General features: G+C 41.2%; 1 protein-coding gene across 7 annotated transcripts; it reads right to left on the reverse strand.

The window, feature by feature from the left end:
- Positions 1–8,059: 8,059 nt before the first annotated feature.
- On the reverse strand, positions 8,060–407,746 carry KLHL29 (kelch like family member 29). 7 transcript variants are annotated; one of them, XM_071548271.1, is made up of 15 exons: positions 407,510–407,746; positions 339,495–339,601; positions 256,377–256,682; positions 159,771–159,884; positions 152,332–152,473; positions 151,057–151,602; positions 80,603–80,741; positions 65,353–65,552; positions 58,824–59,083; positions 45,995–46,193; positions 43,156–43,338; positions 40,201–40,381; positions 29,954–30,147; positions 21,739–21,883; positions 8,060–10,368 (listed from the first exon to the last, which is right to left on the reverse strand). In XM_071548271.1, the coding sequence occupies exons 3-15, from the start codon at positions 256,635–256,637 to the stop codon at positions 10,185–10,187; spliced, it is 2,748 nt and encodes a 915-aa protein (XP_071404372.1). In that variant the 5' UTR covers positions 256,638–256,682; positions 339,495–339,601; positions 407,510–407,746; the 3' UTR covers positions 8,060–10,184. The 7 variants fall into 7 exon arrangements, with proteins under 7 accessions (XP_071404372.1, XP_071404374.1, XP_071404369.1 ...); XM_071548273.1 differs by lacking the exon at positions 407,510–407,746 and adding an exon at positions 406,674–406,724; XM_071548268.1 differs by lacking the exon at positions 339,495–339,601 and having other exon boundaries at positions 407,510–407,599.
- Positions 407,747–576,716: the final 168,970 nt, after the last annotated feature.

Here is a 576,716-nt window from a genome sequence, read left to right on the forward strand (position 1 = left end):
ATGAGCACCCAGGTTCACCCAGGAATACATTGACACGTGTGTGTGCAAGCTCTCATTTCCGTGGCCTTTATAATGTGGTTTATCCAACCATTACTTTACACATCTCCAGTTCAACCTTTTCCTGCCCTGGTCCCACCCCTGTTCCACTCCCTCAGGATTTGACTCTGGGGTCGGTGAGACCTCCCCTTCATCAGTCCTCCTCTTCCTCAGGCTTCTGGAGTTCTTCTAATGTTCTGACTTCTGGGTCACTCTGCCCTTTGTCTCCTTTGATATTAAACTTTCTACCTTGAAAAAAAGACTAAACAGCTAAGAAATTTGAGCTCACTGTTCTGGCACAGGGGTAGCAACAGAAAGACATTAAACTCAAGCTGCTAGAAATATTAACACACTAGATCTACTTTGCTACAGCTACTGTGTTCCTAAAATCTATAAAATGTGAAAATCAAAAATCCTTCCTGCATCATAATGAGGCCATAGGTGGGTGAGAGCAAGGGCTGGCTCAGTATCAGCATGGGCAGGTGGGGTGTTCTGGTCTGAATGGCCTTGCAGGCACCAGCACCACACACGGCACCATCCAGAGGGTTTGCAGTCTGGATAAAGAATGTAGGGTGTGAGGTCTTGTCTCTGTCTTTCAGGAGTGGAAATGGCCATGTTAACAGAGTAAATTCAAGGCTGATTTCTGACAGTGGCTTTAAAAATAGTCGGGCAAAAGAGACAAAATGTGCTTTACTTGGGAATTGACCAAAGGATTCTTGTAAAGATACTGAACTTGGAGGGATACTTCAAAAGTACAAGTCAGTGAGAAATAGTTGGGCTGGTGGTTCATAAAGCCTTAGTAGAAGCTTGTGCAACACTCATATTTGTTCACTGCTTAATGCTGCTTCCTTCTGTTGTTTTCTGCCTTGAATATTGTTTTGAAATGCAGCTTCCTGTATTTACCTAATTTTGCAGTGCTGCATATTCTGTTTCCTCCTTAAGCTCTTCAGGTAATTTTTAAATTAAAAATGAGATCCTTTTGTTCTGTATATTGGGTAGGATTTGGATTTGGTCTTTTAATATATGGGGGTTTAAGGTAGCACTGCATGTGAATAAATTCTGCAAGCTGCATCAGTAAACTTATGAACTGATTAATGAAGCCACACTCTTCATTTCCCCCCCTCCCCGCCCCTTTTATGCATCACTTATGGTCATGTAACTTATGTAAAAATGAGGGATTATAAACTTTACCACTAATTAATTCAGCCTCATTCCATTTCTAGGTGAGTAACTTTTTTACAGTGTGATTATTTGCACAAGGAGGATATTTTGGTTGAACCCACTGCCAATAGATGGTTGTGACTGCTACTAAATTCCATTATTTTAGAATTGCATTTGAGTTATGCTGTACTGGGCCTTACTTTAATATCAAGGAAGGTCTTTTTCCTTTAAAATGTTAGTGTAAACCTGGGCATTTGCATTAGGTTTGCTGATCTGGAATGCTGATGTGGAATAATGCTGCTTTGGAGTGTCAGGTGCTACAGGGGATGTGGAATTCAGTGATGGTGGAAGGCTCCTCACATCCAGTTATGAGTGTGGGGCAGGAAGGGAGCAGAGAGGGAGGTTGTGCAGGCTCAGCATTGGGGGTGTCAGTGCTGCAGCACTGAGGGTGTGTTGGGGGACTGCGGAGGTGGAGCTGGTTCTGCTGTGCTGGACTCCTCTCTGTGCTTTGCTGTGTTTGCTTCTGTCTCAGAGCAATTGGGATTTTGGCAGAGTATGAGTGAGAAAGGGACTGGATGGCTGCAGGGAGTGCTCACACCATGGCACCCTTTTTTGGGGGGATGAGGGGGAGATGAATTACATCGTGATGAAAACCCCTTTGCATCAACGTGGAATCTGAACTGTGCTGTAACCCAGACATGCTCACCTGTGTCTGCCTTGAGGGAGGAGTTCATAGATGACCTGTCAGCTTTGGGACTCTTGAGTAGGAGGAGGAAGGCAAGACCTGGGGATGTTTAGAAAGGGCTCCCTTTTAAGTATTTACTCAGCAAAGGAAGTAAAACATTATAGAGGCTTAATGCATCCTACAAAATATGTTAAATTTGGACTGAATTAGTTTTCTAAGGAGTCTTTCTGCTGTAAAAGGAAAACCAATATATTAGTTAGGAACCTATTTGTCATCTCCAAAGCCCCAGCTACCGTTCTCTTGTAAGGGGTCTGGCATTCTCTTGCTGACATTTATACCTTGTGGAATCTCTTCTGTATGTGGAGGCTGCCTGGAAGAACAGTGGTACCTGATTTTGGTGATGGGGAAGGACAAATTGCCAATATATTTCATTTATCTAAATGAACATCGTTCTGTCATAAATGTTGAAGTGATGCTCACTGCATTCTCTGTGACATCACAAAAGGTTTAGTGAGATAAAGGAAATAGTCACATGTTGTGTGTGACTATTTACATCAGTTTACTAATAAATTGCTGCTTTCTATTGACATTTTAAGTATTAGAACTGCAAGAGTGTAAGACTACATTTTCATGAAGCACTGGAGATGTAATTGGTTCAAATTAATGTCTCACCTTTATACTGGGGTTAGAGCACTTTAGAGTCTTACTCTAAAATTTAAAGCTTGTCCAGAGGGGAAAAAGATTTTTAAAAATAAAAAGCTTCCTTTTCACAAGATTCAGAGGACAGCCACGAAAGCACAAGCTGAGCATAAATTTTACAGTGTTAATCTTTTTAATACAGAAGAATAGATTTTGGAAATGAGCTGAGACCTAATGATGATTTAAATGTTTAGCAATTGTTGCAAAAATTTGGGTTTATTCATGGAGAATAATGCTGGCAGAAGGCATTGGTTTGTTGAACCTGATGCCGTGGCACGTATGATTTAATCTCATGCATGCACAGGATCTGCAAACATCTGCATGACTTAACAGTGGGTTTGGGGAAGGCATTGAGTCTTGATCTGCAGAGTACATCTGCCCTGCTCTCTGAGCTTTTCATGAGTGGTTAAGCTCATGGGTAGAAACATGTTCCCCATTTGTTTTGGTCTGGCTTCACCTTCCAGGCCCTGCTTCTTGTCTTCTCTTTCTGTTCTAGAGTATTCAGCCCCCACCCCGAAGACACCAATGCACTGTGATCAAGCAGCCTTTTGGTCTTTTTGCTGAACAGAACAAGCTCTTTATGGCTTTCACTGCATTTTCTCCAGCCTTTAAGTCAATTTTGTGGCTCTGTTCTGCAGTAGGTCAGTTTTTCAACACCTAAAACATTTGTGCACAGAGGAAATCGATGGAATATTCCAGCATAGGTCCCACCAGTGCCATTTACAGAGGGTAAAAATCACTGATTCCTACTCACTGTCCCCCTTTTTACACATCCAATGATCAATTTACTCCTTTTATACCATGAAGTTGGGCTTGGGAGCTCTTGTTGCTTGACTCTTCTCAGCCTTTCAGCTTTCCATGAGGGGATTTTCCATCCTGAATGTCAGCCTTCCTCATTCCCACCTCCCCTGGGTCCTGCTTAGCTTTATAGAAAGTTCTTACAGCCAGGCAGAGAAGCCAGCACTGTATGTATGACTTGTTCAGTCTGTGACCAGTGATTTATGTCAACATTTTGCTTCCAAAACTTTGGGAGGATTCCCTCATTAGAAACACTCTGATCATACCAAATTGAGAATTACTCGAACAGATTAGATACTCCTCAATTAATCTGCCTATTAGCCCATGTAATATTTGCTGTCTGAATACTGTACAGTGAGAAAGTTGTGAAGTATTTTGTCACATGCTGCTTGAAAATCTATTACCTTATCAATCAAATGTGTAATCCTGTCAAGAGAATGAGATCAGGTTTGTGTGATACAGCCAATTTTCTAGAAAATCATTGTATTTCTTCTTATCTCTTTGATTCATGATCAGTTTAGTTAGATACCATCTTTCCATTTTCACTTGGGCTTGATGTCAGGTGCATGCCCTGTAATTACCCAGTCATTTCACTTGCCCTTTGATGACTGTCATATTATCGGCACTCTGAAATACCCACATTATTAAAAATGAATGGCAGCAGGGCAGGGACTTCTGGGCTTTCTGGAGATGGTAGAATGTGAGGTTACCTCTGGAATTCAAACCCCCTTATCCTATATTCCCTCCAGGTAATGAGTTTGGACTTGTTAATCTCCCTAGGGGATATCTCTCACTAAACAGCAAACAGAACTGTGAGCCATTCCCAAGCTGCCACATTTTCCCTAGAAAGGCCATGTGTAGCCTTTTTATCATAGAATGCTGAGGGTTGGAAGGGACCTTAAAGATCATTTAATCCCAACTCCCCCTGCCATGGGCAGGGACACTTCTCAGTAGCCCAGGTTGCTCAGAGCTCCATCCAGCCTGGCCTCAAACACTTCCAGGGATGGGGCAGCCACAGCTTCTCTGGGCATCCTGTGCCAGGGCCTCACCACCCTCACAGGGAAGAATTTCTTCCTAATATTGAACCTAAATTTCCCTTCTTACAATTTGTCCCCATTCCCCCTTCTCCTGTCACTTCAGTTCCTGATGGAGAGTTCCTCTCTGGCTTCCCTGTAGGCCCCTTACATACTGGAATGAGCTCGGGGAGGTCTCCATGCAACTTTCTCTTCTCCAGGCTGAACAGGCCCAACTTCTGCAGCCTGAAATGTTTCAGCACGTGAAAAGCTGGGCATAAACTGAGGCAGGTGATATTGAACTTGGTGCCAACAAGTAACAGAGCACTGCATTCACTGGGCATGAAGAGAGAGAACTCGGCCAAAGATGATCTTTTCTAATGGAAAGGATATTCCATTAGAAGGGCTTGGAAGTTTAGGCTTGCTTTCTGAGAGCTGATGATTGTTCCTTTAGTGGAGGGATAGTGGTTCAGGTAAAGCATAATGCTTGTGATTCTCTGAGCATTTGGTGCATCCCCTTCCCTGTTCAGTTCCCTGATCCTTGCTTGGGTGTTGTCCACCAGCACAAGGACATTGCACTAGAAATTAGATACAGCTTTGCTTCAGTTCCCAAGATGTGGAGAGGAAATGTTTCCTTTCTGTCTGTAAAATCAATTGCTAACATGTATTGTTTTTAATGAGGTGAGAAGTTGATGCTTATTTAGGAGTGTCACTGGTGACCTTGGGTCGGTGTTTGCTTTGTAGCCACAAAAATGCAGGAAAAGGTCACCAATTCTGTATGATGGAGGTGATTGTATTGCCTGTGGAGTGAAGCATGACTATGCAACACTGAGCTTAGCCCCTGTTGTCATCACAGTTATTACTCTGCTTACCAGTGACATGCTGAAGTTGCCTCTCAAGCTGTTAAAAACCCTGAGTTGCTACTGCTGTTCCCTGGACAGGTCATGGGAGAGTTTGATACTGTGTATGTATTTTGCTGTATAAGTATGAATCTTGCTGTGTTAGATCTGGGCTATGTATGAACACCAAAGGAAAAAAGAAGGCTGCTCAAACCTAACAGATTATGAAATGAGAAGCACCAGGAAGCATTTCAAACCTTCACTGTACAGACCACCACTAATGAAAAATTCAGAGGCAAATTTGACTTTGTGGCAGCACTGGAGCTTCTTCAGCTACTAACTGAGCCAAAACACTTAGATCTGTGTGTAAAGCTGCTTCTGATTGAAGCAGAATTTGTTTAGATAAAGAAAACTGGAATTTGTTACTTTTTAAGAAATCTGCCAGTGAAACAGGACTTAGTAAAAGTAGTGTGTGTTATCAAAAACAAAAACAGCAGTGACCATCAAAGGGAGAGTTGTTTTTCAGGGTAGTCTGCCACTTTGGTTTTTCTTTCCAGACTTCCACAGCTCTGCTGAGGAGCCTGTGATGGCAGCTCTTGCTTTCAGAAGTTCTAACCTCAGCGAGTGTTTAATCATGCCTCAAACAGCTTGGCTTTTCAGAGGAAAAATGGTGTTTCTGTTCTGGTATCGCTGTCCAGCTTAATGTAATGAGTGATGGGAACACCGTGCCTGGGACACATCCACCTGCCTCCCTCTGTGCTGGTTTCCTTCTGGCTGTTTCTGCAGTCTGAAGTTATCAACCCAGAACACTCGCTGACGGTCAGAACTTGCTGCTGCCTTCCTGTACCTGCTGCCATCTCCCACTGAAAGCAAGCTCAGTCCCTGCTTCTGAGCCGGCTTCAAATGGGAAACAAGGGAGTAAGGGATGAGTTGAAGGGTCTCATTCAATTTAAAAGGCCTTTATTACCATGGCACTTTGTAAAAATGTCCAAGGAGATACAGCATCATTGTCTTCCTACAAACCTGGCACAGGTTGCAGCCTGCCAGGTCCTGCCTGCATATTCTGTTTGTGGGTTTATTTCCTATTCCATTATACCCTTTTCAGTGGTGACAGGGAGCCAGTGTGGTTCTGAGACCTTGCCCTTTGCATTTGAGACAGCAGAGAAAAGCTTTGGAATCAGTTTATTCTTGGGGTGGTGGTGGTGTTGGTTTTGGTTGGTTGGTTCGTGTTTTTTTGTTTGTTTTTTTTTTTTTTTTCCTGCAGAGACATTATTTGAGAACCTGGGCAAGTACCTGAAGCCGTTTGTGCCTTTTCTGTCTCTGCTGCTCAGACGTGCTGGTGCTGGTGGAGCGGGACTGGTGCGTGGCTGTGGCTGCTCTGCTGGACCATCCCTGCAGCTGTGGAAAGCAGCGGCTCATGCTGGCGCTCGGTTTGTCTGGACTCCTCCAAGGGCAAGCTGAAGTGTAACGAACACTTAATTAGCTGCTCCAGTTGCACTGTGCTAAGCTCAGCCTTAGCACCTCGCTGCAGTTAATTAAAGACGGGGTGGCTGAGGTTTTATTAGCACAGCGTGTTTGCTGCTGGATGGAACAACGGGAGAAAGGTGGAGGACTTGTGCAAGTTGTCAGGGGTAGGCGATTACCTGAACACAGTGAACAGCCCCACTTGGAGATCACTCTCCTTCCCAGGTGAGCCAGGGGAGAGTCACACCAGCGAACAAGAGAGTTTGTATCATTATCAGGCTGCTGAGCCAGTCTGTTCCCTGCATTTCTTAAAGCTTTTAGGAAGAAAAATCTCTGAGCAGATATGTGCACATGATTCATTTGGCAAAAGCACTCAGCCAACTTCCCAGAGGGGAACTAAAATAATTTCCACATACAAGTAAAGCAAATAGCCTGTGTCTTGTTCATCCTACCAAGTATTATTGAGTAGTGCTGAGTAAGAGATCCTTGCAGAGCCTTGATGAAAGGTTGGCAACTCACCCCACTTGGTCTCGATTATTGCAGCGTGGTTTTGTAATACTGAATTGCCAGGCTTTTAGTAATCTTCACAGGCTGTTCAACCTGAGCCACTAAGCCTAAACTAAAATGTTTAAAAACTGCAGCTCATGCTCTTAAATACTCTGTAAGAACTGGAGACAATTTCAATAAATGTTAGGCTCTTCCTGTTAATGTGTAGAACAGACATTACCTCCTAAGATCCAGCTGAAATGTTCCACTGTGGTGGTATTTGAGACTAGTTATATCTGGCTCATCTTTGTTCCATATCCAGTTTTACAACTACCAGATGACACCCTAATGAAACATCAAAGAAACCCTGAACGGTTGCACTGAAGTGCTCTCTGAATGTTGTACCCAGTGAGGTACAGAGCTCCCACGCTGGATATGAAGAAATTCTGACCATAGGGCAAATGTGGCTTTCATCTTTTAGACACTGCAGCAGCAGTGTGGCACAAATCCCAACTTTCATTTAAAAAATAAAGGGAAAAAGCTGTTTATTGGGTTTTTTCAAGATAGTTTCCTAAACTATCTTGAGCCCTTCTGTTCTTTACTTAATAGTACATTTGGGAAAACAGATGAAGAAGAAACAGTCTTGCTGAATAAAATCTAAAATTACTCTAAGATTTTTTTCCAAAATGGGAAGGGAAGTACTTTGGAAGTTACTGAGCATTTAAGTACTAGCAGTAAATTTTTGGATTTGCAAGAGAAGCTGGTTGGATGGAATGAACACACTTCCATCCATGGCTGGGATGAAACATGAAGTTGCCATTCATGCAGTGTTGTTTCTTCATCAGTCATGACAAAATTAATCCAATCTGGATGCTGAATCTAGATCTATAAATATATTTATTATAATATAACAAGAACTTAACAGTAAACATAAACTATATACAATACCATTACAGATAACCCTGTTTTTAATATTATTCACAGAAATAGCCAGTTTTGTTCCAGTGTGAGAAATGAAGAAATAAGCTAAATTGGAAATGTCGAATGTGTTTCGGTCTTGTTGACAGGCAGCACCTCCTTTGGAGGTAGACACACACCAACACTAAAATTAGTCCTGCCCCAGGCAGTTAGAAACTTGTGCTCCAATCTTTAGGTTCACACTTGCACCCTGTTTGACATAAATACTTTAAATGACATACTAGTATATAATTTTGTTGTGCTTATTATTTTTTCTTTAAAGAATAAATTAAACTGCATAACAAAGGCTGGAACCTCACTGTCAAAATGAGAGAGATGAGTCACCCTATAGCCTGACTCAGCTGATTTGAGCACTTTTTCTTTAAATACTGCAAGATACAAATTTCTTTTTTTTTATTTTATAAATGATTATTAATAAAATAAGATGATTAGCTAACCATCTGCATTGATTTCCCCAAAGCTGTAGGCAGACCTCCCTCTGTATAAAAAGGCTACTGTATTTGGTATGAAATTCAACTAGATATTGAATGCTAGATCTCACCCATGCCCTGTACAGGACCCTCCTTCTTGAATTACTGGCATGGCATTTGGGATTTGAGTCTGCAAAGGCAAGTATGGCAACTTTTTCCCCTCTCCTTGGAAAGAAATCAGACAATCCTTAGCTTGGGGTTGCTTCCTACTGGTGAATTTTAAGATTCTTTCCCCTGCCCCCTCTGTGTTACCCAGTCCATCTCCCATTTGATCCTTTTATGTATAAATTTATAAAGAATTTCCACATCACAATGCTCTCTGGATAGACAATATTTTAATATATATAAAAATATAACCCCTGTGCTGTGCATATACTTACAATTCTACATAGTAATAATTTGAAGTCTCTTACACTGGGCTTAAGTCTATGCATTTTTCTACGATGGGCTTAAAACTTGTATGTTTAAAGTCTGTAAATAAGAGTATTACAAGGTTTCCACACCTGGGGGGAACTTGAAAAATAAAGGGAAATAAAAACTTCTCAGACTTTACATAAAAGATAGTGGCATGTATCCCAAAGTAAGGAATTTTGGTTGAGAGCCAAAGGGAGTGTGCAGCCACAGGAGGCATCTTCTGTTTGATGACAATGTGGAAACCCCACACTATGCTGTGCGTTTCACTGTGATTCCAGCCAGGACTGAAGAGTGGCTTTATCAGGAGAACGCCTCTGGCTCCCATTCATTTTGCATTATGGGAATCAAGCACTGCCAAGTGCATCAGCAGAAACTGGGAGGGAAAGGTTTAGGAGCCCCCCCACCCGACCTGTAGGCACAGCCACATGTGCCCACACAAGCAGCACCTGCAGTAGAAACTCACTCAACCCAACAGACCTTTTTTAAAAAATCATTTTAAGTGGAATTTATTACCAATGGCTGTTCTTCTCCCCAGTCCCCAGCTCACCCCCCATCTGGGCTCTTCCTAGAGAACTGAAAGGATTGTTTGATCTGATGGAAGACTGACATCAACATAAGCCATCTGTCACTCAAGATTTCTCTCAGTCATTGGTATTGAAAAGCATGTATTTGTTAAAAACAAATGTAGGAATCAAAGTGGTAAGGACACTTTGACCTTTCAAATAGATTGATGCCTAAAGTGTAATAGTAAAACTAATCTGCATGGTTATTTTAAGAATCAAGCTTGAGCTCTAAAGTAAAATGCAGATTATTTTTTCCTCTCTTCCCCAGCTTAAAAAATATGAGAAATTCTATTGCACCTGGGTTGACCAAAAGCCGATGTCCAGAACAAGTGCCACTATAACATCTAGTGACACCCTTGCATTATTAAGTTACAATATCTTACATAGCACGGAGCTCTCTGCTCCTTGTTCACCAAAAGGTGAGGATGATTTTTCTACATTCAATGTAGACACTATTCAAGACTTTAGAGCAATATGTTCACTGGCTGGCTTTGCTGCTTTTGTTCCTTAAGTCATAGTATTCCTCTTGCCTGCTTTCAACAGGTACAAACAGTTCTCCATCCGACTCCTGGGGAACATCAGCCGCTCTGAATGTACTTCTTGATTGCTACGCAGCCGTGTCGAAAAACAGGGCAGGGCATATTTGGTAGAAGAGTCCATGTATTTGTTTTAGGGTCATAGGCTTCCATGTTTCCCAGGGCAGGTCCTTCGCTGCTGACGATCCCACCAGTGGCATAGATTTTTCCATCCAGAACCACAGCGCTGTGGGAGTTTTTTTTAACAAAAAAAAAAAGTTTTAGTTAGTTGTCTTACTGAGCAATTTTCTTTTTTAGGCTCAAAACAAACCCAATCTTTTGTAAGAAGGGGAAACAATGAATACATCTTTTACTCTTATCTATATAAAGCTGTGTGGGCATTTCTCTTCCCTCTCCCTTTCCCTCTCCAGAATTAATACTTTTTTTCTGTTCCTGCCAGGTAGGTAAATGTTGTATCTAATGTAAACAACAGAAATAACTCCCAAGTAAGATATTTCTCCAGCCCACATATGAGATCTGCAGCAAAAGCAGGAGGACAATGCATCCCAGTAATACTGTGCACATGCAAAAGCAATCCAAGCAATTTGGGGTCCCTGCCACCTTGGCTGGAATAAGCCCTTGCTGCGAGTTGCTCCTTTAATTATCAATGATGCTGAAAAATGGGGGGAAACCCCCCTTCAAACTGCATTCTGTTGCTTCAGTCCCTTCCATGGTGCAGAAGCCTGGAAGTGCCACTGACTTGTCCTGTGTTCCCTTGGTGGTGTGTCCAGGGAAATTGAACCCAGAGTGCACAGACCTGATGGCTGGGGGGGTGCAGCTGAGGGAAGAGCAAGGGAGCTGTGTGATGGCATCTAAAGAAGACAACAAACCTTACTGCTTTTACAAAGTGGTAGTGTTTGACTTCAGGTATCTCTTGGGCTTATGCCATGGTGCACAGGCTCTGGGTGGAAGGGAAGGTGCATAGGTATGGAAGGTATTTGAAAGAAAAATTGCCCCTTGACCTCTTCTCTTCCACTTTGTCCCATGTAACACCTCATCCTCCTCAACAATCCTGCACAGGGCAGGACATTTGTGGACTACTGAAGATGGACAACCAGGGACCGCTCCCGTGTGTGTGTATGAAAATGGCAGAAGGATGACAAGGGCAGCTGGGTGGGAAAAGCCTATACAGGGCTGTCCTGTGCTCTGTGCTGCTGTCCCACTGCATGGAGGGGAACTCAAAGGTGGAGATGTCCCAGCTTTCTGTTTGCTGGGAAACCCAAATTTGCCCTCCAAGTTGATTTAAAGGTGTTAAGTTGGATGGGTTTTGGTGGTGGCTTTTCTGCTGGCTAGGTCCCTTCTGATAGGTGGTGGATGACTCTGTTGGGAAGGAAAATGGAGACCTGGAGACTGTCTATGTGCCAAAGGATAGCACAGGGAAAAACAGGGAGGGGAAAACGATAAATTAATTGCAGCCACGAAGGTGGCCTAAATCTAACAAGGTAGAGATCCTCTGGGCTTGGTAAAAGCAAAGCAATTTCTTCTGGCTAATTTTGGAGCACTAGGAAGAAGGAGAATAAAAAGTGATAAAGGCAAAAGCCAGAGAGCACTGGAAGACAAAGGACAACTGAGACTAAAATGGCACCGACAAAGCCATGTGCTTCTGAAGAACACAAGACTCTGATGTCCTTGTGGAGAAGCAGAGCCTGAGGTTAAAAATAAACTCAGAATGACAACAGTGAGGACTCAAATAAGCCTAGTCCCTGGGTACTGCCAGGAAATAGGAAATAATGAGAATCTTGTCAAAATAACTGTTAATCTGAAAGGAGGAGGGTGGAGAGAGAGACTTGAAACACTTGATTAGAGCCTATCCACAAATCAGCAAGGCTGGATGATACATAGCCCAGAGTCCTAAGGGAGTTTGCTAATGAACTTACTGAACCACTGGTAATTATTTTTGAAATGTCAGGGACAAACGGGGAAGAAGAAGGACTTGAGTAAAGGAAGTGTCATCCTGAAAGATGGCTTTGAAAGAGAAGGAGCCCACGTCCAAAAGAGCCAGAGCTGGTGGCAGAGAGGCACTGACCAGCAGGAACTCCTGCCAAGGCTCGGTCCCTATGGCCAGGAGGAGGTAGAGGTGGCAGAAGTTCCTCCCAACACAGTAAATCAGACAAATGTGCAAACTAAGCCACAGTTTTGGACTTGGGATATTTGTTGAGGAGTGGGAAGCCCATTTCTGTCCTGGAACAATTTAGAAGCAAGACAGGCTGGGCATTACAGCTTGCAAAATCCAGTCTGAGGAGGGGGGACGATGGTCCCATTCCAAGCTCCACAGCCCTGATGAGGTGGAGGGGTTCCTGAAACCCGCAGGATGAGAGTTTAGAGATGAGGCCAAGGAATAGTGATTGCTCTTTGTGTTTCCCTTTTTTTTTTCTTGATAGTGAAGCTGAAGGACATGGAGACTAATTTGTTGGGATACAGTTTGGGATGTGCTGGGTGGAAGAGGGTCCAATGTCAGAGGTGGACTGTGGTACAGACCAGCTTTACTGCCTTGGTTATCTAATGAAATGCTGATTAGTCATTAAAACAGTACTCCTACACAATGCTTGATGCAAACAACCCCCCCAGAACAAATGGGTTAATTTATCAGTGTTGTTGGGTCAAGCTGGAAAAACAAAACAAACTCTTGAAGATCCCCAAGAAAGATCTGGTTGCAGAACTGTCAGTACTGGGCAATTGAAAGAAATACTTGTGTGGAGCATGAAGCCTGGGGCTGGCTCCATCAGTGCTGACAGAGGAGGTCTGCTGCCCACAACAGCCTCAGTTAGGCTGTAATTTGCTGGCATGGGCACGCTGGTGCAGACGGCAGCACCTCACCCCCACACCGAGGGCTGACACATGGGCCAGTCTGCCCCTCACTGCTCTTTACCCAGTGAAACTCCTCTGCATGGGCCTTTTGATCTGAGTGGGAAGAACGGAATGGACAGAGGAGAGATTCCATGTGCAGACCTTTCCATCTACACTGTGGTGACCCTGGGAACAAGAGCCAAGCAACCACCAGCCCTTCCTTGCTGGCTCTGTGCTGCATGGCTGAAATCTGGCCTTATGTCCTGGTATCTCCTTGGGAATTTCATGTTAGTAGAATTTCTCAAGCAGAGTTTTAGCTGCCCACTTTTCATCTAGTGGTGTGTCTTCTGTGGCATGTTCAGTAGCAGCTCCTCTGAGCCAGAGCAGCTGCTCCCCCAGAGCAGCTCAGTAGCCAAGCACACCTTCCCAAAATGGCAGTTCGGGTTCCTCTCCCAGCCCATGCTCTGGATTTGGGGTTATAGTGAGTAGGGGAATGTTGCCCTGATTTTCCAACACCTGGGCACAGCACTGGAAGAAATTTCTGCCCAGCAGCTGGGACAAGCACCTCAGTCCTGGCAGCTTCCCATCGTGGTGCTGTATATTGGGGAAGAAATGGATGCTGAATTTTACCCTCTGGAAGACTATGAATTCTAAATGGTCATTAGAGGAGCCTCTGCCCCCTCCATATGCAATTACCACAGATGGGACTGGCGTAACACTTAGGCTGTGAGTCATGCTGGAGGTTAAGCAAAGCAGAGAGCTGGTCCTGCTACAGAGAAATAGGCAGTTCTGAGTATGCAGCAGGTACTTACGTGTGCAGGGACTTTGGAGACATTCAGTCATCTCTGGGGCTAAAGTGGCGGGTAGGTGCTTAAGATAATTAGGAATTTAGTCCTAGATTGCTGCTGCTTTACAGTATTAAGACAATCACTGCTAATTTCTGGGATGTTTGGGAATAGGAAACTCAAGTGGGCTCTACAACCTTGAGGAAAGTGAGTGGAAAGGAGTATGTTCATTGCTCTTTCTTCATTACTGCAACAGTATTTCTTTTATCCCCTCCCTTCCATCCCTTCAGCTGTAAAAACATCATTACCAAGGTTGACATACAAAGAAAGAAATAATTACAATAATTAGGATGTGAGTTTATTGCTTGGTGCCATTAATCCTGAGAGATAAAATGATTACAGACTGTCAGAGCCTGGGAAGGAAGGAAGGAAGCTCCATGCCACAGAGCCTTGCCGTGGGGACACAAACCCTCTGGCAGCTTTGGGGCAGTGACCTCCCCAGCAGAGGAGCAGCCAGACCTCCACCTCTCTGGCAGAACTCCCAGGGTGAAGGTAACTGGCACGAAAACAGAGATCACTTCAGCCACTCCTTCCAGGAAAATACATTTCAGCAAATTATTACCCTGCAGGCTAATGACCTGACTTTCTACTCAGCAGGTAATTACTGCTGTTTTCTAGAGAGCCTTCTGCCCCATGGTGATACACCCGAGGTGCCAGGGCGTCCTTCACTTCCCAAACTACATGGAATGTCAGAGGATCACACTGTGACTGTCCCCTTGACACTGCCCCGCTAGTCTGGTCCACGTGCTGACCTCCACAGAGCAATGAATCGTTTCCCTTGGAAAATCCTAACAAGGCTGAGGCGTGCCAAGGGCTGGCAGGGACCTGGCTGTCTATGATGGGTGTGCTTGTACAACCTGAAAACCCTTTACATCTCTTCCCTGCCCATCCACTTGCTCAGCCTGAGCCAATAACAGAGAGGATTCCTCTCTCACAGCTGCCTGTTCAAGGACTTGAAGAGCAAAGCAAATCAGTGAACCATAAAATCATAGCCAGGTTAGAAGGGACCTTGAAATCTGGTCCAACCCTTTGTGGGAAAGGGACACTAAAAGAGGTTATCTAGCACCCAGTCCCATTGTATCTTGAAAAGCTTCAGTGAAGGGGCCTCTACCACATCCCTGGGGAGGCTGTTCCAGCGAATGACTGATCTCACTGTAAAAATTTCTTACATCAAGATGTAGCCTCTCCTAGTGCAACTTGTACATGTCTTCTCCCCTTGTGCACAGAGAGCTTCTGTCCTCCTTGTAGCCACCCTTTAAGTGCTGGAATACTCCATGAAGCTCCCTCAAGCCTTCTCCTCTCCAGGAAAAAAGACCCAACTCCTTCAGTCTTTCCTCATCAGGCAGGATCTTCTAGCCCTTCTGTCATCTTCATGACCCTCCTTATGGGTCCCTCCAGTCTGTCTGTGTCTTTTTTGGACTGTGGAGACCAGAAGTGGACACACTACTTCTTGTACAGCCTGACAAGCACTGTGTAGAGTGGGATGATGAAAGTCTCCTGATGGGCAGTAATTTGGAAGCAGCCCAAAGTACAGGATGTCAGCATCTTCTTCTGTAGTATTTGAGAGATGACTGCCTGGGCACTCCTGCTCTAGGACTTCCCTTTCCCAGTCTTGATGACTGGATGTAGCACCAAGCAGTGTGACTAACAGAAATGTTTTTCAGTGTTTATTATTGTTTTAAAATTTCCCTCTCAGTCCTAAAGATCACATCAGCCTTACCAAGAAAAGTAAAAAATAATTGAGAAAAAAATCCTGTCTTGAAATGTCTGGAGATGTGAAAAAATTGGGAGTGACTGAATTAGTGCGTTGTTTTCACTTCCTGAAATTTCAGATCTTCTGAGGCCTCAAACAGCACTCTTCTCCCTCCTTGCTCCTGGTTATATGTGCACAAGCACACACTTATTTGGAGCAGATCCATACCTCTGTTTATTGGTGGATGAATTTCCCTCCTGCCCTACAATTTTAGGAGGGCTTTACAGAAGGTGGAACCAAGCAATGCTGGTGTGGTTCTTGGGGTTGTCCTGTGCAGGGCCAGGAGCTGGACTTGATGGTCCTTGTGGGTCCTTTCCAACTCAGGATGTTCTGTGATTCTTCATCAACTGGAAGGAGTTGCCATTAGGATCAGGGAAGCCTCCGGGGCAGCAGCCCCTGTGAGATGTGGCTCTGTGCAGTGCTGGGCAGAGCTGCAAGTGCTTCTTAAGCTTTCATTAAAACCAGGGACCTTTCTGAGACACCTGCACAGTGGCTTGCGGGGCCAGATGAAGGGCACAGCTGGAGGGGCTCAGGGTGCCAGCGCCTGTCCCGAGCTGGTGGCTGTGCTGACAAGCTCTGGGGCTGTTAGCGGCTGGGGTGGCAGCCAGGTGGGGATGTCTGAGAAGGCTGAGCTCGAGTGGCTGTGCTGTGCTGCCAGAGGTGTCATCTTTACAATGAGACAGATAAATGAGGGTCCGGATTAGTCATGGTCAATTAGGAGGGTATCACACCCCTTCTTGGAGCGTTATTATTAGTGTGGGTGTTTTGGCCAAGCTCCAGTTATATTCTCCCTTACTCCATGAGCACTTCCCCTTGCTAATGATCCAAAACCATCATGTGGCATCGTCACTTGTTGCTGAAAACCAGCAATGTTTTATTCCAAAGTCCACAGCACATCAGTAACTCTGAACCCCGAGTGCTCTTCTGTATCAGTTATGTTTTAATGCCCACCAAAATCCTTCATGTCATCAACTACAGAAACTACTGGCACTGCAGTTCTCATCTGCTGTCCATGGAGTGCAGTCCCACACACACGTCTGCTTCCAGGGACGGTGGAAGGTTTTCCCTCCCAGACCACAAACACCTCCAGCTGCAAACGTTCCTGGCTGCACAGACCCTGTTCAGCTCGTGTCTGCAGGCTCCGGAAGCGCGCAGCCGTTAAGGAGCCCTGCTCCATAATAGCTTCACCTGGGAATATCCATCCAAACAAGCTGTTCTCTAACCCCTTCCAGTGCCTGGAGTTACCGTGAACTTTGCAACGAGGAAAGGAGCCAGCGGGGGAGGCTGCCGCTGGTGCTGAGCGTTAGCGTGGCAGTTCAGCACAGGAGGCACCAGGCTCTGCTGTGCAAGAACAAGGCCTTACTTGAAAAGAAGAGGAGGGGGGGAAATAATCCACAAACTGACCCTGGTTTTGTGCTGTTCGGCCTGAGTCAAAGTTTTATTAAAGATTTCCATTCGGCAGAAACAGCTAATAAATCTTACTGGTTAGCAGTCAGAGGAGGAGGAAGAAAATGCTTTTCTGGTGTCTGTTGGGAATTGCTGGTACTAAATTAGCTTCTCTGGAATTATTGCTGGCACCACCACGCTGCCGCTGTTGCCCCGTTGAGGCTCTCTGTAGCACAAGCCTGTTTGTACGCTGCCTGCATCCTAAGCAAGCAGAATATGGAATTTTTAATCATTCACAGGAATGCATTTGGTATTCTTTTTGCCTGTGGAGAAATAAACCCTTGAAGGGCACTGTAGGAAGGGGGAACACCTGCCTGCAAAGGGAGGCCTTGCCACGCTGGAGGGGTGGAACACCTTTGCAAGACTTTTGGAGGGAGATGTCTGGCAGAGCAAAGTGTGACCATCCCAGCTCTTCCTATCTGTTGGCTGCTGTTCGCCATCCAAAGATCCTGCAAATGAACAGGCCTGCCAAACTGAGATGGGGTGCATGTGGTAAACAGCTCACACTTGCCTGATATTTGGGAAGAGTCAAGTATTTCCCTCACCCTCATCTGTTGTATGGAAGCTGTTCAAGACTTGTATGTGTACTTTCAGTGAATTTTAAAATGCTTCAGGTCTATTATAGCTCTTTACCCATTCAGCACTGTCCTTCAAAGGGTTAAGTCTAGGTCAGCATAAATTTCTAACTCACTTCCATCAGGCTGGGCTTAATTTGAAAATGATGCTCAATTTGCTTTTCTGTTGATTATGAGCTGGAGACCCAAACCATTTATTTTTCATTTTTCATTAAAAGTAATTTAACTTGATATTAAAACCATTTGAATGGACCTTTAATTTTTCACAAGCAGGGAATGTCACACACGTTTCCTTTCCCTGTGCTCGAGGCCATCATGCTCCCTTATCACTAACATGTAGAAACAAAGCAGATAAAAATAAAAGTGATGCGGTCGAAATTTTTCTCAGCAAATTCAGTATCGAGTGATTCCTGGTGAGAGGAGATCAATAGCATGCAGTTAATTTTTAAGTTGTTTATGTTGCTGCTTTTAAACCATGTTTTTTGTGATCCATGCTAATGAGTGGAATAAGGAATTTATAGATTCATAGGCTAAGGTCAGAAGGGACCTCTGTGCTTAGTTAATCTGAGCCTGTGTACATGCAGGCCATAGACATTTCCCCAGGCAGCATCTCTCTGGGAAACATATCTAATCTTTTCTTAAAAACAGCGAGTGTTGGTGAGTTCACCCCCTCCCTTGCTGGTTCTCTGTTTAATTATCCTTTCTGTTGGGAAAGTGCTTCACTTCAAGGCCAAGATATGCAACTTGACTTTCCCATCCTTGTAACCTGCTACTCCTTTGTCTGTGAGACTGAAAGTTTTTCCATTTGCTCCCAGTGATGAAGTCACCTCTCAGCCTTCCTTAGATAAACCCCTTGAATTTCATGTCAGAGGTTTGATTTGCAACTTGTGGTCATTTTGGCAGCTTCCCTTTGAACTTCTGCTATTCCCACGTGTTGATGCAGCACCAAGACTTGCACTTGTGTCGCCAGCACTGGATGCAGCAGCACTTGCTCTGCTCAGCTGCAGCTGCTTTCCTTTCAGTGGTAGGGCTTGTACTTTATACCTAATATTGCACTGACCTTCCATCCAGCACACTGCGGCGTGAGCTCATGTTGTGCAGCTGTGAGTGACCTTCTTTATGTCCTCCTCTGAGTGCCTGGCTTTCTAAGGGAGCAGGGCTGCTAAGATTGTGCTTCCTCCATGCATTACTTTGTATTTAAAATACCACTGCTAGCTTGAGACTGTCAAACTGAGATATTCAGGTAGCTGCTAAAATAGCTCCTTCTGTAATATATTTTACCCACCAAGTGTTATGCCACCTGCAGCCTTTATCTGCAGAGAATTTGTTACCTGGATTGTTGGTAGATATATTAAATAGCACTGAAGAAGCAGCAGTGCTTGCTACCAGTGGCCTTGCTCAATGATATCTTCTCGTTAACAACTACATTTTGAGATCTGTCAGTGAGGCAGATTTAATCTCTCTACTGTGTGCCTTGTTAATTCCATATAATACCAGACAAACACCTTGGAGAAATCACAGTATATTACAGCATCACAGTTGTCTTTAGCAGCCAGGCATGGTGTATTAAAAACCAAAACAAAGAATCAAGTTTCCTGATACCTTTGGTGGCCTTGGTTTATGGTTGGATTTGATGACCTTAAAGCACTTTTCCAACCTAAATGATTCTATTACAACAGGTTGGTTTAACAGGCCCACTTTCCTGGAAAAATGTATTGATTGCTGTTCATTATTTTATTAGCATCTAGTAATTTGTTGATGAAATCCCAAATTAACCACTCTGGTATTTTGCAGAGGACCAACACGAAGCTAAGTGAGACCACTTAGCTTGATGCTGGTACTTTGCAAAATTAATTGCTGCATTGAAATTCTCCTTTTCACCTTTTCAAAATATGGAGACACTTCTGCAGTGCCCTGATCCATCCTCAACTTGAAAAGTTATTAAAAATCAACATTAGTGGTTCAATCAGCTTCTCAACCAAGTCTCTAAAGACACCTGTGTCTAAGGAAGCTGGGTTGCCAGATCTGAGAGTTTCCAAGTTCACATCTTTCCTTGCTGCCCACGGTGGCTGCTTCTGGTTCCTCACAGCAGAATATGGAACCAAACCTCCTTGCTCCCTTCCAAATACCATCCAATTGGGCTGTATTATATATCATCAGCAATGGTTTTATAACTGATTAAAATTACAAATCTCATTCCCAAAGATTTAAAGTGCTTTTCTTTTTGCTCCTCTTATCCATCAGTATTTCACTGGTTCCCTCAGCCTCCTGTAGCAGCAGCCAGTTTTTAACCTATTTGTTACTCCTAAACTCCCATTTTCCCCATTTCTGTACACATTGATTTATTTAGGTTTTGTCACTGGTTTTATATCCCCTTTAGGCTGAAATATTTTTCCTTGACTGTTTCCTAGAACATTCAGAAATTTTTGAAATGGTGCCTTTTTTTGGCAGGCAATTGGGATGTACTGAATTACTCCTTTTCCAGTGACTATTCCACTATAAATGGAAGTTTCCTGTCCATTATTGCTTTAGAAAAAATGTCATTTAGAAGTTGAAAGTTACTTTTTACAGGTTGGCAGCAAATTCTACTTAAGCAAAGCTAGTTTATTATAGTGCCTAAGCACTAGATAATATTTAGGTCACTGTTTCACTCTCCTTGGTCCACCTCAAGGTCTCCCACTGGATTCCCTTCTGCGGGGTGCAGAGCAAAGCATCCCTTCACGTTAGAAACCCTGGGAAGTTTTCAGGTTGAAACCAGCCATGCAATTTCTCCTGTATTGTTACTTTTTACAAAACCAAGATGTTCAAAGAGCAGCTCATGCCTCTCAACAGGAAGATGTAGGAATGTATCAAATGTCCAAGTCCCTCGTGTTTCATTTTACAGCTTAGGGCTCTAATCCTGAGCTGCATTGTACACGTTATTTCTGGTTTTCAGGAAAAATATCATGATATGCTGCCTGAGCACTGCACTCCTCATCTTCCTTTGCTTCCTGCTAGAGCAGAGGGACTAGGAGGACATGTCTTTAGCACAGGGGCACATGGCAGAGGCCACTGGGATGGAGCTGGCTCGGGATGGAGCTGGCTGCTCTGACCCCTTTGCTCACAGCAATGTCTGCTCCAGCAGCCAAGAGAGGGAGCCCCTTAAATTAATAAAAGGAAGGGAAAAGTGGGTGAAAATGAGGAAAAAACAAAGAAAAAAGAGAAAACCTGAGCATGCTTTCTTAGAAAGGCATTTTTTCATCTGCACCAAAGCGAAAGGTTACATGCAACATGGAGCTGAATGTTTGGGAGATGTGGGTCCTGCTGCCGCCCCATCGCTGCTATTCCTCCAACCCCAGCCAGTGCTTTGTCTGGACATTGCCTGGCACATCCCCACTGTCCTGGTTTTGCTCAGTGCCTCAGGATGCTGCTCACCAGACATGGACCACAAACCTCACCTGGTGCCTGCGGCAGCGCTCACTGACCAGCCGTGGCTTTTCCAGGGAAACCAACAGCTTGGCCAGCCCCCAGCACAGGGAGCTGCTCTGCCAGGGGCTGGCCTGTGCACAGCCCAGAACAAGCCTGTCTTTCTGCAGCAGCCATGTAAAACTATTCAAGAGGTCCTTTAAGTTCTGCCAGTACCTGCAATGGGTGCCAAGTTTTATTTCTGTCAGCCAGTTAGGGAAATTTGTTCAACTTGTGACTGGGATCAGGGAAGTGATCCCGAAAAGCAATCAAAAGCACCTAATAAATAATGACAATTACTATCAGTGTGTGATGCTTACTCAGTATTATTTTTAAGGCTTTTATAGCTAGTTAGCAAAAACATGTTCCACATTGTGGTGGTCTCTCCTGCAGAAGGTATTTATCATCCTCCAGTTACATATGGCAAACTGAGGAAAACAGCATTCCTGTTGTCACTGGAGGAGCCCAACACACATCCCTTCCTGTGACCCATCGTGCCTCAGTGTGAGGAGACACTCGAAACATAGTAGGATCCTGGATGTACACTTTAGGAAATGCTGTGTCCCTAAACATGTACAAGAAGAGAGATGAGGAAAAAGCCCAAATGGTTCACACCTCCATGCCCCTCTCCCCTTCACTTTCAATAGCTTACTTATCAGCAGAAAACGTTAAGGCATCGGTAATTCCATTTTAATGGTTTTTCTCACCTGCAGAACTGCCTGGAGTGGTTCATGTTGGGACCTGCTTTAATATTGCCTTTCTCTGGGTCATAGATGGTGGTTGCTCGTGCATAAGCTCCTCCAAGAATAAAGATGAACCCATTGAGAGTGACTGCAGGAGCATATTTGTTATCTGTCAATGGAAAGCAACACTGAGATCAGTTTTAGGCTCAGGTTTGGAGACCGTTTTTTTATTTATACATTCCCCTTATTTACAGATAAGTCACGTTTCTCTAAACCTCCAAGGCTAGGGAAAGAAAAATGAGGAAACCTTTCCTAGTTTTGTTCTCCTCTCTCCAAGTTCTCAAAGGCACTTTTAAAGTTCATCACTTCTTCATCCCCCAGTATGTGCCTCCCTCTAAACTGGTAAAGCCCAATTATAATCTCCCAAAGCCTAATGGAGTCACCGTGAAAGCTCTTCTGTTACACATGAAATTAAAATGTCAAATTGTCTCAGAGTTTTGGATTGCTGCAAATTTTAACTCAGATGCTTCCCATGCCTGTGCAGCAGCTAAGTACAGAAGAAACCCATAACACAGAGAACCCTTTAATAATATTCAGTAGTTGATTTTCTTCTATATTCTGTTTTTCCTTATGGGAACATCACCCACATAATCCAGAAGATTTTCTGAGGCCAGATTTCTTTTTGCCTTTATCTGTCTCATAAATTCACCTGCATTTCCATTTTTCAGAGGAGTGTGAATCTCCAACCAGGTCTGTATTTTAGCAACAAATTGTGTGAGGCTGGAGTTTGAAATTAAGCAAGACCCTTATCCTGAGTCAAGTTCAATCAGATTTTTTGAGGGTGCTTTCAAATTCTTGTGTTAGCTGTGGCATTATCAGAATATTGGTAAAACTAATAACCAATTATTGAATAATTCTAATGTAATTAGTTGGCTTGTCCCTTACTCTGCTAGCATGCCATATGCACATTGTTAAATATGAGCCAGTTGGGCTGAAATTTCTCATGGTGGTGTCTGTCTTGATGTGACGCAGTTTTTTAATCAACATTTCTGTGAAACCAATCAGCAGTGCCTGGGAACAAAAGACAGGAAAACACATTGCTTTGGGTTAAAATAAGCCTCACAACCAGTTCATTAAGAAGAGACTAAGCCCTTCAGCTCAGCCCTCTGGGGTGTGAAGCAGACATTTCCTGGGAGGCCATTCTGGTGTCAGGGGACACAAAATTTTTCCATAGGTAGCTCTAAGTTTAAGCCTCTTCAGACTTAGAAAAAATTGGTCCTCTTGCATCTCCAGCAGAGAATTGCCCTGGACACAAGTCCTGCTGGCTTTAGCCCCTGCAAGCTCCTTCCTGAGTGCAGAGAGCTGGGGGCAGCTGGAAAGGAGGTGTGATTTCATCTCTACTATGGTCTTACATCTCTCATATGGGTCTCTACAAAACATTGAAGGGGTTTATATGTTCCTTCCAGATCTGTAATACCATGACTGTGTCCTTTTATGAACATAGAAAAAGATGGGCTTAAACCTCTTGCATGATGTGTTGTAACCCTGAGGATCTTGTAAAACTACCTTATGCCATTAAATATTTAACAGAGACTTAATTTGACAGGAGTTAACTAAAAGCTGATGAACATCTCCAGAAGAGAGATAATATTCTTTTGAGGTTTGAACTGGTGAAACCAGAATGAAAAGACTGGTTTTGTGGTATGTGCTTCTGTCCCAGCGAGGCAATGGGGTGGTCTGGCTCAGTCCAGCTCAGCCCACGTTGGTGGGTGCCCAGGGGCAGGTACAGGGGTGCACCCAGCAGGCAAACAGGCAAAACATGGCATGGGTTAAAGCTGAGCTTCTATTACGCTGAGTATCTACAGGCATATGTCAGAAAACCATGGCTGTATTAGGAAAATGTCACTGATCCTGGGGAACAGATGGGGAGAAACTAATTCATCCAGAAAATAGAACAAGGAGTATTCAGTTTCTTCACGGTGCCACTAAGCCACTGTAATTCATCAGAAAGACTTATCTGTCCTAACAACCCAGCTTGCATCCCTTTCCAAATCAGACTTGCACATGTGACATTTTTTCCACTTAAGAAACTCATCAGAAATTATCCATATTTAATTATCACATCTTCTTGATTTTTTTCTCTCTGACTAGCAGCATTTTGCAGGAGAACAAAACTACTAGATTAAGAAAAAAAAAAAGAACTCAGTTCTCAAATCTCACAGGGAAATTATCTGAGACTCCCTTAAGGCAGAAACAGCAACTTCTCAGGGGATTGAATCACTGAATTCATATTACTTTTTTTTAAAGAATGAGAGGGAAACCCCTTGGTTATTTTTATAGTGACATATTTTTTCTTTTCAAATAGGCAGACAGTCTGATACCCTTTTTCTTCCTTTTTTGAAGAGGCAATCGTGTTTGATTCTCATCAATTTTTCAATACATCTTCTATCTGTTGCCTTTTTACTGCTTTTGTCTTTAGCTACAATTTCATAAATTGGTATCAAGTACGTCTGAGATAGAGAAACAGAGAAATCTTAAGACTCTTTCTTTCAGGAAGGGAGAAGTTCACAACAAACAGTCTCCTGATCCTGGCGAAGATATGGCAGAAAGACACAAGGGACACCTCTCCAGAGACAGGGAGAGAGGAAACAGTAGGTTCTATTTTTGTTTTGTCACCATGGAGACAGAAATTGTTCACAAATACAGGGATTTTAGAAACCACAAGTCACCATTCCTAACATTTAGGTGTGGATGACCACCTTCAATATTCATCCTTACTTCATCCCAGGTGCTACCCACACTCTTCCCATGTTGTTGTGTTTTCCGGCTCTTGGTACCCTCATGTGAATTCTCAGAAGGCTCCAATTTCTGTTCCTGGTTTAAGTCCTTAACATGGTCACAGTGCAAGGCAGGTGGCTGGAGAGGCTAATTTTGCAAAAGCATGTTCCAGTTGTGCTTTTTGGTCAACGCTTCTGGGCATGAACATGAGCTTCTACAGGTCAGAGGCTTCCGTGGGATACAGTGGGAGCCCTGGTTATTTCAAAGACTGCTGGAGGGAAGGAAAAGAGGGGAGAGGCAGCATGGAAAGAGAGAAGCAGCCTCCCTTCCTCTCCAAAGTTCAAGTGTTGAGGCTGTCAGATATACTAATCAATTTCAGGCTGGAAAATCTGAAATAGGATTTGTCCAGGAGAGCAAACACACTCGAGATTAAAAGGCAGAATAAATGTAAATGAAATAACAGGTAAAAGGTAATCTTCTTTTCAAGTGAATAACATCATAACATCTCTCTCCTTTGCTGTTGCTACAGGAAAATATGCTCGTCTTTCTACTCTGTGAGAGGTCATTGAGCAAGGAGCGTGCACTCCATGACAACCCTTGAGCCAGAGATTACTTCTCATGGGGTTGATAATTTAACCTGCCACTGTGCAGGAAGGACAGTGTGCTGTGCTGTCTGGTGTGTGTTCCATGGCTCTTGAATCTCTCTGTGGTCCAGGAGCCCAGTTCTGCTTTCCCTTCCATGGTTGCTTAAAGATCTTACGTTGCCTTCCAGTAAAATGCTCGGTCAGAGACCAAAGTGGTATTACAATGAATGGCAGCAGCAATTCATATGGAAAAAGGTTATTTTAACCAAGGCAGTTAAACATTTTTATTGGGAGGAAGAAATGCAGGCATGCCACCAGTACAGGTGCAGCTCCAACCAAACTGCCTCCCAGCAGGCGTGGGTGGCCAGTGGGGGTTCATGCACTTGAAGCAGATTAGGGAAAGGAGACTAGTTAATACACACTAAGCCTGCTTTTAATAGTAAGTGCCTCTTCCCCTCCTTGAATACTCTGCAGCCAAGCTCAAGAGTGGCACAGTCATGGATAGGATAACATCCCACAGCAGCTGAGACTGTGCTCTGATCCTCAGCATAGCTCGTGGGGCCAAGCACAGGCACTGCCCTGAACAGAGGGGTCTCAGGTATCAGCCCTTCTGGCTCAGGGCTCTCCTGGGAGCTGCTCTCTCCAAACTAAACAGCCACAGCCCTGGCCCTATGGCCCCACTGACCCTTGAGCAAACCCTCCTTGGAAGTCTCAAAGTTGAGTGTCCTCAATCTCAAACAGCACATTTGTGTGTGTGTGGCAGGGATGGCCCGTGTCAAAACTGGAGGCTCCACCTGCCACTCCAGGGCACTTTTAGCATCAAGTTTTTGGCTACAGTGTTGATGAACTGAAGAGAGTTGGAGGAAGCATAGCCATGGAAATGAACCAGATGTAGAAGTGAAAAGAAGGACATCTGATAATGGGCAAACACAAAAATACTGATTTTGGTGGGTAGAGGGCAGAGAATGTGTAGGGGAACATACAGAGGAGTACAAAAACTAATTCTGAAAGGAGGATACACAGAGGAGAAATGGGTGAGACAAAGGAAAATAAAATTCAAGGTTACTACATTAAGAACTAGTCATGGGAAGAAAAATACACTGAAGGATGAGATGAAACACTTGCAGGTGAGAGCCAGCCAAACCCTCCAGCAAGTACCAAACTACTGGTCTTGGGAGAGGGCCAAGACATATATCTGATTTTTCTTGTAAAGTCAAAAAATACATTTATGGTAATTATTATGCATTTTAACCAAAATGAACCATGGGACAGTGCAGTAGAAATTGCACAGATGTTGGTAACACTTCAGATACGTGTTGCATTGTTAGTTCTGTGACTGTCCTGCTTCAGTCAGACACATCACTGCAGGAGCAAACAGTATGGTGAGGAATTAGATACTTGCATTAGAAACCAGAAATACTCAGAGAACTCAGAGCTCTGTTCTCTAGTTCTCGAAAATTCAGTAGTGGTTATGATTAAACATTGGTTTTCTTAGAATCCAGAAACTTTAATAAAAACTTGTAATTCCACACTGATTGTTCTGGGTATCAAAAAAGGTGTATTTTAGTGCCCTGGCATGAAGGCACAAAGTGAAGTAAAAGGCAGTGACAAGGTAATTAGGTTTACTTACAATCCCTGACTTCAGCATGTCTGTGGCCATCTTGTTAAATAAGACAAACCTCAGGAAGCTTGGCATGAAATACACTTTTAGCACAACTATATAGGACAGCTTGGCCAGAAATGGAAAGGCAGATGCTGCGAGGATGTACACTGGGTTCATTTACTCTTATAGGACTTTGGTTTTTACAGCTGAAAACACAAGGTGATGTGCAAGGTGGTTTACCAAAAATATGCAATTTGAAAGCCCTGTGAGGCTCCCTTATCCCAGCAACATCAAGCTGTGGGCTGCACTGCTGCAAGGACATCTGTCAGCTCCAAAGGTGGGGAGAACAGAGGCAGGGCAAAAGATGGGGCACTGGAAGACCTTCTCCTCTCCAAATACAGATGTGTGTAATCAACACCTGCCCAGAGGCCACCACAGCATCCATGTGCAGTGTGTTCGTGAGCCTACTGTCATACCCACTGCACGCAGGCACATCCAAACACCTCCTGACAGGGGGAGGATAAGGAATAAATGAAAACTGGGAGTGCATTCACTGCATATTCCTAGAAGAAATCCAGGCAGAAGAGAACAAGGGTTGAACTGCTTGGACTTGCTACCAGCCCTCAGTCAGTACATCCCCTGCACAGGTAGGATGTCAGTATCCAGCCTGCTTCACCTCCTTTCAGATTAGACAAAACATAAGCCTCCCTCTTGCCATGATTGATGCCAGTGCTGCCTTGGGTTAGTCTGGAACATGATGGTTTAAAAGAGATGGACCTGTTGGGTTCAAACGTGTGCTATGCTGTGTTGAACTCACTATCATAAAATACCACAGTGAACTGAGACAGGTACTGCTGGTCTAAAAATCTCCAGAGCCCTTGGCTGTTTTCAATACCCACAGCCACTGTTGCACATGCTTGAGCATGCTTGAGGTGTTTTTAAACAAAAATTGTTGTCCTATTTGAGGTCAAACAGGTTTCACTGATCTCTGGGGTGACCTTATAACAACTCACCACCAGACATAGTTCACTTAGCTCAGAGGGACAACTTAAGAATTCACAAATCAACACAAAGAAAGGCTCTGAGGCTGTCGGAGGCACCCTGGCAGTGATCACAGCAGGATTCATCCCAGCTCCATTTTGCAAAAAACACCGCAAGGCTCCTTCTACTCCCTCTTTGTTTTAAACTGTACTGTACTTTGTGTTGCATTCAGTTCTCGGGGGATACTTCACAAATAGAGGTGACACTATGGCTTTTGTAGAGCTGGAGAAATGAAAATGTATTTGCAACATTCCACTGCCTTTCTGTGAACATCAGGCATCACATCAGTTCACTTTTCCAGACATTCTCCATGGGGGTGCCATTTTTCAGACTGTTATTTTACTTTATTTGCAAGTAAATTGATGTTATACATTACCCAACAAAGAACTCCACATTTTATCATATATTTTATGCCTTCAGTTTAACTAATGAACTTTGCTTACACCAAGAAAACATAAGTGCCATTTTTTAACGTCATTGGTGTCTTTCATGTATTTTTGTTAGGAAATAGCAGTTCACATCCATTAGAACCATGGGTGACAAACCCAGCTCTGGATGGTTTAGATGATTTTTTCCAGGCACGCATGATGTTGATGCTTTCTAGACAGTATAATGAGCCCAGGGAATGATTTCTTAGCTCCTGTGGCACTTGTACTATTATGGCAAGGAAAAGGAATACATCTTTGCATAATGCATTCATTTTTGCAATGTGCTGTGAGTCCAGGAAAACCTCATACTGTCAGTCAGTGGACTAAATGAACAGCAGAGCTGTAGCCATGGGATGGGGAAAGCCAGGCAAGAGGGTTGTTTGTGCTGCTGTATTACATAAACATGACTTCTGCCAGTGAACACCCTCCTGCTGGGCACTTCATGCTGCATCATATGCATGTCATGTTATGTTAGGCTGCACACCAACAGCAGGGAGGGAGCTGGGAAGCAGCCTGACTGCGCAGAGCAGGCTACAGCCATGGTGTACCAGCTTCTCATGACCTGATCTACCAGGGAACCCCAAGAAAGGAGTCGTAATCATTGCAACAAGCTACAATAAAAAGGGCAGTTCGTTCTAATTTTCTGAATATGCTTAGGCCTTACTCAAACACCTTATAACTGTGCTTCTATAATTTGCTGCTCGTATTGGTCTGTGGCTCAATAATTAGAACATGATTTTTAAAAAATGAAGTACTTCATGTCAGAGTTTCAAAGTGACTAAGAGGTTTAAAATGGTGAAACACTGGAACAGATTGCCCAGACAGGCAGTAGATGCCCCATTCCTAGAAACATTTAAGATCAGATTGGATGGGGCTCTGAGAAAGCTGATGTACTGGAAGATGTCCCTGCTTATTGAGAGGGGCTCATATTAGATGGCCATTAAAGGTGTCCAACCATTGTATTATTCTGTGTCTAGGATGTGAAAGCCAACCACTCCAAAAGCAGCTTCTCTGCAGTGACTGTATAAGCACTATTCTCTGGCCACTCAGGTGCAGCCAGACTGGAGGCTGCCCCCAGCCTAGCACTGACCAGGCAGCCCAGGACAGCTTTACCTGCAGTAACATCCTTGCCAGGCTGAACACTAAACCTCATTTCCAAAAGCAGCCTAAACACTCAAGGTGCAAATCACCACACAAAGCAAGTAAGTTGCAAACTTCTGGGTGCTGTCCTGATTTTGGAAGTTGACATCTCTGACCTTGGTTGGTGCACTGAAAAATTTGATTTCTCATCTTGCTCTTTGTTCAGTAAAATGCCTGCTGAGCTTAAGGGCATCATAACTAATAAACGCAGTTATAATAAACTACATCTTGAAGATTTCAGCCTCTGAAGGGTGTATGCCTGTGGACATCACTGATAAATCCCAGTTCAGAATGACCACCACTTCCTATAGACCAGGTGGCATTTTAAAAAAATCCGTGATTGATAATCCATTACTTGAGCAGTGTAAGTTTCACTGCACTTGGAGATTTTTTGGATCTAAAATTACTAACTGTTCATACCTAGTAACTGATTTCCTTTTTCCTTCGCTTTGAACTCATCACTTGTAGCTGGAAAACAGCTGTATTAATGAGTGACAATTGCCTTCAGGTAGTATCATATCCATCCATGCATTCCTGCCAATATGTGATAAACACATGTCCTCTCACCCCCAACTCATTGGCTTTCTGCAAAGGCACTGGAACACCTGTGCAGGGCAGATTCCTGTTGGAACAGAGGTTTTGCTCTGACACCACACATCCCTTACCAATCATTGGAGACTCTATGAAACTCCACGAGTTAGTCTGAGGGATGTAGGACTGCAGGACCCCTGCAGCTCGTCCGGCCTCGTTCACCCCACCGAAGACGTAGATCTTGCCCCCGCAGACGGTGGCGGCGGCCGAGTGGACGGCCTTGGGCAGAGGAGCGATGGTCTCCCACTGGTTGGTTATCGTGTCATACCTGGGAAGGACAGCAACCACAGTGAGCTGAGCTGGCTGGGCAGGACAGACAGGCACAGAAAGCAGGCTGGCACACAGAAAGGCAGCTTGACCAGCAGAAGAAAAGCAGAGGTGGAAATGTATTTTTTAACACCCTACAAATTCAGCCACTTGGTAAACAGTTTAATTAATGCTTTTTCTAAGCTTTTCAAACATTGATAGAAACTCAGAGAAAGCTGGTTCTGTTTTCTGTATATGCCTCTCAAGTCTCATTATAGTCTAAGATACAGAAACTCATCTTTGCAGAGATGTCTTTCAGTGATTAATTTCTTTTAATGAGTATACAACAAGACTATTCTTGCAAATCAGTGCAGCGATATCCAATAACAACTATGGGCAGGCAACTGTTAATATACTTCAGTTGTTCAGCTTGTGGAACACATCTCACCTACAATATAATGCAACATGATGGCTCCTTTTACTCTAGTTAACTGACCAGCAATGCACATTTTGTGCCAGAATAAGTTGCTTCCATTTAATTTCCGTTGTGCAAACCAAGCTACTGTGCTTCATTGCAGGAGCCTGCAAAAGTTAATGCTGAAATAAGATTTCACCATTGCATTCATATTTGACATGAAGCAAACAGAAGAGAGCATGCATGAAAGTGCTAAATTAGTTTTAAGGTCATCAGTATGTGATTTAATTAAGCCATTGACCATAAGGGATGTGCAGTTACCAATCCATGTATGAAGATTCTTTTTAGACAATATCACAAGTACTGGCGTCCTTTTTTTTTTTTTTTAAGATACTGTGGCAGGGATCCAAATAGCTGCTCTAAAATGAGGCTTGGAGACAGTACAGAATAATGTGATTTTTAGGTTTTTATATTTTCACACATGCAGTTAAATGGGAGTTTCCTGCCTAGTGATTTTTCAGAATTGTTGACTGCCAGAACAGAAGCCTTCATCATCCATTTAGGGCTTTTGCTTTTCATAGCAGTGATATGCAATATGCAAGCCTGAAATGAATCCATGGCCATGAACCCATCGGCAAAAAATGATTTACTGACAGGGGAATTCTCCCTCTGTAAAATGTCCCTCAAATTCTCACTGCCAAAACTTGGGGAAAATAAAAGGGAGAAACAATATAAATGGTAGAAACAGCAGAAAATAATGTGCTTAATGAATATGCACTAATGAGTTTTCAAGTAATATAACTGAAAGTAATTAACACACTCATAAAACTGAAGCAGAAGCAAGAGGGAGGCAAACTTTAACTAAAAAAAAATTAGGAAAGTCCCTTATAATGAGCATGGAGAACTGCCTTGTACGATGCTTTAAATTAGTTACAGAGAAATTAAATTCATCTACAAGAAGTGATCAAAGGGGAGAAATATAACAAGATTAAACAACATGGTGCTGAGAGCATTGAAGGCAACACACCTTTACTGGGCTTATTCTTGTACCAAACCTGAGCCTGCAGGTGCACTTTGACAGCACATGCAGCTCCTCCAGGTAAGGCACCATATGCTGCATCTCCTGCCCTTGCCCACAGCACTCAGAGCAGCACTCACATCCACCTCAGCACATATGCAAAAATCTCACATAATAGAAACAGTTTCATACACCACTTTTGGGATACACTTTGGTAACTCATCCACTGCAGTAATTGGTAATTTAATTCTTGATGTCTTATTAAAAGCTGGTTAAGAAATTGGTTATAATCAGTTGAAAAATGGGAAAAACAACAGAGTTGAGAACTGACCTAATGTTCCTTCTCTTGTATTCTGTCACCTGATACGTTTTGTCTCACATCAGCCACTGTGGCTTGGAACATTTGTGGCCCATTGGAGTGGTCTGAGACAGGGTGGTGAGCAACCAAGTGCCTCCCCTGTCGCTGGCAGAAGTACCTGGCAGATATCAGCTTCCAAGACAAGTACATTCCTGCCAACAACTATCTGTTTGTCTTAATATGTTTTAGGGAGAAGGGGTTATACTCTTCACCTATGCTGGGAGCTGGGTGTGGCTGAGGATCACATCCATAGGCATACTGAAAAAAGGTTCAAATTTCAAAACCAATCATCTTTTTTTCTGGATGAATTTCCTTTTGGGACCTCAGGTACTGCAGGCCCCATTTTTCACACACTTTCACTGCTCTCTGTTTAGGCTCTATGATTGCAGAACTGATCTGACTCCTACTGTCCTTCATCTGCCACTGGGAAACCAAAAATGACCAGTTTTCACTTCATCTCCTGCAAGACAGAGGCTGCAAATCTGCTGGATGTAGGTGCATGTGGGGCAGCTTAAAAAAACATTCCTGTCTTGAGGGTCCTTTGCTTTAAAAAAATCAGTGAACCATAAAGTAGGTGGAAGCAAGTCCTTGTCCACCTAACACAGGAAACTAATGTGAGTTTTATGTGGGCTGCTCAGTAAAGCAACTCTCTTAAGTGTGTGCCTACGTTACCCCTGAGGCTGAAGAAGAGAAATTGATGCTTTCAAGGCTTCCTGATAGCTGTCCATCAAGTCCCTCCATCCCCTGGGAATTCATTCCTCCACTTCATTCCCTCCTTGCAAAACTGTAGACCTGATTTTCAGTCTGTTTTGCTTCAGCTCCCACCCACCAGAAAGTAAGTTGTTTTTTCTTTCCCCTGTTGGATTATAAAGCAGTCTGCTACCAAATCTTTCTCTTTCACATATGGACGTGCAGAAAATAATAAAGTCAACTCTTCACCTTCTATGGGATAAACTAAGTAGTCTAAGCTCCTTAAGTCTCTGCAAGGCAGGTTTCCATCATTTTGGTCTATCTCAAGTCAGCTCTTAATGTGTTCACACAAGGATTTGCACCAGATTAACTAAATTGGTTTAAAAATGAATGAAGGTGAACCTTTGTAACCTTCCAGGACAGAAAATACTGACACCTGCTTTACCTCTCTGCCCTAGGGCTTTTCCATCTGTTGTGTCATCTTTGGCACTGCCATCACACCACAGCCACTGGTGCTCCTGGGGCTCCTCAGCTGCCTGTCACACAGTCCTACTCAGGGGCCAGCAGGGAGGGAACTGATTTAAAGAATAATCACTTTGATCTCTTTCCATTAGTCAAGCTTTGCATTTGAATCCCCTGTTTGAAGCCGTAGATGGAGACATAATGTGAACTGGCTTCATTCCAAGCAAAGGTTTTTCTTCCCTCTCCTCCACTGCTCCCTCCAGTCCCGGTGTGTCCATGCTTGTCCTTGGCTGTGGGCCCACCAAGCCCATCCAATTTACTGAACTTGAAACTTCAAGGACATCTCCTTTCACATAACTAGCTCCTGGTTTGCTGTGCTTGCACACTATGGACTCACACGTGGTTTCACACACATGTCCTTGCTCACCTTCCTGTGCCCCCAGCACAGTCCCTGCAACCGAACAAGTCCATGGCCCTGGTTTGCTCTGGACTCCAGGCTTTCCATGCATGCAGGATGTGTGTGTCCCCACCTGTCACTTCACCTGCACCGAGCACAGCAATCTCACCTGACCCTTGTGCAGTCAGCACCTTCTCATGTATGTATTATTTATATACATATGTGTACATACATATATAATGTTTATGTATGTATATGTATGGCTTATATACCCATGATATGGAACAAGATCCTGAATTCAGCAGAAAATACAGCTCAGGCTTGAAGAGAGCACACACAGAAATAACCTTGTTGGTTTCCACAACTCTCTACTTTTAGGATTTCATCGGTGGGCTTGATCTTCCCTTTCCTTCATTCATTTCTTTCAATGACTCCTTCCTTGCTCTTTCCCCACCACCTCAGTAGTAACAGCAGAAACTCCTTCATTTCAAGCTGTGCCATTCGCTTCACTGCCTTCTTGACTTTTGAGCTCTTCAGTACCTGAAAACAATCTTTTTTTTTCTCCTTAACCTCTTAATTTCTCTACTTCTGGGTTAAAATCCATATGACTATCTTCATTTATTCACATTACAAAATCCTTACATCATGGTCAGTCACTTACAGACTGACTATTTCCGTCAGTTCATAAGAAACTCTTCAGTTTCTTAATTACTTAATTATGTTTGCAGGAAAGCTGCTATTCAAACTAAATCTGCACAGTGTCATATTGAACAGCTCTTCAGATGATTCACATGTGTAAAATCACAGTAATGGATTACTACTTTTTGCCTTTTTTTCTTTTCTCCTGACTATTCCGAGGGACTTATGAAATTATCCCTGGACAAGGCAATATATTTAGTTTTCTTAAAGCATCATAGAATCATAGGATTGTTTGGTTTGAAAAAGACCTTTAAAATCATTGAGCCCAACCACTAACCCAGCACTACCAAGCCCACCACTAAACCATGCCCCTCAGTGGCACATCTACTCACCTTTTAAATACCTCCAGGGATGGTGACTCCACCACTTCCCTGGGCATCTTGTTCCAATGATTAACAGCACTTTTGGTGAACAAATTTTTCTGATTGTCCTAGTATGTTTTTGGGAAGGAAGTGTTATATCCTTCAAATATGCTGAGGCTGGGTGTGGTTGAGGACCACATCTACAGGAATACTGGAGAAAGGTTCAAATTACTAAAATAATTTTCCTTTTTCTGGATTAATTTCATTATTGGGACCTCAGGTTCCACAGATCCCATTTTTCATCCCCTTTCACTCTATAACGACAGAACTGATCTTTCTTTCTCCTACCCTCCTTTGCCTGAACTGGGAAACCCATGTCCTTTTCCACCTGGCAGCTTACCAGTCACTCATCCCCAAGCCTGTAGTGCTGCAGGGTGTTGTTGTGACCCAACTGCAGGACCTGGCACGTTGCCTTGTTGAACCTCACATAACTGGCCTCAGCCCATTGATCCAGCCTGTCCAGATCCCTCTGCAGAGCCTTCCCAAGCAGATGAACACTCCTGTCCAACTTGGAGTCATCTGCAGACTTACTGAGGGTGCACTCAACCCCCTTTCCAGATCATTGATAAAGATGCTAAACAGGACTGGCCCCAGCACTGAGCCTTGGGGAAAACCACTAGTGAGCAGCTGCCAGCTGGATGTGTCTCTGTTCACCACTGCTCTGCGGGCCTGGCCATCCAGACAGTTCTTTAGACACTGAACAGTGCACCCTTCCAAGCCACAAGCACCAGTTTCTCCAGGAGTACGCCATGGGAAATGCTGTCAAAGGCTTCACTAAGGTCCAGGTAAACAACATCCACAGCCTTTCCCTAATCCACTATGTGGGTCACCTTGTCACAGGAGAACAGGTTGGTCAAGTAGGACCTGTCTGTCCTAAACCTGTGCTGTCTGGGCCTGATCCCAGTCACCTGGGCCTTTCCTCTGATTCTTACCTATGAACACTCAACCCTATCGTCACCATTAAGCTCCAGATAATCAAGACACTCCATAACACACAGGGCTAACTCCCTAACTACCTCTCCTTCCTTGTCTATCCCTTCTGGAGGGTTTAGAACCATCCACTGCAGCCTTCCAGTTGTGCAAGTCATCCCACCATGTCTCCATGATGGCAGCAGTTTTCCTGCTGCAGCACAGTTTCCAGCTCCCCCTGTCTCCTGTCCATGCTGTGCGCATGGATGCACTTTCAATGCATTTCAGCAGGGTTATTGATCCCGCCACCTTTTTGGGGGGAGAAGCCCTAATTCCCACATTAACGTGTCTCAGTAAAACAGTAGGTTCTGAAGCCATTTCCAAAGTGTATAAAGCTTATTCTTTACACTGAATTTTTTACACTGTCTTCGACATATGCACTGCCAACAAAAGTAATCTCCCAATTTTAGACAACCCTATTGTAAAAGTGCTGTCAGGTCAAGGGGATTCATCTTCTGTCCTTCAAACACATAATAACCACAAAGCACCCACATTTCTACACTTTTAGTCACATACATTGTCTTGTCAGCATACGCAGCCCTCTCGGCTCTCAGATTGCATATATTACAGGGCCCATCCATTATTGAAGGACCTGGTTCGTGGATCCACTTCATTTCACCAGCTCCCAACTCAACTCATATCTCAGAAGAAGACAGAAAGTGTAATACCCTCTCTCCTAACACCTAATGACTTGCTCCCTGTCACACAGAACCTTGCCAGAGGGGCTTGATGGAGAACTGCAGCCGTGCTGTTATTTCCCTAAACACTCATTCTAAAAACATAACTTTCCCTGAACATATACCCATGTACAGCCACAAAAATGGACTTATAACTCAGCCCCTCTGGCACATGCATATTGTTTTAAGATGAGTAACAAATGACTCCTATTCATCTGTTTGTGACTGATAATCTTGTAATATTATCCATCGAGACAGAATTTTTGCTGCCTCCTTACAGACAAATGGCAGATAAAGGGTAAAGAACCCCAGCCCTGTTGAATTTGATGGAAAAACATCCACTGTTTTAAGTGGCAGCAGAATTTCTGGGTAGGGCTGCACCCTTCAGCATCAATGACACAACCAAAAGCACGGAGAGAGGAGCACAGGAGCTGATGCCATAAATCATTAGGAGTCCAGTGGTCCCTGGTTGCTTTAATGCTTTGTAATGGCACAGCAGATGTATTAGGTGCAGTCAGGAGGCACCATGCTAAGGTGTTCTGACATTGTTTTTAAAAACCAAAATGCTGTAATAACATCTTTGTAAGATTTTAACCCTTTAGGGTCAAATATTACAGGAATTCCAGGTGGAGAACAAGAAGGAAAATGGGAGAAAATGTTATTTTCTCTGTCATCAAAGACCCACTATGGTGAGACACCCTGTAGACTTCATGCTCTGGGGCTGCTAACTTGTGAGGCCAGGGTAGGTCACTTTGGACCAGAGTCATGCCCTTCACCATGCCAGCAAATACACGTCAAAACCTGGCCAAAGCTGGGCATGGTCACGCTTGGGCTCACTGAGCAAGCAGAAAGCTCAATGTGGTTGGGAAAGATAAGCTGCATGTGCATCAGGGGAGGTGGCAGGTGGTCCAGCAAGGGAGGGTGTTCAGTGCTTTGCCCTTCACACTGGTGGCACAGCCCAGGACTGCACTGTGTGTCAGGACTGGATAAGTCCCTGTACCTCCATCTGGGTGGATAATGTGGCTATAATCTCAGATGCCTCCTATGAGGTGAAAAACTAACCAAAACCCAAGAGTGTGTGACTCTGCAATTTCATACTGAGGGGAACAATAATAACTTTAGAGGTAAATGTAATTTTTGGCATCACCTGACACGGAGCATAAGATCATGTCACCTTTAACACAGTGCTTTTACAAGTCCTGCTGGAATGACAGAGAGGTTTCCCCTCTACTGAGAGATGGTATTGCAGTGTCCCATCCAAACCAACACAATATTTGAAGAGGAATATGCAATCCAGACAGAAATATGGCAGGAGAAGGTTGGTTTCTTGCAGCTCTTGAGAATGGGTGGTGGGAGAAAGGCAGTCAAGAAGCAGACATTCACTGCACATAATACAGCAGACAACTCACCAACTGAAGTGATTTTAGTTTGTATTTTAGTGTGTTTATTGCAAAGTTGCAACCCAAATTCAGAAAGTCTCACTGCTTGCAAAAATGGGTAAAGTGATTTAAATTCCTGAAATTCCTTGTCCAAATGGGAAATAATTTTGTGTGAAAAGGCCAGACTTTGCTCAGCACAGCTGGGAGGCTCAGCTTTTCCTCACCTGCATTTCTAACAGTAGACCCTGAAACATCCTTTCCAAAACACACATGTCCAGCCATGCCATGCTTCACTTCTGTCACCTCCTGCTGTCATTTTAATACAAAGAACAAAAAAGGAAACATCCCCAAACCTCTCTCATTTCCCAGCATAGCCCAAAGGAGGCCATGTTGCACTTTTTCCATGGCTCTGTCTCACAAGTCACTCTATAGACAATAGCAGATTAATTATAACCACGGGTTTAGCAAATCCCCATGACAAGACATCCTTATTGTGGCTGAGACAGCATGTGCTGAAATGATAGGGAGGAAATCTGCTCCTTTCCCACATACAGGTCTCTTGGTGGACTTGTTACAATGGAAAAGCAGCACAGCTGCTCTCACTGAGCCAAGCAGGGGACTGAGGGCCCAAGCGTGACTTTGCAGGCTGCAATGTTGTCTGTGGCAAGGGCTTGGGTGACTGAGATGAGAAGGAAGGAGGTGGGGGGACTTTGCTTGATTTGGGATTCCTTCAACTGACCAACATTTTGGATGCTTTGTTAAAGAGAGACCATGAGAATCAGAGCAGAGACAGAAAACAGGCCCTAGGAAAAACTGAAAAGAGATAATTTAATCCATGACATCTCTGAAGACACCTGTCGTCAATAGCACTATTTCGATGTTGACCTTTACCGAGAGGTGGGGTAAAACACTGTATCTTTCCTGGCTCTCTCCTTCCCATGTTTACAAAAACATTTCTGCTACTTAAAATTTACTGACTTAAAGTGCAGGACAAACACCATCAGGTATCAGAAACAAATCTGCAGAACAGGGTGAGATTTGTTTCAAAGCAAGTCTTGTGGGTATTGCCCACCTCAAGCTCAGGGTTACGGAGAGAAGCAACGCTCACATTTTGCATTCACTGCTATGATTCATCCTCCATTCTTTGCTGTCTGCATTTCCCTGATTTGCTGAGAGCATCATCACCAACATCAGTTCTTCAGCCCATACCTGGCTGGGAGGGAAGGCCACCTGCAGACCTCCTCCCACAGCATATGTGCTTTCCAGAGGCTATTTTATCACAGCCTCATCTCCTGGGCAAAATAATGCCAAATTTGTGAAGGCAGAGGAACACAGAACTAGGGCTGTATGTGAGTGGCAATCATTTAGCACACTGCTCATGCATACAGACAGCTGGTCTGTCCCATGCACTGAATCAAGCAGAAAAATATTAAGATAAAAAAAGTCATCACACAATTAGAGATTGTACCAAAAAGTAGATCTGCTAAAGGAACTTTAATTTGGGTATTTCCTCATTTCCTGCATGTTTCACTTTGAAACATTAATAAACTTTTAATACAGGTCTTAGTATTCAGTATTTACAGTATCTACTTAAACACCCACTGAACAAATGGAATGTGTATGTTGCAGGTTTAAAGCATCTTTAATCCTAACCTTTAGAAAAATGTGTTGTTTTTTTTTCTTCCCTCCCAATCTTTCTTAATGACCTATCTGTATTTGTTAAGGCAACTCTCACTAGGAAATGCCTGCTTCAAAAAGTTGTTGAAGATATATTCAAATTCAGCACTTAAAACTGACATAAGAAAATCCCCTTATTTTTGGTTGCCACAATCACTAAGGGAAAAGGTTTCACAAAAATATGTTACAATGCAGTAAGTGTTTGGGTAAGGCATATTCTTATATACTGCATAGCAAAGCAAATTCAATTTTTTCATGAAAACATTGGTATACTTGTAAAATCTGTGGCTTTCTTGAATGTTATGGTTGACATGGAATAAGTCGGCTTTGGAATTCTACTCTGTGAAATGTTTTTATTGCAATTTTGTTTCTTCCTGGTTTTTTTGAATTCCATGTGAAAAATAGGGATTTTTTATATCTGAAGTCTTCTTGAAAAGAGAAATTTCCATTCTCTCCCACCTCCAATGAGCCAGGAATTCAAAACTTTTCCTTTTTTGGTTGTTTTACTCCAAACTTGGCAGGACCCAGTCCAAAGCCAAGACCACCAAAAGGATTATCTTCCAGCCAGCTCAAGGCTGAGGTGCTTCACCAGGAAAGACATACAAGAAGCATTTTGGGTTTAAAAGGAAAAACCCATACTGTTGTGGTCTGTAAAGACCTTCACCAGTACTAAATTCAAAGGAAGTTTATTAGCTCACTGCATAACCTGGAAAAATGTCCAAAGAAGCTTAACTCCTCTCTTCACTCCCCTGAGCAAACCCACAAGCTGGCAACTTTTGCTTTTGAAACAATGCTTTTCACTGAAGCTTTTAAAAGGAATCTAATCCTGCCTGGTTTCCTCCTTTCTTAGCTGTTATAAGAGCTTATTTTAACACATACAGTCCATTTGGTGTGTCCTTTAAAGGTCCTTTAGCATAGCATGAAAGAAAAGCTCCAGCAAACTGCACGGGGGGGGTTTTTAGGTTTTGTTACCTTTCCACATGGTCAACGTTGCCTGCCACACCGACCCCTCCAATGGTATAAATTTTGCCATCGTACACCAGACTGTTATGTCGACACCTTGGGACTGTCATGCGGGACACGAGGTTCCAGTTATCGAGCAGGGACATGTAACACCAGACATCGGCGAGGGTGACACCCGACTCCATTCCGCCTGGCACCGACGGGCGGGAGAGGGACAGAAAACAGGGAGAGTTATGTGAGAGCCTGGAACGGCAGCAGCTTTGCACACAGCAAATCAAAGCCAGTTACAAAGTAAAAAACTCTTCAAATGACATTTGACTAATTAAAATAAATCACCCTCAATTCTGAGCATCTGTTCTGATGATGCATATCTGTGTCACTTATTCATGTGCCCCAAAGGCTACGCTTTTTTTTTTTTTAATAAGATGACATGAAGAAATCAAGATGTCAGACTACAAGGGACATGTACATAAGGGGATAGACCCTTCTCAGTGTTCATAAATAACTTCCAGTCTATTAAATTACTCTAGCACTTGCAAGAAGGTGTCAGGAGGCTGAGTCTATCTTGGCTTGTGAGACACAGGCCAGCCAGAAATCTAAAATGCTTAATACAGTGATGGATTGAAGGAGCACATATATGGGTGGAATAAAGTCAGTGCTTGCACTGCAGGCTTAATTTCTAATTTTCAGGGACAAATTTTTAATTTATTTTCATTTGCTGACAAAAGAAAGGACCAGCTATACCACTCCTGTAAAATAGTTCGACATTCTTGTGAAGTATTTATATTGGTCACTTTTTAACTTCTGACTGAAGCTTCCAAGGCAGCCACTTCCCTTTTTGAAGCACAAAGAGGTGAAATGATTTGAGACCACACTACGAGTCAGTGATCAAGCCAGGAAAATGAATTAAACTCAGTTCCATGGTTTAATGAGAAAACCAGGCTTCCTTCTTGGTATTTTGCTCTCCAAGTCTATGCTATGTTGTGCAGGGTCCAGTACTCGGAGCTTGCAGGCATCCATTCTCACTTCTGCTGGTTCTCCTTCCCTTTTTCCTGTGTTTTCTAAGTTTGAGCAAAACAAAATATCAACTGACATTCAGCTACATTTCCAGACATGTAGGTCTTTCGGCTCTCCTTATTGCAGCCACTGAACACCATCTGGTCACTCATCCAGATTCAAGGCAAAGAGCTGAAATAAACTTTGAAATTAGGATTCCAAGCTTTTGTTAGAAGGTATTGCACAGCCTAAAAGTGGCTGTGCATATTGGAAAGTACCTCAGCTAGGAATAACTAAAAGTCAACATCTCACAAAGTCTCCACAGAAAACTTTCGCTCCAGCTGCTCTCAAGCATGGGCAAACAAGCATGGGCAAAAAACCCATCAAGAAATAACTTCCAATCAATTCTTAGGGTCCCTATGCAGTATTAATGGAATTTAACACCACAGGCAGCAATTTACTGCAGAAAATGCAGTGAGGGAACTCGGCAAGGGAAAGGCAACAGCTGTAACCCCTTACTGGTACAGATGCCAGCTGCATCTGCTACATCCTTGGATCACACACATCCGCACCTCCCTGCCCAGCCTCCTCTTTTTATCATCCAGCCTCCACTCAGCTGCCATCAGAGCATCCTTGCATTGTCTGGTGGGAATTGCTTTTCCCCCTCCAGCCAAGCAGAGGTACCATCAGACTGCAAAAAACCAAACACTGTGATGCTCCAGGCATGGTGTCGACAGCTACTTTGGGAGTTAAAGCCCTTTAAGGAGTGTGGTCTCAGTTACATCAAAACTAAGTAGATTATAGGGCTAGTGACTACTGTCAAAGGAAAGGTTTCAACAAGTACAAAACATGAATGCTCCTCTAAGCAAATACTTTAAGTGTAGGTCACATATTCAGCAGTTCAGTCTGTCTGTCTCAAATTCCATAACCCACCATTTAGATTCAACTACAGCCAGTATTATAAATTGTGTTTCTATGGCAGTGAAAGCTCTTTGCATGCTTGATGGTTGTCAGACCTATTTTCTTCATGTTGCAACTGCAAAATATTGTTGTTGACTGCTTTGAGAGAACGTTAACGCAGCAGAGACATGGAGAATGATAAAAGCAGGGAAATCCCTCTCTCCCAACCTCCATCCCACTTCTTCCCTCCCTGCCTCCCCGCCTCAGGAGCAGCTGGGTAAAACTCTGGCATGTCCTGCTTCAATTTGGCTGCCTGTATTGCAGCTTTTCTCCTCCAGTAAATCTGGGGGTTGAATGAACTGAGAGCAGTTCTGTAGAGGAGAAATGGGGTACACTGGTGGACAAAAATTTGGAAATGATATGGCAGTGTGCACTTGCAGACCAAAAAACCAACTTTATCCTGGGCTGCATCAAAAGCAGTGTGGCCAGTAGGTCAAGGGAGGGGATTCTCCCCGTCTACTCTGCCCTCGTGAGACCCCACACAGAGTCTGGTGTTCATATCTGGGGTCCCCAGCATAAGAAGGACATGGACCTGTTGGAGTGAGTTCAGAGATGGGGCATAAAAATGGTCAGAGTGCTGGAGCACCTCTCCTATGAAGACAGGCTGAGAGAGTTGGGGTTGTTCAGCTTCGAGAAGAGAAGGCCTTATTGTGGCTTTTCAATACTTAAAAGAGGGCTTATAAGATAGAAAGAGGCTTTTTATCAAGGCCTCTAGTGACAGGACCAGTGGTAAGAGTTTTAAACTGGAAGAGGGTAGATTTAGATTGGACATAAGGATGACATTTCTTACAGTGAGGGTGGTGATGCATTGGCCCAGGTTGCCCAGAGAAGCTGTGGATAACCCATCTGGAAGTGTCCAAGGCCAGACTTGATGGTGCTCTGAGCAACATGATGTACTGGAAGATGTCCCTGCCCATAGTAGGGGGGTTGGAACTAGATGACCTTTAAGTCTCTCTTCCAACCCAAACCCTTCTCTGATTCTGTGTTTCCATGAAATCTGCTGCTTACCTGAGAGATAGATGTTGTCCCCAGCGCTGACCACACTGAAAAACTCTCGGTCATAGAAGGGTAGGCTGGCCAATGGGTACCACTTGTTGTTTTGAGGATTCAAGCAGGTGACTGCTGTTAAAGCACGTTGATTCATGCCAATCATCTGGCGACCCCCAACTAAGACTATTACTTCAGCTACACCTGGGATTCAAGTAAGAAAAAGAGTATTATAAAAAACTGGCATCTCTCAACCAGGCAGGAACCTGTCAAAAATACTCGTAAGTCAGAGTGACATAAATCTGTTTTAGAGTCTGCAATCAAACTAAGAAGGGTGAGAAGAAACAGGAATGTGTGTGTAGGGGGAGAAGTGGGTGAGGAACAACACTATGTACACTCTTGGGAGAACTAAGGAGGGAGAATGCCATCTGGGCAAAACTTGAGGGGGAAGAAATAAAAAGGCAGTTCCCTGTAAAGATACCCATTCACTCAACAGTCCTTGAGTGAGACCTGCATGTAGCAAAATGCTCTTCCACTGAAGAAAATAGCAATTTTGTCAGGGATTGAGAGAGCTTGACCAATATCCAGGAAATGTTTGGACTTTAACTTGAAGGAAGTGTTCCCACACTAAAAGGTAATGTCTGGAGAGGGGTTGGGCTATGATTATGCATCTTCACCCTGATATTCTCACTGCATACACTCTATGAACATATCATTTTCTGGGGGGTTGGTTTTTGTTTTATTTACTTTATCCAGAGAAGGCAGATTTTCCAGCCACAGATAGCATGTGCTCAAGCCATGGATCATGGTCTTAGTCCATCAGGTGCTAGGAAACATGATGAAGATAGCCCCTGCCCTAATACCATCATTATTAACTGAGCTTTATCTGGGCTCAAATAGCAACCCTGAGCCCAGAACATGTAGGGTGTCCAGCAAGCCAAACTCTGTGCATGCAGAACTTTTGCAGTTCACATCTCAAGAGGTTTTATTCCCTCTTCACAGACAGAGCTGAGTCATATCTGATCTCAGTGTTACTCCAGACACTTCCCTAGACTCATCCCCACAGAGATGGGTGACAGTTTAATCCTAGGATGTTTTCTGGCTCCATCCAAGACTCAAGTGCTGGAGATAGTTTGGATTTACCATTCAACAGAAGTGTTAGAAACCTTTCTTCTGAAATTGTAGGCCCCTGTGTGATTAGTTGTCAGGCAAGGTAGGCTCAGAAGCAGGACCATGAGGCCACAAGCTGTAAGGAATCACCATTTCAGGAGCTGTCTCGTGGCTGGAGCAATTGCTGAGATGTGTCACAGTGCCCAGCCTAGAGACAAGTGTGCACAGGTGCGGGGCAGAGGCGAGACTGCCAGCAAGAGAGATTAGGAGCTGCAGTGGAGAGAAATGTGTCTGCAGAGTAATGGATTATCGTCACTCCTCATTAGCATTTCCAAAAAATATATTTGTGTCATTCAAGCAAGGTTACTCTCTTAAAAGTTATTAAGATAAAGTGCTGTACTGTTTTAAATAAATATTTCTCAGTAACAAGAGATCATTATTTTTGCGCCATACTGGAAAATCTAATCACCTGTGCAAGACATAACTCGATTATAATCAACGACCTCGAGAGGGCATGGGACATGCTGCAGCGAGTCCACAAAGGGTGTTTAGACATCCTTTGTGCCTCCATGAATGCCGTTGATATGCAAAATAACATGATTCGATATAATTAGACTCTGACCTAAAAAACTATAATCACCCTCTCTTACCCTGAGAGAATCACTTTTCCCTCATCAACAAGCTTCTGGAAATGGATCACATTACACCTACAATTTTATATACATAAAATAAGCACTTTTCAAAAATCCCTTCAAACATCACACCATTAGTCGTCTTCAATGAAAGACTTTTTAGGGTAGATTGTTATTGAAAGTCCTCTACACTTCGTCCTTCTGAAAGGTGCCTTGATGAGGCAGTCTCTCGAAGCTGCAAATGCCGTGGTTTGATATGCCATCTCCGTGCCACATTAGCATTAGTGGCAGGGACAGAAAGTTTTGTCTGGCTTTGTGATTGTACTTCTGGGAGGCAGAAGTACAGGCAGCATGTTAAAACAATTCACCTGTTTCATCAGACTCCTTCTTGGATGCAGTTTTCCTACATGGTATTTGCACCTTCAGTTAAACAAATATTTTGGGTATTTCTGTCATCACCATGATATGGGCTTGGCTGGCAAGTTGGGTACTTGGGTTTTTCCATTAATTTTTCCAAAAAGAAAAATGCATATGCTCCTTGGGTGGCAAACTCCTTAAAAAGACAGTTCTCCATAGCTGCTGGATTTCTGAAAGGGACTATGTCCTGTGTGATCCATTTGGTTTGGAAGCAATAAAAAGTCTGAACTGGTACTGTGAGCTTCACCATATAAAAATATTATATTTACAAAGGGCTGTGAAGGAGAAGCTGTTTGATGAATATTAGTCAGGTCCTCCCCACAAGAGGTTTCAATGGCAAAGAAGCAAATGATTCAACTATTTTTGCAGCTAGAGAAACTGAGGCACAGAGGGCAAGGGTCTCACTTTTCCACACAGCAGAGGAATGCTACAGTCTCTGCCAAAGATAATAATTCCTAAAAATAGGGCTCCTTTTAAAAGTGTTTCAGGAGCATATATCTAAACATCCATGTCCACCCATTGGGAGAGGCTCCTAAATGCTTGAGGAAAGTAGAAATGGAAAATTGAGCTTCAAATATCACCAGGTTTTGAGAAAGAGCCAAGAGAAGGAGGCAAGGCTGTGCCCTCCAAGGGCTTGTCCTGGCCATGTCCAGGAAGCATGGGACAGGGAGCTGGTGCTGTTGAAGAAAGATTTGCTTTACCTGCAGAGAGCCTGGGCCGGGTCCTCGGCGTCTGCATCTCCTGTCGGGCGTGCGGCAGCATGTGGTACCGTTTGGCTTCATTCACCAGATCCCGGCAAGCCTCCGAGGACTTTATCAACTCCTCGTTGTCAACGACGTTCAGCAGATAGCTGGGATGGATGAAGGGCAGGCGCACCACGGCCAGCAGCTCCGCAGCATACTGTGAAGGGGGAAAACAGTAACACACTGCAGCCTTCATGTCAGAGTCCAGCAACTTGGCATTTCCACCTCCTTCCCTGTTAACTGTCCCCTGTCACCCAGCCTGAAAGACACTCTCATGAGTGCGGCATAAAGCCCTGCCTAGTGATCAGGTGAGACAGAGACAATGCAGTCCCCTCAGTGCTACCCAGCCCAGGCTGGGTTTGGTACCAGAGACTGAAAATAAACTTCAAAAGGAGGCAACTCCTGTTATACAGAACTGTATACAGGGATTTTTGGAAATAAAAACTCATTCTGAAACCAGACTGAATATAACACCTTGTACACTGGTGGCATGGAGTAAGCATTTGAGTTATCTGAATTAACTTTAAGTGTGGTTGTTGCACTGTGATACAGCCTCAAACCAAGTCTTTTCTGGCACTGTAAATGTGAGACAAAAGTCAGTAAATAGGGTGAATTTGATCAACTGCTATGGTACAGCCTGAATAATATCAACCAATTCACTAAAAATCTTTTAATTGATAGGCTTTAGTTGTTGGTGAAGCAAATAATGTAGCTCTAGCATTTGGGGAAGTCTGACTCCAGAGGGTGCTATAGAAATACTGACAGTAAGTTTGATCTTCTAAACAAATACATTAAACCTCAGAGGGTAAAGGACACCTGAACAAATGAAGCTGTCTGTCACCAAACACATCTTAAAGGAGAGCAAAACCCCAAGAGAGAAAACTGCAATTGAAAAACAAGGAGTCCTCCCCCAGATTATTCTTTTTATATATTTGGGTATATCAGAACAGAGCATGACAGCACAGTGAAAAGCAGAGCAATGGGAAAACATGGTTCTCGAGAAGCAAGGCACACAAACAGGATGCAAACTAAGGGTGCACAGCAAGAAAAGATAATCATCTGTTGTAATAAATATTCATACAGTGGCAGCATCCAAAGATCCCAACTGGGATTGAGGCCAGGATGTGAATAAATATTCCTGAGGTCCATGCCACTGGTCCCAAGAAACACTGGGCGCCAGCAGCATCTGTTGGCCTGCTGATGCCTCTGGTCTTCCAGAAGCTACTTGGCTCACACTTTCTTTTTCAGCAGTGAGCCTGTCCCTGCAGCATGTGAGAGCCAAGTCACAGCAGGAGCAGGAGCATGGATGGGAATGGAGCAGGGGCACAGCAAGATGGGAGAGCAGTGATATGGACTGAACCAGATAATGGGCTGGCCAAGCAGGCAGAGGATGCAGTGACACCTGTGACCACGTCCACGACTTCCCCTTTCCCCACCCAAACCAAAGGAGCGATGGAGAGCCGCATCAGCCTGGGGCAAGCTTGGTCAAAGCAAAGATGCAACGACCTGTGGGGAGCTGAGCCCCACATGTGCCTGTGGGGCTGTGGCACCAGGAAGATGACCAGGGTCTCAGGCTGCCTCCCAGTCCCCTGCTTTTCTCCTTGACAGTGAGGCTGGCAATTTTAGGTACAGCCTGAAGAGTCAGTGCTGGGCTACCCTGCAGTTGTTTGGGATAAAAAAGTTGTTCGCTGATGCAAAAGGAACAGAAAAGTGACAGTGCTCCTTTTCTGGCAAAAAACCCCTGACTGTGAGTAGTAAGTTTGCGACTTCTCACTGTTACCTCCAGTGTGGCACAGGGCCAAGAAGGGCTTGAGATCATTGCACAACCTCAAACCCGTAAAAGAAGACACTCCTCTCTTTTCCCTTCCTGAAATCCATTTCTGAAGTGCTTTCTAGGAGGTACAATGGCTGCTCCTTCCCTGGAGTCACAAATGTCAGGCACTTGGCAGCAGATATCTTAATGCCATTAAACGGTACCATGTAGGAGAGGGAGCAGTGGACATATGGCAGTGGGTGGAAAAGCTCTGACTTCAGGAAGTGCTTTTTTTAAAAAGGTTGGGGGCGTTTAACCTTACATGGGAGCCAAGATGAAACGTGGCATCAGGACATGGGAATAAAGCAGAGAGAGGATACAACCAGGGACGAGCAAGACAACCCCATGGGGGAGGTTAATTCCCACTACAGGCTGCTCAGGAAGTAGTACAAGTCACTAAAGGGCAGTTTAAATAAAGTTGCAAAATAAATGGAGTGTACAGAGGAGCCAGCACCTTCTCTTGGTGTGGTGGGACACAGCAGAGCTGCCCCTGACACTCCCAAGGCTGGTTTGCACTGGAAGCACACACAGCACAGAGCAATACAAAACACCAGCACAAACAGTTGTGCCACTACATCAGGACACGGGACTCAACAGGCACCACTATGTCCCAAAGTGGAGTGTGAATTAGCACTGGGAAAGGAGCTCCCCTCCAGAAGAGATGGGGCAATTCCCATGAGCCCACTGGAGTTGCCACCTCCATTTCCCACCCTTCCCTGAATAAATGGGGGCATCACTGCCGCCTGAGCACAGCGAGCTCTCCCTCTCACTCACCCACCTTGCTTTAATTAGATAAGTGAGAAAATGTGATTCTGTTTCTCTCCTGGATTCCCCCCCTTCCTTTCTCTCCTCTTTTGTCTGAGCTCGCGGCTTATTTTGAAAGGGGAATAATAATTAGAACATGTTGCTCCCTTTCATCAGCTTGAAAGTTGATGTCACATATCAAAACCGATGTCACTTTTCATTCTTATTCTTTCCGTTACTCACACAGGTACAAGAAGCTGGCTGTGTGTGTGTGTGCACGACCACACGCAGTCACGACTCGGGCTGGGCGCTGAGAGCATTGAGGGTACATAGAATTGCAGTGTTTTTCACCAAGGGATTTGAGGAGTACGAACCATCGCAGCATCTCCAGAAGACAAGAACGCTTTTATAAAGCACTGTCTTTTCGCACCAGCTCTTTTAAGCACTATAGTCAAGGGTGAATTTCATTTAGCCTCACTGATTTAAGAATATTCAAGTGATTTAGGCAATCAGCAGCCTTTTTCTTTCAGATTCTCCCTTATGAAGGCTTCCTAGCAATGTTAGCTATGATTGTATTAAATATCCTGTTACTATTATCCTTTTCATTTAAGACTGGAATAAGCACCATAAAGCATTTCAACCTCCTTACCATCTGTTATTTGCTCTCCATTCTCTCTTGTCTTTCTGTTGTTCCTTATACAGCTATGAAATATCTACTGCACCTACTGGTATTACCAGTTATTATTAAGCAGCAGAATACCTGTGCAGGGCACATTGCCAAATTCAGCAGACAGCAACCTCGGCTCCCTGGAGTGGTGGTTTCTGCCTGTAACCCCTGGAATGTTTTCTTCTCCCTGCTCGGCTGCAGGTGCTGGCTGGACAAGTAGAAATACTTCTCAGGTCTTTGCTGGGAATCACTTATGACTACTCTACAGCCTGCATCACATGCCAGTGTGAAGTACAGAATATTAATGCCCCTTCTGGCCTAAAATTAGGAGTTATCAACTCATAAACATGGGAGACCATGCCTCAGCTTCTTGAGAATGGGCACCATTATGCAAAAATCTAATGAATTTATTGTTTAAAATGCTAGGAAGGTTTTTAAATTGCCATCAGGACTGTTTTCTTCAGGTGATGAGAACCTCAGCATAGCTCCTGTTAGGTGAAGAAAGCTGCTCAGGTCCATAAACTCCCTGCTGAGTGGTGATGCTGCCAGGTACCACGTGCATGGCTGGGGTGATTCTTCAGGAGCCAGGGCACCACTACTACATCAGCAAAGTCTTTTTGGAGTTACTGCAGACACAGTAGAGCTGAGACTTCGAAGAGATAATATCTGGCCTTCTTCAAGGCACGTGTTTCACTGATCCTAATTGCAGCGGCTGAACCAGCCTGCAATCACAAGTATGTCTCATAAAAAACAGGGAGGGAAAAATCTTAGGAGATCTTATCTTTACCCAATTACCTAAATTGGGGGAGAGATTCAGCTCTAGATTCAGACACCTAAATGGGTTCATACAAGCAAGCTGTCAGCCAGACATGTATACACTCATGTTTTAATTAATAGAGATTTAGTCAACAGACTTAACACAGTCCCCAGAGCGATCCGAGCTGAGAGGATGCACCACGCACCAGAGGAAACAGAGTATCAATGTCCCCAACTGGCCCACAACTGTAAGTCATCAGCTCTTGAGAAAGGGAGTATGTTCCTCAGACCATACCTCAGACCCTGCCATTTGGATGTCAACAACCAGAAGCCAATCCAAATTGGAAGGTGATTAATTCTCCCCTCTGATGCAAGCTTTTGTGTCCATTTATACTACAGGGAAGCCCAAGTGTTACCCCCGGGGCAGCATTGACTCAGAGAAATATATGATCAACATGATCAACTATACCTTGAAGTTGACCCTTTCAAGCCCTTCCCTAATAATCTCTTCATGCATAACGTACTCCCATCTCAGTAGGCAGGCCAGAAATTTAACAAATGAGATTACAAAACTTTTTTTTATTCCAGGCTTGTAGTTTGAGTGAGGATGTTTACTTTGCTAAACTTTTTATGGCATTTCTTCTCCTACTGATTACATCAGGATTACGAATGCTTGCTTGCAAGTGGGCTTTGTTCTGGTATCTTCACAGTCTCAGTTACAAAACCCACTTCACTATCACATTAAAAATAATCTTTTTATTCTCAAATCTCTAATCCAGTAAAATCCTCACAAGTATTCTCCCAAAGGACTTTCATTGTGCTCCTGCATAGACTTGGGCCACAACAGTATGCAATTAGTTTTTAAAGGCAGTATGTTTACTGCTAAAGAGTCGTATTTCCTGCTCCTTAAATGCTCTACTGGAAAGCTCTCAAGATTTTTAACATTTTTGAAGTAATGCCCAAAGAGGTTAAAATAATGTTTCCCTTATGCCTTATAACTCATCTGTCTCTCCAGTTTACTGTTCTCCCTACAAAGGACCCTTCTGTGCTATCTGCCTAAAGAAACAGGCTTCAGCTAGAAATACAAATACAGAAGGTAGGTTGCCCACATTATGACAGGGGTTTGCTCCAATAAACTGCTGTTTCAGCTCTTTGCACATAATTGCAAGTTTTTAAAAACATTATGAAGTAGGAACATATTTGATTCATCTGAGAGTCTTGAAGGAGATTTATGTCATCTGATATAAACCCCTGCTGTCCCATGTTATGCACCATTGCAGTGTGAGGGCTACAGCAAGAACCTCCTTGGAGCCCTCAGGGACAGAGCTGAAGCAGAATCAGTTCCCCACTGCATTAAACTCTTTCAAACAAGTATAGGACACATTAATAAAAAACCACCCTCCAAATGGCAGATGTGAGCCTACCCTGTGTCGAGGAGACGAACTTCGCAGGGAACTGTGGTGACTTGGAGATGTGGCGTGGTGGCCACGCGCGCTGGCACAATGGAGTGGGGACACCAGTCCCTCCTTACACTCATCTCCACCCCAGCCCAGGCTTCTCCTGAAGGCTACCCAACCTGATATTAGAAATATTGTTGCCTCTAAGTTTCCAAGTGTAAGCCCAAAAGGGAACTGGCTGCTGTTACAGAATCACAGAATTGTCTGAGCTGGAAGGGTCCCACAAGGTTCACTGTGTCCAACTCTTAACTGAACAGTCTGTACTGGGACCAAACCCATGACCTTGGCATTATTAGCACCATGCTCTAACCAACTGAGGTTGGCAAAGCCAAAGCTGTTGTTGCACTGCTTTGCCATTCTTGCAAATATGCCTTTTTTGGCTAGATTTTCCTGACGCTGCCCCGCTACTTGGTAATGATCTTTGATACATTTAACCCCTGGGTATTACAAAGACACACTGTGTTTCCAGTAACCTCCTGCACATTCCTACACCCAAGGTCATATCCAAGCCCAACTAAGCTTTCTGGTACGCTTGGAGTATTTACTAATCACGCGTATTGACTTCTTGGAATTGCAATGCTGCCTTCAGATTAAACCCAAAGGCTTGGTAGCATGTCAGCCGACAGCCTCATAATATCATGAGATAAACATGTGGCAGAAAATCTGGTTTGCAGGCACTGGGTTCAGCTGGTGGCTCGGTGGCAGGATGCCACGTGCATAAATCTCATGCCTAGCGAGAAGGAAAGAGCAGCCCCTCTGTCTTCCTGAAATCAGGTTTCAACGTGACATCTTTATGGCAGCACAGCTGACTAAACACTGTAATGTCATCAGCGCAAAGAGCGTCTGCCCCTTCTCCAAACTGCCTGCAAAGCAGCACACGGGTCGGTATTTCTAGCAGTAACATGATGAGAGGTTTTTAAATACACAGAAAGATAAATCATTGATCCATCATACTCAGAATTTGCCTGATACTAAGGATTAAAATCCCCTTCACTCTTACCATGCATTCTCCAGCTTGCTGACTAAACTCAGAAATAACTCCTCAAAGTTCCCACAAGGGGCACTAGAGGTGAGTGGCACTTCTTTTGTTTATGGGCAGTCACCTATTCAAACCCTATCTGTTAGCACACAGATGCAGCCCAAAAGCACTCCAATAACAAAATGGCTGAAGCTACTCAGGTGCTTCACAAAACAAAGTCAACTCCTGATACCTCCATCCCCATAATGCACTGGCACAGATTCCATGTGCTATAACTCTCCAAAATGCTTCTTGCCTATGATGTAAAATGATTTTGTTCCTAGAGGTCGGTCCTGAGCACTGGGGCCATGTGCAGCAACACGTGTGAAGAGCTGCTTGTGCACGTGGGTCTTTGTGAGCCCATTGCTTCAGCAACAGCAGAGAAAGATTTTGTAAAAACAGGAAATGTCTTGGAAAACCCACAAATAAAGAGACTGAGCAGACTGGGAGACAAGAGAGCTCCTCAAATCAATTAAAACTTCAGATAAATAATTTGGTAGAATTTCTGTCAAGGGTATTCCTTTAAAAAAAACCTTGAAAGTTTAGTAGGGAGGAAATTTCAGGATCTGCTAATGTCACCTGCATCCATTTTTTTATTTAAGGCAGCTTTTTCCTCCAATACATAGCTAAGGGCACGTTCCTGCACTGATTCCATTCCTGCTGCTGCCTTTTCTTCTCCCTCTGTAAGCCCATACAGGAGCTGAGTGTGTCTGCAAAAGCTTCATTTCAATCGGAGCTCTTTGAGCCGCCCATCCCTGGGAAATCACAGGGGTTACTGCTCATCCCTTGCGTTTTTCACTTTCAGAGAAATTGAAGCTTCTTGTACTTTCATTATGGCATCTTTCTGAATTTGTCTGCTCTTCCCACAAATGGATTTCAAAGCACCAGTGTAGTGTGGGCTTTTCAAGGAAGCCTAATTGAGCTCTTAGAGAGTGTTAGTGCCTAATTCACTTAGGCTCCCTTGGAAGCATCCTCACACTTATTCCAAAACTCTTTCCTGAAACTTAATGCCCTTGAGTACAATGGTTGATCAATTAATTTCTTATTATGATGAACTAAGTAATTTCTGCACACTGGTATTGGGTATCAGCTTCTCTCATTACCTCCTTGTCATCATAGAGCAGATTTGGAATAGTCATTGTTACCTGTCACAGTCTCCATTTTCTTGGAACAAGCTGCTCTTCCACGTAACTTTGGAGACTCTTTAAAATGTGCCCTAGAAATCAGGGAACTTCCATCTGCCCTCTCATGGTTACCAAGGCTTTTTCTTCTGTACCATCTTGCCTTCGAACTGCCACTCTGTGTCACTGCCAAAATATAGCTCATGGGCATTTGCAGTATTTTTGACATAAATCCTCTCCTTCTCTCCATCACTTTTCCTTACCCTCACTGACAGAGGCAGGGCTTACAGGTGGGCTTTGTGTTTGCTTAGTGTTAGACTAATTTGCCAATCTCAAATTTATCCCAGTGGTCCTTACTATTGTTACACCCTTTGCATCCTTCCAGTCAGCTCTTCTCCTTGGGGCTTCAAACACTTGTAGATGTTTATCCCTCTTTAGCTGTCATTAGGCCAAGTCATGCATATTCACATCTTTTAATCTTTTTTTCTCACATCAGTTCCTTCAGTCTTTTAATCATTTGTGTTACTCTTCTCTAAATTACCTCAAATTTGTCTACGCATCTCTGGTTCTCAGGCACCATGAAGATGCTGTTTAGATAAATCTGCCTCTGAGGACATGGGTTCATAGAAAGCTTGTTAATGCCTTTATAGTGGAGACATTTCATTTTGTTGCTGGACACTGTGATTTTAAGCAGGGTTTGGAAAAAGGGCACATGATTATATCCTTGCAGAATGCAACAAAAGGTGGCTGCCATTCAGCTGAGCCTCTTGTGTGTCACTCATCACTGCAGTACCTGCCTCTCTCCTAGCACTGCTCTGGGCAACTTGTTGAAATGTCTGCTCTCTCCTCATTTCGTGTCCCTCCTTGGGGTGAGAGGGAAGCTTCATGCAATGGGGACTCTTGTTTTCCCAGGCTTTCTGTTATTATGAACATTTACTATGTTTTTATGTCAGAGAAAACAGATACGACTTTGGACTTGGAGCATGATGGGAAAGTTTCCAATGAGTTTTTGTATGTCTGTGCTTTGAATAGGCAGCAAAACTGCTACACATCCGCAATTTCCCATCTTTCCCATCCTCCACAGACCCTGGCCGTGACTGCAGCTCTGCACAGCTCTGGCAGTTGTCAGTACCTATAGACAGCATGGCTCATTATCCACTGGATCTTCCCAACAGCCCACATGGGAAGCATCACTTCCCTCCAGCTTACAGTGTAAGAAATGGGGGCAAAAAGGTGAAACAACCTGCCCAAGGCCATGCAGAGAGTTGTGGGATGTGCTCAAGTGAAGACTGTGTGGGGCTTGGCAGAAATCTTTCCTTGTTTGGGTGGCTTAGACTGTGCTGGTTTCAGACAGTAAAGTCTCCGTTATGCAATATATTTTTTGCATAAGTTTGCTGGAGTTGTAAAAAGCTTATCAAGGGGATAACTGTTAGGATAAACCCTGCAATCTTGTCCATCAGTCAGGAAGAGAAATGAATGGAGAAAAAGAGTAGATTCAGCTTTCCTAGATGTGTCAGTCAGCTGCAGGCTTTCGACTTAGTGACAGCAATCAGGAGGACTCCTACAACCAGAGCTCTGTGTTCGCTGGTACAGGAAATTGCCCACTAGTTCTGACCTCACATCACAGGCTGCTTCTTTTGGTCAGACCAGTTTTACACAACTGCACTACCAGCAGCACTAAAACAGCTCCATAAACGTTACCATATGAGCCAGGGCACTGCTCCGACCCACTGGGGGAATACAGTTATTTACCAGATCCTGGCTTAACACTTCACTGTCTGAACTGCTGCCTCTTTGTGCTATGCAGAGAGGACCAGTAACCTTTAAAGCGCTGCTATTGTCTCTTTGTAACAAGGCTGGGGTGCTCTTTTGTAACGCCACAGAGTACTTCAATAAGCACTGTTCCTATGGCACAATGTGCACAATTAAACATCAGCTGGGACGCAGCTTTTCAACTTGCCTTGCGAGAAAATCCTGGTTCCTTCCCCGTCACTGCCCTCCAGTCTGATGGGGAAAGAACTAATGAAAGCAGGAACAATTAGACACCTGAAGAAAAGCTTTCAGAAAGACAGAGAGGAGCAGCTAGACAGCAAACTCAATGCCCTTCCAGGAGAACGGGAGGCTCCGTTGAAAATCTCCTTCCCAGAGGCTTTCAGCAGGGGAGTGGACAGGAGGAGAGGCAGTGAAGGATAAGTTGTTGTAAGAGCGCAGCACGAGGCTGCGGTGCGGGGAACAGGAGTGGTGAGATTTACTGTCCCCAGGCGTGAGCCTGCGCTGCAGAGTGACACAAAGCCATTAAAGTACAAGGAGTTCTGGAGGGCTGCGGCTGCCCTGGGGCAGAGCCTGCTGAGTCAGAGAGAAACTCCTCTGTGGGGATGTCTCCGCGGAGCGAGCCCCTGCCAGGCTTTGCCGGGGAAGATGGACATGCAGGTGAGATGGAGAGCACAGACCTTTCCCTGTTTGTGCCACACCTCCACCTTTGGGAGAATCACCAATGCAGAACTTGGAAGAACCTGCCAAAGAGTCATTTTAGTCACCTGCCATTGAAGCTATTGGAAATAAAAATATGACAATAGAGCCTGACCTGTCAAGGTAAAGGGAGACTGGGAGAAACAAAGAAAGTGGAGGACCTGAAAATCCATGCCCTGAAGGATTTAACTGCCAGCACTGCCAGACCAATCACCTGAGGAGTGCAGTAGAGCTGGAGTAATGTCTTGGGACTGTTGAAATTCATGGTGCAATTCATGATGAAATCCATTCATCAGTCCTCCCAAGAGACCCCAACAGTTCTCGTTTACTCCACCACAAGGGTCTAAAGACAGCTCATAGAATCTACATCCAAATTGGGAATAAAATAAAAATATCCACGCACAGCTCCTGCAAGAAGGTCCCTCCTGTGTTCAGTATTGCCACATCTGCCCAGTCCTGCAAAGCTCTGAGCAGCCTGTGCATCTCACAGGAGCTTGGGCAGTTCCTGCCATGGTGGGTCTTGCTGCACACTAAGCACAACTTTTCACTCATCATCATCATCTTTACCAGAAATAAGGTTATTTAGGTCTGTCTTCCTTTATATCCACCATGGAAGCTACTTGTTCCTGGGCTCTGAAAATGCAGAAGTCATTATTGTAAAGATGGTGTTTTTCATGGCAAGTGTGGGCTCCTACTTTTAGAAGATAAGTACCTATTTAACTAAGAGCTTTATAATAGATCAAGTAGTGTACAGAGTACTAAGAAAAGTGAGAGCTACTACCTAAATAAACGAGTTTAGTGGCAGGATTGGGCAGGAAAATAGTTATCATCTTGGTATCTTTAATACTAATTTATTCAAGACCCTTATCTCTGGATAAATACAAATTAAAAATTAAAAGCCCTTGTAAAGTAATGCATGAAACCAAAGCACCACAGAGAAATCTGGAGAAGCAAATTAAACTGCCATCATAAACTACAAAAGCGCCAGAGAACCCAGACAGAGGGGAAGGAAACTTGGAAAATAAAAAGCCCCAGAAAACCTACTCAATTGCACCAAGAAGGGAAGAGAGCAGGGGATAGTGGTGGTGACAGCAAGAAAAAACACCACTTAAAACCTCAGTTTCCAACATTGCCTCAGCGAGGCACAGAAGGAAATATTTAAAACTGCAGTTTTGAGAACATAACCCAGACCACCTGGTGAGTGACACCTTCTGTTGGCACCAGGCAGACAGGCTCCTGCCGCAGGGCTCCCGAACTCCGGCCCCTGGGAATAATTCCCAAGGTCCCATTAAGTTCAGAGGAGCATAGAGCTGACTGCTGCCATCAAACTTTAAGCAACCAGGGAAATGTGCTCTAAAACACTCTGTTTTTCCAGGCCAATAAAAGCCAAAAAGGGGTCAATTTCAATAAATCAAAATGCTGTGTAAATGTTTAAGGCAATAATAACATTGGGCAATACTAATTGGCATTGCTGGCATGTGGAGGAGGTAGAGAACATGGTGAGTCCCCAGGAGGGGACTGTCCTGCTGAGCCACATTCCCTGCTTGAACAGGGCAGGAGCCAGGCCCTGGGGGCTGCAGGATGCTGGCAGAGACCTGGGATGAGCTGGTGGAGCAGCACAGGCAGCAGGGCATGCCTGGCATGCAGTGTGCTTAATGCCCTTATCCTCATCCAGAAGCCTGGGGAGAGCAGGAATCCCTGTTTCTCCCACTGTAAAGGTGAGGTGCAGATGTGCAGCTGCTCTGGATCACATCCAATTACACATTTAACATCCCACTGCACATTTAGGTGCTTGAATTCCCATTTAAATCAAGAAGGTACAGACTGTCATGATGTGGGACAGCATCAACATGTGGTTAAGCGTCTCCCTGAGTCCCAGTCTGGTCCATAATCAACTGGGCTGCCCTTAAACCGGCCCAAACTGTGACTGGGGATCAACAGCAGCAACTCTGGCCTCCAAAGAAGGAAGAAAACCACCTTCTCCTTCTGGGGTCTGTTGGGAGAACCGGCTTCCAAATGGAGAGGTTTGTGTTTCAGCCCACAGTTCTCTACCTGCAAAAGCTGGCTTACAAAAGCTGCACTGAAGGCAAGTAGCAGGTTTTTAGATACCACCAGGGACATCTTCTGGTCCCAAGGACAATCATCAGCCTTCAAACAGTCATTGCTTGCAGCTTCAATCTGGAGACAGTGCTAGGCAAGTAATAGACTCGGTGCCTTTAGTCAAGACCAGACTGCATAGCTCAGACGATTGAGGAAAGGGTATCTCTAATAAATATATAAAACCCAAAGGATTATCTAAGCAACCAATAAAGACATAGAATCCTCTTTTGATGAAGTTATACTCATTCAGTATGTGGCATAAAAAGAAATACAGATTTTCTGACAGATTTTTATTTCCTGCTGTTACTAAAATGCATCCCCTTCTTAAAGCAGCATCTCAGACAACTATAATTCTTCCCAATTTATCTCTGACTGAGCCTGCAGTCAACAACTCGAGGCCCCAGCTTTGTACCATGCATGTCACAAACGAGATTTTGATTCTAAATGATCGGATACGGGGATTCAATTTTGAAATTACATACATTTTGCACATAGCCTGCATTCCCTTTCTCTTTTTTTATCTGAACTGCCCATCTCATCTCCTATGCACCCTAATGGTTAAAATTGCATGGAGATGGTTTCTATTCTAAAAGAGGCATTCATGGGAACAGAGCAGAGTGAGGCTGCTGAGATTATTTTTACCTGAGCTCTGATTGCGGCGTCCTTCTTAATCCACTTTATCACTGTTTCATACACCAGCTCCTCCGCTTTGGTGTTCAGGCTGTCATTGGACATGTACGAAATAAAGTCGTCTTTTGAGATATTAAGGATCTCTTCTTGGTTTGCCACCTCTGGGAAAATTTGCAAGGCATAAGCTTTGGCCATGTTGTATAGTTCAGTGCACTGCATGGCTTCTGCCATGGCTAATATTCCTAAGCAGTTGCTAGCAGTCAGCTGTTTTTCTAAAGGGAGCAAAAAAAAAACAAACAAAAAAGGTAATTGAGAATTATTAAAAGCAAGATTTGCATTTATTTCAAAGTTATGAGAAAAGTAAGGGTTATAGACAAATCTCCAACCCTAATAATTTCAGGGAGTTAACCAGAAGCAGCAACGTGGGTTAATACAGGATTGGGGTTTAGAGTGCAAAAATCAAAGTCTGTCTAACAGCTGAGTAGGGGATGGGGAGAGAAATGCACTTCTCGAGTTTGCTTTTTGTATAAGCCTTTGTATAAGCCTTCACAAGGCACTGGGGAAACCTACTGACATAACAGGATCTGGGGCTTCCCAAGGGATGGGAACCCAGCCAAGAGACTGCTGCTGTTCCACCGCCTACAATGTTGCTTTAAGGAACAGCAAGATGTAAACGCCAGTGCAGACACTTAAGAATAAATGCAAACAGCACTAAGGACATTTCTGAGAATGCTGCAGTCACTTTATGATAATTTTTGCCCTGTTCAGCTACTAAGATACTTCAAATAAAAAAGAAATCCTCCCCCCTCTTTTTTTTTTTTCAAAGGAACTTTGTTGCCGCTGAATGTGATGACATCCCTTATGCAAAACACAGATTATTCTAACGCCTTCTGTTAAACGTTGTGTAGTGGGTTTCAAAGAAAATCATGCACAGAGGAGACAGCATTATCTCCTCCCCAGCAAACAGAAGCAGCAGCACAGTGTGTAGCTTTGTGTTAGAAGTGTGCTACACCACACATTCGACTGCACTTTTTTCCTTTCCAGCTATTCTGAAGAAAAACCCACCAATTTTAGACATTCATAAGAGGAACTCTCAGATTCTTCTCAGCTTTTGTTAACCAAGCCACTACTAATAGGCAGAATATATTAAGACGTAGGACTAAAGAAAATAAAAATATGAGAGAGAGGGACTGCAATAGATGACAAAGGCATTGGTACCAATGGCAGACTCCTGTGCTGCCAGAGAAGTCTATCACACTGGGCAGTGTCATACCCTAGGGCACTGTCTCAGAGCACTGGACAGGAATGTGCAATGGCCCCATATCTCTTCAAACAAAACTCCCATCAGATTGCTTCTGCTGGAAATGCTGAGAGATTCTTCCCTACACCCAGCTTCTGCCTTCATCAGATTGAAAACCTGCACACTATCTATATATGGCTTTTAATAAAATGGGATTATGAACTACCTTTTTCTTTCTTTTTAAAGCTGACATGAGATTAGGAGTTTTGTGGGTTTGGGGTTTTTTTGCTTTTTCTTTTACAGATCCAGCAGTCTTGAAACTAGGTTATCTTATTTTGCATCAGTTGATTGTACTGACTCCAAGGAGCCCATTTCTTCAAGCAGACTGCAGCAGCAGCACTGTTTGCTGTCAGTAGATTTTGTCACTCAAAGACTGCCTAGAGACAGGTTGTAAACTGATATCTATGAAGCACCAAGCTCCCAATTTTTTTTTCTTTTCAAAGAAAACCCCAAAAACCAAACCTGAAAAAACATGCCCCCTCTAAAAAAAACAACAAACCCAAAACAAAACCCCAAACCAACCTAAACCCTCCCCCACAAACCCCCAAACTCCCTTCCAGATTCCTTGGTTCTGTGTGCTGGCACAGTTTCATGTATATATTTGGCTGGGAGTAAAATAATCATCTAACAGAGCCCAAAACTCTTATCATCCCTTGGCAAACTCTCAAGTCAAAGACAAATCCGACACTGTTCCACCTTACCCTCATGGGATTTATAATGAAGGTAATAATCAATTTTGACTCATTAAGTAGCTGTTTACTAGCACATCATGGTATAGACTTGTGAGAACAAATCTTTGCCTCTAAGGGACTGGGTTTGTCTCTAACAGGAGAGACTGCCATACCATCCCCAGCTGAGCCTGTGGCATGGGACAGAAAAAACACTGCTCACAACTGATTTCTTCTGACCTGTACAGGTTTCTCTGCCTCTAACAATGCTGGGTGGCAGATGCAGCCTGGTACACTGGTGTCCAAGCAGCTCCATGATGTCCATTTGAGCTTCACTCCCTCCTCCTCCCTGAAGAACCCCCTGGTGGCAGATCCAAATGACATTATCCCTGTCTGATTCAGCAATTATAAGTGAGGCCATTTAGAGAGGGGTCCCAGGGAGATGCAGACCATGGTATGTTCAGGAGGCTGCTGACACACTTCTTTGCACTTCACTTCTGATGCAATGAGCACCACAGCAAGGTGGGCCCAGTGATGACTTTTGAAGATGAGGGCTGGCATGTGAAGTAGAGGGATACACTGCAGGTGAGCAAGGCAACAGCTATAGAAGATATGAAAAATCTCTATTCTATGAACATAAAAACACCACCTCCTCCCCATTTTTCACCTTGGACTCAAAATTTAGGGGCAAGCTTGATGTTTCTTGACTGCAGCTGCCTGTAGTGTGACTGTGTACTTACATTAGTATCCCTGTACACCCATAAACAAGCAACTCTAAGGAGAAATCTGGTAATAATCTGGATTAATCTGGTAATATTTTGGATAATGACTTCAGGATGGGCAGAACCATGCCAACATGACTACTTAGATACAGACTTCTGCCATATAATATAGCCCACCCTAAAGGACTGCAATCCAGGGATAGTGGCATGACAAAGACAGCTAAGGACCAGTTATGCTCTGTCTGCTCCTGAGCTGTTTTCCTTTGGACACTGACATGTTTACCATAATTGCTGTTTTGTCACACTGACACTGGGCTTGTAAAAACATGTATTTATGGAGTTTCACCTTGACTCCATTGAGAACACAACTGCTGACTACTAAGCTATTCCCAGTGCTCAAGGACAGTTTATAACAAACTCATGAGTAGACTTGAAGGATATCCGATGTAATCTGGTAGGTTCTCTGGTTTGAGACAGTGCTGCATGGCATATTGTTCCTATGTGTGTCACAATAATAATAATGCAGACCAGCAGCTGGTGTTTTCTACTGTGTTGGATGTGACTTTGGAGTGGGATCCTGTGCAGAGTCATCAGGGGACAACCAGGCAGGCAGACTGCTCTGACTGCACTTCTGGCAGCAGGGTGATGAGACAGAATCAGAGATAGACTGTGCGTAGGAAGGACTACTCGGTGAGATTGTGGCAACAGTATGAGGGAAGCTCAGTGGTGGCTGCAAGCACCTTCTGAGTGCATTCAGCACTGTATTTTCACTTAGAGATGTTTTCCAGGTGATGACTTGGGTATCACTAAAAATAGCATAAACCATGTATTTCCTCATGATATTCTGTGTAGGTTCTGATGGGGAACTTATTCCTCAGGTATTCCTACTGTAATGGAATGTAAAAGCATGTAAAGATGGGAGATAAGTGGAAGACTTTAAGATGTGTTCATTGTCCAATGAATGCCCATTGAATAGTCCAAAAGATTTCCCTTCCCCTGTGAGGGTCTTCCTCATTTCTCCCTGCTTTGATGGGTGTCCCTGCACCACAGATCCAAACCGTGATACCGATGAATCATCTGAAACCCAAAGTGAGCCATGACTGTGATGATAGAGTAAAACAAGTATGAAAAAAAGAAGAAAAACCTGCTAAAGTCTTCAGCCATATGGGTGGAGGAAATACCTATGATATCCTGACCAGTTTGCAAACATTTGCCCAGTTATCATATGGTGTCTGCATGAACCTGTCACCATCGTTACATCAGTCAGCACAAAGCTGTTGTCATTTCTCATGGTCTAGATAAAAGCCAAGAAGACAGCATGTGGGGGAGAGAGAACAGGACTATAATTAGCCCAGAAAAGCTGGTTAAGAAATCTCCCATCAAAATGAAACAATTTTCCTGACACATTTTGCAGCATATTTCCATCATAAAGTGCAAGAAAATCTGGGGTGCCTCTGCCCAAGGCTGCTGAGAGGATCAGGACAGAGATAGAAAAGCTGCCTGGACATCCATCAGTCAGGACCCTCCTGGATCTTCATGACTCAAAAAGGATGAGTTGAACTTCCTCTGAGATGGTGCTGTGCTATGCTGAACAGACCTATTAATTTGGGCCTTTTACTTCTTTGGACTTCCCTTCACTTCTCCCTTTTTAGACATGGCCCATGATGGGAAAGATTCACTGTTTACACTGGTGAACTCTTCAGAAATCTGGTGAAAATCCCCAATTTTAACCATATTTTCGCTTTGTGTAGCACAGAGGTGGCAGGGATGAAAAGAAAAAACATAGCCACAGAGAAGACAAAATGCCTTTCCCTAAACTCCTAAACTTTTCAGATGGTAAATGCTCTGCTATCTCTGTAGAGCAATCCAGTCACAGCTATAAATAAAAATAAGCAATTACACTCAGTGAATTCTCCAAATGAGAATACAAAATTCCAGCAACTCCCCATATATCACTGAACTTATAACCAACTCTACTATTTCATACCATAACATGGTTCACTGAATTCAAATATTAACTACTGGAAAAGAGAAATCTCACACTGATTTAGTGAAATAAATGTATTTTGGTTTTGTGGCTGAATCTTTGGAGATAGTGCAACTTAAACACATCTTGTGTTCCTGCAAGGGCCATAAGATCAATCACTGTAAAAAGGTGGCAAAGGGAAGGTGGGGGAAAGCAATGCCAGAGCCAGAACCTTGTTTAGGTTGCACAGTCTACGAAGTGGGATTGCAAAGCATGAATTTCATACCACCAGTGCCCATCATTTGAGAACAGACTTTTAAACAAGGGACATGTAAAAAGCTGGAAGGGAGAATAGAATAGCACAGATTATTTGCTGATGCCTGCATTGTACTAGCCTGGTCCCACCAGCAGGCTGGTTTAGCAGTGAAAATTAACACAGCAGTAAATTGGATTAATTTGAGAGGTTTTTGGTTGTTGTTGTTTTTTTGAGTGGAACATTTTCTGAACTCTCATCTTCTCCATTCTGCAATTGTAGATGCCAATTTTAAACGAGAACTGCTCAGAAGGAACTGACAGTTCACTTGGGCTTGAGACAGAGTGATGTATCCCATACCATGCTACAAGCTGAGAAAGACAAAGTAGAAATCATATGTCAAAAAAAAAGGGTATGTGGTACTTACACGTGGGAAGTAAGTCATAAAAGACCAAGTTCAAACATTTTGTATGAATAAGCCAAAACTACTACAATTAGCAAATAGTAAATTTTTACTGTCTCACAAACTGATATTACAGCTGTGATAGTGAAGAAGTAGCATGTGGTACAGGCAGGAATTTAAACACCAATGTGTTCCAGTAGAGCTCCAGTTCTAGCTTCTGTTCTACCATGACAAAAATGGGTCTGCCTGGTTCCAGTTCAGGCCAGGGAAGGCTGGCCAAGCTGGAAACTGGACTGCTTTGGAACAGTCTGTGCTGGGAAGCAGATGGAAAGTGAAAGGAGCAGGATGACACAGTGCTGAGGACACATTGTGCTCTCTGACCACCTCTTCCACGTGCCAGCCATGCCATGTTATTATTGCCTGAAACATTTACACAGTATCAAACTTAAGCAATCAGTTGCTCTGGACAAGAACACACTTCTCGTGGCCATCAGAAGATGGGCTCAGGCACTGGTGATGGTGTTGCTCTGTACACCCTCTCTGGGGCAAATGCTCCCTGAACACACAGGGCACACCAGTTACCAGGGGTGGGCACAGCAACCTTTCCTTCCCCCCACCCTCGTGATGACCCACAGACATCAGACCATAACTCTGCATGCAGTAACAAACCCCGTCAGCATTTAACCTGCACAGTTCAACCACATCTTATTTGCAAGTACACTGGACATGGGAAAGACTTTCTCTTGGATGCAAGAAAATTGTAGATACTGCAATGCAGTCTTATTTTTTTTGAAAATTTTGCATATTTGCAAGACATTCTCCTCCATGAAGTCCACCTCCAAATTTTTTGGTGTTTGGCCAAGCTGGACTGGTGTAGCAACCAAAATCTGCTCCCACACAGTTACAAACAACCTGTGCTTCATGGCCTGGTATGTGTGCAGAGATCATCCTCTGGGAAGTAAAATGTTGCCAAGATTCCATGTATGGAACAAAGTTCAACACAGTAAGTTATGCAAGATATGAAACCTCTTGCCACTCAAACAACAGACTGCACTTCTCTAGACCATCTTCTACTTGCCATTGTGTCAGCATTTAAAATACAAATGGCAAGTCAAAGTAATGATATTTTACTCAGTGGCTTTTTGGATTATCTTTTAAGAGTTGTTAGAAGAAAGGTTTACAAACCTTTACACAAGATTTTCAAACCTCACTAGATGAGTGATTCTTACCTAGAAAGGAAACGCAGACTTTACAGAAGGTGTGAAACTGGAACTTGCTGGCAGCTTCCAGTAGGGTTTTTGCATTGGCTGAATCTATGATCAAAGAACCTGTATAAACAAACTCCAGGAGTAACTCCAGGACATCCGCAGTGAGGTTGGACATGGCCAATTCCAGCTTCTCCCCGCTTCTGCTACTGTCCCGCGGTGACCTGGTAACAGCAGACAATTAAATTATGGACATTACACCATCCCCATTTTATTGGCATTTATTGATTAGTGAGGGCTAGAAAATCGCTTTGCACCTCATTATATTTCTCCATTATTTTTGTTTACGGAACTGAAGAATATGAATTTTAAAATAACTGAACTTAAAAACTTTAACTGGATCTGAAAGAGAAGAGTCTTAAAGCAAGTCTTACAAAAAATCTGTTTATTGCTACTTTGCATTTTCATGCAAAAACAGTTGCAAAAGAAAGGAAAGGAAAAGAAAGGAAAGAAAGGAAAAGGAAAATGAATGATCCAACATTAATGAAAATGAGGAATGGGATTAGCTTTCAAAGGGAAACAATACATTTTAACACCTTGGTTAACATCTCATCTTCTATGCATAATATAACTGTTAAGGAAAAACAACTCTCCAATTTCAAGCGAAAAGGTCATCTACTTTTTCAGGAATCCAACACTGGAATAATTTTAAATGTCATGTGCACTTAAGGATACATTTAAAGACCTTTTCATAAAAAATAGGAATAAAAATACTAATTTCTATTTAGCTTGAACTTCTCAGTATGTTATATTAAAGTATAGATACAATCAATACAGTATCTGCATACAGATGACCACATAAAACATAAATATATGCTTAGTCTAAAAATCTATTGTTCCCTTTTAGGCATGAAAAAAAGAAAGACCTTCATGGCAATTGCTTTGAAAACTGAATACAAGACAAGCTAGACAGACAAAATGGTTAGAGCAAAGAAGGGAGAGGGGGGAAAACAACAACCAGCTCTGCCACAGGAAGCCAGCAGCCATCCTCTAGGAGTTTCATGACTGTGGCCTACGGTTTTTCCTGCATGAAGTGCTGAACAATTTGGGGATCAAAGTATCTCCTGCATTTGAAGTGTGGATTAGTGGTTGTGAAATTATTGGACAAAAAGAAAGTCATACTGAATTAAAGTAAGGGCCCAGTTCTTAATGCATGGTTGGCTGATGTGTCTGCAACACTAAAGACAGGTTACACCTGAAAGACAAAAGTGATAAATTTGGTAACATCAAGGAGGGGAGGGGAAATCTGTTGGAGTAAGAAAATAAACTCTTTTAATGGTTAGGACCATCCAGCACCTTCTCAAAGAAACATAAGCTTTTGTCTGTCACTGGACAGTCAACGTCTGCTCGCTCCAATTCTGCTAAAGTACTTGCAAAAGCCATTGCACGAGTGACACAAAACCAGCATACGATGTGGTATGACATTTATGGACTGGCCAAAGCACCACTATTCACAGCCAACGCCAGCTTTAAGCATGACCAAAGCACTACCAACCTCTCACACTTACACAGCTGTCTAGAAAGGTGATGGTCAGACCTCTACTATCATAATGGAGGAAAAATGAACAACATATGAGGTTCAGGTTTTTTCCTGCATGGCATCCCAACCAACCAATAACACCTAAAATCACTTGGGAAGATGCTTAATATTTGCAGTGGATGCTTTGTTGCTGCTTTTCCATTGATTAGCCCTGTTCAAGTCAAGGTTACAGCTTTTTTCATACATATCTCTGCAGGATCAAAGCTTCATTTTCCAGTGAAGAAGCAGCTAGCAGTTCTTAATTTCATAGTTTTCTCCAAGGAAATTAGCAATGGTTATTCCCATTCACAAAAGGAAACTGAGGCACAAAGAGACAAAATCACTTGCCTGTGACCATAGGGAGTCAGGGGCAAACCAAGGAATTAAACCACATTTTTAAAATTCTAAATATCGAACTGTCCCTTTGTATGACAACACAGATGGGTAAGATCCTATTCCACAAGCAGATGGGTAGGAATATACAGATTGAAATACCTGCCGTATCCCTACAAGCACAGATGTGTGTGCTACTCTGAATCCTTATGCTTTATCACACCACAATAATCTTTCTGAACTCTTGCATATGGATTCAATTCTGCATTCGAGGCAGAAAACCTCAGGTGTCAAAACATAAGAGTTGCCATTTCATAGATCCTCAAGAGGATGCCACAAAGAGTTGGGATTTTTTTCTTTCTCACACTCACACACCAATAATATGCCTGATACCGGATTTATCTCCAGTTGTACACACAGCTGGTGCTGCACTTTGGGCTATCAAAATGCCTCCCGGATCTGATGCAATTCCCACTGAACTGCTCTCAGAAGCGGTTTGTACCTGACAGTGAAGTTCATATTCCTGTGGGCTGGTTAATAAGCACACTGCCTCACATTCAGGGAGATTTGGAGGTACCCAGCAAGCGACAGTGTCGGGCTGTTTGCGCCGTGGGAAGCCCCACCATAAGCAATTATTTATATAACAGCACTAATTGCACTGTGCTGGCGATGGCTGCGGGAATGACTGTGAGTGATCCATTGGGAATCGCTCCATCTCACCCAGAACACAGACCAGGAGGCACAAAGGAAAGGATGATGTGACACCAATGTCAGCACAGACACACAGCCATGTTGGCAACAACTGCAAGCTGCTATTTTTCAGAATAATTAAGTAATAATCTCTTTTACTTTGTAATACACCAAGCAATAAACTGCTGCTGCAATTGATTAAATGCCAAAGAAAAGCTAAGGTGTTTAATCAATCACTAGAGCCACTTATGGCAAGTATAATACAAAGCTACAGAGATTATTGATATTACACAATGAGCCAGAAATGGGAAAGAAAATTATCCCTATTGCTGCCTCGGTGATGCCTTGAATGTGTTGTGCTGTTTTGCTTGTGCTTTCTAGGCAGCAAACCCTCCAGCTCTGCATTTGGCTGGACCAAATACTGAGCACAGGCTTGATTCAGCCTGCACAGGGAAATCACAGCTACCCTGGCTTCCACACTGGAGATCTGGCTTGGTACAGGCTGGAGAATGGGCAGGGAATTGGCTGAAGCAGGTCCTCATGGATCAAAAACAAGTGTTTGAAGGAAGAAAAGAACACAATGTGGGGAAACTGATGTGACTGACGTGGGAAGTTGCACAGATTTCTTCGTGAAACTGTTTCAGTGACTTGGGCTGTGGGATCCCCCTCCAAGCCTGATTAAAGGTGCCTATGTTCCTTGTTTTCACACACATTAGAACATCAATATGCCCTGTGCAGTTATATCTCATTGATTTGGGTCAGAGCCTTCTCTCAGCTATTGCAGAGGAACTGCAATGAAGTGGCTAAAGCTGCATTACAAAAACAGAATTTAGTCCTGTAAATGCATATGCAGTGGACTGGGGGGAATCTGTAGGAGTATAAACAGTTGTACCCTAAATACCTCATCCTGTATCACATCAGGAGGAGGTTTGTCAGTGGCATCAGTAGAAGCAAACATTTAGAGAAGTCTTACCAGAAAAGCCTCAACTTCCTGCCTTAAGAGTTGAGAAAAATCACAGTTCACCTGGTACATACACTCCAGTTCCCCCACTCCTGGCACAAACACAGGGTGTGTCTCGGCTATAGGGAACCTGCCTCCCTCATGTTCCAGTCTCACTTGAAGCCAGGGAATGTACACTTATCGTCCATGGACATCATTAAATGTGGCACATGCTGCTATTTGCCCTGCGAACTCTAAAGTTTAAACAGAATGATGTAATTTTATTGGCCTTGTAATCATTGCTCATATTATAAAGGTCACACATTTCACATTGTGACAGAAAATCAATAGCTCTCCCAACAGCCTCTGGGGGAAAAAGTTTTGCTTCTGAAGAATAATATATAATAAACAATTTTAGTCCTTACTTTATCATGGCTGCAATCTTGGAGAAAAGCTACAGTAAAAATCTGGCAAAGGCTGATATATAAACTCATTAAAATTGGGAAGTGATTTAGAACAGGACTTTTAAAAAGATTTATCTTGAGCTAAACAGCAAAGAGATTTGTTTAGGTCTACATTTAAACAAGCTCCAAGAGCTCTTTAACAGCTTAATTTTATGGTAGCTGTTAGGGAATTCTTTCAGATTTACAAATCATGTATTTCTCCAGCAAGGTGATAGACCTGAGCAATGTGCAAGCAGAACTGAACCTGCAGATAAGCAGGAAGCACAGATACACTTTGCTTGGGTAAGGGGGAAGTTACTGAAAAATATTCTGCATTGTCTGGAATAATTAAGTCTAACAAAATCAAGCCAGTGCCTTTGAACATACTCTGGCTACTTATCCTTCAACTTAATTGCTTAAACCAGGGAAGACAAAGGCATAGGGAACCTTTCAAAGCAAAAGATGGCTCGATTACACTCTCAAATAACAAATCAAAATCAGTGTCCCTTTCTGTTATCTAACATAGAGAAAAGAGCAGAAATGTTTAAATACTCGATAGCAGGAAAAATAACCCTAAAATCTCATCTGCAAGATTTAGGAGTGGAACGGACAAAAGAAAAAGGAGAGAAATTTACATTTTTGTTATTCATTTGTCCTTGAAAATCATTTCCACACTTGTAATACACACAGACAAGAGTCAGTACTAGTGTTTTCATGCTTAATAGCGATGCCACCGAGTTTTCTGCATCTCGAGTTATAAATAGATGTGTATCTATGCATTGTCCCTGCATTATTCGTATCAGCACGTTCACGTAACAGAATGTCTGTGTGATTCTGTTCAGACCATTTAATAGTGGGATGCCTTGATTTGCAAAGCCACGTTTAGAGTCTGGCTAAAGTAGCTGTGTAAGTGAAACACTGCTAGAGCATCAATTTGTCAATTTATGGACAGCGCCACCGCCTCTCATTCAGCTTTCCCTCATGGTTTGGATATGCTGCCTTTAACTGGCTTGCAACATTATTTTGACTGACTAATGGTTTGGCTACAGCTTCACTCAATTTTAGATCAAACACGAAGAGCTACCTATCCCTGGTGCAGATGCCAGCCAACACTCTGTTTACAAGCTACAGTCACAAAGTCAAAACAAATTCTGGATGTTCAAAATGGAGCCATCTGCACAGAATAAACATGAAAAATGTGAAACATTTTATGTAAATGTACATTACTGCCTAGGAACAGTTGGTTCAGCTTCCTCCCAGGCTGCCTGGTTGGGAACAGGAGGACTGACAGAGTTTGTGACACCTATTTACATTTGATGCCATATGACTCACTGTGCCATAGACTCTAAGGTATGACGTGTATTTAAGCTCTGTGCTCCAAAAGGGCACTGAAGGAAATGATTATCTGTTAAAATATAGACACATTTAGAATTATTACTTGTGATCTTCCCCTGGATATGTGTGACTTGAGATGTACCTTTTTCTTTTTGCCTCTCCAAAGTCTACCACCATCTGCCTTTCCCAACAGGAGACAGCAGCAAAGAGCTCCATAGCATAGCTCAATTTTGTTCACATTTAATAATCTATCTTGAAGAAACAGGAAAACACACTCATTCTGGTAGTGGAATAATAAAAAAAAAATTATTGTCTTTGACTATCTATGGCTTGGTGTCCTATACAGCTCAGGAATCTGAATATCCTGCACTAAAGCACATATTTGAGCTGACAGGAGGCTCCAGGATTGCCAGCAGAAGCAGGAGATTCTGCTCCTCCCTGCACCGAGGAAACTGAACCCTGTGTTTTGCGGTTGGTTCCCCCTGCCTGGACCAAAGCAATGGCCTGTCCTACCACCCAACTCTCTGATGGCCTCTCCATTGTGGGCCCTCCCAGGATCTTCTCCCTCAGCTCAACATGTTGACATTGCTGGCTTGCTCTCATAACTAGGAATATAAATGTTTATCCTACAGTAATTGTGTTCCCATTCCATGAGTGTACCATATTTTCTACTAAGATAGACAGGACAATAAAAAAAATGAAATTAAATTGCTCTGTTCCCTGGACAGTATTTAGGTCTCCAGAAAACAGGAAATCCAAGATTTTTATGTAAGATGAAGCACTTAAATGAAGGGAAGCTATTTCTTTTCATCTCTGTCAAATTATTTTGATTACCAAAGAAAGGACTCTAGACTGGGATAGACAGCTTCTCATGAGGCTTAAGAGTCTGTTAGCTGTGTGCTCATTAGAAACTGCTGTTCAAGTCGACACAATTTAGACCGAATATCTTGTTTATTGTGGGATTTCAACTTTTTACTTTAATCCTTAAAGCAGTGAAACTCCAGGCAAAGAAGAAAATGCAATGTTGCTGCATCTTAACTGCCCACTATTTATTTTTTATCATCTTCAGAGTTATTAATGGTTCAAAACCCATATGTCTATTTATCCTGGGAGAAGCAAAAAATAAACCATTATATTACAGCCAACCTTCAGCTATGTACAGAACAGACAGCACTCTACATGGGAAGTTGTATTTCACACCAAAGATCTTGATTTATCATTAATTACATGCTCATGAGATATAAAAATATAGATGCCCAAACGTACCAACATACATTTCCACGACACACACCAGGACGCATGTGCATACTGAGGTAACAAGTTATTTACTGAGTTATACAAGTTTAGGCAGCTGCAAGGTAATCAATCATGTAAATGATGACAGGAAGGGACATTTATAGAGCAACATCATTGCAATACGTATGTCATAAGGCACTGAATGTTTTATTAAACAGGATTTAAAAAAAAAGTGAATTACACCCCAGCATAGCTTCTCCTTAACTGTTTTATCAGCTCAAAATGTATTAACTTGCAAATCTCAGCCTTCGTTATACTGTCTTGTAGATAAACATTATCTTTGAGCCTCAGTCACTATCTGTCTCATGAGAGGAGAAAACATGTACTGTAATGGTGCTATTGTATGATTACAATAAAGAACTAGTAAAACCACAAGATTAAATAAATTACATTGTTTAAACACAGGCTTGCAAATTCGTCAGGAAAATTTACCTGACCAACAAATCCATTTGCTCACTTTTTATCAGGATGTTGAAACAAATAATGTTCCTTGTTCCAGGCAAACAAAATCTGGCCAGACTAGTGTAACTTATTAGGGTCAAATGCTGCCAGTTTGCACCTGCTCTATCAGAAGAAAATCAGGAAAATTAATGGCTGTGAGCTCAGGCACGCACCAGCAGCTCCTGCTAATTCACCATCACAGAAATGATCATTACAAACCAAGACGAGCAACAGGATTAGCAGCAAATGCTTTTGTTCACGGACAACATGGCCAGAATAAACCAGAGCAAACAAAAGAGCCACGTTTCCTGTATACCCTTAATGCCATTCACGGATGGAACACAATCTAAATGCTCGGTCAAGACCATTTCTAAAGGCGCGGGATCAGCGGCAGCCGTAACGCTACAGAGTCGGAGATCACAGTCGGAGGCACAAATCTGGCTCCCTGCTGAGATTTAAGAAAGAAGATGACGAGTTTGAAGATGCTGGCTTAAATAACTAGCAAGAGAATGAGGAAGTGAATAGCAAGTGCCCTTGGAAGAAGTGTTTCATGACCTAGACTTTTGCTAGGGACTGAGAATAAACTGAAGGTACTAGTGGGAAAGTAAAAAACTGGGGCAACTTATTAATAGAGTGGGATCTTACTTGTTTGCAAGTATCTCTGTCAGCCTAATTCAGTTGCAAAATAACCTGGGTGAGAGCTGCTATTTGTTAAAGGTAAATAAAAGATGCAAGCAGGTTCTGGTGGATTATATGGGAAAGAAGATTAAAAATAAAATGACAGAATAAAACATTTATTTTCATCAAACTTAAAGCTCACCCCCTTACCCAACTCCTATCTGTTTTCTTTTAATGTTATTTATTACACCATCAAAAACCAGCTTAGCAGAGAGCTGGCATGCAGCTAATAAATCCATTTCTTAGGAATGTGGAGAAATTTATACAAGGAATTATCTAGGTAGTCTATCCAAGACTTTCTCATCATTGCAATGTCTAGAGGGAAAACAATAATAAAATAATGATAACCACGATTATTATTTATTACTACTGCTATGATTATGGCAGTGCCCAAAGATCCCAATCAGCATTTCAGTAATTAGAATTAATTCTGTCAGGCACTGGTTCTTTCTCCTACAGCTACAGGGTGTTGCTAGTGCTTTTCTACAGAATACGTAGAGCCAGAGACATCAATGAAAGGTCCTACACCGTATGACCTATCACCACAGCATAGGCAGGAAAGGGAAGGTAGCTCTCTCACCCCCATCAGTCTCTCCCCAACCCACTCTGCAGAACTGCTCCAACTATTTCAGTCACCAAAGCTCAGCATTATGCAAGCAAAAAGAGGGCACCATGATCTCATATGATCATAACCTGGTCACATTATTTCAAATTCATTATCCCAATCCAGCAGTGGCCAATCCTTGATGATTTAAATGAAAGGATTGAACTGCTGATCCCCAGAGCTACCTGCAAGCAAGCTGGAGTTGGAGATTTGATTATTCTTTTTAGGGCAATACTGGCTTTTGGAAGTAGCCCAAAAATTACAGTTTTCAAGAACATGGCTCCAGTTCCTATGCCATGGAAGGTTTTTTTTTCTTGTCTTTGATCCATATATCTTGAACTGCACCTTTTTAGATAACCATTCCCTTTAAACCCTAAGTTTCAACCCAGTCAAGCCTAAACTTGGGCTGTGAGATGTAAGTAAATACAGATAAGTCACCTGCATCAGAATCTTATGAGTGGCTGCATGAGAGCTGTGTGGCTTGCAGATGGGTACAGCCAGAGCAAGAGAGGTGATTCTGTCTTTCCTTGAATAGGATTTGCAGGATTTGTAGTTGAGTCTAGAAATTAGGTGAGTGAGAAGCCCCAGCTACAGTAAACAGAGATGCTGCCAATGAGAAGAGTGAGAGGTTCAAGGATCTGCTTGGTGCCTCTGGAAGCTGCTGCCATTAGAAGGCAGCAGTTTAACTTCTATGCTGCACCTCGAGGCTTGAGAAGCAGCTTTTCTGCCCTCCTTGCCAGTGTTTCCCTTCAAAGCAGGGTACATTGCTCTGCCCTTCCTTTCAGAGCAGCACACAGCCCAAGCCACTCACCCTCCTAATCCACAGCCACACTTCCCAGGCTGGAAATAGCTGGGCTGTGATGCCTGTGATGGGCTTTGTGGTACTTCCTTAGCCTGGCAGCCCAGAACACCATTGAATATTTGTAAGCTTTCATTCATTTATGTAGAAGACCATAAATTTTTCCTTGATGAAAACATGTTTTCCAAGGTCTGGCAGCTGCAAAATTTGCAGCCCAGCAGGAGCTCCAAGAGGTGGGCGGGTGGCTGCTCAGGCAGGCAGAGCGAGCAGAGCGCTCGCGGAAAGGGGCCACCGAGAGCACGGGCTGTGTACCATGCCAAGATCCTGGGCCCAACTCACAGCAATTATCACTGCCTCGTTTAAGAGAAAAATGTTGTCCATAGCAGAGTTTACACCTGTCCCCTGGCAGGAAAGGGTGAAGGGTATTTTATACTCCCATGTGACCTCCCCTTTCCATGGACTCCTCTAAATGGTTTAACAGAAACCCGAGCACTCTCTGTCTAGGCACAATATACTTCTGCTGGCAGCTGAAACAAACACTGTATTTTTAACTCCCTGTTTCTCTGTCTTCAACTAAATGTTATCATTTGTTTCCACATTCATTCTGTTCTATAACAGAGCTGAAGCATACAGACGTAGACATGCTCCTCTCGTGGAATTAAAAGAAAGATTCTTAATAAGCAGGAATACATGAAGGGGTCACTAAGAGTAGATTTTGCTTTCATCTGCTATTTCTCATTTTGGTCTTTTTACAACCTAAACACAAACCAGACAGTCTGTTTTCCAGACACCTAAATGCTTTTGCAGTTTTGTCAAGCTGTTTCAGATGGATAGTGGCAGGTTCCTCTGCTGTGCATCCAAATGCTGCCTTTCCACACAATGGTGTAAAATGCAGAATGACATCTTCATCTTCAGTGTAGGTGTAAAGGAACAGGACCTGGGTCCTCTCACCCTAACTGCTTTACTTCTTCTGCCCTGCCTTCAAGACCTCAGAAAGTATATACAACCCTAGTTTAGAAAAAAAGAATAAAATTAAAAATCTGAAGTCTTGCAAAAAGAGGCAAAATATTGTGGAGGAGCAATTTGGCCATGAAGTCACTGGCTCTCCTTTGCAGGAAAAGAAGGATGAACATAGTGTGGCAAGATTACAATGCATCAAAATGCTGCTTCTTGTGATGGAATCCCTTTGTGCATGTGACTTACTGCTCTGTGCCCATGGAATCAGGCACCCAGGAGGACCTCAAGATTAGCAAGCATCATTAAAGTCAAATCTTGTAAGGATAAAGCTTGTAGGACAGGATCTGTGTATCTTTAGTAACTGACCACAGAGAAGTCTGCTTATAGAAGTCTGCTTATAAAAGCAAGCATTTTGACCAAGAAAAGACTTTTATGTCAAGGGCTTCCTAGTAATAATGTCATATTTGGTAGAGATTCCAGTACTCTGGATTGGGTTAAGAAGAAAGCAGCAAATTAAAATGTTCCGGTGAAACTCTCTTTGTTACGGAAATATCAGACATTCCATTTATGCAGCAGCTGCATTTGGCTATCCCAAATACAGCTGGAAATAAAAAGATGGCTCTTCATGGGATTTTCCATTCCTTGCATCCTTCCGGAACACACACACAGACACACAGACACACACACACACTCATCTTCCACCTTTTCTTCTAGGATACATATGAAACCAGAGCTCATTTCTTTCCTCCCCCAAACAAAGAATGGTTTAAATAAGGAAATCTGTGCTCTGCAAGAGACACATTTTGGAGATTTTTTTTTTTATGGACCTGGATCTCTTTCTTTCTTTCTTTCTTTCTTTCTTTCTTTCTTTCTTTCTTTCTTTCTTTCTTTCTTTCTTTCTTTCTTTCTTTCTTTCTTTCTTTCTTTCTTTCTTTCTTTCTTTCTTTCTTTCTTTCTTTCTTTCTTTCTTTCTTTCTTTCTTTCTTTCTTTCTTTCTTTCTTTCTTTCTTTCTGCATATGTATGTGTCATTAAGAAAAACATGTTTCCATAGGAAATCATTCATGTCTTTTTAGCCAACTGTGACTCAGGCTGGGTGACTGGCCTTTATCTGTGGGTCACGAAAAATGAGCACTTTAAGAAGGTGATTTATGCCACTTATAGTAAGGTGTCATCCTACAGACATTCCCCATCTTTCCTCCCAACTGCAGAGAAGTCTAGACAAGCATCTTAGGCTGGACTCCTGAAGGAAGGAATGGAACACCCATCAGAAGTTCACAGTCTATGCAAATCATCTCATCTCTAGTGAAGAGGGATGGCCTCCTCCTTTACCTCCTCTCTTAGACACTTATTTTGTGGTAAGAGAACTTGTCACTTGGAGAGGTCTGTCTCAGTCTGTAGACTGCAGCAATAGTCAAGGTGAGGTTAGACTCAGCTTGTCTGAGATGGCAACTTTGGACCTAAATGTTGATTATCTAATGAGAGAGACAAGCACCTCTTAGTGGTCCAGGGGGATCACCCACCTGCCTGCACATAGGAACCTGAAATTAGGAGAAAAAAGATCCTTCTAGAAGCCATCAAGGTGCTTCTCTTCCTTGTCTGTACCATAAATTAAGCCTTTGCTTTGACAGGGCTGATTTCTTAAGTATCTAAAATATAGGTGCAAATTAAGAGGCCAAAATTGAGCAGACTGGAATCAACATGGTTGGTGGTGAACTCAAAATATGTAAGATGGAATTTAGGGGACAGAACCCTATTCCAGCTGCACTTTATCATCCACGTTCTCCTGAAGCCCTACCCTGCAGTGGCCTTGTATGGATTCCCACTCCTACCCTGAATCTCACCTTCCTCCCTTCATGGGCACAGTGATGTGGAACAAATGTCAGCAACACTTCACACTTGCTGTTCCTAATACACCTAATCCTTTTCAGGTGATTTTGCACTAAAAAGGAGGAAGATGGTTTTTCATGTTTTTCAGTTGCTCCTGGGAGGGAGATGAACACCAAGTTCTGGCTTAGGCTCGAGTGCTGTGCTGCTTCTGACAGGGACCAGATATCCTGTTTCCAAGAGCAGTGCTTGTTATGGTGCTGGACTCAGGCTAGGACTGCACTAGCCCAACCTCAAAGGGGCTCATATATTTAGAAGATAAATCACATGGAATGAGGAATTTTCTGGATGAGGAGCAGAATGCTCATCACAGAACGAGCCATTTTCTGAGAAACTAAAGGGGCTTCAAAGTACAGTCTCGTTACCCTATTTGTTTGGAAATAACTTTGTAATTGTTTTGGACAATCAAACCTGGTTATCATCTTTTCAATACAGTACAATAGAAACAACATACTTTCTTCCCTGCTATGCTAATTCTCATCAAATAGCCTTCCTCGAGATGAGCAATAACTCTACTTCTATTATGCTTTTTGTCTGTATTTTGGTTATTTTTTTGAGAAGGAAATAATTGATCTGATTTGGTTTTGAACATTTCTTTTATTCTTTTGAGACACTCTTTGCTGTTCTACCATCAGATACCAACTTGAACACACAGTGGAATCAATGGCAGAATATGAGGTTAATAATAACCAGCCTGTGGCAAATAATAAGATGAACTAAGTACTCTCAAAGATTCTGATTCTGCACATTTCCATGGGTATACATAGCACCTTCATGAATAGATCATTTTATCATTGATGTTTCTGGTGTCACATTCGTGCCTTTGCCTGGAATGACATTAGAGTTTAACCTCTGCATGCACTGATTGAAATGGCCTTTATATAATATTTCATACAAAGAGATCTCTTTTATCCTTTAAGAAAAACTGTCATTTCTTGTTTTGATTTCTATAATAACATGAGTGCAATATAAATCACATAAAGCTTTAAGTGCTGTCTCAAAGGAGCTGCTAACAAATATCAGTAGATGATTCTAGATGTATTGTATTTATAAGCATTGAAACTCTGTGAACTATAATGATTCTGTGTTACTAAGGGCATGATCCTGCAAAATACTGAGTGCCTCTTGCAACTTGAGTCCTTGACTTTAATGGGGTTTCAGAAAGGATGAGGCTTTAACACTGCAAGTATCCTACAAAAAGCAAGTCTTTAGAAATTCCACCCCATAACCCTGAGTTTATTGTCTCGCAAAGACACATTTGCTCAGTTTACAGGCGAATATTTATTTTTCTCACCCGACAGTTTTGCAAACTCAACTTGACATCAAGCTGAATTTTTTCTTATTCAAGCATCATCATCAGTAATAAAGGTGTTTTTGTCTGGGATACACCTGTGCAATTCCATTAGTCTCCATCAAGGTTACATGTGTGCAGCTGAGGTTATATATGGAAGACAACTGGGATGGAGACACCTGATGGTGGACACAAATCGACCTCTGGAATATTTATTGCTGATGATGATGTGAAAGAAGGCAAAAAGTGGTGAGGTTAGCAAACAGGCCAAACCTTGCACTATTTTTTTGTTACAATGCATGCAAGCTTTATGTGAGCAACTGAAAGACAATACATGCTGAAATCTATGGTTTTGCTTTCAAGGTCTCTTTTCAGAGAATTTAGAGATTTTTTTAAAATTGTTTTAACTGATTTCATATTAGAGCAGTGCTCAGCCTGAAGTATATCTACCTTTGATAACCAAGTAACAAAGCTGCAGCTTTATAAAAATAAAGCAGCAAGGTTTGTCATCGTGCTTCCAGAATTAGATGCTGCCTGGTGACTTCTGCACACAAGCAGATGTCTTCACAGCAAAACCCAAACGACAGTCTTTGGCCAGTCAGTTAAGTTGATTTCTGTAAGTTGGTTCTAGGATTTTTCTTTTCCTGTAGACTCTACTCTTTATCACCCTATGAAGCATACACTGTAGCCTTAACAATTAAATAATAATGAGCAGACAGAAGAGAAAGGACAGGAAAGATCTGGCATAGCTGCTGCTAGCAATCATTAGATTTACAGAGGGGAAAAGACATGCTTCCTAGGCCAACATATTTTTTATAAATAATTGATAAGGCAGTCAGTACAGTTATATCATAGAAATGTAATATATATCCATAATTATAGAACCAGCTTTGTGCAAAACGACACAATACACTGAGAGGAGATACCAGCCAATATGCCATCCTGAAATAAAATACAGTCACTATTGTGTTAGTTGGCAAAATTTAAATACAGGATTTGAAGCAAGCAAAATGTTCTTTAATCCCATTTTTTAGCACAGTCCAGGCTCAGTCTGCTCAGGAAAATACTGCAAGGCAAAATCAGCAGCTGCATTAATTTGCTGATGATTGAGAGAAAAATGAAAGTTATCCTCACGTTTTTTTTTTTCTTCTCCCTACTTGCTACTCTAACTTACTAATAATACCAGAGTACCAATTTATTCCTATGAGAGTATATGAAGCATACAAATTGAAAAATCAATGTAATGGAAAAAAAAGATTATCATGCACTGTTTAGAATCAATCAGCTAGAAACAAAGGGGGAAAATGCGAAGGCGGACACATGACGTTCAGAAAATGTACATATTGTACCTACCCTAAGCTAGAGTGTTTGTAGGAAACAGCTACTGTTAGTCCAACATGCAGATCGAGCTATATTTTGAGCAGAAAATCATCTTATTTCCAATCTTTTCTAGAGAAATTCATCAGTTGTCTTTTCTTGTTTTAAAAGTCCCCAAATAATAAAAATATCAATCCCTTTGCCCACAGAAGTCACACAAAAGCATGTAACAAAGATTTCAGGGTGAAGGGATTACAAAACTCCAAAAGCTTTATTAGCACGATGTCTCAGCATCGTTCACCTGAGCGCTGATGCCTCCCTGTAGCCCGAAGGACAGACTTTTGTCATGTGTGACAGAGTCCCTTGAGAACATTGACAGCAATAGCTTTTAGTTGTGGACTGAATCACCATTAGCAGAGGAGTTTAAAACTTAGATCTCTCAGTGGTGGAACAGTTTCTTCGGCCTCTACTCATCAGAAATAATTACACTGTACGAGTCAGATGTGTAACAAATGGATCTGAGTCTCGGTTTGGAAATACATTCAGAGGAGGTGGAAAGAATGGCTACTGGCTCTGTGACAGGAGATTCAATCTTCATAAACCTGCAAGAGAGGGGAGGAAAAAAAAGCGACACAAATGCGCCCTACAAAAGAACAGAGCAGATCACAGCTGGAAGGAAGGCAAACCTTTTAATCAGGTCCTTGAAATACAAGCTGCAGGAAGCTAGAACATTTTGGTGGACTTCAAACTCTTTGCCTTCAACAATAATTTTCAGGTCTGTAAACTCTTTCGCTCTGCGTTGCTGGTTCAACTCCTTCAACATTTCTGCAGAACAGAGAAGACAGACAGTGCCAGGATTCCCATTAAGAGTTTTTTATTTTTACTTTTTACTTTTCATTTTTTTTTTGTAAAGAAGTAGAGAAACAGGAAACAATTGATATTTTTGTTGGCAAGATTGGCTCAACACAGACAGTCAGAAGTTACAAACATAACATATTAAACAAAAAAGAAAAAGAAAAAAGCAGGAACCAGTAGGTCTAAACAACTGAAATATATTTACACAGAAAAAAAGCAAAAACAATCCTAAATTTGGAAGGGTTACAAATGAAAACAAAATATTTCAGCATCAGCAAATCAGAAACACAGAGAATGCATTATCACAGAAAAGTTAAAATGATTTGTTATAATCAAAATCAAGAGCTAATGAATTTCTATCCAAATGGAAATAAGTTTTGAACATACTAGAACAGTATTAGTAAAAATATGGTGTTATGATGCAATATGAATTGGATATGGGTCAAAATAATAAAACCACAAGACCTGCAAAAATAACTTATCCTTAACATAGCAAAAATGTGTTAAGCCTCTCAGTTAACAGAATAAAACAGCACTTCTAAATAATATATAAATTACAGTGCATAAAAATTAGCCAAATTATCAATGCATCTTGCAGTATACCTCAGCTATATAGATTATCATTGTATATGTTTCAGAATTAGCTTAAAAGCATCCTTGTGATAAAAAATAACCCCATGCAGTGAATAAATTACTGCCTTTTACAGCAATTCCCATTTTTTGCACTCCAAGGATTTTTACCATCACAGCATTTTTATTTTTTAGCCTTCAATGGCTTCATTTACAGCAACAATCAACTTTCACACATCATGAAAGAATCATAATGATTAAAATAACCTAAGAAAGTGTTTCCATCCTGCAATAAAGCACCTACCTTGTGTGATGCCTCCTTTTATACAGCCTAACAGAATGAAATGATAGCACGCCACGTCTCCATGTAGGGATGTGAACTATCAGGCAACCTACATGTTTTATATACTGCAGGACTTCTAAGGGTAAGACTTTCCTCCAACTCTGCAGACCAAAATGGCTATCAAGATGAATCATATACTTTTCACCTGGGCAATAGCCTGGCAGTTTAGAAGCCAGTGATCAAGATGACAAAAGAGCTGATTTTAAATACTAAAGGACTTTGGGTTTATTTTATGTTTGCAATAGGTCAAGGTTCTCATTTTCACAGTGTAACACCCTGCACACATTCCTCTTCAGACAGATCTGTATATCAACCAGTTCCTTACAGAGTCCTTACACAAAGTAAAAAGGACCTCAGCAGTGCATAAATGTGCCTCAAAGCCACTGCTGGGCTTGGGCATTGGGCTGCCAAAGCATCACCAAAGGGCCTTATGGTGAAACGAAAACCCAAATAATCTGTGTTCTGCTTCCCCAAGGAAACTCAACAGGAACCACTTCAGCAAAGCATCAGTGTTTAATGACACAAAGCATGCAAATACACAACTGTTCCATGAAAAGCAACTGAAGTTCTCCTGAGCCCCAACATCTGTGGTGCACATTTTTCAGGCCTAAGTAAATAAATGTCACCTTGCACATTTATGTCTATTTAATGGAAACACAGTAGTGTCTGAAAGGCTAATTATTCTGTGCTGAAATGGGTCAGTGCTCTCCAGAGAGCAAGCAGATCATTAGAGAGGGCACAGAAATAACAGCAGGCTTTTGTCAGATCTATAATAGGGGAAAATAAACCACTCTGTCCTGTGGGTTCTATAGCAGGGACTATTTTTAACGAATTCAGCCGAGCTAAAGCACAATGATACATTGAGCAACACCTAAACCAGGATCTGAACGTTCCCTCCTCTGCAGGAAAGTCTCAGGCTTTTGCTGCAGGTGAGAAGCCTGAAGTCTGACTGCACCATGAACCCTTCAGGCCTTGGTTAAAGACCAAGGATGTTTTGGGCACAAGGGTGTTCTACTTGATTTAGGGCCAAAGTGACTGAGGTCTCTGGCTTAACAGGAACAGCATCATGTGCTTTTCCAGTGGCATATTTTGGAAGGCAATTGTGGAGGAAGCATTTTTCTGTCCCTTTCCACATATAACAACTTTTTTCTTTTTCTGTCTTGGTCCATTATCCCACTTTCATTTATAGCAACGGCATTTTCCTCCCCACCAATTTTCTATCATTTTATGCCTTAAAGGCAGTTACTTCTCCCTATAAAATTTCTGATACTCTCTTCCTTTTTCAAATTTTTGCCCAACCTCTGTCCTTCATTGCCATTTGCACTCTTCCTAAGTTCCTATTCAAGATCCTTTTTCTCTGGTATCTGTGACTTTACAACCTTCCTTGCAGAACCCTTTTAGGACAAGGGCTCCATCTATGACTAAGTTATACAAGACTAAGATTATGCTTACACAAAGGGTCAGTCTCCATCTCACCTCATTCCATTTCCCTCTTTTAAAGCTCATGATCAGTTGAGTTGTTCTAGTGTTAAAGAGCACAACTGTATGAATAGCAACTGCACAGATGGATCCAGTGGTTTAGGAGAGGAAACAGTTCAGCTTCACTCTTGAATAGGGATGGGGGTTTTGGGAAGTGAGCTCAGGGTAAGCAGGACAGTGCAGACCATCCTTGAACTCCTGATTGTGGCCAAGACTGCTGAAAAACAAGACACAAAGCTCAGCCACTGCACCTATAGATGTTCTGCTCTCTGTGCTATTTCCAGTACTGTGAGAGCTGATTTGAGCATGGAAGTCCCCAAACGGCTCCCCCAGGTAATGGGCTCATTACTTGGACTTACTGAGCACCCTTTAATTACATCCAGTCCTGCAGTTCCTGGGCACAGCTTCTATCTATGCTCTTTACACACTTGAGTGTGTTTTATGCTGCATGCATTCATTAAGGGATGCAAACCAGAAAACAGGTCTGGAGCAGTGGTGCAATTTGGCTCATAAAGAAACTAGAAAACAAAACAAGTTCTAATCAGAAACTGAGGCTCCTCTTTTTCCTACAGACATTCAGAGGCCATGATTCCTTCCTTGTCCCCCTAACTTGTTATATTGCTGTCCACAGAGAGATGACTACAAACAGTCCTGAATTTTTGCAGCTTGGTTTCTGAACTAGAAAGGAAAAGGCAGGTGGAGAGGAAAAGGAAGTCAGGGGACTGCATTGATCCATCGATCTTCCTCGCTCAGGCTCCTTTGTATTACTAAATAACTAGCAGGCATTAGTATTGGACACAAGGTTATATCAGAATGGGCCCTTATTCTCAGAGTATTTGTAATGCTCACACTGTGCTTAGCCAGGCATTAATGATTTATGAGGACTCAGGATGAGTTGCAAAACAAATTTTTTCACCAGGTAATAATGCCTGCCAATGAGTTGTAAAAGAAGAGACAACACAGTGCGGTCCTGGCAGTGAAAAATGACCTCAGCTGTCTCCTGCTAGTCCCTCTTCTGGGCTCCTCCTAATTTTCAGCATTTCCTCCAACAAATGGAATTTCCTGAACCCTTCAGAAAAGGATATGCTGGGAATTTCCTACTGGTAATTTATTCCTTTGGTTTCTTTGTTCTAACAGAATTTGTTTGTTTGTTTGCTTTCCCTCCTCTGTTTCTTTTTGGTTTTTTGTAAGAGATCCAGGCAAAAAAAAAGGTGTAAGGACAGTTAAGGTGCAAGGTTACAGCAGGGTGAGCACTGGTGTTTCCCCTCCTGATGTTCTTGCATCCCTAGTACAAGGGCCCTTTCCTTCCTGCCCCAGGTGCACACACACTTTGGGATGGCAGAAACCAAGCCACTCCCTTCTGTCTGCCTCATCACTACTGAGGCTAAATCATTCTCAGCGACAGAGAGATGGGATGAATATTTTCTTCATAAAGAACTACACAATAGAGACCCCCATGTTATCCCAAAATTACATGAGCCACATAGTGGTTGAACCTAAAGGGGATTTGACCTGAAACCTACAATCGAACGCCTCTGTGGAGTCTGTGAAAGGCAGAGCTTTTGTCTTGCCATTTATCAGCCTCAGCATCGTTGCTTGGGGGCATTTAATATAATTATATTGAGAGTCCCAGAGACAATATGGGTCAGAAGGTGTAAGGGACTTTCCTCAGGTCAGGAACTAAGCCAGGAACAACCCAGAAGCTTTGATTCTTGGTCCCTTGCTCCAGCCATCACACCACATTTTCTCCCTCTTAATTAATGGACAAATTACAAATTAAACTAAAGAGCCCACAAGCCTTGAATCAAATACAGGTCCAAGCACAACTGTGTAATAGTGTAGATGAAGTAAAGGGAACAGAAATTATACAGTGAATATTTTTTTAAATTACTTATGATCAGAAATAAAAATGAACAAGGAACTTATTCCCCAAGTTTATTTATTCTGTATTTTAAGCACAGTGGAGACTGGATACTTAAAGATCCTCTCTAATGCACATTCCCATGGCACAATGGAAGCTCTCAGGTTTCTTTCCAATTTTAATAAGAACCCTTTACTTAAATTCTAGTAGATAAAGCTTTAAAAGAGGGCAGCCAGAGCTAAAATATAATGAACCATAAAATATGGAAAAGCAATTTTTACCAAAAGTATTTTAAAAGTTTACTTGGAGAAACTAAGCTATTATAAAACTGCTAAGGGTAATTGAAACATTGCTAATTTTTCTTGTGAAGAACGTGCAGGAGACCAGTGCTTGCTCTGACAGCCTCCTGCTTTCATGATTGGAACAGAAAATGTGGGAAAGCCAAGAAAAGTTACCAGCAGGAAAATCCAATTACCTTCTTGCCTTAATAAGTATGGAGATTAATTCCTAAGGTTATGCTCTAGTTACGTAAAACAATAATTTTAACCACTAAGGGCCAGCACTGCCCCCATTTGTTTATTTTGATAGTGCTAGAGAGAGTGTGCAGCTACAGGGAACGAAATTATGGAGCACAAGATCTAGCAGTCAAACAGGAGCTATGAGCGACAAAAACGAGTTTTACTATGGTGAACCCATCCTATGTGAACCACACAAGAACTCTTGATTTTCTGCCGTTTTTGACAAGTCTTTCTCCTCACCACAATATCCACAGCCACACAGAGAAGCCCAAAGCCCAGAGAATGCCATAATAACCTTCTGAATGTGCCCCCACACTGCTGATAGGTGGCTTGAAGCAGGTGCACAGAGAGATAATAACTCCAGTCCAGCTGCCCCCTCAGGCCAGCCTGATGAAGTTAAGCAGACAGACTTGGCACTGTAGTGGCTGACACTGCCACTCCTCTGGGCATCCTGCCACTGCAGACCAGCTACCACCGAACATCATCCCTACAGCAGCTTCCATGTGGGGAGAACACAAGCACACACCTCTACAGAACAGCTTCCTGCTCGGGACTGAGGACACCAAATAGGCCCTTCATTCTCTTTTGGCCTGAAAGGCAGTAGTAGAGAAAAAGGGAAATGAATGAAGTCTGGTGGGATCCATTAACAGATGAGGATGTTTCAGATTACAGAATAGCCAGACTCAGGAGGGACCCACAAAGATCATTGAGTCCAACTCCTGTCCCTGCACAGAACACCCCAAGAGCCATACCATATGCCCGAGAGCATTGTCCAAACACTTACTGGACTCTGAAGTTTGGTGTCATGACCACTTCCCTGGGGAGTCTGTTCCAGCACCCAGCCACCCCCTGGGTGAAGAACCTTCTCTAATACCCAGTACTATCCTGTGATCTTCAGTTTTCTTCCTGGACCCTAAAATTTATACATCCAGTTACCTGGACTGTCTCTGCAGTCACACAGAGACAGAAGCCTGTCTCCTGCACAACCCAACCCAATCTGTGTGCTTAGCCAGGCAGGATGCACTGTTTCTCCCCAGGGATTACAAAGGGAGATTAAATAATTAGTTCAGATCAGACAGGTGTTTCTTTTTTTGCACAGAAGGTGAGACTTAATCCATTGCAGATAAATACTTTCACCTTTTTTCCCTATTGAATCGCAACTTGAGTTGAACTTCATCAAGAGAAGAAGGAGGAGGTGCCGTAAGAAAACTGGGACTTGCCTCTGCAAGGATCCTTATCAGTGAGATGGGCGAGGCAGACAAATGGTGAAACACTCTGCCTCTGTTCTGTGAAGAGCCAAGGCTTGGCATGAGGGTGCAAAATACTGTCTGTGTGATCCTGGTGTGCCCAGCCCTCCTCTCACAGTCTCTATCCATTATGGAATTTCCACAGGACACCACTGTGCTCCAAAGGAATCTGAAAATGCTCGACTCTTGTGGCTATCTCCTACCTGCTTTGCTTTCATAAGCCCTTAAGCCCAGACAAAATGAGCAGAGAAAAGCTCAGCACTGACTACAGGAGCACTGTGAGGCCGTGCCTGACTGAGCCTGTGCTACCCAGGCACACACCCTGGCAAAGATGGAGCATGTGCTGATGGAGAGGTATCACTGCTGGCACAGCTACACCAACCTCTGAACAAAAGGCAATGAGAGTCATCCTCTGCTGGGTTTTGTCAGCACAGCAATGTGAAATGCAAGGTGTGAAGCTTGTCATACTCTGAGCTGATACAGCTACAGCAGCAGGAATTTGTAGTGCAGACCAACCTGTCTATATCTTAGTCATGTTGACACTGTTAAGACACCTGTGCTGCTAAAGAAAACAGTAACAGATGCTGGAGAGTGGGAAAATATTTTTAAATCCTGCTGAACAACACATTTGTGGCTGTATATGATAAGTCTGCTCAAAGGATTGTTCGCTATGAGATGCCCCGTTGTGCTCAATAATTCTGCATTGTTCACACAGACTAATTCTCACCTTATTATGATGAGGAGGGGTCAACAAAGTCAGCTGTGGTGATTACTCACTTGAGGAGGACAACTACAAATCTATGTGTAAATGGAACTTTTCAAAATATATTAAAGACTCAGGAAAGCCACCATATCATGCTTTGAAACCAATTTTCAGGCTATTACAAACACTAGAACTGACATTAGGAAGTACCTCAAGGCTGTCTTCACACACTACAGAGTTGGTATTTCCCTATATTAGGCCACAGAACTATTTCAACATATTTTCTTATTATATTCACAGATGAACTACACCCCTAATCTCTAGAATACAATACTTTAAATGCAACTTTGGAGAGATTTTGGTGAAACAGTTATGCATTAAAATAATAAAAAAGAGTCTGAGGGCTAGAATGCCTTTGCAGCTTTGATTTATTAGGTAAAGTCCTCTATAGTATCCATGCCTGCTAATTTATAATCATACAGGGTTACAAATGCACATTGAATTTATCTGACTGGCTTTGAATTTATATTACACACATGGATGCAAAGAATGACAAAAAAGTACAGAGACAATCTGATCTCTTTCATTTTCCAACACGGACCGTGGTCCATGTAATGACAAGCAGCAAGACCAAAGGATCCAGTATAAAAATACCCACTGAGATGCTGAGATAAAGATGTAGCTTCTTCTATCAGGATCTGCTGAGTTTTTTTCAGGATTCACCCCTGATTAAATTCAAAGTTGGCTGCAGCCTGTTCTATATTGGCCAAGGCAAACAAAGCCCAGGAGATCCCAGCACACTGCCAGTCTGGTCCTCTCTCCACATCTAACATGCCACTATGTCAGTTAGCAGTGTAACTTGATTTCCAGGCAGACAATAATTTTATCTGGAGACAAAATGAGCGAGACAGGCAGAAAGAGAAGGAAAAAAAATAATCTTGTGAGCGCTGGAAACGCAGAATAGCCCAGATTCAAAGAGAAATTTAGTTCTGATTGTTTTATTTACCAGCAGGCAGCCCTGAATATCAATCCACACTTAAGGGAAGGCTAAAATATTTATTACTACATGGTCTGGGAAGGATTTGGTATTATCCTAATTGCTTGTAGCAGAAGACTAGCAGATAGCTTTTAGACCTTTTTGATCTCTTTATGTAGTGCAAAGCATTAGCTAAACGTTTCTGAGTTTTGAAGGCTTTGAACACGAAGCACCCATCTGTGAAACCAACAGTGTGATAATCAACAGGCTCCTGACATGGCAGCACTAGTGAGACGCTGACCAGTCCTGGTGGTGTAAGAACAAAAGCTATGAATTGTGTATTAATGTGTGTGTTCATACAGCCAGCAAACAAACATTTGTTTTCCTGAAGAAGAAAACAAAAAAAGAACAGGTTTCTGAAAATAAATCAGTGCATGTATTAAAGTAAAAAAATACCCCACAACTCTAAGGCATAACAGCTGACAATCAAAGACTTCAAAGCACTTAACATACATTAATTAGCAAGGATGAGGTTGTTCCTCTGCCCACAGCAGGGCTGCCCAGCTTAACAGGGGCAAGGCTTAGGTTGTTTTATAAAATGCATGTAAGTTTAATCAACATAATTCTCTGAAATAACAATCTTTACTGGCCAGTGTGTTTTCTAGCATTCACATACTACAGCACACAATGTCTAATGAAAGCAAATAAAACCAACTCTAGTCTTCAACATAGAAATCTCATCCTTTCAGAAGTTCATCTACATAATTTATAAATAGTAAAGTACTAAACCTAAGTATTTAGGCCTATATACTCAGTGGATGGCTTAGGACCAGGCATGTGTTATGCACTGGGTTAAATGCATGTGACAGTGTCTCTTGGCCCACTGGACACCTCACATGACAGAGAACTCTTCTTTGGGTACAGACTGTCCCCACAATGACTCTCAGGGATTCATTACACTATCACAACGAAGTCTAATCAAATACTGCAAAATTTAAAAAAAAAAAAAAAAACCAAACGGAAAGCACTGCCAGTCCACTCCAGGCCCTCCCTGGGCTCTTCTGCAGCCCAACAACTCTGTTTCAGCTGCTGTTTCCCTGCTCTGTATCCTCAGTAGGTGTCAGGGGCTGCAATCATGACTACTCACGACTACAAAAGTAATTGTAATAGTTAAATATAAGGCTGTTAACTTCCCTAAGAATCATAAATTACTACAGGTTTGGAAAAAAAAGAAAAATAGGCTATTTTTTGGGCCCCCTGAGCTTTAAGAACATAGTATTTTACGATAAAAAAGCCATCATTTGTGTCAGATTTCCTTTGAACATCTTCCTACTTAAAATAATTTCGAATCTCTAGATTCTACCTGTCCTAAAGATGTAAAAGACAATAATTGGGGTTTTTTTCCTCATTTTTAAGCACTGTAAAGTTTTCAAAGTCTAACAGTATTGTAGCATTTTAGAAACATTTGGTAAAACATCGTCTTCACTTCTGCCTAATGCATGTTTCCCTGTAACAGGGTAAACCTTGACTTTTAAACCTTGTTTTTTAAGCAAACTATTTGGAAGGTATTGCTGTTAATATTAAGTATTTTCGTATATTCCTACTATCCATATTGCCTGAACAGGGGGTTTGTACAGTATGGCAAGAGAATGAGCCATGACTGGCTGATGATGTAAGAAACCATTTAACTGAAAATGTTGTTTATATTCATAGAGAATTAAGTTTTCAGGATGTGTTTAAGTAGCTGCCTCACCAAACTCAGAATTATTATTAAAAAAAAAGACACTTTAAAGAAGTCTGTTGAGATTAAAGGACAAAGATTTATTTAATGAGTATTAAAATTTATGGGCTCTCTAAGAATTAAGCAAGCTTATAAAGACTATTTTGAGAGCTGAATGACTTTTGCATAATGAAGATGGTTGATAAGACTTGGCTCAAACATTTCAAATACAAACGAAAACAAAGGAGCACCTCAGAAAACATGGTGATTAAGTCAAAATTTCAGCTGTGAAGGCAATACACAAATTTCACAATCATTTCATAATCCGAGGCTGCTACTACGACCAACCCGCAAAGGTGTTGAACCTATGAAAGGATGACAACAGGCAATTTTGAATCTAGACAAGCATGAAAGAAGCATGTTTTTCTCCTTCTGTGTAGTTATGGCAACTGAGAGATATAACCCCCCTCCTAACAGAACAAGGGCTTTTTTCCTCTCTCTGCTCCCATCCCAACTTTACAGCTGTCACCACAGTCACCCGCCCGCTCCGCAGCCAGCAGGCAGCACGCACCATCTAAGGCAGGAGAGAACAAAGAGGCTGCAACACAGCTCCAGTTCAATGACAGCCTCACCAGGGCTCCAGCCTGCTCTGGGAAGACAAAGTTGTAAAGTTTTATGAAAGAATTGAAGTAAATTTCTTCTCTAGAGGTCCTAGCGGGAAATCAAAGATCTATTTTAATTTAAGATACTTGCAGCTTCTCCTGCTAATGACCGAAACATCCAGACCGATAGCTCACCAACAGGAGATTGCAGGTGGACAGGGGTCCATCAAGCCACTTGCACTGATCCGAAAAGCCACATACACAGTAAAACATGAACTGTTTCCTGGTTTGAATCTGGGCGTTAAAGATAGTGAAATGGGAGAAATGGGAAGGGCTGGGAGGTATCTTTGAAAACTGTTGCTGAAACCATGAGGATTCTGTAGAGGGGACACTTTAGGCAAACTGAAAACAACAGGACTTAATTTAGATAGAAGATTCTTGATGGGAACTGACAGATGTCCATCCATAAGATACTATTTAGCCTGGAGAAGAGGAGGCTCAGAGGTGACCTCAGCACTGTCTATAACTACCTGAAGGGAAGTTCTAGCCAGGTGGGGGCTGGTCTCTTCTCCCAGGCACTCAGCAATAGGACAAGGGGGCACGGGCTTAAGCTCTGCCAGGGGAAATTTAAGTTGGAGATCAGAAAGAAAATTCTTTACAGAGAGAGTAATCAGGCATTGGAATGGGCTGCCCAGAGAGGTGGTGGATTCACCATCCCTACAGATTTTTAAACGCAGATTGGCCGTGGCACTGAGTGCCATGATCTGGTAAATGGACTAGAGTTGGACCAAGGGTTGGACTCGATGATCTTGAAGGTCTTTTCCAACCCAATCCATTCTATGATTCTAACTACCCACAAAACCAGGACTTACTACCAAATTGGAGAAGAGGGCAGGGCTGCCTCAGAGGTTCTCACAAAGAGCAGCCTTAAATGCAGTCATGAGAGCTCCAAAAGATACACACAGAACTGGAAATGAAATAACCACCACTTATTTTCTGCGGCCTTTTGAATTTTCATTTTGCATTCCTCAGGAGAAAAAAGCGATCATTTTACTCTGTCTTCAACAATATTTTGCCCTGTAACACAGAGTAGAACCTGGTGTCTCTGATCAGTGTGTGCTGTGTGTCTGAACCGATTTCAGGAGAGATAATTATTATAGTTTTGTTCATCCTTTCTCATTTCTCTAATCCATTAATTTTCTCCCCCCCCCCCCCCATGTATATATATATTTTTGGTGGTACTTTTAATAAAGTATATAATACTAGCAGTTTATAAGTTCAAGTGAACTACTCTGGGAACAAACTCGTTAAAAATGTATGGCTACTTGAAAGGCTTTGTGACTCCACCTCTCCCGTACTTGCCCTCTCCGCTCCGACAGCACAGGGCTAGCATATATTTAAAAAGAACAAATATCTACCTGTGCAAAAGGTGCTCTTTATGTTTCACATGAAATGCCAGTATTTCAAGACTTGGTTTTGTCTTTCCAAGTACCTGTGACGCTTTCAGTGGACTGAAGATTTCACAGACAGTTTTAAAGATGAAAATTGTTCTCAGTTGTATTTTTTTTTTTAAATTTCTAAGCACATTTGTACATTGCTGCAGAAAATGTCATGCATAGTGACAATATGGCACAACTGCCATGTCTCACTGCACTGGCTTCTTTAGGTTAGTTTGGAAGCGTTTTTCTAGGTCATTATTTTTAATTAATACAATGAATTAGTATATTTTTACTCAAAATGTCAAACTGTTTTAATCATAACTAAAATATGAAACATTGACCTGGAAAACAGGAAGTTTTTCTCATACTAAATAGCAACAACATAATTAAAACCATGACATTCTAAAATGAAAATAGTGTATTTGACCATTTTACATCTTAATGAACTATCATATCTACTTGCTATTTAAATTTCATTAAGCTGGATAACAAATATAAAATACACTTTGAAACAACATCATCTCTCTTAACGTCTTCTGGAAATATGTACCTTGTTAATGATGGTTAAATGACTTTTCTAATTAGTGTGATTTGGAAAAAACTAATTGAAATAGCATCTTACTTGAAAAAACAGTTTCAAGGACAATTTATCTCACTGAAGACACTGTCAATACTCCACCAGGCAGTAGCTGTTTAGCTGCAATCAGGGCTTGCTTTAGTTGTGTGGCTGTGCAGTAACTCACAGAGTTAAACTGACTCAAAGCCCTTTCAGGTGACACCAAGAGCTTACCAGCTCTAACCAACACACCAGTGTCACTGAGAACAGAATTGGTTCCTACTACTGTACTGTATAATAAATACAGTTGCAGAGACACACACTTGCAATACCATCAAAGGAACATTGTTTCTTGATTTCCTGATTTTTAATGTTAATTTTCTAGTCAGCTTAACTTCTGTCTTGGCTGTTGTTTAATCTTCCTTTCTTTCCTTTAACTGTTACATTCTTATTCTTCAGCTCCTGCTTATACACTTGTGATTTTCTCCTAGCAGTAATTTTTAAAGGTAGTAATGTATCATTGAAGCATGTGATTAAGATAATTCAGTGCATTCCTAAGGACACCAAATTGCTCAACTGAAATGTAATTTGGGCAGGCTGCAACTTTTTGAAAAAGATTCATAATGCTGTAAATGCAAAATAAAACTGAAGGTGAAGTAGCAGCTCTGGGTTCCTTATCTGCACGAACTGTAAGAAATGGAAAAAAGCCTAACAAAACACCAGAAAATGTAGATTAAATTTTTCAAAATGCCTAAAAATCTTCTGAGCCTGGGACTCAACAGCTCTTGAAAATTTAACCTATCTGTAATTTGTCATAAAGACAAACAACGATTTCTCTTGAAATAATAGGGTCAAACTGCTTTTGACTAAGCTCAGTAATGTCAAAGGTTAAAGAGATGTAGCTGGAAGGGAAGTACCTACTCTGTAAAACAGTCATTCATCAGAGTTTTAAATCTCTGCTTGTTCTGCAGGGAATAGTCTGCAATGACAACTTCAGACAAAAGCCAGACATGCCCTTTTCGAGGGGACTGTACCATTCCTGTCTTAATCACACAAATTTTACATCATTTTCACACCAATCTTTAAGTAACAGAAGTCAGAGTTCAGAACTGGAAGAGCAAACTCCAGTTAGTGTTATGCTTTTCTTTCTCTGTAGTTGATGGACCCAAGAAGTAGCCCCGACCATTCTTTCACGGTCTTTAGTATTGACTTTATAAATGAGAAAAATGAGTACAACTCTTTACAAAGAACTGTGGAGTACTGAAGAGAGCTTCTGGAAGAGAAAAAGGACATTCAATACCTGATTCACTTTGCATCTACTTGAAAAACAATCTTTTTCAAGTGCTTTTTGAAAGCAAAAAGGGAATATGGTTGTTATGCACCCACATATTTGGTGGTGGTGCCCTGAAACAGTATCTTTCCTGTGCCAAAAATTAGAAAGCAACAAAGATTTCCAGAAAAAATTCTTAGTAACTAATATGCCAGCTGCTGTAGATTTCTATGGAATCTACTGTCAAACAGGGCTGCTGATTGTATTTTTTGGTTATTTTTTTTCTTGGAAGAAGAAGGCCAAGTAGACTTAGAGGCAAAATTCAGAGAAGTGAAGCTATACGTGTAAAACTACTGAAAAGACATCCTGGAGAAGAATAATCATAAATAAAGTAGAGCAATAAAATAAAAATGCAATAATGATTAAAAAATGGAGTTTTGAGGGCTTGTGCCAAGCCATAGAAAAGGCATTTTCTTAAGTGCCAAAGATAGAAGACAAGAGTATAAGGAAAGTGTGACTCTATTAACTGTGCAAAGCATGGCTGTTCCAGGACTGTGCTAGTGGCAAAAATCAGCTGTTTTATGTTGTGAAAAATACACACTATCTCACATACATACAGCAAAAGTGATTCAGGAACATCAATGACAGTTATTCTGGAGTTAAATCCTTGTAGACCAGGCTAACTCTAAAATAATGCAAGCATAAGAGATCTTTAAAAGTTACACAACTTCGGAAGTGACAGGTACAAAGAGAGAAACCCTCTGCTACTTTGGACCTTCCTCAAAGAGATGCTTTTCCTCCCATGAAAACAGAGTTATAACTATGCAGATGTGGCAGATGTTAGAGTATGAATATTTATATATCCAGAGGATATTTTGGTCTACCTCATCAGGCATGTTAACACTTGAATAGATTAATCAAAGCACTGAGTCCATGAAGCAAAGCGCCCCCTCACCTCCTCGCAGGTGGATGTGGTTCGTACCCTGCTTGACGTGTTCAGCCCCAGAGCTCATTCCTGTATCATCTCCTCAGGGACCTCTGGACCACAAAAGGGAGTTCAGGGGAGCAGCACTTAGAAAGGACACTGGGCACAACAGAAATACAGCCCAGTGTGTGGGCACTGCTAGCTCAGGGCCAGACTCACAGGGGCAATGAGCCTGCTCTTGTTGGACCTGTAACAACAAAGCCCTCCTGGCACGACACAGCACAGTTTCACCCATCAGCTTAAGTCTCCTGGAACTCAACTGCCCTAAGTCACCCTTCTGGCATAATATACCATAATATACTCCTGGAAAAGCTGGTAGCCCATGGCCTGGACAAGTGTACCCTCTCCTGGATTAGGAGCTGGCTGGAGGGTCGGGCCCAGAGAGTGCTGGTGAACGGAGCTGCATCCAGCTGGCGGCCGATCACCAGTGGTGTTCCCCAGGGGTCTGTGTTGGGTCCAGTCCTGTTTAACATCTTTATTGATGATTTAGATGAGGGGATTGAGTCCATCATCAGCAAATTTGCTGATGACACCAAGCTGGGAGGGAGTGTCGACCTGCTGGAAGGCAGGAGGGCTCTGCAGAGGGATCTGGATAGACTTGAGAGATGGGCTGATTCCAATGGGATGAAGTTCAATAAGGCCAAGTGCCGGGTCCTGCACTTTGGCCACAACAACCCCCTGCAGCGCTCCAGGCTGGGCACAGAGTGGCTGGAGAGCAGCCAGGCAGAAAGGGACCTTGGGGTACTAATTGACAGGAAGCTCAACATGAGCAGACAGTGTGCCCAGGTGGCCAAGAAGGCCAATGGGATCCTGGCCTGTATCAAAAATAGCATGGCCAGCAGGACCAGGGCAGTGATCCTTCCCCTGTACTCTGCGTTGGGGAGGGCACACCTTGAGTGTTGTGTTCAGTTCTGGGCCCCTCAGTTCAGAAAGGATATTGAGGTGCTGGAGCGAGTCCAGAGAAGAGCAACAAGGCTGGTGAAGGGACTGGAGCACAAGCCCTATGGAGAGAGGCTGAGGGAGCTGGGGGTGTTTAGCCTGGAGAAGAGGAGGCTCAGAGGTGACCTCATCACTGTCTAGAACTACCTGAAGGGAAGTTCTAGCCAGGTGGGGGTTGGTCTCTTCTCCCAGGCACTCAGCAATAGGACAAGGGGGCACGATGGGCTTAAGCTCTGCCAGGGGAAATTTAAGTTGGATATCAGAAAAAAAATTCTTTCCAGAGAAAGTAATCAGGCCTTGGAATGGGCTGCCCAGAGAGGTGGTGGATTCACCATCCCTAGAGATTTTTAAACGCAGATTGGACGTGGCACTGGGTGCCATGATCTGGTAAATGGACTAGAGTTGGACCAAGGGTTGGACTCGATGATCTTGGAGGTCTTTTCCAACCCAATCGATTCTATGATTCTATGATTCTATGATTCTGGCACGTGAAGCAAACCACCTCATGTGGCCCAGAGCACTGGCCATGGTGGGTTGGTGGAAACTTAACTAGGAAACCTAAAATGCATTTTTTCATGGAGCTATAGAAAATTTAGAGTTTGCATGAATTGTGGCAACACAACAAAACATTTTGGACTAGAACTTAACTCAGTTTCTTTTATAGAAACGCTATGTAGACATTCACAAACACACACAGAAGGCACCGACATTACTGTGGGAGGAATCTAAATGGCATTAAAGCAAGACTACACTTCAAATTGCTTTTCATGCCTTAAAACCCAACAAAGGAGAACAATGTTCTGTACATACCTATTCATTTCTACTAGACTGGAAAGTGACACATTTCTTGCCCTTTTATCAATTTCAAGTTGAAGCATTTATTTTGTACATCCATTTTCAAGTTTATAACTTCACATATACCCCACACATGCACTGGCAATACAGAATGTAACTGAGTCTTCTTTCCCAGCATTAAAGGTATCTCATGTGAATCAATGTTTTTAATAAGAAGAATCACAGTTTTTGAGTTATGGAAAAATAAATGCACTATCTTTATTTTTTTTTAATGAGAACGGGGCCATTCTTGGAAAATCTGCAAAATACTTAAGGAAAACATCTGAGCAGGTTGTTTTTTTCTCAAGGCTGTGAAATGCTCGAAACATCTTTGATGTGTCAGCTTTGTCAGTTGTTTCAGTCCACCTCTGTTAGCACTGCAGCAGACGGATTTCCTTGCCCTCACCAGTCCCTCAGGTAAAGGACGGGAGAGCAATCCTCAAAATACTGCTTATGAAAGTTGGTTTGTGATAAACACACTGGCATATTTTTGCAGAGGGTACAGATTTTGGGCTGAAATTAATCAAACCTACATTTAGCTGTGTAAAAGGCATTTAGCCTTACTTCAGGTCTCCAGGCTCCTTCTACAGACAAAAACAGGCACCTCCAGCGGGGGAGTCTTCTCTCTTCCCTGGACATCTGTTCCAGCACAGCTGGGTTTCTCCCAGGATTGTCCATCTCTCTCTATTAAGTACAAAGGAAGGGGAGCTGATGAGGTTTGATGAGCTGTCCCATTTTTCAGCTCCTTTGATCCAGCTGGGTTGATGCCATCCACTGAAAGGGAGAGACTGCTGAGGGCTGCCCGCACGGCTCACAGTGGCCAGGGTGCACCTGGGACAGGAGTCACTGGCATGAAGGACACCAAGCTCCTGCTGGCAGCTGATTAGGACAAAAAAGAGGTCTCCTGGTCTGGGGAAAATCAGCAAGTGACTTTCTTCACTATTTGGGAAGTCACTGGGAAAAACTGAAAAGGCTTCTGAAGCCATAAAAGCTCTGAAAGAAAAAGAATGTGAGCTGAATGCAAGGAGGGAAAGCAGAATTTAGATGGGAAGAGGAGGAAGTTTAGGGTTTATTTTGGACACCCAAGCTGTTGAACTGGGCACAACTGAAGTGAAAAACTATTATGAACCAAAGGATGCATGACTGCTTTTGAATAGTAGCTACATAAAAGCAAACTTCAATGGGTACTGTTTGGTTCCTGGCCTGTTCTAATACAACTTTCATTACAAAATTGCCATACAGGGCCCGGGAATATCCATCACCCAAAAATGACAGTGGAGAAATAGGGAAATAATTTCAGTAATAATAGAGTAATAGAGACTGAGGCATTGCAGTAGCATTTCAGGGAGAGGAGAAAGACAGCCAGGTATGCATAGGAGGCCATTTATTTATTTAAAAGCATTAAGGAAAGGTTGTCTTTAATCTGAGCTACTTCTACCAAAAAATAACAATCTGAATGAGCACTGAATGAAAGGCAACTTCAGACTTTGATCTCCTCATGTGTTTATGCCACCCCACTACTTGATGGCTTCCCAATGCCTTCACATCTGCTACTGGCTGATTTTCTTAGGAGGTGGACTGTGATCCTCAATGGGCTACCACCCCAGCGTCCCATCCCTGCCGGCACTCTGTGACATGACTGTAAGCTGAAATATGGTAGATTTGGATTGGATATTAGAAATAAATTCTTCACTGTGAGGTTGGTGAGGCACTGGAATAGACTGCCCAGAGAAACTGTTGATACCCCATCCCTGGACATGCTCGAGACCAGGCTGGATGGGGCTCTGAGCAACCCAGTCTAGTGGGAGGTGTCCCTGCCCATGGCAGGGGAGTTGGAACAAGATGATCTTTAAGGTCCCTTCCAAACCAAACCACTCTATGGTTTTATGATTTCCAGGACAGGCAAGGGGCAACTTCTGCTGCTTCATTTGATGGTGAAGTTGACAACTGTTCACTCTGGCTCTGGTCCAAATGCGTCCTCTGTGGTTTTGATCAGCAGAGCAGGGTGACTCTGCTTGCCTCAGAAACCATCCATACATCATTTGGAACATTAAGAGCTCCAGCCAGGCTGGGACTTAACACTCCAGCTTTACCCTGCAACCCGAATCTCCCAGCTGACAATGAAATGCTTCGAAGTTGCTCTGCCAGGACGTAATTTTCTCTCCACCTGGCAACAGGCGCGAAGGCATTTGAAATCCCACTGTAACCCTGACAGGTGCTCCAAAGCCTTTCAAAGCCAGCAGAAAGAAAAGACAGAGAGGGAATGAAAGAAAGACAGAAAGGGTGTGCAAGGATGGGGAAACTACACTGAATTAGAGTTAATTAAACCCAAGCTTTGACAATGTTTAAATAACAGGATTCTACACCTAGCCCAGGAACGCCTGTACGAGCTGTCATTTAATTTAAAAGAGCACAATAGTTAAATGTCAGTCTCCAGGCAGATCTTTTGCATCTTTCTGATACTGTATTAAAAAAGTTATTATAAAGCAGAAGTTCAGGATCTTTTTTTTCAGAGTTTGATAATAGCCTTCTCAAACTTCCCATGGCAAACACTCATTTGTTCTTGTTGAAACTGGGAGGAGAGTTATCCTGGATAGCTCAAGGCAACTGAAAAGCAGAATCTCAAAATCTCCTAAGCTAAGTCTCAGTCTAATCTGAATATAATGAGAGGCGAGTATTTTCCTAGCAAGACAAATCATCTAATAGTAAAAGGCTCCTACAATAAATTCAGTTTATAGAAAAGATCTGAATCACCTCCCATTTGTAAAACATTTGATCAAAACTTAATGAATATTGTATTGCATGTTTTTAAAGAATAGTGCTAATACTTATTCAGCTTTTCATTTTCAACCTGCTTCAAGAAGGATGGCATTAATTCTCCCATATCCTATTCAGTGATGGTTGTGGATCTTTCTACTGCTAATTTTCAAAACTGTTTTCTCAGCTTGAATTTATTTGAATTAGCATTTCTAATTGAAATAGAACAATCAGAAACCCAGTACCATATTTTAAATATCAATGTTGATAAAAAAATACTTTGAATTTTAAGCTACGTTCTTGAAAACTGTGTATCTTCAATGAAATTGGGGTATTGCTTCTTCAGCTATTAAACATCTGAAATTATGTTATGTTCATATTTGGTTTTAATAATTAATCTCAAGTTGCTCAGAAAACACTTAAAAGCAGAAACTTGTAAAATGTTCAAAATTGTCCAATCAGTGCACAGGAGTTACATGGAAGCAAAGTATTTAGTCTCTCAATAATGAACTCAGTATATTAGGAATAGTACTATGGGCTCCTGATGACAAACTTGACGCATCTTTTTGAATAGATTTTTGATACAATTATTAAAATAAAGTAAGGTCACAGGGGTAATCCATGACAGAAGTGGCAGTTTAGAAGAGATGATAATTTAGAAGTTTCTCATTCTCAAAAAGCAGAAAACAACCTCATTTTTCACTAGTCAGCTGGAAATATCACACTGCTGGGTGCCCCTCCAGATATGAAAGAGAGGAGGCAGCTGAGCTTCCAGTGATCCTGGCACAGATAAAAGAAACAGGACACCTGAGTTCAGCCAAGAGCACAAGCAGAAATGTCCTCACCAAGGACAAGATTCAAGCTGCCTGAGGACTCAGGTGGACACAAACACACAAAGCGTGTGCATCAGCACTACCTGACAGAGGAGCACCCAAAAACTTACTGGGCATTTTGGTTTTGAGGCTGCAGCTCCCTGGACATGAACCCTTCAGTTCCCAGCCCCAAGTCCCAGCCCAAACCATAACAGTACAGCATCGACACTGTCCCAGGTCCAGAGGAGCAAAGCTGGGGGGAAACCTTTTCTAGACAATGAATAACTGATTTTAGGATGAACACTGGAGCCTGAAGCAGGCCAGACTGAAAGTAGGACTTCTGTAAGGGTTATTTTTGAAATTATTACAACAGTAGCAGAAATCAGTCAAATGAAGTGAATGTGCAGACTGCCTGATGGTAATACAGACTGAATCTCACCCTTCCAGAATGCATCTAAGTGCATGGATAACTCTCCCTTCCTTTTGGAGGCTGTCAAATGTTAAATAAATGATGGGCTGAAAGAGAGAGTGCTCTTTGTGGGAGAGTGCAGCATCGAACTCTTAGCAGTTCTCCCTCTCATACGTCCCTGAAAGAATTTCAGTGTCGTACTACAATATGATGGGGTCGCTGAGACACAACATTATCCCCACAGAGCCAAGCAAAAGGTGCCAGGAAATCAAATACTGTGATACAGGACAAATGACATTCTAAAGACAACAAATAACTCTTTCTTTCAATCTGGTGGAAGGAAAAGCAGAAAGGGACAACACACTGTGAAAAATACAGGAAATGAGAAAAGGCTGGGATATTAATAGGTTCAGTACAAATTAAAACAGCACAGAGAGAAATATTCTCTTCCCCCTCTGCTGGGCTCTACTGCCCTACTAAAAATCTTCTCCCTTTAAGCAGTAACCTTCACAGATCCTAACACGAGTCTAGATTTGCCTGTGTGCCTCTCCCTTGCTGAGAAATCTGTCCTTCCTAATTACTTCTAGAGCAGTGACAAAAACCTTGTTGATCCGACCAGACAAATTCTGGCAAGTAATACATTCAGAACTGTAACTATGAACATGCCGACCGCTGAGAGACGGGGATGATAATAGCACTGTTGATAACAACAAAAGGGACATAGGCAAGGATGAGAACTTAATTTTTGGCCATGTTCCATTTAAAGGAACTACAAAAGACATCGAAAAGAGATGTCAGAGGCAGAGACTCTGACAAGACATCTAAGAGGAGATGTCAAAGAGGCAAGGGGCTGCTTACAGAGATTTCACCACCCAGCTGAAGTGATACAATTTTCCTTCTGGACTGTCTCCCCAGAGACTGAAAATAGGTGTATTGATAACCAATTTTTTATAATTTTAATTGAGAAGGCAGGGCAGCCTTAAAGGATCTTGACATGTGATATATTTTTCCTGCAAAACATCATGTTAGGAAGTGTGTTGCCACCACAAGCAAGTGCTCTCTCCCTTTTCTCTAGGAAAACATGCAGTAAATCTACAGTTTACAGTGGGCAGACACACTAGTGGAAATGTGTGGGTACTTTACTATTTTGCTTTAAATAAAAAAGATAAATTTCCATCTCTTTATATCTTTGAACACAGGATCAGGTCAGATGCACTTGGTCTATTCTCTGTTGTCTGTTATAACATTATATGATACATCCTCAAATACAGGTCCTTAGAATCACAGACGAGAAGATTCCTTCCTGCTCCTTCCTTATCCAGGGGCATCATGGCTGTTGTCACTTGAATATTGACAGCATTTCAGATGACTCATCATTCCAATTTATCATTATCATGTCTGTTATATTTAAAAAAACTAAAGCATGAGTACCACCACTCTCTTTGAATGGACTTGCTGCTCCTTCAGGTCACCACAGAGCTAACAATTTTTTAATTTCTCCTCTGCACTTTGTCAGTCCTAACCAGTGTGGGGTAATTCTGAGAAGATTGAAATATTTACTGAAGAGCAGAGTGAGACAATGGCATGGATATGTGGGAAAAGCATTAGAGAGGCCATTCTTAGCCTCACTGTACTGCAAGAAGCCCTCATTAAGCAAGAGACTGGCAGGGCTTGACTGTAACAGAGACTGAGTCACAGGGCTATCAGTGACTTTGGGGTTAGCTCCTGAGTGTCAGATAATCTGTAGTGACTGGTGCCTTTCTGCATTATTTGATGACTACCTTTTAGGAAGATTTTGAGCATTTCTTTTCTCCACTGGTTTTGGAGTCAAGATTTGTCTGTTCCCAGGATGAAGTGGATGCCTCCAAGAAGTGGGAGTTGAAGTCCTTTCTGCGCAAGAGCTGCTGGTGTAACCTCCCATCAGCGTCTGGGTGCAGACCAGACTGAGAAGCATCAGTGCCAGAAACAGTGCCAATGACAAGGGAAGCAAATGTATCTTCAGGAGGATGAGCAGTTAGTGATATAGAGCTACATCCTATACGTGGCTCTATGCAGGCGATGCTGTGAATGACCCTTCCCCCCAAAAACAGGACTCTGAGCACGTTAGTGTAGGGTAGGATAAAAAGTAAAGGTCCTTTAATATCACAGGGCCTACAGCCCACAGGAATACAGGATGACATGCATGTGTCCCAGTTTTTGTTTCCATGGCTTTTATAATAAGATCCCTCCAATCATTGCTTTACACATTTCTCAGTCCAGCCCCAGTTCCACCCCTGTCCAACTCCCTGGAATTGGGTCTGGGGTTGTCAAGACCCTCTGTCTTCATCAACTCTTCTTCCTCAGGCACACAAAGGTCTCTTGGAGTTCATCCAGTTCTGGCTTTTGGGTCACTCTGACCTGTGTTTATGTTTCATTCTGTAGGCCTTCTGATATCCCTCAGCTCTTTACCTTGGAAAGGAGTCTAAACAAGATTAATTAACTAAAGGAATTTGAGCTCCCTGTTCTGGGACAGGGGTAGTGATAGAAAGGCATTAAACTTAAACTGTTAGAAATATTAACCTTCTAAAAATCTACAACTACTGTGTTCCTAAAATCTACAAAATGTGAAAATCAGAACAAAAACTCCTTTGGCATCACAGGGGAGCCTCACTTGCAGTACAGAGACTTTGTGTGTCCCTCATATATGTCAGGAAGGAACAACTTCTTTCCCAATCTCTACAAGAGTCTTTATGTATAATTTCAGTCTCAGCTTGTCCTACAGTGTTTCCACCTTCTTGGTTCGTGCCAGCTGGACTTTCTCTGCAATGACAGTTTTACCAGGAAGAACACGCTTCTTAAAAAGAAAAGCCAGGGAAAGCATTGCTACTCTCTGTTCTCCAGTTGCTGGAGTGAGGAAATCCTGTGATTCCCATTCAAACAGCTCTAACAGAGCTTTCCACAGAGTATGAATGTACAATGGACAGCACGTAATTTTTATCAGAGAACTGCCTTTCTTTTCAAATGCCATTTGCAAATTAAAAATGTGCACCCATATAGCAGAGATTATGTTGCCACCCATATAGATGTGCAGCACATTGAGGAGCATCACATCACAAAGAACTCTTTTTGCGGTTTTTCCTTTCAGTAGTTCTCCAACTGTAACATAGAAGTCAGTATTTCAGAAAATGCAAATGCAGATGAATTAGTGGTTCTCTGGCAATTAAACCCCCCTGAGCTGTGTAACTGAGAGACAGCACCCCAGATTCTTAGTGACTGTGTTTTACAGTAAAGGAGTGATGAAAGATGCACTGCTTGGATTCCAGTCTTTGCTAATAATTTCCAATATATATGAAGAGAACGAAACGTTTAAACTCAGGGATGGGGGATTAAAGGATATCCATGATGAATGAGCTGTAGAGCTGAAGAGAATTTGTTGTACATCCTGACCAATATAGCAGTGAAAGTAATCAATCCATTACCTCTCTACTGAGAGAAATGGAAGAGAGATAAGAGGATAATGAATGCCAGCCACAATACTGATAAGGAAGACACTTAAAATGACCAGCCAGAATATATTCCATAGTTAATAGTGCTGACAAAAACAGTGACAAAGTAATAATTTATTCATGGACTAAGAGCCATTCCTGTGAAAATCAAGGTAGCATTTTAAATTAAGGCAGCTATTGAAATCAGAGTAGCCTTATTAACCAGTAGCCATAAATGAAGTATTATAGAAAAGAATACTTTCAAGGGCTCATTTTGCCATTAACATTTGGGCTAAATTGCAGAATCCTGTTGCTTACAAACGCCAGATATTTTTTTCCTCTGCCAAACCCTTCTGGCTTTTTCCTTAACCCTTTTTTTTAATGCAATAAAAATTCATATGAAGCTCTGCATATTCACATGCAGCTTGAATGGCTAATGCTTTTGCCCAGCGCTGACATGCCCCTATCCCAGAATCTTTTAAAAGGCTGACCTACATTTTGAGTCCAATAATAACACTGAGTACTGCCAGGACTAAAATTTAAATACATTTGATGATTCAAAATGCAATATTTAATTAATAAATCACATCTATCTAAAAACTATTAGTTTTTCTTTCTCTGTGCCTGAAGATTGTGCTGTAAGAACATACTGTGCAACATGAAGTGTTGGAGATACATAAGGAACAGCAGTGACTGTGTTGAATGAAATAAAATTTGAGTCTGCTTCAAATGGCTGAGGCTATGACTAAAAACCAGGTTCTCCCGTCCTGAATTTCTTTTCAGATTTCATTATACCATTTCCTAAATTTCTGTACTTTTCTAAGGATGTTTGGGGTCATTATCTACTTGGAAGCTGAACCCGTGGTCAAATATCCTGTTTTTCCTGGTATACAAACAAGGTTTGTGTGTAGTACAAAACCCACATAAGCTTCCGACCTAAAAGGCTGTTATTAAGGCCTTGAAAATTTGATTTTCAACAAAAATATCTTCCAATTATTCAAATAATTTCTTTCTCATATTTCAGTCTTGGTGCCAGACAGGGATGGGTTTAGAGGGTTTAGCAACTTCCCACATAGAGTATTCTCCCTCTATGTCCATAACAGATGCAGAGCTATACTAGCAGATTTTTTATTTTATCTTAGAAAAAATTAAAACATAACTTTTAGGGACTTAACAACATTTTTAGAAAGCTATTATTATATAAAAGCAAATGTATGTACCCACTTTAGACAGGAAATCATCCATGCTAATAAATGTGCACATCACAAACCCTGTCCAGACAATTATATCTTTCCTACTTCTTTCTAACAAGGGTGATGAAATATTTGTGCAAAGTTCTAGATTATCAGACCCAGTGTCTGAGGAAGAGAACAGTCACTGAATTAGCTAAAAGCTTCTTTGGTGGGCAGCACTGAAATGCTTCGGGGACAAGGCAAATAGGTCTTTAATGTACATATACAACGTCTCCTGTTGCAATGGAGCTCACAGAGCAGACGGCTGCAAGACGGAGAAAACAGGCTTTAGATCCCCCCAGCTGACTGCATTAACCCCCAGCCACTGAAAGCAAAAGGAGGGCTCGCTCCATACCCTGAGCACAAACCAGATCTTCATTCAATTCCATTGCAGCTCACGCAGAGATAGTGACAGCTTTCTCAAAAGGGAACACAACTCGCCTTCTCAGCTCCTCGGCGTCGGTAACGAGCCGCTCTAATCGCCTTAGAGTGGCTCAAAATAACTGGGCAAAGGAATACTGCTAAAAAGCCTGCTGAAGGAATGCCTGCTTTAAGCTGAAACTGGGCTGTTTGGTCGTGTTCTGTTCTGGGTTTTCCACAGAATTCTGCCACATTCCCGTGGGTAGACAGAGAATGTTGAGAGACCTGATAATTCTCTTAGGCTCCCAATACCCTGACTGACCCCTATGGCTACAAAGCCTTCAAAAACCAGAATATTTGGTCCATATGTACCCTCTGCTGGGGATTCAGAAAGCAACTGATAGACTCATCCCACCTTCCCTTCCACATCCCTCTTCCCTCCCTCCCTCCCTCCCTCCCTCCCTCCCTCCCTCCCTCCCTCCCTCCCTCCCTCCCTCCCTCCCTCCCTCCCTCCCTCCCTCCCTCCCTCCACTGACCTTGTTTCCTGCCTTTCCCTATTTTTTTCAAGAATCTCATATCAATTTTGTAGTTCTTGTCCTTTCTTGTAATGACTAGAGTTGGCAATAGTGGATTTTGTGGATTCCAAGGGGAACTCCATCAGTTTTCTCTGCGTTGTGGGAATAACTCCCCACTGCTTCTAAAGAAGATGCAGCCCTACACAAGGATGACTGCTGCAAGGGAATTCTGTCAGGAGCACATGGCAACCATCCTCCTAATAAAGAGACTTGGAGTAAATCATCTCTGTGAGGATTACTTCAATTCATGAGAAATGAAATCACATCTCTCAGTGAACGTGGCCTTTTCTGGTTTACTTTAAACATAAGGTTGGGTATGATTGGGAAGGATGATGTTTAACACACTCAGTGCTCATCAACATCAATCCACTGACAATGGTTTCCAAGTTACAAAGCAAGACATGGAACATGAGGAAGAAATTAAATGAATAAAATTAAAATGTCAGCAGAGAAAGTAACTAATCTCCATCAAGTCTCTTATGTAATCCAGACCGTTTTGCTGCTGTTATTATTCAAAACCCTTAGGGAAACAAGGATCTAGGTCATCTGCAGGATAAAGAATGTACTATCCAAGAATCAATATTCACAGTAGTAAATTAAATTATAGTCCTCTCCATGTAAAGAGTTTTATTATTACAAGGAGTGTTGACAATTTCAACTCAACAGGAAAAAATAAATCTAAGCCATCAGATAACTTTTTCACTATGGCACCTCCCTATATACCATACCGTCACTTAAACCATCAATAATTCTTTAACTTCCTGTGAAATAGGATACTGCACTTTCCCAGTGAGCATGTGGCTACTATAATGACAGGCTTAGATAAGACACTGCATCTGTTAATACTGAAAAAGTTATATTGCCATTAGCACTGAAGTGCTAAAGCAACATCAGCACCATGGGCGAGGCATCTGAGACACCCTACAACATGCAATTGCCATTTGCAATGGGGATTTTAACGGCAGTGGTGTGGTAACAGAATTTCTAAAGCCTAAAACATGATAGAGAAGTTGATTTACAGGAATGCTGGTAAGCCAGCCTTGCAGCTTTAGGAGCTGCCATTAGCTGCAACATCTCAGGGTAGTCTCCTACTCTTTCTTCCTGTTATGGGTTCACCCAGGTGGGCCCAAATTTGGGCTCTGAAGTCTGGATTAGGCCAAAGCTGTCAGCTGACTTGAGCTGGGCTGAGCTAACAGCTGACCTCTTCTAGCCAGTAATTTTGTATTCCATACCACATTATGACATCATCTCCAGGGAAGTAGGAACCAGTGTGGGAGTGGTTAAGGCAGTCGCTTCTCAGCCCTCCTCTTGGGAGGACGCACGATGCTGTCCCAGGGGGGATGGAGAGGACCAGGCCCACCACTGGCTCACAGGGTACCTCAGGAAAGTAAAATGTGTTGTTCTGGGTCTCTCCTTTCTGCTTGAGTTTGTCTCCCTGGGGAATAAGCTTCTTCTTAAGTAATGTGTAGTTAAGACAGTAAAGTTTGTGTGTTCGTTAAGAAGTGAGGACTTTGTTGTGTGTTGCAGACTTGTGTGAGTGTATATTTGTACTTTCTTCTAATTGTCTATTCCTTTCTGTAAAAATATATGTAGTTTTAGTATAAACGTGGTTTGAAGTGTTTTTTCTTTCCCCTCCCTTTTCCTCCCTTTCCCTGGTGTTAGGAGGGAGGCTTTTCTCTCTGTGCTTGGGGGGGTTGGCAGTTGCTTATCTCAAACCAAGACACTTCCATGTTTTAGAGGTCAGATTGTAGTTACCTTTGACCAACACCCCAATTTAAGACACTGCCCAGATGCAAAAGTCAAATCTTATGATAGTTTTCAACGTAATTGAAGTTGATAGCATATGATTGGGAACTGAAGGGAATTGTATAGCATTTATCTAAGCAGTCACATTTCTGGTTTTAAACCTCCACAGAAAAGCTTCTCATTTCATGGTACATTATGAATCTCATTCATTGCATTAACTGATGAGGAAGGCAGCCTGGTTTGATTGATTGCTGAAACTGGCAGAGCTCATCTTAACTGCACACTCTAGGGCATGAATGTGCTCCTCTGCACTGCACGGAGGGCTGGCACAACCCCTGCAGCCTCCCCTGGGCCCAACCAAAGGGACACGGTCCAAGCACATGCAGAGCTTCCACCTTCCACCTCTACAATATGCTGTTTCCTTGTCTAGCACTGGCCATAACTTTTTTTGACTCAATTTCTCTTTATAATCTGGTGAGAAAAAATCAAATGTGTAGATCAAGGAGAAATGTTGCTAAAGAAATGCCGCACTATTCATGTATGAGAATCCGCTGATTCCTTTTCTCAGACGAGTATAATCCCACACAAAAGCCTCTATTAAGCCACATAACAATGCTACTTTGGGGAAACTTCAGAAACCTGAAATTCACAAAACTGTGCAAATACACTGTTAAGATCAGAATTAAGGAATGAGAGAAAGAATTGCTTCATTTATAGCTCAACAGTCATGCAAGGTTTAAATACATCCAAGTCACAGTTTGCTAGTTTATTACTGAATACCCGAGGCTCAGCTTGTACTGAAAATTAGGAAGGTTTCCCCTAATTGTTTCACGAGTGTACAGATGACAACACGTAACTACAATTAATATATTCTTCTGCTTAACTTGGGGGGTGGGAGACATTGCTATGAACCACTGCTTCTCTGGCCAAATGAACCAGCAGATGCAGCAGGCCTAAGAGATGCTGAACCCTCTGATCCCAACGACAGACAAATTGTCATGAAGCTTCGGCAGCATCAGATGCCTTTGAGGAACACAAAACAACTGCCACTGCATTTCGACACGCGGAACAGGCTTTCACGTGCCACTCCAGCCAAAAGCATTTGGGAAATAAGCACACTTCTGTCCTTCCAAGTGTGTGTGACATGGAGGTGTGCGGAACAACCTCCCGAGATCATCAACTCACTCTTGTTTCTGTACTGCTCCACCATTCCCAGACTTTCAGAGTGCTGAAATCACAGGACCCACCATGCCTGTCGGAACAAAGAGCTTCTATCAAGCGCCTCTGATGATCATAATTAAAGTGCCACAAAAGAAATATTTAGAAAAATGAAGAAAGGAGGGAGCAGATGGATGGAACTAGGAGCTGGTGGTTCAGTTCTGGCTGCTTCTCCTCAGCAGTCAGATTGCAGCCGTAACAATGGCCTTTCTTTCCTGATCAGATCCTAGCCAGGTGATTAAATACCCCTTTTGGTCCCTGCAGTCTCCTGGTGACTGAGATCTGTTCTGCTTATAGATGAGCTATTTCTTAATCATAGTGGAAAGAAACCCCTGAAGCTGCTGCATTCTGTAGCACTGCATTCACCTATTTGTTGAGAGCAATGCAAAAGAATAGTCAAAATAAAAAGCCATTGCACATTATGTACCTGGCCCATGAAACATGTGTTTAAAAGACCATTATAAAGGACCATAATTAAGTTTGAGCAAGCAGCACAATGTATTGCCAGAAGACAACTGATGGACAAAGCTGAAGACCAGTGAGAGCTGTCCAGAATCCAAACCCTACTCCTGTTTTATCCTCTCTTTATCAAACCCAAATCACACTCCCTCCAGCTCCTCTCCCTGTCTCTACACACACTGAGTTAACAAAAAATTTCTTGTAGCTGTTAATGAAAGCTTATAGCCTGCAATATACCGTTGAGCTGCCCTGATTCTATCTAATACACATTTTATTATTTCAGGATTAATAACACGAACAACCGACAACACTACAATATACCTACACGGAACCTTAATTTGAAGATTGCAAAGGATATTACAAAAGACTGAATAAGTATTAATATGTCTTTGTCCCTGGCAAGCAAAGAACACTGATACACACACAAACAAAATTCATTTGGGATCTGAACAAAGAATACTCAACACTGAGTGAGCAAGGTGCCCATGCTCATTTGCATAAATTTAATTATATATTAAATACGCTGCTGCCCCATGACCGAGGTCAGTATGCCAGGCAGGAGCTTAGCAAGCTTAAAGCCAGTCTCAGGTGGCTGCAGTGGGTCATGTCCCACAGCAGCAATCCTGTGCTGTACAGCACCGTCAGCTACCGTAGTCAACTTTGTTTTACCTGTTTCTTCTACGTCTTACGGATTATACAGCTGAAAACAAGGCTATACTATGGCCTTACAGTCAAGAGTTAACTGCATGGCATTCATTTCTTCTTCTGTGCTTCAGGTTTTATCAGAAAGGTCTGATTACTTATCAGTGCTGATGCCATATGAATTACATCAAGACGAAGAATTTACATGAAAATAAGTCATCAGCACTTTGTGCTGAGTTCCATATGGCTTCACGGAAAATTATAACCTTGCTATATAATTTAAAATTCCTCCTTTAAAAATCTCTTTATGGTATTCTATAGGAGAGATGAAAATCTTTCCTGTTTTTCTTCCCACTCCCCTACCACAAAAATTCAGAAAAGGAAGCTATTCTCTAGTCAGCTAGGTACCCAGATTAGTTTACAAAGACACATACTTTTAAAATACTCATAATTCTTATAATCCAATTGGATTTCAATAATTTACAGTTTTATTGGCCTTAGGCATAATTTTAAATGTACAAATACTTGCAAGCTAAAATGACCATTTTGAGCACACAGATTGTGATGTATTAGTATAAACTTAGATCATAATATGGCTTAACTGCAGTTTCCTTTTTTATGTGTGAAAGAGAAATGTAACTTATGTTCAGAATTTGAGTGAAATGATCCAATACTGAATTGTACATGTGCATACAAATACACAGTTTCATTATTTTTACACTGAATTTCTTCATCTCTAACAGCATTTATGTGAGATTTAAACCCAGGTAATTTCTGAATATTTGGAAACAGTCTCGCAGTATGATGAGACTCAAACGTGTTTAATTGTGTGCTTTGCAGCCCACTTCAAGTGAGCATTTCAAGTTATTGTCATCAGCAGATCTGTCTCCCATTTCCAAAGGAAGGCAGTTCCATAAAAGCACAGACTCCATGCCCACTGGCTGCTCTATGGACGCATTAAATACGTGCATAAATCATTGCAGGATTAAGGTCCAAATCAGTTTGGAGTTAAATTACTGACCAAAAGCTTTCCTTTCTGCAATAAACTAGCACTCAGCTCATTGAAAATGAACCCCAAACCAGAAAAACACAATTTACAAAAAAATTGAGCTGGTGTAAACCACTTGTACCACAGTATGATAACTCTAAAATGGCCATAGAGAACATGGCCCATTTTAAAATGCATCACCATAAAGAAGGCAAGCACCCACTCTTCCAGTCCAAAACCCAGCAGGGATGTAGTTTTTTCCTGAAACAATTATAAATAACTAAAAAAAAAAAGGATTTGGTATGAAAATGCCTCCCACACAACCATTTGCACAGCACTGCTAATGTGTTGCTGTAGTGCTTTCTGTGAATGATTATAATTTCATCTCTCGCATACCGCTGAGTTCAGCCATTTACTTCGATTAATTTAAATGCAGTTACAAATAAACATTTGAAAAATATAGGTAAAATGTTACTTTATTTATTTTTCAATTTTATACTTTAATTTTGGCTTTATTCATGTCTTCCTGCTCTTCGCCCAGAGAGACACATCTTCCTTTCCTCAATTTTCAAAGATGAGCCTTGTCACTCGATTACTCTTAGTCTGAACCTGGGAGATAATAGGGCAAATTTGACAAAACCTGTGCAGGAAATGAACACTCATTCATTTATTAGTGAGTCTCACTGGGCAGTATTAAACTTGTAATAAAAAAGTTACCAAAAGGAAGAGAACAAACCTACTGAGTTAGAAACACAGACATTGCTGATGTCTTCAGCTTTTTCACTAATTCCCAACAGGCTGTTAATGGGCAGGATTGGTCCTGGCCACAGGGAATTCAGGAGTTAACACTTAAGGCTGACAGGGAGACCAAATTATGATCCCCCTGTACTACACTACTTGTTCAGTACTGCTGCCAAGGGGCAGCAAAGGTTGGGGACCAGTGCACTAATCTTATTGCATAATTATAATATTGCCTTGCAACCCATTTCTGGGAAATCCTGAACCTCCACACAAGGTGTAGGTGATGATAGCCATCCAGAGATAAGCACTCCTGACTTTGGGAGTCTCATTTCCCAAGCCTAGGAGTGATTACACACCGTAATTGGAGATGGTTAGTGGAGGGGTGTGTATCTCTGGTAAATTCCTGGTGTAGTACTTTGCATCCTGCATTTTCAATTTACAGGACAAGTACATGAAATACTGAGACTGGGTATCTTGGGAGATTTTATGAATATAAATAAACAAAATATAGTTTGGAAAGCAAGTTCGAAAATAGTTTTCATATTCAATAATAAATTGCTTTTTGAATGTTCATGCATTTTGTGATAAATGTGATTAGCTGTTAATTAGCTAAATAAATGTGATTAACTGTGTGAATTTCTCAACCTTCCTATCTGTTGCTTAGATAAACAGTTACATAGTGAATGCTTTATTACATACATAAAAACGTCTCATGTTATAATGCGTAAGTACATATTGATGTTACATTTCTTTGCTGTGATATATGCATGAAGTCCCAGGCCACTTTGGAAATAAACTACAGATCTTAATAATTTATGTTCCAAGTTTTAGCCAGGATTATCAATGGTAGCTTTTGAGCTTTTTCTTTCAGTAACATAATATATCATAGTAAAAATGCACAGACAAGCGATGTGTCAGTTTGATTTTTTCCACCTGATTCAGCAACCCAAAATTCAGACACAGCAGTTTAAGCAGAGTTGCACACTGAAGAACTTAAGTCTAAGCATTTAATCTGTTCTTTCCATAAATTTCTGCTGCTTGTGCTATTATAATGATGTTACAGGAGGAAGTTTATTTATATCACAGATTTTCAGAATCAGCACATTCAGAATACAACAGCAATCATTCATTCAATAGCCAACAGCAATGTAATAATATCATCACTAACACCCTAAATATCAAAAGAACATTTAGAGAAAAGACAACGGGAAATAAAGTTACTTCAAACAATCAGTAATACAGAATTCACTAAACCCAAAATGTATCTTTCAAATACATGTACACAGAACCCAGCCCAGAAATAAAGAGCAATTATGCACAGCTATTTTGAAGCTACAGGTTGCATATAATTAAACAATAATAAATAAGGGGATCTTTATGGGCCCATTAGTGGGAACATACACTCTAGAGAGCAGCATTTAAAGATCTTAAGCCCTGTGCATCCCAAAACACCTAAAGAGATTTTGTTCATAAGCAAACTATAGCCAGCATGACTGTAAAGCAGCAGGGGCAAACCTGACACCACTCTGTCTAGACTGTGCACAACAGGATCCCCCTACGCAAATATGAAATGCCAAGACTGATGGTGACAGGTATGAACCAGCCCCTGTCCCCCCTTCCTTTTTTTTTGAGACTGTGCACCATAACTTCTTTTTTTAACAGGCTCAGATCTACCATGAAAGCTGTTCTCCCTGCTGTTCCTAATGTATATTGTAAAGAGCTACCGGGAACAGCACTTTAAAAAGTCACCTGTCAGTCTGCCTTCCCTCCCCTGCCTGCTTCCCCAAGTATTTAGATAATAATGGTTCTGGTTAAAATCATAAAGTCCAAGAACACACCGCTGAGGGTTCAAAAGGCTAGACCTGTAAAAGCACAGATAAAGACTTCTATTGAAAATGATGTTAACAAAGCGATACTCTCAAAAGGTGACGAAGTGGTCAATCCTGCATGTAGCCACGTTTTAAAAGAAAAAGTAAATTATTTCTCCTCATTTTTGCAGCATGTGTGGGGGTGAGTGTGTGGTGGAGGGAAGTGCTGCTTCAGAAAATGAACGGGTGAGCACTAGGAAGGGCAATGCAAGTCAGAGTAAAGTTTGTTCAAGTAATAGGAAACATGAACACCGACCTTGTAATAGAGTCCTACAGAGATACAGCCAAAATGGAAGCATTCTCTAGGGGAGAAATCCCAACAATGAGACTCTTCCAAGGGAAGAGTCAGCCCAAAGGTACTGATGCACTTCTTAGCCATGGACATGTGGATCTACCTATGGTGATAGAATCATAGAATCATAGAATCGATTGGGTTGGAAAAGACCTCCAAGATCATCGAGTCCAACCCTTGGTCCAACTCCAGTCCATTTACCAGATCGTGGCACTCAGCGCCACGTCCAACCTGCGTTTAAAAATCTCTAGGGATGGTGAATCCACCACCTCTCTGGGCAGCCCATTCCAATGCCTGAGCACTCTCTCTGGAAAGAATTTTTTTCTAATCTCCAACTTAAATTTCCCCTGGCAGAGCTTGAGCCCATCGTGCCCCCTTGTCCTATTGCTGAGTGCCTGGGAGAAGAGACCAGCCCCCACCTGGCTAGAACTTCCCTTCAGGCAGTTATAGACAGTGATGAAGTCACCTCTGAGCCTCCTCTTCTCCAGGCTAAACAAGCCCAGCTCCCTCAGCCTCTCCCCATAGGTCCACCTTGTGTCTAAGTACTGATCTGGAGCTGCCTGTGAGCCCCTGCTAAACATGAAGGAGCGAAGTTTTCCAGATGAACTGGAAGAAGAACTATGTGGTGCTCTTAGAAGTGTTTTAGGCCTACTTTCCAGGTGTAAGAAGCAGCATGGGAAAAGACAGTGCTGGTTGAAAAAGGAAAGAGATGGTGTCTTGGGTATGATGTCTGAGCACAGCAGCTTCTTCAGCAGTCAACAGTAGTGACTAAAAATTGGTAGTCAGGAAAGGCACAGGCTTTTAAGGACCTTTAAATGTGAATTCAGGTAATGTATTTCATGAAGCAGAATAAGTCAGGGCAATAGAGAGGTTCATAAAGTTGAGCAACCTGAAGACAAGTCTACAGTCCTTCCAGCAGCCTTCTTGTAACCTCTGAAAGGAGCAAGCCTGGTCATGTCAAAGTCAAAGAATATGAAGCTCTAGTGGCTGAGATATGAGATATAGAGAGACAGGAAAAGACCTTAGGTTGAAAGAATGACCTGAAAAGCCTGGATCATGGAAAGGCAGCAAAAGCAGCAAGAGTTGTGCATTCAACCTGACTGTGAGGAAGGAGATACACATGCTGGATATGATACCTGGAAAGGGCAGGTGCAATGACATCGTTGCTCATGGCAATTGCATAAAGGAGATAGTAAACCACTGGTTTGGGGTAAAAGCATCTTGAGCTGATGGTAAGACAGTTAAAGGCCAACATTTTAGTGGGACATAAGGGCTGACTTGGTGTAAATGTCTCTAGGTGGGCTGCCTCAACAGTGGAGATGTAGTCAACAGAGCCAAAGGAGTCACGTGCACAGTTCACATTTTGAGGATCAGACTAATAGTCAGAGAGTCCCTTTACGCTCTTGTCTAGACCTTCTGTCAGGAGAAAGAGCCCATGACAAACACCTCAAATGTCAACATCTACCCTGTACACTGCCTGAAGTAAGGTGAGATGAATGACACCCCAGAAAACATGTTGGGAGCCCAGAGGAGATCCAAAATTCATTAGACTAGACATATCCCTCAACAGTTTTTCCATCTTGCTGCAAAGTGTTAACTCTCTTCTTGGGAATCTGGAAACCAAGTGGATAGTTATACTTGGGCCCGTTATTGTAGAGGGAAAAGATGATAATACATCATGATACAACATGTGGTTCAATACATTACATGTTGTGTCTACTTAAATAATATGAATAAGTCAGCCTGGCCTAGCCTACGTGTTTAAAACTATAGAACAAAATAAATATAACTGTGGACAGAGAAAGCAAACTGCCTGGAAGGTGCAGGAACAGCAGTCACATTGAAAAATGCCACCTCATAAAGGCAGTAATATCTCTCAGACAGATCTTCATTATAGCTAATCACTATTTTGCCAAAGGCACTTACGGCAACATATTTCTAGGGTAAGGAACAGGAAGGCAGCAGGGAAAAGGAAGAAATTTCTCAAGCCCCTGCCCTCTCACCCCAAAATTGCAGCCCAATGCGAAAGTCAAATATTTCACTTCAGCTGGAAAATTCTAAGAAAGAGTTCAAATGGAATGTTGTAGCAGGTGAAATTGAAAACGGGGCAGATAAGTGGTTGCAAGGCATATGCTCCCCTCTGGCACTTTTTAATCAGGAATATAGGACTCTTAGGTGCAGGCAATATCATATACTTACACTTGGTTATATGATCCAAGTAATAACCTTGCATTGGTAATAAATTAATTTTTTTCCAGTACAAGTTGGTTTCATTTTAACACAGCTATCTCCGCTGAGGGGCATGTGGGGATATTTCCACATCAGCACACATGCTTAATGCAAAGTGAACAACTCTGCTCTCCCACTCCCTCCTGATGAAGCACAGATAGTCCAAGACAAAGTCTGGTTAATAAACCAGTTGTAAACAATAAGAGAAGACAGGCAATGTGCTGAGCTGTGAATTGCCTTCCTACAAACCAGGGGATCATAAGGCAGATATGGTGTGAAAGCCACCTTAGAAACAAGATAAAAGAGACAATAAAAAAGAAAATGATAGAGGACAGCAGACAGTCAGAAAGCAGCAGGAATATAATTTCCTTTATAAATAATTACACTCAATTTATGCTTTTACCTTACACTGTCAGTACTAAGTAATCTAATCAGATGCATATGGTTTTATTCTCCAAGGTACACATGAAGCATGCAATAAAACTCCCATAAAATATGACCTGTGGTGACTCACTTCAGATTTCAGAGGATGTATCTATTTTTTCTCCTCTTGATACCCTTAGCAAAGATCTTTTGCAACCTTGTGGTCTCCTTTCACACCCCACCTCCCATATAAATCTCTTCTCTTATTTTTAAATATATTTTTGCTTAGTTGCTCCTTTTGTTTATTTTGGTTTAGAGGTGCTGGAACTGAATATATTTTCTTTAGACAAGAAGGTCTGGCTGGAGGACCTTTGCTCATGGCTGTGAAGGAGTCATCACTTCTGAATCTTAGTTTTGCTCAGCTTCCTATGACCATCTTTTAATGACACTGAAAATTCCCTTTGATTCCCCTCTAATTCAGCCTTAATGTGGGAGAACACGTGGATATACATAAGGGTCTAGCAGCATCTGTAAAATTTCCTTCCCCTTCACTTTGCCAGTATGAGCAGGGCAGTTTCTTCCATAGCAACAACAGAAAGACAAGTTAATGTTTTCCAGCAAGAAAGCTGATATTTCATGCATTTGGTTTAGAAACAGCTTGGGAGTAGCCAGAGCAAGATGGATCCTCTGTGGAATAAAGACAATGATGTTGAGGATTTACTAATTTATATATCTAGGTTATGTATTATATATTATTAACAGATTTTGAGACTTAAAAAGTTTAAACTATGAAACACCCTTTAGGTGAAAGTATGCAGATCAGGCTGTATTTCACAAATTGATTGATAGTTATCCTCTGATTGCCTGCAGCTGTTCAACAAGCTTTGTACCAGACCCATTCTAAGAGCTGAGACCTGAGCTCAGCCCAAGTACAACCCCATCACACAGAGACGCGACATTTTGATCTCATTTTCAGCCAACGTGTTCCAGAAGGCAACGCTTGAGGCAACCTCCAGTGTGTCAGTTTTCTACCTCTGAAATCTTCACCAGAGATGCTTCCCCTAATTTCCTCTGTGATACCCACACATAAAAGAAGGGTCTCCTTTAGACCTGTAGAACACCAATCACACAGGTCATCACAGATCATTATGAATGTCTTAACTCACCCCTATGACTAAATGTGTTTCAGGGAACTCTAAAGATCATGTTCTTCCAACTCCACGTACTGAACTCCATTCCTTGTTCTGCTTCACAGTTCTCTTTAAGGGTAGCCCCATGTGTTTATTTATTAATTTGGGTTATTTATTAACTTATACAAGTCTCCAGACACCCTAACTATACTAATTATATACATGTATCTCATGTTCCATTAATTACACAATATATATAATTAAAGTAAATCCTGGCAGCATTAAAATTGTCAGTTTGATGGTATCTCAGCCAGTCACCCAGGAGCCTGTTTTATCTTCAGGGAATGACAGCCTTAGCCTTTCCCTCAAATCTTTTTTGCACACATACTGCGAGCATCACCAAGCAGTTCAGAAAAAAGAGCAGGACACTGATACACAGACTCCTCACAGACTGTCCTGCCAACCTGATTTGTGACAGGGGAACTTAGCTGGACATACATCCAGCACACAGCATAGCTTGCCCCAAGGGGTTGGATTGTTAGTGAGGTTAAAAAAGGGAAATAACAGCACAGAGACAACCACTAAGGGTAACTGGCAGAATGAGGATGCCTCGGTGTGCACTCAAGCCTGGTTCCTGGATGGCCAGTGGAAAGGCTGGAGTGTCTGCTCCTTCCCCATAACCATACACTGTCCCTCATCTCCAGCTGTCCTGCCTTCTCTCACTGCTGCAGGAGACCCCTCAGGATCTGCAGTTCAACCAAGCCCTGTGCTTTTCTCCTTTGCTGTTGGCTGTGCACCTTTCACATTTGTTTCTGCCATGAGGGATTTCCTGGGGGCTGCAGCTACCTTATAACATCTGTTTGCTACAAAACAAGCATTTATTTACTGTTCAATAGCTCCAAAGTGGGCTCTCTTTCCCACCTCACAGATGATTTAGGGACCACAATGGCTCTCCCTACTTGACCTTCCATTCCATGACTGCCACAAATTGCAGTCTAATGTCAACAGAGTGTCGACCCTGAGGCTGCTGAGGGTGCCTGCTCCCCTGAAATGTGGGAGATGAGTTTGAGTCCTAGCACAGAGGAGGAGACAGAGCCTGGGTTTTCTGTTTGTCAGGGAAGGTGTCCACCCAGCAGATTGTTCTTCCTTGCAACCTCCCCTCTACTTGGTCATACATGAATTAAAGGTCTAAATGATGGAGTTTGAGGGTGTGAATCCAAGTTCCCAAAAGGAACCCAAGACTTCAAAAGGTGAGATTTTAGATGTACCAAGTTTTTTGTTCTTTCCTATTACCTGTCCTATGTGTGATGTCTTGCTGTGCCAGCTGCCTCTTGTGATCTCTGTTCTTAAAGCTGAGCTCAGAACTGCTAATCCAGTCCAGAGCCTGACTCTGGTGCATTGGTGTGCTAATGCCTAAGTCTCTCCGGGGACAGGGGGACAGAGAATGGTCAGGGTAAAAGAAAATGAAAGCAAGCAGAGTGAATTGCAGGGCTAGGGCTGGAGGGCAGCAATGAGACAGACTGGGGATGGGGGAAAGCTGTAGCAGCTCAAAGGGCTTGCAGGAGTGTCAGAGTGAAAAGAGGAGGCAAGGCTCTATAGGGATCAGGGAACAAAGGAATGGGCAGAAGGGTCTGCTTCAATATCTAGACTATGCACCGGTACTATAATCTCTTCTTTTTGCTGCAGCATACTGAGTGCCTTTCTCAAGTTGTGTATTTTCTTTCCAGGCTACCTGAAAAAGGTTGTTTCAGAGATGAAGAATTTTTTTTCTTCAAGTAAAATCTCACTTTTCAGAAACAATTCCATTCACATGCCCTTGTTAAGGATTTTGATCCCTTTTCAAAACGAGAAAATGCGAGAGAAATAAAGTGCCATATAATTCTTATTTTCAATTAAATAAATGATTTTTGGTTTTAATATGTAGAATTTCGAAGTTTTGTGTTCTATGCTGTTTTACTCATACCCACAATGAAATCCACTGCACTCTTGGCAACAGCAACAGCAAAAGTTAGAGGAACCAGAGCAAAGGGTTTGCATAATGAAAGCATGGACACAACTTCGCAGATTTCTGAGTGTCTATCACAGTACCCAGCTGCTGGAAAATACAGAATGACAAATGTCTCCTCTCCAGCTCCAGTCTAGGGGGTAAGAGAAAGCAATCACTGAATACCTAAAAGAGAGCTCTCTGCAAAACAGACTGTGGTAATGGGTCTGGAATTCCTGAGCAGTTCATAATTCAGTTCTTACATTAAACAAAAGGAGACAGCAAGAGATAATGAAAGGGAAAGCCCAGGGGGAGAGCTGACATACCATGGACATGACTGGCCACTTTGTACTCCTGCTGCCCTCCAGTAAGAGAAGGCTGAATGCATTGTTTTAAATTTCTGAGTAAATATTGGTACTTGTAGAGGTTAAACAAGATGCTGTACTAGAACCTGCCAAGCCTTTATTTATACCTAGCCAGGGGACAGGATGAGCATACACTGACAGCCTCTTTTAATCCAATCACAGAGAAACCACCACAGGAGTGGAAAGTAATTTAGCAGGCAGCCTTGTCTGACTTGTCCTCATTCTCTACACTGAAGATTGTTTTATTTACTGTCATTTTAAAATAAGAATATAAGCACATGGTAACAACATAAGACACTAACATCACAGACCAGCAGAAGCTGTGGTATCAAACCTCGGAGAAAACCATTCTGGAGACAGAATAACAAGAACTTATTTCACATTCAAGATTACTCAAACTAATGCAGCCTCCAAAAAAATGCAGTAGGATCCTGATGGGTAATTTGCAAAGGCAACTTGAATCATTTGGCCAGTAAAATGACGTGCCACCTACTTCAAGTCTATCCTCCACAAACATACATTCCCTGCAGAACTCCCACCTGTCAAGCTGAATTCCTGTGGAGCTATTCAGGGGTTGATGCAGGACTGTGATGGCACTTAACTGTCCTGTATGGGGGGGAAATATGGAGCATGTGTGGGAATAACGGGAGGAGAAGCTGAAACCCTGTTGGTAAATCAGCGTTAGGGACTGAGATCTAAATGGGTATGTGTGTGAACATGTGTTACTCTCATTTCAGAAGAGAGGAGCAGATTGCTGAGACTGAGTGCTGTGACTCAAAACTGTGTGACAGATTTGCCCTGTGAACCTCAGCAAGTCACCACAACTTTGTGTCTTGACCTCCTTGTCTAAAGAGAGGGGATTGAGTGAGAAGGGATGTGTTCCAGCCAGGAGCGTGTTGGGACGTTGTACAGTGTCAGCTGTTTGCTGCCCAAAAACACAACTGTAAAATATTCCCTACTTAACTTCAAGTATCTGTATTGCTCTTTCTTAACTAAGATTTCTCAAAATCCTTGCAATTACTTGTACTTTATGCTTATTAGTCAACATGCCAAATGCCTCACTCAGGATATCAGTGTAATGTAGGGGGGAGCAAGATTTGACCACCAGATATTCAGTCAAGAAAAACAAGCCAGTCTGTGAGTGTTCAAGGATGGATTTGGAGACTTGTGGTTGCATTTTCCATTTTTCAGGAAGACTCTGATCCAAGTGAGGCTTTCCTAAAGCTCCTGAGATGTTCCACATTTCCTCAGTGGAACATATGAGGCAATGTAGAATCCTCTCTTCTCTGTTCATCAGGTATTTAATAAAATTGGGAGAAAAACAGACTCGTGAGAACACAAACTTCTTGTAAATTTTGGCTTATATGGACTAATTAAATGAAAAAAATAAATTAAATTTTAAAAGTGGAGCAATAGTAAGACCCCTGATATCAAAATACACTGATCATATAAGCTTCAGATCTCATAGAAGCCTTAGAAATCTCTTTCAGTTCTCAAAACAAGATGAACTGATTTTGGATGAAAGTGAACATTCTGAAATGACAATAACACAGAAAACCTTTATAAAAAATCAATCAAATCCTCCCTACTCCCAGAGAAACCCTGCTTACCTTTCCAGCTACCCTGCATAAAAAGTAAACAAAGAGAAAATCCCACTATCCTCATCCTTCTACCATACGGATTTCTTTCTACTCTGAAATTATGAAATATTAATAGAAGGAGATTTCAAATGAAAGCAGTAAGCTATCTAAGCCTAGGAGAGGTCCTACAAGTGCTTCCTGCAGAATTTCTTCAAGTTGTTTTTTTCCTAAAAATCAGATCTAACTACTGTACAAGACATGATTTAGCTATTTTTACTCTTCTTTAACCTTTTTATGTGTAACACAGGTTGATGAAATAGAGTGTTTGTTTAAAGAGATGAGAGAATCACAGAAACACAGAAAAGTAAAAACCTACAGTTTTCTCCAAGGATCTCAATTCCACAGGGGTGGGAGTTAATCTGGTCACATCATAGTGTGAAAACTGGGTCCAAAGAATCAGTGGGTAATTTTGCATATGCAAGCTGCCCCTTAGGTATTCAGTCATCTGCCACATGCATTACTGTCAAGTTCACACACATAATTGCTGTAAATCATGCATACACTTCTGTGCACATCTGCTTCTGAGACATATCCATACATACCTTGCTTCCTTCAACTAAACAAAAGGAAAACCTTTTTGTCTGTAGGTTTTCTCTCCACCTCTCATAATCATAAATGAGATCACCTCCACCATTAGGGAGGACTATAATAGCTCTATGCCTTATAAGGTAATTTTTCCATTAAAATACTCCCTTAGTTTCAATAATTGTAAGTAATTTGGTAGAAAGACAGTATATGTATTCACTCAGCTGAATTTCCAATGTTATATGATGAATTCCTATCACTTCTTTGTGATCTGCTTATATCCCACTGGCATTCCTGAGCCTCTGGTATCCCGACAGACTGGGGCCCTCCAGAATTCTGCCCCCATTAGTCTATTTCTGGAGACTTTTATTGCAACCTTTGATGAACAATGAAACTGTAACCTGAGAGCCATGTCTTCCAAATCTCTTTGTACCGCGTGGCATGATGGGTTCTAACAAAGTAAGAATGATGGTAGAGAAGGGGGAGAAGGAGAGGAAGGAGGAGGAGGAGAAGGAGAAGGCAGAATTTACAGTCTGAATCCTTCAGAAGAAGCCAGGAAATATTCTTGCACTCCTCTGCTGCGGTGCTGCAGGACCCTTCATCAGGCTGGGGCAGTTTTACTGCCCCAGGCCCTACAACAGGCACCAGGACTGGTAACATCTGACAAATCTGCCTATAGAAGCTTTCCATCCACAGTAACGGCAAACAAAGACAGCAGCAGAGCAGTCTCTCCATGACAGTGTATTTGGATTTCTGATGGGCTAAACCAGATGGCAGATGTATCACATTTCAGCATTTACCATTTTCACCATTTCATAATTCACCTGTACTTTTCCAGTCACTGCATTCCAACAGTAAATGTTAACACCCCTGCTGATACACATTCATTTCTCTCAAGTTCTTCGCACGTTGGCCCACAAGAGTAAAGCCCTCTGTGTTTTAGATTCTTTCACATTTGCCTTCTTGTGCTGGAGCATCCTCAGATGGCCCAGCCTTCTCTGAAGTTCTTTGTAATCTTCTCAGTTGGAAATGGCTGTTTATTTTAGACTAAAGCCTGTCTGAAAGCTCGGTGGTTGGGGAAGAAGAGCTGGTTGGGCACATGCACAGATTATGATTACTTCTAAAACAGTAGTCTTGATCCACAGCTACAGAGTGTTCTTAATTTTAACAAGGAAAAATTGTTCTTATTAAAACTTTCATTTGTCTGATCCTAGGTGGAAGACTGTCACACTGACACTAAAGAAAACTGAAGATGTTCTTCAGGGAAATTTTTAGATTTAAGATAAAGCAATGGTAAGAATTAGTTTTTTGGTTCAAGTGAAAAGTCAAGTTAATCATAGGAGGAGAAATAGCGGGAGCTGTCAGAAACTGCTGTATTCTGAAGTTTAGGGATAATACTCTAATGACCTTTGTAAGTATAAAGGTAATAAAAGAAGAAACCTTAATAGAAAACAAAAACGAGACTTAACCCAGAGATTCAAAGGAATAGTCACTAAAGGGGTTCTGAATCTATACTGAGAAATTCCAAGATATGTTGGATCTTCCTTTCAGATGTAGAAAGATCTAAAGGTCTTTAAGGCTTGTATGATAAAACCTCTTTGTAAAGATGAAAGAAGTGTACTTTATATTATATTTTGGTTTGCACATGCATCATCATGGGCCATGCTGTGAAGCTGAGAGCCCTCTGAAACCCCACCACACTTTCAAATGACTGCTTCAAGTTTTAATGAACTGGGTGGACTTTCAAAATTTGTTTATTATCCATTTGCCTCAACTAACTTGGGACTAACAAATCACAACCCAAGCTTGCAGACTTTTTATCTATCACCAGCACTAGCCCAGGGGAAGCAAGAGAATGTCTTTGAACAAGGATTGATAAGATGTCTATTGACTGAGGATAAAGCCGAGCCATGCTGAGAAAGCAAAGCAGTTCATGGTGATTTCATGCAGCTAAAGCTTGATTGGTGAAAAGGCGCTTCTGAAACACTCTAAAATTAAATCTGTCTCAGTGGCATAGATGGATGCAAAGTACCACTAAACACAAGATCCAGGCAAAGCAATGCACCTCCACAGTGGTTTCCATAGAAGAAATCACAGATTAAATACACAAATGCTTTGTCTTAGGTCAAAATTATTTTGCCTCCAAGACCTGGATTTTGATGATAAGGAACAGAACAAGATTGGACTGGGATCACCAAATTGTTTTCACTCAACATTTTTTGCTCTTGAGTACTCATGTACTCTACTGCTGCAAAGCTCTGGCAACTCGAGTATTTGCTTTAATGCATAAACAAGTTTCCAAACAGATAGTGTTGCCATCTACATACTTAAATTTTATTTTCACTGTTGCTGGCAAGCAGAAAGAGGCCAAATGTTATTTTTGTTTTTAGGATACGACAGGCAGTAGAAAGACAAAAGATAAATTGAAAAAACGAGGCACTCGGGACATGCTCTGCAGCTAGAATGCATATAACTTCCTGACTTCAGGCTGTCAGTAACCCATTAACTAAGAGAAAACTGAGTTTGACACAGACACGAGACAGACTTAACTTCAGGGACTTTCACATTTAAAATTGTAACTTATTTAATTTCTGGGAACAAAGAAAGCCTAAAGGAACAAAGCCCTTTGAGTGGTCACCAATGTACTCATGCTGAAAATAGGTGTTGAGGACTAAAAGAAGGGTTTTAACATCTTTTCAAGGATAAAATAATGCATTAAAGATGTTTTAGGAAGTCTAATGAAGTATACTGGAAAAATCAAATGAGATGTTAAGACACATGCATATTTTCTTGCAGAAAAATCCCTCCAATCTATTTTCTCTAATGACTTTGTCCCACTTCCTCGGGGCTGCTGCCACAGTACTGTCAGCAACTCCAAAGCTGGGGAAGGAGGCGAAAACAAAGCACAGGCTGTGCCTGCTTTTTTCCTGACGTAGGGGCTGAAGAACATGCTGCCCTGGGCAAAGCTACCTGGAACTCTGAGTCCCTCAGCCCCAGAGGCAAATTTGTTGTGTACTTGACACTGATTGCCATGTCCAGCTTGGGTTTCACTGAAGGGATGTTGAGAAGGTTGATGAAAAACAGCTTCAGCCATTTGCCAGTTTTAAAAATAAAAAAATAAACCAAAGGAGACCAGTAGGAGTACACAAGGCAAGTCAGTCCCAGTTCCAGCCATTTATTGCAAGGTTTATTGCCTTGGTAGCTCATGAAATGCTTTTGAAAGTGGTGTGCTTTAAAGTATAGCAAAATAAAAATGCTAATCGATAGTTTCTCTATAGGAGCCACTGCCTTATGCCAATTAAATTGCCTTAGAGAAAAAGAGACTTCTAAAACCCAATTTTATATCTTACAGTGGGGTTTAAGGTGGGAGAGGGGCTGAAATCCAATTTCCCCTAAGGGAAGATTAGCCAAACACGATTTAACAGCAAGGTCTGCATGTAAAAGGATGCAGCTAATATGCCTGTCTAGCTGCCATGTTGTAAGCCAAGCTAAGGGCATTATAGCATCTATTATGGTGTCACACACAAATGTTATGGTTTGATCAATTCCCATTGCTGGCAGTGGATTTTTAGTTTTGAAAGCAGGAAAAAAAATCCTCACATGAAATAACATGCCATTGCAGTGTTTGACTGCCTTCTGCTTCTGCTGTGCTTAAAGCCATGGAGGAGGAATAGCTGGAGAATTCTGGCTACTAAAATGTACTCCAAAAGCTACTATTTCATACCATGTGAACTGCAAATACATTCTGCAAACACAGTGACAGTTTACAAGATACCTCATAAAAACAAAGCCATGAGACAGTGCCTGTGATGAACAGCCCATAATCAAAGTCCCGGCAAGGATGCAACAAGTAAAGGTTGTATAAAAACTGGTTTTATTTTAAAGAGAAGAACTACAAAAACTGGATGTGTAAAATATATAAAATTTTGTACAGTACAAAGTCTGTAAAAATAAAAAAGCCAAGCTTTCCCTGCCTCCCTCTAGCGGTTAATTCAGAAACCAGAGTGGTCATTCTACACTCAATCATTTAATTTGGGCAAAGAGCCAGGATTGGAATTGAAAGGTTCAGCTTCTCTACTGGCAGATGGTATTACAGAGTATGTTGTCCATCTGATGCTGTCCATATGTGGGCTGAAGGAACAGCATGCTGTCGCTCCTAGTCCTAATGAATTAGCAAGATTTGATGGAAAGCACCATGAAGACCCACTGAAACAAGGGGTAAAAAGCAGAATTTGCAACAGAACAAAAAATAAACCATTTTAAGAGTGAAATGGGAGAAGAGAAAAAAAAAACAACAAACCCCAAACCAAACAAAAAAAACTCACAAAAAAAACATCAAAAAACCCCCTCAAACAAATGAAACAACCCAGAAAAGCGAGCACAGAGAAGAGAGAAGACTGTGCCTTGGAACTCACGAATAGAGTTTGCAAGCACAGGCTCCCCTAGGGTGTATCTCTTCTAGTAATTTCAACATTGCCAGGGAACACTTTTCTCCACTACAACTCACTTGCCTCTGCCACTCATGTGGTTTCGGTCTGGGCCAACATTCTCCTAACAGGACAGGGATCACCCCCAACAGACTATAGACAAAGGCACCCTCTCTTGATGAGTACATGATTTTAACAAGAAGGATGCAAGCTGTGCTGTGCCAGCTGGATATTTGTACCAGGGACCATCACATACATACTTGAATTAGTGTAGATGTGGTCTGAGAGGCTTAATTAACCCAAAATATGCAGGTAGTACTGCCCTCAGCATCAGACACACCAGCTTCTCATATGACAATGAAGAGGAAGTCTCATAGGCTTGCACACAGGAAGACAGTGTCTCTTGATTTGTGTTGTGGGTAGCAGGACCAAAGAAAAAATATTCCCAGCATCTTTTTCATATCTAAGAACCTGATATGCCAAGAGAGACCATATGGGTCCTGGAGGGCAAACTGCACAATTCAGAGAGCAGCAAAAGGGAAACTTTCAAAGAAGAGATTTAAAGTAGCTCCGTGACTAGTTGAAAGTGACGCTTTTCCCCACCTAATTTTAATTTTAAGGAACTGTTTAAAAATTTAGACTCGTAGAACTGCAGAATAATTTAGGTTGGAAGGGAGCTCTGAACTGTTCAAATAACTTCTAATAGAAATACAGAAGCCCAAGCATTGTATTTTGAAAGAAGAACTTGAAATCTAAAATAACCATAGAGCATCTCTTCCCCTGAACTATGGATATGATGAGGAAACTGAGACCTGCAAGGCAGTCTTGCAAGAAGTACCAGGCTTGTAACTTAACAACCAAATGACACAACTCTATCCCAAGCCAGTTGCTAAAATTTGCTGTACAATCAACAGACAAGATGGCCAGCCCTCTATCAATGCCTTTCTCCACTGATGATAGATGGACCTCAGCTGGTGAGCTACTCAAGGGCTAACAGTGTATGTGGAAAAGCTAGGACCAGTACTTAGAAACAGATTCAAGGACCTAATCATAATTTTCCCTGCTGTAGTTGAAGTCTCACGTAACAGTGTGGGTCCTGGCTCTGAAAATGCTTTTGACCAGGTACAGCAATTTAGGAAGAATATAGTCCCACTGACTTTAGTGAAAAGCACTATTTTTGGCTGCAGGACTAGAGGGACTCATAATTCACAGACTGCTTGGTGCAGCAACCTTTTACTTTCTTTTTTCTTGTTATAAATGTTATCTGTAAGTTATTTGTATGTAAGCAAAAATAATGCAACAACACTATAACAGAGTAGCTGTACAAAATAAACATGGTAACTTGCATATAAGGTGTAAAAGCTGATAGAGGCTGCAATTCAGATGGCCCTGCTAGGGATTATTATACTGAAGTTTGTCTGAGTGGCTTCATAAAGAAGCTCCTAAAATACCATGGTTTACTGAAGTCCTTGTTCCTTTCCCTATACCTGGCTCAACATAAGAAGTTGTAATATAACTCTCTTTTATGTTGTTCATGGTGTCTCTAAGATGATTATGCTGGAAACAATGGGGAAAAAAACCCCAAATACCAGAGTCAGAAGTGAAATGTTTTACAATTTTGCAGCCCAGTATCCAAGATACCAAGAGATTAAAATCCATATATTTTTCAAAAGCCTTCTCTAAGGCAAATTTGGGAGAAACAAAGCAAAAAGCCATTTTGAGCAACTAGGAAGTATTTTACACATTTTAAAAATCAAGCTGATGAATCAAGCTTGCAAAAGCAAACAAGCCTCAGTTGGGTTTATTTAAGCTTCCAAACAGACAGACACATGCAGGTGCATCTGCCTTTGGAGGAACAACAAACCAGAGATTACTACTATTTGCATATGGCAGTGCCTTGAGGTTCAGGCAAGGATCAGATGCCCACTGTGGGAACTGCTGTCAGGACACATGGTAGAAGGTGGTCCTTTCCTCCCAACATTTGTGATTTATTGGCCCAAACTTGCAGCAGATGCTGAGGTTGTGAACAGTGAACATGATGCTTGCTCAGCACTGCTCATTCCTGGGCCTGGGTTATGCTCCACGGCAAGGTCAAGGCAGGGAATGAGGTAAAGTGAGATGGTTGCTGTATATTAAGCCAAGGAATCTTTATGTCCATCTAAGTGTTGCCCTTGAAATGGAAAGGAACACTCCTCCTGAGCTCTGGATGCTATCTTGGTTGAATGGCCAAGGGGTGGTTAGTGAAACTCGGTATGGACAGCTGGAGACAGAAGGGATCTGTGCAGGGTTCTGGTGCTCCTCTTTGTTAAATTGAACCCTAAGGCACCTCTAGGACCATGCACACTATTCCCTCTCCTTGCGTGGTGTTTCACACCTGGTCCGTTTTTCTCTCTTTCTCAGCTTCCTTTTTTGTCTCCTGTCTAACTGATTCCAAGCATGACCAGCTTTGGAATTAATTTAGCTGCATGATATCATCACCACGACAGGCTGAGCCAGCTTGAGCTGCTGCAGCCCAGTGTGAAGGAGACGGGGTGGGAGGAGAGGAGTGTGTGCTGGCCCCATGTCCTCCCAGAATGGAGAGGGACACCAGGGCCAGGGGCTGTGCCATACCTGTGTGCCAGGAGCCTCTCTCGAGCACGTGTGCTGCATGTGAATAAAGTGAAACAGGAGCTTCTCTCATCCTCTCTGTTCTTTCTTCTTACTTTCTTTTGTTTTGTTTGTCTGAAGAATAGGGATAATCTTCCAATCTGTAGCTAAGCCTCCTCAACTTCACATTGTTCTCTTTCTGTGTGAGGTTGTCTGACACCACCTGAAAAGTGGCTAAGCAAAAGGCTTTGCTTTTCTGCTTCTTTTTAACAGTCCTCCAGCTAAAGCAAAAGAACACTCAGACTCTTCAATAAAGCAGCCATGTAAATGTCTAGGTGAAATTAAAGTACTGCAGATTATCACAATGAAAAATATTATCTTTCAGGTTGTTCTTCCTTTTGCTTTACTTGCTGATCTCCCTTGAAGATTAGAGAAGGTTGAATGTTCTTTTCAAACTCCATCCATGCTAAAGCTGCATTGCTTCATATTTAAGCTTTTCACAGCATTTTTGGTATTAAAAGTGCTACAAAGAATCAAGTCAAATTAAGGTCAACACATCTCAGCAACTATATGTGACTCGCAGCAAGAGGCAGGGCCCTCACATGCTCCTCCAAAACATTTCAGAAATGACACTCATTAATATAGTCAGTGCCAAACAATGTTGGGCATTATCTGAGGCTGATGTATTGTGCAAGTGTAGGTGCAGTCACAGATGAGAGAAAACAGAGGGTGTAAAAGCCTCCTATTTCTGATCACCCCAGGGCTCTCTTCACCAAGAAGAATTTTTATCGCAGCTAGATTCCTGCCTCCCTCTTTTCCTTTCCAGTTGGATGTGGCATTCTCCATCTCCTATATTTAACCACTGCTGCCCTGCAGCTGCTGCCTTTTCCCCAGGAGTTGGTCAGCTGCACAGATTCTAAGAAAAGTGTTTAGAGCCCAACAGGTGCTGGATCTCACCGACTGGCATCCTCCGGTGCCAAATGGCTGCAGGCTGCTCCCGGCTCTCCAGCACAGCCGCTGCAGAGAGACTGTGATTTACAGTTCTCTCGAGCTGGCTCCACTTTGGGTAGCAACTCAACAAAACTGAATACGTTCCCAAACAGAAACCTCTGAGGATCTAAAGCTGTTGGAGATGCTCTTGAGTTTTCTTCCTGTCTCCCTTTGGCACAATAAAGCTGTGACTTTCCATCTTTCACTACAGGAGGTAAATTTCAGAGAGGAAGAATTCTGTGGGCCCTGGTATGCACTGAACATAAGGCAAGAGATCCTTGGACTCTCCTAGAAGATGATCAGCACAGAGTTACCCATGATTGCAGAACATGGGACACAGCGACCCAGGAGGCCTCTTCTAGCCTTGCATTTCTAAAACTCTTTACAATCCAAACAAACAAATAATAACTGTTCAACCTTGCAGCTTTCTTCAAAAGAAAAAAAAAGGTCTGTTTTTTTAGCCTTCTCTCCTATTCTTTCTGGTTTGACTGGATCCCTATTTATACATGCATGTATTTTAACATACATACAGTCTTTTAATGAAGACTCTGTCCTTCAGACAATTTCTGGTATTTGCATGAGGCCTCCCACAGTGCCACCAGCTGCTTCCCCAGCTGCTTAAAAGCACACATATTTGGGGCCACCACAGCTATGGTCCTTCTGGCCATTTCCAGGATCCAGCAGAGGAAAGCAATGGCTCTGAGTATCAGTTGGCTTCTGAGATACTACATAATATTGAAAAGAAACCATGTTTGTATATAAGGGTCATTTAGAATTATAGAATCATAGAATCGATTGGGTTGGAAAAGACCTCCAAGATCATCGAGTCCAACCCTTGGTCCAACTCCAGTCCATTTACCAGATCATGGCACTCAGTGCCACGGCCAATCTGCGTTTAAAATTCTCTAGGGATGGTGAATCCACCGCCTCTCTGGGCAGCCCATTCCAATGCCTGATTACTCTCTCTGGAAAGAATTTTTTTCTGATATTCAACTTAAATTTCCCCTGGCAGAGCTTGAGCCCATCGTGCCCCCTTGTCCTATTGCTGAGTGCCTGGGAGAAGAGACCAGCCCCCGCCTGGCTATATTTGATGGAGGTAAGTGAGTCAGCACATGTGGTGCAGAAGAAACTGAGACCAGACAGTGGCAGTTTCACAAGGGATTCCTGGAAGGCAAGCTAGAGAAAAGGAATTCCAAGTAAGATGAACTATTTTTTCATTATTAAACAAGTTAACAATAAAGCATTGCCTTAGGAAGGCATATGTTTCAACAATTTGGAGCAGGCAAGATCCTCAGTGCAAATCAGTGAAGGTTCATTGCTTTCATTACATCGCTGATGGTTTACACCAACTGAAGAGCTGCCCACTGTGCATAATTTCTCTAGACTGGTGTGGAAAACCCATTAAGTTACATGCTCTTTTAATTGCTAATGAAACTGCAATCACGACTACTTCCAACCAGATTTCAGAATTATCTGTTTCCTTTTTCAAATTAGCAAGGAGCTGGACTCTTCCAACACCACCAAGGAAAGTTTTAATAGCCTCAGTAGGTAGGTTGCAACAGATATTACACTGACAACCACAGAAAAGATTTAATGTAGGAGAAATGCTAATAGGTCTATAATTCTTTGAAGTAGAAGTCTACCATCATTTAATAAGGAGGTGATGTTATTGTACATACTGACTGCAGCTTCTTCTGCATTGCTATAGATAGCTACTGTACTTAAAGTGGACATTAATGCTAATTTACAATGAAACTCTGGCTGAATTACATATCACATCCCCATGAGACTATAATGAACTCCCCATAATTAATATTATTAATCATGGGCATAGCACAGGGGGGCACATATCATGCATTTCAAGTCAAAGGTTTTTATTAATAAACATTCCCATTTTCCCAGATGATGAGAACTAACAGCCTGCCAGAACTCCTTCTATCATTCAGACCTGTCCCAGCTTTATAACCCATAATATTTCTCAGCTCTGTGCAGGTATCTCTTCCTTCAGACTTGGGGTGGTCAGCACTCTTCAGGAGTCACCAGGCAACCTGCACGACGCTTCAAAGCTCTGTTTTCACCGAAACAATTCCACAATAAATCTGCATGGGGTCAATGGGGCCCGAGAAATAACCTCTACAACCCCACACGGAGAGACATGAAACGATGAAGATCTGACTCAAATGCTGCAGAAAAGGGGAGTTCAAAACAGAGGTTCCACTTTGATTTTAACTCTTGCTGATACGCATGGGTCTGTGCAGTAAGTCAGCAGCCCAGAGCTATCCTTTCATTATGGCTATCCTAATTTCTAAGATGCAGATAACTTTTAATCTGCTCCAATAAAATCTTTCAATGCCAAGAACTGAAGAAAGTCCAGATCCTTTCCTCCTAGCTGTCTGTAGTTTCCATCAGAGGCGAACAACATTTTTCATGTGAAGTTTTTTGTACTTTATCCTTCTTCTGGCTTCCTCTTTACTTTTTAACAGTGATATGATGTTAAATAATAAAAATGTCACTAAACTCCATGTTCTTCTATGAAGAATCATAGTAACCTCTGCTAAAGATAGCTCTGCACTCTGTATCATTGACAAGATAATAGTTTCATTAATGTGTACCTTGGGACCCTATACTTATGTATCTATCTGGATGCATCCCTGGAGTTACTGTGGCCTGTGTTAATGCCTCCTTGAGGAGCCTGGCATATGTGGAATCCAGAACAGCTCTGTGCATTAAAACTTCCTTACATAAATATTTCATTTAATACAATTTTCCCCAGACAGAGTTATTATTCCACTACAATTGTTAGTCTGGACACACTTATACCAGCTTACAGGTGTGATCATACTATCACTCAATTTTTCTTCTTCACTCCTGTAACAGTGTGCTCTTCTCCTTTCCCCAGCCTGACTTTTATTTCCCATAATTCTGCTCAAGCAAAAACCAGTGGGGTCATAATGGATGGGGCTGGTCATGACAACTGCATCCAGCTCAAACTGGATTCAGGAAACACAGATAACCACAGCTAGGGGCTAATCTGAGCAGTGCACCCACCTAACCACAGTGCTGGACAAGGTCTGACTCAAGGCAAACCTGGAACAAGCTAACATGAGTAGCTGGTATGCAAATGTGACTATGAGTCAATTCTCTTACTCCATAAATAGTGGAAAATCCAAGGCCCATTGGGATCTCCTGTACTACATGGTGCACACCAGGACCTCCTCAAGGTTACTCCTTGAGCCTGAAAGACTCATTGTCGCAAGAGATTCTTGGTAAGTGATAGCATGCTAAACTTTGAAATCTTAGCTACATGAGACAAAGCATTGATTGTGCCCAGGAAGTCTTTTAAGACATAAACCGTTGGGACTAACTCTGGAACTGAGGCTGGATCCAGCTGCACCTAAATTCCTCTCTGAGAAGGGGTTTAGAAAACAAGAGGGTCCCTCTGATCCTAATGACTCAACGGGAGAATATTCATGACAATTTTGTCTGACCTTGTCCTCTATGCAGTAAACAAACAAGTGTAACTTGCCATTGAATTGTGTTAAAACACTGCTGCATTATTATGAAACTTTCTAAACCCATTGTTTTGTATCACCAAACATGCTGCTGCTCTCTTACAAGTGAAGTGTGTCACTCACCTGTGACAACTCTTTTTCCAGAAAGTCATTCTAAGCATCTTTATAAGCAGCACAACTGTATCTACACTGAGGAGCTGTGCTCTTCTCCCTGTAGAAATCCAATTAATCCAGAACTTCTAGAAGGCAAGTTCTAACACCCCTTGTCAGAGGTGGAAGAAGTGAATTTTTTTCAGTGCACAGACTGGGAAAGATCATCCTAGCTCTTACCTGAGCTGCAATAAACAAACAATTTCACTTCTAAGCCCTGTTCTGTGGCTGCTATCCATCTTTAAGATGGTATTTTTTCAGCAGCTGAGAAAGGAAGGCTGACTTTGCTTCCCAATCCTGGTTTTAAATGAAGAGGGGCCTGCTGCCGAGAAACAGGAGAGCTCTGATCTCACACCAGCTCCATCTGAAGAATCTGTGACGGCTGTTAACTGCTGGGACTCTGCATTGGTGCTGAAAATGATCTGGCAGCATAAAAAAGCAGTCAGGACCAAGGATGTACAGTCAGCCAGGCTCAGACTTCATCTCAGGCATGCATTCACTCACAGTGTTAAAAATGGCAGCAACCCAAGGCGTGGCAAGCTAAACTGCCTCCATAAGGACCACTGGTGACAGCTGCTGTCACCCTCCTCCAGCACAGACCTCCTGGCCAGCACCTGCCTGCCTCTTGCTGCTGACCAATGCAGTTTGCTTGAGAGTTTTTGGGGCTATTTCCAGAGCTTCAAGCATTCAGACTGACCATTTTCTCTGCTCTCTGACATCCTTCCAAGAAGCCAAGTGGGAGAGTAACCTAATCTGCCAGAATATACAAAGAGTTTTCTGATCTGTCCTACCTTTCTGAAAATGCATCTCTGAAATGAAAACCTGTTTCTAGGAAGTGAAAAAAAAAGAGAAATCCAAATGTTGGCAAAGGAAAGTGCGAGAAAAGGGAGGGAGAGAGGGAAGTGGATGAAGACAAGCTGTCTCTGAGAAAGTACGACTGTTACTCCCTTTTCCTGCCTTCCTTTATCCTGTCCTGTGGGCATGTGGGCTAATTACCATGACTCGTACATGCCTGCCATTGCATTACGTGGGATTCATTGTTACACACAACTCTGTGTTGAGAATTCTGCCTTTGTGGGGAGTAACTGGATAAAAAAACCAAATGAAAGTTGGAACTTTCCAAGTCTAACTTTTCCTGCTTTACTAGGAACTAGCAGCAGCTGTACAAGTCAATGAAAATTAACCTTCCCCCCTACCCTTTGGATATCCAGTAAACTCAGATTTGATCCGGATGTTCTGATTTCCACACAGCTAAAATGCAATCAAATGCTTGATTTTGGGGGATAGATTTGCTTAAATTGTATTAATTCACAAGGATAAACACAATTAGTAGAGCTCATTAGCTTGCAAAATGTAATTTATTTTCTTGAATATACCCATTTCCTTGGATGAAGAGCTCCATTAAGTTTATTATATTTGCAAAGCTTATATAAAAATCCAAACCATGGCAACAAAGAGAAAATTGTTACTACACAGTCACAGCAGTCACTTTTCCATGTTAAATAAGTTTGGCATTTATTTATATTTAAATGAGAATATCTACCACTATCAAGACCAGGATATGGGGCAAGTACTTATACAGAATATAATTAAAACTAATTCAAGCAACAAATGTGGCCTGAAATTAAAATACCCCCAACTTCTTTAACTGAAAAATGATTCAATGTTCTCCCTCAAAACCCCTGTTTATAATTGCTTAATTATCATAGCTAGCAATAGTAAAGGGACTCTGGCCATTTACAGGCTCATAAGATGGGTCTGCATTCAGGCACGTCTGGTGTGCTTAGCGCTGTGCTTTAATTTTGCTGCAATATAAAGGCTAGAGAGTGGAGAAAATGAATACATGGCAAAGTACCTGTCATTACTTGTATCATAGCACCAAGGTATTCTACATGCACAATATGAAGGCGGCCGGTCCCATTTTCATACTGTTATCATTTTTGATATTATACTGTCTAAAAGCAGTGACACACAAAAGAAACGCTTTTATCATTCTCAATGCGGGGATGATACTAATTACATCATCTGTCATCATTATACAGCTAAACAAAACTTTTCTTTCATAGAAAACTGCCATTTAGCAAATTAACGGGTAATGACCCATAATATACAGAAGATTGAAATTTGGGAATTACACTCACATTAGTTTGTTTTCTGCTTCCCCCTCAATTTTATTCCCTGATACATCACGAAAAGGAAGAGAGATGGAGAATTTCTTCAACTATTTAATTTGCCAGCAGCCCTACTGTCCTTTTGGAAATTCGTGCGGGATCATCTCCATCCATATCAATGCATAGTTTCGTTCTACTTAATGATACAGACAGTCTGCCAAGCCAGTAAAAGCCAGATGTTGGTACAGTGATGCACAAAAACCTGCTGCTGGGGCCAGATTTTCAAAATCAGACAGGAAACAATGAGCCTACATTTGCCAGCAGATAATCGATGGATACTTGGAAATCAGGTACTTGGGCGTGTGTTGCCTCCCAAAACCTGACGAGGTCACGTAAGATGATGGCACGTAGGAGATACCTGGGATGCTCCAACAAGGAGCCCCGCAGTAAGGCCAGGCAGGGTGAGCACCACTCCAAGGGCCCTCTGCTGCCCAGACAACGCTTCATGCCTGGTAATAACACTGCAGGGAGTTGTGTGGTGGGAAATGTTCAAGCACCACCAAGGAAAGAGAGATCTGTAGGGATTCCAAGAGGCATAAACCATTGTGGATGAGTCCTTAGCATAAACTCCCATGTTTTTGGGAAAGAAGAATAAAAGGACTTAATTATTCATTGCATCTGATCATCCTATGTTCTTCAATGTAGAAGCAAAAATAAACATAGGATAGCAGGGGGTAATAGTACAGATTTTAGGTGTGACTACTGCCAAGTAACCAAGTAACTACTACCAAGACCATAGATAATGCAGCAAATCCATCTTAATCCAGAAAAACACATTTTAGACAGATCTTTGCTCAGTCTGAACTTCTGTGGCCCAGATCAGCTATTTCCTTTCATCATACACCAACTGCAACATGGGTAAAATAAAAAGGGAAATTCCAGGGTGAATAAGATAAAAATAATGGCAAAGACTAGTGAATTTTATAGTAACCAGCCATGTCAGTGGAAGTTTCAGTCAGCAGCAGGTGCTTCAGATACCCAGTAAGAGCAATTAAACATTTGGCCTTTAATTCCCTTTGTCCACATTGGGGTGTTTAGGACTTTTCTCTTGCCCATAAAATGATTTCCTGACTTAAGTGAAATTCTGAACTGAATGTATCTGTAAAGTTAGAGGAGTTCTCAGTTCCAATTTATCATTGTTAAAGTGGATTAAAGGATTTTTTATTAGTAACACTTAGAGCTTACTTGTTCATGCACTTGGAGACTTCTACCAGAGGAAACCTTCCCCAGCAGACAGCCAGGCCAAATCAAAAGCTGAAAATGAGCATGTGATGAGCACATTACACAGGCTGATGAGGACTGTGATGAGCTGGGAATTAGTGAGGAAGCTTTTGAGTAAAGACGCTGGTGGAAACCACGTACACAGCATTCTTCTTTTTCTGAGTCACTGCTGAATGAAAAAGCTTAAGCCCCCTGCGGGACACTGCACTGCTGCAAGGGATGTCTCCTGAACGAGGTCTATAAGCCTCTCTCTCAACATTAACCCTCTTAGTAGGCCTTAATATTTTAAACAGCATAAGACAGCACTGGAAATTATGTGAGGCAACAGTTTAAGTAGCAGTTTAAGGAACAATGCATCAAAATTGTTGACAATATATATGCCCAAATTAGCTTTAGTGATGGTAATGAAATGATGCCTGGTAAAAGACTGGATGTGTGACATTCAGAAGTAGCTCTCCATGGGCAGATAAGGAAAGCCATCTTGATCACAAAAAGGTACTAGATGTGTTTGCTTATCCCACCTAGATGTTACTAGGCAAACATTGTATTCATTTTAGGTAACTTAAACCAGTAGTATCAAAATATTCTCAATACAATGACAGTAAAATAAAAGAAAGGTTGTACTTAACAGATTTCACTGCTGGTTAAGGTTCTTTAAACCAAGACTTCAGTTTTGAATATAAATTATACCTCTTTCTCATTTGCTAACTGTGTAATAACAATCCCTTCTCCGGGGACACTCCCTTGTCGCGGGGGAGAAGCTTGCGTGCCCTCATGAGGTTGAGAGCTATGCTGGAGGTGGTTTGTGCCACCGGTAGGGTCTCCCATGCCAGACAGGTCTCAGCTGAAGGGTCAGACAAAGTGTGTCCACGGGCAGGATGGTCTGGCAACCATCCTAGGAGAAGGACAACTCCAACCCCAAACCCGGGCAGATGGAGCTCGTTTAGCCCTGTAAGGCCATCTATCTAAGAGAAGGATACTCTAACCAAACCTACGTCCTGAGGTATTCGCTGTCACCGTCCAAGCTCGCTAGGCCGTGGCAGATGAACCTCAGGAGTAAAGGGTGGGGCCAGTTCTGTGCACGCTGTGCCTCACCTAAAAAATCCATTGGGCAGGCTCGAAGGGTTCACCCACATTGCAAAGCCCTGTAGCGACAGGTGAGGGTCGAAAACGGCAGGTGATAGGAAGCAGCTGGAAGCTGCAGACCCAACCCTGCATGCAGGCGGTTCAGGATATGGGTTAAAGACAACGCAGAAAGAACCGTTCCTTGCCAATGTCACCCAGGGAGACGTTCCGTTGTGCCTTTTGTGACCGGACCTGCCTATCCCGTATCGGCCTTTTTAGCCACCAGCAGCTTGCAGCAAGCCTGGGTAGTGCCCTTCTCAAATCTTTGTTCGCAAAGCCTGGCCATGATGGTGATGAATAACAATCCAAGATGTTCAGTGTCTTTTTCTTATTACAATAGAATCACAGAATCAACTAAGTTGGAAAAGACCTCTGAGATCGTGAAGTCCAACCTCTGACCTAACACCATCTTGCCTACTAGACCACGGCACTGAGTGCCACATCCAGTCTCTCTTCTTAAATACCTCTGGGACAGTGACTCCACCATCTCCCTGGGCAGCCCATTCCAATGTCTGATCACTATTTCTGCAATGAATTCCTTCCTAATATCTAACCTAAACCTCCACTGGCACAGCTTAAGACTGCCTTTGTGTCCTACTGGTGGTTGCCTGGGAGCAGAGGCTGACCCTCACCTTGCTACAACCTCCTTTTAGGTAGAGTGATGAGGTCTCCTCTGAGCCTCCTCTCCTCCAGACTAAACAACCCCAGCTCCCTCAGCCTCTCCTCATAGGACCAGTGCTCCAGTCCCTACACCAGCCTCCCTGCCCTTCTCCGGATCTGCTCCAGCACCTCAATATCCTTCCTAAACCAAGGGGCCCAGAACTGGACACAGGACTCGAGGTGCAGCCTCACCAGTGCTGAGTACAGGGCAAGAATCACTTCTCTTGTCCTGCTGGCCACACTATTCCTGACACAGGCCAGGATGCCATTGGCCTTCTTGGCCATCTGGGCACACTGCTGGCTCATGTCAATCCAAACCCCCAGGTCCCTTTCTGCCTGGCTGTTCTCCAGCCACTTTGTGCCCAGCTTCTGGTGCTGCAGGGGGTTGCTGAGACCATGTGCCGGACCTGGCACTAGTTCTTGTTAAACATCATAGCATTGGGTTCAGCCCCACTATCCAGCCTGACCTGGTCCCTTTGCAGAGCTCTTCTGCTTTCCAGCAGGTCAACACTCCCTTCCAACTAGGTGTCATCTGAAAGTTTGCTAATGGTGGACTCAATCCCCTCATCCAGATCACCAATAAAGGTGTTAAACAAAACTGGGCCCAGCACTGATCCCTGAGGGAGGGATACCACTGGTGACCGTCTGCCAGGTGGACACAGCACCATTCACCACCACCCCCTGGGCCCGACCATCAGCCTGCTCCTAACCCAGCAGAGAGTGCCCCTGACCAAGCTGTGGGCTGTAGCTTTTCCAGGAATATGGTGGCAAAGGCTTTGCTGAAGTCCAGATACACCACATCCACAGCCTTCCCCTCATCCACCAGGTGGGTCACCTGGTCATAAAAGTATATCAGGCTGGTCAGGCAGGACTCCTAAATCTGTGTTGGCTGGGTCTGATCCCTTGTCCACCCTGAAGGTGCTGTGTGATCACACTCAGGATGATCTGCTCCATAACCTTGCCAGGCACCGAGGTCAGGCTGACAGGCCTGTAACTACTGGGTCTTCTTTCCAGCCCTTCTTGTGGATTGGCATCACACGGGTCATCTTCCAGTCACCTGGGACCTCCCTCTCTGATGAGCCAGGATTGTTGATAAATGATGGAGAGTGCCTTGGTGAGCTCTTCCACCAGCTCCCTTAACATCCCAGGATGGATCCCGTCTGGTCCCACAGACTTGTGAGGATCCAAGTGGCTCAGCTCCAAGTCACTAACTGCTTCCTCTTGGAACATCTTTTTTTACATACTCTGTTTTCCATTTAAGATTTTAAGTAAAAGTCTCTTCATCTGTTTTTGGGAGGTAAATTCAAGGTTCAAGTGAGGTTCATTGATCTCAACTGGTTTCCAGTTCATGGCTGACGGACAACTACCATCCCAGCCAAACACTGTCATTTTTCTTCCCTGCAAACTTGAAATACTAATTTCAGTGTCTTGGCATAGTTCCAGGCTATGTAATTATAATCTACATCTAGTCTGGGTAATTATAAATTACAGCCTTAAAACCACCTCTCTTATTTCACTTGGATGCAGTAAGTGTACCCCTTTTCCTGTCCTAAATACATCGTGTGGTCCCACTCTGCTCCAGGACTGACCACCTCCCACCCCAAAGTGAATCTACCTTAAAACCTCAACATTCTCTCAGTGTGTTCCAAGGGGTAAAAATGTAGGAATGTTACCAACTAAAAAGGACTCTGCATGTTTGAAAAAGGCCCACCCTTCTAACCTATTAAAACATACTTTGATATTTAGAATTTGCCTTCTAAATATAACACATTGTTTTCAGACACTTACACAGCTCTTCAGTATATGAACAGCCCTTCTCTACTTTAAAACACAAAAAGAAGGCTCAGTCTGAGGAAATAACAAATCTTACTGAAACACTGAATCTAGCACCCCAACATCCATGAATTTTGACAAAAATACATGCTAAAATAGTTTCCCGACTTTAGCAAAATTCTTGATTGAATTTACCCTTAAAGCCAAGAGGTGTTCTCAGCATCACTTTATCTCCATCAAAGTGAATTAAGGCAGCCCTGACTGATAACACTGAGATTCACTGCACAAGGTTTGCCTATATGGCAGATTTGAAAGGAAAATTTAAAGAAAAAAAAAAGAAGTAATGATGGCTTATCCAAAGGCATAAGGGACACTTCCAGCAAAGGGCTGGGGAACTCATTTAAGTTCTGAAAGAATAAATTCTTATTGGTGTGGAGTTTTTACACATAGGCTCTTCCTGGAATGTACTCAATTTCTGCTCATGAGCAGACTGGACTGTCCTTGAATAGCTGATCCTTGGAAAAGATGTCAGATTTGCTTTTACCATTCCAGCAAGTAAAATACATGAAGAACATGTTACTCCGGAGCTGAAGGAATATGAGCACCTGTTCTTGCTACATATATACAAATAAAAAAGAGATTCATGTATTTCTTCAGAGTGAAATAGGTCTCTACATACTGATGATAAAATGTCTGTATCTGTCTAAATCTGAAAGCACTTGAGTGATTCCTGCTGGAGATACCTGCCATCCATCTATCTAGCAAAAGTTCTTATGAAATGCTCCTAAAAGTGCTTTTCTATTTGGATGCTCGATACGGCTTCCAAACCAGAGCTCAAACCATCCTTCAAAAGAATAAAAAACCTTTCAAAGAAAGACACTGTTCACACAACAGCACAGTATGGCCATGACAGGAGTATGTCTAGCAGAAAAGCATCAAAACCCCAGCAAATTCAGCCATCTAGAAAATCTGCATCCATAACAAAGTCCACACAGCACGTCAGAAAAGGCAAAGAGCAGAATCTCCCATTTCCCAGGTTACAGGCAATAGGAATCTACCAGCACTGCTCCTCTGTCTGTTTCCCCCAGGATGGTAGTGCTTTGTGCAAAATGATCCTTGTTTTAAAGAACATCCACAGCTTGGGGATGCAAGGAATATTCCCCTTTTCCTTCATGAGGAAAAGGTCACGCAGAGGAGCTGGGTTTGATGTTGGATTTGGGTACTCAATAAATCAGTCAAGACTGAACAGGACTGTCAGCCCACATTTCTTTTAAGACCTCTTCAATTTTAGGCAATTTTGTCCTTTTTGTACCATCTTCCTCAACTCCATCCAAATACTTTAGTGTGCAGATTGATGGACACGTTTTGTCTTCCTCTGAAACAGCAGAGGAATCATGAATAACAACTACAATGTTCTCTTTAATCTTACATTCTTGTTTTTTTGTGTAACGCCAATGAGGATTGTGCAAAATAAAATGCACAAAGTCTTGAGGCAAACCCTCCAATCTGTTTTAGCTTCTTGCAAAGTATTGCATAGTCATATTGTGCAAACTTGACTAAGCATCTTGGCACCTTATCTAGTCAAGTACTTCTGACTTAATAGTTGGTACACACTGGTGCATGTATATGTTACTGTCTATAGTCCTGCTCAAGTACTTATCTTGAACCTCCTGATTTTGTCAGCAACCCAAAGATTTTTCCAGTACAGCACAACACTAATGCTGTAATTTTCTGAATTTAATATGACAAAACTGCATGCCACTTTTATTTGCACATCTAGATGGTGGAAGTTTTGTCTATGTGTCATCATTCCTGCAAGCTTATATACCTCCTTCCCAGTGATGGACAATTTCATCACCTGCTGATACTTTCCAGAATATTCAGCCTGGGAATCTAATGCAGTGATTTTTAAATGTTCAGGTGGAAATATACACCAATACCTTTTTATCCTCACTTGGTACAACTAGAAACCTGTATATACATGTGACACAAACCAGATTGACTGGAAGAAGATTAACCAATTCTCCTGTGTAAAATGAACTTAATGACATAACTTCTATGTCCTTAAAAACACTTTGAAGATCTGAGGTGTTATGTAATCCCACATTACGATTATTATTATTATTATTATTATTATTATTATTATTATTATTATTATTATTATTATTATTATTGACCACAGCTGAAAGCCCTCCTTGCTGTGGGACAGCAGAGCTTATCATCAGCAATCTCACGGCACAGCAGGGCAAGGAAAGTCACTATTTGGAAATGCTTGCATTTCACAAATCTGTTTAGACTTCTTTTAATCTAACATGGGACAGAATAATTCTTGTTCTGAATGCAATGAGACAGAAATGATTCTTCTTCATTCAGAGCTCAGGCACTGCTCCACAAATGACTGCTGATTAGAAAAAAAGCATTTCCACTTTCTTGTAAGAAAACCAAAAAACATGCTCAATTTAATAAATCTGCTTGTGTGGAGAACTCTGGAGATCACAGAATATTCTGGAAATGTTTGGGAATGTTTAAGTATACACACAAATGCACAGTCTGGTTCTGGATAGACTCAGCTGGTTCGGTTTGGACTGAGTGCGAAGTCCCCATTCTCTGTTGACACTCTGAGGTAGCTATAACTTGACTGTCCATTCTTAAAGTCAGGACATCAAAAGAAGTGGAATTATGCTGCTGTGAAAAAGAAGAAATCTTAGTGGAAAATTCAAGGAAAAGCCAAACTCGTGGAGCGAACTGAACATACAGGAAAGGCAGCTCCAAGGTGGCTCCAGGCACAGGAGGACAGAGTGAAAGGAAACAGGTACGTTTCCTGTTGCATTTAAAGGGTTGGATGAATACAAGGGTTGCATCCAAGTATGTGTCAAGAGTTGAACAAGACATAGAACCAAAGGAAGACAAGGTCAGAGAAATCAGATACTAAACAGAAGAAGTTCTGAAAGGAGAATGGAGACAATTGTTTTGGACAATTAATATCTTTCAGAACATCCAAATGTAGATCCAGCTCCCTGCTGGAAAGAGTATTTGGATGGATGGATGAATGGATGAATGGATGGATGGATGGATGGATGGATGGATGGATGGATGGATGGATGGATGGATGGACAGCCTGCCTGGAAATTTAGTCTGTATTTATAAAGAGTTGGCACTCTATATATTCTGTGCCAAAAGGGAGCCTAGATTTGGGTTATTATCCAGTCCCTGAGAAATTCTACACTTTGTGAAGATAGTGTTGTGTGGACAGGACAGAAAATAGTGATTCAACAGATCTCTGACACCTCTCAGACTTATGCTGAATGTATTTGACGGCCACTGTCACGGCCAGAACTATATTTGTTAAGGAACAACATTCTGAGCAAACCATATCAGACTACAGAGTGGGAAGAAACTCAAGACAACTTCAAATGTATTGCTGTGTAATTAACTAAGTGGATCTGCAAATGATGACATAATATCATGTAACAGATTAAAAGCAAAGTTCTTCAGCTCTGTATTTTCAACAGATGAACTACAGTTGCAAATCTGGCATTTATTTAAAAAACAGGGGTATAAAAAATAGCAGCACAGACCAGATGACTTTTAAGAGCAGTTCCACGGAGTTTTAACTCACTTTAGCAATACCCTGCTTTTTTTTTTTTTTCCACAATAAACCACATAAAATATTGGTAGTGCTGAGAGGATCCTGCTCCAGTTGAAGCATGGAAATTTCATGTCACTCACAAACTGAGAAGTGTCAATCAAAAGAGAATTCAATCACCTTCTGTATGCTGTATGTTTAGCAAGGCAATGTTCTAGGACTATTACTAGTCTTTGACTCTTCAGTGCACTAAATCAGTGTCTGTCATGACCTGACCCACAGTGACATTAAAAGACAAGACAGGAATTACTGAAAATACCCCATCTGAAGGAAGAAAGGTGAAATGTATTTCATTCTCACTCATGTGATAGCTTAGATACTCTAAACAACTTTGCAATTCTGTTAGGATTATATTACATAAAGGAAGACTTTAATTAATCTTGATAAAAAATTGATTTTAGAGAACCTATTTGATTAAAGTTTATTACAGTCCATAAAGATACTAAAATTTGTGCCCTTGCAGCTAAGAAGGCCAGTGGTATCCTGAGCTGCATTAGACAAAGCATTGCCATCAGATCACAGGAGACAATTCTGCCCCTCTAGTTAGCACTGGTGAAGCCTCACTTTTTGTGTCGTGCCCAGTTCTCGGCTCCTCAGTACACGAGACACACACTGGACAGTCCAGCAAAGGACCATGAAGATCTTGAAGGGACTGGAGCCTTTCTCCTAGGTGGACAGGCTGAGAAAGTTGGAGCTGTTCAGCCTGAAAAAGAGAAGACTCAGAGCGATTTCATCAAGGCACATCAATACCTGAAGGGAGGGTGCAAAGAGGATGGAGTCAGGCTCTTTTCTGTGGTGCTCAGCGTCAGAACCAGAGCCTCCTTTAGAATACAAGGAAATATTCTTACTATGAGGATGACAGCCACTTGCCCATAGAGTTTGTGCAGTCTCTATCCTTGGAGATATTCAGAAGTCACCTGGACAAGGTCCTGGGCAAACAGCTCTATGTGGCCCTCCTTGGCAAGGGGGCTGGACCAGACAACCCCCAGAAGCTCCTTCCAACCTCGACCATTCTGGGATTCCACGAACTCCGATGCACCACAACCACGCTGAGCTTACAAACCATGACCACTGGTCACCTGTACCTTGGTACCATTAGGCCATCACAGAAAACCACCACTATCCTAAGGGAAACATGCAAGAAGCATATCCAATGCTAACACTTCCATGCCAGTCTAACTCTCCTAACAGAATGCACTGTTATTTTCATTGCAGACTTCCTTCACCACAAGTATTTGCATACATATTCATATATATGTATATACAACTACACAGACACACTATACAATTTTTTGTATAATTTTATATATATAATTTTTATACTCTATTTATCTATCTACCTTTCTATATCTATGGATACAAAGGCAAGGAAGATTTTCCTAAGGTTACACAAGCCATGTATTCTGGTGCAAGAAAGAGAACTGAAAATAGGCTTTCTAGAGCCTTCATCACAGAACATTCTTTAATTAAAGTTATTAGAATTCAGTATGGTAGCTTGCACTTTGAATTTAAACACTGCCTCAGCCCCCCAGTATTCAGACCCAGAACTAGGTACACTCAAAGAATTGCAGGTCAAGCTGAGATCCCTTTGAAAATTCAGGCTTTTGTGAAGAAAAAGTTGATAGTTATTGACAAAATGTTGTACTCTGCCTTGTTACTATTCATGATTAAGGAGAGTAAATATTGTCTGAGGCCTAATGAGAATTCCAATGCAATAAAGTCAAGTGTGAAAGGTGCAATCAATAAGTGATGATGCAACAGTATTCGTTTGTAGTTTTGTTATTGTTTAGTTCATGCGATTTGCTGATGCTTGAAAATGAAGTGTTAAGAAATTAGTGCTACAAGGATTAACATTCAGATTTTATTTCTGATATTGTTATGTTTCTACAGTCATTACACTCTGAACACTAATTAGCATCTGCTTTCTTTTCCCACTAGTTAAGGACTGCAAACCAAAGAATGATAGAACCAAAATACTATGGAAACAAACATCAGTATTGTCCATGAATATTCACAAATTAAGCTCCATGATGGTTAATATGACACTGCAGGAGTAAGTATTGCAATGAAGTATGTATGAAGTACTGTGTGATGAAGAACTGTATTTTCCTTCTTTTTGTGTTAGCAACTATGCTTCAAAGTGCATCAAGTTTATGAATCAAGTGTCTTTCCAAATGTCTAACAGATCTTGGAGTCCAAGCTGGAACATTTATGTCCAACATATGTCAGGGCTATCCACCAAGGGTTCAGTTTTGGATTTGCAACAAGCCTTGACTATAAGAAAGCAAACTGCCCTACAACACAGTCAAGGGCTAAATCTCAGTTACTCAGTTACTTCAGCAAGAAAACCAAACTCTTCTAGCCCTTCATCTGACTAATTAATTCCTCTCCGTCTGGGCTCAGCTGGATTGGCAGGCACATAGACATGGTCTCTGTCACGGTGCCATGGCATGGGACACTGGCACCTTGTGTCAGGAACTGCAGGGATGAGTTTCTCTCTTCCCTGCAGGCACGTCGTGCAAGTGACAATTTGTGCTGGCACATCGTGTAGCCTGAAGACATTGAAATTATGTTTGAATGTTATTTGCAATTCTGTATTTTCTGAAGAAGCCATGTAAAAATTTGGGTATAAGAACTTTAGTGGATTTTCACTGAGTATGTTCACAATTAAAATCTTCATGGTTCTGAATATTCTGTGTTACTAATTCCCTCTGGCAGTTCAGTTTATAGAGCAAGACTTAGGCCATGGATGGAAACAAAGGCTGATTCTGTTCTAAAATACTAGGCTACATGCCTGTGTTAAGGTATCATGGCTTCTGAAGTCAGCTAGGAATACTTGGCATAAATCCTATCCACAGGGAACTACAGGCCAAACGAGATGCCTCCTAAACCTCCTACTGATTGTGTATGGTAGAAGACCCCATGCATTTCATAAGGCAGCTCTACAGCTCTTCATTCATTACTAAAAGCAGTAATTACTTTGGAATTTTATTTTAACACTGTAAGGAGAATGACAGATCTGTTTTATATCATGGTTCTTGTTATCTAAGTGTATTTTTTGCAGAGCCATGGAAATGACTTGACTCTCAGTCATGTAAGTGAGATCTCTTGACCTATTGCAAATGAGACAGCATAATAGCAGTGCCTTTAAATTTTGGCAAGTTATTTGTTTACTTCTGTTTAGAAATAGCTGAGCAAGAAATCTAGTTCTGCACGAACAACAAGGCCCAAACGTGTACACAGCCAAATGAAAGATAGCTATGGGAAATAAAACATTGTTTCCAATCAGCTCCCTAATAAAGTCTAAAAATATAAGAAACCCTATCATATCAACCAGGAAAAACTGCTCTTTCACTGAAGGGGTAGTTGGGTAATTATTCAAACCTGTACAAGACTGGATTGTCAAGTGAAATAATAGTTCAGAGCATCTCAGGATAATGAGACAGATCTCAAGGCCATTAGCAGTGGCTCTTATTATAATACTGGCCAAGGTTCTCCAAGAAAGAGAGAGAATATTTAAATTAAACTTGTAAGGAACTAGTTTGAACTTGTGTATTTGAACAGCTTAGTACTGTCTCCTAGTTTTCATTCAGTCCTGGAGAGAAAGGTGTCTAGCACGTAAAACTGAAATCAGTCAGGCTTTAGAGACTGAAATCCCTGAGGGCAGAAATCAAAACATATAATAATTAGAAAATCGAGAAAAATTGAAACCCACAGTGTTTATATTAAGAATCATATTCTAGTGAGATTTGAAGGTCTGGTTCAACACCCAGTTGTCTTCTCTTTCCTGATTCTTTCTCTCTCATTCAAAAACAAGCAAATCTTCTCTGATTTCAGGTTTGTCAAGAAGAATTACAGCTTTAGAGGTAAGGGCTTTTAAGATTGGAAATAGAGGAAGGGATTACTCTTTCTCTATAAAGTAGGTCCTGCTTATGAGACATTTGTATATACAAGCTTCATTATCTTACGTTTATTTGCTTTTAACCACTATGGGAGTAATTCAATAGCTGATGGTCAGAGAAAATCCAGCTAATCCCTGGAAAAACAGTTGTCTAGCCTGCAGTTTATAAGGTACAGTGTCAAGAGTTGCCATGGATTAGATATACTGCTTGTTTTAATATACTCCTTATGATCCTCCCCTTCGGTACAGAGGTTTCCAAAGGCAGGACCAGAGCTAGGTGGGGCATGCCTGGTATACTCCAGTGAGGAACCCTCCTCTGCACCTTAATCAAGAGCTCCTGGGCCAACTGGTCTCTGTGGTGCTCAAACTATTAGACTAGATCAGAGTTTACAGTAGGTTAAGCAGGAATGATGACTAAGAATTTGTAAATCAAATATTAAAAGATCAATTAAATATTTCACCATCTTTTTGCTTAGGCCCTGGTTTGAAGTTTACTTCATCTGCCAGCCACAGATCTGCTGAAGGTTAATTGATGGAGGAAGAGTAAATAACAGCTGATGCTGCTGGCCTTAAGTATGTGAGGCATTTAGGAGTATTCCTAACCTCAAGTGTGCAGTCACTGACGTGCACATTTGTCTCACTAGGTTAGTGTCACTAGGGCTTGGATATGTGATCAAATTACCGCCGTGAAAGTGGTTTAAGCTTATGTGTTTTCCCTTGTATTGTATATTTGCACATGTCTCCAATGACACCAAGTAATCCTTTAAATTGCGTTAATTTGATCATGCATCTGAGTACCCAGTGCAGCAAATGGGGATAGGTAGCTATGGAAAGTGGAAATGATGCCTCCTGGAAGACAAATAACTTCTGTGGAGGGGAGAGAGATCCAGCAGAACCACTACTGCTCAGTCTACCAAGATTAGAGCATGAATCTCTCTATTTATCCTTCTACAAAATCAAGGGTTTGTAATTTATAAACTTGACCTGTCAAACTGTTTTCGTGGATTTTGGTTTTTTCTCTGTTTTTTTTTTAAAGTGAAAGAATTAACAAAACTCTTATAAAGCAATTGTTGGTCAATTTTTGTCTTCCTGACTGAGCTGATGTCACTTAAAGCCCATCTGGAGCTCAAAGAAAACTCAGTAGCTCACCATCCAGCAAGAGCCCTCATCATACTTGGAGTTTGGAAATTTAAAAGCAATCCAAATATTTAGTTTTAGAAAAGTACTGCTGAGGTTGTGCCTGAGCTCCTTTTCAGGAGAAGTTTGGTAAGGATTTGCACATCCCAAAGTACAATTTATGTAATGAGTAGGGAGAGTTATTGAACTAATCATTTTTAATAGAGATTCCTTGTCTTTAATACAATGCTACACAATAGAACTTAATAGCTTGTGGCAAATACATAATTTACACATGGATTGTGTCTGAATACAAATGCATACATAAAATATCACACATTTAATGAACGTGTGGGTTTTTTACAAAATCAATTTAATTGATTTTGCTGATAGGTCCACATTTATATTTTTGTAAGCTCCATTTCGCTTTACCTGCACATGTGGCCCAGTCGTGATTTGCAAGGGAGGAAGGGAAAACTCTGCAAATGCAATTAGAAACTCGGAGAGTGCAGGGAGTTTTAAAATGTCTGGGGTAAGACACTTGGAAATAACACTCCACTGTGACCCAGTGGTGGGGCTCATTTACAAACTACTCATCGGAAAAGGTCAACCTCCCAGAACGCTCAACACTATTCAGGGTGTTTTGCAGCGTTTGAGCCCAATGAAGCTGGTAATGAAGTTTTCCCCTTAACACTGAACGTGCTGTGTCGTTCAGCTGCAGGCACTGGGTTACTCGTGTTTGGCTTGGGCTCTTACCTGAGTGGGGGAGAAGACAAGGGCTGAGGAAGGTGGGCAGTGCTGTGGCTGATGCACAACCGCGGCCAAAGGACAGAGGTTGGATGGAAACATGGGGATGTGTTTCCAAGGGAGCAGAACAGGATGGTGGTTGTTTTACCCTTGGGACCATCAGCTTATTCAGTGGGCCTGAAAGCTGCTTTTCATTACAAAATACACGCAGAGCTCATCATCCCTCTTGTTAATGTGCTGCTTTTTCTCATGGGTAACTCAGAAAGCCCTGCATTTCAGGAAAGTGTGGAACAGTTGCAGGGGCTGGGCTGGCAGGCCCCAGGAGTGGTGGGGATGCCGAGGGGATGCCAAAGGGATGCCAAGGGCCTGCCGCTGCCCGCCTCCGGTGCACCCCGCGGGGCCGAGCCGGCGCGCCTTACCTTTGGGGTGCCAGGGGTCCGTGAACTCGTACTTCCCCACGCCGATTGTCCGCAGCATCTGCACCCCGTTGGTGTTGTCCGGGCCGCCCGCGGCTGCGCTGGGGGGCAGCGGGGCGGCCGCCTGCCCGTTGGTGGCAGGCGCGGTGCTGGGCAGGGCGGCCGAGGGCAGGGCTGGCGGCGGTGGTGGCAGCATGGGGCACGCCAGGTGGCCATTGCCCACTGCCCCGGGGCCCGGGTGGGCCACCGGGCCCACGCCACTCATGGAGGACATGCTGAGGGGCTGGCTGTTGGTGTACAAGGGCTGGCTCTGGAGGTTGACCACCATGTTGCTGAGGGGCTGGGAGGGCTGCGGCTGGAGCTGGTAGTGGGCCGGCATCAGCGGGAGCTGGGGGGTGACATGTGGAGGCAGGGAGGGTGTGACACCGATGACCGGGGCCTGGACGCTGGCGGCGGGGCTGAAGGTGGGCGGCTGTGTCATCCCGTAGGAGTGTGTGATCAGGGCGGGCTGGCTGCCCGCGGCCACCGTGCTGACCCAGGGCGCGGCACCTGCGGCACGAAGGAAGGCCGGCAATGGCAGCGGGCTCAGCACAGGCGAGAACACAAACACCCTCATCCTTCCCCACCTGTGCCCCGAACGTGCCCACCCGCCCCACTGCACAACACCCACAGGGTCTGGAGCCTCTTCCAAGCAGTAAGTGCGTAAAATTGCTGCAGCGATGTGAGTGCAATTGTTAAAGCACTCGCCAGGTGACATGCGGCATGTTTGCGGTTTTATGTGTTTTGCACTTTATGCAGCTTAAGCACACACTTCCAAGAAAATTAACCTCTTTCCCCGCTGCGCTTTCACGGCTCCCTGACAAACACTCGGTGTGTATAATAATGGTGCTCCAGCCACTACAAAGACATTGTAATTAGGCGTCTGGCATAGTAGCACAATGTATGATATGTGTCTGGAAGCTGGAAATCATTTCAGGTAGTTCTGGACATAAAAGAAGTCTTAAAGTATTACAGAGTGCCTTTTCCTCTAGTGAAGGCAGAAAAGGAGAAAAAACCCAACACTCTAATGAACTTGCAGCATCTTAACACATTTATATTAGCCCCAATGTTGTCACAGAAGAAACTTGAGGGGTCTTTTTAATGAGAGAACACCCCTGCTAAAGAATAAAGAAAGGGCTCACAATGAAGTCTAATTTACGGAGGTAAATGGAGGTAGTGCATTGAATTTGCTTTGAACGATTTTCCCTGGTAGAATTACAAATAAGATTAGAAATGTACCTGGGTTTTCATTCTCCCTCATCTGTTTAGATGGAGGCTCATCAGTGTCCCAGGGCGTGGATTGATTGATGGGTGTCTGTCCCCACCTGACGCTCGTTGCAAGTCCTTGAGGCTGATTTTCAGTCTTGGAAATGCAAGGTGTCTACCAGAGAGAAAGAAGAATACAGAATAAAAATGTTTTGACTTCAAGGATTAATTACAGCTCCTCACAGCTACTAGTTTGCTTGTTTGTTACAGTCCAATAGGACAGCCTAAGATCTTGAAATGTCATTCATCTGGGGGCTGGACTAGATATCTCCAGAGATCCCTTCCAACCTTAACAATTCTGTGATTCTTCTCCGGGCTTGCATGACACGTCCATATGGAAATACAATATAGTTGACAAAAAATACTTCTGGAAATTTAATAGATCCAACTTAAAAAAAAAGAATCCACAACAAACTAGTATTTTCAGAAATAAGTTGCTTCATTTGCCATGAAAGGAAAAAATAAAATACCAACAACCCAGATATGAGATAATATCCATTCAGTTACAGCTACATAAAATTGGAAAATCTTCTGTTTGCTCAGTCTTTTCCAAAAATAGTGAGTTTTGCTTAGCAGAAGGCAGAACAAGACAGACTTATTTACAACTGTAGGACAAATTACTGTAGAACAGTAAAGAGAAGTCGTAGTATTTACTGTCTGTCAACCCTTAAAATTGAATGCCAATAAAAACAGCAGCGTAACATCACTGGCCTCTAAAGGGGGTATGTTGGCAGGTCTTCAGAGAGGTTAAAATAACTGTAAGGTCTGGGAGGGATTGGGCTGAATAATCATCAAAGGGGTATGATCTGAAAGAGATCTCTTGATGAAGAAACTATCACATGGATTTAAATGCTATGCCACCCCCCCAGCTGCAGTTCTAGGGGATCTTCCCAAACAACCATTCCTTTGCTGAGAAAAGGCATGTGAAACACACGGGTGCTCCAACAGGTCTCATTTATTTAAGTCTGCAGTGTATTTCATTGCTGGAAGATTAAAAGTTTTGTTTTGTTTTTACTGGTGTCAGAACGTGTAAACCAAGAAAACGGAACCAGCTGCCTGTTGCTGAATGACTATTGAGGACTGAAGCCATAAAGAACAGGAGAGCAGTCTGAGCGATTGCTTGTTTGCCTTACATCTGGGAAGTAATTTACTGCAGAGATGAGGGTACAGCAGCTCCATAAATGCCTTGGGTCATGTAGTACCAATGAAATCTCTGCCAACACCAGCAGCCTTTTCCCCCATCACAAGTACCTCAATCACCCCATGAAAGGAAGTCATTAGCAGACCCATTTATACCCTCTGCAAATACATGCACACCTTTCCCAAGCCCATTGGTCATCCCTCCTGTCTTTAAATCCATTGGAGGTGCCTACTTCTTCCTGCCCTCCCTTCTTCCCACACCTACACCCCCATTAGCTCCTGCACTGCTCCAATGTTCCCTCCACCTTCCAAGAGCCCCAATATCTCCTGACACCCACTCCCTTTTCTGCCTGAGCTTTATCCTTCATGGGCTCCAGGAGTCAGGAGTTTTGGGTGCAAACCTTGATGGAGGATGGGATTTTTGCTGTGCTGCTCTCTTGCTCCCAGCAGACACAATGGGGATATTTCCCCATATAGAAATGCTACACTTTGTTAAATGCAGACATTCATAGGGAAATGTGATTCTTCATGTCTTTTTTCCTATGAAACCTTGAAGTTAGATTGTTGTTTTTCAAAACGCATTCTTTTCCATAGTTTGGGGGTTTGGTTTTGCTTTGATTTGGGGTTTTTTAGGCTTTTTTTGTGTAGGTTTTTTGAGGTTTTGTGTGTATGTGTGTGTGGTTTTTTTAAAATTTAAATTCTCCAGGTTTTTTCTATTCTACTGGCACCAAGAACAATGGTTTTAGATTCACAATTCCTTCTGTCCCCCCTGTTTCCACTACTTCCATAACTTTTGCAATTGAAATAAAAAGAAAAGACATAAAGAGAGGAACATGCAGACAGTCAAGAGCTTTAAGAGCTCTGCTCTATTCATGGCGAAGAAAGGGCAGGAGGGGAAGAAATAAATCTCAGTATTGAAATGCTTTCTATTTATAAATTGTCCTGAGAAAATGGTTAATCTGAATACCTTTAGCTTTTACATTGTACAAGGACTTTGACACAGGAGGATATAACGCTGCTGGTGGTTTACCAGTTCACCTTAGCAGTATCCCTTTGGATCTGGCTAAACTCTTTAATGCAGCCAAAGCACTCTGCAGCAGAAAAAGAAAGAAGAAAAAAAAAGAAGCACCACCAGCAGTCTCTGCCTTTATATGAGCTAAAATACTTCCCACTGAAACACTAATATTTATTCTAAAGTAAAGCCTTAAAAAACTGTAAATGCAACGTAGAAAACTGGGCACTTTTAGAATCAGAGGGGAGGATTCACGACTCAGATCGTGCCTGGCATGTTCCACATGTGGTATCTGTGTGTTGGATTTCTTTGTTCTATTAACTGAGTCTTACAGATGGGTTTGAAATACACACTTGTCATTATTCTGTGGCATTGTCAAAATGTGCAGCATCTTGTTTAGCTTTGTTACATCCCCAAACTCCTTTAAAACAGTGTCAATCTAGAATAAGAAAAAAATTATTCCTGTACCTTAAAATAATATGGAACTACACACATGCTACAATTTTAAAATAGTCCCTATGTTCTGTACTGAACAGGTAAGAAAGGGAGTATGTGACACAGCTCTCCTGAATCCTACAAAAATCCAGCTGTCTATTTTGAAACTTGCTTTCCAAAAAAACTGGAGTACCAGATCCAACACATGTGGATCTGGTAAAGTTTCCAGCCAAAACCCAATCTAAATTCCACACTTTGAGTATTAATAAAGAGGAAAGAAGTTTTTGGGTTTGCTGTCAATAAATGCTCCTCCACTTTCACTAAATGCTAGTTTTTTCCAAATTTTGTTTCACTAAACCATCTCACAAACCCTGCTTCTTAGAGACTCAGTGGATTTAAATGCCCAAATCCAGCATATTGCTTTCAAACTGTACTCGTGAGCTTGTATCTATTTGATCAGGAAGTGCTAGACATGAGTTGGCATGAAATCACGACACACATTCATGAAACACAGACAATAATGGTGGTGGAAACAGAAAAATGCTTGTTGAACTTCCTTTTTTAATGTATACATACTTGTGGTGTCTGATCTAATTTCTGCATTATTTTCATTAATACATGAAGGGTTACATTACAAGTGTTACATGTCTCTGATCCAATTGCAGCAATTACCCATTTGTGCCTCTGGAAAGCAAAATTATTTCCAGCGTTATCAAACAAAGGAACTTTCTGTCCATGCACTCAGGCACATGACAGTGCTCTATTTGATGCTTTTAATGTACAACACAAATGACCAAAAAATGGCCTGTATTATGCTAGTTGTGCAGGGGGAAGAGCTGTGTTCCATTAGTGATCCACAGACTTCACAGAAACTAATTGTACTATGTTACACTTTTATCTTTAGCTTTCATGTCAGATGCTTGTTTGAATTAATCATGGAACACATGAAAAAAGGAAATGTATTACAAAATCTACTGGGTATACATCTTAAAATACTGCCAAATGTCTATTTACATGAAAAGACCAGAAGGTTTCTAAAAGGTCTGTTGAAGCCTGGCTAGTCAACAGCAGCATTGGCTAGTTAATTGCCTGAAGTTCCTGGCACACTACAAAGACTATTAAACCAATCACCAGCATCTTTGTAGTAGCCTGAAAATGTTGAATTTGTGCTCTTTGTAATGCATAGAGTACCCTGAAACCAAATCTGAGAGTTTTCCCCCTCTTTAGCTTGAAATCATCATTAAGAACCAATAAAATGTTCAGCTGAAGCCTCCATTTCACCACCTGCCACTCTGAACTCCAGCAGGGAGCAGTCTCCCAGTTTTAAGGAAATTAACTGCAATACAGATGTACAGGCAGAGGAGAGCAAGATGGAACAATTTTGGAATTACATGAGACTAACACAGACAAGTTGCCAGACTGTCAATTTTTTGTAGCTCCAACGGCCATAAACCATGGCCCATAGGCAACAGTAATTGGTGTACAGCTGGTCCACTGAACCTTATTATATTAAAACATTAAAAATCTTCAGATTCATGGGGCTTTTCAGAATAGCCACAAGAAAGTTCAGGAGTTCACAGCCATCAGCTGGGTGCTAAAGATTGGGAATTAGTGCTTTGGTCCATACTGCAATAGTTCACATGGTTACTATTACATGTTGAGGAGGCATAGCTACAACTAAGTCGGAGTTTAAGTCTAAAGTTTTACAAAACTGATGAAATAAGACCTAAGCTTTTAGCAAGACCTTTCTTACATCAATGGAAACATAAGACCTGCTGTACTACTAGCACCATCAAAGAGTATGTTAGTGGAATTAAAAAAAACCAACACAACAACCACAAAAATCCAAGAACAAAAATTCCAATACCATCATCCCCAGGCTCAACACCACCAAACACTTCCTGGGAGGTCCTTAGGAACACATTTGAGCGATTTCCCCAAAGCTTGTGGAACTGCTGACATACATCCAGTTACAGCTCGCAGTGCTAAGGCCTATTCAAACAGCTTCATGAGCAAAAAAGAACTAATCTGGAAAGAGGGATCCTATTTGTGGTTCCCAGCAATCAAAATTATTTTACTAAGGCCTTCATTTAAAGTGATGGATGAGAAGTAGTGATTCTCTGTTCCAATTATCCAAAAGAGATTGGGAATGGCAGCTTAATACTAAGATAATGCATCCAATATGCAACCCAGTCTATTTTCTCTGCCCATTGAAAATAAAAAGGCTAAGACACGTACATGCATAGAGTAAAACATTCCCTTTCAGGGATTCAGGTTTTATGGCCTGTCATGGCTAAAAGCAACTTCAATTTAATGAGGGAATTCCTTTTAAAGCTGCTTTCTGTGCGCCTCTCTCTAACTGGTAATGACTGGTGGCCCTGGTTGGGTTTTACATCTGAATGTATCTGATGCTCTAAAAAGTTTAGTGGCCTCTGCAAAGAGTTTATGGTCTCATTTGTAGTTCACACTGCTAAATATTGCATGAAGTACATACTATTTGTGTGTGTGTGAGGTGTGCAAGTAAAATCTGATCCACACAGGGATAGATCTTCATCTGGAGTAAACTCCTATACTGCATTGAACATGACCCCATGCATATTTCTGAGTTTAGTCCATGGCCAGAGAAGCTCTTAAGGATGGAAGCAGAGCTTTCAAAGATGCAGTGATGACATCAGGATCTGCCTAGATGTTGGGCTGAGCTACAGAAGTGAAACTGTTGTTTTAATGTAATGTATTAAAAACCTAAGAGATATGGACAGGCCAGTGTGCAAGAGGAACAGAATGAACAGTCCTGCAGTAAAACCTCATTGAAGAACTTGCTCATGGATGGAGAGAAGAACTCATCTACCTTACAGTTCCCATCACCAGGCAATTCTGCAATGACACTAAGTTGTTTTTCTCTTTCCAAAACTAATGTAGGAGGCAGTGAGAAAGAGAACAATATAGTTAAGTCATAGGAAAAATGTTACCACCCTCCATAAAAGACAAAAGAAGTCTTAGTTCCCTCTTGAGTAGAGAGAATAATTCAATACTTAAACATCTTGAACAGCATCCAGCAATGCACCACCACCCAGTGTGAGCTCCGGAGCACAAAGGCACAGCATTCAGAGACATGGCTTAGCAGCGGGGTACAGACTGCATCCACTCCTGCTTTTCAGAGGATTTAAGAACACTCCTCAACCTGAGCTTAATGACCCAGGCTTAAAGAAACTCATGAGTGAAGTGGGGCCCACATCCTTCTAATGGATGCCCTTGACCCCTTAACCAAACTATGGTAGTTTGGTACAGGCTGCAAAGCAGGTAAAGGTCTGAGCCATGTCCAGGTCTAGAACTTCTCTAGTTTCAATTTGTTCTCTGAAAATCCACAAAGAAACAGAGTGACACAGTGAGCATTGATGCATATGAGCTTGGAACACCAATTATGAGATCAACATGTGAATAGCCAGTGGTTTTTGCAAGACTTATTAATCAAGGAGCAAAGAAATTTGTGGGTACGAGTCTCATGCGTACCTTTTCTATCTCATGTAATTTGACTATGAGCCAATCACTTTATTCTACAAATATGACAGCCTAAGTGAGCCTTCCCTGAGGTAGCCTGGCTGCACAGTGCTGACCTCCCCTTGAGCTGGGACAACTCTCAAGGTGGCTTCTTGAGACAGAGACACTTTTAACAAGCAGCAGGTCTGACAGGATGCTAGATTAATACTAATGAAACATTAATAAGTCATGTAGCTACTCAATTATTATAAACTAGATAATTATAGATAATTCCATTAGACATAATCCCTTGTCCAAGTCTGAGACCAAGACTGGACCTGGCTGCATCAAGGCTCCATAAGGAGTTTAGAAAGCAAGTGGGTCCACTTTGAACCTCGTAACTCAACAGGAGGCTCTCCCTTACTCTTTGTATTTTTTCCATCAGATACAGACCTTTGTCCAAGTCTGAGACTCAGACTGGACCTGGCTGCACTTAAGCTCCAATGGAAGTTCAGAAAGCAAGGGAGTCCACACTGAATTTCATGACTCACCGAGAGGGTCTTCCTTACCCTTCTGCATCTCTGGCCCCTGTGCAAAGCATTCTAACTTGATTCTAACTTGATTCTGATTTGTACATTTCTTCCATGCAGTAATTCTTAAGGTGAACCTTGCCATCAAAACCACTGTTAAATTTTGTTAAATTCCGCTGAACTTACTGAACTACTTCAGTGAAACATATTGCTGATTCTCTCTTTTGACTGAGCTGCATTCCACCCATTCATGGAAGTTCCAGACAGGCACAGCACCACCACCTTCACCCAGCCCTGATCCTGGCTCCACACATAGCAGAGCTTCTCACCACTGAGTCTGTGAGATGCTAAGGCGGCAGATGTATGAGCATGTACAGCATCTTCCTCCCACCAAAATCAAACCCAACTTTCCTGGACTGAGCCTTGGCTACCCTCATAAATAAGACAGCCAAAATTCCTAAGTTTTGGCAACGCTATGGAAGATAATTCCTTACTGGGAATGGGTCAACCGCTACTGTCTCATTAACCCTTTCTAAGGTTCACCATTAACATTAGCTGTAGGTTTGGGAAGGCAAGAGAAATAATGAGACTATGGAAAAGAAGGGAGAAAGATGGGATAGAAAAAGTTGTGAACTGACCACAGGTGGCATCTATTTCTTTCTGGTGGGTGCACTGCCCCGTACAACCCCCGCACTCACACCAGTGCTAGTCATTAGCTAGGAATGAATGCAGGACCATGGAATGACAAGAAGTGCTTCACAAATGCTACTTTGTATTCTGTCTTGGCAAATTTCACCAGCAGAGGCTCAGGTACTCACCCAGCTGCCTTCGTTTCTCAGCGAGAACATCAGGGAACGGAGCTGAGGTATCGAACCAAGGTCCCGGCTGCGACACTTGCTGCTCCAGGACACCAGGGACATCAGCGCACGACACTGGGTTCGAGCACAGAAGCCCCACTTTAGCCTGAGCAGAACCTCCTCTGCTAACACGGTCTGCATGCAGATCAACCCCAAATCAGAGCAAAGCTACGAACGCAAAATCATCTCACGACGGAGGAGAAAACGCGCGACATCCGGAGCAACGCGGCCGGACGTGCTACAGAGAACATGCACTGCGCAGCGCGAGAGGGCTCTCAGACATCCTGCAGGCATCCCAAGGTGCAGGCAGATACATCCAGTTCATCGTAAGTGCTTTTGGTCAGAGGGCTTAAGAAAATATGGGTAATAATGGAATAAGTGCTTGTCAGACCAGAATCCCAAGGGCGCACAAAGGATGCTGCCCTTGTGTACTGGCAAAGCTACTGAAGAACTACCTAAAGGCAGATTTCTTGAAAACTAAACGTTTATCTTGAATGCAGACGCTGGCCATTGCTAGGTTCAGCAGTCACTCCACATGGCATTTCCATGCCAAATTTTCCATGGAATTCTTTCAATGATCCAAACAGGACCCTGAATTTCATCCTGGATCAGGGCCTAAAGCATTAGAAATAAAGAAAGGAATACTTATGGAGTAAAAGGCTCCAATCCCAGTCTTAAGTTAATGCTATAAAAGTTCCTTTCTGTGGTACTGGATGCCGACATTTTACATTCAAGCCCTCTGAACTCAGTGTTTCAATTGTAGTACACACTCTGTGGCAGAAAAGTGCATGTTCTCTGCCTACACAGCAGGCACATAAAAAGAAAGAAAAAAAAAAGGAAAACCAATATAAGCCTGTGCGTGTTGAACAGTGCTGCGTGATATTACTGATTTATTAACTTGGCTTGATCAATAAGGCTATCATCAAGGGCACATTTAGTTTGCACATAAATTTCACTTTCTAACAAGCACTTTTGTGTGCTCACTTTAGCTTCCATAATCTGATCCAGGTCTCAGGAAGCTTTCTTTAAGGGAGAACAGAGAATTCTTTTTCTAAAAAAAGGATCAAAGTATACTCGGTCAACTCAAACAAAAGGACAGTCAGTACTGTAGAAACAGCATCCTTACCTTTCACAGCAAAAAGAAAAATAAGCCTATAGGTTCAGATTTATCACTGCCTGAAGTTCATCAACATCAATTGAGCTATTAAATTGTGGCTGAATTTGGCTCACAGCAATTTAAAAATTTCAGCTTTCTTTGAGCGTCTTCCATCACTAACATGCTAATTTAATGCATAATTTAAACTCTGCTGTCCTTTAATTCAGCGTTTGTAAATAATTAAAAAAGAACTAAAAGTCCTTTTGCATTTATAAGCTGGCCCTCTCCCCCTTTTTCTACTGCAAAACAAAAATGATTTTTCAAGCAAGAATTTATTTATTTTTTAGATCTGAAAGTAAAAGCTGTAGAAAAAACTAGGAGAAAGTGATTTACAAGATAAAACAATTAGCTCTGGGATATGTACATTAAGACTAATAAATTTCACATCCTATTTTAAGGAGTGGAGGAGGAATCCCAGATATATTAGACTTTATTCAAATTCTATCAAAATGTTCAATTAAGAGCATCTTATGAAGGTAAGTTATGTAGTCACTAAAATTAAGATGTAAAAAACAGCATTGAAATGCTACTTGTCTGAGAGACTGTACACTTTAATAATCCATCCCTTTTCCTACATGCAAGATAAAATCTAAAATCTGGCTATTGTAATTGCTCTGGTCTTCTTAAAATTTTTAGTTGTGTAGGAGAAGCAAAACTGTATTCCAGAGTAAAAGGTATTACAGTAATAGACTGCATTCCCTTTTAATCCAAAATCACATATCACAATGATTCTTATTAAAAAATCTTTTTTTTTTCTGTGCAGACAGAAGAAAATGCCTTTTAAGACTCAAACAAGTCTGTGCAAAAGCAGCTCCAACCCATCAATCTTCCAGCTGGTTTTTAGAAGAAGGTAAACATTCCCCAAGCTGTTCTGACCAGACGTGACTGGGAGATCCTTTTTAGGAATGAGTTCTCAAGATGCAGCCCTGCTTCCATTCAGATTCAGAGCTTTAACAACACAAGAAGTTCAGGGCAAGACCAGGCAGTGGGGCAGTCATTTAATTTGATTTACAACAGAGTGATAATTTATGTTTTTTTCTGGAAACGCAGACACCATTTTCTCCAGTTTTTCTGTTCTGTAGGTTTTACATCAAAGCATTCCTGCTCATTTAGTTTCCTCCCTATCCGCTTGCTAGAGTAGGAAGCTGCCCAGTTCTCCTGTTTTCCTTTGGCAGGAGGGATTTGTGGACTAGCATGACTGCTTCAACGGCCTCAACCACCACCCTTCTAAAAGATTTATGGCAAACACATCACGTCCCAAGCTATAAATCTACCAAATGGCTATTAGACATACTTTGCTGTCCACAGACACATGATTTAAAGTAAAACAGATAATGGTATAGCTAGGGCTAGTGTTACTAGCAGGCCTGTCAAAATTGTGCAACATCGCCACACAATTTTTTCAGGCACCTCACTCTCATTTTTGGGGTGTGAATCGGATGATATTTCAGTACTACTCTGTTTATGGCAACTTGTGGTGCTAAATAGTCCTTTATCATCCATGGATAAATGGGTACTATCAAGATTAAGCTCTACTTACACTCTCTTCATTGCTTTACATCCTTTACTTTTTGTTCTTTCAATATTAAATTCCTCTAGGCATCCAGTTTGAGTCATTGGACTCATTAAGAAGAGGAAAACCACTAAGGATGGGGAGTTTGGCCAAAGACTTTTGTGCTTTTTAAAGTCCCATTATGTATCTTTTACAGAAAATTTATGCTACAAAAAGTGTAAAACCTGCTACTCTCTCAGCTCCTGGGAAGTTAACAAAGTAAATCACCTCTAAAAATAATCTCCCACTCAAGAAACCTCAGGCTGACAGAATGAGACACAGGGGTTATTGTGAGCCCTAAATAATGCAGGTTGGCTTTGTAAGCCATGAAGGGAAGGACGAGCTAAAATTAAATGACCTTTGGTAGGGATACCTCACCTACATCAGCAAGTCGTTATCTGATCTTCCTAATTCTCCTCCTCCGCTGTTGCAGGTCATGGTCCCTCAGAAGCTGCTATTTCTGCAGGGAGGGGTGCAGGTCAGACAGTGCCCTCGTAACCTCTCAGGAAGAACTCCCAGGGAGGACAGCTTGGGGTCGATACAGGTAATACTCCTTAAGAGTCAGCGTGTCCCCTGCTGAACTTGCTGTGGCTTTCAGGAGAGGCAAAGGGAGTTCTAGCTGCCCTCTGTGCAACCACTGCCTCCAGAACACCAACTGAGCCTTAGTTTGCTCTAATACAGCTTCTATTAGAACACAAATCTATAAATATCAAACAGTGTAAACCAAAATGGCCAACTTTGGTCACAAGTATTGATCAGAGTGAGAGAAGAATCAAAATGCAACCACATGCCTACTCTGAAAAAAAATATGAAAGGGTGCTTTCCACACAACAGATGGAGATCAAAATAATCTTTGTTGTGAATACAAAATCTCTTTTCTCACCCACAGCACATTTTTTGGAGTGACTATTAGCTTCAGACAAGCACTGACTGTACACCACACTATCCAGACTTTATCAGGACTAAGCACGGAGCCTTATCTTGGTTTTTTGGATTTATTGATTAATGTCTGCCAAATTCAAGCAAAGGTCACGTGTTGATTCTCTTAAAATCACTCAGTAAGAAAGTTGAGCCATTAAGCAAGATTTTCCACCAAACATGCCTGTCTCAGAAAGGGTCACAGAGTTTGTGAGGTTAAGATGCTTTGAGAGGAGATATAAAGTTGGATTAGATGGTCATTGTAGGTACCTTCCCACTGAATTACTTCTATTCCATTCCATTCCAATGCAGTCCATTGCAGTCCAGTCCAGTCCAGTCTAGTCTAGTCTATATAAACTATTAAATAAGCAGATGTATATATATATATATCTCCCCTTCTACTACTGAAATGTGGATGATGATAAAATGGTCCTCTCTGCTCCTTTCTTAAGGAAGTCCAAGCTTGAACTACAAAAGTAAAACAAGAGGTAAAAGCTAACAGGCTAGCTGAGGACTTGCTTTTCTAATGCTGCATTTGATTAATTGCATGATTTGTTTTCACTGACTGGTTCATTCAATCCTGATAAAATTAACAAAGACAACGATCAGAAATACCAGACTAAAACAAAATACAAATCATTTGGTTCCAGGGGATCCAATCAAAGGAAACAGGATTAAATTAACCAGTGATCAGATTAAGGAGAAGTTGCTGTATAAAATCAGAAATTTATTAGTACTTCAGGCCATTTGCTGTATCTGTAGGTTGCCATTTCCAGCTATTCCTAGAGTTAACAATACACTTTAAGCAAAGTTCAGTTTCCCAGGTATCACAAAGGTAATAGGAAAATAATAATAATAATGACAATAATAATAATGTTGATGATACTACTATAATTTCACAGTACCACAGTATGTGGGACTCTGCCACAGTAGGCAGCCTTTAAAGAAAAAATACACCCCCATACACCCTCCTCCCCCAGCAGTTTGTAACTCAAGGAGTTTACAGTCCGTGTGCACTACACAGAGATCAAAAGGTGACAGAATATCAGGATACAATCAAAAAGACAGAAAAACCCATTTAATTCCACAACGTTAGTGAAGCACAAAGATGAAAAAGCTACTGTTCGACAAGGACTGTTAATGAAAGTTGCCAGTGATACAGCTGAAAATGTAGTTCTTACCTAAAAATCAAAGTAAATACAGGTATCACAGGAGAAGTACTTTTATTTGCTTTGTACTAAGCTAAACCTGGAGCAGTTGACAAGGTCCTACAGCACTGAACAGAGAGTTACCTTGGGCTCACACTGGTTCAGCTGGACCTGTCAGTGACCAGCTGCAAAGTGACTTTGTGTCCCATGTGAGGCGAAAGGAAGGCTGGGGACATCAGAAGCCAACTCATGTGGAAGTAACTCAGAAAACATAAATGCTGATTTAGAGTGAAACCTACTCAATTCCTGCCCCTTTTTCCACTAAGAGAATCGTTTAAAAGATAAATGAGGGATGTGGAGAGGTAGTCCCTAAGGGGTTTTAATAAAGCTACTTTAGATGCTGGCACGCTGTGCTGCTTGTGAATCCTGCCCCACAAGCTACATGGGACAAGGAAGGACACGACTGGATGTGCTGCTCAGATGGGAGCAGCACAAGACAGAGGAAACCCACACTGTCACTGATTACACTGGGCACCTTGGGGGATAAAGCAGAGGGTTTCCCCCAGCTTTCAAATAAAATAAGGAGCATGCTGTAATCCGAACAAAAGGCAAAGCACAGGTAAGCAGGTCAAATCTAAATGAACGGTCTCACCCATCTTTGTTTCTTACAGAAGTATTCAGGAGCTCTCTGGGAACACTCCTTCCCTCTCACTGGGTACAGTATTACTTCCATTTCTGGCTATGCACAGTTTAGTAGCTGCCAGCAGACATCATGCCCATCCTGTCACCTGACAGGACTTAAGTCACTTGTGATCACCCCAGAACATTCCATGCACGCAGGGAACAGACCAAGCTAAGTGTTTTGGCAAGTGACAGCTGACCTCTGGAGTATGGGCTGGTCTCTGTCCTAAAGGAAACCCCTGGAGACACGAGACTAAATTTTAACTTCTGCAGGTCAGCGAGGTCGATGTTCACCCACGGGATCTGGTTTGTATGGCCATGACCGTGAGTCCTATCCTTGCAGTTCACCCTCAGCACCAGATATTGATGTTGAAGAACTGTCCTTGCAAGACTAAACATTTGATGAGCTACTTTACTTCCTGAGCTTGAGAAAGTATTTAGAGAAACATCCGTCTCTTCCTTCCCACAACTTAAAGACTTAATATTTTATCTTTGTTTTCAGCTATGACAGTGAATAAATTTTAAAGCATCAGCTCTTCTCAGCCAAAAGACATTTGGCATTATGATTAAGAATATAAGAATGCATTATTTCATCTTTTCTGTCCCCTTAAAGAGTATCTTATTTGTATGTGCAGCCTTTTTTTCAAGCTCTGCCTTGCTACATTCTTTTTCAATCTCATTGCAATTTTTTTTCATGAGTATTCTCAGTTTCATTTTCTTACTTTATTTTCCCCATGTCTCTATCTCTCTCCTCACCCTTTCTATCACACTCTCTCCTAAGTGAAATGAGAACCCAATTATACTCCTGTTAGAACTGAACTTTCAAATCCATCATGTGCTAGTGGGCTCAAAATTAGGCAAATAAATTCCCTCAACCCTACAAATTAAATTGAGTCTTTGCATATGTTCTTTTAAGAATAGAAAGATGTCAAGTATTCAGCCAGCTGTCACAAAATATGATGAGCAGGCACTTTGAATTCATATAGATTTTCTAAATTGTTTGTCAGATTTAACAGAAATGCTAATGGATCTAAAAGTAAATTCTAATCTATCCTAAGTATCTGGTTATTATTTGTATTACAGTAGGACTTAGAATTGTCAGTTGAGAATCAGGGCACAATCTCAATGCATTTCAAACACAAAGATAATTTGGATGATGTGCAGTATTCTTCTGCACTTTCTCAATTTTTATCTCATTATTTTAACTAACACCCTCCTTGCAGGTACTCAAGTTCTGTTAAGAACAAAAGTACCATCAGCTCCCCAGCATCATTACCTAATGTGTCAGCTACTGAAACTCAGGTCTTACATTTATAAAGCCAGAAACTGACTCCCAAGTGTAGATTTTGAAGGAAAAAAGTTATCAAGGTCAGACTTTGCCCATGTTTCATTTTGGTCAAAGCTCATGATGGAAAGGGAGCTGAGCAAGCTCAGCCTCAACGTATGGACTGGAACTTGCACGGAGCTGCCAATGCCAGGAGGTTGGACATTCCACAGGGCACCTGTGCCTGGGCTGTGTGGATCCAGCACATCCCAAGCCTGTAGGGCTCACTGCCCCAGCACTAAACACCTTACAGGACACCTCTCCAGTGGTTAACTCCACACATTCAGGGAGCCTGTGATGGGATGAACACATCCTGGGGAGTGTTCACCACATCCTACCCTGGCTGCTTGTCCAAGAACCTATCAGGGCACCACATAAAGCAGGAGCATGGCAGATCCTGGCTGCCAGAGATAATCCACTGCCAGAATCAATACGGTTGGGCGAGCTTGCTTCATGGATATTTATGATCAAAGAGCACATTTCCCAAGAATGTGTTGTCAGTCCCATCGTCCTGGCCCAATTTCAACTCCAGTAATTACATTTCTGCCTGCCTCACATTCCCCTGTCGCTCTGAGGAGATGTGTGAGCCCTCTCACCCAGTCCCACGTTGCTTCACAGCATCATGGCCACGTTCAGCACCAAGCTGGACACATGGACACAGCTTTCCCTGTCTGTATTTTACACAGCAGTTACTACCTAAACAGCTTTGTGATTCATAAAGAGGTGAAAAGTGTAAGAAACTGCTGTTGCTGTTATGTAAAAAAAATTATTTATTTGCCTCTGGAACTAGTCATCTTGAGACATCTTTTAATTTCCTTCTCTTTCATGAGTAAATTTGTACATTTAAAATATTTACCAAAGGTTGAGCTAGGTAGGTCTCAGTTTTGTTTTCTTTTTTATTTCACCAATAAAAGTAAAATATCTATAAAATGTGACTGTCTACAGCTTTTCAATATCCAGCTTCAGGGAGTTCAAGCCCTTTCAGATCTAGCCGGGAGAGGTAACTCCACTGGCAAACTAAAAATCTGCCTTTCTCAGTGGAATAAGACTCCTGTTTACAGCTGTATAGGGCATAAAATGGGAGGTTTTAAACTTGTGACATTTCCATGTCTGGAAAAGCTGTCACTCGTCTAGCACAGCATCTTACCTGGAGCTGTAAGCCCAGGGACATCAGTAGCATTAGCTCAGCTGTAAGAGTACCAGGGGGAAAGAACAGTATAGCTAAAATACTTCAAAAACCTCCAAAAAAATCTTTCCCATATTCAGAAAACAGAAGTTTCCTCGATGGGAAGGGACGTGCTTGCCATATTACTTCTCAAAAACTTCTTGGTAGCACTGAATTGACCAACTCCTGCCCACAGGAATCTTCCTCGGGAAAGATCTCTGAATGCACAGAGTGAGGGACAGTACTGGGGTTTAACATTTTTTAAAATTATTTTTAAGACTAGACATTGATTGGAAGCTGATCTGAGCCAGACACTGGTCAGATCAATCCTGTAAACATGGTTTTGTGGGCAAGGGAGGATGTGCAACATACAAGCCATCATCAGTCGCCTTGGACTGCATTCCCTGCACTCCTCCCGCTCCCAAAGGGACCATTTGGAGTGTTTAAACAACTGCAATTTTAAATAGACACCCTTAAGCATATTTTGCATTAAAAAGTAAGAAGAATGCCAAACAAAAAAACCAGCAAAAAATAAGAAGCAGAAAAGTATGCATATGAGAAAGACTAATAAAGTGTGAGTGCATGAATGTATTCTGGAGCATTTGCATGTGTCAGAGGGAGTAGAAAGGAGGTGAGCAGACGATGAGAAAACAAGAGATGAGACACTAAGTGACAGAAAAAACCCGCCAGTTCGGGAAAAAAGAAGGAGGGAGGAAAAAGACTGTCGTGCAGATAAGCAAAGCCTCTGTGTACAACATGGGGGGAATTTTTTAAACACTGAGCTTTTATCTACTAAAATCAATAGGGTTGTTATAACTAACCTGGTAAGATCTACGGGCAGCAACTAAACGGTGTAATACAGGTATCTAATTTTGGTGTCATGCCTACTTCTCTCCATCAGCTCTGTTAGAAGTGGAGTCTGGCAGCCCTGGATAACAAGTGGTCTAAATTACTCATCAGTCTCCAGATGGTAGGAGCCATTGTAAACTCTCTGACTGTGCCCCCGTGCACACTGCAGCAGAACCAGAGGGAAAAAGGGGAAAAAATGACAAAGAACATCACCCAGCTATAATACAGGCAGAAGAAAGAAATTCAGGAACTTTATGAAGAGAATGATGACCTAAACCAGAGGAAATGGGATATTGGAAGTTAAATTATCTGTGCGGAGAAATGGAATGTAGAACGATTCAAAAGAAAATATAGTCTATGTAGCTGCAGTCTAGTGCATCTATAGGGAAAAAAGCCAACCTCCTCCCCCTGCAAAACCCCCCAAAATAAAGGAGTACGTAGGAAGGAGGATATTTTTTGTTTTGAAGTATCTAGTTCCTAATTTAATCTTAATCCACTCTGACATTTATCCTCATGGATAATTCAGTATACAAATTTAGGGCAGAAAAAGAATCTATAAAAATAATAAAATAAGAGGTGCTTGCAAGGGCAGTATCAGCAAAAATTGCCCTTGGGTAAAAATAGTTCCTAGTGCTTTGTGTCCCGCTCAGCTTCAGGCGATGTACCAAGATCCCAGGAAATACTTTTTTTCCCCTTGTGCAATCATTTGTGGCTCTCATCCAGCCTCTGATTATGCTAATTGTATTTGATGGAATTTGTATGTACTCTCCTTCGCTCTCGTCTCAGCTGAACATACACAAGATGCATTTTTAATTTTTAACTCTTCAAAAATAAATATATAACCCGACTTTCTCCCCAAGGTTGTGTAAAAGTCAACCTTATTACTACTTATAAACAGCAAATATACAGCCTTTATTACTAGCAAAACAAATAACCCTTTCTATATTAATATGTTGCAACAAAGCTTTTAGTTAGTGTGAGAGGAATGTCATAATGTAGGAGTTTGCATAACACAGTCTGATCATGTCACCTAGACACAATTTCATCTGCATTAAATCCACCATCATAAGAAGTGCAACTTTAATATAAAGATACAGGCAAGTTGGCCAGATCAAGAGCCTACATCATTTTGAGAGACACTCAAAACAAGAGAGATGATGATCTGTTGCAAAACCATTCCCAAGGGCTAGCAATAAACCCCAGGACTTAAATTCCTGAATAAATGTCTTTTTTTCTTTTTCCCACTTAAAAAGTGTTCTTTACCGAGATACTAAACACCAAAACCCACTTGATTTTGCTGAGATAAAAACAGATGACCTTAATGGCCACAATCCCAGTTCCTTGACTGCCTTCGAGGCCCCCAAATGCAGCAGTGATTGGGTCATTTCATACTTCAGGGAGATCCTCTGATCCTCTAAATTATTCTTTCATTTTACTAACTGGAAGCTAAAGAAAAATGTAATTGCAAGAGTAAAGGCCTTGCTTCCCCTCCTAATTCAAAACAGGCTGCTTTTTATTCTTTTTTTTAAGGGAATTTTAGTGAAAAACATCAAATAGGCCATCCTGTGCACCACAGTTAAAGCCTCCCATGGCCTGAGTCCCTCCTCAGGACAGGACACTCACCTCCCAGAGCATCTCAGTGTGGGACGTTCCAGACTGGTCAGCACAGCTGGCAATGCCTCCTGGGCCCACATTTTCAAGGGTATTCAGGTGTCTTAATAGCACAGGGAGGCACCAAAGGGATTTCCGTAAGTGCCGAGGCAGAAGGGACTTGATTTCTGCCCAGGTCCAGAGAGAGGGAGTTAGGGTGGTCAAACCTGAAGCCTGAAAATCCAGAGTCACCAAAAGGCTTTAGAAAGCCCAACTCTGGGAGCTTATCACCTCCAAAATGGGATATGAGTGCTTTTGGAAATGTGGGCTCCTACCTGCACCAGGGAGTGCCGGCAGAAACGAGGCAGGGGCTGTAGGCTGGGCAGGGCATTTGGGCACATTCCCATTCGCCTCCCAGCCTGAAAAATGTGCAGGCCATCATCCTACTCATAGTAGAGCTTTGACCAAACGTGGTTTGATAGTTTCCAGGCACCTGACGTGCTTGTGCAAGGTACTGGTGTAAATATTAATTCTGGAAGCTGGGTCTACATCCACCCACAATTATGGACCCTCTTAGGAGCAGGCAGCCCTTCTGAGATGGGCTCCTTGAGCTGTTTGATGGGAGTGAGAGCTCTCTGCATGTCAGACTCTGCCACGTGAATCTATTTGTGGTGGAATTGGATCTTTTCCACAGTCTTTGTTTCTTCATTCTCCATCCTTGTACAGTGAACTGACTGCCAACCACTTCTCTTGCAAGGATGGCCACACTTCACTGGTAAAATGTATATAATTTATTTGGAGATCAGTCTAAAAGTAACTCTATTAAAAAACAAAAAGGAAAAAAAAGATTCTTCAAAGCTCTTGGCATCCTTGACACACTCTCAGAACACAATACCACAGCAGCTAAAAAACATAAATCACCCAAAATAACAGAAACACTTCTCTCCACCTTGTGTGTCTACTACTACCTAAAGTCTCTGTGATTCTTCAGGCACAGTTGTTATATACATGCAAATTTTAATTAAGGAAAAACTTGGCTGAATACTAGATAAAATTATTTGTTGTATAGTATATTTGAAAAGCAATGCATCATTCTAATAGATTATTCAATGGATATTTCCAACCTTCTATAGAAGTGTTTAGCTAATGCAAAAAAAAAAGAGATTAATTGAATAATTCATTTGATGGACAACAGCATTATTCATCAAATACATTATTCAACTGGTTGTATTCAACCAGTACTAATTAAAAGCACAGAGACAATTGCTTTCAAGTACAATTCATTCAGATCCCAGTTTTGGCTCCATTAAGAAAAGGGTCTTTCCAGGGCAATGTCTCAATGCAAGTGTAGATGGTGCAGATATTCTTTGTGCTGAAGGAGCTGTGCCCTGCAGCAGTGTCCTTGACCAAATATATCTGCATGACCATGGTAGGATTTGCACCTCTTAATAAACTGCCTGCCTGTACTGGGGCTGGATTTGAACATCCTCAGCCATGGAGGTATTTTAGCACGTGGAATAGATTAAATGAGTATATTTAATTTGCAACCTGCAGGGCAGATCCAATTTGCCAACTGCTTCAACATTGCTCTTCTTCGGCGCTTCCAGATCCGAGGAAGAAGTAATCTGGCATATTCTTTGCAACTTGGTCTCTCAAGTGTTTTGCAAACCCTCTTCTGTCCCATGAGCTACACCCAGAATTACCCAATGAAGGCACAGCTCTTTCCTTGCCCAGCCTGGTGACATCCATGCCTATGTCCCATCGTGCTGCAGGACCACAGAGCATTACAAGCACTCCATTCACAAGCTGCAGTGTCACCAGCCATGTCCCCAGCAGAGCCTGTGCCACCTTGCCCTGCCAGTGGGGCACCTCTGGGACACACCAGTGAAACCAGCTGTGCTCCAGACACCTCAGCTTCTTCCGGTACATCAGCATAAACACTTTGGTATTTTTTATCTAGCAGGGAACAATGAAGAACATCAGGCTTTAAGAGCAAAAGGCCAGCAGATAAGTCCAACCCATAAAGGGAAAAAGCAAAGTATGTATCCTAAACCCCAAGTAATGACCTCCCAGCAGCACACAAGGTGGAGAAATGCTCACAGCCCACGGATGGGAAAACCACCATCTGAATAAAAGCAGCTTCATGATCGTGACAGAAGGCACATTTAACACAGCCTGCACATGACAAGGAATAACTATCGTGTTAGGACTTTATAGACGTTATAAACCCTTGTTAAGAGCCCACCAAACATACTGTGGAGGACACAGCCATAAAAGTTGGCAAATAAAGATACTCTTAAATTTTACTAAGATTCTAAAAATATTTTACTATTTAACCAAATATTTCCCCCATTTTGAGGGGGTTCTAGGATAATTTTTAGGGAATAAAGTTCAAAACAGTACTAGAAGGGTTTGGCTTGCACTGTATTAACTGAAACAAGTTTGCTGGCTTAATTTACCCTACTATTTTAAGCAGAGTTTCTTTTAATGATTCAAGACACATTTCCACTTTAATCCCCTACTCCTGTTTGGAAGGAAACAGATGAATGCGATCAAATGCAATGAAGATGATAAATTCATGCCACTCGAAAAGTGGCAAATGACATTTACTGGTCTCTCAGTTCCCATTTCATGATTGATATAGAACTATAAACAAGAAAATAAGTACTGTTAAAAATCTTTCTATACAGTGGCAACTAGGGTTTTGATGGTGGTTTGCCTGTGCTTATTAACAAGGCATGGCAGTTGCTGCACACTGATCAGTAACGGCGTAAGAGCTCAGCCTACTGCAGAAGTCCTGAGTCTATGTACTTTCAATTTTAGAGCATAACCATCATACGCTCCACAAACCAATGAAATTTCTAATAATACAAACCAATGATGTGTTAAATTGAGACACTTCTAGCTTGAATGCCAAAAACTTCACTATGATTTAAAGGATCTGTGCTTACCTTTCTCTAGCAATTTACTCTTAATTTGCTACCATTGGAGCCATTTACAAAAAGGAAAAAAAAAAGGTAATATTTTATTTAATTTCTAATACCAATCCTGGTCATTTCCAATATACACTCAAATGCCATTTATTGTACAAAATGCAATATAGTCATTCAAGAGGAGTAATAGATGCAATGAGAAGTGTTGGGGGGGAGCAGGCCAAAAGAAATCACTCTGCAAAATGTCTGCACTTAGAAATTGGTGGCAATCCTCACTTTAGCAAAGGCAGAGACATTAACAGAAGTTTAAGTCATAAATGTTTGCCTATTTCAACTATATCCACCACTACATATTTTGTTTATTATTTATTACATGGTTTTGCTACTCTGCTGGTTATCAGCATATTGTAGCTTTACAGATCTAATCTGTATCAAAAAGCATGAGAAAAGCCTATGAAAATGTGAGATTTTCTAAATGTGCCCCCTCCCTTATTGCAAATTCCTCAAGACAGCACCTAACCATGTATTTATCTGTTTGTACTTTGTACCAAAATCAGACAAGACATGCAGCAAGTATGTACCTTTTTCCCACTTTCTACTTAGATACCAAGATAAACTGTAATGACCTTGCATGAATCAGACTGATGTCATGTAGCCTAAACCCTGGAATAATTATGAAAATACTGTTTGATTGCTTTCTCCAGACTCTCTAGCAGTCCCTTAAAATCTTTGCCACATCTTTACACAGGCAGATGGTGACAGGACAAGGGGAAACGATTTTAAACTCAACAAGGAGAGATTTAGATTAGAAGTCAGGAAGAAATTCTTCACTGTGAGGGTTGTGAGGCACTGAACAGGTTGGTTGCCCAGAGAAGATGTGGCTGCCCCAACCCTGGCAGTGTTCAAGGCAAGGTTGGATGGACAACCTTATCTAGTGGAAGCTGTCCCTGACCATGGCAGGGGGGTTGAAACGAGGTGTTTTTTAAGGTTCCTTCCAACCCAAGCCTTCTTATGATTCTATGATTTTTCCACTCTCCAACTGGCTTCTGAGGCAAATAGGAAGTCAGAGCTTGAAAAAGAATGGAAACTGGTCAGGGTCAATTGAGGCACTAAAGAACACTTAAAACTGGCTTCCCAATTAGACTATTGTTTAGCCAGGTGAGATGAGGCCTTCAGCAATGCAGGATACACCAAAACCACTGTAATTCTCTGTGCAGCAGTTATGCTGCTCAGAAATTTGAGAAATTTTAAGCTTTGCTACTAGACAACAGTGGAGCATAGCTCAGGTCAAGCCAATTCCTAGTAGAAACCTACAGAGTGCAGCTCTACCAAGTATAGATCTGACCCTCAGGGTTCAGGTACAAGGTTAGAAATTGGTAAGTTAATTGTCCAACATCAGGGCCTGCAGCAAAAGCAGTTGCAACAATTAAATGTTAACTTTTTATATCGAGGGACAGCAGAAAAGATACCTCACCCATGAGCATCTCCCACTGACCTCCAGCTGGCTGAGTATCATCACGCTCAGACTACCTTGCTCTGTGCCAAGTCAGTGCACAGTGGAGAGAAAGGGCAACCAAAGATCTCAGACCTCATTTGTGAGTAGAAAGTGCTAAGCACTCAGACTGCCTTATGGACATGGTGTTTAATAAGCTGCCCTGGAACACTGTTCCATCTGTCCTTGGTTCAACACCCATCCCCTGCCCTGCTGGAAAGCCCATTAAAGCAGCAGAGTTTACTGCAGGAAGGTATCTGTAGGCACTGTGGCCCCAGACACAGAAGGAGAACAGAAGAGACTTTAAAATAGCTCCGGCATTGCCACAAAGCCAGTGTTGAGAGTGTTACATAGAAATAAGGAGCTGGACTACTGGAGAGGTTCTTAAATAATCTTTGTCCTGTGGTTTATAAAATCATAGTGTAATTTAAGTTGGAAGGGTCACTTTGAGTCCATCTGGTCCAACCTCCTGCTCAAAAAGCAGGCCCAAGCCCAAAGACAGATCAGGTTGCTCAGGGCTTTGCCCAGCGGAGCCTGGAGGATCTCCAAGGATGGAGATGTTACACCTTCTTTAAGCAAACCTCATTTTGTTTGACCTGTTTGGCCACCTCATTTTGTTCCCAATACTTAACTGAAACCTCCCTTGCTGCAGCTTGTGGCTGTTGCCTCTTTTCCTTCTCTGCTGTGCTCCTCTGAGAAGAGTCTGGATCTGCCAGAAACCTGAGCAATCAGTCACCAACTTCATGCCACAATCACAACTGTTCAAGACCAGTAGTTCAGTAAATTTTTCACAAATCTTACAATATCCCTATCCCAAAGTTGGAAATAACAGCTCTGATTTGCATACAAGGGTACTATGGGAGACCTGTCAAACGCCTTGCTTAGGTTCCTTCTCTCTCCTTGTCTGGTCCCATGGGCTTGTCTATGTCCAGGTGAGTAAGTGGCCCCTAGGCCAATGTTCTTCTGCCATGAATAGCAATTTAGTCCTCCAAACTCCCCCATTAGGAATGGAGCTGGGGAGCCCTGACAGCAAGCCATCCTTGGATGATAGAGCCAGACTCTACTACTCTTCCTCTGAGAGTAATGTCCTTGTGTGACAGTTTCTTGGGGGAAATCTGAGATGCATCTGAGGCTTGATGAGCTCCCTGATTCCTAAGAGCATAATACCCAGAAAACACTGGTGTTCATATCTACAGAAAGCCACCACTACCCACTGCCTGCTGAAGAGAAATAAGCACTATGGGACACACATAAACTCAAATCTTTCAGCAAATCACTTGAGTATAAGGCAATTTGGTGAAAGCTCTGTATCACTTGGTAACATCCATGCCATGAGAAACGTGGGTCCTAAGGCATAAAGATCTCTTATGCTTTTTATCAATACTGTGCCGTTCCTTTGGCAACTGTAAGGTCCAGCCCCTGTGGGACTCTTGGGGAAAGCGGCTCAGGACTGAGTGTGGGAAATCAGAACAGCAAAAAATGCGTAACAGGTTCTTTAAAACGAGGTAATTTGTGGCTGTGAATGTCAGGGATGAGTTTAGGTGACCTTAGCTCATCCTTCATGAGTTTTCCATTCCCCATAGTTTAATTGAAGGCTCCTCTCCTCCTTTCAAGAGGAGACACCATTTGGTTCTCTGTGCTGTTTGCCAATGTGCTTCTCCACACACATCTGTGTTTATATATGCAAATGAACCCTGATAAACTACACTTTTCTGCAGCACATACTCCTTCTTTGTCACTTACAAACTTGCAACTCCCTAAGCATTAATTCCTGACCAGTTTCTCAGTGTTAAACACAAGATTTGTGCTGCCTGTATTGCTTTTGCGAACTGCCAAACCTTTCTTTGGTGTCCTAGTTCAGCAGGAGGGACCAGCTAACCCTGTGTGGGGGTGATCAAAGCTGTGTATTCTACCCCTCTATTCATTCCCCAAGGACAATGGGCCATTAGCAGCAGCTGCCCAGGGAGTCATTATCACCTTCACACCCAGCCTGAGGGGGGCGGAGCTGCTAATGGGCCATCAACAGTTCAATACCCCCTGGCTCCCAGAGTTAATCACCCATTGTGTGAGTCCCCGCCCAGGGGGAGGGACTGGGTGCTCCCTGAGGGTACAGAAGTGGTGGGTAAGAAGACCTTGGGAACTTCTCGTCAGATCCAGAGGAGCAGCAGGACCTCGACAGCAGGAGATCCCCGCTCTCACCCAGACCACAGCCCTCGCCTGCACCAGCAGGTTTTTTTTTTCCTTTTCTCTGGACTGGGGGAACCACAGGGGTCTCAGCATAAGGGCAAACAAACCCCCTTGGGTTTGTGCCCCAGGACACTGGGTTATACTGCTGGGTTTTTGTGAGTTGAATGCAATTTCCCTTTTGTGTCAGTGTTGTTATTGTAATATTATTATTAAATTTTAGCTCTGACTTATAATCTCTTTCGTGGTGAGTTCATTTCCCCTGCTGGTTTGCCTTTAAACCAGCACATTTGGGAACACAGAGATTTAGAGGAGAAACAGAAAACAGGCACCAGTTGCAAAGTCTTGCCATAACTAATATTTTATTATTTGTCTTTTTTTAATTTTTGTTTTGGTTTGTGGGGCGGTTTTGTGTGGGTTTTTTGGTTTTTTTTGTTTGTTTGTTTGTTTGGTTTTTGTTAATTGAACACCAACAAATGATTTTTTTACAGGCAGGAAGGTGAAACTGATTACCTGTTGTAAACTTTGATTCAACAAGTTTAACTGCATGCTCTGCCTCCAGCTAAATGATGAGATTTTTCACAAGCTTCAGCCTTCCAGATGTCAATGTTTGTGTTTTGACACACATTCTGACAGATGAAAGTTTAGTCACAGAAGAATAAACTTCTAAATGGTTTTAGTTACCTTATAAACTACAAAATTTGCCACTAAAAAGTTTCACTGTTATAAAAATATCAGTGAAAATGCTGAGAAACTAACTTGTAATTGCAATGCAATTCAACATTTCTTTCAATTTTATTTAAACTTAAATTTCATTCCCAATGAACTTTTCATCCCCAATGAACTTTTCATCCATCACATACCCCTATAAAATCACAGAATCATTGAGGTTGGAAACAACCTACAAGATTGAGTCCAAGAGTTAACCCAGCACTGTCGTGTCTGCCACTAAACCATGTCCCCAAGTGCCACATTCACACACTTTTGGAACACTCCCAGGAATGGTGACTTCACCACTTCCATGTGCAGCCTATTCCAATGCCTGACCACCCTTTCAGTGAAGAAACTTTTCCTAATATCCAATGTAAACCTCCACTGGTGCAACTTGAGGCCATTTCCTCTCACCCTGTCCCTGGTTACCTGGGAGAAGAAACCAGCCCCCACCTCAGTACAACCTCCTTTCAGGCAGTTGTAGATACGGTCACCCCAACTCTCCTTTGCTCCAGAATTTCAAAGTGACTTTGAAATAAGATCAACCACAGATACTAATGAAAAAAAGAAATCCTAACATTTATAGAAGAGGAAAAAAGTCCTGATTTCCAATATCTTTTTTTGTGGTACCCCTTTTTATTTTACCCCTTCTGAAGAAACCTACATAGGAACATAGGTGTCTTGCTCAGCAGCAAAGACTGTGATGTAGAAAGAGAGAAAACATCCAGCACTTAAGCAGAAATACCTTGAGATGTTTCTTTGAATGCCTTTCACAGCACTTTCATCAAATATATTTCACCCCATTTAAAACAGCAAACTGCCTTATAGGAGGTCTTGCTCCCTGCAGACAACCAACCAGTTGCTCTGCTATCCCTCCACTCTTCCAGAAAATGACCTGGAGCTAAAAGTTCTCTTGTTTTCCTGTGGAGGGGAGAAAACTTCAGATCCATGACAAGTTCATAAACACCTGTAAGCTACCTTTGAAGTAACCAGTCCTTAGTAAACTTTCTTGTTTAAAAGGTAAAAGCAAAAGTTAACACCAGCTCTGTGTTACTGAGCTACAGAAATTCTCTTTATCTTACAGACTATAAATACAAACTAATTTCTAACATATTTTGTCCTTTTACACTACCATCCTGTTCTCCTCTCCATCACCAATTATACTTTTCCAGATACTTTTCCTATCTCGATATACATCTCCTGAGCTCTCTGCTCCTTTGCTGTCCTTAATATCAGCATCCATCAACTGCCCCATCTTGTCAATACATTTATGGGAAATTTCAGACTACATGCAATGCTATTTTTTGGGCATTTTACTTGAGTGTTTCCCTCCTCTCACAGTCTCTTGCTTTGCCCCACACATATCAGTTATCACTTTATTTGTGCATAAATCACATTCAATACCTGCAGGGCAAACTTTCCTGTGTCAGAATAGCACTGAGCTCAATTTTCAGCTTCATAGCATCGTTTGGTGACTCCATGTCATCCTGCTGTCTATGAGCAGAGTGCAAGACAAGATTAAGATTGGTAGCACAGTTCAACTCTGCCAAACATGACTTGGGATGGCAGTTACTACTCCTGTACTCATCCCAGAGCCAAGCACAATGTACACGTGGTAGACCTCAGCTGATGTTCACCATCAAATGGCATTTCCTCTGAGCCCACAGACATCAAGGCTGAATCCCTGCCTGTCAACCGAGCAGTGCCAACTTCTGCAATGTGACTGGGAGCTATTTGGGAGATTTTCAGTTGAGTCAAGACCAAAGTGTACCAGGAAGCATTGACACAAATGAGCATTACTGAGTGCCACAGACCCAGATCGTGTCTTTCACTGACACTTTAACCTAATGGCAAACATGCCACCTGAACTTGCTAAAGGAGGACATTTACAAGCTTTAGTCTCTACACAGTTTTTACCACGGGACTGTTTTTTCTGTCACAGATACTCAATTACAGAATCACTGTCATTTTCCAAAATGTAAGCTCTCAAAATGCTGTTAAATTCTAAAAATGGTCTAAATAATATCTGTTTTTGTAGAAGTTCAGCTTCATTTATGGATTCCAAAAAAGAGATGTGTAGGCTCATAGCTGTCTGAAGTGACAAAAAACAAAACCCTGAAACAAACACGTCTGTGCTTTCTCATTAGAGCCCCAACAAGTGAAAAGACTGTAGTGCCAGCACATTGTGTCAGGGGAGACACAACAAAACCACCCTGTGAGCACAAGGAACACTCAGACTCTGCAGAAGGACCCCAGTGCTGAAGAAGCTGAGTGAGTTTTATTATGAGCAGCTAAAAACTTACCACACTGAGCCTGACAATGTCTTCCTAAGCTGCAATGACAGAAGGGCAGCAGTTTATGCAGTTTCCAACCAAAGACTAATTCAATGCCCCAAATTCTTCCCCACAGCCATTTCAATGACTTCAAGGGAGCAATTTTGCCAAAAGTATTATGAGAATATTTTTATTTCAATAAAAAATTCCTTGCCGGAATTAATTCTGACAGATGTTTTAGCAATTACAAAATCACTTAACTAATTATCTCAAATACCTTTTTGGCCATCTCCTCTATGATAAACACCTCAAACTTAATTATAGTGAGTAAACTGCAGTGGGATTGTACAAAACCTTGGCTTTGGGAGAGACAGGATAGAAGGTATAGTGCTTGGCACTTAAAGTCATCAGCATTATAATGATTCAGCTGGAGTATATATAATTTTGTTGCTGACCTTACATTATTATATAATTAAGGTAATTTAAGTAATTACTTGCTAAAAAGACTAATTCTGTTCATCAACGTAAAGACTCTCAAAGCACAGCAATATGAGGGAATTAGATTCCAATACAGCAATTTGGGGAGAATTAGAACCTCCAGTGAATAGAGTGAAACAGGAGTAAGCAGTAAAAAGGAAGAAAGGACAGTAAAAGTTCATGAAACTTGGTTACTACTATTTGTTGTGACACAGACATCCCCTGAAACTCCCCAGTACTCTAAACATAATAACAATTTTCTTGTTGCATATAAAATATCCACCATGAGACTTGAAATGGTAAACTTAAATTTAATAAGGAGCTAAAACTTTCCCAAGCCAGACAAGCAAAAATCTTTCCTTAGGGATGTGAGACTCTTCTGGAGATAATTTTGCCTCTCCCCTTCAAAATAAGATTATCCTAGAAGATCCCAGCAAATAAACTCCCTAATAGAGTACACCGAGTATGCAGCAACCTCAGTTATTTCCAGCCATAAGCTCATCCATAAAAATAGCCCATCTCATTCCTGCACAATAATGCAATTTTAAATGGCAGAGCTCTTCCTCTGAAGAAATGTCTTATTACAAACAATCATATTAAACACTGGCATCCTTTGCAAACTTACCAGGAATTAAAAGGAAGACTCTTATGTCAAAAGAATGCTACATTTGAGAAACTTCAAGTGAAGCTTTTTGGATTGCAGTCAATTCATTATTTCTTTTAGAGATGACAACCTCCTTGTTTACCTGTGTTCAGACTCTGCTCAAACTTTTTCTGTCCTTAAACTCAGTGAAAAAATAATTCCTGTACAGAAAGTAATTTATCCAGCTTTAAACCTTGTTTGTGGTTTAACTCTGATGCCATTTTGGACTGGATGATGACATGTACCTGCTCTTATGATCAGAGGAAGGTTCTGTTACAAGTAATCAATATTTTGTTTGTTTAATAGCTTAGGAATTGTTTGAGTATTCAATTGAGTTAAATATTTGGCAGAGCTATGAAACATGCTAATTAAAATTTTAAGTTACAGAAGCTTACAGAAAGATTTAATAAAAGAAGCTACACTTGAAGTAACTATTTTAGTACTTCAAGTTAAGTGTGCCATGTTAACAAAATAAAGTTTCAAAGTACTTTATCTATAAAGCCAGGAGACGCTGATATATACAATCTATAGTTTTTAATGCAAGTGAGAGAACTTTCAAGCATTCTTAAGAAAGTCAAGCTTAAGAATTTATGGGACTGCAATGATATTGTGAAGGATATAGGTTTTCAAAACAAAGTTTCAGAGGCATTACAGAACCTGATGAAATAAGAATAAAAACTACTGCCCAATTCAAACACATTCAAACTGCAAGGAGAGAAACTCACTGCTGACCACATATATGAGAGACAAGGTAAAAGGAGGATCCCAAATTTCCTCCAAAATACTTGATGGCATTTTGAAAAATTTCTTCATGACTCAGGTATGAAAAAGTGGCAGCATTTGCAGAGTTTTACCTGCTACTGATGTCACTTGTGCATTGAAAGGTTGTTGAAACTTGAGTTTTATCAAAGGTTTATTACATTAAACCCCAAACAACCAGATGACAAGAACCAACAAAGGTTGAGACAGAGGCTATGAAGAATCTATGTTTAAATTATGATGCTTAATTTTCATAAAAATTTGGGTCTGAAATAATTCTTTTAACAAACTGGAGGTTAAATGATACTGAGGTTTTAAAGTGAAAACTTTCAGAGCTGCTTCATCAAGCCATATAATCAAAGCTTTCCTCCCATTAAGAAGCTTTCTGGGATTTACTTTGTATGCTCACAAATACTTTTAGTTTTGCTGGGTCAAAAAAAAGACTTGCCTTCCTAAATAGACTTGTCATTAGGACTAGCTGGATTATCTATGATAACTATCTGTGCTCCATCTCAAGATTTAATACCACTTGCCTCCACAGTAAAAGTAGGTACAATTTGTGTGGGTGATAGTTTGCATCTTTCCCAGGGAATAACAGAACAAATGAGGAGCTTTATTGCTTTTTTTGACACCATTTTTTATATTTAGAAAGAAAAAATACCACCTAGATTTATGATTAATAACTTTGTTTGCTTACTTCTGTCAGGTTTTCCTCCAGGGCATGGTAAGAATCTTTACAGTATGACACTAATAGGACTGTCATGTCCCTGAAATTGCATCGCATAAACAATTACATGTAATTCAGCTCATGGCTTCCTAAGAGGCTTCCTCAAAGGCTCCATTATTTGGTTTCTGACTCTAAAATATTTTCTCCGTCATATCTACCAACACAAAAATGATAAGATGAGACTTCATCAAAGCCTAGGGCTGCCTACAGTGGGAAAAACCTTTTCATTCCTTAACACAGGGGACAAAGACTAAAGGGATCCAGATGGTGGGAGCTGTAGAAAGGTGCATTTAAATGGGAAATGAAGTGAAGGTTTTGACATTAGTTAACTACAGGAACATACTGTCGAGGAACAAGGACTGCACATCATGAATCAGACAAGGATGAAGGGGATTTTCATGCCATGTTCTTGCTCCATTGTCAAGTATAGGATCTGTTCCAGGATCACTGGATCACACTCTGTGGCCTTTCGGAAGATAATCACAGGCATCATCTTCAGCTCTAACCTCTACACATATATGGAGGAAAAAGGTCTCTTGTATGTTGGCCAAAGTGGTTATGAAGAAATAAAATACGTCACAGGCTACGAAGATACTCAATAGTAAAAGGAAAACAACAGACTACTAATAACAGCATTGACTGGCTTGAAGAGGGTTGATCTCCAAGTGCTTTTATTTGGAAAAAATGGTGGATAAATTTGGCTTTGGGCTAATAAAGTGTCATTATCTAAGGAACATGCAAACCTCCCAGATCCTGTCTGAAAGGTTCTATCCTTTCATGCAAGAATGAAGAACTCAAGTGGTTTGAGAAGTACAGCCAGGTCTTATGTCTGTGGGTTCCATGCCAGCCATCTACACTTTCATCCAAGTAAATGGCAGGCAGTACTAAAGAGAAAATGAAAACCATTCTGTAAACCTCACACAGCTCAGGTTTTCAGTGTGGACATTAATGTGCTCATCATTCTTCAGAACTGAGCCACTTTTAGAGGAACTTCAAAAGTAAAATAAAGTAAGCAGGATGAAATATTTTCAGTCATGAAATATTTCCATTGCACCTTACAGCCTGGGAATCTGCTGGATGAAAAATGCATTTCCAGGAGTAAAATAAAATAATATGACAATATGAGAAAATTACTGTTGTAAAATATTTACTTCCATCCCTGAACATGTAAGTTTCTGCTGTCCTTGGTGGGAATAGATTTGATAACCATTCTAACACATAATTTGAACAAAAGGTGTATCAAATTCACCAGTGTCAAGAAACTGCCTCCATGACACACAGCCAGCATGTCTGCTGATGCTGATTTTTCAGCTGATTCTGTGTTCTCCAATTGACCTGCAGGCTTCCTTACTTCTGGAGCTATTAGCATCCTCTCCTCTATGGCTTCAAGGCTATTTCCTGAAATTGTCCTTTTTATAATATTAGTCTAGTAAGGCTGGCATGAAATAAAAACCTGACAAGCAATCAAAGAGTAAGTTATTTTCTAAAGGAGTTTCCCTAGAGAATCAGGTCAAAAGCCTACTTCCAGCCTCGAACACTTGAAGACATGAAAGAAAGCTTTGTTTTAGAAGCTCAGATGTCTACGCACAAAGTTGATAATTGTTTTCTCTTCTTTTCTGTTTATTGCTTTTGAAGAAATTCAGTTTGAGACCCAGGATGCATCAAAGGAAAATGTGTATTTGGATGAGCTTTGTTTGATGGCAAGAGCTTTTCCTTATTAAGTCATCAAAACAGCCTGGAGTGAGAAGGTAGCAGAAGCTCTTCTGGAAAAAGGATACCAAGCATCACTGAGGACAATCACAGAGCACAGAAACTCGACAGCTTTTATGTTCTCTCTTTTTATGTGCACACTATTAGGGAGCTGGATGTCACACGTGTGAAGAGCCAAGGTGTCTGATCCAAAACTCTTCATGTCAATATAAACATGCCCTTTGCCTTCAGATAAGCTTTGGATAAGCCCTCAAAGATTTTAGCTCTAATGAGTCAGAGCTTTTCCAACATCATTTGGATAATCATCCAGGTGGGGGTGGTGGAGAGTGGTTTGAAAAGCAGATCTGAGCTCTGTGTATTGGCTGTGATCTATCAAAAAAGATACTCTGGTCAGACAGGGATGGCTTTTCCTGCATTCTTTATCACAGTGCAAAGTCCTTTCCAGGAATATCAGCACATATTTACCTAACAAACTTTTTGCTGTTGCAACAATGTAGGACACTGATGATGGGCTTCTGTGTCAAAACATACCTTAGGGTTTTTGTTCCATTCCAGCCTGTGGAGTAAACAGGGACATGCTGCCTATGACTTCTTTGCCAGTGTACAGAAGGACTGGGCTATTCTGCTGATTCTCTTTAGTCTTATGTACTTAAAAAAACTTAAATAAAATTGTATACCACAAACCACTAATTGTCACAGTGGCATCAGAATGTTTCTTTCTGTTGCACTCAAACTTAAGCCAGCTCAGCTTGTATCCCTCAGACACAGGTTCAAGTCTGTCCATTTTAAGGACAAGCAATGAAAATGTGGTAAGGTTATGAAAGGTTCAGGCTACAGGTGAGTCTTCCCTGTGAAGCCACTGTAGTCATGATGTCACAGAGCTTTGTTTCTCACTCAGAATTCTTAGTTTTGTTTTCTGATTTTGTTTTTGCTTTTGAGAGATAATCTCCATTATCACATTCATTCCTGCTTTTTTAATGCATGTATTATTTATCTTAGGAAGGTAATTTGTGCTCTTGTGTGAATTCCAATTGTTATGGCTCATTTTAATTTCCTTTAAGGCCTTTGGCCACTTTTTCTGTTGAGTATCACTGGTTCCACTTAATAAAAGTTTTGTTATGCAGACACATGAAGCTTCTGTGCCCCACCTTTGAACCTCTGAATAAACAGCACCACAGCATCTGATATATTTTATACAGTCAAATACAAAACAGATGACAGAGCCTAAAGCTTGGGCAAAGTCATGCTTAACTCTAGTATGTACAACAAACAAAAGAATTTAATTTGGGATATGTGTCAAGCAATTTAATTTTCAATTTATTTTGCTTTTGCCCTGTTTGGATGCTTATCTGTATTGCAGTGAGGTACATATATCTATCACTTGGCCATATATTTGGTCCAGATAAATCTTCTTATACCTGGAAACCTTCATCAGAGGCATATTATAAATAACATTCTATAGCAAAGAAAGATGCTTCTCAAACTCATCTCAAGTCAGCCTTAGAGGATTTGATCTCAACACAACTTCTGATGAATACTGATGTCTGAACATCAGATATTTTTCAAGCAAATGGTACAATTTGACAATACCAATAGCAATTTCAAGTGTTTTCTCATGTGTAATTTCTTTTTCCACAGTTTATCATATCAAGACAGTTTGAAGAGAGAAAATAGCCATGACTTTTCTATTTAACCAAACCCTTATTTTCTCTCATTTATTTGTTGCCTCTAATCACAACACAATAAAGTCAAGTACTTGGGAAAAGGCCCTTCCTTTCATTGCGTGTAACATCATTAGGGGCTGTGTGATTTGGACTTCCATGTCTGAATAGAAATAATTAGAAAATATGATTCATGCATTTTGTATCTGGGAAAGCCGCTGGGATGAATTCTGCCTTTTCCTGTGTGCGGTGAGCAAGATTAAATTGGGTAAAGGACCCAAAGACAGTCTAGAAAGCTGCATCCAGGCTCTCACAGGTGCTGCAAAGGGGAACAGCAGGGAGCAAAGCAAAGCACTCCTGGTTTTAAAAGCCCATGGAGGCCTGTGGATTGGGTATCACCAATGGTGAAGGTATCACAGAATCACAGAATGGTGTGGGTTGGAAGGGACCTTAAAGATCATTTAGTTCCAAACTTCCTGCCATGGGCAGGGACACCTTTCCCTAGACAAGGCTGGTCAGGGCCCCATCCAGCCTGGCCTTGGACACTTCCAGGGTCAGGACATCCACAACTTCTCTGGGCACTGTCCAATGGACAGTGGGGCACTAGAACAAATAGGGTTGCATTTGCTCGTTTTTTAGGGTAAAATTACATTATTTGAAACCCAGCCTTTTTACAGACATGTGCCTGTCTCTGCACAAGGAACCAGAAGGCAAAAGTAGTGCTGAAAAGTCCTTATCTAAAAGTTCCTTATCTAAACGTGTGTGAGTTTGGAGCCTACATTTATGGTTTCCAAATTGACATCTAAAATATTGTTATAGGTGTCTCAAACTAGAAAAAGGAACATACATCCTTTGTTCACCAGCAGAGGCCAAATTCAATTCAGTGTGTTCTTTGTGGTCTTTGACCACTACAGTCACCTTGCACGGGAGAAAAAAAAGTACCCTTGCACAGGGAAAAAAGCATCATTCCACAAATCCCTGAGATTTCATCAGAAAGAAAAGATCACAGCACTGCTGAGAGGAACTTAAGTGTCTAAGTCAGGTAGAAAAGATTGCTCCTTGGGAGCTTTCAAAGCAACTGTTTCTCCCCAGTGACTTCATAAGGAATTTATGCACTTACTTTACAAGGCCATCTTCTCCAGACACCTAAAATTTAGGTGCAAATTAGGCATCTACATTCCTACATATGATGTGTCGGTGACTGGCTTGGCATAGAGAGTTGCAAGAGAATGAATAAAACAGCCTGAAGGATGTATGAAATCCATGCATATAAAAATATACAGATAATGAATGTTTCAGCTTTATGCACAGACTCCTAAGACAAAACTGACTGCAGCACAAATGCTCACAGCAGCCACAAGTAGGAACACTTGGATTTGTAGTCATGCTGGTCATATCTCTCTGTATTCTGAACATGGGGGTGGGCAACACCAAAGCCCTTCACAACAATATCTGATATTTGTTCAGTCCAGATAAAAGAGAAGGGTTTGAAGTCTGGGATTCTGCCTCACACTCTCACGTTCAATCCAAGTGCTGCTGATTTTATAAGATACCCATACACAGATACTGGAGTATGAAGGGAGGAACTTGCCTCAAGGCTACTGAAATGTTCTCGGTAATAGGTTAAAAATGTGAAGCATTTAAAGTGTCTGATGTTCCTTTTGATATTCTCCAGGCAATTTCCTAAATCAGCTTCAAATTTTAGTAATTTTCGGCTTTAAAACAAGCAGTGCCACAAATGATTAAAAGAAACAACAACAAAAAATAAACACACCCCCAGATGGTAACTATTATCTGAGCCAGAAAATAGAGACAAATACATCCACTTAGGGCAAACTAACATATTGTATTATATCACTATGATGTACTGTAATGGGATATGATTTACATTAAAACTTGTGAATTAGAGATTTAACTTATGGCCTTTCTCCACAAATTACAACAACAAACAAGAGCAGGAAAATCAGCTCTAATAACAGCATGCATCCCATCACAATTTGCTGGATTATTTCTAGACCAAGGCCATGGATAAAATATTCATAAGTGCAGTTTTGTAACACTATTCTAGAAGGGGGATTTAAGTGAAAATCCTGATTCCCTGCAGTTGGGAAAGGTTTTATGGCAATCTTCCCAAGAATTGGGGTGTTTTAGGTGAGAATTTGACTATGGAACACTCCAGAAGAGTTAGGCAGATGGTGTGACCATGGCTTATTACATTAAATGTAATGGTCTCAGTTGTGCTCCCTCCATCTGTTTGCTCCATCCACCTCTTGTCTTGTATCATAACCTGATATTGATTTTAGGGACTATTCTCCAGCTCTGTGTGTTCAAGCACCCAGCACAAAAGGACACAGTGCTTTGGGCTTTTCTTTGTTAATGCAATCGAGCTAAACAGATAAACAACTTGACAGGGAAGAGTTTGCCAGATTTATTCTCTGCAGCAAACTGTACTTCTAATTGCATAAGGTTCTCTCCCCCACGTGCAATCATCTGGTTTGTGATATGGTGCACTTCTTAAGCACTGCAGATCTCTTTCTGAGACAGCTGCATTTTGAGATGGATGCTGCACAAGCATGCACATAAACACAACACGTTTCAGCTCCCTAATTTATATAACTGCTTCCTACAAAGATCCTAGGACTGAAAGCTACTCTGAGAAGGAGAGTGACATGGTAAGTGGATTCCAGTGATTTGAGGTTTCTTCTCTTGAAGTGACTTGCCAGAGCCAAGCTCATCTGTATGCACCAATTTTCTCTAAATAATAAAAAAAGGGGATAATGTTTCCTCTCCTGACGGATGTGCACTCAACTTTATCCACACTGTGCTTTAGCAGCTTTGCAAGAATGTAAAACAGCCATCTAATATTCTGCTCAAATTTGCCAGAAACAATCACCGAGATCATGGAAGGCAACTTCTCCCTGCTGAGTGTGTGCCTGCCTGGAAACTCGAGGCTGGGAGTGGAATGGTGAGTACCCACCTTCGAAGTTAATACAGTCCCTTTTTGTTCCTGTTTTCTTTAAAGAGGAGAAAAAAAAAGAACATATCTGAGACATAATTGGGAAGTAATTACAACTGCAGCAGCTCTAGGAATACTTGAACCAACGTTAATCTAGGTCCTTGGGTACCAGCATGATGCCTGGATCCTCACCCACACGGTGAGCCACAGATGACACTTACCCTGCTGCATTTGTTACAAATCACTGTGATTAAGGCTAGGATGGTGTCCTGACTTGTACCATGGTCACAGTTCTGGTTACAGGACAGGCTGACCTTTGCTTACTGACTGAAGGACCCTGAATGATATGTCTCTATTAGCCCTTGAAAAAAACAAAAAAGGAATGTTATTACCTAGCCATTAACAATACGAAAATAGGAGCTGAAAAATGTAAGACAAAATACAGCTGCTTGTGTCTCCTTGGCTCTGGAGAGATTCTCCCATCATTAAGTCACTCCTGAAATGAAGATGGTAAGAAGAAAGCAAGGTGCAGAGAAGGGTGAACAAAATTTCATTCAGGATGAGTATATCAGACACTCAGGCTGGTGGGACTGCTCTGCTTAGGGAAACAGTTGGGATATTTCCCATTTCTTTGAAATTTGTGGAATTTGTGCTCACTGCCAAAGGAAAATAAGGGGAACAACAATGAAACAGAGATAACAGTGTTATGAGAACTATGGCAGCAATGACATGACAGAGGAAACAGGATGCAGAATACGTCGAGGAGAGGTGGCAAATCATGTCACCGTGGCTTATTCCATGGCAAAAGAGAGATCAAGTTTAGCAATGCTCAGGGTCAGGCAGTAATGAGGGAGGAAGCAAAGCCACAGAAGTGACTCACAAGCAGGAGGTTACACTCTTCCACGAAAACGGGAACTTTCATAGTGCCAAATCTGTTTTTAGCAATTACCCTGCAGAGTAATTTCTCCCTCATTTGCAACTGTCTAATATGCTTTTAGCAATTGCAGTTGTCCTCGAGTTAAAATAGTAAAATAGAGAAGGCAGAGATTTTTCTTGCTACCATTTTTAGCATTTTGTCCTTTTTGGATGAAATGAATCATAATGTTTACTACGGTCTTTCATTTTAGTCCCCTGTCTGATGCTCCAGCTGGAAGGGGGTAGGATCACCAGCTCTCTGCCCAGTTAACTCACAGTTGGTGTTAGGAGAGGACGTGACACCTGAAACAGAACGGCAAACATACGTAGGCAGGCAGAAAGACATGCCATGGGATGGCTCCTTTGCTGTTCTGCTCAGAGGGACAAACTGCTGCTCAGCAGAGCAGTGCAGACCCCCCAGCTCTGCCAGCACAGCACCTGCGAAACCCCAGCCTTGAGACCTCCCCATGGCATCAACTCTACATCTGATACAAGACATTAAAAGGACAAAACCCACATGAAATTAGCTTCTCGCACCGTTTATGTGTAAGCTCTTGCTTTCCCCCACGACCTATGCAAGATTCAGAAGATTCAGAAGAGCAAGGAGTGATGTGTTGTAACAGCTTTGCCCCAGAGCTGACCTGCCAGCTCCACGTGTGCAAGAAGTATCAGTGCCAAAGAGCTAAAGAAAAGCAAACAGAAGGCAAAAAGAAAGAGTGATGGTAACATGGTTTAAAAAATACCTGATGTAACTGAGAGGAGCAAGCAGGATTTAATGCATGTTATCCTTGTTGGTGCTGTATAAATGTCTTGTTCTGTTCCATTCTAGTGTTATTCCAGGGTCAAGTATATTCAGTGTCCTTTATAATCAAGCTGTCAATATACAGTCTTGACACTGTACATTGATTTTGTGCCACAAGAAAGAGGAAGTTATCCCTTTGTGTTCAGCAATGTCGCAGTGACTTAATATTTCTTAGCCCACAGTATTTAGTATCACCACAAAGACCAGAACATCTGCCTGGCCCCACACATTTTACCTGCAGTTTCCACACATGCAAGGTCTTTACAAATACGTCAACAATGTAATGTAGTAATTTATTTAGAAGCCGTGGAAAATCTGTGAGGTTCCAGTTTGCACAAATAAACTAGTTTCACAAACTTCTGTGTACTAAAGGGAAAAGAGCAAGAAAATGCCCCCAAAACCCCTTAAGGAAGATACAAAAAAGTAGTGCTTAAAAAAACCAAATCCTGTTCACAGAATAAATGACAGTAGCAATAATATTTAGAACTTATATGGTTCTGTCTCTCTAATTACTCCAAAAATTCCCAAGAGAGATCAGACTGAGCTTCACAGAGGCTACATAAAGTCAAGAGAGTTATATGGCTTGCCAAACAGCTAAGAAAATTCGGACTTTCAGTCGCATTTCTTAATATTAAGCAGGTTGTTTTCTCTACAATTTCCTCATGTCTTTCTAGCAATGAGCAGAGATGATACAAGGGCTCTTCCAGTTGAACTCCCAGCTACTTAAACTGCAAATGAAAGCCTGTACTGCTTTTTCTAAGGAAATCTAAATGTTAGGAAAATCAGATGTTGTCAGAGCCGTTCTACAAGCACAAAAATCATCATAATTGTCAGGTGTATTTCTTTATTCTGTGTTCGGATAGTATTTGGCAAGAAGTATGTTACCAATTACAGGATGATGAATTCAGCAGGAAAGGAGGCACAGGGCTGAGCTCACAGAGTGTCAACACTCTCCCATTACAGGCTGATATTGATTTGGTAAGATACGAGCCCAGCCTGTAAGGTATTGTCTGAAAATGGAGTGAGTAGAAAGCTGGAAGGAGCTCAACCAGACACCTCAAAGATTGAACCCACAAACACAACCTGCCCCTGATGTGCACATCTCATTAACACAGAATCATAGAATGGTTTGGGTTGGAAGGAACCTTAGAGATCCTCACTGTACAAAAAGAGAAGTTGGGAATAAATGTATTTATATTTCGTAAAACAGGACCACACACTGGTAGCTTGTGATATGTGACTTCTTGAACTACCAAGTACTGACAGACAAGATGAGCTGCTTTGCCCGGCAATGTTCTCTTCAGAGCAGGAGGATGCTGGTCCCCAGGTGCCAAGTTACCCATCCTGTCCTCCCTCAGCACATTTCTCATGCAGCTTTCTGTCCTGAGATGTAGTTTTGATCACCCTTCCATTAGGCAGCACCGATTACAAGTGATCACCATGCATGCTGAGTGGCACATTAAAACTACTTTTTAATGTCTCACTATTAAACTTGCTTTCAATATCAAACAAAACATTAAAGATCCATTATTTCTCCATACCAGCTAAAGACTTTTTAATGAGATTAATTACAAGAGAAGAAGAAGGTACTTTTCAGAAGATCAGTTGAATAACACTACGCCCAATGTTTAGCAACTTTAAATAGCATCTATTAGATCTGATGCTATTTGAAAATCTCCTGTGAATATTTCAAGTTGTGAAACTGAACACATTCTAGAACTGCCCAAAATAAAAATGCCCGTTTTTCTGTTACCTGCCTGTTAGAGCTCTACACCTTTCACAAATCTTTATGATAAATCTACATGAACTGTGAATGGGAGATGATTTGATTTTGCAGAAATGCATAAACAAAATGTCCACCATGATCTATAGTTAAAATCTGCAGTAAAATAGAAGTTATCAGAATTAACCTCTTTTGTTCTGCAGAAAAACTGTTCTAAAATGGCTTCACAGAATGATGGTTCTGTCACGATGGTGACTGTCTTCCTGAATAAAAAACCAAACAGCAGATGAGGGGATGTGAAGAAAGAAATTATCACACAGTGAAATTTAAAAATACTATATGCAGGCAGAAAAAAAAAGAGTATTTATGAGTTTAATTTTTTAAACTCATTTCAGACAGGGAGAAAAGAGACCAAGGAGAGCAAGTATGAGGGAGATGATGCTTCACTCACTCACTGGATGTCCTTGAGGACCTCAGAGTCTTGTTTAACAAAGAACAGCAAAGATTAGATATCTGGATTTCAAAACTGCCCTGACCTTGTTTCTTGCTAAAGGTTAATGTCCAGGTGAGAAAGAAAACTGACACAGTTCTATAAAAGCTTAAAGGTTAAAGACAAAGGGCAATCTGAAGCGAACCACCGTGGTGCATGCAAACCCAACACAACCACAGAATCAACCAACCTGGCCATGAACACTTCAAGGGATGGGGTTGCACAGCTTCTCTGGGTAACCTGTGCCAGTACCTCACCACTCTCTCAGTAAAGAATTTATTCCCAGTACTCTATCTAAACCTACTCCTTTTCAGCTTAGGACCATTCTTCCTTGTTCTGTCACTACATGACCTGGCAAAAAGTCCATCTCTACCTTTCCTGTAGGGCCCTTTAGGTACTGGAAGGTGCTATAAGGTCTCCCTGAAGCCTTCTCTTTTCCAGACCTTGTGACACCACCAGATGTGATGGGCCCACGGGGTCCCTGGTACCAAACCTCAGCCACATAAATGCATTTCTTAGCATATGCAACTGCTTCTCCTCAATACTTCAGAGAAATAATACATTCAGGACAGTTTTAATAGATCTTTGGTATTAGCCAAGGTTGAAAAAACACCAACCAAACACATCTTCTCATAGCTTCACAGTTTCACAGCCCAGGTTTTCAAGCCAAATGAAAAAAAAGCCACGACAACCACTGTCATTCTCTCTTCCCCTTTCCAAATCACACACCACTGCAAAACTTGCAATCAAATCTCCAAAACTGGCAAATCTGAAGATATTTACAACATTATGGATTATACTGTGTCTCAGAGATTTAAATCCCTGGGAGAGGCATGTATTACACAGGCTAAGGATGCCATGGTGACCTTACTTTAAGAGAAAGGACAGTGCCACAGATGACCAGTCCCTAAATTAAAATCTAGTCCAGAAAATATTTTTCAAATGCCCTCCTGATTCTGAAAAAATCCATCAGTCTGCCAAAGCAAGGGCTTCAAGATTATTAAAGTGCCAACTACAATTTATGCTCAAGATACCTTGCTGGCCTTCTCTCATGTCACATACTGCCAAGGCTCTCGGTCACCCATCCTTAGGGGCCCCCCAGTTTATTCTCACAGAGGTCAGGTCTTCTCACTCCAAGGACTCTCATGCCAGGGCCCTGTCCCTGACCATGCTACTCCAAATATTCAGCATAAAATCAAGCCAGCTGGGCAATTCCTGCCTATTTTAACTTTCTTTCTTTCTTAATGCCCCACTGCTCTGATCTGGGGAGTTGCAAGAACATCTGCTACAAGAGCAGACTTGTAGTAATTTCTGCTTAATGCTGTATGGTGGCACGTATATTGTACAGCATGTTTTATGTGTTTGGTGCACAGCAGAGTTGATGTGAAATGGGACATATTAAAGAAGAACAACTTCAATATGGCCCTCTTGAGAGGTGGGAAACGGGCTCAAGCCTTGCTGCAGCCCAGCTCCGGGGCAAACGCAAATCAAGCCCTCTACTTTCCAGGAGGAAGTCTGAACTTCCGTATGGCTGCAGGTCACTTTGTGGAGCCTCTTAGATGGAAATATTTTAACTGTTTAAAATTTATTTATCAGGAGAGAGAATATGAAGGTGTAAGTAATGACATATTGTCCCCTTTGCCATCTGAGCCCCAAGATCCGTGGCAGGGACAGGAGGAGGAGCACAGTGGGTGCCTGAGGCTGGCTACTCACAGGGAGATGGATCCAGGCTGTGCCAGCCAGGAAAAGGATGCCAGCCCTGGTCAGTGCCACCTTGGGTGCAGACTTTAATTGCTGAGCTACCAGGTGAAAGGGGAGCCACGCACTCCTCCCCTCCACAAATCCTGCCCTTCTCTCCTACACTTTTCTTCTAAGGACTAATGCTTCATCCTGAGGGCATCAGATTCCTTTGTTAGACATCACAACCTCATTCTCCTTGTACGTTCTTTTTCCTCTTCATTTTGCTGCTGTTATGTTGATCAGAAGAAACAAACCCAGTGCTGTTTAGTCATCTAGGAGCATTTAACTGACATTGGTGATGATATTCTTCAATTTGGCAGTCTACCAGATGGACCAATTATTCGCCAAGCCCTAATTTTAATGTCATCCACTGTACAAACTGCAGGTCAGGACAGCAAGGGTTTGTTTTGCAATCAGCTTCTGGGCAAGAGCAGGACTCCTCAGTATTACAATACTCTAGTGGCTCTTGAGCAAAGCAGCAGCTGTGATGCACAGACACACTCATGAGCACAAACAAACCCAGAGCACTCCGCTGGTGGTGTTGGCTGGTCACCTCACAGATTAGCTGCTGTTTTAAATAGTCAGTGTCCCTTGGAGAGAGGAATTTTTCACATATCTAAATATCCTGGTTGTTCAAGAAAAGCATGGACAAGAGGCAGAAAAGCAGGATGGTGAAATAGGCACGTGGGCATCTCTAGCAACACAGTGTTGCTACTGTGGGTTTACAACACCCCTCTTTTCATGCCCCCTCCGATCCCTGTTTTTTTCCAAACACATCTTCCCGGCAAATACTGATACTTTTTACACTAAAAAAACAGACTTAAGGACAGACAGAGCTGGCATGTGTTATGGGTTCACCTAGGTGGGCCTAGATTTGGGCTCTGAAGTTTGGATTAGGCCGAAGCTGTCAGCTGACTTGAGCTGGGCTGAGCTAACAGCTGACCTCTTCTAGCCAGTAATTTTGTATTCCATACCACATTATGACATCATCTCCAGGGAAGTAGGAACCAGTGTGGGAGTGGTTAAGGCAGTCGCTTCTCAGCCCTCCTCTTGGGAGGACACACGATGCTGTCCCAGGGGGGATGGAGAGGACCAGGCCCACCACTGGCTCACAGGGTACCTCAGGAAAGTAAAATGTGTTGTTCTGGGTCTCTCCTTTCTGCTTGGGTTTGTCTCCCTGGGGAATAAGCTTCTTCTTAAGTAATGTGTAGTTAAGACAGTAGAATTTGTGTGTTCATTCAGAAGTTGAGGTGGGGAACTGGACTTTGTTGTTGTTGCAGACTTGTGTGAGTGTATATTTGTACTCTCTTCTAATTGTCTCTTTCTGTGAAAAAAATATATGTAGATTTCGTATAAATGCAGTTTGAAGTGTTTTTTTCTTTCCCCTCTCTTTTCCTCCCTTTCCCTGGTGTTAGGAGGGAGGCTTTTCTCTCTGTGCTTGGGGGGGTTGGCAGTTGCTTATTTCAAACCAAGACACATGTCTGGTTCCACTGCAGTTAGGCTCTTCTGCTCTTCTAATTTCCAGAGTACCCCTCACTTCATTGCAACAGATACCTAAAATACACCATTTGGCTTTATTTTAACCTCACTAGGCAGAAAACTCAGGATGCTCCGTCAACTCAACCAGTGGAAAATGGACGGCAGGGATCCAGGCGGGAGGGAAGGAAGAAGCAAACAACACATGATCAATGTGCCACCTCAACATCCTAATGCTGCAAGGAGTGTGCATGGCAGAGGTGAGCATGGCAAGAAAGTTGGAGGGAAACAGCTATATGGTGCCTATTTCATTTAGACCTGTTGGCCCAGCTCTGCATCAGAGAATGACAAGTGGGGATGGTTTAAGATCCCCCACACCCATGGTGAGTTTAGCTCACAACAAGCGCATGATCTTTCTTTCTGCTCCTCACCTCACTCTCCATCTCACACCCAGTCCCCAGGCTTAGAAAAAGAAAGTGGTGTTACAGACCAAGGCCTCTCCGTCAGAAATTCCACTGTCCCTAGGAAGATTCCTTCCCCATAGGGAATCTGTAGTTGATTTTTAGCCCAATTTTGTGCAAGGTGAGCTCTCACACCCTGAAGAATGCAATTGCAAAAGCTTAATGGAAGCACAGTGAAAACATAATTTAAAATGCAGGGAAGAAAGCGAGGAGAGACAGTCCTCAACTGTGAGAAGTTTGGGGTTATTTTCCAATTTTACTATAGGATGCAGCAGACGAATCTGGTGCTATTATTTATTGAGAAGTGTCCCATATGCACAGTAGGGCTTTGCAAACAAATGAGACAGTGTCTGCTCCAAGCCCAGACACAAACAGTTTGACATCTGAATACACCAGAGACAAGCTCTCTGTGAAGTGGTGTGGATATTTTCAGAGATCATTGCTGGAAGTCTTAAGGGACATGGGGTGTTTGCAGGCAGAAGGCGTTTCATAGAGAGAGGCATTTCTTACTGAATACATAATGCCAAGGAGTTTCAACAGTAAACAGGACACAAAATGGGCAGGTAGCACACAGATTTTGGGAAAAAATGAAAAATAGGAGTATGACATTGTTAACAGAGGAAAGTTAGGAAAGAAACTGCTAAAAGGAGCTACGAATAGAGGGCAGAATTGAAAGAGACATTGGAGAAGTCGCTGTGACAGGACTGAAGTGGTGGCTAATGCTGACCATGCAGCTTGATTCAGATCTGCTTGATTCAGTGACACCATCCCAAAACCTGCATGGCAATGGGCTGCTAGGCCTTGCTATTCACGAAGCTGTGACTGGTGCCACACAGGAACATAGATCCCACCAACAGCACCAGTACAGCTTAGAAACCATCTGGAGACCAGGACATCATTAACATTACATTTAAGAGAGCCCTCCATCACCAGCTGTGGATATTTCCATCATGAGGTAGTTTGACAGTGATCAGGAATTAGGGCTTTCAAAACAACAGTGTGACAGCTCCTTTCCTGAGCCTGAGTTTGGCTTCTTCAATCTTCCAAGTAAGGAAGGTGAGAGCAAAGGCATCCCATGTCTTTACTCTGGGCACCACTACAGGAAGACTGAGACATGATTCCTGTTGCCCATGCAAGCATCTGGTTTTTTATGGAGACAGTACAAACCTTTCAATTTGGAACTATCAGGTACTGCAGTGGAAAGAACTGCAAATGCTGTGTGAGGTCAAGTTGTCTGCCCAAGGTCGCAGAGGCCAGCGGAGCAATGAGCTGACAACTGACACAGATTGCCTGTCAACTCCTCAGCATCCAAGTCAGAGCAACCACTTTTTCTGAAAGAAGCTATTTGCACAATTACTTCTTTCCAGCAAACTTTTTGCAAACGCTCTGTAAAGTAACTCCCAGGACTAGCTGTACTTGCCAGGCCCTGATGTGTGGGAAAGTGAAGGCAGCCTCCTGCCATCCACCCCCATCCACAGAGGGCCCACTCTGCACAGAATGCACCATCAACAACCTCACCCCTACCCCATAAAACTGAAACCAAAGCAGAGGAAAAGACCATGGGAAATTCTTCTCTCAGCAATGACTCCCTTGGAAATGGACATTTTATCCCCCATTTGAATTTTTCCAGCCACAATGCATACAAATGCATTTTGCTGGAGAAAAGCACTGCAAACAATGAGCTCATCAGGCTGTAGTGGCACGAGCAATGCTATGAGTTATCTCAATCAGTGATTCTGCTCTGCCTGCACCTGGGCTCCCCCAGCTCAACTCATCATCTCCAGTGCTCTGAAGGTTGCAGTCATGGGTATGGAGCTTTAACCTGAAGAGCTGCTTCCTTGCTATTTTTAAGTAATCCATGAAACCAAGAGTGGAAAACCTCACAAAATGACCTCCAGTCATCAGCCCAGCTCAGTGTGTTGTGTACTTCAGATTTTGCAAGGAACTGTTCTAAAGCTTAAAAAATCTCTTTCTAGATTTCGGCCTCAAAGATTGTACATCCCAGAAGGACTTTTTGTTTATTTGGCTGGGCTCTTTAGGAGAAAAATCTTTGATTCATTTGGTAACTCCTAAATGCCAATACACGCTTTCAAATGCATGGTCCACTTCAGTGTCAGTTCAGGGAATTGACAGGACATCTGATATTAATGAGTATTGACATGTGCACATGTGCCCACACACTGAGGGATGCTGGAAACCTGATGGCATGAAGCTTTGAATAAATTGGCCATGGAAAATAATAAATCAATATTTAACATGGCAACAAAGTATTACATGTCTTGTATCTTGCTACATCAGAGAGACCTAAGGTGCAGTACAACTCAAGAGTGACTTTCTTCCTCCACTCCTGAATGACCTCAGGGACTAAGCCCTTCCAAATCTAGCATTAACATATAACTTACATACACATAATGAATGTAAAGTAGACCAGTTATGTACGAAAGCCAAAAAAGCTACTCATATGAATCATGAACCAAAACTCATGTGGGTGCTCAGCTCCAACCATCCCAACTGAAGTCAATGCCAAAGCTCCCTGATTTCAGCTGAGCAAATCCTGCCCTCAGTTTGTATTGCAGGAGCAAGATTTCTGTACTTGCTGGAGTCAGAAAGAAACAAAACGTAAGAGGAGCTCTCCCAAAATACGCAGCACGTTGCTTGTTCCTCCTTTAATGGCTGTACAACTGGAAGCAGAGAAAGTTCTTCTGAGACCTAGTAAGTCTTTCACTTCCTCTCATTTTGGGGCTTATTTTGGGCTGTGAAAAACATGGCCAAGGAGGTAGGTTAAAATGACACCTTCAAGCATTTTCTGATCCGTCCCTGGCAGTGCCTTTGCAGACCTCAAAATCCCTTCATATGTCATTTATAAATGACCCTGTCCATTGTAAAGATGGGGCACTTCACCCCAGCTACATATGGGAGCACATGGAAGCAGCCCCTCCATGTTCCACTTCATGTAGAGAAAGCTGAGAGCTTTCCTTTTTCCATTTCCATGGGGTGGGAAAAAGGACGACTGGGAAGAGAGTTTGCAATCCAGGCTGTAATCAAGTGTATTCCCACATTGCCACAGGAGCACATGCAAGTGAAAATGAGCTGGTGAGGGACGTGACAAGGAATTTTTACCCCCAACAGCTCCTTCTGAGTACACAGAAATCATCACAGAAAGGTTTGTGTTGGAAGGGACCTTAGAGATCATCTTTTTCCAACACCCCCTGCCATGGGCAAGGACATCTTCCTCTAGACAGCACTGCTCAAAGCATCATCCAACCTGGCCTTGAACACTTCCAGGGATGGGGCATCCACAACCTCCTTCATGTGCCTGCTGCACGGTTTTGCTTCTACTTCTTTGAGTGAGCCGTCCCACAGCTGTGCCTGCTGGTGTGCACCTGTATTTACAGGGCAAACTTAGCAGGATGCTAAAAGCCGGTGTTGGAGCAGACAAAGGAGAGGACATGCTGCCTGGTTCTCAGCCTGCTCTTGGGTAATTTTAGTCCTTTCCTCGAGCACCTTTGTGGCATGACAACTTCAAACTGTGGCCACGACTGTTAGCACAAAGAATTAAGTACATAAACAACATTACCTTTAATAGCATTGTAATGTACGTAACTTCTTACTAGGGAATTGGAAATTTAAGCTGATATTTTCTTTTGCAACAGAGGTAGAAAGCCAAGACAGCACGTTAGGTGGTAAAAGTTAGAAGGGAAAAAGAACAGGTTTTTCCAGACGCTTACTGCAGAGTGCCTACAATATTGTACAATAATAAGCTGAAAATACAGACTTTATTTCCCTTTGGAATTCAAACGCTTGTACATCAATAGGGCATCTCTAATATCTAAGTAATAAGCATAGCTGCTCCGTAAGGACACTATTGAAACTCAAATTCCCTCAATACAATTTCAGATTGAGAGTGTGAGCTCTGGGAAAGAGAACTTTATTACATTTCATAAGGTTCTCTTAAGCATTTTCAGAATTTAAAGCTAAAACCACAACCTCCAGTGGGAGAAAGCACTGCACTCCTCTCCTTGAAATCTGCATTCCTTTGTCTGATACACTGGACAAAGTAAAAATGATTTTATTATATCTGCAGACCTTGAACATCACACTGAAGAGTTCTGAGGACAAAGACTGTGCAATATATATGTATATTATGATATTCTCATTTGTTTGCTTCACTTTGGTATATATAATGCACCAGCAAAGCTGAAGAAAATTTGTATGTCTTCCCTTTTTTTTGAATAGTGAATTACACCAGGCACGTCTGGGCCAAATGCATTTGCTACAGTGCTTGGAAAACCCAGGTACAGCACAGTTTGCTGGCCAGTAGGTTATGTGATATGATAGAGAGCTGCACTGGTAAAATGGATGCCCACAGAGTAGTAATTGAAGAGTTAATGATTTTTAGTTGTCCCCAGATAAGTGCAGTATTTCTGTATCTTCTCAAAGTTTAAGAGTAAGCAAGTTAGCAGTTCAAAATAAGCAAACTGTTTAATCAAACAGCAGATGCCAGTTATTCTCTAAATAAATCCTGCTGCATTTCATACCACTACCTCCAATTGCATTGAAACTCTTATTTGTTTATGGTATCCCTGGTTCAAATGGCAGAACCTCCAGATCCCATTTAAAATGCTGAAGAGGTCACTTAGAATTGTTGACTGAGTGCAGATCAAACCCCAAAAGAGACTTTGTAATGAAATAAATATTTACTAATCAGATTATCTACCCAGAGCAACAATCTTTGTTGGTAGGTTGCCATTTATTACACTTTCAATCAACCCCGTGGCTTCTAATAAGCTGCGTTTTCATATTTTTCTTAATATAGAACTGCTTGTCATTCAGTGCTGGACAAAGTGCTGTTGTGCCCGGGGCGAGGCGAAGGCTGACGGCGATGCCACGGAGCCACTTGGCTCCTTCTTCTCCCTGACTCCTTGGCAGCAGCACTGTTGGCTCCACAACCAGGATCGGCGGGACCTCCATCGCCCCGCAGAGTGTCTCGGCAAAGGTCAGGGCACTGCACGAAAAACAGCCTCCAAAATCATTTGTCAGGTCGTTTCAGAGATGCACAGGGAAAAAAAGGACTGCTGTTGAGAGACTCCTTGCACAGGTGAAAGGATGAAAGTGTTATTATCCACGGATGAAAGTGTTATTATCCACACGAGGAAGGGACGGGCTGTTAATTAGGCAAATGAGTAAGAAAAAGGTTTCATGAGGTGCCTGGGTAACGATCCAGGTGCTGCTAAGTATAAAATGTACTGAGAAAAATGAGCCCTCACAGAGTTGGAGGAGATAGGTTATCAAAAACACCCAGTCGTGCTGACAAAACATACACATGTGCTTTGCCAGTACAATTAAGATGCCTGTACTCATGAAACAGGGAGAGGGATAAATAATTGCACATCTTTATGATTATTGCTGCAAGAAAATACCTAATACTCAGTATTAGCACCACATCCATGGTAAATGCATCCATCCATTACACTGGCTGCTGGATTGAGTTGGAAGATGTAAAACAGGCCTCCTGAAAATGTCTAAAGTCATGGACCTGCTAGGAAAACACTCCCTACCAAAGTAAAGCACTCCCTGCCCAGATAACTTACTGTTTTACACATCCACAATTAGTAGTTTCACGGAAATTTCCTGCATTTCTAAATCCTCAATCTGTGGCTTTGAATCCTGCCTCGTGAGCCAGCCCCAGACAGACCCAGTGAGGCAGGCAGAAAGCAACAGCCGTGTCCTTAACTCACCGCCACGTGTGTCAAAACCCCTACAAGCTCATCAGCGGTTAATCCGTCCTATCGAAAGTGCCACGGTACGCTGACAAAATTAGAAATACAAGTTTGTTATTTTAATGAGTCACTGACATCTGCTGCTTATTCTTAGTTTTCAGTCGCACTCCCCTGCTCTGACATCACGGCACATGTGATTTTATTCGGATACTGCTCTTAGCACTGGCTTGGTCCTTTAGATTGTTTTGACAGCATTTCTCCTCATTAATTATTTAATAATAACTTTTGCTTACCAAGCACATTTCAACACAACTAACTAAACTAAAAGCATGTCCTAATCCTTAATGAAGCCCAAATGCTTCTCCTGGGAGGCAGGTAAGTATCATCATCATCATTTTCTGGATGGGAAGGCAGATATTAAGTAATTTGCCAAGGTCATTCAGCCTGTCTGTGGCACAGGTTGGGAATTAAGCTCTCAGGAGCTCTAACTACCTGTTCCCAGTTGGAAGTAACAACCCTAAACCAGCTCAGGCTACTCAAGACCCAGAGCAAATGCACAAAGAAGGTGGGCCTGCTGCAGGGTCACCCCATCACCAGAAGGCTGTGAGTGTCCTCAGCTGGCCAGTGACAACTTTCATTATCAGATAATTCTGAAACAAGGCAGTCAGTGCCCTGCTCGGGAGCCTGAAGGTCTGGAGATAGTAACAGTGGATTTTTTTTTTTAATTCCTTGATTTCTCAGTCCCTTTTCAACTCCATGTTTTTAACAATAATGTTATTTAACACATGCCAGTATGAATAAGTTTATTCTTTATTCTGAACTGCTCCTATAAAAGGAGCTTGTGTTACACAGACTGCCTATAATTCATTAAGCCCAATTCCCTTCCATCTGGAAGGCTTATACAGTTGTTGAAAAGCTGTCACTATAACCTATTGTCACTGCAACTTTTTATGAACCAACCTACATTTTTATGTCAAAATTTATCTCAACAACTTTGCAGTACTTACTTTCAATTATTTCTATATCATCAGCTGTTAGGTAATGCTGCATTCAAGATGCTGGGATTACCTTCTCTCTGTGGCTGTGTTCACACTGAAAATAAATAGTTTTGTATTTTAACAAGAGCTACACAGAAGCAGACAGAGCTTCATGTGCATATCCCAGTGGACACACAAACTGATGGCATTTATTGATTTCACCCACTCCCAAATGAAACAATCATAAATAAATGCAATGGTCTATGTTAGAAAGAAAGAAAGAAAGAATGCCTATAAAAGGGGAATTCTTCTCAATAAGAAAAATTAAATTAGGCTGTCCTTATTTCATTTTATAGAAAAAAGGCACATAAGCATGAAAAATCCACATTCCTTCAAGAGTTGTCTCTGTTGTTTGTTCTTTAACATGTTTTTAAGATAATTGATGAAGACACACTCAGACAGGTGAGGGGCTACTGTAAGATCATATGTGATGGATAACTCCAGGTTGTGGGTGACTCATCCCTGCAAGTGTTCAAGAACAAGCTCGATGGGGCTTTAAGCAATCTGGTCTAGTGGAAGGTGTCCCTGCCCATGGCAGAGGGGTTGGAACTAGTTGATCTTTAAGGACCCTTCCAATCCAAACTATTTTATGATTCTACAGTTCTGTGATCTGAAGGGCAGACACACAGAAAAAAGGACAAAGACCACCATTCATTTATCTCAACCTAGAATGTTAACACAGAAATTAGAAAACACAGAAATGGAGCTGATGGATAGCAAAACAGGTTTTGGCATGCCTGTCCACCACTAAATTAGCCAAGGGTGTATCTGTGTCTGTAATATGGCTTCATACCAACATCACTATGTTTAGTAATAAAATAAAAATCACAACCCGAACAGGCGTGGTTGAATCAGTAAGATTTAAGTTTAGACTAAGCCCTTGAATTAAAATACTGTATTAAAAGGGGGTGAAATATCAGCATTTTTCAAAAGCTTGGTGTTGTCCAACTGAAATAGTTTAAAAGGCAGGACTGGAAAAGGAAGCGTCAGTCTTGCAAACAACAAGGATCAACGTGTCTCCTCCAATATGGTATATCTGGCAAACTGTTGTGCAGTAAAATAAAGCATGACACAACTGCTGAAGCAGTCTCGGGCCAAAACTCACAATTTTTACTCATCTCACACTAAAGCAAAACTCTGTAATTGAAAAGATGGCAAGAAGCTGAGCTGCCTGGGAACAGTAGAGCTTGGCTCAGGCAGTATATATACATATACGTATGTTCTGTTGGTAGCTCAACTGCAGACCATACAAGCACTTTAAGGTTGTATTTCTTCTGTAGAGTATGCATGTTTGGGTGGAGAACAGAAACAGATGGAATCAAAGCGATCGCTGTCAGGTCTTATGTTCCCAAGACTATCTGTCTGAATGTAGACACGGACACGTTCCCTGTGTACTGCATTTCCTTCTGGTAGCACCTACAGCCCTAAGAGCTGAGGATCAAGGCAGTATTACATGAAGTCCTACAGACCAAGAGCAGCAGGATGGCCCTGTGTCACTGTGTCATAACCATAAGGGAGGAGCAGGACTGTTCAATCACATTCTCTTGACCCGCCACTATGCAATGGTGTAATAGTCCACAAGGAACAAGCAAAAGCTCAGTGACTCAAACCTTATTAAAGTAGCTTAAATGAAAACTGCAAGGCCTCATTTTATCAGAAATGGCAAGAGAAACTCCTTAAATCTATGGATCAGGGATATCAGCCTCTCATGCTTGCCATGAAATTGGCTAAGTGTTCAAAGGCCTTCCATCCTGTGCTGTCTTGGGCTTTACTAACAAGGTTTTGGATCCACTTTAAATGCTGAACCTACAGTGGTCATTTCTAGGACTGACTGGGTCACAGAAAAACCAAATGGGACTGCATTTGTACTCATGAGGGTACCAGGAGTGTGCACACTTTGGCTTTGTGATAGCTGCCCCACTGGGCAGGCTCTCCTGCTTTATTCTAGACCTTGGCACCACACATGCCCTAAGTCTGCTTGGTTGTTGCACTGAAAGGAGTAGGAAGAGGGAAGAGAAAAAGATCACAATTATCTCAAAAGTGCATCTTCCTTGTTTCTGTTTTTGGGACAGAGCTGCTCTCAGTTACAGTTCTAAGAAAAGAGTTACACTTCTCTGCCTTTTAGCCATGCAGTAACCCAAAGAGGAGCGCACTCCAAGTGGCACAGGTTTTTCTCCTTCTGTCTTCATCCAGAGAAACCTCTACACAGGATACTCCGAATAGTTTTGTTACCTTATCCTTGGCATGCTGTGGGCTCCTTTCAGGTCCATTTTTCATACTCCAATTAACAACAAAACTGACAGGATGTCAACAGGAAGAAGTAAAAAAAAACATATTAAGATAATCTAATTAATATCCTCCTGGTGAGCTCACCAGGTCTAAATTGCAGTGTTTTACAACAGGTATAATCTCAATTTAAAAGCTACAAACTGTGTTCTCCGTCAGAGGTAAGTTCATGGTTCAATTTGGCACCATGGAAGATGGATCTTGTAGGGAGCACATGGCCAGGAAGCTGACAGGAGAGAGGGAACAGCATGAGGATGTATAATTACTCTCTGCCAATACAGGAGGCAAACACAAAATGAGGTTTGCTCGATAACAAATGGCCATGACCTGTCAGTGAACACGCCAGCAGAACAAATGGAATTCTGACAAGGCTTTCTTAGACAGTGATGGGGACTGGAAGTCTACCTGGTTGTTAGGTGGCACTTCACACCACATGATTCAATGGAATGTCAAGGGTATAGATTCAAGGAGCAAAAAGATTGTTTTCAGGTCTATTTCTTTTGGGGGAAAAAATCTTGTCTTTTAAAACACTTTTAGACTGGTTTCTTTATAAATAAATGCAGGTCTATGACCAAGGGAACAACTCCCTTTACACGGTTCAATACTCTTAAATGCTGCAGGAAATCCAGCTTGGATGTAATATGGCCACAGGCTGGTGCAAGAGGCATATTTAGGACTAGTCCTCAAGCTTTTTCCTGTTAGTTCCTCTTACCACATAATTTTTGCACAGTTTAAAATAAAAAAGACATTATAAAAATCTTCTTTTAATTAGGGTAACTGATGTTCTCTGACCACAAAACCCACAGGTTTCAAAAGAATATGCAGACCTTTTGGAAGTATAAGGGGAAAAAAGTCCAGAATGTGCTCTCTAGGGAAGGTCCTTTCTGGCAATTTAACTTCAAAAAAGCAAGATCAAGACCTTAACAGAGCACAGGGAAGCCATCACCCACAGCCTTCTCAATGGAACAGCCTTATCTCCAAAAAGATAAGATTATTCTGCAATATCTGAAGGGGACATTCAAAGGAAACAGAACAGAAGGATTTGAAAAATTATTTTCTTTTGCTTTAACAATGGAAACATCAGAAACGGTGCGGATCTCTGAGATGACCTCTGAAGGCCAGGAACTGTAGTGGGAGATTCTGCTGCTGCTATGAGAGAATCCTGCTCCTCTGACAGTTGAGACAGTCTGTAAGAAATGAAAGGTCCATTGTGAAATGGATGTTTGTCTTTGGCACTAGACCAAGTGGCTCCTCAGTGTGTCCCCAACAACTGCCAAACAGCTGCACTCCTTACAGGGATGCTGGATCTTGGCAAGAAAAACAGCTGATGAAATGAAGGAGATGATTTAGAGCAGCACTGGTCTCTTGTTACATGTCACAGACACACATCAGGTTCTGGATGTTCTAAGGGAATATCAATTACAGATTTTTTGTTCCTAGGATCCTGCCTTCAGTGGCTGCCGAAGGATAAAGAAGTCCAGGGTCTTGTGGGGCTCTGTTAACATCTCTGGTCTTTGGTGAGACCAAAGTCTCCAAGAAACTGCAGTTCAGCCTCAGCTCCAACAAGCAAAATCTAATCTTGTCTTGTCCTTTGGCTAAGACTGTGGGATAGGCTATGATGAAACTACTTTGGCTTCACCAGCATCCCCTGCTCTTAGTTGCCCTGAGTTTACACTTCAATTCCCATTGCAATCAGGCAGCTAAAATCAGCTGCCACGAGCCTAAGAGATCAAGAGGCACTAACTCTAGAACGAGCCCAGAAGGCAAATCTTCTGCTTGACATTCTGTCATGATTAGGCATAACCCCACTTCTTTCACATGCAAGGGAAAATGCTATGAGATGAAACTGGGAGACAGGATGAAGTGAATTTAGGAGGCTGGCAACAGCCAGCTTAGTATTTCATACAGCTCAAAGAGATGGTCCCTTGGGAAGTGTCTCCACCAATGACCTGCTGCAGGAAAGCTGAGCTGGGGGAGCTGAAATTCTCCTGTAAATACTCAAATAGCCCAGAATGAAGGAACTTGTGGGATGGAACATTTCTCCAACTGGTTTGCAAGAGGAGAAGCTTCACAGTAGAAACTTGTATGAAATAGGAGCATATTCCCCTCTTTCAAGAAACTTTCAATGAGAAATTATTAATAAACATGATTAACATTAATTTTTATTGCTAATGAGGAGTTTATAAAAATAAATGCCTTACACACAGACTTAGAAGTTAATCACTCTCCTTCTCAGCTGTGACGGAAACAGCTCAGACCTTTCCATCTTCAGGGCATATCCCAAACCCCATCAATTTGTCAGGTAGTTTCCAGAGGCATCTCAAGCATGGAGAAACTTTGTTAATTATTGCTGCTGAACAACTCTCCTCCCTTCTCTTCTTTGGATAGAATATGTCATTATTTTTGCTATATTGTTGTTTTCTTTGCTACAGATTTTGCTTGCGATGCCTGCTGGGGTGCTTCAAACATCCAAGACATTTTTTAAAACGCTGAAAGGAAACTAATAATCATAAATAAATAATTCTTTAATTTCTCCAAGGAGTTGTCCAGCAAAAGGAGAGAAATTGCTGAAGTAGTTCAAATGCACAAAATAAGACAGGAGGAAGAAAAATGCATTCCAGAATCTCCCTTCAGGCTTGCTTTCAATGACCTATTGCAAGAAAACCAGAGAAAATAAAAGGGTAAGAAATCTGATTTTTCATTTATACTGCAAAGGTGATCTGCCCAAGTCCAAATGTAGGCTTGTTGTAGATGATGGAAAGCAAACAGAACCCCAAGATCCCTTTAGGCTTATGCCTTTACAGACTGTTTGCAGCCAAGGCACCAAGAGGATGAAGCCATCGTGGATTTGAGGGAATAATAAAGCAACCCAAATACAAAGATGCTGCCTTCAAAATCCCTCTGATAGAAAGGTTATAGGAAACATATACTATTATTACTGCACTTCATATAGTTAGTCAATAGAGTTTTCTTGTTTTCTGCATTCTGCTGCTATCACTTTAAACTCACCAAAAAAATGAGGCATGTCAGAAGTAAAAACAGTCTCTTGCTAGAAGACTTCAATTACTGCCCACTGTTCAGAGGGGCATCTGTTTATCTCCCTGCTTGAGGATGAGCAGGGATAGGACATGGGCTGGGCTGAAGAGACATTAAGGAGTCAGTGACATGAAATGAAAGCAAACTTCTCTTTGGCAGCTGGAGGCTGCTGTAGTATTTTTTTAGAATTCTGCATTAAGATTTTGGTTAACAAATCTTACATTCTATGTAATGTAGATTTTATGGCACTCAACTTCCAGTAACAAGGATATTATACCTGTAAAACAACTTGCATTACCCTTGATCTACATTAACCAGTACGTGTCGTTGCACTTCTACTTTTTCATGTCAGTCCTCTGGTTTCTTACCCAACTGACAACACAGGCATACAAGGAAAGATGAAAAGGGAAGACCTTTGGACTGACACACAATAGGAGCAAAACAGCACCACAACCAGATCTACACAGGCTGAACTGAAATTAGAATTTTAAGAAATTTTTTGGAATTACAATAAACTCTTCTACACGGTACTAAGGTTACACATAGATGGCCATGAGCAATTGACTTACTGTAAAATAATAAGGAATAACTGAGCTGCAGTAACATATCTTGTGCTTTCTCTTAGTGTGACCATCAGGAGAAGCAAAATGAGCTTGAGTCACATGTGTACATTTAAGACTTCAGCTAACTTATTTTTTTTTAGAAGTGAGGCAGGTTAAAAAGTGGCTTTAAATTCCCAAGGGAGCTAAACCAGCCTCAAGAGAAAGCCAGTGGAGCACTGAATTAGGAGGCTCCGCTGTTGCCTCATTTATTTTAAAAAATCTTCACTTAAGAAGGTTTGCTTACCTGCAGTCTCTGTATTTGCAAGCTTTTTAACTTAGAGGGCTCTTCATTTTTTATTTATATGTGTGCCCACAACTTGAAAAACTATGAAAAAGAGCATCACTAACAAGGGATCTTCTTAGCCCTGAAGGGAATGCACTGTTGTCTTTCCCCTTGGAGAGTGATGGCTTACAAAATCAGTCCAAAGTGAACAAAACAAATAAGCAAAATAATTAATATACACCTTCCCTAATTCAGGAGCTACTTTCTCATTTTGCACAAGTTCTCCCAGCTCCACGTTGTTGTGATGACTTTTTCCATCTACTCAGGGGACAGATCTCACTCCTGAATTTCAACAAGGGTAGCAAAGACACTTTGGAGAGCACATTTAATTCTGCATGTCTCTCACTGAGATGGTTGTTTATGGTTGGCATTCAACAATTTTTCATTGCCAGGCAATATACAGTGAAGAAATTTCAAACTGGTAAATAGACCAGAGCCATCCCCAAACTGAAATTTTACACCCTGCTTGAGAAACATAAAGGAGTTACTCAAACAAGTCCTGAAAACACTCAGTCTATTGTCCTAAATGTGCACTCCTTAAAACATATATAGGGCTTTCTTTTCTTACTGCTATGAACAACAAACTCTATAAAATTTAAATTAATATTTCAAGCTTCCAGAAGTTTTGTCAAAATAAACAATAAAGTTGTTTACTGTAAATTTGAAGGAGTTATCTGCAGTTTACATTATGTTCATGCAATGTTTATAAAATGATACTATTTAAAAATGATTGCATTTAATTGCTACATCTAAAAAACACCGTAATCAAATTAACTCCAGATTTATTCTTCAAGTGCCACGGAGATATTTTATGTATTCTAAGTAGCTGCAATAAAACAAAGCATGTATGAGGACACTGATCAAGCAGTAGGATTATCTGGGTAAGAACAATAACAAACAAGAAAGAAAATAAGACAGGTGAAGCAGACACCAGCAGCTGACTTATTTTTTGCATTGCCTGAAAAGTGAATCATTCAAATCTAATGGTATAAAAGAAGAACATTTCTGCCATTGTTTGAAGTCATTTTGCTGTAGCTTAAAGAATTCATGTAAAATAATTCTTTGTAGCCTAAAGCTGGAAGGAAAATTCTCCCATTCAAAGAATTCAGTGATTTGCTGAATTACTGGGTTTTGCCCAACATAATCTTAGTTTTCATTCACTACAGTGGATGATAGTTTTGCTACTGTGAAAAATACTCTTCAGGAACTCTTCTAAAGATCACGCAAATTTTCCATAAATGCACCTCTAATTAGACTGTGAACAGTGGTGTTTTATTTAGTTAAGGAGCAGAGACATTCTTCCCACTCTGCCACAGTAACTCAGACTTTCAGGGGTCTCTCTGCTTACCCAAAGACACGGGATGAAACTCTGACTCTACCAAGCCACTGACTGCAGCCACGGGCTGGGGTTTCACATGAACAAACCACAATGAAAACAACAATGTACATATAAATCCTTAAGAGTTTTGAACCCATCCTAAACCATCCCAAACATTCACCAGTCTCATACACCATACCTGTCTCTGCAGCTCCCAGAAGAGCATTCAGCAACAGCTCATATCTGGTAAAGGCAGGTTGTATAACCCAAGTAAAAGATGTACTGGTACATATTCTTTTACTGGGAACGTGGGAGGTGGTTTGGCAAAGTTTATTTGGTTTGCTGTGTATTTCTTTTTCTTGTGCTTGGATTTCTTGTGATCACATTTGTTGCTGTATCTGCTTACACTAGAAAATGCAAGCAAAGGAAATGCACCTTGCACTGCAGGTAGAGTGGGAAGATGACCTGACATGTATTGCTAGGGGGGTCATCACCTCCCAGCTACTGCCAGCAAACCCAGCCTTACTGATGAAATACAAGAAATATCCTTCAGATCTACTTCAACTTTGAACTCCACACATGTAAGGAGGTCTGGAGGTTCTGGGAAGACTCCCAGATGGATGAGGACTACAAATGTGTATTCAAATCCCACTCCCATAGCACTAAATCCATACACAATGACCTTTAACTTTCCAGGCAGAGCTGAAGTGAAGGTGCATTATTGCTAAATAAATATGCAAGGTAAAAAAAAGTTCTCTGTGCATCTGCAGTAAACACTGTCTGCCCAATACTGCTCCTGCAAACACAGGATATCTTCTCTATCTTCTTGTTTGCTTTGCATTATATAAGAGGAAGCCAAACAAGCATATACCCTTCCCAGAGGTTCATGAGATGCTATCTTACCTATGCAAGTGCTTTTGCAGAAAGGGCAGGCAAATTCCAGCAGAGCCACGCTTATCACTGAGAGCCTGGCAGAAACCTAAAGCTTGAGGGGCATTCTTGTTTCAAACATTTATGTGCACGCTGCATTTTTTCCAAAATGAAACGCAGTAGAGGGTGGTCAGGACAGAAAGGTGTTTGTTTAATTGCTGCTCTTCCTGCAAGCAAAAACCCAAATGTGCATAGAAGAAGAAAAAAATGTGAACTTGCGTCAGACTCCTCCAGCCTGCAGCTGATGGAAATGTGTGGAGTATGAGCAAATGTATTTGTTAATACTGTTATTTTTAATTATTCTTATATTGCTAGGGAATTAACACTGTGTTAGCATCTCCTCATGCAGTGCTGGGCTCAGACTGGGTTTGTGCAGTCACATAAAATGTTTAAAATATGGAGATCTCTTTCCACTAACCTGAGACACACAACAAGTTTCTCCTTAGCCATAAAGCCAGGTGTCTTACTACAGCATAAGATTACAGAGGATCCCAAATGCAATTTTGGAATTAACAGTTAATATTATGCACTTTGTTATGCCTGACTTTAAAATACTTGTATGTGTCTTGGATACCATGGTGCTCTTTGTAGATTACTTCATACAAGGCATCCTTAATTATCAATCACACTATGAAGCAGGAAGGGAATCCAGCAATGATGTTGACAATATGCAAATAAACCAACAAGGGCATCTTATCAGAAAAGAACCACACAGCCCCCATGTACAGCACAGCAGTTTAGTGGAGATTATCACAAGAGCTTCATAAGATGGCTGTACCTTCAGAAAGTGCCCGGTGATGAGAAAGACCTTTAGGATCTTCTTTATACTGAATTATTAAGGAGAGGTGTGGTGAACAGGATAAACCATTAGAATTATAAACTATCTGGTCCTTCTGTCTCTTTTCTTTCAACAAGGAAAAAGAAAGCTCCAATTTAAACCTCAAAAAAAACCCAAATCCAAACAAAAAACCCCTAAATTATCCACATATAAGCTCTTTGTGTTTCTAGAACTGTTAGAAAAACATTTACAGGCATAAGACTGTACCTCTCAAGGGATATCAACTAGTACAGTATTTGCAGTGCTAAGGATTATACAAGTTCTTCCTTAGATGAATATTTGTAAACACTTTTATTAGAATACAGATTTTCCATATTATAATGTCTTGATTACATTTATACAAATGCTAAGATGTTTTATGCATGTTTTTATTTGATGCTATGAACAATTTCCAATATGAGGCATCATCTGAGCATAAAATATTGTGTTAACTGGGAAACTAAGACAAGAGTTGGTTCTGCAAGGAGAGTAAAGAAAAGAATACTAATATATTGAGGGAATAGTGGAGTTGAAATCTGGAAAATTTTGAAATCTCAATTGCAGAGATGCATGTCCAGTTCTAGGGAATAGGAGTGGAGTTTGACTTGAATTACCCATGATAGAACTAAGAGGGTATCTCTGGAAATTACCTGGTCAAAGAAAAGATGGAAAGCTTTCCACTGTATCACAAAAAGCAACTCCAATCCTGCTGCCAATGCATTATCCAAATCCCTGCCCAGGAGTGGAAAAAGCTGCTGAACCAAACTGGAAGGAGAGGAGGGTGGCATGGCTGGTGCCTGAACCCAATCACTACCTTGAGGGGTGATTCTACAGCACAAGTTCTCTCTGAACTGGGCAGGAAAGCAGCTGCCTCATGCAAGCTTTCCTTGCTTGGCTCATTCCAACAAAATCTCCACAGCAACAAATTGTCAAGAACAAAAGACTCCACGGCACTACCAGGAAACAGTAAGTCCTTCCTTCACTTCTGCACCTCCTTAACAATACTTCAGCTTCAGGATCACTGGTGAGAAGGCCCTTAACGAATTACTTCTGCTTTGTTTGGGTTTTCTTTGCTTCCTCTTCCCCTGCTCCCTTTTTAAGAGCTTTATAAGCTCCAATAAACCATCTACTTTTAATTTCTTTTTCACTGCTTTTATAATGACATACTGAAATATCTTTGCAATTTAATGGAGTAACAGCTTTTGTTATTCTCTGTCAAATCCCAGGTTGCACACACTAATACTTCTTAGAGAGAGAGGAAGATCAGGACCTATTGAAAAAATAAGATCATTAGTATTAGTGTACTGACTGTCTCAAAGGCTTCTTTCAGTGCTTCCCTTGAAAAACTTTCTTCTCCCTAAGTTAGGTTACCTTTACATGTTTATAAACTGGTTAAAAAAAGAAATTTTCCAATTAAATTTAATCTGGATTGAAACAAAGTTGATTAAGAAAATATTGACCCAAAGGGAGAAAACAAAGTGAAATCCCATTGTCATTCTTCGGTCTAAATTAATATCAGAGATATTATTACCTTATTCTAACACAGCATTAACTGCTGATTTTGGAAATAAGATACTTCAATCTAATGCAAGCTAATTTAGACTCTGCTTAAGGTATAATCTCTACTGGAGAATTTTTAATAAAGAGACATAAAGTGTCGCCAGTGAAGAAATAGCAATGCAACAATCTTCATCTTCTGATCTTCCACTTTAAAATCCTGTTCCTTCCTTTTTTAATAATAAACTCCCATATTTCAACCTGTGATCAACTTGCTGTCCTTCAGCCAGCGAGTCCCCAGAAAGAAAACCAGAAATGTGGATGATAAATAGTATGAATTGGCACTTTTGAATTATTACTAGTAGAGATAACCATTGGCATTTAGCTGCCCACATCTCCCACCTCTGGAGCAGAAATGAACAGAGCAGCATTCACTGATCAAAGGTGCAAGGTGGCTGTGACAGCTACCCCTTGATGCAAGCAATGGAGTTGATACATCCTGATAAAACGCACATTTTTATAGATGCAGGGCCCATGCTGTCACCTGGGGTTGTGTACACACAAAAGGGCTTAATAGTAGATCAAAAGGCTGCAAAGTTTATGTTAAGTGATGTTGAGTCTGCTGGCAACCTGAATTAAAAGAAAAGTGGGGGCTATCAGATTATTAATATTTGGGCAATGGAAACATTTTTGTAACCCAACCGTTGTCCTGACACCCCTACATGGGTGACTTTGATCTGACAGAAGTGGGTGGTTAAAGTGGAGAACAGATGACCTGTGATGCCAAAGGGGTTTTTGTTCTGATTTTCACATTTTGTAGATTTTAGGAACACAGTAGTTGTAGATTTTTAGAGGGTTAATATTTCTAACAGTTTAAGTTTGTATGGCCAAACTTCACGAACGCAGATTTGGGCAGGGCTGTCCCCACGTGGCTGTGCCCTTCCAGCCTGCGCAGTGGATTTTAGGTGAGGCTCAGCGTGCGCAGAACTGGCCCCACCGTTTCAGTCCTGAGGTTCATCTGCCACGGCTGAGCGAGCTTGGACAGTGACAGTGAAGTCCTCAGGACTAGAACCTACAGCACCCGGTACTAACCGAGGCTGACCCTGCTGAGCATCCGAGATCTGACGGGATTGGATGGCAGAGAGGCTTGAACTGCCCGGTACGGTCTCCACTGAGACTCAAACTCACGATCAGAGTCCAGAGTGCTCACCATTACACCACGGGACCGCCCACAACAGTTTAAGTTTAATGCCTTTCTATCACTACCTCTGTCCCAGAACAGGGAGCTCAAATTCCTTTAGTTAATTAATCTTGTTTAGACTCCTTTCCAAGGTAAAGAGCTGAAGGATATCAGAAGGCCTACAGAATGAAACATAAACACAGGTCAGAGTGACCCAAAAGCCAGAACTGGATGAACTCCAAGAGACCTTTGTGTGCCCGAGGAAGAAGAGCTGATGAAGACAGAGGGTCTTGACAACCCCAGACCCAATTCCAGAGGTTGGTCCAGGGGTGGGACTGGGGCTGGACTGAGAAATGTGTAAAGCAATGACTGGAGGGATCTTATTATAAAAGCCATGGAAACAAGAACTGGGACACATGCATGTCATCCTGTATTCCTGTGGGCTGTAGGCCCTGTGATATTAAAGGACCTTTACTTTTTATCTTACCCTACACTAACCTGGCTCGAAGTCCTGTTTTTGGGGGGAAGGGCCATTCACGGCATCACCTGGAATAAATGCAAAATGGACTCTCCTGGAGTTCCACCAAAAGTTCCACTTCTGCTGTAAATGATTGTTTTCATTTACATGAAAGAGCAGCAGTAAATCTTCATAAATTTAAAAACAATACTTTACTAATAACACGAACAAAAATGTAAAAGTTCAGTTGCTAGCAGCTATCCAGAATTACATGAGTAGCACCAAAATAATTGAAACTACTTGTGTTTCAAAAATAATAAATACATGTCATGACCCTAAGCAGCAAAACAACATGAAAATCCACTTGGGATGTAAATTCACTCAAATGATAACAAGTCACATATCTCAAAAAAGAAAAGAAAAAAAGAAAGAGAGAGAAAGAAAAAATATTTACTACATAAATTATGAACGGAAAATCAAAGAATGTAAAAACTCAGTTGTGTCTCTACTCATTATTTTGCTTTAATTTCATCTAACTTTGTGAAAAGCCCCATGGGCTAGGGATATTAATTTCTTACTTTTGCTGTTTTACTAATTCCTAAAGGAGAATTACAAAAGAATTTCAATCATAAGAAGAACTGGAATCATGGGAAGGAATGGGAGAGAAAAACTGAAGAAAACTGCAGGATATCCAAAAAGCTAAAAATAAATTAGTATATTCTAAATGGCTTTCAAAAAAGAGGGAAAATGCCCATGTCACATCCACAATCCGAGCTGACTTCAGCTGCAGTGAGACAGAAAGAAAATAATCTAGAGGAATTTAAAAGCAACAAATCTCTAGGACCAGATGGAAGTTATCCCTGGGTATTAGAGAAGCTCAAGAAAGGAACTTTCGGGCTACTGGCAGACATCATGGAAAGGCTGATAAGTTCCAGATGGAATACGGAATCAGTAAATATGGCACCAGATTACGAAGTGATATGAAATAACATTTTAGTGTGAAATTAGCAATAAATACGGTTTGTAACACGGCAGCATATCACAATTTTGACATAATTTGACAAGTCGCAATATAAGACACAGTGTCAGAAGCTATCAAAGCAAAACAAAACACATCTCCCAGGTGGTTTGCTGGGAGAAAAGCAGTTATTTCACTCCAAGTTTTCCCACAGCAGTTCCCGCTTTCCTCCTCCCTGGGCTGGCAGTGCATTAAAGTATTATTGCTCTCAACGTGGCTCGGGGTCCAAACGGGAGCTTGGCCATGCTGGGCCCTGGCCCAGCACTGCAGGAGCCACTCAACCCCAGTGACCTGACGTCCTAAATGGGTGAGATGGACGATTCCCAGGAGCAGGTGTCAATGCCAGAAGTCTGGCAAATTTTCCAAGGTTAAAGAGCTGGTTTGAGAGAAAGAACAATTAATTCCTCAGTCCAGCCTCAGCCATTCGATGATTATGTCCAAGTGTCACTGCCTATCTGAGCACTCCATGACAGCCCTGCAATTCCTCCTTTTGCATAACTATAATGGCATCTCACTTCTGACACTCCTTCTGCCTTAGCAACTTCTAAGTCAGATCACTTGGAAGAAAAGACGGGATATGGAATAATATTCCCAATCTTAGGGTTTTTTCCTTGCAAAATAAACCATTCTCAGAAATGTACTGACTTCCTTTTCTCCCGCTGGCTTCCCCATCTCTTCCTCTGCTCATCACCTGCCAGAGTCCCTGGTAGCCTGAGGATGTCGCTGCTTCCAGTCCTCTTCCCATCAAGGACAAACTCTGAAACAATGTAGGTTGTCCAACATTCTCCAAGGCAGATTTGATTAACTCATTGAAGTTTGTGACAGAATTTATGCGAAGTTAAGATGTAAAAGGACTGCAAACACAAGGGCAAATGATCAAGAAACACAGCAATTTCATGTACTCCAGTATTTGAAACTGGGAAGCTTTGGCTTGGATATATTTCCTAAGCATCTGAATAGAGTGTCTCACAGGCATGTTCCCAAAGCTCCTTCTTAGATCAGTATGAGATGAGTCAGACCTTCACTGGGCACACTCCTCTGATTACACAGGGATCATCCTAACTCTGGAGTCTCATTTAAGTGTCTGAAGTTAGATGGGATGCATCTGAGTCTCTTGAAGCATGCTATGAAATTCACACCACAGTATGATAGGAGTCACAGACAAAAGCACAAAAAATAAACATGAAGCAGTTAATTCACCACACTGATAACAATGGGGTATATGTTTTATCCTAACCTTCTACCCTAATCTGTGATTGATAAAAAAATAATAAAAAATTAGGGATGTGGTGCTTGGCAGCAGAAAGTGGGACAATGAATAAGAATCATAAAGTTTTTGTGAAACAAAGTTTGACAGAAATATAAAGCAATGCACTGCAGTCTCTCAAGTAGGAAACACATGTCAAAAATAAATGGAATTGAACTTGACCACAAGAAGGACTTTGAAAGTGCCCTGGAGTAATAGCAGAATTCACTCTTGCAAACACCATGGCAGTGTTAGGGAAGAGTCAAACTGCAGAGCGACCGGGAGGCACAGAGGGCTGAGGCACCAATGTCAAACACAAAACAAAAGCCAAAAAGTTACTCCATCACAAAAAAAAAAAAATCACACTTTGAGTAAAGTTAAAGGCTGCATTTAAAATGCAAGAAGAAAGCCAGAGTTAATGCTGATACTCAAATCAGCTGGAAGTCACATTTTCCAAGTTACTCATTTTGGGACAGAAGAAGGTAAGATATGAACCCTGATGAAGTAACTCAGGAGTAGTACTGATGGACATGTTATCCCTATGAACTAGCAGGTTGTCCCCATCTCTTCTTCTAGGGAGAGCAGCTGTATCATAAAACATTCAATACCAAGACAAGACCTTCCAATTAATCATCATCTTTTCCTCAGTCTCCAAAGTCCTAGCCTTGGTTTTAGTCTGAAAACTTTCTCCTCCCAACAAATATTTTAGCTGAAGATAAGGTACAAGAGAGAACAAAGCTGCTTTCAGGATTAAAGACCAGAATCTATGAAAATCAGTTCAAGAAGCTTAATTCATGTAGCTGAGGAAATAAATGAGAAATATAATAAATCTACTTAATTAAAAAAGTCTTAAGTTCCAATCCTGAACTATTGGAATGCACTGTCAGAAAACATATAATGAATATATAGCAATAAATCAACCTGATCATAAACAGAATTGTGATATGCATAAAATGTCTTCTTTCAGTGATGGCAAAGAAAAGAAACTACGACTGACTTGAAGGAAAATACAGAGGTTAAGTTGTACTGATCTCCTCTTCTCTCTTTCCATAGGAAATGTAGGGAAAGCTACAATTTAAATGTTTATCTGCAACAAGGAATCTGTGTTTGATGGAAAATTAAAAAAAAACCTCCACAGCTAACATAAGGTTCTGAAATATGAAATGTCCATGCAGAAATAACAGTTATGGCTTCAGGATCTACCACAGCTACTTTCAAGGCATTTTAGATGCATTGATTTAAAAAAAATCACCAGCAGCCATCCCATATTAAGCTTCTAAAATGTTTTAAGTTGGTGACTCCATTAGAAACACTCAAGAACTGCATAAGGACTGATGTATTACAAACTGATAATGTGTTCTGTGCCTCATGTCAGAGCATCATAAATTTTACTTAGCTACAAGAGTTATTCTGAGTTTGGTTATGCTGTACAATATAAACTTTGCCTTTTCACAATGTCATGTTTATTCTTGGGATATACCTACATATTTTCCACGCATTAAGATTCAAGATTTCCTTCACACTTCTCAATTAATGTATTTTATTAATTGCAGCTTTCTCAGGAGCCTGTAAATCTGGCAGCTGAGCATATTTATTTTCCTTCAATGACCTCTGTGTAAGACCTGCTTAGTTTTCTCTCTGTCAAGCACCTTGGGATCTGTATTTCAAGCTGGATACTTTTTTCTTCTTATCTCTAGTTATTATTATTTGTTTGTTTGTATTACAGCAGCATCTTACAATCCCAGCTGGGGTTAAGACACACCAGGAATACATATGAAAGAGTACCTGCCTCAGGAGAGCATCTCTATCTCAAAAAAAAAATACAGAAAAATGAAGAGACAGCGAGAAGATGGCAGAGAAGAAGATACAGAGAGGTGCTGTGACTTGTCTAATGTGATACATAGATAAGAACTGCCTGGACCCCATCCTATCATATATACACACTGCGTGATGAAACATGGACATCAGGAAGAAAAAAATAATTAATTTTGGGGTTTTTTTTTAAGTACAAGAGAGTAAGAAACTCAGCTTGGATGTTGTATAGTATCAAGTCCTGCAGCAAAACCAACAGAAGAGGTATTAGGCGTCTGGCCTCATGGATGAGAGAAATAATCACTATGTCTTTACTCAACTGGTGGTAACAGTCCTAAATATTACACCCCCCTGTTATTATGCCAGTGTAGTGACCAGTGACAGGACCCGAGGGAATGGCCTGAAGTTGTGTCAGGGGAGGTTTAGGTTGGATATAAGGAAAAGGTTCTTCTCCCAGAGGGTGCATGGGTGCTGGAACAGGCTCCCCAGAGCAGTGGTCACAGCCCCAAGCCTCACAGAGTTCAAGAAGTGTTTGAACAACACTCCTAGGCACATGGTGTAACTCTAGGGGATGGTCCTGTGCAGGGCTGAGGGTTGAACTCAAAGACCCTTGTGAGTCCCTTCCAACTCAGCATCTTGTGAGATTCTGTGATCTCCAAGACATACAACTCAAATCATGAGACTGAGCCTACAGTACTCTCATATTTGAGGAGGGGTTTCTTTAATCTCTTCTTCAGCATCCACAAAACTGTCTCTAGAAAATGTGTTTGAGAGAGCACAAGAACAAAGGGACAACTGAAATGAAAATAATAAATAAACAATAATGTTTTATTGCCTATTATGTGACTACAGTTTTACAGGGAGAAGAATGGAAAAGAAGAACTTAAGATTAGTTCATTAGCAGCCTAAACTCTGGAACAGGTATTAAAAAAAGGATAACTAAGAGATGCTGGGGCTGTACCATGTATCCCGTTCTGTTCCATGCAGTACTTTGCTGGAGCTGCCATTGCTTTCCAGCATGACAGTAAAACCAGAGGGAATTCTGTCAGAACTGCTGTTCTCCACTCTTTGCTGACCATCAGGGCACGGGGCAGCCAGAACCAGAGCTGGTACCTGGGCAGCCCCTGCACACTTTGAGCTACCTGCAGCAACACAAAACATTCCCTGCTAGAGTGCAGTCAGCTCAGTGGCCTTGGGAATTGTACTGGAGTCGTGGCTACGACTCAGGTTGGTGTGAACACCACCGGGAACACCAACCAACCATCACAAGGGTGGTCCAAAATGTCTTTGTGTCTCCTATTTCACGCTCCCAGCAAAATGGATATTTAATACAAAGCCTTATCCTCTGCTTAAGCTGCTCCAGAGCCTCGTTCCTAAAAACTCGAAAGACTGTGCCAAGTTGTTGAATGAACATGGCAGACAACAGTTCAGCTTGTGAGGTGCAGGCCATGTGCCACAGCCAGGAAGCTGCAGAAGGGAATCCTGCCCCTCTCCAGGGCAGTAAAAAGCATCACTATTCAACCCACACGATTCTCCAAGTGGAGAATCAATTTTTTTGACCCCGTCATCACCAACAGGGATGATACCAAAGTAAACCAAACAAGGTAAACAGATAAACCCCACAGTACTACACAGTATATGGTCCCAAGACACTAATCTGCAGTGGACTCTGCAGTGTGATCTGTGCAGGAGATAAAAGAGCAATTCACACATAAGCTAAGTGACACAGGGCTTTGAATCTCTATTCTAAAACTATGTCCCCAAAGACATAGATTGCAAGATAAATTATAATCATGTGGGTTATGAATACATATTTATCCTACTAGAAACAAATTTTATTTGCTTAACCTCAAAATACAGAGTGCCCCAGTCTCCAGTGCAGCTGCAATTTCTTAGTAGTGTTCTGAACAATCTGCTAGATTTCTTCAAACATGCTTTTTCAATTCATTTAGCATCAGACAAGAGGAGAATTGTATTTCATATAAACTATGATTTTTTTTGAATGTTATTTTTTTCATCGAGAAGGCCAGAAGGGACCCTTTGAAATTACCCATTCCGACCTCTTGCATAATAGAAGCCACAGAACTTCCCTGAATTGATTATTGTTTGATCTATCACATAGCTTGTAAAGAAGCATCTAATCTTTATATAAAAATCAACAGTGATAAAGATTTAGTGCAAAAATATCTCGGTATGTTGACCTCTTGGTCAATTGCCCTCACTGCTGAAAATTGAGGCTTAATTTCTGAATTTATCTACATTTGCCAAGCTTCAGTCTCTCAACACTTTGTTTGGCAGATGTATTACTTTTGCTTCAGAAGGATAACATGTGTATTGTTTGTTACAAACAAGGCAGGCAGAAAAATTCATCTTCTTTCCAAAAGCTGCAACTAAATATGAATAGATGCCCAACAGCTGACTCATCCCCACACTTCAGGCAGGGCTGGTGCTACGAATTGCCTCCCTGCTATTTAATATCAAATGATCTGCTGTATCAGACTGAAGACATGGTTCCACCATGGTTACAGTGCCTTTAAATCAGCTAACTTGTTCTGGCAGCAAGCTGGCCATGACAAATCGGGCTGATGGAGAAGGGAGGAAGGGATCAGCTGTCTTGGACCAAACACAGATTCAGTGCCCTGTGTGTTGCAGAGCATTGCACAGCAAACAATGGATGTGCCATAACCCAGGATGCTTTCTACAGCCCAGCTCACACTGGGGCTAAAAAACCCATCTGAAAAGGTGGCAAATGCTCAAGAACTTGGCAACAGGCACAGTTCAGCCACACACATAAACAGAGAGGAAACCTTGCCCCCTGCTCTTGGCACCTTCTGACTTTCCACTCCATCTACGGAAGGCAAAGGTCCTTCAGTCACAAGATGCAAGACCCGACTCTCCTCACCATGGAGATTTCCATGGCCATGAATACATTAATACTTTGTGGAACCGGTCTGGCAAGGTTCATTTTGTAGACTTTCACTGTCTTTGGAAAAATTCTTAAAATTCATCAAATTGCTACCTAAATAGCAACATCTAGTACAACAATTAGCAAGCTAGAGTGGAGAACAGACCTTTGATCTAGGTCAAGTAACTCTTTTGTCCATTGCTCTAAAAAGCTTCAAAATTAAGTCTGCCTCTACCCACTGCTTATCTTAGACTGATAACCGCTCTCCTCTGCTGAGTTCAGAGTAATCCTCCCTCTATTGCTTTTATGCAATATTTTTGCTGGCTTTTTTTTTCTTGGTTGGAAACCTATTTTATCTTCCAGAATTAAAAGATGAACGGGAAGGCTCTTATACATGACCTGACCAGAGTTCCAGGTTTTTTATTTCCCCAGAACCTACTGATGAATCACTAACACCTAAAACAAAGCCCGACCTGGATCCTCTGTGCAGCATCAGTGATTCATCAAGCCCTGCACAAGATGCAGCAACACTTTCAAATCAGGACTTTACAAATGCAGAAAATGCTGTTTAAATATTTTGCTTTAAAACACACATGCAAAGTTCAAGGCTACACAAATATGCTGCTAACAATCTGGAGTGTTAAAAGTATTATTTAAAAAAAAAAAGAGTTATTGAAGTGATTTCAGTGCATTGCTAAGGTGCTGGCTGGCTGGTTTCAGTGCAGCTATTTCTCTTTGTGGATGTGCTGGTGTATAAATCGCTCACTCATCGTCAATCCTGCTGGATACCAGAGGAATCCTATTTAAGCTTCTGGTAAGCAATTTGCTTGGTTTACTAAATTTTCCAGTCACGCGTCCATGCAAAAGCTGCTTTCGCTTCCCACTCAAATCCCCCTTCCTGCCCTGCTGTTTGTCTTTGCCACATCTGTGTTTATTGTGTGGCACGGGTGATGCCAGGCCTAGGATCGGGCTGATAACCACGATAGATCTTGGCTGCCTCTCGAGGGTGACCTGCCAATCAAGTTGCCAAATTTTCCTTCATTCATTGTAGGCCACGTGAGCCCAAGGCCCCAGCAGAGCAGCGAGCGGGAGGGAGGCAGCGCCTGGTGCAGCTTCTCCTCCGCGCCGGCGGCAGCTCTGCCCAGCCATGGCTGGCTGCTCCCGCTGCGGCGCGTCCCACAGCGCACCCGGCCAAGCCTTCAAACTACACCCTGGCCAAACTTGGAGTTTACTACTTAAGTTTTCTCCTCATGCTGTGTGCTTCAGTGTTGACAGTTAACTCGCATTTAAAACAACCCTGTGCAACAGAGCTGTCAGCCAGAGATGTATCTGAGCCACACAGACCCTTTAAAATTCTTCCCTAGCTGAAGGGACATCAGTCAGCCAGGAGAGACCCTTACTTCTGGGTTAGGAGTCTGAGGGAGATACACAGCATAACCTTTTTTTTTTTGGGTGGTTGCTTTTTTTTTCCCTCCAGTGTTACTATGCAGAAAAACTTAAAAGCAAAGAAAATCAGGTCACGGTGTGCAAAGGGAAGGGAGAGCATTGACCATGTTCCTGGAAGAAGGCTCTGCACTGAGCCCACCACCTTCACCCAAATGCAGGTGACTGGCTCCAAGCCTTCTGATGGGGCTTGAGGCAGCTGGGGCTTCTCCAAGGGTCATTTTTTACTGAATGGGGACATTTTCAATCCTGTTAAATCAGTCTATCCCTGCAGCCAGCCTTCAGCCAGGTTCACACAAATAGCCCTGAAGTAAGAAACTCACAGAAGGCATCTAGTTTGAGAAAGTGTCTCAGAAAATGAGTAAAAAGTGTTCAAACAAGGTTTTCTTTGTGTACTAGAAACCACAGAGACAACATCTACTTCAAACCAGACTGGCCACGTTAATAATTAAATATAGGTTTTTTTCTCTCCAATTTTACCTAGCCAAAACCAGTTTGATAAAAAAACTCTTTATGAATAATCAACAGCAACAACATTAATCCAACAAGCTATAAATAAAATAAGTGAAGACTACAGAGATTCCTCTGACACACACATAGACACACGTAAGCCACTTGGGAAAGGCAAACTAAGACAAAACCAGAATGTACATATTTCTTTGTAAGAATGTAACTGCATTAAAAAAATGAGAATGTAATCCAGGGAAACAACAGGAGTATCTCCAGCTATCTTTCACATCAGAACCTGTCTTGTCCATATACAACAGGTGGCCTCACACATATCATCGAGCATCCTGTAACCTTCCCTGACGTCCCATCCCAGCCCCGTCAGCAGGCAGTTTAATACAAACCAGTACTGACAGATACTGTAGGCATTTGCTGAACGCAATGAGAGGCTCTTTGGAGCATCTGATCTACTCAGATCAGGGCTCTGCATTCTCATTATTACTTCCCGTTGCCTCATCTACACTTTCTGAAGATTAAGGAGTAGAACCAAACACCCCTGCACCCTCAGGAAAACAAACTCTTGTTAAGCTTAAAGAGAAAACTCCCACAGCAAATTGTTGAGGGTGCTTTTGCTTGCTTGCTTTAGAACATTCTTTTCTTCATCAAAATGCACAATGGTAATAACTGGGTCTCATTTTTAATACTTCCAAATTTTTGATTTATTTTAGATGTGCATTTGATAGTTCAATGTAGAGTTGCCTTATTCCCGTATCAAACTCCACTTGATGCCCTATGAATCTGACCTGACTGAAACCAATTCCCCTGGGTTTTTCTGTCAACATTACATTAATTTACCAAGCTTATCTCTAAGAATAACCGAAAATTTCCAAATACGAAATGCTATTTTATTCCCCGTTCACCAATTATATTCCAGAGCACTCCTGCTACACACAGTATGGGCTGCACAGCACAACAGGAGCTCTGCCAGTAAACTGAAATATTCATGAGACCCAGGGTTCTGCGAGACTGTTCACATGACTTGCCTCTCGTTTAGCACACCACTGGGCTGCACCGATGGCAATGTCACCAGATGACTCTTCCAGGCACCAGCAAGCAAGGCAAGAAGGGAAGAAACACACTGTGTGAAAGTGCAGGAAGAACACTGAGGGTAGCTGGGCATGTGGGAATGTTTAACAATGTCTCCTCCTCTTGGTACACACAGATCTGCAGACATGGATCACCTTAAACAACATTCCCCAGAAGAATAACCAACTCCCTACCTAAGACCCAGCAAAGGCAATTAGAGGTGCTGAACACACAGCAATGAGATGGTATCAGCGTTTTGAAGACTGCAGTGGCACAAACAAACATCAGCAGGAAACATTGGGGGAAAAGCAGACACCCATAAAAGTCACATTCTGCTGCAGATGCAATGGAGGAAAAATAAAACAACCGAACTGCTGGTTTCCCAGTTGGCAGGTATTTTAGAATCTAAATGGCCCTGAAAACTTACTAGAGTATAAAATTGCTGTAATTTAAAAGACTTCTAATTAAAAAGCTATAACATTAACTTTTGGTCCTCCCCCAACACCCCCCTTCTTTCCTTAAATATTTGCCTCAACTGTACAATAAAATGAAATAAAAAATGTATCTAAGGAGCTACATCAGGCTGAAGATTTAGAAAGAGAAAAACAAAAAGTGCCAGAAAATACCTACAAGTTTAGATTTACTTAAGACTACAGAAATGTACAACAACCCAAAGCCTTAATTTTCCATGAATCCACTATGTAATTCCTTTTCTGCTCATTCCAGCTAGATTACCTTTCTGATTTGATCACAGTCACTGCATAGGAAAAACAGGCATTAGCTTACCCAGTTCCTACTGATAGTGCAGATTGTCCCCTCATATGAGTTCTGAAGCACTGACCCACCCAATCATGCAGTCAGGAGTAAGAGTTTCCTCTATATCACACTAAGGCTCACTATTAGCAGCTTTCACCCCGGCTTGGACTGAAGTTGTCTTTTTTCCAATTTTTCTTTAAGTCCTCAAAATCCCACCTCTCACTGGGGGGAATCTCTGCTGCCCTTCTGTGAAGGACAGTCATGTCCGTGGTCAATGGCTGGATGAAGGGACACAGAGGTACCTCACTGCTGCCTGACTCATCCCAGCAACCTGCTGACTTGCTGCATTTCTGCTGCCTTTGCAAAAGGTTTCACAATTTAGTACAAAATTCATTACCAGTGGAAGAGGTTCAGCTGCCTTCACTTTAGTGTCTAGTGGTGATTTAAATGGCTGAGGTAAGTCAGACATCTGCAGCAGTCTGGATGATACAGCACTGGTCCTATAGGAGATCTACACCCTTGTGAAGCTGAAGGCCTGGTGGGTACCCCACTGCATCTGTAATATCTGTAAAAATTATTTTGAAGGAAACTGAGTCTCATCCCTTCTACCTGAGGCAAAAAGCATTTATTCTCAATGAAAACCTCAACAGATTTATCTGTTGAATATGTGCTACACTAACACAGACCTTCACTGGGGTATATGATGATAGAGCCCATAACTGAGCCTGCTACATTTACAGGTTGGATACTCACCACAATTGTACACTGCATCCTTTCAAGTGATTCGTGGGGTTATTCCTCTGTTCACACTTACCCAAAGGTACTCGCAGTTGCAATGCCCTTTCTGACCTGTCCAGGCACACTTCCATTACCAGCTCTTCTGTCTCACCCTCTAAATACTGTATCAGTTCTGCTTGGGAAAATATGGGACTGGCTACTGCACAAATAGTGCAGCAAGATGCCAATTTACTTTCTATACTGCTTTCTTTATCCACCTCAGTTCTGCAGCAAACTTCTTGTTAGTCCCTTGTCTTTTCAGTATGAGAAACCAATGGAAATTACATGGGATAGTATTACCAGGATTATGTACAAACTGCTGAATGTTTTCATTTGATACTGCATATTCATGGGAGTCTCTGAAGGTTAGATACTAAGCCTAAATCCAGAATAACTGAAGGCCAGATTTAGGTACCTAAATAAATAGTATTCTCAGTATTCACCCACCTCAGACTCATAACACCAAAGGCATGTAGAGTGGGATAAAACAAATTGTTTGTTTCTCCACATCTCAGCAGATGGCCTTCCTCTGAGCTTCCCTCAACCCATGTCTGTTCAGTAAATTTACTTTAGTTACTTTCATCTGTATTAAAAATCTTTTGGTGAGCCAGAGTGTAGGACCTACTTGGAGAATTTTCCAAGATATTGACCATGTGCCTACACAGTTCAGCTGCCATATATGCTGCACACAGGAAGACTAATACGTGTGTATTAAGTGATTCTGTTACAAGCTGTTTTCTATACTATTGCACCAGAATTTTATTACCCAACTCTGCTGTACATGGGCCCCTTTGCAAATCACGAAACGATAGAATGAGTTGGGTTTGAACGGACCTTAAACATCATTTAAGGTGGGACATGGGCAGGGACACCTTCCACTAGACCTGATTGCTCTGCCAGCTGCCTCCATTGACAGAGATGGAATTATTAAGAATTGCAAGGACACAGTAATACAACCCAACACTCAGGACTTCAGTTTTACACTGTTCTTTAAAACACAAAGTCAATGAGAAATTGCAGCTCAGGTAATCTCTTACAATCAAAAAGTAAATAACTGTTACTGCTTAATCTGTTCATAGTGTGGAAGTGTTGACAGCAACAGGAGAGAGGGCTGAATAATTCAGCTGTGCTTGCAAGGTAACTTTTAAAACACCACATTATAGGGCTTTTAACAAGACTCACAGACTTATTACTTCCTCTGGACAGAAATATGGTCCAAGAAACAGATCTTCTTAACATTCAGTTAAAACTATCCTCAAGAAACCCTCTATGTGTAAATAAATCCAAGAAAAATCTGAATGGAAACAATGTAAGAAATGGGGCAAAAAGTCAAAGCTCACAGCTCTTCAGCCCAAGCAAGCAGAAATTAAAAGGCAAAAATATTCTTAACCTGTGGCTTCACAGTATCACCATTAATCCTTATCCATTCTCCCCTCCAGTATCCAATCCCCAGTGGCTCATGCTGGCCTGGCCCAGCACCATGACCTGCTACCCCGTCCTGGTGTGCACCCACATCACTGTCAGCAGGGTTGCATGGGTAACCACAGATCTCACTTAAAAATATTCTGATGCTTGTTCCCAGTCCCTTCGAGGCACTGTTGACACTGCTGCAGACTTTAACTAGAAAATCTCTGCAATCAGAGCTTTAGAATTTCAATGCTGAACATGTTGCAGAACTGGGAATTGGAGATTATTTCTGTGGCTTCATCTCACAGGGGGGTGGAACACAGTATTATTGGACCTTTTTGCTTTCCTGGTCCAAGAAGAGTCCAAAACTCTGTCAGGCATTTGAACTTCATGTACCATGTACTATCTGTATGCTCATTTATACAAACATATACATGTATGTCTCACAAACCCCAGCAAATTCAGATGAAAACTCCCCAAAGGAAAGAACCTCATTAAGTATCTGCAGCCCAACAGGAAAGCTGGGGGAAGGAGTGGGTCTCAAATGCTCCTGCACTTCATTTAGGGTTGTCTGGCTCTGCAGCCCCACTGTGGGATGGGGAGCTAAGAGGCAGGTTTGTATCCCTGCACTTGGAATACTGAATGCTGCTCAGAAATGCTGGTGTGTTATAAAACAGCCCTGGAGACTCAGAAGCGTAAGTCTGAATCTCCTCAAACTGAGGAGGCAACTGAAGTAGGTCTTCTATTTCATAGGCTAGTGGTCTGACACTGTGGTTATTTTATAAAATTAAAGGGTTTTTTTCGTAGTGCTTCAGTACTTGTAACAATCTGGGGCTTGACTGGTGCACTGAGAACTCTGCCTTTTACAAGAGCAGCCTGGCTTATATCTGGAGGGAAATGCTTCTCTCCAGGGCCCAGCAACTTCTGATGCCAGCTCTCTTACAAACCCTCCTTACTCAGATGGAGATAAACCCACCTCCCAGGCTTGTAGGTTTCCCGACGCATGCCGCTGTAATTGGATTTTTCACCTCCAAAGGACACATGCATCCTGGATTTGCAAGCTTCAGTCTGACTTTTAATAACAGACTGACTTGAGAGTGAAAGCATCACAGGATATTCTTGCAAAACCAGAAGTGTTATTATATTTGCAAAGTCAGAATCATGTTTACGAAAAATTCACCCTAAACCATTAAAATTAAATGTTTAATTATAGCAAAATCCTTTCCTAACCATAACATTACAAAGTTATGTGCTGAATCAGTTTCAGTGACTGAGAAGCACCTCAGCTGCCAATACTTTTGCCTTCATCTCACTGTCCATAGGATCTGAATCCCCAAATTGCCCTGCAGGTCTGAAGCCTTAAGCCAGGAGTATGTGTTTTTGGAGACTACTTCTATTTCCTCTCTTGTTTTGATGCAAAATAATTTTGCTGCCTTTTGTTTGGCTTTTTTTGCCCTTTTTATTTGTTCTTTTAAAGAGCAGGATCAGGCTTGCATTTCTTTTGTCAAATACATGAGATACCTCTTCATTCTTCTTCAGACCTTGGCTTTTTCCTTTCCCTCTTAAATATGAGCAGAGTATTCACTGCCAGGTGTTGAAGGGAAAAGTTTCTCCAGAGAGTGCACACCTGACCTCAGAGCAGAGATGCTGAACCTGCCACTTGGAATGCTCTATCCAAAAGTTCTCGTTCCCCACCATTTTTGACAGTTTGAAGATCTCCTGGTGCTACACTGCACAAAAAAAGAAAGCTGCTGCTGACCTTAAGTTTTGTATTCAGATCTCCTTAAATCCTCTCTTTTTTTTGTAAGGCAAACTCTGAGAAAAGCCAATTGGTGGATTTTGGTAAAGGAATACTTGGTTTCCGTCTTCTGGACAAGTTTAAATATAAGCTAGGGAGGGGTCTGGACACACAGATGTATAGGTGAAGTTCACAGGAGTACTCTGAAATGTCAAAAAATAAAGCAGAGCTTGTAGTTACTGCTAGGGTTAGGCAGGAGGAATTTTTAGGTTTAAAACTCTGGATTTTTGTGTTTAAACTTTGATTCCCTCCCCCACTTGGGAGCACCTTCTTTGATGGTTGACTAGAAGTGACATGGCTACAAATGATTCCCAAAGGCCACCTCTGTTTTAGTTTTTCAAAAGTTAAACATTTTCTAACCCTGACTGTTAACAGGGAGTAATGTAAATGCAACCTGACTATACTCCAAAACCTCAGAAGTCATAAAGGAAATCAAAGCAGCCCTACATTTATTATGTTGTAAAAATCTTACGATTTTGAGGACTGTGCCACAACACCTGGAGTTGGCAACACTAGAAGTCACTAATGCTAACAGGATGAAAAATGTGATAGATAAGCAACATGCACCTTGACAGAGCAGATGCTTGGGTCTTTTTTAACCAAACTAACATTTCATCATTAAGAGACTAAATGAGATTTGTCATGACTTTAAAGTCCGTATTTGTAACACTATCACGATACAACTACCTAGACGGCTCTCAGAAGTTCGGACTGGAGAAATGTCATGCCAAATACAGAGGGGTAACAAGGTGAAATCCAAAAGCTAAATGAAACATGGTGAGCCCTGGACTACACTAGTCTGTATGGACATCTATGCCCCATTCACCATCAGCTCAGCAAGAACACCAAATGCCAGTCGCTGCAACCTTCAGTGATGTTACAGTGTCTAACATCTGTCATGCAGCTTGTTCTCACATCCCTCTCCTTTCGTGCACAAGTCTTACAGAAAACCCTTCATGGGTTTATGTACTGTCAGACACAAGGAATGGTCTCCCTGGTGCCCTGTTGTGGAATGATCCTAAAACAACTCAGTGCAATCTGGTTAATCGTACATTATTAACACTACAGTAAACTGAGTGTAACCCTAGTTACCATTTCATTGACAGATAAAATGAGTGATATGATTAAAAAAATACTTAAGAACTATGAAGGCAGGAAAAAAAAAACTGGGAAGAAAGCAGGACCATAAAAATGGTGGAACAAAAGAAAGAAAACAAATGTGGACATTTAGCAACTGAGGACCTGATATTTGCAGCAGACTTGGTAAGAAAATGTGGTAAAGTTGTAAGGAGGATTAGCACAGCAAGCATCTTTCTCTAACCATAATTTTAGATCCCAAACAGTGATGCAGCTACAGGATTTTCCTTTTCAGTCATTTTACCTGCAATGACTTTCATGTCACATCATCCAATAATTTAGCATTGCAAGAACAGTGCTCGAATGCATGCACTGCAATCTCTAGAAGGAAGAGAAAGAGGTTTAACATCGAGAAAGAAAGAAAGAAGAAAGAGAAGGGAGGGAGGGAGGGAGGGAGGGAGGGAGGGAGGGAGGGAGGGAGGGAGGGAGGGAGGGAGGGAGGGAGGGAGGGAGGGAGGGAGGAAGGAAGGAAGGAAGGAAGGAAGGAAGGAAGGAAGGAAGGAAGGAAGGAAGGAAGGAAGGAAGGAAGGAAGGAAGGAAGGAAGGAAGGAAGGAAGGAAGGAAGGAAGGAAGGAAGGAAGGAAGGAAGGAAGGAAGGAAGGAAGGAAGGAAGGAAGGAAGGAAGGAAGGAAGGAAGGAAGGAAGGAAGGAAGGAAGGAAGGAAGGAAGGAAGGAAGGAAGGAAGGAAGGAAGGAAGGAAGGAAGGAAGGAAGGAAGGAAGGAAGGAAGGAAGGAAGGAAGGAAGGAAGGAAGGAAGGAAGGAAGGAAGGAAGGAAGGAAGGAAGGAAGGAAGGAAGGAAGGAAGGAAGGAAGGAAGGAAGGAAGGAAGGAAGGAAGGAAGGAAGGAAGGAAGGAAGGAAGGAAGGAAGGAAGGAAGGAAGGAAGGAAGGAAGGAAGGAAGGAAGGAAGGAAGGAAGGAAGGAATTCCCTTTAATTGATGCAACTGACTGCATTCCAAATGAATCAGGTATATATTTACTGTTATTGCAAAATAGGTCTTCCAAGTGATGACCTACTCAAATGAAAACCTTTCAAGAGGATATCAGAACACACCATAGTACCCAGACAGTCAATTAAAACTGCAGTTTATATCAAGTGTTCTAGTTCCTATAGATTCACCACATAAGACTGGAAGAACTCACGGGATCATTTGGGACTACTTGATTTTCCGGTACCATCTTACTGATCTTTCCAGTCACTCAGTATTTGCAAGGTTTACATGTTCTCCACTTCAGATATTTTTCCATTTGTCAGCTCCTAAATAACAATCTTCCAACCTCCCTTTAGCAAACTGAATAGACTGAAACACATTTTACGGCTTATTCTTCAGGCCTCGGTAATTTTTATGGTTCTCCTTAAGACTTGCTTTAGCATTTTTCCATCTTCTTCAATCATGAACATTAGAACTGGGCAGAGTATTTAAGCATCAGCCTTACTAATAGAACAGACTTTAATAAAAATACTTTCTCTGCTTTTACTCGATATTTCTCCTTTTATACAACCAAGTTCTTTGCTGGCCCTCATTAATTATACTATTATACTGACAGCTAATTTGGAAGTGATTATCTAGGAAGTTCTGATGCCCTTTCCCGAGGGCTTTAAGAGATAAGTCCTTGTGGTTTGAGCTGTGAGGTTTAAGGCACTGCTGGAGCCAGAAGTCATCTCATGGGACAGCAGAACAGAAGGTGCACCCAAGCCTCAATTTCAGCAGTTGAAAAGACTGGCTTTCTGCAGAAAGATGAGTTTCTACCCATACTCACAGCATGAGCAACCAGGCTGCAGGTACATATCCTCATGCTGCAGCCCTTGCTCCAGGAGAACCTGTGGCAAAGGGGCAGGCAGCTGAGGCTGTCATGTTTAAAAACTGTGCCACTGTGCCTCGCAGAGTTTAGAAACTCTTCTCAAAGTCTCTAAAGCCTAAAATCATGTTTTTGCAAACAGAATCATCCCAAAGGCATGCCACAGTCTCTTGGTTTCTTGCTGTCTTGTTTTGTGTTTTCCTGGACCATGGAGTATTCCAGATCACCTCCCTTTAGTCAGCTGTACTTTTTTCTAGTTTACCTTCATATTGCTTAGTACAAGTCGTTTATGCACTGCTCTAGGAATTTTAAAATGCTGGGCCCATGCCCTTCCTGACTGTTGAGGGTACACGTATGATTGAGCCTTGGAATATCTCATCATCTTTATGTGTTTATGTTCACAAGCCCGTCCCTGATGTGGCTGCTTTCCCTTCTCTTACAGTTACTGCAACAAAACACCAAAGTCCAGCTCCACACCTGTCCACACCTAAATGCTACTGAAATCAAGAGGCAACAGGTTTTCAACCACTTGGATGATTTGCCCAAGACCTCTGTGAAGATCACAGTCAAGAGCTAAACCCAAACCCCTTAGACCTCCCACTAGTTCAGTCACCACTCCACAACCGCACCATTCAGGATCCTTCCCTGCCAGGTAACAGAACAGATGATGTTTATCTGCTTTCATAATCATGGAAGTTTGACATTTACCACAGGCAACTGCAGTTCCTGCAAGTGTTACCAGCATTGTGGGCCATCAGATACCAAACATTCTTGAAAGAAGCACAAGCTGGGATTGTTGTGCTGAGTTCCCCTCTTAGTGCTTCAAAGCCAGCACAAGGGTCTTGCTTATTTTTGACCCTTCTCACTTTGAAAACAGTGTCCCATCTCCTCAATAGCCTCCAAACTCCATTGTTCTTTGTATTTCTTTTCAAGATCCCCCATGGCCTCTACAGATTCTCCAGCGTATTCCTTTATAGTCTTCCCACGAAACTGAAAATGAGCAATTGGACGAGAGGTGGCAAACTACTCCCTCTGTGTGGATGTACCTCAAAATCTTGAGGTTGAGTGCTGTCTCTGCAGAGAAAATAACTTTGTAACAGCAAACTCCAGTGTGATAATGTCACCAACAATCCAGAATGAAATTTCCTGACACTCTTCTATTCATATAAAAGAGCAAATACCTTGTTTATGGACTAAGCCATGTGTGATGGGTCAAGCGCTTCCTACCAGCATCACAAATGAGAAAAATTTGCATTATTGCAGAACAGCAAAAGGAAAAGCAAAATAAAAAGGGAAAATAAATCTATGTAGTGAAACATTGGACAAAATTGCTGGCACTCAAGTGACTCAGTATAGGCAAGATGTGATTTTTTTTCCCCTCATCACGTGGATAATATTAATAATTAGAGTATCAATAACCATTTTCAGAACATGCATTCATTTCACATGTAGTTCTCTAAGTACTTATATAGCTTTTGCTGAGATAGATGGATAACATCACAAAGAATGCCAGAATGGGCTTTGTTTCAGTATCAGATATCCAAAAGTGATCTACAGAGTCCCTCTGTATCCAATGGGAACAGAAAAGGATGCCAAAGAAGACCTTCAAACAACCTTTCGTAGGGTGAGAAAGATCATCTTTTGGAGACTGCTGGTCCTCTGTGCTGAATGAAAAGAGGGGCTACAAGCCAGCTATAAATAGATGCTTAACATTTGGATGGATATATATACGAGGCAAATCAAAGCTTCTGCAGGTGAAACAGTATGAGGCTCTGTGTTTCCCTAAACTCCTTATGCCTCTTTTGCTAGAATTAGCCTGTTTCCAGGAATACAACAGAGAGCTTCCAGGTAACCAACACCATTGGAGGTAAAAATAGATGGAAAGGCATGGAAACGGGTAAGAAGCAAAAAGAGTGCATTACATATGACAAATCTGTGTAGTAGGCACAAAAAATAAAGCCCTCCAAGAGCAGGAAAGAAACAACAGATGAACCAGTTTATTTATGTCTTATCTATTTCATTTTTAGTGTGTAAGTAATAAAACAAAACAAAAAAGATCAATGAAACAATTTGAGATTTTCTGTTCTCATACAAGAAATTTCATTAAAAAGAATCAGCCTTTTCTGTTCTTTTTTTTTTTACATTAGGAAGAGCACAGCTGAGAGACTTGATGTGTCAGTAGAATACTGAGCAGAGCGAAGGGACATTTTGTCAGGATCAGGAGAGGACACGGATGTGCCGAATGGCCCAATGAGCAGCAGAGGGATTGCCAAGTCTGTTCATTCCTACCACGAGGCACAGTCCAGAAGCTCAGTCTTTCAGATGACAGACAAAGCCTCTTGGCCAGGCCTTCAGGACTTGGGCTTGTGACACTGTCAATTTCTCAGCTGACTTCTCAGCTTCTCAAGGACTGACAAGCTCAACTTCGGTAGCCGAGCACAGCACAGAGCACTGATGCTTTGCCACTGGCCTGACATCATTATATCTCCCCATCTAAGGGCAAATCAAATACTTGCTGCAAACTTGTACTTTTACAGACAATTCTCTTGAGGCATCTCTCTCCATTTAGTTTTAGACAAGCCTTTTCCAACGCAAGGCTCCAAAGTCTGTAACAGTACCTAAATGTACAGAGATATTCTTATCTAAAACTCCATGACCATGGCCCTAAGTCAAGTGGAAGGCTGCTTCCTCAAGTTAATTTGTCAGAACACTCATGCTTGTGCCAACTCACTTCTCACACTCTTTGAAAGACCTTCCAGGATGTAAACACCCCCAAATGGTCTGAGTATCAGCAAGAACTGGACTTCTGCCTAGGCAGGAATTTTAAAGGTGTTCCTATTCAAATAGCTCATAAGAGCTGTTCGAGGAATCCAACAGAGGCAGAATAAAGGAAAGTAAATAACATTAGTCCTGTATCTGCAGGAGGTATAAGTTCAAAAATATAATTAGTAAGAGTCCTCAAGGACAGTCACTAGCTACTTTCCCTGAATCCTGCTGCTCCAATATTGTGTTGTGTTGCAAATGCCATTGATTTTCATTCTTTTCCTCTGAAACCCCAAACCTGTAATATTAAATAAGTCTGAGGGAATTTCATTTTGTTTCCAAAATACACTAAGCACACAGCAACCCACTATTGTCTGTCCTAGCCCATTAACTTTATTAAAAAATTCAACAGAGCTGATTTCTGAAAAAGCAATTTATCAGTCTGCAGTACAAATATGGTACCAGTTTAAAGTTGTTTTATTTGAATTTAGGTGTTTCTTGGCCAGGATCTACCATCAGAATTTCTAAGCTTGTCAAGACTGATAAAAAAACAGGCCAAAAGTGTATGATAGGTATAATTGCCTTACTCTTCCTTATCCCTCTCTTAACCAAAATGCATAAGCTTGTATTGCATTTCTTTGCAGAAGAAGATAATTATTGCTGTCACTGTCACATTCACTTCTTGGTCTTGATAACAAATGAATTAAACCTGGCACCTGACCAAAGATCCTTCAGTTACCCTGTCAATGCTAATTCAGGAAACCATATATTTTGCATAGACTGGTGGAGGGAAGGAAGAGTGAACCTAGACTGTGTGAAGTTCAGAATTTGTTTAACATGGAAGACTTTGGTCCCTAGTTACACTCTGTGCTCCAACACAGCAGGTATGTCTCCAGCTGGAGGAGGAAAGAATTCAGATTACAAGATTCCCTGGGCATTAATGGATATCCTACCACCAAATCCTGAAACTCGGCAGATATACTTTGCCATCACAGTATTTGACCTCTTTATGCTTGAAGTCCAACAGGTAGGTTTTAGATTCACACAAACAGCCAGACTGCAAGAGCAGCTTGATCTGGTTTATACCTTACTGTGGTTACAACAGCTAAAGACCAACAAAATCACACCTCGTCCTTGAGAGTACACATTAAATTGAGAAGGAAATCTTCCTTTACTCAGTTTGCTGCAAATTTATTAAAAACACTGAGTTTTTCCCTCAAAACTTGCAGCTTTACATACAAACTACTTATACAAGACGTCACATAAAGTCTATCAATATTCTATCCAATATACAGCAAGTTCTACTTTCCTGAGCACGTATATATATATCTAAGCTTTTGGCAGCAGCAAACTTTGCAAGCAGCTGCAAGCTTTACTGACAATGTAGAACCAAATAAAGGTTTGCCTAAGAACTCAAATTCATAACTCGATGCCAAATTAGCATAAGTGAAATATGAGTATTTAATATAATAAAACATGAGCCGCAAGCGTCTCGCCCATCCCAGGAAAAATGTGAAACCAGAAGGTATTTTAATGAAAATCTGGAAGCAAATATCACAGTCTAATATTTAAAAGCCATAAGAGTTAATTTTAGTTTGAAAGGAAATCATTTTTCAAAGTTCTGTACTCTGTTTAAAAACAGATTGAGCAAGTTTATTAAATTAGCAGACCACTGCATTTATGAAATCCATAAGTCAGATCAATGGTGCACAGTCAGCTCTACAAAGTAATTGCTGGCTTCTCTCAAAACGGACAATCCAAAAACTTCCAAGGACTAGTTTTTCCCTCCATTATTTATAACGAGCAAAACATGGTGCAATAGATTGTAATTCATAATGCCTTTTTAATGTTTTTATAGCACAACATTTGGACTCATTTCTAATCTCTGTGGATGACAGGTTGCCATTATTGAATTTCCATTAATATGAATTATGGGTACAATACATTTTACCCAATATTTTTTACCCCTAGACTAACGTGATTCTACAATAAAAAATTACATGCTCAGCAATTTTTTTGAGAAATAGAAATCACTTACAGCCATCAGAGATCAGTCTTCCTACATCACTATGTCTCTAACCTCCATCTTGCATCCATCTGACTCTACAAAATCATCAGACATAACTGACATGCACATTTATGGTCACAGAATCACATATTCTGAGTTGGAAGTGACCCACAAGGATCATAGAGTTCAACTCCTGGCCCTACACAGGAGAACCCCAAGAGTCACAACCATGTATCTGAGAATGTTATTCAAATACTTCTTGAACTCTGACAGGCTTGGTGCTGTGACCACTACCCTTGGGGAGGCTGTTCCAGTACCCAACCACCCCCTGGGTGAAGAACCTTTCCCTAATACCCAACCTAAACCTTCCCTGACACAGCTTGGTTGCTAAAATACAAGTATTTAGGACCAACTATGTCTTCTAAGCAGCAAGTCTTGCTCAGCAGGCCCTCCCTCCCCTGCCCAGGAAATAACTTGGTCATTTTGGGCCAGAGAATACAGGATGAACAGACATGACCAAGCCTTGTCCCTCTTGTTCATGCCTCCAGATACTGATGTGTGCCTGAGAAACTCATTCTCCCTTAGGAAAACTGATTTTAAGGATCAGGCAGACTCAAGTACACTTCAGATCCTTTCCTTTTGCTCACCAGCAGCTACCTGCCATGGATATCTCTCCCTGAGAAAGTACCAATCCATCTAAACCAATAAAACCACACTAAGCTGTAGGGATGAGAACAGTCATCCTGAGTTCAGTGGGGCTGAGTTCAACTGCCTGCCTGAAGGCAAGCACATGCTTCACGTTTTATCATGTGGCACAAAGAGGAAGACACAACATGTGGTTAATGAAATCCTCAAGGTGCAGACTGTGGGCAATACATTCCAGGGATGCATCCAGTGTACCTACTTTAATGTTATCACTAATACCAATGAAGTACAGCAGCTGCTTTGGAAAAAGTCCTTTTTAATGGTCACCAGTGAACTTTGCACAGACCTTGCAGTACCAGGGCAGAAAGGCAATATAGCATTTTTCTTTAATTTTCAAAAGACATGCAGCAATAACAATCTATTAAATGAAACAAAGAACTTCCAAAATGCCAAGAATGGTCTGGTGCCTGCCCTGAGGAGCTCACATCCAAAAAGGACAAGAAAACAATGTGTGAAGAAAATAACACAAGAAGGAAGCAAGCAAGAAGATGACAGGTAACAACACTGAGCAATACCGTGTGTGTTTCTGCACACACACTCCAAACAGGTATTTGGCAAAGTCTGCTCCTAAATACAGATGCATTCAGAAATACTCACAGTCCAGTCATAATCAGAGGATTATTTTTTGCCAGCATCATGGTGGTAAACAGTTCTTTAGGAGAAATCCATATACAAAGAGAGCAAGGGGCTGCAACCAACCTCTGGAAGCACATGCCAGGCATAGAGGATAGACAAAACATTTATCAGAAAAGCAAACAAAAAGGTAATCAAAACTGGAGTCCTTGGGATAACAGATGGCAGGATTGGGGACACAAAAAGATACATGGGTGGAAGCTGAGTAGGGGGTTGTTTGAATGCTTCTGACATTTCTTTAAATGTCAGCTCAGAATTACGACGTCACCACCACCTTGTAGGTACAGAATCCCTTCTAGCAGAGACTTCACAGTTTTTGGAGAGCTGCACTTTAGCATTTTGAGCTATCTGTCATGTTCCCATCTTTTATTCTAGTGAGAATGAACAAGCAAACACCAAACTCCCACTGAACACCTACTACTTCAGTTTTAATTCCAAGGTTTCCTCATCATTCAGTTAAATCTCTGGGTGTATTATACAGATTTAGACGAAGAGCTACACACTGAGAAGCACCAGGAGACAAGTGAGTGAAAGGGCAATATTTAAAGAAGTTTGGAGAATCCTGCACATACAGTGTACTCTATAAACACTACCAGAGAAAGGAAAGTGAGTGGGGTATAATCTTTTGCATAAGTTTACATCTTTAAAACCTATGTTAACAAAAATGAATCCATGTTCACTGTTTGAACACAAATCCCATTAATAATTCCATTAAGCTATCCCTTTGGTTCATTATTTTACCCGTTTGCACTTCACTATATTCACTGTCACCATGTGCTGCTTTCCCTGGAACAGAGGGCGGACAAGGCCACACAGTCTCATTGCTGTTCAACACTCCCCCCTTGGCTCACTGATGAGTGGCACTGTGAGAGAGGGCATTTCAACTCTTTCCTGGCCAGAGGCAGAGTACACTGCCTTCCAACACAACCAGCCTCCATCCCAAAACTGAACATCCACCCCCAAAATCAAATTGCCTAATTACCAGAGCTACTCAGCATGATTGCGCAATACTTCACTAAGCAGATACTTTAAAGAGGAAAGAAGAAGGAATACTGAGATACAGGAAGTAACAGATAACAAGCAACACAACTCCATATTTTGAAGTAAAAGCTTGGAGGAGACTGGGGACACAGGACAGACCCAGACAAAAACTCCCCCCAAAGCAAGCTCGGCCACTCACCACTTTGGTCATGTTAAACATTCAGGGAGCTGACAGATAACATAATCACAATGCACAGCAGGGTCTGCACTGAAGAATGGGTACATGACTCTTAAAAGGTTATTACAGCAAATTTAAGCAAACCAATTGCACAGAGACCAGAGAGCAGCTAAACAGATGTTTTCCAGGACCTGTGTTCTGATCACCAAGGCTCATTCCAACTGGTTCGATTTGATCTAACAATCAAAAAGTCAAATGATATGAAGAAAGATATTTCCTCCAGTAAATTGAAAAAGGTGGAGTGGGAGCCTATTTAGATTTGCTTCTTGCCACGGCATTTCTTCCTTTCTTTCTCTCTCTGAGCAGTGTATCTCTTGCAAAAAGGTTTCAGCAGTGGCACACACATTTGCACATCATGCATTCTGTGTATTTTCATTCTATCCAGGAACACTCACCTCCAAAAGGAAAGTGAACAGCCAGGGCACTAAACACAACGAAGCAGAAACACAAAGGGAAAAGAGCTGAGAAACAGAAGCTCATCTCCAACAGCACTGAACTACTACCCCGGGCTAATAGTATTACATTTGACTGAACCTGACTGGCAAAACATCCCACTATTAACCCCTAAGCTGTTCATCAAATAGACTCGTGAACTGTTCCTCTGCAAAGGTATGGTAGATTTGGCAGATTTTATGGTTGATGTGATGAAGAAAGTCTCCAGAGGTCTTCAAGACGTGAAGCCACAGGTGAGGTGCACTAAGCTTTGTTTCTATAGCCTCTTCTGAGGGGAATTATCCCAAATACAACATGTGGTCTCGGATCTCTATCCAGGTGCCATCATAAACTGACCACTAGATACATCCTGCAAGAAATACTTCAGATAAAATATCTTGCACTGAAAAGTCTCCAAATTTGACAGAACTGGCAGAAAATCAAGGCCAAACCCACTCCACATAGAGATACACATATTAACCGTGCTACTTTATTTTTCTTTGCCCAGGCTGTGGCTTTGCAAGAGGGAGTGTGTGGTCTGAGAGAGCCACATGTGGGAACACTAATTTTGGTTTGTATGATGACTAAAATGCTGAAGGTAAATCAAAACCTCAGGTCTCTCTTCTTGCAGGGCTAGTAGGATGTGCCAGCAAGGCTGTCTGGAGCATTCTGCTGATGGAATCAGGCAGTTTCCATTAATAAAAGGCATCCATAATTTATCTCAAAAAAATCAAGATGTGTACAAATCTGTAGCTCAGGCAGCTGGAAATGGAAGCGTGAAGATGAAAAAAGGGCAGGACAAAAGGATATAACCACACTTGGAATTTCCCCAGTCCTGGCAACTAGTACAGGTTATTTGGGACTTCATTGGCAGAAAGTAGTATTATTTTCTATTCATTGCTGTGGCGAGAAAAGAAGAAAATAGACTGGCTACTAAGTGAAAAACCAATTATGCAGGTAGTGAGAGATGTTTCTACTTCAACACTTAAAAGGCTGATCTGATCTTTCATACTAAATGTATGCCAACATCCGTCCAGTATCTAACACAATTTCTTATTTCCAGATACAAGAGAAAATATAAAAATCATTTCCTGGCACCAGGCATATCTGCAGAACATATTCATTCTGATACAAAAACTGAATTTGCCAGCAATTGGTGGCCCATGTTCCAAACCATGACAAAGGTTTCTGAAAACCAGCTGAAAAAACTCCTTAAAAGATACATATCTAGACTCCCTTACATTATATATTTCTATTTATAATGGAAAAGTGAGTTCACAAACTATTCTAGTTGCTGTGACAATTTACAGTGGGGACTGACCACACCATCTCAATGCACAGGTACACTGGCCTAAAGAAGAGACAAAATTAAGATGTGCTTGTGCTTCTTACTGTTCAGATACAACTCATTCAAGTATGAAACTGCGGAGTCAAGTAAAACCAATTACACTTGCCTCAAACACAAAGCCATCCCAGTAACTAGGAAACAAAAACAAGGCCAGGACCTGTTATACGGCTCTGAGGCCAAATGATATGGCCTGGCCACATTCACAGGATTGTACACTTTTACCCTCCAAAACAAGGTGGCTATATCCAAACTGCCAATTGGGAATGGCTGCTGGCCCTTGCTAATCCCCCAGCCATGCCTGGGAATTGTTTATGACAGTGTTAGCTGGTTCAGTCCGAGCACAAGGCAGAGCCTGTGCTAACAATTTAATGGTATAGATGGTCAAGTTCCAGCTCCTGGGCCTGTGCCCTGGCACCACTTGATCTGCTCGGGTAGACCTCGCCAAATGCAGTTGTACTGTGAGCAGAGCTGGCTGAAAAACACACATAAAAAGAGAAATAAGAGCATCCAACCAAATTTAAAACCTCTAAGCATTGTCATGATTCCCTGCCTTATTCTTCTGGTTTTGTTCTTTTTCCTTTATTTTCCAAGCAGCCTTATTTTCATCAAGGTGTTCTATTTGCCAAAACAACAGAAGGTCAAAATTCCTGTGATCAGTGCCAAGTGTGCTTCATTTCTTACCACCATTCAGTGGTAGTTGCCAACACACGATGGCACTTCCAGTACAGTCAGGTATGCTGTGGGAAGTGTCAGAAGAGTTTAAATCAAGTGTCTGATGGAAAATGGGGCAGAAGGGAAAGACATTGAAGAGTGAGATAGAAAGGCGAAAATAGATGAATGAAATTAATTGGCCCACAAACTTTGCCGCATTGCTTAAGCTTTGCTTTATCTCCTAGTTCAAAGAACTGGGTGCAAAAAGGCACACTGCTCAACAACTGATTGGAGTGCCTTCTCTCTCTGGTTTTGAACCACCCATACCAAAAGAATAACACAAAATATCTTTGATGCAGAACAAATTCACTCCCTCACACCAACAGGTTAGAAAGCGAAGTAAGCAAGATTGGCTTTGTAGACTTCTAGCCAAGATCCAGGTAACCTTTGTGCAGCAGTTGCTACCTCTGTTCTCTGAAGGAAACCTTCTAGGAGACTCCTCTCCACAGCTGTTTGTAGGCTTTCACCACCAGAAATAACCAGACTGGTTTCACTGGAAGGAGCTTTTGAAAGCCAGTGGGTATATCCCTGCTCAGAGCATGCAAAGACAACACTGGATTGCTTGGGGCTTTGCCCTCTGGAATTCTGGGTAGCTACAGGATATGCAGCAACATCTCTGTGCACCTGTGCCAGTGTCTGGCTACTGTCAGTGTGAGCCATTTTTCCTTTCTTTCTTTCTAACCAGAATTTCCTTTGCCGATTTTTGTGTGCAATGTCCTTTGTCTTTCCGTTGTTCACTCCTAAGAAGACTCCACTGCACTATTATATGGGACAACCACCCAGCACAACCAGAGGAATAACACAATCCACAGGAAACTGAGGAGGAATACACAGTAAAGTGGTTAGCTTGGGTCTGTCTGAGTGAATTCACAGATGTATTGCTCTGCTTTTGACTTCTGGTTATTTTAGAAGGGTCCTTTGGCACTTCACTTGGTGCACTGCATCAAAGAGCACACTCCAGCCTTTACAGAGCACTGGCACCAAACTTTGGTGCCCTGCCCCTTTGCAAAACAACCAGCGATGGCAACAATGGCAGCTTACAGGAAAATTGGGATTTATCCACCTATCACGAAGATGGAAATGAAAACAAAGAGAATGGGGATTGTTCAGCCTGGAAGACAGAAGGCTTCAGGGAGACCTCATTGTCGCTTTTCAGTACCTGAACAGAGCCTACGAGACTATTTACAAATGACATAAGGGGGAATGGCTTCAGACTGAGACAGAGTAGGCTTAGATTAGGTATTACGAAGCAATTAATTACTGTGAGCGTGGTGAGGCCCTGGCACAGGTTGTCCAGAGAAGTAGTGGATGCCCCATGCCTGGAAGTGTTCAAGACCAGGTTGGATAGGGATTTGAGCAACCTGGTCTAGTGGAAGGAGTCCCTGCCCACAGCAGGGGGGGTTGGAACGAGATGATCTCTAAGGTCCCTTCCAACTCAAACCACTCCATGATTCTGTGACTCTGTGAAGATGGATCTACTATAAGACTTGAAACAGTTGTACAAATCATAGCTGAGATGACATCTCAGAAAACTTGAAATAGCATTATCCTGCACTGCTTCAGAGCTCAACTTTATTGTAAAGCAGTGCATATTTCTAACCAGGATGAGAAAGCAAGGTGAATGGCAGCTTTGTACGTGGCTAAAAAAGTATATGTGATCCCTATCTCTAAAATCTGTATCCATCTGAGTGTCTTAATCAAAGCAATACATCTGAGATAATTATGCATGTGCATGATGACCCTAAAAGCCATCAATTCTACACATCAGACATTTTGGTCACAGTAAAACTACCAGAAGAATTATTGCAAGCATTGGAAATAAATGTTTATGAAATAGAGTTTAAAACTTCATAAGCAAGAATGGAATTAATACACTCAAATTTTCCTCTGTAATCCAGCTTCAAGAACCTTGCAAAGATAAATGCTAGACCTTCAAAAGCAAGGATGATAAAGATAATTAATGGAAGCTTAGAAAGATAATAATGTCTCAAATCCATGTGGGGTATAACTATTGCTCAGCTTTTGAGGAAAAGGAAGATAAATTATTCAGTCTTACTCCAGCCCAGCATGAGACAAAAATTCTAAAAGAAACAAGCTGTTCAAAAGCAAAACTGTGATGACGATGCCAAGATAGGAGTTAGGCTCAGAAGACCTAAAAAAATCCACAGTTCTAGCAGTTACTGATCAATGAGGATTCTGGGTATTGTTTTAAAGTAAACTGACAAAACCTTGACCTTGGAAAGTATATTGAAAAGGTGATTCAATTCAAGGATGATGTCAGGATATAGAATGCTTTTGGTCGGAAGGGACCTCTGCAGAACACTTGGCCCTCTCCTGCTCAAAACGAGGGGCACTTTGATATTAGATCCGAGTGTTCCTGGCCATTTGCAGCTGAGTTTGAAGTGTTTACTATGGAGATTCTAGTGCTGTTTGGGAACTTGGCTCCAGTTTTGGACCCTGCACCTACACAAATACACACAGCATGGGCAACAAACAAGAGGAGCTTTTAGCTTGTACCAAGGTACAGGGTGGTCTCTTCTTCCATGTAACAAGTACAAGATGAAATGGTCTCAAGTTGCAGGGGAGGCTTAGATTGCACATAGAGACATATTCAAGGCCATCTGTACATGGACCCTGGCAATTGGGCTGAGGTGACCCCGCTTGAGTAAAGTGGCTGGACCAGATGACTTGACCCTTCCAACCTCAACAATTCTGTGATTTTCTCTGTTCCCATACACTTCCTCTGTTCATTTGAGTTTGTTCAGAATTTCCATTTCACAGGCAGGATGGCTTCCAGCCATGCCTGCTTGCCTCTTGTACAGTGGCTGAGCAATTCCTGTGCCACCAGGAGGCTGTCACTGGTGAACTACTGGATCCTTCTGCACGGTCTTGTACAACATCTTTGTACGCTCCTCTTACAAAGACTGGCACTTCTGAAAAAGAATATGGATTTGCAGTGGAACATGTGGCCCAGCATCAGTCTTCAGGGGGGTTTCACTTGCTGGCTGGCAAATGTTCCCTGATGCATTACTTCAGTGGTTTTGAATGCATGGGCTTTCTATAACATTTTACGTTCCTTTGGAATTAAAGGATAACTTTAATTATATATAATATTATAATATGAACAGTATATAGTCTTAAACATTCAAATTACACAGCCACAAAAGCTTCTCTTTCCTGACATGCTTGTGCAACAACTTAGCAGTAGTAAATATTATTCACATACTTAGTGCTTTGTTTCAGGATTGCCATAAAAGACCCAGAATCATAAACAGTAAGAAATAAAGCTATGATATGAAGAATTTATTACTAGTTATTATGCATTATTTATACAGTGGGTGCGTATCTCTTTACACACAAACACCACTTCACCAACAGCATATATTTCTCCGCGGAACTTCTACAAGCTTTGTTTTCCAAAGTGACCAGTTTGGAGATGTTAAATTGTAGTGGGTAACAACCACACGTATTTCAGCTTGACAGGAGCAGAGAACAACCGAAACCAGCAGAGGCAGACCAGCTTCTTGGAGAATTTGGAAGAGTAAGTTCCTCCAAGCCAAATTGAGTGTGCATTTTGTTTCCTAAAAAGTGCCCGTTTCATCCAGGAACAGTGTTACAGCCCCTAACCAACACTTGAACATTTGGTAATGCTTCAAATTCCAAGAGAAAACCCAACAAAATAACTTGGATACCAGTAAGTTTGTCCTTTTCACATGCTATTTTTAAAAACAATGTTAGACTTTACACCTTCATCAGAGCTGCTTCTACAGGCCAAAACTAGAGTCAGGAAAAAGTGTGAGGAATTCCTTCTGTGGTTTCCCCTGCTGTGTTCTTGCAGGCATTGACAATAAGCTTCTCTTTTGCCCACTCACAAGGTAGTGAGTCATTGTATTTGCATTTCTGCAGAAGATGCCTGCACCTTGTGTGCATTGTTTGGAGGGGATGGACCACACTCGGCATCGCTGTGGTAACGTGACTCCTGGCATTGCTGTGGCATCCACAGAACAATCCTCTGTCGGAACAGCTCGGCTGCCTACACTTCATGTCACAGAGTCACAAGATCCTCATGCCCCTCTTCAAGGTCTGGGCACATTTTCAAGAGGATTTTCAGGATTGTAGACAGGGCAGTGGGGATGCTTTAATGTCAGTTTGGAGTGTCAGCCCTGGTTGATCAGAGCTTCCTGGCATGCCCGGAGCACATCAGCCCATGTCCAGCCTTTGAAGGTGCAGCATTCCCAGTACAAGGAGCCAGAGAGCAGAGTTTAATGTCCTGTTTATCTCTCCCAGGGCCAAATTTATTTTTATGTCTATCAGCTTCACAGACAAGTGTCGTAGCAAGCAGGAACTCAAGGCCCACAGAAATCACAGGGAGAGGCGAAGCTTGGCTCCCTTCTATTTCTTTCTTTCTTTTTATTCATTTGGTTCATTTGTTTTGCAAGCAGCTTTTAAAATTGAAAACTGCAAATCAATCAGCAAGCTGAGGAAACCAATGCCATCAAGACAATATTATGTTTGGCATGCAATGTTTTTTTCCTTCTGCTGTGCGTTAAAACTGTGGTTTTTAAAATTACCAGTGTTCCTGTTATAATAAAAATTACAGTATGCAGAGATCCCACTCAACCAGTACTGCAACATTCTAACAAACTGTTTGCATCAGGCTCTTCTATACCTTAATCAAATCATCCCCTTCCTCAATGATTTCTCTGACATTGCCCTGTTCATGCAACACCAAAATCAGAAACTACCTTGTTGAGAAAGGATCAGCTTTCTCGAAAATAATATCCAGGCCCTACCTATCAAGTATTGACAACAGAAATAGTAAGAAAGCACCAGGTGAATCCTTGCAAAATTCTTTTTTTGGCTATGTTAGATGGTGACAACAGCAATATATTCCTAAATGACAAACACCAACCTTACAATTATATGCATCCATAACCCAGAAACCCTGCCCTGCCCTGCCCTCCTTTAGAAGCACTGCTGCTTGGAAATAAACCCTTCAGTAACCCACATCAAATCACAGGCAAGGCAGCTCCCAGGCTTCTTTAGACTGACAGGAGGTTGGGACAAATTTTATAATGAACCACTATGACTCTGAAAGAACAGAAGTATATATTTTGCTGCATTTTGAAGAGATAACCTGCATCTAATACATGTGAAAATGAAGTAATGCCAAGAAAGAAATAAGGAAATAAAAAGAACTCTAAATAATTTCAAAGAATCAAGCACTTAAATCCTGGCCAACACAAATTTTGTTTAGGTTTTATTACTGATATTTATCACTTTTGGAAGTCAAGAGACTTCTTGATCAAAGTGCCAAGGCCCAGAAATACTCCTTTTTCTTTATCCAAAACTGTCATGTTTGTGACCTTGTAAGTATTTGGCAATGTCAATTAGTGCTTCAAAAATGCTGCCTTTCATCTTCAAATGGAACTGGGCCTAAGAACTGGCCAGACCTCTTAGCTCTTTCAACAGATGATAAACATACTGCGAGTAAAAAAATCCAAGAGACTTTTTATGACTTTGCAGATTAACAAGCACGGCAGGGCTTTCCAACCAATTCTGGTCTAATAAAGTATCTGCAAAACTTGACTAACTAAGCCCACATTTTGTATGTTTCAATTTCAACACTAGGAAAAATATGTACAAATACACCAGAAAAAAAACACTAAAATGAGATGGTAAGAGGAAGTGGCAGATCGTCAGCACAGTTTTAGGCCTCTCTAGGGCCACAGATCATTAGGAATAGCCTTCTACAGCAAAGTCTGAAAAACATCCAAGGCATCTCTCCACTTCCTTGAAAGGGAAGATGTGGTAGTTTAGGCCTTAATTTTAGTAGGTCTCAGTTGAGCAAGCCCTGAAAATGCTACGTAGATTAGAGGGGACAAGCATCACCTGACTTAAGCAACCAAAGAGTTATTTCCTATCATGTGACATCAAAACAAGTATAAAATGATGTAGGAAGGGCCTTGGTCAGTTCCCTTCATGGCCGACGCTGAGTGACCATGTTACCACCACATTGGTGGTGTTAGGCCTTACCAGCACTCCACAGCTGTTTGGTCCAGGAAATACACGTTTTTTTGGTCATTAGTTTTCTCCTCTCTTGCCAGATGTCCTTTGAGAGGAGTCTCTTGGAGTGCTTTTGTGGGTCTGGGTGGTTGGAATCTGTATTATTTGGGTGGGGGTGGGCGACTCGGTGGTTTTGTTGTTGTTGGGTTTTTTCCCACATTTATATGCATATGTGTTATATCATATTCTGGTTTTAATTGTCTCTCTTTTGTACAAATATAAGAAGTGTGCCGTTTTGGGTTTTGGAGTATTTTTTCTCTTCTTCCTCCCTCCTTTTCCCCTGGGAGAGGACACTCTAACTCTCTGTGTTGGCCAGTTGGCATTTGGCAGCTCAGTCGAGCACAGAAGAAGTGGTTGCTCTACTTCAAGGCCTTCATCACATCAGTTTTGGAACCCACCACTGATCTCCCTTTGCTCTCTTGCCACTTCATGTAATACAAATACCCCCCAGGAGCTGTAACATTTGTGTAGTAGCGTAACATGACTTCAGCAGAAGTAATTTCTGAGTTCTATTTACAGAGATTTTTGGTCAATTTATAATTAGCAGAAAGAAAAAAAAGTGTCCTGAAAGTCAACAACCAAATCTATCCGTTTCCTCCTCTCACTACTGGTACAAGGTCTGTTGATTCCTCAAAAGCAGCTCTCACAGTTATTTGAGGATATGAGGACCATACTGACACACAGCATGGCCAACATGGTACACTCTTGGCTCTTTCTTTGATTGCAGACTACTCACAAAAGTCTGAGTATGGAAGTTGCACTCCAGTTAAATGGTGTGTCAGCCCCAAAAGGTAAATTGTGCAAAATTTATTGAACTTTCAAACATCAACAACCAGGAGAGTTTGATTTGGGTGCCAGGGAAAACTTGTCCTTGCCTTCTATTAGAAATCATCTAGTGTTATATACTCAGCATGGCTCTGATTCCCTAAACAGTCATGTAATAGTCTGCCATAATCAGAGCCTCATATGCATCAGTAGTCTCTCCTTAGGTGGGAACAGACTTGAATCTCATTTATCAATGAAACTGGACATTATTTTAGGAACTTATCCATAGGTAAAAATATGCTCCTGGAAACAAAAAATCACTTTCACTATTGGACATCCAACAACTGAAGCCTTGTGTACCCATCACAGTAACTTGCACTTGGGCCAGACTGCTACGTCGTGCCCAAATCAAAGAATTACCAGGCTGCTCTCTGAAATGGTGACAGAAATATTCCATCTCTCAATATAAACCCTAGGGGAGTGGAAGAGCTGCTTTGCACAGTGAAGCTGGAAGAGCAAATCCCACATACTTCATCATTGCATGTTTTGACTGTTTTTTAGGAACCGTTGTATTCCAATATTTATAATCTCTCTCTTTACGCAAGCGTCTTATGTTTTATAATAAAAAGAGTACATAAATTTCAGTTACCGTAGCAGAGCAAATTGTTGTATGTAATTAGTCATGTACAACATAAGGCGTAACTTGAAAAACAATTCGTGTTTATTCTTCCTCAGCTTAATCAATATTTTAAATATTTGTGGAAGACATACACCAGCTTAGCAAATCATCACCTACAAAGCAAGAGAAAGAGAACAGACAACAAAAATCCTGCAACCTACAGCAAATCATCTGCATATGACAGGCTGCTGTTGAGGGAACTACATATTTCTGGCCTGTGAAGGAAAGAAGAATATAACATTTTACTTCTGTGCTGTTCCACTTTATTCCTTTTAACCCTGCATGCCTCAGCCATGCTGACTTGTTTGTCCTTTACTGTAAGAATTTTCTTCCCTCCCCACTTATTTTTTAACGCTATTTAGTTGCACTGATGCACAAAGACAGTCGGGGCTGGTTTTACCCCTGGAATCCTTGTCAGACTTTGCAGAGAAGTTAACAGATGTTTCAGCATCACTGTCTTCCCTCCCACATAACAACTGTGGCTAACCACAGTGGGACATACTCCTGTAGCAACAACACACAACTCTTAAATGCTATGGGAGTAGTGTGAGCACAGGACTTCAGGATCACATCTCTGTCATGCTATTTAAAGACTTAAAACTACACAGCTATCCCTGAGCTCAACTAGACAAAATCTTATCAAAACTGAAGACTGGTGTTTTTGTAAAATTTGTCATAGGTTTAACCTTGAGAATAACAAATCATTAAGTGGAGGGAGCGCTTAGGAATCAATTTATGTTCCAAGCAAAGGTTTTTTAAAATTAAGGTTGAAAAAAAAAATAGATCTCGCCTGGTGTTGCACAGATTCTGTTAATGTATCAATCTTTTCAGGCATTTAAAAATAATATAGAGATGATAAAAGTAAATGTTCTATAACCAAAAAAATCTCTTGGTAATAAAATTCCAAATTACAGCCCATGACAACATTTCTAAATTGAAGCTGTGATACAGAAGCTTTGATGGGGAAAATTGTACAAGTAACTCGCAAAGTAATTCAGAAAAGCAACAAAGAATGAAGGTGCTGCTGAGATGAACAGAAAACATAGCTGGAATAGTGTGCAGCATCCTTAAAAATAAATTTTAGACTGTTGGCTGCCAATATCTTAAGCACTGCTGTAGTCTTATATGGATTTCTTGGAGAGCTCCCTTTGACCAACAAATAACCTCAATGCAGAAAGAAACCCCAAACCCCACCGTGCACAGAGACCCAACCCTGAGCTCAATCATCATACATGACCAGGCTCAGAGTCTGACAAATTGATCTGAACACAGACTTTAAAGGCATGATTTGCACTCTCCTATTGACCACTCCAGGCACTCAAGGGGCTGAGGAAGTATCTCCAGCGAAGGACTCCTCCCTGCAAACCATGCTGACTCTGGGTGCTGGTCTGTTGCCCAACGTTTCAGATAAAGCACCAGGGTAGAAAAAACAAATGGAGTAAAAGACCTAAAACTTTGCTCGTAGTGGCAAAGAACGAGCAGAAAAAACAAAAATCACTATTTCTGAGTGCCTCACTTTCCCTGGAATACACCGAGTGTGCAGCATCAAACCATTTCTTACAGGTTGATGAGGTCTAAATAGTTTTTCTGATGTTTTCTGGCAGCCTCCAATGAAATGGGTTGTAGCAGTGCAAAGTCTCATCGTCATTTTGTTCAGCAAAAAGTAAAGCTCAGGAAAAGACAGCTTTTCTGTTTAAATAACTCAAACCAAACATGCATAACCACTTAAATGTGGCAGATCCACTAAGTGTGATTTGTACCAAAGCATCTGTGGTAGGAAGGTTACAGCTACGCTTTGAGAATAAATTTGAAAGGTCTGCAAATTATAATTAGTTTTAAAGTTTACATTAATAATTAGTAATAAAAACCTTCTAAAGTCCTCCACAGAAAGAAGTAAAAACTTTTTCCAGAAGCATAAACACATAGACCAAACCCAGCCCCCACTCATGGCTGGTCTTACATCTAAAGCTTCCTGCTGAAGATGGTTTCAGCTCTCTCCAACGACTAATTTGATACATTTTTTTCCTCCAATGCTTTTTCTGTTCATATCACATAACTTGGGGTGAAGTCTTTAATCTTACATACATTTACATAACTTTAAAGACCAAATGGTTCAGCCAGATTAGGTAGGCTAGTGGTCCTTAAAACAATTAATCTATGAATTCCCTGACCAATTCCATCACCAACACAGCAAGTTTTCCAATCTAGTTACACATCAGAGAGAAAAGAAGTTTTTTTCCCTCTGTTTTGAATTTGTCACTTTAGGATTCAGTTAATCAGGAGGTGAAGGACAGGAATATGACCAATGTCTGCCCATACAGGTATCCAGAAGACAGGTCTTGTCAGAATTAATTTCAATCTTTGACAAGACTCTGACTCTGGTTTATAACACGTAATTGAGGATGATGCCATGTACATGTATTTTTAATAACTATTGACTTAGTATTATGGCAAAAAAGTCTGGAGCAATTATTATCTGTACAGACATGGGAACAAAGGAAGAGAGCAGTTTTATTGCCATGCAAGGGAATGGTGAGTGATGCTGAAAGGATGCATAAATTTTTGGTATCTATATGGTTTTAGCATCCATATTTTCAAAGGCAAATGAAGAACAGAGGAGATACAAAAGAGAACACAGTTATTTGGAGGCAACCAGAACTGGTCAACAGCAGGAAACCAGAGGAACCAAGGACCAAAGGTTTGAAGACAGACTAGATGATTTACCAAAAAAACAAAACAAACTTTTAACTGAGTGGATAACTAATTAGTAGGAACACTAAATGAAGGGATATGAGTGGCTGGCCTCTATGATTTGATATCTTCAGCTTGGGAGGATACCAGTCAAAACTGGCAAGTGGATGGCAAAGAGAGTCTTTTCTGTGCTCAGCCTGGAGGAATACTGCTGGTTGTACCCACATCCTTGGACAATGAGACAAGGAGGGCCAGGTTCTCCATCTTCCTGCTTCCTGACATCATGACTGTTTATTCACTGTGTCACCTCCTATGTGGGGCCCATCCTTGCCACTGAATTTGATGGCACCTGCCATAATGTTGGGAAAGGTTCAGGCCTCGAGAAGGGGAGCAAAGCAATCAAATATCCACAAAACCAAGCTAAGAAATTCAGCTTTAAGATGACACCTGTCCCCCATGAGCTGGTACCCCATAAACATGCTCACACAATGGTTGCAGAGAGTAGGCTGTGAACTCTCCACAGCTCATGGAAACTTAGCACATGCATGGCTCATTTTAAAAGTATTTTTTCTATTTTTAATGTTTGTATTTTTAAACAAACCAAGCAATCATATTATTCTTCTGACTTGTGATTACCTCATTACATGGATGTAATTTTTTATGCCTAACAATTAGCTGGATTCCACAGGGGAAAGGCCCTGGCTGGTTACACCCCTGATCCCAAGTTTGAATCTGCTGTTTGTGAAGGAGAGAGACATAGGCAGGATGAACAGGAGTGTGTAGGAGCACCTGATGTTTTTTGCTGACACCATTTCACATCACTAGCTGGAAGCTTGCTAAGCACCATGCTCATATCTCTGTTCATCCTACCTACCTCATTTTTTCTAAGCTTTTTCCTCTTTAATACATGCAGTTTAGAATTTTTAGAGCTGTTTGGCTGATTCACAGCACCAGAAGCTGGGGCAAAAACTGTATGCATTTTTACACATTTATTTTATGGGAGATTACACAGCTGATTAACAGTTCTCAGAACAAAAAATGCCCCATGTTACCTCCATTCTTGTCTATTTGTTGCTTTTGATCTATTTATGCCAAAACATTCTTACTAAGGGAAGTCATCAGAAGATTGTCTAATAAGGTAATTTAGAAGACAGTTCACATTGAGCATATGATCAAAAGGTATTTACCTTGCTGTTCCTGCCTCCTCTCCTCCTGCAAACACATGGTTTACTAGAACTGATAAGCTTCAAAATGCTTTTGAACACCTGGGAAAAGGGCTGATCAGCTCCAAACAATCGTTGGACTCTAAGTAGACCCAGGAACAAAGGTCATGATAAATGAAACCACTGCTTTGGCTCCAAAATAGCCTCAATCATCTCCAGACAAAGCATGATTGAAATGCATCTATCTGTGGATAGCATCTGGAGAACTCTAAATATCTTTTGATCAGAATCCGAGTGGCTTCTTTCAAATGAAAATAATTTTAAGATGCCATGGAAAATTTTTACAACCAATCACACTTAGGCCTAATGTTTCCTTTTGCAGCATTGACCTTGTTTTTCTACAGTATGAAAAAAAATCAATATAATAATGGTACTGCAGTAAAATTTCAGCTTGCTCTTGGCTTACTTTAAATAACTTTATTGTCTCCTTTCCCTCTGTCTGCATCTGCTGTATTTGGCACTTGCAGTTATTAAAATGAAACCAAGTCGAAAGAAAATTTTAAATATCATAAAAAGAAACCCAGCAGTGCTTCTGGCTCATTTTACCAATGCTGTGGTCACCTTTACCATTTGCCAGGGTTCTTTGTTCCCCAGCTGTTCTACCTGAATCTACATATAGAAAGAAATCCCAACTTTCTCCTAAAATATTAACTTGCACTCTGCAAATTTAAGAGCTAAATGTTGTTTTGGTTTTTTTAAAAAGGAAAAGTCACGCTCTTTCCTCCAATAATATACTGGAACAAAAAAAGCCCAGTGGTTTACTAGTGATTTCAGTTCTTTAACAATTTCTTACTCCTTGGCGATGTGCGTGTGGCTCGGCTTCGCGAACAAAGATTTGGGCAGGGCTGTCCCCACGTGGCTGTGCCCTTCCAGCCTGCGCAGTGGATTTTAGGTGAGGCTCAGCGTGCGCAGAACTGGCCCCACCGTTTCAGTCCTGAGGTTCATCTGCCACGGCCGAGCGAGCTTGGACAGTGCCAGTGAAGTCCTCAGGACTAGAACCTACAGCACCCGGCATTTCCCAGGAGGTCTCCCATCCAAGTACTAATCCGGGGCTGACCCTGCTGAGCGTTCGAGATCTGATGGGATTGGATGTCAGGGAGGTGTCCCGTGGTGTAATGGTGAGCACTCCGGACTCTGATCACAATGTCGTGAGTTTGAGTCTCAGTGGAGACCGTACCGGGCAGTTCAATGCCTCTCTGCCATCCGATCCCGTCAGACCTCGGATGCTCAGCAGGGTCAGCCCCGGTTAGTACCAGGTGCTGTAGACAGTCCTGAGGACTTCACTGGCACTGTCCAAGCTCCCTCGAACATGGCAGATGAACCTCAGGACTTAAACGGTGGGGCCAGTTCTGCGCACGCTGAGCCTCACCTAAAAAAATCCACTGCACAGGCTGGAAGGGCACACCCATGTGGGGAGAGCCCTTCCCAAATCTTCGTTCGCGAAGTTTGGCCATACTATACTATACTATACTCCTTGGTGAGCCTATTTGCACAAATGAGTGAGCTGGGTTATAGCAGGCATCCTGTTTCACTCCAACCTACACTAAGAATGAGGCTTTGAGAACTTTAGAGGAAACTATCAACCAAAAAGAAGAAAAAACACCATTCAACCAAAATTATGCCCCTCAGTCACTTTCCACTCCCTCTGGATGAGAATTATATCCACTTGTTGTCAACCACAGCTTTGTCTTGGTTAACAGACAAGAAGAACATTCCCAAAAGCAAAAGTGGGAAAAGCCACAGAAAGCCCAAATTGTAGGCAGTGCTGAAAGGAAAGAAGCCTTTGCTCTGCCTGAGCCTGAGGCATGGGGACACAGTCTTGGAGCAAGAAAGACCTACTCTAGTGTGTGCACAACACAGAAAAGAATAAAAAAGGACACACACTCCCCATAGAAATTTATTTTCCTGCTCGTGGCTCTACCCTGAACATAGGTTTTACAAAGCGACAGGTGGAGTTCCATCTCTAACAACGCCCTCCACAGAACAATCCCACAAAGAAAAGCTGAATTCTTACTTTAGTAGTTGAGGCTGGAGAGGAGTTGGCCACCAGGCTGGTGATGACGTCGCTGTTGCCGGTGGTGCAGGCGGCGGTGGCCGGGGTGGGCAGCCGGGAGGGGACAATGGGCAGGGGTAGCAGCCCTGGGCGGGTGTTGCTGTTGGTGCTGGCGGCGCTGCTGCAGTTGGTGCTGCTGACATGGTTGCCATTGGAGCTCCAGTCCCGGCGATCCCACCCGGCACGGTAATCTCTTTCGAACCGGCTGTGGTGCCGTGACATCTCGGTGGAGGGCAGCTTCGTCTCAATGGGAACTCGAGAGCTTGCCTGCAAGATTAAAGCCAAAGAGGAGTTAGGAATGAGGTCCCAGCACAGCACCTGTACTCTACAACCACCACGGCAAGACCCTGCCATGCTTTAGGAGAGCACTGCTTCTCCCCTTTTTCCAGTTAAACATCAAAAGGAAGGGAGCACTGTTGTAGTAAATGCTAATCTAGAACACAAACTAGAGAGTTTGGAGAAGTACAGGGACACATTGGAGAGCCCAGTCCCACAGACCTGGGGAAACACCATCTGCCCAAACTCTTCAGCAGAATAACAAGCAACAGCACATAAATCATGAAAAGGCGAGTTAGAAGGAAGTCATCATTCAATGTTCTGGTAACAGGAAAACATTTTCAACAGCTCCCTCTTGCAGTTTTCTCAGCAGTCCTTGGATCACTTCTGTAGCTCTTTCCTGCACCTGACATGTGATCAAATATTAATCCTCAAGATCAAAAGGAGAAAAAATCTACCTGCTAAATCTATCCATTATTTCTCTATTTTCAAAGCCAAATCCTGCTTTATGCAGCCCCCTCCCTCTTTTTTGCTTGACCTCCTCACTGGAAGCTCCTACAGGAATGTTTCACTCTGTGACGCCTGAGGTCCCTGCAGAGAGGATGCTCTCCAGGGCAAGCCAACATGTTCTGTCTCCTCCTGTGCTTCTGGCTAGACTTTAAACACTTAACACATGTAAGATGATCAAATGACCAAGTTGTTCTGTGTGATCATCCTGTCCTTATCATTGCTTACCCCCTCAGACTTTGTTATCCATAGATTTTATCTGCCAGGAGCAAGATGTCTGAACATAACTCTGGGAGTCAAGACTCCCAACATCTAATCCTAGTTCTGATAATTACATGTTACACAGCCTAAAGCAGCTACTAAAGTCTTCCTGCCAAGGGCTCCGAACCTGCAAAATGGTGGCAATAATGCCATTTTCCCAGCAGAGTTCTGAGTAAATGAAAGTTTACAGTATTTTGAAAGAGAGTATGAGTAAATGCTAAATGTATTTATTTCCATAAATAAATAATGAGCATCTAGGTCACTGCAGCACCTGATTTATTTTATTTGCATCATGCAATCCACTATGTTCTTTGTAATAATAACATCGGGTCAGTGAAAGCAATGCTGTTTCACAAATTCTTAGATACAAAAATGTATGGTAAAAACATCTGCCTATAAGGATTCTGGAGGGATCCAGAACCAAACTCACCCAGAAACTCAGACATAAGAAACTTCTTAAGACAGATAACACTTAGAAGTGGTATAAAACAGTGTGCCTATCAACAGTGTTAGTTATTCACCTGGTAGAAATAAAAAAAAAGGCAAAGACCACCAATCATTATGCCTAAATGATGAAAGGCTCACTTGGTTCACCATAGAGCTACTAGCTCGAGATGAAGAATACTCTTCCTCAGTTAAAAATCTAGTAATATAAATGTATACTACAACCCCCCCAAAAATTTCCTTCCTACAATCATTATTTTCAACTAAAGGCTGCACCAAATCTCCTGAGAAGATGCACTTGTGATGCTTTTGTTGCCCCTCTGCCCAAATGAGCATTCCTAGCAAGAGCCTGTACTGGGGACCACACCAGTGTTGTTGGTGTTGACCACAAAATTAACATTCCTTTTAACCCAACAGAGCCAGCTATTTTTTCCTCTGGTAGGATGTGATGCATGGTTTGACTTGATGATTTGAGGGCTGATGATTCACTGATATTTACTTAGAATCCTCTGCCTTGTATTTTTGCAGCCACCTGATACTTTTATTTAGTAAGCTCATTTTATATTTTCCAAAGGACCATGTGGGAATGAGAGCTCAGCTGTACAATGGCCATGGCAAAAACCAGAGACAACAGTGCTGTGAAAGGCACTGTGGTGAAAACAGAAACTTTTATTTTAGTAGAGGTGAAGAAAGCAAGTTTTTCCTCTAGTGACAACCATCTCAGAATAAAATCAGTACTTAAACATAGTGTCTTTAAAGGTTTGAAATTCCACAGGTATAACCCCACTTTCCTTTGTTTTATAAACATTTTGCCAAGTCAGGCAAAAAGGGAGTCTGTGAACTGCAAGCTGCAATTTCAAAATAACCTTTATTATTCCTTGCCTTTGAAAAAGTTTCTTTTTAATCCCCACAGCCTCCATCTCTGTGTGAAGGTATCTTTTCTGACTGTTTGTATGGTGGCTGTCAACTGAATGCCCTTCTCCTCCCGAGCTCGAGGATCTCCATTAGCTGTATTAGTGCACTCCTTGACAAGGCAACCAGAGAGAACCAAATCACATCCTCCCACCCACCCACACACTTGAGTACGTCTGACATTTAATTCAGCGGAGAACAGGGGCACCCATGCACTAAGTCAATAGTGAGCAGTTTTTGCCACATGATCCAAGCCATCGTGCCCCCAGCAATTGTACTATCAGATGAGACTGACAGGCAATTACGTCAATAACAAGCAGGAAAAAAGACTGTGACTAAGCCACGCATTAAGAAGTTTACTTAAAACCTACCACCCTCTCCATGAGCAAATTCACTCCTCAGTCCAGCTACTGTATTTCATGGTACTTCCAATAAAAAATAAAAGCCAGGGCTTGATATAACACTTTTTTTTTTTCAATACACTGAATTAAATATACACTACTTGTTTCAACTTGTCATTTTTGGCTGGGTACAAAGATACTTGACAGCAACAAGATGTGCAGAAAAACCGGAGGGGATAACTATCTAATAAATGAGTATTCAACTGCTAGTGCTTGCTATTTAAAATTAGAAAGAATAGAAAATGTGCTCATAAATAGCTGCTGGGTGAGGTAAGAAATGGTTTGTGAACAGACTAGCTAATTTTTAAATGTATTTTTAGATCGAGAGTTTATGCTTTGTCTAGACTATTTGTGTTAAGGATCATAATCATAATAATAATGCTTTAAACATATTCTGTACTCATAAGAAAAACTTCTCCAACGGAGTGTGTCCTGAGTCAAGAATAATCATCACATTCCTCTGCACAGAACTTGACACAGGGCAGCATAAACCATCTTGAGAAACAGCAGAGATGGAGGCCAGTGGAAACCTCATCCGAACAGCAACGAGGGCAGCAGTCACTGCAGTCAGACATCACAGATTTTCTGAGGTTGAAAAAGATCTCTAAGATCATCAATTCCAACCATCATCCAAACCCCATTATAACCAGATCCAAAAGACCTGATTTTAGGCTAAAATTTTCCAGTCATATTCTTTAGGATTTTTTTCCCCCCCTAAGAAAAAACCTCCTTTCTAAACCCCTCCTAAAAAAACCCCAGCCCTTTCTGCTGGGAGACAGTGAGAAGAAGGAAGATCAATAGCTAATTCTTACAAACACCAACATCAACAGCTACAATTAATTTGTATGTTTTTACCATTTTAAGGAAAGCTTTCCTCAACATTCATGTGCAGGCACTTTATCTTAACTAGCTTTAGGCCCCTTTAAACAGCACTAAGGAAGAGAAAGAAGGGGTTTACGTTGTTTGTTAGAGTTGGGGAGCTCTCAGTGCTGTCGGCACTGAAGTCACCGCTCCAGCTAAGCCTTGGCTAATTACAGATCTATCAACCTCAGTTCTGGGGTTGCTTTTTCAGCCAGCATGAAGCTCCACACTGCCCCTCTAAGAGCCAGTACTAGAGCAGATAAGCTTAGAGCTGTCTCAAATATGATTACCCTACATCAGAGCCATAAAACCATGATGCAGAGATGCAGACAAAGGCAGCAATAGGAAGAATGCATGATTTGTGTATCTCAGAACAGCAGTCCATGAGGAGGCATACTGCATGCTGTTACTGCTGAAATCCCTCTGTACACCCAATTCAGCTGACACAGTGTCTTGTGAAGGTGGTAAAGTCAGTGAGACAGGCCTTCCCTCACTCTCTACTCAAGATGTAATCACTGGAGTAGCCGAGTGTCTTTAATCTTGACTAGAAAGGAAACGTGTTCCTATTTGTCACACAGAATCAAAGGATTTTACTGTGCAGCCAAAAGGAACAAAAACTCTCTTAGAGGGGAAAAAACCCCACCCTATTAAAGAGAGAGAAAAAAAGAGAAACTCGTAGTAGTTACTGGTTGAACTGATGAATTCAAAGCAAAAAGGAGATCAAACTGGTATTAACGGAGAGCTGTGGAAAGGGCTATAAGCTAAAGCAGAGAGATTGAGCAACCCGAGGTAAATACAAATCTGAAACGAGATTTAGTGATATGGCAAGGCAAACAGAATGCCTGTGTCAGTCTCAAAGACCACACCATGGTGTATGTGTTGCAAACATCATGCAGACAGCCTGCTTGTCTTCAGACAAGGGTTATTCGGGAGCCAGGCAGGAGGATTATACACACACCCAACCCTTTCTCCCATCATCTACTTTCACAGAAGGATGGGACTGGGAGGGTACATCAGGGAAGGGTAACAGACTGAAGAAACAATACCAAACACCTTGTGAGGAAAAAGGGACAGGATTTCTCCCAGCCCTCGAGGGCCAAAACACACAATGCAGCCGATGAGAGAGACCATGAAAAAAAATTACTTTAAATCTATTCCTCTCAAGGGAAGGTAAAATGTGACCCTACCCCTGTGACAGAGAACATAACTTTTTCTACAACCAGGGGTTTTAGAAATGTCTCATACTAACAGCTTGCTCAGCAATAAAGTTTGAGTAGGTTTTTTTGCGAAACATGATTGTCTTCAGGACTCAAATGTAGGGCACCTACACAAATGACAACATCCAGCCTCCAAATCTACCCTGAACACTTTGGCCATTTGGAAATCCTCCTACCTTCTCAGCATAAAAACACCTTCCTCCTGGTATTCATTTTCCCCCACATCTCTTATGCAAGCTCATTTGTCCCTTGTTTCCACGGCTTCCATAGACGTACAACAGAGGCAAGGAAAAGACCAGCGGCGTGTGAGATAGCAGCGTGTTATCCTCAGGCCTCTTACCAGGTTCTGGTAATAAATCTGCTGCAGATTTATTAAACTGAAGTGGTTAACATTTCATTTTATGCTTGATACATTTAAATACAGCCCTTCTTCCCCCAAGCCCAAAACACTCACTGTTCTGAAGAAAAAATGTTTCCTATTCACGTTCCTCTAAATGACAGTCCAGCTCAAGCCCTGGAGCAGCTTTTTCCCTGCTCTCCACACTTATCCAGTCAAGGTCTCCTTAGAGTGCCTGTCCCTACAGATATAAATATAAGGAAAAACAGGCTTTCGGCCAGTCTGAAGCTAGAGAATCAGATTTCTTAGACTATCAGTCAACTTCATTAAGTGACTTCAAAAATAAAGGTCAAGCTTTTAATTTAAATTTTTCCTGGGTAAGCATTTGTTTCTAAATTTACCTTTTAAATAATAACATTAGAGAAATACGATAGGCAGGAGACGTTGGGAGACAGCAACGGAAGCAGATACGTGGTCATTAGGGAAATGGCAGAAAAGAAGAAAGGAAGAGCCTGAAACTTTAAAACAAGCAGCTAAATAATCTGATGTGTTTTCAGATTGGATAAACGGAAGTACAGGTAAAACAGGCCATTAGAGAGCTTCAAAAGCAGTTAAGTGCATGTAATGCCTAAGTATTTTATGAGATCCACACACACAAAAAAAAAGATGAGGAAGAAGAGAGATTTGCTGCAATCAGATCTAGCATGAAGAACTGTAACTGATAAGGAAGAAGAAGATGTCTAAGTACCTAAGCTTGAGTGATTTCAGATATACGCTGCAGGGAAAATGTTACAGCATGCAGTTTTATCAGACCACACCGACACAACAACCTCTCCTGAGGCACAGGTCTGAAGGCATAATTTATGCATATGGCACCAAAATCTCATTGAAATATATCAGTATTAGCATAAATTCTGTATATAACTCAATCATCAGGCCATACATGTACACATCTTTAAGAAAATCAAAATAAAACAAGGTACCAGCAGATGCGGCGGCTTCAGGGGCTTCACTTCAGCAATGTGACAAACAAAATGTTTTGTTCGAGCTCAACATTATTTATAACCTACCAAGACTTTCTTAGACACATATGGAATCACTGTTCCAAGCCTACATGGATCTGACTAATCCATTTTCGCAATTTTTACTTAACCTTTTTTTTCCTGTTTGGGTGACTTCAGTGAAAGAACTCTTTGTTAGACAAAGGCAGACAGAATCCAATCAAGAGATTCTGTAAAGCTGAACTACAAGCAGCTGTGTAGAAAGATAAGATCCAGAAATATTTGAGAGGCAACGAAACAACTTTATTATCAAGCAAGGTCTACTTTTGTAAACCCCTGATTTAGTCTTGTAAACAGCTGTAAAGCTCTTGTAAAATCCAAGACAAGGCAGAGAGTCTTGAGCTGCTTTGCTACAATCAGATCTCAAAAAGGGAAAAAAAAAAAAGGAAAAAAGGAGCCCAAATCCTTACCCTGTAAGTGATAAAGGAGAAGTAGATTTAAGAGATTATATAGGATTTAATTTTCCAAACATATGCTGGAGGCGGTGATGCTTTGGGACATATTAAAAAAATCAGAGCGCCAACAACAACAGTGTCTTCTCAGCAGAAAATTCACTATGCAAGAAACACAAACAAGATCTTTGCTTCTCTGGCTCAAAATATTAGAGAAAAGTGTGTACATTTATTATTTCTGAGTATTTCAGATGCATATGGAAATCTTCCCTTTACATAAGCTAAAAAATAAACTAGACTATCCAACTTAAAAAGAAAACCAGCCATGATTCAAATGAAATCATAACTTACAGCCTGTTTTCTTTCTTTCAAAGTTGAGAGAATACGACCTTCCTAAATAAGGGGTTACTAAAAAATGTGCAATTTTTACTACTAACCTTCTAGGAAATTTATCTTCAGTATTATCATCTCCTCTATGTACCTCCTCTTGCTTTCAGGTGCTAATTTTTTTACAGTCTGAGTGGAGTAGATAACATTTCCTGCAATTCATGAAGCAGGAGCACTGGTAGGGTGAGAAAGTTCACAAAGTTTCAGAGGCATCTGTGGTCCTGCTGGAACAGAGGATGAAGACGAGTTCCATCTTGAACCCTCCTGCTTGCCAAATCTGGACATACACAAAGTCATGAAGTTTACATTAGGCATAGGGGTTTTCTTCTGGGGATGGTCCTGACCATCCAAGTTTCTTGGAGTATTCTGAAACATCTCCACATCCTCGGATGACCTTATTGTAAATTATGAATTGATAGAAAGTATGTCAAAATATACCAGTTTGAGATATTTAGCTGGAGAAAATTCCTAACTCCAGGAAAAAATGCCTAACTCCATTCCTCTCTCTTCAGGCTTTTATCAGAAAGATCTCTCATTTGATATGGTTCTGCCCCATGGCTTGTTGAAAACCTTCCCTCCCCCCTCCACCAAAAAATGCTCAGAGGCCAATCCAACCTTCACCACCCTCCAGTCCCCAAAATCAATTCTAGATTCCATTTGCTGCAGATTCTTAGTCTTTCCCCAAGTCCTTCTGCAGCAACAGGACTGGAATTTTACACAGCAGTTTTCTAAATGAAAATCCACGAGAACTTTACACAAAGGCATAATAACTTCCTCAGATGTCTCCGCAGGGTCCAGGGTAGCTGGCAGTGTCTGGAACCCAGCCTTGTTAAAAACAGAGAGAGAGAGAAAAACATAACGTCCCTCTGTAACACTCCTGCTTGCAAAACACTGCCCAAAACATTGACTTCCCTAATTAAATTATCTCATTAGCATGAAAAGCAAACGAACGAAAACCAAATGCCAAGAGCTGCCGTGTTAAAGGCCAGTTGGTGGAGGGTTTGTGCAGGAAGAGTCGCACGGCACAGCCGGTGGCCAACACCTCCACTGCCGGCACAGGGGCTGGCTGGCCGTCAGCTGGTGGCCAGGGTCCAAGGGCACCTTGGGGAGAGCTGGGGAGGGAAGGCAGGGACACCAGGAGGTTTCTTCTGCGGAAATGGGCCATCTTCTCAAAAGGCATTAAGTGTTTGCCAGGACCTGACATACCTAATCTCGCCTAAGACTTCATCGTTAATAAAGCGGAAATGTAGAGTAAGCTACTGTCAGTGTTGCCAAATGTCACAAATTAAATCTCACAAAAATTTAATTAGCACGATATTGGCTCTGCTGGGAATGGTTTCTTGGGTGGGTGTGGAGGGGGAGAGGAGAAGGGGACGAGGAATTTCCTTTTACTTCCTGCTAGTCTCAATTTTCCAGACCCTGAGGAAGACTGATCAATCAGTCAAAACTACTACAGGAGAAAGCTCTCTGCCAAGGTAAGGGTTAAACACAGCATATTTAACAGCATGAGCTCTCTGGGTCACCTGTAGTGCTGCAAAACACTGTAATTAGGAAAATATACTTCAAATTTCCCTCTTACAGGGTATTTTTGGGTCATCCCACTCCCGTCATTGTCCACATTCAAAAAGCTTCAACCAGCACCTGGGGAATTAGTAAACTTTCTCTTCCAGGACTGATGCCCTCTGACCACACAGAATTTTCAGACACATTTTCTTGAAAAGAGACATGTGTCACTCCCCCAAATGACAAGCCCAAGTACATTTACAGCACGGAACAGTCCCTAAGCATTTGGTACACAAAAAGAGCTTATTATATCCAAAATGCTTGAGAAAAAAAGAAAAGAAACATTAAATCATAGAATCAGAATCATTTAGGTTGTAAAAGACCTTTAAGACCATTGAGTCCAACCATTAACCCAGCACTGCCAAGCCCACCATTAACCACATCTCTAAGTGCCACATCTACAGGTCTTTTAAATTTACTGATCATAAGACTAGCATAGTCCATAGCAACAGGCATCCAAGAACCCTCGAGGTTTTAAGATGATTCACTGCACCTTGAGGTAGGGAAGTGCAGTTATCCCAATCCTTCAGTAAGACAGTGAATTCCCAGAGACTGTGCGAGATTCCTACTGCAAGGGGAGTAACTGCAGTTTTTCCAACTTCTCGTGCCCTAAATGCAAGACTGTCACTGGCTTCCACTCACAGAGACTCACAAGCAACCTCACTCTTCATTTAAGAAGCCACATATATTTTTTTGCACTTTTAGAGGTCATAATGTGCCTGAAGAGGTGAGTTTCTCTGCATATTTCCAGAATTCCATCTCTTTGCTTCATGAGACTGCTACCATCAGTACCAGTCCATCAGTACCAGGCTCCCCTTTCCCTGGCTGGAAATACTGGACTGCCAGCTCACATGCAGACACCTGGAGCTTTCAAATTGAAATGTTTTCTTCCCGGTGCATTGCGTGTCACTGGAGTTGGCCAGAACCCACATTATCTGTCCATCTGCAGTCACAGCTCATCACCTCTCATGGTCTAACCATGTTTCATAAAATGGATTGACTTTATTTTCAGTTGGTTCAATAGAGCAAGTATCACTTACATCCACTTGCTATTTTTGCTTTGTTTTGAAAGGCGATGCTTCAAGAACCAGAAGGACAGTGCCGTGGTCCTAATGAATTAATACCACAGCCAGTACCAAAGACAACTGCTCCCCTGCTTACTCCCCTGCCTCTTGGCAGCTATTCCTGCTATCACTTCTTCCACTACTCTTTCTTGCTTCTCACTTAGAATTGCCACCAGTGACTTATGTTTTATCCTTTCAACTGTTGGATTACAGCTGTTTGCTGAATGCAGTAAATCAGCAGCCCACCTTTTCTAGGCCAGAGGTCTGCAGCTTTTAATTAGCTGCTTTAGAAATAACATGATCAAATAAGAAACAGCTCATGAACCACTCACCATATCCCTCTCAAGAAATGTTAGGTGATGTAGAACCTTTAAATATTACAGACAGAAATCAAATCATGCTTGGCAAGCACCTACTTAAATATGCATTTAAGAATACCAAGACTCTAGTCAAGAATATAACTTGAAAACTACTAGATTTGCAAGCACTGGCCAAAATGTTTGCACTCTATTCTGAATAGCAATCATTCATTTGCATTCCACCAAAGCTGTCAAAAACTTTATATGCAGTCTTGTAGTGAGATTGTTACATACATGCCAAATGCCTGTACAGCAAACATCTGGCCTTGCTTCTGTTCCAGGATTTGCCAAAGCCTAAGTCCATCCGTTGTTTTTTCTTGTGACTTTTATTTTTTTTTCCTCTGCTGTGCCTCAGGTCTTTTTTCTTAAAATGAAATCATTAAAACAGGCAGAAAGAGCGGAGGAAGGAGGAGTAAGAAGAGCTGTAGCATCTGAGTAATCTTCCAGTGGGACTAATTTTACTAAGTATTTGTGCTACTGCTACCAGTCAATCACTACAAGTATTACTGAGAAGCTGGAAAAAACATAAAAATTAAACCGCATTTAGGAAAGAATATTGGCATAGAAAGAAGGAAAAACACATATGCTATTTTATAAACTAGAAGCTCCGTTTACTCAGATGTCCTCGATACCAATATAAAATGTATTAACATAAAAAAACAACTTGCTGTTCCCTTATTTTGCATTCATTTTACATCCGTACTTCTCCGAGGCAACAGATCAGAATGGTGCATTGCCTTCCCCTCAGGCCAAGTGTAATAAACAGGCAGGTGTAATATAAGGCTGCAGTGTCTCAGCTCTCCTCCCCAACAATTGATCTTCCAGCCCTACGGTGTAATTCCGCCTTGGTAGCTCCCTTCACATGCCTCATTCCTGAGCGGTCAATTATTTCAAATCAAGCAGAATTAAAGTGTTATTTTTGTGAGGGGGGATGATATTCACCAGTGACCAACGTGAAACTCATAAACTAATTTCCCTTTACTGCCTTGGGCAAAACAGAAAAATCCAGGTCTATGGAAGAAAGACAGCAGCTGTTTCATCAGTCTGTTGCCCAAATATGTTTGCCATTTACTATCTTTAAATCGAATTTTTGCTCACAGGACAATTTTGGAAACAGGAGACAACAAAAAGAAAGCACTAAAAAAAGGGCAGTGGTGAGGGTATATGACTCTGCAATACAGAGCTGTGCAGTGCTTCCCGAGAGGAGGGGATGGCACTCTCCTGTTCCCTGAAACAGAGCGTATTCCTCCTGCCAGTAGCAAATTTATCCAGTAGATGTCAACACCAGCAAAAAATACGTGTAAAGCCAACCTTAACAGCAACAGTAGTCACTTCAATTTACAGTAGTGCATCAGGGGATAGTTTAATATTTGGAATATCTGGAAGTATTGTGTATTTTTTTGCTACTATCCCATCCCTGCATCTTCCTGAATGTCTGAGCCCATCTGTCAATAAACATATGTAGAGCAAAATAATTTGGTTTTTGTTTTCAGAATAATTTTGTCTGGTCTGCTGAAAAATTGCTGATGAGCATGTAATTGCTTTAGGATTGGATCAGACAAAATTCTTCTGAGGAGGAGCACGGAGGATGGGGGGGGGGGCAAAATATTCTTTGATGCAAATCAACTATTACAAGCAGAATCTTCCTAGTTACTAAATATAATCTGAAGAGGCCTGTTCTCTTCTGACCTTTCACTGCGTGTATAAGCAACACAGTGATTTCATGGATTTTGATCTTTCCTCAAGAAGCTTCTCAGTCTACAACTGTGACCTGAGATTCCCATGCTGACCCCAGGTCAACAGATACTTGTTGTTCCTGTGAGGTTTTTCCCTTGTTTTGTAATACACCAAGGACAGTCTGTTGCAAGCCTTTTAGTGTTATTATCACTCAAAGACTGAATTTGCTGACAAGTTTTAACCATGCAAAAAACACAAGGCCATTGCTGTTGACACTTTTAAATCTACTATTAAGATCTGACTGTTTGAACAGCTTGTGTGTAGAATCTGAAGTACAGATTTCTGTTTCTTTTTTGTTTATTTTTAGATAAACCTTGTGTTTCTACTCTGCAATGTTTGCATTTGGCTGCTGAGCATGCAGTAACTGCATACATTATATGCATTGCTTAGAGACACAGCCTCGCAGCCCATCAGGTTTTTGGAATAGATGAAAAGAAAAGGGAAATAACAGAACATTTTCCTGATTGATTAATCTTTCTTCACATTGCCATTTCCCCACAAACACGAAAAGCAAAACCAAAAGTATGTTGTGACATCTAATAGCGAGACATTGAAGCAAATTATTTTATTACTGCTACGAAACTTACTAAGGGGTTTGTTTTCAGAGATCTAAAGCATGACAAGGAGACATAAATGAATGTATTACAGACACAACACAGTTATTTCTCACGTGTAAACCTTACAGCTTTTATGAGAAGCATACATCCAGTGATGTAGTTTCTGCTTAACTAATCAGTCTGGCTAGAAATTCAGGCTCTCTGTGAAGGCACAAACACTGGTCTAAGGCTGAAACTGTAAATTACCGTCATCTAAGCAATTTTGAGGCACCAACAGAAGCAGGCACAGGAAGATCAGGCACAGGAAGATCAGGCACAGGTACTGCGCTCCCAGTAAACAATCCGAACAGATGATGGCACTTGAGAGAACAAAGTCAGAGCTCTAAAAACCAGGGGAAAGCATCGAATGCCAAATCCAGCTCTATGCGACACAAGGCACCAGCAGCAAGCCCCGTTTTGGGAAGCCACATCCTGCTCCACAGTGCTGGGAGCCAGCACGTACTACCCAAGACAGAGCCATAAATAGTTTGGAGATAAGACGCATATCTTATGAGGCACAGCGCAGTTTCACAGCCTGGGATGAGCAATTCTTTTAATTACCGTCAGCATTTTCTCTGAATCCCCGTCTCAAAGAAGCGGTGGAAACTTTTGATTTGCTGTGACACCTTGATTGCTGCACGGATGAGTCACCACACCATTCCTGTTAGTCTTACGAATTTATGGATTTTTAAGGCCAAAAAGCACAAGAGGCTGTTACAATCACTCTGCTTTGACTCTGAACAGCACAGCTCTCCCAGTTCTCATACAGCAATCTGCCTGGCACAAAGAGGGACTAGGAATGTCTCACATAAAATTATAATATATGCCTAAGCTTGCCCATAAGCATCAGAACAGTTCCCTCTCAAAAAAAAGGAAGAGAAGTAAAATTATTGATCATTGAACTAATGTACCTGTCAACACTTTTCTTCCTAGCAGTTCCTCTGTGAAATGTTCCTAAGAAAGGGCAGGAACACTGCACAGGCAATGAGGAATGGGGAAAAAAGTGTGAGAAATGGCCCTGCCAACACCAAGGTCAGAGAGGGAGGAGGAGAAGAAGGTGCTCCAGGTACTGGAGTAGGAGTGACTGCTGCATATGGAGAGGACCAGGATGAAAGCTGATCATAGAATCATCATAGAATGGTTTGGGTTGGAAGGGAGCTTAGAGACCATCTTGTTACAACCCTCCTGCCGTGGGCAGGGACACCTTCCACTAGCCCAGGAGGCTCAAACCCCCGTCCAACCTGGCCTTGAACAATTCCAGGGATGGGACATCCACAGTTTCTCTGGCCAACCTGTTCCAGTGTCTCATCACCTTCACAGTACAGAATTTCTTCCTAATATCCAATCTAAACCTACTCTCTTAAAGTCATCACTCCTTCTCATATCACTGTATGCCCTTGTAACAAGTCCCTCTCCACCTTTTTTCCCCCCCAGATGTCCTCACTGCAGCCCATGGAGGACCTCTCTTCATGGAGAGGAATCCATGCTTAAGCAGGATTCTGGCAGGAGCTGTGGCTGTAGAGGATCTATGCTGAAACAGACTTATCCTGAGGGACTGTAGCCTGTGGGAAGAACCCCTGGAACAGTTTCTGATTAACTGTATCCTCTGGGAGGGACCCATGTTGGAGTGGGGAAGGCGCATGAGGAAGAAGGAGCAGCAGAGAGCAGCTGTTATGGACTGACCACAAACCCCCCTTCCCCATCCTCCCATGGCAGATGCAGGGGTAGAAAAGTTGGGAATGAAGGAGTGAATTTGAGGCTGAGAAGAGATGGGGACTGGAGGAAGTTGATCTAATTTATCACTTTGTTTCTCACCATCCAACTCTCATTTAATTGGCAGAAACTAATTTTCCTCAAGTTGAGCCTGTTTTGTCCAAGACAGTACTTGGTCACAGATCTCTCTGTCCTCGTCTTGACCCAGGAGCTTTTTCATCCCTGTCCTGTTTAGGGGAGGGATCGAGACAGTGGCTGGGTGGGGGTCTGGATGCTGGCCACCACAAGCCCACCACACTGAGGGAAAGTCCTGCAATAAAAGAGAACTGTTTTCTTTTTTTTTTCCAGAACCTCCCAAGGCAGTTAATGCAATCTTCTGTAGCAGTAAGGAGGAGGGGCAGAAACAGCTGAATACTTCTGTATCTGCAATATGTTAGTGTATTTATGAAAGACATCCTGGGGTAGACCTCCTACATTATTACAAAGGCTGGGGGTTTGGTCTATTTCATGCTTTGAAGACGTGCATTCCCGGTTTCTTTAAAAATTTTTCTCCATGCATTCCAGCATTATCTTTTTGCCTATCCACTTGTAAATAATTTCTAAGCTGACTTAAGTGTATGTGCTGCTTGGAATGGTCTTCACAGATGGGAGTGCTCTACCAATTGCTTTCCTGAATAAAGTACATATCCACTCTCTTTCCTTCATCTTCTAGGTAAATAATAACATCCACTGAGGATGGATTAGACACACACTTCGAAATAATGCCTGTCTATAACTAGATGTCTTATTTCCCAGCATTCACATAATGGCCCAAATACTCACTTGATTACTGTGTCGAGGTTCAACAGAGTAATTTGTTTAGAACTTTCCCTTTTTTTTATTAGTAGAAAAGTCAACTTTGTTTACTGAATCATATAATTTTCCAAAGGTTATTTTCAATGTTCCTGAAGACTGTCTCTGCTAATTCTTTGGAGACAGACTCTCCAGTGCATTCATTCAAAATTCTTAATACTCAATTTTGCAAGATGTCCTTTCTTCTCCTGCTTTGGTGTTCATTCCCAAAGTTACAGTTTCTAGCAAAATTTTCCTACACAAGGTTACCCAGTTCCTCATACTTTAAGACAATGATAAGCATTTATTTGGCACTCTTTATCTTCAAAGCACTTTACAAACATTAAATATTTAATGCTCATGGCATCCCTCTTACTCTAAACCCCATTTTACAGGTAGGAAAACAGATTCACAGGTTAAGTGATTTTGTTTCAAGTCACATCACAAGTAACTGACGGATGTGAGACCAGAATATATGAGCTCTGATTTTCAGTTCCGTACTCAAAACCAGACCAGCCTTGTTCTTTCACTTAAATAATATAAATAATAATGAAAAACCTTACTCTTGTTCAGAGAGAATTTATCTATCTCTTTGGAGGTTCTAAAAGCAATCCAAAAAAAAAAAAAAAGGGAAAAGCATCCCAAAATGATCCAGGAGGGCAGCTACCAGCTTTGCTTTCCATATCCTCCCTTGGCAGAGTTCTACAGGTAAATCTACAACTGGACATATCAGGAAAGGGATCAGCTTGTCATCAGGCGTTCATATACAACTATAAACACAGACACACACACACACACGTGAACATATCCTCAAAGACTACCTAAACCAAGCACAGAGACCTACCAGTCAGAGAAGAATTTGCAATTTAAAAACCAAAGTACGCTTCAAAATGGCATCACTAAAGAGCTTTGGTACTTGATAAGAAGATTACAGTATATTCAATTGCACACAGCAAAAGCCTTTTAAAATAAAGTACAGGAACAGTGAAGCCAGGCATTTGCAACTAGATAACACGAAGCTAATCGGGCAGTGCGAAAGGTGCGCCCTGCTGCAGGGAGCATGCAGGAGCCAGCCAGCTTTTGGAACTCAAATAATGAGGGGGTTTTTTTTTTAGCTTTAACATTTTTCATAATCCAAGCAGGAGGTCTAAATACAGGCTGTATGCAACACTAACTGTATTTCCCTTTAACAGGCTCCTATGGGAACAAATGTTCAGTGTCAGGCTGGTACTATACGTCCATTTAATTGAGCTGAGAGAACCCTCCTGCCCTCGAAGAAAGCTCATCTCTTCTCTCCATGGATGTCACTATAGAGCTAGCAGATAATATCTCACTCATTATTTATACAACCACGTAATTATCTCCCAGAGACTCCCCATTTTGTAGAAGTTTCTTTTTTGGAAACATCATCTGTTGTCTGAACGAAAAGCCAAATCCAGCCCTAGATACCGTGACAGTGAGTGCTGTATCTACTGACAGTCAGTGCAAGAGCATCCCTTGCTACCACACGTGGGAAACAGCACGGGAGTCTGCATTACTGCTCACACGAGGGACATGCTCCTGGAATTACACTGGATCTGTTTAAGATTTCTCTTGGGAAATGCAGGCACACATGCGAGATCAACAGTACAAAAGTGCACTGAAGAGTTTCAGAGAAACATGCTAATGGGAGGAGACAGAGATACAGAAAACACAAATCTGAATATTGCACAATGGCCTCCTCTGTGCCACTGCGTTTTGTCTTATTGCTTACATTGCTCCAGTGCCACCCAGTCCAAACACTCTTGACACCAGTTTAACCATCACAAAATCTGCTGAGGTCAAGAGCTTTTGTTATCCCTCCTCTTCAGCTGATGAACTGAGTATGGAAAGAATGCAGACCAAAGCTAGAAGAAGCCCTTAGGTAGGAAGAGCAGAGCTCAGACATTATATCCAATTTAAATATGTGCAAAATCCCTCAAGAGTTGTGTACCTCAGAATCTGTAGAAAACCACATTATTGTTAATAAAGCTATTTAGGTGCCCAATGTCCTGCTGCTGCATAAGCCAAAAGGAACATCATTTGGCCATTTATCACTGCAGGAACATTGGAAATTCCTAAATGAGGTACTGTGGACCAAATCCCATGGTGTCATGCCATGAGCCCCTCCAAAACACAGAGAAAGATGCATCAAGCTGAACACCAAGGGGAGGAAACACAGTGTGACTCACCATGCTGAGGGATCTGCTCTCCAGCTTTAACTCCCTGTATAACTCAAATGCAGGGCCTCTTAAAGAAGTTTGCTGGCCTCTGAGTTTCCATGCCAGGAACTGGATGCTTATGTACTCGGCACAGCACTGGGGCAGAGCTGCCTGTCAGGTGGTACTGTCTGTTTTTAACTCCAGCTTTAGACTGGAGACAAGGAGTGGGTATGATCTCTGAGCCGTCCTGTGTGACTCCGGGCTCAGCTCAACAGAGCGCTGGAGCTCACTGGAGAGAGATCAGAAAAACAACCAAGGATGTGCCAAATGAACACCACGTCCTCACCACTCTGCCAACAGGGCTTTTGGGCAGGCTTAGCCAGACCCCACATCTCAGCCAAAGCTCATGAGGGCAGGACACTGGAGTTTCTGCAATTTAGCAAGTGTGCCATTACTTTCCTCAGGCAACCCCACGCTCAGCTACTGCACAAGGTACAGGTTTCTGCATTCCTGCTCAGATGGAGGCTGGTTTGATTTTTTTTCCTTTATTTTTTAAGATTATAGGATTTACACATACTCTGGTAAAATATTTTGTAGCACTGCCATGAAACAGCAGAGTGGAGGCAACACACACATATTATGAAAGCTCTGACGTTATAATATGCAGCTTTTCTGTTATAAATTACATTGACCAGCTAAAGTACAGGTTACAGTATAGCCTACACAAAGTCATGTTGTGTCAGTAATGCACATATGGAAGGAAAAAGAAACAACAATTTCCTTGTGGACTTTAATACACTTAGCAAAATAGCCAAGATAAAATTCCTTGTGGAGGGGGAGCCAAACCCTATTCATGAAGTCGCTGTGGTTTTTTTTAGATGAGAAAAACAACTATGCAATTGTCACAACTAGGGAAATACCAAATACCACTGAATTAAAGTCCTTTTCAGGAATGTACAAAACACAGTTTGCTCTTACTTTCTTTTTTTAATCTTGAACCGCTGGCTCACTGAAGCAGCCAAGAAAACTTGACTATGATATTCGCTGGCCATACAAGGCCTTTAAAAGGTGCTGTGCACATCCCTCCACCCTTCCAATGCCACAACTGACTTAGAGCCAGCTCAGGGCTCCCTGGTCTCAGGGTGATGGGAAAAGCTCAAGGAAAGGAAAGCTCAGTGAAGGAGATGCCAAATTAGGTTATAAGACAGTTGGGAGGACAAAGGGGCAACAGCCCACCTTCAGCTGGAGCTTAAAACTGGGACTCCACAGCGTGGGGGAAGCCCCTGATGCCTTTCCCAGTTTTCTCCCTTAGTGCTGATCATTCTTTCAAGGAACTTTTCCCAATATTCTAAAACCACCTCCAGTTTGTCTTGCATTTCTACTCAGCACCTTCCCTTCCACCACAGGGGTCCAGGTCCTTTTCCCTCTTTGTTACATGTCCAGGGAAGAATTCCACCAAGACCCTCCCCTGCTCTCAAACAAGATTGACCCAAATATGTAGTTTGCAAAATTTTCTTTACTTGGGTACTCGTATCTTTTTGACTTTGTTTTTTCCAACTTAAAATCCCTAAATGAAATCATTAGGTGAAACAAGAGTGACCTTTTTGGCAAGGTGACACCATTAAAAAGAAACCAAGGACTCATACCCTATTTGAGAGGTGAAGAAGCAGGTGGGAGTGTAGTGGTGATAAAATGGAAATGACAAGCTTATAATTTATTAAGCTTCTAAGCGTAGTATGATCTGAAAACCAGGGGCAAAAACAAATTCCCCTCCTAAATAAGGTGTTGAGCAGCAACTTTTCAAGAGAACCAACAACCCCATTCTGCCCCAGTTCAGTGGTCTACTGCTAACCTCTTGCAGGGGACTTTAGTTTCAGACAATTAATTTGATTAGCTCAGAAGGGAAAATGTGACCAGCCAGTAGGAAAACCTGCAAATCCACCAATCATTTCTATTTGCAATGGAATTCATGGAGTTAAATCCCACAGTGCAGTTTGCACCAGAAGCATCCCTGCCACATCCCAGTGCCTCAGTGAAAAAGAAGGGTCAAAACCAGTGATTATGATTTTGTAAGTAAAAACAAAGTATTGTCTCTCAATAGAATGGTCTTAAGGATAGCATACACTAATTTATTCTCTTCTGCATTGCCTCTGCATACCCACTGCTGGCAATGTGACAACATGTAAGCACTGAATGTTGTGCTTAGTAGCTTAAAGCTCCAAGACAGATTGTCATTTTGCTCATTCTTCCTGGGCCAAAATGTGTTTTCCCAGAAAAAAATAAATAAATCCCCTCTTCCCAAAACAAATAAACCCCCTTTCCTCCCCCGCAGTCATCTTCAAATTTTGAGAAGAATTGGAGTGGCACCACCCTCAGAGGAGGCAAAGTAGGGAACGCATCCTCAGGAGGTTTTTATTCTAGACTGAGAGCCTCTCCCCAAGACAGCTTTTTGCCAACACATGGAGAGTTTTGAGAATGAAGGCAAAAGCCTCCCATTTGAGTGAATTCAATGGGAAGGCAGCACGACGCATGGAGCACAGGGGCAATTTGCTCTTGGCAGCCTCTCTCGCTAAGTAGGTGGGCTGCGTTCAGCGCCAATTAGGGGCTGACGATATTCCTTAGGTACAATGCTCTGCGACACGGCTCGGACTGTTCTTCCCTCCCTGCATCTGTGTTTACTGTGGCTGTTCATTTTCCCCCTTGGCAAAGGGGATGTTTAATAAAGCAGGCCATTCCCTAGCTACAAAGGCACTGTATCATCCTTGGGTGTATGTACACATATGGTATGAAATTTAATGCTGCTAAAAGTCAAAGCAACTACCAGCTGAAATTTTTGATGGCAGTGCTGTAAAGACAACACTGGGGCATGATGCAGTTCTCTGTTTTCTGATACCAGGGGAAACAGGGGAGAGACAGCATGGTGGGTTTAGCTCTGAAGTTAAAAGGGGATCATAGGAATGAAGAAAAAGGAGCAATATCCAGATTTCCTGTTCCCAGTTCAAGGTCTAAGCTTTGTTTTGGCTTGTGCTCTTCTACAAATGGAGCCAAAGAGGTTCGTGATCCAGCTTTTTATTTCCTGCCGTGCTAAGCTACAGGAATGCTCACATCTAGGCTCTGCTTTGGTCCTGTCTCTAATTAAGGCAGCTTATTTTTTCAAACATGCTACCTGAGACCTGCTGATGTTGCTTCAGGTCATGCAGCCATGCTTCAAACTGCTTTCCAGTATACCTAATAGTGCCACAGAGAGATGTTCAGCTTATTATTGTAACAGAAGCAGTAGGGTCATGGTATTCTCTGCAAAATACTTTTGTAATGGAGTGGATTAATTTAATGAATGCCATTTACTGCAGCAGAAATGACAATGATTTGATGTTTTGTTACAATTAAGACTCATTAGCCAGTGACTTTTTTTCTTAGTTGTCTGACACCATAATAGATGTAACACATCTCAGATACAAAAGTTCTGAACTTCTTTCTAGTAATTTTTAATAAACATGAAGGAGGTGAGAATGAAAGTCTCAGCATTTGGCTGCTTCCAGGGGCCTGCTTGAAGGATGCTGCATTCACCTCCTCACCTGAACCACTGAGAGGATCCACAAAGGCACCAGCTTCCAGGAAATCACTGGATCATACCTGGCACTGAAGCTTTCAACCAAACAACTGGAAGTTTAATCCGAAACTTCCCGCCACCTGGCTAACACAGACAAAAGGCTTTTGAGAAAGCAGATGGAGCCAAGTCTGATGCTTCACTTTTAATAAGATCCCCAAACTCTGCCAAGACAGGAACTGCTGCATTGAGAAGCTGTTTGTGGAGAAATCACCTTGCCCCACCATGGGACTGATGGAAAACTCAAACCCAATTTTAGTAACAATCTCTCCTTTCTCAGTCAGCATCTGAATCTGAGGAATGATCCCCACGCACTTCTACCAAGGCGAAATCTTTTGTTCCTTGGAAACACAACCCTTTTGCTTGTACAAATCCTGAACAGCAGTGCTGAACACTCAGAAACAGAAACAAAATCCCCTACTAAATAAAAAATGCATTGCCAAGTAAAAAAAAAAAGTTGGTCTAACCAATGTCACTACACTCCAGGTTAAGTTTTCAGACTACAAGAAGTCAAAAGGCAAAATAATATTTTTGCAGATGCAGCATTCCCCAGCATTGTTGGGGACATAAGATCACACTCAGCTGTACAACCTGCAAACACATCTTACTCAGCACAGAAAGAAAGCTACCAAACTAATTTGATTGTCTAAGTCAATAGCATTTAAAATCTAGATTACACAAAAGTTGTATAAATATTTATAAAAAAAATTCCAGTACTCCACAAATACTCTCCAATGCTCAGAAAGGCCCATAAAAGTAAAACATTTAATTTAAAATAAAATTAGGTATTAACTGGAGAAAAAATTCTTAAACTTACAAATTATAAACTATTCCTTTAATATTCAGCAGCAATATTTTTAAAAATGTTTTCTGGGTCATTGGAACTTTTTCTTTAATTGAAAAAAGGAAACTTAAAATTTTTATCTTTTAGTTAAAACAAAGTAATAACCTGGTTGTTGCAGATGCTTTATAGAAAACCATTTCAGAATACAAGGTTGTGGGTGAATAATCCAACAACAGTGGAATGAACATCCCCAAAAACAAGTGCAAAAGAAACACAAGAAGTGGCTTGTTTGCCTTTGAAACCAACCACCCCCCCCCAAAAAAAAAGAAAAAAACCCAAACAAAACAACAAACAAAAAGTCAACAATAATAAAACAACAACAAAAAACGAAACCAAACCAACAACAAAAAAAAACCAAACTGGGAAATCAAGTAAAAATCAATACCATGTCTTAGTGTTCTTGTGCAGATTCAGCATCATTCTCTCCCATTCCACCTGGGATGGACACACATTCACTTGCCAAGACAGACATAAAAACACACTCTCTCTATTGTTAAAATGCCCAGCTGACGACTCCTTTGGACCAACAGATCAAGCTATGGCAGTCCTAAGATGCAAGAAGAAAGCAAAAAGTAGGAGAGGAGAATGAGGTGACTTAGCAGGGCTGGAAGCCTGAAACCCAGATGAGTGACTGCAAAAAGCATCATGCAGGGAATGCTTTAAATATTCTCCCATCCTTAGGCTTCTCCAGCTCTTCTGAGTCTCACTTTGGTAGGAAAGACTCTCCCTAAAACTACTTGGAGAACTTGGTATTTAGACACTGCTGACTGCAAGCTGAAAATGAGCCACTCACACAAGTTCCCAACTCACTCCCACCTCCCTGCAATCTCTTGTTAACTCTCCCTTGCAGAAGCAAAACTGAGCAGTAATGAGCAGTAATGCATGAATGAATGGAAGACAAAATCTGGTTTTCCCTTCTGTTGCAGAGTGAGGACAAAAAGCACACTCCTGCTCCCTCATCCCATGCCAGAAGAGTTATAACCCCATGAAAATCACCTGAGTTAAAGATAAGCTGAGTGCTTCAACTTTATATTCATTTTTATCAAACCCTCGAAACTGCTTCATGGGGTTTATTTTAATAGGTATTTCTGCTAACAATAATAACCCCCCTTATCTGTACTAAGGAAGAGAAAAAAAGCAGATTGCATCATAAATCTTAGTCATGCCAGCTAATAATCTTCAAAATCATCCTTTTAACACAGATGGCACCTATTAAGTGAAAGCACTTTTATCCTGCTGGTTTAGGAATACAGTCTCATCCCAGCTCCCCTTATGGAAATGAAAGATTTTCAACAAACTGCACTGGCAGCTGCAGAATCATAAAACCCTTCAAGGGCCTCTGAAGCTGAGCTGTAAGCATGGCACCCCTTATCTAAAACTAGGGAAACGGGACTAAAATCTCAGAACACTATGCTTAATCCCCCAGCCCCTCACTGCAGGGCTTTTTTCCTAGTTTTTTTTCTAATAAAAAAGTTTTAAGTGTCAGTTGCAATGTAATTTTGTTTATTAAAAGCAGAAGAGTTACAGCAACGACTATGTCAAACCTGAACTACAAAAAGGGCCTCTTATTTGCAGTCTTTTTACACAAGCCACACTGATAAACATCATTTATTTCACAATTGCCTATGATATACTATACAATGTACATTTATATATGTTTAAAGCAATTTTATTCCAAGCAATGTACATCTGATTTCAGCGGAGAGTATGTTTTCCAAGATGCATTAAGGTCTAACTAAATTTATTTTTTACAAGAAGAAAAAGTGTAACTTATTGCAACAATGCAAACTATTATTGTCATAACAATGTAAAGTACCCATGGATTTAATACTACAAGTGCTCTATTCATCACAATCTCATTTGGCAATAGTGTCATTTCACAATATTTTATTATCCAAACATTTCTCCAAGAGCAATGCCATCTCACAGAAGAGGTGCAAAAACCAGGGCACATTCACTCCAAAGTATTTGAATTGTAGTCCTTCATCAAACCCTTTGAAAATAAATACAGTCATTCCACCAGCATTTTATTCTTCTTCCAAACACAGTAAGTTTTCAGCTCTAGAGCATGGAGTATAACATTAAGGCAGAGCAGATTATGATCTTGGCACAATGGAGAAACAGAGGCAGGGAGTGACCTACTCAATCCCCAGCCTGTGTCATGAACAGAGTGACAGAGGAGGTTTGGGATGTTAAGTCCAGCCACTGGGCCACTCTGCTTCCTCCCTTCTTACATGTTACCAGTTTTATTTCCATTAACTATTTCTAATGAATGCATTAACACAATGGACTAACATCAAAATCTTTGCTGTAGTAGGGTGACCTGTTGGGTCATAATGGGGTGCAACAGGGTGATTTATGCAGGTTAACAGGTGATATGTGACACTATTATCAAAACTTTCGGTATATCAGTGGTTCTCTGTGAACTGAGTTTACTGAGATACTCAGTACCCCATCAGAGTACGGGGCAGGGATTGCACTCGCACCCATGTGTAACCTTGGGAATTGCCACTGATGCTCAGTGCCTGCCACACCCAAACTACAAGTCACCCCAACCAATGAAGGGCCCCTAAACACAAAGGAGCTGTTTGGGAGCCATTTTTGAGAGTGAGCAGCTGGGCAGTATCTTTCCATCGCCTGTTTAACTGCCCAATAAGTCCAGGTCCAAAGAGGGTCGTATGTCACAAGATTTACCTCAAATCACTGAAAAGAATTTTCCACCATCAGAGAGAAAGACATATTGACAGCCACGTGAATGCCAATACCTGGTGTGAAACCATGAACTCCTGGATATCCCCTAAATGCACTTTTTTAGAATCATGATGTTTTCATGGTTTAGGCACTTCTAATGACAGTGATGAAACTCTTAAAGTGTATGTTATTAGCACCTTTCTTCCAGCCTTCAACACCCCCTGAACACACATGACATGCATCTCATAGCTCAAGTCACACCACCCTCTCCAGCAAAACCCTTCAGGAGTCTGTAGGTCCCCAGTCCCACCTTCAGGGACCTGAATCCTTCTCCCCACCCAAGTCTCCCATTCTCTCCCTTCTTGCTGGCTGTTGTCATCTTTGCTGCTCTCCTGCAGTGCCCTTCCCCACGTTTCCCTGTCTCAGATCTCACTGCTATCATGGAGCCCAGAAACGTTAATCAGTCACTCATTTATCACATTTCAGGCTCAGATATACAAATCCGCTTTCCTTTGTCCGTTTGGATCATTGTGGTTCTGTTTTATGCTCTCGATTCCTCTTTTTCTAGTCCTTTGCTTATGGGCTGTTGTTTATTATTATTTTCCTATCTGGAAGTTAATCTCTCTGAAGCCAGAGTCCTTGCTGCCGCCTTGCTCCGTTCAGCATGAAGCGGGTGCTCTGTCAGGGCTTGATAAACCATTTGTCATTCAGGCAGCGGATAATGCGCCTGCACACATGTCCATTTTAAGCAGCATATACTAAAGTACTGAGAATAAAAGTGTTAAAATAGCACTGAAAGATTTATAAATATATGTGGATTTTTTTTTCTCCATGAGAAAGACAGAAGGCAAAAGTTGCTTTGCTGGGCCAGGCTTGAGGAGTTATTTAAAACTTGCAGTTCCTCGTTCTCTCAACAAGGGCTTCAGTGACCCTGGATTTCTGTAGAAACCCCCTATTTGATATCTCCAGCTGGACAACAACAATTAAAAAGACACATTGAAAGCCACAAATTAAAATACTTTCTCATCTTCTTTATCCATGCTAATACTTGTCTCTGTTGTCCACCCACCACTGGAGGTCGAGTTACTGAATGGACCAAACTTAACTCCAACCACTTCTCTCTCTACATGCTGGCAGCAGCAAGGGTGATACTGGTAGCTTCCTGCAGGTTAAATAGAAACTTCCCCTGGACACAAATAATTCAGTTGTTCTCTGTATTCTTTGGACATCACACTGTGTGTCATGTCACCATCTGAGGAATTATTTTTACTTTCACAGCATCTTATCTGCTGTCTGAGGTGGTCAATACTTATATGTTAAAAATCTCACCACACAAGGGAGGCTTCAGAGAGAACATGAAGAGCTCCTTGCTTTAATTCCTGCTGTGCAGGAGAATTATGGCTCCATTTGGAGATATCTGAGGTGCAAAAAAAGGGAACTTTCCAAAACATTTGTTGAAGACTTTATCTTAGCAGCTCAGCCCAGGAGGAGCTGAAAAGGAAACCATCTTCTCACCTGGGCTGCCTGCAACTATCAGTTCAGCTAATAAATTTAAGAATATAAAAAGCCAAACCAAAGGCAGGTAAAAAAAAAATGTGTTTTAAACCAGAGTTTTAACTGGAGTCCTCTTTTTACTTTGTCACAGACATGTTGGGATGGCTATGGAAACACACTGCCAGAAAGTAGGATACAGAAGGACAAAACTTAATTTTCAGAGATTTCAGGAGGTTTGTGGGAGCAAAGGCTGCTCAAGACCAGCTAGGGAGGGGGAAAAAAAATCAAAACAACTGCTTTCAGGTGTTAGGAAGTTCTTGACATTATCACAAACAGGCAGAATGCTTCCAAAACCAGAGGCTGTGAGGAAAGTGCTGTGGAGTCTGGAAAACACGAAGACCAGTGGAAGTGAAGATTTAGCAGGAAGTGAAGATTTTTATACTGGCCACTTTAATTTCACCAGCCAGAAGTCTGGGATTTCATCAAAACAAGATACATGATATGTAATACAATCAAGTCTTTTTTTTTTAATTTTTAATAAAGCCTTGCCTTTGCTTTTCCCTTTTTTCTTGTGACAATCTGAGAAAAAATGACAAGGAGGTCCAAGAGTGTTTCTATGCTCTTCTAACAATTTACCTGAGGGACTAAAACTGCAAATGCTTGAAACAGGCTTTACAGCTAATACATTAGAACTGGTATAGAGAAAAATCCCTTGAACATAAACAACCTTCCACCCTTATTACTGCGTACAAATTTACATGGACACTCAAGATTTCCAAAAAAAAATTGGTCACAATTTTTTCTGTTTGAAAAATGGATTTCTGCTATCTCAATACAGGTTATATTTATTCTAAAATTAAGGCCATCTGTACCACAAACTTGCACAACTATAATTAAACTCATTTTTTGAAGTCCAGTTTAATTACTTCGGTGGCAATACTTGCATATCCAGCTTTTGGTTTTATAACTAATTAAAAATGAAAAATTTACCTTTCAAAAAGCTCTTTCCTTGAAGTAATTTGCATTTACAACTGGCATCCAGTTAGAGTTTCTAGTATGAGTTAGCTATCTGCTCCTGCCATGGAAAGACACTAAAAATATCTGCTCTAAATGAAAATTAAACCATCCCTCAAACTCTCTTACATGCCTTTTCATAGGATCATTAAATTATCCATTTTACTTTGTATCTGGGACATTCCCATATATTGCAACATACATCAGGGGCACCCAGAGCTTTGGACGGCCACTCTAGTTGACATTTATACGAGACTGAAACCTAAACAATAAAGCAAACGAAGAAGTAAAATACAGTGTATATCCCACTTAATCCTCCTTGCAGGTTTTACTGGTCAACTCGACCGTAAAACCCAATTTGATTAATTTTCTTTGAAATCTGAAGACAAATTCTAGTAATTTTTGGCAGTGTTCACAATAATATTTCTTTTCATTGCAAAAGCTATATAAGGTTGTGGAAGAATAAGGTTAGATTTGGTCTGTGGAACCTGGACGCAGCTTTGGCTTAAACAAGTCTAACTCTCTCTGTATCACATCACATCACATCAGTGTATCTCACAGTTCCTTCCCCAAGTGCATTAAAAAGGAGGCCTCGTGCTACCACTGCACTGTGTCAATTACGTGTATTTTGTCCAAATGTTGTAGAAGTGATACTGCTATTTCTGATCTGCTGAAAGAGTTTTTTGGTTTCTTCTCTTCAAAGTAATTTTATACTGATTTCTCCGTTAGTACTTGAGAAACCCAAGGTAGGAGAGAAAGGCTGGGGAACAGGTCTAATGTATGTACATCAATTTTTAAATAGTTTTTTTATGTTCACTGGGATGAAAGCGCATGCGGCTTGGCTCATTGAGGAAAGTCACAACATCCCCCAAAGTCTCCTTTTCCCAGCTGCAGCTCAGGCTCTCTCCCTGGAAATCTCAAACCTTATCAAGGTCAAGTGCTGCAAGGAAGGAGCCTGGTGATCTCTTCAAATGGCTGCCAAAGGGATTATTTTCTCAGACTTTGCCCTCTCTATTCTTCATCATATCGGTGTGTGCATCTTTGCTCTCCATGCCCTTTCGGACTGTTATCCCTCCATGCTCCTGGCTTGCTGACTGCCACCTTTGATCAGCCCTCACCACCTCATCACAAGGCTCCAGTGCCACTCATGTGTAGCCCACACTCTGTGCATATTCACAGAACAGCTCCTGTGAGGGCAGAACAAAGCAAACCTCTCCCTCCTTTCAAAATATTTGGTGCCAGGCACAGATGTGAGTGTTTGACAGGGTGTGCTCTGGCTCCTGCTTATCCCTTGGAATCAACTCTGCTTTACTCCTGATACAAAAATGTTAAACAAGAGCAGGTCACACTGCACAATATCATTACTTTTTTTCTCAGGGCACAGCATCCATTCTGGCAGTCAGAGTTTCAGCTACTCCAATTCCATCAGAAGCTGAGTGAACACAGCTCACCTAGAATTGACTTTGTGCTACTCCACAGAATTAGATCCTACCTCAGGAGTCCCTGTGTGTCTGTTGGGAGACTCATCTACAGAGTTTCCAAACTGTCCCACAAAGAAAGAATATGAAGAGGAGCCGGAGAGCTCAGGGGCTGGGGAACTGCAGTTCTCCTTGGCCCATCTTCAAAATAAAATAAAAAAAAAAAAAAGTTGAGCAGAAACTCACATGAAGTGAATGGAATCTTGTCTGCCTCCATAATGCACTGTAGCATTCAAACAAACTCAATTTATTAAATAAATATAATATGAAATTCTTATCTTTAAAACACTTTGGGGTGTGTACACACATATGAAAAGTAAGTATAATTCTAAAGTACTGATTAGATGTTTTGTTTCTGCATTTCACTCTGCTTGGAAAGTACACTTACTGTGCTTCAATTCTTTTCATAAGTGGTTTCAGTTTCTGTCTTTTATCCAATAGCACAGCTCTACAGTCATTAATTTTTAAAAATATTTAATGTAGCTGAAGTGCTATAATATGGAAGAGGTTTCCAAACTGAACCAAGAATTATAAATATTTTCCTAAAGGAAACTGGAGGAGAGCTCTTCTTCAGTTGGAAAAGGCATTTCTTCAGTATGTGGAAAAACTACTTAAGTCCAAACAAAATATCTTCCATTGGCTTAATTTTTCCATTTTGTTAAAAATTTGTTTTCAAAGCATGAGTGGGAAGAGGGACTTCCAATGATTAAACCCAAACTTGCAGGCCAAAATACTCAACAAGGCTGTTTCAGTACTCCAGCACAGACACTTGGTCTGCCTCCCCTGCTAAAGGCAGGCAGGCTCTGTCGGATTACCACAAAGGCATTGTTATGGAGTGAGAAAAGTGGAGTTTCTCCATCCACAGCTTACACTATTGATGAAGAAGAGGTGGATCACTGCAGTTCCTGATGCATTCAGCAGATGCTGTGAGGGAATTATACCAAAGATCACAGCATCTTTTGCAGGAACTAAACTCCATACGTCTGGACATAGAAAAGCTTGAAATGCTGCCACATCACTGGAATGACCTTTGACACGTGGCAGTAGCTGTTAAACTCCAAATCCTTTATTTGATTAAGCCTTAAGAGTCACAGAATCGCATACAACACAGAATTGCAGAGGCTGGAAGGCACCTCTGGATATAGTTTAGTCCAACCCTGCCACTCAGAGCCAGGTCACCTACAGCAGGTTGCCCAAGGTCACATCCAGTCAGGTTTTGAGTATCAACAAGGACAGAGACTTGACAACCTCTCTGGGTAACCTGTTCCAGCATTTGACCCTCCTCACAGTAAAAAAGTTTTCTTCTAGGTTTAAATGGAATTTCTAGTATTTCAGTTTGTGTCCACTGTTTCTTGTCCTGGGTGTCATCACAGAGCATCACAGAGAGCTTTGACTCTGTCCTCTCTACTCCCTCCATCAGATATTTACCCACCTTGCTAAGACCCCTCTTGAGCCTTCTCTTCTCCAGGCTGAACAGCCCCAGCTCACTCAGTCTCTTCTCAAACAAGAGATGCTCCAGGCAATCAATGATTTCTGCCAGCTTTTCCTTGGCTCACTCCAGTAAGTCAACATCTTCCTTGTTCTAGGGAGCTGAGAACTGGGGCCAGCACCTCAACTAGGGAAGGATCACCTCACCCAACCTGCCTGCAGTGCTCCCCAATGCAGCCCAGGAGGCTGTTTGCCCACCTTTGCCCCAAAGGCACATTCCTGACACCTGCTCAGCTTGGTGCCAACAAAGACCCCGCAGGTCTGTCTCTGCAGAGCTGTTTTCCAGATGGAGAGCCCCATCCTTTATGGGTGTGGTTCCCTTCCCACGCTGGGGCAAACTGGCAGTGAATTGTCAAGTTTTCAAGTCACCACACTGTCCATTTATCTGGCCTACTTCATCAAGATGGTCTTTGAGGATGCCAAACCCATGCCCAGAACCATAACACCTGGAAGTTCACAGGGCAGTCCTTGTGGCTGGGTCCTGGTATTGCTCAGTTTACTGTGCAAATACAGCCCATAATGGATGGACATAGCTCTGCTGCACCTCCCAGCGGAAATCACCCAAAATTAACATTTCACAGGAAAAAGGAAGTTTCCAGTAACACAGACCTGAAATTGGAAGGTTTGTTTTCTGTTAAGAATAAAAGAACAGCTCAGACAGACAGCACTGCTCTGCAACAGGAATGGCTGATTCCATTGCCTAATCACAGGCATTTAGCACCATTTGAGACCCCCCAGGGTATATGAGACATCTTCACAGAGTCAGCAAGCCAAATATGACAACAGACCTACAGGAAACCCATACCCATCTGGCATGGCAAGCTGGAGGCACCACGGGACACCCTGAGGCATCTTAAATGGCACTGGATATCTATGTTGAGCCAACTGAATTGAGACCCAAGCATTCAGATTCAGAACCTTTACTCATTTATTTATTTCATATGCTCTTATGCTTATAATATTTACAGGGTGACATTTTCAAGTTCTACTCCATGAGCACATGGCTACAAACCAAAAAATCCCAGCTTTTACCAATGCATTTTTAGCACCAAGTCACAGGAATCCAAAAGAGTGAACAGCACCAACAAATATACAAAGTACTGAGACTCAGTTTAAGCATCCTGAGTTGGGTCTTCCAACACATTCTGCCTGAACACATTGACTAAAGTTATCACCAATATATTTCCCTTTAATCAGCTTTCTGAGGATTGCCTTTAGAGCAAGCACCGTGGGCTATCAGCAGGCCCAGAAGTCCACACTGCCAGAACTGGTGCCTTGTGATTTTTTCACTCATTCCCTTCAGGAGCAAACATCATGGAAACCGGTAACACAATTAGAGCACTATGTGTCGGGTGAGCAATAGTTATAAGCTCCATGACCTCGCCTTTCAGTTCATACACATCTCTACATTTACAAACCTCGAGTCCACATTTGTTCTTGTCTTCTGCATTTTAAGTCAAACTAATCTCTCTGATGGAATGGATAATATAGTTGTGTAACAAAGGAAAGGTTGCACAGGAGAGGTGAGAGGCAGACGAGGAAGGCAGACAGGCTGCAAACTGCAACACAGGAGGAGGAGGAACCTCTGAAACTGGACCAGCCCTTGAGGAAATGCAATGCAGAATCACATCTCAAATAATACTGCAGGACTTAGAGAAATCTTTTATCTAAGCTTGATTCAGAATGCTGGTTTCTTGTGGAAGGACTATGCTTTCCTCTGTAAAACACACACTAAATGCACTGCTCAAAAATTATAGTATTTGATTCTCAGTTGGATGAAAAGACTTCTTTTTACTACACTCCTGCCTGGAGATATTTTTCCTGCCTCCACTCCCATCCCCCCTCCCCATGCCAGTGCTTTCATTTTAATGTAAACATTATTTGAAATTATTGCAGTACAGATGAACAACTATTAATTAAAAGTGAGGAAGATTTATTGCATCAGACAGTGCTGCTGTAACAGATCAAATAGAAGGATACAGAGCACAATGTGCTGCAATTGGAAGCTTAATGCCTCTTAGATCACAGCCCTGTGTGTTTCATGAGTGTCGGGGTGGGCTGGCACCCCACCATGACCAGGTTCCCTGCTTCCAATCCAGCTATTCCTGGAACATAAGACCATGATTTGTAAAGACAGGCCAGATAAAAACACATTCTTACAAGGACGCTGCAACAAAACATATCCTAGCTAATTCTGCAGATATTTTCTGTTCTTTTGTTCACTCTTACACTCGGTGTTAGAAGGCTTTAGAGCTGATGGTTTCATTACTGGGGTTTTCTCAGCAGCATGATCCACCCTGCACCGTGGAGAGCTAAGGAAGATTTGCTCTGAGCTCAGGGGATGGATGCTCCTAGACCAAAAGCATGGAGCTCTGGAGCTGTGGCCCCAGTGCTGCCGAGCATTTGCAAGTAGCTCTGGATGCAGGTAATGAGAACCTGGGTGGTAATAGGTTGGTGAGGCTTTTTACTGTGTGGTTTCTGCAAAACTACTGCAAGATCTATTAAGAGGTTTTAAGTAGCTCCGACGCCTGCAAACGTCCAGGAGTGCTGGCACCTAAGCCCAGCTGTCTCTTGGCAAAAGGCAGAGGGTACCTCCCCAGGAGGAGAGCTGTACCACCTTGGTGAGATCTGTGCCCAAAACCTCAGGAACAACCATCAGGCTCCATCTACAGTTGAAACATGCAGCACAAAACAAAAATCCCCAGATTAGGTGTTTATTAATCAACCAAACAGGAATTCAGATGATGCAAGGTTCCTGATTATATATCATGTCAAGAAGCAATAAGCCACATGGAAAAAAATCAATTTCCGAGATTAATAAAATGATCAATCCTGGTCATTAGCAGCAGTTACTTCTCTAAGACAGATACTGAACTGAGACCAAACACATTACCCAAATGGTTACCTATCAGCCATGAAATAGAACAACCTATTGTTGATTCAGCTCAGATCTGGGGCTAATGATCTGGGGGGGTAAAGAGTTATCAATCTCATGATGAGTTCATTGAGCCATTCTCTGACAGTCAGAATGGGCTGGGGGGGCCGGAGCTGGGGGTGGGATGGGGAAATCCTCTCTCTGTTCCTAACAAAAAGCAACAGAACACATTGTCTACCACTGATTTGTTATCTGCCCTCTTTTCCCTGAGTAACGCCAAGTGTTGGGAAGCCAGGACCTGTTTCTAACCTGTGTGCTCACATACTCACTGCAGTGACAACTCCAAAGCTCCTCTCCAAGTGTAAGAAAATGTCTGCACATATGCAAGGCAAAGAGTTATTAATTCTTCCCAGCTTCAGCTTCACTATTTTAAAGCTCACACCAGCTTCAAGCTTGGGCATGCTGATGGCAAATGAGAGTTACATTTCTAATTATCTTCTTCCTTACCAAAATAAATAAAATTTACAGATTCAGGGCTATGTATGCACAAAAAAGATACTGCTATTAGAGACAGGAAGGCTGTGCTAGAACACCTCTAGGCAATCAAAACAATTCCTTTCTCAACCCCCTCTCCTCCTTCCAAAGACCTTCCCATTTATAGCCTGTCACTTACAGACACACTTCCAGCATTTAAAAATACTCCTGGTGTTTGTAGAACCATTTTCCAGAACAAAACGTTATCATTCATCAGGAGCAGAGCTGTTTGCAGTGTGAACAATTCGCTTTCGTTAAGTACCATATGGCTGCCCGTAGGAAAATGCCAACATGTTTCAACTCTACAGCTGGGCCACGGTTCCTTTATTCATCGTGCAGATGGTTGTAATTGACACCACTACTAAAACAGGTCTCGAGCACTTCTGTAGGATCATTAGAGTAATTAGTTATTAAATACAGTTACCATTTTTAGAAAGAAGGTTTTAAGACTTGGCATGTAAAATGCAGTATTTGGTTATAATGAAAGAGGCAGGCTAAATGTTACAGGGAGGGGTAAAGCTTATGTGATCCTTTTTAGTATTTTAGCAATTTCCATACCCTCTCAGATAAAGCAAAGTGAAGCACACAAAATTATTTGCTAAGGAAATCAGCTGAAACCAGGAGTACTCTTAAATAACCTCCTAGCACAACTGCATGCTAAACTTCTGCAGAAAACAAGCCCAAAATGCCAGCAGAGGGGTAAAGCAAAACCTCAACTATCACCAAATTTCACTATCGAATCCAACCTTAAATGAGGGATATTAAAATTTTTGCTAAGTATGGAAAAAAATGACTGTTGATTCTGTATCCTTGGCACTCTGATACTATTTTCAGGATTACAACCCAAAAGCATGGTTTATTTGAATGGAGTTGCAGGGTCAAACTAATACATAGTATTATATATAATAGGGTTGCAACCTGGGCTGTGTAGCAGGACAAGATTGGCTACAGCACCTTTAACTTGTAAGGCAGCAAAGAAACCGAGGTTTTTGAATAAGATGTTTGGGTAAAGCCTCACGATAAACTCAGTGGGAAATGCTACCCTGAGAGTCACAAAGTCACATTTCAAAACTCCAGCAGGGAGACATGCAGCCTTAAACAGCAGAATTATACATGGCTTCTGAGTGCTGCTGGTCTTTGGAGACGAGAGGAGTCAGAACACGCAGGCTACGATAGCAAAACTGTTACTGGTAATTACAGTAGCTTCTACTCCAACAAAATCTCAACTTTTTCATTACAAACCAAGTACTTGGTGTTCCAGACTCTATTTTAAACATTCATTGCAGGCGTAGATCTGTTAAGGATTCTCAGACATAACCCAGTATTTTCTTTCATGGCTGATGAAAATAATTTAGAGTTGAGGGACCCAAACATGGTCTTCAAAAGACACTGAAAAAACAACATTGACAAATCACGGTATAAACCTTCTCTGAGCAGAACTGGGTTAGAAATCAGAAAACCACTACTAACCACAAAACAGGAGAAGAGTGGTATAGCCTTCCAACAACAGTGTGAAGCTAAAGAGCTTCACAAGGGAGCACGGTAAGTTTATGACACGGCCTTATGTCTAACCTGGGACTTACAGACTGAGGAACTCTCTGTGGGTTGCATCTTCCCATGCATTTCACTTCTCAAATTAGATTTGGTTAAAATACATTACATACAACTTCCATAATGAATATCAGAAAGCCTTTATATAGCACAGCAGACAATAAAGCCATTTGCAAAGAAAAATCGACGCCGTTAAAGCGAAGTTATTTATCTCAGGTGGCTTCTGTTGTGTGCTTACTGCTGAATCGTGTTTTACGACTCTTCTTCGGATGAGCTGTGGAGCAGAGATCCTGAACGCTGCAGCGAGGCTGATGGCAACTATTCCTGGAGCTGCAGCACTCAGCCCAGCCATCCTGGCCGAATTTCTCTTCCGGTGATCACCTCCTGCCCACCTTCACTCTGCAGAGAGGTTCAATCCAAGGTGGGGTCCCTGCAGTGGCTGCCCTGCCGAGTCCCGCAGGGTGGCTGCTCTAGGCAATGCTCCTCTGTGGGAGCTCCACGTCTGCCACGCTGTGCTGCTGAGCCAAATGATTGCCACCTATACAATTCATATCATTTGTGCACATTTTTCCTAAAGTTACATATTCCCTTATTAAAATTTGATAATTTTTTTTGTGCCTTTGCATAAAAAAGACTTTAAAATGTAGATTTTCAGCTTTGCATATTAAACTTTTCTAGCAAGTCTCAATTCCCCAAGCAGAAAATTATGGCAGGATTTTTAGCATAAACACATATTTCTCACATGCAGGAGCTGAATTGCCTGATGTAAGAAATATCAGTTCTGGGTATTCTACTATTTACTTGGAAGCTATTATGTGTTTTTCAAAGTTTCTAGCAACTTTCTATCAACTAGATCTCAAGAGTTTATATAGTTATGATAATCAATATTAAACAGAGCTACCATGGTAGGAGAATTCTAATACTCCAGCCACTCTTTCTTCCCTTAGAAGAGGCTGGGGAAATCAATACTCCATCACTAAGAAGGGGTTACCATAAATTACCAACTAAGCATTAGATTTCTATGCAATGTTGCAGTTTTGTGGTTGAATAAATCCTTCAGTATATAGGAAAAGCATAAAGAATTAGTAAAGCCAGTATTGCTGTCTCTATTATAAAACAGAAAAATTAAATCAAAAAGTATTCACTAAATAAAATCTGAAAAAGCACAGAAAAGTTGCTTTATAAATTACAGACTTGAGAAATACAATGTTTTCAAGAAGGTTAAAAGGGAGTTGACCAGCATCTCTAAACACAAGTCTTTTAACTACCATAAGATTCAATGGGAAGACAAAACCAAAATTAAAACCAAGGCAGAAATAGTTAATACACATTAAATACTGGTTGGTTTCATGTAGTAATTAATCACTGGGAAAAAAACCCATAAGGACGGTGTGGACTTTTGATCGCTCAGAATTTGTAAATCAGACAAGTTAATGTCTTAAAAGATCTTCTATAGCTCAGACAGAAATTAAGGGTTTGAGGCAGAGATTACCAAGAAAGTACATTAGACTTTCTAATCATTAGGATGTTGATTAGGTTTGTGCTTTGGGATTTGAATCAGGCCCTCAAAAATAGATTGTGAGGCATTTTGTTGTTATTGGGATTTTGGGGTTGGTTTTTCTTTTTAGTCTTTATTATTCCTATTGGGAAGTTAATGCAGAATCTTGCTAAAATGCTGCTCTCAAATCCGATTTCCCATTTCCAGTCTGAACCTTACTCAGGATACATTTATACTCATTTGTGCACCGACAACACAAACTTAATTCACACAGTGCAAAAATAGCTGAGATAAAGACACAGAACAAGCCAGGGTGTAAGCTGGAATTTCAGTGGTTTATTAAAGGATGGAGATGGTAACCAGACCTATTGACCTGAGAGCCCTTCCTAGCCTAGCACTCCTAAGCACTACAGCCTGGAAACTTCATGGAAAACTTCAACATCTCTCTGCTCTGTTAAAATTATATCTACTGTCTGAGACACAAAGCAGCGAGGCGTATTCACCTCTGCATCTTCAGGTTGTTGAGGTATAATTGACAATTAGACTACCTGCAGAACAGTCCTCAGGCCATGGAGAGGGAGATTATAAGGGGAAGGAAAAAGATCACGTCTCAAGCAAGCAAGTTACTACAGGAAATAACAGAGAAAGAGCTCAGATGTAGACCCTTGTTACTTGAAGATTCAAGTCTTACTATTCTGACATTATTAATTCCAAATTTGAGGTCTCATTGACTCCCGGACGATGCAACTTTCTAACTGATTATGGAGTGAACAGAGCTTGAAATCAGCATGGAACTGAATGCGTTAACACAAAAAAAGCCAACTAAAAAAAAAAAGTACCATTATGGCCCCTTTATAATGTCAGAAGGAAGTTGTTAAGCTGTCATTCCACAGATGTTCATCCACACATATACAAGAACACAAACAAATCTCATGGGATCCCCAACTTCATGTGTGGCATACATAAACGTTAAAAATTCTTCCATCATCACACATTTTCCCTTCCTCCTGCTGTGATAACAACATGGGAAATAAAAGCATGCCACTTCCAAAAAAAGGATTAATCGAGCTCAGAAAACATGGACTAGCCTATAAAAGAGTTTATGAAAAACCACAGCCAACCTGGAAATGCACAAAAAAAACTACACGAAATTACCGAGGAAAACAATACTGGGTACAGTAATTATTCTTAAATACTACAGGTCTGCAGATTCTATCTGTTCTGATGGATTTTTCTTTGTCTTTAAAAAGAGAATAGCAACAATTTTACTATATAATTATCTTCCTTCCCTTCAGCAAACGCTGATTTTTTTAATTGCAGGTAAAATGACAAAGCTCAGCCATTTAGGCAAAACAGCTCAGAATTAATTTTCCTGGTTTAAAACACCAGCAAACAGTAATACAGCTCTCTGCAAAACTTTCTGGAGACCATCATCTCTTTGTTCTTGTTGACGATACCATAAAGACCACCAGGGAAAGGGAACACTTCTCATGGTACTCAGGATACAAGTGGTAGAATTTGGGAGAATTTCTCATGTGGAAAAGTTTGGAAGCAGTTGGAGTTTTTTTACTTTTTAATGTAGGAAATTGAGGAGAACAGTTGGAAACCCTACCTCCAAATTCAGCCATTTCATCAAGCTATGTGGTTGCTCCATGAGAGCAGATTGCAAGGCTAAGTCCTCGAATGACTTCAGCTACCCTGTTGTAAAAATCACTGTTTCCCAGATAGCACAAGATGCTCTCATCAGTGAAAGACAGAAGCTGTAGCTGGAAAAACTTCCCTGCAGGAAGATTTGAAGAAAATACTGTAACAACAGTTGACCGGAAAACAAAAAATGCATTTAGATGAAGAAAAATCCCCATTGCCTGGGATCAAAAAGCAGCTGAACCCCAAACCTGATTGCTTCTTTGGTTTCCATATTCCCAGTGTGTTGCTCCATGTCATTTTGATCCAGTACAAATTTTGGACTGTCTCTCCTAAGGAGTTTATTAACTTCAAATCCTGTGTCTTGGTTTGAGATAAGCAACTGCCAACCCCCCCCAAGCACAGAGAGAAACCCATAACATTCTGTAGCAGTTGGGGCTGTATGAATAACAGGGTTTAGAGACAAAATTGTTGGCTAACCAAAATAAAACATAAAGCATGAAGCAAAAGGGTGCTTTCTTTTTTTTTATAAGAAAATGCTTGGTTTGGGCTCAGCTTTAGTAAAAATAGAGATGCTCCTGGACAACGCCACATTTTCTTGGGTGGGTCTTACCCAGCTTTCTGTTTTGGAAGCACTTCTGCTCTGTGTAAAGGTGGGTGAACAGCTAGCAGCACCACCAATGGCCCTAATCCTGAAGGAAAGAAGTGTCTCGTTCACTCCCGCTCTATAAATGCAGAAACACCGTGTGGAAACTGGAGCAGCTTCACCAGCAGAGACTGACAGAAGCTGTCTGGTGCTTGCAGTGCTCTGTGAGAGGTGTGAGATCTCCCTTCACATCCCGTCACAGACCCACACAGAGCAACCACCTCGGTCTGGCTGCTTGGGGTTTTTTTTATGAATGGCACTGAAACTATCCTTTTGTCAGAGATTTTAGTCAACCCAGTCGTGTCAACAGGACCCGCAGCAAAGTCCAGAGGTGTGAGGCCAGTGTCCTTGTTTAACCCTAGCTGGCAACTCAGCCCCACAGTGGGATGGGAGAGAGAATCAGAAAGATAGAAAACTCTTGGGTTGAAATAAAGACAGTTTAATAGGCAAAAGCCATGCACACAAGCAAAGCAAGACAAGGAATCCATTCACCACTTCCCAAGGGCAGGCAAGTGTTCAGCCATCCCTGGGGGCATTCAGTGGGGTGCCAGCACACACCTGGGGAGACAAATCTCATGACTCTCAACATCGCCCCCTTCCTTCTTCTTCCCCTCAGCTTTATATGCTGAACATGACACCCTATGATCTGGACAACCCTTGGGTCAGTTGGGGTCAGCTGTCCTATCTGTGTTCCCTTCCAAATCCTTGTGCATCCCCAGCCTCCTCACTGGTGGGGCGACGAGCTGAAACAGCGTCGACTCTGTGCAAGTAATGAGCAGCAAAACAAAAAACATCCCTGAGTTATCACCACTGTTTTCAGCACAAATACAACACAGCCCCACACCAGCTATTGTGAAGACAATTTACTCTATCCCAGCCCAAACCAACACAAGCTAGGCAAGGAGCACTGTCCTGCTCTGCAGCATGAAAGCCAAATTTGCAGCCTCCCTCCTCGCAGCAAGAGCACAGAGCTGTGAGCTCAGCATACCATCACAGCAGGCAGAAGAGCTGAACATCCAACCAGCCCAAAACCTCTAACAAAAGCTAATAAGCCCTGCAGAAACTCCGATGTGGGGATTGCACTGTTGTCCAGGCTTTTATCTAAGGGCAAGTAATAGTCTTGTAGACTGAGATGCTCATGTCAGAGGGACCAGGTGAATGTTATTTGGTGAAAGGTTGGAGTACAGAGGAGAAAAACCTTTCCTAGTGGCTCATGAGGCTGAACTAGGCTTGAGCAAAAACAGTGGCTTTTTCATGCCTTGTAATAAAATAAAAAACCTGCTGGTCCATGTGAAACCTGCAAAAGTAGTAAAAGGGGAAAATAAACTCCACACTGAAAAAGATTAGAAAATGCAGTCCTGCTGTAATATTGCCTAAAGCTATTTGGAAGTTACAATTGTCTAATCAATGACTGCAAACAACTTTCTCCTTAATAAGAATGACGAGCTCAGGAGAGCTAAAAATAATGTTCAGATATTTTTAATCTGAATTTTCACTTTAAATGGCCATTACCAATAGTCAGCACCACACAGACCAGAGAAAAATCTTCACACGGTCTAACAATTTGATGAATCTTTTAACGAATGACCAAGTCCACTGTTCACTAGAAATTAAATCTTCCTCTTAATGTTTGGTTTTTCTTGAAGCAGTGGAGATGAGACTGAAAGTAACAGTGAGGAAAAAAAAGCAGAGCAAGAAAGTATCTGGGAAAGAAGAGGAAGAGAAAAAACTACAGGATAGTTCCCTGCTTTTAATTCACAGTTAAGTATTTATAGATGCTAAGGGTCACTGGTAGTCTCACTAGTAAACAACAGCAGGTGGTTGAAACTGTACATCTAGAATTTCATTCATTTTACTGCTGACAAATAAACTCAGCGAATCAATGCCAACGTAATATAGTGTCTGCACAGAAATAGAAAAAGAAAGTTTATAAAAAACAACCTTCAAGAATTACAAAGGGAAAATGCTATTATGACCATATCTGACTCCATCTATGTCACCTGGATTTAAGGATTTATGGTGGAGTTTTCTACCTTGCAGCTGGGCTTTTTTTTGTTTTTTTTTAAAGCAATCACAAAAATACATGTATTTTTGCCTTTATTTTTTCTACAAGAATTAAACCAACATTGCTGACTATTCCCTCCTTGCTTACTCACTGGTATCTCCTAATAGCCCATGCTCATGACCTCACCATCTCCCTCACACCCAAATTAGCAGCACCATGTTATCTGATAGGGGATCTCAGGTTTCACTGTTTAATAGGTTAGTGCTAATTATCCACTACAGCCACTTGCAGTAAGGCCCAATCCACAGTGACAGCCCCCTGTGGAAGCATTCAGCCCCTTTAAGAGTGAATAAAACCCCTGTAACATACATCTGAAGCACAAATATGTGAGTAAGCAATAGTGAGTCCAGTGGCTGCCCTCATTGCCATGCACATAGCTGAGGCATGTGAAGACAGTGATTTAACAAATACAGGATGCCTTACTCTGATGCTGATGTTCATGGAGGTTTCTAAAAATGAGCTAAAGCTTAAAACACTCATTTGGAGATGCAGGAGAAAAATAACCACTGGAGAGCCCCACTCCAATGTAATTTTCTTGGCAGAGTTGGTTTTTTTATATGTATGTCTGTGTATATGACAGAAGTAAACCCAAAAATAAATACAAACAGTTATTTATAGAGCCTGAGTCAGCTATTAAAAAGCAGAAAGGTCCTTTGTGTGGCTGTATCACCACATCCATGAGAAGCAGCAGAGCGAGTCTGACCACCACTCAGATCCTCACTCAGCTCAGGGAAATCTCGCCTGCCCACTAAAGAAGGTTTTCCTCTGGAAGCACCTTCACTGCATCAAATCACAGCACTTCATGGCAGGACAGCATCTATCTGTAAGATGCTGAGCAAATGGATACCTCTCTTCCATGGGGAAAAAAAAAACCAGGTGCTTCTGTGTATGTGAATAAAGGTCAGGTTTGAACCTTTAAGCTGTGAAGTCTTGCAGAGCACTGAAAAGGTTTCCTGGGATGCCGGGACCATCCCACTGGTTCACGACTGCCACATGTGGTTTGGCAGGAGGCAAAACACTAACAGAAAGCTTGGCACCAGGAAAACCTCATGAGAAAGTGGCTCAACAGCACAGTGCCACATACGCTCCAGCAGCTCCAGCCTCTCTGCATTACTTCCCAGAGGAACAACGATGCCCTGCCTTACTTGTATACACACCAGCTTCTGGAAAACTCTGGCATTATTTTCCTATCCTCTCCTGCAAGTCACTTTTTGGATGTGGATTTTAATTTTTCTTGCTTTGATTTCTCCTGCCTTCCCAGAGCTTGCACTTGGAGACAGAAAAGCAAGGTTTGCCTGGTTTGCCTGCCCACACACTCACACTGCTCTGCCCAAGCAGGCAGGCACAGATATATGTGTGTTACAGGTGCAAAGCCAGGATGCTGCAGGGGTTAGATCTGTTGGCTTGGGCCATGTCTCTAGCCTGCCTCTTGTGTAAATTTGGCAGACTGGGAGCAGGTAGCAAACAACAATGGTGCTGCTGGGCTCCCTGTAGCTGGGGCATAGCAATCCTACCTTCACCACCAGGTAAGTGACTGTGGGAACAGCAATGGGCCACTCCATCCTATACAGGCATCAGCTGCCCCACAGCACCCACCCTCCTGTGTGCACACTCTCCTCTCTGCCAAGAGTGAGAACTGGCCTGGCTTGCACCAAGCAAACCCTGGGGCTTCCCCTCATTCCCACGCAGCAAGAGCCCTGTAAAATCAGGCCCTGGGCACAGGCAAACAACATTGAGCTTCAAGGCTGCACAGCTGTGCTACAGCCATCTGGCAACTGGTCCCCAGTGCAGAACAGGCGGCAGGACCTGACAACACAGAGAGCATCAGCGTCATGCCACAGATTATTCCCTGGCTCACAGGATTTCAGGCCACTAGACCACACTGTGTGTGGTATTACTAAGCTGCTCCTGAGCTGGCCCGAGGTCAGACAGCACACCAGCTTCTCAGCCAGCCCAGAGGCAAGCGGCAACAAGCACAGAGCAAGCACCCGCTCTGCACCATACCCAGACTAGCCTCTTCCCAAAGCATCACCTAAATTAAGATACCAAAGGCAAAATCTCAGAAACCACTCTTGGGTAGCCAGGCATGAGTACTGAAACAGAGCCAGTGCTGAGCAATCATTACCTGGCCCAAAGACTGCAACTACTTTTTGAAATCATACACATAAATTAAATACATTAACGAGATGCTCTGTCCTTCCTTTCTCCCTTTCCCCTGTTCAAAAAGAAGCCCCAAGTCAATGACCAGCATTGCCCACACAGCAGCTCTAAATGTGGGGCATTAGGCTGCTCATAGAAGATGTGGTATAGTTGTACTTTTAAGACAATGCTTGCCATTTTTTGATCACACAAACCTGATGAAGACACAGATTTGCTGCACAGTAACTCAAATACACTTTATGAGATTACAGTGCATGTGCCAGAGGTTTGCTATTTATGCATGGGGTGCTGAGCTGGACTTTTAATTTTACCTTAATAGCTTTACTGAGACACAAGAATCAGATGAAAACCTGAGATCCTCTTTATATATTGTCTCTCTGTGATGCAAGACAAAACCAATATTCTCATATTTCCTGTTATGAATTAGACCCTCTTAAAATACAGCTGGCTTGGTATGGTGGTTTTTACAGAATCACAAATAGGTCAGGGGTGGAAGGAACTTTTAAACATCATCTAGTCCAACCCCCCGGCCATGGGCAGGGACACCTTCCACTAGATCAGGGTGCTCAAAGCCCCATCCAGCTGTGAACACTTTCCTCACAGCAATGGTACTGCCCTGGATCTGACACAGCCTTATGGGTCAGACATGCATAATAGACAGGACAGCACACATGAACAACAGCATCACTGATAAGGGTTATTGAAATGAAAAAAAATCTTTCATTTAAAGAAGTAAAGTTCTAATGTACAAATCCCCACTTTCATGATTTTCAAACACATGCACTGATGTGCTACGGCTGCCTCCAGACTGCAGGACAATACATGGTGTCACCATGGGTCCCCAGTGGGCACCCACCATTGGGGTCCTCGCTCCTTCCCATGGAAAACATGGCACATAGGGGATGGTGAACACAAGGGACAGTGAACACAGTGTCAAGTCACTTCCAGAACACGCACTGCATGCAAGAGCTAAGAAATGCTACTAAATCCAACAAACAAATAGTGCCCAGGACAGCTCACTGTCCAAGTCACATGTCTGTTGGCAGCAGACTGGGGACTGTCACTTGGAGGATCAGCTCTGACAGTGGTACTGTTCAACCAGAATCTGTTTCATCTGGTGAAGTGCAGTGTTCTGTAACACTTGTACAACACTTGCACTTGGGGAAAAATTCAGGCATTTTCTGTTTTGCAATTCTATTATGTTCACAATTCTGCCATATGCACATTACTTATTTATTGGTTTATTTATTTAGAAGGTATAGTATGTGCTGGAAGCTCTCTGCCCTGTGTCCTCCCCCAGAGAAACACCCATCACGGTCTCCGGTGTGCTGTTCCTGGCTAAGCTGAAACGCTATAATTCATCCCTACTTTTCTTGACCTTTCTGCCACTTTACTCCCTCTGATATTTTCCTCTCCCTTGTCTTGCTTCCCCTCCCAGGGCTGCTTTTTCAGCATCTTCTCAAAGAGAGAAGATGAGTAGGGGAGGCTCTTCAGAGTCAGGATACAAGGATACCAGAGGGGACCAAGAGAAGATCGCAGGCAGCCACCGCAGCTCATGTGTGGGCTCATGGGCTCAGTGTTTCCAAATGATTAGAGAGGGGATGTCTGTAGCCACAGGAATGGGGTATGGGATTGCTCATGCATATGCAATTCCCAGTCTGCTGCACAGAAGCCAGGTGTGCGCTTCAACTCACACTAAGAAGAGCTCAAGGACTCTCATTTTTTATTTCCCACTGTGCCTAACCCCAGCAGGGCGAGTGCTGACTTCTCATGTTTACAAGGGAAAAGAGACAACAGAAATACAAACGACCACTTGTGGGATGCTTCAAAGCTACCAGACTCTGCTTTTATATGGAAAACACAAGAAAAGGAAGACAGGTTGTACAAGGATGGTAAGTGGAAGGTAGGAAAATCAGGAGAAGGGAAAGAAAGGCGAAAAAAAAATGTTGAGGAAAGAGTTGGCAAAGAGCAGAACACGAGCTACAGCTGGGCAGAATACCCAATGAATCTGTCAGACCGTGAATTTGGAAATCGCTGAAAGTGCAGGACTGCATTTGATGAGCCAGTAAATATGTTGTTAAAAGTGGCTACCAAGAACGTGAAAAGCAGGAAACCGGTGGAGGATCTGCAGTTTGTGCCTCACAGCATCAGGGCAGTAGGAAAGGAAAAAGGGAAAAAACCCACTTAAGGATGGCTGTGAAGGGAAGTTATGTCAAGCAAAAAGGAGAAAAATAGACTGAGATGTTTAAGTCACAGAATATGCAGGAAAGAAACCTACAGCATGGAATAAAAAAGTGATCAGAGAAAGAGATCAGAAAAGAAGGAGTGATAAAACACCCAGGTCCAACACGTGGCAATCTCAAAGATGAGAAAATTCATTATGGTTTGAAGGTCAAGTGAAGGACAAGGAGCTAAACCAGAAGAAAATAGGGAAGAAATGGCACAGGAAAAAACCAGCAGAAAGCCATCAGGAAAAGAGGTGCCAATGGACAAAGCAAACCAGAGGGAAGAGTAACCAAGTGTTCTGAGAATGAGGAACAGAAATGGGATGCTGAAGCAAGGAGCAGTAAGAGCTGCTGAATGAGCAAGAGCTTGAGACAGGCAGATGCTCACCGGCATCTGCAGGCAGCACACACCTCAGCCTGTGCTGGAGAAACATTGTTCCAGAAGAGAGAACTTCTTCTGCTACCTGATACGATTTCCCCTCTTTTTGAATATGGAATAAATGCACTTTTAAATGGGATTGAAACCTAGCAGTAGCAAGTGTTAATATTTATGTAACTAAGTGGCCTTAAGCCAATGGAAAAACTATACACTGAAAAATATTTGATTATCTGATACTTGATAAAGGTATTAGAGGCCACCAAGATTTTAAAGGACTTTATGTCATTAAGTAATGATTCTTTCAAAAGCAATGAAGAGCAGGCATTAGCTGAGGGCAGTAATTAGTGTGGCCATATTTGAAGTATAAAAAAATCCCGTGGTCCATGTTCCAGCACTGGCCGTAGGTACTTCCAGACTAACCTGCTCGCAGGCAGCAGCTCTGGTGGCAATTGGCAAGTGCACAGCAAAACCCAGCCAGGCTTGTTGGAAGCTGGACAAGCAGCAAGCCTGCTGTTAGCTCTCATACCACACTGCATCTCCCAAAATGCCTGTATTGTCCAAGAACCTTGGAGACCGGGATCTAGAGCAAATTGCTACGGCAGTTATTGAGCCTGCAAGCCTAAGGGAACAAGAGGAAAAACACCCATCCTCCTTAGCTTCGAGGAAGAAAAAAAAGCTAAATCTCAGCGAAGAAAGAATGAGGATGTAGATAGAATGGATGAGAAAAATCCTGCCATAAAATTTTTTTTGTTTTTCATGGTAAGTTTTTTTTTATTTCTTAATAATAGATATGATTCAGATGAGGAGGCTTTCAACTTGCCTTCAGATATCCCTTTTGTCCACTGAGCAAACTCAAGCCCATCCATGCATATGCTCCCAAAGGTGTTTTGCAGAAGTGTGAAGTGCTTTGCCCCGAGGGACTGGGGCTCCAGCTCCCAGGCAGAACCCCTGACTGTGGCATTTGTGTTTCCCTGTCACAGTGCTCTGCTCTGCTAGCAGCTGAGTACAATGCACTAAAATCCTAATCTCTAAAGCACTGTGTGCCAGTGCTTCCGAGATCAGCGTTTCAGTCAGTTTTACTTTGCTGCTGCCACTGCACACACGAGAGTGGCACAGCAGGGGAAAAGCAACACAATGTGCAGCGATGGAGAGGCACACTCGGCCGGGAGGGGTGGGGGCAGGACTGTGGTAATGCAAGATAAAGGCATAGGGAAAATCAAAGAAAGAACTGTGGAAAAATAGGAGTACTGTGAATGAATAAGAACCTTGGGCCCTCTCCTTCCCAGCAGGGTATCTCCAGCCTCAATAAATCCCCCCGTTTCTGAGCAAAGCCTTGACTGACCTGCAGAGGTTTTTTTTTTCTACTTCTTTCCTTGAAAAGGGAAAGATTAGGAAATCTCTGATACAACCCGTCTGTGCATTTGAGTATCAGTGAATATTTTAAGATTACTCCCTCCTGTCTCTACCATGTGCTTTAAAATTAAAAACAAAATGATCCTGGCATGGGCTGGAAGAGCTGAAATCCGACCCAGTACCATCTGAGTGCAGACTACACTGTTCTCTAGACCCAGTCTGGCACAGTGCACATGGGGACAGGAGCACCTGACTGGCTGAGCAGAACTCCTCCAACTTCAAGGCACAATGGTCAGAGCTAAAGGAAAAAACACGAGAAAACAAACAAAACAAATACTATAACCAAACAAGAAAATAGTCAGAAGGATCAAAATCACTGGGCAGTAATTTCAGCATCACAGAGTTCATGGCATGTTAATGACTGAAAGCTGTTTGGGGCAAAGCCTTGTTGCCATCAATCAGAAGACCAATTTAAGAAAGTCTGGCTTTCTTAAAAAGGCTGTCAACTTTCACAGCATCTTAATGTCTTTGCTAGACCAGCACAGGCTATCCATGCCACCAAAATCTACTTCATGGTACCTATGTCAGGCTAGAGTACCATTACATGGGATTAGTGTAACACACTGATAATGCTCTTTGGAATGAAAGCTGATTGAACTTTGTCCCTTAAGAACGTTTAGACAGTCTAGTGGTCTGCTGACCCACATGGACTTGCCCATGGTTCTTCCAACCACAAACAGGCACACAGCATCTCAGTCTCCTGAGCCTCTTCTGCAAACTCCTCACCCTCATTTATCTGTCACATGGGCAGGAAAATACCCATCATCCTCACCCTAGAAACTGTTTAGTCTCTGATTTAGAAGTTGCTGTGTACATCTGGTATCAGTGGATGTCCATTTTGAGCAACACTGCAGAAGGGGAAGCTTGTGTTACCTTTTATATTGGGGTGTTCTGACAGGATCTTGCAGACTTTGTGTCTTCAATTTAAAATGTTACTGCTCTAGCCTTCTGCAAAGGTTACTGCTCCCAGATCAAGAGCAGCCAAAGGGATGTGTGTCTGCCCCAGCAACCACAGCAACTGCTGGCAAAGGTGGGCCTGAATTAAGGTATCAACTACAGAGTGACAGCACTGAGATACCTATTCAGCAGCTGCTGCAAGAGCAGAAATTATCACAGAGATGCATGGTGAGGGCATCTGAATACTTTTGCAGCAAGGTGCATCAAAACCCAACTGCCAAGTGGGAATCCAGAATTTCTGGGGGAAAGTTGGTTTTTGGAGTTCCTACGTCTCTCCACCCTCTAGTGCCTTGCTCCTATCCTTGTAAACCACTGTGTTATCCCTTGGTTTGAGCTGTTACAACCATCTCTGGGTCATTCTGCAAAGCAGTGAACTGATTCAAGTAGAAAAAAAAAACTACCACTCCTCCCCTCCCTATGCTGAAGGATTATTTTTAGCCCAGACCAGTTGATAATCTGGTTCACAGCATGTCTCAAACTACAGCATCAGCACAACTGAGCAGGCAGCTTGAAAAGCCTGCAAGGAGAATGAATACACAGAAAATGGATGAAGTCTTTAAACCCCTGCTGCTACTGAGACTTTTGGACTACAAAATCATATCTTGACTGGTGTCCCTAAACTGCCAAATAATCCATTATCAAATAATAATCTGAACAATCCAATCCAGAATTCCAAAACTTCCTCAACTACTGGTGCTCTTCATTCCATGTAGTTGTTTTTGAGATCAAGACTACAACCACTGGTGGAGACAGTAAGCCCAGACTGGGATGACTTTATAGGGAAAGAATTAGCCAGTAGTCTAATGCTGCTGGAGATGGATTTACATCCGAAGGCGTCTCACACATGGTATAAATGTCACTCCTTCCTCACTGCCCCCCTTCCTCCCTAAGTCATTGGAAAGCACAAAAACCACAAAAAATTTGGAGACAGGAAGTTAAAAATGGAACTAAACCAAACCAAAAGTAAATAAAAATGTTTTACCTGGTTCCCTTGGGCAGAGAACAGCAGGCCTGGCAATAATGGGAGTGAGGAATGAAATTTTAAAATGAATGCAAGAGGGAGAAACTGCAGAGAAAATTGAGACAGAGTTTCACTGTTATTTATCCCAGACATGCTCAGCTCTGAGCAACCCATGGCATGGGAACAGCACCAGGATCGAGATCCGACACAACTAATCTTCCTTTTCTATTCCCTTCTGTGCTTTTGAAGAGGAAAGGGAAGAGAAAGCAATTTAGTGTAGTGATGCAACTTGTTTACTTCTCTGTACCTGCTCGGCTATGTTGGATGAAATACATTTTGGGCGGTGGAAAGGGAAGGAAAGAGAAAGGGAAAGAAGGAGAGAGAGGATTGCAGGAGTAGAAAGAAGACAAAATTGTAGGACAAGCCTCCAAATTTTGCCACTGCCCAGTGGTCCATGCAAGCAGCATCCATATGGCCACCAGCATGCCAGCAGAATTACAACGGTTAGTTATCCAAGGCTTGCTGTGCTTGAACAGTTTATGCTCTGGCTCATTTTAACGCAATGGAAATGCCCAAGCAAGCAGCTCAGATGGCAGATCTAATGGGGCACCGTGTGCCTGGCCTGATCTACCACCACGAGAAGCCAGCCCACTTCACTCCCAGGGCCCTGACTCCTCCTGCCAAGGTGGGAGATGCTCAGGCAGTTGGGAAATGCATCTCAGGGCACAGCTGCACACATGGGCATCCTCAAACCTTGTGGAGGGAGGTAGCAGGCCACCCTCTGCTCCCTGCCCAGGTCCCTGTGACTGCAAAGGGGAAAAGGAGAGGCAGAAGAAGGAAGAATTTATTAACAAGAACTAGCTGATTTCTCCTGTCATTCTCTAAAGCTTTTTCCTTGTCCCTAATGAAACCTAAATATTATTACAAAGGCAGAGATGGTCTCTTAGGTGAAAAAAACAATACAGTTGCCAAGTCACCAACTTCTGATTGCTTTGTAAGCCCCTCATTAGAGCTGATACGTCAACATTTACACCACAGAACCATTTTTATTAGAAGCAAACCATTCTTAAAATACATTAACAACCATCACCTACATACTCACTGGCTCTTTGTAGTTCACCTAACACTTCAGAATGTGTTAAAATCGCACATAAAAGTTATAGTAGCCTAACACTCAGGAAATAAGAGTCCTTTAAAGGTTTAATTCAACCACTAATGGATTTTTTCCCAAGTTAGAAAACATTTATATATTGCTGATTTACTGCAGGTGTGGTAACTGAATTTGGCCTTACACATACCAGCTGCAAGCAAATCAAGGAAAAGGCTTCATAAATCAGTGTGAGGCAGTGTAGACTCCACAGTGTTTGGACTGGGATAGAATTTCCCCACACAAGCACACAAAACAAATGGGAGTTTATAATTTTTTCTGTCACAGCTCATAACTTTTAAAGGTTAGAAATCAAAGCACCACCACAGTGGAATTTCATACATCTGAATGGGATGGACATAAGGCAACCCAGAAAATGATTTATATCATCCCCTCTTCACACAACAAAAGAATGAAGAATGCAATAGTTGTGACAAAGGCATCGACTAACTGCATTACTTGGTGAATGCCTTCTCTTGAAATTTCTCTGGATAGATCAACATTTTTGACTTTTTCTTTGTTTTACAGAGACTGTTCTCCAGCAACAATTGTGCCTTTTTAAATGAATCTTCTGATGCTCACTCTATTTTGCAGGGGGGTTTTTTCAACAAGTTGCACTGGCTCAGAGTCGGATATTGTAAGACAAAAAGCCATAGTGACTTTATCCAGGAAATATGAGGTGGCAGAGATCCAGTAGGCCCAGCACTCAAGGTGAAAGAACAGCATGGAAAAAGATTCACAAATTAATTGTCAATTATGGAAGACTGCTGGAGTGAACACTAGATGCATGCACGGGATAATTTACCCAGGCACCTGCACAACTGAGCTGTGAATAGTGCTGAAGCAATTACTCTATTTTTAAAAAGAATGAGGTATCATCATCAGAAAAGGACATAAAAAGAGAGGAGCAAGTTTAAATGCTTCCAAACACATAAAATCAGTGCAGATAAGCACCAAAGACCTAAATGGAGAATGGTCCTCTGGAAGAAAGGGAGGTAAGAGTACCTGACTGAAGGAAGCTGTCTGTAATGTAAGGAAGTGAAATTAAGTGCTCATACAGTTTTTCCACTACATGCAGGCAACCAAAAAGATGCTGTTGTACACCCAGCTACTAAATGGGCATTCTGGGCATCAGGTGGAACATACTAAGATCTCATTTCCCATACAGTGTCACAGCAAAGCCACCAGCTGGTGAGGACTTCCACCCCCTCTGACACAGGTGGCTTTGCCTAAGAGCCTGGGTGTGGCTCCATAGCCAGTTATCAGTAATCCCTGGACACAATGCACAAACTTTTGATCCTTCATGAACAAACATCAGCAAACCATTTCTCAGCCTATGAGACTTAAGGACACCGTAAATTCACTTCTGCATCTGTGTTCTCCATGCAGCTCCTTCATCCCAGCTCCCACTGGCACCATAGGAGTGGGGGAAGAACTAGAGATTAGAGGCAGAATAGCAGCTGCTCCTCCTGGCTCTTTGAATACAGAGAAAACAGCTTTTGCCCAATGCATGAGGAGTGATATCATCAAGTCAGCAAGCCAAGAACAGAAGGACTACATCTGAATGGAAACAGGAACAAGAACTTCCTCTTACAAAGCAAACAGTCATGCTTTTTAAGAGCAAAATCTTTGCCTAAAAAGCTCTCACAAAGCACCTCATGGGAGGTTCAGACCATTTTCAAGTGCTGGAAGAAAAACAGTCCTGGGGTTACAGTGGTAACCTGGATCAGGGGAGACCCACTTCAGTTCTTTGGTCTGCCAAGCATTCTTGCACGACCTTAGGCAAAAACACTGGAGCTGTAGTTAGTGGATACCTTGGCTTCAAAGGCAAAGTCAGCCTAAGAAGTTCTTGCCTTCCCCCGCCTGCCATTTGCTGCCTCCACACTTGTGCTGCCCTGAGAGCCCACAGGCACTACCCTGTAAACTGAATTACTGAGCAGAATGATGTTAAAAGCAAATTTTTGTTGTATTTTACAGGGAGAAGGGTAATTTTGTGTTGGACTGATTAAAGGACCCACAATCAATCAGCTACAGCAGGAGAAGAGGGGAGGCTGGAGAAGCCCATGGTAGCACAGCGATTGAATAAGCAGGAGGAAGGCTGCAAAGCCAACGTGCTGTCTGAGACTGGTGAAACAACCTCCCCAGCAATGCCAGCTACACCTGGACAGTGTCAGCTGCTGGTGGTTGTGATGGACGTGGGTCCCTCTCTCTGGATGTCTCTCCAGCCCCTCTGGCACAGTTATGTCAGCACTTCCCCTGCTGCTGATTGAAGGAAGAAACAGCCAGGAATTTGATGAAACCAGCACCACCACTGAATGCAATGTGCTGCTTTAAGTTCCTCCCTAAACCCTGGATTCCCAGGCATCACCTCCTAGCTGGGCATGGCAGCACCTCTCAATGTTCCCAGGTTGCTGTGATGATAAATAGAATCAAGGTGCTGAGACACCCCAGGTAAATGGGGGCCATGGGGAGACTGACAACAGAAAGCAGCAGCCACGTTCATTCTGGAAAGCTCCCATTTTAAAAGGTGACATGCAAATCTCTACTTACCCTACATAATATGAACATTCTCCTACAAACCCAGCTCCTGATTAACTCAGTACATCACTTGCCAGTGCTCTCTGAATGAGCCTGTGAGCCCAATTAGCAGCAGATGCAGCACTAACACTCCTCACCTGCTGTGCTTACCAGTCTTCAGATCAGGAAGGGAAGGGAATATATCAAAGACCTGCAGAGGGAAGGAAGCTTAGAAGAGGCTCAGAAAGGATGAGGGAAATAGATGTCTGCAACTGTTCCTCAGGCAAGGAAGCAGAGCCCTATACAAAAGGGAAAACATGTGGGCCTAGGGAAAACATTGCTACAGATCATGAAAAACATCCAAAGGGCTGCCTGAGCGCCCTGGGAGCGTGATGCAGGGTGTAGCCAGCCGTGCTGCTGGGGCTCAGGGGAGCTCTTTGCTTTGCCTGAACCCCGGGGGTCTGCCACATGCAGAACTTCTCTCCATGTGCTTTGATACATCAGCACAGGCACCTGAGTCATCCCACCCTCCCCAAGAATTCTCCTTAACCTGCCATTTTAATTTAGTGCCCTGAAGAATAAGGAAGGAGCCTCTCAAGCCCAGGGCAGCAATCTAATACAACCTGTACAGGAGTCACTTAACCAAGGTTTTCTGAACTCCCAAACTCCACAGGTGCATCTGGGTTTTATCTCTGAAACTCTATACCACTGAACTGACTGCTCTTACCACCCAACCATCTGTTGGCTTCTGTTGGCACTGGCTTTGTAACAGCAAGAAAAAAGAACATCACATGCCAGTTTGGATTTTAGGTCAGAGGAGCAGAGAACATGTCTTTGTGAGGAGATCCTAAAAATAAGGGTTAGGAGTAGATGGGTGCGAATGCCTGAAGCTTTGCAATGTTGGGGAAAGTGGATTTAATGCTTTATTGAATGCTATATTTTTCTGTCAACCAGCAGAAGGCAACCATATACTCATTGCAAGAAGTCTGAACCTTTCCAGCATGTTGGGCAAAGAGAGCCTGGTCATGACATGTAAACCAGTGGCCAATTTAGCAGCAACTTCTACCCATCCATCTTTTCTAAACTTCAGCTCTCCCAGAAGTAAGAACATAACAGATTTAATCTATTTTCAGAATAGTAAACATGTATCTTTTACATATACAGCAGTCACATGTTTGATGAACCTTTCTTGTTGCTATCTTCAAACAGTCATTGTGGCCACAGGATATAGATAAAACAGAAATACTTTGAAAGAACAGTCTTACTGGAGGTATAGTCAAACAGATTATGTAGGATCCATTGCTGTACATTTTTACTGCTGTCTAGATACTAAATTAATGTCCTCCAGGGATTGCTGACCAGCCTCCAAGTGCCACATGTCACCCACTGGCTTGACAAGTCTCAGTGGAGAGACACCACCCAGTCTGAGCCAATTGGATTGCACAACACAGAAAAGCTTCCTGCAGTTACTGACAGCAGTTTCCATAGACAGCTTTTCGTTCTCCAAAATATGTCACAAATGGCCAAAGTTTCCAAACAATGCTTCTGACAAAAACAATTAAAGGGATGGTTTTGTCTTCTACAGGCACATTCCCTTATCTTTGAAATGGGAACGCTGGTGCATTTTCAGAGAGAGGAAATTAATGTCTCTCTCACTGGGCTTTATAACTGTATTCGCTTTTCAGACATTTATTCCTCATCTGCAGCACAAGAAACTACTGCTACAAGCTGACAAAGAGAGCTGTCAGAAGTGACCATGCCATCAGGATGAGACACTCTAAACTATGTCCAAATTCCACCCTGGTAGGCCAGCTACACAGATCAGAGGCAGAAACACAGATGCAAAAAACCCAAAGCAAACAAACGGTGCAAGAGATTCTTTTAGCCAATACAATAAAGAAGTTTTTAAATTACATTTCTAATCCAGTCTTTCAAAGCAAAAGGAAGAATGAAATCATGCAAGAATTCTAATTTAAACTGAAAAGTGAAGGAAAAATCTGTCCTTAATACTGAAAATAAAGGAGAAGAGCTGAAGTAGCATGCTGCTCTTCAGTTCTCTGAAGACAAATAACAGTGTACAGCAGGTACAGCCCCAGGTCTACAATGGGATCTCTGGTCAGCTGCTGGCTGTTCCAGCATCCCCAAGACCTGCCATGGACATGAGGGCTCCTCCTCTTTCCTGGTTTTAAGTCTTTATGTTTTTCCAGATTATTGGGATAAATTTAGGAGCTAGTAGTATGGATCAAGGAACAGAGAGGGGACATCTGCAGGCACCTCTGGACTACATGACTAAGACAGCTGATGCTTGACCTTGCACAGAACTCAATCTACATGGTGGCTTGTGACCTTACATTTCTTGGCATTACCTGTCATGTACCTGAGTGTCTTGGTTTGAGATAAGCAACTGCCAACCCCCCCAAGCACAGAGAGAAAAGCCTCCCTCCTAACACCAGGGAAAGGGAGGAAAAGAGAGGGGAAAGAAAAAAAACACTTCAAACTGCATTTATACTAAATCTACATATATTTTTCACAGAAAGAAAGAGACAATTAGAAGAGAGTACAAATATTCACTCACACAAGTCTGCAACAACAAGTTCCCCACCTCAACTTCTTAACGAACACACAAATTCTACTGTCCTAACTACACATTACTTAAGAAGAAGCTTATTCCCCAGGGAGACAAACCCAAGCAGAAAGGAGAGACCCAGAACAACACATTTTACTTTCCTGAGGTACCCTGTGAGCCAGTGGTGGGCCTGGTCCTCTCCATCCCCCCTGGGACAGCATCGTGTGTCCTCCCAAGAGGAGGGCTGAGAAGCGACTGCCTTAACCACTCCCACACTGGTTCCTACTTCCCTGGAGATGATGTCATAATGTGGTATGGAATACAAAATGACTGGCTAGAAGAGGTCAGCTGTTAGCTCAGCCCAGCTCAAGTCAGCTGACAGCTTCAGCCTAGTCCAGACTTCAGAGCCCAAATCTAGGCCCACCTAGGTGAGCCCATAACACTGAGAAGTCTGACATTTTTAAAATCCTAACCACCAAGTACCATTTCATTTTATGGCATAAGATGCACAAGCACCTGTAAAATGAATTCCATTCAGTTGAGCAGATAGCATCACTGTGCCTTGTCTCCATCCTAGACCACAAGCTTTAGCTGGGAAAGGAGGAGCTTTCAAGAGATAAGTAGGCCAGTCATTCTTGGTAAGAATACAAACCATCCTGCTCCTCTGGCTCTTGGACATCCTAGTACATTTTTCTTGACCCAGCACCATGGTCATATTATTCAATATAATTTGTATTACTACCAGGCACATGTGAGTCTAAGGAGCAACTACTGGAGGAATGGATTTCAAAGATCTGACATTCAAATTGTGCCAAGTATGCTCCTACATGCACATTCTATAAGGCAGTGAACATTCAGATTGAATTTCATAAAAATCTCTCACTTTAAGACAAGCAATCATAATGGTCAAGAACTTGTAGTACGATGAAGTATTCTGGGTTAAAAGGAATCTGGGTCATAAAAGTCTGAGGAAGAAAATTTTCTTTCACAGGGGCTACCCTCTGCTGCTTTTGATTCAAAAGCAGGGAAGTGCTTTCGATTTGTTCCCAAAATGTTCTTTTGAAAAGTGATCCTCCCCTTCCCTCCCCTGCTTTTGTAGAGGGTAAAGGTGTTGCCCTCATGGCTGTCAGGCACACAACCCTATCAAGGTTAGCTTCCACCTAGTCAAATGTGTACCCTGACCTCCCCAGTACAGATGTGACCTCAACAGATATAAAACACAAATCCACCCCCTCTTCTGGTGAGTAACCTCATTCCTTGTATTACAGGGATGGTAACCTGCAGGCCTTACCCATAACCAAAACCATCTCTCTTGGACAACAGTGGGCAGCTCTCAGTCAACCTCTTAAATTCCTAAGAATTCACTTCATTGGGTCTGGATGGTAGAAACATGGATGACCTTCTAGTGGAAACATGGGGCCATGGCAGGGAGGTTGGAACTAGGGAAGCTTTAAGATTCCTTTCAATCCAAGCAGTTCTGTGATTCTATGACTGAGGCAATCAGCAGACACACCAAAAGGACCAGCTTTGGCCAGCACCACCAATACCCAAAATGAGAAGGGGCAGCAGTGAGGCTCACCAAATATAAAATTAAACCCTGCCTGTGGTGGATCGCACCTGCCTCTGCTTGATTGCTGGGACTGCCAGGAGGATTGAGTTGTTGACTGCTCTGAAAGCATAAAGTGTGACATTAGTTGACAAATCAAAAGAGGTAAATATTACAAACATATTCTTCTATCTTCCCCAAAAAAGTTAGTATAATATAAACTGTAAATAAATAATAAAGATATGAAGCCAAGTGCACCCAAAAATATACAGCTTAATATATCTGAGCTGAGACTTTACAGCTGCAACTTGGGATTTTATACATAATTTGGGTTTTTCTGTTCTTCAGTCCTCATGTGGGAAATAAAAAACAGGAATGAGCTCTAAAGAGGACTGCCAGAACATAGAAAAATATGAACTGCATGATCCATTTGCACTTGGCTTGTTGTTTGTTGTTTTTTTAATCAGAGAGGGAAAAAGACCCAATTACTGCTCTGAAATGAAAGATTCACTCCAGATAGTCATTGACACTTGTCAGACTGCACTTTATAGCTTTTCTTCATGACCACCAGCACAATAAGCACCCAGTGTTTGACTTTCAGTGCAAACATTTCAAAACATCAAGTACATGAAAACAGTCTGCAGAGAGTATCTTTGTGATAGTCCCTAAATGTCCTCCAATGTTACTCAGAGAATGAGAAAAATATTTGTTCCAAGACATGTAAAAAAGTGGAATTTTTGATGTGATGCTACTTCAGATTAAAACCAAGCAATTTCATTTTATGTTTTACATGCTCCCCAATCCCACTAAGTATAATTATAGACTTCTGTCTACTTACAAATCTCTCTGTACAATGGAAAAAGCAATAAACACAGGTTCTGCCAGCAATCAGATAACACTTATCGTAAACAATAGCTTTTACGATTTATTTGAAACAGGTTCAGCTGCTACAACTTAAGATTTGGTTATTTTTGTTTTCTTGTTGGATTTGCAGCAGGTGGTAAGGACATGATAGAAGTGTTTAACCACAAGAGATTTCAAGAAGGGACTAGTGTTGCATTGCATATGAAATATGACAGAGATTTATTTTACTAAATCAGTTTTCCATCTCCCAAGGGCATCTAACTACTTTGTAGGAGCTACTTCTGAAACTTTATTCTTCTTGGCTCTCATCTCTCCCAGAACCACATACAGCTTGATGCCACACAAAAGGTGACACTCATTCAGGAGTAACTCCAAATCTCATCAGTTCTGGGTGTCAGTTTCCTATGCAAGTGGGAAATTCTACAATGCACTGGAAGTAAATGTTAACTCCTGATAGGAGCAAAGAAGGACCAAGTGCTCTGCAATGGTATTGACAGAAGTGTGGTTTACCATAGCTCTGGAGAGCAGAGCAAGTGCCTTTAGAAGTCTCAACGTTCTGCTCTGAGTGAATAATGCACCATGAAAATGCCACATCACAGCTGTGTGAGTATTGCATAACAGTGACCCCAGCATGTGATCAGTGACCAAGACAGGGATGTATCTGCAGTGAGGGCACAGACTGAAAAAGAACCTTAAATCTGAGTGGGACAGGGTAGCCCCCTCCATGGATCCTAACTCTGGAGAGATGCAATGGTCCCACTTTGCTCCCCACAGATGGGTTCTCCTACCCATTTCCTTGCTCCTGGCATTCCCAAAGGATGAGCTCATCCATGTGGGACACAAAATAATTTGCACACTCACCAAATGAAAAGCTGTTTTCTGTCCTGTTCTCCGAGTCTTGGGGAGACCAGGTCCAACAGGTTCATTGACAATTTCCATAAAGACAAGGAGTGTTAACATCAACGCCAGTGGTCAAGGATTCGACATCAATAAAGCCACAAAAAATTACTGCAATCTACAGTTATCTCTCTCCCTCCAGGTATACATCACTTTATGTTGCAAGACACTTAAGGTTTGTACCTTGTTTATTTTCCTAAAGCAGATTAGTAAGAAAATGGAAGGCTAACAGAACATTAAGGTTGAGAATTTAAATGAACTAGTTAGGAAAAACAAGGCTGTAATTCTCATAACCACTCTACGTCAACCATCTTGCACATATTCAGAAATCAGTGTTGTTGTAGAGGCTGGGAAATTTATGTTGCAGTATACCTGTAATATGAGTGAGTCGCATTTATTGCAGGAACTTTTAATTTCCTAACTTGTACATTAAATTCCCAATATAGCTTCACAATAACTGTCTTTTGGGGGTGGTGGGTTTTTTTAAACACTTATTTCCCATGCTTTCAAAATAAATGAATGAAACAGTGTTTGAATACCAAAATAAATGCAGACAACTTTTGCCAATTTTTATATACAATTTACAGACTAAATATATCAATCCACCTCACATGTATACCTTCCAAATCAATTACTGAAATAACCATAGTTAGTGTGCAGAATTCAACAGCACTAGTAATTGGAGTCTGGCACATTAACATTTAGAGAAACCTTATAGATGTGTGACTAGAACCTCAACAACCTCCAGAAAAATTTCAAACAGCTCAAAAAGACACAACATGGTTAAAGTTCAGGGTGGGAGAAGGGAATGTGGACATCTTAAAAGCTCCACCCACAGGGAACTGGTTCATGTTCTAGCCTTCCTCCCCACCCTTCCCAAAACCCCTCTTCAGAACTATGACTAATACAATTCCATTGGACAAGTTTTTTCTGTAACTGAGTTAATAAAAGTCTGTGGGCCAAGAACACAGCACAGCCATCCCAGCCAAGATGACCCCTACTCCTGCTTGAGAAGCACTTGGTGCCTTGAGGGATCACAGCTTCGACTTGAGTATTTCGCATCCAACTTGAGGAGCATCCCTTTTTGTATGACGGCGTTAGCAAGGAATTTCTAGCCTGATTAAAAGTTCTTGAGCCTCCTGCAAATGGCCACCAAATTTCAGTAAATAATGCTCCTTTTCTACCAACTCAGTGAGCAGGCAATTATCCAGCACAAACCATTTCTACCCTGACTGGCACGAGGAAGGGGAGAGAGAGAGCCCCAGCGTTCCCCACATCCATCCACATGCCTTCGGGTCAGAAGCCCTGCCGGTACAGCCCGGACAGGCACTCCTGCACACTCCTTTCTTAAGTTCATATTTGTTCCACGGAGGAAAAGAGGCATTAAAATAGGGATCCAGGACAAATATAAAAGTCCTCATAGCAGACATAACCCAGCAAACGTCTTCAAAGCTTTGTCCTTCCAAAATTAGGACTAAGGTATAAAACTATTTAAAACTATTTGTCTGTCCAAATTTGCAAGCTAGTCCAAACAGCAAGAGAATGAAATATGTTCTCACAAGAAGATATTTCAAAAACAGAGTTTAGCAAGTGACAGACATTGTTGTGGCCTCAAGATGCAGAGTAGATCCCAAATACTGTTTAACATTGCCACATTCATTCGTAATTCAGCCCAGCTTCAACAGAGGCTCTACCTTTGAAATGACTGCTACAGCTCATCCTACTTTCCCAGACCAAGGTTTAAAAATCCCAAAATAGCTATAGTGAATGTGCTTGGTACGGACGTGAGGAAGGGCAATCTGGGTCGTCTTCTCCTCACAGAACGATGCTGAAGTCTGGCCAGACTCCAAGAATGCACATTTCCCTGCAGATGGCTATAGCAACATTTAACAGTAGGAACCATAAAAGACTTCCACTTCTAATTATGTATACTACAATTTTTTTAAGAGGTTGGGCTTCTCCCCTTGACCACTTTTTTTTTTTTAATTCTATTTAAAGGTAGTTACCATGTGATTAGATCTCCCCCTCCAGCATTCATCTAGCTTTAAGCTGCCTCAGGCCAAACATATTTTGTATCTGTTCAATATATTACAGTCCAGTACACTTCAGAGCAGACAGAATTACTGTCATAGTTCTACATAAACCAAACCTACATGTGAAGAAAAACAGTAATGCAATGCAATGAGTGCCTGTCCACAGTCATTCAGCTATAGCTCTCACTCCTACATTTACCATATGAATAGATGAAAATTCCCTCAAAGCAACAGAATCTTAATTCTCTGCCCAGATTCAAATGTATGCATTCAGGAAACACTTCAAACATCAATATCTTTTCCTCCTAAGGCACACTTCTTGTCTGTAATTAGTTTCCACTGGTCAAGTGGGTTTGCTTCTATATACCAGGCTGTAGGAATGTTTTAAGTGATGCTTTATGATTCATCCTACACTGTCTAATATGACTTTTTTCCCTGTTAGCCCAGAATAAGAACTGAATTGAGAGAAAAAGGAGAGAAGGGAGGGGGCAAAGATTGCCTGCAATCATATTGTTACACTGTGCACAGTTTATGGCTGGCACACATCCAGTTTGCGGCTGCGATAAGAAATGTGTAATCCTATTATACGGAGAGGAGTCAGAATGTACAAATAGGTCCTGGAAATAGGAACTTCTCCTGTAAGATTATTCTTTTTGCCATAATAGTTCTGCAAGTAGGTCTAGACGGGAACTCTTCGCTGTTCTCCCCACTGCTAATGGAAAGCCAACTGTCAAAACAACCCACAGCACAGGAGTTGGGATGTTTGCAGGAGACAAAGCAGAAGTGTTGCTGCAGGTTTATGTACAACAGCCACGTTAATTAGAACAAGGGCTGTGAGCCCCCACAGGCTGCCATGCCAGGAGTGTATCACATCACATCAAGGGAGCCCAGTCCGTGCTGACGCCGCCACACTCGGCAAGGTGGCCAAATCCTGCACGCTCAGCAGTTTTTAAGAAACATTAACTGCTTATCAGTGACAAAAGCTGGTTCTCATGGCATTTTGCATTGCTGCTTCCTTAAAAAAGGCACACACAAACCATTTCCCAGGCATAGGGTTACTAGGCTGCTTAAAAGCACGTTCCTGCACTAAAAGCAGAAAACCAAATACCACCTATCCTGTAAGTGAGGATCCCCTGGAGTTGAATTCCTGAATAATTCAAGCACGATTATCTATTTTTCTCATTTCCTTTGCATGACAATATTGCATTACTGTGGTTATGATTCAAAAAAGGGGCTATGTGCTCCCCAACTTACCTCACAGGCACAAGTGCTTTTGACATAAGTGAGGTAAGTTAAAATACAGGACAGTGCTCTCTTGAAAGACAAGCCATTTTCTTCACAAAGACCCTTGCAGCAGGGAGGTGATGAGATCCACGCCAGAAACAGCTGTGCTCCCCAGTGAAGCAGGTCTGTGCTTAACCTTACTCCTGTCTGACCAAAGAATAATAAGTTTCTTAGAAAGAAGGGCTTTTGAAGAGCAAAATGTTAAGAAAGGAGGGTTTTCTCCTATGAAAAAGAATAAATAAAACAACGTATCTACGATGTCATGCAGGAGAAAGGACAAGCGATAAGACAAGAGGAGACAGACTAAAGTTGCACTAGGGAAGGCTTACACTGGATATTAAGAAAACATTCTTCACTGCAGGGGTGTTCAAGCATTGAACAGGCTGCCCTGGGAAGTGGTGGAATCACCATCCCTGGAAGCATTCAGTAACCACCGAGATGTGGCACTTGGGGTTTGGTGGTGAACCTCAAAGTGTTAGGTTAATGGCTGGAATTGATCTCAGAGGTCCTTTCCAACCTTAGTGATTCTATGACATGGTCATATGGTTGCAAGGTAAATACAAGCACCACAAATCAGCTGTACCAGCAGCAGGGTACACAGGCTTATTTTGAACCCCATCAAACTGTGGGCAGAGTATTACGAGCTTGTGAACAAGCTGGTTTGGTTTATTTGAAGACACCAAGCTAGACTGGGTGTATTTGCAAGACACTGCAATTCCCTCTGTGACTGCAACATTGACGTACTCACTAAGTAACAACAAAATGCCTTTAGCATCCTGTTTTCCAACTTGCTGCAGTAGCAGAGCTCACAGGTAGGAAATATGATTCTCTTCTGGGTAGAAAAGGCAATCTGAGATGGGAAAGAAAATACACAGTTCTATGGAAATCAAGATGCTGTACAGCTACAGGCATAAAAGACAGCAACTCAATGGTGTCCTAGGTCAGGGAAGCACACGCACATTGCCATTAACAATGCAGGATTATGTTTGTAAACCAGAATTTAAACATACTAAATAACAAAGGTTTGTTGTTTTTTTAAACTTAAGTAGTACTTTACCAATATGATCACTAAAGTCTGGATTTTCTCAGCCACGCTCTGGTCCAAGCATCAGGCCACACAGAGACTGAGGGACTGGATATGAGGTGCCTGCCAAACTCAGTGGTTCTACGAGTTGCTGATAATTAAATAATATTTATTTCTTGGAAAAAAGGTTGAATGTCACAAATTCTAAGTGTAAAATAATCAGATTAAAATGATTCTGTTAAGTTAAAGAGATCAGTAACACACGTGTTGCAACCCAATTAGCAAAGAAGTTCACCCACATGTTGTTAAAGTGCTTTTTGCACTGAACTGCCTTCACCTGACCTGACAAATGGCAAAACTACCTGATATAGATGGACTCTGTTGCAGATTAATTAAAAGAAAACAGTAGAAGAAACAGATTGAAGGGAACTGTACAAAAACTGCATACTTTTCCTATTAATATGAAGCTAGGATACTAATTGAGCCTAGCAGTTTGCAAAATCCTTCAGCAAGAGGGAACTGATGAGTAAATCAAAGCAGCAAAAGACAACAGAAAAATCAGAAACCATCTCCTTACAGAAAAAAAAGTCATGAGACTTCGAAAAAATATAATATGGATTTTTTTATTTCTTCTGTGATTTTTGGGGGGCTTGTTTGGGTTTTTTCCCAGCTGCTCTCCCTACAGTTAGTGCTGGCATTGCAGAAATCAGGAGCAGACACTGATGCATGTTCATGCAGACGCAAATCCCCAGACGTTATTCAGCAAACAAAAGCAACGACGTAGCTGCCCTGGGTGGCAGGAGAGGCCATTTAATCAAAACAGCCTTTAAAAAAAGAATAAACCGTAATCATCTCCTTAGGGTCATTCAAGGTTTCCTGCAAGAAACACATGACTATTTGTTAATCCAAGTGCCATTTTGGAGACAGTTCAGGAAGACCAAGAGTGTGATTGGCAGGTGCGGGAAGGCCCAACCAGCTGACTCATGTGGTCGGGGTCCAGCAGGATGGCACACGGTGACACTGCCCTTCTTTGTGTCCAGCACTGCCTGCTCAGTGAGTGACACAGCCCACAGCAATGACACTGCAGCCTGAAGAAGTCTTCACCACCACCCTCTCATGTCATGTTTCATATTTGAGCTGTTCTCTCCATATCCATGCAACACATCTCCAGTCACAACCCTGGCAATGCCATGCACTAAACAAATGTGTGCTGTTCACAGCTAAGCTGGATCCCCTGTCTCCCCTGTACTTTCTCCTTTCCATGAATGACCTCCTGGACACCATCACAGAGCATAAGAAGGTGCTGTCATGATGACAGAGAATAAGCTGTCACCTGAGAGGTATGTACAGTAGTATTTTTGGATGGAAATCACTGTACTTTGCTGACATATTTTCTTTAAAACACTTCTATCCTTGCCTGGGACATGTAAAGATGATTAAGAGTCATCCCCTGACTTCTAGTTTCTGTGCTGAAATTACATTGCTGTTTTTTTTGATATCTGGTGGAAATGTGAGGAACTGACTTCGTTATCAAGATAGAGCTACAGGGAAAACGGAATCCACTCTTCTGCAAAATCCTTCAGCAAGGATGAATCATATTGCCTCTGTGTTCTATGTTTGACACATCAAAATGCACATGGACAGAAGCAAAGCAGCAGCTGGGGCTCCAGCACAGTCCACTCACAGGGGAAGATCCTTCTCCGTCTTCTTGATTGCTCCTGGCGAACAGGCAGGCAGACTAATGGAAGATTTTTGTCTGCAAGTATCTTGATGACTTGGAAGGGGTTCCTGATAACTGCAACACTGCTTGGTCTGTGCAGGAACAAGTACTCCCCTTGTATAAGTGTGGCTGTTAAGATCACAGCACACCTTTTCCATGTATGTTTCACAAAAGACCATTTACTTTTAGTCCATACAGAAGGCTAAAACAATATAAAGATGTTTGTGTAACTGCAGGTCATTCAGCAAATCATGTTACAGCAGGAAAACCTAAAGAAAGGCAAAAAGGAATTTCATACTTGGACAGTATGTGTGACTTTTCCCTCCTCTGCCATCTGTTCTCTATTTGATCTTACATATTGTAAGCAGGTATGTTGATCTTTGTTGTAACAGTACAGAAAGGAAAAATGAAGGGAGGGCAAAAAGGTATGAAATAAGTAAAGGGTGCCACGTGCTGTACAAAATGTGAGGATAGAGGTTGTTAGTAGTGGGGGGAATAGATAAAAATCATACTGATCTGTGAAAAAGAAACCCCACAACAAAACCATACATGAACTAAGAAAAAATAAAAATTACCAAAAAGAAGTCAGTAATAGCAGCAGTTTTTCCACTGACTAGTTATGATCTGACCAATTATGGCATTAAGAACCAATTTCATTTATTCATTTAACAACTAAAAATACAGGAAAAATCTTCAGATGAAGGCACTCATTTCCAAGACCTCTTTCCTCTGAGAAACAGTATAAACAGAGGTAGCCTATTAAAAAGCATATTTCTATTCAAATTGGCAATTTAAGGACTTCAGTCCAGGAAAACTGAAGTATAAAGAAATGCCTCCCCCCTCTGCAATCCCAGCAATTCCCCTCCCATCAGTCTCCAAACCAAACACAACTCTGTATGAGTCTACCCAAAAGAACGCAGCAGTTGCACTGAAGTCCCAATGCAGTTTTCACACGGTTCATTGTTTGAGCTAATTTAATTAAAAGAATGTCCAGATGATGATTATCCTGGCAAAAAGGAAACTGTATAGACAATGCTATGGCAGAGTGCCATGATCATTTTATCTTAGCTCTTAACAGAGAACAGAACTAAAGGAGGAGGATAAAGCACCACCTTGGTAACCATCAAAAAGTTGACATCTTTCAACCACTTCTATAGGCTGCTACAAGACTTGGGTGTTGCCCAGTCTGCCAACTTTTCACCCTCAGTTTGGTGCTGGGAACATGACCCTCATCAGTTCAAGGAGGAAAATTTGCCATCACAGTGTGTGTGATACAGTAACAACTTAGTGACGCCCCCACCCCTCCAGGCAATGAAGGCAGCATTATTTATGGTCCAAAACTGGTCAGAGGTTCAGGGGGCTCCACTTCCAACACCATCATACAATTTTCTAGGGAAATGTAGTGCTCATCTCCGCCTGTAAGACCAAGGTCATATCACATTGAGAAAGCCTGTATACATATTTAAATACAATAAAATTATACAATTTTAAGGAATATATAAACAGCTATGGGCTTGAAGTTCAGGAGTCAGCAGAGTTCCATTCAAATCAGAAGCAGCAAGCCTTCTATGGAAATCTTTCTGAAAACCATTCTTGGATTAGGAATATTTCTTAAAGCTCTGTAGGGACATAAATCAGTGCTGCTGATCTGCACACTCTCACAGTTCGAAGGCTAGTAATACTAAACTGAATTTCATTGGCTGAGAAGAACTATTTCCATGAGGAGATATTTCTAAATTGGGGATGCTTTTGGGTTTTTTAATGACTGGAAGATATTTTTGTATGCAATTTCAATTCTCATCTACACACTCCCAACTGAAAGTTTTTCCTATTAAAACTGTAGAAGAATAAAAAAAGAAAATGAATAAACAAACAAATTCAGCCTCTGACCAGCAGATGTATGTTTCCAAATAGAAAAGCAAAAATGTAAGAAAAAAGGTCAAATTATTTGATCAAGGTCAAAAAAGCAAGCTAGTGGGAAAGCTGGGAGCACAGCTGAGCACAAGATTTCAACTGCAGATTACAGAGTGTGAGCCAGCAGCTCACCTGACAGACCTCCTGTTGGCTCTTGGGTACCTAAATGCATACTCCAACCTTAGATATAAACAAATCTTCCCAAACCAAAATGAAGATGCTTCAGTTTAGTGCCTGAGAGGAAAGATGTTTCAGTGACTAGGAAACTACCTGCTACAGTGAGAGGAGGTTCAAACCTGTTCCTTCTGCAACAGCCTTTGGGATACCACACAAATGACAGGAAGTTTGGTAGCCAAAGAGATTTCAGTAAAGCAGCAGCTGATCAGTCTTTGTCTCAGTTACACGTCTAAGAGAAAAGAGTCCACTGTCCCCAGATTAGGTTTTACAGAAAGGACACTGAGCAACTGCAACATGACTGTTTTGGAGGACAACTAAACACTGACAGAACCTAAAATACCACTGCCCAACGAGGTAGAAGGAATGAATTTTAAAACGAAAATAGAAGGAGAGTCCTTCCAGATTGGTGTACTCATCCTCTCTGTTCATCTCCAGTTTAGAAGAACAAGTGGAAGAGAGACTGTGAGGTGACAGGAGCAGCCATCAGTCGTCTTCATGGCAAGCCATTTCCCTCTCCCCAGTTTCAAGTGCTCTCTGCACTAACACACACCCACACCATGGGCAGCCGCTGTAGCTGCTACATCACCATTAAGTGATTCTGAGTGATGGGAAGAGAGCCTCCTGCAGACATGTTCTTTCCTGAGCACACCTTTCATGCAGCAAGAAGTTTGAGAGTTTCTCAGCTCAGACAATTCTTCAACACAGCATCGTAAAACCCATCCACACAGCCAAAGATCTGCCCTCAGCCAGCAGTAATTAAAATTAATCATTCACAATTATTTTCATGCGTATATTCAAAAAGAGACACCACCAGCTCACTGAATCCTCAAAGCTGACAGACCTTGAAATAGGCTGTGGTCAGGTATAGTGCCTTCCTGGGTTTCAAGCAGTTAAAAACATGCTTTGCATATCGATTCACCGTCCTGCCTGCAGGACCTGCAGTGCTGACAGTCAATGCACCTCAGTCCTGCAGCCCAAGACCTGAGCTGGCATCAGTGAGGGGGCTTGGTAAGGAAAGAGATTTTTCAGGTAAGTATCGCTATGCCTGTAATTATTTCTGCCCTGCTGGAATTCAGGGCCATGTGAGTGTTAAGAGTTTCTTATTCTTAAATCTCAGTGTCTTTGGAAGCTTGAAATTCTTCCCATTTTCCACACATTTGTATTAAGTTTTTAATCACTATCTTCTTCCCTTTCAGCTTCACTGGTCACTGCTTATGCTGTTTTGAGGCAGAGAGGTTTCTAAGGTACAAAGCAGCCTGAAGGTTATCAGTTTCTGAGCCTCAAAAACTATTGAAGAAATTACATTTACAGAGGTAAAAGAATGAATAAAATTCAATGTAAGGCATTAGGACTGTCACTTTCTGGAACACTATTTACTTATACAAGCAATTTTTATGGGACTGAAATTTACTATTCATGATAGCAGCCTTGATCAATTCTGCTCCTTTGAAACTTATCATAAAACATAAAAGCATCTGTCTTATGTATATAAACCCAAAATTTGTAGGCAGTAAGACCAAGATTGTAACCACTGCAGAAAGAAAGCAATCTCACACCTAACAGACTGAAGATCCCTAGGTATCAACCTGCATAGAGCTCCTTCCTTCCCAGCAACGAGATTGTTACAATACCTACCAGAAAAAAACAGTTTTCACCAGTGTAGTGAAGGTGGATCAGGGTAAGGGGATCAACTGCTTCCCACATGCATTTGGAGGTGAGCTCAAAATTGAACTAAGTGATGGTGGAACATCCAACTTCTTACATTAATTAACTCTTGGCGAGGCTTCCAGTCAGAAGACTTGAAAGGAAAAGATACTCTCTCTTTGCTGAGATAGAGAAATGCCTGATAAATAACATTTTCCTTTTTATCTAGAGTGATTTTTTTATGTAGGTGATGTGCAGGAAATACAAGCTGGCTGGAGAGGGAAGAGTTACAGAGGCAGGGCTCAGGAAGTCTCTCTCTTTAGGAAATTCAGCGAGAGAAGACAGAGTAAAACAACTGCAGCACTCAAGCTCAAAAGTCTCTGTGGCAATCAGCAACACTACACCAAGTCTGAAAACAACACCCCTGACTTCTTTATTTTTTATGCAGGGTACCAATATATTTTTTGCTCAATTGTTTATTTATCCCACACTTCTCTTGAATTGTTCACTCCATTTTCCAGTCATCACAGATTCCTAGTTTGGTATAGATCCTCCTTCAGCCACTTTCCCACTGAAGATGGCAGTAAAGGCATTAGGACCCTAAAATTCAGGGCTCTCCCCTACACCTGTCCTTTCCACACCATGAGTCCTGTGCTTGGAGTGAGGCAACCCAAGATGTAACTTTATACTCGAGACAAATATTGCTAACTGCCAGATCAGCTCTCACTTCATCCTCTCCTTCCACAGCCATGAGCATTTGCAGCTCAGAGGAGCAGTTGGGATCAGTGTCTCCTGCCAGGGAGAGCCCAGACAGCATCACAGCTTCCCCCTTAGACTACAAAGCCTAATTTTTGACTTGTGCACGTCCTATGTCTTTTGCTCCACCTCAAAAAATTTTAAACTCGTCTGGAAGAAGGAACTCAAAGGTGCGAAGCAGAGAAACAATTAAAAAGGGCGGCAGACTGATATATCCACATTTATTACAGGCTTTTATACCTTTGGAAAGTCAAGACTAAATTAAGCACAGCTAAAATATTTTACAAGCTTGTACAAACTGAACAGGGACCTTGACTGAACTTTAGCACATGGGGGAAAATCAAAAATAGAGGAAGCAGAGAGGAGACTGTAAGAAGAGGCACGAGGAACCTCGAGACAACCTTGGGAAACCAAAAATACAATCATACGATGGTTTGGGCTGAAAGGGACCTTAAAGAACATCTATTTCCCAACCCCCTCCCATGGGGAGGGACACCTTCCACTAGACCAGGTTACTCAGGGCCCCAAGCAACCTGGCTTTGAAACACTGCCAGGGATGGGGCACCCACAGCTTCTCTTCGTGAAATAGTCACAGCAGGGAGAGCAGGGTAGGGACATGTTTGCATGGGGGGATGCAGCTCCCTGAAATTTCCTGGCTGTTCAACATGAAGAGAAGACATCCCAGATGTGCAGGCATCGACTCCTTCTCCCCAGAGCAGAGATGTGGAGCTGCTCTGTCTGAGCAGAGATGAAAGCCCCATATCCTATTCCAACAACCAGACAATCTTGCCAGTAATGGATTAAAGTGGTTTAAGTAACTATACATTTAATAAGGTCAAAAGGGCAACAACACAGTTGCATTTTTATTGTTTTGAACTACAGATTGCTTTCCATTTTTGTTTTAAATACAAAGGCAGTGCTTTTTGCCAGAGCTGACACGGTGTAAGGATATAAGCATGGCAAAGAACAAAAGGGAAAGTATTATTTTATGTTAGTCTATTGACAGAGAATACAGGTGAGCTTCCAGACACTGCAACCTGCAGTCGTGAGATCTTCACAAAGCAAGGACCATTGCTCTTTAAATATGTAAACACAAACAGACATGTTTATATACACACACATAAAAACTTCCAACCTTGCTTTAAAATCCAAAATACTTTCTCAGTGCTGCCAGTAACAAATCAAGCTCAAACTTGGAGAAAGAAAATCAGAGCTGAGAAAAACAGATCATGGAAGATCCCCATAGCAAAGGTACCATTAGCTATTACCTACTGTGATTGTGGAAAAATGCTATTTTTTTATTCTGCACCTCCCTTCCCCTTGCCATTCTTTTCATCCACCTTAAAAATGATTCTATGATTTAAGAAAATAGGATCATTTGGGGGTTGTGTGCTCCTGACTAAACCTCCCTGGCCCCTCTCTCAGGATAAAAATAAAAAAAATCAAAATCAAGCAGAAACAAAGAGAAGTTTGCAGTTTTCTACTGCTCCCTTTCCTAATGCAAATTCAGAGCAGTTCCTGTAGAGACTGTAAACACCCACACAAACTTTCCAGGTGGGGAAAACAAAAAAAAAACACACATCAGTAAATCTACAGCAGTAATTTCTTTACCCTTTCTTTGCAAAGTGACTGAATATTAAATCTGTTGCTGCCTCACGGAAAAACACACACAGAGCGTTCAGCAGAAGGGGAAGATGTTTCAGGGCACAGTGAGGATTTGATGGCTGTCTTAGCTTTCCTTGCACACTGAGCAGTCTGCATAACCTAAGAGCATTAGCTTACTAACAGATATATTAATAGGTGTGGGGGGAAGGGAAGGAAAGAGGGAAAAAAGCCACTAAAACACATTCCACCTACACATCTCACTACTAACCATAAACTCAGGTAGAAAGCAAATTGCTTCTCCAGGACCAGGAGAAGAGTAAAAAAAAAATACTGAGAGGGGGGGAAAGGCACCTATTTTCATCTTTTTCTGGAAATAATACTAATTGCTGTATTTATCAATCCATGACAAGGAATGAGAAAGGTAAAAGAAAAACCAACCAGTGAACTGACACAACATCTTACAGTTGGTAATTTCAGAGTGATAAATATAACACTGGCCTCAGACTCCTAGAAGGATTAGATTTAGCTGTAAAACAAGTAGTGAACTTAACAGTTGCTGTTGGGTCTGGTGTTAGGATTAGAAAGCACTGCTAATCACGAGAAATGTAAAAAGATTAAGAGGTGATGGTTGCCAGTAAGGTTTTAAAAGCATGTAAGTGCTGGAATTTATTTTGGGATTAAAATTCCTCAAGGAAAAAAAATAAAATAAAAATAAAATTAAAAAACCCCAGCAGCCAGTTTCACCTGCACTGGCCACAACCCATTCTCAAGGATTAGGAGAGTTAGCAAGTGTGAAAAAGTGAAGCATATGACATGGCTTACACTTAAGGGTTTTAAGAGAGGAAAAGCAAGCATTTCTATTCCAGCACCTTTGAATTAACTATGGCAAATTAAAACCTGTTTGGGTTAGGAGATTTTGCTTACCAAACATCCGGCTGAGCACAGCAGAGTCACTGCTTTGAGGGGCACTGTAACAGAAACGATGCCAACATCTTGTACCTGCATCCTTCCATCAGAAAGATGATGACACCTTCATCTCCTAGTTTGTTTCCAGCTGGTTTAGATTTGCCTCTATGATCTGTTTATGCTCTTATTTATCAAGGACAAGCAAAGCTTCCCCCAAAAAATATCCTGGAGTGTGCAAAAGAAACCTCCCCAAGTGGGGGGAGAAATAAAAAATCAGCTAGCAAAGACCTCGAAGTAGACACTATTGTTTAAAAACCACATTTGAATTTTGGATGAAAAATTTTACTAGAAAGGCAGTTTAACCACAGCATCATGGTCAGATTTCCCAGCTCCCTTATGACAAAGGACTCTCCATCAGCATCAGCTGCAAAGTTCACAGCTGTCGCCTTTGGCCACCAGCATCCCAAACTGCCCAGTCCGCAGTACAGCACCTTGAGCAGAACAGGGAACTCTGCAAAGCACACCAAGCCTGCCCCAAAAGTTGGTTAGTGGTGAGGCCACATAAAAGCTTCTCTCTCACTGTGTCCCAAATTTATTCAACGAAAAATTCAAGTGCCACCAGGTGATTTCATGAGCACTGGCTCTGCTCAGTTCAGCTGCATTTCTCCCGGGGCCTCCAAGAAGCTCAGAGGCTGATTCAGACCAACCTCTCTTCACTCAGCAATTTACCTTCTGTAAATCTGGACCTTGCTATTCCAGGGGTTGGGGAGTGGTGTGGAGTAAGATCACTTCATCATTTTCTACACACCTTTCACTCAAGTGTTCCTGGTGCATCTGTCTGGATTTTCAGGCTGTAAGACTGCTGTTAGCTTCTGTTCACCCAAACTGAACATTTTTTCCAGATGCCTGTAGCAGAAGCAGAAATAACCATCTTCCAAGAGATGTTATAAAACAGTCGTATTAAATAATAGAGGTGAAGCGCTGTGTATGATTTCTGCAGAAGTCTTTTCAGTAGAACAGATAAATTTATTCACTGCATTATGGAACAGTTTGAGAAAACAAGATCATACAATGTACACTGCCTCTATTTAAATTGTTTCATTTCTATTCATGAGTGCTCTGATTAGATACACTGAAAATATCATCAGTAAGAAATAAATAATTCTGCCAAATTAATAGTTGTTGCTTTCTTTTACCTGAAAACCTAAGTAGCATCTCATTCACACTAGACAAAGCTGCTGTAATTTGGATATATCGATCTTGGTTCAAGTCTACACAGCACACTGAGACAGGTGTGCATTTACATTTTCTCAATATCAAACACCTTCTATAAAATGGTAAGTTCTTTCATAAGTTGAGATGGGCTAGTATATACTTTGCTTGGAGAGGCTTAATAGACAACAAGGTTTTTTTTCCCTGTAGCTGTTTTCCACAATTAGTAGGTTAGGAGAAATAAATTGCTTTAAATGCAGAAAATTATTTAGAAATGGTATTTTAGGGAATACAGGTAAATTTTCTGTATCACACAGAATTAATCCAAGCTCAGCAAATGCTCTTTAATTAGAAACACCTTTAGAGAGGAAGCAGCCAGAAATAACCATCACTAACATGATGGGAGCTACTAAATAACCCCAAACCAGGAGCTCTCCAGCATACCTCCCTCCCTTGGAAGTATTTTACTAGAGAAGTGTGGGAAGGGGTGGATTTGTGCAAGTGGAACAGAAAGTATTCTTTAGCTGAAAGATGTGACTAATATTTTCTTTGAGAAAAAACAGACTGAAAACTTAAGAGTTAATATATTGTTTTAGACATCACAGAATGATGAAAGCAGAATGTCTGCTCAGCTTATGAACAACCAAGAAAAAGCCCCCTACAATTCGAAAAATTCATCCAGTTTGAGTTGACAATGAATTCTTCTTCTAAAAATCAAATATAATTGCTGTAACATTTCAAAAAACCCCTAAATGCACGGCTGAGTACCTTAAGAGCAGCCTGTTTGCACAGCAGCCAAGTGATACACCTCTGAGAGCTACTGTTAGCTACTGCAGGGAAGATAAATCAGGAAAATGCTGAGTTGAGGTGCAATTTGACAGTTATTAGCAGAACAGGAGTAATTTGACGAAGGAAAAAAATCTGAAAAAAATCTCAGTTCACAGCAACAGATTTTGGAAGCCTATTTGCACATAAATTGGAAAAAATAATTCTGGCATTAGAAACTGATGAAGATGAAACAATATACCCTAAATCCTAACATATTTGAAATTATTTTCTTTGATTCAAAGCTGATAATCCTGTAACAGGCAGTAACTAAACAAGGGTTTTACCAGACCTGCTCTGCGTGTTGAAGAGACTGCACAGCCTGATCCTGATCTGGGGCCATTCAACTATCGGAATAACCGGATTTACTGCTATTCGCACCTTTGTTTTTGCCATTTGAAAGCATCCACAGTGTGCAGAACACTGGGCTGTGTTTTAAGCATTAGCAGCATAAATATCCCCTCGTGTACCGTATACTTCACCACTTCTGGCTTCCCGTAAATCAAGCACACAACCAATCATCTTTTTTATGTTGGACGCTAATGGCAACTCTATTATTCAAATTCAGGCTCCGTGGAGTCGCCTCTTGCAGGGATGTAAAGCAGGCTTATGACTGAGCAAGGGAAGATTCAAATCTGGCCATTATCTTCCCACTACAACCCCACCACCCCTTTCAATTTATCTGCATCTTTCAATTTATCTCTTCTGTGCAAAAGGCATTTTTTTAAAAAAACCCAACCTTCTGTAAACAGGGAAAACAAATTAGAAAGCTTTTTCTGCTCTTCAAGAACCACCTCTTTGTGTCCCCATAAATGTTCCTGCTCATATGCTCGTAAGCAGAGCTGTTCTTTACTGCATTACAGATGCATAGATTAAGAGATATCTTTCATGTCATTATATCAAACTTGTGTACAAACATGCAAGGGGATTTTATAGACTGTTGTCTTTTCTGCTTACCACTGAATGCTGACACCGGCACGAGATGCAGTAAAAGGGAGTGATACCTTCCCTGTGTTTACTGTGCCCACCAAGAATCATTAAAAAAACAAAACAACTTAGCCATGATTTCAGCAGCACAAACTGTTCTCCCACGGGGTTTCTCTTTTTCTTCTCCCCCTCCCCTCACCTTTCAGTTCATAAGATAGGGAACATGAAAAGTAAATGGATTTGTGTGTAAATAATTTAACTTTTCAGGCACATCAAACTAATTTCTAAATTCATCCAAGGAGCTGCCAGGTTCAGCTGATTCTAGTGGTATTTTAAACAGCATTCTGGAGAGGTAGTCACAAAAGGTTGTGAGGAAATGCTGAACAGCTGTGTTGATTGAGTTGTTTTAAAACAACACGTGTTGAAACTCTACCTATCCTTCCTGAACACAGCTGACAGGGAGATGTTACCAGCTGTCCGGAACTGCCACTGCGTTCTGGAGACTCGTGCCCACACAGGAGGGGCTTTGTGAGCAGGGTGGGAAGATGGAGAGAATTACAAAGGCTGAGCATCATTTTCCTGCCAAGTGGTAGGAAAACATGTGGCAACATAAAGCATCTTTAGGAGCACAAGTCCCACAGGGCAGACATCCACACAAGCTGAGCTGAACCTATGAGCCAAGTAGCCTTAAACCAAGGTCCTATGGGGACTGGGAAGCAAAGGGATGGTAGTAACTCTGCTCCTCTTTAAGCCATGATGGGAAATAGAGAGTATTTTGTGTATTTTAAAACATCCTAAGTACAAACACTGGATTTACTCTTGCAGGAAGTCTAACAATTAACCTTTACTACACTTGCACATCAAGTCATGTTTCTCGTGCTAAATAAACAATACCAAACTCTGTCAGCTAAAGAGGATGAAAAGACAATCTAGGGACTTGGATTTTGTCTTTTAGACTTTTAAAAGCCAGAATATAAAGTTTTCCATTCTGCTTGCTTAATAACACAAGTGGGCCCTCTCCAGCACATTGCTTTCAACATGTTGGAAGAGGAGTCTGCAAAAGAGGACCAGAGAAATTGGTCTTTCACACAACTGAGGTCTGTTCCTCTGACTTAAAGCAACAACTTTTCATTGTACAAACTGAACTAGAAGAAGCAGCAAAGAAATACAGCTGAATTTCAGGATATAACAGCCATTTTAGTAATAGTGCTTTGCTTGCATAGGAAATGGTTGCTTAAAGTGAAGAAATCATTTTGCCTTGTGGAAACCTTGAGCAGGTTAGTAAACCACTACTGTACCAGAGATTAATTTCTGCAGTCAGGTTTCTATCTTCAAATTCACTGAAGTGGAGATTTATTGCAACAAAAACAGAGAAAACCACTGGAGGGATGTGTTGGAAGTGGAGCAGGACAAAAGGAAAAAAACCACAGAAAATAAAATATTCCTGGATTTGCAGTGCAACCCTCACTTATTTATTCCAAATGGGTTTGCGTTTCCAGCCTAAATTAACATGGCTCTTACTAATAACCTAAATCATACAGAGATAAGATGTGGTAAAGAGTTAAGTTTTGCAGAATGTGTTTTGGATGAGTTTCATTAGAAATAGGTCTAAATACCTTTAAGAGTTAACATCTTAATGAAATTTTTACTCTTGAGGGAAAATTGTGAGCCCTTCAGCAGAAAGCAACCTCACTGCAAGCAGGACTTTAACAGCTCTGAGATACTGTTTATGCAGTGGGAACCCTCTTTAAATCAAACATGTTTAAAAGTGTCCTGGTTCTAAAGTTGCCTGTACTGGCCATCCCTTCACAAATTTATGCCTTCATGCTTGGCAGAGTAATAATGTCCACAGCCCCACATAAGATGTCTGTGAGCAACACAGACTCTTCCATCAGGCTAATCTTCCCACACTGCATGGAAAAGTTAAGTGCCTCATAGTCCCTGTGTGGGGAAGCCACTCTGAAACTAAATGTGCAACATTTTCTGTCTATTAGATATGTAAAAACACAGGTGTGTTGAGAATGGGCATTAATTGATTCTGACAAAGAACCACCCCAAGGCAGTCCATCATCATAACGAAATAGGCAGTAATGCCTATCGAATTATAGTTCTGACCTTTGGTGATGTGGAAAACAGTATTTATTTCCTTCCTCCAAAAAACAAAAAAAACCTGCTGCAATCCCTTGCTTGAAAGTTCAAAATTGAAATTGTTCTCCCTCTGGCCCAGCTGACAGCATTAGTCGTGGAGAAGCTCGCTTCCAGAGGAAGTGGAATGTAAAAACAAAGTTGCTGTGACCTTAACAATAATCCTGTTTGCATATTACAATACATTTTCCTACTATAACAAGGCAAAGTCCCTTGTGTTCCGGTCAGAAAAAGTCATCTTCCAGTAAAAGCATACTGTGATCAATAGCATTTTCTTAATATATTATATTATCTCTCACTGAAACACTTTTTCACTTGGCATTTCAGGCTGCCGACTAGGGGAAATTCATGACAAAGCTAAGATAGTAAATGAGATACTGCAAATTAATTCCATCCAAGAGTAATCTTTTCGTTTGTGAACAATTTGACAAGCCCATGTTGTCCGACTTCAGCAGAAGCCTTCTCAGCTTCAACTATACATGAAACAGAAGAATCCGCTCCACAACCACACCAATCTTCACTTTAGCCTGAATAATTTTGTGTTGAAATACATTATATTTTCAAGAACCAGCTCTGACACCAGAATTGATGGGGCATTCTTTAAATATTAGTTTAGAAAATAGACTGAGAAATCTGCCATGCCATATCTATTGTGAAATCCTGTTTTCAAGTTACAGCCCAGAGCATGGCAGAGCACAGGAATTCTGCTCTTCTGAAAAGGTTTTACTACCAACTCGCCTGCAACCCAATCCCAAGTGATGAAAACGCCAACTGAAGGGTCTCAATTTGGTGCCGGCAAAGTTCAAAGAGAGCTGTGTCACAATGGGCATTACAGCAAAGTACTTCTCTATCTGCATGTCTGAGCTCACTTTTGCTATGATGAGCAGTGTCTTTATTCCCCCCTTGCAGTTAATGGCCTTGTGCAGGCTGAAAGGGCGGCCCCATGGCAGGCACACAGCCAGGAGCACAGAGCCTTCCGCACGAGAGCCCACCAACAGCAGTTGTGGATTTACTGAGAGCAACTGGTGTTCTGCAGAGTCCAGAGAGGCATGATCCTGCAAAAAGCCTGGGGTGCATGCAGGATATTGTCAGTAGGATTACTTACAGGCACCTGATCTCGGCACAATTAGGTGAAGAATCACTGCTGTATTAATATTTCACCATAAGGATTAAGGGGCAGGCAGCTGTCGAACACTCATGCTGCAGCAATGCTCTCAGTAAGAATTCTCTAGCAGGAACATGTAAAGGATGCACCATTACCCCAAAGAGTTTATCATCCAAACCCCAAATTAAAGAGATACTTCAGTATGTACCCTTTTTTAAGCTCACAGGGCAGGCTCACTGAATAATTGTATTCTTACAGTGAAGCCTGTGCTCAGGTTTTTTTACTACATCAAGACTCATGTTGAAAACAACATAAAAGGAATGGGAGAAAATGGATGAAAATTTAATTTACATCTGCAAATCCCAACACCTCATGAGATCAGAAACATGTAAAGGGCCAAACAACTCATCTACCCAAGAAGTCATTCATAAAAGATAAATGTCCTTTTTAAATGTGGAGGAAATTCATGCAGGGAAGATGCACAGTACTCAACTATGAAATAAATCCCAAAAGCCTCAGATACATTTGTGAGAAAGAGGAGGCAAAAATAAGATTGGTCCCACTGATAAACAGGAGCACAGATGACATTATAAGCAAACTGGATGGGAAAGACAATATAACTAAGGTTTTGAAGGACAGGACAGAGTTTGTGGGGGTTCCTAGCTGTGCAGTTTTGTGATTTTTTTTTAACAAAATAAATTAGGCAGCAAATCTTCATGTAAATGAGCACTTATAAAACAGCCTTTCTAGGTGAATCATTTCTTTTACGATTAATAAAATCTGCAATCTGAGTAACAACATTCTGATGACTTTTTGCCATTTGCAATTATCGCTCATCCCAGCACCAAAAAACTCATTATTATGAAAGCTGACAAAAAGAATACTTAACTACTTCCATGAAAGGACTTAATTTTTAAAAGAATCTCAAATTTCTAAGCTTTGTTTCTACTTCGAAATCTTGAATGTGAAAAATGAGGCCATCCTAGCAACCCCTGAGTACACCACCTTCCATTTCCAACAAGTGATTTGGATAAAAGCATCTAATTTGTACAGTAACACAACACATTACAGAATAACACTTCTTTGATTTAAAAGCAGCCTACAAAGACTATGGAGTTAACATAAACCCCCTGAAACTACAAACATATAGTTTATACCACAAAAATACATATTTTAACCTTTTTTATAGCCGTTTTCTCCCAAGTAACTAAAAGCATTTAACAGTTACTGCAGGACTATTAGCACTCATATGAATAAGAGTATATAATCTTTATTTTAATGGCATGGAAGTTGGGGCACAACTATTACCAAGACAGCTGTGGCAGAGATAGGAACAGGAACTACCCAGTTCTGAGCTCTGTGACTGAATTCAAGTCTATCTAACATGTATTATCTATAGGCAGAAAGGAACTTAAGTATTTGTTTTGGCCCCTGCATAGATGTTAGTGTAAGTGCCTCACTCCATCCTTGCTCCTCAGGCAACAGCACAGTAAAATCAGAGCCCTGTTTAAAAAAAAAACCAAAACAAAACCCCAACAGATTTAACTGATAATGGTAAATGGACTCAAACACAATAAAATACTGCCTTATGCACATGTTCCTGGCAAACATTGATCCCAGGCTTTTATAAACACAGATCTCCTGTTTGTCATGATTTAGTGGGTGGTTAAAGATGTGGAGCACACAGCAAGCCAGAATCTTCCTGGGCCATGCAGAAAGAGAGGCAACAGGCACAAGCCACATTAAGGGAAAATCTGGTAAGAGATAAGGAAGAAAAATTCAGAGTGGGTGCTTAACCAGCAGAAGGCTGTCTGGGGGGGCTGCAGAGCCCTCGTCCTCAGGGGTATTGAAGGACTCGTCTGAACATGGACACAGTTCTGAACAACTCACCCTGCCTCTACAGTTGGCCTGCTTTGAGCAGGAGCTTGGACAAGACGACCCCTCTAAGGTCTCACCCGAAATGAATTGTTTTTTGAGTATCACACCAAAGACAAATGTGGTTGCTATTTGATTTTGCTGCTGAATCCCAAAGCTTATCACAAATTCACACAAGAAACGTGACCTGGGATTTCTGTGACTAATTTTCCTTCTTCATTTGTCTTATTCCTTCTCCTGAAGGGGGTGAAATGAAACAAATTCAAATCTTTGCTTTCACCCACCTGATTATGAGGAAAAAATGAAACGCAAAATGCAATCACTTCGTTCAAGTTCCTAAACACATGTGATCATGTGGGGTCTCGCTTTGAGTTTACACACCCTCCTGACCTTCTCCCCTCGTAAGAATTACTCCAAAAAACAATCAGTCTGCTGTGCAGGAAGACCCACAGTAATTAAAATAACTTCATCACCAAAACAGCTCTCAACTTCTTCATTTCAAATTCCTCCCCACCACCCACACTTTCATAAGAGGTGCTGCATATGGTGAAAACTAATTCAGTCTGAACCAGAAAAAACTGGGGTTAAGTACCTCTTCAGCTGGAATACAAAAACTGCAACCACACGTGATTGTCAGGATATACAGGGCTACAGTCAATACGCAAAGTACTTTTTATATCCTTCAGAAAAACTAAGTGAGTTAAAAGGCCTTTTAAGGAGAACAGCTGAGCTAGGAATATCAAAAACCGGTTAAGATAGACAAATGTGTGTAACTCCTATGTACATCCCATTCTCAGAGGGAGATAAAGTCCATCCTGGAACTCAAGTCTCTTTCAAACAACTTTCACACATAACAGAAGCCTTCAGGAGAAAGCCTGGACACAACTGGCATCTCTTTTCCAAATCACTATTTTTTAATTCTTCTGTTATAACTGGATCACAGCCACCGTGGCAAAAGCAGACAGGGGCATACCACAGCCTAACACGATCCCAGAATCACAGAATATGCTGAGCTGGATGGGGCCTACAAGGATCATTGAGTCCAATTCTAAGGCCTGCACAGGACCACCCCCAAGAGTCATGTATGAACAAGCTGGGACTCTCCTTTCATGGATGTGAAACTAGAGGAAAATCAGCCACATGAACAGTGATATTTGGGTGCCGAAGTCACTCTGCAGTAATTGGATATTCAGCCTGAGACTACCTGAGGCATTTCATACTGATGTGACCAGGCGATGTGGCAACTTATCACGACTCAGATTTGCTACACATTCACCACCACAGAAAGTGAATTAAACTGTCACTCATCACTGTATCAGTTGCACTAGTGTAGCTGTTTTCATGAGTTGGACAACACTTCTTTGAATTAAAAACAAAACACTTTGTCACAAGTTGAAGTCTTCATCCTCCTTTCTGCACATTTTCTTTTCCTTTCCACTTATTTTCTGCTCAGCTATTTTTTTCACTGACTTAATATGTTTAACTCTCTCTGCTCTATTTACTTGCCCCCCAGTGCCTTCTTTTGTTCCCCTCCTGAGTAGATCTTAACAGGGGGATTTGCACATGAGCTCCAGCCACACTGGCTGAACTAGTAATTATAATCTCGGCACTGAACTACTGATGCCCTCTTGGTCCTTCCCCTAAGACACTAGTCAGCAAAGCTTGTAGGAGCACAGGAATATGTCTCCTTTCCCCAAGAAATGTCTGATCAGCATGTCAAGCTAAGGCTGAGACTGTATTCCTGAGTGTCTTGTTCTCTGGCATATCTCCCAATATACAAGCTCTATTAAAATACAGGAAAAGCAGATACATTACTCATCATGAGGGCCCCTAAAAGAGAATAAAAATGTGGAGAACGTTTGATTTAACTACAGTTGCAGTTGTTGGCATCTGCAATTTGCAACATCACACACACATGCAGAGACAAACATAAAAAAAGAAATTTTGCTCATAATTCAGACTTAATTTCCAGCAACATTTTCACGTATATATTATTATTATATACAGTGCTTATGGCTGTGTACTGGCAGCACAGAAAAAAGGATTAAATACACTCTCCCATGCACACTTGTACACACCCAAGCATACACACAATTTCCTGCTCTATTGTGAATGTACTAATGCCAGGAATTGAAAAAGGTTTTTAAATTATCAAAGCTACATGGCAAGCTTTAAGCTAGTTGCTCATGGAAATAAACCCACTCCCAAGAGTGTTTCACTATTTCCAAAGTGTAACTCATACACATTTATGGGAAGAGGTTGCCAGAAACATTACGATGAAGATGCACTGGGGATACTGAGGTGTTCAGTGAGGAATCCTGGGAAGAAAGAGCAAACACTGAAACGTAAGGAATGCACAACACTGTATGAGAAAGATTAGACAGATTGAAAATACAAAAAGTAAAATAATATAGGAGCTGGTGGTCTGGGCAGACAGTAGGTAGAATTTAAGCCAGCGACAAGCCCTTGAATCAAAGGCCACGTGCATTCATCCTGGGCTGTGTTAGTGAGAGCAGAGCCAGCAGGACCAGGATGCAGGATTTGTGAGCCCTCCAGAACAAGGCGGCTTTGACAGACCAGGGCAAGTCCAATGAGGATATCAGTGGCCAGAATACAGGTCTCCCCCACACCTCATTATGTTTTCCAATTCCCCAAAGGGAAGGTGCAAACAAGACTGAGTGAACCTATTTTTTAAACAACAGAAGTATGACAAGAATAAAGAAGTTGCAACAATGAAAATTCAAATTTTAAGTGAAGAAACCAGCCTTTATGAGGTGGTGAAACATGGCAACAGGGGTCTTAAAGATATCCAAAACCCAACTGGATGTGGCCCTGGACAACCTGCTTTAACTGACCTTACTCTGAGCAGGAGGCTGGACTAGACAGCTGCACAGGTCTTTTCCAGCCTGAATTATCCCCAAAATTTAAATATTTGGATGGGAGAAGCCAAAAAGCTGGTCAAAGCAGGCCGAGAGTACAAGAAATAGCACAAAGGGACACGATTAGCTCCATGATGAAAAACCAGGGGATTGCAAAAAGAAGGTAGAAAAGACGCTAAGCAAGAAACATAGGAGGTTGAAAAAGAAGGTGAAAGCAGAGGATCAAGACTGAGGAAGAGGCAAAAAACAATCAAATCTCTGTTCACTAAATTGCACTTTCTTGCCGTAGGCAGGAGGTAAAAAATTCCACAAGAGTCATTCAACAATGAAGTCGAGTATTTAAGTTTCTACTCTAATGTGCTCAGTAGAATTGGATAAAAGAGGGAATCAGTTCTCCCTTTCCCTTCACCATGCCCCCAAGAATCCAAGTAACCTTTAATCTCCCTTTTCCAAATATTTAAACTCGATCTTGCAAACTACACGGATATTTTAACCATGTACACTACAAAGAATATTACATTTGTAATATAAAAATATGTGAGCATTTACCATCTTAAATCTCAAGGTTCACTACACCCAAACACGCTTCTGATAGCTTTTAACAATTTTTTTTAAGATACAGCCCCATAAGTCTAGGCCTACATACACAATAAACTTTGCTCCCTCTTGGAGCTACACCACCAAATTTAAATACTCCTGATCAGGTTTATGGCATTAGCATTTATCATACTACAGTATATTTCTACTGTAACACAGATCCTCAGTTGCAGGTGCTGCAACAGGGACTTGCTGCGGTCACCGAAAGAGAAAGCACAGCCCAAAATCTGTTCCTCTAATAAAATAGGAGACCATGAAAAAAAACCACAAGAGAGATATCTGCACACTTACCCTGCGATATCCAGAATCTGTACCAAAATCAGCCTCAGGTGTAACAGTCAGTAAACACGACAGCAAACCCTTGCATTTAGCAGAAGATTTCTGGGAAGCCAGATTACCTAGAAAGAGTTGAAAAGAGTTATTTTAATACATGAAGATGAAATCACCTATGCTTAACAAGAATAGGCTTCAAGTGAGTCACAGAATAAAAACTGTACAATGGGAGATCACCATAATCGGCATGAGGAATTCAAACTCCAGAAGGTGACGGAAATTTGTTACAAAGCATGGGGACTTAGAGGCTGGTAGACACTTAGGGTTTAGCCAAGAACATCTAATACCCAGATAACATGGTGTTAACCCTCTAATCAAGGATGTGGAGGAGACCAGAAAGAGCACGATATTTTGCTTAATTAGTTGCTATCGAAGAGAGGATGAGTTCAAGTACTTGCAAAAACAAGGCAATCTAAGACTATTTAAAAGTTTAATAGCATTCTAGAGTCTTTGGTAACACAGGGTTTGCCTGTGAAATCAAAATAATCCCTAGAGATAAATTTAAAGGAATATATCTCACTTTAATGCCCAGAGTAAAATGACTATTCATTAAAGCAAAGCAGTTTTATCCCTACATTCTCCATCTCAGATGCAATACATATTAAAGTAATCTTTATGACAGGAAGTGGCATGTAATCCTGCAAGAATGAACTGCTGTCGTTATCTGCAAATCAATACAATTTTTTTAAAGTGGGTATAACAGTACCTATTGATTTCACGTTTTTAGCACTGGAGTTTCAGTTTCTACCAAGAAGATTCTTACAGTGGCAAGATTGCTGCATACGTGTAATTGACTTCACACAAACTAGTCTGAAGTTTACAGTGAAGTTCTCTGGAATGCAATCAGACCTTCCCTCTCATTGCCTCAGCTTAAGCTTTTTTCATTTTATATAAACTTTAGGTTTTGTGTAATTATAATAACTGCAAAGTGGTAGAGCAGCACTTCACTAATCCTATCTGCAAGCTGTATAAAGTTTACCATGCCAAACATGGCCTTGGAAGACATCTCTCTATCCTGCTAGCATGTTATTTAAGAATATTTTTATGACTTTTGCTATGTATAAATAGCCTGACCAAACACTTTCCCTTGTGAAAACCTAAAAATGGGTCAGTGCTGAATAGCTACAGCCCAAAGGGCTGTGGTGAAGGTGAGATGGTAAAGAAGCTGCACACATTAAAACTAAATGACTTATCCAAGGTCACTTTGTGGATCTATCAGGCATTGAGCTCCATTAAGAGTTTAATAATACTGTTGAATTCCTACTACATTTCTGCAAATGAAGCATATAGCAACTTAGGCTTGACCAGCTGATCAAACAGCTCATGTTGCAATGAATGGCCTGTAATGAGAGCTGGCTGAAAGGTACAACACATCATCACATAGAGGAAGAAAGGAAAAAAAGATCAGAAAATCAGACCACTTAAAAAAGAGTTTAAAGGGTTGGGATGAGGACCAGATGAATGACATCCCAAATCAGGTTATGAACACGAAAGCCCTGACAGAATTAAATCTGGTGAGTGACATCAAGGACAACCACAAATGCTTCTATAGGTACATTTCTTACAACAAAGAAGTCTAGGGAAAGTTCCAGCCATACCCAGAAGAAAATGGGAGACCTGGTTACCCCCGATAGAGAATGTACAGGTACTCAATGACTTTTTTGCCTCAGTCTTCAGTGACAGGTGCTCCAGCCACATCTCCTGCAACACAGGCAGGGTCTGGGAGAACAAAGAACCACCCACTGTAGGAGATGATACGGATCAAGACCATCTAAGGAACCTGAAAGCATTCAAGGCCAGGTTGGATGTAGGTTAAGCCACTTCGTGTAGTGGAAGGTGTTCTCCCTGTGGCAGGGGGCTTAGAGTTAGATCATCTTTAAAATCCCTTCCAACCAAACCATTCTATGCTTCTGTAAAACAGACAAAATATTTACATGCAGCAGAAAACAAGTCCTGTCTAACCACTAGCCAGTTGCAGATTAGTTTCTTGAAAACATAAAGTAAGATAACAAAAGAGGAAGCACAAGAAGAGCCTCGGGAAGGCCTGAGTATGTAAACATCTCACCCACATTATCCTCCTCCCTTAAGTTCACTCTGTCATACAGAGAGAGCTCCATGCTCCTCCTGAGCCTGTTTTCTTTAGAGATCTAGACTAATTTTGGAGTTGAGGCTTTTCAAGTAATTGCTCTACTTATTTATCTATTTAACACTTCTTGAACACCTTGTTGTGAAATTTTAACTATTTCTGACTTTCACAAGACAACTAGAGAAGATACATACCATGGACTGCCTAAAAATGCTGAGACAAAAATAGAATCTTTTTGGTTTGCTTTTTGTTTTTTGAAGAGAGTCCTGTTTTCATGGAGCAGTTCATGGAAAGGAAAGAAAAAAAACTCAAGGGAGTAATTTCTGTTTTGCATAGTGACTCATCATATCGTAGTTACCCCACTATCTCCCAAGGCAACACCAGGCCAGAGCTGCTCTGGAAGATCTCCTGAGGGAAATACCACTTTTCAAAGCCATCTCACAACTCTTATTCCAGGACTTCACAGAACAGAAAAAAACACCTTTGACAGCAATAAAAAATAAAATGGGTTTCAGAGAGGGAAGAAGCCTGAGAAGCCAATGACAGTTTTACATGAAGGAAACCTTTTTCTTTCTCACCTCAATAATGAAAGACATGAAGAATATTTACAAAGTGCATTGCAGGCTGTAGACGGCAGTGTGAGACAAAACAGAACTCACAGCTGGATATGGGACATCTGAAAAAAGAAGGATCAGAGGAAAAATGGAGCAAGAAAAGCAATAATCTGTCACCATTAAAATGGTACACAAGACAGGCCAAAGTTCGAAATCTGCTTGCATACTCCTGGACACTCAGTTTCAAAGAAGTGTAAAATTATTACATGAGGAAATACAAAGACAGAAGTAATGACCTGTAACATATTGCAATTTACATTATTTACGAGCATTTGGGTGAGTTTTCCTTCCTTTCTTTTAGAAAGTCTTGGCTGTTTGCAGGGAAGGATTTTAATCTTACCAAAACATTACTGCAGTTGTGATTGAGGGGGAACAAGGACAGCAACACCGCCAGGCAGTTCTGATCAACTAGAATAAAGTATTGAAACTGGAAAGGGCAGAAACACAGCAAGGAGCTTTCAACAGTAAACCCAAAGGTTGTCCCTCATTATAGTGTACTACCTGTACAGGTAAAGCTCTCAAGCTGTATCAAGCTGAAGGTCCCTTACAGAAGCCACAGCAGCAGCCTTATCTCTCCCTCGTGAGTCTAACTACAATATGGACAGGTCAAGCATCATCCCATGCCTAAATAAGTGACTTGAAGCAACCTGATGGAAACCAGGCACCTACTTGGATACCACATCATTGCAGTAGCAAGCTTCAACAAGGAGAGAGCTCATTCCCCAGGGTAAAACCAGCTGCAGGCCATGGTACAAGAAGTGAGTGTCAACTCACCTACTTCATCAACATGTGCATCGTCATGAAAGGACGGAATAATCAGAAGTGTCTTTGGCTCAAATGACCTGGGCAGTAAAGCAGGTCTGGATCTTTTGAAGAGAGCAGCTAGATCAACTGGACTCCCCTGAACTTCAGCAGCTCTAGGTTGGATAAAGAAGAGTTCAGCTGCACCAGTAAAAATGAGGCATGGTGACAACATAAGCAGCTAACAGAAAGCTCAGCTTTATGTAGTAAATTAAAAAAGAGGCTTCCAAAAGGCAAGAGAGGATGAGGGAGACAAGTAAGGTAAGGAGCAGGCAGCAACATCTGGCAACTCAGTACTGCTATGAGGACTGTTCCAGAGATCCCCCAAAGTACAGATCACCCAACAGCCACCAGCAGAGCACAACATAGCCCTCAGTGAGGATGCAATACATCCTACGTAGTGCCCTCCCACATCTAACTTGTAGTTGAAAGAAGTATTTGGAAAAGAAGAAGGATAAAGCCAAGAAAGTGGATGCAGTTATTGCAGTCTAATTAATCAGAAAAGTTTAACACAAAAATATGCTATGAAAGCCTGCCTGTGCAAACAAGATATAAATCTACTCTGAGCACAAAGTGCTTTAAAAATGCCCTTTACAAGCTGTGCTGCCCTGCAAACAACCCCATACCGGACAGAGGCACGGCAGGAGCACACTCTCTTTGCAAATAAACAGGCAAAGAAAAGCAAATCAGAGCGAGGTAGGGAATGGGGTGGGGAGAGACCATTATAAAATATACACACTTACTAGGCAGGCCCAGCATAAGTTTCACACGCAGCAGAAGGGATGCTTATAAGGCAGAGTATCTGCCAAGTCACGATCAGTCACTGCAAACAGTCAAGTCCAGCACACCTGGAAGTTACACAGACATGGGAGGCAAGCACAGACTGATGCACCCAAAGCTGTGAGCCCTGGGCAGGTTAGGGACAGCTGCTGTGCTGTCCCAGTTATCTTTAGTGTATTTAGACTGGAGCTATTCCAGCTGTACAAAGAAAAACTCTAAAATGCCTGATGTGGCCTGTTGTCCTAATGTTTGCCAGAAAATGAGCAAGTGGCCCGAGAAGAGAGTAATTACAGATCCCACAAGAAGCTACTCAGGTTCTGAAGTTGAGCAAAGCTGCAGCCACGAGCTGCAGGCTGGATCGAAAAAATAAAATGCAGGACTGGAAGTGAAGGATCCATCCATTTTCACAGTCTCACATGACTTTACAAGGAGTGACTGCTCTACACAACGATGTTTGCAGAACACTATTCTTATGTTTACCCTAATATATTATTTATTACAAAATTTACAGATCTCTCTTTTCCCTAACTGACAACCAGCCAACCACTAATTTGCAAGCTAAAATGCTGCAAGCTCTGCAGATCCCAGAGCATTTGCAAGCCATAAGGATTCTGAGATGCTTGGGAAAAGCCTGGCAATGCTGCTGGTCCTTGCTAAGGTCCAAAGAATTTAAACCACAGCCACCAAAACTACAGAACTACCTGGGAAAAATGACCAGAGAAGGATGTCAGCACATGTGTAAACTTCAAGATATAAAACTTGTTAACAGCAACAAATGAGAGCATCACTGTACTATCTACAAGCTCTGGGCTTGAAATGACAGTTGCTGGATACCTAAGACTACTTGGTATGTTTCACTCAGTGTTTTCACAATCACACTCATCTCTCTGAGAGCAGGCTGAGAACCATGAACATCTCTTCATCAAAGATTTAGACAGACAATAACCCTGAGGTTACTCTGTGTAATACCTCAAGTCCTCCAGACTCAAATGCTGACCTGTGCTTCAAAGGGTTAAGCTGTAGAAGGGGAATGGGAGAATAATATTAGCTCAGTACCCCTCTGTTCCATTACATTGACAAATTAACTCCTCCTACGACATCACATAACTTTTGAGAAAACATGTGTGGTTTAGAACTGGCTGTTCGGTTTGTATTCCTGCCTGGATAATCACTTCTTTAAAAGGATGTATACATCAATAATATTCATGGGGAGCTTCATAAGAGCTTGGCAAACAGTTCTGACAAAACAAAAACCTCAAACAGAAGGATTACTCATAAAATGCTACATCAACAACTCTTTTGACAGACATCTGGATTATGCTGCTCTTTATAAGGGAAAAACAAAGATGTCACTTCGAAGTTTAAATGGAAACAGTGAAATATGCCATTAAAAATACCACATCATAAACAAAGCTATTTTTGCAACTCAAACGCAATGAGCAATTATGACAAAGTTTGCCAAGATAATTTACGTACACTCATTTTTATTTAAAAAATGTTTTCAAAACACTAGAAGATGTACAGAAATTACAGGTTAGTAATGAGTTTATACACCTACAAGATCAGATATCCAGCATTAGCAGTCTGTCAAGTCTCAACTTTTTTCTGAATGCCCTTTAGTTGATGCTGTAAATGAAGTTTAAGCATACACACCTACCCAACTGAACAGAATTCCAGAAAGAAATGCAGGTAGATGCTTTAGGAGCCCATCCTTGGACCATGTAGTTCACTATCACTCCCTCAAACCATGTTAACCCATTGCGTTATCCAGATGACGTTAATTTCTGTCGTATTCTGTAGTTAGACTCAAACCCAGAGCAGTATGACGCTGCCAATAGGAATTTCTGACTCAATCCATGTTTATTTACTTTTTCATTCCCATTAAAAGCTCAAGGAATGCTGCTAAGATGTCTGTGGTTCAAAACAGATATGTAACATACTCATGAAAAAAGAAATCACTGAAAAGACCGTTTATTCAAAAATTACAGAGTTATTATGGATCATAAATGTACAGTTTAAAATTCGTCACTGGAGTAGTGAGGTTTCTTTGAAGACAAATACATACAGCCTAATAAAAGGGGTGGATTTCCTTAGAGTCGAGTCAACCTTACAATTCCCTGAAGTCCAGTGGATTTGCTGGAAATTGGATGAAGGCCACAGAACCATAGAATGGTTTGGGTTGGAAGGGAGCTGAAAGACCATCTTGTTCCAATTGCTCTGCCATGGGCAGTGACATCTTCCTCTAGACCAGGTTGTTCAAAGCCCCATCCAACCTGGCCTTAAACACTTCCAGGGATGGGGCAGCCACAGCTTCCTTGGGCAACCTGTGCCAGAGCCTCACCACCCTCACGGGGAAGAATTGGTTCCCAATACCTAATCCAAATCCACTCTCAGTTTAAAGCCATTCCCCCTTGTCCTAACACTGCATGCCCTTGCAAAAAGTTCCTCTTCTGCTTTCTTACTGCAGCCTTCCAGTGCCTAAAAGAGGCCTACAAGGTCTCCCTGGAACCTTCTCTTCCCCAGGCCAATCAATCACAGCTCTCTCATTCTGTCTCCACAGGAGAGGTACTCCAGCCCTTTGATCATTGTGGCCCTAGAGAAGAAGACCCTTCATACATTCTGGGCTGCAAGTGCCCATTGCCAGGTCATGTCCAGCCTTTTATCTACAAGCACCACCAAGTCCTCCTCAGGGCTGCTCTCAATTCATTTTCCACCCAGCATGAACTTCTGCTTGGGATTACCCCAGCCCAGGTGCAGGACCTTGTACTTGGCCTTGTTGAACTTCATGACCTTCCCACAGTCCCACCCCTCCAGCCTTTCAGGGTCCCCCATATGGCATCCCTTTCCCTCCAGTGTGTGTACTTGCACCACACAGCTTGGTGTCACTGACAAACTTGCTGAGGGCGCACTCAATTCCACTCTCCCATATTGCCAACGAAGACATTAAGAAGTGGTGGTCCCAAAACCAACCCCTGAGGAATGCTACTCATCACTGCTCTCCACTTGGCCATTGACCCATTGACCACAACCCTTTGACTGTGACCATCCTGCCCATTTTTATCCACTGAGTGGTCCAGCCATCAAATCCATGCCTCCACAGTTTAGAGACAAAAATGTCATACTGCACACTGCTAAATGCTTTGCACAAGCCCAAATACATTACAGCAGTTGCACTTCCCTTACCCACCAATGCTCCCCTTTGTAGAAGGCCACTAGATCTCCAACACATTCTAGGAGTCTCCTAGAGTGCTCATACCATGGTGCACTGTCCCTCCAACACATTATCAGGGTACTTGAAGTCCCCCATGAGGACCAGGGCTTGTGAACCTGAGGCTCCTCTTATCTGTTTACAGAAGGTCTCATCCACTCAGCCAGAACTCCAGCAGACCACTAACACCTCTTCCTCATTTCCATTTCCTGTCCTTCCCGAAGAGCTGCATCCTTTCATTCCAGCACTCCAGCCACAGGAACCGTCCCACCACATCTACATGCTGCCAGTAAAGATCACAGCCCTGCAGGCATGCACACCACTCTAACTCCTCCTGTTTATTCCCATGCTATAAGCATTTGCAGAGAGGCATTTAAGCTGGGCCCTTGATGAAGTCAACTTACTGGTTGGAATTCCTGCTCTCCTGCTGACCTGCAATCTCCTCTCCAGGCTCTGGGCATCTCTTGCTGGCACTGCCATCAAACTGATAGGAGTGGGATGGATTGGGGTTCTCCTCCATTGGAAACTTCAGTTTAAAGCCTTCTAAACTTATAGTTTAAAGGTAGCACCCAAGTAAGTACATGTGTTGAAATACCTTTTATTTCTTTTTTGAAGCAAAGACCAGCAAAGATACCTTCTGAAACAGCTTGAAGTCACTGAGATTGGAAGACAAAGTTTTAGGACAGCTTGACTAACATATCTTCCCAATGTCACTGCTTCACTGAAGCAGCTGGAGAGACGAGCATTCAAAGCACTGAAGCATTTGAGACTGAGAAGACATCAGGTTCTTTGACACTATGAGCTGACTTTCTGCAGTTCAGTGTCTTTTCCAGATACTTGTCAAAAGTCAACAGAAGCAGAACAAAACCTGTTGGTTTGCCATTTCCTGATGGCTTTTAATACCAAGTCCTACTCTTCTAGTAAGACTTTCAGACTGCTGAGGAGTCAGGTAACATAACCTACTACAGGTGATGTGAAGGCAGCCAGATCCTGACTTTTGTAGTGCGGGAAGAATGCTGGTAGGCAGGTGGAGAGCACCAGGATAGGATCAGGCTGCTGCAAAAAAAGTCAGGGTGGTGGCAAGTAAGTACCTGGCTCTTAGGAGTCTTCTGTGTCCCTCCTTGTCTTACATGAGGCCCTGCACAATGCAAAGAAACTGAGCAGAGAACGGGAACTGCACTTTGTTCTCATGTACCAGAGACATCAGGGATGAGGGGAAAAAACTAGAAGTTCATTCTGTTTGATCTGATGCTGCAAAAAAACGAAGGGGGAGCATGGTACCATTAGCTTGGAAACAACAGCCTGTGTTCAAAAGGGCAAAAGGAACCATTTCTCTTATGATCTGAACTAACTCTGCCAAATGCCATGGGGAGGTAACATCCTTTTGCAATATTTAGGTACAAAGTAATCTGGTCTGGTAAAAATACAGCCAAGGTGGTAACGCTGCTAGAGTGTAGTATAACCAGCAACATGCTGCATCCCAAAAAGGTTTTCAAAGCTATGAGTGTCTTCCTAGAGGATTTACCCTTTCGATTTAGAGGGACTGACAAAAATCACCTCTCATTGCTCAAACACAGGCTCTGTTTTCTCCAAGACTCATTTTGGATTGACAACTTGACCAGAACAGGGAAAATCATATCCTCTCCACAGGGACCAACATACTATTTACTGACTTCATAATTCCAATAGTCCTTTTCTGACCTTAGTCTGATTCTCTTGCATATTATAAGGCACAGGACTTAATCTCTTGCCTTTTTCAGGAAATAAAAAACCCCTGTCACATTTACCAAATTTCTAGCAATGCCTTCTGGGTGCTGGCAAAAAATGTTAGTGATTAGTTATTCCCCCTGTCAAAATTTATTTGGGAATTTTATTATTTATTATGAATTTTCTTGGCTTTTATTTCTAGACAATGAATCTTGTTATATTTTTGTTCAACAGACTGAAGACTCTTCCTTTCTTGAAGTTTCCCACATGGAAAAGTGAATAAATTCTTTTTCCTCTTGGATTAAGGTAATGTACGAATGCAAGAAATTCCAGTGGTTGGAAGGCATGTTTTTCCACCCTTAGCCACCACCATCACTCTTCTACCATGTCTCACTATCTCACCCACCTCCTAGAAACGCAGAGAGACCTGAACACAACGTTCTGGGGGTGTCTGCAGTATAGTCAGACCCACATTTAGCACAGCCTCCCTGAAGTTCTTCTATCGATGTACACAGGGGGTTTTGGCACAGGCAACAACAGCTTTGTCCTACAAGCTCATGTTCCTTGGCCATCAACTCACAGGTGGAGCAATGGCCCTCTTCTCTCCTCCTCTCCACTGACTTCAGAGGAAGCCCAAGACAACAAACTAGCTTAGAACAGGACACCAAATTGTCATCATCATCATCATCATCATGGCTAGGCTTTGCAAACAACAATTGCTAAAGTAGGAGAGCTCAGTTCCCATCCCTCACACATGCCAAATCAAATTGTGTTTCTATATTGTCCTAGTTTCTTAATCAAAATGGTATCACCAAGTCAAATGCCTTGTGGAAGCCATAAATATCAAACCTGCAATCACATTAAAAATACTTAACAGATTTTAGCTTAGCCTGACATGATCTATTTTTTATAAGCTTGTGTTGATTTGCATTAATTATATTTCTCTTACTCAATCCTTTACCAGCTGTCCCATTTATTACACCCCAATTCAATATTAAAATGACAAGACTCGAACTCTCACACCTTTAAGGCACAAATCTTGGCCACTTTTCCATAGGAATGAACTAAACTTCCAAAGTTGACTGCCAGAGGCACTGGTGTAATGGAGCTCTAAATCTCCTCTCTCCACCTCCCAACTGCAGGACAAAAAAAATAGACGCAGCTTAATTTGTCATCCCCAAAGAAAAAGCAGAATAAACAGATCAGCTACAAAAGATCCCCTTTGGAGGAAAGAGAAGAAAGAAAGCAAAGACAGGAGAGGAAGTGTGGGAGGTGCACAGGTTACAGTCAATCAAACTTCGGATTCCATGAGAATAATTAGAAAAAGAAGCAATTCTTTCACAGCGAGAATTTGTTCTCCTGATGTAAATTGTAGCATTTAGCATACATGACCATCACAGAATTCATTCAATTGCATGTGGAGATCATGCTGTTAAAATTGAGCTGCTACATTTAACTTAAGAATTAAGTTATATAAAAACATAGGGTTTAGGCTTTTTACATATGGTGCCAAGAAACTTTCAGCAGTGGGTAGCCTGAGCACTAACCTTCTCCAAGGAGAGTCAGCACTGCGTGCAGTCATCCAGATGCCTACACACAAGATAAGTGGAGGAAAAGCATTTTCTTAGAGGATTTGTATTATCCTGGCCATCACAGATTTACAGTTGCATGCTTGGTGGGTGACACATTAGTGCTACCTGCAGCATACCCCAGCTAACAAGGTTGGTTCCTCACAAGCTTGGAGGACATTCTCCACACAACTATTTTGAATTGAGGCATTACAGCACGTCCACGTCATTTTACATCACTAAATTAGTACTACCTTCATCATGCTTTGACCATATCTGCAGAGATAAATACTCAAGGCAAAGAACTGTAGTGCTTACCTTGATGCTCTTGTTTACAGCTCTGACTAAAACATAAGTTCAGCAGCTACACAAAGAGCAGAGAGCTTGCTCTTGTCTTAACTAACCAGCATCAGTGCAGGCAGGAAGGTACTCATTTTTTAGAAGTCAGATAGCACCCATGGAGAAGACTATTATTATTTGTCTTACAGCCTCAGGCAGAGTCCTGCAGCCTGTCATCAAAGGCTTTGAACAGGACTACCACACACCCATTTATTGACATAGAGAATATGCTGATTACAGAGAGTATATACAGTGATCATGCTCTAGCACCAGGGATGCTGCTGTTTACAACCTCATTTTTTAACTCATGGCCTAACAGTAATGTCAGGATTAGTACAGAAGCCTTCTCCCCAGTGCCAGCTCTCTGGTGATGTACTTTCCAGGAGGAAGCTCTCCACCTCACCTATCACCTTCATCCAAATGCTCCTCACTCAGTGCCCTCTCTTAGGGTCCTAATTTGTCATATGTGTAATTCAGAGGCTCTCAAAACACCAACTGCCTTCACGTGATTAGTTCAGACGATTGTCTGGTCCTCGACCACTTCTGCAACCCACACAACCTAAACCCCACACTACAGGTACACACTGGTGAGTACTAAGTCTGTCAAAACTGTTCTGATGAGCTGCATGGCTTCTGCAATGACTCACATTCAGAGAGGTGCAAAATAGTGAATTTTCCAACAGCGCATGGATGTTGTCCATGCTCCAAAGAACTTCAAATATATTGGTCTCTCATGACCCATCAAATAGGGAAATGCAGTTACTAGTGTAAGAGAAAATGCTTCTTGTCTCATGTTTGACCAATTCTCCCCTCCTTTGCATCAAATCCACTACATGTACTAATCCATCAGTTATTAACTTCTGACTACACTATTGCAATTCTCATGGAAATACGGGCATGACCTCACACCTAATGCAAAGAAGTCAACTTATCTCTGTTATCTCAAGCACAGAGGTTTAGGGTTTGACATCAGGCCCTCACTGAGATACAGGTAGTGTGAGTGAGCACCCATCCACCTTCAGAGAAAAACAGTATTGTTCCAAATCCCAGAACTGTGACTGAGAAAATGGCCATTTTAATCAAAACGTCAGGGACAGTGCAGGATCTTAATCTATAGCTCAGTCAATATGGATCTCTGTTCATATGACTCACCTGTTTCTTCGGACTTTCTCCCAAACTGCAACAGACAGCCCCAGAATTAATCTTTTTGATTGCAAGGGTAAGTTCTTGCCATGAGAACAGTGTGGCCATGGGTTATTAATGAGAGTCCTGATCAAGTGCACATTCAGTCCAAATCATTTGCTAAAAAGTTATTCTCCTATAGGCTATATAAATACATAATACATCTACATTAACCTGGGTGACACTGGAGCAGCCTTTCCAGCAATCTGGCCTACTTTATCTCAAAAGTAGACTCTTATACCTCATTTGAGTGAGTGAGCACAGATTTTAAATAATGACGAGAGACTCCAATTTTCACATTTTCATGGATGCAGTGTCAAATATATTTGTAATAGGATCATCTATTATCTGTCAGCACTGAGCAAACTAGGTGAGAAAATAATGGTTAGTAGTGTATTATCTAGAATCCTGATGAAAATTAGCACAAATTAAGTGAAATTGTTGAAAACCAAAGTGTTACTTGTTGATTGTTTAATGCAGCCTGACTTGACTTAAGCTATTTCTAATACAAGATCAGAATTTAATTTCCTCCACCCATTCGAATTTAAACATACAATATTTCATCCACTGAGGCACTCCTGTTCTTCTCACAGGAGATCTGTTTCAAGCAAAACTTAGACCAGTGCCTGAGGGAAAGAGGAAGAAACGTTACCAGCTCATGAGGGAAGTACTGAAGCTGTGACTTTCACCCATTTGATCCCAATGTTATGGCTTCCATGTGGACAGATCTACTACTCTTTATCCAGACTTCCCATAAGTTAACAAAAGAGCCGGAAGGCTGGCACATCTCTTTGTTCATTTTCTCATCTCCAGCCTTTAAAACCAAAGTGAATACAACCCTGTTAAACTTAGTGCCCCAAGGTTTTCCTGCCTTCTAAAGCAAAACTTTGCTTCTTAGAGAAAAAAAACCCCAACCCAGCACATATTTGTGCGTCTGTCTCGGGATTAGCATTACCACCAGCTGACAGACCACTCAATGTAGCATCGCCTTTTCTGAAACCAGGTGAAAGAAACACATGGTGGTAAGGATGTCACTTCTCCATAACTCACTTGGTCTCTTATCCCTTCCTCATTGCCATAAACTGCATTCAGGTGAGTTCCAGGTCATTTCTGTGGCAGTAAGACCCACTATTAACCCCTGTCACTTCCTGCCAAGCCTGTTCTGATACCACAGCACAAGGACTTCAGCAGTAGCTGCTTCCGGGTTGCTGCTAAAAGAAGCACTGGAAAATCTGCTTTGTGCCAACATGAACTGAGATTTTCTTCCCCAGATACACTCAAAGCTTGTGTTGGCCAATGGAAAGAGGGTGAGGAATCAACACTGAGGGGGAGGGCAGGTTTCTCCTGAAGTTACATGTTAGGACAGTGGAAAGAGAACACACCCACACAGTCTTTTCTTTGGTTTGCTCAAAACATAGTGGTGGTGGGGGGGGGGAGGGGAGTAATTTAAAAGAAAAACCAGATAGCAAATGGAATCATCATGCTTTGGAGTCGGTATGAAATTTTAATGGAATTTGTTTCATCAGGCCCATTAAACAATCCTTTGAGTTATGGAAGAAATACTTTTATTTTTAGTGGCTATAAATAAAATAGTTCTAGATGTCCACTAAATGGAAATACTCTTACAAGAGACTAAAACAGGTTTTTCTCTTAGGAAAGCACAATGAAATTCATACTAAGTTATATTAAAATAAATATTTCTCAGTTGCATGAGATTAAAATGTAATAATTACAAATTTAATTGAAAAAAGTATTCAAACTTTGGTTTAATATAAGGGCCATTCTATGATTCTGTACCAGTGAATTCTCTTCAGGATATGAGTAAATGGATAACAACTTGAAATTATACAGAAATTATCCATGGAAGATCTCCTTGCCATCTGAGGTAAATTCAAGCATGTTTGTATACTTAAAAGTAAAGTTGAAGTATATAGTTGTATTATTACTTGTGTATCTGCTAAAGTGCTCATGAATTCATCTTTCCCTTTGGTAATCTTTCTCAAGAAGTCTGATTTTCAGGCTTGGCTGTCCAGAAGTACATTTATATTTTGTTTGTTTCAACATAGCCAGCTGTTACTCACAAAGTATTTTCTTTACTGAGACCAACTCACTGCATACAAGACCAAGAGAAGTTAATTTCTCAGTCACAGGTGAAAAAAGAGGACCAAGTGGGAGAGAAATATGTTGTATTCTAGTATCATAGCCTTACAGGCACGAAGCCATGCAACCACCAGTTTAGGTCCCTAGAAGTACATGAAAGCATTTTTTGCAAATCTCATTACAGCATTTAAGTGCATGGACACCAGAAATTTACATACATGTAACTCTCTTTGAAATCAAAACTGATAAACTCTAAAGCCTAGATGAGCACAGGTTATAGGGTAGGTTGTGACCCAAGGAGGACATTAAAATCCAACACACATTTGGGCAAGTTTAATGAGCTTATAACCACACAGATATTCCAGAAGCAGAGACCAGACTCTGGTCTGTGGTCTGGTGCCATAACCATCAGGCACTGTGAGTCATAACCACCAGTTCTGCCTTGTTCTGCATCTGTCCCATCTCTACTCAGAGTCTCAGTGATTGCAGGTGTATAGAAAAATATATGGCTTGCCATGAATTAATTATCTGTTAAAAATTTAATAAAGGTACACTATTTGTTACTTTGAGAATATAAAGCTTTAAGACCTAATAGTGTGCAGAAATAAAAGCATACTCTTATGATTAGCAAGGAGGGGTATAAATTTAAGGTATTTAGTTGCAACTCATAACATTTCAATTATACTAACTGGAGTAGATTATGAAAGTAAGTTAAATGCAACACAGAACAAAAATAAATCAACTACTTACATGAATATTCCTTGGTTTAAACCCTAAATAATTTAAATCCTAAAGACTGTAGTCATTTTGATTTAGAGCATTTCACCCTGACATACACTCAGCATAAAAACAAAAACGTGTAGTAAATTACCTCTGAAATAACTGGATATATCAGGACAGAGAAAGAATGGAGCTACGCTAGCATGAAAAACACTTCAAGAAACCATCAAGGAAAAAAAGAAAAAGTTGGACAGGATGTCAATAAGAAGCAGCTTCACACCAAGAGGCACAGGAGCACCTTAATCAGTGGAGCAAGAGCAGGAAGGAAAGATGTTTCTGGGTGAGCTGCACTGGAGTGTATGTGGCCTGTGTCAAATTCTTGGGGTCCACCACCCTCTTAATGACCCATCAGAGAGGAATAAAATATGCTTTTTCTGGGTGCACACAACAACTGACAGGTGAAAGGAGGTATGCAGCTTTATTCTCAATGTTTACGTGAATGCTTAATGGGTTGGAAAAAAAAGCCATTTGTGGAGTTCTACATTATTCAGTAATTTCTCTAATTAGAAAGTGACTTCGTGCACTGCTATTGTTGAAGCTGGTCCTTTCCTATTAAGGCTTATTGTTTAAGAAGCTGTGTGTGAGCACCGAGAACCCCCGCACGCCAAAGGGAGCATCTCCCACGTGTCGCTTCGACGCAACCATCACTCCTTCAGCAGGTAATGAACACATTATCTACCTTGACCTCTCCTTAAATTATAATACCTCTATGTCATAAAACAATTATCAGCATTTGACACAAGCAGCACTTGCTAGTTTGAAAAGCAATTAAAATTTAGGAGCTGTCTCTTGCAACAAAAAAAGCATTCACAGAAGTGGCGCTTCAGGAAAGTTGCAGCCCATGAGCCATCAGTCTGATTTTGCCTCTATCAATCACACAAGGTCTCACTAAATAGCAATGCACCAGCAAGCAAACAGCAACTGTTTACGAGGTGCAGCTGGTGGTACTTACGTTAACAGCAAAAGCAGCATCGGTTAAATTAACATTCTTCATTCTTTCATTGCTCATTATGGTTTGACAGACATACCCGCAGTCCACATAAATGACTTAGAGCAAGAGAGCTGTCTAGCATCCTGCCATGAAACAAGACCACCTAATGGGAGAAGCCACTGTAATTAAAACTCTGAAAACCAAGATTTATACCAGTTTAAGAATGTAGTGGTGGGTAATATGACCTACTTTAAGTTTATTAAAGGAATTGTGAAAGGCTGAGCGGTTACTCAAGTGAAAAGTTAAGAGCTTATCGTTTACGGTATTTGTCCAATAAAAGGGACTCGAGCATTCTTTTGATCTAGGAATCATTTGTGTTGTTTCAGGTCTGGAGATGCTTGGGGAGAGGAAAGAAAAAGATATTACTGAAGTATTAACGCATCAGTGTCCCCAAGAGAACACTCTCCCTAAGTCTTATTCATTCAAGTCCAAAAGATTTCCTTTGATGGGAAATTGCAGCAATGGGCTCTGCTTAAAAATTTACAGTCACATTTAAACTCTTGGATCAAGAATGTTTTAAAAAATAAAAATCATATAGATCTGTAGTTATGCACCACCTTTAAAACACAGTGCGAATGAGACTAAACATGCTTGGTTATTAAGCACAGATTTGATTACAAAAGATGATTCAGTGTTTGCAGAAGCTGAGACCCAGTGAGGACCATGCCCTCTGGCTTTGCTCTGCTCCCTGACAGGCACATGGTACTGTGAGGCACAGCAGGGCAAGGTCTGCAGAACATGGGATGCTGAGTGGGCAGGAACTACCATAAGCCCAGGAAATGCTATGGAGAAGAGTCAGTCATGAAATCTGGCCCTCTGCGGGTAGATAAAACTCTCACTTCAGCTTCCCAGGAGTGATCTCCCTACCAGAGTTTGCTGGCTGTTTCATCTCCCTTCCCCTCTGCCAAGAGCAATAAAAAGGGGAGCTTTTTTGCCCCAAGCAGTTAGAAAGCATCATCCCTCTTCCCTTCAATGACTCAGTGGTTAAAGCACTCGCTTTAAGCAGATATCTGTGCTTCAAGCCTCTCCACTGCCTGAGACCAGAAATCCCACCCGAAATCTGAAATCAGCCTCAGGAGGCAGATATAACCACCAGGCTATCAAAGCATGGAATGGGATGTGAGCATGCATCCACCTCTCCCAGCAGGGAGGAAAGCAAGCCTGCTCCCCACCACAGCACTCCCACATGTGGCAGAAATGGCTCTGCTATCTCACACCACACACCTGTATGAACATACACACACTTGTAAGCCTCAGGCATTCAAAAAACCAAAAGTGAAGACGGAAAAAGTTAATAAATATATCACATCAGTAAAATGCATTTAGCAGGTCAGTGTCAATTCTCTGGAACAGTGTGGCACCCACCTATATGCCCAAACTCCCCTCCAGGATGCACCTCTGTCCTGCCTGGCTGTACAGATATTGCCCACATCTGGGCATGGTTTAGGGAAAACCCTAATCCAAAACCCTTCCCAAGAGCACATGAACATCACCCAAATGCACAATCACACTTGAGCCAGTGCCCTGGCTCCGTTTAGCTTATCAGTACAGATACAGCCATACAGAATCAAGATGAAATTAAGAGCATTTAAAGCAATCCCAGGAATACAGAGCCTAAAGGGGGCTGCAATGGAAAGCACCTGGATGGCCTAAGTCACAGTGAGCGCTTCAGCCCATGCTGCTTTAACTGCAATCTAGAATCATTAAGGTTCAAAAAGACCTCTAAGACAAGACTACTGAGTCCACCCATTAACAAAGCACTGCCAGGTTCATCACTAAACCATATCCCTAAGCACCACATCTACGCATTTTTTTGAACACTTCCTGGGATGGTGATTCCACCACTTCCCTCGGCAGCCTGGTCCAGTCCCTGACCACCCTTTCTGTGAAGAGAGTTTTCCTAGTAATCAATCTAAAATCTCCCCTGGAGCAATCTGAGACCATCTCTTCTTGTCCTATTGCTCATTACCTGGGAGAAGAGACCGATCCCCACCTGGCTACAATCCCCCTTTCAGGGTGTTGTAGAAGCGCCAAGGTTCCCCCTGAGTCTCCTTTTCTCCAGGCTAAACAACCCCAGCTCCTCATCATAAACCTTTTGCTCTAACTTAATGTTGCCAGTATTGGGCTAAGAACAAAATCCTTCAAAACCCACAATTCTGATCAGCTGCTGTATTTCCCAGTTCCTGCAAGCCATGCTAGCTAGGGAAGGGAGTTAATTAGCTGAGGACATATCTACATTTAAGAGCTCCTCTATGAGCACCCCATTGCTCTCTCCTCTGACCCAGCTGCTTCTCACCCAGAAGACTGATTTACAGCAACCAGCTTCCCCACACAGAGGGCTGAGCAAAGGCCCCCTTGGGAACTAGTTAGCACAGATCTTGTTTTCTTCCTTGGTATCTCCAAACTGCTGGGCAAAGGTTCTGGTTGCCCCAAGGGAGCATACATGGTATCTCCCCAGCAGTCAGGGTGACAGTCCTGCACACCCACGCAGGACTGCCAGCTGACCTTCACATGAAAAATGCACAACTTAATTCACCAAGAAAATATTTACTTTTTTTTCCCCTCGAGGAAGTTTATCAAGTGCTAGGAAGTTTCTTGCAGTATTTGCCTGAGGGCTGCAAAGAATGGATCCAGAGTGGCTTGCTCCCACGCGTTTCACTGAAGTCCCATCATCAAGGGCTTTGCTGCATGGGGGTATAGTATAGTTTTGCCTCACCACGATGAAATTACACGAATATCTACAAAAGAATGCCATTTGGGACAAACACAGCGAGAATGGCTGGAAAATACAGACGTTTGTGTTAGTTTTGTAATATAGCTCATCCATAATTTAATACAGGTAATTCTGTTAGAAGAATGTTGCCTGTCACAGAAAGATATGAAGAAACAGTGCTCTCCATCTGTTTTATTGCTTTGTTGTGGTCTGGTTTCTTCCCCCAAGAGATAGTTAAGAACAACTTAACCCGAACAACTGACATAGTACAACTCCTCTTGTATACTCTTTCAGCCAGAACAGATAAACTCTGCTTCCTAAAAACATGTTTACTTGAAACAGTGCTACAACATGGAGATGATACTTACTGCTGATCTAAAGACTTAGCACAGAATCAGATACGTAAACTCTGGAGATTGAAGTTTTCTGCAGATGATATGTTGAAATTTCAGGGGCCATGTGCTAGAAAGCCATACCACTTTTTTCCCCTCCCTACATCAGATGTAATAATAAAGTCCTGTCAGACTCTGCCTTGCTGGAATCTTACAAGCTCAAGTAGATACTACCAAGAATCCCACATAAAATCAATATAATTGCTATTGGTAAAATTAGTAAGCCAAACCGAGCAGTGGGGTGGGTGACAGGGCACAAGCAGAACACATGCTGAGTTGTTAAATCACCTCATTGATTCTAGTGCCATAGGACCTGATCCAAAGTTCCCAAATGTCAAACATCCTTTTCATGGACTATAAGCAATGTTGGATTCAGCATTGAGTCCTTTTTGCAGAAGAGTTGCCAGGAAGGATCTCAGTAACCGGTTCATGGATATTTCAAGTTGACTTTTTAATAACTCGTTCTAATCAAACAATTAACTGATTATGGCTATGAGGATCCTCCAGAAAGTAAGCTTTAATTCTCACCAAAAATCTCACACCTACAGTGGCACCTCAGCTTCTGCCTTCCATTTGTTACAAGTGCACATCATTACTGTTTAACAGACATGCAGATCTCTGCATTTAAAACTTCTCCAGGTTACTTAATTTAGTGAACAGCAAGCCCAACAAAACATATCACAGCTCCTCACAGAGGCAAAGTACTCAGTACCTCAGCACAGAGCTGGAATCAGCTATTCAAACTGAACCTTATAACCCAAGGGACAAAACCAGTACATGCTGCCTTTAAAAAAAAAACAACAAACAAGTGCAAGCTTGTGAAAATGTGCTATCTTCTTGCTAATAGCAATCACCAACTGGTGTGTGATAAAAGGACAACTAGATTCAGCCTAATTCAGAAAGGGACTTATGAACAAAGAGGCTAAGAAAAGAAAAAGCACTCAGTTTAACAAACAACAAGAGATTATCCTCTGCAGCAGGATCTCCACCTGAGATTACATGTGTTAGCACTGTCCAACATCCCAAAGAAAGCTTGAACTTTTTAATATACATATATATGACATATATATAGCTTTACAGACCTAGGATAAAAGCCAGGAAAGCTACACATGGTAGTGGAATGAAGATTACAGACCAGCAAGTCAAGTATCAGTTTGGACTTCCTCAACAGATAAATTTCACAACTGCAATAGGAAGGGGTATTCCTCTGCCTTGCAAAGCTGGATCTAAATAAAAAAATTAAGTACAAAGATTTGGTAATTATGGCAACTCTCAAAAGTACATATTTTAAATATGAAGTGACTGAGCACAACCAGGAATGGGAAAGCATCCATCTCTAAGTAGAGAAAAAATTACATAATTTAAAATTTAACACCATCTGGGCCAGTAGTATCTTCCTTATGATCTGCAATGTGGACATGGCAGAAGAGACCCATCAAGTTCCCAGTCACCCTCACGAGTGAGATGGGACCTGACAAACCAACAGAAGTATCCAAGTAGGGTGGTTAAGTCAATAAGCCAAACAAGGCTGCCACTACCAAACACCATGCTAAAAGAGTGTCTCGAAAGTTGATCCTTTAGAAAAATTTTATTGATAGGGAGGCTGTAACAAGTCAGTCATGCCCATGGACATTCAGCAGCAGATGAAGGCAGGTACTGTGCTCTGCCTCTCGTAATAGTTACCTGTCAAGTAATGGTTTCATCTTTACGGTGCTTTGCGAGCCTCTCCTTGCCTGGGTTAGTCATATCCCTTTTGATGGCTTCTCAGGAGAGACTGGCTGACAAAACTGGATACTGGAGTGCTCCCATCTCCCCTTTTACAAGCAGCACAGCACCACACAGCTGGGGAAGGCACAGAGGAGTGGCAGTAACATATTCCAAATGCAACAGCAATTTCTGAAATGAGTGGTTCTCTACTGGCTACAATTATAGTTCTTTGGGATACTGGAAATCAGCAAGGTCAAAAGCTACACAAGTAGCAGAAAACAGATGAGGGTGTTCTCAAAATCCACAGCTTATGTTGATATCGAGGAGTGAGTTAGAAGATATAAGAATTCATCAAAGACATGATGAAACAAGATGGGAAAATGGCTCTCCCTCCTGCAGAAGGAACAACATTAAATTAGGACTTTTAATTCTGAAACGCTGCTGAAGGACTGGGAGCCAATTAACAGCCAACGTCTGCATTTCACATGTGATACAGGAAAATGACAATTCCAGGATGCTGCACGCCAACCAACGACTGTGCTGCTGAACCCACAGCTTGCTGCAAACTGTGACAGTGTCCCCAGCCATCACACCTCCTTACACTGGAGAGTCCCAACCAGCATGAAATTCTTAAAGAGTGCTTGGAAATAAATAAATAATTTTTTTAAAAAAATAATAAAAAGAGACAAGATGGCAAAAGACTGACAGAATCACTCTGGGGTTTCTTGTTGGTAGAATATTCATTCCACTAGTGAGATATCTACCCATAGATCAGATTAAAAACCTGTCTACTGGAATGAAAACGTAGCTCAACTTATCCAGGATATTAAAGTGTGTAGTGCAGCTGACATCTGATCTGATTACTTTCCATGCAAAGCAAGAACAAAACCCAAACTTTAAAAGGCAAAACAAAAAGTGCTGAGAGAAATCCACATTTGAGGACTAAATACGATTACAGTGGCAATTTCAGATCAATATCAATAAAAGATTCTACAGACTTCAAGATGCCTATCCAACACAATTCAAAATTGACATGTTTTGGGCTGTACACCAATCACTTCCCACAATGGAAATTAATTTTGGAGATGCAGAAATCAGAGGCAAGTGATATTCTCTGCAGGAAAGATGATACAACACATTCAGCTTCTCACACACAGGCTCAGAGAAATAAGCAGCTGATGTTCAGAATAAAATGAAAAGGGAAAAAAAATCCAGTCTGAAAATAAGAATTATGTGGTCAACAATACTAAACTATCAGTTTCAGAAGGAAGTTAAGAGAAAATGCCTCCTAAGTTCAGGGGCCTGAACCAGAAAGCTGCTATCACCTACAGACTAAGTGAAAGCCTGCACCAGAACAGTATAAAGGGAGGATATTCACAAACTTTGGAGAGGTGCTCAGCAGGCCAACTCTATTTAAAAACACTGGCTTTAACAGAGAAATTAAACAGTCATGGCTAAGCTGCTTAACATTTCACACCACGCACAATGGCAAGAAAGATACAATAACAGCAGCTTAGGGGAAAGCTGCCAGTGGAAACCAACTTGGAGAAAATGGTGAAACTCTGGGATAAAGAGATGACTGATTAAAAAAAAATCCCCAAATTCTTCCAGATCTGGAAAAGCACACAGAGGAAACCCAGGAAAATTAAATTATACTCAAAATATCAGCTAAAGATGACTTAGAGACATTATGCGCCTTCCAACAGTAAACAAGAAGTTTTCTCCAGCATCATATTTACCACTGAAAAAGGAAGAAGCAAACCTGTAGTTAATCCAGTGTCTTCCAGCTCAAAATCTAACATGAGCCTATCAAATGGACAATCTCTCTCTCTTTTCTTCAAGCACAGGGGTGGGATAACCCCCCCATGACACTCTCACAGAAACCTCCTTAAGTTTTGTAACACAAGAGAAGTAAAACATACCAACATCTATCTGCCTGTATCCTGCATGGTTAAATTGAACTCCACTACAAACAAAGGGTCTTAGAACTGTCACTGGTGCCCGATCCCAGCACATGCACACACCGAATAAACCCCAGCACCCCCTTCTCCCCCCAGAAAGGCATTATTACCACAGACCTCACTGCAAAACGTACAAAAAATCAGCCACTACCGCTCTCAGTACACCTTGAGTGGAGAGCTGGAACAGGCTGCCCAGAGAAGCTGTGGCTGTCCCATCCCGGGAGGTGCTCAAGGCCAGTCTGGATGAGGCTTGGAGCTGGCATGGTCTGGTCACTGGAGGAGGGGTAAGGGCAGTGACTTGAAAGTTATTTCCAGCTTACTGTCTGGCAATGAAAGCAAAATCTGAAACTACAGCTGGACATTTGAATATCTTCAAAACAAATCCCCTGCGAAGGATCAAATATTAAAATACATGAAGTCAATGAATAAACAGGAGTCATCAAAATCGATGTTTCCCAGGAAAAGATGGAAGTATTTCAAATCTGTCATATTGATAAGGCCACATCATGTGCCAATATCTACATGGGTGGCTAATCCACTGGAGAAAAATGCAGAAAAGGCTGAAAAAAATAACCCTGGGGTACCTGAGAACAATCATTACTTGGCAAATTGAGACCAGATCACACTGAAGAAAGCTGGGCTTGACAGCATAGGAAGTAAGCAGGCTTAGATAACCCAGAATGTAAGGCAATAGACTCACAGCAGAAACATGTATAGGGAGCTTTAGGTACGTGTCAGGTTTCTGGTTCCCTTCTCCATGCTTTTAATTTGCCCATTTGGGGGAAGAATGGCCTTCAGGAGCTTGAACATTGTGGAAGACAGCTGGGCTCACAATGCTGGTTGTGGTTGCCAACTACCCTTCTGATATACACCAAAATATCAGGGCTTTGAAGCAAAGCAAAGCAGCAGACTCCAGAATCAACAGCTCATGTTCACACCGGAGGAGAAACTAAGAGCATGTATGTTTTAGACTAACTTATCTTAAGATATCGACAACAGGGAAAATGAAAAGGGCATTCCTTTGCTCCCAGAAATTTCAGTTTATAATTAGTGAGCAGATACCAGACCAAATTTAGTAACTTTTTCCTAAGATTGATGCAACCCTCAATGTTTCTATGGTTTTCCACTCCATCCAGGATATCTTTGCCAAAGTGTGGTTTGTTTGGGTTTTTTTTTCAGGTTAATATAAGAATGTGTTTCCTTTTTAAAAACATCCTGGTCCATTTCCTATCTAAATGGGAGATGCTGAGGTCAGATAACATCTCTCAGCGCTGAGCTGTATCAAGTGGTGAATGAGAAGGGCAGATTGTTCACTGACTGCTGTGTTAGGAGTCAGTTGTGAGGAAGTGTGAACTCTCCACAGGTACACATTTTTTTTAGGGTAAGAGACCAAGAGAAGAGCACTTTTACTGCCTTAACATAAACCACACCCTTTCACTTTTCTCCCTCCATTCTTCCTGCACCACAGTTATAATCTGGAAGACTGAGCTGTGGGCAGGCACATCCTGCACCATGCAGAGCTCAGCAGCTCACGCTGCTCGACGCTCATCCATTGTTATTCAGTAGCATCAGTGACAGGACTCTATTTCCAGCCTATGATTATTCGTTACTGTTGAAAATTATTTTCAAAAAAGGACAGGTAAAGAGCAGAACCAAGTGTTGTCTGATAAAATGATTGCTTATAAAAATGGATCAAAAGTTGAAAAAAAATAGTTATCTGTGACAATACAGTGGCCCATTTCTACAATTTATATAAGCCCATCCAAAGATTTCCCTCTGAGCATCTCATTAAATCTTGGCTCCAAAGCCAGAATTGAGTGCATTTATATATTTCAGCTATTGAATGCTGTCAGGTTTCAAAGATAAACTACTTTTTCCAGACAATTTAGATTTTATAATATTTGTTGTCTTCACCAAAGATGAAAGACAGTTGTTGTTTTAAATCATTGCTTTGCACAATCTAGTTTGCATACATTTAACAGAGAGCCATTTACAGTCCCATCACTGTTTGGAGTGTGGCAACAGAAAGGTAAGCTGCAACTGGGTACTTTATGATAACAGAGCTTGATTTTCAGACAATCTTGTTTTTTCCTGAATTCTTTCCCCAGTTTAATCGTTTGGGAGAAGGGAGAATTTTGTTTTAGAGTTCCTCACCCAACTGCTTTACTGAGGGTATGATGCAATCCACCAATTTTTCATTCCCACAAGCTTAGAATCATAGAATCAATTGGGTTGGAAAAGACCTCCAAGATCATCCAGTACAACCCTTGGTCCAACTTTAGTCCATTTACCAGATCATGGCACTCAGCGCCACGTCCAATCTGTGTTTAAAAATCTCTAGGGATGGGGAATCCACCACCTCTCTGGGCAGCCCATTCCAATGCCTGATTACTCTCTATGGAAAGAATTTTTTTCTGATATCCAACTTCAATTTCCCCTGGCAGAGCTTAAGCCCATCGTGCCCCCTTGTCCTATTGCTGAGTGCCTGGGAGAAGAGACCAGCCCCCACCTGGCCAGAACTTCCCTTCAGGTAGTTATAGACAGTGATGAGGTCACCTCTGAGCCTCCCTCCTCTTCTCCAGGCTTTTACCTTATAGCCAGTGTGCTACATACCAAAAAACCCCAGCACATAAAACCAGAGTTCTGCATCTTCCCCACAAAACAGCACTTCAGGCCAAAATCAAGCCATCAACATACCACTTGCACTCATTTGAATAGCAAGTGACAGGCAAACTTAATTGCTTTTCAAAGGACTTCAAGTCTCCTTCATCTACTGCAAACACGCAATCCACTTCCCAACTACAGAGGTTTTCCAGGGAGCTCTGTCTGAACCACACATGCCTCAAGTCAGGCAAGATGGAGACAAGCCGTAGGGTACCAAACCTTTCTCCCTTCTGCCCCTCGAAAGGAAAAAGCAGTGTGAGTGCTGACTTGATACTGTCTCAACAACCCCTCTGTAATGACACTAATATGAAACGATGATTATATAAAATAAAAGGTGAGGAAAATGCTGCTGCTTCCCATCTTCTCACATCACATTTCTCTGAACAGTTACTATCCACAGGGAAATATCACTTCCCAAGCACTCCATCCTTGCTTCTATCTATTGCCTACAAATGCCAGAGACAAATCACAGCGCCAAACTGTAGGATGCAAAAAACATCTTCACTCTGTGTAGGAGTGGCCTGAAAGCTGAGCTGGTGGCCATATTCTTTGCAACTGTCCATTTTGCTTCAGGAGGATACTTAGGGCTGGATTCAGACAAAACTCAAAGCAAACCTCTACTGTCCCCATCCTTTCAGGGCTGCCTGCACAGAGCTCCGTGCCCGGGCAGCTCCAAGACTACAGTGTGTGCCTGGGTCTCCTCCACACTGGTGTCCTCTGAGACATTCAGGAGCTCATGCAGCTCCCTTGCTTGGGGATGATGGGGAAACACAGCCATGCCAGTGCCTCTTCTGGCCTGACTTAGCATTCCCTGAGCCAGCACAGTCACAACACCCCAGGGAATGTCTCTGCAGGCCCCTGAAAAGCGATATTAGCAGCTCCTGGTCACTAACAAGCACTTAGCCATGAGCCAAAGTGTAACATCTGATAGTCTGTGAGAGGGAAGAGATTAACTTCTTCATTTGACCAGGTGCCACTGAGGGACTCCCTGTACTCAGCCTTATCTAGGCCAGTTTTTAATGTTCTTTTTTTATTCTGCACAACTTCGGTGTAAACAATTTTAAAAAAAAATCTCTTCATTAATTCTTGACAATCAAGCCATTTCCCAGGCTTTACAAGGAACTGTTTTCAGCTGTAGAAAAATCTATTATGTTGAGGAAGGTTTTTATGTCCACAGGTCTTCAATTTTTATTTATCCTTGCAAATCTCCCAGCACTGTGATATGGGTATGTCTGGATGGCATCAGCAGCTCTTGAGCCCCAAAGATATGGCTGTCCACTGAGAAGCTACAGAGCCTGTTCTGATGGACAATAGAGCTATTACTTTTACTTTCTAGTTTCCATTTAAATAAAAAAAAATATTTCAGCTTTGATCTTCCCACTTTTACTTTATTCTTACTTTTCCTCTTTGTATAAAATCTTACTGGTTCAGTCACACAGTGCAATGTGCACTACATTGCATTTCATATAGTTTTAATTAATAGCTTAACTGAGCTACTTGATGTTTAATACTGCAAGAAGTGACTATTTTCCTTCTTTCATAACTGTTGCTATGATATTTACAGTATATGTGAAGGCAGCTTCCAACAGCCTTCTTCATATGACCTAAATATTATCCTTTCTCTATAAATTTCTAGGAACTGGCTCATTGAAAATAGCTGGAGGAAAGAGCAGTTTTCCCAATTCTAAAAGGAAAAGAAGTCCAGACATTAAATTACAAAGAGTCTTTGAAAGAATTATGTCAAAATGTCTTAGGAAAAAAAACCCAAAACCATGATTCTCTTTAGTGCAATGCATTCATTTCCACTTGCATATCGAGTGAGAAGCTGCTCTCTTCCCATTACATATATCAATACAAATATAAGTTAAATTAGCATTTTTTAAATCTGAAAGATCAGTAGAACGTTACCAGCACTGAAACAATGCTCATCTAAAACACTGAAGTCAAAGACTGATAGACTTTAACAGCTCCAGTGATGTTAGTGCAATATCCTTACACAAAAAAAATGATCTTCGAGGGAAAAAACCCCACACCCAGCAACCAGCCAAGCTCACTGTACATTTCCTACCTACGTTTCCCCTCAGACTTCTTGTCAGACAGGTGAGGTGTTCACAGACCCAGCAGGATCACACTCAACAGCCACAGTAACAAGAAAACTGAACAACAAGCATCTGGACAAAGTTAAATTATCAAATTAAAGGCAGGATTTGCAGGACCTCCCCAATGACCTTGCAGATGAGTAGGAGAGGTTGAACAGAGAAGTGGCAAACACCACCTGAGAGGAACTGCTTCCTGTTCTTTTATGGGTATTTTGATTTTAGTTAGCACTCTGCATTTACTATTTTCATATTAAAATCATTTGGGACAAACCACTGTCATAGCTTTATCTGCAATGCACAACTGGCAATGCTTGCTCCACAAAGCCCATCAAAATGGCAGCAGGTGAAGAAAAAGAGGTAGACTCTACAAAAGCAAATGGCAGTGAGCGTTATGTGGGTGACATACAATTTCATAAATCTTGTTTTGTTTTGATGTTCCTGAGGCAAACAAAAAAGGGGCAAAAAATAACACAGCAGGAAGGATGAGGGAAGGTCTGAAATCCGTGTTAACAAATCAGAGCCAGTAAAGCACTGTATGAGAAGACCAGACTGGGAGAGGACTCGACAGCAATATCCTCTTCCCAACCCACAGCTCCCAGGCAGTGTGCCTGGCTGCTCCATCACACTTTCCTGGGAAAGGCCATCCCCAGGATATTGCTCTAACCACAACCCACACACTTTTCAACTAGACAGTGAATCTCATGTAGTTCTTGGTCCTTTTTCTCTCTTCTAAGACATGGCACTTCCACCTGCTTTGGAAAGTAAGGACCTCGCTGCAGTGTCCTTGGAACAAGTCCTTCCCCTGGCTCGTTCCTTGGGTAGGATTTAATGCCATAAAGCCCTTCCCACAGTTTTCTCTGGAAGGGATTACAAATTTACGCATTTCATAGTTTCAAAGGCAGGCAGACAGAAAAGTTAATGAATTATCGTAGGCAACGATGGATTAAGACTCATGAGCTAATGTCTCAGCTGCACTCTCATTCCATTAAAATGAGGAGTTTTGTTTAATATTAAAACGAGCCTCAGCCAGATATTTATGGTCAGCACCATCTTCAGAGGTGGATTGCGGAGGAAGACCATGCATTCATTCCCATTTAACCAGTATTCCTTCCCAGAGACTTTATGCTTGGGGCTTCCATTTGTTGAAATAGCATCATACAACCAGAAGAAGTGCAGTCTGTGTTACTTTAATTCTGTAAGAAGAGTTGGTGTCACTCATCTTATTACTAAGATGCTGGGCTTCATGTTCCACCCCCAACTCCCAAGAATTAGGTCTGGTTGTTTACCAAACCAATAGTCTAAGGCAGCAATACAAGAAGGTGGCACCTGTAGAGAGCAAGTCATGAAGAGCCCTGTCTGATCACTCATTTTGCAGAGTGGGAAGCATCTCCTGAAGCTTCCCAACAAGCATCATTTCATAACCAGGTCTCAGGCAGACAGTTTTGTAAGGACTTTTGCCAGGAAGTCCCATTAAATTCATGTCAACACACCCCCCTGCTCCAGTAGCACAAGAGCTTTACCACACCTCCAAAAACACTGTTCTACACAGAATAACTAGGGAGAACACTTCTCACTTCTGAACATTATTACAAGTCCTCAGATGGTGAAATCATCAAGAGTTCTTGAAAAAACACTTTAACAGAACAGGAAGAGTGTTTAGAATCCCATATTCATAGCAACACTTTGACTAGAAATAGTCCCTGCCATGTCTTTGGGTGCTCTTCGGCAACCTATAGGATGCCATCAGGGTAGGTTAAATTTAAAAATCCAAAACCAATCATAATGGCTACAACTGAATATTAGTAATTTAATGTAACAATTTAAGTGAAATGACAGAATCTAGTGAAACAGTGTCTTTTAAATAATACTAATTATTAAAAAAACAATGTTTACTTTTTAATACAATTTAGGGTATTTACTGTCAAAGTACTGTAACCATCTATCAACCACCACAACTTGAGAATATGCTCTCTTTTCCACTTGAAATGTGGACTTTCAATTCAAAGGCTTTGTTTATGCTTCCATTTTGGCATATTCTGTGGGATTTTATTTCCACTGTTACCACAGCAGTGAAATTATTCCAACTTAAGAAAAAGTTTCCTATGCTTTGGCTGAAAAGAAAGTCCTTCAACCTTCCCATGACATTTTAAATGAAGAACCACAAAATTTATAAATAACTTTTAAATGGGATACTACAAACTAAACTTCATGTATCAAGGGGAAGATGGGGCAAGAAAGAGCATTGAGAAGAGAGGTAAATGCAACAATAAATACATATTTAAGGCTGTGATCCCTTTACTGGCTGCCTGCAGACCCTTAAAATTACAACCTAAGGGCTCAACTTCTTTAGTTACCTTGAAAATCTCAGCTCAGCTCGATGACATTCTTTTCTTGTCCTAAAGTTGTGTCCTACTTAAAAACTACTTGGTTTTGCCCCAGAGACATCTGTATTTCAGTTTTCTGGCTAATGACCACAGGGACTGGGTTGCTTTGTATGACCTCCATTTGTAGCTTGCAAAGTGCTTTGGGCTTGTTTAGAATTGGTGTAAAAAATAAAAGGAGGAAGGGGCTCTGTTTAATTGCTATGCCTAGGTTTTCAAAATTCCAATATTTAATTGGATGGTTGGATTTCTTTTTATTCTTATTTTCTTTGCTTCTTGAGGGAGAAGCCTTTAAGGCACAAAATGGCCTGAATTCACAGAGAACTTGCTCTGCAGCCTTATCGGTTTAAGGCAATTCTCACAAAATGGAACATTCCACATAGACTGGAGTTTCAGCTTTTTTTTCTTACTCTCTCTCCCATACTTCAAGTCAGCAGTTCTGTTCTAAGTGGACTGAGAACAAGATTTCCTTTGAGTGGACACAGAGAAGAGGAGGTAAAAAAAAGACTTAGAGGCTATGTGATATTCCAGATTTGCTGTGCTTCCAGGCTTCTACCTCAAGTCTCAGTTTACAAGTAAAAGACATTCCCTCACCATTCCCACAATACACACCTGAGTCACCCTGGACTCTCTTCTCATTGCCCATCACTCCCAGGAACATTGGGACTGCAGGCCAAGCCCGTGCACGAGGACACCTGCACAATCCCACTGTCCCAAAGGGCTCACACAGCTGTTGGCAATGCAGAATTTGGCAAAGCAGCTGATAATTCCAATTGCTGCACCTGCCAGCCCCCCTGATCAACACTGTGCTAGCTCTGCACAACCAATATGAGCAGCAGCATTCACAGGGAGGAAGGGAGAAAAGAAAATAAGGAAAACAGACTCTGAAACACAGGCTAGAAACAGACCTGCTGAGCAAGACATCACCTTTTTACAGTCACATTTCTGGCAGCAGTTAGGGTAATACTTGTCTTCCACTTTCTAGAAACTAAAGCTACTTTTTTTTTTTAGCTTCTAAACAATTTAACCATCTGGTTTCTGAGTTACCAGCTAAGAAATTTTACCAAGGGTTTTTATTTTTCATTTTGCAACTTAAACATGTGCTTATGCTACATTTTCTGCACATTGCTGGGACTTCACAACATACATATTCACTCTGCCTAGATTTATCTAAGTTGAATAGCATTTCATGCACAGCAAAACTAACTTTATCTTAAGAGTCCTTCATAGGTCAGCAGGTAAACTTCTGCTTTGATGGAAGTAAACAACAGTGCACTTAAAGCTCTTTCTGCCTTGAAGGCAGTAACTGAATTATGTATCAGGAAACAGACAGATCAAATTACAGATCAAGAATATATTTTTGGTATCAACTAAATAAATATAACTTGTTTTGCACAACTAAAATATCCAGAAAGAAATAAAACCCACAACCATCACCAGTTTCACACCACTTACAAAAATATTATTAGCCTTGCAGTATGAACGACTTAATTTCTCCAATCACTCATTCTTAATCAAGTCATCACACCACTGCAAGTCACCATGTGTCAGCCAGATAAGTTCCCAGCTGTATCCTCTCAGCTTGCAGGGAATAAGGTAAGTCTTTAAATGCATTCTTCTCAGTTCAAGTCCCTTGAACATGCTGCAAGCAAGAGACTTCCACACTGAGCTGCCACAGGCAAGATGATACCCTTATACCTGGCCTTGGTAACAGTCTGGATCACCTGAACTTTATCAGGACCAACAAATGTCCATGGTATCTCAAAGCCATGCTGCTCTACACTCTTGAGAAGTTCCTTGTCCCGTTTCCAATCAGCTTGGGAGGGAACAGAACTCAGATTAAAGTAGTGCTAAGTTCTTGCTGCCTCTTCTACCATGGTCTGTGGGATTTGGGGCCAGGCCACAGTCTCCCTGCTGGCCTCAGATTCAATTAGGAACAGAAATACTTCCTTAACACCTCAAAGGGTGAGCTGATGTGTTCATATACTTAGAGATGCCAACCTATAAATAAAAGCACCACAAAAATTCCTATCACCCAAATACTTCTTAGCATTTCCTTCCCCACAAATGCACATTTTTAGGGCAAGTCAGATCAAATATTCTCCAGACATTACGTTCTGCGTTGCATTTTAGGAGACGCTGCTTTTTAGACTTTGTGGTACAGATAGGAAATGGAAAGAAGTAGCATATCATCTCCTGAAACCAAAGGACTAGGAGAGACAGGCCCACATAGTGTAGATATGAGCCTGCCAAAATACAAATATTTGCAAGTTACTGAATTTGGATTCCTCATTAGCTTAATTGATAGCATTTCCTGCAATAAGGAGAGGGGAAAAGTTGGAAGCAGCAGTCCTGTTAGGCTGTCATGCTGGCACATAACAACATAATGTGGTAACATTTTTGTGAAGACAAAACACTGATGTTAATTCACACTGCAGACAGAGGCATGAGCCAGAGCAAGTATTTATGTACACTCTCTCATATTGCACTCAAAACAGAAGCTCTGGAAACTGATATTTTTGTTTAAAATAAGTGTCAAGCCTTTACCCAGCCGAGAGCACTGAGGAGGCTCACTGGAAGCAAAACAGCAGCACTGAGGCAGCCAGAGATGAAAGTTTCATGCTGAACTTGCACCCAACGCAGCAGCAGCCCTGCATCCAGTGCAACCACACACTGACACCAGAGTGGTTTTCTCTCAATCATCTCTATTTTTAATTTCACTCAGAGTTGTGAATCTTTTCCTTATGTCCAACCTAAATCTATGCTCCTTCACTTTAAAGCTGTTAACCCCTGTCCTGTCACTACAGACCATGGAAAAAAGCCTCTATCCAGCTTTCTTGTAAGCACCCTTTAAGCATTGAAAGGCTGCAATAGGGTGTCCCCAGAACCTTCTCTCTTCCAGGCTGAACACCCAGCCTGTCCTCATGTGGAAGGTGTTCCAGCCCTCTGACCATTCTCTCAGCCCTCCTCTGGATTCACTCCAACAGCTCCATGCCTGTCTTGTACTGGGGACCCCAGAGCTGGACACAGCACACCAGGTGGGGTCTCATGAGAGATCAGAGGCAGAATCCCCTCCCTCCACCTGCTGACCATGCTTCTTTTGATGCAGCTCAGGAGACAATGGGCTTTCTGGGCTGCAAGCACACATTGCTGAGTCATGCCCAGTTTTTCACCTACACAGGTGCATCACCCCCTCTGCACTGACACTGGTGCCGGCCCCAACCCATGCACCAGACCCTGCACTTGGCCTTGTTGAACTTCATGAGGCAAACAATAGGCAACGGGTCATCAGCACAAACTGGCCAAGAGAGACACTAACCCCAGCTTAAACTTTGTGCCTACAATTTCACAACAGGCACATTCAGAGCCCAATCTATTTCTTTCTCCTCTCTGTGCAAGCACCCTGGGGCAAGGAGCTTAAACTTAGATATCTGAAGTAAGAGGAGATGAATCCCACCCTCACTGCCTCGGATGCAAACAGCTTTTATTTTAAGAAAGGTGATCAGTGCTAGAATGTGCTTGAGTCACCCTTGCAATCCACCAAGGCCATCGCTCAAATTCTCTCCCAAACCTCCAGTGTTGCTACGGAACTTCCAAAGCCTGTCTGTGCTTCCTACCACCAGACCTTGTTACTGCTCAGCATGTCCCTCTGACCATCGCCTGCTTGACCAGGAAAAACCACCTACAGCTGGGGCTGAATGCCAGAAAAAGATTACTTTTTTTAAAGTATTTTGATTTAAGATCTGTCAGCTACAAAACTGTTAGCATCATAAGCATCATTTATGTACAGTGTTTACCTGAGGCAGCAGAGCAAGGGAGCAAGCTCTCACTGATACACAATCTTGAAGCACTTTACTTACCACTACTGATGCTTTCATAGTTTCATTTCTTGTAGAAGTTTTATTTCTTTGCCAATTACAGAAAAACACATGCTTTCCCCAGGCAGGGCCTTATAATCTGTGCTTATTGTGCAAACCATAGCCATGTAAAAGACTGCTCCATAATAATATTAGTGACACCAGTCAGGATAATTAGGTGTATCCACAAGACTTAATTAATGCAGAAGTTATTCACTACTGAGGAATACATTTCAGGTACTTTTATTTCTCCAGGTGTGGTATCAAACTGATTTGCTCTTAAAAGTCAAGTAGGACACATGCAGGCTTGTTTCTACTGCTGTGCAAGTTTTGGTGGTTTAAGTCAAAGAGGAGCTTAGAAGGGAGAGGTGCAGGGGATGCAGATGTTTAAAAAAAAAAAAAGATGAGCAAGAATTCTCATTGAGATTTAGTACAGAACTAGTCTGGAAAATGATTAAAATCCAGTCAGAGCAGGCTGGACAGCTGGTGGGTCACCCTTCCTGGGCACAGTGAGTGCACCTGAAGTAACTCTGCAGAGCATCTTGCACCAGCAGTACCTCCTTCAGGAGCAGCACGTCATACTTGTATTTATACATTCTACTTACTTCAGCCAGAACCACCAACACATCTCTACTGCTCTGTGCCACTATTTCCCCACACCAGCCAGAAATTTGCTGTTGTAATCCTGAATCTTTACAGGTATTTCTGATCATTTCTTTCGGCTTCACACTACTCGGGGGGTAAGGGAGGAGGAGACGAGGGAATAAATCTGCAACCTAAATTGCGACTGAGTGAAGAGGACACTCCAGCTTGGATTGCTGTTACCACTTAGGAAGCTCCATGGCAGGTGGAGCTGTCATTAATCACACACAGTGACAAGCTGCTACTCTCAATCATGCTTTGTGATCAAATTCTGCACTAATCAGGATCTTCAGGCAGGCTGGCTGTTCGGCAAGGTTAAAAATTCAGATGATGTTTTCCTTAAGCTTCCTCTAACATTTAGTAACAATCATAGAGACAAAAAAATGCTCAAACAACCCCCTGCTGATAAACATCCTACATGAGAAAAGGAGCAGTCACACCAGATGCCTTCAGCTGCACTGCTTTGTATCATGCATATGAAGTTCTAAATGGACCAAATTCTGTCCTGCAGTTTTATGGGTACAATAATCAACAATCCTCTTTCAAGCATGTATTACAGCTGCACTTATAGAATGTGTTTACTTTAAAATCTTTTTTAAACTACACCATGTTCTTATAAATAGAAGTTGCAACAGAAATATTTTTAAGTCAAGTCAGTAAAAAGAGAGCTTTATCTGTAATTTCAAGGCAATTTATTATGCCAGGAATCATGGTTAACACAATGCACAAACACAGAGTTAGCAAGTTACCTGTCAAAAGGTATTTATTTGCCTCAGGGGAGGGAGAACATGCTGTCCTCAATGGAAGGCCACATTTTTGTGGATGAGATGCAGACACTGGCAGGAGCAGCCATGTTCAGATTTCCCATCAAAAAGGTGGCTTGCAGAAACTCAGAGCATACAAGTTTTGATAGAGCAATACCTAAGTTTCAAAAACAGGTAGAATAAAAAGCAAAGAAAAATCTGGTATCTTCTCTTGTGAAAAGGTAATGTGTTCTCAGATAAAAGCCCCTCCAAAGGTGCCTGCTTTGCTGACTACACCAACACATTGCCTGCACAAAGACTGGGGTAAGCTGAGCCTTCAGAAAAAAAGCAAAACTTCACTAACTAAACTCAGTGAACAAGGAACCAGAAGGGCAACATGGATGTGAATGTCCTGACACCCCTGCTCCCAAAGTCATCTTGCAGGTATGGGCGACATTCAATCATTTGATTCTTCTCTCTGCCGCTGATTTTGGGTCCATCACTGATGCAGAACAGAAGGAGACCAACACCTCGGAAAAGCTGTTGTCTCTACCCATCCATGTAAAGGACATCCTGCCATTGTTGAGCCTTTGTCACCCACACAGCTCAAGCTGGAAGAACAGAAAATTTGCAGCTTCAAGAATTTTTCTGCTCATTCTCTGAGAAAGCAGAGTTGAGCCAGAGACAAGTTTTAGAACAGACACTGACAACTTTTCAACTATTTATTATCTCTAATTTAACTGAAATGGCAGACACTGAGTGACTTCAGATTCATTAACAGCTTACTTATAAAATTTAATTTTGGCTACTTACTTCTATACAGGGAACACAGTAACATAATCAAAGCAGATGATCACACTGATTGTAAAAGGCTGCCTTCCCAGCTGGGGTTTTATCAAGTCATACTAACGAGTTATAGGTTAAAACCCTCTGCAAGATCTTGAGTGACCACTCGCTGACTCATCTTTCCAAGTAATTAAATTAAAGCCCTCCTCCAGTGTATCATGTCTTGAGGGGGGAAAAGCAAAACAAAAACACCATAGATAACAGTAGCATGAGATCATTTACCTGATCAGCTAGTTACTGTCAGCTAACACAACATACAGAGGACTACAGGGGAAATAAAACCCTCCAGCACTGAAACTGCCAGCACTTGAAGACAAAAAGGAAAAAAATCAACCAAGAGAAAGCACTGTGACTTCATTTAACATAACACGCACCCCTTTGGTTTGCAAAGCCATTGCTGGTCACATCCTGCTGGTTTTGCTCATTTCCAGCTACCAAATTGCATTTAGACACTTAGCATGCTTGCTGTTTGTGCATCCTCAGTACCTACTGATGCCCACTCATGGATGGAAGGGCAATGGAACAGGATGGCAGAAGTGAAGACTGCACACCACAGGCATGGAAAGAAAAAACACAGAAATGCAGGGTAAGGAGGAAGACACTGAAGGAAAGACCAGACTGGATGAGGCTCTGAGTAGTCTGGTCTAGTGGAAGGTGTCCCTGCCCATGGCAGAGGGGTTGGAATGAGATGATCTTAAGGTCCCTCTCTTCCAAACGAAACCATTCTATGGTTCTGTGAAAGGAGCAAGAGTACAGCAACATGCAAAACCAGACAGGGATGTGAGGAAATAAACACTTTCAGAAATTCTATTTAGCTGCAATGAGCAGATGTTATTTAATTATATTATTATGCTATTTTAAAGCAGCTGATGGTATTCCCTGGGCCCATAAACAGGGACCACTTAAGTACTGAGGCCCTGACAGCTTTCCATTGATGCAAGTCTTCTAGCACTAAGATTTGGTAGGGCTTTGTCCTCCAAACTGGAGGAGCTTCAGAGTCCTGCTGGGGGTGGAAATTCCAGGGATGTGTCCTCTTGGAGAGATAAACAGACTCATCTGCACACACTGCATACACAGCTCAATTCCAAAAGGGATTTATATCTTACAACTAAGTACTGCTAACTTGCATTTTCAGTAAACCTTAATTCTACTTAAGACATTTAGATTTTCCTTCTATTTTTGGAGACATTTGTTTTTTTAAGATGTGGAAAAGGGATAAACAATGACAAAATCTATGGTACTACAGCAAGGACAGTAACAATGACATTGCTGAAATGCCTGAAGGAATTTGTAAGCCAACAAGATACCAAGAGATGCCACAACAGATACAGAAGCAAAATGTCTTAACTCATCTCTGGGACAAAGTTTCCTCAGGCCTCCTATAAACTTCTCTTGGGATCATCTACAATGCAAGACCAATGCAAGTTTCCACATGAAGTCTCTGAAATATATGCAGCCTCCCTTCCGCTCTGCAGAACTCCAATTAGTGTCTAATCAATAAGTTTATTTGCTTGCCTAAAAGTATGATCCAACTTCTGGTTTACGTGGGAAGCATTTTAATGAGGCAGGCTGATGCAGGTACTCTTTCTGGAAGGTAAATTGTTCTTGGAAGCTTTCCATTAAGAGACAGCAGAAACTCCACCACTAACTCTTAATTAAGTGCTCTATTGCTTTGGGTTTGTTTTTAATTATTTTTCTTTGTAGATAAGTCATTAATAATTGAGTATCTGCTTGCCTGAGTCATGACACTGTGAATGTACTAAGAAGAACACCAGTGGCAGTTGTCCATCCGAGCAGCAGTCAGTAGAGCTTTAAAGTGGTCTAGAAGGCTTCTGTTCCTCTGAACTAATTTTAATCAGTTTTCCCCCACCCCCTAAAATAAGCAGCATAGAGAAGCTTGTGCTTTGAAAATAAACTCACTTTGTCAAGCAAAGCACACTGCCACAACTGTATATTTATTTTTGCTTCTATACAACAACAGGCATCCACAAACTGCCAAGATGCTTTGAAGACAGATGTGCACACAGGGACATCCCCATGTCAGCCATCTGAGAGAGACACAGACCCAGGAGCACATGCTACTGCTGCAGGAACAAAAGGGCACCTTGCCCATACTGCACCACTTTCCTTGCTATTGAGATTAAAAACCAAATCTCTAATTAGGACCTACGGATCTGTGCAAGAAAAGCATTTCTTCTCTTTAATAACCTACTTCCAGATAATGGTCTACACAGGACTGTACATGCAGGACTTGATCACAAAACTGCTGTGCAACAGAAACAGTGACGCACTCCCTTTCTAAAAGTCAAAGTGAATTCTGGGTACTGCTGCTTTCCAAAACTAATATTATTCTACAAGAAAAAGAGTCTCCTGCTTCAGCAGACAGAAAAATATTTTCAGATCCCTTCTTCTGGTCAGCCCTACTAAGCTGTTTACTGTAATGATTTTAAATAGCCTCATGGAGACAGGCCTGCAGGTTTGGGTAGGGCAGAGGGAAGATGCTGTTCTGCCGCTTTATAGTGGCTGTATCATTTGACACACTGTTAGTCAAAATGCTATCTATTCAACACAGTATGCAGCTAATCTAATCTAAAGCAGCATGCAGGCACTGCTGTGCTATGGAAACATTCAAGAATGCAAACATGATTAGCCACATAGGTGGAGCTTTACATGCAATTGTTTTGGGAGAGAGATTTAACACTACCACAGTGACAACATGGCCTCCCTCTTCACATCTGTCTTCCAAACACTCACTTCAGACTTGGCTTTAACCTTGCCAGCTGCAATTTTCTTCCACTTCTTGCTAAGGTGTGTGTTTGTCTTTCATCACTTATGGCAAATTAATGAAGAGAAAAAATTATTAATAAAAGTATTTGCTGTTTGTTATGCTTTTGGCCAGTCAAGTTGCAATAAAAGAATGCTTTGATAGTATTAAGGAAGGTACAAAGTACACATATGCTAAGAACAAAAAATACTTTTGCCACATAACAAAAGACATGAATTGAAAAAAACCACACCAGTAACCCACAATCCAAAACCCTCAATCAAACATGGAAATTAAACAAATATGTTAAATAAAACACTCAAAGCTCTGATTCAAGAATAACCGAGAAATAGAGGAGAAGTGAAAGATTTCTTTCCAAAAAGTTTGATTGGAGTAAGGCAAAACCCGAGGATTTCCAAAGTCAGGAACTAAAAGAATGACAGTGTTCCTTTTGCAACTGTGTTCACCTGCCACCAATTTGAGATGTGCCCATGTCTGTCAGCTCTCAAGTTTTCTCAAGTTACTTTTGTAAATAGCACCCGTAAGGGGTGGGTGGCATTTAGCTCTGCCCACTTCAGCCCAGCTAAGGCAATAAAGTTAGTCAACCCCATCCTGTGTGGTGCCAGCAATAAGCCTTTTGGCACACACACTGGGAACGAGGTATTTCTACAAGTATAAGCAGCTTTATACAAGGTGAATGTGTGTGTATTTAAGGGCTGTTCTAAGGTCCAGCCAACCTCTACCCTGAGGGCAGGATAAATATGCCACCATCCAGATCTCAATCATCACAAAACAGGCTGTGCTTGCCTTCCAAAAATGCAAGTCTCTCTGCATTTGTGAGCAGCCCTGTGCTGCAAACTGACTTGAAAATATGAAATAAAAAAGATTAAAAGTTCTCAAAGAGGATTTAAATACCAGCAGCAACTCAGTACTTCACTTCCTACAATCCCTTCCAAGGGAGATTAGGGCACAAGGGCTCCATACCTTGAAAGTAAAAGAGCTACAAAGAATGTTGATTTTCTTTCCTACAACAGTGGCCACAGAAGATAAGAGGCACAAGTACTTATGTTTTAAAACTGAATATGAGAAGTATTTAAAAGATACTGTCAGTGAAAGTATTAAAGTGACACCATCAACTTCACACCTAGATTCTTAAAAAAAGTATCTCAAAACTTCAAACTGGAGTTTGGGTCTTGTTTTATTATTCATTTTGTGGGCTTTCTGTAAATATATACACTCATATGCATCCATAAATACATGCATATATAAACATGTAAATATGTATGTCTGTGTATATACACATACAAACACAAAGTTGGTATCAGTCACATCTCTGGAATGTAAAACCAAGTCCTGAAGCAGACTGACATCACTGGGGTTTGAGCCTCAATCCAAACAAATAAGTCTTCCATCTGAATTTTCACAAAAACAAATTTAAAAACATATACAGCTTTAATGTTATTACTTACTAAAAAAAATGGGCAGAAATAAAAAGTAACCTACCCTCTTACAGATAAAATGGGACATTTGTCTAAGACAGGAGGGCAACCTAGTCCCCAAATGTCCAGCGAAAATACTTCACAGTATTTGCAGAGTTCTGCCAACCCAGCATTAATACTGAAGCAGTGCACTCTTTTATTACTCCAAATTCTCCCTTAAGGCCTCTGCTATTCAGATGGCCCCGTTCACTATCCTTTTATGCCAACAGACCCACAGGAGGGCAGCTTTAGGAAGAGGGCCACCTAAAACATCTCTCCCCTTTTGTCCTTTGAACTTCCATGACGCCCCAGCACCAGTCCCACTGCTCCCATGCCTCAAACTGTGTCATCAAAACTCCAACCCCCTTCCTTGCTCGTGCCACAAATAAAATAAAGCAGGAATTACACGTTGCCTCTGCCATCAGACTAAGCCTGCGGCAAAGAAGTTCTAAGATACCTTAATCCTTTTGGCTGCCTTCCGTCACACTGTGCCTTCTCGATGCTCACAGCTCTCCCCTATCACTCTATAATAATGCCAGCTGGCCTCTCTTAGCCAGACTCTTTTTGAAAAAAACAAATAAAAATAAACCCCTCATAAATTAAAAAAAAAAAGGAGAAAAATCCTTGAATATAGTATTTCATTCATGGGTTGGTTCTTACCAAGTTTTGACTTGTGCAATTAATCATAATTCAAGGCAGCATAGCATAAGAACAATTATTTAAACATTTAAAAACAAAGTGGGCTGCTGGCTCTTTACAATGCTGACATATTTAACACCCAAAACAAATCCTTTTACTGCTGTCTTTAAAACAAAGGCACACATTTTTCTGCAAGCAAGATCACATTTTGCAGCACTCTCCATCCTCCTGCAGGAAGGCAGCTATTTTCAGTATTTCACTATTATGAAAGTTGTTTTACTGCCTGGAAAAAAATACTTTTAATTGCATATCCAGTTTTTGACAATCCCTTTATGCCATTCATAAGAATTTTCAAATAAGAGGGGGGAAGTGGGATCTGGGGGGTGTAAAAAATTGATAAATACTTCCCTTCTACCCACCATGCAACATTAGGAAGGGGCAGACTTGTTTTTAGCCCATTTTCTTCTACCACCAATAGCTCTTTGAATACATTTCCTAGTGGTTAGCCTACCATTGCTCCAGCTTCTTTGCTCACACTGGCAACTATTTGTTTAGGCATTCTGTCACCATGGGAAGAGCAGATCTCTATCCTTCTTTGCATCGCAGAGCCTTCTGGAGCAACTATGTTTATTTTATATCCCATAGGGCACAATCCTGTAGAAATAAAAAGTTGTGGGAGAGGGTAGAGGGTAGAAAGACAAGAACACGCCACGTGCTCCTGCTGATAAAGTACACAGCAAGATTTAAATGACTATGGAAAGCCCCAACTTGATATTCCCGGTACAGAAGTTGAAACTATAATTTTAGAAGTCAAGAAGAACTATGCTCAATTCTATGGGGTCTAATAATTTCCACAAAATCAGTTTGGTCTCAGTTTTGGTTTTAATTTACACAGAATAAAGCCAGCTTAAAAAAAATCCTAGAGACCACATCAAGATGGGAAGTGATGTGCCTTTAGTGAATGGATTTTAGGAATCCCAACTCCAATGCCTTTTATTAGAATAATCCTAATATAATACTCTTGCAATTATGTTCCTCTTCTATGTTTAAGTTTTTAATGGCAGGTACAAGAATCAAAGCTCAGCTGAGTCCAAGTGGGGCAAAAAGGCTGATGCTACCCCAGTGCATACCCTGAAGAGTCTCACCTCTACTCTTTCTCTTACCTACTGGACTAAGGCAGCTTCAGTGTCTACACAGCACAATGAGAGAACTTCTTATTTAACTGTTCCTCTGTCCAGTTTATCTCCACGGCCTCAGCTCAGGAATCCTTCTGAACTGAGAGGGAAGTGATTCTGCCCCTCTATTCTGCTTTCTTGAGACCACACCTGCAGGGCTGCATCCAGCTCTGGGGTCCTCAGCACAGTCAGGGCAACGACCTGCTAGAGCAGGTCCAGAGGATGCCACGAAGATGATTAGAGGCATGGAACACCTCTTCTGTTAGGAAAAGCAGGGAGCTGGGTTGTTCAGCCTGGAGAAGACGAGGCCCAGGGAGAACTCGTGTGCCTTTACAGAAAGGGGACCATAAGTAAAACAGTGACAAACTTTTTAGCAGGGCTTGTTGCAATAGGACAAGGGGTAATGGTTTTAAACTTAGAGAGTTGATTTTGATTTAGATACATAAGTTTTTTACAATGAAGGTAGTGAAATGCTGGCACAGGTTGCCCAGAGAGGTGGAAGATGCCTCATCCTTGGAAACACTCAAGGTGAAGTTGCACAGGGTTCTGAGCAATCCAATCACGTTGGAGGTATCTTTGCCCAGGGCACATGGATTGGACTGGATGACCTTTAAAGGTTCCTTCCAACTCAAACTATTCTCTGATTCTTTGAACTGCATTCAGTTTGAAGGTATCTAATTTGAACCTTTGTGTTTCAGCAGTTGGCCATGCACCTGACAGCTCAGCATTCAAACATTCAGCCCGTGCAGCCAAAGATGCTTCACAAGCTTAGCTTAGCCGACCTGGCAACTAAACACACAGTTAAGTGCTGGCCATGAATCACAGCAAAGTTAAAATACCCACATGGAAATAATGCAAGAAATCTTCTCTTAGGTAGGAATATTAACCTTAATGCAGCACACAGCTTTGCTGGTAAGCCTTGCTAAATGAACCATGTTTCCAGCATGCCAAAAAAAATGCTCAGCCAGAGACCAGAAGGGCTAAGCAAGTTCCTGCCTGGAGTTGACTCATATGATTCCCCATGACAACAAAGGGAAAATTCATCTCTGCAACCCTCAGTGATCACAGAGTGACTTGAGATATGACATCTTAAGTTCAATTAGATACAGATGACTCTTCCCTTAAGAGGGAGTTGTGACACCTCATCTCTTTGTGCTCAAGCTACCCCAAAGTTACTAATCAACAAGCTTTACCACAAATTCTAAAATTAACTCGCGCCTCTTCTAGAACCACTGGAAGTACTTCAGCATTTTAGAGTGAGGTTGTAATACTCTGAAAATAAGGAGTTCAGCATCAAAGATAGCTATTTGTAATCTTCCAAACTTGCCAGCAGTATGTAGCTAATGGTGCACTAGAGTTCAAATATAACCAACTCCTTCAGTCTGGTTTTGCTTATTATATTTCTCTGGATAAAGAAACTTCTTCCAAAAATCCTATCACTAAATGTATATGCCAATCATATTTCCAACAGAAGTATGAGTTTGGTGACAAAACTTAAAATAAATTTATTAGAAGCACACTCCAGATGAGATTAATTAAGAGTATATAAGAAAGTACCAATTCTGTGCCAAGCTTACCAGGACAAAATATAGGAATATACCTCTGACAACAGATGCTACAGACATCTGCCAAGCAGGAAATGCTGATCAACAAGTGCTGCACAAAGACAGGAGCAAGCTCTTTGCCTGATGCCTAAGATGAAGAAGTAACGTTCAGGTATGAGTAAAAAAGCAGCTTCTTCCTTAACCTTATGGATGTCAAAAACACTAAGGAGCTTCTGCTATGTCACCTCATCAGTGTCTTTGCCACTGTGGTCTTTTCTCTGCTAAAAACCCCAGAGGCTATTTGGCTCAGTATCATAGTACTGACCTCCTCATTTGAGTCCTACTTGGTGAAGCAAAAAGAGATAAGAGTGATATGATTCATGTTTTACTGTTACCCCCCAAAAACTGCTGAGATAGCTAGGAAGACACCAATCGGATTAAAACATAGTTCAGTGAATTACAGAGTTTCTTTCCTGTAACCTTACTCATAAAAAATTCAGCGACCAAGAGAGAAACCTCCTTGATACAGAAGGGGAAGAATCCTAGCCCACACAATCTCACACAATTCTCAAAGAATCACTGCCATTTGCCAAAGCATCTCTGACACCTTCAAACACATGCAGAAGCCTCCTCTGTTGCGGGGATTCAGACCATTCCCCATGTCAGTAGCACATGGAAATGCTTCAGACACAGCCATTAGCTCTCCCAACAGCAACATGAGAATTTCTTCTACAGTCCATTTCCACTAATAGTATTCACAGACTCGGAATCAGCAAAGGATTTGGCAAGACTTCCCCCAGTTTCATTTTGTACCTCCTGGAAAAGCTGTGGGTTACAGAAGTGGCAGCTGCAGCTCCAAAGGGTGGAACACGGAAATGGCCAAACTGCACCTCTCACCTCCCAACAGGACAGAGCGAGGCAAGGGACAGCCATGGACCAGGTTTGGCAGCACAGGAGGGTCTGCAATACCTGTGACATTCCAAAAAATCCAACCTGAATCACAGAGCAACTGGGCTGTGACTGACAAGGCACCAGTAAGTTCGCTGCCATCCTGGTGGGCTGCAGGTAGTTGGTCCTCCCCTGCCATGAAGAAAGCTTAAATAATGCCCTTAAACTCAGACCAAATCAAAGAGTGCTTAGCAGTGTATTGGTAGCTGTCCCAGTAACTCTTGTTTCCTTTTCTTTCCCTTTTCTCAAATTTGCCAATAAATATCAAAATAGAATCTAATTAATGCTCACTAATGAGTGGGAGACCAATTGCTAATGCAAAAGAATTTGGTTATATGCAAGTAAGTAAACAAGTTAAGGTACAATAAACTGTGTTTTGTTCATTTGACAAATGTAGTTTGCTTTTAATTATGATACTTCCTAGCAGACTACTTTGCCTATTTTGTTGAATTTTCATTGACATTATGCTTTTCCTCAAAGCTACTATTAAACAAAAAAACAAAGAAAAACCAGCAAAACAAACCCAACACAATAACAAAAAAATCCAGTCCCAAAACAACTGATACAGCAAATATTGGCTGCCCTCTGTCACTAGAAATGATAAAGAAGTATTAAAAGACCTCAAGAAACTTGTTTGATGGATGTTCCACTTTTTCTGCTTCTGAACCTCCTTGTGAGGAAGGATCTACCACTGACACTTCATGGTGCTGGAGAAGTTTCCAGTTCAGGCATCCTTCCAGCAGGACTAAAAACTCTCTGCAGAACAGATTTGGTATCTACCTGTGTTGCTGATTTTCCTCACAAGCTAAAGATGTTCAGCTGGATTAAAAGGAGATCCCTTCTTATAAAGTAACGCATTTCAACATTTTTCTCTGACTTACAGTAGAGATTTGAGCAGTTAACATCTTTAAATAGTTCAAGCAAACTCCATCATTGGGAGTTTCCCTACTGCTGCCCTGCATTCCACTACTGCTTAGAATATTGTCTAACAGCTGACCTTGGCCAGAAGTGGTCTAAAGCCAGTAATACACAACATTTCTGAAAACATTCAGAACTTTCTTTTTTAAGTGCGTAACATGCTTTTTTAGACTGTCAAGTATGTTTTTAAAGGATACTTTCTAATGTTGAACTACTGATTTTAGCTTGTTGGTTTTTGGGTTTTTGAAATCCAGTACCTCAGTATGTAGCCACAAGCTTTTACAGGACAATGCAAACCTGGACCTTCTCATGCTGAAAGCACAAACCTTTGTTTGTCTCTTAGGTGAGATGTAGGTGAAAGCTTGCACAGAAATTATTAACATTACAAGTCAGGTGCACTTTTTCAAGATGATTAGCCAGGCAGCAGGTAACTACAGGGGAACAGCCCATCTCCAGAGTTTGGCTCCTATGCTATAAAAAGACTGTGGTCTGGACTCTGGAGCTACCAAACAAGCACATAATTTGGCACACACAGCTTTGTTTGTTGGGTGAGGTGTCACTGCCAAAACAGAGGGAAGTAGGTCATTTTAAGAAAAGCTGCCCTGTGACAACCTCTCAGTCTAGTTCTCAAGTGCCAGTCAAATACCAAACCCAGCAGACTCCTCATTCCTACATCAGTGGCTACAAAGAGCCAAAAAAGGAAATGAGACCTCATGACCTCTTGATTCTCAGGTCAGAGCAACTCCTGCCAACCACTGCAGGCTTCTTTTGTTTATAGCAAGAAGGTGGCCCATCCCGTCCAGTTTGATAGGAAGCAGCATTTTCCCAAAGGGGTGAAATACTTTTAATTGTTTTCTGCCACAACCACCACTCAAAGCTTAAAAGACTTGTCCTACCACCCACATAAGTATGTTCATGACTGATGGGGAGAAAGCAGATACGGTAGTTAAAGACAACTAAAAAAGGGAGATAATTGGCAACACCTTCTCAGGCTGGAAGCAGGGCCAACCCCTATGAGAATGCAACTAGAAGACAGCTGGACAGTAATTTCCTTCATGGATGGCTTTAAAATATCGAAATAAAACAATTTTAATAACTCAAAAGTTTGAACATCTAACAGATCTCAGAAACAAGGTTAGTTTATACTTCTTCCTTTCTTGACAGTTTTCAGAATTGCACAAGTAACACTGCAGTCTGTCTTTAACTGGAGGTCACCTATTCCATGCAGAAAGGAAGTATTTTGCTATAACTGTTCTCCTAAGCCAAGTTACTCCTTCCAAACAGAGATGGCATCTCCACTCGGCCCATCCATGGCTGCATCCCTCTATCAGCAGCTGGCAGCCACAGGTGCTAGGCAAGGACTGGTGCATCACTAAGGCAGCAGCACAGTAGCTACCTGGCAGCTGTCGCAGCAGATTATCCTCTTAATTCTCCTTTAAGTGCAAACAAGAAAAGCTCTATCATGTCCTTCCTGCACATCCCAGTTTCCTTTCATGGATGTTTCCCTTCCGGACAATGCTTCAGATTCCCGACGCTCTTCTTGCTCCAATACTTGCTGTTTATATCCCTCATCTCTGCAGCATTATTACTTTCTGCTCTGAGCCAGACCTGAGCCTCAGCTCTATGCTCTAAGGATATTCTTGTGCTGAAGAGTTCAGTCCTACTCCACAGCCTTTTCTGTCCTAGTGAGAAAGAGATACCTGACAGCTGTTGCTTATGTCTGGGCATGAAACAATCAGAAAGGTGGAAAGGGCTTTTCCTACCTCATGACTCACTCTTTATACAAGCACAAACCCCACCTGCAAGCAATACAGCAGCAACAGGATAAGGACTCTCCATCAGGACAGCTTCTGACAGACCACGGCACTGCACACAGGTCCATCAGCTCCACTGATCACTGTGCTGATGCGCAGACTCACTGCACAGCACTGGTGCCAGAGCTATGACTTTGCTCTATACTACATATTAGTTACCCACATTCTCTCAGGTAACCAGGACATCGCTGTCTCCTGCTTCCCAGCCTCCTAAGAGGCATCTTGTTTAAGGAACTGAGCAGTTTGGAGTAGCTGCCCCACAACCAGTTAGGACCCTGTGGCTCTAATCTGTGCTAACACTCTATAATCACCAAAGCAAAGACCATGAGCTCTGCTTTGGCATGATGGCTCTTCCACCTTCCCTAAGCTACTCCCATCACCTGACAAACCTCAGCCTCCAGCAGCCAAGGAGGCTATTAAAAGGTTTTTCTTCAAGGTTTGCTCACATGAACTCTCCTTGTTGATTCCCAGGCAGTCTCAAGGAAATCTTCATCGTGGCCTCCTTTGCCACGCTCAGAAAAACTTGCTTCAGTCCCAGCTTTGAAAGCCTTTCTTTGCCTGCTAGGGCTCCACGCAATACTTTTTTGCTGCTTCACTGCCTGCTGTGTTCACCAATTCCCTGGCAAGGTCTCTGGGGCTGCCAGCCATCACAAAGGCAGGCTGGTGCAGACTGAGAGTATTGCTAAAGGAGCCTATCATGATGTCTTATGGACCAGTCCACAACTGAAATAAAGAACAGGCATTTCACAAAGTAAAGTGGCAAAATTCAAGTGCTGGAAGCCACAGGCACTGTTGTGACAGCATGTGACAAAAAAGATTACACAATCTTTTTGAGGTGAAGGACCACATTGCCTTTGGAGGGGAAAAAGAAATTATAAAATACCACTGTCTTGTCTCGATCTATTCTATAATGACTAGGATGGACATGCATACTAGAAGCAAATTTTATCTCTACAAGGCCAGTTGGCAGCTGGGCAGATGTAGTTTTATTATTGCCACTACAGCCTGCTCAAAGTACAGGCACAACTTTACCTCCCCACTGCAGCCAGCAGTCACCAACCCACCCCTGAGGGGAGGTCACCTTCGAGGCTGCGCAGGCACAAATAAATAGCGCTGGCCTACAGGACAGCAGATTATTTGAGCCTGGAGAGAAATGTGCTATTCGCAATTTTTGCCACCAGAACTGGGAGTACATTTGATCTGAAAGCCTCAGGCAAATCCCTTCTCCTCTCCGCATCTCAGCTTCCCCGTCCACACTGCTTTGCAAAGTCTGACATAAGGCACTGCAGAAATGCACAAAGTCACTCAGTGGAATGGCAAGACGAGGGCCAAGCAGACATGATCGCCTCAGATTTTCTGAAGATGGTTATTTATTCATTCTCATGGTGTTTCAGGAGCACAGAGAAGCCTTAACTGTGATAAAGGTCCAACAGTTGCCAACTGAGTATTTGCTTTAATCACATTTGATGTTGTTCTTAAAGCTGCCTGCCAGCTTCTGGAGTCATTTGATTATATACAAGTATTACTTCAAAGCAAACAAGCAATGGATACATTTTTATTTGTTTGTTTCAGTGTTTATAAGTGATATTTTCTTACAATTTGCAGCGTGAAGGAAATGCACAGTACTTCTGTTTGGATCTAATTTTCATGAAAATTGAATAAAAACAGAAAAATACCAGCCACCTAAGTCCTTCCTACCCCCCAGTAATTAAGTTCCCATGAAGTGAAAAGAAAAAAGAAAGAAAAAAAGAAAAAACCTTGCTAGTCAGCCAACTTTGTTTAAGATATATTTCATAAATCAGCCATGTTCAGCTTAAATCAGCACAAATGAACAGAGAAGCAGAAGCCTTGAGGCAACTGTTCAGACACCTAAGAAATGACAGCCAGAAGCCAAAGCCAGGAAACGACGCTGAGTTTGAGGGGGTTTTTTTATCAAGTTTTTTAAAGAAATTCAACTTGACTCATTATAAAGGCAACACAGCAAAATAGGCAGGATGGAGTTGAGACATGGAAGCAGAGAAGAGCATTGCTCAGTTGGGGCAATGCAACACACACTGATGTGTAGACCTGGACAACTCAAACACAAGCCTGTCAGCACCCAAGTGCTTCTGCTCTGGCCTGAGCCGACAGAAACCTCAGGGACTGCACAGCTTGTCAAACAGAGAGGGCATGCTGTACACTGAGTCATACTGCTCATTCTTCCCCTCCTCCTCATGATCTATTCTTGAGAGTAAAAACAGACAGAGACAAAAGTTAGTCTCTAATCCTGAGAACAAGTGAGGGAACAGCTAGACTTCAGCAAACCACCATCTCCTGCTGATGCAAAGCTTGGTAAGGACAGGAAAACTATCGAACTGCAAGACCCTTGATATACACATGGGAAATGAACATCCATCCCCAGATTTCTTGGCATTAGCCTAGCTGCAAAAATAGAACAAGCTCCAATTCAGACTCCCCAAACTGTCTTAATCTGCAAGACCACTCAGAAGAGCCACTGAAAGCAAAAGGAAAACATCCATCCTTAAAAAATTCAGTGACAACCTGCACTGAAATAAACAGAGTAGATTGAGTAATTTCATCTCAAGGAGAGCAATCCAGACTTTCAGTATTTCAGCTAAATTCATACAGGCACCATTCTGGAGATGCCATGAAAAACCCTGAAACAACTGCTCAAAGAGACAGGGGAAACAATACTCAGAAACCTTCAGTGTGTTAGCTTGAGCAATAATGCAGTTTTGAAGTGCCACTATCAAATCAACAGTATTGCTTCCATGCTCTCTGTGCTAGGCATCCAAATCCAAAGGAAACACTGTGGACTCAGAGAAGGCTCAGAGGACCATAACAACAGTATTTTGGATGTGGAGAAGCTTATTTGAAGGCAGACTGAAGAGTAGATAGCAGACTTTAGAGATGAAATAAAAATGTAAAAGCATGACTAGCAGAGAGAAGTCATAACTTCAGTTTCTCTCTCCTTGGTCTCATAACAAAGGGGAATTCAATAAAAGCTACAAGTTATAGAACAGATAAAAACAAGATAGTCTCAAAAATGTCTAACCAGACTCCAGAGCTTGAAGCAAGAATTTGTCAAGGCCAAAAACGAGCAAGAACTGCCACAAAGCAACACATTCATATGGTTAAGAACATCAAGAGATTTAAGTGTATGATAAAATAATCTTAGTACAAGGTATTCAAATTCTGAGATAATCCATGGATGGTATTGTGAGACAAAGATAATTACAACAGACCAAACCAAAACATCATTTCTCCTTTTGTAAGTGGTTGGCTTTTGGAACTGGTGGATCTAGGTACTGGATTAGATGGACTGAAAGTCTGGCAACACCACAGTCAGCCTGTTCTAAAGACTCTTTGGATTTAGCCCTTGAAAACAGTAAAAAATTTTTTCTGAAAAACACCAAGTTTAGGAAGTATTTTTTGAAAAGAAATATCACACAAACTTAAATTCAGACAAAACCCACACTGTATTTCCCAACTTCTTTCTGAGGGCACAATTGGACCAGTAAGATCCACAAGATGAACAAGATCCTCCTTCTTAATGCATATCAGTTAACCATCTTAGCTGCTCAAGAGGGTACAAAAACTGTAATATTAAAAACTACATCCTCAAAACATACCCAGTCCTCCAGAAGTAAAACCTACTTGCTGCTTTCTGAAACAACACTTTATTTTAGCAGCCTTAAACCCTGCCAAATTCCTGTAATACTTATAATAACAAACAATACGTGCAATCAACACCATATAAAGTTAGTTACTTTCAGTGTAGAACCTACAAACCAACCTCTCTAAGAAATTCTTATATTAGGTTTTAGGTTTGTTTTTTTTTCTTTTCTTTTCGTTGCTTGGTTGGTTTTTATACTGTTTTGAGAGTTTATTCATTAGCTACAAAAAATATCCATCCACACAACTTATTTTCCATTTGTAATTGATCAAAAAGAAGTTCAGTTGGACATTAGGAAAAGGTTCTTCACTGAGAGGGTGGTTGAGCACAGGAACTGGCTCCCCAGGGAAGCTGTCACAGCATCAAACTTGCCAAAGTTCAAGGAGCATCTGGACAACACTGACACATGTTTAGTTTCAGGTAGTCCTGTGAGGAGCAGAAGTTGGACTCGACAATCCCTGTGGGTCTCTTCAAACTTAAGATATTCTATGGTTCTCCACATCACACCCTCCAGCACTATAAAACACCTGCCACCTTCCAAGAGGAGACTTAAGCACAGAACCATTGGCAAGTGGAGAAATTGTCTGTGGAGGAGGTGCTGCAGCTCTGGTCCCTACTCACATAGTTAGGTTTTCCAAGTCTCCACTTGTGTAGAATACCTGAATAATCACACAGATCAACCTTCACTGTTGGGTTTGCTAGCCCAGCTTTTGGTAGCAGGGAGGGCTGCAGGGGTGGCTTCTGTGAGAAGCTGCTGAAAGCTTCCCACATGTCCAACAGAGCCAGTGCCAGCCAGGTCCACTGCTGGCCAAGGCCAGGCCCATTAGGAATGACAGTAATGCCTCTGTGATAACACATTTAAGAAGAGGAAAAAAAGGGATTCCACAGATTAAATTGTGGCCAAAGGCAAGGGAAAATAAGTGAGAGGAGCAGCTCTGCAGACACCAAGATCAGTGGAGGAGGGGGAAGAGGTATTCCAGGTGCCAGAACTGGGATTCCCCTGGAGCCTGTGGTGAAGACCATGGTGAAGCTGCTGTGCCCCTGCTGTCCATGGAGGACCCCAGGGATGCAGAGATTGACTTGCAGCCTGTGGAGGAGCCCACACTGGAGCAGGTGGACACCCACAGGAGGCTGTGACCCCATGGGAAACTTGTGCTGTGGCAGGCTCCTGGCAGGGACCTGCAGAGTCATGGGGAGAGGAGCCCATGCTGGAGCAGGTCTGCTGGTAAGACTTGAGACCCTGTGAGTGACCCATGTTGGAGCAGGCTGTGCCTGAAGGACTGCACCCTGTGCAAGGGTGACCCACCCTGCAGCAGTTCATGTAGAACGGTTGCTGTGGGATGGACTCACACTGGACAAGTTTGTGGAGGATGTTTCCCACAGGAGGAACTCCATGCTGGAGCAAGGCAAGGGCTCTGACTCCTCTCCCTGAGAAGCAGCAGGAGCAATCCGAGACGAACTGACCACAAATCCCATTCCCTGTTGCTGTGGAGGGGGAGGTAGAACTGGAAAGAAGGGAGTGGTGGGAGGAAGGTCTTTCTAAGATCTGTTTTTACTTCTCATTATCCTGCTCCAATTTTGTTAGTAATAAATTCAATTAATATCCCCAACTTGAGTCTGTTTTGACCATGATGGTACCTGGTGAGTAATCTCTCCCTGTCCTCATCTAAACTCAAATCTTTTGCTCTATTTTTTCTCCCCTGTGCAGTTACAGAGGGGACTGACTGAACAGCTTTGGTGGGGACATGGCATCCAGGGAGGGTCAAGCCACTGTAACCCCCAGAATGTGGTGTTTTTTCCCCCCCATTTCTGCCCCCTCTAGTTTGCATTTGCCTGCAGAGTTCCTGCCTCCACACACCCCCCTGCTCTAGAGGAAGCTCACCCTCTGCACCATCAGCGGGCTCTCCTGCTCCCTAAGGAGACCGCTGGTCAGACAAAACATTGGAAACAGTTGGTTCTGTGCTTGCATCAAAATTAAAACCACATGAATTTTCCTCCATTCTGTTCAAAACTGAATGCCCTGAAAGTATCCAACTTTCTTCCCCAGACACAACCTGCCAACTCCTCTGAATATTGTCAACAAGCTGCCTCAAAGCATAAAAACAGTAACAAAATTGTGAACTTTTTTTTTGGCTTTATTTTGGAGTTCACAAAATGCAAAGACACTCTTTCCTCTGCTCAAAACCAGCCTTCAAGCAAGGCAGTCACCTGGCTCCAGTGGAACCATTTCTTCCCCCCCTCCAGAGGGGCCTTAAATCAGTGCTTAACATCAGACTGAGTGAAGTAGCAAAGTAAGCAAAAGGTGGCAAGTAGCTGTTTTTAATATGAAAGGCTTCTGCTGAAGCACATTAAAATACTAATTCAAATGCAGGATAATCAGCATTTTTATAAGATTTCATTCTGGTATGGGCTACTTCTGTCAAAAAGCAGTGTTGGCTACGTGGTCCTACTAACAGAACAAATAACTCAGAGTTTTGCCACAGAACTATATGCCACAATGAAAATATATTGAAATTAAGCATGGTTTTGCACATACTTTGGAAGCAAAGGAATTGTTTCTGATACAATAACAATAGTGCTAATAAGTTAACACCTAGATACAAACAGCAGTCAGGTCAAATCCTTAAGTCACTCTGTAGGAAACCTAGATATGAGCTTGTTTTAGCTCAGAGTTACACTGAGACCTCGTATGGTCCTTGCTAATGAAATGAGGGGAAGCAGTAGTATCTACTTCAGTGCAACAGCAGGGAAACCAGATTGCAAGGTTCTTCTGCTAATATGAGTTACTATAGTGTTGTGGGAGCTTTGCACTCTTGCAATAATTGCAGATTTAACAGGCCTTTTCATCCTTCTCACCTTCAAATCCTCTCTCCCTCAGAACAGCTTAGTGCTGCCATCTACTTTTTTCATCCTAACAGGTCTGGGGTTTTTTATCCTAAAAAAGTTTTTAGTAGACTAGTTCACCTGCTATGACAACACTCCCTCACCTGAGTCTTTACAACTGGGTCCCCACTTTTATACCTAATCCAGCTCATTGCCAGGCAAAATTAAAACTAAAGGAAACGAAATACAGAATTGTACCCAAAGTCCTTTTACCACTAATTTACACTTAAGCCCTCAAATATTAATAAAACCCCACAACTCTCTCAACTCTTAACCACAAGGTATCTTTTACAACCCTTGAAGGTATTAATCTAGTAGATTCAGAGATGGCAAGGTTGAAAAGACATAGGTCTTTATCTAATCATCTGGACAGTTCTGGAAAGCAAATTTATCTAGCTAAAGATGTTATTCAAAGTTTCAGTCCTAGGGAATTAATAAAATTCTTTTATAGGTCATTTATTTGCACAGACACTAACACTGCTAGAAAAAAAATATTTCCTGGCTAAAGGATATATCATCTGAATAAAGAGGCTGAAAAACATTCAGGCAGTTTACTAGGAGACTGCCTGCTGCTGATCAGGCAGGAGCTAGTCTTGATTAATTCTCCACCTCGCTTTTTCATTGCCATCATTTTAAGGCCTGAGCAATTGTTTCTACACAGTTCTCCAACCACCATTTCTTGAGGTTCTTCACCCTAGTTTGTAATAAAGGAAGAGTGTTCAGACTACATCACTGCTCCCACTCTTGTCTTCCGACATATTCCTTGGAATAACAGCAGGTGAGAGCACCTTCTGTCTTCCCACTTCTACCTTCCCACTAACAGCACACAAGACAGACAGTGCATCCATCCTCACTGTGAGCATCTGCCCAGAGACTGTGCTCCAAAGAACTCTGCTGCTGGTTTGTTATCTTTGCCTCCCTTCATCCCAACCTCAACCCCTTATAAAGGCCAGATTCTCCAAGAAACCAAACAGTCTCTGTGCCCTTCATTTGAGGTTGAGGTCTATGTGTGCTGCAAGCCAGCAAGGTGCAGCCTTTTGAGCAGAACAGTCTGAAACAAAAGAGTTCTGTATTTCATCATTATACATCCCAATGACATCAGCTACTGTGGGCAAGCAACAGACACACTCTGAGTAGTTCCCATCTTTATGCAGGTGGCCACAAACACAACACAGAGCCCCAACCAGGGATCCCATAGCAGCACTTATGCTGGGTATCCAAATCTCTACTCAAATAATTCACATTATGTCCCATGCACATGTAGAGCGTCCTGCTCTGCCTATATCTCCTAGCACAGGCTGTTCAGATACCTGTCCAGGTTTGCAGCTTGTTCTCATGTGACCCAAGGCCTCTGCTGAGGTTGCAAACATGTCATAGGGGCCCTGGTGGAGTGAATGTATTTGTCCACAGGGAATTAAAGGGAATTAATCATATTCTGTGTGCTGTATCAGGCTGGTGAAGGTCAGACATCTGAACTGGGGCAGCACAACCTCCAGCACAGATGTCAACTTCACAAGGAAGCACCCTGAAAAGCAGTGAGAAAATGTATTTTCAGAAGCAGATTTTTTTCCTTCCTGCAGAGCTTTATTTCATAATGAAAGATGGATGAGGAAAAAAAACCCGACAAAATTAAAATACAGTTTTTAAAATAAAAATTCATTTCCTAGCTGTCATTCCTGGATTTTGCATATCATGCCTTAGCATGAACTGCTGCCAAACACAAGACGTCAGGTCCATCTGGCAGATGTACACTTCCCTGGCTGCCAAGTGCTTCCTTTAGATCCAGGGACTTCACTATTAAGTATATTCGCAAATTCCAGCCTCCTAAACGAGTAGGGCTTCTGAACAGCAGCCTCTGCTTCCGAGTGCCCTGCAAAGGGGGAGCAAGGGTACAGTGCAATCATCCAGAGCATCTGCTGTGCTTGTGCGGTAGAGAGGGCAGTTTCCTGGTAACCAACGGCTACACCAGCTCTGGGAGAGCTTCAAGGAATTCCTTTTTCTCCAGATTATCCCTAAGTAAAATTAGGAAGTATTTAAGAAGCAGAGGCGAAACTCAACCATTCAAGCTGACATCATTACTTATTTACATATAAATACAGCCAGGAAATAAGCATATGTATTTATATATAAACAAAAAAGCCATCCGTACAATGTTTCATATAGTGCCTTCCCATCCAATATTTACTACTTTACCCATGACTTAAGAAAAAAACTTTTTCCCTAAGAAACTGGTGATAAAATGCCCTCTGGTGGGCGTGACTGTGGACCTCTACATCAACAACCACCTCTGAAATAGTTCAGAGCCTTCCATATATTCTTGGGATTACTATTTTTAATAGAGTGAGACAAAGCACATACTTGCTTTCCAGAAGAAACAGATACACCCTTGACTAGCAAGCCCATGTTTTACTGCTAAGTATCTCTAGATTAGAACCATCTCAGAGTTTAAAAAAATCCTATTAAAATAATTTTGGCAATCATGTCATGTTTTAATGTTCATTTCACCTTTTTAGCATACTTTTTACTTCTTAAAAATATGCAATTAAGAGAAACAGAAAAGGAAAATGGCATTAAGTTATGCTTTGCCTCAGCATAACAGAATCTTTGTCGACTGAAATGGAGAAAGGAGGGGTGGAGAAGAGCTGCATTTTCAGAGCTTATGAATCATTTTTGTCCTGTTGAAGCACCAGGCACAGCTAGGAAGGCAGCTCTAACTGTACAGGCAAAAAAATAACAACCCTTGTTCCAGAAGAGTTTATTGCCTAAACAGAAAAAGCAAAGATGGAAAAAAACCTCTTAAATATAAACTGAAGTTAACAGGATGTCTTTTATCCTTCAGCTGCTCAACAATTGCGGGTGGTGCTTTCATTAATCTGAAATGAGATAAATCTAAAAAAAAAAAAGAGCTGAAATATTAAGAGGCAGTGACAGAAGAGATAATGCAGCAACTTGGGGGCAGAGTGCACACAGAGCTACTCTGAGAATATACAGATATATGTAAACCAGACTGCTTCCAGACAAACTGGAAGGGAAGAGCCACCAGGCAGATGGGACTGCACAAGCCTGACCCTAACGCAGCCAAAAAAGCTGCAGTTACACACAGAACTCAAGTTGACCCCACATAGTTTCTAGGGAATTTTTTTTTTGTGCAACAGCAAAGCTTCAGAGTTGCAGCTAAATAAAAAGGCAAAACAGAACACTCATGTCACATGAAGGAAAATGGAAGAATTCCACTGCTTTCCAGAGTTCTTTGGAAGATCTTTGTGCTTCCATTGCATATAGAATATGACACTTCTTCTGTTCACCAGGATGGTTAGAAACTTGCTTCCAGCTTCCACAGTACAATTTGCAGTTAACTGTTGCTTTATACTAAGAATATTTGCAACTTTGATCTATATGTGGAATGTGAAACATTTCTGCTTTTTTATAGATGTTTCTGGGCAACAAAACTTGGCTTATGCAGTTGTTCTTGTATATAAATAATTATATGATTTAACTTTCACGTCCTCTTTTCTGCCCTCAAAAAGGAAAACTAAATTGTCAAAAACTGCCCATTTATTTGACATGTGCCCTTCTCTAAGTCCTGCATCCCTGCTCTGTATAGAAGCTCCATCCCTCTCCAGTGGCAGGCAGGTCACACACCAACAGGCAAACCTGTCCAGGGCTTGGCTCACAGATGGACTCAAGCACAAAGATCAGAAACTTTTAGTTTAACAATCCTCTTTGCCCACCCAGAGATACAGGGTTACATTTACAATTTCTTCTGCAGACAAAGGCCAAGGGTTTCACAGAGCAATGCTGTCACTTGGTGTTCTACTGCATAAGCTCTATCACTGCTTCATGATCATTCTTGCAACCATCTCTGGACGTTATGTAGACAGCAGCTACAGTGAAACATATTTGCCTTATTAGCCAGAGCAAGCCAAGATTAAATGGTCTGGTTTTGTGTGTAATAGATACATGCACAATGCCCATGCTCCTAAATTTCTACCTAAAATGAAAAGTAACAAATTATCTGGGAAAAATTAGTACTGTCATTTCTTGGACCTGATCCTGAAGGTTAGTCCTGTGGTTTTGTGGGGTTTTTTTCTTCATCTTTCAATTTTCTAATCATGAAGATGGCTCAAGGTTGTACAGTTTTGATTGCTGTTAAATTTACAATTCTTTAAAAATTCTTTAAAAATTTACAATTCTTTATGTAAAAATAAGGGGCTCATACTTTGGTTTGGGGTAAAACTGTCCTCTTAAGTAAACTTAGAAATGGTTATAGTCAAATTCAAGAGATTACTGGTCTACTCAAAACCATGAACCGATAGATTCTAATTTTATAAGATAATATTTGGATAAGAAAGACTTATAATCTGCTGTCACACACCACACAATTTTACTAAGTACCTTGAGGAAATCCGAGTCTGTTTGTGTTTTCCTAAAGTTGAATAACTGCCTGATAAACAATACAGCCTGAGAAGAGGAAGGAAATGGTTAACCAGGGCTTACAGTCAGATTATATGCAGCTAAAGTCTCACCAGCCCCCTGGCCTCTCCAGATGAGTACAGAGACACCTAATGCCCTGATGATCCATCACCTCAAGCAGCAGATGCCTAGGCTCAAGCTGCATCTGAATTTCCATCATAAATTAATGTTTAAGCTTCTTGACCTGACCCAACTGGATGTCAGTCTTGATCTCTAACCCAGACCACCTTAACTCTGCCATCAGAGCACTGCAGCTTCATGAAGTTCTTTGAATAAAGATGCCAGCATGGCACAGGGGGTTGGGTTTTTTAGTTTTACTTGTATTATTCCTGAAATACAATACTTCAATAACTTAGCTGTTGCAACAAGAAGATTTGTCTAAGAACAGTTTTTAGAAGGCTTGAAGAATTCTGCTGTGAACTGTTCAAGTGTGATATTGAAACAGTGAATTTAAGGAAAACTTGCTTCAATTTCTTTTTTACCAAGAACAAACCCTACATGCACACAAATGGGCTTTCAAACTTTCTGAGACAGAGGAAAAACAAATAAAGCAAAATAAAGAGTATTATGACAGCAAGTGAACCACAGTTCTCTTCATCTTTGCAATTCTGTATCCAAGTACCACTTTTAAAGTCAGTCCTGTATTTTAGGGACTTCAGGCAAGCCTTCAATACTGGTTCCTTAATTCCTATACCATTTCTATGCTCTGTTTTTTCCTCCTATATATAACAACTCAAGTATCAGCCACTACTTCCCACTGACTTTTAGTTCACATAGAGAAAATGTTGTGATGTTGCAGAACTCTACCTACCCAGAAGTTTAATCATGAAATTTCACACTTTCCTTCCAAAATAAAAATGGACTGGGACATAGGCTTTACTTTTGGAGATTTAATAATCTTAAAGAAACATTTATCTAGTATCTGCAGGATACCAAACATAACTCCATTTAAGTGCACAAATTTGGGTCAAGGACAAATTTGGCCCATTCTATAAATACAGAACTGTGACAGCAAAGAAGGAAAAAAAGTTATTGAACCCCCTGGACTGCACAAACCAGAGACCAGCAGATATTGTCCTCCCCATCTTCCAATTGCTGTCATCTGCTTAGAGATTTGCAGACATTTTCTTTGACCTCAAGACCTTCACAGCTGAATTTCACAAGTGATTTGTTCCTCAGGGTAGAGAAGCACTGTGCAACATCAGATACATACTGGAACATGTCAGCTCCACAGGTGTTAACTACATCAGGATTTGGTCCACAGTTCAGCAGCTCTTGTGACAATTCACACATTAAGATCAAGTGAGAGGTTCCCCAGGAAGTCCCACACAGCCACAAACCCCTGCTCTTATGTGCTACAGGCAGCTTTTAACCAAATCTCATTACACTCATTTGCAGTCTTAAGGCTCAGACCTCAGAAAGCAAGTGGGTGGTTTTTACTTTCAGACTTGTACAGAGACCATAAGGAACAAAACGTTGGCCCAGACAGCCAAAGCCTCATGAATTCCGAATCTGAGAATGGGCAGAAAATCCAGACTACACTCATCAGTGTAAATGAGGTAAGAGTTAGCTCACCAAAGATCAAACTCAACATTCATTTATGCCTATGCAACATTGATTTCTACTAACTACATGTGTGTAACCGGGGGCAACACTTGATCTGAAGCCCAGTGCCTTGATGTCCAGCTACTGTAAAACAGAAGCAAAAAGGTAACTACAAACATTTGACTGATGTTGCCTGCAAGCAGGGCATTGCAGAAAGCTCTCCCATCATAGTGACAAAATTAAGATGGGGCATGGCAAACCTTGCCACTAGAAGTAATTGCACAAATATTTGGAGTGCTGTTAAAAAAGAAAAAAAAAATTATGACACTGGGGAAAGGCAACACAAATCCACAGACCAAGAAATAAGCTACTACATGCAAATACATGCAAGCTTCTCCCAAGTTAATTCTCCTCTTAATGGAATATTGATTGGTATGCTCAATGTTTAGAAATGTGAAACAATGTGGAGGAGAGAAGGAAGGGAAGACACTCAGAGCAGTGACTTTTGTTTAAATAATACATACTTTCCTCATATGATCAGCCAAAAATAGCATAATAAAGAGGCCAGTGCAGTAATATTTAACATTTTGACTCGTATTTTATTAGCAAGTCTGTCAGAGATGGCCTGAAAGTGTTAGCCACACACTTTCTGTGCCCTTCTACAAGAAGAAAGTACAGCATTTTTCATAACCTCTCACCACTGGGTATCATTAGTGTATCTGGTATTTCTCCACTTCAAACAGGATGGACTGCAAAGTGTCTGTGGTAGTATAGAGGCTTTTCAGATGTCATCTATCAAGTTGTTTGTGAAACTGAGGGGAAACCCACTGTTTGGGGGGAAAGTAGAGCATTCCAGAGCCACGAAGAACATCTGGCTAAGCTTTGCTACATCTACTCCTATCCCCAGCTGAGAAGGAAGGATGATGAAGAAACAAGTTTCATCTTGGAAAGAGCTATTTATATTAACTCTCCAATTTTGAAGAAAACACCTACAATATAACCAGTGCCATAAAAATCAAGTAGCCACCTATTCCAATCTTCCTTAAATTTCTAGCTACTCCAATGACTACTGCCACCTGCACAATTCTGGAAGACAGTTTCTTCTATCTTTAGAGAAGAGCAACAAGGCTGGTGAAGGGACTGGAGCACAAGCCCTGTGGGGAGAGGCTGAGGGAGCTGGGGTTGTTTAGCCTGGAGAAGACGAGGCTCAGAGGTGACCTCAGCACTGTCTAGAACTACCTGAAGGGAAGTTATAGCCAGGTGGGGGCAGGTCTCTTCTCCCAGGCACTCAGCAATAGGACAAGGGGGCACAATGGGCTCAAGTTCTGCCAGGGGAAATTTAAGTTGGAGATCAGAAAAAAATTCTTTACAGAGAGAGTGCTCAGGCATTGGAATGGGCTGCCCAGAGAGGTGGTGGATTCACCATCCCTAGAGATTTTCAAACACAGATTGGACGTGGCACTGAGTGCCATGATCTGGTAAAGGGACTGGAGTTGGACCAAGGGTTGGACTCAATGATCTTGGAGGTCTTTTCCAACCCAATTGATTCTATGATTCTATGATCCTTTTCCTTTCTGTTGTTCATGGAGTCCTGCTGGGACACCCCTTATAGCCTCCAACTCATTTTACTAAAACAAGCCATTCAAGAAGGAGGCAAAAGGAAAAAAAACCCAAACCAGAAAAACCAACTCCCACTGCCATAAGAGTTCCAAGCCCTGATGACTGAAGCACCAACATCATGCTCAACAGCTCTGCTGACCCATCCCATACTAAGGATATACTTAGAAATACAGACACCATCAAGGAGGCATTTCATCATGTATAGGTTGATATAGATGAATTAGTTTATACATATAACATACATGCATATTTTTAAGCTCTGCTGCTTGTACTAAAACATAAGGAACTTCATACAGAATTAGCAGCTTCTCCCCCCTGCTGCCTTTTCAAACTTTATGAAGGGTTAAGAAATAAGCTCAGAAAGATATTTCTTAACTTTATTCTGTAGCATTTCCATATAGTTTCAAAAGCATTTTGCAGACATTTATATACCCAACAACATTTTGTAATGTGAAGTGTTCCAATCTGGCATTGTTCCACCCTTGGCAGGCAAGAGACAATAAAAATCAGGAGTAAGTGGAAAATGAAGTTTTTGAAGTATACAATATGTCAAGAATCATCTAATGAATTCAGGTGCTCAACAAGCTACAAATCAACCGAACTTTGCAATACATATAGATTTCAAAGCACAGGTAAACACAGCTGCATCCACTTTAAAGTTATTCCATGTCGTGTGATTATTGCGATGAACTTCCTGAACTCTTTCACCTCTTTCTGATCTGCAGTTTACCTGTGGCTGGAAAAACTAATGGCATTTAAATTCTTCTCCCTCTAATTAAGGGAAACAGCATGTTTAAGCCTCAGAGTGAGAAAAGAAACTTCTCTTTGAGTAGCTACAGCACGCTGCGATCTGCAAATCCAGCAGCATTGCTTTTGCAGACCAAAAACAAAATCCTACAACGAGGTCTGACAAAGCATATCTTAGAGCAGAATTATCCGATTTAAATATTAATTACTCATCAGCATGGACTTTAAGAAGAGTCTGAAGCAAAAGCCCTTAAATCACACTTTAAATCCAGGTTTTCTAATGTCTGCATTGTCACATGGATCATCGTTGTAGGGTGGGATTTTTTGGGAGGCATTTTTAAGGGGAAAAAAAAAAAAGAAAAAGGAGTGAGGACTGATAATGAGTCTCCAAGCTTCAAAAACACCAAGGGATGTATGAAGGGTCCAGCTCAACAAATTAGGCACATCTTGAGTTTGAGTCCAGCTACGGGACACTGTTATTGGCTCAGATACCTCTGCACGAACTTCAGGGATTCTTCACAGTATCTCTCAACTACACTGACAGTCCAACAAACCTCATGACACACCTACCAGTTTTTACTTAACAGCAACGTCGCAGAGGAATTTTATCAGTGGCAGATTTTCTTGCAAACTGCTGAACAGAATGAGTTCCAACGCACACCTTGAGATATAATCTGGTGCTCAGTCAAATTGCCTACTACCTGTATTTATGTAGAGTTTAGTCCTTAGACTGGAGGCTAACCCAAGAAAAAACCAACCTGAACACAAATCCCAGCATTTAACATCACACATCACATAGCATATCATAATGGATGACAGGGAATTAAGCAAAAACTCAAATCACAGAACACTACAAAAGCAACATTGAATTCATTTTAAAATAAGTCTTAGTCTAAAGCTTCAACAGATCATTTCACAGAATCAGTATTATTACTGGAAGCCAGCACTATAAATTACCTGAAATTTAAGACCACTAAAAACTAAATGTTTTTCTGATGTTAATGCTATTTATGGCCAAAAACCAAGTTGAGATTATTTGAAAAACTAAATCACAGATGACTGGGAAAAAAAAAAAAGGCAAGACATAAAAATTAAGGAAAATGGTCCCATGTTCCACATACTCTAATCCACAACATAAAATTATTTATGGAAGAGTGTGACTAGGAATTCAGTTACTATCATTTATCAGATGGTCAAGACAGCACAGAGGTAACTGGCTGCATAACAACAGCACCAGGAAGGTTTCCTGGGATGCTGCTTGCACCAGATCTGGTTTCACCAGAACAGGTAAACGATGCATATTCACACCCTGTGAAGAGCCTTGACTTGTAAAAATCTGACAGAAAGGCGTTCCCATAAGAGAGTTCTCATCTATTTCCCTTTAATGTCTCTCTTTATAGCTGAGGAGGAGTTCTTTGTACTTGTGGTAACAAAGGAAACATGGAAGTGACAGAAGCATGTCAAAGCTGTTTATGTGTCATACATCCTCACACTCGGAGTTGCTCTTGGCAGTTCACTTCTTGAGAAGAGTCTGCAGCCTTCACACAGGAGCTCCACCTTCCTAGAGGCAACTTTATGGAAGAGTTAACTGCATGGGGGGATGCTGAAACCCTTCCCCATACTGGGTAAGCCAACACAAAACCAGAAGGAAAATTTAAAAAAAAAAAAAAGTGGCAAAGAGTTAATACAATAACTCAGTTACCTGCAGGTATATTCAAGGCAACATTATCTAATTTGTATGTTTATAGGCTTTAGGGTATAGGTTTTATACAGTGTTTCTTCTGCAGAGAGGTAAGTACATCAAGAAAGTGATTAGACAGACAAATAAATCACAGAATTCAATGACATTGTGTCATATTTAAGGTTATTGAATCAGTATACAGCAAAATGCAAGATCTGGGGCAAAGGGGACCAAATAAGTCACAAACTCATGCTGAGATTTTAGCTAGTTAAATGCCTCAATTACAGCACAAAGAATTAGTGATCTGAAAATGATGTAGACCTCAGTGCTGTACTATAAAGTTGAGGCTCTGCAAACAGAGCAGCTTCGGTATCAGGCCCTCAGGTGTCTGGGCTCCCTGGATCCATAGCCTATGGCAGCAAATCCAAGTGTATTGATGGCATTAGTGGACTAATCACTACAAGAATTTCAGTAATGCTGAAGGATTTAGGATCTCCCCTAAAGGAGGGATGACAAAAAAATTAAGAAAAATATTAAAGAGACACCAAAACTTCAAAGTGCCATAAAAACCTCCAAATCAGTTTTAAGATTAAGAAATAAATTGCACAAAAGAGACATGATATAAGGTGCAAGGGTTAAACAAGATGGGACAGCGTGGAACTTTTTTCTTCATTTACAGATCCAGGGATACTTTTTCCCTCTAATGCCCTGTGTGAGTTTCCATCACAGCACACAGAGACTCTACAGAGAGGGAAAGAAAAATAAGAATTTTTTTGGCCTGTTTTATATATTTAATTTTTTTTTGCCATGCTTCAGAAGAACTGGGTCCATCAGGTTTTGGAACTAAATTAAAAGGTCAGGAAAACAAGTAGGCATGGACAAGACTGAATTGCAGATGAGCACGGAGAAGCAGAGAAGCAGCATTGGGATAAGAGCCAACAACTGCACACAGTTTCGGTCCTGCTCCTTCCTGGTGGCAGATAACGCAGTGCCGAACCTGAGCAACTCCCGAGGACACCACGAATCACAACCTGGGAGAGAGGGATGTGTGGGAGAAGAGCAGTTTCACTGTACAGACGATCACAGAAAACGTGGGCATAATGAATTCTCCTCGCAAACAGGCACTAAAAGTGATAGCACCAGATACAGTGCTCAGTAAACCCAAAAATCACATCTAATTCCTAGATCTGTGACTTCCTCTTCATTGAGAAGATTTCCAGTCAACATACACACTATATACTTTATTGTTGTTTGAAGAAGAGCAGCAACTGCAACAGCATGCTAATCTAGAAGCTGAGACAAAACAGAGGTGGGTACTTTCTTCCCTCAAGATTTCTGCTTCGAAAAAACAAATGAACAAGGGTTTCTTCTGCACACCACCACTTTTTGTTTCATTTCAGCAAGACTTTGACAAAATCTAATTCACTGTGCCATCTATGTAATATACTGGGTACCTGAAGTATGACCATCAGTCATTAGAAACATAATTAAAAAGTGACAAAACTAGATCCCCCCTCCCCAGCATGCAGATGAAAACCAGTAACCCTGCCTCTATTTGTAACCATGACAACTATAGAATATTTTATTTCGGTAATATAATTCACAGTGAACATTTCCTCATAGGTTTTGTTGTTAAGGGAAGGGTTGACACACTGTGCACACATCTGATAAGCTACCAAAGACAACAAATACACAAAACTCAGGCAGTTTGCGACCAAGAGCCTGGTTTGTATTTCAGAGTTCATTTAAGACCCTCTACAGTAAGTGAAATGAACATGAACAAAATTCATCCAGATTTAAGTGTTACAGGTCATTACTTGCAAGACAACTACTTGGTATGACAGGATGTTTTTCTACTTGTAAATAAACCCCAATGATACCCTCATTTTTTCAAAGAGGTAGTAACTCAAAACACCAAACTTCAATTAAAATACCATAGGCATTATTAGGAAATATCAACATGGATGTTATGGGAAAAAAGTATCTCTACAAAACAAGGCAATGAAAAACATAGTTTACATATGCTGGCTAAGTCTTACTCTGGATGGGTCACTAAATTATTTTCATATCTCCCATATTTCATGTTAAATTGAAGACAACTTCCACAAATACACAAAATGAGAACAGGTTATAAGAAAAAATAACAAAAAACCCTCAAGCCTGCACATTATTCAAAGAAGATTAAACAACCTTCTGAGCATAACTAAAGTTTGACACAGATAAATGTCAGAGTAAAATATTGCTGTATTTTATTTTTCACATGAAGAAAAAAAACCAAAGCCATTAGTAGTTTAAGCCAGAATACAACAATATTAGAAAGACTCACTGTTGCTTTGGTTTGGAGGCACACAATAATAAAAAAAAATAAAGCTTGCTGTAATACTATCCCCCTTGTCCCTCAGATCATATCTTTCAAGAAGGATTTAAAGTTTCAGCAAATTGCTAATTATAAGAAACAATAATAGTGTTATCTGCAGTCACCTTACAGCTACAGTGGTTTGGGTTTTCAGTATCTCAAAAGATGAGCCTGATAAACGTGTTTAAATTGGTGCAAAGAGACTCACACGTGCCTACACATACTCACTTGCTCAGCTGTTTTAAAGACTATCAGGAAAAAGAAAGTTTCTTCATTTATCAGAAATATGCTCTACATAATCTTTCATTTAAGCAAGTAATAAGCCTGCAGCAAACATGCATGGCTTTTTCCTTCATTGATGGAAAAGTGATTAAACCCCCCTTAATCTAGTTACCAGAATGCTCTATTTTTTCTATGCAGTTTTCATATACAATAACAAAAGATAAGCAACCAACTACATGACCAAGGCTCCATCATTTTTTGTGGTGGTGCTGCGATAAATCTGTCTACAATGTTCTAGGAATATTTTCAGTTTAATAAATGAGACCAGAGAAAAAATAATCTCTGAGACGATGAGCACACACTGTTCATGAAGTATATGATAAGCACCACCATCCATCCCCAGAACTCCCTTCCTCCAGACCCTTCTCCACCCTCCAGGGAGGCATAGGGACCAGAACTCAAAATCCCGGGGACCACAGACCTGCATACTCACACGACAAGGACAACTCGCCACATCCACTCAATGTCAAAAAACAAAGTAGCTTTTCCCTCCCAGCCTAACCGAGACCTTCCGAAAACCGGTACCCAGGGGATGCGCCTCTGCGCTCCGAACGCAGCCACGGCAGCACTCGGGCTCGGAGGTAAGTTAAACAACCCTCCCGAAAAAGAAAAACAAAAACAAAAAAACACCATCAATGGAAAAGCACAGCAGCAGCCAAACAAGCCTCACACCGGCGAGGGGCATGTCACCGGCGTGGGAAACGTACGAGGTGTTTTAAAATATATATACGTATATGTAAGCAATATTGTGCCGAGAAGTTCCTCGTATATATCACGCGTGGGGATATGGAAGAATAAGAAGGGGGGAGCGAGAATGCAGTCCAGGCACAGGGAGAGGATGGGGCTGGCCGAGGCGGCAGGGAAGCAGAGAGGGAGGGAAGCGGCTGCCTGCGGGGTGCGCGCCGATCCATCCCCTGCCAGTTTCGGGGCGGCTGCGGGCGCGGGCCCGGGGGCGGGATGGGATGGAGCATCCACCGGGACAGCCGCCCCCAGAGCGGCGGGGGGACCGCGGGGACATCGCCGCTCCCCGAGCGAGCGCCCGAAGTTGTGGGTGCGCGGCGGAGGTGGGGATCCCCACGCCAACATGAAAAAAAAACCAACAAACCAACCAAAAAACCAAAACCATCACAGCAACATTCCGAGCGCCCGCCGGCCCCGCACGGCACCCCCGGGCAGCGGGAGGCACGCAGGAAGTTTTTAATGCGGGCAGCGAGCGCAGGCGCAGGGCAGCCCCAGCCCGGCGATGCCCGGCGGGTCCGCGCCGCTTACCTCCCTCCGCGGGGCGCAGCGGCCGCGTCCTCAGGCGGCGGGAGGATGCGCGGCGGCGGGAGGAGGAGGAACAGGAGGCGGAGGCGGCGGCGGCGGCTTGTGCATCGCAGCCTCCGCCGCTAACGCAGAGCCCCGCGCGGCTGCGGGCGCCGGGAGCCGCGCTGGAGGCCGGGCAGGGAGGCGAGGCGCGGCGGCGGAGGCTGCTGCGGAGCCGCGACCATGCTCCCGTCTGGCCGCCTTCCCCTCACCTACTGCCCGCTTTAGCCGGGGAGGGAGGCGGCCTGGGCGCCGGGGCGAGGGGCGGGCCGGGCCAATCGCGGCGGCGGCGGCGGGAGGCGGTGGAGCCCGGCCCGGCCCGCCCCGTCCGCCGCACCGCCCCCGCGGGAGGGAGGGAGGGAGGGAGGGAAGGAGCGGAGCGAGCTCCGGCCCCGCCGCCCCGCGGGGCATCCCCGCCGCGCTCCGCCGGCCGCAGTTGCGGGCGGAGCCGCCCCCGGGACCCCCCGGAGGGACAGCGCGACCCAAAGGGCATCGCGGCCCCGCCGCCTGCGGGAAAGTCGCGGGTACTTGGAAAGAAAAGCTGCCTTGGTTTTTTAAATCATCCTTCTGCCCCGGGGGCTTGATCCCAGGCCGCTCCGAGTCCGCGGGAGTGTTGGGAGTACCTTGGTACCATTCGCTCCCAACAACGCTCTTTCTTTTCTTGGATGTTTTTTCCTTTTGTTTTTTTCTAATATCCATCCTGTTTGGAGCCACTAGAGATTTTCCGCGTGGAAATCTGCATCTGTCTCTCTCTTCTGTATAATCTTGTATCTGCGTGTGCTGCTTTGTAGGGATCTCTCTGATGTGCACACAAGCTGCATATGCTGTAGTTTTTTTTAAACATAGAACACTTTGTCTTTTATATTTCCTGTAAGCATAAAAATAAGCTTAATCAAATTCTTTTCTCCTTACTTTACTGGTTAAAAAAAAAAAAGGCATCTGTGCTCTAACGTGTTGGAAGTGAGACAGTTGTGCCAAATGCCAGCAAAGGGAAGGGAGGGAAGCACACAACCCACAGAAATAGGCAAATCCATGTTTTTATTGGAAAAGGGACACATGCTGCCCCATGCCTGCAGGAAGCAGGGTGTAGCACTAACAGAGCAATTTCATTTTCTCTCTTCCCAACCTCCCAAATAAATGAAAATACATTATTGCAGTGGACTAAAACATTTCTAAACCTAACCATCATCATTAGTATTAGAATGCTTTTAGCCAAATACGGCCTCACACTGGAACAGGCAGGCTCTGTACATTTTGGTTGCTAATATATTGTGGATTAACACTGAAACCTCAAGTCCTGTAGATCGTGGTGGTCTGTGAGGGTCAGAAGTTCAGAACAGTTTAAATCTGAATTATTTAGCACATGCACACAAAACACACTCTTCTGATTTCCACGCAGGTTTTTTGCCCCCCCCCTTAGTTTTCTCCCTTTTGAACACGAGAGCCCCGCTCGGTGTTATTTGCCCTGGTGCAGTGTTATTTGCCCAGCATATATAGTTGACCCAGAATCCAACAAAGCCGGTGAGAAGAAGTCTCAATGGGACTGTTGACCTAACAAGTAGCATGTCAGTCTCCCGATGGCATTTGAATGTTCTTGCAGCAAACGCTTCGAGACAGGAGAGAGCATAAAGCAGAGATTCTTTGGAATCCTTAATTAGACACAGTGATTTTGGAGTACCGGCTTCTGCCGCTATCCTCCAGTGCCTGATACTTTGTTTTGTGACCTTGAGGTTAAGGATACCAACCAGCCCTGTTTATATTTAATAAAATCTTACAGTTATATGAGACAGTTCTAGGTTTTATTTATTTTTAGCATAAGTGCTTCCATCTTATCTGCCTCAGAGTTTTATAGTAGGGATTTAGCTAATATTTGGACAGCACTTTTAAGCTATGAAGCTCTATATGTCTATTATACTGACCATTTTCTGTGTTTTTCAATTTAGGAAGGTACTTTCATACTCTTTCACTTCAGGAAGAGAGAGTTGAAATCTTGTCCTTAGTTTTCCCTTCAAATTTTGCCAAATATCTGATTTACAAATGCTGACATAGAGTCAGATTCTCCTTTCAGTTACAGGTAGTGAATTTCAAAGTATTTCTTGATCCTCAGTGATTTTGTTCTAGATCTAAACTGGTTCAACTCAGAATTAGTGTCACAATTTCATATTAATGAAGAATAAGCATTTGATTACATTGAGCACAACATTCTACATTAATTTTCTTGCTGCAGTTTTATTTTAGTGACTTTGGTAATTTAAGAAGAGACCGCTTCATTTTATTATTAATTTTTTTAATTCCTTTTTTTCTCTGCTTTGATTCTGAGAAAATGGGGGCTGAAAAGTAATTTGGGGGTATCCTGCTCATGGTATGAACTACCAGTCAGGAAGTTTTTTAAACATTAATACCTGGGTCTGGAGAAATTCCCCAGTGTTTGGCATGCTATTCCTGACACTGGAAAAGATTAACTGCTGTTCACATTCTTTTGCAGTATTTGGGAAATCCTGTCCTCCTCTCATTTAGCCCATGTTTTGAAGGAGGCAAACCTATGTTGAAATAATAAAACTGAAAATAAGGATCCTTAAAATGCTAACAAAACAAAGGATCTATTTCCAGAAAAACAAATACTCTGTGATGAGGGGTTTATTTGGATGGATGTGGGTCTTTTTTTAGTAGAATCTGTTGCAAGGTTGTACTTGTCAGGCTGAGGATTGTTTGTAAGAATCCCTGTTTTGGATTAGGCAGCTGATAGCCTGCAAGACTTTGGTGTCTGGTAAAGCTTGCTCCACTGAAAGAAGAGATTTCCTCTTTTAGCAATAGATCATTATGTTACAAGGCATGTATTAGAATGAGAATAATACAACTTCCCCTGTCTTTGCTGATCATATCAAAACTAATGGCATCTTGAATTGTCAGGGCATCAAGTCCATCTTCTGATAAAATATTAGAAGACACACAGATCTATTCATCTTATTGGAGATTTCATTTTAGTCTGAAAAATATTTGATGGCAATGCCATTAGATTAGCTGTGAGCATATATTGCAGGGACAAATATAGTAATTGGATACCAGGATTTTGCAAAGGGATTCCCATAAATGTTTCCAACTTTATGATAAAACTTATTCCCTAAGTTTGGACATGCTTAAGGGAGTGAAATTCTTATTTAATTTTAAGGAATTTAAAATATAGTTCTTTAGATTGTTACTAAAAAATTCTTACTTTTTGATGCAGCTTAAGCAATTTCAAAGGTAATGAAATCTCCAAAATTGTTGCATGAGATTTTTCTAAGCCATAGTCAAAGAGGAATATCTGCTACCCAAAATTTAGCTGCAAGGTTTGACTCCTGCTTTCAGCTAATGAAGATCTTAATTAAATGTTTACAATGTGGATACTAATGTCAATGCATTAATTTTCTGCTGTCTGAAAATGTTAATAAATCCAGTAGAACATACAGAAAATATGGTAATAGATATTTTGTATATTCCCAGAGTTTAAGGGTTCTGAAAAAGTCAGTGGAGATCTGAAAGATATCCTAGGGTTCTTTCAGTCATTTTTTTTATTTATTTGAATTATTTTTATGTGCTTGCTGGTACTTTTAGCATTCATCTGTACGTATCTGTTACAATTATCCTTAGCATTTAGCAGAAAGATAATCCCCAGAAGAAGCAGGAAGCGACATTTAAAGTGATTTTTCTATGTGCAGCTTGAGCTAATTGCCAAAATACACACTTAAGATGGATTAAAACTACTAACCTGTGGAATTTATTGAAAAAACATCATTGACTAATATGGACACACCATGCTTAATGAAATACCATGGCCAAATCTTCTGTCTTCTGCTGAGTAACCAAAGCTGCTGCAAGTGGTGGGAAGGCAGAGCTGGCAGGTACAACGTCCTGTTACTGGGAGCTGGTTAGAAAGGGATTCTCTCCTTCATGCATCCCAAACCATGCCACCTCCAAGTCTTTTACAGGGTAGTCATCAAGGCAGGTGACTGTTCTGGTAAAATGAATCAACCCTCAGACAAGAAGAGGAGTGTCAGGTTGTCACTATTTGGTTGATAACCTACAGAGGGACAGAAATTATTGTACCAAGAGATGAGAGAGATATGTGATCACCTCCCTAATACCGAATCATTCCTCCCATATTTTTCACAATATTCTAACTCTCCAACTTTACATATATCTGATTTTCTCAGACATTCAGTTTTTTAACCTGACCACAAACTGTTTGCAGACATGTGCACAGCTCTGTGGGCAGAAATTATGAACTCATTTGCTTGGAATTGGTGAAATAAAGATTTGTGTGATTTTAGGTGTGTGAGCAAAAATGTCCTTGTCCCTGACTTGTCAAGGGAATGAGAAGAGTTTGATCCTCTGAAAGCAAGCAGTATATTGAGTTGATTTCTCTTAGCTATGACAGAACCATTTGCTAAAACTTCCCCCTGAAGACAGAAGTGGGTTCTGCTGGAGCCATGATTGTGATTTCTGATGGGCAATAATAAAAGTAAGATCTATTTCACTATATTGGCAGAGTCTAGAGCTCTGTCTTGAATTATGTGAAAACCTCTAATGGTTAGGGATATCAGAAGAGTCAGGGGTTTGTTGCAACGTTTTGAAAGTTTAGGAAGATTCTTTTTAACAACTTTATTTCTACTCACCTCTGGTCCCACTCAGTCACACAGAGAAGCATTTTCATTGCCATTGAAGTCATTGCATCAGCTGCTTGAGTTTTATCAAAGTAACTCCACTATACTGGTGTATGAGGGAGGATGTAGGAGGAATTGGACTTTCAAGGTGATTTTAGAGGGAGTTGCATTGTTTGATTTGTTTGTCTAAACCAGTAACAATATGTTTCCACCTATTTCTCTTAATTATACAGGGAAAACTAAAGTACATGCCATTTTGAACTGAATGTCTGTATTAAATTGGTTTGACTCCTATTTTCTGCCATCTGTGGCATAACTAGAACAGAGAGTGAGAACAAAAAATATAAATGACTCAGTCCTATTTCCTTTTGGAGAGACATCATGCCCCCCATTCTTGTAAAATAATTATTTCAGCTCTGAATGAAGCAGTGTTGTGACACCCTGGGTGGGGAGGAGAGATGCTGCCACTCTGTCATTTAATAGAGGGACCCAAATACATGCTGTCGTATTATCATTCAGCAACTACACATAATTTTTCTGTATGTTTAGATGGCCTCCAAAATAATCTCAGCACAATGCTGTGATGTAATTCAGCTTAATTAAATACCGATTTTTTTCCCTGCAAATGTTAAGTACCTCATAAACCCAGCATTGAGGAGAACCAGAAGTAGGTTCACGGAGAGGAAAATGAGGCAAGTAGGTGTTGCTGAAGCTTCTCTCAGAAGACTTATTGACCATCTGCATTAGTTGTCCAACAATACAGGAAATCATCCTGAGCAAGATGTAGACAGGGCTACAACCCACAGTCTGTTTTTTCTTCTATGTAGACTGACCAGAGAAGGCCCCTTTACAGAAAACTTGGTAAAGGGAAGTTGGTGATACCTTGGCTTCCTTAGGGGTGGAGGTGAGGGGCAGCCAGGCATGCCAGCATGCCTTGGAGCCTGGAGGCACTCACAAGTCTCACATTCCTATAGATGCCTATTTTAAAAGTCCTGATTTACCTGAAACTTTACATATGACATAGGTGTTTGAAGCAAAAAGATTGTCCCTTCAGTATCTTGCAGGTATTAGGGGAGTTCATAGCCACAATAGCCTGGAAGGGGATGGCATAATTTCTCTGACTATAAGAAGTTTTCCTCCTTTATATTTAATATCTGGTAAAAGTCAAATTTAAAACAGTGATGGTGCTTCCAGTTTTGATTTGGTTAATGCTTTTTGCAGACTCAGAATGTTATATAGAACTCTTTTTTAATGGATTCCTTTAGGAATCAAGTTTGGAGTAAAGGCCAAATGTTTCTATCACTGAACAAAGACGTTATACAGAATCATGTTAACACATAGCACAGGTTAATGGTGAACAAATGGAACAATAAAGAAGCCAATTATTATTGCTAAATGGCAAGTGCTTAATAACAGAATCATAGTTTGTGTTAGAAGGGAACTTAAAGATCATCTGGTTCCACCCCCTGCCAAGGACAGGGAACCTTCCATCAGATCAGGTTGCACAAAGCCCCATCCCTGGTCTTGAACACTTCCAGGGATGAGGCAGCCATCGCTTCTCTGAGCGACCTGTGCCAGGGCCTCATCACTCTCACAGCAAAGAATATCTTTCTAATATCTGATCTAAACCTACACTGTTTCCTTTTATGAAGAGGTCAAAATAAACTGAAAAGAAGTCTTAATATTAGCTAAGTGTAAGGCAAAGCAATAAAGAATGAGAGACAAGAGGCAATGCAGGGCATTCCTTTGGAAAGCAAGGACTTTGAAACAGATTTTGGATTCTTTTTGGATAAGCACCTCAAAATGAAATCTCGCTGTAATTGTGTGGCTAAAAGGCCAGTGCAATCCTGAGATGTGAAAAAGAGTAGTATCAAGCAGATAAGAGGATTTGATGTTGCCCACATGCACGACAGTGGTAAGGCTACTGTTGGAGCCGTGTCCAGTTTTGGTGTTCACAGTTCCAAAGCAATGTGGAAATAGTAAGGTAAGTTCAAAGGAAAGGTATGAAAAAGGATTCAGAAAACAAGCGTGACAACATGAGGTATAAGCAGCTCAACTTATGTAGCTCATCAGGGAAGAAGCTGAGAAGTGACTTGGTCACCACAGGTATGTACTGACCCATGGAAAAGATATCCAAGAGTAAGGAGCCGCTTTATCTACCTGACAAAGGCATTACAGGATCCAGTATTTGCAAGTTTGTCAGACAAATCCACCCTTAAAAGAAGAAATGGTTTCCTAGCCCATAGAGCCCTAAACAATAGCGCTGTTTGCCCTATAAAGACTGTCACAGAAAGCAATGTTTGAGAGGATGTTAAGTATGTATTTTTAAATCATGCTTTCATACGCTTTGTGGAAGAATCTGTACATCTTTGTGCATGTGTGAGTGGGAGCTCTGTCAGGAGGCTGGTGGTGCTTCCTTGTCTCACAGTCTGAGAACCTGTTTTTCCTCCTGTTATTCAGTCCTTCATGAGGCTCCGGGGACCAGCACTGCCAGGGCTGCTCTCTGCATCCTCATAACACCTGCAGTTTCAAAAGACAATAATTATTAGCAAATAATCACCCTTTTTCTTCGTGGCTTTTGTGCAGTCTTGTGGACTGTCAGGAAGGATTTATTTTTTCTCTTGGATGAAACTGGCCACAAATTATCTAGGTTATTTGGAAGTTGTTTCATTTTTCTGCATTTATCTGGAGTATCAGTGATGAACAGCTGGCCTTGGAGGGCTGTTTACCACTATCCTGCACTGGTGCAGACCCACCCTTCCCTCATCATCGTTGCCTCAGTGCTATATTTTCCTTCCATATTTATGATAAAATTAATTCCAAGAGTTGAATTGATTAGGTCTGTTGCCTCATGTCAGATTGGCAGAGTCCTGAAGGTTACATGGCTTCTCCAGTGCATAAGACACACTGTGCACTCTGGGATCACTGAGATCTTTCTTGTTTAGTACATTTGTGCTTTTGCAAAGGTCTTAAGATTGGTGACAGGTTCTTTTCATTTCATGTACTGTCCCAAGGACTAAACTGCTGTGCTTCAATTTGGGGGTTTAAAATAGGGATAAAACATATTGCTGTGAGATATACAGGAGATCAGACTTACAGCTCTGTTTTAAATGCTGTGAAACTTTCTATAAATGATTTGTATAGTCAAGAAGGGTATGATTAACAATGTTGTGAGAATATACTGCACAAAATTTTGGCATTTGGAAGTTCAGGGGCTTTTGTATCCAAAAAGAGTGATGTGATGATCTCTCTGCCTTCTTTCATTGAACAGTCTATAGAATTTCCCCTGGTAATTCTTGCATGGAGCATAAATCTTACAGATGAGCTAATGAGAACATTTACAAGCAAACAAATGCCGACACCCGAGTCTTACTTCTCTTGTATTTCCTGGAAACTCTGTTGCATTCCTGTCTCAATTATTTGGAGTAATAATTAGCCAGGTTGATTTTCGTAATGTTGTCTTGGACTAATCACAGCCCCATGAGCATAGACTAAAATCCTGGCACTGACCAAGCTATATGAGGGTTTGGTTATGAATAACCCTATTCAGTTATATCCCTTGTGCAGACCATGGGTTAGTAAGCTGGGGTATGTACACAGCTACACAGATGTAAATAGTGAGAACAGTGCCAGGAAAGTAGAATTCCTCAGTATTTAGGGGAGAAAAATATTAGTGAGAGGTATTATTTTTTCCTGCCTACTCCTTTTGAGGCTTTGTCTTACGGTAGCCACAGGGAGAAAAAAACACATTATATGAGTAAATTGTCTGGAGAATGTAACCAGGCCCCAGCAAACACTGAGAATGAAAACCCATATGAGTGTGTATTCAAGCAAGTATGTGAAAAGATGGTGTTTTCTGTGAGCACTCTCTTGGAGGGAAATTCTGCTCTGTAACTAAATAACTGGGAAGAAGTCGGGGTTTGGCTAAGCTGCCTTGTGTTGAGATTTTCACTGAGGTCCCCCAATTTCCCCCTTTCATTCCTCTTCCCCTCTGCCCCAGTGTAATTTGTGTGGTTGTGCCCAATACTCTGAAAAATTCAGTTGAAATCTGACATCCCTAATGACCAACACTGATTTTCAAATTATGAGGCTCAGACTGTATGATTTTGGAATGATAGAGTTGGGATATTTAAAATTCTATTCTGTCAAGGAATGATTAGGACATTAATTTGGGCCATATTACTACATCTCCTCTGTGCTAACGGGAGGATAGACCCCCTTTCATGTTTAATCTAAAGAGGGATTGATGACTGGTGAGGTTGTCTCACATAGGGACATCTGCCACTGAAATAAATGATGAGCTCAGAGAGTGAAAATGTTTAGGCTGCACTCTCTAAATGTGGATTCCTTCTGTGCCGAAGGCAATGAAAGCCCTTAGGTAGAGGCTCTGTAGATTTTTCTCATTGTGCGGAAAAATAAGGATTTTTTTTGGTATTTGTTAGCCCAAGGCTTCTTTCTTGAAGTTGCTACTGGTTGTTGATGCTGATTTCACGTTTCATAAACAGCCAGGTCATGTTCAAGAAGCAGAAAACTGACCTCAGAGATGACATAACCACTGGAGGCAGAGGAAAACAGCAGCGTTGCTGCTCAATGACAGTGAAAGAAAAGGGCACCTTTTCCTTGGAGTTGCCAGCAACTTTTACTTGATGTGTGAGTTTAGTACTTCTGTGTTAGAAGAACAGTAAAGTACCTTTGAATTAGAACAGACTGGAAAAGTTGCTTAATGTGCTTTTTTTACTCTCTCACATTTAACTCACCACTGCAAAATTCCCCCTACCTGTAACGAATAATTTAATTTGGAAAGGCAAATAAGAGCTCATTAGCTGATGCACTGCTACAAAGTAAGCGAGCAGGTTTTGTGCCTAGGGACAGACTTTTACAACCATTTTGAATTGGCACAATACAATGCAATAAATCCCATAGCCTATTCAGTGAGAAAGAGGGGAACACCCTCCTTCCTTTTTACTTGGATGCAAGTTTTCATCATCTTAAAACCCCTTTGTATTTGAATATTGGGGAAATGGATGTATTCCAGGGGATCACATACAGATAAATTAAGCCTGAGTGTTGCCAACAAGTAGTCCTATCTGTTGTGTTTTCCTTTACATTCCCTGTTCATTTTGGCTGGACAGACTTGCCATATCTGAGCATTCTGCACCATAATCCTCAAAAAAGAGGCAATAATATTTCTTCAAAGTATTTTTCTTTGTATCTCATTCTATGTCTGGGTATTTTGGGAGATGTTAAGTTTCCTTCTGTCTTGAAAAGATGACTTGTTACTAGTCTCACTGTTTTAATGTGAGTGTTTAATATGAAACTTTTTACTTCTATAACAGACATTGGAAGAATAAGACAATAATAACATGTCTAATAAAAGACATTTGACATTCTTCCAATGTCTAATAAGTCATTGTAAGAAATTCTTCACTGTGAAGGTGGTGAGGCATTAGCACAAATTGCCCATCGAAGCTGTGGATGCCCCATCCCTGGAAGTGTTCAAGGCCAGATTGGATGGAACTCTTGAGCACCCTAGTCCAGTGGAAGGTGTCCTTGCCCATAGCATGGGGAGGGTTGGAACTAGATGACCTTTAAGGTACCTTCAAACCCAAGCCATTCTATGACTCTATGATTATTTTCTATAAAATGCCTTTTATCTCACATATCTTAATGATTTTCAGGAATATTCAAAGTGGTTGCTGTGAACACACACCTTATTTTCTGGCAATGATTGTGTGTAGATGTAAAGCCCAGGCAGAGAACCTTCAATAACGACAGGTCGGGACACTCAGGATTTTACAGCATCAGGTCTGTATATGTTATGGCTAAAAATTTGCAGTGCTCAAAGGATAGATCTAGAAAGTATTCAGAGGCTTAGAAATCATATTAGCATCTTCTAAAAGTTGCCTCTAATTGAAGTTTTGTTCAGCAATGCATAAAAAAAGTATTCAATAGTAACTTGTTATTTCTTGACAGGGGCTGAAATTCTGGCAGTTTCCACCTGCAGTGGTTGTTTTTTGGTTACCCCAGATCCATGTGAGCAGAGCAGATTTATGACTTGTGAAACAAATATTAGCATGGAGCACATCAAACAGCGCAGCTTGGAGCTTGTTTTCTCCCAGTTGGGAAGCCAGACAGGTATCCTTGCAGGGGTGACTCTGCTCACAGGTGTCGTCCCTTTGGCTTAAATGGAGAGCTTTGTGTTTGAGCAGGTGTTTGCTGGCTGGAGCCCAAGGAAGAACCTCTGGGAACTCTTTATTTCACATAATACTGGGGCTGTAGACTTGCAGACCCTCGCTCAGCATTAAGAAATAACCATAATAACCTCTCATATTCCTGAAAACAGAGCATGTTTGGTTGCTCTGGCAGGCATCATGATTGGCAGCATTTCCAGGCATGTGACAGCATCACCTCTGGACTTGGGGCCAGCACAGGCAAATAGCAGACACTGGCTTCAAAACAGCCCGAGGGAGTTCTGCTCTTGATTTGTACTGGCCAGCCTCTCTATACAGGACATTCACAACACTCAGTGCTCTGAGTGCCAGGAGTTTAGGTGGGTTCAGAAGGGGCTCAGATGAATTCCTAAAGGCAAAACATCAGAGGAGAGCTGCTTAACAGAGAGGCACTGTTGCTGGCTTAAGAAGTCTGTTTGCTGTAATTAGCTGGAGTGAGGGAAGGCATGCTAGTGAGGGGTTGCTGCATAAGCTCCCTGTTTTTTGTTCTTCCCTAGACATCTTCCCTTGGCCCCTGCCAGGTGGGACAGAGGCTGACTTCTGATTTTAGATGGTAACTGTAGACCTGAGAAAAGCTTTTGGTGGTTGAGCTCTTCTAAGGAAAATATAAATTTTCAACCCAGTTGTGGATGCTCCCTTCCTGGAAGCATTTCAGGCCAGGTTGGGATGGGGCCCTGAGCAATTGGCCCAATGGAAGATGTCCCTACCCATGGCAGGGGATTGTAAGTAGATGAATTTTAAGGTCCCTTCCAACCCAAACCATTCTGTGATTCTATCATTCTATAACATTTCCACTAGCATTCCTCAAGGACAGTGTAGGTTGTCTAGAGGAGCAGGCAAAGCAGTAGGTCTGTGCTGCAGACACTGCAGCAAGAGGCATCATGTAGTGAGGATTGTTCCTAGCTGAGATGGCATCTCTAGAAAAAGCAATTTTGTGGAGCCAAGAAACAGGGAAAGCACTATTACCACCCTGAAAGACATCTCATTAATTTCCAGTAGGAGAGATGGCCCTTTCAGAAAGAGACACTGAAATGATCTTCCAGATCCCTCTAGCACAAAGTGTGAGTTTTCTAGAGGTTTTGAGGCATAAGAAACTGAGACTTAATTCTACCTATATAAGGCTGTCAAAACTTACTCTGGAAAAAAACTAATGGGGAACATCTTGAGTCATATCCTTACTTTAAGGTCATACCTTCAATGTACTTCTAACTACAGAAAAAAACTCCCTTCAGTTTATTTCACTTTCTTTCGTTCACTCAGCATATGAATAACGTACCTAAATTACTGCAGAAATGCAGCTAGGGACATACCAGAAAAACTGCTTTGAATGTGATTTGATTGGAGATATACAGTGATTCTAGTTTAAAAAGACAACTTGAGCGCAGTCGGCGTAGAAAAAAAGGATCACCTACTTTGATATTTGTCCTGTGTCAAAATCTTTTTTCCATTCTTTTCTGCTCCTCCGTGACTTCCTCCCTTGCACCTTGGCATCATACAATTTCCAAGTAATCCCCACCATTTTCAAAAACTGTTTAAAAATTGGAATGCTCAACTCCCTATTGAATTGTGGACTCACAATTTGAGGCCGAATCTGCAGAGATAAAATCCATATTGACCCTGGGCTCTTTGATGGCATATGGCAAATGTCACTTGAGTTATTAACATCTAAACAATAATGGGCTCTGTTCTGTATTTGAGGAAGCCTTTGCCAATGAATTGGAGGAGATTTCTTCCTAATCCCAGATGCCGATTAGTTTATATTCTGATCCACAGTTTGCTAACCTTTATGATTTTTATACTAGCTGGAATGAGTGCAAAAGCTGTTATTCAGCCTATAAATGGCTAATCATTTCTGAAAATTTAGATTAGAAATGTACATTTAAAATGTTGAATTTAAATCTAATCCTTTGTTCACTCATCAGTGCAGACTGTTTCAGGATATTTGTTACTACACTGAAAAAAATCTTTGTCTCTCTTGGAAGTGTCATTTATATTTCCTATTCCTGTGCACCAGTGTTTTAAAGAGCAATATCTTGTTAGGCTCAAGGGTTGATCCTTGATCCTTGTGTCCTGGGAATCTGGGACTTCTTTGTGTCAGAAACCCCCAGCCAGAAAAGCACATGTGCATCACTTGACTTTCAGGAATAACCTCTTGGTTTTCAGCTACTCATGTGGAGTTGGGCACATGGGTTAGTGTCCAGGGCTGGAGTCCCAAAATGAATCACTTCCAGCTTCTGCATTTCTCAGGACAGCAATGTTGGTAAAAGTGAGGTGGTGACAGTGATGCTTTCTTGCACATGCAGCGGAGGGAAAAAGAAACATTTTGACATTAGAGGCAGTGAAAACTACTGTGTTATCATATTTTGTGACTCACATTAATTATTTATCACAACTCCAAATCAAACAGACTCATCAGGTTTTTTTCTCTTTAACACAGCCATTCCCCCCCTGCCCAGTGTCAGGGCTGCTGTCCTGGGAACTGCATCAGCTGCAGCTCCAAACTGTTCAGTTGTTCACCCAAACTTTTGGGGTGTTATTCTGGCTGATGTCAAGCCAAATTAATTTCCCAAGCATGTTCCTCTTTGTGGTGGGGAGGGAGGTTTGGGGTGTGGAAATTGTTAAATCGAAATCCTAAGTGTCCATTGTGTTTCAGTGAAGTATATTCTGATGGTGGTTGCTCATCACTCGTGCCCATGTGAGGAGGACAGTGAGGTCAACTGCAAAATATGAGATCGATTCAAGAGCAGACAGTGAATCCTGCAGACCTGTGTCAGGTCTCTGAGCTCTAAGTGGTCTTCTGAGTGCAGATGGAGGGACAGTGGTTGGATGAGAGAAACATCAAGTGTTGTCTCAGTAGCATGTGTTGCCCTCCCAGCAGCATCCCATGCACCAGCACATCAGGATTTTGAGCAGAAGTCCACACACCTGTTTTTCCCAGGGCGTGCAAGGGGTTAACCCCAGAGGAAAGATTCTTTACCTGCAGAACCCTTTGGTGGACAGGAATTCCTCAGGTGGAGCCATTCTGTGAGAAGGTCAGCAGGAATCCCTTAGGTAAGTAGGTTTTTGCAGTCGATTATACATCTCATGTAATTGTATCCAATATACAGAGGATTTTTCTGTCATTCCTCTTTGAACTCACCATGTGCACGACCCTGCCATGTGAGGTAGAAATAGACTTGTTCTTTCTCTGAACAGCAGGATGTGAAATGCTTTTGTGATCTCCTTTCCGTAATGGACAAATGCCCTGCATAGAGTTTCAGCAGCTTGTGGTTCCTTCAAAGTGGTCTATTGGGGGTGGCAAAAAAGAAAAACCTGCAGGAGATACTGAATTATAAAATATTTTATAATCAGAGAATTAATTAAAATAAGTGTTAAAAAAAAAAGAAAAAAGAAAGAAATGTCTGAATGCTTTCAAGATGTTTTCTATTGTGTTACAGAGAATCCAGAGGGAATAATTTGGTAGTAAATTGTATTCACTAAACAATAACCAAATATTGGGTCACTACATTCAAGGAAATCCAGATGTAATCTGAACCAAAACATGGCCTGACACAAATTCCCTGAATAATCTAGCCTACCTCAGCTGTATGACTGCTTTCCATAGAAGTTTTAAGTGCTGGAAAATTCTCTTAGGTGCAATTTTTTCTTTATTTATTCTGCGTAAGAATAATAGTGGAAGTGTTTCAAAGTTATGCAGGTATTGAAGTTTCTAATTAAATAATTCATGTCTAAGTCAAAGATGAAAAATCCAATAACTGCAATGGTGTATAAAGCTGCTGAAAGGTGTTTTAAATATATGCATCTATAAAGCTTCATAGCTGGATTTCTGGCCCACCTTTTTCTACTCAAATAAATCCCTCTCTTTCCTCTATATGTTATCCCATCTTATGTCTGTCACAGAGTGCTGGGCTGACTCAGGTGCTGGGATCCTCCCTATAGACACAGGCAATAAAAGCACTAATATCCTTTTTTCTTTTTATTAAGCCTTCAAAGTCACAGAAAGTCTGGTGACTGATGAGTAAGTGCGTGGCTCCAAAGATGGTCTGTTTTAAAATACTTTCCTGACTTTATTGGTAGTTTGGAATTTAAACTAGTCACATATTTTCTATTGAAGACAAATTTTGATGGAAAAAATGCCGTTTAAAATAAAAGGGAAAGTGGCTTCTTTTGTCAAAAACTTTTTTTTTTCAGCATTGACAGACTTGGAAAATTTTCCAGTCCCTTTCCCTCAGAACATTGTTATGATGAAGACTATATAAAAATTGCAAGTGTATACTAAAAGACAGAGATTTTATTTTTCTTTGGTGTTTTTCATGTACTGCAATATACTGTATGTCTCGACTCCTTTGAAGTCAATGGGAGCCTTTTCATTGATTTTAATGGCAGCTGCATCAGACCTTTAGTGAAGAGCAATGTGCAAGGTGCTGTGCTAACTTCAGACTGGAAGCAAGTCCTTTTAGGTGAGTGGCACCTTCTGGCTTTGCCAGAAGAGGATGATGCCTGCTGGGGCACTACTTTTTTTCCACTTTCAGTGCTGGGCTATATGCAACCAACCCTTTGGTGCCCAGACCTTCCTTATTTGGGATAGGGGATAGAAAAGATTAGTTTTTACAGTGACTTGAGAGTGAGTCTTAGAATAAATAGATGCAGGAGACTAGTAGGGTTACGGTGAGGGTGGCTGTACAGGGAGAAGCTGCCTATGACTGAGAAAGCTTTGTCATATTTGATTCTGGGAAGGGTGTTCTTTCAATGTGGTGTGTTTTGATAAGCTGTATGAGAATTTTTAAAGTCAATAACTTGGTTTATAAACTTCAGCTCAGCTGGACTTAATCCTGCAGCTAGCAAATCCACAGACCAAGTAGCCCAGCTGTGTCCTCATTTGTTAGGATCTTAAACCCAAGAAGACGCCAGGGATGCTGAATTATTTTTTTTTCCTTTTTATATAAAGCTTAATAACAGCAGATAGGAATAAGATGTGCAGCAAACCCAGCTCTTTCAGCAAAAAGAGGGAGAGGAAAGATGCATTTAAATAATCTTTGGGCTGGCCCAAATTTGGGACATGTGTCTGTAAACCTTATCTCCGCCTCAGGGAAAATACAGCAATCAGGATGATTTGAGGAAGCACATAAGCACATGCCTACGGCTTCTTGTCTTAGGTGTATTTTCCTAAACAGGGATACATTACTGATTTGAAGCCTGTGCCACCTCATGCATTTGTAGAATGAGAGTCTCACCCTGTCATTCCTGAGCAAAATCTTTAGGGATAAACCCCAGGGCTTGTGTGGTTCTCTGTGAAATGAAACGGCAAATTTGAGCACACGCAGAGCCCATGACAGGGCTTGGGCTCTAATGAAGAAATCTTTCTCCTTGCAGGAGTGAAAAATTATCAATAATTTAAATTATTTTATATTGCTGTCTATACTGTTAATGAAATTATAGATTATTTCATACAATATTTTAATAAAGACAATAAACACTAAAGAAAAAGCCTCAGGCTGGGCCTGTTTAAGAAAGTCAGACACAGTGCAGCTGTAACTTTTTTTAAAAAAGCTATCCAGTATTTGTGACACCTTTTAAAACTCTTTGTTGCTTTATATTTAGCAAATGCTGGTATATCCTTCTCTCCTGTTTCCAGCTGAGTCTGATGTTATTATGGCACTTTTTGCTTATTTCAGTGCAGATGGTGAGATGTAGAAGCAGAGCTTATACACAGAGCCTACTCAGATTCGCTGTGAGATCCATATGAATTTTGACCACTGACTTCAATGAGTGCAGAAGTGGGCCTGGCATAACAGATTGCAGTATTGTTTTGCTTGTAAAAGAGGCTGAATGCAGATATTTATGATTACAGAGAACATAAATAAAACCGGAGCAGCTATTTCTTCCCCCTCTTCCCCACTCCCTGTTTTCCCAAGGGGAAGAGAAAAATAACTGTGTTTCATCAATGGAGGTTGCACATAAATTTTAAGTCCATGGAAGGAAATATTTTCTCATTCTGCACTGTAGACAGGCTGTTAAGATAACTGCTACTGTGGGTCAGAGACCCAAAGTAATTTTCAAAAGTATTCAGTAATTTTGGGGCTCAGGGTCCCAAATAGTCAGACCTCAGACTGAAGAGTACTGAATAATTCCTCTGGCAGAAGCACCATCTTTCTTCACTTTAAGAAGGCACATAATACACTTTTTCAGGAACTTAGTACGAAACTTGGCTCCTAGACCAGAGACAAATTCACTTATTCTCCATGGGATAACACTTTCGTGCCCAGAAGTTGCTGGTGCAAGGTAGAGCACTAGTAGCACAGGACTAGCACAATTTGCTTGGAAGGAAGCAGCAAAACACCATGAAACAGGCAGTTATGGAAATAAAATTGTGATGATTTGGAAAATATGTCTATGGCTGATTTAGGATTTCTGTCTGAAGCTCTAAAGATGATCCCATGAACTTCTCCAGGAGCTGGGCAATTAGATATTTGCTGACTGAACATAACTCCACCAGCCTAGGGAGAATAATTCAGTGTTAATGATTACCAGCCAGGTGCAGACAGGAATTTGGTGAGCTGAAACTCTCCAAAGGCAGGATGAAAACTACAGTTCTGACCAACCCCTGGGAGTATGCTACTGGAATAAGTTGACAAGAACTGTGCAGAGCCTTGAAAAGATGTTTCAGCCAACTTGGTTGATAATCTCATCTGGCCAGTTTGGAGAATATTCTCTTTTGGCCAACTTGACCGAAGGTTGCCTTAAACAACTTTAATAGGTGGTTGTTGTCTGTCTTCTCCAGCTCATAAAAGTGCTGTGGGTTAGGCCATATTCCTATGAGGGATGAGGCAGGCAGATCTGCCCAGACAAGGCCAGTAGAAAGTGATAAAGCAAACTGGCCTTCAGCAAGGACTATTGGGTTAGAAAAGGACAGTTGTATTGAGTTGGAGAATCCTTTACTATCCCTGTACTCATTACTTGCTGCCCCACTGCCTTCAAACACCAGGCTTTGAACCCAGAGCATTGACATTGCTAGTGTTTGTTATAAATTGTGCTTTTAGTTGTCTATATGTGGACAATTGATAGAATCAACATAGTTTGGAGTGGGGGTGGGGACCCACAATTTTGTTAACTTCTAGCACAGGAAGAAAGGAAGATGGATGAGTGAGTGCACTTGCTCTGTGAGTTGTCTGTGCATTTGGTTATTTCACATATCCAGCAAAAAGGCCAGTGGGCTTATAAAAAAACGGGAGAGAGAAATGGAGATTACAGCACACTGTTGGTCAGATTATAGATATTTATTCAAGTAGGTCAAATTTTGCGCCTTATCTGCTTATCAGTGTCTATCAAAAAATTAAGTAGAGCTTCAAAAGTTACAGTATTTACGCTAATATTCAAGTCAGTGGAAGATCACTGTTTTTTATTTCACCACCACACAGAAATGATAATTGCCATGAAACCCTGCTGTTTCAACAAGTCCTTGCAGTATCTTGTTACCCTGTTCTCGATACGGCCACAAGTGATGCTCAGAGAGCTCTCCTGGGAGGCCTTGCTGAAATCTGTGTTTGTGCAGGAGTTCGCACACAGGGAGCTCATTGTAGGACTGGGGTCTGAGGCCTCATTATATTTAAAAAAATCCAAGGTGATAGGCTATTAAATATCAGCAGAATGAGACTCAGCTATATTTCCTTGTATAAATGAGCACATTGGCTTCAATATTGCAGTGCTCACATTTAGATTTTCTTTCTGCAGTTTTATTAACTTATTTTCCAATTCAGAAAATGCACTAATTTGCAGGTTTGCCCATTCCTGGTATGAATTAGGGTGCTTTTACTGTGTAGTAAAATTAAAAACCACAGACTAGCAATAATATCTGTACTGAAAAACACCCTCCTTAATTAAGCAATAGGACATGAAAGGCTGTATATTTCTAAGTCATTATAGCACACCTCATGTTGTTTTATAAGGCATGAAATCTAATGCAGAGTGACCACCCAAGAATTGTAGTAATTGCCCTAAAAACACTGCCTGAAGTGCCTGGTTGCTATTGTGAAATGCAATCAAGATGTAAAAATAAGGATTAAACAGCGACCTGTGCATGAAAAGAACCCTCTCAACTATGGCTGTTGCCCTCCATGACAGCCTCTCACACCAGACAAGTCTTGTGGAAAGTTTTAAATAATGTAATTGAATGGTGAAAGTGCAATTAAAGATTTGTAAATTGATTGCAAACAGCAAGGTGTTCTTGACATCAAATTCTTTAAGGGAATTAAATCCCCTTATAGACAGGATCTCCCATGCTCGCCTGAATTCTTCAGGTTTTGGTTTAGCTTTTCACAGACCCTCCTTGTTTTCAAGTTTTAGCTAGGATTTTTTTTGGCATTTAGTTAATCACTTCTACATAAACAATAATTAAATGGCCATCACCTTGGAAACTGGCTGCAACGTTAATCTTGAACTCAAATATAGGGTCTGGTACAGCCAATAAAGCAATTAACCCAATTTGTTCAGACCATGAATGCAAAAGATAAAACATTAAAAATATCAGACCTTAGTAGAGGCAAACTTAAGCCACATTTTTCTAGCAGCTGTGTTCTCTGCTAACCCAGGAAGTGCTCTGGTTTTGTATGCTGATATGCATAAAGTAATCAGCAAATGCCCAGTTTGCTGGGCTGTTCAGTTTAGAAAAGGATATATGGAGTTCTGAGTGGTTGTGGTGGGTACCACGGGGTGCTTGAACCAGACTAGGAGTTAGGAAAAATAGTGATTACAGCCTGCTATGGATGGAATAACTACTTTTGATATGTCCTAGTAGCATCCTGCAGCGATGCAACCAAGGGGGAATACAGGTAAATGTAGTTTACCCCCTTCTAACTTGGGCAATGTTGAGTTTATACCAAACAGGCAAGGATATCTATTTTTTTATTTATTGCTACACTACTGGAATGATGCCATTCATGTTTCTCCTAAGAACTCTGCAAAACATGTCAGTTTAAATGGACTTCCCTTCAGGAGAGAGATGGAAAAAAAGAGAAGGTGACAGACAGCCATAAATACCTTTGCTGGAAACTTTCAACCCAACCTTTTTCTTCTTTTTCCCTTCTCCATTTTCGTTTTGAATTTTCTTTAATTGAAACCTCTGTGGCAATTCTAGCCTTCATTGAACATTGAAATGCCAATAGAGCTGCTCTATAATGGAGGGCTCTGTAGCAAGACTGTACAATAATATCCTGGTGCAATATAACAGTAGGTAGCTGGGGAATGTAATCGATTTCCAAAAGAACTGGAATGACCCTCCTTGCAGACATGCAGGTCTCCAAAACTCCGCTGACTCCAGCTCTGATCAGTTCTGGTTCACTTCCTTCCTTAAGAGAAGGATGTTTAGTCTTATCGAGAGCCACGATGCAGCTTTTTCCTCCATTTTTGCTTTAAAAAGTGTGCACACCATTATGCCATCTTCTTTATTTACCTGTCACACTTTACCCAAGTGCCTTTATTAGGGTATATTTATGTAAAGTTGTAAATGTCAATCCTTTGTGGGACAGTGCTTGCAGTCTAATGCCAGATGCCATCAGTTAAAGTAAGTGGGTACTGAAAAGGGAAATGATTGAATTTAAGAGAATCCAGGATTTCTACCAGGGTCATCCTGTATTTCTGTGTTAAGGAGTTCTGGTCAGGAGAGCTGTGTTTCCACTAAAAAAGGTCCTTGATTGTGCATTAACTTGTAACCTCATTATATTTACAACAGCTATGAAATGGTTCCGCTTGTTTTTTAATATGTCTTTCAATTTTTAAGAACTTTCCTTCTGAGATATACTTGCTGCAGGAGACACACATGAATATTTACAGTTCTGAAATGAAATTCTTTATATGTATCCATATGTAGAATCAGGACCTAAATAAAGTTAAGGGACTATGCTTTTGGGTTTTTTTGGTTTGTTTTCTTGACCTCTCCACATCCCATAAAGGTCAGAAAAATGTGACAGACTGTAAGATGTATTTCTGAAATATTTCTTATTTGAATTATAGGAAGCAATGCAAAATATCACAGTGCAGTCAACTTTCTTGCCTTGTAAATACCCCCTTTTTACAGTGATATAGCACTGTCTCTTTTTAAAAGACTTTATGAAACAGTGCTTCTGATTTAGCAAAGATTTTGACCTCAGCTTTCTGTTTCATAAACATGATCTTCAGGTTTCAGAAATCATCCCTCACAGGCAGAAGTGCTATCGGTTCTCTTTTATAAACAGTTAAATACATTTGCATTTCAGATGAAACTGTCAGACAAACTAAACTTTAGATCTTTAGATCCCTCTTTTGCTCTTGCTTGTGATGAATACAGGGTTTATTGTTTCCCTCTTCTTTTTGTTTTCCTCCTTTCATGCCACAGTCACCACAGCCTGTGTCTCAGCTCACCCCTGCTCCATTCAGTAAAGTTTAAATAACATCGTACACGATCAGTTTTTTATAAAACCCATTTCAGTCAAAGACTTCAAAAGTATAAACATTAAGTGACCATGAGGAACACTCTTTCCCTTGATTTGGCTGCACCGATACATCTCACAGGCCTACAGAAGTACGAAAATGAAAGGATCAGTGTTTTTTACAAGTTGTGTGCCATTTCAGAGTGTGTTCAAAGCTCGCGTTTTAACTAAAAACCGGTAGAATAACCCTTGGCGGCGTTCGGCACTTTTCTCCCTGTTCAGGTCGGGAAGGCCGGGCTGCGCTCTGCGGTTTTCGGCCGGCAGAGGGCGAGCGCTGCTGCTGCGGGCTGCGAGCTGCGGGCTGCGGGTTGGGGCTGGAGCTGCGGGCTGGAGCTGCGGGCTGTGGGCTGCGGGCTGCGGGCTGCGGGCTGCGGGTTGGGGCTGGAGCTGCGGGCTGCGGGCTGCGGGCTGGGGCTGGAGCTGCGGGCTGCGGGCTGCGGGCTGGGGCTGCGGGCTGCGGGCTGAGGGCTGGGGCTGCGGGCTGCGGGCTGCAGGCTGGAGCTGCGGGCTGCGGGCTGCGGGCTGGAGCTGCGGACTGCGGGCTGGAGCTGCGGGCTGCGGGCTGGGGCTGCGGGTTGGGGCTGGAGCTGCGGGTTGGGGCTGCGGACTGCGGGCTGGGGCTGCGGACTGCGGGCTGCGGGCTGCGGGCTGGGGCTGTGGGCTGAGGGCTGCGGGTTGGGGCTGGAGCTGCGGGCTGAGGGCTGGGGCTGCGGGCTGCGGGCTGCGGACTGGGGCTGTGGGCTGAGGGCTGCAGGTTGGGACTGGAGCTGCGGGCTGGGGCTCCAGGCTGGTGCTGCTGACTGGTGCTGCGGGCTCCTGGCTGGAGCTGCGGGCTCCAGGCTGGTGCTGCGGGCTGGGACTGGGGCTGCGGGCTGGGGCTGCGGGCTGCGGGCTGCGGGCTGCGCTGCGCCGCGCCTGACCGCGGACACTCCTGCCTGCTGCCCCCTGTAGTCCTGCCCGACCGCGGATACCCTTGCCCACCAGCTGCTCTCTGTGCCCCTGCATGCTGCTGCTTGTGCTGCTGTCTGACTACTGTCCACCCCTGCTGCTGCTCTCTGCGCTGCCGCCCGACGGCTGGACACCCTGCTTGCCCGCTGCCCTCTGTGCTCCTGCCTGCCTGCTGCCCACCGCTGCCTGCAGCCTGCTCACTGTCTCTCAGCCCCATTGGTCCGCCCGCAGGTTCTGATGGCAGCGCGTCCCTGCCCAGGTTCAGTCTTAGGGATGTGAACTCATTCCACAAATCATTCCAGTGAGACCCTGAGCCTCCTTCCCCACTGCTACTGCCCCGCTGTTCATCAGGAACTAATGAGTTCACTGTGTGGTTTTTCCGTGCTAAATACAGGTGCTCGGGGACTACGGACCTTTGCAAAGGTCCTCACCTCATCACCTCCCACTTTTCTGGGCACCTGCTTCTTTCACCTTCCTTCTCCAGAATAAGAACGGACAGTTGTATCAATCTCCTCCTTTCTCCCCTGAAAATCCCAAGTCCTTTTAAAACAAAATGTTATGCTGCACACACAATTCACCTTAATAACAAAAAGGAGAAGATGAATGATACCTGAGAGGTATTTATCATGTCACTGGTAGTGCTATTGGAGCAAGGGGCATTAGAAAACTACCTTGAATAGAATAGAATTAAAATTTCCCTGTGTTTAAGGAAGCAGGAGAACATAGGGGAGCTGCTGGGAAGGGCTGGGAAGTGTTTTAAGAATCTGTTCGCAAACTACTGTTAGAATTGCAGGTACATATTTAGTAGCTTTAATTCAATCATTGAATCTCCCAGGATTCATGGGTCAGTTAATAAGGCATTATACATTTATCTTCAGAATTAAACCTGAATACTGAGGTTCTGGCCATTTCTGTATAGAAAGGTCCCAGTCTGGCATCCACCCCATTGGAATTGGACATCCAGGGTTACACAGACCTTGATGGATGTTGCTATGTAGCTCATTACCAATGATCTTTGTGCTATAAACCCACGGTTTCAGTCCCAAATGTTGGTACTGTCTAAATCTTCCTTTCTTTCTGCAGGTGGCCAACTCTCTGTTTTCTGTTTTTCTGTCCCTCCATCCAGAGATGGTCTTGTGGGTATAAAGCCTGTAAAGCCTTTTTTTTGGAAATGAACACCGTTATGCAAATTGTTGCTTGAAAGAAAACACAGACCTATGCAGTGTAGATTCAGACTGAGCTCTCACTGAGATCAACTATAATGCTTGTCTAAATAACAGAAGGGTTTGCAGAACTGGACAGGTATGCTGCATCTATTGATAAAAGCTTTTGGAGACCAAAAGGTGAATTTTGGCATGTCAAATGGCAGCAGAACCATATTCTGTCTGTCACAAATTCTTGCTGGATTTAAATGATTTCTTTTTAGCTTGCTCAAATTCCTCCTCAACCTGCTAGAGCCCCCATTTCAGCTGACCACTAGGATGTGGTCATTAGGGTGTGACTACTAGGAAGGACACAGACTTATTGAAGTAAGTCCAGACGAGGTCATGAAGATGATCAGAGGGCTGACACACCTATCCTGTGAGGAAAAGCTGAGGGAGTTGTGATTGTTCAACCTGGAGAAGAGAAGGCTCCAAGGAGACCTTGTAGCACTTTCCACTACCTAAAGGGGCTTACAAGAAATTTAGAGAGGGACTTTTAAAGTGACAGGACAAGGGGGAATAGCCACAAACTGAAAGAGGGCAGGTTTAGATTAGATGTCAGGAAGAAATTCTTTCCTGTGAGGGTGGTGAGGCACTGACTGGAACAGGTTGCCCAGAGAAGTTGTGTATGCCCCATCCCTGGAAGTGTTCAAAGCCAAGGTGAATGGGGCTTTGAGCAACCTGGGCTAGAGGAAGGTGTCCTTGCCTGTGGCAGGAGATTTGGAACTAGATGATCTCTAAGGGCCCTTCCAACCCAAGCCTTTCTGTGGTTCTATATAAAAACTTACATCTCCAAGTGAAAGGAGTCTTAACCTCATGAAACAGAAAGGACATAAAGTGTTTGGTGTTACTAAACTAAGCAGCCTTAGTCATTACACGGCCACAAAGCACCTTGAGGAATTAAGTTTTGAAAGAAAACAAGGTTAATAAAAAAACCCATTTGAGGTAGGACATACAAAAGGGAAGAGATTATATGAGTTAGAGGTGCCTGTAATCTTGTATCAGTGCACTAAGAGGAAAGGACTGGGTTTTGTATTTCTTCATCTAAAGTACAAAAAAGTGGAGCATCAGTCAGTCTTGTCCAGATGTGGTTTAGGTTCAGTAGGCTGAAAATCATGTGTGTATGTGCCCAGTGACTTCTTGTGAAACAATATTTGCTTAAAATCATGAAGAGAACAATATTGTGTGGGGAAATGCAAAGATTTGGTGAAAAAATCCTTGAAATATTGTGTTTCTGGCCCCATTCATTTGCATATTGCCTCTTCTGTAATTCATAATCTTTGTTAACAGTCTGGATGCTAATTTTATCTGGCTAGAAAGAGTTGTCATGGAACAGGCTGTCCTGTTCAGGATACAGAATCTTAAAGAATAAAGCTCAGGGTTGTGTTGTCTAGAGAAGATCTGAAACATGGATAGGCATTGGGGTTGGATTTTCCTGAGTGACCAGTGCTTGGTTACTCACTCCTAAAACAAGTTTACAAAGGGCAGTTCCTGAATATTGCCTGCAGCAAGTTACTTGGCTAAAATATTAGGGTAGGTTTTAGGGCACTGTAGCTGCATGTAGGAAACCTTCTATGAGAGTGGAATAGGTCTGCTTTTTGTGGACTTGCTGGATATATTGCCATTCACAGTAATTGATACAGATGATTTCCATGGTTACCACAGAGAAGGATTATTCACCTTGTTTGTAATTTTGGTTGCATGTTTAGAGAAAGAGAGAGGGAGGGATAAAAAGTGTATTTGAGAAGTGTAGCCTGTACTTAACTCATAGGGGTCTTGTAAGGTTGAATTAGCTAATATTTTTTGCCTTGCTTTGGAAATGTAAAAACTACTTATGTTTTATTACTGTTATTTTATTTTTTTTAATATGGACAAATCTTGCCAGATTTAAGAAATCACATTTCTTAAATAGCTTAACCTTTTAGACCTGAAGGAAGAATTTTATATTGTAGGGAGAACCTTGCTTCTAAGGAGAAAATGAGATAGAGGAACCAGTAATTAAGGTTCTGATCTGCACCTTGAAAGATCTTAGTTAAGTTTCTGGATGTGAGAAAGTGAGTCACTTCATCTATCTAACACTCAATGGAGGGGAACATTTTCCTTTCTTGTCTGGTCTACTTAGATTGTAAATTCATAGCCTAGAGACCACCCTTGACTACCTGTTTGCTTCTACTGCAGCTACAATAAGAACCAGTTCCTGACTGTAGCTTGTGGTTCTCTGAATAACCATGCCAACCATGAACAATTTAAGGCTGAGATAACTATTTTGCTTGAGCTGTTCAGGTGTCATCAGTGGACAGTGAATAAGGCAAAGTAGATGTCATTGTAAATTACCTACTTTTTCTGACTTTAGCTGTATAAACATTCATAGTCAATGGACTGCAGTTTTATTACAGAGTCATGGGAGCTATTTTACTCTGGAATCTTTAAATTAACCAAGGGTTAACTAGGGTAGGAAAGAGAATGTCTTTTTAGGCTTACTGAAGCTCCACATAAACTGGGAAGAAAAATCCTCTGCTTGCAAATGCTCGTGTAACAACACTGTCATCATTTTTCATCATTTGGACTACTGGCTCAGTATCCTGATATTAAAGGATAGATTCCCACTTTAAAACCTTAAGAAAAGTGGAGAAGGGATTCCTCAATTATCCTGATTCATCTTGAAATTGAGACTCAGGAGATTAATGAAAGCTTTTGTAGATGTGAATGGGAGAGATGTAGAGAAGTAAGCTTTTTCTCAATCCCTTTGGTGACAGAGAGCCGTGAACCATTATCCTATCTTGGAGATTCTGGGCAGGATTGATATGAAACATCAGGAATATAGTCTGTCCCAATTCCAGAGGGCTTACTTAATGCTGAGCTCTGAAAAGGAAAATATAGGCAGAACATGAGCCAGGCACTCAGGGTGCAAATTTTAGGCACTTGGGATAACCTGGAAAGCATGTGAACTCACTCTGCCATGTAGATGGGCTAAAAGTATCACAAAAGTACAAGCTAAATGCTGGAGGCCTTTTCTTATTTTTCCTTCTAAGCAGAACTGTGGTAAAAATAATTTCTGTGCCACCAGAGAGTTCTGGTAAGAATGTACTCTAAAGGCTGATGGGTTGGGCTGGTTGAATATGTTATTTCTTGGAAAAAAATTTAAATATATGTTTTTATTTGGTCTTACTAAAATAATGGGAAAATAATAAGTGCTTTTTGTTTCTGGTATGTAACCTTGTCTCCAGACTGTGCTGACCAGGTCTACAAAGCAAAGAAAATAAATACATTAATGTGATTGCTCAAAAAAAGCACAAATGCATTATCCATGATACAAGTTATTCCAAATAAGAAAATCTTTTTTTCTCGTGTTGGTAGGGATAACATTGTATGTGACACTCCTGGTATGAGTTTCTGAAATAGCTATGCTGCATAAAAAGGTGAGAAGGATGAATAATTAGGTCTAGGCAAAAAAAAGTATTTAAAAGCATTCATCTCAGAGCTGCATAACAAAAGAAATGACATCCTAGTTTAATTTGGACAACTGGATGCCAAGGGCTCACTCTCATGGAACATGGATAGTCCAGCTGCCTTTCCATGCACACATGAAATGAAATTTCTTTTTTAGTCCCTGCTAGAAAGGCATTTGAGTCTTTGTTTCAATTACATTATTTAAAATTAATCATGCTTTTGCAGTTCTGTAGACAAGAAGCAGAGTATATTCTGCAAATCCCATGAATGATGATATTAATATACTGCATAAATATTCCCAGACTTACGCTGAGGAGAAGGTATCTGATCAGAGGGTTTTCTTGGAGTGGGAGAGGTCCAGGCCTCTGAGCAGTGGAGTAGTGACTGAGTGCTTGGCTTTGATGTCTTTAATTGTATCTCAGGAATGAGGTCCCAGAAGGTAAGGTAAAGCTGATAGCAGAGAGAGGCTGTTTTGAGTCCTGTTGCCTCTTGTTCTAACTCGAGACTTTCTCATTTGCCATTCAGAGCTGTGGTTTTAGAATAGGTGTCAGGGCCTTTGGGGCAGCAGCACAGAGGAAAGGATGGCTGTCTCTGGTTAGTAAGGCTGCAGCAAGGTCACCAGTGCTGCTCTCTGGCAGCTCAGCTCAGCTTGTCCATCAGCTCCTCAGCCAGCTGTGCCATCAGGACCTCACACACAGAGGCTGTAGAGGCAATTCCAGACAGCACTGGGTGTCTGTGGTGTCTTACCTGTGTTTTAGTCCAAAGTGTTTCACACTAAGGGTCCTCCTCTAAACACTGAATTAGGTAGACTCTTTCAAAACTTCAGGGGTGATAGCCCTGAAAGTAGAAAGTCTTCATGACTCACTGAGTATTGTCTGTGAGGAATGATTGAAGCCATCTACTCACAACCCCACTAATCCCCTGCCATGTCTCCGAGACGGGACATCAGAATTCCTCTGATGACTGTATCAAATGCCATGCTTAAGTCCTGCACAAGGAGTTATTTTTCAGAGTTCTGATAAAGGAAAAAATGTAGGTTATTATGAGAAATGGATATAAATTTAATAACAAGGTCTGATATAAGCAGGAAGGTTTTTTACATTGTCTGTTCTCCTAAGATTAAGGATAGCCTCTATAATGTGATGTGCCAGCAAAGCAGAAAAATGTTTTATGCTATTACAGCCTGATGTTCGGAGTGTGGATCTTCCCTTTTCAGTCATTCAAGTGTAGTGGAAGAGATTTGTGTGAAAATAGCAGAAACGAGCAAACAAACATAAATTCAATAGCTGAGAAAATCTTTGGATGCTATGACTGTTTTCCCAGAAAAGCTGGTAAAGTGTGTCATAGTGAACGCTCCTAACTGTTTGTTTTGAGTTAATTCAGGAATTTCAGTGATTTAAGTTGAAAGATCTATAGGTGGGACACGATCTCTCAATATAGAGCTTGAGCAGTTTGCTACTTAATGCTTTGTGAATGTTTGCAGCCTTGATGATGTTATTGACAGCAAGAGGAACAGATCTTGTTGGAGTGTTTGTACAATTGGGTGTTTTAAGGAAGAACTGCTGTTGAAGTTAGAGGGAATAGCACTCCTTCTCTGAAAAGGTTGATTTACATTTAAATCAGTAGCCTTTGCGCTGATGATTGCTACAAAACATAAATGTAGTGCTTCTGTGGAGTGTAGAATTATTTAGCAAAACATGTCAAGGTTATGTGGTATCAGACCAGTGTTTCTGATTTGAATTCAATGGATTCTACAGCAGAATGCAGCTGGGTTAAATACAGGAATGAACCAGGCTCACATAAAAATGATGTCCAGATTTTAAGCAAAGATATTAGATGGCAGACCCTTGAATATGCATAGAGAGACTTCACTTGCTGTTGTACAGTGAGTTGGTTTTTATTGCAACCTGAATGAAACAATGACAGAACGTTATGGAATTTCGTAACAGAGGAACATCCCAAAGTATCTCAAAAGAATGTGAAGAGAGCAAGTTGAGGTACCTACCACTTAGAGCTGGCAGCACTATCTCTTCACCTCTTTGTTTTTGATTATGTCATGTTTTCTTCCAGCAGGACTCATTTTTCAGAGTGTGCAAAAAATGACACAGGCCACTGAACTGAAGAGTTGGGTCCATATGTTTATCCTCAGTGCACAGGGTGAGGTCCCCATCTCTTTTACTGAATTCTAGTCAGGTATTTTTTCAGTGTTTTCCCTGCCTTGTAGAGGGATGCTTGTCACCATGGTGTCTGAGTGCCTGATGTATGTTGACAATTTTACCCTTTCCATGTCCCAGCAAGCACAGGATGTGGTTTTAAGAGTATTTCGTACATGTAGGACACAGAGAGAGAGAAATGAAGTGATTTATGTGAGTCCATTCAGGAAATCTGCAGCTAAGTTGGAAAAAAATATCACCATGGTTGTACTTACATTAGAAAGTAGTGGGGCAGGAGGGGGCTGTAACAGTGAGAGGAGCAGTGCTGAAGACCTGGCATCCACACTAAAATTGGTTTGGAGGTTTTACTTTGGAAGAGACCTACTCTCATCCAGGGAAATGGACTCTTACTGGCAGCCTGAATGCACTTGGAGCACATCTTTTGGTTTAATTCAACCCTCTGAGAATCCACTTTGCCTCCTTTGACGCAAAAAGTGACTTTAAAACGCTAGTAACATCAGGGGAGTTTAAGCCATATTCAGAAACTGTCTTCTTCATGTCTTTCAGAACAGGGAAAGGCACAGGTTAATAGACAGGTTGGTTGTTAGGGTGGGGGAAAAAAGGGAATGCTTTTACTAAACCCAAATCCTCTACTGCCATTGCTTGTCTGGTGTGAGAGTAGGGATAGGTTTGATTACTGGGGGTGGTGGAATTGTGGCTATGGGGGCCGCCATCTTGCCTGGTGATAACTTCCAGAGAAGTTGGCGGGGCCAGGGGCAGTGACCCTCCCCCCTGGAGGGAAGTGCCACTCGGTGGTACAGCTGGGGAGACAGCACCACCTGGCTGTGCGGCAGGATAACTGCAGCTTGGTGGTACTACACAACCAGCAGCATTTCTCAGCAGTGGCACAGAAAAAATGCCACCTGGGGTCACTGCGGGGGGGGGGGGGGGAACCCCTCCCTGTGACACAGCAGGGTACATGATGCCTGTGGGCAGTGCCGCAGGGGGACCAGTCCGCCCTGTGATGTGATGGGATACGCCATGCCCCCAGGCAGTGTGGGAGGCTCCACAGTGACACCCCCCAACACAGTGGGGTGCACTACCTCAGTGAGTACCACCATAGGAGGGGCAGCAACACCTAGCAGGGTAGTGGGGTAAATGCAGCTGGTGTGCGATAGACGCAGCGACCCATGGCTGCCTGGTGAGATAAGCCCTGCCCCCTTGTGATGTAGCCTCTGGGTGCGTGATTTGAGTTTTTTGTATGAGGTGAGGAGGAGACCAGCTGGCCATGCAGCCGCCACCATCTTGAGTCGGGGAGATGCTGGGTGTCCTAGGGTTGAGCTGGCAAAATGCCAACTGTCCAGGACAGAGTGAAAGGGTTTCTCCTCCCCCCAACCAGCCAAGGGAAAAAGAAGAGGGAGGGGAAAAAAAACCCCTCAGAACCAGGTTTATGCTGAAACTCACTACATGTATTAATACAGAAAAGAGAAAAATAAGAGAAAACCACAAAATAGCACACACTTACACAAGTTATGTATAACAAGAAATAATTTCCCACTTCCCAGTAAACACAAATTCTACCATCTTAACTACAAATCATTCTAGAGAAGTCAATTCTTCAGAGACAGACTTAAGCAGAAAGAAGAGCTAAGAACAAAGACTTTACTTCCCTAAGATAACATGATGGTAAGCCGGGCTCTGGGCTTAGGCCTCCCCATCCCTCCTGAGACAGCAGAATGTCTTGCTGGGACTACAGCTGTGAAGCAGCTGAACAAGCCACACCCACACACCAGCTCTTACCCATTTTGAGATGATGCAATATGGTATGGAATACAATATTATTGGCTAGAAGAAGTCCGCTGTTAGCTAGCTCAGCCCAGCTCAAGTCAGCTGACAATTTCAGGCCTAATCTGAACTTTAAAGCCTAATTTTTGGCCTACTTGGCTAAACCCATAACACCGGGATTGCCCTGACTTGTGTGTGATGGGCGTGTTGGAAATGTATTTTCTTTCCCTAAATCTGTACTTGACATTTGTCGTATGCATTGACCACAATTCTGTTCTGTCCCTTCCTCATATGCATGCAGTTTTTTTAGTTTCATTTTTATCTGGTGTGTCTAAAATTATTCTCCACGCCACTGTTGCCTGAGATGCCAGATTATCATTATTTTGCGTTGCTTTCTGGAGTTTTTTTCCAAGCTTATCCCATTCAGCATAACTTATATGTAGTGAACAGCATATTTGTTGCCAAAAATCCATTTCATCAGTGCCTTAAGCGACGGTCTATGGAGTGCTTGTGGAGATATATTATGGTTTTCAGGTGCTTATACGTTTCTCTGTGGTGTTTTGAAGGAAGCGACCCCATGTTTTTCAGATTTTTTTGTTTTTTCAAAGCTGGTGTGAGGAAATTAAGGAGAGGGGCTGCACAGCTTCTGCCTGCCTTTTCCGTGGTAGGTTGAAATCCAGATTGCTGAGCTGTGGGATGCTGCTCTGCACGGGAAGGTCCACACTTAATGCTTGAGCCATGAATCCTGGAGAAAAGTCTACACAGTAGAAATTCTGCCTGGGTTTGAGTTGGGCGCCAATTATGCAGCAATGGGGAGGAGGGAAAACTTTTGCTGCCTGTCCCCCAGAGCCGAGGGAGCACTGAGAGATGTTTGCAGTCCGCAGGACAAAAGGCAAAAGACCTCTTGTCTAGGCTTTTATGAGGTCGCGGGGGATAAAGGTGGTAGAGCTGGGACTGGATTGGGTAAGAACTCTGTATGGGGAAGTGTCTTAGGTGCTCAGATAGCGAATAGGAAAATGGAGGGACCAACACCCAATAGAAATCCATGGTTTGGGGACAGACGGGGGCGGTAGCCAATAAGAGTAGGACAGAGGAGGAAGCAGCCACAGCCACACAGCCCTGGCTACACGAGGCAGAGGCATTCTGGCATGGAGCCACCCCTGCTCAGACCATCAGGGGCTGCTTTGGTTCATCCTGGAACGGCAGGGGTGGCTCTGTGCAAGTTCTGGTGGCTTCTGCCACTCTAGCAGTGTGGGGGGGGGTTGGAGGGGGTGCACTCTGCCCCTCCCCCCCCCCCCCCATCCCCCATCCCGCCTCCGTGGCAGCCTGCAAAGAAACAAGAGCTGCCCTGGACCAGAGGAGGCACGCCCAGGCATGTTTGCAGGGCTCCTGCTCCAGCAGTGCCTGGAGGGGGGGAATCTGGAACCATTCCAATCCTGGGGGTCCCTCAAGAGGGGGGCTCACCCGGCCTCATAAGAAACAATGCTGTACTTGTGATAGATAAGTGATCAATATAAAATTTCCTTGTTAAATTGAGTTAGTAATTAAATGAAGTTTAATAAAAGATATCACTTTATTGAGATAGATGGATGGATGTATGGCCAAACTTCGCGAACGAAGATTTGGGCAGGGCTGTCCCCACGTGGGTGGGCCCTTCCAACCTGCACAGTGGATTTTAGGTGAGGCTCAGCGTGTGCAGAACTGGCCCCACCGTTTCAGTCCTGAGGTTCATCTCCACGGCCGAGCAAGCTTGGACGGTGCCAGTGAAGTCCTCAGGACTAGAACCTACAGCACCCGGCATTTCCCAGGAGGTCTTCCATCCAAGTACTAATCCGGGGCTGACCCTGCTGAGCTTCCAAGGTCTGATGGGATCGGATATCAGGGAGGCATTTAACTGCCCACTTTATTGAGATAGGAAAGTAGAGTTTGTGGTGTTATTGTGACTGTGCTTGCCGCTTAAGGAACTTGCAAGGCTTAAACTGCAGAATGGACTGTTTTTAGCATATTGTGTAATGCTTGGTATAAGCATGTAATAGATGTAAACTGTGCACGAGAAGAAGAGCCTGAAGACCACCCTAAGACCACTCTATGACCAATCAAAGGAAAGCAACCCCCCAGCAACAGAGGCAAACCTACGCAGAGACCGATAAGTTGAACATCACGAGCCATCACGAGCCCGATGAGGTAAAGATCAGGAGCCATCACAAGCCAAAGCTGGGAGAGACTAACTGAAAATAGAGACTAAGAAATCATCAGTAATGGAAAAACCTAAGCTGAAAAGAGGAACCATCATAGTCTATAAAAACCAAGGCTATAACTTGTACCCTTTGCGAGCCAGCTGGGAGCACTGGGCCCCCATGCTGGTCGCCCAGGGCATTTCCTAGGATGTCCTGTTTGCTTATTTGTCTAGTGGTTGCTGCGATGAATTATTTGTCTATTGTTGCTGCAATAAATTACTAAAAATTAAGTTTTAAGTGTTGGCCTCAATAATTCGGTCAATTTTACCTATAACAGTACTTAACGAGCTCCTGGTGATGACTCACCTGGAGAACAAAAACCCTCCAGGGAACACAGAGGAAAACAGGGAACAGGTGGATACAATGCAGGGCGGGGGCTGGCAATCCAGCAGAAAAGTGATAAGGAGAAGGGAGAGGGGATACAGAAACTGTAACTAAAAACCCAGTACAGAGACAAAACACAGAATTTTAAAACTTCAACAATGAGTCTCTCATATGTATGCAGTTTGTCAGGTTCAGGGTGCTTTTCCAGTGCTATTCTCTTCGAGGGTCCATTTTAGCATTTTCCTACACTCTGAGACTATTTGTGTTATGAGCCTACAGATGTTGATCAGAATTACTTCTAGCACACAGTTATGAGCAGAGATAAAGTAGTTTTGTAGAAACACCCTCTGTCTCCTTCCATGTTCCGTTCCTCTACAGTATTTAAGGTGAATCCCAGGAGACACCTCCCACAGTGTCTCTGACATGATGTGTAAAACCAGGCAATTAGTTTCAGATTATTGATACTGTCCTTGTCTCACTTTTCTCATTTAAAACCTTCCTCTCAGTGAGCTTGCTGCCTCACATGGCTTCAGCTATCTGCTTTGCATCAATGACTTACAAATCTACCTGTTCTCTCCTGACCCCCCTGCCTCCATCGAGTCCAGCACCTTGTCAAGTTTCTCTCTGAAATTTTCCTCTGAATGTCTTGCCCTCCAGTTAAACATCATGTGACAAAAACATCATAGCTCAGTGAACTACTTGAAGTCATTACAGGAAGAGCCCAGAAAGCCATTAAACATAATAAAATTTTACGTATGTCTTAGGTTAGTGGTAGGAAGAAAAATGTTTCAGCTAATTGAGCTAATTTTTTTTCTAGGTATTTTATTTCAGTATTGTATTAAATAAGTGTACTTCATAACTGTTCTTTAAGTGCTTTATAAATGATAGAGCCAAGTTTATCTGATATAAAATTTAGTTCAGTTTTTGAAGTAAATTTGTTGGGCATCATGGAAGGCAAACATCCATTTTCGTACTTTTGGATCCCTCTGTCATGTTTGACATTGTTGGCCAGAAGATACATTTGCTTGTTTCAGAGAGTCTGTGAGCCCCAGGGTAATGAGCTTAAATGGTGTGAGACCTGCTGCAAGGCACAGTTGCAGCAGGCACTGACAGGCAACTGCTGTCAGGAGACCTCTCACTGTTATAATCCCATACCCTCTCTCAACAGTGTTATTCAGTATATGAATCAGAAGGATTTAGGTATCTCTGAATCTGGGATGACTAAATCCTCAACCCTGCAATGCTGGCCAGAGTTGTATTGCTGCAAAAAGGCTGTTCATACCTTTTCACCAGAGAGCAGGGCCATTAAATGACTCAAACTGAGTTATGTATCTGGATGCTGTCAATAATAAAAGGCATGTCTGGGGCAACAAAAGCTTTTTTGTGACTCACAGTGAGCCTGGAATGGAGATGAGAAAGGAGGAGAGGACCCAGAAGATGCCGTGCAGCTACATGCAGCAGCTTTAGCCAGCTACCCAACTCTCCTCCCTGCCAAAGCCTCCCAGAACCACCTCCCTTACTGCTGGTACTGGGAATTGTGAGGAAGGTGCAGTATTTGAGGAACTAGTGATCCTGGGCAGGCCTTGTCTGCTCCATTGGCCATTGTATTCGGGGCCTGAGAAGTCTATATATACTAATATAATCTGTAAGTTACAACATATTTGGGACAGGAAAACTCTACTTGGCTCAAGGGTTGGAACATATTGATCTTGACTAGGTGACAGTTGCACCTTGTGATTGTTGATGATCTACACAGCAGTTACCTGAGCAGCCTGTACTATGCTGCACATTCATCATGGCCTTCAGGCTGTGTTGTCCTGCCCAAACCCCTTGGTTGCAGGACAACCTCAGCCAGATCACGGTGACAGCGATCCCACAGGCAGCTCCCTCCCGTACCGGCCCTTACACTGCATGCTCAGCCTTGCCTTTGTTGAAAAGGGCAGTGAGAAGCTGTCATGAAAAACTCCATTGTGAATAGAGAGGTTTTCTATTAAGAAAATTATATATTAGCTGAAATGACCAAAAGGGGGATATAATTATTACCCTGGATAGGATCCACTTTGCACAGTGTGTTGTGGCAAAATCCAGCCAGGGTCTCTGTAAAGCTGCACAAATACGGGGTGCCACTGTTTGAAGAGATGTAAGATTTGTTATCTGTATTCCTCTTCTAATGCTGTCTTATTAAGACAGTTATTGATCTACCTTACCCAGCAGCCTAATGATCACAGAAGAGCTGGCCATGGGAATATGAGCTGTCACCCACATTGTGCAGTGGCAGGATTGTCAGAATTACAGAATATGCTGAGTTGGAAGGGACCTGGAAGGATCACTGAGTCCAGCCCTTAGCCCTGCACAGGACCATCTCCAGGAGTAACACCATGTGCCTGAGAGTATCATCCAAGTGCTTCTTGAACTCTGTCAGGCTTGGTGCTGTGACCACTGCTGTGGGGAGCCCGTTCCAGTGCCCAACCACCCTCTGGGTGAAGAACCTTTTTCTAATATGCAACCTAAACCTCCTCTGAAACAACTTCAGGCCTTTGGTCCTGACACTGCTCACCACAGAGAAGAGATCAGTGTCTGCCCCTCCTCTCCTTCTAACGAGGAAGTTGTAACTGAAGTGAGGTCTCCCTTCAAACTCCTCCTCTCCAGACTGAACAGACCAAGTGACTTCAGCTGCTCCTCAAATGGCCTCCCCTCAAGGGCCCTCATCGTCTTCCTTCTCTGGATGCTCTCTGATAGCTTAATATCTTCTTTATTCTGAGCTTTGGACACCTTCAGGCAATCTTACCCAGTTCCTGGATAAAATGTCCCTTGCCCCTCACAACATGACCAGTTAAAGCTGAAACTGAAAATGTACTTCACCTCAGGAGGCTGCACAGGGTGCTGCTTTCCACCAGTCCCCAGGAGACTTACCTTGCCCAGCCATCCTGAACAACATATGTCTCTGGGTACTTCTGTTTACCAGTCCCTCAACTTACTGGTCTTTGCCTCAGCAAGAGAATGTCTGCTGTGATTAGAAGAGAGAAGAATGTAAAATCCCTGATTTGGCAGAAGTCCCCACTGATTGATTTCCAGATCACAAAAGATAACCAGCTGCCAGGTCTCAGGAGCACTCCAAGTAAGTATTCACACAAGCAGACACCACACGTGTGACAGATGTTAGTGACATTGCTTAATGCTCCGCTGGGTGCTACAGATGTGAGCGTGGTATAAGAACCTACAGAGGAAAAAAGAGGATAGAAAAAAACACCAAATATCAATTTCCCTTCAGAGATTGCTTCCACACTTCCTTGTCTAGATTCTCAATGCAGTTTCTGTTGTATAATTAATAGCATAACACCTTTATTCCCAAACCAGTCTTACACCTTACAGGCTGTCATCTGAAAACAAGGACGTAGATTTTGTGCTGTGCCAGTTTTTCAGCTAGGAAAGGGTTATGGGTATAAAATTTTAATTCCAAATAACTAATCATATAAATATATATATATATAAATATATATACATGCATATTTCTGTGTATATATATATATGCACACATATCTGTGTGCATATTATGTGTGTGTGTGTGTGTATATATGTGTGTGTATGTGTGTGTATATATATCTGTATATATTTGGCCACAGGTTAGGCTGACCCATGGTCCTGTCTAAACCTTTGCCTGCTAGAAGCACCAGAAGTGCTTTCCCTAAGTTACAGGTAGGAACGTGAAGGAAGGCAGAAGCAGCTTGTGTGTACTTTGGTTAGCAGAGTTATATGGCAAGAACAAAGAGCTGCAGGAAATGGATTTTACCGGTGTGGTGGGTTGACCCTGGCTGGACATCAGGTGCCCACAAAGCTGCTCTGTCACTGCCCTCCTCAGCTGGGCAGGGGAGAAAAAAATACAACAAAAGGTTTTAGGGTTGAGATAAGGGCAGAGAGAAATCACTGGGCAGTTACCAACATGGGCAAAACAGACACAACTTGGGGAAATTAGTTTAATTTATTACCAATCAAGTCACAGCAGGATAATGAGAGATCGAAGTGACTCTTAAGACACTGTCCCACCCCTCCCTTCTTCTGGGGCTTGACTTCACTCCTCATTTTCTCTGCCTCCTTCCCCCAGAGCAGCACAGGGGGCTGGGCAATGGGAGCTGTGCCTGTTCATCACACCTTGTCTGTGCCACTCCTTCCTCCTCAGGAGGACTCCTTACACTCTTCCCCTGCTCCAGTGTGGGATACCTCCCATGGGACACAGTTCTCTGCAAACCCCTCCTACTGAGTCCTTTCCATGGTCTGCAGTTCTTCACAAACTTCTCCAGTGTGAATCCCTCCCATGAAGTGCAATTCTTCAGGAACAGACTGCTCCTGAGTGGCTTCCCTGCAGGTTCACAAGTCCTGCCAGCAAACCTGCTCTAGCATGGGCTTCCTTCTCCATGGAACCACAGGTCCTGCCAGGGGCCTCTTCAGGGGCTTCCCATAGGGCCACAGCCTCCTTTGGACATCCCTCTGCTTTGTTGTGGGGTCCTCCATGAGCTGCAGATGGATCTCTGCTTCCCTATGGACTCCATGGGCTGCAGGGACACAGCTGCCTCACCATGGTCTGCACCATGGGCTCCAGGGAATATCTGCTCTGGCATCTGGAGCACCTCCTTGTCCTCCTTCTGCACTGACGTGGGATCTGCAGAGCTGTTACTCTCACATATTCTCACTCCTCTCTGTGGATGTAATTGTGATTCTTTTGCCCCCCTTCTTACCTCTGTGTCTTGGGTTGAGATGGCAAAATGCCAACTTCCCAGTACAGAGTGGAAGTGTGTCCCCCCTGCAACCAAGGGAAAAGGAGGGAGGAAAAAAAACAAAAACCCACCTAAACTAGAGCCCAAAGTAGGAACTTTACTATATCATACAAAAGAAAGACAATAAAAACCAGAATATGATATAATACATATATATACAAATGTGAGGGGAAATGCTAACAATAATAGCTACCGAGTCACCCAACCAAATAATACAGAATCCAACCACCCAAACCCCACAAAACTTCCCAAAAACTCTTCCAGAGAAACCTCCCAGGAAGAGATGAGAAAATTAACAAGGAAATGTTCACCTCCCTATATAACACAGCACGGATGGCGACAAGGCCTAATCTCGGCAGGGCAGGGCAGTGCATCCTGATGGGTCTGAGGCAAAGATCAAAAGAGGCAGAAGCTCCACCTCCCTCCCTTTTTATACTTCTTGACACTTCTTGATGATGTCAGATGATATGAAATACTTCTTTGGTTGCTTGAGTCAGGTGATGCTTGTCCCTTCTCATCTATGTTACATCCTTTGGGCCTGCTAAGGCCTAGCTGAAACTAAAGCCAAAACTACCACACTCTGTTATCCCAGAGGCGCTGCCATCAGCACTGATGGGCCTGGCCTTGGTCAGTAGTGGGTCCATCGTGGAGCTGGTTGGTATTGGATCTGTTGGACATGGAGGAAACTTCTGGCAACTTCCCACAGAAGCCACCCCTGTAGCCCTCTCACTACCAAAAACCTTGCCATGCAAACCAAATACAACCAGTATCCTGTCCTGGGATTTTTTTGAAGTTCCACACCACAAATTACATTCCTAAAGTCATGCAAAACCAGCATCTTTTCTGAAACCAGCTCTTTTCTTTTCTCCAGTGGCACTTGTCACACTTCAAGGTGTGCACAGGCTGTGAACCCTATCAAGAAGGACAGAGCTTTCAGCTGTTGGTATCCAGCCATCTCCTGCATTCTTTTCTTTGTGAGCTCAGAACACGGGTTGTAATGAGATAGCCCAGGATGTCTGGAGGGAAGGATGACTGATGTTGCATGTACAGAAGATTAACAGGTTTGGGAACATAAGTTCTGTTGTACAAGTATTCCTCGGGGCTGAACATATCCCTAAATTTTTTACCTTGTACCATCATTACAAGACACAGTGAAATCTCACTGTTAAATATTTTGTTCTGTTATCTGTGTTACATAAGCTCAGGAATAAAATCTCAAGCAATTTAGCTCGCTTGAGTGTACAGAGCAATAAACAGATACAAATTCAAAAGGAAAAGGAGAAAAAAATGCCCTCAAGAAAAGTATGAATGAGCTTGAAAAGGGCAAATAAAACAGCAGAGACATTTATATTGGTGTCTCCTACTGCTCTGAACAAAACAATTATGAGATAAGAGAGGCAAGAATGGGAGGAAATTCTTTCATTTTTCACGTTGAAAGTCCGAAGGATCCAATAGCCTGTTTATGAAGAGCAATAAAGAAGATACATGAACTCAGTAAAGATGTTGTTACAAATATATTGGCCTGTTTGGAAAGGCCAGGAGTTTGGGGTTTTGGGGAATTTTTTTGTTTGTTTGTTTGTTTGGTTTATTTTTTGTTTGTTTTTTTTTGTAGTATTGCTTTTTATGTAGAGCTAAGTTTTTAAGGACTTTTTTTCCTTGAGAGACATAATTGAAAAGAGTTTTTTGTTATAACTAGCAGAGAGGACTAATGTTTTTATTTAGGATTTGGAAATGGTATGAAAAAAAGGCAGAAGGGAACCAGAATTTATTGAGGTTTACATAAACAAATATAACGTTGGTCAGCTTTTAGACAAAGTAAAAAACCAGCTATTCCTTGTTTATAATTTGAAAGTTTAAAAACCAGAACACATTTGCCTGCTACCATGATGCTAAAAGTGGTGGCTGTGCCTCAGAAGGGAGATTTATCACTCTTTTTCCTTTCTAGTCAGAAATGTGTTTTCTTTCATAATGATGCAAGGAAGACCATCTTTCTACCAGTTGAGGGATGATGTTCACAGCATTATGGCACTTTAAAAGCAATAAAATTAGTGTACATGTATTTCCCCGAGTTTTTTCCCTCTCTTGTTTAAATATAATAAAATAATGTATTCCAGTACAGAAATGTGAATTTGTTACCAGCATTGTAGTGAATGAATTATCCTGTGGAAGAAAATCCAAGATTAAGAATAACAGTAAGGTCTCTACAACTCTCCCACTGTTCCCTCTACCAAGAAACTTTTTTAATTAGCAAAATCTAGCAGTCTAAATGATGTGTGTGCTGCAATAACGTTTATTAGTGCTGTATTTACCTATCATAATTAGACATCAAAAAATATTTAGATCAGAAATATCTCCAAGTCAAAAAATAAAAAAATAAATAATTCATAATCTTTAAAAATTATTATTGGTGTAGTAACCCCCTCTGGGGATTAACCACAGTAGCAAGGCCTGTGATTAAGGGTTCTTAGTCCTTATCATTGTTGAATTCTGTTTGCAGTGGTTTATAACTTTTCCAGACTGTGATAATTTGGATTAAAGCTTTCCAAAAATGTGAAAAGTGCCTGTATTTAGCTGTATATTTTTGGAAGCTTTAAAAAAATGAATCAGCACTTTTGAAAACTGGGCCAGGGAAAATATGTTTTCCTGCCAATATTCAAACAAAAATCTTATAGGTACTTTATTAGCAAGTTTTTGCCTATTCTGCTTTTAACTGTTGATTCAGGGCTTGAAGTTTGGCACACAGATTGCCTGTGTGTCAGGAAAGTGCTTTCCTTGAATACAGCTACCTCCCTCGGCCAAACTGTTAGCTTCTGAAAAATATTTATATACTTTTTTGTCACTGGAGTGTTATTCTAGATCCTAAAGATTTCAAACACAGTCAGCAAGCTGGGGGAGAAAGTGAGTCAAGCTGGGGTCTGCTCCAGCACAAATGGCTGGGAGAAGAGGCACAACAGGAGGAGGAAAATGGACACAGCCGCAGTGGAATGAGGAGCTGAGAGGTGGGTCTATGGTTTGGAAATGGAGGAGAAAAATGGAAAAATCCTGGTAAAAAAAGGAAAATGTGTATGAGCAGTACTTGGAATCAGTAGAGGAGCATGAGAGGAGGTATTTCATGGAATCATTGAATTACACAATTGTGGAATCACAGAATCGTGATATCACAGAATCACGGAATGGTTTCGTAAAGTAAACAAAAAATAAACGGCGGAGGAACTGGATTCACACCAATCTATGAGATTCATAGTGAAGACCTTTTATTACACAAAGCACACAGTTTATATAGGGTTAGGACTACAGCTTATTGGCTAAAAGAGTTACACACCGCCACGCTAGAAACTTAAATTGGTTAAAACCTATCTCTCACAAGTCCTATGTTTATATTATTTCATCCTGGCTATTTTTGTGCACCTGCAGAGTCCTGTGAATTCCTACTCTGTGAATTCTTGGGGAGTAACCCTCCTCCCTATCAGCCAGAAGCAGCTGAGCTCCTTGCTGCTTCTGGCTGATAGCTAAGTCTCACAGGGCTTTCTACAGATCTGAATTTCTCACTTATGATTTTACTGTAACATCAGTTTGGGTTGGAAGGGAGCCCCACCATGGGAAAGGACACCTCCCACTAGACCAGGTTGTTCAAAGCCCCTTTGTGCAAGAATAGCCTGTTACACCTGTAAGTCAGTGTCAGGGCACATGCCCCAGCACTGAAGCACTGCAGTTTATTTTGTTATATTTGTTGTCATAGACCCTGGTACAATTTTGTCTTGCATAAATCATCACACTCCCAAGTGATGCTCAGACATGGTCCCAGCATAAGTGTGTGTCAGGGACTATTTGCAAGAAGCATTTTGGGTATAGGCCCCCTGATTTAGGATGATGGGGAAGGTGAACTGTTTTGAAATGAATCATCCCATTCTATCTGTCTTTAATTGTAAATCGTATTGGAAAAAAAGTACTCATTTATTCCCCTCCATCTGCACCCAGAGGATGAAAAACAGTGGCTACTGTCAGCTACTCTCTCACCTCTGCTGGCAGGCTCAATAGAGCAGTTCCAGAGATTTCTACCAGGCTGGGAGAGTGCAGGAGGCAATGTGATGCTGTGTTGTTTTACAGTTCTTTTAAAGACTCAAGTTCATAGATGCTTCAGAAGTTGCATGCAAAAAACCCAATCCACAGGAAAAGAATATTTGGCTGCAAAAGGGAGATGATGTGGCAGGCGAGAATGGAGGAGACTGTGCCAGTCCAGACTGTCTAGGATGGCTCTGACTCTCTCCCCTCTGGATCATCTTAGGCCCTGTTCTCTTCAACACCTTCATAAATGACTTGGATGCAGAACTGGAAGGGACACTAAGGAGGTTTGCAGAGGACACACAACTGAGACAAGCTGTTGACTCCCTAAAAGGCAGGGAGGCCCTGCAGAGAGACAAGGACAAATTAGAGAACTGGGAAATCATCAACAACATGAAATTCAACAGGGGAAAGCACCAAATTCTGCAGTTGGGATGGGGCAAATCTGGACTTACGGACAGACCGAGGAATGAGGTGTTGGAAAGCAGTGCCATGGAAAGGGCCCTGGGGGTCTTGGTTGATGGCAAGTTGAATATGAGTCAGCAGTGCTGTGGCAGCCAGGAGGGCCAGCCATGTCCTGGGGGACATCAGGCACAGCATCGCCAGCCAGGCGAGGGAGGGTTTGTCCTGCTCTGCTCTGCATTGGGGTGGCCTCACCTGGAATACTGTGGGCAGTTTTGGGCACTGCAATATAAGAATGATATTAAGCTGTTAGAGGCCATCCAAACAAGGGCAACGAGGATGGTGAAGGGCCTTGAGGGGAAGCCATATGAGGAGCAGCTGAGGTCACTTGGTCTTTTCAGCTTGGAGAAGAGGAGACTAAGGGGAGACTTCACTGCAGTTACAACGTCTTTGCAAGAGGGAAAGGAGGAGTGGCCACTGATCTCTCCACTGTGGTGAGCAGTGACAGGACTTGAGGGAATGGCCTGAAGTTGTGTCGGAGGAGGTTTAGGTTGGATATTAGAAAAAGGTTCTTCACCCAGAAGGTGGCTGGGCACTGGAACAGGCTCCCCACAGCAGTGGTCACAGCATCAAGCCTGAGAGTTCAAGAATCACTTGGATGATACTCTCAGGCACATGGTGTGACTCTTGGAGATGATCCTGTGCAGGGCTGGGATTTGGACTCAATGGTTTTTCTGGGTCCCTTCTAATTCAACATATTCTCTGATTCTGTGATTCTGTCAGGAGTGCCCTAGGACATCAGAGTTAGGCAAATTCTTGCATTTTTATGAGCTGCTGACCTGAGGAGACATCCTGAGGGAGGAGTCTGAAGTGAGTGTTGGCCACCAGCTCTTTGCTCCAGGAGCAGACCTCGGATCAGACTTTTTTTGTTGGGATTGCTTGCATGGGCTCACAATCTGCGGGCCGAACTTAACTTCAGGCACTGAATGAATGAGCCAAAAAATGAGTGGCCTGTAAATAAGGGAGTGGGTTGGCACTTGCTTACTAGCTAACTTGGCATCTTCTGCTACACTAGGAGTCTTTTTGCTCATTATATAATTCTAGCAGATATTCCAGCCAAGTTATAGGTTAATCTGTTCCATATAAACCCAAAGACAAAACCTTTTCCACTTTGGTGTATGTTTTTCCTGTGGATAGTTTGTGGCAAAATTCCCTATGGTCCCCAAGAACAATGTAGAATCAAATAAAAGGTGATGCAGGAGATGAAACAAAGGAGGCAGAAGGAATAACCTTGTTGCTTGCAGTGATGGAGATGAAAGGGTTTGGAGAGCAGATGTACACTTCAAGAGGGAAGACCTTGCCCTTCCTACACTTTCCTTAGGTGTTTCTGAGCAAGCTAATGTTGTGGACAAGGCTGAAATATAAGCAAAGCAAAGGAAATACTTTTATTTCTGATGATGACTGAACAGGTCTTATTTTCAATGAAGTGGAAGGACATCAACACAGATACAGAATGGCTTTGTGTATTGATAATGCATGTGAGCTAGAAGTGCTATATTGCTTCGGGTTGATTATACCCATTGATGGGGTTTGTCTTTCCCCTGACAAAATGGGGACAGCAATGTCATTCTCATCTGTTTTATCTATTTGGATTTTTAATTATAAATTATTAACTCAGATCCTGGGTGCTTGATGTATGTGCACATGCGCATGCCTGTGTGAACACTTCTGACCATCTTTCACATCAAATCAGATATCAGAAAACTTCTGAATTATTTATGATTAAAGTATAGGAGCAATATTTTTAAAAATGTGGTTGTGCATAGAAAGGACTACAGTGCCAGAAATGACAGCAGAAGAATTAATGCTTTCTCCAGGCCCTTTTTATCTTAGAAATGATTGACAAAGTAATTTTCTTCTTGTACTTTAAGTGTATACATTATACACACCAACAAATCCTCACTGGGCCAATTACACATCCTATGACTTATCTTGTCACAGCGCCTAATATCCAAACAATAAATTAAAAGGTATGCTTTATATGCAGATTTGCATATGAGTATGTTTTCCAGTCCCCAGACTCAATTGTCTTATGAACACTACAACATACAAGAAAAAACCAGGCTGGCTAGGATTTGTGACTAGTAAATCCTGCGTGGTGGAACGAACTCCATCTGTATGACTTACAAGGGTGTGTTGTATAAGTAACATTTGTTTTACATATTGAAATTATATTGGGAGATGAAATGCTGAACAAATATTGAAGTGCTTCCTTTCACACAAGATTTTCTGCACACATGCAAAGACATATTAGCTATATAGATGCAACACAGTTTATTTGATACCTATTCATACCACTCTGCCATGTAAAGGGACGTCTCTGTAAATGAGGGTTTTACTTGTTTTTCATTTCCAAGTGGGGATTTTAGTGGGAGGTGGAAATGCCAAAATTTGCTTGCATCCTGGTAGTACCTGCTGGGCTTTTAGAAAGCTTTGATTAGATCTGAATATATGGTTTCTAAGAATGTTTCTGCTCTAATGACACAGGCATGGTGCTGGATTTTCCTCAATGAAGGCTATCAGCCTGGTTTGTCCTAAACTACACTGTTTAATAACATGGAGGCAAAAAGGGGGCATTCATTTTTATTTCTACTGTCCTAAACACATTCATTCATGGCATTTAATGCAACATTTACAACATTTCTCCCATTTTTTTTTTGCTGTGGGGTGACCCATGCATTGCAGAGAGCAACTTCATTGAAGGTGTGACCTCCTCATGGACATGTGGAGGTGATGGATTAGATCATGGTTCTGCACTTCTGCAGGCTTGGGTATTACAAGTGCCTGAGGGGAAAGAGACTGTTCAAAATAATGGAGCTAGATGGCTGTGCTGGAGGGAAATGGGGAAAAGATTGTGGCCTCTGAAATATGGTCTGCTTCCCATTCTTTGCCTTGGCAGTGAATCATCCTCCTCTTCCTCCCCTGAGCTCTTGGTGAAGCTGCAGTTTAGTCCTTTGTGAGTCTGTGAGTAGAATTAACCACTTTGTTGCACTCTTGTTGGTCAGATAGTTTGCTAAAAGTCAATAAATTGTGGACTAGGTTTTTAGCATATGTATGATATAGTTTTGAAAGTCTGCACCCATTTGTTATTGGAGAGTGCTTTGACTTTGCTGAGGGAGCAGGCATTTTATAATACCTAGAAGTCCAGCTAACAGGCCCCACTCCATATACATCAATAGAATCATTCTAGAAGGCCGACCACAACAGATTAGTCTTCTTATTCTTGCCCCTTTAATTGATCCAGACTGCTAATTCACAATAAAAATGGATTTAAATCACTGTGCCTTGCAGTTGTTTTCCACTGGTAAGATGCATTCTTCTGGGTGCAAATATTTTATTTAAACTACTGCTTTCACAGAAACATTAGGGCCTAAACATTTCAGTGCACAAGGATCTAGAAGTAACTAGTTAAAATTAATTCCTCTGGCCTGGGACTCTTAGTTGCCTAACATTTTGTTTCTTCCTCAAAACTGCAACAGATACAGGCTGAGCCTCAGTGATACCTACAAGACCTCACCTTTCACAAAGCCTGGGTCAGTGTTGGTTGATTTCCATTTTCACAGAGCCAGCAAAGGAATATGTGGTGCCGGTAAAAGAAGAAAAGAAACAAATTTTTGGTTTTTGCTTTGTGTGCCAGTAAAAAGAGAAAGGAAAATCGAAAGGAAAACCCTTGTCTTTTTGCAAGCATTTAAAGGTTGGTGGTGTTCCTACATAGCTTTAAACACCACTCTTCAAAGCTTAAATTAGGAGATAAGTATCACAAGTCTCTTTTTCTGATCAGTATGAAGTTAGAAATTCCTTCAAAGGATGAATCGGCACAGCAGCTGATTTGAGATACTCTTCAGAAAAGCCAGTCTTTCTCCAGCATCAACAGTGAGAGGCTTGGATGGCTGGCCTTGTAGCTTGGGCAGCTCCAGCAAAGTGTCTGACTTCATACCAGGTGAGTGTCACCAAGGACTTCAAATGTTTAAGGCTAGGCTTAAAGAGGAGATACAGCCCTGCATCTCCTATTTGTAAAGACAGCCAATGGACCCATGCCAGATCACACAGACATTAATTTATGACACGTTATCTTCCAACATCTACCTGAAGGTGATGAATAAAGTATGTTGCTAACTTTACAGTGTGTCACTTCCCTATTGCACCACTGACTTCAGCCAGCAGTCAGCACTTCACAACCAGTTACATGGTGGTGAAATCTCATTCCATTTTGCTTGGAAAGGATAAAGTAATTTTGTTTATCCTGAGACCACTGTAGAGTCTAAAATGTCTTTTGCACTTAAATTTCTTGCTTTTAAGGTTTGGTAGTTTTAGCTTGGTTTCCTAACAGGGCAAGACTTAATTTTATTGCTTTTAAGGTTTGGTATTTTTAGCCAAGTTTTTTAAGGAAACAAGACTTACACCATCAGCTCCCTTCTCATACCTTCTTAACCGCGGGGCCAGTTTCAGCTCTATTTGACAAAGCAATGCATGCTTCAAAGATACTATGTTCCTAAAAATTTTGTGAAAATCAATATATTGGTAGATGTAGATACATCATTGCTCCTGTTGAAGTCATCTCAAGGACCAATGAACTCTTATTTATTCCATTTGGCAATGGATATCTGGCCAGTCCCTGCACAGAAGTGCTGAAATAATCACAGCCTAAGTAATCTTTTACCCACCTAGAAGGCAAGCAAAGTGAAAAAAGAGAGTCTGGATGTGGCTTTGGGAAATTGAAAGGGATTTTGTGTCATAAGAAATGGTGAGGAGTTGTGGCAGAAGTTGAGGAGGAACTGCCAATATTCTGATGAGAGGGATTTTAGAAACAAGTAACAATTGCATTCATTATTCATCAAACAACTTCTCCTCATCCTTCTATGTTTTGTATTGTATAATTGACTGAAGATATAATAAATACCCTGATGGCTGAAAAATGGGATAGGAAGGACAACCACTGAAACAGAATGAGATGCAAAATTCTAGCACCTGCATATTTGTAAGATTTTAAAAGGGTGCTGCAAAAAATTTATCATACACTGACCCAATGATCTGCTGGTCTATCATCTATTCGTTAGACATAGATGAAATTAATTAGCAAATTATCCATATGGAAAATACTTCCTATTAGGTTTTTCTTATTCTTTAGCCTCCAGTAATGATCTCCAATGAGTTTTCTAACAGTGACATGTTGGGATCAGAGGAACAGCAGCACTGAACCTGCTAAATTATTAGTCTGTTCCAGTATTCACACTCCAAAAGCCATCATAATGAGGTACGTCTAGGGAGGATGCAGCTAATCTCCTAATGAATAACTGTAACAACCAGACCTTTGGGGAGATTTCTTCTTAACCCCAAACAGTCAGCGATATGCTTGTGCCCTGCAGCAAGAGGGCTTATGTCCATAATGAATCTATATTTCAGTCATTTAGCTATGGACAGTCTTATTAATAATATAAATGCAATAAACTCAATGTTGGGGTTAAAAAAAGGAGAAAAAAGTGTAGGAAAGAAATTGTTACTGCTCAGTGAGCACAAGGGTGAAAAAAATTGAAGTTTGCAGATGTGACAAAAACACCAGTGTCTAATAAAACTGCTTTTATTAGCTTAATTTGCCACATATAGCGCAAATATCTAACTTGAATGAGGCATGAATTAGTAAAAAAATATGTGCTGTGTCATTTAAAGTGCTATACTTGAATAAAATAATGTATATCTTTTCATATGCAGTCCTTGAAGTCACACTACATACATCTTTAATTTCTTCAATTAAGAAAAAAAAGAACAAATGGAGTTAGATTTTAATTATTCATAGTTCATTTGAGAAAAATCTTTGTAAATGAGAGGAAGGAGAGTTGTGCTATCTATCACAATGAGAAGAAGAAGAGAGAAAATTCACTCTATGAACTATTTGACAATACATAAGCTTCTGCCTGCATTAGGTACTGCAGCATGATGTGTAAAGGAAGAAGCATCACAGGAAGAGCTGTTTAGGAGGCCATGGCATGGAAACTGCACCCCAAAATACCAAACTGCTGCTTGATAAGTAACCACACTGCACACTTACTGGAGTCCTACTGCAGGCATGTCATTAAAGCTTGCATAGAAACATGAAACTGATTTATTTGATTAGACTTATGGTCCATTCAGGCCACCTCTGTCTTTGGCAAGGGCCAAAGCCAGCTGAGTCAATGAAAGCTGGGAATGCTGCAGGACATATGTCCAGGGAAGTCAATAATCACCAGAGTTTGACTTAAACCTTGGAAAATTTATTCCCTCCAGCGTACTTGTTCAAGTTGTTGTTAAAAGGAGGGATATTTTTGTTGTCAGTAAGAAAGCTGATTCCTCTTTGGGTTTTACTGGACTATTGATCTTATGGCTGATTTGCTGTAGGGAGTTGCACAGTCTTATCATGCACTGGATGAAAAATGATTACTTTCTATCAACTTTGAATTGATTATCTTTCATTTTCATTGAATGTCTCCTTGGCAAAGTAGAACAGAGCCAGAAATCTGCCTTTTTTGAGCAAGTCATTATTTTATTCACTTTTGTGTAGGCTTTCTAGGTCTTCTAATTTGCAAAGTCAACAATCCCAGTCTTTTCATTCTTATTTTACGTAAGTGACCTCTGTACTCCTAATGATTTTCAACTTGCTTCTGAACATGTAATTTTTAATAACTTTTTTTTAGATAACAGGATCTGATTTGGATACAAGATTATAATGGAACATCATCATTTCATATAGTGGTATTAGGATTTTTCTTGTTATTAAATTGCATTTGCTTGTTTGATTGCAAGTGCAGTCTTTGTTACATGGTCAAAATTGCAAGTGATCTCTTTTCTAACATAGTTTAAAGCATTGTATGCTGTATGTGCAACTCAGTTTTTTTTGGTTTGGTTCTTACTCCTTTCCATTTTTGGTGGTGAACTTTATTTGCTATTATGTTCATTAAGCTAAGACCTTTATATGTTAAATTTCTTTGAGAATCCCTGAAATGTTTCACAGGTATGTTATGTAAATAATGTATTGGCATTTGCAAATTGAGATGCTTCACTGTTCATCTTCCTGTTCCAGGTGTTAACAGGTATGTTGAATAATGTCAGTGCCAATGTAAAATCTCAACGCATCTCATGTTAAATTTTTAAGTTGGCCATTAATTTTTACTTTGTCTTCTGTCTCTTAGCCATTTCTTAATTCACACTGATACTTTGGCTCGGTATGACTTTCTGAGTTCAGGAGTGCTATGTTGTTAGCAACCCTGTCAAAAACTTTGTGCAATCAGAGGAATATTTTCTTCTTTACCTGCTAATTTATCAACACATTCAAAGAATATTAATAGAGTAGTGTGGCATAGTTTCTCTCTACAGAATTTATGCTAATTAGATATTATCTTATCTTGATTTATAAAGAAGCATGTTCTTCTATACCCAATGATTATTTTAAAAGAAATTCAAGATTTAACACTTTTACCAGTGTGGAAGTCCAGCCTTTTTGAAAATAGAGGTGCAGTGTCTGCAATCCCACAAAAATGTAATAGAGTAGCTATCTTGAAAGAGAGGTTGTATATTTTATTATCAGCTCAGCTACTTGATTTCTAAAATCCTTGGAAGATTTGCTTTATAACTTTCTTTGTCTGAGAAGTCATCCAGTACAAAGAGAGAACCAGTATAAAAATGGGATTACAACACTGGTTCCCAAAAACCGAAATACACCTAAAGTAAAGCTGAGGCCTTGTGCAAAACTCAAGATAGAAAAATCAATTCCTGATGAGACAAGTGCAGTAAAATTTCTGTGATACATCCAGTGCATCAGCCACCTTAAGAAAGGACAACTGTAGCATCTGCTGGGGAAGTGCCTGGGTATGACAGCTGGCGTAAAATGTGCAAGTCCACTTAGCAACCAGCACCTTGAGCTGGAGCACATGCACTGCTGCCCTGCAGGCTGCTACCCACTGCCACAGAGAACATGGAAAGCTGGTGGTAACAGCACAGCACTAACCTGTTTTCTTGGCAGAATTTTCTCCTCACCTTCTGTGAATTGGGCAACTGAGGTTAGTGATGAAGTTCCACTTGAACCTTACCATCTGAGATGTGATGGAACTGGCTGTTTTTTACCAGAAATGCTTTTGATCTCATCTTCAGCTCAGATTTTCTAGTCTATTTGACCCTCTGCTTTCGCCTTTGTCCAGAAGAGGTCAAAGAGCAAAAGTTGTAGTTGCTGTGAGCAGTACTTTTGAGAATGTTTCAAGATGACCTACTGGACCCCGATATTTGGTCTAATCAAAAGAATTTTTGTTGAATTACTTTTTAATCTTTCTTTCTGTATTTTAATTAATGTATCTGGTGCCTAGAGCAAAGGAGGCCAGGCCCTTCCAATTAAATTGAAATTAATAGTAATAAAAAGATACAGAAGAAGACAGGAATTAAATAAGAAGCATAAGGATTGAAATATATCACATTCTTCTTGGCTTTTTCTTACCATATGTAGGAGCGTGAAGTCCACACTGAACTTAAAATATATTCTGGAACTCTATCAGTATTCCACTAATGGAATATTGTAGAGCTCCTGAACTCTGTGGTTATTCCATGGCCACATTAAACTAGGTAATTATGACTTTCTCCAACTAAGCAAGCCACTAGAAGGAAGGTACAGCTGTGTTTTAAATTTGCTGCATTGTATTTACTTTCTTGGAGTTTTGTTTTACTTCCCTGATGACTTCTTTTTTTGACAGAAGTTATGTTGTTTTCGATCCAGAGATGACCCTCACATGTCTGAGAAGAGCCTCTCTGCCATGAATGGATAATTTTGTATGAATAAAAACATCTATTACAAACATTTAATCGTCATATTGGATCCTAAATATATTGAAGCAACAGTTGTTCCTACTTTGAAGAGACTTCAAGGAAAGTAGTGAGACAAAAGACTATTATTGACCCTGAGACTAGCTCAGTTGGTTAAAATTTGGTTGTAATAATGCCAAGGTCATGGGTTCAATCCCATGTATGGGCCATTCACCTGAGTTGGACTTGATGATCCCTATGGGTCCCTTGCAACTCAGAATAGTCTGTGATGATAATAGAAAACTTCCTATGTGAAGTGTCTGTGCCAGGGGATTATTGCTCCCTTTTACACAGACTTTAACTTGCACAGACATGCAAACACAAATGAGCACTCACCCTGTCATAAACTACTGGCAGTGGGATGCTGAAAAAGACACAAACAAAAATTAATAATGTCACAAAAAACCATAAGGTTTTCAGAACAACATACCGTGAAAATTGTTTCTCAGTAATGTAATGAGACTTCATGCCCCAAAGTAAAAGGAAATGTTCATTTTTAAATCAGTGCAATAGAAGTTTTGCATATGTTAAGTAAAAGACAGTGGTGACAGGAGTTCCAAAACAGTAACTTATTTTTAAAGTGTTCATGTCTCACTGCCTGAAATGATAATATAAGTCTGTTTTTAGGAATATAGATGTAACTATTTTTTCAGATTCGCTGAAAATATCACACAAAGTGAAGTGTGTGTGTATGTGTGTGTGTATGTTTTCCAGAAAAAGATACAGCAGATCTGTGTCCTGGAAGACCACATTCTTTGGTGAAGAACATAAATCTCAAATCACTACCTCTCAAAGCAATGTTCCTCCAGAATATGACACTGAGCCCTGCACACTCTGCAGCCTGAAAAGCTGAAGGTGGGGACTGCCTGGAGCAGAGACAGATGCAGTAGGAGTTGTTTGTAGGTTTTCCATACTCTAACTGATATTACAACTATTGGTATTAGATTTATGTAACTCCATCATAGACTGAGAAAACAAAATACAAAGATAACAATATACTTTTGATCTCCTTTATATTATTTCTCTGTGCACACCCCTGAATTTCTTCTGCTTTACTTACATCCTCTTTCTTTCTTCACAGGCTTCTTAAAGTCCTTTCATGCTGTCTTGGCAACACAAACATGGGATTTTTTGTCTCTGTAGCTCTTGTCATTTAAAGCATTCTTCCTATATCTCTTTGTCTTCTTGTTGCTTCATCTAATTGTTACAAACATGTATTTTCTCCAGGCTCAGAAAAGCCCATTGTTCAGCCACCCAGGACAACTTAACAACCAGCCTGGACAAATGTAATTTAATTACTTCCTCCTCACTGGCTAAGGTTCTGAACTGCATTTAAAGATCTTGTGTGTTCTCCAACCTCATGCTGAAAAGAAAAGTAGCTTCCACCTCAGTTTCTTTGAAGTGCTGCTTAACAGCAGGAACAGAGAGGATGGCTTTGTTCCACCAACCATTTTCTCAGCTTCTACCTCTGCCTTGTTCGCCCAGTGCTTCTCCTTAGTGAAATAATGACAGTGCTGACGAGTTGCAGAAGAACCAGAAAAGCTTCAGTTCTTTGTCAGGAAGTAAATTTACAGATATTGTCTTTGGGAAAATCACCTGAAAAGGACATACATGGCTTTTAATTGATCTTTCATTCTCTTTCAAAATGCAGATTGCTTTTGAAATTTCATTTAAGTTTACAACATGTTTAAAAACATCAGTTCCTTCTGTCCCTCTTTAGCTCTGGTGATGGCTCAGGGACCTTGTGTAGAGTTTCAATATCTAGTGGGAAGAAGTTGACCACATTGTCTCATCCTTTTCAGATCCACTAAGGACCCAAAGGTTTCCCCTTTCCAGTTCTGGGTCTCTTCACAAGGCAAGCAACAGTTACAGGGTATTTATTCCTAAAATTTGGACCTAACATTGTTTGACAATCAGTTTGACAGTTTTTTGAGTAAAACATATTCCTGAAATGAAACTTAAATGAAACTTAAACTGTGGTTACCACTTTATTTCCAGAAGCTGCAAGACAGCTTGTCTGGTCAATTATGATCAAGATATGAAACCAGTAATTACAATATTCTGATTCCTTGATTTTGCTATCAAGGTGGGAAATTATATCTAAAAGGAAAAATAGCTTAGAGGTTGAAGGATCTGCCTTGGACTCTCTGAAGGAGAAATGGCTTTCCCTGTCAGGAATGTTCTCTGTAGCCTTGGTCAGCCCCTTGGGCTTTGTCAACCCCAGAGCTCACACAGTCAATTGCTCTCAAACTGGCACAATTTGTAGCTACCATGGGTAAGCAGTATAAGAGCACAGATCAGTCTCTCAGCCTGGGTTTGTAGATGCTTTTAAAACCAATATTCCTGAAATCAGTGGCATTTAGTCTTTCAAATGGCTTGGGCTTGCTGGTTAGCTCAAGGCAATTGGAGAAATGTGCTTTGCAGCGGTCCTAGTCCTTCACCCCCACATATTTGGGATCTGGATGGGGTATGCCATAGCACCATCCAGCCTCCAGACTGGGATTTCCTTTATGGTGAGGACAGAGGGGGCAAGAGGCAGTGGCAATGGCCCATGCAGTGTGTTTCCTAAACTGTCAGGCTTCTCTGCTCAGACACAGGTCTCATCAACTGCTGTAAATGGGGGATGCTAACACTGCCTTCTCAGCCTCACAGCTGTATGGGGAGGAAAAATCCATTAAAGTTTGTGATATGCTGATATACTATGGATATGGGAGCCACAGAAGTACCCAAGATAGACAGCTAATTGTTACAATTTTGTCAGTATGCGCCACGATGAGGCACATTGAGAGCTCTGTGAAAACTCTTTCTTCAATAGATGATTTACTAAAGCTTTTCAGAATATACAACTTTATTGTTTGTTGTAATCCAGAACTCTAGAGGCCCAAATTAAAAGTGAGAGCCTGTTGAGCTTCATGCTGTCCAAAATGATATTAAGAGATGTTCACACACTGCCCTGATGAGCTGAGTTTAATACCAGAGAACTGAGGATGTTTTGTCTTTGCATTTTTATTGATGAGCTGAGATGCAGGAATATGAAGTCTAAGTCCCAAGGTCACAGAACAAGACTCAGCATAGCTAAGACCTGTATCCACTGCTGTGCCAGATCTGTGGTCATCTGAGGCTATCCTCCCAGTACTTTTTTTTTTAAATGCAAATAAATAAGTTCTGAATACCAATGTCCCCAACTATTGCCAAAAATATACAGAATTCATCACTGTTTTTTTCTGCATTTTAGTGGTTCTTTTGCCTTAAGCATCTGTAATGTGTGATGTGTCAAAAAACATTAGAGGAGCCTGTGGTCATGCCGTGATGATTTCACGAAGTGTCTGCATCTATATGGCAAGACAACAGTGCTAAGGCCTGTGGCTATGGATATGGCATGATAGTACTTGATCTTTAACACGGGGTGGCTGCATCCAGTGTGCAGACTGGGAATGGACCATAGCCAATCCTAAGTTCTAAACTATTCCTGCAAAGTATTTTGAAAAAGCATGCCACGTACTGTTCAAACCCTTTAACAGAACAGCCACTTGGGCTCCCTGGCACTGTTTAATTTGGAAATACAGATGTAGCCAGTTGACTGCGTTTGGGTATCCTGAATATAAATTCTTTTTGACCTAGGCATATACCACCTTCACACAGCTCCTCATGTGTTTCTGTACTTTAGATCAAGACAATAGCTGAAGGAATGAATGCTGAGTTTCATCCATATTCTCCAGGTGGCTTTGAAAAGCCAACCCAATTCTTAGGATAGAAAAAACAATCTAAAGAGAAAGAATCTGAGATAATTCAGACCTTTGGCACTGTGATTTCTTCAAGCAGTGCAAAGTTATAATGAAAAACTACATCTTCTTGTGCTCACATACAGGCATAGGTACATGCAGAGAAAGTATGTAGCAGATATAACAAGAAGCCTAGTGTTAGTTGGTAAAAAATGTCACATTTCATAGCTTTCACATAATAGCCATCTTTTTTGAAACTGAAATACAACATCTAAATGTCAGCCTACTCGGAGTATCTTCAAATCTCTTTCTGACTTTTTTTTTATATGTTATTGTTCACTGTATTGCTATTTTCTGTTTCCACTTGCTGTGATACCATGGCATTTGATTTTGTTTTGGCCAAGAGGCCAAAAAGCTCAATTCAGTGTCAGGTGTCTCACTGGTCTGCGGATTTGCCACTAAGACACCATGGATGATTGCTGTACACAGTGTCCCACCTTGCATGCAATAGGAAGCTATAACCCCCACTACGAACTCATTCTCCACCTGGTTTGGGGCCAGAAGTACAAATCTGTTTTCATGCTCATGCCCTCTGACTCTTTGACCCAGTGCCTTAGTATATCTTTGGGGTTTTTTCGGGGGGTTAATTTGTGGGGTTTTTTTTCCCCTTAAAGGACTTCCTTTCATTTATTTCTTTTACAGATAAAAGAAATGAGCTCCTTACTTATTTTTATGAGGTTTTTCATCTTCAGTTTTCCAGCAGTGTGTAGTACCTTTATATATAAAGCAGCACAGCACTCCCCTCTTTCTACCCTTTTTAATGGAAAAGTAAATGGTTATTCTTTCCTTCTACCTGATGTATGCCTTCAAAATACTATAAAGATACGAAACCGATGGAGTTTCTAAATTATAAAGCAGGAGTTCTTTTATATTACTCTGAATAACAACTGGAAATCCAGTTCTTTATAATAAGTTATTTATTCTCCATTTTGAGGTTTTATCCACACCCCAGGAGGTGGCCATGTATTTTTCAACAGGTGCTGCATCAAGATTGCTATGATACTCTCAAACCATATTAGATTGAATCCAGTGGAAAGAAATGAATTTGAGAGCAAGACTTAGAGGCTGATGAAAACCAAAAATCTTTTCTCTTGTTGAATGCAAAATTTTCTATTAGGTTCATAGCTGTTATCAACATCAGCCTCATGTAAATACATATTTATGATCTAATACACAGCACTGACAGTGTGTCTGGGAGAACAAGTATCTATGTGATGTATTACGGCAAGAAAATTTACAGAAGCTTTCCAAATCTTCTGAAAACTGTAACAATAGAGTTCTAAAGGAACAAAGGTGGTGGGCAGAAAGAGACTTTGCAGTAGGATCACCACACATCATGATTATTTGCTTGCTTTTAAGGAGAAGTAAGTATATCTGTTTCTGGTTCATGACAAGAAGTCAGGAAGGACAGAGGTATGGAAAAAAATTATGATCTTTAGAGGAGAGAGGGCATGTCATGCTGGAGCAAACCTTTTTCTAAACTGAGTGGTCCTCAATTTCCAGCAAATGCAATGCCTCTAAACCATGACATTGTATTTAGAAAGAGGAAGGATGTGATTTTCAAGCAGTCTCTAATGAGATGTGTGTTAAAGTTTCTGTCTATGGCTCATACAACCTGATGTACTGAAGTTTAGAAACACGTCATGATCTTCACCACTCTTTCCCTTTCAAACCTGAGAAAAGCTTTTTTCCTCGCCACTGCAGAGGAAGCCCACAGACAGAATGGACTATTTTCATGCAGTGACTTCAGATGGGGTCTCTGATGCTTCTTACCCTGTGTCCCTCATTCATGGACCTCTTGAGGTCCCAGTTATCTCCTTCTCATATAGCCATAATATGACCTGTAGAAGAGATTAACTTTTAGAAGACAAGTTTTTTTTTTTTTGTTTTTAAATAAAGCTTTAGCCCAGAACATTTATACTTCTATCCAAAAAAGACAAAGCAATGCCTACTTCTGAGTCTGCTGGGGCTGGACACATGCAACAGAGAAATTTGTTGCAGTAGAGATGTGAGAAAGACATTTGCAAAATGAAATTTCTGGGACCTTTCAGTCCTCCCACCAATACAGTTAGATGTTCTTCTCTTCTTTTATAATTTGCTGCTTTTTATACTCACATATATCCACATGCATATAAAATATGAAATATATAATCTAATTTTGATTTCAATTTTGTAAGTGCAGATGGCTCTGTTTCACAACAGCTAGGATCACAAGAATGATAATAGCAAAAGCCTTATGTATCTGTCTCTGACTGAGAACAGGAACCACTGCATCTACAGACCATTTTCTCCAACTGCCTACCTCTTTCCCAGCAAATTTCTCAAACTGTATTGAAAAATTGGGGCAGATTTTCAGATCAAGAATCTGAACTTCTGCATCTGTAGGGAGATACCTACAAATACTAGGCTACCTATGGATAGTAGGCCACACTTTATATCTGGAAGAGAGGTAATAAATGGGATCTGTGCAGCCTACAGAGATACTGAGATGGCCAGCAGCTAGAAGTGTGACAGAGTTGTCTATGCAGGTATTTGGTAACATCTGAAATGGTCCAGGGTATTTTACCAGCATAGGAAGGCTCTGAAGCTGTTTTAGGTCTTGTGCCAGCCCAATGAGGTTATCTTATACAGCATTAGATGACTATATCTGCCTCTTCAGCTGCCTGAGCAGAGATGTGTGGTGTCATCTCAGCTGTGGGGAGTTACTCTGAAATCCTCTTTCCTGTTATCAGTCTTAGGGTGTGAGGGTCCTGAGCTTCTCAGATGTTTGCAAGGAGCTGTCTGAGAAACAAGGAACACAGCAGCTTTCCCAGCCTCCTCATAGGTCTTGCATTTCAGTAGTCCCTGCTTGCCCTGTGTTGGCCTCTATGATGATGAGCAGCTGTGCCTGTGACCAGCCATGCAATCTGTTTTCTCAGCCCCTGCCCCAGTCCCAGATCTACTTCATCACTGTGGACTCATTTGGCAATCTGGCCTCTTAACTAACCCTGGGTGCCACTGCTGAACCTGCTGCACTCTCCTTGCTGGGCTACCATGGGGCTGCTCCTTTGCTGGTGAGGTCTTTGCCCTGCTGTCATCCTGGCTCCCAACTCCCCTTCACTAGTGAGACAGCACCAGCTCTTGCTGTTCTCTGGGACATCTCAGATATCAACTGAGTTGAACCTCTGCCTACTCTGGGGTCTCAAGGTGCAATTGCCTGTACTGACTTAAGGGGAATTTGTTTCCCCCCTGAAGCTGCAGCTGCAGTTATTAAGCCCTCGGGCATCTTAAATGAGCGTGGAGACTTGTTATGGACAACTGAAAGAGCCTACAGTGCCTACTGACCAGGAGGGACTGAAGTTATTCCAGGTTGTCCCCAAAATTGGGTAGGCAAGGTCAAATGTAAGGAATGGCTGAAAGGTGACAGACAGCAGAAGCTTAGAAGGGACTGCCTCAGAGTAAACTGAGTGAACATTTTTGAGAGGCCTTTAAAATTAATTACGATCTTTTCTTCTCTTGCAACAAATCTAGGAGATATGCTGAAACTTTGCATAAATGATAGGCAGAACCAGCTTTTTCTTTGGGTCAAGGAATCTTTTTCCCTACTTATCTGAAATGTGCACAGTAATAAAATGTAGGATTAATGTGTCTTAATGAAACTTCAGGCATACATATTTATGCATAGATTTTAGCATAAAAGAAAATTTTCAGTGACATAATAATAATAAAAAAATCAGCTAATCTTTGCATTGTTTTTCTTTCTATTTCACTTTCTCTTATTTTTGCTCTGTAACTCAGGGCACTTATCCAGCAATTATTTAAGCCTCATGCCTATTAATGTCATTGAGGCTACTCATGAATAAAATTAAGTGAATACCTAAGTGCTCTTCAGAATTGAGTCTTCTGTAGCCAGACTCCCAAAAGGCATGAATATTTGTTTTGATTCTGAGCATCTGCTCTACTTGGACACAGCATCACCCATGGTATTTGTGAGAAAGGTATTTCCTTTGCTAAAGCACTTGAGGAAAAGTAGTATTTTTTGAGGGGCTGAGAATCTGTTTTGGTTTTGCAGCTGAACAGGTGTCTAAATATCTCTTGGATGGCCATACACATGGAGCTTACCTGGTTAAAAACAGAGGGACTCATAAAGATTAAAACACGGAGCAAGCTTGTAATGGGCACCTGCTTTATCGTGCATTGCAGCCTCACCAAACATCCAAAAGGGAGTGAAAGGATGGGATAAAATATGCCTTGGGGTTCCTGAACTATAACTAATGTAATAGGAAAGTGGGAGGATGTTGAAATCCCACCGTCCTTTTTAGGTTTTGAAATCCAACACTATCCTCTTCTCTTTCCATACTAAGAATTGCTGATACCTCCAAGCCGCTGTTCTGTTACAGGTCCTAAAGATTCTGTCCTGCTTTGTACCCCTGTACCCCGTGTCCTGCAGGGCACTTTTTGAACCCTCCTCTGGCTTTTTTGGGTACTAGAAGGGTATGAAGAAGAAGCCCAGAAGGAGTAGCTGTGCAAGGCTGAAAAACCCAATTAAAATCAAGAGGAACCACCAAATAGTAAAATAGGGACTCAATTTCTAGGTGGGTCTGCCCTGTAAAGCAACAAAGAGAGGGGAAGGAAAGCCAAGGATAGGAACTGGAAGGGGGCACTTGTGATGAACAGTACAATGGAGAGGTTAAAATCAAAGTAAAACTCATTTAGAGCTTGGCAATTCCCCATTTATGTAAATAGCCAGATCTATGTGCAATAAAGATAATCACATGGAAAGATATCTGTTATTCACCAGTGGGGTGGTTTGTTTTTTTTTTTCCTAATTAAATTTTTAAAAAAGTTTAAGCCATCCAGTCATGAGACAGTGTCAAGTGATGTAAGTGTCCTCCAAATCCTCTGAGAAAAAAATTGCAAGTAATGAAGGAGCTAGATCAGCTTCCTCTGTCTCGGGGATCTTTTTTCACAGATGTGACTTAGAGAATATTTGCCAATAATGGATATGTTTGTAGGAATTGGGACTCCTTTGCCTGCTGTTAGGAACCAGTCTTGTGAAACACAGGAGTGACTAAACCATTAGGATCTTGTTTTCAGCTTGTGGTCAAAGCTGTCTCCCACGTGCTCTGCCAGTGGGAGATGATTTACCACATGAGTCCAGAAAATAATTCTGAAAACTAGTGCAAGGTTTTTCAAGAGTGTTGCTTTGCATTTTATCCAAAGCTCTTTTCAGAAGGCAGGAAAATACAGTGATAGACTTAGCTGTGCTGTTACACTGAGGCTGTCAGGGTTTAAGGACTGCTATAATGTATCGTGAGGAACACTCTACCATTCGCATTGGAAATATGTCAAAGCGCTTTCTCTCTCTCTCTTTTTTTATTTTTTTTTCTCTTGAGCTACAGAAAACAGGAGCATTTGTAAGCCACAAAGCACAAAAGGCAAAACAAAAGCATTTTTATTACTATAATTGAGAATTTGAAAGAGGGGAGTTAAGTGCTTGTACCTAATTGTACTGCAATTACCCTGTTTAATCCAGTAACAGGCTCCTTTCAAGCCTCATCACTATACCTGTGTAGAAGAATCTCATTTCACCACTTACAAGGCTTGTCACTTTGGATATTAAGCACAATAAAGTCTCTCATTTTCTCTGCCTCAATTTTCCATAGGGATCATTAAAAAGATAAAGACAGACAACATAGAATGTGACCTCATTAATGAGATTGTACCAAGAATGAATGGGACTCAATGTCTGCAGTATTTACAAACACGTAAGACACAAGTTATTAGTGTCTGATTGTTTACTATACCTTCATTGGTCATGTGTTCATTGCTACTGCTGTAAGAAAACTCTCCATGGGTGTCTCTTCTCAAAACCCTGGCAGAGCAAGGTGCTCTTACCCCTGATTTATAGACTGAGAAATGAAGTTTGGAAATATTATACCTGGTCTTTCAAGGATATTGCCTTCTATTTAAGTCAGTAGAAACAAGGTGCCCATGTTTTGGATTTGAGCCACTTGCCCAAAACCATGCACAAACTGAGTTCCAAGGAAGTGCTTTAATGATGGTCTGTTCTGTAATTCTGTGATGCTTATACAAGATCTGATTTTCACTGTCTGCCTGAACAACACAGCCCTCCTTACTTTCTTTTGTCTTACACCTGTTTAGGAGTACCTGGTACAATCTCTCCTTTTATCCCTTCCTTCTGCATGTGAAGAATAAATCATCTTTCTTGGTTGTATTGATACCCTAGTCATGTTCTGGCTCCCTCTTCCCCTGGACTGTGCGATGTCCTCACTCACATCCCAGCAGCTGCTCCAAGGGACTCCAGAATACTTTGCTGCCCGTATCACAATATGGGCTGCTGTCTGACTCTCATTTCTAATGATTCAAAATATTCTGGCCTCTCAAGTTCATGGTGCAACTTGAGTTGTAAATAGGGTTTTTGGCTACTCTACTTGAGTGGTTTAAACCTTTTCTCTTTATTCTTAGTTTTTCTTGTTACGTAATGCTTTGTTTGAGCCTGATGAGATAAATATGGTGTTCCTCAGCACTCTACTCTGGCTCCTATGAGTTTTAGCATTCATGTGCTGGGAACCCACTTCCCTCTCTTATAAAAGTTTGATATCACCTAAGTGCTACTCCCAGCTCTGAAGGCAGTTAGGTCTTCTGTGGGTTTGCTATGCTGGTATATCCAGGCAGTGTCATCTTCACAGCTCTTCGATGAATGCTGCACATTTGAAAACTGGCTCAAGCTCAGCTTCCATAAAATGGGGATTTTACTAATCAAAAACCCTCTAGTTTGTCTATAAGTAATTTCTACATTTTCAGGATAACTCTATTCATCACTTTAATGATAATACAAAACCTTGCATTTTTATAATGTCCTGTTTCCCAAAGGATACAAAAGAACTTTAGAAATGGAGTCTAATGTAATCCCTAACACTGAACTGCAGATTTCTTTGGAGCAAAGTGGCTGTCTAAGAATGTGGAACAATGCTACTGAAGAATTTGGGATGGGAGCTCTATATAAGCAGAAAGAATCACCATATGCTCATTGCTGTCTTTTGATGGGAAATGGGATGCAAAGTCACCCAGAGAAACAGCTGAGATTTGGTCACTATTGGTGATGACAAAACAGCTGTTGCTGCAGGCATATGGAAGAGGACAAGGTAATCTGGAAAGAGGAGAGGTGACAGGGATGTAAAGCTGATATCCTGAAGCAACAGGAGGTGGAGCCTAATCCTGTGAAATGCAAAATATTGCCAGTTTTCTGAAGTGATTCTTGGGTATGGGAAAATGTACTGGATTAGAATAATTGGAAATAATTAATTGGAACATCCATTCTCTGGTTTAAAAACAAAGTCCATTTTTGTTCAGATTGACTCCAGTCCAGTAATTTCCCTCTTTCCTGGGAGAAAGGCAAGCTGCTGTCATTTTACCTTATTTTCTCAGATCTTTTGCCCTGCCAGATACTAATCACACTCTGACAGTATGTGCCTAACCCATTTCTTTCAATATGCTGTATTTTTATGAAGAAGACCCATTGTTCAGAATTTGGGTAAACATTTATGGATGAGTGATAAAGGCACAACATGGTTGGACTGAATTTTACTCTGTAGTTTGCAAACAGTTTGTTTCCCACCACTGTTCCTTGAAGCTCAACTAAGTTGATTATTGCACATTAGCACTTAATATGCATGGTGTATGCTTGTTGTATGAAAGGGGTTAATGCATCAGTGAACGAGGCTCCCAACATATGTTTAGAATGTCATTCAGTGTAGCAATAGTTATCTGCCCAAGAAAATATCCACAAACAAGACAGGTAATCACTATTCACATTAATTATTATAGTAACACATCCAATATTCAGGAACAGTCTGGCTATACTGTCCTTATTTATTTTATTACTGACACAGATCTTTAAAGTTGTGTGATTAATTAATGCTTTTACCAATAACTTCAGTATGTCCACTGGTGGGAAGGGAAGTTATGACACTGAGTTTTCAATCACACTTAGATTCTGGAGTATTCTCATTCTCCTTTTTTTTTTTTAATAAAAACTTCCTTCTCCATGTTGGCATTAAGGAAGACACTGTGGTCTGAGCCCCAGAAACCACTTGGCATCTTTCACTGAGCCACAAAATAGGCAATGAGACATTCTTGTGTAGAAACAGGAGGTGCTGATGCTTCCATCCCTCCAAGGTTGGCTCTAAAAGGCAGAGTCCATGAAGGTGTGGGTCTGCTGAGCAGTTTACAAGGAGCCCTGGGTAATCCAGGCAGTCATAGGACTATTTTAGATTGTACTTGAGATAAATCATATCCCCATCCATCTCCCAGGTGGTACAAAACTCACCATCTTTTCTCTTTCTCTGTCATCAGCTAACAGAGCATACAGTCTGCAGGTCTGCAGCCCATCCACAACACATTTTAGAGTTAATTAGATAATTTTGCCTTTTAATACACCCTCTCAATTCCCCCATTGATGCTTTCTGGTGGCTGTGTATGCTTGCAAATGCACCCAGCAGCATTCTGTGACCTGGAAGCCGAGTAGAACAGAACAGACCATGGTTGCACTGCAAAACTTTCTAACCACTCAAAATATGGTCACTCTGTTCAAACAGTCTTCCAGGAGTGGTTCCTGGTTCATGCTAATGCCTTCACAATGCCTATGAGTTATTGACTTTGTTAGACCAAGCCAAAACCATGCCAGCAAGTAGTGTAGCAATTTAAAAGTATAGATTTAGTATCACAGGTAATTATTGTAGACATAGTCATTAAGTCCATAGAGATAATGGTCAAGATTTATTAGTATAAATCACTATATTACCTCAAACACAATTTATAACAAGGAACTTGGAGCAAAATAATCTTTTCTGTATTACCAAGGAGTCAAAATATGCAGGAAACCAAACTTAAGGATAGTTTGCATCAAAAGATGGTATTAGCAAAGCAGGAAAAAGTACAGAGGGCTGTGGTAAATGTCACAGGGGATGTAGTAATTCTTATCACCATCCAAGTAAGAGTAGGGGTAAAATTAATTTCTAGTACAGACTGAGCCAAATCGAAGGGATTATCAGTGAAATTAGTTTTTGGAAAGAGGGGTTATTTTGTATTGAAGTCTTGTTTTATCTCAAATGCCGAGCTTCGTGAGATGGCATAGATAAATGTTTTCAGTCTGGACACGTCCTTTCAGTGATGGCTGGTGGCCCCACAGGAGGAGAAAGTAAAGTATCAATGCAGTACAGAAAATGGCACTCATTAGTTTGTAATTAATGACAAGTGAGATAGGATAGCAAATGGAAGTGTGGGAGTGCTCAAAGGAATTCGTCTACAGCTCTTCCAAAAATATAATTTAGGTTTTTATGTTTCTGAATTGCAGTGCAGCAATTGCATTGGTTAAATCACCAGATTTACCATGATGATGATTCATCATTGGCTGTATTGAAAGAATGATCAGGAGACTCAATTAAAATTTGTTCCCAATGTGGCTTGGTCTTGTGTGTAGGAAAAGGCAAGGGCAGTAGAAGGGGAAGGAAAAGCATTTTTTTCCCTTATTTTATAGATTCATGAAGGGACTTAAGTAGTTTTCCCAAGGTCAGGCTGGAAGTCTGTGGAAGTGTTTGATAGACACTTTCTCTCTGGGGACTACTTCAGTCCCTTACCTGTAAGATCATCCTTCTCTCCTACACTAACAGTTGAACACCATAACCTGTGTTTTCAGTGTCACACCAAGAAACACTGACCCAGATAAACGAAAAAAAAAAGATGCCTTAGAATGATTGAAGCTGAACATTATCTTTGTCTCGATCAAGGACAAAATGCAAATCTTCACTGAAGGTGTGAAGACATAGCAACAAACATTTACAGTGAGAAAAGCATTCAGGAGATAAATGGAATTTATCTGACAGTGTAAGTTCAAACTAAAATCTAAAGTAATGCAGTGAACAATGTTTAACAAGATTTCAGTGACTCCTGGTGCCTTTATAATCTGCCTAGTCTTTTGAAAATGTTTCCTTTATAAATGTTTATCCCAGCTGTCTAGTGAGATTAAGAGCTTTTCTCCTTGAGTGCCATGTTCACCAATAGTCGGGGATTTATTTGCATTGGCAGTTCCTCTGGCATCAAAGGTGTGGTCATTGCCCCAAGCTGTTATCTTCAAGAGGTCTTCCAGTTGATTTTCACAGAAACAGCCATGTCTTATCTTTTCATTTTGGGAGAGCTAAATCTTAATGCCAATGAAAGCGCGCATTTGGTCAGTGGTCAGTCAGGTCTGTTGTCCTTTACAGTTAGTTCATGCATTGTGTTTGAATCTTGACTTGTAGAGCTGGTTTTCTTACCATGAGGTGCCTTATGCCATCTGAGATGCCTCACAGAACCCACAGCTACTACACAGTCTGGCAGATGTGCTGCAATCCACAGGGAACCTGTGTCTTTCTGGACTGGCAGGTGGACCCCAGGGAGGCAACTGAAAATAACTTGAAAGAACATGTGATATTCATGTTTGAGTGGCCCAGGGTCTGGGCATTTAAAGGTCTTTTTAGAGTTCCCCAACTGCACTGGGTAGCAGTTTGATTCAGTTTTTTAACCAGAACATGTAATGGCACTTTGAGAGCCCATAGTATGTCCTGACTGTTTACAGCTGCTTTGAAAAATGGGATCTTGCAGGTCACACGCAAAGAAAAGTATGAATTTTTCCTTAGCATTGGACACTTTCAAGATCTGGTTGCACATGGTGCTGAGCCATCTTGTCTAGACTGTGCTTTTGCCAAGAATGGCTGAATCAGATGATCCTTCAGGTGCCTTTCAATCTGGCATTGTATGATTCAGAGTCAATTCTGGAATTTCCTTTTTGCAAACTACTGTGGTGAGACTGCAAAGCTGGATTTAAACACAGAATTTCAGCATCTGCACAGGACACTGGAGTTGAGTATCTCCAAAGTTCAGTCTCAACTTATTGTTGATTGTCCTTCCCTACTGTCTGACAGCTACAACTCAAGAATAAAATACCGTACACCAGAGTTGCAGATAATTACTGGAAGATCCTAGAATTGTAAAAGGAGTTGAGTTGGGAGTGATTTTTTAAAAAAATCCTGTAGTTCCCCCCACCCTGCAATGGGCAAGGACACCTTCCACTAGACCAGGTTGCTCAAAGTCTCATCCAACCTGGCCTTGAACACTTCCAGGGATAAGGCATACACAACTCCTCTGAACAACCTGTTCCAGTGCCTCATCATAGAATATTTCTTCCTTGTACCCAATCTAGGTCTACTGTCCTGTTACTGTTGGGGTTAAGAAGATTTTTTGTCCAAATCCTTGGTTCAGGTAGGAGTTATTGGATGGGTGCTGAACTTGTGAGTTAAAATGCTATAATACAGTATCTTCAATGGCATTTTGAAGTGGATCATTGCAATCATCTACTCTCCTCTAGTTTGATAGTTATTCAAGGGTAAGATTGATGCTAATAGAGAGATTTTTAGCATTGCAGGTTTAAATTTGCCATGTAAGTGCAAAATGAAATCAACAGCATTTTACTCATGTGCTTATGTGAAGACATATATTTAAATGTCAAGCACTGATTTTAGAAAGCTGGACAGGAAGACTACCCATAGGTGTCACAGCAAAAATTGATTTTTAGCTCCCAACCACAACAGTTAAAAAAGAGGACTTTGACAATGCCAACAGCTTGGTAAATTGGAGCATAAATTGATTTATGATCTATATAAGAAAGTGATTCACTGGGGCAGGTTATCACATCAAAACCATTAAAAGGTTTATTTTTCTTCCTTCAAAACAGGTTATGCTCTTTACTGTCATCAGGGACCCAGGATTAGATGGACCTCTGACTAGATCAGGAGAGCAATTCTTCTGTCAAATATTCAAAATTGAGAAATTTTCTTTAGGCTTTGGACAGGATTCACTTCCTTAATTTGAAAATGCATTTTTTCTGTGTTGTGAGTTAAAAATTAACTCTTAGTCTTCAGAAATAAGACACTGTGGCATTAATCAATTCTATCTTGCCAATGGTATTTACAGGGTTAATGTTTTCTGAATGCTTCACCTGGTAAATTACTGCTCCTACACTCAGCTCAAACTCAATTTCATTTCTTCAAGGTTTCAGTAATCGTATCACCAGGCAATAGCTGAGTTGAAGTTTCCTTTGAATCTGAAATTGTATAATTGAACTTTTGAACTGAAGTCCAGCCATCACTTTCTAGTGACACTCCTTGGTGACAGAGATATTTTTCTTTAGTTTGATGATGGCTGATTACTAAATCCTTGGCTTTTTCTTTACTTTTAATGCACCACACTGAATATGTTTGTGATTCTGCCTCAATCACAGTAATCTATTATCATTGGTACTACCCTTGCTTTTACAACCTACCTTTCACTGCAGGCTTTCTAAGCACTTGAGAAGCATTAAACTCCATAAGAGGTCAGTAATGAAGGTAAAAAATTGCATTGTTACGTGGCTGGGGCAGAGATTGTGATTTTCCATATCTTACCAAAGCACCCCGGGATGCTGAGCTGATTGGTCTCCAGGCACTATTACTCTAGGCACTATTGCTGTATAAGTAACACTAATGTGTCAACATATTATAGATTAGGAAACTGAGGCACCATGAGGCATTACAGAAATTTTCAAAATCCAGACCTTCACAAAATTCTAAAGACTAAAGACGACACATGTAAGGAGACAAAGCAGTATTTGACACCATGTATAGGTGATCTTTCTCTACTCCAGTAGCAGTGTAAACTAAGAAGAGACTCTATTAGCCTGAGACATTATAGCAAACTATCTTTGCAACATTTTTGTTTCTGTTACCTGATTTTTTATTTCATCAGTTGCCCTTACCTGTCATTAGGAATATCAGATACTCTTGGAAACTAAACAAACTATTTTTGATAGGTGCATTGTATTTGGTTTCCAGTCCTGTTAGGTACTGTGCATAAGAAGAGTTGTTTTTCTATCTAGAGAGACCATAAAGAAGTCTACTTAAATATGTAGATTCAGGTCGAAAAGGGTTAGGAAGAAAAGGGAAGGTTGCCTGACTCAGCCTGGTCCCTGTAGTTACTCACACAGAGCAGTATCAGAGAAGCTTCCTCATGCTGCTTTGCAAATGCATTTCTTTCTTAAGGTAGAAGAAACACAGAGATCAGAGGGATATAGGGGTTAGGATCCAGGTGTAATCTCTGGCTGAGGGGCTCAGTGTAAATGTACTTTTCTTTGGTTACAAAAAATATTTTGAGCTCATATGTTTCAAAGCCTTTTCAAAAGACATCTCCAGCTATCACGTGGTTTGCTTTGTTTCCCTCCTGGGTTATACTTGGTATAGCACGTTGATCACAGGAGAGAGCCAAAAAATGCTGATGCTTTCAGCTGCTACTTGAGGTGTTTTTTTAGCACTGCCTGAGTCCCATATATCCAAAAATGGTTCTTTACAACACAGCAATCATTGAAAAGCCTCATCCACAAGGGTTTTGCATATACATAAGGGAGCATGATCACACTGGCCAGGTCCACTTATGAAGTTAAGGAAGCTATTAAGTGCAGATAAATGACTGTGGAAGCAGCATCCTTATATTTGCAGTTGTGTTCACAAATCTCAGCAACAAATTGGCAGTAACGGAACACCAGGGTGAAGGAGGCCACAGGAATCTTTCAAGGGAAAACTCTACACTACTGTGGGAAATACATTCAAAACCAACAACAAAAGTGTTGCTTCATCAACATATTGCTGCAAATCAAATTAGCAATGCTTCCTCTGCTTTCTTACTTCAGTGTTGACTCACCATCTTTAGGTGATACAGTCATTGTGTGAAGCTCAGTGAGAAGGGTGAGCTTTAACCATCTTCCTCTTAGTCATTGGTTTGATGATGGCTCATAGATGATCATTTTCCTTTGCTTCTTTAAATGTACTTGAGTCAGATGGAGATCATGGAATCATCTAAATGAAGAGAAACTCTGCTGATTTGCCAGTGATACTAGCTTTGAATTTATACAGGTGCACTTAAAATTGTTCCTTGTCTTCCTGCTGACTTTGGGAACAGCAGGTGATAAGACCTAAAAACCCTAATGAGCAAACAAACAATAAAGAAACAAAAAACCCCCACCACTGCCTAACGAATGCAGCAGGTTCTGCTTTATTAGCATTTTCAGGCCTCTGACTAATTTCTGGGTAGTATTTTCAAACATGATGTCTTAAGAACAGGGAATGGCCTGTAAAGCCCTATTGTGGGGACATAATTTGGCTGCTCAAGTCATTCAACAATTCTCCCAGGGCTTTTCTTATGGTCAGTGGAGAGAAACAAACTGCAGAGCATGACCGAACACATTCGCGGTCTTTGTTGGGGGAGGGACATGCTAAGCTTTTGGTCTCTGTGCCCTCTGTGTGTAGCACAACTGAAAAAAAAAAAGCTTTATTCCACTTGGAGTCCTCACATACTACTGTAGGAGTAGCTAATCCCAAAGATCCAATGCAAACAATGTATGCACCACATTTAAATGTTTGTGTGTGCAAATAAACAGAGGTGCCTTACTAAGGTTTCAGAAATGGGCTTGGTTGTCTGTACAGAACGCAGCCTTTGGGGAAATATTGCTTCATTGGAGCATCATCCTGACACTCCAACAGCTTTAAAAAAATCCTTCTTTCCTTCCTCATTATTATGAAATAGCACACTTTCCTCTCTTGATCAGGGAATAGCCCTCTACATCTGACTCCATCACCTTTCCGACTTCTGCACTATTGAAGGGCAGAATGGTGAGTTAACCATCTGTATTGGGAATTTTTCTTGCAATTCATTGTGTCCATATTCTGTTCTTTTATGAATATAAATGTCACAGACTATCTGGGTCAATGATGTCTAAAGTTCTTTTGCTTGCATCTTTAATTGACTAAACTTAAGACAGGCCCTTTTGTGAACTTCTTTGGGCTGTATTGACAGCAATTTTTTAAAAAGAAAATGTCAGGGAATCTTCCTTTTCAGGATTGAAAACATTATGTCTTACATGTGTCTTAAACGAGTTTATTGGAACAGGGCTTGAAATGCACAGACTGCTCAATATTTGAATGTTTGGATCTGTACTCTACTTTGTTCATCCTTGTCTGTGTTTTTAAACTTCTGAAAGAAGAAAAATTTTATGCTCTCTCTCTGGTACCATTTGAATTCATTTATAGATTGCTAGGATCTCACAGAGATTTACAATACTAATTAATTAACTTTCATATTTCCCTTGGGTTGTAGGTAAAGATTATTATCCCCATCTTACAGGGGTCACCAGTGCTCTACTCTTACTCAACCTTGTGTAAATCAGCAATACCACCACTAAAATCAATAGTGTTATACTGCAGTAGAATTGATACGAGTCAGGGAGGAATCTGTTCCAGAAAATGTAGTGTGAACTTCAATGTGCTTTGATGTGTCTTTCTTTCATGGGACGTTGGGTGCCTTAGGGGAACCTACAAGAAAGATGGAGAGAAACTATTTACAAGAGCATAGAATGACAGGACAAGAGGAAGTGGCTTCAAACTGAAAGAGAGTAGGTTTAGATTAGATATTAGGAAGAAATTCTGTACTGTGAAGGTGGTGAGGTGCTGGCACAGGTTGACAAGAGAAGCTGTGGATGCCTATCCGTGGAAGTGTTCAAAGCCAGGCTGGATGGGGCCCTTAGCAACACAGTCTAGTAAGAAAGCGTCACTGCCCATGGCAGGGTAGTTGGAACTACATGAGCTTTGATATCCTTTCCAACCAAAACCATTCTATGATTCTGTGATTCCAGAATCTAGAGGTAAATAGGGTGGAGGGGTTCATAGGGGATATGTCAGATGGAGGGTCCACTGTAATTTGGAAGAGGCCATAAGATTGAGGGCTGGGGAATACCCATCCCCTGCAGCATTCCTTGAGAATGTAGGCACACTCAAGAGTCACTCTTAGCAAAGATGCTCCACTCAGCCCTCTGCACACAGACTGGGTGCTAGCAAGGCCTCAAAACTGTCCATGAGCTGGGATAGGGGATCCTTAAGCTGAGTGCAGAGAGACAGAAGTGAAGCTGGCAGAGGGATTTTGTAGAAGCCTGGTCCCATTCCAGGATTTCAGTGCTGTTCATGCAGATGAGATCTGGGTGTGATCAGTCGGTGCCTACCCACAGTGATGGTGTGATTTACAGCCAGTGCAAATACAGCTTTGAGAACAGATGCCATCCTTACTATTCAGAACAGAGTATTTTGACAGGCTCTGTCCTGGGATGAGAAAGCACCTTCTCCAAGACTGCAAGAAATAAGTGTTGGCAGTCATGTTTTTAATGGCTTTGTTACTTTGGGAACAGACTGGTCAGTACTTTTCAGGTCTAAGCCCAAAATAACTTCTCCAAGGTCAGACAGCAGAACAAGAAATAAATACCAGCTTCCATATGTTGGCTCTTGCTTTTGGATTCTTTCCCTGACTAAGTCTTTAATTTAAAGCACTTGGTCTTTCAGTGTGCATGGTGATGGTTTGTTTCTGGACTCTCCATAGCAGCTGTATTTACGATGACTCCTCCGGCACCTCTTGATCTCTCTCTCCCAGTGGAATTGTGTATTAGCACTTTTTAAGAGCTTCTTGATTTAGAATATGTATTGGGAACTGTGGGAGCACTCTCTGGCAAAGACTTGTTTATGGTGCTCACGTCATTCTTAGTTCAGAGTGTTTATGAGCCCAAGTCTCCCTATCACTATATTACTTTGGAATAATATAGATCTTTTTTATTGTGTTCTAGCATTTTCCTAGCCATGATGGAGACATACCAACTTTCCAAGTCTTAACAGTTATCTCATTAAGATATTTTGCACCTTTCTTCACTAAATCTGGCTAGTACAATAAAGCAGTTCCTTCGATTTACATGCTGGACATGCATCTGGACATTTTATCTACTCCTTCCATTAAATTACTGTTGCTTTTTGCAGATTATATTGGTGCTATCTCTGACTGCTTGAAAGATAAGGCTAGCAAATAAGATTAAAAATAAACACAATTATTTTTAAAAGTCTTTTGTGCATACATAGTTTTTGAAATCTTGGTACAATTAAACTCTCTTTTGCTTCAAAGAACTCCATCTAAGCAGGAAGATTATCTTTATTGCTTGAACCTTATTGTGGGCCATTCTGGAAGTTGGTGGTCCCATGATGCAAGGTGCTGTATGAAGGTGAAAAGACATGGCTTGAATAGATAGAGAATGTGTTTTGATCCTTGTTTTACAGATAGGAAGTTGAGGTAGGGATGTTCCCTAGATTGCCAGGAGACATGAGGCAAGATAGAAATTCATAGTGTTCTCTTGAGTCCCAGTCAAATATCTCAACCATTTGACCAGGCTTCCTCTGAAAAATGGTGTTTATGAAATCCCAAAATCCTGGTTGTCCAGCTGAGCCAGCTCAGGACACTGCCTGAAGTGGGGAACAGGAGATAAGGACTTTTCTGAGCATTCTGAAGGCTACTATAGCCTTGCAGTTGGCATGGCAGAGGCTGCCATTGTTTTATTGATGTATGCAACTTAAAGGAATGAGGGAGCTGAGCAAACTGCCCTCCTGAAGGAGAAAGGTGAAAAATAAAACTAGCTAAACCAAGAGTGTGTAGGAATGTTTTCTACTGCTTTATCCCTATGGCTGCAGTTTCTCACTGTCTCCCCTTTGGCCTCTGTCAGCTGTCCCTGTTGCCTGAAGTCCCGGTAGGTTTTTCCACCAGCAGTGATGGACTGGTGCAGCCTCAGCATTGATTCACTGTGTAGGAAACTCCCTCCCAGATGGGCTGGCTGGACCTGGCTGTGCAGCCAAAGGCACAGCTATCCTCATAGCAAAGGTGTCTTGAGAGATTTGTGTTATCACCTGGATGTGAGTTCCCAGGTGAAGGTGTTTTGGTCTAAGATGCCTCTGCAAGCTGCAGCAGCAGCATGTCATCAGATGTGTGCTGTTCTGAGGGTGCAGCTCTGGCAGCACCATGTCCCCAACACTTTAAGAGAAAGATTCATCACAGCTCATTGCAGAAGCCCACAGGCAGGAACCCAAGCACAGGCTGAGGAGGCACAGGGAGTTTGATGAAGGCTGAAAAAGAGGTTATGGATTTCACAGTCCTTTTTAATTCAAGTTTCTCCAATACACATTTGCTTATGCAAACACTGTGTGCCAGTGGGCTCAGTAACACTGTGATAAAACAGCTTGGGTCATTCTTTTTTCCCTAGCCCCAGTTTGAACTGTTGATTTTTTTTTCTTTTCCATTTTATCCCATCCAGTTCTTTTCTATAACAGCTATGCTCCAGCACTGAAAGAGCTGTTATGCTGCAAGTCCATGTAATATATGGCTAATATCAATTAAGAAATCAGTTGTGCTAAATTTCCTTCCTTTCTTTTTGATTTCTTTTTTTTCACATGATGATTGTCTCTGACCTCCTTAAGCTCATTAATTCCCCAAATGCCTTTCTTATTGCTTGTCCACATAGTCCATGGGTCTCCTTGTAATCTTTTCTTCTTGCTTCCTTGTAGAGGGATGCATCTTACAGTCCTTACTCCACTGTAATAAATATCTATGCTTCCTAATTAACATTACTAATCTTTTTTGCTCATCACTTACATTTTGATCCCTTTTCAGACAGTTCCTGTGTCGGTTGCCATAACTTCTCATTGCTTGCTCCTTCTACTTTCTTCTCCTTTTAATATTTCTGCTACCAGTTCACTCTATCCAAGAAGAAACTAAGTTAAGGAGAGTAAGTCACTGCTACAAAGCCTAAAGAAGGAACGGCAGCAGGGGTGCAGGAGGGATCATACTGAAATGCACCATTTCAATGGGAAAAGGCAGATCCCAATGTAGCAGGAGCAATGCAGGCATGTGTTCTTCAGGGTCAGTGGCTCTAGGACACAGTGAGTATCCCGTAGCTCTTCAGGTTGCTTAAGTGTTGGCTTCCTCTTGTATTTTACTCACAGATCCTCTCTTTTTTTGATTAATTTTCCAATTTTCTAATCTCCCTTACTGCTCCCACTTAGGAATGCCAAAAAAGCTACTTTTCTGCACAGTGTAAACCTCAGGCAAACCAATTCTCTGAAATTCAGAGGATAAAATGATGACTTTCCTGGGCTGACCAAAATAGTTTGGACAGTTCCCAACATTGTGGTGTCATAATCTGTCATTTTGGGTCCCACAGAATAGGTCTGTGGCTCATTTCATCTGTCTTTAAATATCTAAAAACTGGCCAGTGAAGTATGATCTAGTCATCCTCATCTTCCTTCAAGATGCAAGGCAATTCCTCCTTTCTGCTTTAGAAACCTGTCTCCTCTTGGAAGACATCATTATCTGGGTCCTCCCCATCCTCCCGCGCCCCCCCCCCCCCCCAAATAGGTACAACTTTTATGACTTCTTGGGTGATTATCCCAGACAGAGAGTTTTAGAAGAATGTAATGTGCAAGGTATCAAAGTAGAGCAGGATCCAGGACAGTAACAATAACAAGAAAAATGGTGCTCTTATTTAGGGGTTGGAATAATCTTTTGAAATTAGAAAGAATAGTCCCTCAAGAGAAAAACTAGGAATCATTTTAATAAAAAAAGACAAGAAAGCAAATAAACACAAAATGTGGATCAGAGGCAATGGGGTACACTATTCAGGTTCCACTGCACACTCCTGTTCAGTGTAACTGGCTGAGGTTTGAGAGTGCTCTGCTCACTAAGCCTCCCCTAAGTGTTAAAAGGTGCTGTTTTGGGTAAATCATTCAGCTGATGGGTGTCCTGTGTGGTTCATGAGAAGGTAAGCCCATACTATGGCCTGGGAGAAAATTGAACTGTTTTGTAATTGAAAATTCTTTTGTTATTTACAAAATATGGCAAAATCGAGAGAAGGTTTTACAGTGCATATTAAGCTGTCTGGTGAAAAGAATGGCAGTGCTAAAGCTGTGGTTAAAATAGCTGCTACTTTGGGAAAAAGCAAGGAAGAATTAGAGAACAGGAGCAAGTCAGGCTGTTAACAGGGTACTCCTAACAGCACCCTGCCCAGGTGCTGGTAACAAGGAAAGGCCCATTTCCAGTAGGAAAGTGCTGGTCATCAGTCATTAGCACAGGATGTAAGCCTTGGAAGCTGTTAGATACCAACCAAGGAACCTGTCTGGAAATAAGCAAGAGGGCAAAGCAACAAATCTTGCAATAAGATGAAAATTTGAGGGGAGATGCATGCGGGGTTATCAGGACAGCCTTCATTTCTTTGCATACAAATTTTCTTTGCTTCCAAATTTGCTAAGGGCTTTATATTTTGTTTTGTGAGAATAATAACTAAACTTATACTAGTTATCCCAAAAGTTGCAGAGCATCAAGGCTAACTGTCCTCTGACACCTAATGTCAAAGTTTGGACACATCCATACCATTCCTGGGCTCTGCATACTCTCTCATCCCCAGAATAGAAAGCCTGAGCTCCTTGAGGAGCAGTAGCTGAGCATGCCAGGGGTCTCACAAATTTTCTTACAGAAAACCTGGCTCCACCTTCCATATGCAGTGAAGTTGCAAGGTGTAGCAAAAGTGATCCCACTGGACTTCCTCGAAAAGCAGATACAAGTGAACAAGAAATGTCTTCCTTAAAGTACTGTATTGAAATGTATAGTGGTGTTTGAGCAACTCTTGGGACATCTGAAACCCATGATGACTTTAAGATATGCAAGAATAGCTCCTGTAAAGCAGAAGGATCAGCGAGGACAATGCTGCCAAGTACTGCCTTGAAATGGATTTCTCACTGCTAAAACAGGGACCACCTTGGAGGAAACAGGCTAAGGCTTCAGATATCCAGAAGCTGCCATATGGTTCCAGGCAAATCCCAGAATGTTTGTGTGAAGGGATGAAGAAAACACAGAAATGACAATAAAGAAGAGGCAAAGTGACTCTGGAAAATATTTGTACCGGGACCCTGGAAAAAAAGAATGAAAATAAAGATAAAAATGGTGATGTGGCAGAATCTAGAAAAGTGTTTAGAACTGGGTATGCTGTGTGCTGGCTTTGAGAAAAAACCCAGCCCAAAATATGAGTGGATAAATGGTGTGTGATTCACCATCATTTATCTTCTTAAGGGATCAGCCCATGTGCCCTTAAATGCGAACTGCTTGAATACAAAATAATACTCCCCATTCTCTTGACGCAAGACCTTGACAGAATGTGATTCCTTCTGTTCCTGGCATGATCAAAAGGAGAACTGAATGAAATAATGTGGGAACTGATAATTATAATTAATGATATACCAGGTCTTGGCAATTTTTTTTTTTGCCAGGCTTGGGGAACATATTGCCTAAAATTCATGTCTTGCATCATCCTCATGGAAAATATGACTCCCTAAACACTCTCTGTAGTTTTATCTGGTGTGATCATGTCCTATTCCCAGCAAAACCATCTGAGTTTACCCAGTAGTGGATGCTGGATGTGCATGGAAAAACAAACATCCCCAATGGGCCCAGAGCTGAGTGTTTTGCACACTTGGTCAGTGGAGAGATGGACCAGAGGAGAAGAGAGGAGATGCACAACTATGTGACTGGCACATGACATAGGTGCACATACCTGGCAAGCCAGGTCTTTTTAAAGTTAAATTCCTATCATTTTAATTTTGCATGATGCAATACACCCACACCTTTTGACAAGTGCAGCAGACAGGCCACAAGCAAAGCTTGGTGTCAGGGTGAGATGAACATATAGAAACCTTGGAGACTGCTCCAAAATATACCACCCAATGGTCTTGATCTGCTCCAAATATTGCTCTCCCACCAGATTCCCAAGCCTATGAGCACTGACATCTCAATACATTACTTTATGATGCCTTTTATATGATTGAATAGTGAGTTCAGTATGGGTGAAAACTGCTGTGTTTACTCATTTTAAACAAATTTTCACATATGTAAGTGATCACACATGGAAGAAACCTGGAAGGTGGGAACTTGAGCCTTAGTGCTGCATGTCATAAAGCAGATTTGGTAATACAATAAGAGAAAAATTGATCCAACTGTGTTGCAAGATTTGGTGGGTTATATATGTGCAGAGATTTAAGGATAAAAATGTTGAACATTGTTGTTATTTAACAATGTATTCCAACAGATTTAATAAAACATTTGCTTGTCAGTTTATGACAAAATTTCTTTTAATAATATGCAGTGAAAAGCCTTGAATTTCAGGTATATATAATATTTTAGTATTGTTACAATTGGTAAACACAGCACAAACTAGTCTTTAAAATAACTGAATTTCCAATCTAGCCTCTATTCTCGGTGAGGACAAATGTTTCTGTCACTTTTGAAGAAATTATGGGAGAAGAAATCATGAGAAATTGAGGAAGCTCCTTACAAGCTGTTAGGAGGAACTGGCTGGGTGCATTATTTTGCCTTTGCTTTCTCCGAGCACAGGTATATAAGGAAATATGTTCACTTTTAGCTACATTCAATATGTAATAAAAAAGAATTTGTTTTTGAGTTACCTGAATGAAAAATGCATCTTTCACTGGTAAAGGACAAACATATTTTCCTATTGTAGTCTAACTCAAATACAATTCATCTACCTGCCTTGCCCTGCAGTGGTTCACCCTTGTGCTCAGTCAAAGCAATGAGAAAATGAAGCCCTATAGGAATGTTTTTTTAAAAGGTTATGAAGGTTAAAAATAGAGATCAGTAGAGGATTAACTTTGTGGTTAAGACATTGGTGTGAGAATTGGGAAATTTGTCTTCAGTTCTGAGCTTGGTCACCGCAGGCAAGTGCATTAGTCTTTCTTTGCCTCAGTTCCCCATCTCCAGCATCCCTCTTTGCTCACTCTTTGGATATTTTCTATCTTTAGTCTGAGATCACAATATTTCTTTTAAACATTTGTGTCCTGGGTTGAGTAGCAAAACGCCAACTGTCCAGGACAGAGTGAAAAGGGTTCCTCCTCCCCCCAACCAGCTAAGGGAAAAGAAGAGGGAGAGAGGAAAAAAAAACTTCCAAAGCCAGGTCTATGCTGAAACTAACTACATGTATTTATACAGAAAAGAGAAAATTAAGAGGAAACTACAATATAACACACACTTACACAAGTTATGTATAACAAGAAATAACTTCCCACTTCCCAGTAAACACAAATTCTACCATTTTAACTATAAATCATTCTAGAGAAGTTAGTTCTTCAGAGACAGACTTAAGCAGAGAGAAAAGGTAAGAACAAACATTTTACTTCCCTCAGATAACATGATGTTAAGCCGGTGCTCTGGGCTTGGGCCTCCCCATCCCTCCTGGGACAGCAGAGTGTCTTGCTGGCACCACAGCTGTGAAGCAACTCAACAAGCCACACCCACACACCAGCTCTTACCCCTTTTGAGATGATGCAATATGGTGTGGAATACAATATTATTGGCTAGAAGAAGTCAGGTGTTAGCTAGCTCAGCCCAGCTCAAGTCAGCTGACAATTTCAGGCCTAATCTGAACTTTAAAGCCTAATTTAGGCCCCCCTGGCTAAACCCATAACAATTTGTATATTCAGAAGTTACGCCTCTCTCGTGGGTGTTGCCCTCGTATACCCAGAATTGGGATAACAGTAAGAAAGGTGTAATTCTACTGAAAACAATCTCTCAGGGCTGCCATTCATGCTGCTGTTTCCTTGGCAGAGGAACCCCCATCTGAAGGGAAGTGGGAATTCAGTTTAGTTGGCACGTCAGGGTAGTTTATCTGAAAAACAGGGGCCTTAATACTTCTTTAACCAGGTGCTCTTCATTTCTGCAGACTTGTGCTTTTGCAGGTGCCTCAAGCCTTGCAGCTCTTTACAGACTGCGGCGGGATCGGGTGCACTTTGCATTGAGCTCCACACCTGCTTAAAAGGGCTGAGAAACAGCAAGATCCTTCTGACAGGTTTATTCTGGGAAGAACTCCAAGAATGGAATGCATGACTTTTGGGATTTATTTTTCCTCTGGTTCCCAAAGTGTATTAAGGAACAAAGATGACCAAGGAGAAAAGTTATATTCTGTGTGCACCACCTTCAACGAGTGTCATAGGTTTTTTACCTCAAGAGTTCAATGCTGCAAAATGATTTGACACTACAATGGAAACAGCACTTTTGGGGAAAAAAATCACCAAAATCTGTTTTGATCTTATAGTAGCTTTCTGTAGCTTTGGGACAAAACAGTAAGTCCTTAACTTTTCCATGCCTCATTGTCCTTTGCAAAAATTAAACCAATAAAAATCTGACTAATTTATTGAATAAAACCCCATTCAAATATTCTTTAATAAAGCACAAGTCTAGTTCTAAAATGAATGGAGAGGATTCCCTTGAGTTCAGTGATATTAAACTTATAATTATAAGAGAATTTGTCAAGTGTCTAAAAGATTTATTAATTGCATTATTAAAAATGAAGTTGTAGGAAAAGGTCCTATATGAAACCTAACTTTATTTATTGTAAAAGCTGAATGTTCACTTTTGAATTAATATTTAAAAGGTATGCCATTTTTAAAAGTATTTCCACTAGATCCCCTTTCTCAAAGCTGCCACAAACTAGGCTGCCCATGTTGTTCATTTTCATCCTCATGCCACCTGTGGTCTTTTTATTAACACTGATATTTCTAAAATAATTTTGAATTGGCCCTTCATTCCACTCCTCATCCTCTAATTGATGAATTTTGAAGTATAATCATGCTTTTTACATTTCCCTTCTTCATGGCAATGTAACAGAAATATACCCTAAATTATCACATCACCTGCTTTCAAACTGCTCTTTAAAAAAGCCTTTTCTGTGGTGCCCTCAAAAAAGGATAAAGGTTTGCCTATTTTCACGAACTCCATTTCTGTTCATAATGACCATCTTCTGCCTCAGCATTTTTCTGTGTCCTTCCATCAGAGTACATGCTCTCTCCTATTTTATATTCTGATTATAACCTCCTTAACATAGGAACTATTACTTTCTCACTTCTTTTAAATTATCTAGTACAATTTTCTTCTTGTCTGTGACTAAAACTCAAGTGTTATGGAATGAAAATACAGTTATTAAGGTGGTTTAAACTTAAAAATAAAATCATGGTTATGTAGGTATCTATTTTGAGTGTGTTTCAAATTTGGCTTAGGATCACACAGGTTGTTATTACATGTGATCTTACTGAGAGGATATTGAAAAAAGTCTCTAAAACCCTTTTACGTAGAAGACTTGCAGTCTAATAGAAATTTCTGGGTAATTAAAGTGGTCTTGCATGTATTAGACTGAGTAATCAGTGTTTCTAAAATAGTTGACATTACTTCTGTCTTTTCAGCATTTCTCTAATTCCATTCTTTAAGTGGCTATTGAGAGAGCTTTTATTATAGTTCTGGGGTTTTTTCCCCCTCTAGATGTTTTGTTCACAAGGAAGAAATTGCCTAAATATAAATACCTAGTGCCATGTGAGATGCCTGGGATATCAGTCCTCATCTCCAGCTGATGGTCTGGAAGGACACAGGTCTCCCATAGGTCTTAGTCTTAACTAACCTGAGGTGCCTAATACAGGGCTGAGTGTCTCAACAATCGAGCCTGTCTCAACAGTGGCCCAGTGGCTCTGTTCATGATCATGTAGGCTTCTGAAACATCAAACCTTTGTTCTTCTGACAGGGTCCGCACTTCATGCTGCAAGGTGACACCATAAAAATCTCTCTTTTGTAATGCATAGATTCATAGAAACATTAGGATTGGAAAAGATCTCTAAGATCACCAACTCCAACTGTCAACCACTCCCATGTTCACCACTGAATCATGTTCTCAAGTGCCATATCCACCCGGTTTTTTAATACTTCCAGGGATAGGGATTTCACCACTTTCCTTGACAGCCTGTTCCAGTGCTTTGCAACCCTTTCCATGATGAAATTTTTCGGTATTCAAGAGTATTTTGAACAATACTTTTGGATAATGATTTAACTTTTAAGCTGCCCTCAACGAATCAGGAGTTGGGACCTCTTCCAACGCAGGATATTCCACGACTCAGTTTCTTTTTTACTATCTGAGATATTTGTTCCCACCGCTTCTGTCCACTTAGAAGAAAACTTACTGTCCAGGTGATACCTTTCTTTGTGTGCTCTTGATACCAGCAACAAACATCCAACCACTGATGACGTACATTGGAGTATCTGCAAATGCTTTACATCTCCTATATTCCTGTATGATTTAAATTTTCAAAAAACTATATCCTCCTAGTCAAGCTGTGAGACAAGCTTCATTCTGAGCGGCTGTGATGGAGCTCTCAGCTGGCTGTTTCCTGCCACTTGGAGGAAATGAAATGCCATCAGACCTCTTAGGAAATTTTGATCATTTTCCATATGAGAATTCTACCTCTCATCTTGAAAATGTGTGCATGCTTTTTCCTTCTATCTTCAAAAACAAGTGGTTTATTTTCCTGGAAATGTTTAGTCAGTTTGTTTATTTGCTTTGAAAGGTTTAGTCAAGGGATGTGGTTTCCTAAACACAAGAACTTCAGTACTTTTTTACTCCCTTCTTTTCTGTGTTAGCCTGGCAGCATCTGCTCCTTCAAGCAAACCTCGGGGTGCGGTGAGCTGCTTCTCTGCCAGCCTGTCTTGTTTCTCACAGAGTGGTGTCTGTGGTATCAGAAATGGAAACCAGGATGAGGAAAGTATTTTTATTAACTCATCTGGAGGAGATATTTACATAAATGTTGGAATTTAGCAAATAGCAAAGCCAAAATAAACCCCAAACATCTTGAAAAGTTGGTTTCCTGCTCATTTTTCAGGTTACTCTTAATAATGGCTGGTATTGCTGTAACATCAATGATTGATTGGGCTACTAACTATTTTATGAACACTAAACCACTCAGAAATGAAACGGGGTTATGTTCTGGTTTATTTATAGGAGATTGGTGGGCAAAATACAAGCAACTGAACCAATACCACATGGGAAATAAGTGACAGAACTAAGATCATTATTGAAACCCCCTTTTATCTTTTCTGGATTATGGTAGTTTATTCCCCTTTCCTTTCTTAATAGCTGTTTCTTGCTTCTTGTTCTGCAGTGTTTCAGATGTGGCCCTGATAGGTAGAGTTTAAAAGAGTGTTCAAAATTTCAGTGTAATTTGCTCATTTTCAATTTCATATGTATTTGGTTCAGGATTCTTAGTGGAGAAACACACAGTAAGACATTGTTTTAGAAAAAGAAGGTGAGTACATGGTCTGTATGTAGCCTGAGTACCCACTACCTTTAAAAAAAAAAAAGCAAGTTTTTTATCTGGAGAGCTTGGGATTTTATGCTCCTTAGCGTCGAGTGTATGATCTAAGCAACTGTCTCATGGTGTCCCTCTGAGAGAACTAGCAAAGTTCACCTATTTATAGTCTGAAAAACCCCCACACCTTTACTAACTGTCCTTTACAATAAATGGACTTATATAAGCACAGGGATATGAAAGAAGAACCATTTTGAAACACTTTTGCTTATTATTTTCAACACAATAAATAACCTTTTAGAGAACTATGTGCATTTCATTTGCATACTTAACAGGGATAGACCTCAGGGCTAAACTCTGTTCTTTTCTTTGCTTGCTTTTGTTGTAATTTTTACAATAGTGGACATGAGCTACTAAAGCAGCATAAAACATCCCATAAATGACCCTCAAAACACTTTTGTGTTTCGTGAACTTCTTTAATTTTCCATTGCCAAGTTAGAACTTGATAAAATACCTGAGAAAATTGAACGGTGAATCTTTATTTGTCCAGGCTCAATTCTCCCCTGCCGAGTTCTTTGATAATTTACAGCCTTTTGAAGAGACGTCAAGGTGGGTGTGAAACAGTGACATTTGGTTTAATCATCTTTTTGATCCAATTTTATTTCCTTTTATCTGGCTGCAGATGCACAGACAATATACCCGACAAAAGAGAATGATTATCACATTTGGGGGGGGAAAAAAGGTGTGTGGGGGATTTACATACTCCAGATTTGGCAACACCGTGGCAGAAAAAAATGGTGAGTGACCAATCTGAGCATTATCTTGCATTATCTTGGGAGAAGAGGTGGGAATCAGGCTGCACTAGAGCAATATAATTGAGAGCTTTCCAGAGGGGAAATGTGGCTGGAGGCAGCTCAGCTCTGGCTGAGTCCACATGACAAACACTAAACAGTGTCACCTTTTGTTATGGGTCTGCCTAAAAATTTACAGCACTGCAATCAAAATGAGGTGCAGGAAGAAACAGGAGACCAGCCTTTAAACTGACTAGGCTAGAAAAGATGCTTGGAGTGAAGAAAAAATAGTACATTGGCACCAAACTCTCATGATTTGAACAGGAGTGGGTGACAGGTACCGGAGTAGCATGTGCAGGGCGCTGTGTATGTGTGTGTGTGTGTACCTAGTTTTGAGGTATGATCATTTAGAGGAAAAGGGCAATATTTTAGTAGGCTTTAGTCCTTCTGGCACTTAATTCAGTCTGAAATTGCCTTTTAGACACACTTTTTTCCCCCCAGAGCTGAAATTTCCAATTTATCTTATTTGGTTTATGTAAATTATGAACATTACTTTTTAGCACATACATTGATGTTTATGAGAGTGCCAAGATTTTTCTCTCATAAAGCAGACAAAAATGTCTTATATAAATTCTGTGCTGTAGATTGGCTATTACAATTGCAAGATCAAAATTATTCTAGGAGGTGATAGCTAACACAGCAGCCAAAGACCTTTTGTTCTGTTCTGTTTCTTTTTCTTACCAATTATAATACTTAATAGAAGAAGTCCACATGATCCTACCACTGCAGAAAATGAATTACTGAAAAAATTCACAGCTTTGGTATGTTTAGGAACTTGAGCTTAGAAACATGTATTCTTATAGTTTTACTTTGAGGATTTTTTCTTTTTCTTTCCCTTTTTTTTTAATTAAAAAAAACACCACTTCAAACTCCTACAATACCATGTAATTGTAAAATAGAGTCTAATCTTACAGAACACTTCAGAAGGAATTCATTTCAGCTGAGTTTACTTGTCCAGTGAGTCATCTATAGTCAACTGAAATATAGGTGGGTGGTTCACTCTGTACAATAAGTGTCTAGAATAAACAAGATGGATTAGATTCTGGAGGTGCTGTGAAGTGTGTCTAACCTGCACAGATTTCTCTCCATGGGAAGCCAGAGGATGGAGGGGGAAATTCCCAAATTTTAATGAGGACATTGCTGTGGCCAGTGCCCAGCCCTGAGACTAAGAACTTGTGGGTCCTATGATTTGGTTACAGGTGCTATCTCTTTATTATCTATAGATGGAGCAAAAATATAGTCAACTGAGAGACTAAATGTCTGAATGCAGAAGCTGGCTGTGTTGGCCACACTTTGCTGCTGGGTAAACTGGTGATTCATTCCAATTGTTTCCCTACCCTTGTGGTTCTATCTTGTAGCATGCCCATGTTTCTAGTCCAATGCAGAGAAGCTACACATGAAGTTGCATGGGTCTTCTGAATCAATGGCCGTGCTTGTTTGGCCTCATCATAGGTGAGGATGAGGATTAGAAAGAGGATGAGTAACATCCTCCCTCACATGGGAGCAGATGTACATTTTTGTCTGCACATTCTGAGTGCTGTGTGTGTGTGTAGGGGCAAGTAATTGTACCCTGAGCAAACAGAGAACAGGGATATTGGGCAATGATTTGATTGGTTTCAAAAATACCTTTAGGGAAGGAGAAATGAGAGAGCTTTACAAATCTGCATATGAACCTAAGTAATCTTTAGGGTTATGCATGAGAAAAGTAAAACTATCCTCTCAGGGTGGACCATATATTTACAGCTTGACAGCATTACTCAGGGGTCTCTAAATAATGTACATTGAATGTTCAAGAGTTTTGGGTGAGTCTGCAGGGGAATAGAAGTTCTATGGCAGGGATCTATCCTTACCTTTAGTATTTATCCCTCTCCCATGAATAACACTCTCCTTCATAGGTGTGTTTCAGTATCTGAAGGGAGCTTACAAGAAAAATGGAGAGACACTGTTTACAAGGGTATGTAGTGATAGTGATATTGAGCACCTCAAGATTTGAGTCCCTCAGGATTTGAATCAAACTTTGCAATTGTTTTAAGTTGTTAATCAGTACCTATAGCTGGACAGTTATGATTAAGCAATTGCATTGTGAATGTTGTATGGTTGGCTAATCTTTTGTTTTAAGGAAAAGAGAAGGCAATCCCAAGACAAATGGGCTGTCTGGACAAGAGCCATCAGGAGTGAAGTCAGTAGAACTGAGCAGAACTGGGGAAAGGTATTTCCAGCAGTGGGAGATTGAGACCAGTGTCTCATTGACCACCTACTCAAAATGGATGCCTGACTCAAATGGAGGGAACTGCTGCACCTGTGGACTAATTAACACAAGAAGCAAGAGACATAACTAGCAAATAGGGGGTTGAGTACTAATTAATAGGAATGTTATGTAATTTGTAACCAGTGAATGCTTATGTCTTTGTTTTTAATGTATAAATTGTGTGAAGTTTTGATGATCAGGGAGCCAGCCTTTTGTGGGTTACCAGCTAGCTCCCTACTTTACACAAAATAGAGTAAAAATCAAAATACCTCACCTCAGTGTGAGAATTGGCACTGTGCACCAGGGCACTGGTTTTAAACTGAAAGAGAGTAGGTTTAGATTGGATATTAGGAAGAAATTCTTTACTCTGAGGGTGGTGAGGCACTGGAACAGGCTGCCCAGAGAAGTGGTGGCTGCCTCATGCCTGGAAATGCTCAGTACTAGGTTGGACAGGGCTTTGAGCAACCTGGTCTAGTGTCCCTGCCCATGGCAGTGGGACCCAAATAATTCTGTGATTCTAGAATTATTTTAATCTGACAACCACAGAGTGTCTGGCAATCAGGTGGGCTGTTGGAGAGAGGACTAGATCACCAGAGCTCCAGTAATACAACTGTATTAGCCTGTGTGCCTGGATTTACTGCTACAAGAGAGTCACCTACTAGGCTATTAAGGTCTTTTTTGGTTCTGCCTTCATGACAGCCCAGACAAGAGAAGGTTTATCTGTACCTCACCCTACTCCATCCTCATTGTTTTTCCTGATGAAAGCAAAAAGGCTTCAGCTTTTTCTTTGCAAAAGAAGGTCTCAGCATGCCTCTAGCTATAGCTCTGAGAGTTTCTTCTAACCACTGTGAGGTCTTTCATAACATATGTTTGAAAAAAAGTTAAATAACCCCAGGAGATTTTTTTTCTTTTTCCTTCAACTAGGCAGAGGGCTAAGCTTTTTGTGTCAATGACATTGCAAAACAGTTTGTACTTCATAAAACTCATAGTTAATGCAGATGCTCGTAGTAGGTGACTGTTTTCATCAACACAGCTTTCAAACAATGCATCCTGCAGAACACAGGCTTTAATAATGGAGCATTGGATGGCCAGCTGTCTGTCAAATCTCTCTCTCTGGCTGCTGTAATAAACTCATTCTCTTTGATGACAAGCTGGGGAAGTTAGGGCTGTGCTCTCCTTCTGTACCTGGCCTGAGTTCCAGTGGGACAGTTTCTTAAAAGATGTACTTTTTATAACTCTCAAGCTGTGTTAGGAGGTGAGAAGGGTTCTTAAAATCCTTACGAAATTGAAAAAAGTGCCCTACCTTTTTCTGTAGGGATTAGAGCTATAGCTTTGCACAGGTTTCTTGCAATTTTTTTTTTTAGCTTCAGTCATGGCCCTCTGGTCTGATTTCATTTGAGTGTCCCAGTCTGTAAACAGGATGCCTGAAAAATTTGGCATCAGAGTGCAAGCTGGACAATTTTTTCCAGGGGTTTTTACTTTTAATGTCTTGCTGGGACTACAGTCCTATGGAATCTCACTGTTAGTCAGCTCTGTGGAAAAAATCCCACTAGGAATATCTGCTTTTATTTGACAATGCAGGATTATACTGTATGACTTTAGCAGCAGCCCAAAGTAGCTGCTTTACACAGTGCACAAATAAAACCTACATGTCTTTTATTTTCAGCTTGGTTACAGGCTACTTTAGCAACAAATTTAAAAGGTGCTTATAAATGCATACCTATAATTATCAAAACATACATGTAATTGTCAACAAAAATCATTGTTCAGTATAGAAACATAGTAGAGGACTAAGGAAACCCAGTATGAACCCTCTGGAATATACGAATGTTTTCAGGGTCCTAGTTGTTCTCCCTTCCTACAGGGGGAAGAAAGGAGCAGAAGCAGATAGTAACCCTGGCCTGGCATCTCTCAACCAGATGATTTGCTCCTGGGCTAATACAAAACATGCTCTTATTTCCACCTGGGAGATCATCACACCAGTGGCCTGGCATTATTGGAGTTGCAAATTGCACTATTGGAGTTGCACAAAGCAGATTTAAGAGACTGGACAGTCAAAATCTTCCACCTGTAATGCTGGGGGCTGGCACCTGGTGACTTCAGCGTGGGCAGGATGCTGCTCTAAAAACCTCTGCATGGTAGAGGTACAGCAGAAGAGGCTGCAGCACGTACTCTGCCTGACCATCAGCCCCAGCCCTGTCTAGGAAAGGCTGATGCATCTGGCAAGGTGCCCCACTGGTGTGTTGCATGTTCAGTGCTGTAATGATACACAGTCATCGCATCGATCACATATTTTATATCAATGACCTTAATAAACAACTGCTGTATATACTGAGTCTCCCGTAAATACATTTCTATAATTTTAGTGGAGACCTTCACACTTAAATGGTATACATTTTTTACAGTTAATCAGAGAGCATAAACAGCCAATGCAGTGGTGTGTACGTGTGATGAATACATAGCTCAGTCTCACTTGCGGAAAGAAAAATCCTCCCCCACCTCAAATCTAGTAATTCAACACTCTCCAGATATAATAATCAAAATGCCAGTTCTGCCCCTACTTGCCACATCCTCATGTGCTTTCCTTGCTACATTTCCTCAGTATGTTGCATAGACATGACAGAAAATTGATCTAGGCAACTATTTATCGATTTACCTTCTGGTATGAAAAATTGTGTATTAACCTGAACTGAACTGGTTCATCATTCCCTTCCTTCTCTCACTGACACTCGAGAGAGGGGAAAGACCTCTGTTGGGAAAAGCGATCCCTAAATTTCCATGATACTTCATCTGTTTACTATTCTTCATTCTCATTTTCTATTGTTTGCATGAAAATGATGACCAGGGTCAAGCCTAGTTACAGATTGGTGAGAATTTCAGAACAGACAAGATTCTAATTACAGTCTGAATGGTTGAAAGGCTCTAGAGTGACTATACTCCAGACACAGGAGAAGACACATGGAAGATTATCTTCTATGCTCCAAAACAAAACAAAGATCTTAATTGGAACATACAATTTATTACACATCAGGAAGTACAGCCACAAGAAATGATTCCTTAAGGAATTAGACTTAGTTTTAGTGTTCATAATATTAATGACTGAAATTAAAGGCAATTGTTAATTATTAAATTAGATGATTAAATAATAAATAACGTCATGAAGTGGTGTTTCTTGGAAAAACTAGACATAGTAGCCTGAGGGAACTATTTGTCAAAGTGACACATATAGATAAAAATGGGGAAAAGTTGAATTAAATTGAGTTTTGACCATTTTTTTCAGATGACCCTTTAATTGAAAATAACATATGAGCAATTAACCTTAGGAGCATGGAAGATTTAATTGATGTGAAACCCACATAATATCAAACTTTTTGATACACTTTTGGCTGCTCTTCATGCTTCTGACTAAAATCAACCTATATTAAAGTTGTCTATGACAGACTTCAATAGTTCTGAGAATAGCTTTAACTGTGGCCTTTCTAAGATGACTCAAATCAGCCAGTGAAGTGTATTGAGAGACATGAGACATGCTCGAGGATACCCCTTGGGTGGCGCAGCTGGGATCACCCTCTACTCCACCTTGTAATCGTGATGGAGAGGCATGTGTTGCAAGAAAAGGTGGAGCACATGGCTTTGCTGCTTTGGACAGTGTGACCTAAAAAAGGTTTCACGTTGTTTTTATTGTGGTGCCCCTTCAGTAGAGTCAGGCTTGGAGGAGAGAAGTATCCATGAGCCAATGTAGCCCATTTCTCTCCTTAGCTGTGTGGAGTGCAGGCAACTGCATCATGCTCAAAACCACCACCTTACTCTTCATCACTGTGTTGGTAGGTGTCCAAAACAGAACTTCCTCTCTGGAGTTCACCTCTGAAGAATAACAAATTTCTCAGACATGAAACCATAATGGATGAGTCTTTCTGTTTTATCACTATGGGTACTTAAAATAAAACAGTGTTCAAAAGGTAGAGGAAAACGAAAGCTGGATTCTCATCTGATGTAAATTGATGCAACCCCATGGAAATAAATGGAGCTCTGCCAAGCTGAACAAAAGGACAATATTGTCTAAGCTCTGTGCATATTCCAATCTCTTGTGAATGTACAAAGACAGAGAAAAAGAACTCTTACATGTCCTTTAAAAGAAAATGCTATTTAAAATTATTAAAGGAACCTCATGAAACCAGGGGAATTGTAAATCTAGGTTAGTTTATAACTACAAAATGTTAATTTCCTTAAAGTATTAGGGATTTCTTACTATAACTATTATTCTCTACATGGCACATAATATAATTATGTATATTACAGTAATTATTATTAGCTATTATGCTGTACATGGTATTATAATAACTTCCAAAAGGAAAAGACTTACAAGCAATGGATCTGGAAACAGAGGCACTGAGCTGGCATAACCAGCCTAAGAACACAGAGCAGATCATTGACAGAGTTGGGAGTAGAAAAATGTCCCCTGGCTGCTGGGCTAGCAATGCTTCATACAGAGGTGTTACTATAATAATAATAAAGAGGGGTAGGATATATGCCTTTGGCTCTAGGAGAGGATTGTTTTCCTTGGAAAGGTGAACATCACCTTTAGTACAGCAACTTTTTCAGAAGGCAAATGTATCTAATTAAGTGATTGTCAAGTGTATTTCAAGTTTAACAAAGCTCACATCATACTTTATTTCTCTTTTACATTCTGTACGGTAATTGTGTAAAGTGCATGATTTACTGTGGCAGCATTATTCAAACTTAATTACAGTGTTAGGAAGCAACCATAACTTGAAAGAAAATAGCTACACGGCTGTGGGGATCCACATGGCAGCTCTATTTTTGAAGAGAAATTTTTCATTTGTAAAAAAATAAACCACGTAGAAAACTTTTTGGCTCCTGCAATTACGTTTAAGATCAATTTTCAGTAGGCTTCTCAAAGGACTGAAACAGCTACTTTGTCAAGGGATTTTAGATCTTTCTTTCTTTATTACAGTCTTGTGATTCATCCCTATATATACACCAGATGTTGTCCAGTCCTTAGGGGTATATTCTCTTATATGTAGGATGAAATCCTAAGAAGGAAATAAAAGGATTTAAAATATTATTATATAGCAATAGCAAGATGTCTCTGGTGGATCAATATGTTTGCTACACAGAATACATAGTAGACATCATTCATTCAAAGTACCAATTTTATACCATTGAAGGAGATAACTAAAGAGTTTTTACCCACTTTTCCCCCCTCTCTTACTAAATGAACATTTTATTTATGATGTTTTAGGTCTCCTTTTCATTAGACTTCTATGGTCTTCACTCCATAGTAAATGATAGATCTTAGGCTATTATTTGTACTTTGCAGGGTAGCTGTTAAAGGGGAGACTAGGACATGGTTCTTGCTTCAGATCCAGAATTGAATCTTCACTCTTTAATGTTTTTGGTGCTCAAAATGAATGAAGCATCAGCAAACTGAATTTTTGTGGAATGGAGAGGTTCCTTGTGATTTCAGAAGACCATCATCTATTTTTCGGATATATTGAGCACTGCAATGAGGTGCTTATGGCTAAGGCAAAGTGTAGTCCGCAGAAACATCTGCAGTTCACAGGCACTGATCTATGAATGGCAGGACCTTTGTTGCACCTTTCAGATTGCAAGTGTCATATTTCTTGAATCCCTAATGACACAGAGGTATAGATGACTTCCTTAATGATTGCCTGTGTTGATAAACAGTGGCTATGAGACCTAAGAAAGAGTATATAGTTACTAATGCTTTGTTTTTGTTTTATTTTTTGGCGATTGAGGGTGCTGGAAAAGTATTCTGGAATGAAAATCCCTTTTGTCCCTTATGATGTTACATGAGGGTTGGGAAAGGGTTCAGCTGAACCCAAACTCAGAAAAGTGTGCTTTAAAATGTGAAGTACTGCATCTTAAATAAATGTATCTAATATTAAGGCTTAAGTGTATTCATATGATTTCTCATTCCAGGATCAGGTTCCACTTTTAAGCTGTCCTTGTTCCATCTGATAAGGGGTAGTTTTCTGCTTTGGTCTCTGCTTACAAGTTATAGTTACTCTCATCTTTGGAGAATGATGACAATATGGAAATTGGTCAAATCCCAGTTTAGGCCAGAGTCATATATCTGCAAAAGGCCATAAAATTCACTCTTTGAGCTGGGCTGTGTTCATTTCCCATAGTTTTCTACCTGCCTGTTTCTGTGAACAGACAAAAAATCTATAGTAGTGCATATACAGTGCATTACATGCACTCTCTTGATATAATTAGTTGAGTCTCTTTTGGCTTGAAAGAACTTTTTCCCTTGAACAAAATTGATTTTTTAAGTTATCTGATTTGTATTTAATAGTGTATTCAAATCTCTTCCTGTAGAATCTATAGACCATCTTGCCTAACCTACATCAACAATGAATTTCTCAGAATACATTAATCAAATAGGGTTTTCTTGAATTTTGTGCATTTCTCTTATTAATTTCTAAAATGAATGACATTTGGTCTATTTTCTTATTCAGCTGAAAGTCAAATTTTCAATTTCTCTGTCAGCTTAGCTGAAAGTGGAGCAAAATAGCATTATAGAGGGAGCAGTTCAAGGTGCATATACTGATGTATGCCTCATATGTGTGTGTGTGATCACACCTGTAGTCCAATTATGGAGGCCAGACAAACATTCAAGCGAAACCCACAGGTGTTTTCTTGCAGAACTGAAGGTCATTTTTATACTTGGCAAAGACACTTAAATTCCAAAATTCACAAGGGAGTCTCCACTGCCAGGATTCAGCAATCACAAGCTCCTGCTCAAACTCCAAAATATTTAATTTTAAATAAAAGTTATTACTTTTTTACCCCCCAAATAGTACTCCTCCCTCTACACCCCTGCCCCCCAGTGCTCATGTAAAATGCATAGGATACAGAACCTGGAAAAGGATGTTGCTGCATGGAAAAGGGAGCTGGCTGTGTACTGCCACAAAAGCATCACTAAAAGGCTTCCATTCCAGACCATTCCAGACTTCTGTTTTTGATGGCTCTTTCCCCATGGTGTTCCTGAGATGTGGTTGGGACTTCAGTTATTTGTCTTCAGCTGTTCAAAGCTTAGGGGTTAAGCCTGAGTTGGTTTTCTAGCTGACTCTTGGAGTCACTAAAGAGAAGCAGGGACATTCAGAGGGTGGAGGACAAGTAGACATTTGACAGAGTTGAGGTGAACTGACTTCTGGCGTCATCAGTCGCTCTCCTTTGGCTATTGAGGAATCAGGCAAGTGGTCTGAACAGGATCTCTGAATCTTTAGGCAACAGGTGAGATGAATCACATTATCAAACCACCATAATTTATCTTCTACCATTTACAGATAAATATTTGAATGTAAAAAGCATTTTCATATAAAGAGGAGTAATTTAAGATTATAATCCATTTGTTGTCCTCACAGAATGAAGCTCTTATCCTCATAGTTTTCCTCTATGCTGAAGTTCCTATTTCTCTGAACGATGGAGGATATTTGCTCCAGAAATTAACTGGTTGTAGCTGGGATAGAGTTAAGTTCTTCACAGCAGCTTTTAAGGTGCTGTGCTTTGGATTTATCATAAAAACAGTGTTGATAAAGAGGAGATCTTTTTGTTGCAAGGACCTGGGAGGAGACATAGCTGGGACAGGTGACCTTAGCTGACCCAGGAGATATTCCATACCATATAATGTTGTGGTCAGCAATAAAACTGGAGTGTGGGTGTATTGGGGTGTGTGTGGGTGTGGGTGTGGGTGCAAAGGCTGGCTGGGGCTAACATTGTTTGGGGACTGATTTGACATTAGTTGATTGCTGGTGTGTAATGAGGGTTTTTTCACTTCTCTTGTTTTTCTTGGTTTTGTTTCTTTTCTTCTCTATTTGATTGTTTGTTCTTATTTTTAAAACTGACTTTATCTCAACCTATGAGGTTTCTCACTTTTACCCTCCTGATTCTCTCCTTCATCCCACTGGGGGGGGGAGTGAGCCTGCCAATGTTAAACCACGACAAGTAACAAACTCATTTACTTCTTCCTTTTATTTCTCCAGTGCATTAAGAGATTCTCTGGTGTCCCCACTCATAGAGAGGATTTGGAACTAGATGATCTCTAAAGTCACTTCCAACTCAAACCATTCTGAGACACTATGATTCTATGACTGCTTGCAGAGTTAGTCTTACTAAAGCATTTTAAAAATCAGCCTCTGAAAGTATGAGAAACCATTACCCTATACACACATCATATAAGCCTTCTCACAGGTATTCCGAATCTCAGGACCATTGAGTAATTGGTACTGCATTATGGGTTTAGCCAAGTAGGCCTAAATTTAAGCTTTAAAGTTCAGACCAGGCCTGGGATTGTCAGCAGACTTGATCTAGGCTGGGCTAGCTAACAGCTGACTTCTTCTAGCCAATAATATTGTATTTCATACCATATTACGACATCATCTCAAAAGGAGTAAAATCCAGTGTGTGGGAGTGGCTTAGTCAGTTCCACCATGGCTGAAGTCGAACAAGAATGTGCTACAGGTCCTCTACTGTGCTAGGCCCCTGCTCCTGCTGTCGCTACTTACATTTTGTTTGAGTTTTAGGGAAGTAGAAACATTTTGTTGTTGCTCTTTTTGTTCTTTGCTGGGTCTCTTAGAGTGCTTATGAATCTAGAGTAATAGACTTTGTATTAACTGGGGAGTTGGAGGTTATTTCTTGTTATACATAACTTCAGCTTGTGTAAGTGTGTGTTATATTGTAGTTTTCTCTTAATTTTCTCTTTTCTGTATAAATACATATAGTTAGTTTCAGCATAAACCTAGTTTGGAGGGTTTTTTCCTCTCCCTCTTCTTCCCTTTTCACTCTGTCTTGGACAGTTGGTGTTTTGCCAGCTCAACCCAAGACACACTGCCATGTTGTCCAAGCCATACTGGCTGCATTGACTCCTTGGAGGACACATGGACCTCTTTGGAAGTAACACTGGAGAGGCAATCCCAAGAGAAGCTGAAGACTGCTTTCCATTTGCTACTGGCATGTTCTTTGGAGCAGTTCAGAGGAAAGTAACTTCTTAACTGACCAAGAGTTGCAGAGAGGGAATATTGTTTAACCTTTTTCAAACAAAGAGATTGCAGTGTCTCCTCTTTTCATCCTAGAAGTGCAGAGAAGGCAGCAAACACCTTGCATTCACATTGTGCTCCCGTAAAAGGAGACAGAGAAAATGCCCTAAATCATCTGCAGGGGAAAGCTAAAGGCAAATGAAACTGACAACCTTGTTCACTTAATATGCAAAGTAATTCAGTGGGTGTTGAATTCATTTGAATAGATAGGATGCAGTGTAGACACCTGCTGCATTTGCACCTTGCATCCCTGTTACATGAGAGATTTCTCCCAGTGAGAGCCAAGAACATGCTTCAAAACCCTCTGCTTTGAAGTAGTGGGGATATGAGGCTCCAATATGCCAGTGTTGCTTGTTGAGGAAATATCTTAACATATTTAAAATGCTTTGATGAGTAAAAGAGAAGCTTAAAGTGTTGTCATTGTCATCTTCAGGGCTGACATTTACATTTGAGGGAATGGGGTTCCATTCCATGTCATGATGAGCACGTGCAGGATTCAGGAGGAAATTGTTATATGCTTGACTTCTTTGGGCCAAACCAGGTTACCAAGCTGATTTCTCGTTCTTTTTGCTTGTTGTCTCTGTTCACTATTAGGTGGCACTAAAGAGGGCAGATAACTTTTAGATGACATTTATATCACTTCTTTGCCATTCATTCTTTTTAAGAAGTTATGGTGCTGCTGTTTTGCAGTGGTTCAGAGGCATCAATCTGACCACCTGAGAGCATCCATCACCTGTTCGATGAGACAATGCAGTCAGAGGGGAAGAGCTTTATGTAGCACATGCCCCCTTTTCATGAATCTTCAAGAAAAGATGAGCAAGCAGGAAAGAAGGATGTGTCAAATATAGTTGGTTCACTTTTCTTGGAAATGATACTGCAGAAAACACTTCCATTTTTAGATAAGAAGTTAGAGAATCTGAAAAATTTGGTTAGCACTGTAGGCCTTCTTTCAAAAAGCAAAATTTCACCTACATTGTAGCATCTGTCAATTTTTTCTGCCAGAATGCAGTATATTTCTATTTCTATTTCTATTTCTATTTCTATTTCTATTTCTATTTCTATTTCTATTATTTGTGTTTATGAAGAAATGATTTTCACAAGGATTTTGCACAAACTTTTTCAAGAACTCAGTACTTTCTGTGTTTAGAACACTGATATGGTTACAGTGAAAACACCTGTATCGTCATAGACTATATAGGAAGGATGGAAAATTAGCTATACAAGTTGCCTAACTTCAGATATTTAAATGATGATTCTGACATTTGAATTTGGAAATTTTAATTCCCATTGAAAGCCAACTTCAAATGTGTATGCAGTGAACTGTAGAAATCTCTTTTGTGCTTATATGAAATTTTTCATCAGCATGAGAATGAAGGGGTGGTGCAGATATATTTTATTGCTCTTGTTGCTGATAAATTCACTTAGCATTAGGTAAAATACTTTTCTGACTAGTGTTTATGTAAGAGACTGTAGCTATTTGCCTATTTCAGACATACACTGCATGGAAATATTCAACAATTATCAAAGCATTACTAGCTGTTTTTTCTCCTAGAGTTCACATGGAAGACATTTCAAGAAGCCGCTGAGGAAGGGAGAAACACTCATCCATACAGTTTGTGGCTGTCAGGTTTATGTGAGAAAGATGCCTTTTGTAGTTGCTGTTACAAATAGGTAATAACAGGGAAAATTAGGGAGCGATTCAGTTTCACTTCTTGATCCACAGTCAACTTTTCTGCCAAAACAGGAGTGTCAGCTGACAGAGGTTTGGGAGGATGAGGAACAAAATAGTAAAGGGCAGTTGAGTATAATGAGAAGAACACATCTCTCCAGCTGACTTCTGCTTTATCTTCCTCTCTTTCTCAGATTGGGATGAGATAATGAGAAACCCATCCTTTGAAATCTGGACACTCTACTGCATTAAAAAAAGGTGTCATGGCAGGAAATACATCTAAAACCACTGAAAAAAGTGTTTTTCTTTGAGTTCTTTGAGTCACTTTGTCCTTGGCACTCTGAAACACTTGGTTTTTTTCCTTTAAGGGATGGTAGCTGACAGGAGTACTGTGTTCAGCAAAGTATAGCTGAGCCAACCAAAGGAGCTACAGTAAGACAGAATGGTTTTGTATATGCATCCAACTTTGCACACCCAGCCTTGTCGTGATTGAAGTGAGAGGCAGCCTGAAGACATAGTGTGCAGTGGAGCTTTTGGGCTCTGATTAGAACTTTGGGTCTACTGCATCTGGTCGACTGTCATCCCATGGGGCTTTTTTCTGCTCTTGGATTTTCCATTATTTTCATTACTCATAATTTCTACTAGGGGTGATTCACAGGTCTTGGTGAGAACTTGAATCCCACTGTGCCAAGTGCTTAATTAGATATATGTGCATGTGTGTTTGTGTTTGTGTGTAGACACCTGCACATATGGAAGCACCCCTGAGTGGAGGTGTCTGGGTCTAAAAGACAGGAATAACTGAACAGTAGGGAAGCAGGGAATTAATCACCAGGCACTGATTAATACACTTACTTAGTTGTATCGTGTTTGGTTGTTTGTATTGAAACATCTACAACCAGATGGTAATGTTTAAACACTTGCTTGGTATTTAAAAATGTACCACAATGTTTTGCACAGACAAATGTTGATACCACTCAGTCTGGGTGCGTTCAGCAAACAGGAAGCCTATGGTCACTGACTAGCCATAGAAGACAAATTTTCAGTACCCAGTCCCAGTGAAATAGATTTTGACCTGAACATAAAGCTGTGCTGGTTTTGACTGGGATAGAGTTAATCTTCACAGTAGCTGGTATGGGGCTGTGTTTTGGAATTTTGCTGAAAACAGTGTGGATAACACGGGTATGTTTTCATTATTGCTGATGAGTGCTTGCACAGCATCAAGGCCTTTTCTGCTCGTCACCCCAACAGTGAGGAGGGTGAAAGTGCACAAGGATTTGGGAGTGAACACAGCTGGGACAGCTGATCCCAGCAAGGGTTATCTCATACCATATGGCATCGTGCTCAGCAGATAAAACTGAGGGGAAGAAGGAAAGGGGGAATGTTCAGAGTGGTCATGTTTGTCTTTCCAAGTCACAGTTACATGTGATGGGACCCTTCTGTCCTGGGGATGGCTGAACTCCTGTCTGTCCATGGGAACTGGTGAATGAATTCCTTGTTTTGCCTTGCTTGTGTGTGTGGCTTTTGCTTTCTCAATTAAATTGTCTTTATCTCAATCCATGATTTTTCTCACTTTTACCCTTCCAATTCTTTGCCCCCACCCATGGCTGATGAGTGAGAAAGCAGCTGTGGGGGTCTGAGTTGCCAGCTGGGGTTAAATCATGACAAGAGCCCTATTCCAGTTCCTGGGTTGCCTAGAATTTGCTCTGCAGGGAACATATTCCTACCTGGATCCCCTTTGCTGCTACCAACTGCTGACATTTTTAAGAGCTACATTAGACTAGATGTCTGATCTAGGTTAGAGCTTATGCTAAGAGACTTACAATGATTTCCTCAGCGAGTCCTAAGAGACTTACAAACATTTCCATAGTGAATGTATGGAATATCAAGGGTTTAAGTACAATGAACTTGAAATCACTTAAGTTCCTAACTGGTGCTCTAAGAACTGGAACTGGCTCCTCTGTGCATTCAGTAGATATGGTCCTGTTACCTTTTACACAGACTAAATCAGACTTCTTTTCTGCACTGGATACTGTCATTCTGGCACAATCTATACTTTGAAGCACAGTGCTAACTCCTGCTTGCCTCAGGGAAGAAGCAGTTGAGAAATGGAAAGGGTTTTTTTCTTAGTCTGCCTTTGGATATTGCACTGAGGGAGTTAAAGGTTGATACAGGTTGTTCTTACAGCCCTAGAAGGGACATAATCTGCTGAGACATGTCTTTAGGACAAATGTGCACTGTCCCTTGTACGAGCAACAAAGCAAGGTAAGTCACAGACTGTGGGCTTAGACTGTCCTACAGGGCTGCAGTGCCAGAAAGAATGTCTGCCAACTTGAAATTTGGGGCTTATAAAAGAATTAATATTAAGTGTTTTATTGCAAGTGTTTTACTGTATTATAAAAGGGCAAAAAGTGTTGGAGAAACAAATGCAGAGCATTATATATGTGCAGAGAGGTACTTCAGAAATGCTAACAGGTTACTGAGACATTACTCCTGGAATAACAACTCCTTCCCATCCCTTTGGATGTTTACTGTTTCCCTGGGCAGAAGACCACTGGGTCAACCTGGCATGTCCCACAGAATTGGTTTGCACCATCACATTAAGCCATGTATCATTGTTACTCTTTTATGAATTGTCATGTGGAGAGTTGAATTTGAATTCATTGGTATTAAATGAAGGACAGTTTCAACTTTGGAGATTTATAGGGCTTCCTCCAAATTTTTTACAACTTTTTTTCTGCAATGCTACTGCACTGAGATTGGATAACATGCACACAGTAATCTTTCATTAACCCAAACAGTTGTTAAGCTGAATATTCAGTTTCCTTCCACTTTTCAGCTCTGTTTGGTGCATATCAATAATGCCAGCTGCTCCCTCTCCACATACTATACTTCAAGCCATTTTCAAATATTGTTACACTCCACATTGACTACAGTATGGCTTATGACATATGTCTTCATCACTTTATAATATTAAGATCATGCTCCAACTGTGGGCTACTTAAAACTTCTTCTGCAGTGAACTTTTGCTGTGGCTACCCACTGATGTTATATTACTGGGGGTTTTTTGATGCATGAGGGCTACATAAAACTCTAGTGGCACTATGTCATCATGGAAGCTGAGAACTTGGAGACTGGGATCATGACAATGAATAGGAACTGCCATGAGGGGCAGTGCCATGTCAGATGCCGTGCACATGGAATAATCCTGTGATTGCCACTCTGAAACAGAAATAAAAAAGCAGAATAAAATAATAATTCTGTCTCAAATGGGTTGGAAACTTGTTAGGAAGAAATGCCAGGAAGTGGATCTGGGTTAACATTTGGAAGCTGCATACATGTCTGGAGGGTGGTTTAAGCAGTTCTATTTTTTCTTTGAAAGGGAGCAGGAGCACTTTGTCCATTCTCAGATGACAGGATCACAACTCTTGGGTGGTGGGGGAGGGAGGTGGAAAATAAATGCTAAGGCTTAGTGGCTTATTAAACTGCTCCAGTTATGTCACTGTTTGAATATGGCAGAAAGCTGAACTGAAGTAATTTAGATGGCTTTGAAAACTTGTTTTTGTGGTTTCAGGTTTTAAGGCAGCTTTTCTGGGCTGGTTTAGCCTTCAGAGAGGGGAGAGAGATTTCAGATAGATCCTGATTTACAGTTTCCCATAGGTAGGCTGTTATCTCCTCACCTTATGACACAATTGGGTACAAGTTGGGAAGCTTGCTGATAGTCAGCTATCAGCTGTGGGTTACAGCAGGATTAGATCACAACTAACAATCTGTGCACCCAAGTAGGCTCTGCAGAATTTACAAAAACAGTGCTGTCAGCTGAAGACGCAGGTAGGACTTTGTCTTATATTTATGCGTGTTGTGTTCTACTTTGCTTTCCTTGCAGAAAATTCAGGCATGAGAAGTGTGTTGAGATTACAGAAACAACTGGGTGTTTCATGTGGGCAGAAAACAGAGTTGCTCTACTCCCGTTGGGTAAATGTCAAAACTTTTGGGTCAGTAGTGGGTGGGAACAGGGACAAGCAAATTCAACAGCTCTCTGAGCAAAAGACATTAATTCCTTGCTTACCTGAACACAGTAATTTTTGATACCCACAAACTGATGGCTTTGAAGCCACTTAGTTTTCTTCAAAAATAGTAACTCTGCTGCAAATACAGCTGGTGGATTTTTATCATAGATATATCACAGATGTATCACTTTTCCAATCTTAGTTCATGGACATTATCTTTCACGTGGCTGAAACTTCATGATATGATAAACAATCTTTCTAACTCCTCTGGTCTTGCTGTTTCATTTGTAGTGACTGAGGTATTAGAAAGCGAGCTGCTGACATGCTTTTTTTGGTGAGCAGTCATCCAACATGGGATGAAGAATGTTTTTCCAATGAATTAATTTCTCTTGCATTCCTATTAAGCACAAGCTGTTGACTTTACTCCTTCCTATCTCTAAAGCTAAAATACTTGAATGGCTCTGTGAACTCTATTTTTAGTAAAAAAAAAAAAGCACCTGATTTAGCTCTTGCTGACATTGGTTTAAATTAGAAGAATCTCTGTTAAAGTCATTAAAACCTATGACAATTTGGGTTAAAACCTAAAATATAATGAAACCAGGCTAAAGTCAAAATAGCACAACTTATGTAATTGCAGACAATCATTCCACTGAATTTCCTAAGTCATGAAATATGTTACTGTCTGAAGATTTCTATAGAAAGGTATCAACACCATATATTATCTGCAACACATTTATTTTTAGAAGGCCATAGCCTTATTCATTTCTTTGACATAGTGGAAAATCTTGAAGTCTGGATCAATCTGTCTTAAAATCAGAGCACTGAGCCCAGTCCTAAAGTTTCTCTCTCTTATTAGGCCAAATAATCCTCCTTCTTCTCTAAGTACAAATTTATTGATCTGGTTTTACATCCATGTATCCATCCATGTGCAAATAAAACACTCATCAGTGCAGAATTTCATGGCTCCAAGGAACATTTCTACTAGTCTTCAAAAGAAAAGAACTTTATAAACCCCATTTACTGTAATTTCAGTGCTGTAACTGAACTAGGTTCAGCTCCATGTTTTCTGCAGAAATCTGATCACATCTTGATAAGGGTAATTTAAAAGGTATTTTCTCCCCCTCTTGCCTACCCTACTTATCTGATACTGTTAAACACTCAGCTTTGTTCTCTCTCTTAGTACTTTGTGACTTTGTGGCTGCAATGGCAAATCACATTATATTTCACCTTCTCCTTTGGTGTAGCTTTCTGAAGGTTTGCACTCTTCAGAGCTCCCTGTTTTGAGATTTCATAATGCCATGTGACTGAAGGGGAAAATGATAAGCCAAGAGACTCACCACTGTTCCACTGGTGAATTTCTGCTCATCTGATTTGAAGTATGTGATAGTGATGAATGCCACTTTGCCTAGAACTTCTGTACCTAAGGGTTTTACACTACTCTATTTTTATCTATAGTGTCACCGATATAAAAGTGGGGCAACAGATGTAGAGATAATATTAATTATTATTTATTTTTGTTATTATTTAAAGCTGAAGAATGGAAGCATAGTGCTCTCTCACCATATTAAAAAACGGATTTTTACTTTCTTTGTAAGAAGTTTCAGACTTTGACCAAGATTTTTTAAGCTGTATGGACATCTAATGATACAGCCAAGGACTGATAAGTGGTTTTTCAGCAATATTCTATTGTCTCTTTGAAAATATCTGTGGATTCTTAACTCTATTCTTAGTACACTACCTCCCACACCAAATAAATCCCCAGGCACCTAATCTAGTGTAGAAATCAGAGCAAAGATTGGCCAAATGGGATTCAATTGCCTGAACACAGGTGTGTTTTTAGATGAAGGAATATCTATCCTCTACTCCAGCTGTTTCTCTGCTGGGTTGTCCTGCTGATCATAAAAGTCTCTGACTTTAGTCCTGTGGCATTTCTGTCACCGTGCCAGAATTCCCCAGACTCCCTTAAACTCTTGTGATCAGGCAACCGAATTAGTTACAGAGTTTGCTCTGAATTGTTCTGTGGCAATCTCTAAAAGCCAGGATCACATTTTAGGGAGTTTGGGGATTTTTTAACATCGGCTTTCATGGAGGAAAACATCCTAAGATGAAAATCACAGTTCTTGACCTTTCAGAATGACATCGCAGGTTAAATGTGTGTGGGTATCTTTGTGGTCACAGTGTCTACATGCTGTGCTCTGGGTGGAAATCTTATGCAAAGAGTCGCTGACATGTTAATCATAAATATGAAATAATATAAAGGAGAGCTAAATTCTGCCCTTTGGGCTGAAGTAAATATTGGTCTACATGTATGTAGATCTAAGAAGAGAAGCTGACTCTGATGTGCCATCCTCCATGGCTGAGTAGAAAGAGAAAACAGCCACGTGATTCATAGTTTCACAGCATAGACTCATTTTCTACTAACCAGACCTCCACTCTAACATCACAGTGCTGAACAGCCTCTTAAATGGAAGGGAAATCCCTCCTCTGGCATGAATGGCCTCTGCAATTTAGGTCCTTTATTTCAATACCTTTCCCTGTAGGTTACTCTACAAACAGGGCACAAAGGTCTTTTCAAAAGCTATCTACAATATAAGGAGCCATTTAGGGTTTGGTCCCAGGGGCCTGGAAGCATTTCCAGCCTCAAATCTCTCATAACATTGCTGCCTATGCCATGAGAGAACATAAAGCAGCACTAACCCACTGCCGTGGTGGAATAGAACAAATGCCACTAGCGAGAATCTGCCCCTTTCCCTTGGACAACCCAGTTTTAGATTGCCTGAGATACTCACTTGTGAGGGTGAAGCATGCCCTGCTATCCAGTGCTGTGGGGCTGTTTTGCTTCACACAGTGTCATTCTTCTTGAGTGCTGACAATGCAAGAAATGAAGTCCTTCAAAAGCAACTGTTCTGGGAAAACAACTCTTTAGATATGTCACGGAGCTCAGAGTTTATCTTGCCTTCCTTGCTTCCACTAGGCATGAGCATTCTGCTTGAGTTTTCAGGACAAAGCTGGTTTCTCTGTTTCCTGAGCATCATCAAAAACATTAGCAGTTCTGGAGGACACATTATATAATAGCAACACAACGTGCTTAGCCCCACCTTAGTGTTATGCAGTCATTTATACCTGCGTGGAATGTGGCTGTAAACTGGCTGTAAAACTCTCCTCTCATCTATGCATATCCGTGGGGAATTCTGCCTTGGGAGTGTTTTATACAGTTTTCATGGAGTGGAGGAAAAGTGCAAGGCAGTTGCCTGTCTGACTTGTCTTGCTCAATAGTGTTACTTTTGCATTTAATCACTCAACTCTGTTGTCTTGAAAACACGAGGAACTCTGCAAACAAATGCATTTATGGTACACAAGTACTCACAGATTCATTCCCATTCTTTTTACTTGCTGGCCTTGCAATGCTAAAAGGAGTGAAAAGCAGCAACTTATTTTTGCCGGCAAGTCAATGCATAATCCCTGAATGCACTAGGAAAGCTATCCATTGAGGAAGAAAGCAACATGTTTGCAGACTTCATTTTTACGCTTCAATTTGTTCTTCCTAGCAGGTCACACCCCATTATCAGGTGATTTGTTAAACCTGTCACTGCATACAAATCTGCTGCCATCCTCCTTGACAATGGGGATTTTGGAAATAGCAGGCTGTAGACTTTATCTGAATGGAGAAATGTGGAGCACTTTTTTATTTGTTTTTATTTGGTTTTGGGTTTTTTTTGTTTTTTTTTTTATGGTTTCCTTTTGCCTAAAGTATGCCAGAAGCCAAAATGCAGGGCAGTTAAATTATGGTAGAATGGAGCCTTAAGACTCCATCTCTTTGCTTTCTCAAAGAACTTTCTAGCTCATTTTCAGTGGCATGACTCTATTATTGATTAGGCTGTAACATACAACCCTTACCTTAATGAAGAAAATGCAGATCACCATCACTGCTTCTGTTAATTTTTGCACCTGCTGGAATTTGGATTTTGTAATGCCATACACAGAAGAATGTATATATTCATCTGTGTTTCTTGCATTATGTTTTTCAGTGTAAGTAGCCTAAATCAGATTGGAAATAATTTACATATACATTCCTTTTTCAGACAATCACCTTAAAACCACTCACTAATGATAAGTTAAGCTTCACAACTTTCTAGTGAGTGAGGGAAAGAGTTATTCAGACTTCACATGTGGGATAGCTGACGAACACAGGAAACATGAGTCTTGCTAAGTCCACAAAGAAAATCTTGTGGAAATGAGGATGGAATGCAGATGATTGGGCTTTCTGTCCACTTCATTAAGCATAAAACATCACTTTTGCCTGGGAGGCATGACTGTTAATAGGTACTCTGAGGTTAGTGTGAAAATGAATCATAGTTATATTTTGAAGAAGAGGAATATTGCTAAAATATTGGTCAGCAGTTGTTTCATTTCTCAATAGGAGAAAAACCACCAAAAAGCTCCACAATGCGTCAAGGGCTTGTGGCTTTTCCATGTAGTTATGTGACATTAATTTTGTGGCCATCACCTTTAGGGTGTTTCTCAGTGCTTTTGGCAGTACAGATTGTGCTCCCTTCTGATCTGTGTTGAGATGATAAATCTTGGGAGGATTTTCTGTTGGTGTAATTCAGAATAGCTCCAGTCAAAATAGCTTCAATACACAGATGTCAATGGGCATGGTATTTGGATATTTTCAGCATATTTTTTCATCCCACATTTTGTATCCAGATGCCAGCAATTTGGTTTCTAAACAACTTTTTAGAAAGCAGTTTCATTGCTGTATTTTCTTTGAGACTTTTTTTAAAGAAGGTTGGCAGTCTGAAAATTCATTAAAATAGGAGAAGAGGAGAATGTGTTCTTTTAACGAGTTAGAGGGCTAAGAGTCTCCAGATTGATACAGAACTTATTGGTTTTTCTGATGTAATTGATTGGACCACCTGCTGCCCAAGGGCATCTGCTAAGCTATAGAGTTGAACTAACTTTGATCATGCAAAAGACAGATTGGACTGTGCACTTTCCTCCAGTGACTGGAAAATGGTTACCACGAAGGAGGGAATTGGCATGTGATCTGTTTCTACTGTGCTGCTTGACTAGGTACTGATAATTCAGCAATCTGACAGGCTAAGGCTTGGGAGAGCCACACAGTCATCTTAGATTACCTCTTTTAGCCTACAATGTAACAAAAGGAAATATAAGAAGTTGTGACTGAAATGAAACTAAAATAAAATAATAAATGAAAGTATAAATGATTTCACTCTCCTAAAATGAAAAGCTCTTGTCTTTTCATTGTATTTAATTTGTGAAGCATGAGATGAGAAATCTGGAACTGCCAAGTTAGTTCAGGAAAGAAGAGGAGAAATGAATTGAAAATTTCAGAAACTTTTTTTCTCTTTTTAGAAAATGAAATTTTAAAGAACAACAACAACAACTAAAGAGTCATTTTATGTGATGTGCAGCCACGGCTGGGGCTGGAACTGGAATCTGAATGATTTTGATTCATTGCCTCTCCAGGTGTTAGGGAGCCCTATAGGAACCCTGTGGTGGACAGTGCAAAAGCTAAGGCAGTGTTATCCTCGCTGACAAATCAAACTTCAAAAAGACAAACTGTTTTCAATAGCACAAGGGTCATTGGTTTGTACTGAGTCATCATTGCAGAGGCAGGAGACAGCTGGTGGCACTGGGAAATAACCAATTCCTTTAACAACTGGCTGCTCTGTGTTTAGTTTGGCATGCATATACATCCAGGTAAGTATACACTGCAGTATTTTAAAATCTATGTATGCCTCTGTGTGTCTGTGCTTATTACTGTCATCTTGTGAAATCAGTCCTTTCATGAAATAATTAAAGGTTTCAGGCATTTTTGCCAACTGACTGGCGTTACAGGTGTTCTGGATCATATGCCTGTTTCTCTTGGTTATATAAACTGACAGAAGGTGAATCCTGGCATTATCCATGTGCTTTCACTCTGTGGTTATGTGGGAAATAACGTCTCTAGCCATTTCTTACTATTCAGGGAATTAATAAACAGCAGCAGTGATACAAAGCAAAAGAGCATGCATTTTTCAGTCCTTTGGAAATTCCCTAGCCGTGGGAAAACTTGCCCTTTAGTTGACTCTCCTTCTGGGAACCTTCTTAGACTCAAAATGTCTCTGAGTAGGTTGTCTCCTTTTAATATCTGTATTTTTTGTAGACTATTTCTTTCAATTTGTTCACTGAAGTGTGAAGGAGAAACTGTTGTTCTTCGGGTGGAAGTCTCTTCTGTTTGGCTCCCACATGGCACCAAAATCCTGCTTTTATCTAGAGCTGCTTCAGGCGATTAGAGGGTTCATTTTCAGTTTCAGACAAAGAGGACATATTAGGATTCAAAAATTCCAGGAAGGGCTGGCATATGAGTGAATCTGGGCTATTGAGCTCATGGAGTGAGTCCAGAGAAGGGCAATGAAGTTGGTGAGTGGTCTGGAGCCCACTGGAGAAGTGGCTGAGGGAGCTGCATAGGTTCAACCAGGGGAAAAGGATGCTCAGAAGGGGCCTTGTTGCTCTCTACAGCTATCTGAGAGGAGGTTGTAGTCAGGTGGGCATTTGTTGAGGGGTTTCTTTCAGAAAATGGACATTTGAACGATCCAGACTGCATCAACCCTGTGAGACTGAAGCAGCTACCAGCTAAGAACCAACAAGGCCACAGCTGCTGACGACTGGTAAAGGAGAAATCACTCCCTGGGAGATCTCAGCAACTCCCCAGAAGTTTCTTCAAGCTTCTCACAGGACTCCAGAGATGCACCTGTGAACAATCAGGATGTTTTCATCAAAACACTGGACTTGTGAGATACGGATTATAAAGATTTAGAATTTGTAGTTTGATAGTGTGAGATTCAATTTAACCAATAGAACGTAGTCTTAACCCCATATAAACCGTGTGCAGTGTGCAGGAAAGGGCTTTTACCATAAACCATAATGGCTTGTTGTGTGAAGTCCGTTTCCTCCATGTAAAATTGTTTACTTTAGGTATTGACATCTTCTCCCAAGTAACAAGTGATAAGGTGAGAGGAAAAGGCCCCAGGGTGCTCTAGGGGAGGTTTATATTAGATATTGGGAAAATTTCTCCACAGAAAGAGTTGTCAAGGATTGGAACAGGCTGCCCAGGGAAGTGGTGGAGTCACCATCCCTGGAGGTATTAAAATACGTGTAAATGTGGCACTTAGGGGTATGCTTAGTGGTGGCCTTGACAATTGTGGGTTAATGGTTTGACTTGATGATCTTTCCCAACTCTAATGATTCTATGATTTTATGCATTTGTGACAGGGTAATACTGACCCAGATAAAACCAACTCACTCTCTCTTCCAGGCATGCACAGGGTTTCAGATCCCATCTGAAGCTGCTCTTATGACTCTATCTCTTGTTCCCAGTCAATTAAAAATAAAAAAATGATAAAGAAGGAATCATAAGGCCAGATAGTCTCAGTCATACGAATTGCTGTTGGTGGTCCTGTCGTTGAATCTGTACTTGTTTTGCTTCAACTCCTGTCGCAAATGGATCTTCCCTTAATTTGGCAGGCAGTGAGTACTCTGCAGTAACAGCCACAATCTTTGGAGGTTTTGAGGCTGGGATGCACCATCAGCTGCTCATTGTTGGAGTCCAGCACCCCACCTGTGGGTTGTTCACAGCTCTGGTGGGTTGTTCACTCATGTGCTGCTGGCAGGGAGCCTTTCCTTAGCAGGTAAGTGTGGGCTCTAAGTCCTAGCTCTAGCAAGGGTTAAACTGTTGGGTTATCACTGAAGGGAGAATGCCTTCAGCAAACCTCTACAGCAGTTCCTACTCTTCCTTCCTTCTTCTCTGAGCCCCTGTAATCTGTTTTAGGGTGTATTTTGAAAGCATTTATTTTGTAAAATGGAAAGAAAAAAATTACTTTCTGAAATAGTCTCAATTTTGAAATAAATGTTAGTTCAGTGATTTGTATTGATATGTAGTTTAGGCACAAATATGAGTATATAGCTTTAAAACTAAATGTAATAGAAACATTGTTTCATTTGTCCCATGATCCAAGAGAAACTAGCTTTAGGCATTTCCCACAGTGTCTCTCTCTGATATCTGGTAGTTTTCTAAATAATTGAAAATTTTAGTCATATCTGGAATTGAAACAGGCATTTCATGAAATGACTGAATATTTTAGACCTTTTGTAAATTGTCTAGTTTACTGTTTGGCTACAACAAGCAGATTTATTGAGGAAAGAAGGGGAGTCAATGGTTTCAGTCCTCTAATTACTCCATTTTCTTCTCCCCATCCTCTGCAGCCAGGACTGTTCTTCAGTGCTGGGCTTTACAGGAGTTTTCTTTCTTAGAAGAACAAAATGCTGCCACTGTTTGTGGCTCTTAGGATAAGTGTCTATGTTATGCCTCCACTCATACAGGGACTGAGGTCCACGTGATTTTTGCAGCTTGCTGTTTATGTGGAGCACAAACCTGTACCTTACCTTTTCTTCTTGTTTATGTCAGACCTGCCTCTGTGCCTCCTGGCTGCAGCTGTTTCAGCAAAATATGCTGCACTGATTATTAGTGAAGAAAAGTATCAAGATTATTCTACTGAAACAAATGAAAAGATTGTGGGATTTGGATCTGGCCCAGAAGAGTTATTTCGAAATACTCTGTTTTAAGAGCTAATATGTTCATAGACAAACATAAGGCTTGACAACTTGGGTGTATTCCACTGTAAGACTAATCAATCATAGCCCAGGGAGAGATATGCTCATGGCCAGGCTTTTATTTGACAGATTTTAAATTTGTAGGTTAGGGAAATTACAGTTTTGACAAATCCATGTATCTTCTTGGATTCTACTTTACTTCAAATACTTTCTCATGGATCCTGGAATACAGGGGAAATTCAGTTAATTTGTCAAGAATTATTTTCCAGACTGAAGTTCTTTTAGTGTATTCTTTTTCTTGTACTGGGTAGCCCTCTATTGCAAATCACAGACAGATTATAGAAGTTCGAGATACGGATTTAGTAAGTCCATTGGTTGAATTGATTTTTGCATGAATGTGGAATGCAAATTCAATGTCTTTCTAATCCAAACAAGAGAAGTCATGATTTTACTTAACTGCAGAAAGGAAGAAGGAACGTAGTTGTCAGCATCTAGAAAAGATAATGTATTCCAGGTAATCAATTCATGCTTCACTGGCTCTTTCCGGTAAGTTAATGAATAAAGGTGGAAGATTTTTTTTTCCTGAAGCTGATTAATTATCTCCACAAAATTTACTTTATTCATGTAGTGATCATCTGAGGTTTAACAAATCCCTAAGTATTCAATGTACTTGTAGTCCATTAAGAAAAGATCCAATAATCATCCACCCACCCATTTCTAAAAAAGTTCTGGTATTATTATTGGCAATATCTGGGCTAGAAAAAATTAATTGTGTATTACAAAGTGAGTTGAAACTGAGGAAAAAACAAGAAAATATTCCCTAAGATAGGATTAGATAAGATCAGTTAGATAGGAACTGATAATCTCTGTAAATTTTTACATTAGTGTCTGACTCCTGATACAACACTGTAACTACCTGAGACCAGATCTGCAAGATCTTGTAAGTTTGTAATCGGTATTGATTTCAGTGGAAGTAGGAAAATCTAAATAAATTTATGGTAGGAGCTTTGGACCTTAAATTATTTTTAGTATGGACAATACTTCCTGGGACTGGTATAAAAAATTGAGTCCAGATCCATACACTCATTGCAAGTTGTTGATGATATGTGGCCTGACAGTCACCCTTGCCTTTTCTTTTCAGAAGAATGAACTCTGTAAAGTCTGAATATCTTGAGGAGAAGATTAACACAAAAGATTATAAGCAGAACAAAATATCCTTTCCAAATTAAAAAATACTAAAAAAGCTGGTCCATTTAACAAAAACAAATATCTACCTGACATCCATTCATAAAAAAGAGATTACTGTTCACTGTGGCCAAAGGAATGTATTGGTATTATGACTAGCTAAGTCTTGTCTATAATATATCTTTTTTAGTAACAATGCATGCAGAAAATTTAAAGGACAAACTGTGGAAAAGGACTTGCAGTCCTAAAAAGCCTTAGGCATTTTTGAAGAGTTATACCAGTTATTAATTTCTCTGCCAAAATTTTTGCTATGGTTTTTATATCTGGATTGTCCCTATTACGTGCAGCTCTTACAGACCTTTCTTGTGTAAATTATCAGTGAGAGTTTCAGCACCATTTGAAGTCTGAAAGAATCTTGCATATAGGGTGTGTGAGCTTAAATGGACATAGTTGAGTGAAAATCCAGAGCAAGAACCCCTGGGTCTTAGTTTTATTGTAATTCAGTTGTTGCAGACATTAAAAGAATACACCCTTTGGCTAGATCTGCAAAGATGCTCAGGCTGAACTTACAAATCTCACTGCACTTCCAGGAATACAAATCTAAAATCCTGTATTACTTCCTTCACCTGAGGAAATAGCCTCAATTTGTGCAAGGGGAAGTTTAGATTGGATATTAGGGAAAATTTCTTCACAAAAAGAGTTGTAAAGCATCGGAGCAGGCTGCTCAAGGAAGTGGGGAGTCACTGTCACTGGAAGTGTTCAATAAACATGTGGATGTGGCACTTGAGGGCATGATTTAATGGTGAACATGGTGTTGGTGCTGGGTTGATGGTTGGATTGGATGATCTTAAAGGTATTTTCCAACCTTAATGATTCTATGAAGGAGGAGCAGGAAGCTGTTTGTACAAGTGTCTTTGAGTCACCCCAGAGCGAATCAGGGAATACACCTGGAACAGTAAAAACTGGAAGAAATGCTTACATTCTTCTGTTGACTGTGATGCTGCTGTGTGAGCACTGATACCTAATGTTAAATTAGGTAAGATGCATCTGTAATAGTTTGACCCATGGCTTCCTCAGTAACCATTGTATCTAAGGAAGTTACAAGTATTCCACACGTGTCTTCCACGTAGCAGTGGGGGAGTGGTTTGTGGTGCCTTCTTCCGGTCTTTGGCTGAGGAGCTGGAGGGAGGTGGTGGAGGTCTGGTCCCTCCGGTCCCTGGTGTTTCTCCTGTCCTGGGTGAGATTGTTTCATTCTTGTTCCCCTTCCTTGAGGTTTTTAATTGTGTTTGTTTTGATTCATTCAGTTTCTTTAGGTTGGGTTGGTGTCTTCCCTATTTTCCAGCTAATCAATCCCCTTTTCTCCCTTCCCCTCTCCCCTGGGGGGTGGGATCCTATGTATTGTGTATACAATGTGGTTTGTAAATGTTAGTAAATATAATTTATTCTTTTTATCCAGTTCAGTTTCTTTAGAGTGCGTTTCTTTTCAGTTTTTTTTCCCTTTCCTTTGCTGGGAAAGTTCTGAGAGAGGGAAGGGGGGCCAGTCCAGGGTTGGCAACAGCTAGGCCAAACCTGCGACAGCATCTGTGCTCCTTTCAGAGCCATCTGGTATACAGAGATCCAGATTCCTCCATTTTAATCTTTGGTGACTCTTTAGGAACCCTACTAGACCATTCCAGGTTTTGGTTATGCCAATGGAGATGATACTGGTCAGCAGAGATTCAAATTGCACTTTTTCAGTCACTGTGAACTGCAGAGGGATAACCTGAGAGAAATGCCTCTTCTGAGTGTCAGAATTTGAAAGGATCAATATGACTTGAATTATGATGTCTATAATCAGCTAATGGCTAACACTTCTGTCTAGAGAGGTAGTTAAATCCCCTGGAACCCAACAACAGTGCAAAATTATGATCAGCTTCCCAGAAGAAGGTGATCCTTATTTTAACATTATTAAAATATTTTTCATACCTTATTTCTACGGTGAAATATCTTACATTGATGGTTTACACATATGTGATAGAGAGTGCCTGAGAATGTGATGCTTCCTGGGACTCAGTATGCACATAGATATTTCTATTAAAAGTCACAATCTCCATTTTGGTAATGTTTAGTTTCTGGCAGGTAAGGGAATAGAGGTGGGTAGAACACACACTTTGTACCTCATACAGCAATACAAAAAGACAGTGAAGTAATCAGAATGTAAAAGTATTTAAAGTTTTGGAATATGTCTTCCAGGTACTAATATATCAATAGTGAATTCTTACATCTCTGGATAAAATCCAAAGGTGACATTCAGACCTTATTGAAATTACAAATAATATTCTCAGAGAATTAAGATTCTGTACTGTGAAATTTCCAGATGGCCAACACCACTCAGATTATGTCCTTCAGCCTTTCCATTGAGTTGTCATCAGACTAAGGCACACAGTCCCAAACATATGCATGGTGTCTTTTAAGTGAGATGAGTTTTTAATTTATTTTCCTTTGAATTTGAAATAAGAGCCATTGATTTTTCTCCTTTTAGGCTTTGATAAAGAAAAATCAGTAGACAAAGTTTGTGTACCATTAACTACAAATGAAGGGCTAGTTGACCTCAGCTGAGCCATTGATGAGGGTGAGGCTAATGGGAAAAAAATTGATCTCTTCATAATTTTTCAAGTGAAGTGTGGTTAGCTAAAAAAATCTCATTATCAACCCTGTTCTTGGGAATAATAAAAAATATCTGTTAAGTCAATTTTATTAAGCTCTTCTAGGTATAGCAGGAGTCTCAGTTGTCAGTCACTGTATCACCTGATGTCGCTGGCATGTAGATGTCACACAAAGTGATTGGTGATGCTATTCTCAGGTTTCTAGCAAAGGAATAAGTAAATCCATTTTCTCAAAATAAAGAGATGTAATTTAATAGAGGGCATTAAGGATTGCTTTTCAAGGGAGACCCATGAATTAATTTGGGAACTCACATGTTCTTTGGCCTCTTCGGAAAGTACAGTGGGCTTTTACTTTCTTTTTTGACCATAAAACATTTATCATAGGACTCATTTAAAAATCCTATTAAATTATGTTTCTGTGAGTTGTGTCCCTCATGCACTTGGGAAAAGTGTGAAATGTCTTTTCAATTGAAGGCACTTTTCGTTGATATGTGTAATACTTTCTTGCCTGGGGAAAAATATGATGTCTCCATAGGGTGCCTAGCTCAGCATGGAAGCACGATCTCTATGTAACCCTGATATCTAGGTCACCACTGGTGACTGTGCCTCAGATATCAAATGTGAAAGACAGAACCTCTGTTGCTTGAGTGAAAGGATTAACTCTCCTGGAGGCAGCTATAGCAAAAACCATTCTCTGTGGACCAAATGGAAGAAAACAGCAACTCTTGGATGGAGGATGACATACAGAAATAAGGCAGACCAGGCTGGTTGGAGGCTGAGTTCAAGGCTGGAACTCATGTAAATGTAGTCTGGCCCCGCTGATTATTTCTTTATTATCTAACTAAGCAGTGTCAGGCACGAACCTGAGTGCAGCACTTGGTTATCCATTCTGTTAAATGGTCACTGGCCACCCACTTTTGGCCTGACCAACTATTGTTATTGCTAACAATTATATGGTCAGAGCTTTTAGAACAGGGCAAGCAGTATTCCTGTCATGGGATGGGTTTTACTGTTATGTTTTGGAGTTTAATGACTTGGAGATGACCAGCTCTTATTAGATGCCCTCCAGGAACAGTTTTAGGTTAGAGTAGGAGTAACATATACAGCCTTTTCAACAGAAATATTGTTGTCCATATCATACTGGATTAGGACTTCACCTGTAAGGTCTGAATTCTCATCCTAACTCAGCTGGTGTTTTTTGGCTTTGGCCAGATCACTTCAACTGCATTTATCAGTTCACTTCCTCTGAATATTTTTGATAACTTAAACTAATATATTTCACAGGTATACGTGAAATACATACATTTACACACATATCCATGAAGGTATGTGTAATTAGCTATGACACATGAAATACCGTGTCATTATACATACATTTCAACATAATTATTATTTGCTGGAATTATTTATTAGAAGCAATAACTTTTCTTTATCACATACAGATGTGCCCATGGAGCAGATCCAAACACCATTCGTGCTTACCTGCCTTGAATGGTTCTTAGGAAGCAATCCATTATAGGAGTTTAAGCTTTTAATTCTTGTACTTGAAGAGGCCAAAATACAATTTTTTAATTAATTGAAAATATTTAGTGAAGATTTCATGTGAATGTACGTGAGCCCATATGTTTACTTCTGAACTGTTTAAATCACAGGTACCTTTAGATATTTGACGTCTTTAACTCAGATAGTCTGATCGCTTATGTCACAGGGCTTTATTTCTACTTTATATTTGTATAAACTAACTGAGAAGGAAGTGAAAGGTGTCATTTGTGGCACAAAGAAGTTTGCAATAAATTGTGTTCTATATCTATTTTATAAGTATTCATGTTACTCTCACTATGGCAATATTATTTTAAATAACAACTGGAAGGCAAATACAATCTTGTTAAGCTCAATCAGTAATTATTTAAAGAACTTTCACAGATATCTTTTTTTACCACTCTAATGAGTGGGGTGAAGTAATGAGAATTCCTGCAGAAAGGATTGGATTGTTTTTTGTTATGTTCACAAAGTGTCCACCAATATTCCCTAAGGGAAACGATAAACTTGCTTAAACTCTCTCAAAAGGCAATAAAGAGGATCATACTTCTAAAACATAGCCTAGGGAAATACAACAGCACATAAATTCCTTTGGAAATTGCTTGTCAGGTTCATTTGGAATGGTAAAACCCAGAATGTGCTTCCAGCTAATAATTATTTCTGAGTGGGAGGGTTGTTGGAGCTCTGGGGAAAAACAAAAAAACTTGAGTTTTAGTAGTGAATTTGCTTCTGAAATACTTTGCAAAACAGAAAATATGTGTTTTTTTACGCCCACCCCCACTTTTAAGGTCTGCTGAGGCACTGGTTGAAATCACAGGTTGAATTGTCAGGGTCCTGGATCAGCCCTGTAGACTCCTCACAGTCAATAATGTGAAAAAGATTTGATTTTCAGTTGAAGATGTGTATGACCTCTTACAACTGGCTGTTTAAGTATTGCATCTATGCAAATGCCATTAAGAAGTAATGCTACGTAATTATCAATATGCAAAACTTAGTGACCTGGTATTGAAAGCAAAACAATGAGTGAGTAATAAATATAGCTAAATGCTTCCTTAAGAGGGACTGATTCTTTATTGGTGCCTGGTGAACCCAATAGACAGACCTAGTGATTTCACTGAGCTTTGGTGAGTGGGATTCATCACTGTAAATGTAAATCTCTTCATCTGATCTATATCTTACCCTTGCGCTTTTTTTTTCTTTTATGTTTGTGGGAAAAAGCAGATTGGTTTAAGATGCATTTCATCTCATCCTAATGCAGATGTTTGAAAAAGGTTTTGTGAATTCTGTACTGAAACTACTCATTTGTCTCCATTGACTATAAATGGAGCCAGAGTGACCAGATGAGATGGAGACGAATCCCCACTCTCACTGTGTGAAAAGGTCAGCATCTGCTGTTTATACAAACTGCTCTCTGCTTGAGTTGTGTTATAATCCCACCATCTTGAGACTGCTCTCCTTGTGCAAAGTGCCTCTTAGTGCCCTGACAGCATATGTAAGGCAAACTATTGCAAATGGACAATTTTCTCCTGTCAAAGTTGTGCCATTCTAAGGTAAATAATTCTTGGACCACACAGAGTATTTGTAAATTTAAGCTCAGAAGAAAAACTAAAGAAGTTTTTGAAAGCATAAAAACACTTCAACACTGAAAGAAATTGTGATTGTCCATTTCAAAATGGCACTTCGGTTGGAAAAGTAGCACAGTTTGGTCATTTAAGTTTACTTCAAATCAAAGAGTAAAGTACCAACCCAAGCCAATGGGTATACATTATCTGAAATATCTTTTAAATGTTTTTTAAAAAATAATATTTCTTATGACATGGCATTTTATATTTTTAAACTTTATTTTATTCACAGAATAAACAAACAAGCAATCCCCAAAATCAGATCTTTTATTTCCTCAGTAATGTGTGTTGACTCTAACAGGATGCTTTGTCCAGAGTTCATGTACTTGTAAGGTCTGTGATGTGTTTTCTTTATCTCTGTATCTCTGTATTTCAATATTTGTGTAGTCTTTGCCTAGGGGCAGGTTTTCATCAAAATTTCTCAAACCTCTGTAGCAAGTGCCTACAGCCACAAATGTCTTGTAACGTTATTCCCCTCAGCAGGCTGGTGCAGAGCTGGGGCAAACCTACACAAGTCAATTAATTACCTGAATTCAAACCCTGTGCAGTATTTTGGGGCATAAAGTATGGGGATTTGCAGATACCCACTTGGTTCAAGTGGAGACATTAAATAGCAGCACTTCCACTGCTGTTAACAGAGTCATACACTGGTAACACTTTTTGGTTCTCACTTAGTGGCAGCACAGTTCACCCTTTGCAACTCCTTACAGCAGGGCCTCCCCCTGATCACTCTGTTGGCAGTCAGGGGAGGCTCCTTATTCTGCAGAGAGTGTGAGGTCTCACCTGTTTGCCTTCTATTCAGTGTTGCTCTGTGGTGCATGTAATGACTTTAATGGATTCATTCAAGCAAACTTCCTAGGGAAGCCTATGCATCCTTGAAGTGGGGAATTGTTGGTTTGGTTTCTTTAATTTCTTTCTTTTCTTTTTTTTTCCCCTTTCCTTCTCTCTTTTCTAGAAATAGATTCATTCTCTGGTGGGCTGAGGACAGCAGTTGACTGTGTTCCTGTGCTGTTGAAAAATTACTGTCAGAAGTGTTTGCTGACATCTTATCAAGGCAGAGATGAGGGATTTCTTAAAAACAGTGCTTCTGATGATTGTCAGCTTGCTTTGCTTGGTCAGTTATTGTCACCTCAGCTCTAAAGAATTTTAATTACAGTAGCTGTTATGATCACTTTCCCTTAGGGAAATATCATTTTCTTACATTTGAATTAATTTGGGCGTGTGCAGTTTACTTTCTCCTTAGAGCAACTTGTCTCATGGTTTGAAATCTGAGCTATCCAAACTGTCTAAATTTGTGAGCAGATGCTACTGGTGGGACTCCCCTGTGTGCCAGTCATTTCTCTCCCCAAAAGGATGTGAGCACACAGGCAGGTTGTGGGCATGCAGCAGAGCACAGGCAGGCTGAATCCAGCCCCAGTGGGCAGCTGGGCAGCTCCAGTTCAGCCAAAAAAGAAAAAAATCTCTTACTGAGTTGTCATCATTGCTCTTAGACAAATACCATTGACCTCAAGGCACCTGCTTCATGTTAGAAGTTTTGGAGTAGAATTTTAACTAAAAATACAGCAGATATGATCTCCTGTTTTCCTGAATTTCTACTGAAAACAGGAATTTAATCTCCAAGTTCTCTTTGGCACATCTAAACTGTTTTTGAAAGTTACTCCAGTCACAGATATATTTGGAATAAATCAGAATTGTGTCCCTGTGGAAGTTACATCAAATTCTATTGGTGGAAAAAAATGTAAGGGTGCCTTGATTTAAACATTTGGATATTTTCCTCATGCATCAAGCCATTTGGCAGCAGTGTTTACTTGGACCCAGAAAGAATGAAAACTTGCCTGATATGGGAATGTGATTTTTCATTCTAAATGCCTTTCTCTTCCACAGCTGTCTCAGATCTCAGTTGCAGATACCTGCCCTCAAAGGATGCTTTTCCAACAACTTCATATTCTTTATCTGTAGAAGTTTCAGTAGCTCTTTGGTTCTTAAGCCAATGACAATAACGGACTGATTAATTTCACTTCTGTCATCCTCTACATTGTGCCTTCTATAATGCTCCTACTACCATGATCTGTATTTTTATCTCAGGGGACAGATGAATTTCTGGTATTTATGACAGTTTACTCTGCATGGCTATTCTTTCAGAGTGAAGAGAATTGCATTACCAGTTTGCTCACCTCATACCTTCAAAGCTGTAAGACATGTTTTATCAACCATAAATGCACTTTATTCCTTGGAGTACATGCTCTGAATTTACAACAGTTTGGTAGAGAAAAGTCTTTTGAGACATTAATTTTGTAATTCAGTTTATTCTACTTGAATTATGAGCCAAGTAATAAATCTACATTATTTATCTGCACTGGTGATTCCCAACCAATAGTGTAGGCTATTCTTTGAGGGAGCTTTCTTCAACACTGTTCCTAGTAAAAGGTATTACATAGTTTTCCCTTTCTCTGGTTGCAGGGTTTATGTTGTTTAAGAGATCTTTTTCAGGCTTTCAAGTGTATGTATTCCTAATATCTTGAAAGTTGTCTAACTTTTCCATATCCAAGCAATGTGTACCTTCTCAAGACAGATTGAAATATCAGTGGAAGTTTGCGTTTCAAGACCTGAATCTTCTGTGGAAGTGAGGACCACCATAAATATTGGAATACCAGTGGACAGATGCAGATAATAGTAGATCTCAATATAAAGATGTAGTTGATGCAGTTTTTGCATCAGTATCCATGAAGAAGATTAGATTTGATGAAATGGCTGGTAAATTAAAAATAGCTAAGAGGAAGGACTTGTGTGGGGATAGGAAAGGACAGTTTAGAGGCCACTCAAGTTAGACCAGTTGTTCTTGATTAAATCCTCCATGCAAGACCTAATAAGTGGCTGTAGTTCTCTGACCTTTGAGAACTGCTGAAGGATGGGTAAATTATTGGCCAGTCAGATGATCATCCATTACCAGAAAGATGCTTGTGCAACTGAGAGTTTTGAATTTAAGATATAACAATATGATAAGCTCTAGGTCAGTATAGCTTGAGAAGATCAAATACTAATAGAGCTAGGAATCTAATATATAACAATATGATAAGCACCAGGTCAGGATAACTTGAGAAGACCAAATTGTGTCAGACAAGACTAATTTGCACCTATAATCAGGAAATAAAACAGTGACCAGGAGAGGAGATGTCATATTACTTGACTCTCATAAAATACTGATCTTGTTTATCAGGACACTCAAAGTAGCAAATGCAGTTTCGAAATCTGTCATAAGATGAATGCAAAAATACTGGGGATAAAAAATAAATGAAGGGATTAAGAGACCATTCTCAAAGTGGAAAAAGGAATGCTTGTTCTAGGGATTGTCCTGGCTTGGAGTGTATGAAATAGTTTCAATAATCACCTTGGAATGTGGAAGAGGGAGTAGAGCTGTAATATCTGCAGACACTACCAAGCTGGGAAGGGATTGCAAGCTCTTAGGAGAAATCTGGAAGACTGAAAGGAAGAGGTAAGAAGACTCATATTGTCTGACAAGCTGAAGAAAAGATGTGTGGGAAAAATCTCAGTGAGGGGAGGTGCAGGACACTATTCTGAGGAATAAATAATTGCATACATATAAGAAAGAGAGCACTCTTGGCAAAGCAGAAGTTAAACAGACGCCACTGAATCACTAACTGAATGTGAGTGAAGAATCCCACGCTGTGAAAAGTAAATCTCATACTAGGATATATGGCAGACGTGCTATAAGTTTTACTCCTTCTGCTTTACTCAGCATTCATAAGACCTTGTCCTGTTTCCAGTTTTAAGCAGTGCACTGTAACAGATGGGCCAGCTGGAGGGAGTCCAGCAGAGAGAGTGCTGGTAATCCACAGATGTAGAAAGCATGATCTTTAAGGTGAGATTGGAGGCATTTGTTTTGCTAAGCCTAAAGACAAGAATACTGAGGAGGACATGGTAACAGTGCTCTCTAGGATTGCCAGCAAAAGGAAAGAAATAATCAGTTCCCTCTGTCTACAGACATGACAGGAAATAACAGCTTAAAAATGTAGCATGGGTTATTGAGGTAAGATGTTAGAGAAAAGCATGTCACTGTAATGATAGAACAAGCCTCTGTCTGGAATGATTTAGATATAGCAGATCCTGACTTTGGACCAGGGCTGGATAAGACAGAATTCTCAGCCAGAGATGTGTTCCTTTGTGGTGAAAGTGTTATCGCAGCAAATGAGGCATGAAGCACCTCGCTGTCCCAGAAGTCACACACTTGAAATGAAGCACAGAATAAAATGAGAGCTAAAAAGTTGAAAGGCACTGGAACAGTCGATGACAAGGGTCTCTTCAAAGCCCACTTTCTCTGGCTTTAGAGCATGTCTTTACAAAACTTGTTTGGGGGCATCTCAAAAAGTGCCATATGAAATAAATAAAATAAATAAAGTATATAAAACAGTTGTGACCATAGACTATGCAGATACAGTTTGTTTTTTGGCTGCAGTTTGTTCTTTTGCTAAGAAAAAGAGTGGCTGGACCAGAATATTTCTTGCTTTTCTCCCCTTAATTAGGCTCTTCTGTGCACTCTAGAAATTTTTGCTGACCAGATTCAAGTCCCAATGATTAGACTCTAACAGTTTGATATTTTTCTTTTCAGAGTATTATTACAGGCACAGTCTTTCTAAGACTCATACTTTTCAGAAGTCATAGTGTGTCACCTGTTATAAAACCCTCCCACTTTGTACACAACTAAATCTTGCCTGTTTCAGCCCAAGGATGTAAAATGTAATCCCCAGAATTTTGTAAGGAGGGCTAAAGTAAGATGAAAATTTTAAGGAGAATGCAAACTAATATAATGTAATTGTTATGTTATGCCTATTATGATGATATAAAACTTCTGTCCTTACTGCAAATTTTGGTAATTGTCTCAGGTTTTGTTTGAAGAAAATTAATTTATGTAGTCTTTTAAATACATTGATTTCTGTAGGGTTGTGCTGGAGGAGTACTTAAACTGCAGCAAATATTTTAAAGTTGCATATAGTGAAGAAACAGGATAACCACCTTATTCTGTTTGCTAAAACATTGTTTTATGCTAGACAGCATAGGTAAGCATTGTGACTGATTGATGATTCCCCCTTATTAAATTAGAAAGTATTTCAATAGAATAATTCTTTGTAAATGTGTAATAAAACTGCTCTTGAAATGGAAATGCAATGTTGGTTTTGACAGTGAGCAAGAACCTGGCCTAAGAGGAGTTCAGGTAACAGTGACTCATTAGCAAGTCAAATATTTTCTTTAGGTTCATGCCTCTTCTGTTCCCCAGACATGACGTAGGTTATTTAAGGTTCATATGAAAAAACACTTGGTCCTATATTCATATAAATGAATGTAAACAATTTTTCTAATGCTTTAAATACGTTGCTGGTAATCCATTGGTAGTCACTCATAATGGTTTAATGTGGATCTGCAACTGTTCAGCTTGTTGCTACATCTGTTTCAGCAGCTTAGGGAGAATATATTCTTGTGCTGTATGTGAAAGTCATTTCCTATAAACAGAATGAGCCGTGAGCTCTCTATTAAGGGACATTCATTTGGAGAAGGAAGGAGAAAATGCATAATGGCTATTAGGTTGTTTCATGGTGTATTCATGAGGAGTCCTTCATTTCCAAGGTCATAACTCAGAGCAGCATTAACACAGCCTGGGACAACTCACTTAGATTTTACTCACTAGATTGCTTAGTTTCTCCCAGTTAAGATCAAATTTTTTCCCCACAGCCTCCAAGGACAACATCTACACAATTAAGGTAGCTTTATCAGAAAATCACTGGTCCTAGGCTGTTTTGCCTTCCCAATATGTTCTTCAAAAGGCAATATTCCGTGTTGTTCCTGAAACCTGTAAGCTGTAACTCCACTATATAAGTATTTGCTGCTTAGAAATTGAATTTTTCAGACCATTCCCACTGTGGTGTAGATGTTACTTTCATTAAGCCAGTCGGCTGAATGAACAAGTAAAATGGGCTTGTGCTAATATAAACAGTATGGAACCAGCTTTAATTGAAAAAGCTGTTACTACCAGAGCAGTTTATATTATATTCCTGTATGCAGGAAGATCTCTTTTTCATTTTCTCTAGAAGCACAAAAAAACATCTGTCCAGCAGGCTAGTGATTATTAACTGAGTTTAAAAAACTTCCCTAATAAATAATGTATTTATGGTTGGCAAATATAAAGTCCTAAATCTTTTTTATTCTATACTGTCTTTGAACAGTGTAGAGTGGAGTGGTAGCATGAGCAGTAGCCCAGAGTCCAGCTTCTGACTGCTTTTGTGTACTGTTTTTCCATTGCTACCAACATGTTGCATCCATTTCGAAACAGCAGGATTCATTCTCCCAAAAATTAGATGTTGGTGCAAATCCTCTGGATGCAAAACGAGCAGGGAGAGCTGCTGTCAGTGCTGGCATGAGGTCATCTCCTTGTGTACTTTCTGAACAACTAGACCCAGAGACTATGGTAGGATACCTGAATTTTGTTATGCTGCTAAAAAATCTGAGATGATTTAACAGGAACTGAATGTAAGTTCAAGTTGCAGTAACTTAAGTAAGAAGAATAATGCTTGCAGGCACAATCCTGTAACATCATCAGCTTTCTTGGAGAACTCTATTTTGTGTTTGGCCCATTTTTCATTTTTTTCATGCCAAGGATATAATGCAGACTTCCATAGTTGATAGTTTTCCCTATACAGCCATCTCAGGACACAGATGATTTTGAACATCTCTGGAATTTTAGCACACAAGTTGGCTGGAATTGTTACAACGTTCAACAGCAAAATTGCTATCAATGCCCGCATTGAAATGGATGTAGTTAGGTTTCAGACTTAACATTCTTTTGGAAAGCAAGGGAAAACCTGTATCCTCAGAGCTGTAATTTCAGGTGTTTATCTCTGTAATGTACCACATTTCACTCTCTCATGTTTTCACAGTCATGGCGATTACTGGTTTCATAATAATACAAAAGTAAGCTGAAGCTCCTCTATAGCAATGTATAGGAGAGCATGGCTAATTTTGTGGATGGGGCTCTGCAAAGCACAGCTCAGGCTGGGAACAGATGTGCTTTCCTCAGCCCAGTTCTGCTTATGAGCAGATTACTGTGCATCAGTGCTAACTGGCTCTTATTTTCCAGCAGAACTCATTTTGTGAGTACTTCATCACCCATTTTAGTTCCACAAAGTCATGTTACCTTAAGCAATGGGAATAGGTCATAGTTAACCCTTTTTAAATATTATTATTATTTTTATCAAAGTGGCTTAAGGAATCAACTGGTTTGTAAATTTTTGCTTGGAGAGCAGATGTGAAAGAGAGGTGGAAGACAAGTAGTGGACATCCCTGTTTCCAGGGTATCCTTCTGCATAAACCTTTTGAATAACTTTACACATGACAATGGGAGAGCATCCTATTTGTCTTCCACAGATGAGTGACACTCTGTTTGCAGTGGGAACAAGAAGTGAAGTTTCAGTAAAATGTTTCCCCTGCTTGAAGCCTTGGGACAGAGAATGAACACCCAGCTTTCCAGTCACAGACATGTTATGCATGAGCACAGTGCTGAGGAGAAGTGAACCATTTAATTAATTTAAATTCTTTAGGCCAAATGTTGAGATTAGAATTGATAAGCTTAGGATACTGAAAATCACTAATTGAAAAGAGCAAAAAATCATAACAAATGAAGGGATAAAAAAATTAGTAATACAGCCAGTGAAACTGTGGACTAACTGTGAGTGCAATAGACTGTTACTTGAGCCAAAAAATCCACACTATTTACACTGAGCTTTACTAGAGTCAGAATCCTAATAGCACTGGTAGAGTATCTTCAACATCTTCCTGTATTATAAAAACATGCAGGACAGTTTGGTTATATACTTTAGATATTCCTTTGGTAAATGTGGTGGAGTGAAATGGTGTGGCTCAAAAAACACCATAAATTTTTGAAATAGAGATGACAGCTGAATACTGTATTTAAAACACCATCCTTTCTGAACTTGAGAAACAGACCAACAGCACATGATCTACTTCACAGGCAGTTTTGGATAGTAAGACAAAGCAAAGTAATTCCAGACTAGGGCTTTTCAATGAGTAGTAAATCTGCTGAAAAATGTTATTTGTACGAGATTGAAATATTCAGCTAGGCAGACAGAATTCACTTTCAGCCTTTAGCTAAAAGGAATGTAGAAAATTAAACATGGTGAAATGCTTCACCCTGATGTTTTGAAATAGAATATCTCCTTGAGGAAACACAAAAACTTTTTTTTTATACATTTTTAAAGGGTAGTTTGACAAGCCATATGGAATTTAACTATAAATATGAAACTCAAGTTCACTGTGCAGCCATGGAACAGCCTCTGTGCAAATCCAGTGCACTTTAGACATGAGTTCCCTGAGTGTCCCAGGAACTTCCTCATCTTCCTGCATGGGTTAGAGAATAGACTGATCTGAATCAGTGGAGAGACTTGAGACAAGGTGAACTTAACCCTTAGCCTGCTTCACTACAGAGCATCTTATTATCTAGTACAGGAACTCTCCAGGTGGGAATTTCAGCCTGTCTTGAAAGTTTTACCAGCAGCTCCAACTGTGCCTGGACCAATCCCTGTGCTCAAATGGGTTGAGCAGCATCAAGAGTAGAGAATCTGGTCCTTCCTGAAGCTTCTTGAGGTGATTCCTGCTGCAGAATTGATCAAATTGGACATCAGTAAGACATTTCAAATTGTCAGTACAAACTGCTTCAGTGGGTGCCAAAATGGTTGGATGGGAAAGTGTTTTGCATATGGTAAGGACAGATAAGCGATTTTTTTTTATGTAGTTTCTTTATAGCAGACCCCAGGTGGGATGGGTGGAAGAACTGAGTATAAGAACAGAGAATTTCACTCTGAACAGCTAAAGATGACATTGCAGGGACCCTCAAAAGTGCCTCGTCACCATCTAGGCATTGACCAAACATCCCATTAGACATGTTTGGTTCCCCCTGTAAATGTTACCTTGGGTAAAGATCCCAATGGTTTCAGATTTTTTTAAAGATTCTGTCTGTTTAGTGTCCAAAATTTCCTCATTTACAAGTCAATAAAATAGATACAGGAAAAGAAATTGAAAAGCTCAATAACTGTAGATGAAGTGTCTTAGTGTTAGTCAAATTAATTTTCTTCCATTTTGTTAATTTCCCCCTTTTTCAAAAAAAAAAAAAAACCAACCAAAACCAAAACCAAAACACAACCAAAAACCAATTGCAGAACCACAAATAATAGGGAACCCCAATAAGACAGGAATGTTAAAAATTAGGTTCTGATTCCCCATCTCCTATTTGTGTTTTTGCATTTTGTGCTCTCAGTTGATAAACACCACTCCAGCCCCCCAGACTTCCAGAATTTTCCATTAAGTAGCTGAACCTAAAGAGAATAAATGTTACATGTGTAGCTGGGCATGTTATCATAGGTTCTGTTCTTTTATGTCCAGTGTCATTCTGTTCACTGAGGGTTGAATAGCTATATCCACATTGCTCTCTTTAGAAGGGCATGAGGAAGGTCAAGGGCTTCCTCCAGGAAGCCATATATTGAGGAGCCAGGTGTTCATAAACATCACTCTCTTCCAGCTCTTTTGCCTCACCATAACCCATCCTAATCATGGTAATTACAGCACTTGAGAAAATATCCCACAGATGTGACCCATTCTGCTGCGAGTTTGTTCTACTCATCCAGCATATTATATTTAATAAAATTGTATAATATAATTTAACCAGCTGTTGATTATATTTGGTTATATTGAGCACTGGAGTGAAAGAATCTGTTTCATGGGATACAGCAGAGGAAATGTGAGAGGGAAGTGGCTGAAATTTGTAGGTACCTTCCCAAAGCTGGACAAGCTAACTTCTCTGGGCTCCAACACTTCGACTTCCCAAGGGTACCAATGCCAGGCAGGGTGACTACTGCTTTGTACTGACTACAAACACTATTCTGTCTTCCTGCAGAACCTTGCTGATGGGTTGTTTTTTCCAGCATCACATATTTTGGAAGACAGAGTACTGAGAACAGGATACTGGGCAAATGGGAGCTTCAGTCCGACCTGGTTGAGTTACAACTTGGGATTCAAGAATTGTTAAGAGAAAAAGCACATTATCAAATACAGCAAAGCTTTTCAGTCCCACAGAATTAGCACACAGATAAAAGCCATAAGGACTTTTCAGCTCATGGTGATCTGGAAAGACCCCATGTACTTCCATATATATAATATTCTGGGGGTTTGTTCAGCTTAAATTGCTTATAAACTCTGCTATAGGCATAGGAGAGGAAGACTTCAGTAAGATAGGAAATAGAAAGAGAAGCTTCTCCATCTTTTTAAATATGTCTCCAAACTAAAAATGTACTGATGCAGCAAGAGAACCCCAGGTTTTAGGCCATAATTCACTCTGCTCTTACCATAAAATAACTTAGGCAAAACTCAAAATCAGAACACCTGTAAGTACTTTTCTCCTCCTACTTGCTTTGTTTTCATTTGGTTCTTACTCAGAAAGCTACTGAGAAGAAAGTGAGAGAACAACTTGTGGTTTAAACTGGGTAGTTATAGCTGCTGCTACCCCATTCTTCTCTGTACATAGTATTTCTCATAGCCTGTGTTGCATTATGAGGAGAAATTCCTTTCTTGTTTGCAGTTCCTACCCCAGACCTAACTGAATATCAGGGAGAGATGTCATCTGTGCATAGCTTTGTATTTATATTTGTAACCTTTAAAGCCAATGAAAAGCTTGAACTATACCGAGTGAAGACTATAATCAGCATGTAAACTTTGTCATGTGTCCTGGGATCTTTGGAAGAAAAGCTTTCTATGTGCCTCATTGTTATTAGTTTTTCCTGCATGATTTGTCAAGATAAATACATAATGTTGTTTAGCACAATGTACTGGAAACTTCTGACTTGCAAATTAATCTGAAACGTAGAACCATATAAAAACATTTTATGCATCTAGCACTGATGATTTAATTTTTGCTCTTGAGAAACAGTCAAAAAGGAAAGTTAGCAATACATACCCACAAGTTGAAAGAACACATGTAATGAATTAAAAATTATTGCCTTCAGTTAGACACCGATTGTCACTATGGAGCAATGACTATGATGAGAATTAAATTAGATTAACATAGCCAACACAAAAAGCTTCTATTAGACTGATAAAAATAAAAGCACAAGACCTTTCAGAATTCAAAGGCAGATTTAGACATAAAAAATATTGTAGAAATTTAATTCTAGTACTTTTCATGGAGCTGAGCATGCAATGTCTGCTCACATGTAAAGATACCCTTGAGGAGGAAAGCAGGAGGATGTGCTTTATGTTTATGCTTTGGGTTGTCTCTGTGGAGGGAAACTGAAGAAGTTATGAGGTTGATTAAACTTAAGTTGTGGTTGGGAATTATGCACAGATCAGAAATGAAGGTTGATTCTTCAAGGTCTTTCTCATAGCAGAGACGGTATTTTAAATAATTTTTATATATTTCATTTTACTCATAAGTGTCACACAGTAATATGTTACACTCTCTCATGCCATGTTAAGACATTTTCAGGAGGTTCACATGAGATAAGGTGGAAAGAAATCCGAGACAAGTTATTGTGAGAAATAGCCCTCTAGGCTGTGGGAAATGAAGTGGTTTAGCTTTCTGGAAATTTCTGTCAACTGTTTGCAGTATTTTTCACTCTGTTCCTGTGAAAAAAAGTCTGACTGTCTCAGAGCTTCCCCATGGTTTTGCTACTGTTGGCTCCTGATCATACAAGGTGAGCCCCTTGGTCAGCTCCAGGGTTGTACCAACAGTTCCTGGACCCTAACTATTGCTAGGGGGGAAAAAAGGAAAAAAAAAAAGAGCAAAAGGTTTGTGCTTTTGACATTGCCAGTCACTGCCAGTGACTCTGGCCAGGTGGCTGGTCTCTTCATGGTTTGCTCTATGCGTTGCATGAGGAGCACCTGCTGTTGTGCTGGGGTATTTGTTCTGAATATATATCCCAACACAAAGCAGAAACAATTCCTCAGGGAGACACTCAGAGCTACCTCCCATGTGCACTAGCTGAAGAGCTGCCTGTTTGTACTTGCTTAGCATTTTCTGGTCAAGTTATTTGGGGAGATTCACAGAACATCTGTTGAGTCTTTGCTGGACTGTGCAAGTCTGGGAACACTTATCATCATTCCTCATGGCCAAACACTCTCATTAGCACAGCAAGCCCACACAAATACTGGACCTGACCTTAGGGTTCACTGTTTAATTTCTGCTTTTTCCTCTTTCTCTCATAGTGGTTTAATTTCTCATAAATGTTCTGACTGCTGTGGTCAGTAGATAGTCTTATAATTATGCAGACTCTGTTTCTCGTTTTAAACAACTGCTAGCCCTTGAGGAGGCAGATTTGTCAATATAAATCATTGGAGTTAAAAGTTCATGAAATGGTGAGAAGATCTTTTGTGTGTATGTTTCCAAGAGAAGGATTTTGCTTTCAAAGTGGAACAAGTAAGAGAATGTGAAGACACACCTGTGCTGTTGGCAAATCTCCTTCCAAGCTCACAGCAAACCTGCCAAATCCCATTCCCTAAGACAGAGGCTAACTAGTTAACCTCAGTGAGGTATCTCAGATCTGAGAATCCATTTCACTGATGCTATTCTTGTGCTCCCATAACTTCAATATTATCAGAACGCAATTTTTGTTTGGATTTCTATAAATCCATGGAATGGGTAGTAAGTTTTGCAAGGCACTGCTTTGAATTAACTTTAATTATTTGAAACCAGTTTATATTGTAACTTAGCTGTCTAGTCCAGTGCTTACTTAAGATGACTCATCTAGCTCAGTTGGTTAAACTTGGTTGTAATAATGCCAAGGTCATGGGTTCAATCCCCTGTGTGGGCCATTGATTTAAGAGTTGGACTCAGTGATCCTTGTGGGTCTCTTCCAACTCGGAATAGTCTGTGATTCTGTGATTTTAAAACAGGTGGCTCAAGCCAGGAAAGATAATCCTCAAGTTTGCCTTCAATGAGTATACAAGCAGCTTGGATAACTAGTTTTAAGCAGATCTCTTATTTTGAGATGACTAATGTTAAGACATATTTCACACAGCAGTAGTTTCTGGTAATTGTCCATTCAACCTCCTTCATTGTTGACATGGAGAGATGTTTATTCCTCCATCCTCCTTTTTTTTTTTCTCCATGGAGTGCTAATGAGGAATGGGTAATATGATTCAACGGCAGTGGTAGCATTTGAATACAGTGGTTGCTGGAGTGAGATAAGCAAACTCACTTTTCATAGCCAGCCAGATACATCAGCTGGTAGGAATAGAAGCAATTTATATTCCTTAGATAAAAAAAAAATCTGTTAAAAACACTTCTGAAAGATATTTATATGAAACTTCTCACTGACAGAATCCTAGTCAAAAGTCTATTCATCTTTCCCTAAGAGAGGTATCTAAGATAGGGCAGATGAATCATCTTCTGGAGGTGCCTGTCTCTGAAGACTTCTATTCAGACATTTTTCTTTGTCTGTGTTGGGTGAGGCAACTGCTGCTTTTAACCCTACTAATGAAAGTGGCTGGTGACAAACTAGAAAGAAGAGAGAAAGTAAAAGAAGCTTTGTTGCAGGACATGAAAATGCCAGAATAAACTTAGAAATAATTAAAAATTAAATGCTACCACCTGGGAAATTATTCAAGACGAGGTCATAGGTTTTCTGCTTCCTGAAGAGATAAAGCTCACTATTATGGGAAATCTAACATTAGTAAGAAATTTAAATGTCAGAAGAAAGGTGTCCTTGAAGAACTCCAGAAAAAAAATCTAGAAATGAAATACTTTGGATCAGATTCTCATTTACACTAAAAATATTTTTATCACATTTACAGTGGAGACTGGCATTGAAGTTGGTGTAATTCCATCTAGTTCTCACTAGTTAGTAAAATGGTGTCAATTTTTTGAGACTGGGCTTTTCTGTTTCCCAGATAAGAGGCTGGCTTGAAACTATGAATGAGCAAGTAGCTATGAAGGGAATCTCAAGACCCACAGAAGCTCGGTAAAAAATTAAAAAAGAGATTCAGTAAATTACAGTTGTCTTTTTTTTTACCAACAAACAAAAGATTTATCAAACTACAATATAGTATAGTCTGTTTAACCAAAGCTGTCACTGTGTAAATGTTCCTCATACAGAAACAAATGATTTTATGTTCCAAATATTTTCATAATTATCTTTAAATAATCTAACATTCAACAATATTAAGGATAATGCTTCAGTTCTGTGAATTTCTAGCCCCTGCAGCCTCAGATACCATAAAGAACTAACAGGACACAGGATAAGAAAAGAACATGGGTCAACACTGATTTATTGCCTCCTATTTTTAACACGTTTTCCCAGGAAATCAATGCTTACATGTTCATGTGTATGTGTGTAGGTACTAAATTTGTCTTACTGGACAATTTCAACTACACCTGTGTGGAAAGAAATCTCAAAGATGGTAAAGTTGAAAGTAACTTTGGATGGCTGAGAGTGTGGATATGTCCATTTGAACTCAATACCCCAGGCTCCCTTTATAGGCAGTGGAAGGAAATTGTCTCTGTACGCGGTGATTTATGTAACCTATTTTAGACATTTATTGTAGGATGAGACAAATTTTGTAATATAAATGTCTGTTTTCACTAGCTGTACAAAGAAATGAGTTAGAGGACAAGTGTCAACATTTAGATGGGACTTCACCTGAAACTGAACTTCCTGAAAATTCCATGTCAATAAGAACGTGGAGTCCCTTCTGGAACAGGGCCTTAATATGGCCTCAGCTCTTCCCAGACTGGAATGCAAATGGGTGAGAACCATCATGATGTCTCACTTTCAGAAAAGCTTTAATTGAAACACTTAAATCATAGAGATAAGCAATTTTAACAATTACACAACTTCCCTGCGATGTGGAAGAGGTGTGTCCTAGTTGAGCAGGAGGGACCAGTTGACACTGTGTGGGGGTGATCAAAGCTGTGTAGTCTCCCCCCTCTATTCATTCCCCAAGGACAATGGGCCATTAGCAGCAGCTGCCCAGGGAGTCATTATCACCTTCACACCCAGCCTGAGGGGGGCGGAGCTGCTAATGGGCCATCAACAGTTCAATACCCCCTGGCTCCCAGAGTTAATCACCCATTGTGTGAGTCCCCGCCCAGGGGGAGGGACTGAGTGCTCCCTAAGGGTATATAAGTGGTGGGTAAGAAGACTTTGGTAACTTCTCATTGGATCCAGAGGAGCAGCAGGACCTCGACAGGAGGAGATCACCGCTCTCGCCCAGACCACAGCCCTCGCCTGCACCAACAGGTTTTTCATTTCCTTTTACTCTGGACTTGGGGGAGCCACAGGGGTCTCAGCACAAGGGCAAACAAACCCCCTTGGGTTTGTGCCCCAGGACACTGGGTTATACTGCTGGGTTTTTTGTGAGTTGAAAGCAATTTCCCTTTTGTGTCAGTGTTTTTTATTGTAATATTGTTATTAAGTTTTAGGTCTGACTTATAATCTCTCTTGTGGTGAGTTCATTTCCCCTGCTGGTTTGCCTTTAAACCAGCACAAGGTGATGTAGTCCAAAAGAAATGTTGGAGGGCTTAATGTAATGGTTCCAACTATCCTATTCTATACAACAGCCTAGAACTGGGTTGCAGGTCCTTTGGGGTCTCTTCAGATACCTCTCTCCTCCTGGAGCTGGAAAAATAGCCTCAAATCCCCGTTCAAGGGTTGTAACACCATTCATAGTATCTCTGGTTCTGTCCTAGTTCAGCAGGCAGGACCACCTTAGCACTATATGAGTGTGACCAAAGCTGTGTATTCCACACCCTCTATTCATTTCCCATGAACTGTTAACAATGGACCATTTGCAGCAGCTGCTCAGGGCACACCCGACCCCTCAGGTTGAAAGCTGGGTGTTAGAGAAGCCTGTGAGATAAGAGCTGTGATAACTCCCCTCCAGAAAGTTGTTAACACCTTCACACCCAGTCTGAGAGGGCATGTCTGCTATTGGGCCATCAGCTCTTCCAAAATACCCCATGACTCACAGAATTAGATCAGTCATTGTGGAAGTCCCCCCCCCCCGGGGGAGGTACTGGGCAGGCCCACCTGGATCTGAAGGTATATAATTTTGGGGTTTGGAGACCTCTAGGATGACTTGCTGAATTCAGAGGAGGAGCAGAATCTTGATAGGACAGTGACCACTACTCTTGATCAGACGGTGACCATTATTTGCACAAATAGGTCTTTTCTCCCTCCTTTCTTTTACTCTGGACTTAGGGGAACCACGTAAGGCTCAGCACAGGGGTTAATGAACACCATACTCTTTGTGTCCCCAGGTGCTGGATTACACTTCTGGGTTTTGAGGGTTAAAACCACTTTCTCTTTGTGTCATTGCATTTATTGTAATATTTTTATTGAATTGTAGCTGAATTATAATCTCTTGTGAGTTGGGTTCATTTCTCCTGCTGGTTTACCTTTAAACCAGAACAGGTTCCTAGGTCCAATATTCTTAATTATGGTGGAAAACACCTTTCTGTGGACATCTACTGATGTTTGTGATTTGCTATTAGAAAATGGCTGATTTCACTGTTAGTGTTCATAACCTGCTTGTTCTGAACATGGTTGCCCTTCTTCACTATCCACAGGTTGTTTGCCAGGCTTGCCTGTTTACTTGAGTGCACTAAAACTATTCAAACTTCATTCTGTTCTGAGATACAAGAGGTTGATATAATTTCATCTATTTAAACAAAAGTTTGCTAAGAGTTTGGTTAAAGTTTGTCCATTCCTACTAGAACATAATTTTGGTTAAAATGCTGTCTTAACAATTTTGCTAATTAGGGTTAACTTGTGTTAACTGCTACATGATGTCACACAGACTTTTTTTCTCCCACTCTGTTATGGGTTCACCCAGGTGGGCCTAGATTTGGGCTCTGAAGTGTGGACTAGGCCGGAGCTGTCAGCTGACTTGAGCTGGGCTGAGCTAACAGCTGACCTCTTCTAGCCAGTAAGTTTGTATTCCATACCACATTATGACATCATCTCCAGGGAAGCAGGAACCAGTGTGGGAGTGGTTAAGGCAGTCGCTTCTCAGCCCCCCTCTGGAGAGGACGCACGATGCTGTCCCAGGGGGGATGGAGAGGACCAGGCCCACCACTGGCTCACAGGGTACCTCAGGAAAGTAAAATGTGTTGTTCTGGGTCTCTCCTTTCTGCTTGGGTTTGTCTCCCTGGGGAATAAGCTTCTTCTTAAGTAATGTGTAGTTAGGACAGTAGAATTTGTGTGTTTGTTAAGAAGTTGACGTGGGGAACTTGTTGTTGCAGACTTGTGTGAGTGTGTATTTGTGCTCTCTTCTAATTGTCTCTTTCTTTCTGTGAAAAATATATGTAGATTTAGTATAAATGCAGTTTGAAGTGTTTTTTTTTCTTTCCCCTCTCTTTTCCTCCCTTTCCCTGGTGTTAGGAGGGAGGCTTTTCTCTCTGTGCTTGGGGGGGTTGGCAGTTGCTTATCTCAAACCAAGACACACTCCTGTACTCATCTGACCACCTTGAAGTCTTGCAGCCCTGCTTGTTTCTAATCAGGTTTCATTATCTGAGGTTGGCAGTGGACTCTGCCAAAAGAGGTCAGCTTTTTAAGCAAAGTCTAACAGTTTATAGTAGGAGATTGGAGGGAAGAGAAACAGAGCTGTCCCCTTTATAAACATTTCTTGCAGCCATTTATACAAAAAAGCTGGCAACGTGACTCTACAGGAAGGTATTCTTGGTAATGCTGTTCAATGGTCTTCAATCATACCTGAAATATCTTGTCTCACAGGCACTTGACTAAACCTAATGACATTTTGACTCAAAGGCTTACATTATGTGGTAGTAATAAGGATACATAGGGGCTCAGTTAAACTCTGTCTCACTGAAATCTAACAATGCTGTAACTCTTAGGAAGATATTTATGAGAGGAGTTTTCATTGCAACTGCCCCAAAGTACAACCTTTTCCTAAAAGGCCATTTACCATCATTTATTCATTATCTAGACTATGACATGAAATGTGTGACAGTTTGGTAGAATAACAAGATAACAGAGAAGAAACCTTAGGTGTTTCTGATGTAAAACTAAATGGCTTTCTGAAAAAGATGTTTTTCTCAGGCAGTTTGAAGAAGTTCTTTGGCCTGTGTGAGTGACAGCTGGGAGAAGGATTTGCATTCCCTGTTCAAGCTTTTATTCTAGGCCTGTGTAGAATTATATTAAGCCAATGATTACAATCAAAGCTAATGGCTTTTGGACTTAATGTGATTATCTGTAAGAGTCAAGGAGGAATTTTCTCCCTGCTGCCAAGTTTTTAGATTTTTTTTTATTTCCTCCCCTCAGAAGTAACAGAAATAAGCAGCAGTGGGTATTGGATAGGTTGCTGATTTGGTACAGAGAATTCTCACAGGTGTCTGAGTGGCTTATTTTCTCACATTTAGAGTCATATTTGTTTTGAGATATGTAGCTGAAAAAAATGTTGTTCTAGATTTTTCTGAAAGGGCCTTTTACTTTTCTTTCTTCTTCACTTGTAGCTATATCTCTTTAGCTGACACATGAACAGTTTTCTTCTTTTATGTGGACCTTGCCAACCTTGATCCTTATATTGTCATACCTCTTAGTTCTTTGATGACTGAAAAGTTCATTACAATTAAATATGTAGTCTCTTGAGATGAAATAGAATTTTTTTGGAGAGACCTGAAGTCAGATTGGATGACCTGATTGTTCTCTTTGGCCTTGTTTTCTGTGAAATCATAGACTGTTCAGAATATCTGCATATTGGGAGTGGATACATTTAATCAATGCTCAGCTTTAGTGGGGAACAATGGTTAATCAGATCTACTGATCTGCAAGAAAGCAATCCAAATACTTCAAAATCTTGCTATTTAACCAGACTGGGAATGAATTATACCAAATCTTTTAATGAAGATATTTCTTTTTACCCAGTGAATTTTGGACCAGCTCCCAGGTCTTAAAACCCCACAGTGCTATGGCATTATCCTGGTCTTTCAAATAAGTAAAATTTTTTTAATAATGCCATTTTTCTTTCACAATGCAATTTCTGCTAGAAAACTAGCCTGGAAGAGAAAAACAATTAGAAAAGCTTCTTACCTGATATCACCTCAAGGTCTTGTTTATTTCTACTGAGTAACAAATCCAACAATTTTGTCGTCTCAGTAGTGTGGTAGGTTCTTGTATTTGGTATTCCATTTTATTCAAGATACACTAAATTCACTCTTTTTGTTTAAATAAAAATTTTTTAGCTACATGTATTCAAAACATTACTGGAGTAATTTTCCAAATGAATAAATTCTATCTTCTTCATCACTGAACTTTAAATCTGAATTTATTTGTTTGTGCAGTTTCCTGCTCTTTGTTTCAGTGACCCTCTTTCACCTGTCATACTCACCATAATTATTTGACTTATCTGCCAGTGAGAACTCATCTTCTTTTTCTCAACTGTAATTACTTCATTGAGCATTAAAGTGAAAAGGCCATTTTCCCCTTGTTGTTCATCTTTTCCACATGTCAAGGTATTTACAAAACCTTTGAATTAGTAATGTTGTGATGAGAATTTTGGCAAATTATATGTGAGAGAATTAGGTCCATTATAATCTTGAATTCTCATTTTTCCTGAAACATTTTTTGTCTTCTCAGTTTCCTAAGCTTTGCAGGAGTGGTTTATTACTGTTTCAAAGTGTTCTGCCTATGACATTCTGCTTAATGATAGCAGGAGATGTGACCCAGCCAATGGTACATTTTTCTGACAAGCTACTAGAATTTCAGGTGTTTTGATCTCTTTCTTTTTTAAAGACATGAAACTAAATTAATATGAATGTGTCTGGAAATTCTACCACTCTTAACAGGACTTAAATCTTTGGCTCCTTCCAATAATAAACAGAAAATGGTTTCTTTGAAGATACTTCTTTCAAAAGTGTCTGAAATTTACTCAAGTGTATCAGTTTTATAAATATACTTTTAGTCAGTGAAATAAAGTCTTCAGTTTTGGTCTCATATTTGTTAATTTTGGATTCTCATTGCTGGCTGTAAGAAAGCTCAAAAGTTATAGGAAAATCAGATATATGTGATTTTAGACACTCTTATTTCAGGCACTAGATTTATCCCACTTGATTTCAAGCATGTTCTAGACATGTCTGCTTTATCTCTCTGACTGCTAAGGAAGAGCAGCTGATACCTCAGCTATGAATCAGACCTCTGATGCAATAAATTGCTTTCTGGCGAAGTTGCTTTATACTGACCTTAAAAGCAGCCTACAGCAAGAAGTATCCCACCTTCTGAACTCTCCTGTGAGCCACCATCTAGGTGGGATGAGTTCAGATCTAGGTATAACAAAAATGCTTACCTAGCCTCTTATTTACTCTTTATTTGGGATTATGAGAAAGATTCCATGAATTTTCTTTGGAAAAATTTGTCCACTCATGTCAAGTCATGCCCAGAGCACTAAAGAAGATCCAAAAATAGAAGTTTCACTTAAAAAAAAATCCTCATCTTTATTTAGCTTATTTTATATGTAATTCATCTAGAAGCAACTAAATTAAAATTACATGGTTTTCTGGTAATTTCAGTTATTATCACAGTGCCACAAGAGATTCTTAACAGTCTTTACGTTTAAGTTGAGCCTTAAATTATGGATCATAGAATGCTAAAACAAACCTTGTATACTTCAAGAATTAGGTACACTCACTGAATGTTGTGAAATCATACACTGTAATACTGTGTTTGTGCATAAGATACAACAAATCTCTTCTTGATGTTTCTTTGACTGAAGAAGTACTCACCACTGTCAGAGTTTATAACCTGGCCATGGAGGTTTCCCAGCTACAGCTCTAGAAAAATATAATTAATTGCAATGACTGACATGAATGCCATTGTTTTCTTCTAAAATAGATCCCTAGAACCATGGAATACTTTTGTCAGTAATAGAATTAAATAATTGTGTCCAAAGACCTTGGTAGTCCAGGAGCAGTGCTGCAGCTTACAGAGACTTGGAAGTATCTTGCACCAGTTCCTGCTTCCATTCTTCAGTTCTGCAGGAGTGGCAAAGCACAGTCCCTTACAAAATGCACAGTCCCTTATGAAAGGGATGCTTTCTTTCTATAGGGATGCTATAGAGTTAATTTATTTTGTTCTGCAAGGAACTGCATTTAGCAATTTTACTCAACAGCATAGAACCAGTTATAATAAGCAAAGAGAATGATTTTGAAAGCTCTAAATAAATCTCTAAAGACAAGAGAGTCTGAACATTAAGGACGAAGCTTATTCAATGGAAAGTCTTTACTAAACTTCACTGAAATTACCAATGCTCAAGGGTAACAGTTCCCATACTGCATCTCGTGATGGAAGGTCAGACTCAAAGTGTACCTCAACAACACACACATGTGAATTATAACGCAGCACCTGCCCCATTGTGGTCTGATCTTCAGAGGAATGTGCTGAGCCATTGCCATTGCCCATTTTAAAAATTTTTGTGAATTTCCTTCCATCTGTCCCCCTGCTGCTTTTTGCGCTGCGGTATCCACTCTGTGACATTCCTTGGAGCAATGTTCCTCTGATGTTCCAATGTTCCATCACAGTCACCAGCACACATTAGGATGTGTCGAACCAGCAAAAAAACCATCAGGCAGCACAGATGCTGAATTTTCCTGATACGCCTGGAATGTTACACAGCAACAAGAGACTTGGAAAGTTGCTTCCATAAATCAGCTTTTGTAACTAAAGCACATGGCTTTGGTATTTTTTCCTCTCCCTGATTCTTTACTTAGCAGCTCACTGTGCTATGCAATCACTTGCTCCAAGGAAATCAATTAGTGCAATCAGCCTGGATTTTCTTTGTTCTGAAGATGGATTTTTTTTTTTTAAACTTAGGAATTAAACATATGGAAAGGGTGCCCTGTTTTATGTGAGAACTATGAATCAAATCATGGAATGTTTTTTTCATTGTAATTTAAATCTAAAATTCTGAAACAAACTGTAATCATAATTTTTACATCTTTTGACCCAAAAAATTATCCAATCATGGTGATATGGAAAAGTGACTTATACAATAGATTTTTTTTTTGTTTTGCAGAAGTCTATAGTATTTTCAAGTTCATAAAGAATGATTAGACATTTTTTCCTGAGACAAAAGGGGCTCCTAAAAATGTCCTTACAGTTGCATAGTTGTCCTTAATGCATAGCTATGCTTAACAAAATACAAAGTTCCATGCTGGCATTTCCCCTGCTCAACAACTTAATACACCTCAAAACAGATTCTGAAAATCCAGTTCTAATCTTAAAAAAAATTAATAGGTTATAATGCTCTTTTTCAATGGCTTTTTGTGTTAAATTAACATAATTTAATCTTGGAGGCACTGTTTTCAAGTGAAAAGGTTTAACCTCTACATAGTACTGATTTCATACCTTGTAATAAATGTTTAAGAGGAAATAGTTAGTTTTTATGCCAGAAATAGAAAATTGGCTGGTCTGAGGTATTGGCCTGGAATTGGCACTGGAGGTTTTTAATCTACAGCTCACGTCTTGTTTAATTTATACATTAGCACAATGTTTGAGTGCCTTGCCACCACCAAGCGTTGGAAACTTTATAACTATATTCAGAAAGGGGAGGAAAAAAGAACATTCTCATGCTTATGGACGGATTGCTTTCATCAGGTTTAATTTGTTTCCGTAGCACTTGTAAAGAGAATTGTAACTGGTGTTTAACTGGTTGGGTAACTTACAGCAAAGTGAGAGAGGACTGCAAATAGAGAAGGTGCAGCATCTGCTTGAAAGGGAAATAGGCAATTCTCTTGCAGTAATAAAATAAAGCTCAATATGTTATTAATTTTTTGAAAACAACCCCCCCCCCCAAACCCAGAGTATCCTCTTCTGAATTACTTGTGCCATCTGCTTGGGAGTCTCTGTGATGCTTTCAGGCTGAGGAAGAGACTGAAAAGGTTAAGTGGTCACATGTTTGCAGGGGGAGTTATAGTATAAAAGTAATTTGTACCTTTTGAACATACAAGTTTTTATGACATATACCCATGTCTATTTATGTTATGGAGTAATGGGTCATTTCCATCAACTCCTGAAATACCTGTGGCTAAAGCCCATTTTATATAGAGAGAGTGTGAGTATTTACATGCACATAAATATGCAGACATAGTCAAAAGTTTTAGTATTAGTACTGCAAATAATAAAATTAATTTACATGTTAAAATAGTATAATAGTCAAATCAAAATTACTCTTCTTTATATTTCTTTAAATAGTTTGAAAGTGTGAAGGCTTCTCTTCTTCAGTTTCCCAATGGGGACAGAGTGAAAATTGTTTTGAGCCATCAGTGAGAAGAACAGGCTTTTCCAGGCATGTGAGATCCTTTTCCTACGTGTCCTTGGCTGAATCTGGGCTACAAAACATAACAGGCCATAAAGACGTGAGAACTGCCAGTCAGCATGTCCTTACTGCATCTTCCTTGGAGTGCAAGGGACTACTGGGTGAAAAGTTTTATTTTAAATCAGGTTACCTGGATTGCCTCTGAAACTTTTGAGTACAGAAGTTATTCACCTCATGGATGTGGCCTCAGCTGCAGCTACTAATTCTCTTCAAATCAGAAGTAACTTAAGTTTGCTATGACCTGATGTTTTCTGAAATGTTGAAATTAGCCTGAAATTAGCCTGATTGGCAGAAAGGCCTCACAACAGTAAAAACCCCTGTAGTTGCAGCTGGTATGGAGAACATATTATGACTCTATCCATGTAAATTATTCCTTTATGTCAATATGACAGCATTTTGGTGGAGACCTCTGTGGAATCTTTCATGGTTGCTGCCCAATTTTTTTTTTTTTTACATGTATGAAAATAGTGTTGCTCAAGGGCAGACAGTTTGGCGTAATTTTGTAAACAAGCATTTTAAACAGAGAAAAGGGATAGGTCATTTTATACCAAATTAGCTGCTCATTTAGGGAGATAAAATTATTAAATAAGTGCTTACCATTAAATCCTCCTCTGTTGTCCCAATCATTTGGGAGAAAATGTACAAGAAAGCCATTGACTTTGCTGTGTCCTTTGGGAGAAACACAGATGTGGAAGAACAATTTTTAACACCTAAGTGAGGCAGCTTATGAACTGTGTCTAAGTTCATTCAAAGCCCTCCAAAATGCAGAGTATATTTCCATCCAATTCACATAATAACTCAGGCTCTGATTCAACACAGCTTTTAAAAATGCAAGTAGTTTAAAATTACAGTTGTGCAGTGCATTGTATTTCTCTGGAGTCTTATTTCATATTTTTCTTGTCTTGTAATTCTTATATACACATTTATACAAACTACCAGCTTTATTTCAGCACATTACAAATTTCTGTGTGGAAATTTTGTTTTTGAAAGATGTGACGACAAAAGGCAATGAGAGCATAAGATTTTTCTCACCTTGCTCTACCAGCTGGATTTGTGTCTGTTTTGGAAGGGCTGCCATTCATTGCAAGAGACTAATGTGGTCTGATACACTCTCATGGTTTGTTGAATTCTGCCTTGTTTACTGAGGTTGTGGATAATGTTAGCAAACAATGACATTTATTTCATGGTGATTTTCAGAGCTGTGTGTTTCCACTAGTAAAAGAAAAAGCTGAAATTCAGTAGGGTGTCAAAAAACCCCCAACTTTGTGCCTGTTCTTGCACATGGGCTAAACTTCAGAGTCTCTAGTAGTCTTAAAGAAGCTAAATATATGCACAATTTTTTTAGCCTACTTTATACCTCTGCTGTAGAAATTGTGAATGATGTAAATCATTATAGAGAAAGATTGTAAATCTGAAATATTTCCAAGCTATTGATGCAATTCCCTGCCCACCTTCAATCATGGTTGACCACAATTCAATACAAAAAACCTGATTCTGTGTATTTTAGAGCAAAACAAAAGTAGTCAGCCCTAACCTTTGCCAGGTACAGGCTTGGCAATCATCACCTTGCTTTAGGGTGGTGCCCTTCCCAGAAGTCTGAGAGCAAAGTAAAATACAAAGTACACAGTCAAATTCATGGCCATCATTGTCATTTCAATACTAATGCAGAATAAGAATTCAGATTTCAAACTCTCCCCTCTATAAAACCAAGCTATCAGCACTTCAGCCAGCCTTGGAAGAAAACACCAAGAACCTGGTAGAACACTGCAGTTTATATTTCCTGCAGTCAGGGTTGAGGAAGGACGTTTCATGGGCTGACATTATGGAAATCATCAGAGGCCACTGGAATGTGTGTGGAGGCAAAACCATCTGACTTTCATATAAACCCAAGCAATCAGGCAGCACTGAACTATTTTTGTGGAAATAGAATATTATCCATTTATGAATTCCAGATGGGAAGGGACAGCTGTCGTGCTGATGACATCATTCCCCTTGACATTGGAGGATGGAAAGGAAAAACTGAGAGTCACATGTAAAGTATGTCAACAATGATAGAATGGGGCAAAAGAGTGTAGGGGTTGTTGGGCAAAATTACCAGTAAAATGACTAAGACAAATAAGGTCAAGTGCACACTAAAATGAAGTGGTAGCCACAGGAAAGCATCTTAGAAGTTAGTCTGCAAAATATTATCTGTCATGGTTTGTGTGCCTAATACAGAAATAGAACATCAGGAATCTTCTTGTTACTAGGAAATTTTATGTAACAAGAAAATTATTTATGATTTTTTAATATTTTCAAAAAGTAAAAATTCATCCTTCTATAAATTTTGAGAACCTCATCAAGGTGTTTTAGATTACTTTCTAATTCTTCAAGATCAAGTTAATGTCTAGGGGTTTTTTGTTTGTTTGTTTTGTTCTTTGTTTTCTTTTTGTCTGAGGATTTTGTTGCTGTTTTTAGGGTGTTTTTTGTCTTTTTTTCATGGCTCATTTGTGTTTGGTTTGATCTTTATGGAGTATGGGAGTTATTTTGTGTGGGATTTTTTTTAACCTTTTGAAGAAGAAAAGTCTGAAGAAAGGGAGATATTTTTGCAGGCATGAGGGGATTATGGAAACTTGTTTGCTCTTAATAGTCAGAGGTAAAAGAGACAAAGAATTTGGTATTGGGCTGGTCTATTGCAGTAAAAATAAAGTGAGAATTTAATGTGTCATCCTTATCCAATGTGAAATGGTGAAATGTAGGAAAGATTCATATTTCTTGCAGTTCAATTGTGAGAACCTTAATAATGTTCTAATTACCAAGGAAATTCTCTGAACAGCAAGAACTCTTGGATAACATCATTTTGTAGTTGCATTTCAATGTCTAATTCCCAAAGACAAGACTGGTGCAAGTGATGATTCAAAGGAAACTGCATTTCTGTGGAATCAGAAATGAAAGAAAGATAGGGAGATGGGAAAACTTGGAGAAGATTGCTTTGCTGAATGAATTTTGACTTTGTCACTAAACTTATGTGAGTGGCAGACCTTTAGAGATAAAACAGTGTATGAAGGTACCATCTGTAGGAACCGGGAGGTTGGCGGATGTCTCTTATTGAGCTACGGGCATCAAAAGGGAGACTGACAGCCCTGGATACTGAGTTTTAAGGAATACTTTCCTCCTGCAGGCACAGACAAATGATCTTTTGCAAATGCTGTATTGCAGGAAGGCACCCCAGAATGTCAGGCAAATCCCTGAGTTTCTTTCTTTTCTCCTGTCTCAAATCTTCCTATCAGCCTTTAGTTAACCCTCCCAACAGCTCACATACTTCTGTTTTTTAGCCTGAATTGACTGTGAATTTTTATGCTATTATCACGCTGTTAGAGAAGCTGTCAGAAAGTTGCCAGGAGAGTTTTGTGTTTCATCTTCTGTTTATGACCACTCCAAAGCACAAACAAGATTGTTTGTCTTTTAAGAAAACATTTCAAGGAATAAACACTGTGTTTATTACATACAAAGACTAAATAAAGGGCATACATTTTTAGACATTTTCGGATAGATTAATGATGCTAAACACATGTAAGTTTTGTAAATAGCCTACCATATTATTTAAAAACATGAGGTAGTGCTTTCTTATGCCCACACTGATTGTAAAGTCTACCAGAACTCTTCTGTGAAACACTTAATGAGACTTCCCTCAGCTGGAGTACTCGAGGTTTCAGATCATATAATTTCTTCCAAAGGCTCGAATTTTATCTCATCATCACCCCCTCCTCACAAACTCGGTAAATCTGCTGGTAAAGCTCCTTTTCAAACTAGCCATTGACCTTTCTGTTCTATTCATAACACTGAACCACAGTGTAGCTCTGCACTGAGGTTCCCATCCACCAGTGCTTCTTGTTCCCTTGAGCCTGCTTGCAAAAAGCCACTAGGTGATGAGATCTCATCTCAGGGTGGTGATGGATGGCTCCAGGCACAACTGTGCTGAACTGTTGAAAACACTGTCAGGATGGTTGTACTCTTGGTATTGTTGGTGCCCCAGCTTAGCTCATCATAAAGATGCTGCCTTCTGGAAGTAAATTATGCCAAGTTCTTATCAAGCCAAGAGATGCTGACAAGCCATTGTAGTGCCACAAGTTTCTGATGACAACTCATTGTGAGTAGTAGCGTGGTGTATAAATATATTGGCCAGTAAATCTATGTTATTGCCACATGAGACATCTAGGACAGTACCAGAATATTCAGGAGGGAAGGTAATTACTACAATCAGAATAGGAATAATTTTTCCCTGTTTTGGGAGTGTTGATAGTGCTGTGCCGTGATACTGTGGTCCTGCTGTAATAACCACATTTCTTCCCCATGTGCCCTTAGTTGCCTCAAGATTATCTGGCCCTGCTTGTTTGTCTTGGTTGACACTGGTATGGAGAGCATTGCTCCTTGTTACCTGTTTTGCATTTCACAATTTACTTCTGGAATGAGGGATTCAGAGATCTTGTCATATACTATTTAAGGTACACACCAACCACTTAGTCATATCCTGGCCCTTCACATGTAAATGCAAAACAACATATGTGAATGTGAAACATGATATATAAATGTTAAACACTGCACTTTTCTCTACCTTTGCAGGTTCATAGTTCAGCTGCTGCTCCTGCCCAAGGATAGGAAAGCCGACTTTGGCACCATTGAGTTCAGATTAAAGGTCAAGTTGGGCTGATCACCAGCTCCCATAGTCAACTCACACTTCCCCTCATATCCCAGAGGCAAATCTTTGCTCCCGCCTGTGCATACGCTGACGCCCCAAACCAGATACACACTACTAGACCATAATATAAATACATAAATACTTTTATGTTGCTGTGTGTGAAAGCTATTTATTAACAGCATCTGCAACAAAATATGTTGAGTATCGAGACAGGTTATCCAGGTTATGGGTAAGCCCTGAAATGTGGAGGTACATGTAAGAGCACCCCAGGGACTGCCTGCCATATGAGGAGACTAATAACTGGGAGAGAGTTTGAGCAGGAAGGGGAACTACCCTTAGAGGACCCAGACCTCATTCTTTGTAAATCTCAGTTAAGAAAACAGTTTCATAGAATACCTGTGTATTTCCTGGAACCATCTGGAATCCCTCAGAACCTGCTGAGATTAAACATATTGCCTTTAGATGGGGATGTGTGTCAGGTTTTGTGCAGTAATTGACAGAGAAGGAACATAAATACGGTTCTGGTTTGGTTGTTAAAAGCATCCTGGTTAAAGAATTCCTGCTATGAATGACCTGGGAATCTGTCTTTTTGGGCATCTGCCCTGCTTAGCCATGCAATGAGTGTAGACACACACTGGGGAAAAGGCATTAGGTAGTGTTCTTGTTTGGCTGGTGCCATGGCCATGGTCACCTGTTAAGTGTTAATTACCTTGCCATTGCCCTTTGTCATGATATCCCTAGATGTAGATGCTAAAACAATTTTTCTTCCTTTGGTTTTTGTGGTCTTCCCCACCTTCTGAGAGAGAACGTGTTACCGACCCTCAGGTGACAACTTCTGAGCCACCTAATTTCTGAGGCAGTTTTACTTCCTCATCTTTACTTCCTCATCTTCCTCAGATTGCTATTGTGACTTTTCATGGGACTCTTTCAGATTTTTTAACATTCATCTACAGTTTTATAGCCTTCCTATAGTTTATAAGGCAGCAATATACATCTGCAAGTGTAGATTTTGGAAAATGTTACAAATATTGTAGTTGCATTTCTGTCTAAAGAGATAAATACACAGATGTCCTCTGGGTTATCAGGTCTTTGGTGGTGCCATCATATGACAAATGTGGAAGGGTATCAAAGTGTAAATGTGAAAGATCTTTGTTCTGTTTGACTATTGGAAATTCTGAGGGTCTCCATGAATGAGGGGAAATTCAGGTCATGCTGCAGGGCTGATTCACAGCTCTTCAGACAAAGGAGCTTCTGAGTGACAACTGAGCTGAATAAGGGCACTGTGAGGACTGGGTACCTCAGAGATATTGTTCCCTGGTTGGAGAGGGTGCCCCCTCTCATGCCATATTGACAGACATTCCAAGGGAAATATAGCATGGGCAACAGAAAATAAAACAAATGATTATTTCAACTGGTATCCTCATAGGTAGCTTTTTCTCTGTGACTGCATTGTGGCTACCATGAAGGTTGGCAGTAACAGTTCCCTTGACAGCTACAGATCTGAAAACCAAGACCAGCTTTGGGTTTCCAGAAGATTCACTGGGACCCACATTATATCAAAATAAAAACTGTCACCAGCTGGTTAAAGTGAATGTATACCCCTCTTTTGCCACTTGATTTTCTTTCTCTTGATTCCAGATTTAATCCTAGGAGATTTTTCGTCTTGTCTCTGGGCTGATGCAGACATAGGTTTCTTTGGTCCTGATATTGTATCTGACTCACACCATATCCTTTACATTTTTCTCCCCTTAGGACCATGACTCTTACTGTGAGTGAGCAAACAGTATTTAGAGAGCAAAGGCCTTCTTTTGGTTTAGAGAACATTTTTCTACAGCAAAGGTCATATGAATACTGGGATTCGAACCTTTCAGGATCCAGTGACCCTACAGAGGCACCTGAGTCTTGCAGCTACCTTGCCAATCTGTTTAAAATGCATCTATCAATTGAAATTTCCTATATAACTTCAATTAAAAAAACCCTAACAACCTGCTGTGCATATCTGATAACTGCTGCACTCTATATCTAGGTCTTTATAATTGAGTTGCACTGCAGTCTGTAGATATATATTGGTAGAGTATTATTTGCAAAATACATTATTTCCTGCCAGTGCAGTTTCCACTTTTAGACTAATCAAAGTCAAATATATCAGTATAGATACAGGGGGTTCCACAAAAGCAGACTTGGTGAGATATGCACAGGAAGCTAAATACAAAGGGGAAAAAAAAGATACGAATGTTCTTATATTAATTTTTGAAAGACTTAATAATTTGAAGTAGCTCTTTTTCTGCTGTTGATTTACTGAAGTTAGATTGTGGGAAGCACTGAAAATAAAGCCATAGTTCTCCAAGCATTCTTATTTTGCCTTGGACTCATATCTCACACTAATATAACTTCCACAGAATCTACGTCTCTTCGTACATAACTTGCTCACTAAAACAATGAATTCTCCTTGAGTGCAAGATTTGCGTAGCATTTTCATGGTCAATTGCTTTCAGTATTATTAGAACAAAGATGTCTTAATGGAGCAGGGTGGTAGTAGTCACTGAAAAATGCACTGCTTTTCCTTGTCATCATGCTTTTCCTAGCCATTTTGTCTAGAGCTAAAGAGGAAAGAAGTAGCTAAGTTATGTTCCAGTTCATTCTCTCAGTTCATCCTCTTTTGAGAAAGATGGGGAATAAACACATGAAGGAAGTGGTGAAAGGTGCTGGTAAACTGGTGACAGGAAGCATTTATAAGACAGGGCCTTATAATACAGTAGGAAATTCATCCTTAGCACTACCAGATGGACTCAGCTGGGAATAAAGGTTAGGAAAAGGTGAAGGAAGGATGCTTGCTCTTTAAGCTCTGCCTGGGAAAATACTTTATTCTTGTGGCTAGACTCTTTTTGGTAGTATGCTCCAAAGTGCTTTGATCTTGATCAAATCCCTATAGTAAGGCTGTAGGTTCACCACCCTGCCTGCATCATCCTGCATCACTTTTATGATGGATACCATACGGCATATTACAAAAACAGAAAAGCTTTTAAAAATGTGTATTAGGTAGACATGGGCTGAGATGAGTTGGCTGAAGATAGAATCAAAGCATTTCTTGCCAGAAATATGTGATACAAAGGGGAGGAGTGTGAAACCCAGTGAGTCTTTTAATAACAAAGAGGGCAGTCACTCCAGACAAGCCATTGATTCTTCATTTGTTTTGCACTACATCAAGACTACTTGGTCTAGCATATTAAAAGAGATTCTGCATTTCATCTGAGATACTCTAGCATTGATAGATATACAGCATGCTGTTGATAATAGGACAGAATTTCTTCTATATATTTATTACACATTTTAGCACTTGCAGTCTCTTGGATCTGACTTCTACTACTACCCACATATCTTTACCTTAAACCTACACCCATACATCTTTCATTTGTTTCCTTGTGAAGCCTGCCATGCAGTGAAACCTGCCAAGCAATGTCAGGGTGGGGACTTTGGACCCCTGTGGGATGCATGTGCCCCAAAGAATTAAGCAGGCAATTAGCACCATGAGGTTGCCTTCAAAGCCCCAGAAGATAAGATGCGGTATCAGACGACACTTGAGACTGAAGCAGCAAGCATAAGTCTGTGTACTGGAGGTGAGATGTTTCCTGCATGAGGTCCAGAAAGCCAAGTCCAGCGACTACAAGCTTCTGTACTTACAGCTTTCACTGGTTTTACATATTTGTCTTGGTTTGAGATAAGCAACTGCCAACCCCCCCAAGCACAGAGAGAAAAGCCTCCCTCCTAACACCAGGGAAAGGGAGGAAAAGAGAGGGAAAAGAAAAAAACCAATTCAAATGGCATTTATACTAAAACTACATATATTTTTCACAGAAAGAAAGAGACAATTAGAAGAGAGTACAAATATACACTCACACAAGTCTGAAACAACAAGTTCCCCACCTCAACTTCTTAACAAACACACAAATTCTACTGTCCTAACTACACATTACTTAAGAAGAAGCTTATTCCCCAGGGAGACAAACCCAAGCAGAAAGGAGAGACCCAGAACAACACATTTTACTTTCCTGAGGTACCCTGTGAGCCAGTGGTGGGCCTGGTCCTCTCCATCCCCCCTGGGACAGCATCGTGTGTCCTCCCAAGAGGAGGGCTGAGAAGGGACTGCCTTAACCACTCCCACACTGGTTCCTACTTCCCTGGAGATGATGTCATAATGTGGTATGGAATACAAAGTTACTGGCTAGAAGAGGTCAGCTGTTAGCTCAGCCCAGCTCAAGTCAGCTGACAGCTTCAGCCTAGTCCAGACTTCAGAGCCCAAATCTAGGCCCACCTAGGGGAACCCATAACAATATTTGACTACATAGTAGTCCTTTGGTTATCAGCCTTTTATCCTGTGGCTGTCCTGCATTCTGGGATTACTTAATTACTTAATTTAAATGCTGAAGCATTCAGCACTCAGAGCTAATAATTATTGACTTTCTCTTCTTTGTGTACACAAGGCCATATAACTTTAAATTTGTATTTGTCTGTTTCCCAACTAATACTTCTCTGTGAGACACATTTTCTCTGGTTAAGTCAGATTCCAGTATCCCTTGCTGAATACCTTGCTTAGTCATATTTGCAACTAAGCAGTTTTTCAGATTGTGTGAGTGCCTCTCACCTAGTTATAGCACATTTATATCACGTTGAAGGCAACTAGACTCCTTGCTTTTCCAGCCTTCATAATATTACCTTGCCTGCACACAAGGATGTATGCTCCCAAATCTATTAAAATGTGATGGGATTAAGAAGCATGACTTTTTTAGACTCTTTTGAAAATTCAGGCCACAACTAAGTCATAAGCTGTGTATAACTGGGAGCATCGCTTTCAGACATAGCAACCTGAATTTTTTGTCTGCACTGTTATAAAAGTGGGCTTATATTTCAAAGGTAGGTGAGCTCTAACCAGCTCCACACGGAAGTTAATTAAAATCTTCACCTAAAATAAAAATAAAAAGAATAATGATAACCACAACAATAATAATAATTTGAGTGCTTATATTCCATACTGGATTGTTCTAACAATCTTATAAACCCATACAAGAGATAGACCCCTCCACAGACATCTTATGATCTCAGTAGTTTTGCTTCCACGAATCTGAAACCATGATACTTATGTATAGTATAAAATTTACAAATGTAATTTTGGGCATTGAAATAATTAACATCTTCTGTTCGTCCACTGAGAAAATGTCTTAAAGCAATATCCAGGTCTCCCTATGAAAAAATATGAACCAAAACATGTTTATATGCAGAGTATTATTGTTATTAATAATGCAAACTTCTTCAGTATGAATATATTGCACATAGCTCATTTTCCTTCTCCATTACTCAGGCCAGTTATCACAAAGGCATAAAATGCAAACATGATGTATTATATTTTGGTTAAGATGAACAGTGAGGATTTTATATCCTATTGTTTTTTTAAATGCAATACCTCTGTTGGAGTTGAGTTAGCCAGCCTCCTTTGATCCTTATTAAGTGCCTGTAAGACTGTAAATTAGTGGATGTCCAGAGTAATAGCACAAGTGTTTATAATATGCTGATGCTGTTCTGTATTAGAGATACAGATAAACCCAAAAGATTAATTATATCACAAAAATTCCTCAGATATCAAATTATTAGGCTGGATTGTGACCCATAGAAGTTAGACTTGGAATTAAGTTTCGAGAGACCTCAATGTTTAGAGTAGTTTCAGTGCTAGCTTCACCATCTTACCTATTTCTTAACTCTCAGCTTTTGTCATAAGACAGAATATACATTTAATGCCCTATTTTTGTGCAGTACTTTCTCCATAGTACTGGAATATGGATGCTTAATTTTCCACCTGCCAAAGTAATACCCTTACTCACTGAATTTTAGAGTTGCCAAAGAGAGTCAGCAGGGGATGTATGGCTACATTAGGTTGCTAATGCTCAGTTAGGACAAGGGGAGAGGATATTTCACCTATTTTCTATCCAGTTCAGGAAAGATTCCTGCTGTCTTGAAGACCTCTAAGCATGGGACAGCTTTGCACTATCCCAAAACCTTATGGTTGCTTTGCAGACTTGCTTTAGCCCCTACTAACTTTTGGAATGGTTTTCTCATCCCACAATTGAAGTACCAGATTTTGCCCTTTTCTTGCATCCTTGTTTTACCTCCAGCTGAATAGGAGACAGATTTATAGATTTAGAGAGCCAAATCTTCTTCCAGGTGATGGCTTTTCCTGAAGAAATGGAGAACTGCAGATGCATAGCAGCAACTGTACTAATATCATGTGAGTGATGTAAGGAAAGCACTGAAGCTTTACATGACATAGATTTAGTGTAAGTTTCAAAGTGTAATGGAATATTTTGATTTTGGACATCAGGCAAATATCATCAACTTCATTCTCAATATTCATCTGTAAAATATAATGGTCTTCTGTATTTCAGAGTGGTGCTGTAAGGAGAAGAGATTTAAGATATGCAAACCTTACCACAGTGGGCACATAGTTAAAGCAGGAGATTGGAATGGGAATGGGAGGTTCCCTATTACTGATACAGAAGGAGATGATATTAAATTTGCATGAGCTGCAGAAGAATTTGTGCTTATAATGAAATTGTTCAAGGCCAGGTTGGATGGGGCTTGGAGCAATCAGGTCTAATGGAAAGGGTCCCTGCCCATGGGAGGGGGTTTGGAACTGGATGAATTTGAAGCTCCCTTCCAACCCAAACCATTCAGTAATTCTATGATTCTACATGGAAAAGCTGCAAAAACTTCAACAGCTTTCAGGTAATGCTCACTAAATCTGCAGGTGGGCTTCTTTGATGTCTTACGGGCTATGTGCCTTTGGATTTCTGATATGAAGGAGCAGAACACTCCTGTTGCTTAGTAGCATCTTCCTACTTTCCATGACTGGCAAAAAACAGCTCACCTCATTAGGACCTTAGAATGGAAGCCTACAATTGATTCCATCTTCACTAGTAGCATTTCACCCTCTTATCAAATTTATAGGTACTTTAACATCTGATATGCAGTCTGCACAGCATCATCTTGCCCAGAAAAGCTACAAATATTTGTACATATTATGATATTTTGAAGATATGTTGTGTGCAATGTCACTTTCTACATTTCAGCTATGGGGGAATCTGAGGGATGAAGCTCAGATATTGCCACTAATGCTAAATATCCTATCATATTTGCCTTATGCCACCAGAGGTCCCATTTAAATCATTGTATGTACTTAGATAAAAGGATATTGATATGAGATAGCTGATAAAAACATAGCTCTTGGGTAAAAGATATTAAAATAATCACAAACTGCACATTAATGAATAAGCAGTGTATGTATATGTATTTCTGTAGCTCTACTTCTCTGTTCATTAGAAGATTAACTGCTGTTGGCAGAAGAGCACTATTTAATTGGTCTAATTGTGTAACACAGAATACCAAATCATCTGTGTGCACTCTGCTGGAAATGAGACTGCAGAGTCCATTGACTTAAACTGGGCCAGAATTTCAAGTATTATTCTTAACACTTTTCTCTTTTTTTTTTTTTTTAATGGATATAAATTGGTCACTTCTGACACGAGTTGGCACAGAGGGTCTTTCTTGGTTAAAATGCAAATTTCAGTGAGTAGAATAATAATAGAAATGAGACCTTTGTCTCTTGAAATTAAAGTGCTGGTAAAGCTGAAGCTGCCAGCTTTGTATATTACAGCCTAAGGATATAATATATTGAATCATTCATTTCCTTTTCCTATTCTTTTTGCTCTCTTCAAAAGCACGTTCTGTTTCAAGTAATTTCAGTCCAATAATGAATAAAACACTGCCTGACTCACCATCATACAAGATCTGCTTTGGGATATACTTTATCGTGTTTTGTTTCTGTGCAGAGTACTGAGAAAAATGGGAAAAGTAACTTACCACGTGGTAGGCTGAGGGTGCTTCTTGATGCTTTTAAACTATGGTGCCTTTGTTTGATAAGAAGCTCACCTGTGTATGCCTCGATTACTCTAATTTTGGTTTCTATCCCTCCTTACCTGAAGAACGCAACTTTCTCATACTAAGGTTGCACAAGAAGAATCAGATTTATTGTTCAAATTATTTTTGCCATGATAGGGGGTTGTCTTGGCTCAAATACTGTATTGTCATTACTAAGTTGTATGGTGGAGTAGAAGGTTAAATTTTTCAGATGGCATGTACTGCTGGTATGCTGGAAGCTTGCAAAAGAAAATGGTGCTGGTTGACCTGGACACAGTACAGAAAAACGGATCTTGCTGAATAAAAGCAAAGTGTTGCACACAGGAAAAATTAGTTGCATAAAACCATATATGTACTGACTAGGAGGAAGTGTTTCTTGGTATCAGATAGAGATTTCTAGTGCTATCCCTCTGCTTTGAGAGCAGATGTGCTGTACTGACTTGATTACTAAATGGACTTCTGTTGTTCATAGAATCTGGGTGCAACTAATGAGGAGTACAAGAAAATAAAATCATGACTTTAAGTTATACATTCTGGCTTTAATAAATGTCTAATACATGTTGAATTGCAGCAGAGGTCAATTAAGGTGTGAGGGTCTACATATGTTTTGCACTACTGGATCTGCACAGAGTAGATGTCTATGTTTTTTAGAGTGAGGGAAATGTACTGGGGAACACAGTTCACTTATCACAGGTAAGAGCATGAATTGGGAATGATACCTGCATTGCTTTGAAAGAAAGCTTGACAGGCTATGGATTAAAACTTTCCTTATATTTAAAAAAGGTAAATGCTATTGTTTGACTTGTGAGCATTTTTGTTCATTTCAGAGGATGATTGCATGCAAAAATGTGTCCCATTTTGATTCATATTTGTCACATGATTTGTTCCTATAAAAACATTTCCAATTTACATGCACAACTGATGCGAAAGAGCAGCCACAAGCAGATGTAGAAAGCAATCTCTGAAAATTCAGCCAACTGGGTTTGCCCCAGAGTGTTATTGAGAGTAATATGAGAATGCCATGAAAAGTTACAGCCTTATAAAATATAGTGGACTTTCCTTATTCCATATTTATGAGCTGCAGTGTCGATACAGCACTATTATGAAGTTGAAATGGTACAAACATTCTTAGGGTTTGACCCTGCTACATTGACTCAATATTCTACAAGTGATTTTAATCACGTACTTGTGTATGTGCAGGATTGGGTTTTTAATCTGTATTTTATGCTGTTAGTGACTGGGTAAAAGCAAAGACGCATGAGAAGGGGAGGCATTTGGAAGGTATAGGGTTAGTCCAAAGGTGTAGTGCACTGGAAAGTTTTGGGAAAATTGGTTCAGCTATTTTTGAGTTAGTCAGGTGTTTTTCAGCTGTTAAGAAAATTGTTTCAGCTATTTCATGCTTGGGTAACTCTGTCTTGTTTAAAAACATCAGAGCTGGCGCACATGTGGTCTTGAAGTAGAAATGGGTATTCTGCATTGTGAGAAGGAAACTACCTTTGAAATAGTAGAGGTACTAATCAAACATTAAGGAAGAAGGTATTATTCCCTCCTATGTTCCTCTAGAAAAGAATTGCAGCAGCATGTGCTCCCTCGAAGTTTTGCCTGTCTGAAGGTTGCCTGTAGCTTCAGAGGAGTCTACCAGTATTTCTTGTGAGTGAACGCAGGCCAGTGCTGGGTGGATTTCAAAGGTCTGGTAGAACTTGTTTTAATTGACATGACTTAATATCCTGTGGAAATGTTAAGTGTTGCTGGACCTGATCTACTCATAAAATTAGGAGCTGCACCAGACATCATGGTGTATGTGGAACTCCATTATCTTTTGGATATTGATGCCAAAGCAGTTTTTGATTTTTGATTTTCACATATTGTAGATTTTAGGAACACAGTAACTGTAGCAAATGTAGATGTAATGTGCTAATATTATGGCAGCCTAAGTTCATTGTTTATACATCCTAAACCTTAGCATTTATCAGTAGCTCAAATTCTCTTAGTTGCTTAGTCTCTTTTTCAAGGTAAAGAGCTGAATGCTATCAGAAAGGCCTACAGAACGAAACATAAACACAGGTCAGAGTGACCCAGAAGTCAGAACAGGAAGAGCTCCAGGAGACCTTTGTGTGCCCGAGGAAGAGGAGCTGATGAAGACAGAAGGTCTCGACAACCCCAGACCCAATTCCAGGGGGTGGAACAGCGATGGGACTGGGGCTGGACTGAGAAATGTGTAAAGCAATGATTGGAGGGATCTTATTATAAAAGCCATGGAAACTAGAACTGGAGAGCTCATGCATGTCATCCTGTATTCCTGTGGGCTGTAGGCCTGTGTTATTAAAGGACCTTTACTTTTTATCTTACCCTACACTAACGTGGCTCAGAGTCCTGCTTTGGGGGGAGTCACTCATGGCAACAATATTAAGCCCATTCTTAAAAGACTCAACAGGTCTCAAATCTTCAGTACTGATTGACTGAAGAACCACAGCAGTGCCCTATAGTTCAGGAAAGAAAGCTTCAATTTATGTATGTATGTATATATTTAGTTTTTTTCCCCCACCATGTATGTTTCTTGTTGGAAAGGCTTTCTTTTACTTAAGGACAATTTTCCTTCTTCCCCTCCTTGCCCCTGCTACCACTTGAATACATTTTCTGGTATTTAGTGTGCTTAAACCATGTGTCAAATTTTTTTCTTACCCAAATACATTTCTACATTAAGTATTTTTTATTGATATTGTATTTAAGAGTATATTTTTTGAGTTTATACATTTTTATTGACAGCTACTACCTTGCAAAACAATTATGTTGTGGGCTAAAAGTGTACATGCTGTGCTGAGCCAGAGGTTGCTTTGCTCAGAACGGATGCAGGAGGTTTGATAGCATTCTTTTGCTTTCCTAGGCTATGCATGTAAATGAAGTTTAGGTATTCCAGTGGTGGAATTATTTACTGAAATCTGCTTCTTAGAAAGGAAGTTAAAGAGAAACAATACATTTATGCAAGGAGAAGGTCAGTTTTAACCCTCACTACTTAAGAAATAGATTTAGGTTTATCACAGGAATGTTTCCACACAGAAAAGGAAGGAGAGAAGAGGCCAAAGCTATTAGTTATTTTTCCCTATAGCTCAACCAGCCTCTTGGTATTTTTAGTTCATAAAATTTCTTGAGCCCGATATGATTTGTCTACTTAGAAACAATTAGTGAAGTCTTCACTTGAACCTGTATATGTAGAACTAAGAAGTTTTGGGGAATTTCAGGAGAATCATCTGCTTTAGGAATAACTACATCTATTTGCTGTTCCTTGAACATGTTTCCAGCTGATTTCTTTGGATGATTCCCAGATCTTCAAATGGTAGTTTCTCACTGGTACATAGGTCGTCCTTCCAGAACTAATCATGATTTTGTAAACATGTAAGAAGAAATGACTATTCTTCAAAACTACCTTGTGAGTTAAAAGTTGCTATATAAGTTTTCTTCAGAAAATTGAACTTTTTGTAACTATAGATTAATTAACATAATAGTTCATGTTTTGTGCATGTGTTGGATGAGACTGTAATGCCATACTCTCCTAAATGTGTTCAGGCAAAGGAGAAGTGCAGTAATAACTGTAGGAGGTGAAACTTTAATCTTTCAGTTTTGTGCACATACACCCTTATTTAGGGTCATCTGTACAAGTCAAACTGTCTTGGTTGAGATAAGCAACTGCCAACCCCCCCAAGCACAGAGAGAAAAGCCTCCCTCCTAACACCAGGGAAAGGGAGGAAAAGAGAGGGGAAAGAAAAAAACCACTTCAAATGGCGTTTATACTAAAACTACATATATTTTTCACAGAAAGAAAGAGACAATTAGAAGAGAGTATAAATATACACTCACATAAGTCTGCAACAACAAAGTCCCCACTTCTTAACGAACACACAAATTCTACTGTCCTAACTACACATTACTTAAGAAGAGACTTATTCCCCAGGGAGACAAACTCAAGGAGAAAGGAGAGACCCAGAACAACACAGTTTACTTTCCTGAGGTACTCTGTGAGCCAGTGGTGGGCCTGGTCCTCTCCATCCCCCCTGGGACAGCATCGTGTGTCCTCCCAAGAGGAGGGCTGAGAAGCGACTGCCTTAACCACTCCCACACTGGTTCCTACTTCCCTGGAGATGATGTCATAATGTGGTATGGAATACAAAATGACTGGCTAGAAGAGGTCAGCTGTTAGCTCAGCCCAGCTCAAGTCAGCTGACAGCTTCGGCCTAGTCCAGACTTCAGAGCCCAAATTTAGGCTCACCTAGGGGAACCCATAACACAAACTCAAATAATTAAAGCACTTATTTGTGCCTTGCATAACTTCAGAGAAACTTTGTATGTGAATAAGTGGCTACTGCCTTGGGTTTATATTTCTGTATTGCACTGTCCACACTCTTAACCTTATAAATTATTTTTCACCATCACACATTTTTCAAAACTATATGGTACCAACCCAAGGTTTTGGAAACTTTGTGTAGATATTTGTACCATCTTTAGTGGTACTACATATCATCTGCCTCGGGCATCTAATTCAGGTGACCAGTGCCAGTGGTTTTGTTCAATTAAGAGGGATTTACTCATGTTCCAGACAGTGTATTGCATAAGCAACCAAAGTATGTGCTCTAGAATATTATGCTAAGTTTCAGCTGACTATTCTGAGAGGCAAGAGGGGATATACCTAACACAAGTGGTGTGAAACCCTGCTGTTATTTAGGGAAAATCTTGAAAAGTATGACTTGGGGTCAGAGGCCCTGTAGCCTCTTGTCCTGATCAAGTACAGGTCCATGACCACAAGGAGGACATGCCTATGGTTTCATAGATTAGAAGAAACTCTTGAATCCTCACACTGGATTCAAGGAACTGGCCCTTTACTTTCACGCAAGAGAGGAAACATTTCACGTGGGCTGCCCAAGAGAGGACAAACGTGACTCCGCTTCACAAGAACAGGTGAAGGATGACTTAAGTATGTATCTGAACAGGTCTTTGACATTCTGCTGTACAGGAAGACATCTACCTTTGCCCTTTTGCTTTGGAATGTCTGAGAGATAAACTGAGCTACTTTACTCATTCTGGAGAATATGATAGTCCTTTAGTAGCCTTGTGATTTAAATGGGAGTAATCATGAAGGGAGACACTAATCAGTGGCAATAATCACTATGGTGAGGGCTAGGAAAAGAAAAATAACAACTAAATCATTCAGCTTGAGATTTAACAATGTATAACTTGTGACAGCATTTTAAAATCAACCATGTGCACTCTTTAGTCAGAAACATATAAAAATACACTCTGTGTCCCCCCCCTCCCCCCCATCACTGCAGTGTAGTCCATATACAGCCAATCTGTGTGGTTACTGACAGCTGAGAAAATTTAGTGCAATTTCAGCTTCAATGCTCAAATTGTTTTTCTATAGGCCAAGTAGTTTAAAACAGTTTTACCTCTGGTCCCAGGTGTTGCTGAGGCAGCAAAGTCTTTGTAAGCCCCCACAAATCAGCAGGGAAAACTGCTGAAGCAAGTAAAATCTTTAATTGTGCAACCAAAAATGCTAACAAAAAAATCAAACAAGCAGATCTTTTTCCCAATTAAATGTTTCCATGTTTCCATCAGTGAACACATATGAGTGCTTCTGATATTTTCTGTGGTACCTGACTCATAGGGTGGTTATCTTGGACCTGTGTCACAATGAATCTTTACCTGCTTCCCAAAAGTAACATGTGAGGAATTTGGAGTGGAGTGTGAAATTCCATATGAAGGACATTTTAAATGTCAATTAAATACTCCAGAGTTGTGGTGGCAATTCTATAAAGGGTTGTCTTGGTTTGAGATAAGCAACTGCCAACCCCCCCAAGCACAGAGAGAAAAGCCTCCCTCCTAACACCAGGGAAAGGAAAGGGAGGAAAAGAGAGGGGAAAGAAAAAAAACCACTTCAAACCGTGTTTATACTAAAACTACATATATTTTCACAGAAAGAAAGAGTCAATTAGAAGATACACTCACACAAGTCTGCAACAAGTTCCCCACCTCAACTTCTTAACGAACATACAAATTCTACTGTCCTAACTACACATTACTTAAGAAAAACCTTATTCCCCAGGGAGACAAACTCAAGCAGAAAGGAGAGACCCAGAAGAACACATTTTACTTTCCTGAGGTACCCTGTGAGCCAGTGGTGGGCCTGGTCCTCTCCATCCCCCCTGGGACAGCATCGTGAGTCCTCCCAAGAGGAGGGCTGAGAAGCGACTGCCTTAACCACTCCCACACTGGTTCCTACTTCCCTGGAGATGATGTCATAATGTGGTATGGAATACAAAGTTACTGGCTAGAAGAGGTCAGCTGTTAGCTCAGCCCAGCTCAAGTCAGCTGACAGCTTCGGCCTAATCCAAACTTCAGAGCCCGAATCTAGGCCTACCTAGGGGAACCCATAACAAGGGTCCATACAGGGTGGATTGGGATCGAAGGCGAGATAGAGAGAAGAATATGTCACAGCTGCTGTTTAGAAAGAATGAGTAAAGGCCAGTTTCTTTGACTTTTAATCTATCAGTTTATATGAACAATGAATTCACTTCTCTCACCTCCAAGAAAAATTTACAGTAAAATCTATGCAGTGTTGTCTTTTTTTATCATGTCTCTTAGTCTTTCCGCCAAACCCTTGATTTTCCATGAGGCAGAGCAATGTCATGTCTGCTCTCTTTACTTGTTTCAGGGCAATAAGAATCCAGCCCAATCTGGCAGCAGCAATGGTGGAGATTTCAGTGTAGGCTGGCACTGCTGGTCCAGTTCTACAAGACAGCACTTCATTTTATGATAAATATCAGCAGGTTGTCATGTTGGAGGTGGTCACCAGCACCAGGTACTCTAGGTCAGGACCAGAGACAAGGAACTGGTTAGAAATACATTTTTCAGACTTAAAAAACTCGCCTCTAACCAAGCATCAGGAAAAGAAACAAACACCCTCCTTCCTTCTTCCCCCCACCCCTCAATCTTTCTGCCTAAGGAGAGGCACATGAGAAAAATTTATCTTCAGCTTACCTGGTTTTCTTGGGATCATTCCTAATTTCCATAGTCAGTAGGAATGTATAGGTTTGAAGGATTCTGCTAGCAGTGCAGACCTTCATAAGGAAGGTGTGAAAATATTACACTCTAAACCTGTTTCAGAAAAAAATATAGCAATATATTAAACATCAGGGTGAATAAAACTAATTGTAGGGAGGTTATATAGATGAATTAGTGCACTGTCTGATGGTGTAGAAACTCTTGAAAGTCTACTAAAAGAAAATTAATTAGTAGTGCAATTTATTGAAAGTACTTTTTGAATAAGAGTATGTTTCTAAAGGTAGTGAAAGTGCTTTTAAAATGCTTTGATATATTGATTGGTAATTTGTCACCTGCATATTGTTATTTAATGTTGCTGGCTCAGTTAATGTTTTTCCTGAATATGAATATTTAATGGCCTTGTATAGTGATCATTATGTTATTTTAAGCTTATCAAATTGTACAGACCCCTCAAACCTTTCATAGAGGTGTTTCTACGTGCAAACAGAAAAAATATTGAGTACTGTCTAGCTGCTACTCAGTCTTGGTATCACTGTAAGGGGGTTTCTGATAGGCATTTCATAAGAAATGGATAATTTTTCCGAGAGGAAATAAGCTTCTGGGCAGTCTTCAGCACCAAATGGTGCTGAAAGAGAGAAAGGTGATGGGCGACACTGAGTTTTATCTGTTTCAAGAGGATTTTGTAGATAGATCAGGTGTCACACTTTCTGTATATGGGAATGAGGCAGGTTTTTAAAGGTAAAGTGAACTGTTGGTGTATAGTCAAATGGTTATAAATGGGCCATTGATAACGGTGGGTTGGAAATTAGAGAGCACTTTTTTACCATCTGAAGGGGGGCTGAAGAGTTTTGTTGGGTTTCAAGCTGGATCTTGTCCATTTTATTGCTTTGGATAGCGAGATACCAGATGATGTTCCTGGTTGTCCTTTCAATTCCATCTTGTGACTGAAAGATTTGCATCTGAAATACTTACATGTGGTTTTATGTAAACATCAAACTGTTAAAAAAGTCGAGAGACCATGAGATCTACAAAGAGATTAAAGTTTGAACTTATTTAGCAAAATAAATCAGAGGAGGCAGGATTAAACTCTGACAGTTAGATATCGTGTGTCTGGGTGTCCACATGTAGCTACCCTTCCAGTGATCTCTGAACAGTCACTGGTGAGAAAAAAAGCAATTTCAGCATCTCATTTATCTAACTTATTCTAGATACTGACTTTAGAAAGACAGTAATCTTGTCCTAGAAATGGCTGATTTCCTCCATTTTCTATAACTCTCCATTTGGATAACTGCAAGTTTGTTTTGTAGAAATATAAATTGTCATCAGACAGAACTTATACATAATAATTTTGTCAATATTATTTGGTTTCATATTTTAGTTTTATGATGGATTTTTAAAATTTCAATCCGTTAATCAAGTATTGAATAAGTATTAAAATTGAGAAAAATTGTATTTTAGAGCAGCATTGTACTTATTCAGACTAAAGCTGAGACTTAGATCTCTTATCAGAAATTTTTTTTTTCATTTTTAGATGTTTTATCTTACTGGAAGAAAAAGCTAATTCTTTTTGGTTATATATATTTTAAAAAAGACATATTAACAGAGCAGTGAATACTTTTTTAAAGTTCATAGGAAAATTCTATTTCAGAGTGGTAAATACCATAGGACATTGAACTAAACACATCAACCTCCAACTTCTTATCAAAGGTTCATCTGCAAGCTAGAGTGATGACTGGAAAGGTGATGTGGTGGTGGTGAACAAGAGGAGGATTTACATGAAAAGCAAATGTATGAAGAATTGGAGGTCAAAATTGCTTCTTATACCTGTATGGTAGAAAATCACATGAGGAATGATCATTCATCTCCCGGGCATTTAGCAGCCAATCAGTTCAAGGGAAATTCCTCAGTGTACCTGATGAATTATCCTGGTTCTCAGGAAGAATGACAGGAACATAGATTATGTAGGTTTCAGACATGTATTCCTTGGGGGAGTATTGAAGTTGTCTTTTTCTCAATAGCTTGTCTGGCAGAGTGAGGTGGACCAGTATGGGAAAAGGCTCCCAAGCTTTGGGAACTGCTGCCTGAAATAGCAGCAGCAGCTCATGGGACTGGCTCCCTCTAATACTATCCATGCTGACTAATACCACTCATCTAGTCTTCACCTCCAAAGTATGTTTTTCTGTTCTATTAACCCTTCTGGTGATGTTCTAAACCTGCTTTTTTCCAAGTGATTTCCCTTCTCTCAGGGTTGCTGTCGTGACATACTCTGTAGGAGTTTGGGATTCACAGGTGGACAGAAAGGAAATGATCTCCTGTCATGGTAAGGTCTGTACCTTGCTGTCATAGGGAACCACAGCAACTGGTCCCTTTACAATTAGCCATTCAATCAGCATAATTTTCTGATGAACAGAAATGAGTCAGAGGAGAGAGCAGTAAGGCTGTGACTGCAGAACAGTGCAGGCTCACGTTTCAACTCTGGCCTTTGCATTTAGCACGACAATTAGAAGTGAACTTGAGTATCTGTTCCATAAATTAGATTTTATTCTTAATAAATACATTAGAGTTATTTGTAAGGATCAGAGACCTCATAAACAAGTAGATTTCCTTAAATGAAACCAGAGTCTGCTTCCTTTTCCTTATGCTTCAGAAACATTAAAAGAAACCATGAAAATTTGTATGCTGCATGAAGGGAGTACATTCTTTTTCTGGTTTTACAGAACTTTGCCCATTGATATCTTGGTGTGTGACAGCAATACCCATAATAAGAGTTAATAATAGTTAGTTGCTATTTTTATGGATGATGAACTTACTTCTTGTGATCTCTATTTAATGATGATTTAAAATTGTAGCACTTGATACTGTTGCCATCTCTGTGAAAAAATTATTTAACTCATATTAAGAAATCATTTGATTAAATTTTTTTGAAAAGTACTGTCAAATATGTTCCAGGCATGGACCCTTTGAAAGACAAGTGGCTTCTTAAGAGGAAATTCTGTTGCTAGGAGACCATGACCATGAAGTTTCAGGATAAAGTATTTTTTATTTTAAATAAGAAATGTTGATTAATGAACATGCTTAACAGGCAAAGAACAAAGCTATCACAGCTATCTCTATTATAATAAAGACTAGTTGAAGTATTCAATAGATATTTTAAGAAGGAAGTTTAAAGAGGAGGTCTTCAAGGGAAGTCTAGCTAAAGCTAGAGAATCAAGGAGCCCAGAGCACACTGGTATAATAAAAGTGCCCAAGTACCTGTGGAGAATATTAAATCTCACCTTTGAAGTTTTAAAATTTATCTCTGTCATCAATGAAAATCAGATTTACCTTGTGAAAGTGAGAATCTTTCCTCTGTATTTTACAAACAGAAAGGTTTGAACGAATGAAATGGTCTCTTGAGATTTCTTCTGGGCTTGTCCATCTGTGATTTTTCAGATTCTGAAACTTCTTGAGCTGCTTGTCAGTGAAGGGTAAATATTGGGCTAGGGGATCTTTGGCTTATATCTACTGTGGAAATTCCTAAGCATGTCAGCAATAACAACCCGTGTACAAACTTAAAAATGTTTAGAATACATAAAAGTAATTCCAGTCTCATTAAGTATTAGCTGATGGTAACTAAGAGTCCAATATTGATCGTTTTATTTTCACTGAGTAGCACCTTAACCCATGAAAAGACCACTGAAGTCTCAGAAGGTTTCTTTGGGAAAAAGAAGCCCAAGCACAGGCATTAAAATCTTGCCCCACTGGCTCAATATTTATCTAGTTGTTTAATCCCGCAGGTCTTGATCCAGTTTACAACTGCTGAAAATTGACTCAGGAGTAGACTAATTAATAAGTTCATAATAGTATCAAAGAGCAAGAAATCTTTAAAATGGCTATTTCTGCAAGGAAATCAAATTGCTTTCTGAGAACTAGCAACATGAAACAAAATGCAGACCTCTTCAAAAGGAGTTATATCACTTTCAGCTGTAAAATTTTGTGACTGTTTTCTGTAGCTCTCCACAAAGAAAATCTTTAGAAAAGGATCTTCTCAGCAGGTAACTTTGGTTTCTTGAGCTACTGAAAGCTCCTGGTTAGGTGGACCACATGCCAGAATGGAGGCAGAGGAAGAGAAGACAGGTATGATTAGGAATACTATACATATGATTACCTTTGCAAAAAGTAGGACATGGCAACTCAACTAGGAACATTCTGAGACACAAGAAAGAAAATGTTTCATTTATCATCCATTCTCAATAGCTTCTATTGATGAGGTTTTAATGGGGGGCATCTCTCTAGCAAATCATACCTACTCATCCTCTGGGTCAGTCACAGTACAAACTTACAGATTAAGACATGAAAGGCAACTGTAGGACCTGAGTGTCTCCCTGACCCAGGCTGAAATGTGTCTGTGAAGAGGGATATGCTTGGAAATGTTTTACTGAAAGCTGAGGACTGATCCCATTAACCACAGACCTGTGCCATATTGTTTGATTGCAGCTGGGATAGGAATGTTGCAATTCTCCTCAAACTTTGAGGAGAACAAGGGACTGATGCTGCATATTGCTGTCACCTTTGGCTCAGAAGGGAATGTGTGTATATTATTTAAAGTATAGGTATGTGTTGTTTGGAAGGCTTGCATTTGAATTTACATAATACCAACGAGATGTAGAGTCTGTCATGGATGGATTTACTGTTGGGTACTGTTTGTTTAATGTGCTAGTGCCATTCACTGTGTTTCAGACTGGTTACAAGGGTTTAGGGATGCCTTAAATATTTGTTTTACTGAAGCTAATATGTTTTTTTCTCAGAAGTAGTAACATGTCCTTATCAGAAATTTGCATGAACTAATCCTTTATAATGCTTTGAAAATTCCTGACTATATGAAAGTATGGCTTGTGATACTACAAAGAGTTAATCTCAAATGCCAGACTACGAAGAGTAAAGGAGAATTTGTGCATCTCTAAGTATATAATGCCCACATTCTGTTATATTTCTATTTCAAAAAATTTGGACTTTGTGTTTTAGGAAACCAGGAAGAAAACTATGCTGTTCATCAAACAAAAACTAAAAGGAACTGCAGGATTTTATCTCTGGTCTGTGGGGGAAAAAAAGTGATTCTTGCTCTGACAGAGAGGCCTTAGTGCTTTACACAAGAACAGGATCATGTTGATCTGCAGCAGATTTTTCAAAGAGAAGGACAGACATCCAAGTGTTTATTCGCCTCGCATAAAAGAAGCTTAACGACTTCAAGGAATTGTTTCTCACAAGCTGAAAAACACCCAAAGAAGTTGGGAATGAGAGCTAAATCAGATTGCTGACTGATAAGGATCCTTCCCAAGGCTAATAACAAAGGCTTACTGTAGGAGATTAAGGATTTTAAAGCTTTCTGTGGCTAGGGCTAAGGAATCTGCTGTGGTAATTCTGCAATCTGGAGCTCTTTGGACAGCTATGAAAAATAGTGATGAAGAAAGTACATAGAGAGGAAAGGTAAATGAGGTATTTTCTGCACTGTGAGTTAGTGAAGTTTTATCCCTGTGGAAGGCGTTGCTGAAGGTGAAGAAGAAAAAGCTGCTGTTTAAGTAGTAGAGAAGAACACAATGGTCGTGAGAGGAGGAGGAGGCGAGACACAGCCTGAGAACATCTCTTTGCTGAAGCAAGAATGTGGAGAGCTGTGTCCCTTCATGAACTCTTGGCTGTAAAATGTGTTTAAATGCTGTTTGGGGGATTAATGGCTTGCAGCATAAACTACCTTTGAAAGTGATCTGGCCTGAGTGTTTGAAAGCCAATCATTTACTTTAGAGCTGCGTGTTGCCTCATGCACAGAGGCTGCACTGCTCTGGCTCTGTCAGGCAGCTCTTTCTGTAGTAAAACCAAATGTGTACTATAAAGCTTGCTTTGCACAAAGCATTCCAAAGAAATGAGTTTTCAGTGGACTTATGTGATACGTCTTCATTTTGGGTTCATTATTTAAGAGATATTTTGCATGACTTGTAGCTTCTATGTAATAGCGTTTTTCAAATCCAGTTATACTGATTAGACATAATCTGCAATGAAGGGGATATAAAAATGATTGATTAAGGCTGGCTTCTCTTTGAAAAGAACCAAGTATTTTGATAGCCAATGAAAGAGAAAAAAGGCGGTTATTGGCCCTGTACTTTTCTGCATGACCTCTCTCTGAAGACCATCACCTTCATTCTAATAGTTTGATTTGTGTTTCAAATAAATTATTCAATAATTTCAAGCAGAGAAAGCTCTCTGTCTCTTTTGGAGTGTGACTTTTTTTTTTCCACCCAACTGAGTTGCAACTAAATGCTTCACTGTGCTCCAAACCAACTTTGCAATTTACTTCTGAATTTCTAATGCTTTCCCCACATGTAATAGCTTTCAGTGGCAACAGAGGTGGTCCTCCCACTCACACAGTGTTCTGCTTCCTCTTTTAAGGTAGTGACAGATAAAAAGGAGAAGAGGAAAAGTTATTCAGAGGTTAGAGAAGGGCAGCGTAGATTAAGAAATAAAATGCTCACAAAGCAAATCCTATAGCCCCAGTTAATTGAATAGTTAAAATATCTCAGCTTCCATTTGTAAGTCCCAAAATACAGCCTTTTGTGATGGCTTTTTTTTTTTTTCTTCTACAGACTTCTGCTAAGCTTGCAAGTCTGGCAAGCAGCTAGAAAGCTCTGAAAATGAGTGATCTCTGTTCACCCTATGGATTTTTCCAAGATACCCCAAACTTGCAGTTCTATTCTGCATATAAACATTAAGTGCAATGGGGCTGAAATTGATGTCTTAGACCTTTCGGATTTTCCTGTGTCAAGGAACACAAAAAAGAAGATACCTGTCTGTGCTGGTACCCGATTTGTCTCCTGTCTGTCACTTGTAAAGAAGCAATACTGGAATAGTGCCTTCCTCTTGAGAAATTCTCTGGGCTCCTGCCCTGTGGGAAATAGCACAGTATTGTGATGCAGATTTTCTGCCAAATCTCACAAATCCCTCACTGTGGGGATTTCTCTTTTCAGTCGTCTATCCTCCTGTCTGTAGAGCACTCACATTCAATACAGAAGGCTTATCACTTCCTTTTTAGAACTGTAAGAACCAACATCACAGCCTGCAAAAACCCACCTGGTGAGCTAGATCTCATTTATTCAATTTTTGAATCTCACTGAGGACTGCTTTAGAGAGAAAGAGCCTCTGATAAGTTATTTGCAGTTTTCTTTAAAATATGCTTGCCTCAACTGAGTTTCAAGAGACTCCTGCTTTTATGCACCAGCAGATAGAACATAATTATATTTGTTGCTAAATGGATAACTGTGATGTCCAATATTTAATTAGTATCACCTGTCTAATGGGATATGTGCACGACTGCAACTGTAAAATATGTCAGTGCCGTTCAGCCATAAAGGAGAGAAAGCCAGGCACAGCTTTGAGGGGGACAGGCAGATTCATGAGCTCACTCTGGATTGCAAGGCAGACTCTGATTGTTCAGATTAACACCCAACCAGAGCACATGGAAGTTGACATCCATTGATTACACTTGAGTTTCCCCATCTGTGACTTGTGCTTTGTATTAGGTTTCACCCTGGCAGGGATGCTGCGAAGGTATATGCACAGGTTTGGGTGTTCAGAGGTGCTCCTGAATCCACATTGCAGCCAGAGGAAAAAGCTATCACTGCAATGTGCATTGGGCTTGCACTGCTCTGCTGCTGTAAACAGGCTCACATGTGTGCAGGACATACGTCATCATGCATCCCAGTGTTCTTTTGGAGGAAACTCCACATACAGCAGACCAGAAATGAGAGTTAGGTCACTGAGTTGGCTACTGTTGGGTCATTTAATTTTTTTCTTTCTACTGTTTGCCTTTCTTTATTTTCTTATCTTTTTTTTTTTTAATTTTTTTTCCCCAGAATTGCAGGAAGAAAGTTGCATAGTTGTGAAAACAGAACTGCAAAAGCCTGAGTGCTGTGAGGCATTGCAATGATATGACAGTGAACAATGTAATCAGTGAAGTTAAATCCAACTAAAAATACACTAATAAATAAATGCATTTATATCCTTTCATACCCAGAGAATAAATTAATACTTTTTTGTTAGTATAAGACCTATTTTTGACTGAGAGAAAAAATAGACACAAATGAGCTGAGCACAAAATGGCTGATTGTTAATGAACAGAAAATAAACTGCACTTCATAGTGTAACTATCCCAGTTGCAGTATGACCTGGGTGCTAAAGATAGACACAAGAATGTTGATGACTTCTTTGCAGACCCCAAATGACCAGGATTTAGACCTTATAATTCACTAGGTGAGCAACAGTGATATGAAGGTCTCATAGTATGACAGAGTCCTGATTCAGCAGAGACTTGGTGTGTTTCCTGATAAATTACTGTCATTTGCTAATATCTGTGCAACACCCAGGCAGAGTCTGCTGTTGGAATGCTTCAGTTCTACCTGGTGCGTGCTGCAGTTTAAAAAGAAAAGTGATCTGCCAGCAGTAATAACACTGTCATAAATCTGGCAGTCCTAAGACTAGTGTTCTATCTTCTGGCTTCTTAAGTTTGCCAAATCATTACTTTTAACACTTAGAGGAGTACTAATATACTATGTTATTGTAGGTGGGTCTCTGTTTAAATGGGCCTAGATTATATGAGATCAGTGTTTTAATTCTGATTAGGGCCAGAATATATTTTACAGGCATTTAAAGCACTTATGCAAGGATCCTTCTTTCAGAAACTATACAATTTTTTGTTCAACCTCACTTCCCATGCCTTTTCTAATTAGGCATTTTGATGTGGTTTTTTTTTTGGGGGGGGAGAGAAGGGCAGGGATGGGTGGGAAAGAGGACGTTTAGATAATTTTTTAATTATTGTTTTTATTTTTTCCCTCGATCCCGACAACTGTTTTAAAAACATCTTGAGAGAAATTGTGACTGAATTTTGGATACGAGAACTGAGAGAGAGAGAGAATGCTGAGGAAGACACTATTGTTTTATTTGTAATGTCTTCATTTAACATTAGGATCTAGCTTAATTTTTATACTGAAGACTGTTAGAAACTTCCCTTTGACAGTTTATGCTGTCTGTTGTGGTTCGGCCTTTTCTAACAGTGAGGGGAGATAACTGTTTAACTACTTGACCTTTCTGGCAATGGTCTGGTAGAAGATTATAACAATCTTTCAGCCTCCAGCAGTGATAAACAAGCATCCAGGCAGTGTTTTGCACCGTAATAGTCTGTGGCTAAGATTTGTCTAGGAGAGAAACCAACATATTTCTTTTCTAAAACAAGTACTCAGGTGAGATGAATATGTAATAATAACTTATTTTGAAGAAAAAGGGACTCTTTTTTTGCTGTTCTTTTGCTGAGAAAGAATGGACTGGATAGTCACACATTGTGTGACTCTTGGGGATGGTCCTGTGCAGGGCTAAGAGCTGGACTCAGTGATCCTTATGGGTCCCTTCCAACTCGGCATATTCTCTGATCCTTGTGGGACTCTTCCAGCCTGGTATTCTATAATTCTGTGATTGTCTGTTAGTTGGTCTGGAACCAGAGACTAATTGACACTGAAAGAGACCACCAGAGGAAAGTCACTGAGGCAGGTTAATCTTGTTTGCTCATGCCTGCAACTCCAAACACAATATAACTACTCATTACTCATATTTACTAAACTTTTCTATACCTATTTCTTCATTTGCTATTTCACAAGTGCTTCTAACGACCAAAAATCTTTTTTCTTTTAATGTGTTTATGTATGTGTGTGTTGAGAGATTAAATGTGTCCACACACTGCAACTGTCTGATAGAATGAATATTGTTTTGAAGTGAATAAAAAACTATTCCCACTTAAAAATATCTTCATTTGTTCTTCAATCCTTCTTAGCTGTAATATTTTTCTAGTGTGTCAACAGGTGCCCCTCTGCTGAAATGTTAATTATGAATTTATTGCATGAAAATAAGAACCTCAGACTAAGAAAATTATGATGAATTTGAATATGTGCAAGACTTCATCATGAAAAAAGCAGCCTTGTGAATAAGATTTTCCCCATGAATGACATGCTGGAATACTTGACTTTAATTTGCTTGAGCTAAAATAAAATTAAGGCAGTGCACAGAGTTATGAGATCTCTCTCTCTCTTTCGTGAACTTAAACTTTGACTGAATGAATTGTTCTGATTTTAAATAAACATATTTATAGAGTGATAT

This window comes from Pithys albifrons, chromosome 2, assembly GCF_047495875.1.
Source record: "Pithys albifrons albifrons isolate INPA30051 chromosome 2, PitAlb_v1, whole genome shotgun sequence".
In the NCBI taxonomy this organism is placed as follows: domain Eukaryota; kingdom Metazoa; phylum Chordata; class Aves; order Passeriformes; family Thamnophilidae; genus Pithys; species Pithys albifrons.

Coding starts and splice junctions, on each gene's coding strand:
- KLHL29 (XM_071548271.1), bottom strand. CDS start 256,637: ATGTCACGGCACCACAGCCGGTTCGAAAGAGATTACCGTGCCGGGTGG. Junction 151,603..152,331: donor GAGGGAGAATGAAAACCCAG/GTACATTTCTAA, acceptor TTCGTGCCGCAG/GTGCCGCGCCCTGGGTCAGC. Junction 43,339..45,994: donor CCGGCCCAGGCTCTCTGCAG/GTAAAGCAAATC, acceptor CTTGAATCCCAG/GTGTAGCTGAAGTAATAGTC.